This window comes from Lichenostomus cassidix, chromosome 3, assembly GCF_008360975.1.
Source record: "Lichenostomus cassidix isolate B80296 chromosome 3, HeHo_3.0, whole genome shotgun sequence".
Lineage (NCBI taxonomy): Eukaryota > Metazoa > Chordata > Aves > Passeriformes > Meliphagidae > Lichenostomus > Lichenostomus cassidix.
This window is the reverse complement of record NC_139483.1, coordinates 71395172-71971887: the sequence shown is the minus strand read 5'-3', so window position 1 is coordinate 71971887 and position 576716 is coordinate 71395172. Positions and strand designations below refer to the sequence as shown.

The following is a 576716-nucleotide window of genomic DNA, read 5'->3' as shown; positions in this document are numbered from 1 at the left end:
CAGCAACAATACATATGACAGAGTGCACAAGGAAAAGAACATTATTGCTCACTGTGGAATCCCCCGACATTAGGCAATACCCTGCACCTTCCTCTGCCATACTACACCCTCCACTCCCCTCTGGCTCAGAACCAAGGTTGTGCTACTCTGACTGAAAGAAACCCCTTGTTGTTGGAAAAGACTCCCTGCCCCCTTCCCTGGCAATGACATGATTCCTTGGATAAGGGGAGACTATTACCTGTGGACAACTGTGCATACCAGCATATGACAGCAGCAAAAATGTCAAAGCTGTTAAAGTACAAAAAATGCTGTGGAATGGTTAGTAGAGTGAACCAAGACTGGAAGAGACAAATCTCTTCTGCCATGGACTTTTAAAACTGAAATATTTTTCCTCAGAAAAGTATTTCTGGTATCACTGACTAGAAAGTGACCTGGGGCCTAGATTTTCTTGTCTTTTCCTTCTCACTTGTGCATTTGTAGGGACAGACTTTGCTGTGAAAAGCACCAATTACATGAAGCCTTTTAAAAAGTTATGCGATAAAGACAGGGGCAAAGATATTGTAATTTGCCAGTAAGCCTAGGCACACCAAAGTGCTCCATGGGGCTAATCTATCCTGCTAGCCTTGTAGTCTCAGCTCAAGAGCTCTGAACTAGTACCTTAACTAGTTTGTGAAAAGCTAGCACAGACATCACAGAGCTGCCTGGTGGTGTAAACATACCCCTGGAGCAATGGGATGATGCTGTCCCATTCCACTGCTCTCACTGGTACTGGGATATCTATTATCTGAAGAAAAACCAATAGGCACAATTCTTGCCTCATTTTAATTTGCTGCCAGTCTGAAGTCATACTCCTGGTTCTGCACAGGCATTGTGGTAAGCAGCTGAAGAACAGGGCTTGGACAGATGTTGGTTCTCAGCCCTTCTCCTCATCATGCTGTGTTTGCCTTGACACTTCATTACAGGGCTTCACAGATGAATAGGAGAGAAGTGACAGGACACTGAAGAAGCACCTAGAAAAGCAAAGGCTAATTTTTGCTGGCTGACTTGCTTGTTTATCCTTGGAGCAGGAGTGGTGATACCTGAAATCCTATCGTTGTCTAGGGAGAAGTCAATCAAACTTCTGGAACCTCCAGTCTGGTGTGTGGTGGATCAGCCCTGGTTGGCAGACAAACTCCGGTTGGCAGACAATCCTGCCTTTCCCCAAGAGAGACAGACATGGGGGATAGGAAGAAGGAGACTGAGAAAGCTCATGGGCTTTTTGGATCTCTTGTGGCACAAATACTCAGGAAAAACATGTGTTGAGGTGGGAGGGAATCATGCGAAAGCTGGACAACAGTGTACTTGCCTAGCTGCACATAGGCAAAGCAGTGCTGTCACCCCTGCATTCCACACTGACCACAGCTCCCAAGTTTGTGTCAGTATGATCACAGCCAACGGGGACAGCACAATGGGTGGCTTTGGCCTGTGGTCTGTTAGACAATAATGTCACAACCATCCTTGTTTGGTTTTCATGCGCTCCTTTGATCTCCTGACAACCTTGGTTATTCATTCTCCATAAGGACAGCCCTCCTGAAATCCATTAGATGCTCAGTAGTGATGAGCCACCTCTGTTTCATACAGTTTCCCTGTCCCTCCATGCAACTCCTCATCTGGAGCAGACCTCAGCTGCAGCTCCTGGAAGTGGTGGCCTCTTCCCAAGGTGCTGGCTTTGGTGGGCCACCATTCTCAGCAGCCTGGGCAAACTGATATACACATGGCCTGGTGCAGGGCTGTGAAAGGCACAGGAGTGTTCAGAGGGGAGATGGGAGCTTTCAGTGTGAAATGAAAATCTTTCTCCAGAACCTTGCACCTGAATTGACACCTTTTGTAGCGCAGAGCATACAGCTTGATAAAAGCAAGCCATGATCTCAAAATATAAATGCTAATCAGATTTGAGAAAAAAAAATGCTTTAAAAAAACCACTTGGAGCTGTCTTCAAGCTGCTATGTAGTATTAAAATTGGGGAGAGATTGCATTTTGGAAAACTACATTATGTGGGTATGTTTACTGTCATTACATATTCCTGCTATTGTGTGGCTGTGCTTATGTTTGTATATATACACTTAGACACATAGACATTTCCAATCAGAGAAAGCCAGAAACTGAATTTCAATACAGACTATTTTTCAACTCAATAAGCAATACTGATTTTTTAAACTAATTTTTGAGTGATAGAATTTTTGTAAAAATATATTTCTCTCAGCCTGTGTGAGCATGCTAGAATATTTTGATGACAACTGTAGTCCAAATGGCAAGGTCCTGTTACAAGGAATTCATCACAGATGTAGTCCTTAGGCCAAATTATGACCAAAAGAAGACTGAAAATAAAATGTTAAGAAACAGCTGATACATTTTAATTTATGAAACACAAACTGGGCACGATCAGTAGGTTCTGACATACATTTACTTGCTAGTAGCACCGTGGGGCAATGCCAGAGCCATCAGTGAAAACTTTCAGCTCCAATCCCCCTCCCCTTTGGCAGCTGTTGAACATCATTTCTCAATCAGGTCCACTTCTCCAGCATGTCAGTGAGCTTCAAAACTTTTCTCCAGATGGCTATTGAAGCTGGGAGCAACGACTGCAAGCTGCATATTAAATAGTTAAGCTCCTCTTACAAAGCTTGAGCCTGCAAATTCATGCAACCTTGTTTTTCCTGGGAGGCATCAGTGGGTGGATGTAGCTGAGGCAGGGAGAAGAAAGGATGAAGTGTGTAGGAACAGGGCAATGACAGCAATGGCATATCAAATCCATGAAATGAAAGGATTATCATTGATTTCTATGGGATGTGTAGCAGGTTCAATGCCTTATGTTCCTTCAGATAGGGGCTGGCCTTCCAGGCTGTGCAGAGCCTCTTGCCTCAAGAGCATCCCTTGGGATCTTCTGCTCCATGGCACACATGGCCATGCAATGCTGTCTCTGCCCAGAGTAGCTCTGTTTTCTGGGAATATTGCCAACTTTTCAGATCCCCATAGCAAAGATTATGTATCTTTTTCTGCTCCTGTCACAGCACTTTTTTTCAGTAAGAGAGAGAGACAAATAGCACACTTTGAATTTTGTCAGGAATGGTGATTACTATTGCATTTGTTCTGCTGTGAGGTCCTGGTTCCTGGAGTTATTATGTGAACAAGGACCAGCTTTTTATCACTACCAGAAAACCCCATATTGTCCTGAGCTCACTGCATGGGATCCAATCTCAGGATAAGATTCTCAGTAGCTGGTGAACTGAATTTCTCCCTAATAACTGTTAAATGCTGTTGATCATTTATCTGCAGATCATGATGTGAGTTTAGGCACTTGAATCGCCCACGGATATCTAAATGTGGAAATATAACCTTAGGTGTTTTAACCTTAAATTGAATCACACTTACTGCTCCTCAGAAGCTTTCTTGTGACTGTTAAGCAGTTTTCTTTCATTTCATACTTGTACTCTCTCCCCATTTCACCCCTTCCAAACAACCAAAGTAGACAAATAGCACCAATAATACTGACTTCCATCCAGTTGTGTGTTGTCTGAGTTACAGCATACACATTCCCAGTCAGTCTTACTATAGAAGGTTTCTGAATTTCTTCAGCATAAAATGAATTTATATTAAAAATACATCTTGTCAAAGGTGGGGTGGCACCCCATCTCTCTCGTGTGGATCCATGGTTTTCAGTGCATGTGTCCAGATTTCCCTCTCTCTGAAGCATGTGTTGTCAGATGAGTCTTGGCCACCTGAAAATTTTATTTGAAGCCTAAAGATCCAGAAAGGATCTCTACAGTAAAGTGAAGGATACAGCTGTACCACCATCTCACACAGTGAGAATTAGTTCTTTTCATGGGTTGTGTGGCTGTTTGACTGTAATAGTTTTGTGATCAAACCCAGTTAACTTCGGGAAATGTCATGTTGGGATTGTGGTTGTCAGATTTTTACCCCAGGCTCTCCCTAGGGATGCTTACTGGATATGACAAAATTCTACTGAAACAGAGAAAAGATGTTCAAATCTGAAGAAAAGCTTGCATATCCAAATACTTCTCTGCCTTATTTTTTTCTTTTCCCCCCAGCTGAATTAGTGGACTATTATTTTTCCTACAAACCTTTGTTTCATGAAAAATTTATGTCTTCACAACAATCAGCTCACAACTGTGTTCCCTGCAGGACAGGCACAACAGTATATAGTATACAGACACTTTGGTGCCTGATAGCTTGCATATTATTTATTTAGATTCTCTTAGTTACCACTATTTTATTTGTTGTGTTTGGGGTTTTTTAATGTCTTCCTCCAAGTAAGACTCTGATTCAACCCAAAAGTTTATGGGGAAACAAGAAGAATGTGTTCTGGGTTACACTAACTTTGGATAAGGACCTTCAAGAAAGCCATGTGGTTTCTACAAATATAAGATTAATAACACCTGTGAACTGAGATCTAGACTTTCGCTCTTGTTCTCTAAATAATTTAGAAATTCAAGAAGCAGCAAAACTCATCATGTCTGGTAGTCCTGGGCTGTTACAGATGTACTGAGTAGATCACAGTGATCCAGGAGTTCTTTAGTCAAATTACTAAAATCTGGGTTTCTGCTAAGATGTAACCCAAGTTCGAACTACTGCCCTCCAAGAAAAGCTCTGAGTAATTTTCAACGAGTTTTTTCTCTGTGAATTCACTATATTGTGATACCTTCTGTTTTTTATTTAGCCCCAGAACAATTTATTTGCCAGTATCAAGAATCAATTCGGCCATTTTGATCTTGCTACTGAATCCAAGAGGACAGTATGCCGAGGGAAAATCACTTTTAGGATGGACAAATAACGTACAAATATTTCCTGCATTTCTAAGCATTTCTGAAGTTCCTACCCTTTTCTGAAGCCTAACTAGGAAGACAGACCAGCTGGATACCCACATTAACTCTCTGGTGGTGATGAAGAAGCCTGCTGGTTATCCTGCTAACCATTTGGAAGTGACAGCTTGCAGGCTCTTGGGATGTGCAGATACACAAGAGAGGAGCTCAAGCCTGTTGGATGCTGGTAACGTCTGGATGAGGGGGAGAGGGGATGAAGTGCAATCTGTGGTGCAGGAGAAAAGTGAGAGTCCTAGATTTCCAGCCAGGCCATTCTGCATTTCCTTCTTCCTATATCTGAATTATTCTGTATCAAACATGAGAGGAACTTGATACCACAGACAGCTAGCTAAGGGGTCTCTAAGGGAAGTACCCATCATTGCTCTCTGCAAACATACTCCTTGTCAAAGACACATCCAAAACGTGGCTGGCTCCTCTATCCTCAGCATTCAGATTGAGGTGTTTATTTTACACAGGTAACCTTGAACCTCTCGTGTCAGTACTGTGACAGGCCCATCAAGAACTCTTCGGGCACTAGGTCAATTCTACTCAATCCATTCTATTCAAGTCACTGGAGAGCTGTGCCAAACTGACTTTTAAGCAGGTCTTCTGTCTTGGATGTTATCTGACATCCTGTGCATTTCTGATCCCTCTAAGTTCTCAAAAGACAGAAGAATTATTAGAGATTTGTTTTGTGTGGAAAGGAAAATCAAAGGGAAAATAAAAAGCCCCAAGGGTTTTTTCCACAGAATCATGGGATCATGGAAAAGCTTGGGTTGGGTTGGGTTGGGTTGGGTTGGGTTGGGTTGGAAGGGACCTTAAATATCATCTAGTTCCAGCCACTCCTCCCTGCTACATCCCCCTTCCCCTCAACCTCTTTCCACCCTCTGCCCTTCTCCCCCACCCATAACAGACAGGGATGCCACCCCCACTAGACCAAGTTGCTCACAGCTCCATCCAACCTGGCCTTGAACATTTCCAAAGATGGGGTATCCACAACCTCTTTGGGCAACCTATTCAAGTTCCAGCTTCAGCAACCTCTGAGTAAACAACTTCTTCCTAATATCTAATCTACATCTCTCCCCCTATAGTTTAAAATTAGGTAAAAAAAGTAAGCATAATCACAGCAAGGATTTTCCAAACATAAACTCTATTTTAACTAGACTCATGAAAAAGATTACAATTATTTTCAAAGTCACAATTCTTTCTCGTAAGCTAGAATAGTGAGATTTCAGCAGTGTCAACCACTTGCTTGGCATGTTTTAGGCACCACCTAGTATTCAACAAACAAAAAAACCTTAGAAATCTGGAACAAACAGCTGGTGTTTGACAGTTTTAGCCTTATTAAATAGGTCATATTTCCCAAGCCTCAATGACCACAAAACACAAAATGCATCTTTTATTTCCAGTATGAAATACTGTTATTTTAACACAGTTTTAACTTCAATGGAAAGAACAATTTGCTTAAGTGTTTGTTGCTGCAGTCATATATTTATTTGGAGGGATAGTAGTTTGGGTTTTTTTCAAATGGGAAAAATAGTTTATACTGCAAAGATGAAAGAATCTCATTCTTCTATCTAGACCAAATGAGTGTGTTTGCATGCTCACCGAGGCTAGCCCAAAGGGCAAAATGTAGCAGAACTTGATGTGACTAAGGAAAAATTGCTAGTTCAGAAATTGCTAAAGTAGAACTAAGAATCTCAGAATAAACCAAGACAACTGATCTACCTTGAAATATATGTTAGATCTAAATGCAAAGAACTATTAAAAAAAAGGAAAAATAACTTGGGGATGCAGCCTCCTGAACTTCTGTGGAGCTCAAGTACTAGTTGAATTTTGGGTTGTTGCTGACCTGTTGTACTGTATGATGCAATGGCATCTAGTGGGAAAATAGTTAATTAATTTAGCGTATTCAAATCACTGCACGTTGAATTCACATTTCAGTTGTTAATGCTAAAATATCTCTGTCACACAGGTAGGTGATGCTCCCAAGTGCCTTGTTTACTAACTGCAAAGCATTGTAGGAACTGCCCACACAAGACAAGCGACCCTATCATCTGTGCCTCTTTTTTTTTGGCTTTGTTCTTTGCTTTTTGTTTTTTTGGATAAACACCAGGTTACTCTGAGCATTTGCAGGCTTTGTGCTTGCAAATGCAGCTAATAAAGAGTGCCGGAGCCCTGAGGGCTGCGTGAACACAAATCACAAAGTGCCTGGTTTGCCTGCCTGGGCACACAGCAGATGGAGCACTTCACTCACATAATCCACACCAGTGGGCCAGTATGAATGTTGGGTCACAGGCTAACACTGATGATGTAAATTATACTCAGTGCTAGACTTTTGGTGCTGTAAGATTCCTAATGGGCTTTGTTTTCATCTTTGTCACTGTATACTCACAGTCTATTAGGATGATACTATTTTAATGATGTTGGCAAGATGTGCTTGTAATGTGCTTGTAATAGCTTATGATGCTTTTGCACTTTCCAGCAATATATTACCGTAATTTGTCCAAGGAATGGTCGAAATCTGTTAATTTTCCTCCTAAAAGAATGTAACATTGAACACATTCAGAGCTTTAAAAGTCTGCAAATTTTGTGGAACAAAACCATAACCCAGTCTTTGGAAGTGGATCTCTTGTCAGTGTTCCAGAGCTGCTAAGACATTTTTCTGGTGAGTCATATTTATTGCTGTTAGAAATATTGCGGGCTTTAAAAATGGAAATTTAGAAGCCCGTTCGACAGCTTTCTAAGAAAGAAAAAATGCATATGCCAGCACTGTAAAAAGCAGTTGTTAGATTGCTGTACAAATTAATGCAAATTGGAAAAGAGAAAAAAGAAGCATGAAATATAGAATATGACACAGATAAAATCTGAAAGAAAAACATATAAGAAAAAATGAGTCAGAAAAATCATGAAAGAAACATTCATACTAATTTAGTGAAGGGAAAGAACAAAATTCAAAGTGACTAGACTGTGATCCCAAAATGCCTTTCCTCTCACATCTTTCAGCCTGCCTAGTGGCCCACTGCTGTGAGTCACACTTGCTGCCTTCTTGCAATTCCCTGAAGTGCTATCAGCTATGATTACTGCATGCAGTCAAGTATTCTCTAATCTTGAGCCTTGTCCCATTAACTTTCACTGGTATATGAGACATGAAACTTGCTGACCTGTTCTCCTGGATTTAGGTACCTAAATTCAACCTATTCCCCAAAGCAGTCCAAACCCTGTCCCCTAGTTCTTGAAGTGAGAATTGGGTTCATCAGAGTCCAAATCCGGGGAAATTTAAAAAAAATTAAAAAAATCCACATTGCATTTTCAGCTGCTGATAATCCTTAGAGCATTAAAACAAACAAACACTGCACTTTGTTGCTGAAATTGCAGTTGCATCTCTGACTGCCCTAGTCCAAATATCCCAGTGCCTTGTTCAAACCCACAGCAAATCACAATTCAGAAATTTTTAATCAAGTTATGAATTAAATCCAGACTCACCTTCACTTTGGTCCTCTGTTGATCATATTTGCAGAACAAACTGCACACCCGCCACTAGGACAAGATATCCCTGCAGAATGTGATTGCAGCCAATTTCTTCTAAAGGGCATCTGGAAGAAGAAATAGTGCCTTATATTCATGCAGGGCACAGACCTCTCCGGCCCAATGAATCATGATTTTTTCTGTGTAGTTTCAATCAGAAGGATGGAGACCCGCTAACGCAATGAGCATAGCCTGGCTTTTAGGGCACCCTTTTAGCAGAAGTCTTCTGTTTCCACTGGTTGTAGGAAGAATTGATTTCAGGTCTAGGTTCCTTGACAAGGCTTTGAGTTCCAGACTGGGAAATTAAATCAGTTCTGGAAAAACTTTTAGATTGGAGAAGTACCACTGCTCCTTCCTTAATCTTTCATACCTGTAATGACTGTAAAAGGCATTTCTAGCAATGGTGACATACTTAGAGCATAAATGTTGGTTCACCCAGAAATTAAAGGAAAAAGAGGTGAAATAAAAGCAATCAGCCAACAAACTTGTGTGTGCATCCTAAACCAGCCTGCTCTTTTTATGTAGCAGAGCTCAAATATCCCACTTGAAACCCAAAGTAAAATGAGACAGACATGGAAATGGGAACATCCAAAGCACCTATCTGGTTCTGACTGGGACTTACCTTGTTTAAATTGCAAATTCAGGCCCTTCATAATGCATCACAAGACTGACCACTGTCAGATCTGCTTTTAACAATGGGGTTTGTAGAAAAAGGTTCTGTAGGTGTGTTGCAAATGGTATGTTTTCTACTTCTTGTGTCAGAAGTAAACAAGTCTAATGAGAGTCATTGTGACAGCTCTTAAAATGTTTTGCCAGGCAGAAATTAGAATACAAAACTAGACCAATTCCCTTTCAAGAGAGTGGATTTTAGATGAGGGAAGGATTAGGACTTTAGCATAAAGGTAACACTCCAGGAGTAATGAATTTCCCCACCTCTAAATGAAGTGTAGGATGCCTAAAAGGATCTAAGAAGATTCACCAGATTTACACAGTCCCTCCCACTCAGAGCCAATTTAACTGACATCTAAAATTTTCAAGTTCAATGTTAACCTGCACTGCCAAGTCCACCACTAAAACGGTGTCCTTTTGAAATGGTCAAATAGTTTTTTTCTCTGTACATGTGATTTTTGAGCTCATATTTTTGAACAGAACACTCTTATTTTTATTCCTTCCAGCATTTATTAGAATAAGCACAGTCTGATATCCCACGGTCTGGTATAATGACTGTCATTTCTGGTTCCTCTGTCCTAAAGCCATTACTTCTTGGAAGTAGATATTGCCTTTTATCATATAGTATTTAAATCCTTATCTCTCTGCCAAGCTGAAGATGCTTCTACTTGATACTGCAGGGTCCGGGGGGGGCTGCACGGGCCGGCTCCCCCCCCAGACCGGGTCCCTGGTCTATGTAATTCCACTGGATCCAGAGCAGACAGCCCCCGGGGTCCCACGGCATGGTGCTAGTCTCCCAACCACAGAAATTCAGCAGGAAATGAAGAATTATGAAGAAACGAACTGGAACTCTATCTCTGTTCTGTCAGGGAGGTTTATTTGGGGTAATGAGAAAGGGGTTCCTGGGGAAGGAGAAGGGGGTAGGTCAGCAGCTGGCAGCTCAGAGATGCAGGACCTCTCTCTGACACAGACACGGGCTTTTAAGGGGCAAGGAAGGGGAGGGACTGTCTCCCTTAGAGCCAGTCTTAGGAGGAAGAGGGGAGAATTGACAGGGGGAACACACCAATAGGTTTTCAGGTACAGCAGAGTGCATATTTTAAAATGAGCCAATAGTATACAGAGCAGGGAAACAAAGGAAGCACATGGACATCTGAAAATTGCATTACCATATCTACTGTGTGGAAGTGGGTCACAGGAAGTATGTTAAGGCTTTTGATGATCCAGTCACAAGGTTGGCAAGAGTAGCAGAAGGAGTTGCTGTCATGATAAGCCATCCACAGGCAGCTTTCCTGGCAGATAGTTCTGGGAGCCTGGCTGTAAAACAGCTGGTGATGAGCATGCCCTGCTAGGCAGAGGTCTGTAAGCTGGCTTCCAGCAAAGTACTGAGCAGTGAGATTGCATAAAGAAAAATGTTAGGTTTTCTAATGGGTGTTTTTTTGCTGAGTGTTGCAGGGAGACTTGTGTGTCAAAATATGACTGCAACAACTGTGCTTCCAGTCATGGTGAACTCATAACAAAATCCCATCAGATGGAATACTTCAAGGGACATTTTCCCCTTAACTCACCTGACACTCTGATATATTAAATGACATATAAGTAAAAAATAGATCATACTCCTACACATATAGCTGATATCATGTATCTAAGGCCTATAAAAATCAGCTTACAAATAATATAGGAGTTTGAAAACCCCATATCTATGAAAGAAAAATATATATATCTGGGGTAATGTGCAATCCATATGCATGTCAAATCAATAAGATATTTGAGCCTCTGTGAATGTAAACACATATGCCATTCTTTTTCCTCTTGACCCTGGGACTGTACTGAAAAGGGAAGTAGTCTCTAGTTGAGCATGTTGGTTAAAGCAACCCAATTGTCCAGGTTCATTTCAGGTGAGAATGCCTCAGAAAGGCATAGAGAGAAAGTCTCTTGGTTTGGAGACATTGTGTTAGGAGGAGGAGGAGGACAGTGTTTTTTTTCTTTTTGTTTGAATACAGATGTGGAGAGAGGTCTCTCTTGCCTTCAGCTTTTTCAGGCTGGTTTTCTATTGTCACTGCAAGTATGTGAATTTTCTGGACTGTGGCATGTTATTTATATTTGGTTTCAGAAACCATGGCAAACAAAGGGAGATCCCCAAAATAAAGATGGTCACATCTTCCCATCCTTACCAAAGTGACGCTAAGGAAAGAGGATTTTGGTTTGTTTAAGAGTAGAAATTATAATGCCGTAAATATACCCTGCACTTTACTCACTGTACCAAGATACTTGTTCTTGGCCACTGTAAGTGATAACTAAAGGCAGCCTACAAAAATCAGACCACATGAAGGCTATAAACCCACTTATTCAGCCAGAAAAATTCACTCCTTGGATATAATTTTGGGACCCAGTGACAAGTTGGGTCATTTGTTCCTGTAGTGTCATTTACTTAATCATATTCTTTAACTTTCTTGCTACCCATTATGCCTCTCCCACCATATTACTGATGTGCATCTGTAAAAGACATTTTACAAAGGCAGAGTACATTTTCAAGCACCAGATTGGCCATATGCACACAGACTGCCTGTGATGCACAAGAATTAAGACTGCTTTGCTGTGTGAGTATAATTAATCCATTATGAGTGGGAAATGCAACATGTGCTGTATATGTACAGAATTGTTGTGTCATACTTCTGCACTGATCTATTGTTCTTGGAAACCACTGTGTCCACTGAGCAGTCACAATACATTTTTTCCTCAGAATGCACAATAAATATGGTGGCCTACCACTAACAATCTCATTTTCGGAAAGACAGTTACTGTTTGAGGTACATTTTTTGTTCTCAAAACCTGTAAGAAAACGTCTTTGACAAATGCACCCACAGCCTGCAGCTTGCTAGCTGACTGGTCAGCTTGGTGCAATTGTTAAGAGACAGAAACACACAGTTCACCAGGTAGATCTTGCCAGAGAACAAGAGCAAACATCTCTGTTTTTGTCTTGGAACTTAGTTCTGTACCGTGGGACCATGGAGTTAGGATAGACACTTCATATAGCTGTAAATCGGAAGCCATCCCTTCTCCTCAAGATGGAATGGTTACATCATTCTGCAGGAAGCTTCCTAAAAGCTCCAAAAAAGTGTTGTGTACCTATAAGAGTAGGGAAGCACTTGATATCTGCCACGTATGTCTTTTATAATTTGTCCTCGGTGTCCCTGTTGAGTGTTCTCAGTAATGTTTGTAAGACATTTAGATCTCTTTCTGAGGAAGTCACCGCATGTGTTTGACTTGCATAAGGGGACAAAAAAAGGAGAGGGGAAAAAGAAAACTTGTGTGCAATAGAGAATATTAATTTAGGATGAATTGCCACATAACCCACTGCGGCAGAAGTCCTACAAGATATTCTCTGTATAGGTTAGAAAGATCGAGCAGTTCGTCACAACTCTTTGCATCTCATAGAAATACCAACAAAAACAGTGTCTGACATATTTTGGCAAATTAGCTCTGACAGTGGAGTCGGGTTTACTTGGTGGATTACATGTCTGAAAGTTTGAATAGCTCATGTGGACAGACAGAATCAGTCAATCCAAGTTGTGAGTCTCTATTCAAGGGTATCTGGCTAAATTTTTACAGTCTGTAATATATACGAATTTAGACTAGAGCAGCCAATAGTTAGTTCTGGACTTGAATCTAGCTGTATGTCAATAACCTGTGGGAATGGCTTGAAGCTGTGTCAGGGAGGTTTAGGTTACATATTAAGAAAAGTTTCTTCATTCAGGGGGTGGTTGGGCACTGGAACAGCCTCCCCAGGGAAGAGGCCAGAGCACCAAGCCTGACAGAGTTCAAGAAGTGCTTGGACGATGCTCTCAGGCATGCGGTGTGACTCTTGGGGATGGTTCTGTGCAGGACCAAAAGCTAGACTCAATGATCCTTGTGGGTCCCTTCCAAGTCAGCATATTCTGTCAGCATATTTTGGTCTCATCTGCTGTGCAATCTTTTCTCCATTCTTGGAAGGATCCACTGGATACAGATTCAACACAATATCTTTTTCTGACAAAATAATAAATAATTATCCTTTGTAAAGGCAGAGCATATGTGCATGCTTACAAAAGTTACTACCAGTCAAATGGCAGTTGTGATTGTTTTGACTCTTCACATTGCCTGCAGAAGAAAATAGATATCTTCACTGCTGTTTACATAACAATAAAAAAGTGATTACATGAAGCTGTGGTCAAGCTGATTCACATGGAGCAGCTGGGCAAAATTACCACCTTCAGCCAAACTCTTAACACCTTTGCATGGATATCTGGTAGTAAAATGATCTGTGATCTGTTTGACTTACCATGTCCAGCAGTTCAGGACTTGATTCAAAAGGGGATCAATAGTTTAGGCAGTTGGAGGAAGATGCACAACAGAATGGGTTAAGCTTTCCAGTTATCCCTCACTTAGAATTGCACAGAAGACAAAAATAATTTGTTCTGTTCCTCAGTGTCTGATTTTTACAGAAGTTTCAGATAATTCCTTCATGGAAATAGGATTTAAATGGTGATAATTTAGTTGAAATGACAGATTTATATTGAATACAGTAACTGGGCTTTCATGGAGTAAGACATTTTGTAAGGTTTCAGCAATCAATAGGCACATGATGAGACGGAGACTCTACTTAAACTGTAGTGTTAAGGGCATAGTCAGAGTTGTCTAGCTGAGATTAGTGCAATTAATAGTGTTTTATAAGAGAAGAACTGGTGAGGAGTCTGGCAGAGAGCTTGTTAAAATTCAGGGTAAGCATAATTTTTATTTGAATAAGTTTTAAATGCTTTGCTCAACAGGAGAACTTGGTGCCTTATACCTGGTTTGTAACCCAGGAATAACTACTTGCTGCAATTAAATTCTTATCTTTCATAAAATTCCATCATTGATAACTCATTGGGAAGTCATTATTGACATTTCATAGCCATATTTGCTGCATCTTGTTCATGCTATGCAAAATGTTCATCTAACTTTGGATTTTCCTGTTGCATCTGCAGTCCAACTCACTTTATTGAGAAGCAAGCCTTGCCAAGAGCTTGTCTGTACATGAAAAATTGCTTCCATAAAGTTTGAAATAATTACCAGCTGTGTCTTCTGAAATTCATACAGGCTACTATTCATCATTGTTGAAGCTGGACTTTGGATTCTTGTACCTAGTGGGTTTTTTTACCAAACTTATCTATTTTTCCAAGTCTTTGAAACTTTTGCAAGTCATTGAATTCTGTGAATATGATGAAAATCAAATGGCCTTTTTGAAGTGAATTTAATTTATTTGAGTTTCCTGATCAAAAACTACTGGTTTGGATACATACTTGTGGCATACAAATTCATTTAAACTTTTCATATCCTCAAGTTACAGAACACAGTAGGGAACATTCCCCAATTTTCAACAGAAAACTTCTAATATAACATTCTTATTTTTACATATGTATTTAAAGCTATGCAGATTGCCTGTGAAATGAAGCAACTAGCTTGCTTCATTTATGCTTATCAATGTGCATTCAGTGTTAAATACATACAATTCTTGTAAACCTTACTACGTTAAGGGGTAATCTTAAATGAGCTGGACAAAAATTTCTCAGCCATCAATGTTAGTGTAGCTCCTTGCAGTTTTTGAATCATCAGAGCCTCCCTTCCCAGATAGTGTGCACCTCTAGTCTTTTAAGAGCACATTTTCTTTGAGTCATTGCACAGTGATTTATAGCCATATATATAGATATATATTTATATATTCGTACACACACACAAGTGTGTATATATATATATATATATATATGCATATAAACAACCTCCCCCAGATAATAAGAAGAAAAGAAATGTGGAAATAATAAAAATCTTTAAGTTATGAAATACAGAACATTGATACGGGAAGCCATAGAGCTCAGGTTGGCAGGGTTTCCAGGAGTGAGAGGCTGGGGATGAGAAGGGTCATAAAAGTTGGGATAAAGTGCAGCAGTTTATTAGAACAGATAAGGGACACTGGATATAGGAAGAAAAACTGCTGCAGAGAATGCTTAAGAGCAGAGATTTCACTTACTGCAGATTAATCTTTAACTTTTTAGAAAACAGAGGTCTGTCTAGATTTGCCATTGTCATTGCAATACAGTTTCTCATACTTGATATTAGTTTTAAGCTTCAAAGTCTTTAATTTGATCTAGCCCTCTGTCTGCTGCTCCAGGGGGGAGTCACAGGACTCTGACACTACTCAGATGTGCAGATATGGAAGGCAGCATTGATCCATGCTTGATCCAAACTTCTATACAGGCTTGAAAGGAGTTCCTAGGAGAACTGAAGATAGTTGAGAGCATACTACATTCAGAAAACATCTCATGTCAAAAAGTTTAAACTATTAATTTTGGGAAGTATAACTTTATGCCTTCCATGAATTTACAGGGACAGTGATAGATGAATTAAAATCACCACCATGTAATAAACATGGCAAGTTGTCTTGGTTTGAAAGACAGGTGTCTGCCAAGAGAGGCTGAACCCTCCCCTAGAGCAGAGGATGTGATTTTCCTTCCCCTCCTCCCTCCGAATTATTTAATTTAATAAATCAAGGGCTTTCAGGCAAAGGTATGGGAAAAAGGAGTATCAGTTCTTTACTAGTATCTATAAACAAACAATAACAATAATAGCAAACCACAACTAGAACCAGAAAACCAAACAGCAGATAACGTGAGCTGCTGAACTTTCTCCCGTGTGGTGTAATCACGGTTGCAAGCAGCAGGGGCGCTGTTGAGCTCCCGGCTGGCCAGGGCAGGTGCGATGACTCCCGAGCGGCTGCAGGTGGCGCTGTGGCGCAGGGTCAGGTCACTGTCCGGCAACTGCAATGGCGACGGGCTGAGGAACACGCAGCGCAGCAGGAACAGCTCAGGGCAGCGAGGGAACAGGGCAGCAGGAGCGGGCGCTCTCTCTCTCTCCGGCCAGCGAGAATTTCCAGCCAGGAGGGAAGAGAAACAGGGCACAGTTGGATCTCCTCTGGTAGCAGCTGGAAAGCCAGGAGGCAGCAGCCTCTCCCCTCAGCGTCCGAACCACGAGAGCGTGTTCCCCAGCAGGCTCTCCCTTACCTAGCCCTGCCCAAAACCTAGCCTTTGTCTTTTACAAAAGGCTTGATCACTCTGAACATCGGACCATTTGTTACCTGGCAACCGGAATGGGAAGAAATTCTCAACCCCCAACACAAGTATATTAAAAAGACACTCAAAATAACTCATCATTTTAAGAGGATGACACAAATTACATTGAATTTACTTTTGTCCTCTTCAGATATTTTTGTAAAGACAATAGGAAAGGAAATGCACGTATTGGCCTCCAGTGTTTTTGAAGCCGATCAATTACAGACATATAAGGTATGTCTCAGCTACTAACAGCAACAGTCTAAAAATCAGAGGGATTACTGTATCTCATAACTAAATCTGGGGTATTGTAAGACAAGACCATGCTCATTTTTGCATTCTTTTACTTATGCCATATTCCTTTATCTTTTTTCTCTTAGCATCTGCCTTTTTCCTTTAAAATCTTGACTAGTGACCAGTTATTGAGTGACATGGGAAGATTTACCTACCCCAAAGCATCATTATAACTGTAGGTGCATTAAAAGTGGGGAAGACATTTCAGTGTGCTTGAAGTACGGATATAAGCAAAGATCTAAGATGAAAAGTTTTTAGCGTGGATCTGAATGTCTGAGATAAGTTTATCTAGTTAAAAATAACCAACGACATAATTAAAGAGGGATGTTTGCAACAGATGTTTGCATTTTGGATACTGCTGGGGATGATATGAAAATAGATGGTCAAAACTTCTTTTGGTTTCAAGTGAAACACTCCTACCTTTTCAGTCAACCTTTTCCATTTTATTCCTGGCCCTCTTTTTTTTTCCCCCCTTGTATATTAAACCAGCTGGATATTTCTGTCTATTCTTTTAAAAATTGAAAATTTGGATGTTTTTGTTGAAAAATCTTCCTCTCTTCATCCTGCAGAAAGTGATAGTAATAGAGGTTTGGTTTGATTTGCCTAAAAATTCACAAGATTTCCCACAGACATTTAGAACAAAACACAATGAAAGCTGCCATAACAGAAATGTTTCAACCAGTTCTGTATTATAAGAATAGAAATAATTTTCAGGTATACGGCTGAACAAAGGCAAGGCCTAAAAGCATAGGTGTGTAGGAGACACAGATGGCTCTAAAATCTTATACTTGTTTCCTGCTGCAAGAGCAATTCCTTATGTCTTTGATTTTAGTCAGCAGCAGAACTGTAGGAAGGACTACCATAAAATTGGCAAGCTTTTTCTCAGCTGTATAACAAAGAATATGAGGGATGTTCCACACCTGTAATTTTCAGTCATAGAGATTTTACTTGTATAATATTTAATTGTTTTGTCTTCCAGAAAAAAAGAGTTTTCAAATGTACTTAGTTAAGGCTGCTATGCAGGCTTGTATAATAAATCCTTCAAATTTTCTGCACCTACCCAGGTCAGTGGTTTGCTCTTTGAAGCTGAAGTTGTCTTCAATGCAAGCTTTCAAAAGAATTGCTCATATAGAGATGTCTGTTTTAGAGAAGGCAGGATGCACTGTTACTAGATTTATGCTTTATTGCAATACAGATCTATCCAAAGGTATGCTACCAATTTTTAAGCACAACTAAGGAGAAGTTCTAGCAGATCCAGAAATTCCTTCAAGGGAACTTTTTTCTCTCAACATTAACTTTGATTTGGCATTGATTGAATCAAGACCACAGTTAAAATGTATTTGAATATTGAAAGGATAGTGCTGTATCTCTGTGTGATACACTGTTTTGACTGCATGAATAAGAAAACTTTCAGAAAAACCATCACAATTTGTGGCAGGAAAATTTAAGGAATCACAATTCTCAGTTTACCGCCCTTTGCTCTGGCAAATAGAAACAGGCAAGTGCACATGTTTAATGCTCCATGGGCCTCAGCCTAGCAGTGAGGTGAGGTTAAGGAACGCTGGAAACTGTGGCAACAGTTTTGAGTGAATACAGGTCTGTTTTTGCTTATTCTGAGGGGTTTGAGAGAAAAAAGTCTCTGGCAGAGGAGCAGTAGATACTACCCTGGAGTATCTTATTTAGTTGCCCTGTCTCACCAGGTGGCACTTGTAATATTTGAGCAGCTTTAGCTGCAAAAGAAAATATTTAAAAATCACAGTAAATAAAAAATCACAGTCAGTTACGAAGAGCAGCTGAGGTCACTTGGCTTGCTCAGCCTAAAGAAGAGGAGGCTGAGGGGAAACATCACAGCAGCCTCCAGCTCCCTCAGGAGGGGTAGTGGAGGCACAGGCTCTCGTCTCTTCTCAGATGACAGTGATAGCACCTGTGGGAATGGCCTGAAATCGTGTTGGGAGAGGTTTAGGTTGGATATTAGGAAGAAGGTTCTTCACCCACAGGGTGGTTGGACATAGGAACAGCTCCCCAGGGAATGGTCACAGCACCAAGCCTGATAGAGTTCAAGAAGTGTTTGGACTATGCTCTCAGGAACATGGTGTGACTCCTGGGGATGGCTCTGTGCAGGGTGAGGTGTTGATTCTATTGGCCCCATGGACAGGGCTCAGGGTCTGAAAATACTCCTCTGTAACTTTGTCAATCTAAGCTGAAAATAAACAATTTAAGAATATGCCACATAATAAGTAAAGATTTGCTTTTTTTTAAAAATTTTTTTTCAATTAAAATAATAACCACAAGGCTTTAAAAAAAATTGACAAATGCTATTCCACCAGCTCTTCAGTGCAAAACTCACGCTAGCTGAGGTCTTGACATCAAACCTCTTCCTTTTAATATATTTGCAATGCTTCAAACTTTATTTTCTTTCATGTCTCCTTTTGAAATACTGGTCTGTTCTGCAGAATAATTTTTCCAAAAATTAGTTATTCCAGGAGAAATGATCATGATTAAATAGTGTTGAGATCTACCACTTGTCACTAATTACTTGCAGCACTATTTCATTGAAGCTAAGGGGCATCATGAAAGTCATAAAACTGAGCCAGGCAACACAGTGTCAAGATTTCTGCATCTTAATTAAACTTTATTTGATCACCATGGAAACTCCTCATCATACAGTGATAACCAGACAAGGTGAGATTTCATTATGAGCATTCTTTAAAAAAGTGAAAGTGCCCACTAATGTCATTTCTACTTTAGAAGACATTCTTATAGAAGCTATTTCTTCACCAAAAAATCAGCTCCTGTGTCTCCCTACTCACACTGAACATGGAAGACAGGAATTGAAGTTTATTTACTTGAGATAAGTCAAAATTCCCTCAAAGGGAATGTCCTATCATCAAGTTACAGGCTTTGGGTAGGACTGGGTGTGAGGAGCTAAAAATGAAGCCAGAAATATGTAAAGTCAAAGGTAAAGAGAAAAGGAGCACAAACACCAAATATGGTGTCTTCAGAACAGCTTAGGGCTGATGAATTTCTGAATCCATTTGTTACAAAATACACCAAAACAGTCCCAGAAACAGATGCTAGGATTTAAGAATAAAAAGCAGTTGCCAAAATCTGGAATCAGATACATGCAAAGTATTAACTTGGTACACATTTTTCCTACTGAAGGTGACTACTTGCAAACTTGGGCTTGATTTAAATGTTTTTGCCTCCTTTTCTGCAGGCTGTCATGGAATTTTTCTGAAGTAAAACCTTTGTCTGGGCTGAATAGTCAGGACACAAGATGAGTTTTCCTGGGTTCAAATTGGACAAATGATCTTTGTTCCAGGTCTGCAGTTTTACAGAGAGAGGATGCCCTGGCCATTTATCATCAAATGTCAAGTTGAAATACTCACATCTAACTGACTTATGACAATCCTGTATTTGGCTATAAATTTCAGGAAACTCACAAAACATGACAGCAAATGGACAACACAAAAATGGATATGGCAGTAAAAGGTCATGACAGAATGGGAGAGTTAAAAAGAACAAGTGCTTGACAACCTGGGCTGCCAGCTGGTGGCCTTTGCAGGGCATTCTGACAGCAGAAGGAAGCCCCAAACCTGACCAGCTGTTTAGTGACTGGTCATTAAGTGGGATGAAATTTAGTGATGTATGATCCAGGTGTGGCTGCAAGACAGGGGTCCTTTGAATCTCAAGATGCACAGGACAGTCTGAATGAGATTATTGTATATACTGCATATCCCACTGTCAATAAATACTCTTTTACTTTTAAATATCTTACAAGTTTGTCCCAACAATCAGCTCAAATTTTAATGCTAATTTCAAACAGTCATTGAAATTATTACAAATATTTTCCTATATTTATTTTCCTTTTTGTTTTTGAACACTGAGGTAAGTCTTATGATCATCCATAGTGCACATTAGCTCTTATTCTGATATTTGTTCCATCTGTCACTGAACACAATGCTTGCTTTTCATAAGGTCTGAACCAGCAGTAGGATTTCTTTTCACTTCACCATCTTACAGTTTTCAACTGGTTGCATATATTAGCACAAATTATATTTTTGAAGTGTCTTTCTTTGTGTGACGTGTCTCATCTCATAAATCTCTAATGCTGCACCTCATTTGCCCCATGGCACAGACAGCTCAGCTCCCTTCACAGAAGTCTGGGTGTGGTGCCTGACCAGCACCTCCTGCTGAAGGAGAAAACCCTGCAGCACCTGTGGGCCCTGGAGCAAGTAGGGCAGCTCCACGGAAACCACAGGTGTAACAATATGCATTGCTGTGGTCATGCAATGGGGACAAGGCAGAAACAAGAAATGTCTTTCAAAGGCTCAGTGTGCCAATCACCAGACCTCCAGAAAATGTGGATTCATTTTTCAGGTGAGCTGCGGTATTGAAACTACTGCTTAGCATATGACTTGCAATCATCTCATTAATCATGTATCCTTAGTCTATGCACAGCTAGCTCTTATTTTGGGCGTAGGTCCTGAACCACAGCAGAGTGTCTTAGAATTGATAATAAATTACAATACATACAGGTGTAAAATATTAGCTCTTAAAAATCAAGTTATTTTTAAATTAGATAACCAATACACATTAGTACCTGTGTATTTCTAGGTGTCCAGGTGAGAAAGACTGACATATGCCCTGTCCTCTGTCACCCTTAAATGCACCTAACTTCATCCAAACTTGTAATAACATACAAAAGGTTTTAAATCTACTTCCGAAAGTACAATAAATTAAATTAAAAATAGTTATGCCACCTACTACAGAAGGCTTGTATTGTGTAAATTCTTCAAAACTTTTTAGTTGGTCTTTTTTAAGTGCATGAAGAAATAAATTTCACAATGTGACACGAGATGCTGTGAGATTCCCAGGCATAATTCCAGCCCCACCTTTCAAGGATCAAATATTTCTAAGAGATAAGAAGTCAGTTTTTGTTTTGTTAACTCTATTTTTTCAGGACCCACAATTTTCTTGAGTTGAATCACCATAGCCACTGTGATCACAACTGCTTAATTGGTATAAAAAATCAACTGTGTTCTATTTTGATTTTAATATCATCAAGAGACCACCTGAATGCTAATAATATTCAGTACATATGGGCAGTCTATATATGTTCTACTCAAAAATCGACTTATTATGTGTGATTCATCTAATGAAATGCTGCATTTTTGGTAGGTGTGTCTAATCTGAATGGACCCCTTAGACTACTACTCAATGGAAGAACAGAAAATGGATATGATTCATCTCATTCTTATACAGATGTCTACAGTAAATCCCATGAATTTTGCCAGACATCAATTTTGACCCTCCTTAGCTTTCAAAGGTTAACAGAAGGATGACAAAACCTTCTTGCCCATTTCACCACAAATCTAATATAGGATGTTAAATTACATGCTGGTGAGGTGTGAAATAACAAATAGTGGTTTGATTCAAAATACAGAGCAGATTTCGTAGGAGCAAACAATTATTTTTCAGTGTTACTGACTTTGAGCAGTAGTTTGAATAGACCTTTTAATGTAAATAGCATCATTCATGCAAAATAGCATGAATTGACTTATGGGCAGGTATATCAGCTTACTCACAAAATGCTGTTGAGCTGCAGTGGAGAATAAGCTACATAATTGCACTCATTATTATTCACCCTTTTTATTGGGGCTATGACCCTGGTTTTATTCTTCTGTGTAACGGTGGTCACAAGATAAGGATGGCTTTCCCACACATACAGGTAGGAATCTTAGGTATTGAAACACCAATTCAGGTCTCCTTGGAGGAAATTAAGCAATTAAATACTATTTAAACATGAAATAGAAAAGGCAAACTCCATTTCTCAATCACTTGAGCCCATTCCGACAGATCTTGAAGACTGAAATTGTACAGGGTTTTTCACAGACTTACTGGATACATATCATCAGACTGCTCATTGTTGTTTCTTGCAGCTTGCATTCACAGTGAATTTCATTGCAATTTGTTTCTTTTCCAAGAAACAGATGGTATTTTTCAACGCAAAATAAATACCAAAATTTTGGAACCTGTTCTGGTAAAACAGAGCAGTTCTCCAAGCTACAGGAACTTTTCACTTTATTGTAGTTTTGAGCTGACTTTGAAAATGCTCAACTTTTTGAAATGTTTTCATTTGTGGTAATTTTATGGGAGAAAAGGGGTGATAACTTGGAGGGTGTGCACACTGAGAGTTTTGCCCATGTGAAGGGTCCTCCACTGCAAAAGATGAATGATCAGAAACTTATAGTTGCAATCTCCCTTATGATGCATTAACTGGGGGCTAAACTCATGACATCTGAATCTGTAAAGAATTTCTAAAACTGTATTGTGCTGCTTTTATCATTATGTAGATGAGGCTCTGATAAATGGCTAGTTGTCTTGCCAAAGGTGAATTCAATGTCTTCCCACAGGGATTTACTTAAAAAAAAAAAAAAAAAAAAAAAAAGTATTTCAGAATTACTGAAATTTAGGAAAAGTGTTACTAAGACATTTTTATTTGTGCTTTGTGCTGAATGTAGTGGGGTAAATGCAAAAACTATCCTATGCTATAAAAATTACATGAAAAGGAGGAGCTCCTGCTAGAACAGAAAAATCATATGAATTTTCCCCAATATGTTGTATCAGGGATGTTGTAAAAGAAATGCAGAGCCAAAAGGCAGAGTAAATATGTCTGAAGAGTGCAGTCCATTCTGCAACAGCTTGACCAGAGCTGGCACCCTCATTAGTCCAGTTATCTCTGCTTGTAGTACAAGTCAAAGTAGAGGCAAACTCTAGCAAATATGGTGCTTGCAAGGATATGTGTGAACAAATGCCAAGCTTGGTGTACATTTATAAAAATATCTGATTATGATTCAGCAATTAATTTATTTTTCTCTGCAAAAATCAGATTAAATGTTTCACTGATGTAATGGTAAATTTATTAATGTTAGGTCTTGAAGTCCAAAAATTTACAGGTTTCTTGTATGAGATACCATTGGAAAAAAGTAACTTAATTTCTCTTTCTGCTTGTAATACTCTATCTCTATTTCTGTAGTTAAATTACTATTTTACATCCACACAAATTAAAAAGTGAAGAGCACCTTACGTGCTGAAAAAAGCCAGACATTTCTCTCCTCTCACTTTTCTTTGTGCCACTAATGCATACTGAATTTTTAGACTATACACATAAACTTTAGAGAAAATGGCTTATGTCCCAAGAATACAACTGTTCTTTCTTCTGCTAAAAGCAAGGATTTAATTTATTTTTTTCTTTTTCCTTTTTTCTTTCTTCTTTTATTTTGAGGAGATTTTACCCCAATTAATTTAAATAGAGCAGATTATGAGACTATTCAAATTACTTTTGATCTCTTTTGCTGCTGGCCTAATGAATGGCAGCAGTTAAAATTACCACTAATGAAAAATAATGGAAAAAAAAATCCTCAAGTTTAAATGAATACATTTGTTATTAATTATTTTCTTTCTGTATTTTTCTTCTTCCTCGGTGAAAATGCTTCCAAAAACACCATGCTCTGATTCTTCTAATACTGAAGAGATGCACTTTTCTATTTTGTCTTAGCTGCTCCCTCCTGCCCTTTGCTGTGATTTCTGAATCAATCATCTGAATGAATCATCATGCATAGTTTAGCTGAATTGCTGAGCAGTAAACACACTTCTAGCTTTACACAATACACTTAGCTGCGTGGAAAATTCCCCCACATATATCCATGTGCAAATGTGTTGTATGCACAAACAAACAGGATATCACTACATTTCTGAGATTCCTATTGATTAGGATGGTGCTATTTTCCTTTAAAGAGCCACTGAGATGAATTTCTTTCTAGGCAAAAGGAAGCTGACAGAGAGCACAAGGGACTGGAGGCATCTCTGCTTGATAAGGGATCCTGGCAAATACAAACGTGGGTAAAAACACAGCCCTTTGAAATCCAGACCCAGGAAGCTCTTCCTGAAGATAAGAATAGTCTTCCTATATTATTTCTCAGCAAGATCCCCTCTGGAGTGCTAATCATGTGAGCGACTATTTCTTAACACTTGTCTGCTACAAACTGTGCACAGACATCTTGTCTCTCTTTTCTACCTTTGCACATAGCTTTAAGTTGACTATACCTTGTAAATTTACCTCCAGAAGGTACTGGCATTTGCACAGAAGGTTTGGGCCCCAGTATGACAAACCACATAGTTGCATGCCTACACTGATTTCTGTGAGACTATCTACATGCTTAAAATGCAAGAAGTCTGTTAAATGCCTTTTCTGGATAGGGAATGCTGCATCTATCATACCATTACCAACTCTTAAGCTATCCAGTTTCACTCAGGCGTCCAGTTTACTCATGCATGCACTGTTTTAGGCTGGATGGTGGGATCAAACAGTCATCACAATGTATGTAGCAGGTGATATGATATTAAATCCCAAAGTTTTGGCATTAAATTTTCTGCAAGAAGTTTCTGGTCCACAGTGCTCTGTAGTACAGGGCTCTTTTCCTGAAGATTTGGAAACTTCCAGCTAGAATATTCTGATTTAATGATTGAACATTTACACACTGAACCCATTGCCATAGGTTCAAATACAACAAAAACTTGAAATGCTGAATGGGATGGTAGTTGCAGCACAGTGTTAATGATCCTGATCAGAAATGCTGCATTTTAAGCAAGCGTTTCATGCAAAATAAATAATAAAAAAAATTATTGGAAGGCATGGGTCTATGCCTTATCTGTATGCAGCTACTACTCACCAGATTGCAAGTAGGCACCTTGAAAGAAACTTTTTGAAATTATAGTTTTTGGGCAGTTAGTGGCAAAAAAGCACAGAAAATACCTATCACCAGCAGAGAATGGACTCAGTGTTCCAGTTTGTTTTCAACACTCTTCTGCCTAATATCCTTCTTCTATCCAGGTTCCTCTTGGCACTTGTAGTGAGACCAGCACTGAGCTCTTTCAGGATGAAATGCCCTTCTTGGGGCTGTCTCAGGAACAGGGATTTTGAGAAAAGAAGAGCAAAGACATATCTCTGATACATACAGTTCTTTTCCAAACTCAGGTTTAATAATTTCCAATGACGCACACTGTGAATTCACTTCTTTGTTTGCCAGATTATGTACAAAGGTTAATTCAAAAGTAATTTTGTTCTAAAAGGGCTTTTCATTTCTCTCCTTTAACTTTAATTGCTCAGAAATGAGTGCCAGATGAGACAGCTGTAGTTAGGATGAAAATCAATAGTTACCCCTTTCTGAGTCATCAGTAACTACGTCTTTTTTTGGTCATTAACTTGCAGTTTCCATGACTTCACACACAGTGTCAGATCCCAAATGCCCTTCACAGTAATTTTATCTTCTTACTATCAGAGGACTACTGTCTTTCAAAACTGACTTTTGTCTCCATCCTTTTGGAGACAACCTACATACAAATCATCATAAAAAAGGCAATGTCTAAGTAGCAACGAATTCTTTTGCAGAGATTCCCTATTCTAGGAGCTCTAATGTTGAAAACAGTGGTGCAGATCCTCCTTTTTTATCAGCTTGACACTGCTGTGACTCCAGCAATAAAGCTACTTCTGGGTTTCATGAAGGAAGTGAAATCAGGCCCATCCATTGCAACCAATGAAATCTACATGTAGATAGTGCATTTCTTCTTGGAAGGAGAACCTCCTTTCAAAAACTCAACTTGAGGGTGTTATCAATGACGTTGACATTCTGTTCTACAATCCTGACTTCCATGTTTGTGCACTGCCAGAGGTCCTTCTGGAAGTTCTCACAAAGCATGGGTAGAGAAAAGGTTTAATGCTGCTGTGGGCATAGCTGAGGCAGATGGAGATGTAGCTCACCTAGAAGGTCAGGACTGGCTGAAAAGCTTGAAGATTCATGAGCTGGATCACATGGAAGAGGGCAGTGCTTATCAAAAACATGCTGATCAGGGTTTTTTAGGACTGTTGCTTTTGCCCTATTACATGTAAAACATTTACACTCTGTTCAGAGTGTGAGAGAAGCATGAATAATACTTCACCTTCCTGCTTTCTTGTTTTGCTGGTACATCTCCCACATGTAACATAAAATCAAAATATATCAAAGAAATATCACTGGTAAAGGAAAAAAGAAAGTTGTTATGGTAAGATAAAGTGTATACCTGTAAAACAAAATGCCAAAAGAACAAACAAGGCTGTTATACAAAGACCTACTCATAAATGTAAAGATATATTGATGACATTTTTCCTAAAGTGGTCTCTGATTAGTGATCCTTGATTAGAGATACATGGTAACAGCAGGTACCTAGAACTGCAAGCACTTCTAAGAATTACAGTCTGCATTCAGCACTTCTAGGAATATGGTTGACTACGAGAAGATAGCTACAAATTATACATCTCAGTTCTCCAAATTCTGTATGTGTGTGCTTTCCCCAGAACTTGCACAATTAGTGAAAATTCTTGCAAGCATTTATACAGGACATAGTCTGCTTAGTCCCCTGATAGTTTTCTTGTCTAATAGTAGATCAGTGGTGACCACCTTCTCAGCATAGTGTTTGCAAGCATTCTTTCATCGTGAGTGTAGTCTAATTACACCACCTTTCCTAGTTAGTTTGCTGGCATTTTGTATAATTCAAGTTATTTTAGTTCTATTTATTCTTTATCAAGTGACTTCTATCAAAGAAGAAAATTAGATTGATTTTTTTATAATATGTTCCTGAAAAATAGACGCAGAGTTTCTCTTATCGCCCTACAGAGCTTAGTAATTTGCTAAACTTTCTGGCTACTGATGTTTGTTGTTTTTATTCTATCTACCAAAGTGTCCTTCTACTTGTCTTCAAACCTTTCTGTGTTAAAGACTGTGATGTGGAATTAAACAAGCCTCTGATAATTAGTCATGCCATCTGAGAGAGTATGGACTAGACTGAATTCCCCAAATCCTTCAATCCTGTTTTTCTCCTAGTTTCTCTGATTATTTCAGGCTATTTGGCGTCTCATGTCCTTCACAAGTTCCTAAATATAATGAATCATACTTCAGGGACTGGTTTTATTAATACCTTTAAGTCCTCAGCAAGGAACATCATTAAGCTTTTCTGACATTTAGATATTTAACTTCTCTACCATTACACATTTTCTCTCTTTTTCTGGTGCTCTGCAATTAGAATTAATTCTATCAAAAAATCTTGATGCAATTTGGTTGGATAGGGGAGGAGGAAGAGAGGCTAGAAAAAAAAAGGCTAAAATAAACTCTTTTAGACTTCGTGTACATTATCAAGTAGTACAAATGAGTGGAGAAAATCTCTAGGGTGAAGTACTTGGCCTTTAGGACATGATACATTATATTAATCTTCAGGAGCTTAAATTTTTTCTAATTGAATATTGTGGATTGAGGACTGAGTATACAAGAGAAGTTGGGGTCCATTCATTGAGCCCTTGGAGCACTTTTTCTAGTCTCATTTCACCCAAAAAAGAATACTCTGAGATTGCTAAAGAATGTGAACTCTTTTGTGCTAGTAGAGACAATTGGCATACTCACCCCAAAAATAGTTTCCTTACTGTGCCTGACCCATCAAGTGGGCTTCTATGATTCATGGCTACAGTTGACAAAGGGTCACCTTGCAGTGCCTTACGTGGGCTTAAAAAAAGGAGGGAGAAGGATTTTTTATATGGGCAGATACTGCCAGGACAAGAGGCAATGGTTTTAAACTGAAAGAGGCAATGGTTTTAAATTGAAAGAGAGCAGGTTTAGATTAGATGTTAGGAAGAAATTTTTTACTTGGAGGCTGGTGAGACACTGGAACACATCGCCCAGAGAAGTTGTGATTGCCTCATCAAATATTCAAGGCCAGGTTGGATGGGGGGCCTGAGCAATCTGATCTAGTGAATGGCATCTCTGCCCATTTCAGGGGAGGTGGAATGAATAATTTTTAAGGTCACTTCCAACCAAAACCATTCTATGATTCTATGATAACCTGCCAGGCCAGAAAGGGAAATTAGATCCCATTTGTGAAGAATAGTTACCTGAATGCAGCAAGAGAAGGTAAGGTGAGATAGCAACCTATCATTTTTCCAAATGCTGTGTGGGGGCTGTCTTGCTGAGCCTGATTGTGTTGGGGCTGCCTCTGTAATACCAATACAATTTGAGATGCAATGATTTAAAAGATACACAGCTCAGCTTCAGCCTTTAATTCTATTTCATTCATTCAGCCATCCACCCATCTGTCTGCCTGTCAGGATGTCAAAGACAAAAGAGATGGTTTCCTCAACACGTGAACTTTCAAAACTTACCAGAGAACATGACCAGGTGAGATTAGATCAAAAGCACAGCTTTCCAAACCATATCTGAGCTTTACTACTTTTTGAGTATACCTACACAGGGAACATCAGAATAAGTGATGCTACCCATAAACATAAATTGACTTGATTGTCTTGGATTTTGCTCTTAGATGGGTTAGGTGAAATTGCTGGACAAGGTCGAGGTAACTGTAAAAATAGGTAACAGCAATACAATAGAAAAACCACAAAATACTGCAGTTAATATTGTTCACTGCAAAATCAAAGCTCTAAGAAAAGTCATTGCAAAGGAAGGCATGTGCATTTTTTAAAAGTAGTCTAATAGAACACGTCAGAATGGCTTTTATTGCAGCAATTCTTTTAACATTCAATAAGTGTTGGTATAACTGATTATGCTTTGGGTCACAACATTATTTGACTAATTTGATAAGAATTTTTAATAAATTATAGTAGATTAAAGTGTAGGAGATAGAGTTTAAAAACTCAGGCATACAAGAAGCGAGCAGGGACATAACCTGAGATGAAGTTAGTTTTGGAAAATGTCTGGAGATATTTTAATACAGTCAAGACTGCTAATTAAAAATATATATATATGGAACACTCTGATACACTTGAGCTCTAGGAGTGTTCAAGTTTTTTATAGTTACAATTCAAATGTTTAGTCTCCACATACCTGAAGAAAAAACAGAAAGACTTTACTACCTTAGAAATAGCCTTCAGTTGGCAGTGACTTATGATACAAAACTAAATCAACTTCTGTTTCATGACCTTCACATTTGGCATGTTGGGACCAACTGTAGCCCAAGCCAAAAGGTACTGGGTGTGGCAGTAACTCATGGAGAAAACCCAGTTCTGAATGTCAACCTTTTACACAAAAAAAGGAGGGAGGAGGCTTTGAGGCATTCTTTAGGGACAGAAAATGTCTATTCTAAGGCTAGTTTCTAAAAAATGTATAAAAAATTTCATTCTGCCCTCTTCAATTATATTATGCAGACCTTCTTTCATGCAAAATTCTAAAAGTTTAGGTAGTAGCAGTGAAACACAGCTGTCTTGTGGGAGTTAGACTGACTAAGTTCCTTTCAAAGGACTGAAAACACTGAGTCATAGTCACAGAAATCTTTTTGAAACTAAATTAAGTTAATTTTCTAAAATTAACTGAAAATGAGTGACTTACTAGCTGCTATGAGAAATACAAATCATTAGGAATTTAAAGAATATTTAGCAATAATGTTCTTGATGAACAATTATTAGCAGTTTATCAAATTTCATTCTGTAGGCTTCGTTGTACTTGACTATTAAGAGTACTTAATACACACAAAATTTGAAAGGATAAAACTAAGAAATATTTAAATACTGGTGAAATTGTCACTGAACTTTCAAAATCTGTCGTTCCTTTTCTGTGTTGCTGTATGTGTCTACACACATACTTATGCATTTTATACAATGTAAATATCTGATACAAATCAGATAATCCTTGTCTGTAGGTGCCAACAACATGTTGCATGCAAGACCTTGGGATGTTGCTCAATGCCTTATCCTTGCTTTTCACAGATCGGGTTCAGCAGCCTGTTAGAACAGGGTGCCTGCAGAATCTCAATTGCTTATTATTGTTGTCCTTGGGTCAATGACGATCAGGAGTCATTGAATAAGATGAAGAAAGATTGGTATTTCATGTAATAATAAATTATTTTCAGTCTTGCCTGCATGTGAGTATGAAATAGATTTTTTTTTCATTATTCAAGCTTTGTAACAGTCAAGTTCTTTCACTAAATGAGGTCAAAGTAATGGCCATCAATTCTAGAACCAGCAAAAGGCTCCTCTGGCATATGATATCTTAAAAAGCTATGTCTGATTTCACGCAGTTATTCTCAGTCCTCGTGATGGTGACAGAAAGAACAGAAATCCTCTACATTTGTCATGGCAGAGCTTCTTTGTACTGTTATTGGTACAGTGAGTTCTCCTGTTTCACTGGCTGCCTCATGGAAGTAGCTTCTGACACCGATACTGCTTACAGGATCTATGTAATTGAGAGTAATTTACAAGCTTCTCAGGTTCTTAAATTGTGATTGTGCCTCCTTTACACAAAATTTGACCTCTTAGTCTCCATGTAAGCACAGTGTAAGCAGGCTTTGAGCTTGCTTTCATTTTTTTAAGTGCTGCAAGCAGCAACATCTCTCTGCAAAGCAAGGGGACAATAGTACAATTATTTTTAAAATTGTCAACAGAGCTGCTTCAAAAGAATGAACGCTGAAAAAAATTACAATGGAGGTTACAAAAAAGCCCCCCAACAAACCAGTAAATAAACTGTGAATTAAAGGAAGTTTGTATGAGGGAAGAGGAGCAATGGAGGTTGTTCTCTGTGACTCTGTTCCAGTGCAGAGGTTCATGGCTTCCCCTGTAAAGCTTTTTCTACAGTATCAACATAGTTTTCATTAGGACTCTCTTACCAGTTGCTCCTGTCTACAGGGCTGTTGGTGGTGCTGAGAGCTTGTTTTGCTGAGGCTGCACTCTGACTTGCTATTAAGTTTGGGGCACGTGTGTTTTTGGGTCAGCTAACGTCAACCAGAAGTTTTGACCACAGGGTAGGAAGAGGGAGGGGTGATTCTCACGCTGGTGGCAGTCACTTCCCACGAGAACCCCCTGTAACTGGGCTGTTGGGTTTGCAGGTGCAGGGCAGGGAGGATAACAGTGCAAGATCTGTTTCATGGGAACAAGGAGAAAGTGCTGCCCCAGAGGCTCTGGGAAAGGCTGCCACGGTGGCTTGGGTGACTGGGCACAGAGCTGAAAGGCAGCTATGCAGCTTCAGAGAAGGCTGTTAGCAGTGCAAAAGGCTGATGCTCTTAAGGCACCGTGTGACGTGCGGCTTAGAGGATGGTGTTGCCTTTGCTCCAAGGACCAGAGACCAGCACAGCTCAAAACCTAGCAACAGCAAATGTAACTCATTTCAGTAGCAGCTGCAGAGGTTTTCAGACTAATGCAATTTGTAACAAAATGAAGTGTGTAAAGGGGCACTGGAGATCATAAAGAGAAGGCATGGCACTTTCAAGGGAACCCTCTAGCCTGGGATGCTACTGAATCCACATCTTCCAGCTCCAGAGATGCCCATCACTACCTATCTGCAGGGTGACCCTGGCTTTTGCTGTGTAGACACTATTTTCTTGGATACACAGCTGAATTTTCAAAGGACTCTTACAAAAGCAAAGGGTGGGTCACCATGATGCCTTCAGATCTGGTCTTCATACATGTGTATTTCCCTTCGTATTGTAAGATGACTTTTCATGCTTTCTGGATCAATTATTTTGCAGGACATGTTCATATGTGTCTATAAAGGATAATTTATCAGGGTTACTAAATCTCACTTTTAATATTCACCTGAACAAAGAGAAAAAAGTGATTTAATGAACTTAAAGGTGAAAAGGAAATCATTAGGCTGGGTGGAATGAAAACACCACCACAAATTCAATTCAGTGTGAAAGTAAACAATTCTTTTCCTTGATAGAACTCAAAAGTATTCCAGTTTGTTCCAACTTACCCTTCCTCAGACAATAAGAAATTAACCTCACCCTAAATCCTTATCAAGCAGCTTTTGTCTCCATTTTTTTGTAGCAGTGGGTTTCTATTGGTTCTTCCAGTTTGGATGTAATTTTCAATCTTGCCTGTTGTCTGATGATAAATTTGTGAAATAAAGCATGAGTGGTGCATTTGGGAAAACATGCTGTTTTGCAAATAAGGGCTAATTTCCTCTTCAAACAGAGAGTGAAACTTAAAGGCAGACATGCGTCCTCATCTCACAAAGTAATTATCAGTAATAGAAGTCTTTTGCTGAGAAAAGTCTGAATAATACTTACCTGAGACAATGAGACCATCTGAGATGACAGAAAATGGGAGAAGGAGGCAGTGATGGAACTTGCTGAACTCTCAAAAAGTACAAGGCACAAAGTATATGGTGCTGCTTTTTAACCATGCCTGTTGCTGTATTCCTTCTGGCATTTCTGCCAAACTTGCTGTTACAATGCTGCTTGTGGGAGCATCTGTGAGACCAGCCATCACCAAAGCACATGATTTGGTTGTGCAAGCCAAGGTGACACTTGGAAAGAGAAAACATTTCATGAGAGCATGTGCTCCCAGTTAAAGCTGTAGCTAACGACAAATCATCTCGTCTGATTTCTAGCAAAGGCATATGCTAAAATATGTCATCATGTTTCTGTTATGAATACACAAAAGAAAAGGGGAAGTGTGTCTTAGAGATTGATTTTTCCTCACCTTTTTCTTCCTGCTGCTGTACATATCTTAATCTGTCCAATGGCCTAACATTATTACTTTGTATTGCATATTGTCACAATACAGTATACTATTATCATCATCACAATTTGATATAAATATTCTTGTTAATGTTAGTTATTAACATACTGTCTGAATCGGCTTAAAATGGACTGCTGTTAGGCTTGCCCAAGAGGCAGCAGGGTGTATTACACTCCTAGGCAAATGGGCTGCTAAAGAGACTGAAGTTTTAAAAGGCTTTTACCTTTTTGTCTGGCAGGGGCATTTCTAACTGCATGTGAAGCGAAGCAAGGAGCAATTGAAAAAGGAGTGTGAGGAATGAGTAAATGGATTAGTCCATGCCAAATCAAGTGGTTCTGGTTCTAAATGACTGAAAGCCCATGACTTTATAGAGTTATGGCTCCATCCTACCACTGATATTGCCTTGGTAAATATTTCTTAGAGCAACATTACAACAATGGGCAAACCAGGAACACATTTCTCATGCTTGTCATGGTGACAAATGCTTGGAACACCTGTCTGTTTCTTCTCAGCTGTCACAGAGCTACTTACTCCAGATTTATCATCTCAACCATACTTCTCCATTCATGTGCTTGCAGCTGTAAGGGTATAGGCTAAATAAATGTTTATGTAGCCCTCAAAATTGACTGGTACGTATGTAAATCTTAGACTTCAACAAATTGCTCAGGAAACTTTTCTGCTGCACAGAGATGTCTTGCAAACAGGGTATTCACAGAAAGTAATTATTTATTGTCTAATAGGCAACAGACAGCCTAGGGCTAGCAAACTACTAGCCTAAGTGTTAGTACTCTTTCCACCCCTGCATGACAACACTGGGTCTTTGCTGGGCAGGTATCAATGGGAATAAAGGGGCACCTTCAGACTCCCTGATTATCATTAGTATTTTATATCTCCTCATGCCAGTGTTTCTCTTCTTGAACCCCTGAGGGGGCCTGTCTCCACCTCAACAGTCTTGTCTTGGGTTTCAATCCTTCTTGCTTTTCTTAGCACACATGGTTCTGCTCTAGGTACTTTCACACAGCTTAGAGTTTAGCAACTTTCTCAGGATTCTGAGATAAGATTATATAGCTGTGCCATACCAAAAGTACACCTTAAATCACAGGCAACTGAGCACCTATCATAGGGATTACACCTTTTCTTATAACCAAAGTTCACAGAAAAATTAGTCAGAAGCAGGTGAGCTGTGTAAGAAGGGACCCAAATGCTGGTATTTTACTGTGATGTACTACAGTGGATTCATGGTACAGGGTATGAGGTATGCCTCACAGCCTCCTGCCACAGAAAGTGTCTTGCTTAGGCTTTACCTGCTGCATCTTCTGTGCCATGAAAGAAAAAGCATCCAACACTTTGATGTGTAAGTCTTGGATCTTTTTTTAAATGTCATTGAACAAATCATTCCTTTGCCATTTTTATCACTAACATTGCTAATTGCACTCTTCATCTTCAATTAAAGTCAAGTGGCATATTGGAATGTTCCAAGTGATGACTTCAGAGTAGGATATCATACTGGACCCCTTTTCCACCCATCTCATAATTTCCCCTGTTTCACCAGAGACAAAAACATCAAAGTATGTCAATACATGAGCTCAAGGAGATCTGTCTACAGCACACACAATTCTGATTTCACTTAGACCCGATTTGCATAGTTATATTTTTGTTGGACAGTCAGATTTACTCTTCATGTACATGGGGGTAACTTATGTTATTAGAATTGTTGAATGTGTGTAACTGTGTTCATCCTTGTCCAGAGAACAGATGTTGTGAGTTGCTTCTTACAAAATTTTCTTTTAACCCATAGGCAAAAAGTTGTGCTACCAAAGTTATATCCAGGTTTAATTTATGTTATGTCTGCCTGTGGCATAAATATAAATTGTATTAAAAAAATGTGTCTGATGTCAATTTAGAAAACTCTCTCATAAATTTTAACATGCATACTCAGCTTGCATAGTTTTACAGCTTTCCTTAATGCTTATTATTTCATATTAAAGTCAGTCATGAAAACCAAATTTTTTTACATTGTACCCCTCATAAATTGACCCCTAAAGCTCCATACAAGAACAGCTGTTTTTGCCACTTCTTAAGACCTTATAAAGACATTTTATTTGCAAAAAGAAATGCTGAAATACTAAAATCCCTGTTGGACCGTTGCGTGACATATTTCACTCCTATTATGAAGCAGAGGATTTATGGGAATAAAAGCATTATCCAGCTATATGACAGATATTAATTTGCATGTGGTGCTCATTTTATTCAACTCAAGCTTCTTGTGCAAGTGCCTTCCCAGGTCTGACCTGCTCCTGTCTTCAATTCTAAGGGCTTTTATTTTCAAGAAATAGGAAAGAGAACATTAAGGTTTCCAATGCTGCATCAGTCATATAATTTACTAAGACAAATTATCTAAATTATGTTTCTTACTTTTATTGTGGATGTGGGGTGATTTTAAAGTCAGTCTGATAAACTGGTGGTTTTTGGTAAAACTGCTGGTTTCGTATTTTCACTTAATAAAACTCCTAGGTGAATTCAGAGGTGCTTTACTGAAACTACCAAGCAGTAAACAGTTCAGAAGATTGTTATTAGAAAAGCCTTTGTTTCTTGGCTATAGTGTCATAATTGGTATTAGTAGTGATAAAACTGGAGAGAAGTAGTTTGAACAGCTTTTCCTAGGACAATGTATTTAAGATGGAAAAACTGTCTGTTTTTTTAACTCCATATCTACTTATGACTGACCAGTGCCTTGTGCAATGCAGGACTGTTTGTGTTTTCATTTTCCTTCATGATTACTCTGACATATAAAAGGAGATGACGTTGGCCCAAAGTAGACTTTTCTTTCCTGAATTCAGTTACTTTTTACCTTCAGATCAATAATACACAGAAGCTGTTTTTGAACTCTCTAGTGAATGATAGAAAATAAAATCCTTGTTGTACTCCTGTGAAATTTTAATAAAGGTCTCAAAAATAAAATATATTAGTTTTCTGCATTCTTCCTGGAAGTCAACATTTTATTTCAAACAAGAATTGTTAAAATGAATGCAGTTTTAGTGACATTAAGCTTTTACTAGAAGCTGCACCTCTAAAGATGAGTCCCAGAACAGTAACACTGGATTAGGATCCCTTAAGGCCTCATACAAAGCATGATGCTATATTGAGACTTAAAATATTTCTGCCACCTCCACAAACATCAGAAATAACTCCTACAGTTTTCAAAAAATCAGTAGCCATGATTGATGGCATTCTGGTTCTTGAATTGCTACAGCTTTGCATAAACGCAATCAGATATTATTGTCCTGGGGTACAGAACTAAAATGTGAAACCAGGTACCTGTCCAAATTCATTGTGGTCATAATAGCACTGCATGTGCACTGGTTGCATTTGTCCAGGGAGGTAATGATGGTGAAAAGGGGGCTCCCAAAAACCCACTTACCTCCATGTGCCCACTGGTGTATGAGAAAGGGCATGCCAGTGATATGAACCAAATCTGCTATAACCAGATTGCAGATGTAGATATCTGGGATAGTTTTCTTCTGGGCTCTGTAATAAACTGGGAGATGGGAAGAAGATTACTTGAAATAGTTATTGCATTGTTTTCCAACTGTACTGTTAGTAGAGCAGACCTCAAAAATGAACTTCACATAAATAAATACTGTCAGAACCACTGTTTTGGAGTCAGGGAAGTTTGTCAGCCAAAAGATATTTCAAAGGAAGCATTTTAGTCTCAAGGAAAATACATTGTTCACAATTTTGCTTTCTAGTGAGGTTGAATAGGCTAGTTATTTACATCAGCAAAATTATTCATATTTTCCTTTGAAAATTATGGTGTTCAAAATGAACACAGTTCTGGTGGACATCTAGAAGTATCAGCCTAGCATACATAGAAGATATTGGAGCTTTCCTGCAATGCAGTTGATCCAGGGCTGAATTCTGCTTAAAAATGCAGATGGGAGATTCTCTACTCTCAATGTAAAAATAGGAACTGCTGAAAGAGGAATGATCTTCTGCAAGAAAAAAAAATAGCATGCAATCAAATATTTGAAGATAGTCTCATAAAATTTATACATACATAGGAAATGCAGCTGAGCTAAAACTTTATGCAGAATCTACATCTCACTACTGAGAGTTTGGCTTTGCCAGCTTCGTAATGTCTACACTCTTGTGCAACTTTTGTGACTATATGCTTTTCTAGATTCCTTTATCAAATGTAATCCCTATCTTAGTGCACCCCCTGATTTAGGCTTGGAGGAATGTTGTAAACACAGTTCAAAGAATTCCTGGCTTGAAATTGCCTTATTCTGTATAGGTCAAGGAAAGAAGTACAAAGTATCTTTTGAAATGCATCGATATTTGTAACATATTTTTGAGTTACAGGACTCTATTAAACAGAGCGTTATCCAAAGTGTCTGTATTGAAACCACCATACTTAAATTCACTTACAGATTAGGTGTCCAGTGTAAGCTATTTGTCTCAGCTGCCTCTCAACATATCTAATAAATTTATTTCCCCCAGTTTACTGCAAAGTATGAGTTTATTTGTCAATCTTATTGGAAGATGCAGAAGAACCTGCAGATGGGAGAACACCTGGCCACCCACAAAACACAGAAGTTGAACTGTGTGACCATCATTACTCAAAAGAACCTGTGTGAGAAGAGCTCCTAATTTCACACTTTTCATGTTGCCTTCACTGCATGCTATAAGTTATGAAAAAGCTATGTTTTCAAAGAAAAAATTTAAGCTAGAGGGAATGAGCCAGACAAAAGGGTTATTTTTCAAACATTTAAACTAAATTACAAAGTATGATTCACTGTCATCTGGTTATGATACTGAAACCAAAGCCAGACTGCTATAAAGTGTATCTGCTGGCACTAACAACTGGAGCTCATGGAGAGAATGACGCATATATGATATTTTTCCTTCAATGCCTCTAGCTTTGTGAATGTTGAAGGATGCAAAATCTACCATTCCTCCCAGCCATATGGTATGGACTATCCCTTTGGTCAGCTGGGGTCAGCTGTCCCAGCTGTGTCCTCTCCAACTCCTTGTGCACCCTCAGTCTCCTCGCTGGTGTGGTGGGTTGAGAGGCAGAAAAGGTCTTTATGCTGTGCAAGAGCTGCACAGCAGCAATGAAAATATCCCTGTGTCAGTGTAAGGAATTAAAGAGCGCAGTTGCCTGTCTCAAACACTGCTAAGGCCACAGAAGGACTTTGCCATGAGATATGAACAGAAGGGAGTGGTGGGATGGCACTAACTCCAGTCCGGACAGAGGCAAGGTCTGGCCAGCATATCCTGGGTAAGGCATCCAGACAAAAATTCCCTCTGTGGAAAACTGTGTAAAGAAGCAACTGCTTGTACACACATCACCAGTCAAAGAAAGATCAGCCCAAGTTATGGGACAGATGGCATCTGTGACCACCACCAAAGCCCTCCCGAATATGAATCCATGGATATGGATAGCTGGAACTTGGACTGAAGCCACAACAGCAGGAACTTGGGATAAAGGTGTTGCTGTAGAGCTAAGGGGAGGTTAACACATATGGAGGAGAAGAATGTATCACTTATAATGAACACAAAGAATGCAGAATTTACAAGCCACAAAGAAAACCAACTCAGCAACTGTGCTGAGGTCAGCTCTGACTGGGAAAAAGGTAATTCCGGAAGGGGAAGATCGCAACTCCCACTGCCCACCAATCCAAGAAACCCACTGATTCAAAAGAAAAGGGAGATTGATCATGCAGACTAATTAGCATTAGAGAATTGTGTAGCCAATTAGCATTAATTCCTTGTTTGCTAAGATGTATAAATAGTGAAAAGTTTTGAATGACCTTGGGACCCCCACCACCGAGAAGCCCAGGGTGAAGAAGGACCAACAAGACACTGGATCCACAGGTGGTGACTATCTGCTGTTTGGTCTCTCTCTCTACCTTATTGTTAAATAAAACCTGTATTATTGATTTCAGCATATGGTCTTGTTTGCACCTAAATTCAGGCAGAGGCATCTCTCACTAATTGGATCATAACAGTTATCCACACTCTTTCCAGCACAAATCCAAAACACAGCCCCAAAATATAGCATTAGAAGAGCACTCCTTTGGTCTGAACCTCATCAGACCCTTCCATGGTTTATTTAATACATTAAAACACCAGAACACTGGATAGTTATTTGTAAAGGTCTTTTTTCTTGTTGTTTGCTTGTTTGTTTGTTTTTGTTTTGTCATGTTGGTGAATTAATGCAGCTCAGAGACAAACACTGGAGCTTGCAAGTTAAATCATTGAAGAAGGTGGAGAAGTTCAGTTCACCCATATTTTTCACTGCAGTGTGGGCCAACCTTGAAGCTTATCCTTTCTTGTGCCTCTGTGCTCAAACTCACCTGGGTTCCCCATACAATTTTTTCTTGATACTAGATACTATGAAGAAAATTATCTCTACCCCAGCTAAAACCAGCACAATGCTAAATTTATTCAACAAAAATTACACATTGAATAACTGTGTTCTCACAATTGATGTAAAGGAAATGTTGTAATGTCCTCTGTCTCATGCTTTGTGCTGAGGTTCAGAAAGCAATGCCTTTTTAGATCAGTGTCCAGAGGCCAGGGCATGCATTTTCATACATATTTTTTTGTACAGTTACCTGTCATGTCTCAGAGGCACAATATTTATATGACAACTTATGCAGTAATATTTATTATATTATATACCCAATCCTTTATAAAAATAAGTGTTGAGCAGACATGACGATGTAATAATCCATATACTGACTTGTCACTCCAGTGACAACTTCAAGGAACAGGACAAGTGCATAATGTGTTGTTGTCAGTCATTATTTATCCCCTCTGACTGCATTATGTGTTATCAGAATTTATGAAGACCTTCCTGGACAGAGTCTTCATTAACTTGAAGGTGAAGTATTTGGAAGTGATCTTCCAGATCAAAGACAAGACCATTTACGGGTATCACACATTAAAACCATGAGCATATACCCTTTCTTCACACGGGAAAGGTGAAAATAGCATCTCTTATGGGTTATGTCTGCAATAAAAGTAACACTAGCATTAAAGTCATCCTCCCACATAGGCCCATCCTTCCCTACAAACTCTAACTCTTCTCAGAGAACCAGCTTGAGCTGGGGGAAGTGGTTTTAAATTTCCAGCTCTGATGTTACTCACAGTCCTCTTTCTTTCTCATTTGGAATTTACCTAGATCCTCAGTCCCTGAGAAGAGCAATTCCAACAGCAGCAGTCCTATACTAATTCACACTATCTTTCAGTCCTTTAATGCCAGTCCAGATGCATTGTGTGTCCTCTTGGATCATGTCTATATGTGTTACTTTCCACCAGTGGATGAAAAAATTATCAGTATTTATCACGAGATGCTTTTCTCCTTTCAGCTGAGGGTGGGATTCTTTTAAGCTAATTTTCTCAGTTGGAAATGTAGACATCTAATATCTTTAAGTCATCTTTGCTCCTATAAGCACTGCAAGTCCAGGGACAATATATGTTCTGTTTGGTAGGTATATGACATAGATGAATCATATTACTCTCAATATTGTCTTTTCATGGAGAGACCAAGATGACTGGCTTGGGCAATCAAAGTTAGGCTGGAAAAAAATTGCTTGAATTCTTTTCAAATTGGATAAGCCCTATGAAATCTTGTGAGATGCAATTTTTCTCAGTACCTGTTATGAGAAACTGCACAAAGAAATGGCTACATCTTTGCCACTGTGCTTTCCTTCATTTAACAGTGTCTAGCAATGAATAATTACAAGTAATTCAATTATCTCATTGGTTATTGGATAACAACATTATCTGACATTTAGCATTAGATTAGCAAGAGCTACAGAAATCTGTCCAAGATATTCTGGTCCAAAAAAATATTACTTTTTACCGAAGTCCCAGAGTCAAGCCAGATAGCATCACTCAGAGGCTTGTATCAGTTGCTGTGTCAAATGTCATCATGGGAACTCCCACATTTCTAACACAGTATTCTTTTGGATTTCTGAAACAGATCTAAACCAGGATTTTAGAAACAACGGAAAACTGACAGCATACTGTCTCACTGTAAAGACACTTAGCTTTCCATCTCCACAAGGAATAAAGAATAGAACAGCTGAGATATGTTTTAGGGCACTTGGGTACATTGTTTAATGTGTTGTGGTTTCTTTGCTAGAAATAGGAAAACCAGGAATTTCAGACTGAAAGAGATAACCCTTGGCACGGTGTAGACTTATTAGCTGTCACAGGCAACAAGATCAGCAAAGACATCCTCATTACAAAGTAATTTCATCTCAGAAATAATGGTTTTACTTCCACCACCCTTAGCAAAGGCTATCACTGGACATCACTGTTCTGGAAGGTAAAAGTCACCTTCCAGTTATCAGCATTTAGTACCTCCTGACTCTGTTCTACCCAATTACTCTTGTACTGGTTTTGGTCTTTAGTTCAAACAATCCTTTACCCGTTCTGCCGTTTCTGATTTTTACTATAGAAAGCAACCATACAACTCTGAGTCTTTTTTGAAAAAACCACAAATTTACATGAATTTGGATAGTATTCCCTTCTTCTGATTCTAGCAATTTTCTGTTAGTTTTTCTTCCTGTTCTTATTCCAGTCTGAATATCTTATCTTTCCTGGAAACAGCTGGTGAGTTGTATTTCAGGCCTTGTTATAAGCCTGGAGAAGAGCATTAGCATTTCCCTCTTTCCCCTGGAAAGGAAAAGCCTTACATGTATTACAGCTGTGTGTGCTTCTCACGCAGCTTTAGCCTAATAACACCCTGCAGTAATCCCAGGAGTTTTGCCTCTGTTGTTTTCTAACTGACAGCAGTGCTTCCTATTTATAAAAGAATACTGGTAAGAAAAAAATTCTCTGGGTTTGTGCAATTCAATGTTAACAATTTTCTATTGCTCTAGTCCCTCCTCTATTCTTTATCTGGTTCTTTCTCTTTCTTTCTATACTGCTTCACATCAGCCACATCTCCCCAGTGGGTGTCACTGGGAATGCTATTGACAAGTCCTACACTTTGCCCCTGGTCTCTGAGGGAAAACGTGATGTCTGCTAGCCCCACGATCAGTCCTTGAAAATTCCACATTAACTGATTTTCTCCTGAAAATCTTTTTAGAAAACTTGTTTTTATCAGCATTTCCTAGTGTCTTTCATGCTTTAGCTATTTTTTTATCATGTTGTAATTCTTCTACTCATTAAATTGCTCTTTACCTGATTTAATAACTTCCACCGTGATAAGATATAAAATATTCTAACATAGAATCTAGCTCGCTGTAGGGGTTTCAAAAATTTTCTTCCAGTGACTCTAAACTTAGTTGCAAATATACCTTCTCCAGCTGAAGAGTGCAATAAGTGCCATGACACTTACTTGCCATCTATGCTAGGAAATGCTGTTTTACCACTGGCTATTAGTTACCTCATTAAAATCAAGTTAATTTAAAAAAAAGTACTTACAGATAATTCACATTTTGATTCCCTTTACTTTTTAGTAATATACTCTTTTTTCAAAATATGAAGTCAGAATAATGAGGTTGTCTGGATCATATTTTTCTCCTTCATACAAAGCCATAGCTTTCATTGCAGCAGCTACTCCACCCAACTCAGTGGGTTTGCATAAAATACTTGCCTCCAGAACTGTGGTTCCAAGGACCAGTTTTCTAGGTTGTTGGGATGAAGATTATTTGGTTCTCCAGGCTGACACTGAACCCTTGCAGGATTTTCTTCACCATTTTTCTTTTTAATCAAATAGTAACATATCTCAATTCCCTCTATTATTCCCTAGGGATGAAAGTCATTCACACAAGGAGGGCCAGCCAAAAGTCATCAATTTAGAAATTTTAAAATTAAATCTCACTGAATAGGCATATATTACATGCAAGGTTCACTAGGATTTTCTCGTATTTTCTCCCAATGAATTGCAGATAATATAATTTTAATTTACACTTTAAAATGTCTGTCTCTAGCTGGCAGTCTTGCAAATGAAACTGGGGAGCTGAAATTCCAAGGTCTTTATCATTTTTTACCATCAATAAAGCATTTGCTACTAGAAATAACTTTCTACTTTATTAGAGAGATAATCTAGCTTCTTTCTCTCTTAAAAGAATCATCTCTGTAAAGCTAAAAAAAGTAAAATATAGGCATGAGAAAATATGTTCAATAAAGAGAGAAGACAGAACTAAGAAGCAGAGCCATTGAGTACAGTCAGATCTGTTTAGTGGAAGGTGAGAATTTGACACGATTGTTTTCCAATATATAGCTAAAATTTAAATTTGAGGTTTGTGTCTGTCCTAGGTTGCAATATAGATGTAGTTAAGTATTCTATTACCACCAACAGGGTGTTAGGTTGTATCTGACTTTGTCAGTGCTTTTCCTTGTATTATTTCACTTATTTTTAATTTCAATCTTGACTTGTGATCTCCCACTGGTTTGTTTTCAAACCAACACAGTGTCTGTCTTTTGTAGAGTTGGTAAATATCACATTAACTTTTTAACACACTATTTCCAAATTCTTTTCCTGAGTATAAATGTTCATGCCCATAAATTTGAATGCTTGTAATTTTCTCAAGCAAATATGGTTTAAATTATATTCTTTTTATTTCAAGTCATTGTCTGTGTCTTTTCCCTCTGCCTCTCATATTTTTATTTAAGTTAGACAAAGGCTTTTCACCAGGGGAAAATAATAATCTTTGTCCCTTGTTAGTTTCCTTCTATTCTATTATTTTAGAGACACTATAACTAATTTTTTCCCCCTTTCTATTCATACATTTCAAAAGTCATATTGCCATTATGTTCACTTCAGATGTACTGTTTTCATATTATGAGCAACAGAGTTCTCGGGTGTACCATAACTGACTTTCCATTAGTTTCAAGGGAAATTTACTAAAACTCAGTGTCTCACAGACACTTAGTCCTCAGTCTTTGGAAACCTTTCCCATGAAAGCACAGTATGTAGGGGTGGAGTCCATCTATTATTCCTTGCAGAGTGTGATGATTATTCACCTTATGCACCACATTTCTTTACATAAAATTTGCACTACAGATAAAAGCCACTTTTGCAAGATACATGCTCATGTATTTAGAGTTTGTTGGACTCAAGAATCAGCAGTTTGATTATTTTTTTTCCCTACAAAGGAAAAAACCCCTCTGTTAAAATCAAGATATTAGAATGTATTTTCTTGCATAAAGGGTGGTTGAGTCAGATTTTATGACCCCCACAAAAATTAGCAGCTTCAGCAATTTTATTTTCTCAGAGCACAGCAGAAGTATCGTGAGGTATTAATTCCTGCCATGTGAGAATCCTCAGCTGGCACTAAGGCCTTGTTTCCAGAAGTAAGATGATGCTGGAAAACAGCAATGATTCTAGGAAGCTGCTGTAAATTGGCAAAAGTTAGATAAAGCTCTGTTATTAAAATAGTTTGGGGCAGAAATGTAGTTTTCAAAGGATGAAAAACTGTATTTCAACTGATCATAAAAGAATTCTGTAAAACATTATAATCCCTTGCTATTACCACAACTAAAGTTTACAGATTCGTCTAGCTTTCATGTGTGCTAGAGGGAAGATTGCTCCTAATTCTAAGGAAAACCCAGGAAGAAGGCCTGAATTTTGATTTCCTTTATTATTTTTGGAGTCACTAATGCACTTCAGTTTTTTCTTTTATCAGAAAAGGGTAAGCAGGAATAAATTATTATTATGGATAGTCACAGTTTAACTATTTTTTAAATGAGAATTAAACATCAATGACTAAAGGGAACATGAAAAACTTCCTATCCTTTTCTTTGCTGGGCAATTCACTTCCTTAGTGCAGTCATATTTTATTTTTTCAGCAATAAATCTTATTGGAAAATGTATTTCACCTCATACCTTATTATTGTGAACACAATAAGGATATTTCCAACTAAGCCTGTTGAACAGATAATCCCAATCAGAGAAGGAAGGATGATTGTCTCTACAGCACTGATCACCTGGCAATGGTGCCATCCATTCCAAGATCTGTTAATCAAGCCTGGTGTACCATTTTGACAGAAAGGCTGAAATTCACTCATTCTTCAGTGATTTTAGGACTTGGTTCTGTAGTAGCAAGAGAAATTAATTACTCATGCCTAACAATTTGAATATCAATATCTAAGTCTCCCACCTAAATTTATACTACTCTTTGAAGATTATCTAAATTTTATAAAAAATTTTCACTGAAAGATTTTGTACATTCAGGATTATACTTGAAAGAACAGAATGATGTTATTTTCAACATAAATTTGTGATGTGACAATTCCATTGCAGTTTAAACAAATTTGTAAACATTCAAGATATACCTTTCATTAACAGTGTTTATTCTCACAAAGTGCACTTTGTCAGCTTCTTCTCTTGGCTGGGGTGATCCAAACCAGTCCTCCAATCAAACTTTCTAATAAAACCCTCCTTCAGCTTAAGATCATTCCTCCTTGTCCTATCACTACATGGCCTTGTGAAAAGTCCCTCTCCAGCCTCCTTGTAAGCCCCATTTAGGTACTGGTAAAGAGCCTTCTCTTACCCACACTGAGCAGCCCCAGCTCTCTCAGCCAGTCTCCATAGGAGAGGTGCTCCAGCTCTCTAATCAACTTCATGGCTCTCCTCTGGTCTTGCTCCAGAAGGTTCCAATGTCTTTCCTGTTTTTGGAGCCCCAGAGCTGGACACAGCCCTTTGGATGGGGTATCACAAGGGCGGAGTAGAGCAGCAGGATCACCACCCTCAACCTGCTGGCCACAGTCCTTTTGATGGAGCCCAAGGTGCAGTTGGCTTTTTGGGCTGCAAGTACAAAAATTTCTGGATCATGTTGAACTTTTTGTCCACAAACACCCACAAGTCTTTCTCCCCAGAGCAGCTCTCTATCACTTCTCTGCCCAGCCTGTACTTGTGGTTGGGATTGCTGAGACCGGGGTGCAGGACCTGGAACTTGGCCTTGTTGAACTTCATGACGTTCACCACTAAACTAACTTTACAAAGGCAAAGAATTACCTTTGCCTTTTTGTTCGTGTGGCAATAAAAGTGGAAAAGTACTACTTGGTTATTTGTCCAGGGTTATTGAAACCTTATGTAAAGATTCCTCTGTAAAAACTCCTTTAAAAATCTGCCTACAAGTTGGGTTTTTTTTTTTAATAAGTATGCTCTGAGTACTCTCTAGCCTAGTCATCTTCCACACAAACAAAGCTATTATCTTGTATCATAAATTGGTTTGAATGGGTATGCTAGGACTCTGGTGATGCTAGGGTGTTTCTAGCAAGAGTGTCCTGACCATGTTTCTATGTTTCCTTGGAGAAGTTGCAATGTTTGTTTGCTGTGAGCAGCATGTCATGTGTAGCCCCTTGGGTTATTGTTTAAGCAGTCAAAATAAATAGCAGCTGTGGAACGAGTCAATTTAATTTGCTCACAAGTGTGAGAGAAATAGCAATTTACCTGTGTATCAACTGCACCCTTCTTGCAAGTGGTGAAATTTTGTTTCTTATTTCTGGCAAGAAATGAAATGAAATGAAATGAAACAAATAAAATAAAATAAAATAAAATAAATAAAATAAAATAAATTTATGAGATTGCTCATAAACAGGGCTGAGTTGTATTAACAATTGGTGAGGAATGTTGTGTTCAAATGAAGAGGAGAAGGAAAGTAATCAAGCAGAGATCTACCTACCTGGCCAAAGAACTGAAGAACAAATTTGGACTGCAGAATACCTGCCTCAGCTCTGTAAATCATCACTAACCCAGATCCTTCCACTACCAAGGAACAAGGCCATCCGCACCATGATGACAAGATCAGTTCTGGAAATGTAAAGTAAATTTAACTGCCTAAGTCTTCCTCTTACCTCCACTGACACTGAAGAGGCAGCACATATGTGTAAGCAGTTGACGTGATTTTTTATAAGGGTGGATACAGGAAACTTCCCATTACTTGGACATAGAACTAAATTTTGGAATGACCAATGAACTTGACATCAAGATAAATGAGAACACAGAAACATTAATATTTGGCTTGATTACGGTCTGTCCTAATATTTTAATCCACTGGAATTTTATCACAGAACCTGGAGAATTGCTATTTATGCTTCTTGTATTGAGTTTGTTGTGTCAAGGCTTTGGCAGCAGGGTGTCTACAGGGGTGAGAAGTTGCCAGAAGCTTCCCCCACGTCCAACAGAGCCAATACCAGCTTGCTTCAAGATGGAACAACTGCTGGCCAAGTCCAAGCCTGTCAGCAACAGTGGTAGCACCTCCAGGATTGCAAATTTAAGAAGAGGGGGAAAACTTACTGTGGAACAGCAATTGCAGCCAGAAGGAAGTGAGAGTATATGTGAGAAACAGCTCTGCAGACACCAAGGTCAGTGGACAAAGAGGAGGAGGTGCTACAGGCACCAGAGGAAAGATTCCCCTACCAATCATGGTGCAGACCATGGTGAGGCAGGTGTCCCCCTGCAGCCCATGTTGGCCTGTGGGAGGAACAGATTTCCACCACAAGAGAGTGTAATGAGTCCTCCCTTGAGGAGGAAGGGGCAGCAGAGACAATGTGATGAACTGACTGCAACTCCTATTCCCCGTCTCCCCGAGGTGCTGCAGGGAGGAGATAGAGACTCTGGAATAAAGTCGAGCCCAGGAATGAGAAGGGGTGGGCAGAAGGTGTTTTTAATATTTGTTTTACTTCTCAATATCCCGCTAATTTGATTAGCAAATGAATTCAATCAATGTTCCCCAAGCTGAGTCTGTTTTGCACGTAACAGTAATTGATGAGTGTCCCTCCCTGTCCTATCTCTACCCACAAGTCTTTCATTGCTATATTCAGACAACTGCAGGTAATCTGGATTTACACTTTTCACAAGTACTCATCTAAGAGAACAGCTATAACTTTCCAAATGACTTTTTAAATTTCCATGTTCTTAATAAGACTTCCTATCCAAAATAAGAACCTTGAACTAACAAACCATGGCGGTGCAGACAAATATCTTTCCTTCTGATAGATCCCTTTCTTTGGGAAGGTGGATTGGAGGGTGGAGGGGGGGGTGGGGTGGAGATGGAATATAATGACCGAAACCTAGAAAATACCTAAAATTTTGCTGAATAGATGACATTTTAATTAAGCTGCTGAATTCTAATGACATCGTAGTAGAAGTTTTGCTTGGAGATTTCTATGTAAGACATGCAAATTCAACAAAGGAAATATTTTCACAGACTTTTTTTCCTATAAAAACTCTAGCTACTCCTTAGCTGGTACTATAAAGCTGATACTTATTGAATCTGAATTAAACTATTAATTGAAGATATTTATTTTCACTTGGTATGACTTGACTTCACAAGAATCTGATATTAGAGTGCAAGAAAATAAGGCAAAGTGGCAGAAGAAAAAGTATTCAAACAAAATAGCCCTACCTCACTTATGTTAATGCTTGATGGTTATTGTGTAAAGCAGCCTTTAAAAAGAAATCCCCCTTATATTTAATTTTTACTCAGTTTCTGCCACAAATTAAAGATATTTGTGTTTTCTTCAGTAAATTTGAGGTGATAAATGACCAGAAAAAAAATCATTCTGTCTCTTTCTCATGGGTAGAAAATATAGGGAAATTATATTTTTTTCAAAAAGTTGAATTACTGATTTGAAATATAGCTTTCATACCACACAAATATTTCCTTACTCTTTTTATTTGCTTCTTTCGGTAGTCACCATCCAAAGAACTTAGCCTTAAATAATGGCACAGCATCTCTCTCTCCAAGACAGGGTTGGAGAGATAGACTCTCACCTTTTCCCCAGTGTCCTAGGTTGCAATATAGATGTATTTAAGTATTCTATTACCACCAGCTGTGGGCTGTTAGCTGTTATCACCTGCTAATGACCCACCCCGCATGACAGGCAATGGGCCATCAGGGACCCACCGTGTGACTCATGGACTTATCCCATTGTGAGATGCTCTGCCTAGGAGGGAGGAGCCAGGTGTTCCCACCTGGATATAACCTGGCCTTGGAACTGCCTGAGCTAGACCTGTCTACTGGGTTCCCAGAGGACCAGAGCTACTACTGGACCTTCAGCTAGAGACCAGACCTTTCACAGGATCACTGCTTGAACGGAACTACTTCAGTTGGACTGCTACTACCACCCTAACAGGGTGTCAGGTTGTATCTGACTTTGTCAGTGCTTTTCCTTGTATTATTGCACTTATTTTTAACTTCAGTCTTGACTTGTGATCTCCCACTGGTTTGTTTTCAAACCAATACACCCAGGCAACTGAGCTTCTTCAGCACTGATTGAAGCCACAGGCATACCATTTCACCAAAGGCAAGCATCCATCCAAAACTAGCTTTTCTTTTCATCATTAAAGCAAAACAAGCAGAACAACAGGCAAAACCAAAATAACAAAAACCAAAGAAAAAAACCCCTCAAACTAATCTCACGCAGAGCACAAAAAATCAGAAAACTGCAGCATCCTCAGTCAGGATCCTCAGCGGACCGTTTTGCGATCCACCTGCCGCCCATGCCCTCCGCCTGGCCCTGGGAGCTCCGTGTCCCACCGCCCTGCCGGGGGTCCCGGGGGCTTTCCCTGCCCCAAATCCGCGCTTCCCCCTCAGCCCCCGGACCCGGTGAGAGAGCTCACCTGCCGCCCTGCTCCTCTCCCAGCCGCTTCTATTCCTGACCTGCCGCGGTAACTGGCGGTGCTCGGTGGAGCAGGAGGAGCAGCTGGGCGCACCCAGCGCGCAACTTGCGCCTTTGCCCATCCCTAAACACACCAGTGTAAGTGCGAGCCCCCAGCACCGCAGGTACCCTGGTGAACAAACAAAGTCCTGCTCGGTGTAAGAAGATAATAAATCATAGAAAATTGTGATGCCTGTTTTACTGCCTTCTCAGAGTTCCACAACACTTAGAACTTCACAGTTTGACAGCCCCCCTGATATTTCAGGGAATATTTCTTATGAAATAGGGAAGAACAGGGTGAAATGGAAGTTATCTGCATAATATCACAATAATATCACAAAGAACACTGGCAGTTGCTGAACTGTATTGAAGCAGACATGCCTAGACACCTCTGATTTAGGTTTTTCAAATTATGACATCTGTTTCTGGTTCTGATATGCAAAGGTTGTTGCTTAAATTTTTTTTTTTTTAATTTCTCCTGTTATGTAAGTACAGGAACACATGCTTTGCTTTAACTGTAGGGTTAATCCATTTTTTATGGTAGCAAATTTTCATAAATACCTGAATGGAAAACTATTAAAGCCAAGAAAAAACACTACTGTAGTGCTAACAGAGGATTATTGTCAGTACTACCTTTCACACTGATTTTTTTGGCAAAAATATTTCAAATTTGATGGAAATTTATTTTTTATTTGAAACATTTCTGATTTCTCTCATTTCAAAGATGAATCTCAGTTGAATAAATTTTGAGTCAACATTACCATTTCAGCTCCAGCAGGAAAAAGATATCCCAAAATTCTGAAATATCTCTATGAATCTCTAAAAAGGCAGTCCTCCTAGAGAGAATTACAGTACGCATAGGAATATGAGAAACCTGAACTGTTTCTCACAGAGTGGACACATGAGAAAGACTGCTAGGAAAAATATAACCAATTTGTGAAAGGCATTCTGCATCCAAAGCAAAGAGAAAGTCTCGGTGGTGTATTTCTCAGTTATATATCTCTTCCCAGCTCTGTGCTCTGGAATAGCCTGCTGCCAGCTTCCTTCTCTTGCCTGGGGTTGAATCAGCCCAGATACCTCTATTGTCCCTGATATTCCTGCTAGAGATTCCTGTCTCCCCAGATGTGCCAACATAACTGCAGGTTTCATTCCTCCCTTACATGCTTCTTGCAAAAGATCAGGGTTAGAAAATTTGCCAACAGGAGAATTTAAATGAATGCCTGTCACTCCGACAGAACAAGCTGACAAAAGTAATTAAACACTTAACACTTGCAGATCTGACAGAAAAGTGACCTCCAGTAGGAGGGAGGTTATGGACAGTGAGAATGGTAACTGCGCCAAAAGAAATGATAGTGGTATTTTCTCCTCCATGAGCACTGGAAGGAAAAAAGTAAGAGTCCTCTGTGAAGAGAAGTCCAAATAAACTGAGTAAATGTAGTCAGTCAGCCAAAGACAAGGACTTAAATTCATATTTAGGAAGTGGAGGTGTCTTTTTTCCCCATTACTATTATTTTTTGTTATTGTCATTATTGCAATTATTCTTCTTATTGTTATTATTGTTCAAATTTTACTTTTGATTTTTCTCCCCATTTCAGTGGGTGGAGTGGATGGAGTGGGGTGGGAGAGGATGGAGTTCAGTGGCTGTGTTGTCAACTGGGATTAACCACGATATGACAATGTAATTAAAGTGAAAATCTGAACGGTGAATTAGAGAAAAACCACAGTGGAAATAAGACATCAATTTGTAGCGAAGAGTTGATGGTTAGTAGTCATTGAAACAAATACCAGGTTGAAAGGCAGGTTCTGCAACACTGAAAAGATTCTTAGAGCAGTTCAAGTATTTTTTCTGCAATATATATTCTTGTTCAAATGGGTATTAATTGCAAATTGCATATTTTGCAGTATTTTTCAGGATAGCAGACACCTGGTCACAGTTTCTGCACTAGTTTTCTAATCCATGAGAAAGCTAATGCAACAGCTAGGAAGTGTGGTACTAATCCTTTTGGATCAAGTTTGGATATGGATTGACAGGTTTTGACTTTGCTGATAGTATCAGAATGGAAATACTTTCCTTTATTTGATCATTTGTCATGCCAAGTACCTTAAAGCAAGTAAGATAGCAAAATATTAAAGCACCTACTGAGAGGTGAATTGAGGCCAGACTACCAGAAAATTTCTATGTCTTACTGAAAGATATCACTGCTTTACTCTACTCCAGACATGGTATAACTAGAGAAATTCTAAAAGATTTTTTCTTTTGAAAGAAAAGTTTAAATCTCTACCAAATTGCTCCAAGGTAAAATTAATATCTGCCAGTCTGTAAAGGTATTAATCACACTGTTCTTAATTTACCATGATAAAGCTTGAAATCTGGCAGATATTTTTGGCTGTGAAAGATTTTATTTGTCTTAATCATTATGTGTCCATACATTACTTAATTTCTTTTTATTTTAATATTTAATAGAGAGAATTGCCAGATGTTATTGATCTATAACAGTTTTGACTCATAATTTTTGACATCATGTAGGTTACCAAACCCTTCAGTATCTGAGCTGCCCATAAAATGTTGTATCAGATGGTTGGTTTGGGACAAGCAGTGATAGAAAAAGAATGGTTTTCAGATGACTCGAGGGATGCTTACCTGGAACACAGCAACAAGAGGTGTAAGTATTGTGAATTAAGATTTAATTGGCATAGAGACTGTGACTCTCAGTGTACTCATTCTTTCTTTTGCTCTCCTTTTGGTACAGTGAATTTTAATTATTTAATGAGAAATGGAAGGGCATAAGGAGGAGATAGTAGAGCTCTTACTGCAGAGTGCCCACATGGTTACAGCACATTTATCACAAACACCTTTGGGCAGCACAAATTGATTTATTCCAAATCTACCAAATCCAGAAGAGTTATCCAGCATCTCTGTGATCACAGAAGTAATTTTGTGATCATCACCTTTGCCTTCTAAGAAAGGCAAATAAGCCATAAATTATTGCAGAGGTGGGGTGGAGGGAGAGGAATGGATGGCACTAGTGATATGCTTCCTGGTTGGAGTGTATCCTCCCTCCCACGAACACTGGCGTCCTCATATCCTCGGAGAATAGATGATAAACTGCTCTTTTTAGCATTTCTGGCTTCTGCATTTTCTGGAGTTTGGCACAGAGCTTTCCTCATGCATTGCATGTAAATCTTACACAATAGGGTTTGAGGGAGGTTGTGAGTTTTTGTCAGTAATTATTTTTTCTGAATAAATTAACCTGAGATATGACTAAGAGGAAAGTAAATGAAAAAAACCCCAACCCCCCCCCCCAGAAAAGAAAAGAAAAGAAAGAGAGAATAAACCTCAGTTTCCCTGAGAATTACTGAGAATTGTCCCGATGGCTGAAGTTCAGCTTCATGCTTCTTCTTTCTCTAAGGTTATCTATCAGTATAGTGATTTAACAGTCCCATAGTAACTTGAGCCTCCTTATAATAATTTTTCTTTCCACATGGTAATTTCTCTCAAAACAAACTTTCTTTAAAGAAAAGTGGATAATTTAGGGTTTTTGTCCTCACTCACTGACATTTTAGAAATCCATAGCAAACATAATGTATAATTCACAGGTGATAAGCTTGCTTTTTCCTCCCTAAGGTGCTAAAAGAATCGAATTTTACTTCTCTGAAAATAATGTACCCTTCTTCGCCAGGATTTCTTTATCAGGTTGGAGAAGATGGCTGAAACATCTGTTTTTTTGTAAGGAATGACACGTTTGACGCCCTGTTCCTTGGCAGTCACATTCCTGCACAGAAGGAAGCTCTGTTGTTCCATCGGAGATTCAGTACAACTCTTTAAATGCCTACAGTCTGCTTTCCAATTTCCCCAGGAAAATGGAGAGCTAAAAGTAGTAATACATCACTACATTGTTTCCATCGACCGTCCTGTCACAATTTTCTTCCCTCTGCTTGTCAGGCAAGATGCTTCACCAAAACAGCCACAAGACTACACAAATAACTACTAAAAGTCGTCGCCACGAGGTGGTGCTGCTAAACACAGTTTTCCACGTCCTTTTAATGCCTGCGGGAGAGAAGTAATCTAAAGGAGATCTACCCAACCACTGCTTTGAGTTTGCTCAGTTTTAAAAGGAAGCCATTCTCTTTGGGCGGGAGAGAGCTGGAGAGCATCCTCTCTGCCTGGGCACCTGTGAAGAATCAATGCCAAATTGCCTGGGATGTCAGCATTTTTGAAAGCAAAGATTATAACCACCACTGACACTGACAAAGTGAATATCTTTCACAGCAATGTTTAACAAGTCAAGGCAGTGTGCAGAGTCCAGGCATTACTTGCTCTTGGTCAGAGAGTGAGGGATGGTAATGAGTTTGAATCATGAGTTTGGGAAGAAAGGTAATAAAATAAAATAATTGTTAAGAGTTTGCCTTACCTACACAGCAGTGTTCCATGCAGATATTATTAAAAAGGAATAAAAAAATAAATGAATTGCCCACTCTAGAGAAAGGACAGATTGCACTTTTTTGAATCTGAATTCTTATGTGATTCCTTTAGCTATTTGTGCTGCTCCAATGTGCCTGAGAGTTAAAACGCAAATAAATACAGTCTCAGTATTTTACAATAAATCTCAGGTTTATGCCCCAAGCTCTTTGTATCTTTCAAATATCTAATTACAAGGAGCTATCATTTGTTCTGAAGCAAGTGCCAGTATCACATGCAATGAGAACTATTTTTTGAAAACACAGTGCCAAACATTAATGAATTCCTCTATGTTGTTATTAATTTTTTTATTATTAATTAATTGGTACTTCAAAATGCATTGGCTCATTTGTACATTTCTTGAGATAATGTTTTTACAGCAAGGCTTGAATCTATATTTTCCACATTACCACTGGCTAGGAGCAATGGCACATTAAGTTAAAAAAAAAACCAACCAAACAACTCTTTCTAGTAATCTTTTCTCATAGAAAAGGCTTCAGAGACATCAAGAGAAATGCTTTTATGCCATGCTTAATATTTTGAGAGAAATATAAAAGGCCATTCGTTATCCTGTTTGTTTGGTTTTTCTCCTTCAAGTTGACTTTTCTTATATGATTTATGATATTATAGCCAAAAAACTTGCAAGAATGTGCATGGAAAGTCATGATTTGAGACTTGATGAGGCTATTTTCCTTGCTGACATGAAGTCAAAGAAATACTGTCAGCATTTATTTGCATATTTTCCTGCACAGCAGCGGTCATATATAATCTAAATTCAGAGCCAAACACTCCAGGGCTCTGCCCAAGAAACATCTCTCCTTTGACACTTTTTGAGCTTTTTTCGAGTTGTAGGTTTTTTCATTATGTCTCTATCAGGCAGTTTCATGAAAGTTCCTTCTCAAAAGTTATTTATTTATTTACCATTTATCATTTTTTCTCATTAATGTTGATTTTTATTTAAATTTGCAGCAAGCTATTGCTTCATGTTAGGCAAACCAGAACATGCCTGGAAAATAAAAAAGGTTCATGGAAAACAGAACTATAGCATTTAAGAGAACCCCTAGAGTCACAACCCACTTTATTTAACCATCTCTCTGCCTGCTCACACGGTTTGGGCTTCAGGGCACAACCTGTGTCTGGCTAGCTGGCTGTAAGCTGTGGCAGCAAGGTGCCATCATCAGGTGAGCAGACCCTAAACAGTATTTTTCTCTGTCTTAATTATTTTTTAATGTTTCAAAATGTAAGGTGTGTGAAACTTTCCACCCTGAAGAGGGGTCTACACGTTTGTACTTCTGTAGGCAGAGGTGCCTGCATGACTGAGACCTCTTACCACTCTCCAGCTTTGGTTTGTGACAGCCAGCTCTGCTCCAGCAAAGGAATAGAAGTGGAATTGCCCAGGAATGCCAGTAGAACAAGGGTAAAAGCTAACTCAAAATGAGGTGATAACAAAAGTGCCACTCAGAAGGTTTGAGTCCTCAAGAAAGTGTGCTTTACTGCCTTGCAGTTGGAAAAGTAAAATTTGTATACATAAAATTATATATACACAGATATGTACAGAGTCTGAATTAGTTAGGCACTTTGTGACATACCTTTTCTGCAGTGAAAATGTGGAGACATCACTTCTCCTAATGTTTTTTTTTTTTTTTTCCTTCTAGACCATTATTTTTCCTTGAAATATCAAGCTACCACTCCTACCTAAAATTAGTCTCCAATGGAAGAGAATTGTGCTTGCCTATAATGAATGGTAGCACGAAAACACTCAATGACCTCACTTTTTAGATGCAGAAAAAAATGATCCAAAATATTAGGCACCAGTAGTTATTATTAAACATTTAAAAATGGGCTCTTCAATCCTAAGGAAAAATATTGAAAGCATCTCCTGAATAATGAGAACAAGAAAAGTGCTTATTAGAAATGTTCACTGTTTGTAGTTGCTGGCAACTGCCATCAATACATTTTAAACTTCATTTAAATGTGTGGTTTCTAAGTCTTAGCAATTAATAAGATTTAAGATTATTGTCTGCAGCAAACCAGAAGGTATTTCTTTTGAGTACAGTGGATTTTTCAAACTCAGAGTAAGAATTTATGTTAAGAACAGTGAAACAATTTATTTCTAACAAGTAGTACATGCTTGGATAACTCTGCAGTCATTTAACTTTGCTGATGGATATTAACTTCTTTGATAAGAAATTCAGATTATATATAAATCTGATGATGATAATTCATAGCACTTTTAGGATAAACTAATTTATTTCAGCTCAGTAACATTTTTTCTTTAGACTACTTAAAATATAAATCTTTGGAAATCGGAAGTATTTTTAGGAAATAGCACCGTAACCGAAAAATTGAGAATAAATAGTTCTCACAGCTTTTAAGACTCCTCTTAGAAAGTTTAAAGACATTTTACCATTTATGATTCTTTATAATGCCTCAGATAAAATATAACATTTTAAAATTATCTAATGTTGATATATAAAGTAAAAATAACAGCAACTCAAGTGTTTTTCAATTCTATTTGTAGCTTAGATTTAAATGGCTACTTAGGTAAAATGTTGGTATTACTAATGATTCATTTTAGATCTTCAGCAAAACAAATATATTCTTGTAATTTCTACTGGATTACATCACAATGGAATAGACTAAAACAGGAGGAGAAAATATGGAGGAAAAAATATGGTCATTCAACTATGGAACTGTTTTAGAAATATCTGGCAAATACTGAAGGACACATGTCTGGTAAGGCTTGAAGGTACATAAGACATTTGTTCATAGATTAAAAAACTTACTGAAAAGCAAACAAACTGCTCCTGTAACCTCTACCTTTTGCAACTGTGTGTTTTACTCCACACAGTAACACCTGCCTCCTGGGGAGACCAAATCTATTGAGAAACCTTTCATGTATCTGAAGACCTTTATCAAGAACACTCTCTTTTGCTGGTCAAACAAATCTACTTCTTTCACTGACCCTTGTTGGCTACATTTTCCAAATTTCTGTCACTTGCTGTTCAATGAATTACCCAATATGTGCTGTCCCTTTACTGACACAGGAGCAGGGCCACTGCTAAGAACAAGGAGAAAAGACCCACTGAGCAAAACACACTATTTGCAACAAACTTAGGGTGACTGTATTTCACCTCTAAAAAAATCCATGATTTTACCAATTATACACATTTTACTTGCAAAATAATTAGAAATAAACTAGAGTGCTTTATTCTAAAATTAAATGCTCCATTGCTGGCAATTAAGTGAGGTGTAACTGTTCTGTTTTTAGACAAAGACATTTTTAATTTCCTGGGTGAATTACTATTCTTATTGTTCTTATTTTGACAAACTAAAGTACTTTTTCTTTTTTTATTGTAAAGCATGAGGTCTAATAATTGACTGATCTCTTATTGTTAAGAAGGAATATAATAAACTAAAGTCTTTAGCAACCCCTGGCCATTTTCCTTTGGAGATAGACACAAGTTTCTTTGGGAACTACTGTGACTGAGCAGGACACCAACACTGCAGTGAGGGTAGATTCATATTGGAGGGATTGTCCTATGACCACTGTAACTTTGTCCAGTGGGAAAGTAACACTACTGGCCTAATTATGGCATCAGCCCAAAGGCATCCTGCCCTCAGGAGAACTTAGCATGTTTCTAGAGATTTTTTTGGTTTTTTTTGCTATTGCAAAGGACAGTCTGTAATATAAGTGTCCTTTCATCACAGGTAATTTACAGTTAAACTTGCTCCTGTGCTTGCCTTTAAGCCCAGGGGACTTTGTCTTCTTACCCCACAATTTAGTTAATGGTGAAACTTTCCTCCCTTTTTCTCTCTTCTATCATTCTTATGCTAAAGCAGTCTGTAGCAAAGTGGTTTGAATGCTCTCATAGACACAGCAGCAATGAACTCTAGTCCCGGCAGAAATGTCTTCTGCATTGTGTGATTTCCAAAGTCTGTGGGTTTTGTTCTACTGCTGATTTAAAAAAAAAAAAAAAAAAAAAAAAGCTTTATTGACACATTTTCTGGATATTTTGAGTCCGTCAGTACAATAAACATCCATCCTCAGTAAATAATTTCAAGATAAAGTGTCTCAAGAAACTTAATTAGAGGACTAGCTAGCATCTTGAGCCATGGTTGAGCCGAACCACGAGTTCTTTGACATGTCTAAACTGTGTAGTTTCTGAGTATATTCAGTCACAAAGCAAGAGGTTTTAGAAGTTCAAGTGGCCAATTTCAAAAGCATTGATGAAGCAGAGTTTTCCAGACTGATTTTATCTTCAGTAGTCTACATTCTAGTAGTATTCTGAATTTCATTCATTGAACATGACCTTTACATGTGTGTTTCTATGTAAGTATTAGCTAATTTAATCTAGTGTCCTGACTTCATCAATGTCTTAGAACAAGAAGATATTTTGAAAGCTCAAGCACTTGTCCTCTGTAAAAATGTAATCATTTCTTCAGTGCTCAGAATAAACAAGGTCATCATTGAATGAGCTAAAGTATGACCTGACGTCTTTTATTATCTAGAGATAAAGGAGCACACCTTTTTGTCCTTTAATTTTAGATCATCAGAGCTCCAGCTTTTACTACCTTGCTTAGCTCAAACTGCATGCAGTGGCCACTGCTGTGTTTTGTTTGAATGAAGTATCATGGTCAAGATACTTGTCATGATTAAGAGTTGCAGTGAGTTCAGTGGCTTATGGACCACCAAACATAGTCACAAAAATAAGTAAGGAGATTCTATTATAGACCTACCACTTAAAACATTACAACTTGATGAAGCTTTTAATCGACATATTCTAATTTCTGGTACAAATCTTAGCATAATTCTGGTAGGAGAAACTGCAATCAATTAATTGCAGCCAGGGCATTGAACATGCTCCAGAAGATGCTCTCAACATTTTAGAGAAAATAAAGCTATACATACAGAATAATAAAATAATTACTGAAAACTGTGATTTAAAAAAAATTTCTTAAAAAGATTTCCAAATAAAGAGGCCTGATTTTTGAACAGCACCACATGTACTATACTACTAATTCAGAAAATGTGTGACAATGTGATGTTTTGTCCCACATTAATTTGATTTGTAGTGTAACTTAAAGTTGGTCCAAGAAATATTTGAATATAAGACCAGATGTCTGACAGAAATGACAAGAGTACAACATACTCACATAAGCACTTCTTATGTGGATGATGCAAAGGCTCAATGTTATCCTTTTGTTTAGTTTTCTGCAAAATGGAGAAGGAGGGGAGCAGGTTTAGTGGAAGAGATTGTGCAGACTGCTTTAAAGGTGGGCAGGCTCTCCAGTCAGCACAAGGCTGAATCTCCCTTTAACAGGCCAGATGCAGACAGGATACTTTTCCCATATTTTCCAGTGATGTTTTTCTGCATAAGCACCTGATTTCACAGCAATGGGATATTTCACCCTTTGTATAATGGCATCAGTAAACATTTGTTTAGGAAAAGGACCCCTGGGTTCTGAGCATGTCTCAAGCTTAGTGGAAAAAAAAGTTTAGCACCAGAAAATTGTGCAGGTGATCATTGTGCAGGTATGTGGAGTGCCTGGTGGGCTAGTGCTGCTGTTCAGGTTCAGTCACTGTGTCACCAGGTAGAGAAGAATCATTATGCAGGAATGTGGGAAAGGGGAAAACTAATCTCTGTCTTTTCTTTAGGGTTCTTAGACAAGGTAGGAGAGACCTACAGTTTGCCATAGTCCTAGTTCTAGTGAATTTTTCAGATATCATCATATGAGTCTTTAGGTGAATGGACATTCCAATAGAAGCTGTAAACATCAAGAGAAAATAAGGCTCTATAATTCTTTTACACCAAATGCAGTGATCGGCTTCAAGAGATGGTGACAAAAACAGTTAAGGATCCAAACCAGAACCACCCAGAGCACAAGGGTTGCTCCTAGCAGAATGCCACAGATAATAGGATGTAGGGGACATTGGTTTACATCATTACCCACAGCTGGAGATCCTGCAACTAAGGTCTACACTTCTGAAATAAGTCTTTTAAGTGCAAAGCTATTGAGAAAGTGATAAGAAGGTGCATCACCACCTTCCATTACTAAAAGAATTAACCCTATTATGAATTAAACCATAGATATTATGTTAGTATGTATCTGTACCACTAGATAGCCTGGGTCTCATGCAGCTACAGCTGCTTTAGTCTTTCCTGTAGAATTCATATACTGCCAATAATGTGACTGGATACCTACATTAAATGGCCTGGATCATATTTCACAGATATTTGACTTTCCTAAATGCTTTGTCTAAGGAAACCCACCTTAGATTGCATCTTCTCTGATGAATGAAAGGTATAATCAAAACCTCCCTCATCTCTCCAATGAATGTATAAAAGCTAGTGAACTGTATCCCTTCTTTTTACCCAAGGGTTTTGCATCTGAAATGGAGATTCTTTCCCACTGCAGAATAAGTGCTGTGTGTGGTGAGCATTTTGAATAGCCTGATTTTCTACTGTTGGGTCAAAAGGAAAGAGACTGTAAAAAAGAATAGGATTTATAATGTGGCTATTTGACAGCTCAGTCCAAAGACTACTAAAGCTCTTGAGAGTTTTTCCATGAACATATTTGGAATTGGGCCACTAATGACTAGAAGGAAGAGAATTTTGAACTTGAGTTTGTTTAGCCAGATTTTATTTGAATCTAAGTAATGTTAGATGCAGATTAGTATTCACTAATATGTCTGGCTGCTGAAATAAGACTTTGTGCCAGGGGAATTTTTTCTATCAAGTGGCCAGTGTACTATAAGAATGGAGTACAGAGAATATAGCTACCAGTACCTGGCAGGTTAGAGAGAGAGATGTGATAGATCTGTTTAGGGAGAACGTATGTTCAGACAACATTACGGAATGTCTTTTTATCTATTCCATAAATTTGACCAAATTTAAAAAAATAAGAAATCCCATCTCCACATCTTATCTTCATTGAGAAAATGTTCTATGCCCTTTAAAAGAAGCTAAACAGAACTCCGGTTTGGATGAGGGAATGTATGTTGAGGGACTCTCTGTATGCACCCCCATTTTATTAACCATTTAAGACTCTTAAAAAAACATTTATATGGACTGTGTTTAAGAAATAAATTTTGACTGAACTTTTTAAAATTTAATTTTTTATAAAAATCATTAAATCTTTGTTGTACCCCAGAAATAAGAGTGTGACAATTTTTAACAATTATTTAGAACATCTCATGTCCCATATATAATTATTATAAAAGTGAAAGACAATATCTGTGCAGTTTTTAAGGCCTGAATTTTGTACCCAGCCAACAGACTCTGTACACCAGATATTCCAAGGGAATTCTGAAAAAAACCAAAAATAAGGCATGATGCTGGGATGCTCTTACCTTATTTTTTTTTCTTTTATGCTTACTTTTTCCCCCTATCAAATTAAGATGTTGATTTGTTTGTTCATTTGCTTGCTTTTCTGGCAGTCCAGTCTGACTAAATGAACAGTTTGCTATCTTAGATTTTGCCAGTGTGGGGAATAGTGCCTTGATAGACTCTGGACTAAGTTCTTTCTGTTCAGGTGTAATGAAAAGCAAGGAACAAAACAAATGAAGGTTTTTCTGTGGCAGAAGCATTAAATTGTGTGGACAAAAGTTTATGAGTGCAAAAGGTAGGAAAAAACAAAAGTCCACATCAAAACTGTGCTCTAAGGCATATGGAAATTTCTCTGTCTTCACTGGGTTTTCAATCATCCACAGAAAAAGAGAGTAGCAGCCTAGCTCAGGGACAAGCACATACTGTTGTTCCATCAGCTTTGTGCTCAAGATAAAGTATGCTTAGGCCTGAGGAAGAGGGAAGGTATGCAAACAGTCTGTGACAATCTGGTCACTGGAGTGCAGAGTATGACAGTACACCCAGATTTACTGCAGCTAGAACATAATTCATCATTATACCCATCAGCTGATGAGCATCCTGCCTACATTGCTGTAAATTTGGATGGCTTATGGGAAACTCCAGATGATTTTAAAAGGTAATGTTCTCTCTAGTCACCTGAAAAAAATAGATTCCAGATTTTCTGCTTAATAATTTTACTGCTTCACAGTAAATGCTATTTTTGCGTGCAGGCTATTGCAGAAACACATAATTGATTCACCACCATCAATGTGTTACATCATACTCAGCAATAAACAGCTTGATTCCAATCCAAACCAGCTTTTGTAGCCAATATACCAGAAAAACTTCTGTGAAACCATCTGTGACTGTCAAATCTAATGGGTTAGAGGCATGCACTGCTAAAGTGAGCAAGAGTCATCAGAAGCGAAGGCTGGGAAACTGCACAGTTAAATGCCAGAGTGGATAAATTCTTGCAATTCTGTTAGCCCAGCAGGTGACTTTATTCAACTGATTCCTCATCCTCTATGCCTTTGCAGTGGACTTTGCCTACAGGGACCACTATTAATATAGACCAATAATGATTTGTTAATAGTGAACGAAAATGATACTCAATTTTCTCCTTTGCCTCTAATATCGATTCTGGCAATCAGAGTTTAAAAAAAATGCACAACTAAACCAGAATTTGCAGCCCTAAAATTTTTGAATTATTGTTGATATTATTTGTGCTCAAATATATAGACAAATTTTATGATGCCCTTCTTGTCCCACCAGGATGACTCCAGTTCAGAATAAGAATACTCCAATACAAAGAAGTTGTTTGACTAAGTTGACTAACGTTACACATTTATTTTAGGGTTGTTTTTGTGACTAAGTCTGAAATTGCCTTTGAAAATATTCCTTTAACAGGATGTACACTATTACACAGTACTACATTAAACAACTTCAATAGTTTTGCATGCCTCATTTTCAAAGGTGGGAAGTGCCAGAACAAATTGTGCATATACACCATGATGAATGCTGCATGTGTAATGAGTAGTCCAGTTATTGAATAAACATTGTGAGCACTTATTTAATGAAACATGCACTATGAATATGTATGCTGTATTTTTTTCAGATGTGTGTTGTCAACAATATTTTCAGGAGTCACTGAATTTTTCTACCTGACTCTTGGAACAGAGGTGAGAACAGAAAGCTCATGAGATATTCTCATAGGTAAGAAAATGAATGCAGTGAGATGATGTCACCAATAAGCTTTTTGGTTTCCTGAACATTTAGTAATATTGTGTTGGCCTAGGGTATATTCTGCCTCATAGGAAAGGGGAAGAGTAACTTTGTGCCTGTCTGCTAATCTAGTGACTATTGCTTTAAGCTAGGAGAAAAAAGGATCAGCTTGAACATCTAAAGCTAGAGGAGATTGATCCACTGTCCTATTTTTTATGTCTTCTCCCACTGTTCTGTCATTATTAAATTTATCAATAAAATTTAAATTACTTGATAGTAAGGCAAGAAATGTGAGAAATAAGCAAGGGTCACTGGAATGTTTCATGCACAACCACAACTGTGACCGAACTGGCATCACCAAAAGGAGGTAACTCTGATGACTGACAGTTTCATATAAAAAAGTATAACTTGTTCAGAATGATGGGGGAGAGAGAAGGAAACATTAAGGGTTCAAACGCTTCATCTGAGGTACACAATATTGACAGACCTACAGCTGTTGAAGAGCAGAGTTGGAAAGAAGTGTTTGAGAATCCAAAAGAAAGTGCCGTTTGGACAACAGTGAAAATGAATATGGTAAGAATTTATGATTCATTGAAACCAGCAAAAGTAAGAACTGCATTTCAAGAAAAAAGAATTAAGAAAACTCATAAAATGAGTAAAACAAGATCTGCTGAAATTACAGTCGCTCTTAGCTTGATGTCTCCCAAGACTATTCCCAGAAAAGCAGCAGTGCACCAACTGGAGCTTCCGTTTTGAGAGCAGGCATATGGGCTTACATTTTTCCTTAAGGTTGCTCCTCAATAAATGAAGTTTTTTTTAGGTGCACTGTCTTTATGAGCCCTACTACTAATGCATTTTGCAAGCTACCCTCCCTTCTATGCATCCCAGTGTGATTTTTTGATTCAATTTTTTTTCTCTTTTTTTTTTTTCAGCATCAGCGGCATAACATTGCAAACATATGTCAGCTTGTGAACCACTAAAATCTGCATATTCTTTCCTAAGTAATGTCTTGGCAGCTTCCTCCCTCTCCCCCATATATATTTAGATGATTATTATTGCCCATATGTGATACTTGATGGAGCACAGGACAAAAACTGTGTACTGAAAAGGGAGACTGCTTTCTTAGTAGCAAGTCCATGTACACATAGAACTCTTCAAGCCTTTTTTCACACTGTTACTGAAAAATGGAGGTGAACTCACCCAAGAACATGTACTGGTAGACTCAGATGGGTTGGCCAGTGAGGATGGCAGCTATCCTTGTGGAGCTGTGTATGTACAAGCAGCCCATATGTGGGAGGAAGAAGCAATTTCTGAATTTCTGAGGGAAAAAGCAAGCAATTTTTGTGTGAGAATGGGATATCCTTTCAGAAAATACATGGCAGCAACTGTATTGGGCAGATTAGAGTATGCTACAGACAGAAGCTGACAAATGCTTTCGAGGACTTGCTGCGCTAGTGTTCCAAGGTCTATGACCCACTGGATCACCATGCAGCCATGGCCCTACCAAACCCTCTGAGACACAAGATAATGTACCTGTCATTTAAAATGCTTAGTGTTGGCCAGTAAAGTAGAACATAATTCAAGTGCATAACCTCTGACACTTCTTTTGGCTGCTTTCAGACAACTGGTTATCCAAGGGTGTCCTCAGCTCTCCTTCCTATCATAGGGATCCCATTTTAATGAATGGAAATGGTGGTGATTAGTTGTAGTAAAACTGACGGATCAAGAAAAAATGTCAGCAAGAAGAGTTGGACTGAGAAAACATAGATGCATGGCTTCACAAACTTCTTCTGGACTGTCTTTGGCATGCTGATCCCCTGAAGATCCCCCTGCAATCCATTCACCACCTGAAGAATCCCACTGTAAATGGTTGCAATGGCTGTAGATAAAAGCAGATGAGATGGATTGAGACATGTATTTGAGATGAATGGTCACTTGAGACAATGTGCTCTTTCATACCAGACTGTGCCTCCCTTGTGCAAAACCCATCAGATTATGGCCAGTCAGAACTAAGGTCAGTCAGCACTAAGGTAGTACCTACTTTCTTCCTGCATGGTTTTCCCCCAAATAAATGATGGTGTTGTGGAGAGATAAATTTCACAATATCATTTATCTGTTTGTCTCTCTTGGGTGTTCTACCAGTAGGGGAAAACTTACCATGAATCTTTCCATATTTTAAGTGGAATTAGTTTTCATTTGCAATTCAGAAGAGTGTTTAATGGAAAAGATTTCTATTTGCAATGTGTAATTTTTTGGCTAAAAGAGAAGTTTCAGCTGGGGTCACTGAGCAGTCCTCAAAAAATAAATCAAGATTCTGAACTACAAGGAATTAGGAATAAGCCTTAGCACACAGTAGAACATTCCTGGAAATGATTTTCAAAACAGTCAGAAAAATGGGTAAGTTATCTTTGTTGTAAGGACAATTTTCCATATTATAATTGAATGTTTTTTTTAAATGTAGTCTGTGTTTTAATTAAGATACACAATCATTTATCTAGAGAAGGGACTGAAATCAAGGTTGGTTCTTCTTTCCAGTGGAACATTGTCATGGTTTAACCCCAGTTGGCAAGTCAGCCACACACGGCTATGAAGAACCAAAATTATCTTGGGCCACATCTCATTGAAGATGATCCTACAGGTGCAGCATACATAAAATAATAGAAAAAGACAAAGTTACAATAATTTGACTACTTCATATAATTACCAAAAAGATTTAAGTGAAGGATTTGTAGCAAGAAAAATTTATGTAAATTAACTAATTCTTCTATTTCACAGTCGTAGTGGAGAAAAAAAAGATATTTTATCATGATGGACATCTTGGCAATTATTAAAATCTCTAAAGAATATTCACAGAGTTCACTCTTAAAAATATGAGCATTATTAAATGTATTCCCATCTCCACCATTACAGATATTAGCTCAGTGTTGTATCTTTACTGACAATTCTACTGTATCCTTTCACTCCAAAGATTTTATGAGTGAAGCTCCACTCTTGCCATGGTCTCACGTAGAGAGATCCCACTGTAGGACCACAGCTGCAACTCTTAACTTCCACTTCTCATGCTTAAGTCAGTTTAGCTCTTTAAAGAAATTTTGCTTATGTGGGAACTGCAGGAAATCAGATATATATCAGCTGCCGCAAAAAGAGTTCTATTTTATTTTCTATCATTCTACAGGACCTGATTGATGACCAAAAATCTTGGAATTCCAGCTACCTGGGGAAAACCAGGACTCAGTAGAGGATTTATAATAAAGAACAGCTAAAAAGTAAAGTGACAGCAATCATTGTAAAGCCTGATAACTGGATCTCTAGTGTCCAACATAAATACTGGGTTTAGGTGCTTTTTATGCATTTTACAGCAAGAGCCAGATGCTTGATATCGCGTACGTGAGTTTATATAAATTAGTTCTTTACTTGGCCAATTTTATGACATCAGTTCATCTAGAATTTATACTTTGCTCTAAAAGGTCACAATTTAAAAAAAAAACCCTAAAAACCTGCAAAATAAATGTTGAGGCCTAGCCTTCCTGTTCCTGGCAGTTTTAAATGCACATTGTGTAAATATTTTTAACTACATACTGCAGATTCTGTGAAATGATGCAATCTTACAACTGGGTATTAATACAAACCTAGAGAACACCCCTATGTGACAACGAGTAGCTAAATATTTTCATCTGTGCATATAGGTGCATCTGAGTAAGTTTTTTTGTCTCTCCAAATAACTCCTTATAAATGGGCATAAATATAGGCACCTGTTTCTTTCATTCTGATGATAACGCCATTCTTCAAGCACTTACACTTTGTGACAAAACAAAACTCAAATGATGTGCAACAGATAGGAGCTGAAAGAGCTCTACAAGAATTTAGGCTTGTGTTCTGCTGAAGGGGAAAGGATAGTGCCCTTTGGACAAAGTCACTACAATGTGCAGTTGATTAGGATATGATAGGTGGTAGGAACACATAGATCAACCAGGTGTGCCATGGATTAGCTGTGTTCCCTGTCCTGCTGAAAACCTCTGTCTTTTCCTGCCTTTTATTTATATCTTCTGAGTATGGATGTATGGGGGATACTGGTAAAAAAAAAAAGGGCAAAAGAAACTGATGGGCAAGGCTTTTAAAGCCAGCAAAGGCAATCTTTAATCCTTAAAATGGTGTGTGGTTTGGGACTGCAAGAGGGGTGATGCACTTAAAGGGTAATAAGAGTAATAAGAACTACCACATTGACAAGGAAATGCACCAGTAAAATCCCTGTTGAAGTCAGTGGGAATTCTGTCACTGACTTTAGTGGGGCTGAGATGTCACCCCACAAATTGGATTCTTTCTGTCACTGAGCTCAGGACACGTCTAGAAGGGGAGCAGCGTTTCAGTCATGTGAGAATTTACTGTTCTGCCCCTGCATTTGGGTCATAATGCCATAGGAGTGGAGAGATTAGGATTTATTTCTCCTGGTAAAATATCAGTTTAGAATTGCTGCAACCAATAAGTACACTGGCTGAATAGACACCACACTTAAAATTAATGGCCTTCTGCAATATATTATAAATGCCATATTATGGAAGGTTGCTTGAAAAAGAAAGTGTTACTGAAATCTGGCATTGCTATGAAACTTTGGGAGTCGGTAATTGCCAGAGGCCATAAATTAGCTTGATGTGCTGTACTGACCCTGTCATGCACTCAATGTAATGGTATCAGTTTAAATTACAAAAAGAGGCTAAACATTAAAATACTCAAATTGCATTAGAAGAGAAGAGAAAAACAACAGAACTGTCATAGCTTATTAGTGTTCCATAAAGTTGAAGTAAAATACAACTGCCAATAACAAAAGTTTTCTACTTGCAGTTTATTCATCTATTCAACCTTGCCAATACTACAATTTTAAAAATAAGACATAATTGGAACTATATTACAGTATTTTTCATACAGAATATTGAATTACTATTAACTTGACTTATTAACATGTATTAACATATTATTTATTAACAATTTCTTGCTCTCAACATGAGCATGCACACTGTAGAATCCTATCACAGCACTTCACTGACAAATGTTCATAGAAGGCCACCATATCTCTATCAATGGAATCAACTTTTATTTCCAGCCAGAGACTTTAACGAGACAGAATATGAAGGTTTCTGGACAACTATTAAGGACTCTTTGTGTTGCTTGTAGAGGTCTCTGCAAGTCTGTATTCCCCAAGCCCAGGTCTGTTCCCTGCACTGGTGAAGTTCATTATCCAGCAATAGAGGTGCAGCATGGTAGATGCAGCACTTTCTGGCTGCACAACAGAGAAAATAGAAACTTCACTTATTTAACTATGGATTCTTATGGACATTTGGATGCTGTATGAAAGACACTAACCTTTTTTATTTTTTTCCCAAACTGTTTAGCCCAAACTTAGGTTTGCCCCTTGGAAATCTAAAACTGATTACTCATATCAATTATTAATACCTCACAGGAAGAGCAAGGACTTATTGACCACCTTCCTGGTTTCTGGTGTAAATGATATTTTAATGATTAATTATGACTTCCTAACAGCTTAGAAGTCTGTTTTTAGTGCCTCCAAGAATCTTGGATAAGTGTTATTTAGGGTAGAAACAGATGAATTCTCAGCCTACTCAAATCACTTCATACTTTATTTATCTAGGATAACCATTTCTGAAAGTGTCCCACAAACACCAGGCGCTGTTCTCATTTCTAAAGTATTTTCTCATTTCTAAAGTATTATTTTCCCTTTAAGTAGACTATCAGTCCCAATGAGGTTACAGGAAAGCTGTTGAAATATTTCATCTGAGTCTGTATCAGATGGAATGGTGATGAAATCACATATCTGACTGCAAGATATAGATAGATACTTCAAGAATTTTTAACTATCCCAACACAAATTGATGTGATGGATTACAGACTTCAGTGTACTGTAGCTAAAGTAAATTACACTGAAAGCTTGTACAGGTAGACTGCCTGTCACCTTGTCTTATTCTCAGCAGGTGAAAATTAGGGATCTAGTTGAAGCTGGTTATCCACATGAAATTTCTCTGCAAGTGTCTATCTTAGATAATGAAGCTGTTACTAGATGACTTACCTTACAGGGATTCTCTTCTCATCTCTCTGTATTTCTCTGACAATAGGAAAAGTTGGACCTACTTAGACAAGATAACTGACTTTGCTATGGTTTGGTTCCTAATATTCCCTTCTCTGCCATCTCCTTCTCACTGATGTAGTGATAGTCTGGATACAATCTGGATAATGGCCAATTTAATAATGTCTGGCATGCTAAGGTCACATCTCCAAACTGCAGACTGGAGTTAGAAATCTCATACCCACCTTCCTTTGAGAAGATGACATATTTGTTGCTTTTTCTTTATGGACTTGCCATAAAATAAACAGCAGTTTTGTTAGTATTGACAAGAACATGTAGTGTGTGGTTTCTTCCACATCAAGGGTTTCCAGAGGTAAAATTCAGAATCTAAAATTCATGAATTTGTGTTAAAAATATTTTTTTGTTTGCTTGGTTGTGTTCTGCTACTGTTTCAGTTGATAAAAACCAATAACAACAGCAACAAAAAGCAAACTGGGAATTCTTTTGTATAACTCTATAAGCTCATATTTCATATTATGACATATATCCCACATATCTCTCATAAGAATTGGCAGAAATGCATATGTTACTACAACACTGCTCAGGAAAAATAATACTATGCATATGGATTAAATTTCACAGACTCATTGTTTTGTTTTGTAACCGTTTCTTTAAACACACCAAAATAATTTCTTTCACTCTCTCCCCTCAGTTTGGATAAGCAATTCTCTCATATTTCCGGCCGCCTTCTTGTGCTGTGTGTACTCCTCCTTATATTTCTACTTCATCTATCACAATGTATTTGGCATTTTTTTGACAGATGACAGCACTTCATTTCACTGGGGGGAAGAATATGAAAGACAGAAGAACAAAAAACATCTGAAAAACACTTTGTCTTAGGGTAAATGAATAGACTTTTACCAGCTATTCTCGCAGGCACACGCTCCAAATCTTTGGACTGACAGTAAGCATTGGAAACTTTATCCAAATGGTATTTTTCATCTGATACTACTAAGCTTCTGAAAATGGGGTTTTACAGCACTGCCTCTCAGTCATACCTCTTTCTTCTAAAACATTTTGAATCTAAGTTGAAATTGTTTGATGGCTTTGCATTATGTTGTCTGAATAAAACATACTTGATTCCTTGTGCACACTGGATGACCAGGTAAGCTGCACATTATCTATTTGGTCCCTTCAGTATTACTTTGCTTAATACAGCTCAAAGTGAGTGACAGCAAGACGCGAGCTAAGTGTTCCAGAAGAGCAAAGACTGCATTTATAAATTGCTGACTACTGCATCAGTAGGAAAAGCCTCCCAGTGAAGCAATAATTACTCTGAAAGAACAGTATTTCCAAGTCTTTGATACTGAAGACAAAAACTAGGCAATACAGAAAATGTTTCAGTGGACTGAATACATCCACACATATTTTCACATTAATTCTTGTGTGTTTATGGATGTATCTTATAAGCAGCCCCTTTCCTAAACTTGTTTTATTATATTTTTAAAAATTAATTTCTTTCATGTTATTATGCATCAGAAAAGCCACTCATAAAACAATGAGTAGACAAAATTAACACACCTAATTATTGAGAAAGTGGTTAAATGATACTACTTGCAATAACCTGCTTTTTTCTTGCTATTTGCTTGAAGGGCGATAATCACCATTTCTGTGCTTAAATTAAGAAACTATCTCTCTATTACTTTAGAAATAATGATTTTACTCAGGAACATAAATTTGCTTTAAATTATTGACTTGGGTCTGGCATTCCATTGTCTAGAATTCTTCCTTAGCAGCTCAGACTAGTGTCTTTAAGGTATTCTGTAACTGATCATAGTTTTGTGTATTTTACTACAGGCAAGAATTTTCTGAAAATTCATAGGTTTAATATAAAGACACCATTTTAAGTAGTAAACCAAAATAGATTCCATTCAAACAAAAATATTTCCATCAGAACCAAAGATAAGGAGGGAAAATGTTTCATCTGAATCCTCATTCACCTGAAGCAAAATTAGCAGATACTAAACTGAAACTAGCAACATTCACATTTCCAGAGAGGGATGAATTTTTCTATGTATCATCAAAGCAAATGGAAGAAAACGCTTAACTGTCTTTTTCTTAAAAAAACAGTTAAAGCTTAAACCATCCAAGTAGAAATAAAAAAATGTGACTTGCACTTATAGCTAATGGTCTCCTGAAATAAGGGATCTGTCCTGTCAAGATGAAATACTGCAACTCTAAAAGCACATAGAGTTTAGTTGGACTTAGGACTAGGCCCTAGAGTTTTCAAGATCATAATTAGGAATAAGGAACTACTGTTTTCTTGGTTCACACTTTATTTTCCTAACGGATTTTTTGGAAATGGTCTTAAAATTTGAGTACATTTACATATATCTGAGAAATAAGGACCTGAAATCAATGTAGGCAACTTGAATTCTAAAGAAAATACTTTTTCATCCATGGAATGGCCACTTTTTCTCTGCCTGACTAAATGGAAAATTGCAGAGTAATCTTGAATTAAAATATCTCAATCACTTAAGAAGAAACAGGCAAACCATAAACAATATTCATGGGCTTTTTTTTCTCTTGTAAGCTCATGTTATTACAAGAGATTTGTTGTCTTTTGTCATGACTTAAAAGAAAAATCTCACATGCTTATGGTTCTTTTTTATTCATTAGCATACTTGAGTATTAGTTTTCTTAGTTATTTTACTTTTCCTTTTACACTATGGTAATATCTAGCAGGCCAGAGTCAGATCACAGTTCTGACATAAGAAATACAATATGCAGATTTAGTGAGATGGTTAAACCACCCTAGAACTATATTTGGTAGAAAATCCAACAAGCAGAGGAAGAAAGTGTGGATACAGAGGTGCAAATTAAATTGCTCAAATTCAGACTGAAATGGTACTAAAAATTAGAATAGGTCCACTGTCTCCCAGTTCACAGTTCATTGTCACTGGGATATCACTTCTCATATCTGGCCATGTTTTCCATGTATTTCTGCCAAGTCAGTTCAAGGTGTCTACGTACAACATGAGAATACTGCTTTTAACCCCTGGAGTTACCTCTGAAATCATGACATAACAAAAACAAATACATAAAAATTTCTTTTACACCAGAGTGATGTGCAGGTAAAATAGAGAGCACTTAGGGAATTCTATCCCATTTAATTATTTGGCAATTACTGAAATGGTTAATTACTGATTTGGGTACTGAGAAAAAGAGAAAATTAAATGCACACCTAGGGAAAAGTTGTTTTGTCTTCTTGGCTTCATTTCTCATGCCTCTCCTCACCGCTTTGCTCATCTCCAGTCCAATTGTTTGAACCACAGGTTACAGTCAGGCCCCTTGGTGATGCAGCAGGCAGTGCAGAGACTGGGGTGAGCCCCTCCTGCTGCTCCTTGCTTCTTACTGCCCTGCACCTCCTTTCTCGCTTGTTTTGTCTGCTCTGAGTTGCAGTCCCTCAGGGTATCCCTGTCCTCATGTGGGTCAACTAGAGCCATATTCCCTTGGGGTGTCCCCATCCTGGCATGGGCTGCCTGAAGCCACAGTCCCTTAGCGATGTACCTCCTCTACCATGGAGGTCCTCTTTCCAAGAGTGTCTCCTGCTGTGGCCCCAACAATACCCCTTTCCACAGGCCTCCTCCCATAGTTCCCTCTGTGTGTCCTCACACAATGTCCCCAATGGCTCCATTTGTCTCTACATACCGTGGCTAAGAAACTATTCTTTGTAAAAAAAAAATACTAATCTATGGCAACCATAGAGCATTTTAATAATGAAGCTTTTAATGAGAAAATGACAAGTGAAATTTGTGTATTATCACCATCGTGGTGGGTTCTAAATAATCTCAGTTCCCTGTTGCACTGAATTACAAGCTAGGCTCATCAATAATTATCACTTTACTCCAGATTTTTCGATTAAAAATTGTGCTTCATGGGCACAAAAATTGTGCTTCATGATTTTGATGCTGGGCAATTGGACTGAGGTTTCTGATGCTGCCCAGGCTGCAGCAGAGGATTTCAGAGATCAATTGCACTGATCCAATGCACTCACTGACTTTCTGCTCCTCCAGCATCATGAATGAACACTTCAGAGATTGGCATGTCTCCTGCTCCATACAAGCCTGGTAGATGTCCTGACATGAAAATTTGTCATTTTCCCCTGAAAAATAAGGCAGTAAGGCTTGGTAACTTCTTCCTTGGCCTTTAGGATTTTTTGCTGTGTGTATGGTTTTTTCCTTTGTTTTGGTTTACATGCTTCTGATATGCTGGATCACTGCCTTTCAGGAGAATTTGTGTAGCATGAGGGACTCATAGAATTTGCAAGACAAAACCTTTGTTTAGAGCACTCTGTTTTCTTGCTTTAAGAAAAGCATATTTCCTATATTTCTGTCTTGGAGCAAAGTAGATTATAGCCAGACAGATAGGTACTTTGAAAAAGAATTGATTTTATTTCTATGTTGCATTGATTATTCCCACGTATACCACCATTAGTCATACCCAGGAATTTCCTTGCTGGGAAATGGCAGGACAGATTGGTTTAGAACTGCTCTGCAGCTGTTCTAAATTACGCTAGGATGTGAACTCTTCCAGTTTTTAGATGTCTGAAAGTTTAGCTTCTAGCAGGAGACTATACCCAAACTAGCTTCAGTTCCCTGATGAAATGGTTTACTCCTTTGTGGATGTAAGAATTAGGAACTTACAAGGAAAATGGCCATAAAATCAAATTCCTGAAAACAGAAAGAGAAAACAAAGCAGCGTAAAGAAAATTAGGCTGGCAGGAAACTTCAAAAAGTGCCTGATATTAAATGGTATCAAAACAAAAGACCAACAGATATCTTCAGCATGAAGATTAGCAGTGTTTTCTAGCCTTTATTTATTTCAGGGGCTCAGTACCAAGAGGTGCAAGTTTCCATCTGATAATAGAATTCCACAAATAATTTAAGATGAAAGGTATAATATGCATTTAATGATACCTCCACATTGCTGATCAAAGCATTTTTTCTGAACAATTTTTTCTTCATGGTATTATTTTTCTTCCCTTACTTGTTTTTTTTCAGTCTTTCTACCATTTCCCATCTAACATGTCACATAACTCCACTAACATTTTTGCTATACCATTACAAAACTGGAATGTGGCTACTGAAGACAGTGACTCTTCATTTATTCTATCCTTCAGGTTGTTTTCATTTTCCTGTCCTTCCTTCCCCTTGTGCACCACATATTTTAGAACTGGAAAGAAGCTATATGTCCCATATTTGGTGTATATGTTCAATGTTTCTTGTTCTTGCACTAATTCTGTTCAAATTAGATATTACTTTATGGATGAACACTCACACAGTGTGTATGTTCCTTATCTAAATAATGATGTCACTTCTCAACTTGACAGCATGGTGCAGAGAACAGGTGTGGCACAGTGTCATCTGGGGACCTTTCTCCTGTCTGTAAGACAACCACAGAATGAAAACAGACAAGAAAAGAATTACAAAGTTTAGAGGACCTTGGTAAGACCCTTCACTCCTCCATGTCTCCATTTTCCCTGTCAGCCACTGCTTTGTTCATCTAAAGGTCCAAGCACAGTTATCTCACAGGGCATCAAGCTATATTGTCATGCTAATATGCCACTTATTTCACAGCACTACTGAGAGATTTAATAGAAAATTTCACAGAATTTTGGAAAATGTCTTTTTCATAATGGGCACTCTACAAGACACCATTTTCATCTCTGCCTGGCAAGATATCAAATCTTATATGATGTCCATTGCAGAAAGTTAGAAACTCACTGAATTTGATGAGACATTGATCAGGTATATTAATCTGAGCTGAGGCAGTGTGAGCCCACTGCAATACTTCCTGACTTCATATTCAAGTGCTGGCTTGCCAGTAAATATAGCAGGAAGGGAAAAGTGGTTCTGTGTCCTGCTATATGCACACTCAGTTTCTGTGTTTTACTCCTTTATTAGCTTCCAATTCATAAGTGAGTTTAGAATGGCTTAGTAATGATATTAGCAAGTGCTTCAGCTTCAGTAGCTTTTACATTCAGTGTTGAAAATGTCAATCATTTGACATTTGTTGTCCCAAAACGTGATATTTGACACAAACTAATATCCTGTGGTTGCACACCTCACTACTCTGATATTTTGACTGTTTCTCCTATTTTTATTCATATTTGGGATTCAATGTGAAAGAGGTCAAATACCATTCTCTTGCCTGCTATTTGGAGTAATGTCCTTTCCCTTGTGTACATGGGTTTTGTGTGAGTTAGTACTGCTGCTAATTACTCCGCACAGATAGCTGCAGCAGAAGTAACTAAATTTATAGTCTGTTGGAGTAGTCCCTCTGTCATATACCTTGGAGAGCCCACAATACTGTGACAGGGTAATGGTCTCCTGTTGCTGGATAATGGTCTCCTGTTGCTATGCAAATGCAAAGTCAAAACAAACGTGAATGATGACATTTTATAAAGCAAACAAAGAACTGAGCCTGCTTCTGGTAAATATTTCATCAAATACCATTTCTGTTTCCCAAACTAGTGATAGGAACACTTTCTAAGGCAACATAATTTTGTTGATGAGAAGAGAAATATAGCTCTAATATTTAACATGCCTAGTGAGATGCTAGAGTTGTTACCCTTTTTAGAGCTTATGTGACAATTAACTCATTTCACCCTTTGATTTCAAGACCAGCTACTCTCTAGTATGTAATGCTCCTAACAGCTCAGGTGTTACCTCTTTTTCAGTCTTTGCAGCAGTGCAAAACCTGAAGGCAGCTCTCCCCTGCTGCGGGGGAGGGCTGCCCTAGAACCGGAACACGCAGGATGGTCATTCCATGGCCACGAGCTGTGGGGCTGGTCAGACGCGGTTCTTGTAGAAGCATTGCAGGTTTAGAAAGGCAGCTGTTTGGTTCCTGGTCTCCATGGTGTTTTTATTGAGGAAAACAGGGGAGGAATGGGGAGACTGAGGAGGGGGAAGGGAAGGCAAGGGAGGGTACAGGTTCCATATGAGTCCAGAACCAAAGAGGCTGTTCCGGATCTTGCTGGGGATTTTATCTCTAGGGATGGGAGGTGGTCCTGACTCACATCCAGTCAGAAGGGGTCAGGGGGGCGGGGTCAGGGACAGGAAGGACACACATTACAACAAGTCTTGCTTTTGATGTCTTGTCATGTTCCTGTACAATTCTTCCTCATTGTGCAACAGCTTTCTAATTAGTGTTTGCTGTTTAGCATGTTATCCTTCTTATATACTTTTCACCTACACGTCTTTTTAAAAAATCCATTTATACTATTGAAGTTGAGGCTATTCTTCAGCTTTCTTACCCTGAGAATAGAAGTGGAGTAAAATTTAAAAAAAGAAAAAAGAAAAAAAAGAAGAGGCTGTCAGGAAACTGGTTGTGGCTTCTTGATCTTGTCTATTCCCAGCTTGAGGAGAGATCCGAGCAATCAACATTCTTGTTCACCTTGGCCTTGCTGGCAGTGGCTCTTCAGAAGCAAGATGGTCATGATCAGGCTGGAGGTTGGCAGCCTCACCAGAGCAACTGACTTCTTTAAACTTCTCTGTGCCCTTGATGAATCTTGACTAATGTAGTGCACAGCAGCTGGAGGACATTTGTGCCTCATCTCAACCCTTCTCATGCCAATCTCAGCTGTCAAAGAGGTGCTTCAGCTTCAGACTGCATCATATTCCTTTGAACTACATTTATTAAACTGATGCCTGATGTAGGCAGGGAGAGGGGAAGTGGACAAGGGGTGGAGAAAAAGAACTTCAAATCCTATGGATTTTAGGCAACATAAACAGAATAACCCTTATTTTAAATTAAGGGAGCTGCACATTTACAAAATATCTTTCTGCATAAGAGAAGATGCACCATTCAATGCGAAGCAATGCCCTATGGTCCCCAATTAGAAAGAAATCAAAGAAAGGATTTAGATAGACTGCCCTTTCTAATAATTAATCATATTTGCTCTTTTCTTTTGCTTAGTACTACAATCTTTTGAAGATCAAGGCCAAAACCAGTAAAGATTTCAGGATACTGAGCAAGTTAGGACTAACTAGATGACTGTGTTTGCAGTCTGAACGAGCTATCACAGCCCATGCTTTGCCAAGATTTCTCTCTTTGGTAGAAGAAAATGAATCCAGCATGTTTGCTGCTTGCAGCTGGTTCAGGAATAACACAAGATCGGCTAGACTCTTGAGTATGCAATTATTTAGAGCTTAAAAGGTCAAAACACCCAAGTGGCTACTGGTAGCCAGTGGAGATCATATGGCAAAAGTGCATCGAACTTCACAAAGGCACAATACTTTCTTAGAAGAGCAGCCAGGTTTGAGGCAGCCAAATTTTGCAGTAAGTTCATTTTCCAGATGGATTTAAATCATGCAGAGATTGTGAGTAATCTAACCTTGTGAAGGCAAAATCTACAGCCAGAGGATGGGTACAATCACAGGTGCATGAATTTTTAAATTATGTGGATGTTACTAAAATGAATCAGGAAATTTTTCACTGTATAGTTGCAACCTGGATATAAAAAAAGAAAATCTCCCCACTGAAACCACAACAGAAAAAGACAAACACATATCTGTTCCCTAAACTGAAAATAATTTATTTACACGATTCATTTCCCTTCCAGCCATCTTTGCATCCTTCTGTTGTGAACTAAGGCTCAGTCACTAGTTTCTATCAATGCACTGATCTCTTCCCATCACTTGATTTTTATTTTGTGAATGCAGGAGAGGAAGAAAAGAAGAAAGAAAAGTAGGTGGGCTACCTGACATAAAGACAGGTAATCAAGAATTCAGGTAGGGAAATGACCCACAGCAGTCTGTTCCCAAATTCTACATTCTCCATGTAAGGTCCAGCTATAAAGATCAGTTTTACAGTGTCTCCATTTCTCCTGTTTCCTCTGTAGATTCAGTAACAATACATATGACCAAAGACATACACAGTACCTAGGGAGGGTTGAAGCAAAACACAGATAACTAACCAGTTATCAAAAGAAACGTTAGGGAAAATGGAGAGATGTGATAACTTTGGGCAGTCTTATTTGCCTGAAACACATTGAGTAGAAGTTCCTGATTACTTCAAGTTTCTCCCTTTGTAGTAATATTCAAATTTTTTTTTGGCTAGCACTACTCTGCACATATTTTTCTATTTCAGTAAAACACTGGGCTCAGAGTTTATTTGGTGAGCGTGAGAATTTCTGGAATCCATAAAAATTGTAGGTAAATATAATGTCATGGTCAGTTGTCAAATTCAAGCACTTCTTTTTTTCAAGATCCCACTGCTCTCCACCAGAAATCAGGGTCCTTTATAGACTTCAAAAGATTTTTTCACTAAAGTTGAAGAAAATATGACTTTAAATTAATATGTATTTATTTTGTACAGAAACACATGCTGAAAGGTTATGAAGTTCTGTCAGCAGGATATATATGGATGAGTCACTACCCTGTATCTTCCGAATGGCACAAATTCAAAGCAATTTACTTAAAATATGAAAAGAAGTAATTGATACAGAAAGTTGTAACTTAATTGTGTTCACTCTCTTGAAAGGCTCAGCATGGGTATCAAACAACAGAAACAAAACAGATGCAAACAAAACGAGTTTTCCAAAGACCATTAACTCTTAGTTCCCATCATTCTTTTAAATGACAATCTAACAAAAAAGATGATAAAATGTAAAGTCTTTTTCTGTTGCTCTTTAAAATGTTGACCTAGACTATTTCCTGAACATTAATTGGAACATAATCTTATTAAAACATGAATTTATATTACGTCAATCTGTAAATCTGACAATATACAATAAACTTTAATCTGTTTTTCTTGATTGTTAATTGGAAGTTCAATAGAGAGCTTCTTTTATAGAAAATATGCCACAGAAAAAAAACCCCAGTGTTGGAAAAATCTCAGTAGGGAATGACTGAACCTATCAGTCCTGATGCCCATGTTCAGCCTGTTCTTCTAGACTTCCAAAGTCGAAAGCAAAGACATGTACTCTGAATTGTCCAGGGGGTCAGTTATCATCCTTCCATTAGAGTGTTTCCAATATATGGCCTGAGTTTTCTTATTTTAATTTAAGCCAAATGTTTCTGCCTTTTGTATCCATGTGTAACATGGTTCAAGTTATTATTTTCTTTTTCTCATATTCTTCCCTGAGACTACTTTATTATTTCCTCAATATATATATGACCAATCCCACAGTGATTATCATCTCTGTATTGCAGACTGGCTCACTTCGTTCACATCCTTTTTGAGGAGAACTGTCACAAAGTGGAGATAGTACTTCAGCTAAGCAGAGTGGAAAAATTGCCTCACATTTCTCAGCATTATCCTTGCTTTTTGACCCATTACCTCCCTCTAATTTTTTTAAAAATCAAGGCCCATTTTCAACTCACAGACCCCCATAATATCTTGATTATATTCTTTATAAGTGGTAACAGTTTTTCTCTCAGAGTATATTTGTCCTACTGCTTTTGTCCACCGTGGTATTTTCTGCTTGCTCTTATTGTATCACATCCTATCCTTTCAGATCATTCTTCCAGCTTGTGAGGATGTTTTTTAAGTTCTTATCCTGACCTCTAACTTGCCATAATTTCTGCATCATCTCCAGATTAGTAGGTCTTTTGACACCATCCTCCAGTATGGAATATACAATGAAGCCTACCAGGCTCAGGACAGGTCTTGAGCTCCTTGCAAACTGCAAAACTGCATTCAGTGTACTCTTCCACTTTGATAATTAATAGGTATAATTTCCTTCAATATGTTAATTCAACCAATTTTTCATTCATCCACTTGGAGCTGAAAAAATCCTGTATACTAACTGTACTAACTTATTAACTTATCTCCTTTAGATATGCTGACTCTCAGGGCTTCTTTGAGGGAAATAAAAAAATTTTGGGTAATATGAGAGTTGAGCTGCTCAGTAACTGAGGAAAGACTAGAGAAAACAGAAAGACTGGATGCTTAGCTGATCTACAGCAGGACATGTGAAAGATCTTGTGATAGGAAATGGGGAAAAATTGATAAATTTTAGCATAAGTTAAGAAATTTCATAATTGTTATCAGTAAAGGGATTTAAATGCTAGGTCTCTCACATGCAACAAAATTTCCTTTTACCTACTAGATGGGAAGAAAAATAATTTGCAACCCCTTTCATATATATTTGTAATACTTATATAATACATATAATAAGTATTTAAATGTTTATAAGTAATAACTCTTCAACAGAAGCAGGCATCATGCTTAGAAACAAAAGACCCAAGGTCTTAAACAGCTTTTTATTTTTGTGCTTAAATCTGTGTGCATACTTTAGTCAATTGAACAAATTGACTGTACAGGGTTTCTTTTCCTCATCATGAAATGTCTAAGGAGCACAGAGCAGGATGACAAACCAAAGTCCCTTTGCTACAGAGGGAGTCGACTGATCTTCATTACTCTGCAGGACAGAAAAGAAGTTTAAAGGCTCTTTGGAAATGTGTAAACTGTTAGACCAAATAGAATTCAAATTCTCTTTAAGTAAACACTTAGTTTAGTGGGATTCCAGAAAACAAAATAAGTTTTCATTTCAAAGTACTATTAAAATGTAATATTTGTGACCATAATTCTGTTTGAATAACCTTGAGATAAACTGCTTATCATAAACTCTGCAGTCCACCTCCTGCAAAGGTGATCAGTCTTAGGGGGTAATTAGTAGCTAATATTGTAGCTGCCAGATCCAGAATGTGGTAACAGTGGAAACCAGAAACACATCTGTTATGTAAAATACAGTGTTAGGTGTTAGCATGGTCAACACAGGAGCCCAGTTTTGAACCTGACAGCAATCCCCCTGAAAGAGTACAAATACACACAGGTTATTGTCGAACACATATTGAGGTCTTTTGTCATGGCAGTCACAAACCACTAAATATCACAGAACAATAGGAAAAAATGGATGGAAATGAAGCTTAAATCTGAAAAATTAACTGTGAATACTTAATTAAATGCCACTGTGCATATTGCTTCTTTTATCACTTCTGGTCCTGGGAGCCTGCTCTGAATTAGATATAAGAAACTTATATTAGGGGAGTGTTATGAGCCAATAACCTATTCTTATCCAAGGGTTGTTTTGCACTGTTTTCATTTTTGGAAAGGATTTATACATTCTTTTCACATATCTGTGCAACCTTATTGGTACCATGCTTTGCAGTGAGAGTGCATAGATAGATAGATACAGCCCAAAAAAACTGGCAAAAATACAATCTGTCCACAGAGCATAGAGCTGTGCACAATATTTGAGTGGGTTGTGGCAGCCATATAGCCATTAGTTAATTATGATAGGGCATCATGTTGATGTGGTGACTGTGCTGCTTCCAATTTTGGAAGTAGTTCAGAGGCCTCTACATCTGTGTCTGCATCTGCAAGACCATGTAGCTTGTTGCTGATATAGCTTTGATTTGCTAAAAAAAAAAAAAAAAAGCAAAGTAGGGAAACTTCTGGTCATTCATCTTCAAAATTAATTTTCAAGGCTCTTCATTTTGTCCTTGTGTTTGGAGTCCGTGAAGAAAGCAAGATGGCGTAAGATGAAGGAAAATATTGCTTGCATTTTGTAATTCCTTTGAGATGTAAGATGGACTTGAAATTTCTTCCTGATTTTATATCCACAAAATTTTACTCAGAAAAATTTAAGAAGATATAGGAGGAAGAAGCAAAGCAGGCTATCCACATGAATTCACCACTCTTTTTTCAGCCTTGAGAATATAATCAGCAGACAGGATACGCTCAAAGATTTTATCAATCTCTCTCATTTATCCAGCAGTAGAGATATAATTAGAAACAAAAATATGTCCTTTTTATTTACCACAGGTGATAAATGAGCTCAGTTTCTAGAACACTATGGACAATGTAAAGCCTCAGAGCAGTTCTCAAAACCAGATACAAGGTTTCTCAAACCTCTGCTAATGAAAACATTCCGATCTGCAAATTAAATTCACTGAATATGCAATTCTCTTTTTTTCTTTCAGAAATATTGCTAAATTTTCTTCTTTCAAGGCTTTTAGCCTTATAATATTTTCACTGAATACTGTGTTTTAAGGTTACGGTCTTATCTAGGAGAAGTAGTACTAATTACGAGAACTGTTTCTTTCATGCTTTATTTAGCCACATATGAACTACACAAACCCCACTGGAAAAAAGTCCTCTACAAATCCTTGAGAAACCTTGATGCCACAAAAATCTCCAAAAAGCAAGTAAATTAAATGTCTCATTCAGAAACCACACATGATGATAATCTGTAAGCCTATTCATGAATTAAAAATTAAAATAACAACCTGCTGGTGAGACTCCAGTCGCTGGGTGACTAAATCAGTACTTTGCCAAAGCTTTAAAAGCCAGCAATCTCCTTCTCTCTTTCAAATATTTGTGCACCTTCCTCATGAGCCAGAGAAGCCTTCAGGCTTGGCAGCTCTTTTCCAACGTGTACAGAAACTTATGAAGATTTTTTTCACTGTAATCTTAAGGTCTCAAAACTATACAGGCAAACCTCCTCATATCCTTCCATTATCTGGAAGAAGCAGCACATTTCACATGCTGTTCTGAACTGATATTCTTTTTTAAAGAAAGGCCAGCAAGACATTTTGCATTCACCATTTTCTTACATTCCCTGACACCTAATGGGTATTGTATTGCAGTAAAACTGTAGTCTTTCCTGGGAGGATGGTTGCACGCATTTAATTTCTTCTAGTAAGAAAACTAGAAAACCTCATCTACCCACCTAGCACAAGAAGGGCACTTCTGAGTCAAGCAAACTATTGCAAATTATGATATGTTGTCATTGTAAATGCTTTCCCTGCCTCTGAAATATTCGTATCTTTATGAGAGATACTATGGAACACAAAAGCAGTCATCAGGGAAGTTTAAACTTTTCTGCAGCAGAAATCATATGGGTTTTTTTTTTTTCTCTTCCTTATCAGCTTAGCTGTGACTTAAGCTGTAAAGGTCCACTTTCTATGAAGTTGCACTGGAAACTTGTGAGATTTGCTGATGTATGGCCTCATTTGACCAGCCTGGCTCTGCCTCCAGAGAGCGGAAAGTATGAGAGGAAAACCCAAGGAGCTGTTGACTTCCCGTCTTACAGAAAGGACATTTTTCAGGTAAGATAAATTTTCCTATATTGCCCAATAAATCATAAGAAATGAAACTCAGTGGTTTTATTCCTGGAACTATTTGTAAATCAGTTATTTTAACTATTCAACCAGCTCTGCTGACTATTTAGTTTCCTGATACTGCCATACCCTTAGGAAATTACAGGATACTGACCCAGTTTACACAGATGAAGTTAATTAATTCAAATACATCTCAAACAGGATAGTTGTACATGTCTGCCAAATAAATCTTAACCAACTACCTTTCCAGCCCCTCCCTCAATAACCCCTACTCCCCATCCCTCTTAACTTCAGACTGGAAAATAAGTTTTCCTGTCCATTATTTATTTTCTGTGGCTCAGCAAGCCTACATTTGGTATCCCACCCCAAAAAGAAATCCATTCAAACATTAACAATAGATCACACCAGTTCTCAGTCTGCAGCCAGGGCAAGACTCAATGTAGAGAAGCTGGGGATTACAATGTCTCCCAGAGTTTAAAAGAAAAGAAAAAAAAAAGGAAAAAAATAGTAGGAAGTCATATTCCTCTTTGATTAAAATACACTGAAGCTGCCTTGGACCAGGCTCCAAAAAATACTGCCTGGTCTTTCCCACGTTGTTAGGGCTCCCAAGATCTCCTCCCTGTGCAAGTTAACTCACTGCAGTTCTCAGCTTCAACGCAGCACTCCTTGCTAAGGCAGAGCAACGGCTGTGGGACCTGTAAGTGCCCTCCTCTCAGTGCTCCTCCTTTCCAAGGCTTTGTCCTTCCCCATATGACCAGGGACCTCCCTTCTCATCCTCTTTTTACCCACCTGGGCAACTACAGAACACTTGATCCATTCAAAAAAACATTCCTGAAATACTGTGTTGCTCTTTGCTCTGTGAGTTTTTTTGTTTAAGGCCAGAATGAGAGGCACTTTCCAGTTTATTACAAATGAATTTCTGTTACTCTTAGCTGGGGTAAAGTTATTTGCCTTCATAGTGATAATACACTCAAAGGCTTAGGCTGTGTTGGCTGAAAACAGTAGCGTTTTGGGATTGCTTTATGCAGAAAACTATAAGTAGCTGACCTGTTGTAAAGTTCTAGTGCAAGTGCTTAGTTCTCATATCTACCCAGCTAATCAAGATAACCTCAGAAGGGGAGTAAGACTAGCTTTAAATAGTAGAATGAGGACCACCAATGCACTATCACAGTCAGGGTTTACATTAAAAGAAATAAGACTAGTTAGCTGTCTTGAAATAAAGCCACACTAATTTTTGTCACACGTGAGATCATAATTTTAGTTTGGGTATGGGCAGAATTGGGTTTCCACATTAAAAAGGAAGACTTGATAACTTCCACAGCAGGATATAGAGAAATCAAAAGAAAACTAGTTTTGGTTTTGGTTTTTTTGTTTTTTCTTTTTTTTTAACCAGGCTTTTATATGCAAAAATTTAACACTGTTATATGAAGTAGGAGGCTGTTAACATACTCACCCTAAGGCCTCTGTTCTAGGAATATTCTTGAATAAGGTGAGGCTAATCAAGCTAATTACAGTCAACTGAGTATAATTTTCTGTTTGTCTTAGGGCAAGTGAACACAAAAAATAACCTATGTGGTTTTCACAGCAAAGGTTTATGATTAAGAAGCTTGTTTTGAAGTGATTAATTTGTATTTGTAAATAAATATTTTAATTCACAGATGATTTTATTTAACAAATCTGCTAAACTAAAGCTACTTTAAGGGCACTTGAATGTATGAAGACTCGACAGAGGACTTTTAAAAGGTTTTAGATTTACATTTTATTTTTTTTAACAGTTGGCATCACAAGCAAATGAAACTGTACCCTCTTTAACAAAACAACTTAATTTTAAAAATAAAAATACTCTGAAGAACATAGATGTTGAAAGCTTATATTTCCATTTACTGTCTGTGCCATAAAACCAGCTAACTTGACGATTATCTTGACAGAGAAAACTGCTTAGGTTTGACAATTAATAATAAAATAGTAGTGGGAGCCAAAAGGCATGTTTACGCAGGAACTGATGGTGGGACTTCTAAATTTTGCAACAGCAAGGTCCTGCACCTGAGTTAGGGCAAACCCCAGTATCAGCACAGATGGAAGGATGAAGAGATTGAGAGCAGCCCTGCTGAGAAGGACTGGGATGTACTAGTGGGTGAAAAGCTGGATCGGAGCCAGTGATGTGCACTTGTAGCTTAGAATACCAATTGTATCCTGGGCTTCATCAAAGAGGGGTGGGCAGCAGATCAGGGGAGGTGATTCTGCCCCTCTACTCTGCCTTTGTGAAATCCCATCTGGAGTGCTGCATCCAGCTCTGGGGTCATCAGCACAGGAAAGACATGGACCTGTTGGAAAGAGTCCAGAGGAGAGCCATGAAGACTATCAGAGGGCTAGAGCAGCTCTCCTATGAAGGCTGAGAGAGCTGGGGCTGTTGAGTCTGGAGAAGAGAAGGCTCTGAGAAGACCTTCCAGCAGCTAAAATGGGCCTAAAAGAAAGGTGGGAGCAAACTTTTAGTAGAGTCTTTAGCAATAGGATAAGGATTAATGGTTTTAAACTAACAGAGGTAGATTCAGACTAGGAATGAGTAACAAATTTTTACAACAAGGAGGATGAAATACAAGAATGGATTGCCCAGAGAGGCAGTAGATGCTGCATCCTGGAATATATTCAAGGCCACATTGGACAGGACTCTGAGCAACCTGGTCTAGTGGAAGGTGTCCCTGCTCATAGCAGAGGGGTTGGACTAGATAACCTTTAAAGGTTCCTCCCAGTCCAAACTATTCTACAATTCTACGAAATTTTGTCTAGTGACGTACATCACATCATACTATAATCTGAGAAAAATTATTAATATATGCACATTTATATATGTATTTCTGCTCCTACATTATCTCTTATTTTTATTACAAGGGAATGTACATTCCAGATGTTGATGTTATTTCCCTGTTCTTCAAATGCCATCCCAAAACTGGCCATTAGGCTTACACAAGGTCAGCAACATTAGGCAGGAGGATGCTCTGAGATCAGTCATGTCTCATAGTGCCTGTACCCTGCCATCTGTCTGGGTCCATCTGCTGCCTCTAAATTGCAAACTTGTTAGGATGGGAATGTGACTCTTATTCTGTGGTTGCAAATTTCTTTTCCTCGGCCTTGCCTGGACTGCAAGCACAAAAGTAATATTAATGACAATAATAAAAAGTGAAATGTTGCTGCTGTGTGTCTGCAAGTATTAATGGATTTTTTTAGTCGTCCTAAGGGGAGAGAGAGCACATATTTTAGCAAGTGAAGTCAACTAATCTTCTGTTTTCACAGAACAGTCATTCTTCTTGTGATGCACCTGGAAACAAGCCCATGGCTCCCACTGATGAGGGGAACCACTTAGCTAATACCCCAGTGAAATGAGTTGCTGGAGTGCTTCATGCTTTATCAAAACCACAAATTTTGACTTCAGTGTGCTCTCCATAACCGACACTGTCTGTCTGCTGGTAGAGGTGCTGCCCCTCCTGTTCCAGTGGGCAGGTACCCTGGGGACAAATCAGGGAGCAGAAGAGATGGAGGAGAAAGGAGGTGAGTCCCAGTGTGAGTGGTGGATGGGGCAGTGGACACAGAGGCTACAAAAATGATAGCTGTAAATTGATTTCACTCCAGGCAATAAAATGATGACAGTTGATATCCATGGGGATTTCTCTTTTTGGCTGCATTTTGATCTCAAATAAAGGATAATGCAGAACAATGATGGAATCATGCTGTGTGTAACTAAGGAAGATTTTTCTTTCCCTGTAAGATCTTGCAGTGTCAGAGGCTTTGCATCATTTTATAGCTATGCTCTTAATACTTCTAAACTTTAGTATAAATTTATTTGTGCATGTTTTAGACTATACTTTAAACATAATCATGCCTGTAAAAATGCAAAAATTAAGGGTTTGTTACGTGTGCTTTGATAATTAGAACACTTTTATTCCAAGTTTGCCTTTGCTTTTTATCACTGATCAATGTGCGTAGCAGAGGCAGGTCACTAGAGAGGGGAAGATCACATTGTAAATCAACAAGCCTTTTTCTCCCTTCACTCTGTAGTTTTCCTCAGTAATGATACTTTCAGTCTCATCAAGCCATGTACAATTCTTGGCAGGACTGTGCCTGTTTCCTATGGCGACTTGCAGCCTAAATGCAGTTGGGAGGAGACTTTACCAACCATGAATATCATGTTAGGAAGAAATCAAGGGCTAAGTTTCTCTTTGATTTGCAAGTGTATTTTACACCAGGAGAAGCAGCAATTACTCTCCAATCTCTGTAGGTGGGAAAATTGTAAATGCATTTCCTTGCCTGAGAAACTATCACGCCAATCCATTTAGAGGAAATAATTATACAGTCTATATCTCTTAAAACTAACTGCCGCAATCTCAGTTTTTGACTGTGGATGTTTTCAGAAGGTTACAGAGTGAAGTTTTTTGATGAAAGTTAGTAAATAATTCCAAGTAATGCTGGGTGAAAAGCTATCAGGTACCACCAGCACGAAGAAAAGATTGAGATTAATTTAATTAATTTCTAGTGCAGATGATATGTCAGTCCAGATTGTCGAACTATAAAACCTCTCTGTAACTCTGCCAAATAAATACAGATGAGTGAAAAAAAAAAATACTGTTGATACTGCAAATCTCACAGAGCACAAAGTGCAGACTTATTCTTGGGAGAAGAATCCCTATTCTTCCATAATTATTTCTTTTTTAATGAAGAGGTCACTTTTCTCACACTGATTTTAGTGTTCTCAAATGTACTGACATGCACAACTTGAAGCTAAACTGAAGGAAAGGAGAATGACTATGTAACAAAAAATAGCAGCCCACCTATTAACTCATCCCTGCAGGGCTGCTAGATTGGGAAAGAAATCTCCACAGCAAGAGCTGTCTCATTAAATCCAACTGGCCACAGGAGAGAGTGCTGAATCCCTTTCCCTCCACATAAATCCATCTTTGCCTTAAATGTTGATGGTTAACTGAAATCCATGCATTCCCTGTTGCCGGTCCAGGTTTGTCTGGCTCCCTGGGGAAATTCCTAGATTGTTTCCATCTCCTGAAGCAAAATGATTTACCTACTGCAGAACAGGAGCTTGGGAGCCTTGAAGCTGTCTGAGACCAGGAGAGGGATTTCAGGTGGTGTGTGCTGTGTGAGCCAGAGTCGAGATGCAGGATGCCATCAGTAGCTGGCATTGCAGAGGGCTTCTGCAGCCCTGTGGTAATGAATAGCACTGGGTCACCCCAGGGACTCAGGAGCTGGGGGTGTGGAGGCCTCCTCTCACAAGCTTTGCAAGGTGGACAGGGCAGGTACTAAGAGATATGAGAGGAAGAACTGTCCATAGAAGAAAAAAAAGAGGGTTGTACTATTCCTAGACTCTTCTGGTAATTTTAATTGATATTTTTGAATCTTTACTGGCAGTGAAAATTAAATTGCATTAGTGCATGAATCTTCAGATTAGGAGGCTCCCCTTCATCTCCAGCCCAGTTCACAGAACTTTGGAAAAGAATGCTGACTTCCTCAATTTACTTCTCCCCCCCCCCGCCCCCCAGTACTTAAAGAAATGTGTGTTTTATTTTTCTTAGGGAAGGGTGAAATAATGATTAGTGACATTCTTCATCCTTAACGTATCTATCTATCTGCAGGGCTGGTATGGGCCATATCATTATAGAAAAGCTACCAGGTACTCCTGGTTTCTAAATAATAAGCACTTACAGATTGAAAGTAATTTTAAAAAGCATGTGCTAATTTTATTCCAACTTTAACTGAATTCAGAGTTCTAGAGCAAATTCATTGTACTTATTTCAATGTTACCAAAAACGTTTCTAATTGAACATTCATACATTCCAGAACAAAATCTACTATAAAATGTCCCAAGGTGACATGGAAAGGCTTTGCACTTCTACTCAGCACATATTAAAGTTCATATCTTATTTTACAATTTTTTGAAGAACAAATCTATTTTCTACACTGGATGTGGTGTCAAATAGGGAACTAAAAATATTGGAGAAATTTACAACCACTGGATGTCATTGTTGTTCTAAACCACAAAAAATAATTTAAAAAATTTTTTTAAAAGTTGAAGCTAGTTTAAAGGTTGGGACTTGAGAAAAAATGTTTTCTGACAATTTCCATATTTTTAATTTTAAATGGCATAAAAACATATTAATCTAAAATAGTAAATAATGTTAATATTACTGCATTTCGTGAGGCCAAATGAACTACATGGGCACTTCAGTGCAGCAGCCTAACTTCTGTTCTATTTAGAAGTTCATCAGTCACTGCAAATTTCAATTTAGCTAGTTAATAAAAAGTGATGATCTGGGCTGTATCATGAATGTGTAAAAGTAGGTGTAGTCTTCAATTCTTCAATATTTTTTACATGACTCATTAAATCTCACTTGTGAACAGTTATGGATGGACTGCCAACAACCAAATGCAGATTTCAGATAACTCTTTTCATACCATTGTCTGAAAATGAAGTACTAATAAGTCAGTAACAGCCACCAGGAGACAAATCTATCTCCTTGCTCACTTCTGAGAGTCATTCTGCAGTGTCAGAGCCTGACGCACAGGAAGAGGTAGAGTTGTAGTGGGCAGTTCTGTGCATGAAAACAAAGGAGCAATGGAATAACTACTGAATGGAGATGGGCATGAAAAGGCTAAGTCTTTTGCTGAGCAGAAGTCTCCCATCCTTTTCTGTTGTGGGCTCCCAGGTAAGCCACAGACCTCACTGAGACTGCTCTGCGGGGGCTCAGCAGCTGCCCGGTGGTCTATGAGAGAAGATTTCTTCTCAGTGCTTCCCTAAAATCCCTCCACCCCCTCACTGTACATCTGCCCAGCACCTGGCCCGGAACTTGGAAGGGTTCATAATTTCATTCTATGTGCACACTTATTACCCTCATAAGAAAGTAAGGCTGAGCTAGACTCTGTGTACAGTGGGTGGGTTGAACACAGCTGCGCAGCAGACCACTTGTTCTCCTTCTGCTTTGTGAGAACGATGCTGTTTAAAATAGCCAGTCATCTTTTGGCATCAAGGGATTTGGGAATGAAACGATATCAAACGAAAAAGGAGGGCAAACACATTTTGCTTTCCTTCTCCGGAAGTCACCCCATTTACCTGCAGTACTAGCATTGCTCTGAGCCACTGCCTGCGGCCAGCGCCCTCTGCTGTGGCGGTGCCGTGACTATTATGACTTCTTAGCCAAAATCTAGAGACATGAAACAGTGATGTCACCGGAAAAGAAGCAGCAGGGATCTAGCTTATCAGCTGGAGTCAGGCTTGCTGTTAAGGGATGGGCTGCCTTCCTCAGCTCTGCACTGGGATGGGTGGCTGGATTTGGAGGCTCTGATGCGGGGAGGAGAGAGAAAGGGCCATGAACCTCTCTAAGTGCAGCTCCAGAGTAACTCTTGGATTTGAATATGGAGGTGCCATAACTGGAAGATAAAGTTGGGAGCTTCACTGTGCAGTTATAGCAGCTCTATTGCCAGAGGGCTTTGTTGTTGTGCTTATTCTATTTTCAAGCCTGCGGAGCTAGCAAAGGAGCAGAGTGTGCTCCTCTCTGCACTGTGGATGCTTCGGTTGCAGTACAAGTTCTGAATTACCCTTGGGTAGAAATAAATACATAGGTTTCAGCCTTTTGAAATATTAATAGGAGTGCAGCTATGGCAGCGTGGGCAGAGCTGGTCCAGCTATTGTCATCCAGTACTGTTGTACAGCATAGACAACCCTTCTGCAGCTGCAAGAAGCTTTGAAATGCTTCTTCAGGACAGGATGGTTCTCCATCATCCCCAGCACATGACTGATCTCTGACAGCACAAACCCCAAAGTCAGTCCAATGGTCACTTCTGCTTCAGGGGCTGAGGGAGAAATAGTCCATCTAGATTCTATTGCAGGTCCCATATGTCTGCCAGCTTGCAGTGGCAATACCCAAACTGCACTTTTTTTTTGGTCTGGTCTTTGTCTCTCAGTGGGAGTTGGGTGCATAAATGCCTTTGAGGATTTGGAACCAAGATCTTATCTCCAGGTATGTACAGCTTCTAGAACACTTACAGGAAATTTTGCATCCTCTGGTTTGGACACTGGGAGTAAAATTAGTTCTGTAAGAACTGAAAAAGGGCAGTAATTTCCCAGAATTGAAAACCTTCCCATTGAAAAAAGCAGTTTACCACTAAAATTTGGTGGGCAAAACAAGATATCTGCAACAAAATAATTGACACTGGAGTAACTGATTGTGCTGCCAATCCAACGTGCAACCGACATGACCTGGACACTCTCAGTCATCCAGAGGGAGGTTCAGGACAGAGGCTGGGGTCAGAACAGGAGCCTAACCTTGGTGCTCCTTGTCCTGGAGGAATGCCCTACCCAACCATTCATCCTCCATGAATAAGGAGGCTGTGGGCTTACCTGTTCAGCCTGCTGGGCTTTATCTTACTCCTTCTCTCATCTTTGGAAGGTCTTGGGTTCATTCTGAGGCATAATGGAAGAAACGAGATCTCGAAAACTTTCGCGGGACAGGAAAACCACTTCCTACCCAGTTCTATTTCTGCTTCCAAAATTCTGTTTGGCAGTAGTTTCAGTGAACTCATTCTTCCTTTGAGTGCCATATGATCCACAGTTGTTTTCTAAATCTCCAAAAGCCATTGACAGGCTGTGTGGTTTTGATTTAGGACAAAGATGTTCTTTTTAAAAAATCATTAACTCAAAATATGGGGGGGGGGGGGTGGAATCCATGTTTACCTTAGTCTTTGCTTACAAAAATTTTATGAGAGCAAAACCCACTTATATCCGCACTATTTATAGATATAAAAGAAGACTAAATGGAATTATGTTTATCACAAATTAGAAAGCCAGCACAGAGCTGAAATGAGATGCATAATATACACAATATTACATATACATTATATTACATATTAATGTACAAATAATATGCACATCTGAATCATGTAGAAACATTTCAGTAGCTTTCATATGTAAACAGACCTGCAGGTATTTGCAGAAACCAAATACATGTATATATGTATATATAATTTTTAAATTAAATAAAAAGTATTTCTTGGTTCAAGTGTGCTGTGAAAAGAACAGAAAACTCCATTTTATGTTTTGTATTAATTTTGAACTTTCCAAGTTTTACCTTCTCTTTCAATATTTAACCAATTATGTCCCCTCCAGATGTTAGATTACATTTTTTTCCCAAGGATGAATATTACTGAAATACTCACAACTTTACAGAGCAAAATAAAGAGGAAGATGAAATGTTAGAAGCACTTATTGAAAGAATAGTATTTCCCCCTGGGTCAAATGACATCACCCAACAATATGAGGCAGACATAAATGTAGATCACATCTTCAAAATTATTTCTGCTTTCTTCTGGTTAAAAAAAAAAAGAAAAAAAAAGAAGCAATTTTGCAGTTGTCTCAAGTGATGATTGGAATTTAGGCAACCTCAAGATGCTGGGTGTTCACTGACTTGAAAGCTCATTCATAAATATCCCAGTATGAATTCCTGGGTAGAGTAATGTCACTAGTAGGTAATGGGGAATTCACCATTCATCACTGTCTCTTTAGAAGGACAGATAGAAAAGATTTGGGACAGACTTGGGGACAGATAGAAAAGACAGTCTGCTGTCTCCTTCACCAGGAAAGCAAGAGGAAATGGGAAACTTGGCAGCAGATGGCCTGAGAGTCTGCTGTGCTCTGCTCGCCTACTGGCAATTGTTCTCGTGGCAATTCCTGGCCATGAACACTTGGAGGAACTTGGGTTTTTAACCAGAAATTTTATTAACCTCTGTCATTTTGCTGTAAATTGGTTGTAATAGTAGTAACCATTGTACCTTATTGCAGCTTGGACCATCCCAGTCTAGAAAATTTAGATTTTTGATGCATTTTCAAATCATGTAATAGGAAAATAGATTAGGAAAAGATACCATGTTTCAAATGAAAAATCTAAGTTATACCTCCTGGCAGATATTTGTTCAAATTTTTTTCCAAATACCAGTGGAATAAATGCCTCAGCTCCCTAAGGGCTTTCTTCAGTGGTCATGTGGTTCACACAGGCACAAGGAACAGCTGAGTTCTCTGCTCTTTGTACCTAGATTTTATATTTTTATTTTTATAGTGCTTTTTTTTTAAAAAAAAATCTCTTAGTCTTTGTTTTCTAAATTAAACTGCTCTGACTCCACAAAGAACAGTTTTTCACAGGCTGTAGTTTTCATAGTCCTGACTTTTCCTGTCCCTCTTCATATTTTCATCAACTGGTCTACATATACAGAGAAGACCCTTGGGGTGGATGAGACATGAGGTACAGACGGGACCCTTAGTGTGGATGAGATATAGGCAGCCAAAGAAGACAAAACAGTAGTACCAGAAAGTGTGCAGCTTGCACATGACTCTCAGTACACATAAATAGATACTTATCTTTTTCTCAGTATCACAAGTTTGGTGACTTGTGCTTGGCTGGTTATCTGCCATAACCACAAGGTGCTTTTCAGCTGAACTGTTGCACAGCCTGTCATTCCTCTGTTTTTGGAATTGATTATTCAGGCATATATGAAAAAGCTAGAATTCAAATTGAATCTGGGTTTTTTTTCCAAATAATTTCCTCAGTTTGCTAATTTTGAGTTCAAAGCCTGTCTTTTTGTATAATTCACCCTGAATAAAGCTGCAATAAGCATGTTTTTCTTTATCATCCACAGCATTGGCTGATATACCTCTAAAACATCCTTCCAGTCTGATAGTAAAACACTGATTAATGGACTTTTAATACCATTTTCCTATCAACTCAATGAATCTGTAGTGCCATCCATGTTTCCAAAGCACTCTCACATGGAATCACTGAGGTGAATGAGGTGTCAGAAGAGTGAAAGTGCAGTGAGGATGTTGGTGGTGAGTATATTCCTGTATTCCTATTTTAACTAAATCAAACTGGTATGATGATGAGCTTAGGTTTTGAACCAGAAGATTCTATTAACCTCTCTCATTTTGCTGTAAATTTGGAGTGTGTTCCTAAGCCCTTTTTGGATAGATACATCATATTTTATTGGATTCTTCCCTTCATTCCCTCATACCCTCTGGCAGAAGAAGGTTATATGGGAATTTTCAGTCTTAACTTCAGTCAGTTTTCAGTAGAGAACTCTACTTTCTGTCAGGTGACAGCCCTTCCAAACCACTTAAAATATTACATAAGTATTTATATGTTATTACCTGAATGCTCAAAGCACTGAATCAAAATTTTGTCTTTACCTTTCAGAAAAAGAAATATGAAAGTATCTTACAGTTATTTACGCAGAGCTACTAAAATCAAAATTTTCCAGGTTTGAGATGTTTCAGACAGACAGATCTTTGATTCTGCAAGTTTTGTGTGACCTTATGAGAGATTTTAAGTAACTCATTCAATCCAGGAGTTCTTCCCATCCTTCAGCTCTGATCAAGTGACCAGATAATATACAGGCAAGGAATCAGCTTAAAGCAGAGTCAGCTTAAAATATATATGGAATATATTGGTGCACACAAAACCAGATGTGTTGTTTTCCCCATAGATACACAGATACAAAATGCTGCAATATAATTCTCCATTCCTCACCACATTATAGCCAGTTTTTTTGAAGTGAGAAATGGATAGAAATATAAACAATTTCCCTCCATACATGTGGAAAAGAATCCAGACTGTCCAGGAAGACATTATTTCCTGGTAAAATACTCCGTGTGGTTTGGTAACGTATTGGAAAAAAACTTCAAAAAGCCAGATGGTTCTCCCTGTTATTTTAATGTTATTGTTTAATGAGTGGCCCAAGAAATGCATTTAAGTAAGTGAATAAAATCCAGTTGTTTCATCATTGTGTTATCTCAAGCAAAAACAAATAAATAAAAGCATGCCAGTAATGAAATGTTTTCCCTTAAGAACTTGGTAGAGTAGTAGTGCCAAATTCTGCAGTGATGTAAAATGGATGGATGCAAAGCAGATGTAACTTCATCTGCTGATTGCAATTGAAAGCTTTTAAAATTTGCTTGGAACATATTTGTGCCTTGAGATGCATTGAGAAATGAAGTTCAACTGGAGTTTAAGGAGTATTATAATTTCCCTCCACAAAATCTTTTTCTGTGTCACTGTTCTCCTCAGACAAAGGTAGGGGTTTGGTGCCAAGTTTCTTTAAAGCTCCATTCTCTTTTACAGGCACAAAGTCCTCTATATGCAGTATAAGCAGGTATTTAACATGTTTATCTATCAAGAAATCATTCAGAATACCTCACAGTACTCACAACCTAGCAGAGGAGAGTTTATCTGCTCACTCCCTTATCAGCAATGATCCATACTTCATAAACATCCTGTAGCTCTGTTGCTGTATGTCAATGATGAATTTCTTTTTGAACGAGGTTAAAAATAAATTTAAGCTAATTGTAGTGCCTATTAATAAAATGTCTACCGAGGGTGATAAACTTTACTATCCTTGAGAACATGAAATATGAAATAATTATTCATAGTTGAGCCTTTTAAGGGGTTTAGACACTAAACCCCAAGTTTAGGGACTTGGTGAGAATTAGAATATTGAAGTTGAAGACTGCTGCTCCAGCTCCACCAACTCTCTTCACCTTCAGAGAGAGTGTAGTGGCTAGCTTTCCATCACTGAAGTTTTCACATAGTGTGAAATTTTCTTCCTCAAGTGTTCTGAATTGCTGCCATTGGGGCCAGAGCAGCCCCCTGCCTACTGCTACTTCAGACAGTTAACTCCAGGCATAAATCTTCCTTTCACCTTGTTCCCTCTTCACCTGCTTCTCAGTCTGGCTTTATCATTATTCTTAAACCATACCATACCTAAACATTAAAATTATTGGAAAACATGGCAGCCATTCAAATTCACTCATCACTGAAATAGGTGCTCTTACAAAAGAGCATTCCCTCTAAAGTAAAACATCTCATTTCTCTATTCATTTTCAAATTTTGTCTTCCAGGAATGTAATTAAACATAGGCCAGGAAGGGCCACTCTTCATCTTTGCTGTTGAAACTATGAGGTAAGATTTCGCATTGCATAATGCCAGAAAAAAAGTGGTACAAGAGGAATCATTCTCTATTATTCACTTGGGGAACAGTCCCAGTAGCAAAATGCAAGATGACTGTGAAGTAGGAAATGCTGCATTGTTCCAAGTCAAGACAAGGGGAGACTAAAGGTCTTAATCTTTCCTGAGTGAGTGCTGTTGACACTGGGCAACCATATGAAGAGGGTAGTGTCAGCATCATCTCCTTCTGTGTTCAAAAAGACCAGATCAATCTTCTGTTCTCTAAATGGCAGATACATATGCTAAGAAGAGGTTCCAGACTGTGAATTTTAGCCTCTCAGAGCAGACTCAGCTCTCAAGAAGGACAGTATTCCTGACGCCCTCCTTTTATTTGTAATGACGCACATTTTTGTTACATATCAGTACTTTGTGTTATGGATGCCATTCTAAAACTTTCCTTTCCATAGCTGCTTAACATCAGCCTATGGAGTTTTATTGATGAATGAAGTGAAAAACATTGGATATGGTGAAAATCAGCATTATAGTGACAAAGTTCTGGAAAAAGTACCCTAAACCCTGCAGTTGGATGTACCCCAATAAATCTCACACAAATGTGGATCTGCAGCAATGATTAATGTTGTTTTCTGATGCAGGGCTACAGTTTGGGGGATCCCCTTGCAGGATATAGCTCCTGTCTCAGCTGGGCACAGACAAAAAATATCGTAGACTGAATATGCTAAGCCACAGACATCCCATAATTAGAGCGAATTTACTTAAGTCCCAGGGCGTGTAAATGAACATAATTTTGTAACCATGCCAGGTTGCCTTTGAACTTCTAAGTCCATCTGTACTTTACATAAAAATCTGTTGCTTCTGTGTACCAGTGGTACCTAGCATGGCCAAGTATTCCCACCTTGATCACTTGATAATGAGAAGTAAAGTAATTTTAAAATCTGTATATAAACCAGCTCATCTCTAAATTTCCTAAGCTTAAGTTTATAGATATTTGTCACAGAATTATTGTCTTTTCTGGAGGATTTTCTATGGGGTACATATCTTCAAAGTGCTATTATTATTTAGTATGTCTTATGCATGTACAAACGAGTAGTTGAACTGTACAATTTGTGTGTGCAATTAATTTTCAGCTCTGCTGAGGGACATTCTTCAAGAAAATCCTCATGGTGGCAGCACTGTCTCAGTGTTTAAGCTCACACTCCATGCTCGAACTACCCCCCCAAAAAAATTACTGAAAACAATGCATTGCTAAGGTAGACCTTCTTTTAAAATACTTTTTACCCAGTGGTGTACAAATGCCTTATTAATCAACACACCATTCTTTCCTTTGTGCCTGAAAAATGTCAGCTTGAAAGTGCAGGTGTATTCAGGCATCCTTAAAAAAATGCCAAAAAATGTGATGGTGTAACTAAAATACAACTGGCGCTTGCTCTTCTACATAGACATGAGAGAAGTGGGTTTTATGGAATTTTTGTAATAGCCGGGCACCTGCACCTAAGCTTATCTTTCAAACCCTCTGAAACATGGCTCTCTTTGCTTAATCTGGCACTACAGCTGTTATGCTCGTAGTTGCTGCTACTTCTCATATCTCAGACAAATGATCTGGTTAGCAGAGTGCACCAGAAACATCATTGCACAAAACCCCACCACACTCCTTGTTATTCTATAAACCCATTTTATGCACTAGCTCTTCACTAATCTAAATTGTCTGCTACAGTTAATGTTGTTTAAATATAATCCTAGCTAATTCAGTTTTATCCATAATGAATACAGGGACTGGAAGTGTGCAGTATTCTGCACTTTTTTGTATAGAACTAATCCAACAAATTGCTTTGAGTGTTGCAAGAGAGCATTTTTTCATGAATGGTTTTTATGATCACTAACATAACTTCATTTGTAAATAAGAAATGCTTCCTACAGTACCTGCAGACACCAACAATGATGAAAACAGCTGGAATCTTTCATTGTTTTACTTTTAACAATATATCCTTTTATATTCAAATAATTCAAAATTCTAATTAAATAGTATTAAGGCTAATCTCACTAACTATAAATGTGGAAGTGATGCATATGCTAAAAATATTATGATTTATATTCTTCTGGATGCTCTAATTTCACTAGAAACAACTAGGTTGTACATTTGGCTACTTTTATGCCAGTAGCAAAAATTGTTATTAAATTTATTGTTTTTAAACACTGAACAGGTATAAACTTTAGTAGATATTTAGTTTTTCAGTACTACGTATGAATAATCCATCCGAAAACTTGTTTGTCCCTATTGTTTTTGGGAAAACATCATCCATATTTCATATTTCCATATGTCTTTAAGAAAATGAAGATGGAAATTCATGCACTGACTTTTAAATTGATCATTTAATCAGAGGATTCAATTTCAAAAAGGCTTGACAGAAGCAGATAACATTTATCACTAAAGGATTCTGTTGGAAACCCATCAATTTGCTAATATAGTAGTCAAATTTTTACATTTTACGGTCTTGGAATTCATAAAGGTTGCCTTGGGCAAAGTAGCTACAAATTCAGATTCAGAGCCAGCCTCTTTCCCTACCTTAGAGTTTGTATTTTAACAGAGCTCCTCTCTAGAAACTGTCTTAAAGATGGACAGCAGCTGGGAAGATACAGCTTGGTAAAAGATGGGAAGCATAAAATCAGGCAAGGGATCTCATGTTTGAAGACATTACTAACATGGTAGATAAGGAGAAATCAGTAGATGTTAATATACAGTTCAGTTTCTGAGACACATTTGGCAACCTCACACATGACTTTCCACTTGTTGCTCTTAGAATAATGTGGTAGTCTGTTGGGGGAGTTCCAGGTATCCTCAAAATTTTACTGTCCAAAGCCCTTTTATTAGCCCATTTATTTTGTGCAAACAAGTGTAAAAGTACTGTAAACTCTGTGCTATATATACATTTACAATTATTTATGCTGGAGAAAATTGTTATTTGCTAGTTCTTATGGGTATAATTTTTAAATTTCTCTTTATTTGCTCCCAGCTCACTAAGGGGTACTCTGAAAATCACACTTAATGCCTTCTGTATTTCCTACTACCTGAGGTCATACTGTTGCTTAGAAGAAAGGGATGCACAATTTTTTTACACTAATGTAGAGCATAGGTAATGCTAATACAATTACAGATTTTCTTCATATGAGTTATTTCACTTTGAAGAGATGTGGAGCACAGTCTGTCTGCATACACTAATTGATTCAAACTATAAAGCTAATGGACTCATATCTGAGAAAAAAATTACCCTATAAGACACCCTTAAATATAGGTTTCTTGACAAATGACCTACCACTGAACCAGCTGATTTTCCTTTATCGTTTCATTCTGGTAAAGATTCAAATCACATTGCAATACCTAGACATTTTCATAAAAGATTTTTTTTAATGGAAAATGACAACAATTTTTAGTTTCACGCCATTTGACTTAAAATTCCCAAATTCTACTGGATTGTACTTTAGAATGGTACTGCAAGTCTTGCTTTTTTCACAAATGACTGAGGCTGTTTGTCCCTCTGTCTACTCTGCTCTTCTGTTCTGATAAGTCTTTCCTGGGCATGGCTTCTGTGCTTGTCCCCAAACTTGCCAACATACCAGAAGAGACAAAATGATCCATGCATAGCAGCAATAGGGGGTTTTCAGAATCGTGCAAATAATGTTTAGTGTATCAATGTGCAATCTTTTTAAAAATACATTGTATATAATATTAAATAAGGATAACTTTTATTCGCAAAATAAGGAACATATGCCCAGCTTCTGATGAAATGTCATCCCGCTTATTCCCTCAGCAGGATTTTCCTGCAACACTTCTTAAAATAGAAATAATTATGGATTTCATCTGCTTGTTCTGCAGTGACATTTTTATTTTTCATTTTTCAGTTTTGCCTCCTGTGCAACAGGCGCTTCACCTTCAACTCTAGAGGATTGCTTAAAGGCTTTTTCATTTAACTGCTGCTACATGCCAGTGCACAAATTACCTGGTGGGGATGATGGGGGGTGTTAAGGCCTACATCCCACAGCAAGAGATTTACCAGCTACCTGGCTTCTTAGAGCACAGAGAGCCTAGCCCCACACTGGGTGTGGATCCAGGTGTTTTTTTGCATGATATGCTGCTTTCACAGCAGTGGAATTAGTTCAAGACGTCAATAAGAACAAATAAGTGATGGCAAAACCCAAAATTGAATTGCACTGCCTGCTCTTTCTGTTTCCATGATCTAGACCCTGCAAAATAATTTATAAAAATAAACCATAGTTCTGATGCTACACAGTTTTATCCAGAAAGTTTTCAAATATCACTGGTTTTCAAATATCACTGTAAACACATCATTGGGACAATGTAAATGCATGAAATCAGAGAATGCAGCACCACAAAGACTACTTGTAATCTTGATGCCCATAGATTTCTGTGGGTGCAAAAGCTGTGCTACTGTAATGCCCAGAAAATATTTCAGTTGTCTTCCCTGTAAAGCTGTTCATAGACAAAACACCTTCACTGCTTCATACCTATGCTGAAGCTCTTGGTTGACTGCAGAGAATAGCCAGATGGGCATTGTGTGGGACTGCTCCATCCAACTTTGATTAGCTGGGTTATGCCTTCTAGAAAGTATCCAGGCTTCCAGGGAAGGAGAGATCTTCTGCCTTCATAGTTTGCCCCACAATTAAGAAAGCAATTTTTGGAAGCACTACCACTGTGCCTGAACTTGCCTGGTTTCAGATTCACCCAATGCTTTTTTTTTACACTCTCCTCCCCTGAACTAATAGAAGCTTCAGCATTTAGGGTTTGGTTTTTTTTTTCCATTTCCCAGAAAAATATTTTTGCTTTGCCATCAAGTCACTCTACAACTTTGCTTTTAGCATTAATTATGAGGTCTGGTTTACAGCCAGTAAAATATATTGTAATCACTCTTCTAGGTAAGTTTTCCAATGACCCTTAAAACCAGAATTCTATACCAATTTTCAATACCATGCCAAACATGGTACTAGCATGTGACCATTTTAATGAAATTAATTTCAAGGCTTGTTTTTTTAAGAGATGGCAGACAGAGAAGGGGGTCTGTGCTTGTCCCACTTCCAGGTAGTGTCATAAATACTCACTCACCTGCACTATTTAGCTCCTTAGAAAGGAGAGGACTCCTGGGCTCTGGTGGACAGTGCTTGCAATCCTAGACCTGCTTAATTTAAAATAAAAATGAAAATAAAAATGAAAGATTAAAACAAGCCCCCCAACAACAGCAGAGTATAAACTAGGAATCAGTTTATAGGAATACTTTCTTTACCTATTCTAGCAGGTGTCTGGTCAATATGCCATAGAGTAAAGGCATAAATTATGTACTCATATCCAGCTCTGGCATTCATTTTAGGGTGCTAATGTGGAGAGTCTTTTCTCCTGCACTGAGGGGTTATGGTATCATCCTGTAAAAGAGATTTTTTTGAGCCTATTAACCTGCAGAAGACTTGCCTTGATCAAGTTATCTCCTTGATAGACAAGTATCACTGTCATATTTGTTAAATACTCTGGAGGAATGAGCTCCTCTTCACTGTTTATCTTAAGACATTATGTTGATTTTGGAATGGATAGAATTGCCTGATAAATAACAAAGAAACTGTTGTGAGAATTCAGAAGGAAAATGGGGGTTCAGGCATTCCTCCTACCTTCAGGTATTCCCCATCAGCCTGAAAGAGGCAGCTGTCTGCATAGCATCCCAACTTTCCAAAATGTAACAATTCTTCCCAAATGATAGAGTGGGAACCTATATCTATGAGACTATGTCTTGTCTTTGAGGCATCTCCAATGGAAAGGTATCTTTTGCAAATACTGAAATGACATTTCATACATTCTTGTATCTTAGTTTCTATAAGGTAATTTTCCTTTTTGCTTCTTAATATAATGATTTCAAGATCGCCAGTCCTTCAAGCAACCACAAATATCAAGTAAATGAATCTATGAGATCTCTGTAATGAAATCCAGAGGTAGAGTTACTTTAGATGTAGTTATCTATCTTTTTACATTAGGAAAATATCAGCTCAAACTGACATCCCCCCGGCAGATATTTCTAGATAGTGCAGACAGGTGCTGAAGGAATAAACGATCCTTTTCTCTGACTTGATTCTGTGTCAGAGCCACCAAGCCCCATCTTGAGTGATGTTGGTTAATACATGAAGCCACAGGAACCCATGAAATATGTGACATCATTCTCACAATAAAAGGCCAGCTCAGTACATCCTTTTATGCATGCTGAACTTTCTGAACAGATTATAACCAGAGCTTTGAACTGTCCAGGTATGTGAATTGTCCAGTTAGGTTTCAGAAAATGCTAATTGCATAAAATTTCCTTTCATCTGTCAGAACCCTTCTTTTCTTCTTTTCATTTCTCAGATGTCTAGGAGTAATACCAGTCATTACAAAGCTTCTTCATTTTATGCTCCTTTCCATCTTGTGCTCAATTTGTTCACCACATGCTGAGTTAGACTCATGACTGAGTTAGCCTTTTTTTATGGCTAGTCTGATGCTGTCATGGCTGCTTCTGATAATTTTCCAGTGTGATTAACTATCATTGTGATCAGATACAATCCATACTGTTTGCCACATACTGTTCCCCTGGACTGTGGTTCAGAGGTCTTTAACTACTATCACAATTGATGCTCATGATCAACTGTTTTTTTCCTGTCTTTTTACTCATGCAAATCATTAGTATCTCTATTTCTTTTTCAAAATTCTTTCAAAATTCTTTCAAAATTCCCACAGTCATCTTTTAACCTTGCAGTTCTTAGGGATGCAATGCCTTTGGTATCAGTCTGTACTGTCATCTGTAGTGGATGACAGCATAACCCCTTACAGTCTTGCAGTTGCTGTTCATATTTACATTCCAGTAGATAACATGTTATCTGGTTACCCTGATTTGCACTGCTGATTTTGTGGCTCACTCTTCTTGCTTTGCTGATAACCAAAGCCAAAGAAAACAATTTTAGAAAAAGTAAATATGTTAAAATATTTCATTTTATCTCATAGCTGTCTACAAATTAAAGCCAAATTTATTGAATTTGTCAACTTATTGAACATAGTGAAAACAAAGAATATAAATTAAGTCAAAATACCAAAAATACCAAAAAGAGTACCAAAAGTGAAGGGAGAGGCTTCATTCATTGCATTGTGCCCCAGCTGTAAGCATTCTAAGCATTTCATTTCCCTTTTACATGAAGGGATTAGAATTCACATCATGATACCAACCATCATCATTCTTTTCAGCATTTTCTCTGGCTCCAACAGGAGAGCAACCTCAGAATCTTGTGCAGTCTGTGCTGGTTACAGCCCTCAGCTGGGTGAAGAAAACAGTAGTTCAGATCTTCCTCACAGACATTTGAATGACAGTGTCTGACCTCACACCCAGGTGCTCTAGCTGCAGAGAATTGCAAGGTACATTCCTGCCATATATGCTTGTGTGAGTTGTTTCTCATTTTGCAACACATGTTGGAGTTCTGAACTCCTTCAGTTAGACTACTTCCAGGTCTTCTGTACTAGTGCTTTTCCATTGTGTACATTTTGTTTGCTTGAAGTTGTCTTTTTCAAAGATAAAAATGATAATACCTTTTTCTTTAGTTTCAAAAATTTTATGCAGAGGAAAAATGCACTTTACAGCATGGAATGTGTACTATTTTCCTCTTTTCAGACATGTGCTAGATGTGCCTTTATAATGGGTAGACTGTCAACTTCAGAAGTGTTTTATGTTACCTTGTCATCTGCAGTGAAGTTTTCTCTTTCCTTAGTCCAATGAATCTGCAATTACTGAAATATTTCTAGTTCCCTACAAGCATCTAAAATATTTTTACAGGACTTAGGGTCTCTATCCTAAAGTCTTTGGGCTGCTTTCTGATGAGAGAGTCATTGTCACCTTGGGCTTAGTCAGGGCAGTTTAGAGTTCCTACTGCAAAAATACAAGCTTCTACTGCCCTGTGCTCAATTTTAAGCAATACAGAGATAGAACAATATTAGAGAAGGATGTCAGTAACTTACTCACATAATAATCCCCATTATTAGATGCTGATTTGCATATTTTAATTTCTTTCTATTTCTTTCTACAGAACTTGGTTGGCTTCATTCCAGCAGAGGAAAGTGCAAGAAAAGAAAGATTGCTTCACCCTGGCAAAACACACACTACTGACAGGTACACAGCAGCTGTTCAATCTTAGCATCAAGATTACGGACACACACATGAGGCTCAAGCAGGCACACTTATTTCAATGCTGGTCACAATGCTTTGACAACAATTTGTTATAAATCCTCTCACTGTCAGCCCAGATAAGGTGAAGGCACTTTTGCTGTTGGGTTCAACAGATAATTCATTTTTCCTCTGAAAAAGGAAGCATGAGACTAAGATTCATAGGGTATTAAACTCCTTAGATCTAATTATTATAAACGACCACACCCCACACTGCCCCCATCATCAAATTTTTCCTGTCATTAGAATATTCAAAAACTCATGACTATTATAACAATGTATGCAACCTTCACATATAACTTCTACACTTCAACGTATTAGGCAAACACTAAGTAATTAAACAATATCACTGTTTGACAAATAGCATGATGACCACCAGAGTAAGTGAAGTCTGCTTTCCTGTTCCTTTCAGTCTTGTCACTGACTTTAGTATCTAAGCCATGCAAACACCAAGTTAAACATTTCCCTGCCTGGGCTAGTTACAAGAACATTCTCCCATGTGAGCAGTCCTGGCCTTCAATGTCTCTGGAATTCACCCACCAGCCCATCCCTCCATTCTCACTCCCATTCTAGTCCCCTAATCTAAAAACCATGCTTCCACCTGAAATTTTTGATATTATTTACCCATGAGCATATGTAAAAACTAAAACTACACCTACCTTTACCTTGTTATGGCTATTATTGTGATAGATAAGTTCTTTGGGTCAAGTCAAAATCAAAATGGTCATGGCAGTTGGGAGCTACAGCCAAAGATGTCATTAGCTCCTGTCAAGGTACCTCTTTTGCAAAGAGTTCTCGTCTATCTGCACAGCAAGTCCTGTGAACTCTTAACTTGCCAGTGCCCAGGGAGTCAGGCAATGAGAGCTAAGAGAATTGATGGAAACTCCTGAATGAGCAGGTGATGAAATGGCAGATTAAATTCAGTATCAGTTCAATGCAAAATAATGCACTTATGGAAAACTGACTGTAAGCATTCAGTCAGAGACGAGACAATAGACTATAAATTAGATGTGTTCACTCATGAAAGGGACATTCACTATAGATAGTTTTCTGACTTTGTCACCTCAGTATTCCTCAGTAGTCAAAAAGAAAGCAGGGTACTAAGACTTAGTGTTATGAAGAAGGAATAGCCAACTAAGCAAAAAAAGTATTTAATGCTTCTTGGAGTTGTGGCTGCACCATATAAAACAGGATACTGTAAAAACAGTACAGAGAAGGATGAAAGGGATGACAAGGAGATAAGAAGAAATTAAATAGAGCAGAACAGATCAGTCTGGAAATGACTCAACTGAGCAGGCAATAGATAAAAAAGAAGAATATAATATCTTGAATGCCAGAGAGAAGATGAACGGGAAACAATTATTTGATGTCTCACATAGCCCAGGATGTGGAAGACACCAAATGAAATTATAAGATAGCACATATAAAAAAAAACAAAGGAAGTTCTTGCTCCTAAGTAAAAATCACAGGCGAAAATTATAAGTGAGATCAAAAAGATAGACAAAGTCAAAGAATAAAACTCTGTGAAGGGTTATTAAATGACATGAGCTTGATACACTTATGGTTCTAGATATCTTGCAGGTTGGGAACTAGGAGAGACTATCAGGGAAAAGTTGTTTTGTACTTCAGCCGTTCTCTGATGCATGCTTGCTGGTCACTGTCAGAAAGCTGCTTTGTGGATTTTTGTTCTTACCCATCAAGGTCATTTCTGTGTTCTTTACTCTAATAAATGCTTGACTTTAAACAACAAGCAGGCTCTGCAAGTAGAGAGAGAGTGAAATATTTATAAGTCCAATAACTGACCCAATCTCCTGTGATACAGGAAACCTTCTTCCATCCAGGCTCTATGTCAGGTAGAGAAGGAATTCAGGCACGGATATTTCCTAGCCAAAGCATATATATTTTGGGTATTATAGTGTCTTCTGCAGATTGCTTTAAGAAGAAACAGGTTGTAGTCATATCACCCATGTAAAGAAGGAAAATTTTAGCAAGATCTGTTGCAGAGATTGCTGGAAACAAAGAAAATATTGCTGGCTTAAAATGTAATATTTTGCATTTTAACTTGGAAAAATTGCAATACTTTTATGCTTTTATTGGTCATTTAAAAGCAAATAACAATGAGTAAAAATATAAAAACCAGCTGATATTTTTATGCATTCAAAATTGAAAGATCAGTAACTTTTCTGTTATTTCTTTCTCTCGCACCCCAAAATAATCAAAGCTTTCAAGTTAAAACAGGAGAGAAATCACAGAAATAAGAATCTCATTCACCTGATCATGTTCATTGAAAAGTGTAGTTGTGCTTATAAACTCAAGAAAAAAAATATTGGTAGTAGGTTTCTGATCTGAATTAATTGGATCCTTGTAATTTCTTTCCAGTTGAGCCAATGATATGTGGTTCTTTTGTGTCTCTTCATTGCTGAGCTAAAATGCTGCAAATCGTAAACCTCATATTTTATACCAATATATTGCTCAACTAAAAACTCATTAAAGAAATAGATTGGAATATGTGTTACTTTTAAACCCCCTTAATAAACAGATATTAAGAAAAAAAATGTGGTTAAAATTATATGTCAGAAACAATTTTGTGTATCTGGATTGATCAGTCACATAAGACTTATAAATAATTTAGCACTGTGGAAACAAATTTGAAAAAAATTTCCAAAATTATTGCCTGAAATTATTTGGGCAAGTATTAAAGAGGAAGATTGTTTCCAAGAGCATGGCTGGTATGGAAATTATTTGCTAGCCAAGCGTTGCTAAGAAAATAATTCACCAGCTTCAGTTCACCAGTTAATGACATCCTTTGAAAATTTTGACAGGAAAAGAGTGTTCGCCAAGTGCATATTGAATTAAAACTCCAAGAGATATTTTTCCATAGGAATAAATATTAGTAATAAATTGATCATGCATCAAATTATTTTCATTTTAACATAGACATATCACCCGTATTTCTGACAATTTCCCTTTTCATAGCTGTGAAAACAATCCATCCAAGCTGAAACACCATCAAAGAATGTGTTATGTTATTTCTTAATGAGGGTGAAAACCTCTTTCTGAAACAGTGGAAAATGTGTGGATTTTGTTGTTAATTTTGCTAGTGCCAATACTACTTTCCGGTGATGGACAAAAAGCTATAAAAAGGAATCTAACTTAATTTTACTTAAATAACCAGGGCGCCTCTGAAAGGTAAACAAATACTCTTCTGTGGCATTGCTTTTACCACAGTATTTCCTAAATTTAGAATGAATGTGTACTACAGGACTGTATTTACACCAAGTAATGGTAAATGTTTGCTTTTTAATTTGGTATTTTCACTATGCATTTATAAAAAAGAACAGAAAAGTAGAATTAAGTATGGATAAATGTGTGGGGAGAAACTGAATATGAAAGGAAAATCGAGCTATACCTAGAGAACAAAAATACAATATGAATTAACCTGCAAAAATAGCACAAGTGCAACATGAATATCACCATGTAGAAATTACTCCAGGGTGGAAGGTAGCATAGAGACTTGCTCCATGAAGCAAGGTAGGTTCCTGCAGAAATAATTCAGATTATAAATGGGCTTAAGTGAGGCAGAAGGCACAAAGAAGAGAACTTTACCCTATTTTGAGCATGTATATTTAGAATGTGTCAAAACATCTCCACTGAATTTTGCAGTCTTGAATATTAGAAGAAAGCTCTCAGGTGGTGAAAAATGTATCACAAAGTCAGTCAGCTGCATCATAAAGACTAATTTAAACTTTAAAGACTGGAAAATGAATAGTTTTTCCATCCTCAAAGTCGTCCTTCTGAGTGTAACACCCATTTCAACAGCTTGGAATTCTTCTGTTTCAAGATATGCCCTGGAACCTGCTCTTGCAGGGTTTGATCAAAAATCAAACATCATATTCAGTAGAAGATCCCAGGCGAAAAATAACACTCATCCACCTAAATTTGGATCTAGAAACTCCCTGGAAATTTTCCATGGAGAGAAGAATCCAAACATGTCTAATATTCACATAACAAAAATACTTGGTTCTGAAAATTTAGTCTCAGTTGGTTTCAGCCCTCTAGGACAGTTAGTTTCAGCCCTCTAGGAGAAAGAGGAATTGGCTTCACAGGGTGTGAACCAGAATGCTTGGGTACTCAGCGTTGAGAGCAAGAGACAGAAATCCCAGGTGTCTCAGCTAACATCAGGTAAGCTGGCTGGACTTCAGTCTCAGCTTGTGTTATTTCCACACAACAGCAAGAACAGAAAGAATTTAGTTGCATTCACTTCATGCGTTTTTAGAATTACTAAGACTAATATTTGGATTAAAGACAGAGGCTGTCATTCTGCAGAGGGTTGTGCTAAAGATCCCTCTGATCCTTAGAAACTGAGGACATAATGTAGGACACTGTAGTCTCACCCTCCTGTTTCCATAAGAAATAATGATGAAAGATGTTGAGCTGGGTAAGAAATAATAACCTGTGTAGGCTTCAATGTTATGTTAGGGCCTGAAAAGCCCATCAGCGGCTTTATTTCATGACTTCATGGTATTACAAAGTGCTCAGGTGGCAAAAGTTGATGGAGCCCCCCTGAAGTCCTGGTAGGTGCTCTCTGTCGCATGGACAGCCCACCTTGCTTTTCCTTTCTCTTTCTCAGGAGGAAGATATTCCAATGATGCTTCCTGAGAGCCACAGCTGGGAGTGCAAAGCTGTCTGTTGGGCACGTGGCAGTGGCTAGAGAGGACAGCAGCTGAGTAAGCCAGAGCACTTGTTTGGTTTCTGTAGCCCTATTGCCGCTGCCTTGAATGATAGCCGACCGTCGCCTCAGCTGGCCAAGGCAGCAGGTGCCAAGCGTTGCTTTTGTTGCCTGTTGGGGCAGTGGCTATTTCTGCTGGCTGGGAGAATGGCAGCTGCTCAGCTTACTGGAGCAGAGGTAGGGGCAGAGCTTTGTAGCTTGTCCAGCTTAGTTGACACAGCACACAAATCACTGTTAGTAATCTACTGCTGCCTCTTTCCTTCGTAACACTGTAGTAGGTAAAAGGACTCAGAGGAAAAAGTCAAGATGGATTTTTTTCCTAGTATTGATCACATCAAATACAAAATTAAGCTGAATGCTCAAATGCCCCTGGATATAATTTTTGTTCATTTGTTCTTCTATTTACATGGACTAATGACCTAATGTTCTCCCTTAGTTAGCAAATGGTGTAAATTATATAATATTTGATCATGATTTATTTTCTCAATCTGGAGTCCTTCTTTTATACACAGATTTTCCCAAGAGGCCATTTACAACCATGATTCTATGGGCTATAATCACAGCTCTAGGAATGCTAACATGAACTCTTCCCTACTTTATACTGAATATTCACCAGCATCTGCTATGGGATTAAAATAAAAAGATTTTACCACACATGGCAGCCAATTAACAAACAATATGCTGATATAGTTTAGGGCTATCCCTTCATCTTCCCTGCAGAATCTGTTGTGAAGATATCTCCAGGGGCTTAAATCACAGTCTTCAGCTTCTCAATTTACATTTGGCCTTTCATTGACTCTTTCTGCCTTAATAGTATACTTTTTCATTTGTGTACAAATATTATATGGATGTTAACCAGAATTTCCTCTTGTGCTCTTTGACTGTTTAAATCTACAAGGATGATGGTTTGTTTCTTCCAACTGGATGTCTTTAAATTGAAATTGCTCTGTTAGTAAGGTAGCACACATAGAAATGAGCATTGTTTTTTCTTGGTTTTGAGTTGATTTTTCTTTCTTCTCCATTTATGGTAGAAATAATTTTTTATTGTGTTTCAAAGCTCAGTAATGTTGCTAGTTATTTAGATTTCATTTCATTCAAATGAAATACCATTATTCTCCACTTCTGAATTAGTTTGCCAGAAATGTATTTTTTACAATGCCACTTTTAGAGTTTATTTTCAAATTCCATTTTCTTTGCTACCTATAAAAGCAGATTGCTACACTGATGTATTTTTAAACATTGAGGTCAGTATAATGTTCAACTGCCTCCTACTACAACATGGACTGCATCATTTATTCCAGTTTTCAAGACTTTTGGTTCCCCATTGGCTCACCACCACTCCCTCCTACACAAGCAGCCTTTTGACTTATGCAAAACTGCAAATATGCAACATATTTTTGCACAGCCAAGGTTTAATTTCTCTTACTGCTTTTATCACAAGTTGAAAATGCCAAGATTTAGGAGTGTCGGATTGTTATTTTAAAAAAAGAAACGAACTATATTTGGGTCATTTAAATGTAATCTGTACCCATTGTAAAAATGAAAATATTCTTGCTTCCTTTTCAAGAACTGCAAGATTGGAAGCAATTTCTTTGGTCCTTAACTACTTAAAATTTAGGTACTGAATATATTCTATACCCCTAGTTAACAATAAAATTAAATGTTGATGAAGGTTTTCCACCATAAATGAGTACATGAATTTAAAAATTTATCTGGGCTCAATTTAGATATTTTAAAATTTGATATCCAGAAAGAATTCAGTTTTGGAATTCTATTATATATCCAAAGCAAAAAATTGAGAGGCTTTGCTGGAAATAATTTGAAAAGGTTTATTACCTGAATGGCTTGACTGATGTATGCTTTTTTCCCATTGCAAATGGTAGGCAGGAGTAAAATGAGAGGAAGAAAAGATTAAATAAATGAAAGGAGATTAAAACCAAAAGCTTGCATAAGTAAAAAAAGTAAGAGGTCACCAGAGGGAACGACTTAGAGTGCCTGTGATCTGGATCCAGTTATCAACCCCTAAAGAAAATAATGAGGTGTTATTATTTTTATTATACTGGAATGAGTAAAATGAACATCTTTAACACTGTTTATTTATCTCAAAGCTAGGTCTGAGAGGAAATTCTCTATGAAAACAGAAGACCAGAGTAATCTAAAAGCAAAATGTAAAGGCACTCATTGTTGCATGTGACTTTGTTTATGTTTATATGGACACTGGCTTGGTTATATCAGTCTCTAAACTAAGCAGAATTCAGGAAGACACATGAAATGGAAATCTAGACACTAAATATGAACCTTTAAAGAGTTCAGGGAACTTCCATTCCGAAATAAAACAAAAGTAAAAGCAAAGCTCTGTTGCTTTTGGAGAGTTTCATTTCCTTCTAAGATATTCAGTTTTCCTCACTAATCTTTTTCCTTGCAAGTTTTGAAAATGAAGAACAACCAAACAAATATTTCCAGCATTGCTTGAACATTTAGTCAGCAGTCACCTGAATCCTTTGCATTCATATTTTTAGAAAATATAGTGAATTTTGAACAGCTGTGCTCAAACCCATCTCTGACCCAGGTCCACTCTCACTCTGGAAGGCCAACACAAAATTCAGCATTTCCACTGAGCTAGGGCCAAAGTCAAGTGAAATAATACAGGTGTTCCTTTTCTTATAAAAATAAAAAAGTATGCAAAACCACAGCTTTCCTGTGCTGTGAAACAATACAGACAATACTCAGCTGTAACTTCTAACAAAATGTCATAGCAGACGAGTGAAATTATACTTCAAGTCTCAGAGGAGAAGTCTGTTAGGAAGAGGGAAAAAAAGCCCTCATATAATTTGTTCAAGACTCTAAAGGAAAAACTACACATAGAATTATCAGCATTGTCTGACAACAGAGCAGTACAAGTAGAATAGTCTAGCTCAGACAGAAGAGCTGAGTAGAAGCCAAGATACCATTTTCTTGTTAACTTCTTCATGTTTAAGGACTGAGACATATCAGGGAAGTTTATGTGTATCTGTTGCCTATTGTTTTCATTCTGCTCAGTGAAACAGAGCTGTTAAACACTGTGATGGGATTTCCGTTTGACCATGTGCAGGGAATTTAACTGTAACTTAATATTTACTGTTATAATTCAACATGTCAGATCAATGATGTCAATGAATGCTGACTTGTCCCAGTAGCATTTGTTACTATTACTGCAATAATGAAGACAGGTAGAATCATTTGATGATGTCTGTGGGGAAGGAGAGCCTTTGCCAAAGGTTAGAATAGGATGGTGCACTCAGTTAGTCTTATGGTAGTGACAAAGAACTTTTCAAAATGCTCTCCAGTTAGATAATTTACTTTATTTTTTCAATACATGAAGATCATGGGCCAAAGACTGTGAAGGTTGGTAACACATCTTTACTTATACTAGGAGCAGAGATATTACACTGTGTTACCTGAGCTCTAAAAACTTAAAGCTTAAAAAAACCTTAAAATGTTATTTTGTTCCACCTTTGCCAATATAACTCTGTATTTGGTCCTAATTCTTCCATTATATGACTATATTTAGCTCAGTGGAAGTACTTGAGTCTGGACTAGTTTCAGCAGACGTTGCCTGCTACTCAGTTATCTTTGAATAACTTAGAATTTAATTTGTTTTTCTGATGTTCCTTATTCAATACACCTGCACAAAATAAATTGTAAAAGTGTAAATCTAACATATACTAATTTAAAACATCAAATATCATAGACTGAATAAAATTTTCTAAGTTAAATTTTGATTGTTCATTGTTTATAATGCCTTCCTATACCAACCCTTGTAAACTTTTGAAAAATAGTTTCCAGGCAAGGAAATTATTAATTTATTTAATACCTTCAGATTATAAAATTTTACTTTGTGAAACTGTACACTTTGCTATATTTGAAGAAAAATCAGACCTTTTATATTATATCCTACTGCACTATGACTAACATAGTTTCAAGATTTAAAAATTCTATCCTGTGGTAAAAATGAAAGCTGATGTACTTTTTTTTAATCCTGGGGTTTTTTTTCATTTTATTTTTTCCTTATCTTTCCTTCATTTGGTGCCTCCATGACACCTTCTCAGAGAGCACAGACCCTAAAGGATTTCAAAGATTTCCTGAAACTTCAGAATCCAGGAATACAGGAAGAGCCTTGAGGGGTTTTAGTAATGACAAAGAAATGGAAAATAACAAAAATTATGGATCACTAAATACGAAGTGAAGGATGTGGTAGTATAGTCTTAAACCTCTAGAATTAATGAAAAGGAAAACATGTATTTGGTGCTAAACACTACAGCAAGCTGATGATTTGAACTTAGCAGAGACTTTTCCACATCTATTTTGTCTTAGCACTCATCTCTTCTGTAAGAGCTGCTTTGGAGGGTGCTTTTTCCTTCACATCTTACCTTTTCTATCAATTTGATGCAGAAAGCAACAAGGCTTTTAAATAACTGATGAAGTGTTTTCTCAGCCACAGAATAAACAGTACAGACCACTTGTGTTTTAGACTATAAATTGTAGGTTTGCGTAGGGTGCATAGGGAAATTTACATTAGTGGGTTCTTCCAATGTCAATACATATGCATGCAAGCGTTCAAAACGTAAGTGCACTGTTGGAATAGTACAGAATTTTTCCCAATGTTTGGATGAGACCCCTAGAGTTTCCAGCACAAACTACTTCTGTATGTGGGTTTAAAGGATTGTTTCTGTCCGGAATTATGCATATCTTTCTGAAATTGGTTTTCTATTTGTGCCATTCAAATTCAATTTTTCCAATGTTTGCAGTAAATGAGCACACACACAAAGCACATTTATAGATGTATAAATTCAAGTAAATTTTAAACCAAATATTAATGGAAAAGTTTTGTCTCATTTGTCAAGCTCTCCTTATTTTTATTGGTGTAGAAATGTCTTTTCATTTTATTCAGGCTTCTGTGTGCTGGAAATTAAAATCTTGACTATGTAGCTGATAACCAGCCCTTTACAAAGTCAACTTTACCTTTCACCTCTTCACCCTGTGAGATAAAACATATCTGAGTATGAAGGCTGAACTAATTCCAAATTAAAGATTTTCTACTGGAAAAAGTATGGTTAAAAAAAGAGAAAAAAGTTAAAATCTTACCTTGGGCCTATTAATCAAATTGCTGCAGATCTTCATGCATTTTTTTAACTCTAAAATGAAGACTGTGAACCAAGAAGCTGTGGGGAATTTTGGACAGTTACTGTGCCATAAATTAAGCATTGACTGCCTAACCCCCCCTTTAACTTAGTGAAATAAATTGATGGAAATATTGATGAAAATCTGTAGATAGCAATGGTATATAGACATTGACGATGAGGACAAGTATCTTCAAATCAAATGGACACAACTGAGACTTTAGATTAAGACAGTTCTTGTTCTAACAGCAGTTCCTTCTACATGGTGAGCTCCAACCAATTATTTGATCTCAGACTTGACATTGCATGTTCATATCAGCAGCCCTATCAAACAATGGATATTCTCTAGGTCCTACAGCTGTCCTAGCTGTGAGTGCTGGCTACAGTCAAGGGATGAATGGTGTATAAGACCACTCTGACAAGATCCCGGCATTCCATACGCTGTATTGATTCTAGCAGAGTTGCTTGGATCAAACTGAGGTGGGAGCTGTGGCTTTAAAACATGAGTTTTCATATTAGTTGGGAGCAGCTGTAATTTGCTCCACCCTAAACAGTCTATATGTGGTCTTCCTGCTTGCAGCAAAAAACCAGCTTATTCCCCAGCTGGAAAAAATATGTGGATACCTCTACCCAAGACAATTTTGAAAGTGTTGCCTCCTAGGTAAAGTAGTAGAGAGAATTAATTGCGATAAGAAAAGCAGAGCATACTGCTCTAGAACACCTCACATACTCCCTACAGCTACACAGATATGGTTACATACTTCAGTGCAATTTTATCTGGATGAAATGATTTGTGTTGGGGCAGCACAATAGGCTGCCAGTGCGTAAACAGTCTCTTAACATTTTGCAGCCCATTATATTTTGCTGCCCGAGGCAACCTCCTGCTCTGTGTAGTTATACAGCCCTGTTTTTATTTTCTGTTGTTGTCAGATATGAGCCTATATATCACTTCCTTCAGGAGAGGCTGGGCTCAGCATCTCCGTATGTAACAGCCTCAGCAGCTGGGATGGCAGGCAGCTACTAACAGATCCTGCTTCACAGTGTAAAGATACTTTGTGGAAAACAAGAGGAAAATAGCACTAATAGACAAAACAAGTGAATAATATGCTTTACTAATTATTTGCATTTCTCTAAATAGGTTGTGTGGGTAATAAAAGTCTATTTCCCATGTCCTGTGCCTGAAGTGGCATTTGCAAAGGACCAGCCCAGAGTTGGCAACGATTCCAAATATGTTGTTTTCATGTCAGCAAGTCCATCTTGGGGATTAAAATGACCTTCCCAGATGGAGAAGCATTTGGTACTTCCCAAACCTGCAGTCAAAAGGATTCTGAATGTAAACATGAAATTCAAAGAATGGGCAAGCATTGGTTTGGACAGTAAAATAAGCAGATTAGTCAAATGACACAGTCCTTGTGCTGAGAAATATTGAAGCCTTTACAGCAAAGCTGCTACTAAAATGAATCATCTGCTAATTGCTAACACATGCGGTGACACCACTGCTATCTACTGTTCTAAATGTGACAAAAACATGGTGTCTTAAGATATATGGGTTGATATTTCATCCTTTTTCATCTTGAACCACGCACCAGAAGTATCAAAACATCTTATCTGTATTGACATATAAAAGAAAGCAACAGAAAGATGGAAAAATAAATATTTTGATGGAGAAATGTTTAATTACACATTGGGGAAGACATCTAATATATGTAAATAAGAAACTGAATTGACCATGTTATCATCAAACAATATGAATATAAATTAGTTTCAATAGTTTCAGCTACAAAACTATTTCGCCAATACTCAGGACCCTGTGGGCTATTTATTGGGAGGGAAAAATGCATCAGCAGTGTCTTGGAAGTCTTCCTGTTTATTTCCAGAGGAACCCAGACCTAATTCCTCAAGACTTCAGGAATCAAGCAACAGAAAGGAGTTTTTGTATTTGCAGTTGCAGGCTCCTTTCAAGGCAGTAGTTAGCACTCAGTGACACACAGGATCTGTGTTTGTAACTGTGTCTCCACTGCTCTTACCCCTTCCACGTTATTTCCTCTGCTTCTCTCTCACATGCACAGGCACATGTTTCAGTGCAATCAGTTCCCAGCCTATGGATCAAATGACTCAGGGCTGCATAACTGGAGGAGATGCTGTGGGTTACTATTCCCTGTTTTTAAGCTGTTTATTCAATAACAGAACTCACCTAATTTCACCTAATTTAAGATGCTGAAAGCTAGTTACTGGCAATTCTGCTAAATTCTGCTCCAAATCCTCTTTAATAATTTTTTTGTTTGTTTTCTGACAAACTCATGATTTTTTCTGTGTCTGTTTGCATGTGCCCAAATGGTTATACTTTGAGGTCTACTGCATGGTTGGTGCATATTGTTCCAGAAAAATCATGTCCCCATTAGACATTAACAAGTTTCATGCTGTCTACACAGGAACTTCAGCACCAATTCTTGGTTTTGAAAGTATTTGTTGTTGTTTTCAAAACTGCTGGATTTACAACAAGGGCAAGGAGAAATATTTCTTCTAAAGCTGGAAATGTTTTTGAGTCAACAGTCTCTACAGAACCATTTAACTTGAGACTTTTAACTTTTGTTTAATATTTCTAGATTAATAGCTGTGTGTTAGTCACCTCAGGTCTTCCAGATAGTTAAATGCCCTGGATGATTTTTTATCTGAGTAAAGGATTTCTAAATTATTTTTTAATAATTACATTTCTACAGATACTTCCAAATCAATGTCTTATTTCCCTGGCATCAAAATGCATTTTTTTTTTGCCACTGATTTCAGTGTGAACAGGACTTGACTGTCTCCTCTAAACTACTTGTAGGTGTATGGAAGAAGGAAGGAAGGAAGGAAGGAAGGAAGGAAGGAAGGAAGGAAGGAAGGAAGGAAGGAAGGAAGGAAGGAAGGAAGGAAGGAAGGAAGGAAGGAAGGAAGGAAGGAAGGAAAAGAACAAGAAATAAAAAGGTGGAAAGGAGGCAAGGAGAGAGGGAGGAGGACCTGTTTTGTGTAAATGCATCCAGGTCCTCAGTGAAACCACCCAAAAAACTGGTGTTAGAATATATCCTTTTAAGTTATTTTCTTGTTAATTCTCCCCTCTAGCACCTTCAAGTTTAACAGCAAGATGCCATAGAACAGTTAGAAGCACTTCAACTAAAATCTCAAAAGTATGCAGACACCAAACTTCTTTGGAAATACATTATTTAAAATCCCTGAAGACTCTTGAGGTCTCTTCAACTTCACACAAGGTAAGTTCATGTCAATGCTGTGCAATTCAGGACAGAAATGTACATCCTCTGAATTTTCTGAGTCGTATCCTTAAAATGTTTACCTTGAATAAAATCTTCATACCTCCAATGGAGTGTGTGCATGTGCATCTCAGTGTGCAGGTCTCTTTTATTCCATTCAGCTGCTCTTGGTATGAACAGTCAAGAGAGCTTGTGTAAATTTACTGTCCTCATTGCAATAGCTGCTGCTCTGAGTGGAGCACTGGTTTTGGCTTTAATTACTGTAGTAACAGGAGTCTACCTATTCAGAGTTAGCAGTGGTGGTTCCAGTGAGGATGTGATTAAGACATTTGTAAGTGCTCTATCCCTTCTTTATAAATCTCCACGATAATTGTCTTGCTATCCCCATACGTTTTATGCATTCCTTGAAACTAAAGTATAGGCAGGAGATGTGGGTCAAGATGGCTGAGACCTAAGGCTGATATATCAGTGGTCTGTTGGAGAGATGCTGCAGAGCACTTTCTAAATGCCTGAGTTTACACACAAGTGATTGAGTCCTTCAGAAAGGACATAGTGAAAACTAGTTTCTCCACATGCATATTTTTCATTGTAAATAAATTTCAAACTTCAATATATGGTATGCAGAGAAGACATTATGGTAAGGGAAAAGAAATCCTTATTTACTACTAATAGTAAACCAAACACTTGTCACTCCATGATTTTTTGTAATGCTGAAGCTGAAGCATTATGCTACATTAACAGACACATGAAGTTAGACTTTATTACTAAGCAAAGAACTCAAGGCACAATCATCTGATTTAAACCCTTTGACGACACTAAGAACGATATCCACAAGTCCTGAAACATGCAGTTGCTAGACATCCAAAATTAGTGCCTTCCTGAACCGTTCACAGTATTTTGTGACAATACAGACATTTGTAAGAACAAACAGAGGAGAAAAAGTTTTCTTCAGAATGGCATTAAAGCTTTTACTCTAAGCATACATTGCCCTTCTACAGAGCTGTCTATACCTTAAATTAGCTGGGGACCAGTGGTACCTTTGGACCTTGCTGCTGGAGGTGAATACACTCTGGCAAATTTAAGACTTAGGAGGAAAGTGCTTTTTTTATTCTTCAGTCAGTTCCCACTTTAGAGATGTGTCTAGCATGAATTTTATTACCCTTGTATCTCTTCTTTTTATTATGCTTAGAAACAGCCAGGCCACAGAGCAAGAGAATGGTTCTCTGATGTGCTTTTCTATCACTTCCTCGCTGCCCTTTGTTCATATAACATTCTTTTCCTGTGACAGTGCTCTGTACCTCTATCATTTCCACACTCACAACTCCACATCTCCTCCACACTACACTTTTAAATTCCCATGTGCCTTTTATAAATGTTATGCTAGAGGTTTTATAGCTTATTAACACTATGGGTAATTATTAATTTCTATGTTTATAGGATTTGAACATAAGTCTTCAACAAGGTACTTAGGAAACCAAATGAGAAATGTTAGAAAGGGCAGCATGGTTACAAAAAAATAATTAATCAATGCACAGAATACTTGCACAGAAATAACATGAAAAATGTTAGATATGAAGTATTATCTTCAACGTCAAACTCCTTCTGTTTAGAGAAAAACATTTAGCATTAAAATATGCGGAATTTCTTCTGTTTCTTCTTGCCTTTCTTACCACACTGCATGACTGCCTCTTGAGCCTCCTCACTGCTGTAACCAGCTTGAATAAACAATGTGTAATAACTTTAGTGATAATCTCTGAGACATTTAGAACTACATTTCATCCTTCTCTATGAAGGGAAAACAGCCAAAGTTTTTCTTTCATCTCTCAGAACAAGGAGCAAACCATCCTGCAGATGACCATCGTACCTGAATCCAATTTGAGGGAGATTAACAGAGTGATATTCTATGGGTATTCTTTTCTATTTATTCTAGTCCCTTCTTGGGAATAAATGACAGAATTAAGGCTTCTGTTTTTAGGGCTACTCCATACTAGAGAAAGGAGTGTTTAAAAGCAATTCAGCTTGCCTGAGATCTGATTTGTCCTTGATGGTGCCCTTAGACCAGATTCCTAATCAGGCAAAGGTCCGGAAAGACATGGAATGAAGATGGTTTCCAGCTTTGGAAGAGTCCAAAAGAGGAAACAAAAGGTGCTATTTTTTTGACTAATATTATAATTTTTGTGGAGTTACTTTATTGTGGCGACTCTCAATATTCCGGGTGGAATTTTGTCTTTCACCTTGTTTTTCTTGTCTCACAGATTTGCTAAGTAAGGACTTTTTTTTGATTTAAAGCCTATACAACTCCTAGTTTTCAGTATTTCTTTTCAAAAATATGAAAAATACATTATACTTTATTCCTTTTACTGGCCAATGTAAGACAAGGTATCTCACCCTTAGGGAAGGCATGTCATGCAGGTGCATGAATCCCACTGATGTATGTGTAAATATTATTGGCAGTTCATCTTGTGTATCACACATTTTCAGTGCCACAAAAGGCACTTCAGCTTATTGTCTAAATGAATGGATTAGAAAAAAGGAGAGGAATGTCTGTGAAGTAACAATTGTTGGAGTATTTTCCATTAAATGCAGTCTTGAGGACAGCCCTTCCATGAAGGTATTTCACATCTTTTCTTTGATCAAGTGCCAGTGATAGAAATGGGTAAGTGGTTCGTAATATATCACTGCAAAAATATTTTCAAGTATTTACATGGCTACTCTTTGGAATTCTCAGAAAGCCTACACCTAACATGGGAACTGATTTAAATCATATCAATAATATTTGAGTTTCAGATATGTTGTGTGTTACCCAGCTCATGCCACTTGGAGCAGAACCTTTCTCCATTGATTCAATGGGATTTGCCAACTAACGGAACATTCCAATATTTTTCATTAATTTCTCATGTTTTCTGTGAATATAGTAACAATTTAAGTGTAATGCCAGGAATATCCTCCCAGAAAGTGGTTTGGGTGGGGTTTTTTGTTTTGTGTTTGTTTGGTTGTTTGTTGTTGTTTTTTTTTTGTTTGTTTGTTTGTTTATTGGGGTTTTTTTTGGTTGTTGGTTTTTTTTGGTGGTTTTTTTTTTTTTTTTTGTTGTTGTTGTTTTTTTTGTAAACTCTTTGTTGCACTGCTGTTAACACTGAGAATCTCCTACTGGCACTAGAACTCCCCTGTGGGGTGGAAGCTGTGAACCCTTGAAATGAAGAGCAAAATATTTCAAATATACCAGAAAAGTGAAACCTAAAGTTACGTTAATGAGCATACAGATCAGAACCCAAATCTCACAAACCTCACAAACCTCACAGGTTTGCACATCATTTTAAATTTCCATCACTAAAAAAAAAAAAATCTTTTTGTATTTCAGGTGTCAGGTGTATTAATTCTGTCTATTCAGCAAGTTCTGGATTATGCCCAGAAATAATGAATAATCTTGCCAAAGAACATGTGAAAATAAAGTTCTTGTTAAAATAATTGGGGGCGGGGGGGGGGCAGGGAACTACAGTTATTTAAGTTAATTATTAATTGATTCACTTATCTTCATTTGATCTCTCAATTTTCTTTTCTATTTAAGTTTTGCAGGCTTCAGAAGGGGAAGCTACCATTAGATGTCATTTACCATCACAGATGTAGATACCTGGGGCATGGATGTGTATTTAGCACAGACTCTCCCAGGGCCATCAGGACAGTGTTGTTCTGCACAGCTTTAAGGAAAGCAGAGGAGAGCTTTGGCACAGCCCCAGGAGTGAGCACCAAACACACAGGGTCTGTCTGCTGATATAGACTTGCACAGCGGAGCATCTATCATCCTGTCTGGCTATGGATGAAGGAGATCAAGGAAGTGTATCTTTTCTTCCTGAATATTCTCCAGGATGCACACTACAGCTCCTTACATATTAAGCATGTTCCTGTATGTTTTAGATCAATGGATCAGGGGAAAAATTAGTTTTGTGGTAAAAGATGTTTTCTACACTAGGTCACATTTCTGCCTAATTTCCATGCAGAGCAACCACTTTCAAAATAAGCTGTGCTTTTACTGCCTTTACCACCAGTCCATCTTATTGTTTAGTAGGCTTTGTCATGAATGATGTTAAATCTGTGGCAGGCATAGATCCACTAGAAATATCCAAGAGATCACAAAGACTTTTTTTTATTATTATAATATAGTGAGAAATCATTACACCTGAGAAATCTTGCGCCATTGATTAAAGGAATAGTCTAGGTTCTGGTGCAACTTTTCTAAATATCCATGATAACAATCAAGACTTTTAATAAAATAAAAGAAACAGATATTAAGGCATCATATTGAAAAATATAAACATACTGGTTTAGGAAATCAAATAAAACACAAAAACCATTTTTGGAATACATTTTCAGCATTTGAAAATTTATTTAACGTTACTTTGTTGAATGCATCTGTATTTGTTATATGCCAGTGGAGAAACAGTAAGAATTATCCATATTCAGTGCAAATGCATGCTTACCTAGGGATCTAGAAATAGAGCTGAACCAGTTCACATCAGGAAACAAACACCAATCATACAGGTCAATCATTTCCTGTTTTAAGGTAAAAGCTTTAAATCTCTAGAAAGCAACATGGTCACTGGAGAAATGCAGGCACATTGTCCCCATGGGACTAACTGAATGCAAAGCCTGAAGAAAATAAATAGATCTTTATGACAACAGTGAAATTCAACAAGTCATCACTGCTCTGAAAGAGCTTTTATTTTATTGAAAAAATACATTGGATAACAGGGGAAAATATGTCAATAATCATAGTTACAACAGTTTAAACATAAATGTAGATCATGTCTTTTATACTTTTAAAAAAATAGCTAAGCTGGGGAAGACTGTTTCAATAAAAAATTAGTTCCCAAAAGAAAATTCTGTGAAGTAACTGTACTGGAGAAACTTTTAAGCAAAGTACTACTGATCAGGAAAAAATAAATCAAGTGGTAGGCTACATGCCCTAATAAACAGTCAGCACAATAGCTCACACTCCCTAAAATAGCATGAAAGCATAGTTTAATGACAAATCACGAGCTACTTCAGAAATGAAGAATGGATGGTTTTCCATAATCCTCCTAACTTCCTAATGCACTGTGAAGCTGAAGAATATAGGTCTTTCTCTGAACTGTAGTTAGCCATGACTCATTAATAAACAAATTGTCTTGTATCACTTGTGCCTAGTGACAGAAATATATAAATATATATATAGTGAGATAAAAAATAATCAAAGCACACCTGGTTATTATTTGTAAAGACTTAACTGTAAGTTTTTAATGATTAATTTATCTGGCATTTAATACCTTAATAGATCATGAGAAACATCAAGGGAGGAATGTGGTACTGCATTTTTAAAGTCTCTTTCACTCTCACTGAATGATAATAGGCATGGAAGCTATCATTAGTCTTGTTAGATGATGGTTCCTTTAGGAATCTCTTATATGTTACCTTTTAGAGGGAAGGTCAGAGAAAATCCCCATGGGAGTCCCCTTGCAGGATACAGCTAACACAAGCGTAAACTGTATGGAAATGGCTAAATTATCTTTAGAGAGACCTTGGTCTTTCACATCAATCAGACCTTTCTGAACTAGTAAAACAGATAAGCATCCTGCTTGCAAGACTGTTATTATCCATATGTTTGTCATGACTGTCACAACAAATTTGGAGTAAAAAGACAGGTTGTCTTACTTTTCTAGTCTGTTGGTAAATACCAAAGGTAGGTGCAATTTATTTTAGTAAGAGCCACATGAACTGTTAGTATAAAACTGTAATGTTTCAGGTTGTAGCTAAAATCCAGAGAGTCAGGAAACATAAAAGTTAATGCTACAAGAGCAACCTTGATGCTACCTCTGCGCATATCTTGTATATTTTATGGTCTAGGTTTTACAGCAAAATCAATAATCTATTAAGATTCACATTTAACAAGGAAACAGGATTAGGAACGGAGTATTTATGATTGGTAATTGTTGAAAACTTTGTGGATTTCTTGACTTTTCATGACTTTGGCTATATAAACTTGATGTTCTGCATTTAATTTCATTTTAGTTTTGAAGATTTTTTGGAGAATAGGCTAGTTGCACTGTTTGCACTTTTTTTTGTCTTTTTTTTTTTCCTCTTGTCAAATAGAATTTTTAGCTTCCTATGCCATCAGGAAAAAAGACATGGGCAAAGCAAGCTTTATGGTCATCCACTCTTTTTATCCTATTAGAATTACTTAAGTGGTCTACAAAATAAAAGCAGCAATAATTCATTTGTATTTTGCCCACGGAGACTGCAAATCTGCTTTGGTACAGGAATTTCAAATGACAATTTATAATTTTCACTATCAAAAAATCTAGATGCAACTTTGGAGAGACTCTACAAAATTATTGAAAATGCAATGATAGGTTGTGTTTTCAAAGTGGCATATCAAAACTAATAGAATAAAGAATACTTTTCCTGTAAAAATCACCATTTTGGCAAAGAGCAAATTTTTCTCTCGGGGAATTCTGATTTTGTATTACAGTTTTGGTTTTATTTTATGTTTTAAATTTCTGCATCATAGCATTTTTCAAACAGCAATTGCAAATTTCACTCATCTTTACAGTCAATATGTCAAGCACTGCAGAAGAAATAATAATTAATTCCTTTACCAGATACCTTAGGGCCATACTGGAATCCTATTATGGCACCCAAGGGGAACCTGGCCATGTACAACCAAGGTGATGAATAATTTGAGCCAATAAATAACTAGGGCACCCTATTGCCTTCTGGGAAATGATCAGGAATGCTGGACAGACTGCACAGGCTTGTATGAGGAATTCTGCATATGAGGCAAAAAGTGCTGGTCTTATGAAATTTTGGCTATTAACCATCTCTTACTTATAAGAGTAACTTTCATTTGCAGAATAATTTAATTTCGAAAAGAAGCTATCCTTTCTTAAGTCAATTGTGAAATTTTTTTATGGTGTACGCTACTTCTCTCTGATGACTTTGGCCCTGTGAATTTACTGACTATCCTCAAATTTATTAGGTATTAAGGTTACATTGTCAAGATTGCCCAAGTAAGTGTATGGCTGGTGCTGCTCCAAAGGTATTATGCGAGTAAGATAACCGCTAATACTATACCCAGGCTATGGTGGGATATATCAGAGAACTCTTAGTCTGAGAATCCTTCCAACATTTAGACATGAAATGTCCCTGACATCTCTTGCTGTTGTTGTTCAGGAGGTCTTTGTTTGCCTCCAGACAGACCTTCCTGTTACACTTTTGTCCGTGCTCATTCACAATAAATGAGGTGATTGTAAAAAATATTGGTGCTTCCCAGGAAAGATGACATTTGAGTGATCTGATTTATTTCTCACCTAAAGTAGAAAAAAAATTCTAAAAACACATTTTCTGAGATTCTGTGTTTAAAATAGTATAATCTGTGCATGAGTGGCAGTAATAAGCTTCACCAAATCCACTGAACTCAATCCATCTTCCATAATTCTCCATGTCCGTGATTCATTTTAGATTCCTTAATTCAATTCTCACCATGCCCAGATATATTCTCTCTCCCCTTTTCTCATTCAACATTTTTAAAGGTATCTTTTCTCTACCACTCCATGAGGTGATAGCTGTTATAAGGTTTTTTTCAATGGACTAGAAAGGCTCACAAAGATGTCTAAAAAATATCTCTCATTGCATTCTGTGAGAGATGTTATAAGTAAGCTAAAAAGCTACTGAAGTCCAAAAGTAGACATAACCCCAGCTCAGCATTTTACTCAAACTGAAATTAACTTACTGATAAATACCCTGCACAACAGCTCTCTGCAATGGAAATATATCCAGGTGTTGATACGGAAATGAGTATGATAACCTCTCTTTCAGCTTTTTTTCTGTTAAGTCTTCCATCTTCTAGCTGTATGTGATCTGAGAGAGAATTATCATTCATTGACTATTTTGCCTCTTTCTCCAGCCAAGTAATATATTTGCTATAGCTTAAAAATCAGGAAGAGACAACAAAAGAAACTTTTTTTTTTCATTTCCATGATACTGTTATAATCACCTTAGCCAAATATGAATTAGGCTCCTTTGAATCAGGAGTTGATCTCTAGGTCACAAGAGTGAACTTAGTGTTGACTATTAGGTCTTGCACTAACCTAGCACAAACATGGATGAACTCCTGAAGCCAACCTCAGCTTCAGGAAACTTTAGTGTCATGGGTGAGTTCCCAGCACCAAGTCTAGATCAAATTCTGCTGCTTTTTTTCTCTCTCTATTTTTTTTAACTTTTTTTTTTTTTTAAATTTGTCTTTGAATGAACCTATTGTTTTTCATCTACTTCTTTTTCTTTTTAGGCAGTTGCATGACACATTGGACATGCTCTGCCCACAAAGGACAGTTCTCCACTTCTAAGAAGACTTGCTTTTTGCTCTCAGTGTAGGAGACTTCATAAGATGTCAAAAGGACTCCTCTGTCAGAAAAGGCTGCTGATGATGTGGCAAAGAAAACTAGAAAAAAAGGAGAAAAGAGAAGGGAACAAACAGCGAAAAAGTGGAAAATGGAATAAAGGAGGAGAGAGAGAAGGGAAAATGAAGGGGGAAAAGAAGGCAAAAACGGGGAAGAAAAGAGTAAAGAGAGAGTGGAAAGAAAAAAGAAAAATCACTTGTCATTAAGATCCTAGAAAAACGTTTTATCAAAAGAACTCAAATACAAAAATCTTCCCTGTAACTCTGCTTACTAGTCAGTGAAATCAGTGAAAATATTTCTTCATGTCCTTCATTTCAGTTTAAGAAAACATATACCTGAGATTGAAATAGGATCTCAGGTAGTAATTGGGTATCCTTGGCCTCCAATATCCCTACTCAGGGGATATCCCTCAAATTTGATTTCTTTCTCAAGGTACAAAAAGTGCCATTTAGTTGTTGGGCTCAGAGATCACTCTGCTCCTGACAATGGTGTCTTTTTCCCTGAAGCTTTTTCATGGGGCTCTGTATGGAAACTGAAATAACTGTGATCCAGCAAGACTGGGTGAGAATATTTTGGTTCCAGCACAAATGCCCAGACTTTGCCTCAAGTCAAAATGTGCTTTTTAAGACTGCATTTGTTCAAATAGGGTTCAAGATCTAAAACTACTCCATGAGAAGAAAAGAGGAAGTCTCTCAATTTTCCTTGTAATTTCATACTGTTGTGCAACTGTAGCTGTTTACTTATGGAAGCAGAGATTATTTTTCTGAAATCAGCAGTTTAAAAAAATTATTTAGAATGACATTATCATCTGCTTTGTCATCTTAGACTGGGACTGTGTCTTAATATAAGAAAAAAATTATATTTTAATGATGGCAGCCTCTACATTATGTCTATACTGTTTTCACTACGATTTTGTGTTAAAATACTCTTGGTTTTTTCAATGACAAAATTTAATATCAGACAATAGCTTTCTCACCCATCATGCAGAAGGCCAGGTATGTTTTATTTCTAGATTATTATACAAATAATTGAATTAGAATTGTATCAACATATAACTTAAAGTGGAATACTGCTAAATAATCAAATAACCTTACCTCCATCAAAGCCCCATTTTTAGTAAACAAAATTAAATAGTGAAAATCCTTTTGTACATTTGCAAATAACACATGAAATCTCTTCCTCTAACATTTATAGCATTTCTTATATATCCTGCTATTGTTTCCCTAAAACTATATTTAAATGAATGTGTGAAATGCAACCAGAATCTGTAATTTAGCTTCAAGTAAATCAGAGTATTCAGAGTAAAGATTTAAGGTACAGCTGTTTCTGCCATTCATTTGGGTAATCACTGTACATAAATTTATACACCATGAAAAGCTTTATTCATGTTCATATGGTGTGAAAATTGAAAGGAAAACTCTAAATTAATTACCTTTTTAAGCAAAGCAATTTAGATTTATCACATGCAGCAAGGGAATTTGTTCACATATTATAAAGCTGCTGTGAAATACTGAAATGAAATATGAGTTAGGAAAAAGGGTTTATGCTCTGTAGAGACTTTAAATGTGAAAAGCAAATTAGCTGCCCCTGACTTCAATCAGCATGCTCTCATGAGTTTGGGCAAAGTCTACCTGCAGCAGCAGCCTGGTGCCCTGCGGAGGCTCCAGAGAAACACAGAGCAGCACAAGCATTTGTCTAGAACCACCTGAGACTTTTCCATCCCTAGCAGCAACTTTGGGAATATGGACTTCAGCTTCTGAGGTAGCACATTATTATTTTTTTCTTCACACCTTACTAATAAATGTCAGTCTAAAGCCATTAGATAGCAATAAGCCTGCCTGAATACAATAAAAAGAACTTACTCTCTTCTGCTAGGAAGTGTAATTTTCTCCCACATGAAATAAGTCAGTGGGTATATAGAAAAGCATTGCTGCTTTGATTTCTGTGCATTCTTCCATTATTTCTCATTATGAGCTCCAAGTTCCGCACTGCATATGCTTGATTATATCCCAGTACACTACCAGTTATTTATTCAGGTAGTGTTTGCCAGCATGCATCCACCTTTAATTTATCCTTGGAAAAGGAAACATCAGTTGATGAAATAATTTGCAGCCAGAAATTGATCTCCATCAAAAGAAAATACACTCATTGTCTTTTGCCATAAGAAAACCATGCTATTAACAAAGTCACCAAAATACAGACTGAAAAAATTATTTTTCCTTTTCTTTCAAACTCAGCCATGTTTGCTTCATAGAGAATATAAAATTACCAGAGGATATCATTCAGGGAAGGAAAATATTTTAAGACTTAATTCTTCAACACTGTTGTTTTAGCATGCTAACAAAATCAATGCTAACAAAAATCATCTCCTTTTAATCTGTTATTCTTTTGTTCCATTGAAGTAACTCAAGATCAATATGTATTGATTTGCTCCCTAATTATATTAATTTTACTTTAGAAATTAGGGAGGCCATAATGAGAATGTGAAGTTACTTGTAGACAGTACATTATAGGTAGTCTAATTTAGCAGGGGTCTGTGCATGAGATTAATTCATTAAAAGCAGCCAATTACCATACAAACAGGGGAGATAAATAAGATTTTCTCCTTTAATTTGCATTTTATATATTCCTTTGTAATTTTTAAAAACTTAAACGAATTTACAATCTAACTATATTTTTAATGTATATCCATTTTATTCCTGGGGAATATAATTGCATTTAATTTTAACCTTTAGCTTTGTCTTTTAGACATAGCATTTTAGAAAACGAGATCGTGGCATCTAGGTATAAGACATTTTATATGACATTTTTATTAAGAAAAATAATGAAATGCTAATACTTTTAACAGTCCAACTTTTCTTTCCACTAAACTTTTCTCCACTTACAGATGGTAAGATGTTCAGTTGATAGATAATGATACAGAAGATGAAGGTAATTTGGCCTGTCTTGGCTGAGGATCTGGATCATTAATGTATCTTGGCCATAAATGACTATCTATAAACGTAATAGAAATCATTATTTCAGTTGGATAGCCACATATTTTATCAATGCAAATGATTGCTTGATGATGTGATTTCTTTGAGGAACTTTATTTGTTGTTTGATGAGGTTAAAATGGAATGGCTTACTGTTAGAATTAATCTCTCCTTGCTGATTTTGCATTACATACCAGCATAATCCAGAGAATTGCCATACTTGATTCTTTGTTGCTTTACAGCTGAAAGACTGAGAGTATCTCCAGTGAACTATCACAAAAGTAATCACACTTGTATAATTTAGTGTCTGTAAAGACAGAATCAGACCCAAGGGATCTTTAAAAGAAACTTACTCTGATGTTAAGCCATTTGTAATTGTCTTTAAAACGTAACAAAAAGTCCTTTAGCTAACTGGAAACTGCTTTATTCCAGAGACGATAAGTGGTGTCATTCATTTTTTGGGGAGTTAGAAAGCTGACAAACATTAAAAAGAAAAGAAAATACAAACCAAAACAAAGTGTCATTAAGCTCGAAAAAATAATTGAAAAGGTGTATATCTTGAGATCCATAAATTATTGTGTATATAATACTGTATGTTGATACTGGTTCTTGCCACAGGCAGTACACTCATGCAAAAGGTTCAGTGCAGTTGGTTTTCTGCCTTATCTCCTTTCCTAACTCATTTATGCTAAACCTGCAATAAAATTATATTTGATGGCCTCTCTATTAAGGAGCATTCAAGGAATTTATTGCAGCTACGTGATGTGGACCTTAGGATAAATCCATGGAAAATACAAGCCTTAGACAACTGGAAGCAGTCTCTTAAGTGGGGAAACTGAAGCTCATGTCTGATTGCAAATAAGTGTATTCTCTAAGAGATGACACTGAAAGGGACACTCAGTGAAAACTCTGACCCTATGCTGCTAAAATTCAGTGCAAAATAGTTTTCTAAAAGAAAAGACATTTAGTTTTCAAATTTTTCAGTTCTTTACCTCAAGCTGAGCTATCCTTTGGTATTGGTAACACTCGAGGTTGTTCTCAATAAGGTAGATACTAGCTGTCACGAATGTCTTTGTTGATACCAGTGGACCACAGGGAAGACCTGGATGAAATTTACTGGCTTCCTTGGGTGTCCACCACACAGACATTGGCGCTAAAACATAACAGAAACAGCTGAAGAGATTAGGCTACCAAATTGCTGCAATTTCTCTGTATGCTGCTAGCCCCAGGAAGAAGCGAAGAGGAGTTTAAAAGCAGTTTTACCAACATCTGGTGCCTTCTTAAATCCAAGCTGCCTTTCTCTGCCAGCAATAATTAGATGCTTCACGGAAAAACATGACCAATATGAAGAATTGTCATTCATATTGCAAGCAGATTGCCAGACAGATAACACATCATGATAATGATGATGATGATGATGGTAATATATAAATGTTATACATACTGCATTACTATTACATTCCTGCACTGAATGCTGCACTGCAGAGTATAAAAGAGCCTCCTTATAGAAGTGTTCAGCTAAAAACTAGGCTGAGATTTTCAAAAGTAATCAACATCTATTTGCCATAGGCTTTTCTACTATTGCCCATGAGTGTAACTGCTGAACACATGCTCCAGCAGTGGAATGATTCCACTGTATCTGGGTGCAATTTGAGAACAATGAGAAATGTCATTCCTTCAAGCTTTTCTTCCTTTTTTCCCCTGACAGTCTCAATAAGAGACCAAGGGTATATCTTTGCTTGATAGGCCTCAGTAGTAATGTCAGAATTATTGTTAAATAAGATACAGGGCAAAATAGCTTGTGCAAACCCTTGGATTAGGACCTCAACAGCATGTGGGTAAGTTAATGTAGAGTTTCAGCATTATTTCATGTTCTCTGACAGGGCTTATCCTTATTATAGCCATTTTGTACAAAATTTTCTGCTCCTATGTGTTTATTGCTAGGGTAGTCACAATGCAGGTGGTAGCAGCAGCTCATTTCCTCCTACCTTTAACCTATTCATCCAGATTTACAGTCAGATCACAGACTTTTCCAAACACTGACTGACCTCTGGTCCCTTCTACCTAGTGCTGCCCCTATAAACAAAAAAAAAGATAAAACATCCATCCATTCAGAAGGGAGGAGTTAGACCCTGCTCAGGTCTTTTGGATTAACTTCCAGGAGCAGCTTCTCCAAAAAGTGAATATAGTTCCAGTAATGTAGCAGTGACTTGCTTACAGTAAAAAATAACGTGAAATTTACAATAATTTTGTAGTTTCTCACAAAGCACTCAGGAAAGCAGTTATAGAAAGCCTATTATTCTGATTTACAAGATGGTAGCAAAGTTAAATTTGACATTGTTGGCCAATATTGTTTCTCCTCAAAAATCATACTGAAACAGGAATGTCTGGAAGAGCCACCTATAGCTGAGTGTGAACAAGCCAAGTAAACAATGGCACAATATAGACACAACTGAAGACATTTCATTAGTTTGTGGCAATTAGAGCACTTGTGAGCAGCCTTAACTTCTTTCCTTTTCCAGCAGGACCAGGTCCTGCTCAAACACATTTTCAAAAAAAATAAACAAGCCCTTTTCCTTGAGATAAGAATTGAAGAATTCTCCATCTTCCCCCATTATCAAGTTTTTTTAACAGTAGAACATTGCAATTCTGGAACTTCAGTAGGCCATGGATGGCTTGCTTTCTGAATGAGACACACTGTCAGTATTTAATGCAGCTGGTTTCATTTGCTGATTTCATCACTGAATTCCAACATATGGCAATAAATCAGAGAGCCCTTTTTGCAGTATGAAACACAAAGCTGTCTGAGGTTTGAATTTCTAGCTGGCCATGTGACATATATGCCCTGGATTGTGAGGTTCAGCTCTCAGACTGTTTTAAGACTGCTATTGAGGGGTACTTCCTAGTGAGGCAGAAACCTAGGTACCTATCTATTCTAGGAAACTAACAGTTTTTAAGCTATCAGCTAATTTCATGTATGAAACCGAACAGCTACCTCTCAAAAATAGCTTTGCCTGGCCACTTGTCTGCTTGAGTGCCAGACTGGAAACCTCTTGGACTCTTAAGCAAGGGCCTGATTCTCTGCAGTCTGCCCGTTTGTTTAAACTCCACCCATTCAGTGAAACAAATTTCTGAAACAAAGAAAAAAAAATCAGGCTTTCACAGGCTGACAAGCATTAGAAAGGCTGCCTTTAAGCTTTAGTGTGCAGATACTGTGCACATTTCTTGGATGAAGATCTATTGCTGGAAATCCTGCTCTTTCACCTCCAGACTAATAGCTCATTCTCTTTATTCAGAACCATCAGGGCACATTTGGGTCTTGGTATGGAAAAAGTCTTTCTGTTTTTATGGAAAAAGTCTTTCTGTTTTTGTGTTCATAACTTGCAAAATTCTGGCTCTGAATCCTCATTCCTCCATGTACTGCCCTGAGTGAGAAAAGGCTGAGGTATTTTGGTTGATCTTTCTGTTCAGACTACTGTAACTAGAAGATCCCTAGCTGTGGAACTTGTACACGTGAAAACTAAAACAAAATGCAGTTTACCTCCCACTTGCTCAGCTCCTGGGGCAACAACAGATAAAAGTGCCAAAGAAAAAATATACCAGCCATTCAGGAAATAGTAACATAAACCCAGTCTGACACCTCATAGCTCTAACAAATAAGCTACAGACGCATGGGACTCACTGGTTTCCTCCTCTTGTTCTGGCCTAAAGATCCTTGCACTCTTGGCTGTGCTGATGTTCACCTCGAAGTGTAATAGTGAAGCATCTGCCAGTGCAGACTACTCTTTTACCCTGGTAGGTGAAGCAACCTCAAGTGAGATGTGGCTTCAATGCCATTTGGACTGAGGCTGGAGTGGTTAATACAGGTGGAGATGTCTCTCCTCCACGGTTCCTTCTGTCAGAAGCTGTCATGCAAACTAACTTCATTTTCCACTGCCTTCCCCATACAACAGCAATCAATTTATACACAGGGATGCAATGCCTGTGCTTCTGTCCAGGGTGTATGCTGAGCTGCTGCCAAACCTTCATGGTTTTGTGTGTAGAGTCTCCATCCCCAGTGCAGTCACAGGGGGCTTCCTAAATCTGTGCCTCATGTGCATGGAATGTGCCTGTGTGATCATGGATAGCTGTGTCTGGGTAAGAGCAAGTAAATGCAAGTGGAGAGTTTCTTAAGGATGTATGTCTTCCTCCATGACTGGACTTTGTGAGTGATCATTTGTTTGGACAATCCCATCAAGAAAAATGAAACCAGAGTAGTCTAAATCACTGCTGGGGGTTGTTTGAAATAACCAGAATAACCTGCTTGACTTTGCTGTGACACATGCTGGAAGAGTTCCTCGGGCTGCTACAGCTGACAGGCAATTAGGAAATTGTTCCTTGCCATTTCACAAGCTGTCAGTTAATGGCTCCCAGCTGAAGCACAGACACCGCCGAGGGGAGTGCTAACCTCGTTTCACCAAAGACCCACTGAAGGAGCAGAGCTGGAGACAAGGACTCACTGGGAGATAGGCAGGAAAGCAGTAAAGTTGCTGTCAAAAACAGTGGCTCCTGGCCCTGACACCTAAGACTGATTGGGATTGTGTCCATGGCCAGCAGCAGCTTGCAGGGGGACAGGTTGGGGGAGAAGCATGGATGTAGTTAGTTCAGCTGGAAGCCATTAGTGTACAGCTGAGAGGCAACAAGGAGCAGCTTCCTAAAAGGCTTCCCAGCAATACCTCTAGGAGCATTTCCTTTCCAAGGCAGAGTCAAGATGACAGCATAAGACTAAAACTGAAGTTGAACTTGCCTTATGGCAGAATCAAGCAAGCAGGTTGGAAGGGCTCATGTGTTTGGGAATAAGTGAGAAGGAGTTCATGGACCTGTTTTCTATCATCTCTCAGCTGTTTCATCCTGGCTCCCAGCTAAGACCTCATAACTGACTGTGAGGATGCAAGCATTCCCTTTGAAAGCAAAAATCAAACAGGTGAACACTAAATTTGATGACTTTCAGTGATTTAAACATGCATCTTTAACTTTGCCCTGAAACAGAGCAGAATAGATTTCTCAGAAACCAGTTATGTAGACCTGAGATGTAATAAAAACCAAACTGTTATATGTTAGTCTCAAAAATGGCACAGAAGTCCCCCCCAGCTGCACTCTACGGTAAAAATTCTTAAACCCAGTTTCAGAGCTTGAGCACTTGTATTTTTTCTCCAGAATTTTTTCTGAAGAAATATTTTTTTGGGTGGCAATGATGGTGAACTAATAGAATAAATTTAGTGATTTACTTATGTTGTCAGACAGAACAGACTGCCAGATGTGTTTTTTTCAAGGCTTCTTCTAGGGATTCTTGGTGTAAGTGGTTTTGTTTCTGAGCATGTTCCCTGTTTTAGTACTCATCTTTCAGCTCTACCTTTTCTAATTTGCTTTATAAGAAAAGAAAACACTCAACTATAGCCTTGTGTAGCCTACCCCTAATAGCAAAAGCTGCTATAGTGACAACTGATTGGCTTTTGAAAGCTGGGCAGAAATCACTTAGCTGGCTTTTCAAAATTTTTTTGTCTGAATGATATCTGAAATGCCTGATACCAACTTATAGAGACTTTCAATGTTTTCTTTTAAGAACACTGTAAATCAGACACTGTGAGTTTAAGTCTTGCAAAATATTTGTGAATGTGAGTAAGAATTTAGGCTCTATATTGATTAGTCTTCTTGAAAGATACATATGTACAACAATTTTAATACATTATGCTCTCTTCTAAATTCAACCATATTAGAAAACCGTTTCTCCTGTGAGAATGAATGTGTATAGTACTTTGTCCAAACATTCACAAATCATAAGACAAAAAGTTAATATTTATTTTACAGAAGATTCTAGGACAGTTCATCTGTCACTGAACATTTCAGTTATAGCACAGGTATACATTCAAACAAACTGTAACATAACAAATTTGTTATTTCTTTCTTTTATGGTAGCAGATGCATGCATAGAACACTGCAGACAGGTATAAAGACTGCATATTAATGTTTAATTAATTGTCTAACCCAGTCCACAACAGGATTTTCTGCCCTGTTTCTGATTTCTGTAATGACAGTACAACAGTATGAATGCAAGATTTATCTACTCACTATCATATTTAAGGTTTGCTGTGTGAATCTTAACACTGAATTAACATGAATCCTAACACATTAAACTTTCTTCAAACGTTATTGTTTTCTGCAAGGATTTCTCTTTTCTGAAGTGCTATGTGAAATACTAAAAAGCTTTATACAGTAAAACTTATTCCAAACTGGCCTTTGATCTGAAATGTCAGCTTCAAGACATGAGTTTAAGCTCTATTATAAGCAAGTAGATGTTCTCTCTTCTTGTTCTGAAAAAAGACAGCTATAGTTTTTTGCTCTACTATGATTGCTTAGGAACTAGGCACACTATTCTATTTATCTACCCTTCCCATATGAACCTAAATTATATTTTGTTTTAAAAAGCATTATACCAAGCTTAATAGCTTTTCCGTTTACTTAGCATTTTACACTTTAGCATTTTACACTCTGTTAATGTTTCTGTCAGTACTTCTTGAGACAGATGTTCAGTTAGTGCAAACTGATCATTTTTCTAGTACATTGAAAGGTCTAGTGGTTTGTTCTACAGAATTTCTCCTTCAACCAGACTCATATGTGGTATTAAGTAGTTTGGTAATGGTTAAAATTAGGAAGGTAGTTATGATTACCAGCTGCTATAAGCAGTAAAAACATTAATTAAAGATTACACCATTCATTCTTGGTGTCTTGATTATAGTCTCATACATAAAATTATGCTACACAATTTAATTTTGCCAAATACTACATCTGTGAAAATACACTGAGTTTTCAGTGTGAATGAATTGATATTTATTTGGCATTTTTCCACACTCAGTTGAAAAAGTACCCTTAATAAATTCAAACTTGGGAATTTAAGGCATATCTTACAAATAGTTTTAATCAAAAGTAACATTTTGAAGTGTCAAATAATATTTAACTCTTCTGGAATTAGGTCAGCTTGGCTTTGAGGCTCAAGATTGTCAATTTAAAGAATGATAGAGGAAGAGGCAATTTCCCTACACCTGCAGATGAGATAGCCCACAAATAGGTATGCTCATGAAAAAGATTGAAGATCAATCCCCCTTTCCTTTTTTTTGATGGTGAATCTCAGCTCAGGACATTCAGACTACAAAACTTTATAATTATAAATTTATTGTAATTGAATTCTTCTTATTATTTATTATTTGAATATTTAAAAAATATTTAAATTTTGTTTCAGATTTCTCTTTAAGAATATTTGTACAAATGTGTCAGTCTTCAAAGATAAGCAATAAAAATTGAGTTCAGAGTTTTTCTTTCTCATTCACATGCAATGACAAATTCAGAAGGAATAAACTTCTTTGTCTACATCTGGAGTGTTTCTAGGTCATAAGAAATCAGCTCATAACCTCTGGCTTCCATTTTGTGAAAACAAATAACAGGATTGGAAATAACCTCAGAGTGATACGAATCTTCCAAGGTAGAATATCAATAGCAGTACTCAATCGATATTTCAATTATCACCAGAATTTTCTCAGTATTTCTAAGCCATTTTTCAATCAAGTATTGTGAAAATAAATAAAGTAGCTCAGGGATTATGGAATATTGTGAGAGGTAGGTGGAAATGAACACTGCAGTCCTGCAGCTTTGCTGTGTGAAATCACACACAGACCCACCACCAGTTAAATCAGAGCCCAAAACAAAGCACAGACTGAGCTGGGCAATCCCCAGCTCTGGGTTGTAACCCAGGGATGCCAAACAAGGTACCAGCTATCACCTCTGGATGGCCTGGGCTTTTTTTGGTGAGCCAGAACAACACTGAACTGTACAGCAGTCAGGCTGGAAAATGGAGGCTAAAAGCTGAAAGAAAGTATTGCTTTTTAAAACTTCCCCACCAGCTTCATTGACTTAAGGGGAAAGGGGAGCACTGGACCAAACAAGGAGCCCTCAGACACATAACCTCAGGACAGCTGAGGGAAAGCTGAAATAAAAACCGCTTTGTTGTTTTTAGCAGTTAGTTTCTGTCCTCTTTAGCACTTCATGAGATGAACTTCTTGAACACAACTGCAGAAGGACACCAGAAACCAAGGCTTGTGGTCTATCCTAAAATGCCACCTCAATTAGCCAGTGGATATCAGTCAGGTGTTGGCACATGCAGGGACCATATTTCCTGTGGGCAAAGCTTGAGTAGTTCTGAAGAGGGACATAAAAAACCTATGCAAAGTCAGGATTAGGTCATAGTGTCATTCTTGCATCAAGGGCAGAAATTTTACGTTGATGCAACAGCAGGACAACATGATTCTGTTGAGGTAGATGGCAAAATGATCAAGAATTAGACACTTTCCAAATTTCCTGAAATAATAATTAAAACAAGATGAAAGTCTTATCTTCAAACTATACACAACCAAAAAAATAAACCGAGAAGTACAAAACCAACAAAACCCTGTATGATATAGCACTGTTAACTCAAACTCCACAGAAGGAAAGAGTTTGTCCTTTGAGTATTGTCTAGGTACTAGGCAGCAATGGGGACATGAAGATATATTTTATTTAATAGTACTGATAAATGAAACCAAATGCAGCTTCTTACCACAGTCACTGGGATGACTCATTCTGAAACACAATATCTTAACAAGTTCAACTCAAACCTTAAGCAATCCAACAATGCTATGAAACAATGGCCTGTTTATATCCCCATTCAGTCATCCTCTTCTGCCTTACCCATGGGTAGCATGGTACACGAAGTCTGGATAGACTCCTATGAAAACATTATATTTTTACTATAATAGGAAAATTATAGGAAATAGAAAAATATATAGATTTGTAAGGTCATCTCTGTCAATACTGTGATTGTCTCAAGTGGTTCTATGCTAGCACCTATTAGCTGTGAAGGTTAAAATAGTGTTACTGAAGTCAAGTGCTTGTGTTTGAATATGTTGAAGGAAGAATATAATTGTGCACTAAAGTCATGCACAATAGCCAGCATGTTACATAATCCCCCTCTTTTGTCCTTTTATTCTTTTAGAAAATAATTAAAAAAGTATAATAGGACAATGTGGAAATACTTTTCCCCTAATAAACTGGGCATAACATGATTCTCTCAAATGAAAACAAGATGATTCACAAAAAGTAAAGGGGCCATTTGTTGCTCATAGATTTTTCCAAATTAATGTCTTCCACATCCTCTACAGTTTTGAGTTTTTCCATTGTGTGAACACTACTGATCACATCAGCTGGATTATTCCTTCAAAAGTAATGCTGAAATTTTGCCAAAATTGTCTTCATATTCTTATGAAGCTGAAAAGATTTGGTTTCTGTTTATTCATACAAAGTCTATTCATCAAGGTCTAATCCATTAGTGATGCTGGTTCTTCCTCAGGGAATTACAACTTTTCCTGAGATTATATACCTTCCTTTCTGGAAGGATGATATAACTTCTAATTTCTTTTAGCTCATAACAAGTTTCTATGCAAACAAAAACACCGTAGCAAAATAATTTTTTTCATTGGATAAAGGCTTTTGATCTTCATAATGTAACCACCATATAGCTCTTTGAAAATACAAACCAACACAGCCTTTTCAGTCTTTCACTTTTCAGTCTTTCACTTGAAAATTTTGAAAGGAATGAAGAGAGAAAGAGAGAAACCTACAGTTTCCAAGAATTTTGCTAATTTTACCTGACATATTTTCCTGGAGTACAACTCCTGTTTATTAATAAAGCAGATTACTGATGGGATTTAGGAAAAAGGAGTAGCCTTTGGTGTCAAAAATCTCATAACAAAATGTTTGGTTTCCTCTATGCACTATTAAATTAAGTACAAGTTACAGTGAAGCAGCACATATTCTTCCTGGGTTTGGTCAAATTATTAAAGACTTAATTTAAAATGTGGAGCCTGTGGATGGCAGAAATTATTTGCAAAAGTTTTTTTCATTACCTAGAGACAGCAAAGGATTGCAGCTGCTGATGTCACATCTGAATTTCTGTATGGACATTCCTGGATGCTTACTTGCATTTATAGTGAAGTATCAGTGGCTTATTTTTTGCTCTTAGCCTAGAAAAATGCCTTTGTAGTAGGCAATGTCAACAGATTTAAGCAGAGATTGTACAACATAATGGAATTATTTTAGTTTAGATGAAAATTTTTAACAAATATACCATAGCTGAAAAAGGGCACATTACATGTTGCATTTCACTTTAGCTAAAGGAAAAACAGATCTCTGAAATCTCCCTCTGTTTTTACTCTACAGCCTTCTTAGTCTATTTCATTTATTTCCTTTTATGGCACGGCAAAGAGTGTATTTTTTTATGCAAAGAAAAAATTAATTTCTGCATATCCTGGATTGCATACATTTACTGTAGTCCATTATCAAATTCACACCCCACAGCATTGTAGATGATCAATCACCAAATATCACCAACTCTTCAAGTAGCAGAATCTCAGATACATGTGAGGGGTATCTTCTCATCACGGCACTGGTCTCAATAATGAAAATATGACATGACAGGGAAAGGAGTGGGGATGAAAAGACAGATGCTGATGGGAAGCTTTTGCCACACAGTCAGTCATATTTTAATTCTAACTATTCAGTCTAAAACAGACAACAGGGATGATTGCTATTGTTTTACTGATTAGCCATTCTCTCCCTTTTTTCCCAGAAGGCAGCCTGCCCAACTCTACTTAGTAAATATTGACACCTGTAAACCAAGCTGGCTGATGCCTTTGGCTCTTCAGCTCTCTTCCCATCTGTTGCCTGGGAATTTTAAGTGAAGTATTTTGGGACACTTGCTCTCTTTTCATTGAAAACTGTAAAAAAAAAAAAAAAAAATCACTACCCAAAAGCTAATCCTAGAGCCACATGGCTCTAGAGCAGCCTGTAGTAACTAAAGGGAAAACATAGCATATGTAAAATGCATACCCCACTGGCCTCTTCTGACTACTCTTCTTTAGTTAACAGCATGCCAGGGTAATCTGCTTAGTTACCAAGTGGAGCTTTCTTCCCTTTTCCCCATGAGATCACCCTGACCACGATCAAAGTCCAAACACATTCTCGCCTAACTCTATTGTTCCCAAGAGTGGGATTAATGACTAATTATGTCAGGTCACTCATCCAGATGGCCTCTCAGATGTTCCTTTGTCATTGCCTGACCTTCCATATGCCCCTTTGACCTTGAGGTTTATTTCCATGGCAACATGAAGCCTCAGTTTCCTTGCTGAGATTGCCAAGAAGTGGCCAAACGGGGGAATATGGGATAATCTACCCACACTTTGTATTCTGCTTCCATCTCATGCCTTGTTAAATCCAATGAATAGATAAAAAATGCTATCTGATCCCAGCTGAGTGATGACCATGGTCATGATTCTATGTTACATGCTATGTTTTTTAAATTAGCAGACAGCTTTGTACATGGAAACGTGCATTTAATTTGAAGAACATCAATCGCCATAATGTGATCTTTTTATCTCATTAATGTTAAGCAAGGGTAATAGAATGGAATTACAAAATATCACTGTGAAAGGAATACAATTCAGAGAATTATATATATCCCCCATTAAAGCCCTAGAGATGTTTAGATAAGTCTACTTGTTCAGTTTCATAAATTAAAGATTCTTTTACCTTTCCCGAGGTTTAAATTTAGCCTTGGGTGTTGATCTTATTCTAAAGAAGGATTTTAATGTGGTTAATGCAGTGAAGAAATTTTCTAAAACAACCAAATAAGTAAGTACAAATATAAAAGGCTAGTGGCTGATGAACTCAAATAAAAAGGCTGAATGGTAGTTCCATGAGAAGAATTGTATTTTCTTTCAGCATTTAAAAATTAATATTTTAAAAGATATTAATTTACTACTCTGTGCTGTCAAATGTAGCAAAACTGGTTAACCCTCTTACTAGTCGGCCATAAAATGAAACTATAATCTGCTCCTTTATTTTAATCTCCTTAAATGTTATTCATTAATTGGTTAAAAATAATCGCGTGGGGAAGAGTGAACATGAGGTTTACTGCTCACTGTCCTAAAACAGCATCTCAATGGAATTGTGTCACTACTTATGCTGCATCCCTAATTTTTGTCACTGATTATGTTTTGGTTTTGTCATTTTTTTCTTAAAGAGCCACTTAGGTGAAATAAATGGGACATGAAATATAACAGTCAACCTGGAGAGTCATACAAGCCCTATTTCTTCCTAGTTTTGAAGAGTGTCAATCCGTACTATTTTATAAATTGCTTTGCAAATGCATTCCAAAGATATTGATTGATCTTAGTACAAATTCTTTAAAGACCCAGAAACATCTACAAAGCTAAACATAATACAGTGCCCTGAAACTGCTTATTTGCTGTTCATTTCTAATGTTCTGCAATGTGCACTGAAAGTATGTCAGGGAAAGTTATCTCTGTGTATGCATGTCTGCATAAAATTGTATAAAAACTAGACTGAAATAATAGTATCACTTTTAAAGATAAATGCAGACAGGTTCAGAAACAAAGGTGACATTTTAATGCTTCCAGCTCTGCCCTGTCTATATATATGTTATCAACCAGCCTTCATCCAGGTTATAATTTCAGTTTTACAGTGGTATAACTCCGGTGTAGGGTCACGGTGTTTAACTGAAAAAGACAGAGATTATTTACATAAAACAGTGCACATGCCCTCCCATTCTGTAAGAAGAAGAAGGATGAAACTAATGTATCCTTGAAATTTTCATTGTTCCATTCAAGAAATCTCTCATATTTTGTCCCCTGCACATGATCACCCACTGAAGAAGGGAAATAAAGGATCTCTGAGCTACAGCACTGTTTCATCATTTTTCCTGAATCAGTGAGCAGGACAAAACCAGGGACCTGAACAGAGGCTGATACTTCATCATAGTTTCAAAGTCTTTACCATAATATTTCTGTACAGAGTATAATGTTAACATTGTATTCAATACTTCCAGTTTGATCCTTTCAAATTTGTAATTCTCCATGTTCCAACCTTTGCACTCTAACTGTTTTTAACTGAGATTCTAAATGTTTTTAAGGAGAAATATGGAAAAATTTCCCTGCAGGAAATTCCATTATATGCTATAATTCTCTAAGTATCAGTAGCATTTCCCGTTCAAGAAAACCTTAGTGAAGCACAGATGTATAGCTCATTCAGTAGGCAAGAAGCCCATTCTCAAAATTCATAATACTGTGAATAATCTTGTACCCTGGGGTAATGTTCCACAAATACAGATTAGAAATGAAATACTACTTGATTGTTGTATTCACAAATACACAGACCCTCTACAATCACTAAGGCTTGTTCACTGACATGCTTATGCATAAATAAGGCAGGTAGCACAATGGTAGTACATTGTACAATGCAAAGAAAAAGTTAAAGTTTTCAGAAAAGAAAAGAACATTTTAAAATACTACAAGCAGTACCAAATCAACACACACATTTGCATACATTTAAAGGCATTGTATAAACAAATAAGTAAATACTGACATATAATGTAAAAAGACAGTAACATGGAATAATGGAATTATTTTGGACGCGCTTCATAGTCCTGACTAGGTGTTCTCAGAAGCCAAGTGTGACTTGAGAAGGAAGAAAAACCCCTATGTTTTCCAAAATCATGGGTATCATGATAATCTAATCATGGGTATAATGATAATCATGCTCTTTTGACATCCAAATGAGTTTGGATGTGTGCACATCCTATTGATTTTGCACAAAAGTGACAGGGTGCTGAAAGAGCCATAAAAATGATTAGTGTGTAAAACTTTTGTTCGTACGAATGCAGGCTCCATCAAGGACCACTGGAAAGTTTGCAGGATGACTAATATGCTCAGAACAAATTATTTAATCAATTTATCTACTGGGAATAAAGAGAATAGTTCAGTGATTTACCGTAAACATTAAGCCAAGACATAATGTCATCCAATCTTTTAAAACAAAGAAGTTATCGTGAATGAAACATCTGAAATATAGCTGCCAGTTGTTTAGTATTCAGAATATCAAATTCTTAAGAAGTAACTTGCACACACATAAATACCTTAGCAAAGAAATTCAGGAATGATACATAGAGAAATCCATATAGCAGACGGGAGGGACAATTCCATCTTTATAACATAATTAGTTACTTACAGAGTAATGTTGTGGCCAATCATTAATACTTTGAAAGTGTCTATTTGATCAAAGTTTAATGGTAAGTGTTTTATCATGCTCCAAGAAGTGATTAATTAGAACTCAGTATGTCTTTTTCAGGTCTGGCAGGATTATCATCTGGTTAAGGATAGATCTGGATGTTCTTCATTGCTTTTCCATTTAACTGAGACAAGTCTTTGAACAAATTGCACAGATGTTCAATGTCTGTTTTCCTGCATAAGAAATAGAGCTAATAATAATAATAATTGCTGCTGTTATATAGATGTGCAGTGAGATTACATTACGTAGTGATTGTCAAGTACAGTGAAAAATAAAGTTTTATTACAATTGTAGGATTGTTATTTTCCTATGACATTGTTATATCCCTATGAAGTAAGGGCAGTTTGGGGTGTGCAAGGACTTCAGGACTTTGTTTTCCATTATTAAATGACTACGTCCTTTACAATCTAACTAGTTTTTGTAGGACACCCTGTGCCACATAGAAAGAAAGAAAGAAATAGATGTATGAATGAAAGGCTTATAAATGCAGCTGTACATCTAGGTTCATCAAGAAAACATTGATGTAATGCTGACCAAAATGAGGCGTACCCATATCACAAGCAAAATAATTTCTGAACATTAAGTGGGAAAACACTTTCTACAAATTTGCAAAGCAACCGAACTTTTGCCTTAGCAAAATGCAATGCCAACAAAAAAATAACAGAGGTAAGTTGTTTTATCTCAAAAATCTGTATGTGATTTTGAACATTAACTGTGCATCAGAATGACCCAAGCATGGTTATTCCAGACTGCCAATGCATTAAGGCATATTTTCCAGGTATTTGATCAAAGGGATGCAGGAGTTTAAGCGAGCTGTTTTGAAGTGTATAGAGTTGGTAAATCTCTGCAATGTTTTTTCTGCACTTAACAACATTGAAAGCTGTTTGGTATGTTGATATATGTGCAAGGATATTCTGCACACTTTGATGTTTACTAATTCCATTAAATTTATTTTTAATGAAGTACTAATAAGAGTAAGAAATACCACTGACTCTCAGAAATACATGCTACTTGTACTTTTGCAGATGTGCACCCCTTAAAAAATATATATAGAATAATAGAATCATTTAGATCAGAAAAGACTTTTAAGATCATCAAGTCTAACTGTTAATCCAGAACTGCCATGTCCTCCACTAAACCATGTCCCTACACATCTTTTGAACATTTCCAGGAATGGTGCTTCCTCCATTTCCCTGGGAATACTGTTCCAAATCCTGACCTTCACTGAAATTCTTCAGTGAAGAAATATTTTCCAGTATGTAATCTAAACCTCTCCTGGTACAACTCGAGGCCACTGCCTCTCATCCTATTGCTTGCTACTTGGAAGAAGAGCCCAACCACCACCACATACAATGTCTTTTCATGTATTTGTAGAGTGGTAAGGTCCCCTGGAGTCTCCTTTTTCTCCAGGTGAAACAACCCCAGCTCCCTCAACTGCTCCTTATAAAACTTGTGCTCCTTGATAAGGCCCTTCACTAGAGCCATTGTGCTTCTCTGGACAAGCTCCTGTGCCTCAATGTCTTTCTTGCAGTGAGTGGCCTAAAACTGAACAGAGGATTTGAGGTGCAGCCTTACCAGTGCCAAGTACAGGGGACAATCACTGCTTTCATCCTGCTGGACATGCTATTTCTTTTACAAGTAGGATGCCATTGGCCTTCTTGGCCACCTGGGCACACTGATGGCTGGTGTTCAGCTGGCTGTCAACCAACACTCCAGGTGCTTTTATTCCAAGCAGCTTTCCAGCCACTCTACCCCAAGTAGTGCTGCATGAGGTTGTTGGTACTCAAGGGCAGGACCTGGCACTATGACTAATTAAGCCTCAAACAATTGACATTGGCCCGTTGGTCCAGCCTGTCCAGATCCCTCTGCAGAGCCTTCCTGCCCTCCAGCTGATCAACACTCCCTCCCAACTTTGTGTCATCTGCACACTGGCCGAGGGAGCACTCGATCTACTCATCCCAATCATTCTTTAAGATATTAAACAGAAATGGCCCCAGAACTGAGCCCACTTGTGACCAGCTGCCAACAAGATGTAACTCCATTTCATTTTTTTGGGATCAGCCTTCCATCCAGCTTTTTACCCAGTGAACAGTGCACCCATCCAAACAGCCAGTTTCTTCATAACATTGCTGTAGTGGAAACAATGGCAAAGGTTTTACTAAGCCTAGATAGTCAATACCCAAAGCGTTTTCCTCATCCACTAAGAAGACCACCTTGTGAGGGAAGGAGTTCAGGTCAGTCCAGCAGAGCCTGTCTTTCCTCAACACATGCTGGCTGGGCAGAGGTACTTTCATTGAACTGTTTTGTGATGAGCAAGGGAGAAAAGAAAGACAAAAATGCCAGCTCATCTCTGCCACACATAGAACACTTGTTTCTCTAACTTTTAGTATGCGTGTAATTGGTTTTACCAGGATTTTTGAAGTTGCACATATAATCTTACAGACATTAAATAATAAAACACATTCTATTCTAACTGCTATTTATTTTTCCCCTTTTCCTACCCACAACATAGACAAAATATTTTTATAGAAGTATTTTTAATATTGTATACTTACAACTAATTATTTGGACAATATAACAACAACACAGTATTTTCATCATTACTTTACAACTCAAGGCCCTGATCCAAAAAGATGCTGTAGTGTACAGGAAAAGATTGGGAACCATTTAACTTGGAGACACTAAAAATATCACGAGGACCTATGCTGTGAGAAGAACAGTATCCCAGATCCTGCAGTGGTGAAATGTTTTTATTTAGAATGAAAGAAAACAGAATGTATCTTGACAACAATAGCACGCAGAGTACTCATCTGGGATGTGGGAGACTTCATTCCTGTGAGCTGTATCACTGGCAAGCTAGAAATCGCTGAGTAAAGGCTCCAACCAGAGCTACAGAAAAGGCAATACAATAAAAGATTTTCTCAATAACTCAAAGGACTAACAAAGGGATAAATCACATGTGAAAGATATTTGGGTTTGTTGCCAAAACCCATTTGAATTTGTTGTTTAAAAAAACCAACCAAAACAAAAAAAAAAGCACACAGAGAAGTCCAATCCCAGTTGCCCTTGCAAATCCCTTAGCCAGCAGGCAAATTAGAAGTTAACCTTCTCGTTAGAGGAATTTCCTTTTCTCCGAGGGTCCTCTGCAGAGAAGGAGCCAAGAAACAGGAGCGCCCCTCCCCCTTAGGTAGTGCATCAGGGGAAATTGGATGCTGGTGTTGAAGATGTTCCTCCAAACCTGCCTGTTTGAGCAATGGTCTTTAGCAATGAAGGGTCTCAAAGCAGCAGAATTACCATACTGCCTGATCATCAAAGCAGCAGAATTACCATACTGCCAGATCATCAATCTGCCTTGTCTGCAGGGAAGCCTCTGTTGCTTTCATGTGGGAAGAAAAGGGTGTGGAAACGTTGACTCTGCCCTGTCCCCTTTACAGGAAGCAAATTTATCAACCACACAAGTAAGCTACCAACATGTGTAAACGAACTACACATTCTTGTTCAGTCTCAGCATTACTGATTCTCAGTGCCAACAGTTAACTTTTCTAAATATAAATCAACCCTTAATGTGAATGAAAGGCTGAAATGGTCTCATCAAAACACCAGGATAAAATGGTCGTAAAACTAGGCTTAGGGATAGGCCTGATTAAAGCATAGGTACTTTATGCCTAGCTTACAGACTAAATTCCTCACTTCATATGGTTATATCTCAATCTCAGTTTTCATTTCAAAAGAAATTTCATCTTTTCACTCCCTGCAGTTTTTAAGGAAGGGTTGAAATTCGAGCCATCTATAACCAACTCAGGGATGCCTGTCTGGGTTTTGAAGCAATCCTAGAAAAAAATTCTATGAGAAGCAAGCTATCTCCTGCAGCTCAGTAGGATTTTACTCTCAAGACTGCTTTCTTCTGTAGCCCAGAAAGTAATACCATTGCAGTGAGGAATGACATAGTGTCAGGTGGAGAAAAGAAGGCTCTCAACATTTTCGTCTAAGATGTTGAGACAAACATGAATCTTTGCTTTCCCATCAGAAGAGGACAGAACTACTTCCACAGTTTCCCAGGGCACAATGGCCGTTTCTGCTCTTAGAAGGAAGAATACATGCCAATCTTGAGACACATATTTATTATCACTCTAGATATACGCCAAAGCCACGATGCTAGAGTGGAGTTATGGGTTTGAAAAGTATATGCTCGTAACTACTCTTTTATCTATCCAGCTGTCTGAAGCATAACAGTTTGTGCTGCAAAGGCTGTCACTGTAAGTAAATGTATAAACCAGTCAAGAGGTTTCAATGCAGTTTCTTTTTTATTTTAGTGGCACTGCTGAAATGGCCTAGCAGTATGTTGCTAATCTTACTAGCCTCTCATACATTACTCTCAGCCTGGCCTACAGTTAAGAAAATTGTCAAGCTATTTATTTCCTCTCTGCCTCTCTTTTTCACACAACAGTTGCTAACTCTTCTTGGCTCCAGCTCAGACTCACCAACCAGCCATTGCAAGGCATGGAATGAGGAGCAATACAGTTTCACTAAAGATTTCATCAGATGACCCTCACTAGAGAAGTCAGGGTTCTTCTCGAAAGAAGCATCTCTAGCAGTTGTTCCTAGCAGTATTAACTTACAGCATCATATGAGGAACTAATAGCTTTACAGAACTTTGCTAAGATGTAGGGCTTTCTTTAACAGCTTGTTTTAAGCATTTGATAAACCTGTGGATGAGTTACGGAAGCTTAAGAATTAAATGGTATTTGACTGTTTAGTAAAGAAGTATTATTCTCTGCTGAAGACAGAATGATTAACTCCACTTTATGGCTTTGTTTTATATTGCAGTTTGTGACATAACTGTATTAGTCTACAATCGGCAATAAGTTGTTCTTAAAAATGCTCTTGATCCACTCTTGACAAACCTTATCTCAGTCAGGAACTACAATCTTCATTTTCACTGTTATTATTGGAGAATAACCTGTTGTTTGTGAAGACTGGGAGAGAGAATTTTCTAGAGAAAAAAAGGTTAATATTTCTTTTAAGATGCTAAGATGTGTTTCAAGCTGCAAAAAGTGAACAGCATTACCAAATTTCAGACTTTTTAGTCTGTAATAACCTGAGGAAAACTCAGAATCTGCGAAGTGAATGATATTATCAAGTGTAGTAATTAGAATGACTGTGAGAAAACACACACACATACGAAGTAATTTAAAGGGCATAAATTCCTTTCCCAACAACAACAACAGCAACAACAAACAAAAAACAAAACAAAAACCAAAAGGTTTTTGAAACCCTAAGTTTGTGCTAGAGGATAGAGAGGGATTAGCTAAACTACAAGCTAGATGTAAACACTTTCCTTCCCTCATACTGCAGATGATAGGAGTGTATATAATGCTTCTGTCCTAAGGAGAAATAACCAATGGACATTAAAATTACAGCTGGTTCAGTGTCTCAACACTGTTTGGAAATTATGGCCACACTTTAAGTTCTTTTCTACCCTCAGCTTCAAACTGAGGTCCAAAACTGTGAAGCAAGGTTTTAGACATACTTGGTTAGAGAGGTTGGTAACAAAATATTCCTTTGAATAATTTCTTCATGGAGACATAAAATATGTGCTGGAATTATGCTAAGTGATCTGATAACTCAAAGACCCATTAACTGAGCTGTTCTATCACAGATAATTTTACTGAATTGTCTTGAGCCTGTACATTTTTATAGTAAATAAGTATGACCCGTAGCTGAAAGTAGAAGATATCTAATTTTTAATTCCTCCTAACCTGCTTAAAAATAACAACTGCAGATAGTTTTTCAAGTGTTTCCTAACATGTGTCTTTGAAGAAGAAAGGGATTACTTTGAAGCTGTTTGTAAAGTTGTTGGTTGCTGTGAAAACATTCACTTTCAGGTGGTCACTTTAGAACTCTAAAACAGGAAAGAAAAGAAAGGAGGCAAATGGACAGCACACAGTTCAAAACCATCATTGTCAGAGTGACCTGTTTCATCATCTCACATCTATGGGAAGCTCCTTCAGTAAAATAATAATAATAATAATAATAATAATAATAATAATAATAATAAAGAATACACTGGGGGAAGTAAAATAGACAGACACCCTCCTGCATGCACAAACAGAGAAACAGCCCATGCTGATGCTGCAGGTAACCAGCCTGGCCCCTTCCACGAGCCTGAGAAGTGAGAAACAACTGACAAGTACCCATCAAAACCCTGAGCTGCTCCAGTGGCGATCATGTTTCCCACTGCACTGTGTATGTGCATTGATTGACAGTGCTTCCTCTCCCGACAAGCAGGACCCTGGGGTAGCAGCCTGGCAGCTTGTTTTGTCAGCTGTGGCTGGCTGCTGTCAGCCCGGGTGGGGACCCTGCACCCTGCAGGGAGCCTGGGCCAGGGCTGGGGCACCCCTCGGCCCCTGAACCCTGTCAGAGCCCCTGACACCCCACAATAACATCTCACTGCCATCCTTTCAGCCTCACCTCAGAAGGGACAAAAGGCAGAGGAGAAAGAGAGGCAACAGCAGAGCCTTGAATATCTGAATTTGCAGCTAAAATGCCTGCCCAGATAAAGATGAAGTCTAGAACTCCACAACTGCTTATTTCTTTGAAGGCTTGTGTGCTTACCTGGCTTACACCTGCTGTATATCCGGGATAATGCTTATAAAGAACAGATATTAAATCTGTTGGCATTTTGCACTATCAAATGGAAAGAATAGGCTAAACTAGAAACTCAACAGAAATATTTTTGGGGTTTACAATTGTTTTTCCTAATTTCCCATTTAACTGTGAGTACCAAATTGAGAAAACAAGCTGGTCTCCTTATTTCAAGATCCTCAGTGATCTTGCTTTTAAATATGCTTATTTGCTCTTTAGAGAGATTGAAAAGGTACAGTTTGGTGTGCTAAAAACCTAGGCAATGTAACTTCAAGAAACAGATGCTTTATTCCAGTCTCATGGCAGATAAATGAAATCAACATAGACTCTTCAAAAGGTGTAGGAGTGATGTTTTTGCAATACCTTATGTATTATTTCTAAATTTTGTACACAATTTTCAGATTTAAGTATTTGCACAGTCCTATCTGCAGCTTAGATTCCTTTTAACAATTCCTTCAGCAGCAGGGCACAGCTTTGTAATGCTCTCCTGCCCCCCAAGGAGCCACATCCTTCCCCACTCTCTTCTCTAGTTATTTCCCAGCTCTCATGAAAGTGTTGCCACCCTAAATTGCCCACTGAAATACTGTCACTCATTCACCTGCTTCCATCTCAGAGGAAGGGTTAAAACTGGTCTGAAAAATTTGGAAGAATGCAAAATACCTGTGCCTCTTTTAAGCATATGATTGAATGCCAGCTAATGGAGGGAAACATTTGCTTTCTGAAATAATGCAGCATCACTCAAACTACTTTTAAGCCTTTTACTGTATAAATAACCTTTTGCACTTCAAGGGTCATTAGATCACGATAGTTTGTAATGCAATTATAGTCAGCACTCTGCTCTTATGGGCTGCCTGGTAATTTGCTTGTTAATATATTAGCACAAAGCATTGATCAAGTAGCTAATCCAATCACACACTTTTTATTGATCTCTTATTGAGCATCCTGCCAGTGATCACTTTTCGCTCAGGCCTGGTCAATAGCAAATGCCAAATAGGCTCTCCCACACCTAATGAGCTTACGAAATAAACCAAACATTTTCCTTTGCCCTCAAGGCTAGGATCAATTGAGAGCTTTTAGAGCAGAATTCAGATGATTTTTTCATCAGCTTTTCCCCTTTCTTTCTGCGAGCATGCAGGTTTGCATTAAGACCTCTATCTAAGACTTTCATTCTAATTTGAGGACATCTGAAAAGCAGCTGCCATGTCTGAAATACTCGAACAGCTGTAAACAATAAATCACGCGGGTGAGGAATTCTGGGCTGCACGTTGGCATGTGGTCTGTCAAGCCAAAAAAATAGAGACATACAAAAGATCAAGAGGTTAGGGGTACCTGGAGTCTACAAAAAAATGTACTTATCCCATATTTCATCCCAGGGAGCTGTATTCTGGTGGAAGGCCTACCCAGCATTCTTTAACAGGAGCATCATGCCTTCATACATCAGGATGGGGGGAAGCTTGGGGGTGCTGCAATGAATTAGATGTGAGCCTTTTCAGGCTGCTGCTATTGCATTAGGAGATCCCAGTATCAGCTAATGGCATTTCACACTACAAACACAGATTCTTGCTGATGAAAAGCACACCCGAATTATGCAGGAAGAAACAGTATTTCAGTTACATGCATAAGTGTCAAATACTAGTTCTTTTAACTTATAACAGTTCCCAATTTCTTACCATGCAGTACACAAATGTGACTGTAATGGATTTACAGTTACTCAGGAAAGAAAAGAGTGAGAGAGAAGGGAGGAGAGATACTTTTTGGAAGAGGTAACTTTGACTTATCACAAGAATTTTGTAACTTTTATCAGATGTCTTTTCAGCTAAAACAGCTTATTAAGTCTCTGAGAAAAGTTCTTTGGAAAGAACATTTTCCATTTACTCAGAGGCCTTATAGCAAAACAATAGTGCTGTAATAGTAGATTCTATTAGATCATAAAAAAAGAATGTAAGAGCCTTAGATCTTAAATATCCTTGCTTCAGCTATTACTATTAGCACTACTTTATATAGCTAGGTTGCATTTTCACTTTAATCACTTTTATTCCATGATCTTGCTTTCATTATTTGGCTTAATATTTTCCTCATTACTGTACCAGATTTAAATTACAGAGAGGCACAATCTGAATATAAACCAGGTACAGATTTAAAATATTTAAAAGCATTTGTAACATGTAAGCATGCAATTTAGAACCATTACCAAAATCTGATTACTTGCCTGGGGAAAAAAAAACAGGCCAGCTAGAAATATTGGCAATATATTTTCAGAATTTTTCTTTAAATGACTCATAATTATGCATCTCAAAAATTTTTGTTCAGCAGACTTTTTTGATGTCAAATGAAAAAGAGTGCATCTTGTGACTCTGTATTTTGCAAGTTTCCATTATTTTTTCCTGTGCAATCCTCTTAATAACCAGCTGTACAAACCCTCACTATGAGGCTGGACCTTAGGTAAGAGGACTTTCATCTACATGACAGGACCTTGCACTTGCCATTAGTAAGTCTTATGTGTCAATCCCCACTGACAAATATTTCACCTCTCTGGTTTGCTTCTATTTTTACCCTCTTCTTGTGTCACTGTCTAAACTTCCTTTCAGTCCTTCTTTTGGAATGACACAGGTAATTCCTCCACCATCAAGCTGCGTACAGTTCCTTGGATGATTCAACCCTGATATCATTCCTGAAATGACTGTGAGAAGATAAATGAGTATAGGCAACAACCACCTTCAACCTGGACAGGGTTTACCTTCTCAGACACATACCTGCAACTTTATGCTGCAGAAAACCCCCGTGGTCTGGTCTTTTTAAAGGTATTTTTGTTGAAAAAGACACAGGTCTCTGGAAAAACCATTGGTGCACCAGCAGGCCTAGGGGACAGAGTAGGTCATGTGCTTAGTATGTTATCCACCCTGCTCAGGAGAAAAGTAGCTGAGCACAGTTAGGAGTCACTTTACACCTTCTGGTTTTGAGGCAAGGGACTCCCCCTCAGAGGGGTATCCTTGACTGCACAGGCAGTGCTACCCAAATGATTTGCATATTTCTTATGTAACCTTAAACCATGTAAGCCCATTGATTTAAAGCAGTATAAATGCTTCAGCCCAAGCATGTAAAACCTATTTGGATGAATTGAGTCAAGTCAGCAGCCTGCAAAATTCAAGATTTAAGTCTTTATGACAAAGTTCCTAAAAGTATCACAATTGTGAATTAACAGTAATCTAGTGTTGTAACTCTTCTTTCAGATAAATCTTTTCAGAATCAGCTGCCTGCATTAGTGATTTTGTTTCTGCAAATACTGTGGTTTTGCAAGCAGCTAAAGGTAGCTGTCATAGACAGGTACGACACAAAATGTGAGCATACATCTCATTAACATACTCAAATGAATCCAGAGAAGGGCATCAAACCTGGGGACAGAGCTGGAAGATGTGTGTGAAGAGCAGCTGAGGACTTCAGGCTTGTCTGGTTGGGAGAAAAGGAGGCTGAGGTGTGACCCCTTTGCTCTCTACAGCTTCCTGAGGAGAGGAAGTGAAGAGGGAGGTGCTGAGCTCTCCTTCCTGGAACCTTGATAGGATATGTAGGAACAGTTTAAAGTTTTAACACTGCAAGAGGCTCCCTAAAGAGGTGGTCAGTGTCCCAAGCCTCTCAATGTGTAACAGGCATTTGGAGAATGCCCTTTAAAGACACGCTTTGATTTGTTCAGCCCTGAATTGCTCAGATAGTTGATTTCTGTAGGTGCCTTCCAACTGAAACAGTCCTATTCTTTTCTAGTCTATTCCACTCTACTTAAAATTTAATTGAAAAAATGGTCTCTGATGTACAGTTGGACTGCTTATCTTTCTTTGCTGTTTAAATGGTTATTTCAACTTTTTTTGGAAATGCAACTTTCACTTATTAAAAAAAAAATGATAGGCACACGTCAAAGAAAGAAGGCAGTGCCCAAATTCTGTATGATACCATGTACTTGCATTTTTTTACTCTCAAGTCTGAAAAGATTTAGGTTTTCAGACCTACTTACTTATTCTTTAGATAACTCTGCTGGTGTGATCAGGCCTTTTGGCTTGCAAAAAAGATCCCATTTCCCTTGAACTTGTATTTGTTGCTTAAAATGCAGAACGCTGTCTACATGGCAGGGGCTGCTGTCGTGTTTTAGGAATGGTATTCTGCAATGTCATACTCCCACTGAAACCATGTCACTGCTCACTTCCTCCTGCTTCCAACTGGAGGCACAAAAGGCAAACATCATGGTTTGAGGTAAGAACAATTTAGTGGAAATAGCAATGAGAGAAGAAAACGACCGGTAACAGCAACAGTATTAACAACAAAAGGTGAAAGACAAAGAAACGATTTACACGGAAAGCCCACATCAGTAAACAATACATTGTTCCCCTCCCTGACACATTTTCTCGACCCTTCTCCTCTTTGGAAGAGAGAGTCCCTTTTCCCTGCTCCCAGGAATGAAGTGAACAGGTATAGAATAACACTTCAGTCTTAGCCATTCCCCCTCTGTCCAAAATGAACCCTGTCCTGGCTGAAACCAGGGTAGAGAAAAATGGGAGGAATTTCATAGTCTGGAGAGAGAGAATTTCTAAGCCCTAATTCCATGTCTTTCTCAAAATCTATATAGAAAGACTTCTTTCTAAGTCTTTTATTCCCCAAAATTTTCTCCATCGACCATTGGAATATCTTGATAAACAAATAAGCATTTTCTTCCACTTTTTATAAACCACAATTTACTGCTTTATAGCTCTCCAAAACAATGATTAAAAAGTGGGAAGTGACCATTAATATTTTCTGCTTTGAGATGAAGCTCTTGTAGGCATCTGGCAAAAATACTGTGAATGAATTATAAGTGTATTTATGGCAGCAGTAGCACTCTTTCTCTTCACTCAGACAGTCATATTCTGAAGAGGTATTGGAACTAGTCAGATGAAATAATTGCTAAGGCAATGGGAAAGAAAAGTTTCATTGTTGTTCTTTTTATTTTCCTTTTTCAAATGATCTTTTGTAATGTTTGTAATTCCATCTTTGTTTGGACAACATTTCATGTTCTCTTGAGTACTTCTGTGCCTCTTGGGAAAAGAATTTTTCAGATGTATAGATCTCATAACACATCTCTTTATGGAAATTATATGGGCACATATAAAAAATAATAGTAATTTTCCTGGGGAAAAGACATATAAATTAGTTTGGTTTTGTCTGCTTTTGAACTGTGGTGAACAACTGTTTCATTTTCTAGCTAGGTCTGTACTTTCAGGTGTACCTCACTAGGTTACATAAAATATATAATTACACATTTAAAGTTAGAGATGAAAAACAAGTATTTCATATGCCTTCTACCACAACAATTTCCAAGAAAGAGGCGGAATTGACAGAGATTAAAATCCAACAACTAAAGATGGTGCTTTTCATATGTATTCACCCATTGCACTTCTTTAATGTCTGTCTGGGAGGCACCACCTTCTTCAAAGTAGTGAAAGCTTTTTGCTGAAAATGAGAGCGATTCTAAGACAGCTGGAATAAGACTTTAGCATAATATATATATATAAAGCTATATATTTTATCAGTACTTGAATTGGCATTGTTCTCACTTATTTCTGCAGCATTGATGCAGGCTATGCTGAAGTTCTATAGTGGTAGTAATGTAGCTTATCTCTAGGAATAGAAAGAGTAAGTGGCTACATATTGCAAGGCAAAGTGTCGAAAGTTGTGAAAAAATGCAGAAAATCAGTATGTTAGCATTTTCATGGTAGAATGACACTGGTAATGAAACTGGAATGACAAATTTAATTAAATAATATAAATATTATGTTAGAAGCATAAGCATAAGGGGAAATATTTATTTTTCTCATTCACTTATGAAAACTGACAGCAATGTTAAGCTTGGTCAAATAAAGAGAGGCATGCATGTGTAGGAAGATGCTAAGAAAATGCCCTTTTTCCACAAACCATTTAGATTATTGTTTTTCTAAAGCAGTGGATAAGAAAGAAATAACCACCAACATTTGTTATAGAACGCTGCATGCAATCATTATCTATTTCTTTGTAGTGTTTCAAGCACCAAAAAAAAAAATAAAATCACAAAGCCATACTCAGCTTGGTTCCCTTGTGAAACAAAGGCATTAGACAATCAGAGTTGTACTCCAGGGAAGGCTGATGTCTGTAGAATATCAAGGAGTTTCAGAGAAACAATGGCTTCAAACACAAAGCCTTCCCTTCATGTGATCTGATAGTGGTAAAAATTGAAGATGCAAACATGTTAATATGGAACACTGTAATATTGTTTTACATGTCATGTTTTTGAAATGCATATTTGAAAATATTTTGTGTAAGAAACAACATCCTAAAAAAAATTCTGTGCACTAACAGCTGAAATCAGCCATTTAAATAGCTATGAAAATCCCTATCATTTCACTAACATTATGAAAGAAATGTTAACATGTACAATTAGTCTCTACTGTGCTTCTTATACATTGTATTTTAAAAGCATTACTGTCCTTTAATATATCTTTTGAATTTCTCTTTTAATTATAAATAACAGAAAAATTACAAAATAGCATCCTGTTTTAAAACTCTCATTCAAACACACTAAAGTAGATACCAGACCTCTAATTAATGGAGTTAGCAGACTGCAGAGAATGAGTGTGATACCTTCAGAAGACAGTCTTAACTAAATGTCACTAAATAATCCACAATGTCCACATTAGACACTCAACTTATATTTTCAGACTTTGAAAAAGACATGCTTCAGAATTGCTATGCTGAGTTGGCTGCTACTCTGGTGTGTATTCCAAGGAAAACAGCTCAAGAAACCTGAAGGTATTATATGAAGCAATTTCACCACCTGCTTAATGGTTGTGACACATAAGACATCTTAAAAGACATCTGATGTGCCTTCCTTCACCTTTGCTTCTGAACCTATGCAGAAATACTCTGCTTTCAAAATTTGGATCTATATTTGCTATGTGGTACTAATTTGGGCTTAACAGGAATTTGTATTTTATTTAATTACATAGTACTCAGAACACAAGCCAGGAGTAAGATATCTTGCTATTCTGAATATCCTAGACATCACACCACCTGTAAGCTGTAAGTCTTCTGCCTCCTGGCTTGTTCTTCTCACTCTATGACTTTTACATTTCATGGTAGACAGTGTCAATCAGATGAGAGGAAGATATTTCTTGAACTACTGTCTCGATTGAGTGCCGCACACCTGTCAAGGGGAGGATGTAAAAAAATTTTATATTCACAGCCTATGAAAGGAACTGTCACTTGTTTTCTGCCTTCCTAGGCAGTTACTAAAATCACTAGGTCATTGTACAAAAACAAAGTCACATTTTAACCTTCTTCTTTTCCTGTTTAGCTGTGTTCCCTTTGCTGTTAGTCTTTTGTAACCACTGGGGTTTGTACTCTCTGTGCTAGGCTCAGCATTACTAGTGCAGAGTCTAGCATTTCTCAGAGCTAAGGTACTCGTGTGGTTTTCTGCTTTTCAGGTGGACCATGATGAAATTGAGGAGAATTTGGTCACCCAATTGCTCAAGTCAAAGCATTTATGCATAAGAGTAAGATGTGAACTTCAGACATCTAATAACATTTCAAGACCACCAGCAAGATGTCTAGAAAAAAGTAGGTGCCTCTGGGGGGTGTATAATGCTGGGAATAATCTAAAAGGGTGCAGGGGAAATCCCCAATCAGTCTCTTTGGTCATTAGCCCTACTTAAGAATGACTAATCAGAAACTCTAGATACTTTGGACCATGTCCATTTTAGACACTGAACCAATCAGAAATTTTAATCCCAGAGTCAAACCTTCCACTGAAACTGCCTTGCATTATAATTCCTAGCCAAGCTCTACCAACACAGCATCACCTAAAGAAAAATCTGTCAGGTCCTGGAAATAGAGAGAGTAAAATGCATATTTTCCAAAGTAAACTCATGACTGATAAAGGCTACAAATCACTGCTCTAAAATGCTCACTGAAAGAAATTCTGTTTAGTGAATTCTCACCGTAGTCTGCAGCACTGTTGATGTTTGGTCATCCATGAAGCAGAAACCCCAGAATGGCACATTAGTGCAGGCGTGTCTCATAGGGTTCTCTGTATGAAGATTAATATCTAATGTTTTCAAATGTGTCTTGGCAAGAACAGATGTGCATTAAGATTCCAGCAACATTTTCTGAATGTGGTTCCAGGCAGCGGAAAAGCAGAATTTCTTCTGCACACTGATATGTTAGCAGCTCCACAGATAACATCCACAGTATTGATTGCCTTTGACACAGTCCCAGTGAATCTTTCATTTGAGAAGGAGATATTCTTCAGTGAATCTCTGAAATAAGCAATAACAAATACTGTGTGTTCTCCGTTTCCTGCTGGAGTGGTAATGGGCAGAAACTCAGAGTGTTATTGTTGCCATATGTCTCAACAGTCATATTGATTTAATTGGTTGTCATAAAAAATCTGACAAGAGGGAAGCCAGTTCATAGCTGGGTATGGGCCAGAGAGTTACTAGTGAATGGACTACTGAGATTTCTCAAGAGCCTCTTTGTCTTTTACCAGTGTCATTGAACTGGTTGTCTTGTTCATAATCTATAAGCAATCAATTTTATGGATGGAAATGTAGGCCATTTACTCTTGGATCCAATTTGTCTTACAGAATGGCAGAAAACTTTATACAGTAAGGTAATTATCTGTATAAAAAATATTCATTCCCTGAAACAAGAAATGTTTTCACTGAGGGCAGCAGATGGACTGCCTCACCATTTGTCTCTGTATTATCCATCCATAATTCTGTGCTGTATTTAAACTAATTCAGTCTTTGTTTAACATCAAAGGACAACCACAAGCAAGAACATCTACATTACATAACAGAATATTTAGCACTTGCATGAGAACTGTCATACAGGAAGCTTAATGCACTCTTACATATCTGTGGTTTACTGCTGGGTAGCATTGCTACCCACATTTTATGGGAAGGGAAAGAAAGCAGAGATGCTTGAGAAATGATGTGACTTGACTACAGTGTGAGGTAAAACCAGGAGTGGAGCAAAGGACTGCAGTTTCAGGCTATGGGCTTTACTAAGAAAACAGTCCCTGTACATCCTGCCACCCCAGCTCTGAAGTGTTATAAAAATATTCCCCCTCTTTGGAAGAAGAAAACAAAAGTACAGTTACCTCCCTCCTCATTTAAAATACAACAGCACATATTCTTGTTTGTGTGTCCATTTTATAGCTAGTAATTTGTGCCTCTCAGGTTCATCCATGAGGAAGTTGTGCCCACCACCTGGGTTGCCTCTGTGTTCAATGTCTTTTCTGGCAGCTCTTTTCCCTGTAAGACAAATATGTCTAATAAGAAACAAGAATCATCTTTATGTGTTGAGAACAACATATGAGAATCACCTAAGAATGGAGTTTGAACAATTTTAAGCAGTCTGGTGTATCAGCTGAATATTCTACAGATTTATGAATGCTTTTTGATGCACCAGAACTGCTGTAGATTCAATGCAATCTTGTTTGAGTGAAAATGCAACTTTAAAGTTTCAATAAGTAATATTATATTCCGTAGATTACACTAGCCACTAGCCTATGAAAAGGAGGGGCATGAACTTACAGAAAAAGCTCCACTTAGTTTTTTGTTATGAAAGATTCCTAATGATTATCACTTATTTTTAACCTGAACATGAAAGTGATGTAAAAATGCTGCACTAAAAAGTATGTTATGATGTTTGTTTATTCCTGTAGTAAAAGATTCACCAGGCAATATCAAAATTCACAATCCAAAACATTAACTGAATTTTTTTTTGAGGGGAGGGGTGCACTCAGAGGTCTATGAGTGGAGAAAATTTGTAAATCTAGATATTTTTTCCAATAAAATTGTACTATGCAAAAATCAGATTTTACAAGCTCACTGGAAAAAATCAAGTTAAATTCTCAATTTTCATGCCCTAGTAAACAGTAATCTAGTTATGAATGAATTTAAATATAAAAATGAGCATCAACCTACTCTTGAGCCATGATTACAGAAAACAGCATACCACCATGGCAAAAACTAAAGCAGTGGAACCTCTCCATGCAGCAATTAAGCTGATACCAATTAGCTAAGGAGAACATAACCAAGCCATGAAATTGATTGAACAAATTATGTGCAGTAACTCATTCCTACTTCAAAATACTCAAGTGAACAATCATCTGTTCAAATACATTATTAGCTTGAAGACACTAGCTGATTTTGGCTACTGTGGCATGAAGTTCTTCTTGAGAAGAACCCTTGCCCCCTAAAGGATTTAGTCAGTTTCCACCACTAAACTGGAGATTAAGTGACATTACCTAAGGAGAGTATTTGATGTGATAGGAAAAGCAAGCTGGTTGTTTCACATTCTGGTGAAATGCACCTGTGCAATCCTACTTACTGCTGTTGGCTTGTTTCAGATGAAAGGTGGTACAAAGTTGTGTGTTGAACATTTACATGTTAAATGCCAGATGGGTTTTAAATTCCTAAGAGCTTACCACCCTCAAGCACAAATATCAATAGCATTAAAGCAATACTAAGCAGTTCATTGAAGAACCTGATTCCCTTGTGAAAGGCTTATCTGAAATTCTTTTAGGACGTGGCAAAAAAATATTTTCCATCAATGCAGATAAAGATCTTCAGATCCCAGCTATTTTATCCAATAATCACGATAATGCATACAACTCTTTTTGACATCTGTAGAAACAGAAATATCTTTCTATTTGTTAAAGCTAAAAGAGAAGTTTAAGATATTCAAGCAGGAAAAATCTAAAATGTCTCACCTTGCAGGCAATGTATGAAATGCTTGGTTTGGACACACACAAGTAATTACAGAGCACCTCCAAACAAGCAGTTATTTAGTTTCAGCCAATTGCATAACAGCAGATTTTGGTCTTTTCTCTATAGGTGTTAACCTATGTGATCTCTATCCACTCAAGCATACTGTTCTGATGTATCTGCTGTTAGATAAAACACATGAAGTTGAGGACCTACATGAAAATTTAGGGATTCAAGTCCATTACTAAATAACAGTGAGATTATAAAAACCAGTAAATAGCCACTTCCTAATACACCGCATGCTTAATGTACTTGCATTTTCCATTTAAAAATTTGAGCTGGTCAGAACTTTTGTTTTGAAATCAAGTAAGCAATCAATATCCCCTAGGCACTTGGGGAATTTAGCCTCATTTTTGCCCACATGTCACAAGAGGTAAATTCCAACCTGTCTGTGTCGCTGTTGAGCCGCTACCAGAGAAAGGAACCCAGTTCTCAGTGGCAAGAAGGAAAAAGACCTTTATTGTTTTGATTTCATCATATATATAGAGTTTTCAAAAGTCACCCAGATTGGTCAGTCAGAAATCTCCCCCTAGGCCAGATTGGCCAGGCCTGCACCGTCCAAATCTTGGGACACTGTTTTTAATAACATCCAAACTTTATCTTTATTTATAAAACACAAAAGGAATTATCATGGGAAAGACCTGTGCTAGCCACATGACTGTACCCAGTGCTTTGTGCTAGAGGATAGTACATGAACAAGGTCCCAGAATTCATGGGAGCTAGGCAATCTTGTAAGACAGCATTGGCTACAACACATCCAAGGAACTGGCTGCCACTGATTGCTAATCTTATGAATAAAGATTAATGTTAGCCATTTCCAAACTCATGAGTGGTCTCAGTTCCTGCTGAGTGCCTCTAAATCCCAGGATATCCAATGCAAGGCAGAAGCTGCCCCATTAGAGAATTTTCTGTGTTTTCCCTGTATGACTCAGTTTTTTATCAGTTATGCCCATTGCTGACCTGAAGAGATATGAAGTTCAGAGCTGGCAAGTTGCAGTTAAAACTCTTCCATCTTAAAAAAACCCCAATCAGTTAATATGTTTCATGAACCTAGCTGGAAGATGAACCAAAGTTACTTAGTTAACCAGCTATGACCAAATAAAATATTACCTTTTCAGATATCACTACACTTTTGCTGTTTGTATTTTATCCTTTCAATAAACAAAGGAAATTGATATGACCAAAAAAAAAAAAAAAGAAAATACATTATCATTCAGAGTAGCCTTACAGAGAACAGCAATTAACCTTCTGCAGAACTTAATCTCTTCCTGTGGAATAACCTTTCAGTTGTGTTCTCTCTATTTTTCCTTCTCAGCAGTGCTGGTTTCTGCTGACCAGGCTGAGAGTACTGCTCATCTGCACCACTTTTTGCATTGCTATTCAGGAAAATAACATCAGAAACCTTGCTCTTTCAAAGCATTCTATGCATATTTAAATTCTTAATATTTTTTTACTTTCTTGGGTTTTACTCCTGTCCCTACATTTTCCTTTCCTTTGTTGCTTTTAAAAAGGTTAAATCATGCCAGCAATCAAACAAAATGCTCAAAAGTCATATTTTGCACTGTTGAGGCAAATCTAAAAGGACACAATAAAGAATTTTTGTAGTGTCTGCATTGGTTTCAAACCATTATAAAATGGAAAAATCCCTGAAAACTGTCAAAGACCTTTACAATTTACCAGGATTCATTATTTGATTTTGATTGCTACTCCACAATTTTGCCAGCATTTTATCAACAACAAATTTTATAAGTGCTACATCTAGCTCCAAAATATGTATAGTAATTAGAAGTTCACAGCAAGAAAGCATTCAGCTCTAAGAGAGGGAGCTAAGTAGGGTCTCATCACTCCATCAGAAACAATCATCACTCTTTGTGATCTCATACAAATGCACTCTTGTTGCCAGCAGCCACCCAGACTGGAGAGCTAAGGGGAAGTTTTGGAAAGCAGTGAAGAGGCAAAAGACCACAGTTGCTCTCCCAAGATTTCACTGTTCCTCTGCCTACAGAGGGTTAGGGTGAGATGGAGCAGGACAAAGCAAAAGCCTGCACAGGCTGATTCACTCACATAACTGAGAGTCCAGAGTATATGATCTCCATCTTTCATTTTACAGATAGCATGAAGTTTGGAAGCTTCACTTCAACAGAAGAACAGATACACCTGACTAAAAGACACAAAGAGGTCAGTCCTGCTTCCTATGGTATAACCATTTTGAGAATTTAATTTGGAAAGATACAGTTCATACCAAACAGAAATGAATTATTATTTCAAATGTGCAAAAAGTGCTAGAGGTTCTTTAATTAGCATCAGTGGTTAGTTCTTTATTTCAGCTGGAACATGTCATCTCTAACAGTAAAGGGCTCATTAATTGCATCATAAACCATTGATTCAGTGAGATACAAAGCTTAAGTGCCACCTATGGAATGACCAGAATCACTTCCAGATCCTCCTACATCCTTCCCTTGGGTCCAGCATCCAGGCATTGATCCTGTTTGCTGCTAATTTGGAATCAAATTCAAGAGCCATAAAATACATCAGTCCAGAGGTTAAAATACCTAAGAATTAAGCTGAAGAAACTAAAATTTGTTTGATTTGGTTTGTTCTTTCATGTAGTTTTTTCTTCAGACTATCACAAACACATTTTTAAAATCCTTCCACAGTTATGAAATTATATTTTTGGCAAGCAAAAAAGATTTCTGTTTTAACTCTTTGTTCCAATGGGAATCTGCAGGTACATCAAAATTTAGATGTCTTGTCTGCAATTGTCAGATTCCAAAGTAATTAGCAAACAGCTGAAATATTTTAACAAATCAGTCATGTAAGTAATGGACAACACTGGACAAAGAAAATAGGAGTTGTGTTGTCAGCATGAGGGATTTCACTGCAGGAGAGGTGCTGTGGCTTTCATTATTTCAATGGTCAATGGGGGTTGCTATAGAAACTACATAGTTAGCAATCCATGCAAGCAAAAGAAATATGATAAAACCAAAACTAAAATAGTGGAAGGATAGATAAAAAACCCAAGGATTTGTCCAACAGCTTAATATAATTTGTTGGTTTTGTCTTTGAATCATATCACTGATTGACGAGATTCCTAGTAACGATATCATAAACTCACATATCACTTATATCAAAGTCCCATCATGTATCATAACACTTAATAATAAAAATCAGCATCAAACAAAAACCCTTTAAATATCAGTTAAAAAATGAAATAATGTCAAGTTATTTCAATATGTAAAAATAGTATGTGGCTTCACAATAAGTTTATCTTCCATAATACTAATAAGTAACCATAATATCTCTTTGTATGACATATTTTCTTTGCTTAGATGAGAAATAATATTTTAATATTTAGAATAGCTTTTTTTTATGTGCCAGAAACTACTTGCAAATGGTTATTTGCCTGAAGTATGTATGCACTAATGATCACCTGCATAACAGGTTGACTTTTGTTCATTCAGTTCATGTCACAGTTTATTTTAATTTGAATATTTGCCCTTAAATCTTCCATTTAGAATAACCAAGTAAATAGCTAAACCAAGATTTTAAAACAAGTGGTATTGAAGAGACTTAGAGATCTTACAATTCTAAAAAGAAAGATTCATATGGCAGGTGATCATACATCATTCTGAGCATATGCAGAATCCATGGGCTGTATTCTGAGAACACATGTTTTCTTGATCTCTTCATGGCCACTGTCCTCTAAATTGATTTCCATTGTGTACCCTTAAAGTAATAAGACAACATTACTTTTTGCTTTTAGAAATGAATACAATAAATATACACAGAAAAAGAGGTACACACCAGAACCAGCAAATTCTCTTATTTTCTTGTCTAGTCCCGTGATCCAGGTTGAGTGGCAGAACCCTGAGCTTTTCATTCCAGTTTCAGCCTGGCTGGGTTGTTTTGGTTTTTTGATAGGGGACTCCATGGCATTAATCACCAAAAGAGATGCATTAATAGGCAAAAGCCAAGAGAGTGAGAAAATCTGATATATCAAGATGACAACTGTGCCAAGCAACCAAAAACAACATAAACATTAGTGTCTTCAGACAAAGAAAAGCAACTTGAGGAGCATAGCAAAACCACAAAACATTTGCCCTCTATTCAACTGCTGCTTTTTCCTCTAGCCATCACAAGTAAAACATTCACTCTTACATTGCTTGTGTGTTGTTATCACAAGCTAACATACAGAAATTATTTCTTGCATGCCCATTGAAAGCTTTGGCACTTTTAACTCCAAAGCCTCTTGAGAAATATTGATAGGCTCTTGCCATTAGGTCACATTAGAAAAAAGAATAGCAAGTGTTTCATAAATGTGCACAGGCACTGTAGGAAAACATGCAAGGATGATTAAACTGAAAGAGAGCATTTAAAACTTTGGTTTTTTTACGGAGAAAGCAAAATCCCAAGAAATAACAATTTAAATAGGACACTTCTGGTTTGCACTGTTCCATGATTTGGTCAGTTTTGTCATTTTAGCTGGACTATTAAAAGCAAGTCTCAGAAAATGCACTGAAACTTCAAGTGCCTCATTCCCTTATCATCCCAGAGGGCTGAGATTAATGTCTGCTATGGGACTGTGCCAGGAACATGGTCTTTTCTTGTTAGTGCTGCTCCTGAAAAAAGAGAACTATTGTACACCTCTTAACGCACTTTCCTCTTGCCGTGTCTCTCAAACCTCTCACACAATTTGAAACAATATTAGAACAGACAGAGAGTGCAGAGTTGAAATCAAACATAAGTCCTTATTCCATGAAACCTTTGCATATCACAGTGTTCTGTGTTATGAAATGGTCAACTGTTTGCCCCTGAGTCCTCATCCATTACATCCACATAAAAAAGACCATCTCACAGTCAGAGCTGGGCAAACTGTTGGATGCTGCCTCAATCTGGCAGAAGGGAAGAAGTTCATTGCCCAAGTCCACTAGCTCAATATACACCAAGCTGAGCCAAGGCAGCTGAAGGACAGACATAAAATAGTTTGTTTCTTTGCAGAAGAAAACATGTGAGGTTATTATTGGTTATGCTTAAACTTTGGATTAGGGGTTTCTCAGGCAGAGAGGGCTCAGAGATGTACCTGTGAGTGGAGCAGAGACTAATGGCTGGTGATGAAGATCACTTGCCAAGAGAGAAATTCCTTGGAAATAGAGTAGATATGACAGTATTCCTGGAAAAAAAATTGTATGTTGTTTAAGAACCTTTGCCTGGTGTTAAAACTCTTTCACAGATAAACAATCTAAGGAACAGATGTCTGGATCCATCTTCAGTGAGGATCCTCACCCGGGATTGCAGATTATACAACTTTCAGTAAAGCTGCAAGTTGTGCTCTCTTCTAACCTCGAGATGATATTTCTCATTCATTCTTGTGCTGATTCCTTGCTGTGGTTCTGGATTTTTTTCCATGCCACCTCAGTCCAGATCAATGCCTCTCATCTGGTATGCAAGACCTACTTCGGGGTCCTATATTAGCAAAATTAATTGCAGAAGAAATGATTGCCTCATGTTCCTTCTGAATATGCACTTCTATCATAATCATAAAGATTTCCCTGTAGTTACATTCTGGAAGAAGGATATTAGGCAATGATGAAAATTGCAGCTTGAGAAAAAGATACTTGCTTTTTGGGTTTTTGGGGGTTAAAAAAACAACTTGAGAACAAAAAAACCTAAAAAGTTTAGTTGTTAAAAAAAACCCAACTAAAATGACATATTAAATTAAAGGAAATGAAGTTAATACATATTTTTGGGCTTTTTTCCTTTAATGTAGGATGTATAAGTTCACAGTATAAATTCTTCAAGCAGATTCTGAGATCTTGGTTTGTTTCACATTCCATGTAAAGGAAGTTCATTGTTAGGCAATTTTTCCTCATAATTTTACTGTCATTCATTTTTTTAATCATCAGTTCATAAGCCATGATTTTATATTTTTGATTTCCTACTAGATCACAACAGAAAGTGGGCATATATCAATCATTAATAGGACCTGTCAGGACCTAAATAGAATTTTTGCTGCATTTGGATGCAGACCAGTTTAATTTCTTTCATATGAAGTCCATGATTTTTTAAATTAAATTATTTTTAACCAGAACATAATGTGGTACTGAGCCCTTACATTGTATATGGTAATACATTTAACTGCATCAGCTGACATTGATTATGTATATTTGCTTTAATTTGTTCCTTGACTATGCATGATATGAGCTTTTCCATGGCTTTGATCAGAAGACTAGTCAGCTTGAATACTCAAAGTACACTATCTGTTTTCATATCAGGACAGTATATGTTTCTTACAAATCAAAAACCATGACCAAGAAATTAATGCATTAACTTTGATTTATGGTAGATAGGGGCTTTCCAGTTGTGTTGATTCAAATTGCCTTTTTATACTGGATTTGGGTTAACATTCTTGTGAATTGATAGTAGCTTTTGCATCAGATTTGATAGCTGTTCTACCTTTATCTCTTACTGAACTATATGAACAGCAGGGTTTTTTTTTTCCTGTTATTTTGTAAGCATTAATTCTTAAATATCTGATAGTTTCCCTTGCCTGTTATCAGTCATTGATGACATTTATTGTGGATAAAACATTCATATATCCTTATATGCACAAACACGCTTCTATGGCTTGTCTACATATACATTATGCACGACATTCCCATATCTTTTCCTAAATGGGATTACTTTCTAGTCACAGAAAATATTTTGGTTTGTTTTGGAGTTGCAACTCATTTCTCCAAAAGGCACTGTTCAACAGTTCCCAATTGATAAGTTTAAGCCAGTCCTGACATAAAATGGGTACCATAGATGGGTAAAGCAAAAGAATGAAAACATTGATGAGAGCAGAGAGTTAGGATTTTACAGACCATCAGTTTTCAGTGCCTAACTTGCAACACTGGGGGCTTGATTTTCAGTGGGACTTTTTGCTGGCAAATTTACAGTGATTCCAAGGGCTACTAGAGAGTGTAGTAAGACATTCACAAATGAGAAACCACAAAGGCAGTCTAATATCTTGCGTATTTATCAAATATTAAACATTAATTTTTTTTATTATAAGAAATGGAGCCACAGAAGTATGTTTAGATTGTTTCCACTTCTAGCAAGGTGGGCTCCCAGTGGTGCAGAGCTATGTCCAGGTTAGCACGGGGTTAGTAACGCTGTGCCATGGTTCCTAGATGAAAAACAGGATGATAACAGAATGGGCAAATCCTAAATGGTAAAAATCTCTCCAGACATCTTAAAGAGTTGCCCTAAGGAGAAGCTGTATTAAGCACAGACAAGTGTCTGGAGAAGTTGTGTGAAAATATCAGGCTGTCCATCTTTTCCCAGGGCTCAGTGACTGAACCCTACATGTCAGTCAGACCAAATGACCCCTGTGAAACAGACATTTGCATGGACTTCTGACTCCATCAATACATTACACACTCAAATCTTATTATTTTAACAAGGCTTCTTGCTGTGCCAGTTCCAAATGGGGCTTTAAGGCTCAACACCAGAATAAACAGTTGGGGCAATGAACTTCATCAGTGCAAACACCTGATGACTACTTCCACCAGCCCTCTCTTTTCTCTCTCTTGCAGGCTGCCCATTATTTTTGTCCTCCTGGCAACAGTTAGCTATCATCAGGCTTTCTCTCGCTCAGCCACCCTTTCTGCTAGAGACTAATCCCCCTCAACACACTCCATTCTTCTGGCTGTTGCCATTCTTTGTTGGTTACACCGTGTGCACAAATTAATTAGGGCTCGGTTTAAGGGCTGAGTCAGCCAGTTCACAGCACAAATGAGTGCAGCTGTTTCTCTGCCTGAGATTTGCAGCTTCTTTTTGGGATTGTTTTTCCCCATCTTCGTTTAAAAATGTATATGTGTGTGTGTGTGTGTGTGTGTGTGTATGCATACAAATTAAACATGAGATTTTTGGCAGATGCAATTGTCTAGGGAAGTTGACAACGTGGATCTATTTAGCCCATCTGCCCCTGAGGATCCAACTGAATTTCTTGCAGAGCTGTAGTCCTAACCAGGACTACTGAGTTTCCAGTGTCACAGGGTGGATTCTCTACCTCAGACATTCTGGCATTCTGATCCTGGGAGGTCCCCTGCCCTGCCCCATAAAAGAGAAACATCTGGAATCACAGGGGCAGCTTGTCTGCTGAGCTCAGCAACACGGATCCCTGTAGCTACAGCTCCACCCCACTGTTAGGGGACCTAGAAGGCACTTAGCAATTACTGTCTTTACTATAGTATTACAAGTGAATTTGATATCATACATATAGCATGGTCCTTTAGATTTTACACATAAATATTTTTGGGGTATAGTTCAGTATCCTCAGAGAGATAAGCATCATGATGTTTTAATTTAATTTAGTGACTATTCCTGAAATAAAAGGATATTTCACTTAAGTAATGATGTTATGTTTATATCCTCTTACATTTGCTTGAATTTTAAAATCCTGAGTGAAAATTCAACACCAGAGCAATGAAGCACCTTAGGTGATTGGGAAAAGTACATTCTGAACATGCAGATATTATTCTTCACTGTTCATTTCAACCGAAAGAATTTTGTCTTTGATCATGAAATTGGAGTGTTTGATTCTGCTCTCACTGAAGTCAAATAAGAACGTTGCTGTTGGATAGATGTCTGTAAAATGTAAGGATATAAGGGTTGATAAGACTGCAGCTGAAATTGTTTACTACTTTGGGTTTTGTTTCACTGTCACTGGGCTTTAAAGGGGACAACAATATATAAGTGTTGCTGTAATTACCTGGTGTTTGAACAAAAACCACTGTCATTGACTTCTTGGAGTTTGGCATTCCCTGTAGTCAAATGAGGTCTTATTTTACTGAGATGTATCATTATTTTAGAATCCAATTGTGTAAATATCGCTGAAAACCAATCAATCACAGGTGTAAGCCTCAGACCCTGTGGAATTTTCCACAAGCCAAACCAACTACTTTATATTTTATATCTATGTATGTGTGTATGTGTATATACATGTAGATGTACACACGTGTTTCTTTTGCTTTCAGAAGATTTGCATACCCATGGGGGTAAGCATTGTCCCTGACTAAAGTGTGCATGCCATTCAACAGGGACTAAAGGGTGGGCTCAGCTCCTCCATACCACCACAATCCAAATAGCAGCAAAGGCTACTTGGTATTTGAAATCAGACGACTTATATACTTAGAATTAAACAGCTTTTGAAGATCTTTATTAGAGCAGGTTAATCAGATCCTCCCCAGAACACACACATTCATTTCATTAATGAAGTTCTGTGCTCACATTTACTGAAGCAAAAGTCTTCAGTTTCTTCCTATTTTAAACAGAAGTAAATATATATTATTTAGTCTGTTCCTTCTTTTTTGTAAAAAAATAGATACTGAGTTGTCATCAGTTCAGATGTAAACTACTACCTTCGATGTCGAATACAAATATTACATAAATTATACTTTTGAGTCACTCATGGAATAGATATGAAATTATTAGACATACAGAATGTAAACAGTAGGGCAAAAGTCTCTGAATTGACCTTTGAAAGAAAGTTATTTAAATAAGTAGAGTGAGAACAAGAGGTAAAAAGGGTGCAATTCAGAAGAGAAATCTGATTCATAATTTCCTAGAGCAAACATGTAAATTTAAATTCAGCTGTGCTAAAAAAAAAAAAGAAGAAGAAGAAAGGCAAATATTTACGTGATCAGAATTTCACCCAGCCCAGTACCAACACTTGTACACATGAATAACTTTACACACTTTAGCAGCAAGAGTTTCTTGAATGGCATTGCTCAGGTAAGAAATGTACTGTATCTATCCATCACCACATAATTGTTATGCAGTGTAAGAAAAGCTTTCCAGTCTAAAGAAAATAATTTGACAACCTGAAATAAACATTTTTAGATATAAAAATAAAAATTACTTTTACCTGTAGACTGTGCTATTAACAGCCATTGATTTTTAGGTCATTCCTCAGTAAGAGCTTCTGTACCAAGGAAACCTCTTTCTAGACTGACAGGTGGCTGCTTTAACAAAAAAAAAAATCTTATTTTGAAGATTTTTTATCATGAAAAAGCCTCTCAAGCAGCCCAGTGCATTGTGATTTCCCTGGTTCTTTTCCTTCTGAGCTGTTCAATTAGTTGGAAATCTCTCTCTGATGGACTGAAGCAGCTTGAGTGAACGCCTGAGCGCACAACCAATTAGGCTCATTTGAAGTTGCAGAATTGCCTTCTTTGGTGTTAAAACCCCATGTCAAACACTGGGTCTAAGATCATTTGTAGTACAAAATGAGATTGACAGAGCAGCTGTACCAGGGGGCATGCCTGCTGGACGACTTAATTGTGGGGACTGAAGGGCCATCATGAACTGGCGTGTGGAGATTGTATCACCACTGCTGCATTACAAATGCTCTTTATTAACAGTGATCTGTAATCAATGAGCTCAGGCTTTTTGCCAGAGCTCCAAAATCAGATAGGCAGCTCTCCTCACAAGGAATAGGAGGAGTCACCCGAGCAGGGTGTTGCGCTGAGCGCGGGAGCAGGGATGCTCTTCCTGGCACCTGGGTGGTGCGGTGGAGCTGCAGAGAGGGAAGCGACCACCCAATAGCACAGAGCTCTCCTCGGTCCGCAGCAGCGCATGAATCGGCTGGGCTGGGCATGTGGCAGTGCGCAGGAAATCGCACCGAGACTGGTATGAATGAAACACGGTTACTCCAGCAAAATGACATTTTAGGAGTCAGAGAGACTACACCAACTCACGCTGGTCTGAATAAATAGTCTGGGTGGTAGCATAATGTCTGTAATTTAATGGTAATCCCATGATACAAATGATCCAAAGGAAATACAGTAGGCTTCATTTCAGCAAATTAATGCATAAACCCCCTAGTATATTACATTCTTTTGATAGAAAACCTTTAGTGTTTTTAATGAGATATATTGCTTTTTAAAAGAGTAATTGCTTTTCACTGATGCTTCCAAGTCAACAGTTTTGTTTATTCCTCCATTATTACAACCAACATCCCCTTAGTGTAACAAACTGGGTTGTTTTTCTGGGAAGAAATCTGACAAAAATATTCAAAGATTACTTTTTGATGAGACAGATGTAAACCCAAGGTCAAAATCAATCTTAAAGTTACGCAAAATCAGCACTAGCTGATAATAATTACCTACCCAATGCCTTTGCTATAAGGATTACTTCACTTTTTTTCCAAGGCATTTTGTTCTTCTCTTGGTCACTTTCTGAAAGAATCACAGAGAGAGGAAGTAAGAAATTTGAGTGATAAATACAGGAACACTTTGAATACTGTGGCAAATTACAGGCAGATGATCTCTAGTATAATAAAATAGTTTGTGCTACTCGATTACATGAGCAGTTAATTTTTAGGTGCATAATCTAAACTTCTGGTTTCTCATATGAGTCAGAGTGACAGGCTTCATGTTTTATTACAAGCATTTTTTTTTCTTTGGTTTACTTATTTATTTATTTTTACTACAATATATTATTATCTGTTCAGGTGTTTATTACAAATGTTTGGGGTTTTTTTCTGAAGGGTTTATTTTGCTATTACCAGAAATTCCCACATATTTCTAAAGTTTGTTCAAATAAGACAGATTAGCATTGTGTCATTCTGCATCAATTGCAACATAAGCAGCAGGCAGCTGAAATCAAATCTTTTTAAGAAGTGTTTCTGAAGTAAATAGCTGCACATGCAATCATATTTTAAATTATCTTTAGGAACTCTCTTTCATCATAATACATTCAGGAAACTTAACACTAAACTTGACATTGTTTAGACTTCAGATTTTCTCAGTTCTACCTCATGGTTCCCATAGGACTCTATCCATCTGCTCACTCTTTCCTTACAACTAGAGAATGAGCTCTGAGGTGAGAATTCTATTTCTGTTCTCTGTACATTGTCTAGCTCAACACCATCATTGCCTATGACTAATGCCCCAAATAACTACAGTGAAATTGCCTACTGCTACTGTTACCAGAAATTATAAGAAAAATCCAGGCATCTCACTAGTTTAATGTTGGAAACAAAATATTGTATTCTATTATTTATGCAGTGTTTATTTACCTGTTGCCAGATTTGATGGAATGTTCCTTCTGTGTCAGCAATTTCTGATAGTAGGGTGGTGAAAGGTGCAGAACACAGATATATATAGCTAAGAAAAGTTGTAGTATATCAAGAGAATAAAAACACTATAAAAAGCACAGTCCTTTTTTTAGTAAATGAGAGCTTATCCAGTGTATCTGTCAGCTATGCTTGACTGTGGCTAGCACAGGTCTTTCCCATGAGAATTTTTTCTTGTGTTTCATAAACAAAGATAAAGTTTGGATGTTATTAAAAACAGTGTCTCGAGATTTGGACAGTTCAGGCCTGGCCAGTCAGGCCTAGGGGGAGGTTTCTGACTGACCAATCTGAGTGACCTCTGAAAAATCTGTATAAGTTGGAATCAAATAAAAAAAGCTCTCTTTTTTATGCCACACTGAGAATCCATGTCTTTTTCTCTGCTAGCAGCTCAACAGCGACACTTGACCATCACATTTCATATTTGCTAGTATTTTTGCCTTGCTGTTTAGACAAGCTCACTCCAACAAAAACAAGTGCCTAAACTCATATTCTACTGTAGTGTAAGGAAATAACTAATCAATAAACATGAGACTGAAATTAACCGGCTATGTATTTGCTCATACTAATGCACTTGCAACTAAACTAATACCTCACCCAGTCATGAAATACATGAAATGTCACTTTCTTTTTCCTCTCAGTTTCTGCATATTCACTTATCACCACATATCTCAGAGTATGGCCTTACATAAACCGCTGAGCCACTGAAATCTGGTTCTATTGCCTTTCTCTTACTTTTCCAGTTCCACAATCTATTATTTTTGTCTTGTTCACTATTTAATACAAAGCTTTGCTGCCAGCAAAGATCAGAAATATAACACACATTGGCTGTGGAAAGGACTGGATGATTCAACCCAGGCACAATTATCCTGCCAATTTGCAAGCTATCAGCAGGCTGTGAAAGATTTTTCCAGCTATGCTGGTGAATAGGTACATACCATACTGCCAGCATCAAGTAGAACTCTGGTTTTAAACACCAGAATGGAGATTTCACAACTCTAGAGGAAGGCTACAGGCCCCTTGAACAGGTGATTGTCCTACCTCTTTAAGTGTGATTCAATCATAAAGAAATATTATGCTTCCTTTCTAAATCCCAGTTATTCTGGGAAACAAGAGACAAAGTCAGTAGTCTGAAAAGCTGTGTGGAACTCATTTCTATATTTTGAAACTAAGAACTAGAGTTTCATTAAAATCATATATGGAAGCATTTTTTTTTTCAGGCTTTGTTTAATTCAAAGTACTTTCCACTTCTCCTACCCACTGCTGGGAAAGATGAGACCATGAATTTATTAAAAACATATCTTGCTTCTTTAAATCTGTTCAAATTCTTCCGTGATTATTGTCTTTAAAAAAATTCACAGATATAAAAGGAGTAAGCGTTGATGCTTTCAAATTTTCATGCTCATTTGTATGCCAAATTTTTTCATATAGAGAAATCAAATTGTTCACACCTGTGGAAATGCCAGATACTATACTTACCTGGATTTCTGTGTAGGGAACTCCAAGATTTTTGTGCAAGACACATTTTCAGAAAGAAAATGAAAACAGAATATACAAATGTATTGGCATTTCTCATCAATAACCTGTGACTTTATACCTGGTTATCAAAAGAAAGTTTCCTGCAACTGTAAGAAAAGGACAGAATAGTGTCACTGGTATTCTCAAGACGAATCTTTTAAAGAGCAGTCAAATATTACAAGATAACAAGAATATATATATATATATATATAACCCCACTCTACCAACAGTTTTATCTGGAATACACGAATATATTTTTCAGACTTAAAAAACACTGCCCTTCATTAGGTGGATTCAAGACTTCTTAGAAGAAGACTTATTGTTTAGCTAGCAGCCATGGGAATTTCGTAACTTTCTCTCTGGTGACACTGTTAAGCAATCTTTAATTAACAAACTGTGTTTACGGTTTTGTTAGTTACCAGAATACAAGGAATGTCTTAAATAAAAATATTCTGCTTCTGAAGTTACATAGGAAATTTCTAAACATGGAATAGAAAAATAATGCAATTGTTTTTAAAATTCTGTTGCAAGGATCTTTTTTCCTAATCAAGTTGACAGACTAAAATACCAATTGATTTGTAGCAATATACCCAGACTGGGATTCATCTTCTGTAATCTAAGGTTCCTCATTTTAGTAGTCCAAGCCACCGTGGTCTCCTTAAAGATCAATAGAAGAAGGTACATAACTTCAGAAAACAATTTGTGTAACCTATCTTAATACAACTACTTTAAGATGAAACTAATGGCTTGTTTCTCTCATTGACTGTATATGGTCTCTGGAGAGTCTAACTCTAATTTAAACAGCTAACTTTTAACATCTAAATTAGGGAAGATGAATCTTTGCCCAATCTGTAAAATTGCTTAATTTAAAAGCAAGCCAGAAAATCAGCTGCTATAGCTGCATGAGACAGCATCAAGGTTGCTATGGTGACCCCCAAAGCTTTTACCTTTTCAGTTTTGCTCCAGTAACTGTAAGTCTCTAATATGTCCCTGGTTCTCCTCTATTACTTTCTTTTTTAATTTCATCTATTGCTTTCTTTTTTCATTGATTACTCTTTTCCATGTGTAAGGATATGTTGATGTACTTCTCTGAATAATATTTAACAACAACTATTGAGACCAAGCAGGATTTAAAACATAAGAAAATCTTTGCTCATTCATGGTTTAGCCATTCTTTTTTTCCGGAGCCAACCTGCTAATCATATTAAAAATATATAAAATGAAGAGTGACATCCAGGATGAATTAATATCCTAAATGCAGTAGAATCTCCAGAAAGAAAATATGCAGAACATGAACAGGCTACAGATAACTTCAAAGTACCATTGTCTGAGCCTATTTTGTTGTTCTATTATCAATCCTATTTATAGATATTTGCAATGATAAAAGACCTAAAAATAGGAAGTCAGACCAATTTCATGAAAGAACATGAAAGAACAGTAATAGTATATTTCATGAGTGGTCTAACTTCAGTCGTCTTCAACTTTGATGTGGGTACTTACAAATGATTTTCCATTTGGATTAATTATGAGGCATTTTTAAACATTTTTTAATCACTGTTTCTTGAGTGAAAACTATTGATGCTTACATTTATATAGAAGCAGAACCTTTCCTCCAATGGGAAAAATGCCTAAGGAACCAATGATTCAGTTTGTTGCTCCTATCAGGTGCTTTACCTGCTGTAATCATTGAATATGTTAACAAAACAATTTTATTTTGTTTTATATATCTGAGTGGAAGTCTGATCTATGCATATTGTGTATCACTCATCTATGCTGTGTCACACACTAGTATCAAAACATCTGTGATATGTTTGTTGCATGTACTGCTCTTCTCTTTCTTGCCAAGCTTCTAATCATAAATTCTGTTTCAAATTTCAAATGCTTCAAATCTATTTCTATCTCAGTGTTGTTACACAAATTATCATAGGGTATAATGGTGGTGTGTAAATTACTGCTATAGTTTGGAAGCATCCAAATAATTATTCTGCAGTGCAAATGAGTCCTATCTTGTTTCTAATATCAGTGGATGTTTTCAGAGATTGTTCCTCACCACAATCTTGAGTGATAATGCACTCAATGACTCACATTACAGGCACTTCTCCATAGACCTTTTCTTGAGAAATATAATGGAAAGTCAGATATTGGGAAATTCATCTGGGTCTTTGCAGAGCCTGAAACTGTAGATGTCTGCACTTAATATGCAGAGATATCAGCTAGGTTTTTTCCTCTTTTGTTTTTCATGTAGCTAATTATTACATTTTTTCATATGTCCTTCATCCTTTGTTCATTTTTTGTACTTCTTCCTTGTGGCTTGGTTTGTTTGTTTGTTTGATTTCCCATCACCTTCCTTCACTACCTTCTTTTCCCTTCCTCTACTTTTTTTAATATCTTTTCAATATCTCTCTTTCTTTGAAATTTTGCTCATCATTCTGAGTGGATTTGTCTCACCATAGAAGTGTTAGGCATTTTGTTTAAAGCAGTTTTCTCAACTTTCTTTATGGTCAGCAGAGAATATGTACGTTGATTATACATGTACATTGATTATATACCAGTAATTTATACTGTGCACTTTATACATGAGCCTCAGATAGAGTCATGTAAAACTTCATAGCAACCTCCACAACTTTAAGACAAAAACAGTGGCCAAGAATCTCAGTCGTACTGCTGTTGGTTTCCTTTATCCTTTTTTGCTTTTCACCTTCTCCGTGCATGTTTTCAGTGTGGCAGATTAACTTGCTAATGTTGAAAATATGGAGGGACCACATTTTTTAGTCCTATAAGTCAGCCAGTACATTTTATATAATTTCTCTTTTTACTAATACTCTCCCAGGTGTTGATGGGATGGAGTGTGGACTAGAGACACAGCTTACACCTGAAACAGAAGACAGACAACTTTTCATTGGGATGGTTGAGCAGCAATTCATGGGTTGCTCACCAAGGTCTTTAGGCATTCATTCTGACTATGAAAACACAGGGTAGTCTTCTAAAGAAATGCTATGGACATTTTTTCTCCCTGAGATTCTTCCAGAGGTTTGGTTTTTTTCCCAAGGAAAAGAGGAATCAATTTCATCAAACATACTGCATTTAACTGGAAAAAAGAAAAAAAAAAGAAAAAAAAGAGAGAGAGAAAATATCTGTGACAGTTTTATCTTTCACATGTTTTAATAAATTTCCTATACAGATGACTGGTGTGTTAAATTCAACTTAGTCAACCACAAAATGATCTGTGATTTAGAGAAATGCTTTATTTAGAAGCGATAAAATTTTCTGCAAGTCAGACAACTTTTCTAGGCAATTAAAGTTGACATGCACCCTTGGTTATCCTTTACATCAGTTAAAATGTAGCCTAACTACTTCTAAGAAAATCGTGAGTACTTTTTCTGGGACAAAACAGGAAAAAAATCAAGCATAGTAAGCATCCTTGTTTTATTATTTCGCAGTTCAAAACACTGAGGTTCCTAAAGCCTAGCTGGATAAGTGAAAGACTTCACTCACTGGTAAATACCTCAGAAATGATCATTAATCACCACAGTCACACGTGAAACAATCAGCTTTCAACTAAGTCTTCTTTCCTTACCTAAATCAGAGCAAGAATCAAAAAAACTAGATTATGACATTCAAGAAGCATTTCATGTGCAGAAGCTGATGAAAGGAAAAGCAGAACATGCTAGCACATAGGAGAAATGAGGGAAGACAGCAGGTAAGCAGAAAACCCTCCTCGTTTAAAATATTTGGGACACCCCAACCTAAAGCCTTGCAGCTATAAAAAGTCTCTTGTGGATCTTAAGATCTTTACTGATCTTAGGAGCTCTGTCTCAGTTTTGAATGAGAGATACACTTCCACCATTTTCTGTCCTGAATTATATTGTCACAGCTGCACTGACAGTGCTGCAGTATATTTTTTTCTTAAAAAAATCATAAGAAGAGAGCTCTTGTTTGTTATGTTTGAAACACTTTCTCTAAATGTTTCTCCAGCCAGAAAAAAGTTATTTCAGAATTTTACATCATCTTGCAATGCAAGTATTAAAGTGTATGAAAGCACCCCTCCTGATTTTCTAAACTGTCCCACTTCCTCCAAAAAACCAAACCAGATGACAGTTCAGTTTCTTTTTGTTATTAGGAGGAGTGGGAAGAGTCTAATGTTGTATACATCCTCAGACCATTATTTCTGTGCCAGCTTGAGTTTCATAATTTAATTCAATTCCAGTAGGGCAGAGCACAGCAATACATTTCATAAAACAGTAAACTATGCAAACATGACATCGAAGTTATAATGCAGTATTCATATGCATGCTGAGTTGTCATTTTTATAACACAGCATTTTCACCAGAGGGACACTTAATTAAAAACAGATTTTTTGTATCTGGTATCGAAATAGTACCAACAATTAATTCATTCTAATGCTATTTTTCTATCAGGAGCTAGTCTTTAATTGTGTTGAAAAAAGCAGCATGCACATTTGATTTGAATTACAGAAACCATACTAAGCCTCAGCAAGAAGCAAAAAGTGGATAACCATTTTGTAACAGTGAAAAAAAAATCCCAAACATATACAAACTCCAGGAGACCATTGCTGAAGAGAAAAGAGGCTGTCAACATTATACAATACAGAAGATGGACAGGTGTAAAACTAATCTCTTAACATTATTGCCTCTAAGTTATTTAATGCTAACAGTATCCTCACCTAAGACAATACCCAAATAAAGGTGTTCCCTGCCTCTAATCCCTGACTCAGATACACAGGGGATTGGAGCCAGTAGGAAATGCTAAGGCTACAAATGTTGGGTCTGAGGATTTTCTTTTCTCACTCTTAAATTCACTTCTGTGCATTTAAAGAGAAGCAGTGCTTTAGCAGGCTTTTGAATGAGGACAAGGTGATGGGTTCTTAAATAAAGGGGTTAAAAATGATCTCTGTATTGTAAGAAACATGGGATTACTACAGCAAAAAATATATATGGCTGCTGCTGGTGAAAACACTGGAATGAGTTAAGTAGGGATTGGATGTTTATCGGCAAGAAGTTCAGAAAATCTTTTCACGGAAAATCTCAATAAGATCTGGACAAACATTTTCTTTGCAGGACATTTCTGTGAACATCTGATGCCAGATATATCATGATACCACAAGCAGATGACTGCCCAGACATGAGCCAGAGATTTTTACCTGAGAAAGGCCCTTCCTTCGTGCCAGTGCCTTCTGCCTCAGTGCCTTACATCACATCCCTGGGGCAACACACAAATTGCAGAAAATCTTGGCTTCAGTTTTGGGGAACTGCTCTTCCACCTGTGTTATGTTTCATTATGAATGTTCTTAAGATGTTTGTGCCTCCTTTGTACATAACTCTCACTGAAGTAAAAGGAAGACTAACAACCAACTAGTCCTCATTAACTTTTCCAACAATCATATTATGGTAATTTCTTCCCCGTCTGTGACACGATATGTATTTTATCTCTTTCCACCTCTCTTCTGTGAACTGCTATTTTCTTCCACATTTTTTTGTTTAGGATTTACTTGCTTTATGACATGTTATTCTTTGCTTCTCAAATATGTTTTTGTCTTCCTACTTTGAACTAATTGGAAATCTACTTCATCTTTTTATGCCAAAAAACAGAACAGGTCCATGAGTCCAGTGATTTTGCTATAACTTACTTCTCAAATCATGTTTTCATGTTCATGTCTGAGCTTTCAGCTGTGCTTTTGGCCAAAACCATAAAGAATATCAGGCTATCAAAGTCTGTAACATAGACTACTCAGCCTATGCATCACTGTTTGTATTACTCGCCCCTGGTTCAGTAAGTGACGTCTTCATCTTGAGAGCTGGTAGGAGTGCAATCAAGATAAAAACCATAGTGCTAATTTATTGGGAGAAACAAAGTGTGGTGGATTGACCCTGACTGGATGCCAGGAACCCACTAAGCCACTCTGTCACTTGCCTCTGCAGCTGGACAGAGGAGAGAAAATGTAAAAAGAGATTCATGGGTTGAGTAAGGACAGGGAGAGATCTCTTGCCAGCTACCATCATGGGCAAAACAGACTAGACTTAGGTAAATTGATTGAACTTATAACCAGTCAAATGAGAGTAGGATAATGAGAAGTAAAACCAAATACTAAAAACCACCTTCCCCCATCCCTCCTTTCTTTCCAAGTTCAACTTTATTAATGAGTCTCTACCTCCTTCTGCCAGTGGCTCAGGTTGATGGAGAGTGAGGGTTGTGAACAGTTCATCACACATTGTCTCTGCTGCTCCTTCCTCCTCAGGGGGAGCACTCCTCACACTCTTCCCCTGCTCCCTGGGGTTCTTCCCACAGAAGACAGCCCTCCATGAACTTCAACATAAATCCACCCCACAGGTTCTTCATTAACTACTAAACTGTGAGTGCCTTCCACAGAGTGCAGCCCGTCAGGAAGAGATTGCTCCAGTAAGTCCCCTGACAGGACTACAAGTGCTGCAAGCAAACCTGCTCCAGTGTGGGCTCCTCTCCCCATGGGGTCACAGGTCCTGCCAGGACCCTGCTCCAGCATGGGCTTCCCACAGGGTCACAGTGTCCTTTGGGCATCCACCTGCTCTGGTGTGGGGAATCCTCCATGGATTGCAGGTGGAACTCTGCACCCCCAGAACCTCCATGGGCTGCAGGAATACAGCTGCCTCACCATGGTCTGCACCAGGGGCTGCAGAAGAATCTCTGCTCCAGCAGCTGGAGCACCTCCTCACCCATCTCTTCATTGTTTTCTTCTTTTTTTCTCCCCCCTCTCACTCGTCTTTGCTCCGGCTGAAGTTGCTTCTGCCCAGTAAGTTCTTTGCCCTTCTTAAGTGTGTTTTCCCAGAGGTACCACCACCATCACTGATGAGTCTGCCACGGCCAGTGATGGGTCCACCTAGGAGCTGGTGGAACCGCCTCTTTTGGACATGGAGGAAGCTTCTGGCAGCTTCTCACAGAAGCCACCCTGTAGTTGCCCCAGTACCAAATCCTTGCCACACAAACCCAATAGACTTCACAGATAAAGTGAAGGCAGAATTTAGGTACCTTTACAAAAAAATACAGAGAGAATATTTTTGCAGGTTTTTTTTTGTCATCACCTCTTGGACAAACCATCCTCAAATCACTTTGTAGATTAAATGTGAAGAAGATATATAGTTAAAGCAATAGTTATAGCTTTATATAGCATATAGCAATAGCTAATATAATATATAGCAATAGTTAAAATTTCTATAGACACAGTTACATATAGCAGTTATTTTAGTTTCAGTTTCATTTTTATATATTTTCAGGCTCCCATAGCAGTTTATTTGTGACCACATGTATTAGTTTGAAAATAAAGCAGTCGGAGATCGCAAGTCAGGATTAAAATTCAAAAGAAAAGTTTTTAAAAATAAGTGAAATAATACAAGGAAAAGCACTGACAAAGATACAACCTGACACATACAACCTGACACCCTGTTAGGGCAGTGGTAGTTGTGCAAATGAAGTGGTTTAATTGAAGCAGTAATGCTGTGGAAGGTTTAATATCCTCCTGAAGGTCCAGCAGTAACTCTTGTCCTCTAGGAATCCAGTAGACAGGGCTGACTTGGGCAGTTCCAAGGCCAGGTTATATCCAGGTGGGAATGCTTGGCTCCTCCCTCCTGGGTGGAGCATCTCACAATAGGATGAGATAAGTCCCTGAGTCATGTGGTGAGTCCTTGATGGCCCATTGTCTGTTATCAGGGGTGAGTCACAGCAGGAGATAACAGCTAATGGCCCACAGCTGGTGGTAATAGAATACTGAATACTTCTATATTGTAACCTAGGACACCATGGTAAGTTCTGACCAATACAGTTAGGCAAAAAAGATGTCTTAGGATAGCATTTGTTGAATAGTCAAAGGAAATATTTCTCACAGTGCTCTAGTAAACACTGGTAGCTAACCAAATGGGAAACAACTATGCAGAGGATCCAGGGACATAGGTCTTGGCTCTTTGGAACAAGAGTGAACTTACTGGAGGCCAGCAAAGATGAAGAAATGGATGTTATGTGCATGAGAAAAGGCTGGGAGAGATAGGGTTGTTCAGCCGAGAGAAATGAAGGCTCAGGGGAATCTGATCAATGTGTGCAAATACCTGTCTGGAGAAGGGAGATGAGAAAGACAGACCCAGACTCTTTCCAGTGTAGTCCAGTGAGAGGAGAATAGGCTATGACCATAAACTGAAATTACATGTAAACATGAATAAGTTTTTCTGCAGTGGAGGTGACCAAACACTGGCACTGGTTGCCCAGAAAGGTTGCAGAGTCTCCATGCTAGGAGATATTCAAAACCCAACTAGACACAGCTCAGAGCAATTTGCTGCAATTGAGCTCACTTTGAACAAGGAACTCGGACTAAAGTAGTCTATAGGTACCCTCCAACCTCAGTCCTTCTATGATTCTGTAATTTACTTTTTCAATGAATGAGAAAGTAACATGGCTATAAAATCAAAAATTTTAATTAAAAATTGTAATAAAAATAAGCAACTTCACATAAAAATTCTAATAGAAATTTCCATTTCTGGTGTTTAGGAAGATGGAATTTTTAGAAACTTTTGCTGCTTAGTAGAGGGAATAGATATAAATCTAATCTATTTTTGTTACCCAGGGAACTTAATACAACAAGGTTGAATTTATTATAATGGAAGGCAGAGAAAATTTACTGTCTGTGTAGGCAAACATGCACAAAAGAGCATAAGAAAGTAATTATGTAATGCTCTGATTTGACATGCAAGTAAGTATAAACTAATACTGACTTGAGCCTCCTAATCATGTTCACACTGATTCAAATGAAAATGTATGTTTTCTATTACAATGATTTTACCACTGATTTAATGGAATTTCTCTCCAGCTAAGAGTGATTATTAGTCACAGAAGTGCTGTAATGTTCTGACCCTTTCAAACTTTTGCTCTGAAACAGTTGTTATTGCATTTCTAATGCCCAAATAGTTGCAGTTGAATTCACATAATTTGACAATTACCTTGCAACAGAATGTCCATATGTAATTTAGAGTTTTCTTATGATGTCCATTTTCAGAAATACAGCAGAAAATACTTAGTCTATTGATTGGAGTAAGCAGTTAACTGGTTTAGAACCATTCCTCTTTACAGATTTGACAAGATCATTTACAATTGCATTCAGCAAGACAAAACAAACAAAGATAAATATTTTAAAGACTGACTCCTATTCTTAAATATTTTTATACCTTTCATCCAATGTAACACTGATAATATCTGTTTTAAACAGATGACACTGTATAACTGTTTCTTGACATCACATTCCTATCAAGTGGTTAAAGAATTTCCTATTCTTTCATTTTTACAATATTCTTGCTGGTTTAGGTTGTTTTGTATACTATGCTTTTTTTACAGGTAAAGCCATGGGCCAAATCCATGATAGCAGACCTATATAAAACGTCATTATTATATATCTTTTCTATAGATGTTGGTGCTAAAATATAGAATTGTAGAATCACAGAATATCCTGAGTTGGAAGGGACAATTAAAGATCATTAAATTCCAGTTCCTGAGCCTGCCCAGGACACCCTAAAAGTCACACCATCTGCCCGAGAGCATTGTCCAAGCCCTTCTGAACTCTGTCAGGCTGGTGCTGTGACCACATTGCTGGGGGGCCTGTTCCAGTGCCCAACCACCCTCTGGGGAAAGAACCTTTTCCTGATATCAAACACAACACATCCCTGACACAACTTCAAGCCATTCCCTTGGGACCTGTCATTGGTCATGAGAGTGAAGAGCAGAGTGTCTGTCCCTCCTCTTCCCCTCATGAGGAAGTTTCAACTGCAATGTGGTCTCCCCTCAGTCTGCTCCTCTCCAGGCTGAACAGACCAAGTGACCTAAGCCACTTCTCAGATGGCATCCCCTCAAGGCCCTTCACCATATTTGTAGCCTTCCTTTGACACTTTCTAATAATTTAATATCTTTCTTATATTGTGGTGGCCACAACTACACTTGAGATGAGGCTGCCCCAATGCAGAGCAGAGCAGGACAATCTCCTCTGGACAATCTCCAGCCGGCAATGCTGTGCCTGATGCCCCCAGGACACAGCTGGCCCTCCTGGCTGCCAGGGCACTGCTGGCTCATGTTCAACTTGCCATTGACCAGGACCCCCAGTTCCTTTCCCATGGAGTTGTTTTTCAGCATCTCATTTCCCAGTCTGTATGTACATCCAGTCCCAGGTGCAGAATCCAGTTAATCCAGTTCATTTTTGCTTAACTTCATAGGGTTGGTGATTGTCCAGCTATCTAATTTGTCCAGGTCTCTCTGCAGGGCCTCCCTAATGGAAACTAGAGGCAATGAGATGTAAGTGGGTTGGAGACACTGGCCCATGAGTTATTAAGTAGTTTTGCATTCACTGGAGACTTAATACCAGTAGTGAAGAAACTGCAGTCACAGCATTGCCACAGCATGTCCCTGTGTTCACAGTGAGAAGAGACTTTGCATGTTCCTGGAGACTTATGATGTTAGCAAAGTTTGCATGAATAACTTTGTGACATTCAGCACGACGAAATGCGGAGGTAGAGCTGTACTCTGAAGTGACATAAATGCATTAATATTGTACTTTCAGCAGCAGCTGCTCTGGCACTAGGGCCATCCATAGATCTTCAGCTTTTTTTAATACTTAGCAAAATAATAATATTTTGGTTTCATGGACATAATGAAGATAAGTCTTTCTTTTTTTGGTGCAAAGACATGTTTAGGGAACTCGGTCAACAGCCAGTTCAAGAGAAATACTAAATGTGAGAAGTACTTTAGACATACATTAGCTAGATAAATTAGATAGCTTGAAAGCTCCTTTCCTCACTGTAGGATAATCAAGGAACTTGGTCAACCTCCAATTCAAGATATTTATTTGACTTGCTGCAAGCTGCAAAGGGATATAAAATACCCCATAGCATTTGGAAATACACAGAACGAAAACAGCCAAGCCTGAAGAAAAAATACACTTGTGAATACCAGCAGCCAGGAGTAATCCATCACTGATGCAGAACCCCACAATCTTGACAGCCTGCATTGATTTGGTTTGATATTTGTAGTCAGATCTTGCTCCTGAAAGCAGTGAAACAGTCCTCTGTGACACAACAGTTATGACAGCAGACCAAATTACTTCATCTTCTAGAGCTGAGACTCTAATTTGGCTTGCCAAAGCCTGGAAATACCCTTAAATATTTATTTCTTTTAAGCGTGGAAAGGGTTTAAAATTTACTTAGTCAAATATGTGCAGGGCTATACTTTCTTAATTTTGTATACTTCATCATAAAGCTTCCCATAAACATCATCTCAATTCTGCATTGAGGCATTTGAGAAGAGGCTGCTAAAGAGCTGCAAACAGCCTGTTATTCACACGCAGGGCTGTGAAAAACAACCCTGAAAGAGTAGTTGGTGCTAGCCTTCAGTTTTTTCATTTGTGTTTTGTGTCTGCTGTCTTTGCCAAACTTCACTTTCTGTGCACAACGCATAAAATGCCTAGAAAGCCATTCAACTTTTGTCATGTTTGTTTATGGATTTTACTACCTTGAATCTATGTTAAATTTTATAAGATATAATGAACAGCATATGCCTAGTTGTAGGTTCACCAAGCTATATTTTGTCTCTTTCAGTATCATGATATGGTCTCAAAGGGTCAGAAGAATGTCCTGGCCCTTTTCTCAGTGATTTTCCTCTTGCTGAGAGAGAGATCTAGAAACAGAGCGTCTCCCCCTCTGTCCTGGGAGGGAGCAACAATGCACACCACCACCTTCTCAGACCTGAACATGTAAACAACTGAGCTGGCAATCCACACCACTGAGTTCACCTGCTCCTCATTCCAGAGACAGTGCGGACAGCCTTGCTCTGGAAGCATCCTTGGCTGAAGGGGAAGCCCTGAGGATAAGACTAAAGTGTTACAGGACTTGCTGTACATAATGTTCTATTTTAGTTTCTTGGTCAGACAGAGCCAGAATATTTCACGAACTTTAATAAAAACTTTTCATGGTCTCTAAATAGATATTTTCTGCTTTTAAACCTCAGCTGAATTATGTGGATATAGGTTTTGTAACTCAAAGGGGCCTGACATGTAGGTGAATAGGGAGGCTAATCATTTTTGCTGTAAAGAAGAAAAATATGTATATGTTCTCATGCTTAGTAGAGTGTAATAGATATCCTAGATGATAAAGGCTCGCAATTGTAGAGTGGTTAAAGCAGGGCCGGTCAGTTTAAATGAATTAAAACCCCTTTAATTCCTCCGAGGCCTCTCAATTTCTTTTCAGATTTAAACTGTAGTCACAGCCTCCTGTTAGCTAATACGCATGCTGTGGATTTTCCATCCTATTCATCACAAATTCCTGCAGTAGTGGGAGAGGGAGAGGAAGGACTTCAGCTCAGTTATAAATCACCAAGAAGTGACTGACAAATACCAAAGCAGACCTTTGCACAGCGCTGTGCTGGAGATGGCCCACTGCCAGGCAGGCTGCAGATACACATGGTGTTATCTCTGAGCAATTTTAGGGAAATGATATGTTTATTCTAAAGAAAGGCAGGGGCATGGGTCTTCATGGAGCTCTTGCCATTTCAGTTTTAAGACAATGGAAAAACTATTAGACCCGTGTTTTCTTTTTTTATTTCATATGCAAATATGAAAAAGAAATGGGGAAAAAAAGGAAAATTCAATATCATAAACTGTGAAAAATAAAAGAGAATACAATTTATTTCGTTTGTTCTAAATGTGTTGTGCATTTAGTGTTTCATCTCCAGGCTTGAGGTTATATTTCCATATTTTTGTGTGTAACATATTTGACTTCCAGCATATTTTATATTTCTGAGGAAAGCATTTTTGCTTGAAGCAAAAATCTGATTTCCAAACCACTTTCATCTAATTAATTATATATGTTATATATATATTTAAAATGTCTCTGTAAATATGGTCATTTATATGATTTATGCACACATCTGTCTGATCACAGTTCGGTACTTGCCTTATAACTACAACTATGCAACATGAGACTTAAATCATAATTCTTCAAGTCTGTGCCATTTTTTGTTGATCATTACAAGAGGACAGGTTGATCATACTTCAACATAGACACTAATATATGCAGTCAGTGTGTCTACTTCGTGTTGATTTATTTAATGGGCCATGATAAGATATAAAATCTGAATAGAAGAGGGAAGAATTCAAGAAAATTCCAGCAAGAAACAGAGTCTGGCACTGCACACTTTTCTCCTAAGATGTAATATTATGGCTCATAGGATATGCAACTGACATTTATATCCTGTCAAAAAATATCATGCTTATTACACCCTTAAATATATATATACACACCTTGCTTATTCCTGTGAATCAGTATCAATTTTTAAAAATCACTTTTTTTGGGAGGAAAAATGTATTTGTTTCAATCAGTTTTATTTATGCTAATAGCAGAAAAATAAATGAATGAAAAATAATACAGAACTATTTTCAGGGTTCAAAAAAAAATACAGAAAGGAAGCATTCAAATCACAGTCCCTTTCATCTTTTGCAGCTTACTGATCACAGGCAGCAGGGAAAAATGTGGAACATATTCCAGATTTCCTACTTGACTGTTGTTTCAGTGCCAAGAGGAAAATAAGTAAAATATTATGTAAAATATTAAACATTATGAGCCAAATATTCTTCAGGGGGTCTAGAGGAAAGACAGCCAAAAGAAAATTCTTTTCAATAGGGGTAATGATATTAACTTCCTTTCTCAAAGACTTTGGAATACATAGCTCAAAAGTGACAAGTATCTCTAACAATTAATAAAAAAATAACCCACTCAGCATTCTTACAAAACTGACTATTCAGCGCAAATCACAAACATTAAGGAAGCCAATATCAGGCAAATTTCCAAATGATTAAAACTGCTGAGTTTCAGAGGTGATGAAAGTGAAGTCTTAATTACTAACCAGATTGCTTAGTGTTCCTTCTCTTCATATCGTAAATATGGTTCTTGAAGTTATACAAGCAGACACTTGCTCTTGCTGGGGTTCAGAATAAGCCAAGCACAGGGACCTTAGCTGGCAAGTTTAGTTATGCCAATGCATAGTTATTCTTGTCCTTGTGAATAGGCGTTGGACAAGGATTGAGAGCTCTCACTGGGATGAAAACCTCTTGCATTTTAACAGTGAACAACAAATGTTAGATGTGAAATTTAAGAAGTCAGCAGGCAAAGCAAATTTTGAGATTACTTATGCAGTTGGTTAAGGTGATTTGTTGTTGTTATATAAATCAAATTCAAAATAGGCATTGTGATCCCATTTTACTTGATGCCAGAAAAATCTACATGTTCAAGAAAAGAGACAAAGAGATCATATCAGGGTGTTTGTTTTCCAAAGGAAAAGAAAAATCCACAACTGCAATCTTGCCTGTCTGTCATCCCTGGCTGATTACTTGCAACATCCAGCAGAGATGATCAGAAAGGGATTTGAATGGAAGCAGGTTAGCAACTTTGCAGCTTTATTTAAGGAGAAAAACCTGTGTGGCCAGAACCATGATATCAGCCATGGAGGTGATCAAGAGCATTGATCTTCAGTATTAGGAAGACTGGAAATACATGCATTAAACCCAAACATTGAGTAAGTGACTTTGAAGAAGCATACAGAAAGGGTGGACTGCATACTCTGGAGACCTCTGTAAAGCTTCTAATCCAGTCATGGTCTCTTCAACAGAAGAGACAAGGGAAATCACTTTACATGTGCAGATTGGCATGGATTATTTGGACCTGAGAGGAGAAGTGGCAGAAGAAAGGACTGACATCTCTGCAAGACAGGTCAGAAAGTGGCAGTGGTCAAGGAATTAAAAACCATCCTCTAATGTCTGCTGAGAGAAAGTGGCTTTGCCACCTCTATGAATAGCCAGACATACCTTTTTTTGTTTATTCCTTTTAGTCATGAGCAGAGATGGGCAGATGCATCAGACTTTGAAACTAAGTTTTGGTTTAAACCATACACATTGTCCAATACATGTATATCACACAGACTGGCTGAAGAGTTTAACCCTGTCTGGAAGGAGTCAAAGTTTTAACATACATTACCATAATCTTGGCAAGCAAATTCCACTCCCTCTAAGGACTATTAAATTCTTTGGATATTTTGACTGTGTATATTCAAATCAATGACTTATTAGAATGAGAGTAGTGTGGCTGTGGCCATGCCACAGCAGAGCCAGACATGCATAAAGCAAGCAGCCAACACGAGAGTTCCCTGTGTGCCTCCACAGTGTTTCCCAAGGCAGAGCAGGCCAAGCTGCAGGAGGTTTTGTGAAGTGGAAAATCCCTTGGCATTCAAGATCAGGTCAGCAGTGTGTCGTCACTTGTTGACAAACAATGAGCTCTCATTTTGAGGCAGAGCTCTTGCAGCTGAAATCTATGCAACACATGTTTATTCACCCAGGCTAACCCAGAGAGCAGAGCCTCAAAGATTTATTTCACTTTGTTTTTAATTTACATTCCAAAAATTATATCACCGACAGTTGCTATTTGTCTTTGCATAGTGCAGGGACCTAAACCAGCAGAATTTTTTCATAATTTACTATTACTTGTTTGGGAACAGAAAAAATTCAATAATTTGTCCAGTGAATGATTTTTACTTAGGATAATAAATATTTCTAAAAAGTGACCTGATCATCTCTGTGATCTATTAACCACTTATAAGAGATGAAAGAAAAGAAATTTAAGAGAAGACTGAGTAAAATAAGTGAGCTTCATTATTCACACTGAAAAAAGTGAATTCAGAGACATCATTTTATCAAGATGTTTCTATATTAAAAATGTTTGAAATCACTGGTCTGAATTAATCTGTAATCATATTTCTGTCTGCATTCTTTCCACAATAAATGATAAAAAACTCACACATTTAGAGTGGAGGAAATCATTTGACACCAAGGACTCATCACTTTATGGAATTTTCATTCTCTATTTTTTTGCGTTAAAAAAATGACATTATAATTCAGCATATGAAAAATGTATTCATGTGGAAAAAATAATTGGACAAAGAAATAGGTGGTGATACTTTTTACTTTTTTTCTTTTTTTTTTTTTCTGAAAAAAGATAGATTTTTAAATGCTATTTTTTAAAAGACCTATTCTTTCATTAATACACTAGTTTTGTATAATGTAAAGAATCAAAGTTTTAAAGGCGCTTTTCTCAGCAAAGTGGCATGGTAGTTAGGCAGAAAATTTGTAAACTGATAGACGATAAAGAGAGAGAGAGAGAGAGAGAGAAAGAGAGGATTTTCTGCTTCAGTGTGACTAGATCTTTTTCCAAAGAACCACAGAAATATTCTTGAGGTGAAAGACAAGCACCTAGTTTAGCAAAGGAAGGACAATGAGGAGGTATGCAAAAACAGTATCACCCAGCAAAGCAGGGTATCAGTACTCATTTCCTTCAGAGTGCCTACAGAATACATATGTTATCATATGACTTGTCCATCTTTAGGGTTTGTGGTTCTAACCTGTGCTTTAAGCTTCAGAAATGCTGACTGGTTAGATGTTTGCTAATATGCCAGTTCAATCTCATTTAATGAGATAATCAGCATGATTTCATGTACAATGTCTTAGGATGCTTCACAACCTGACCAAATTTTCTAATGTGCTGGGAAGACATTTTCTAATGTGCTGGGAAAAAAGGTCTGCCTTTATTTTTTATTTAATTACATGGAACAAAACACAGCACCAGAAGTGGTACGAGATTTATCAAAAAGCCTGGAAACACTTGGAGACTTGCAAATAAAATGCACACAGCAACAAAAAGGGCCATCACAACACCACATTGTAGCTGCACTTGAGTTGATACTCATGAAAGGCATACAGTCATGTACTTCCTAGTGATTCAACCAAGAATCCAGTTTTATTCAGGTTAGCAGCTGATAAAGGTTTCCATAAGGGAAAATGTAATAGACCAGCCTTGGCGATACAGCAAAACTGACCATGTCAGCCAAGTGCCACCCACTGACATCTCACCACAGAAGCACAAAGCAGCTACAGAGGAGCAGAGTGGAAAAGAGTTATTTCTGGGCTATATGTGATGATCATGGTTGCTGGATTTGAGACTCTTAGAGGCCTTTCCAACAAAAATAATTCTATCAGTCTATAATCATTTTGCCATTAAGAGCTAGCATCCCTCCAAAAACCTGGGCAATGTCTGGAACTTTTTACTAATTTTGGAGTGACACAGTAGACAGTCTTTTTATGAAGTCCTATCACAGAGAGAGACAAGGTAAATACATGCAAAATCAATAGATATTTCCAGTGTCTTTACTTCCTTTCTTTACTTTCATGTTACCTTGGTGAAATATGGGATATTTTCTTAGAAAATCACATAAATGTGAAAAGAGAAAAAAGAAAACATACAGGTAACCCTACAAACTTACTGGTTGCTTTTCTCAACACCTACTGCATGTTTATATAACTAATGCTTCTATCCTGTCTTTGCACAGGGACAAATATGTTTTTTGGGTTTTTTTTTCCTTCAGCAAATAAAAGACTTTTGTTTTAATCACAAAAAATGGCAATGTGTCACACAGCAGGTAATAATTTAACATGAGGGGAAATCAGATATATACAATTATGTGGGCAGCATTAAATATTTCTTCTAAATTAAGGTTGGAATTTTTTTTTACATTTTATCCCTGTTTTTCATTAATTTTGTTCTCATCTTCTGTTGAACTTCCAATCAAAAAAGCCAGAGGAGACTGATGCACTGAAGAAGAGGCAATAGCTCACTCTTTCTTGCTGCTGGACTTCATGTGGAAATTTGAGAGAATTTTGGAGCCAGCTTTGCTCAAATGATAGAAAGACTGACAGCAGCTCCTTTCCCTTGTAAAAACCCTCGGCCAGCATGAAGCCTACTTAGTACAATAAACAACACAGTGTGAACTATTTTTGCAGGTGAGATGTCCTGCTGGTGGCCCACCCATAAATCAAGGACACTGCCTAACAGCAAGGGAAGCAGCCAGAGCTAAAAGAAGGGGAAATTAAGTGTTGCACATAACCCCCTACTGACTGAAGGTCAGAGACCCGTTGAGACTGACAATTTATTATAATTTATTAGTGTTGCATTTCTTCTTTAAACCAGCAGGAGCATCAGAATCCAAGCATATGAATTCTGAAAACCTGCAGAAGAATAAAAGGTCTTTTGATGACGTGCGATGTGTGTATGAAGTGAAGGGAAATAAGGTAAAGGTAGCTAACTCAGTCAATTTGCTTTTGACAAATGCAAAGTTTGAATGATGGGTGAAAAGCAGTAGTTGTAAATATTTTGAGATGGACATAAAATATGTCAGAAATTATTAATAGAGTGGTCATAGATAGAAATGGGCCAAAATTTACTTTCCCCGATGCCTGGAATTTATTATTTAGACCTTATATGAAAGATCTCCTGGGACTGTTACTGTAAAAAGTAATTAAAAGAACCAAGTCTTTTGTTTTTCTTAGGAAGGAGATTAACACTATGTGAAGTCAGTAAAAGGCCATGGTTTTGAAAGGCAATGTTTGGACCAAATTTTGTATACCTTCATCTAGAAAGGACATGAAACCCACAAATGTCTGAACTTCTGTGATCACATACTTAAATATTTCAGCTCATGCCAGCTTGCACTGTTCCACAGAAACTGTTCATCTGCCGTGTAAAGAGACAACCCATGACCTACAGAAATACACATTGTTTCTTTAACGTTAGAGTGGGGGAAAATGCACTAGCTTATATATTTTTTAAATGTTCCTAACAAATGGAAAACTATTTTCCTGCTTTTCTTAGATTTCTCCCAGATTTAGATACAACATTAGCTAGTACATAATCATGTTTTTGAAGTATTTAAAGTAGGAAATTCCACATTTCTGACCCCAAGACTGGGATTTTTAGGAGTAAAGGTAGACTCCAGGTAATCACAGAAACATTCAAAATGAAATAACAAACCTAGGCAAGTGAAAATTCACTAGCTTCACGTGGCTGGATTGATAAATCCTAAAGATTTCCTGGGAATGAAATATGAATATCAAAGTCATGTGTTGGGAAACATTTTTTTAATCAGTCATACCATTTAAAAAACTCCTAAACCAGAACAATACAATGGTCCTCAGGAAAAGGAATGATCAAAAGAACAAACCCCTCTGGCAGATATAAATCACCCCACTTAATGTATTACTGGAGGATTCTTATATTCAGGCAATGAGGGCAGTTTAAAAATACGGTTTGACCATATGATACAATCTCTCATGAATTGGAGGGTGAGATACCAGCTTCTACTCTTTTGACTGCAGATCCAAAATTCAGCATGTTCCCTCTTTCATCAAGGTTCAAATGACCTTTTGTTATAACTTAAATTGCTTGATAGTGAACTGCCACTTTCTGTCTCTCTGATCTGTCTTACTGAAATTTGGATATAATAGCTATTTCCCTGCCACATTCTTACGTAACAATGTTCTCTTACTCTACTGGTTTACCCACTTGAAGTGATCAGCTCTGAACTTGGAAATGCTGTTTCCTGCAGCACATGGGAGAAGGCATGCTCCTTTAAGAAGCAGGTACAGATGGCAAGTCCATCAGCTAAGTTCAAACCAGAGGTCAAGAGAGGAAAAGGAAATTACCCCTAGTACTCATCTCAGACTCTGCCCTCTTTTACTGTCTCCTCTGACTGCTGGTAAATTTAGCTCATCATTTCCCAAACCAGCACCCAGCTTCGCCAGTGACAGTGGGAAATCAATATATCCACCACATTTGACCTTATCACCTTTAAAGCAGTATCTTACAAATCACTCAGGATAAACAGTCATGATCACAGGGTTAGCTAAAGGTGGAATCAGCTACACCTAAAACATTCCTGGCAGATGTTTGTCTAATGTTTTCCTAAAACTTCCAGTGATTGAGACTCCATAGCTATCCTCAGAAATCTCTTCCACTGTGTAATTATCCTTACTGATAGAAAGTCTTATCTCTCATCTAAATCCTCCTAGCTGCATTCTAAAATGCTGTTTCTCACCTTAAAGTTCAATGGATCAAAATGCTAAACAATGCCTGGAGAACTTGTAAATCTCACATTGGCAGCAGCCTTTTAAATATTTGAAGGCTTACACTGACCCCTTAGTTATCTATTCTTTGCACCCCACAACCCCAAACCTTTCTTCAAAGCCACGTATTCTAGGTTTCTGATCAATCCTTTTGCTCTGCTTTGCTCTCCCCTTCTTTTGGTCCACAAACTTCTGGAAAAATGGTGACTCTAATTGGATGCAGTAATGCTCCAGCTGAGGCCAGTGTTCAGCAGAGCAGCTGTTTTACATATAATACTCATGTTTATACATCCTGATACAGTGTTTGCTTTTTTAAAAATATTTTTGACAGAAGTCAAACACAGAGGATACATGCTCAGTTTGGGGTCCCTTCTAGTTCCTAGGCTCTTTTCTGCTGAACTACCAGCCAGGTGGAGATCCAACTTCATGAGCAACACAAATCCAGGGAATCCTTCCCTTCTGTGTCAGGGGACTTTGATGTGAGGAAATACTGGGCTGGTTTGACAATTCATGTTAGCTGCTATGCAATAGGTTTTTATCTTCAAGGTGTGTACCTGCAACACATTTGATTATTTGTTCTCTTTTTTCTCTGGTACTCTAATTATACCAACTCTTCAGTAACTCTTTACTCTGGCAAAAAAGAAGACAAAATTACCTTTCTTGCCAGTCTTAGGCCAAGGTTGATATGTGCATTATATGGGCATGCCTCCTTAGAAAAAAAAAATCATATGGATAGAAGATGGTTACCTCTCTCTCATAACTAAAGACAAAGGGAGGTCTTTTCTAAAAGAGGTCTAGGTGGCCTAGGAACTCAAGATCTACTAATTATATCTCTGGGCTCAGCAGTAAGTCCTTGTTCAAGTAACTCCACTGATTTAAACCAGTTGTGGCATAGAACTAAAGGAAGAGGCCCAGAGCTGTTTTATGTGCAAATAATACAGTCTGCTGTAGTAGTTCAAAACCAGAAAAATTTCCTCAGAGATTCTCCCAAACAGAAACATATTAAGCTGTTTCCGATGAATCAGGAAGAGTTTTAACCTTCAGATATCCAAAAGGATGCTGTTTGACTAGTTTTAATTTTTAGGCTATGTTACCTTGTAGCACCAGCCAGTGCCCAGGCAGCAATACCAAACTTCACACACAGCATGCAGAGTGCAGCAAACAAAGAAAATTGCTTCATGGCTCAGCTAAGAAGCACCTGCAGTCACAGAGCACACTGATTTCAAAGGCTTCACCGTCCACGTGTGTGAACCTGTGTTCATCCTGCTCAGCTTTAATTCATTCGAACTGATGTGTTCAGAATAGACATGCACACTCCTAACTTTCGTCTGGAGTCAATTAAGAATGGGAAAAAAGTTATTCAAAGTCTCTAAGATCTGAATCATGTTCCAGAGGTATTAATCTTTATTAATTATCCATCTGCTATGGAAGTTAGTAGTCTTTGTGCTCTAAATCCCCCATGTCAGGTAACACTGGGTTTTCCACATCTTAGCACCTCAATTGTCGAGATTGGTAAACATCAAAATCATATAAATAATGGGGTAAAAAACTTGATATTAATAGGAAAAAAAGGCCCTTTTTTATCACCCTCAAAATTTGACCCTATCAGCTAAATTTCTACCTTCACCAGAAATGTGCTTCCTATCAGAAAACACAAGGCTGTATTGACCTGTTTCTAATAGTCACTGCATTCCCTGTGAGATGCACACAATTTAGCCTGCAGCACTGGGCTGTGCCAGTAGATCTGGTTGATAATAGATCTCATTATAGAATGACTAGCAAAGTTACAGAGCTTTGCTCCAAGTCATGCTCTGAACAAATGCTCCTCTGTCATCAGGTCAGGAATGTTATGACAACACAACATTTTTGGGGATTAAAATGCATTAATAAGACTATTTTGATTAGAGGCATAATGTTTTTGTCTCACTGTTTCTGTAAGGAGTAGAAAAATTCCAGGTTGACCCAAAACTGCTTTCTGGTACTTCTGATTACTTTATTTGACATTCTTGTCCTGTTGCTGACTCTTTTTTTCGCCAGGAATTATTTCTGCTATTTCATGTGTGTCGCTGTTGAGCCGCTAGCAGAGAAAAGACCCAGTTCTCAGTGGCAAGAAGGAAAGACCTTTATTGTTTTGATTTCATCATATATATAGAGTTTTCAAAGGTCACCCAGATTGGTCAGTCAGAAACCTCCCCCTAGGCCAGATTGGCCAGGCCTGCACCGTCCAAATCCTGGGACACTGTTTTCAATAACATCCAAACTTTATCTTTATTTATAAAACACAAAAGGAATTCTCATGGGAACGACCTGTGCTAGCCACACATGTGCATTCATTATTTAAATAGCTATAAATATCTTTACTCTCCTCATCCCTAATTACTGCTTTGAAGGTGCCATTAAGTCATACATGTGGCATAATTTGGAATGGGGGAGATAATTCTTAGTGCAGACCAGACCACTCACCAGTATTTAATACCTAGTGAACTCTAAGGATAAACTTTTGAAGTACCACATATTGGTCTGACTTTTTTCTACCTTTATTTCAAGGTTGAGCATAGTCAGCAGAGTACTGAGTGATTTTGAGAATAACCAGAAATTTTTCCAGTAAAATATATCAAACACTAAAATCTTGCACAGCCACTGGAAATGGAAATGTTTGCATTTTTTTGCCTGGTTTTTGCTCAGGAAAAAGCAGTTATGATTAAATTATCCGTATTCGTTAGTGTATTGGTGAAGAGCTAAATTTACAAACCCACAAATATGTAGATATTTCCAAACAAACTCTGCCTTCCTGGAAATATCACTCAGAAATTCGAACAAGTCTGTTCAATTCTGTGTGTGAAAATCCAGCCACCAAACATTCTGCACAGTAAACTTAGTTTTCACTCATACAAAAGCAAACAAAGCCTGTACTGTAATGGCTTTTGATCCTATAATCCACACCAGAGCTCAGAGGTGAGCCAGCAATTTGCAGAGCTTTGTCCCTGAGCCTTGCTGGCACTTTTCTGCTATTCAAGTACACACTGTCCTGGTGGCTGATCCAAAATACAGATATGGTAGAAAGCAAAGGAGCTTAAAGAGCATACTCTGAAAACTTTAATTGCCCGTGTTTTTTACCACTTTTTTTAGCTGTTATTCCTTCTAAGGAAAATTCTTTCTCTTCCTCTTAAAACTGTCGTTTGATTCAGCATAACACAACATTGTGCTTGCCAACAAGTCAGCATAAATGTAGAACAATGAAAAATATCTTTTTCACCTCTTTTTATTTCACACACACAAAAAAACTTAATTTTCTTCTGTTATTGTTTCCATTTCCCAAAATCTCAGCATCTACATTATAACAAAAGCCAAAACAAACTCATAAATTGCATTCAACTTTTGAGCTACTATGCAAGATTATTTTCAGGAATTTCACTGCAATAATCATTAAAAATATGAGTAGTGTTTGATTTTCATATTTTACTGAGATTAAGTTCTTTATAATGAGAAAGCATTTCTTATGGAAACTTTGGTTATGAAAGAGGACATTTTGTACTGGTTGATTTCCTGCCTGTATTACCAAAGAAATGTCTAAAAAGTTTATTTGGATTTGGAACAAGAAATGTGCCTGATGTCAGAGGGGAAGCATTATCAGTCAGAGAGGATTATTTGGCTTACCCAGAACTATTGGGGGGGAAAAAAAATTAAAAATCGCTAAGAATAAGAAGAAAAAAAAAGCTGAAATAATCCAGATTAGTTACTAATCAACTACATTGCATTAAAATATCAAGACAGAGCTACCTGCAAAGCAGGCTAAATCCACTCAGGACTGAGCAGCAGAGAATGCAGATCTCTGGTCAGTCACAGTGTTCTCACATAAAACAAGTCCTTTTTCTGCTTTTGATCTTGGTTCCTCATTAGTGGGAGAGAGAACAGTCACTGCTGTCTGGGCCATTTATGCTCATAAATATTTTTTCTGTGTTGCATATTTATTATTCACCATAAGAAGTTAGCCACTAATCAGGCATACCTGGAGACTCACAATAACCACGAGGAGTATAATCCTCATATAGAAACACAGAAATTTTGTCTGAGTTCAGTGGGAGGTCCTGCATCCTGATCTAGCTGTGGCCAGTGCCAAATATTCCACAAAAGTGCACAAGATCCCTGGAAGTGTGCAAAAAAGGGTTAATGGGAGAAAATACCGCATAGCTTCTGAGGAAGCAATCTTTCAGTATGATACAGGATCTTCAAATTTGATTTCAGTTTCTTTTATTTAATTCTTTTTCTTATTGCTCAAATAAATATAACACTCGTTATATGGGTATTTTGCATCTAGCAGTATTTTGTAGCAGTTAATTTCAGAAAGAGATTATACCTTGTATAATGGTTTGGGTCCAAATTATTACACCTGAAACATGTATAGCACCTTAGTTTTGTCCTGGATATAACAATGCAATGTACAGTATTCCCAGGGGGGTGGAATTTGCACCTTTCAAGGTTCACTGAGAAGCCTTTTCCCAAGTGCTACCCCAACAGCATTATCCTTGTTCCATGTGGATCCCAGTGAGCTCTGCTATGTGCAAATCCACAAGTGGGAGAAAAGAACATACAAAAGCAACAAGTACTTCAGCTTGGTAGGGGCCACCAAAATGGGTGAATCACTGGGGAAAGGCAGAAGGATGAGCTTCTTGATGGGTTTATATCCCAAAAGAAATCAATTACTTGCTCACTGCCCTGAACTGGTTCAAGATGTGCATTTTCAGACTAAACTACATTAGTGCTGGGCTTCTCTGATATGGAGGTAATTTTCTCATCTGCCACGTGCCTGCATTCCCACTGCAGAGCATGGGACGGGAAAATGGGGAAGCTGAAATAGAAAATTAGTCTTGAAGCAAGCAAAGCTTATATATGTTTTACAAACTGACTGCACACTTTGCAGATAGGAGATGCTGGGACCTGATGAAAATAGATCTTCTGGGTATAGGAACTGTGCAGGGAGCAAACAAACTGTGGCCAGGACTGTGTACAATAAGTGGTCAAGGCATATAATTGTCATTAAATTGTGATTAGCTCATGTCATCCAGATACACGAGGTAATAGGAAGAGTAGAAAGGTATAACCTGTGTAGATCCACCCTTGAGGTAGGGGGATGACCTGAACAGTGGAAATTTTCTGAAGACCTGGCAACATGTGGGTCCTTGTGTGTGCTCAGTGGTGAGCCCAGATTTCTTATTCCTCAAGTAGGAAATCTAGGGGAGAGGAAGATTTCCTGAGATAGCATGAAACTACATGTAGGAGGCTGCTGCAAGGCCAGGTCTGAAGTTTCCACCTCTGCAGGGCTCCCAGCATCCCACTCACAACACACATGGGTCAAGGTCACAACAGAAATCCAGGAAACCTAGCCTGAAGGAACCACGTGGGGCTCATTAAAAGGACAGTGTAGACACCATCTAGAAGAAAAGAGCAAGAAGTGTCGCCATTGCAATGCTTTTGAGTGTTGAGGGAGAGAGTACACAACATATTAATCCCTTCTGGGGACAGCTGATGAAGCCCCTCAGGAATGAATCTTGTGAATCACAGAGGGGTTTGGATGGAATTCAGTTCCAAGTTGCTCAGTGCTGCTGAGACTAAGATGCTCCCAGGTCCCCAGAGAAACAAAACACGAGGGCCTATAAAACTCAGAAATTACAGTCTCATCTTTACGCTGCCTTCCACATCAGGCAGTGGTTGAATAAGACCTTTGCAGCTTTCCACAGTTATAAGTAAGCATCTAAACCTTACATCCTTTTGTAGTATTTTTTAAAGTCATTTGGATGGTATAATCTGGTTCTGGTAGTTGCTCCTCCATGAAGCATCCAAATGTTCTTGCACCTTATTTATGTTTCGGCCTATGAAAAAGTCTCTACCTTTCTTTCATTATTATCAAAGGAATCCTCTGATGTTTTTTGCCCTCTGACACAATTAAAAGATAAAAGGACATGTGAGAGTCCTCTTGGTGGTGGTTATGAGTTATGTCTACTCCTGATTTCAATGGAAGTGACCAATAAGGAGAGGAATTTGCAAGAAAGTACAGGACCTTAAAACAAGGTTCTGAACAATTATATAGGAAGCCAGTAACTCTCTGGATTCAGTTCTAATTCTGAGCACTAAATATTTTCTCATACTACTTAAAAATCTTGAAAACTTGAGCAAGAAGTTTGCAGGCTCTACAATTATACTCCATGAAGTCAAACTTCTCAACTCAGGAGTTACATTTTATTTGGCTGAAAATCTGTTTTATTAGCTAGAAGCAGTGATTCTGCTCATCAGAGGTAGTGCTGTCTCATCAATAATTGCTATGCTTCTTTTGCCAGACATAGTATCTTCAGAAAGGTAAAGGGGTATTGTTAAAAAAAATATTTTGATCTGAATTTCTGGACTTGGAATGTTCTCTCTTATTGTTATGTTTTGCATTGCTGGTTTGTGCTGTTAGCTGAAGGATTTCATTACTAATCTTAATTACTTACTACTTTATTTAAGATAGTATTTTTAACTACCTTTTCAAGATTTGAATGAAATTTTCCTAGTACTTCCATTGTTTGGGATTTAGCTGAAATTTCCATAACCTTTAGTTTATTCTACTATCCTAGCAGTTCATATACCAAGTCCCTTTATTTTTCTAACTTTATTGAAGACACAGGATAAGTAGTGGTTTTAGTCTCTAGAGGATTTATATGTTGTATATGCATCACATTTTCTTTCTTGAGAATGCCAGATGAAACAATATAAAGCTGATTCCAGCAAAAAACATTTCACTAATCTGTTGCTTTTAGAACAAAAAAGTGTAAATAAAGTAATATGGTAAGTGCTTTGTAATCAATTGACAATGTACAAAAATATGTAACTCATTTTGCAGGCTAGATTTGCACTATTGCAAATGGCAGCAACATACGCCAATAAATTGTTATTCCAGCCAGGTCTTTTGTAATATTAATTGGTTACTTTTGTGTAGCTTTGAATCAATACATTAATTCAAGTCAGCTGCATTAACTTTCAAACTCTTATTTATCTATTAACTTCTACTCAGACATATCACAGCTGATAGAAACAAGCCCCAGCTACAGAAAGCCAAAGAAATTTTGATGTGAGTACTACAGCTGAACTTAGAATAATTATCATGATTTTTAACCTAAACTGCTGACACACAGCAAGCTACTTTTCACTTAATGATCACAGAATCATAGAATGGTTTGGGTTGGAAGGGACCATAAAGATCACCTCATTCCAATCTGCCTGTCATGGGCAGGGACACCTTCACTAGACCAGGTTGCTCGGAGCACCACCCAATCTGGCATTGAACACTTCCAGGGATGGGGCCACCACAACTTCTCTGCACAAATGATAGAGCAGAATAAACAATTTGGAGGAGGACGAGAGTTGGGTCCTTAGTTTTCTCTGTTTGAAGTCATATAGCTATAGTTTCCTTAAAATAAGGGGAAATACAAAATCAAGTAGCTGTTTCAGACTCTGAGTTTTTTTCCCATACCAGTGTTTATATGCACCCTACAAGAATCATTAGCATAAAGCAGTAGCCCAGTTATAGTTTCAGCTGATCTTTGCCAGAGATTTTTTCCTCAGTTCACTAGATCTCTGTCTGGTGAAACTGCTCTTTGCTGTGCTACACCAATAGCTCAGTTACTGATCCTAAAGGGGCAAAATTAAAAAGCCATGCAAGGCTTCGCCTTATAAGCACTTGTGTGTGGGGATATGAATATGTGTAGGGAAGGGAGGGAGGGTCATTTTGAGTCTTACATACCCACATCTGTCTGCAAGGTGTGCAATTCCTTGGGGCGGAAGACCTGAGCCTGACAACTGGTAAAAGCTAAAGAAGACACTCTAACAGCTAGGAAAAAAATAGCTAGCAAGAAAACAGATGGTTATACATGTGAGGTTTCTCCCAGAATTTCTACTTAAGGCTTATTTGTTTTATTTTCATAGCAAAATGGAAAAATGTGAATGCATAGAGAAAAAGCCACAGATTTATTTTCTGATTTTGGTCACAGTATTCTTATAAAAATGAAAACCTTACAGATCTGGAAACAATCTTACTGTCACATAGCTAATTTCAAAAAAGGAGTGTAGACTGTGAAATCAGCATGCAGTTTCCCACAAATGTTTTCGTGAGCACAAATGGTAAGATTTTATGGGAGCTCTATTTACACATGTGAAATTATGTGGTTACCTAGCGATGCAAATTTGCAGGTGTAAAATAAAATACTACTACTTTGCACACACAACAGTCACATGCATATGGAAGCTACAGCCTAGTAAAGAGCTTCTAAACCAGCTCAGAAATAAGAATAGTTTTCTTTTTTTAATTTCTTTTTAAATCTATTTAGTGGAAAAAATGGCCCAGTCCTCGCTCACTGACGTGCTTACTGGCCATGAGCCATACAGGTTGTGGGGTTCAGGTGAACTACTTAAATAATATATTACTTCTGTATTGGTTTGTCTGTCTTCATTCCAATATCCTTGTGCTGACATAAGGCAAACACAGCATGTGACAACTAAACTGAGTGGGGGGAAGGTAGCAAGAAAGAAGCATAAAACTGACATGATTAATAGAGCTGCCACAATTTGTTTACCAGAATGACTTTGATGAACATATACTTCTTCCAAGACTGTTAGTTCACTGCCATTTGTCTGTTGATTCACATTAAGGGTAAAATCAGGCCATCAAACTGTCTGGAAGAAGAAATTCCCGAGCAAGCTGGCTGAAGCAGGCGAAGGTATTACAGGAATGTTTAAATGCTCAGTGATTGCTGAGTAGTGCATTTGACTCATCTTTTTATGAAATAGTAAAAGCTAAGAACAATATGGGACACTTCCCATCCATTTCCATTTCCTGAGCATTCACATATAATATTCCTCACTGATAAAAATTACATGGAGTGAAATGAGTTGTTTGAATACAGCAGAAAATGCCATGTTCCAGTAATTAAAAAGGTGAGCAGTAAAGTAACTTTGAACCAATCATTTCAGTCTACATACTCTAAACTTATGTACAGATTAAAAAAAAAAAATCTGAATTAAGTTGCTCTTCCACTTAAAGCCATACTCTTGTCTTCCTTTGATGTGAACCATCAACCAAATCTAACCAAATCTAACAGCTTTGTGGCTTGCTGTGATCAGAGAAGACTCTGATTCTGTCAAGGTGTTCTTAGATCAAATCCTGTTTACTTACAGAGCATATCTCAAGTTCCAAAAGAACTCAGGCAAGAGACAGTGATTTGCCCACAGGTAAAAGCTGCTTTCTCAGGCAACATTTGACCCAAAATCATCTTGGATTTTCTCAAAGTCATACTCCCAGAGTGTCTTTGTTCTTTCCAGCCATCCTGTTTCTGGCACTTCTCTGCAAACCCCGATCTGTCTGTAACCTTTGAAAACATTCATTTTATCTGACTGGGGAGCTTTAGACCTAGGCTATTTCTCAGAGGAAACTATAGACCAACCAATTACCTCTACTGAGAGATTTGTTTCTTCCACTTCAATGTTTTTCCAAGAACATTTCTTTCAATCCCTTGCATAACAATGCATTACTTGAATCATTAAAATAGTTTAAAACATCCCACATAACTAGTTATAAACCATGGCCTCAGGTATAAAAAATGGGGAGGGAAGATTTGTTAGAGGTAATGGCTCAGTGAGGCTGAATTTGTAACTCCCACAGTCTCCCAGGTGGCAGATGTCTGGAATTTTCATGAAATCATTGATTAGGAGAAATGCAGCTAAATGATTAAGCTTTTTCCATTTTCTCTTGTTGGTTTTTCTGCAGCATCTCTTATCAAATCTGTGAAATTCATTGTGAAAAAATGGCCCTTGTGTGTTTCACAGGTGTCTTTCAAAGTATGAATCTAAGTGCCCAGAATAAAGCAACTCAATTGGGACAGTTCTGGTCAGACTTTTGAAATATGAGACTTCTGTTTCTTTTGATAGATAACATTATTTCCATGTTCTCAACATCTGTAACTGTGTAAGTGAAGAAAAAAAAGATAAAGCTAAAGCCCATTAGCTATTAAAATGAAAACAGAGAGAAAATCTTAATCAGTTATATTAAAAACCAGAGTAGTCGGGGTCTCTTAAGAAGTTTAGAGACTGAAGTTCTCAGCTGGTGGCTTCAGTTTCACAACTCTCTCAGGTGTTGTAGTCAGTTGGACCTTTGGAGCTTTATCGCAACTTTTAATCCCTGGGCATTTTCATCCAGGCAAGAGCAGATATATAAGCAGTTCAGTAGAATAAGTCTTTGTAAGTAAAACTCTGAGAATGAATCTTCATATTAGCTACCAAAATATGGGCCATTAAATATTTTTAATTTTTTTCTACTCATTCAGTTATTAAAATTAAATTCCATATTCACATTGTATTTGAAAGATTTTTTAGATCAATCTCATGTTTCACTTTTTAGGAGCCAATTTATTCACATATGACTGTTGTGCAGTCTGAAATAAAGTAAAACTGAGAAATGTAAAGGCAAAAATTCAAGCCACTTTAGATACAGTAGAAATAGCAGAAATAATTAAATTAATTGAGTTTGTTGGAAATTATTTCAACAAGTTTATTTAAATTCATAACATAATGAAGGACAGAGATTTTTGTATGTAACATGCTACTTCTCTGTATTGTATTAGTCAAGAAACTCAAGGCACTATCTTGCTCTAACAGAAAGACAGAGTTCCTTTTATAATGTTTAATGCTTCATTAAATAAGCTAATTGCTCACAACTTTATAGAGAATTACTTTTAAAAATTATTTGATATCAGAATTCATCAGATTAGATTCTCTCTCCTTTTGTAAGCCTTAAAAGGTAATCAACTTTAAAAAGTTTCCTATATAGTATGGTTGAACTTAAGTGATGCCTAATCTCCTTTAACACAAAGTTAGCATGCATGAATACAAAACTAAGTTCTCCTGTTAAAAATTTACAGGGCATCATTAGCATTGAACAGAATTTTAGAGTATTTGAAGATTAGTTGGGGAGGTTGGACAATGATTTTTATCCTTCAAGAAAAGGAATTTTGATATGATATTGATTTGCCCTTTTTTAGCTGAGTGCTGTTTGTTATGGGAATATAAATGTAGATCTGAAAACAGAAAAAAGTATAAACATCTTCTCCACCTGTAGTGTCAGAATGTCATATTTCCAGATAACAGTGATATCCATGGTTAGTTATCTTTTTCTACCATGCAATGATGGGTGGTGGAATATTAACCATTCTTCTAAAGAATTTTCACAAAATATCTGTGAAAGCAAAAAGTCTAGATATGTTGACAGTCAATATTTGAGATACAGAAACGAATTTATAGTCACAGAAGAAATTTCCCACTATGAACCCGTAGTTTTGAGTGAAAAACACCACCACACTTTCAGGAGCAGCTACAGACCTAAAAATCCAATATGAATTTGAAGAGAAAAAAAAAAAGACTTATTGGTCTCCTCATCCAGTTCTTCCTATCTTCATTGTCTAAGATATAATCCTTACAAACAACGAAATATCTTATATGCACAGAAGCAGAACAAACTGTGCATTAAATATAGCAATGTAAAAGTCCAGGAATCTAGTACCAATACACATTTAAAAACAGTATAAAGAAAAGAAAGCCATCATATGCAATTTGAGTGAAAGTAGAAAATATATAATAATAAAGCACAAAACAGCTATGCATGAACACCTTTTAAAATACTGTCTGAAAGAAAAAAATTACCAGGGTCAATAAAGAGAATTGCTTTTAATTCTTTCTCTGTTTTAAAAGTAAATAATAATGAGCCTCTAAAAACAAGTTTCAAAGCCATGTGTAATGGCCCTACAGACATATCACAAAAAGGCAACTTTCCAGGATATTATTTGGACTCCTTTCTTCTCAACATGTTTCTGAAATGCAGTACCTTTCATCATTTAACCAGATAAAGACAAATTTTCTAACTATAAATGCTAATTCATATTATATCATATTCACTCTAGATCTGAAATATCTCTTTACCATTTTGTGTAATGAATTTTAATAAGATAATATGATAGCTGAGCTAAAATCCGATTTTTTTTTTGTCAGAGACAATACAAGTGTAGTCACTGGTGGTACGTCAGTTTGGGATTGTCTTTCTGAGAGCTTCATTTGTTGTTTTAGTTTGGACAGCCGGGGCTGAGATATGTTTTGTGGCACTGTATCTTGACCCCACATGGAGTAAGGATCTATTACTAGAGATCTATGAATAAAGCAGGCATGCTTATTAAAAAAAAAAATTAAAACCCTTAAAAAAAGCCAACAAAAACTGTTTCAACTTTTCAGTAATGCAATCTGTAAAAGATATAGTAAATAACGAGATAATATCAAACTGAGGAGATGGGAGAAGCAAGCAAGCTCCTCATTGTAGCTAATGATCTAATTGTTCTAATATTCCATGTCTCTCAAAAACTGTTGCAGCCAATGGTAGAGAAGCCCAAATGAAACACATCTGCAGAACAGAGACACTGTTACCCACATCCTTCTTCTCTAGGCGGCAGAACTATAGTAACTTTATTGCTTACAAAGTCTTCCAGAAACAGTAACTCTGAATAACTTCTCCATTTCAGTATTTTGTTTCAGAGAAGAGGGCTGAGGATGAAATCAGGAACCATTTTCAAGACGCAGCATGTAGAAATCTTAGAAGTGGGTGATGAACACAAAAAACCTCTTGCAGAATATTTTTTCAAAGTTGCCACTCATTTTGTTTTAGTTTTCACCTCTCCATCAGCACACATCTCAAGGAAAATTCTGTTTAAATAATTTCAGGCCACAGGAAGAAATCTGTTCAATAGTCTTTTGGGCTGGTTTTCGTAAAAAAAAACAAGGAACATCAACTGAGGATCAGGCATACAGACCATATAGTGTGATTAACTTACCTATGTCTCAAATTACTAAAGTAATTCTCAATTTTTATGTAAAAATACGATTAAATGCTTTCAAATAAAGTAGCTTTTCACCACATTATGATTAAACAATTTGTATGTTTCCTGCACTGCAGACTACTTCACCCAGAAACTCAAAATGATAACCAAGGAAAATTGTTAGCACTGAAAAGATAAATTGCCCCACACTGTATTAATTAGCCAGGTATTGCCTTTGAGCTGACTTCCCAACACCTGAAAAACAGCATTAAGAACTCAGATGTAATTTCAGAAAGTCTAGTTTAAAAAAGATGTAAGTGCCAAGATGTAGATTTGCTCCAGAAGATCTTATGCAGGCAATTTTACTTATGCAATCCTTTGCGTGCAATGGAATTGCAGAAAGTGTCCAGGAGAAAATAAAAATATTTTGTTCTAAACATTTATGAAACAGCACCTTTAACTCAGAACGTATGAGACCAACACACTAGAAGACCAGTTTTTCAGTTCCTGGAATTACTGTGGCAAATTTCTACTATTGCAAGATGAGCTATCAAAAACTGTGTATGTTAAACGTAACGGATTAGCAAATTAAAAAAAAAAAGGACAATTTTCTCACCTCAAATCTACCTTTAGTTGAGCTCAGCTGCAGTTTCAGTTGGTCAAGAAAGAACATAATTTTATTCCAAAAGAAAGGGAAAAAAACCAACAACCACTTGTATCAGCCTGATGGATGAGACCTGAGTATTGCTGCAGCATATTCATCGCCAAGTTCATCACCAGCTTTTCACAAACTGATTTTTCTCTTTCTGGGTGGCCATCAGTACTATGTTCATTTTAATTCTTCTGGGTGTTTTAATGTGTGTTTATCTAGTTTAAGGAGTTCAGTGATTAGTGAAAGACACCATGTTACTTCAGCAATATTTCCAGAAAAAATGTTCATATTTTTATTCATCAGGAGATATGAAAAAGATTTAAAAATTCTTCTGTAATGCCACATCCTAAAATTTTCAATTTCCATTTGTTAGTATCTGTGCTTTCCCATGATTTGCACATATCCCTCAATGAATCACAGCCCTTTAAAACACAGCAGAACAAGATTGTGACTATGTGGAAACTTAAATAGAAAATATTTTTCCCTTATCAATAAACTTTTGAATATCCATATTATATTTTAATTTTTTTAAGTTACAAAAACTGTTGTTCGAGTTAACATTCAGCACAGAGTGCCTCTGCTTCTTCCCCATTCACTTTCTATTTCCATTTTTTAAGTCTTACGTGCAATATTCAAACTAGCAAAGGATCTTTTATTCATCTTTATGTTAATGCTTATGCTGCATCCCAGTTGTAAGTTGTGCTGCTTTTAAGAATTCTAATAGTATGATGCATACTTCATACATTACCTCTATTTTCCTCTTGCTCTTTCGACCTCATTTATAGTTTTGCATAATTTGTAATCTGTTCAGGAGGATGAAATAATTGCCTGGTGAAAGTGGAGAATATTGAAGCAGGACTTGAGCCTGAAAATCCTTTCTTGGGTAAGCAGTCCTTACTCAAATAAGTATTAGCCAATGAATTCAAGAGAGTTTACATAAATGCAGTTTGTAAGTGTCTAGTCTAGGAGGATATTTAATGCCATGTCTGTAGTTTTCCTACAGAAATGGATACCAGCTATGCTTTCATTTGCAGCACAACTTAGAATTAGTTCATTAGGCCACGATGGATCGTCCTGCTCCTAGTGTTTTAAGTTACTACAAATTTTTAAGGACAGATAAAACTAATACATCTCCTGAGACCTACAGAATTGTAATATTACTCATGAATAAACTCCCATTCCCATTTTACAACACATCTTATTATAATTTCCATGTAATATTGTATTCCACAGAAAGAAAGGAACGAGAAAGAAACATAACACAGTTTTAAAAATCATTGCAAAGGCCCAAGAGTTCAAAAAGAAGGTATAGAATGGTAAACCATAATAATACTTCACAATTTTAATGTATTGGATTAATCAGGAGAATAGAAATATACAGAGAAAAAATATTTCTTAAATTACATTGTCATGCAGTCTTAAAATGAAAGCAGGCAAGAGAAGACAATGACCAGCAAATTTAATTGTGAATAAGATAAATCACCTCCATGCCACTTATTTTTCTTCAAGAGGAAATGTTTCCATTTCATTTCCAAAGGGAAAGGGGTAAAGAGGCTCTAGTTAGTATTCCATAAACAACTCCAACACATTCATCAGAGGACAATAAAAAAATGACAAAGAATGTAGATCTTCAAAAGTAGCGAAGTGTTTGGAGAAAGTCTGTGGAAGGAGTGGGAACAAAAATAAAATAGATCCTAATAGATGAGGTATAATCTCTGTAAGGAGAACAAGATGCACAGAGGATAGGCTAGAGCATAGGTTAGTTGGGGTTGTTGGAACTGACACATCTAATCCAAAAAGTAAACTAAACAAAGAACGTTTGTATTTTGAAACCATTTTAGGTAGCAGACTTTTGTGTGCCTTCTACCTTTTTAGTTTAGAAAGAAAAGTTAAAAAAAACCACAAACCTTTTGATGGAGAGTAAATGGCATACTTTAGAATCTCACTAAATCATGATAGCTTTGCTGTTTGATTAGAAATGCATTTGAGAGTCTGGACACATTCTTTGAAACTTGTTTGCTTTTCTTCCTCTCTGCTTCTCTTTACTTGACATTGTCTGTCTGTGGTGCCAAGATTTTAGAACTCTCTTTACCCTTTAAACTGTTGCTGTCAAAGACTACAATAAAAGGGAGATTCATACGATGAAGCTCATTCTGCCAAGATGATTCTCCAGTATATATTGCCATTATATATCTTGACAGACCATCGTGATTAATACTGTCATACTAAGCCAATGAAATTGATCCTGTCATCACCTTTAGAAGAGAAGACAACCAAAAGAAAATGTTCATTTCTACGGTTTACACAGGAGATTAAAAAACCCAAAAAGTTTTGAATCATCATCATGCAAAAGGAAAATTCATTCCTTGTATATGCTCACCGCTGACCAAAGCCAACCCTGCCATACACAACAAAACACTTTGGGCTAACATTTTTACCACTACCTAAATCCAGTGTCCTTGATACACTTTCATTAGTTGCATTCTCCAGCAGCACAGGCTTTTTTCACGCAACTTGGAACAAACCATATGTTGCTAGCAATTTATCATCCTTGTCTTAAATTCCTCTGCTCCTGTGGACACAGTAAAATTCTCAAGCCAAATAAAAAGTGTCAGGGAACAACACAAATCAATCTAACAAACAGGTAATGGAACAATTTCATTGATCAAAATGCATTTATAATAAAAACAAGAAAGACATAAATACTGCACCTTTATCAAATTCCTTTCCTCCTTCTCTGGCTCATCTTTTTTTCTTCCTCCTGTGGACAGTACATAAATGTCCAGAGAAACTATATCTTCTTTGGGTATGGGCAATATTTTCAATAATAACTTGCTGCTTCTTTCCTTTTCCTTTTTTTGCTTCTTGAATGAAAAATACCTCTGCAAAACTGCATTTTTGGCTGAATTGATTGTCTGAACCTTTAATTCTAATGTTTCAACACATTGACTCCTGGAGATTATATATGTGTCTTATATTTCATAGACTTAACTTGTGATAATTTAGTCTTAGATTGCTGATAATACTAGACCATTAGAGTGTATATATAGTCTGACAGCAGTCATAAAACAGGCATTTGTTACTGCATTGTGTTTTATGTTGGTTAATGGTGTGTCCACAAATGTTTGTGAAACATAAAAGATACCAATATTTTAATGATGCAATAAGACTGAATCAAATAAAAAGCCATATCTTTGTGACAAGAAAATTTATTCCAAAACAATGGCACCAGAATTTAAATGAAAAGTTTTATAGAAGAGAATAGTATGCTTGTCAGAGATTTATATATGTATGTATTTATTGGTGTGCTAAATTGATTATATACAGTAAAAGGCATTGCTGCTATTACACTATATTCTGATCATTTCCATATGCTCTAGGCTTTTATTTTGACTTTGCAATTATGAATGTATAATCACTGTTATTTGAGTAGGTTACATGCTTCAGGGAGAAAAAGTGATTGATTGAATAGCAAAATAACACATGAGCACTGGAAAGTTTAGGAAACATACTGGTCAGAGGGAAAACCAAAGTGCTGACTGTTTGCAGGCTTTGAAATACATACTACAAGTTTTTTAACTTGAATTTTACCAGCAGCCAAGGCCAGATAAACAGCCTACAGTAACAAAAGTGAAGCTGCTCAGGTTTGAAAATAGAGAAGCTGTACTGACAGGAGTTTTCTTTTTTGTTATATCAGTGTTTCTGAGGTAAGAAACTGAGACAGGCAAGAGATTAAACCACTTTCCCCAGATCAGGATTTTGTGTTAAATTCTGCCTACCTCAAATGGTCTTTGCAATGATAGCAAAGCAGAGAAGCAAAGAGCTGCTGAGTGCTGCTGTAGGAGCATTTGTCAATCTGTGCTGGATAAAGTAATTTCCATCATCTCTTTGTGGTTTTTTTCCCTTGTGTGAGTCTGGAGCTGTAGCTCTGGAGCAGGGATCTCACTAACCTCACCCCAAGGTGCCTCTAAGCAGCAGAGCCCCAAACCAAGTGTGAAGATGGAGACATGGAGCATGAAAAACAGCAAAGGGAAGTACTCTGACTTATTCAGCTGGGCATCATGCTGGTGGAACTGCAGCTGTACTGCCATTCAGGGTAATGGGATCCCCGGCTAAGGCAGAAATGCCTGAAGGGAAGAACTACTCCCACCACTTTTTGCACCTTTTCAAGCTCAGAAATAAACCAAGAAGCGATAGCATGAGGAGGTGGGACAGCAGAAAACCAACCACATGGGGGACAAACTGCAGGGAAACTCTCTCTCTCACTCAGCCTGCAGTGGAACACACATCAGCTGCCATTCCTCACTCAAGAAAGACTGCTGCAGTAAGTTAGAGAATGTGAACCAGCAAACTCTAATACACAGCACCCCTTGGGAGCTAGCAGCAATATTCTGCAAGCAGAGAAGGGCCTGAAGGATTTCTTGCTGAAGAAGTCATTGGGGTGGCACACAAATGTTACCAGAGCTCCATCACAGGATAAAAGAAGAAAGATTGTTGGAAATGCACAAGGAATATCAATGAGCATGACAGCATAAGATAAAATGGCATAAGAGGTGTGGTTGCTTATTTTCTACCTAAAGTACATTCTTCAAAGACGTTTTTTTACATCAGCCTATTTTGCCTCTTTTTGCTAAGTGCTTCTGCAGAGTACTGACATTTACCATTTATGCCAGTATTTTAGTAACTGATACTTTCAGTTTAGAAGTTTATAGAATAATTACAAGACTTTTGGAACAGTAATTCCCCTGGTATTTAGTTATCTTTTGAAAAAAAAAAAATTGTTGCATTATCAGTTGCAACAGCACTTCATAGAATCTTAATTTTTTATGACTAGTTTCTTGAGAATTTTGGTTACAAGAAGTTGTATAAGCACATTCTGTTTTCACATTGAAGAGTTAGGGGCATATAAATCTATACTAGTTTCAAAGAATGGAAACATTTCTCATGGATTCTTTAAAAACAAACAAAAACCTTGATGGACAATTGTAAGTTTTTAATTTACTGATTATTTCAATGGAAAAGCAGGACTTTTTCTAAGCAAGATTTACATCTTTTGCAACCTATTTTCTCAAAAATATATTTGGTTTCTGTACTGATTGTGTCCTGGTTGTAGCAGGTAAGCAAGGTTAAAAGGAGGAGTTTGGTTGATGGGAAAACCTTTCAGGGAACATAGCTCCTCCTGAGGGACTTAGGCAGACTTTGGACACTTTGGTGATTGGTATTTCCCTGAGTCCAAAGTATATAACTGTGAGTGAGAGCAAGGCACATAAAATGTAGGAATCAGCCACTTATCTATTAAGAGGGCTATCATGTGCATTAAAACAGTAAGCAACTAGTTGTATTCTTCAAATTGTATATCCTTAAAGCTGAAAAACATTCCTCTAACTAGAATTACCTATAGGGCAATAGCATTTGATATTAGCCAAAAGAATAAACACTTTAGAAATTCATACTTAAATTAGCATGCAAAACCCTGGCTGTACCAGGAAGTGTTAATGCAATTTTTATAAAGGGAGGTAAATTCTGCTAAACTCTCTGCATACAGAAAAGTTATTCATGTTTCTTGGGGAGGAGACACCATATCCCTGGTTCATAGATGAGCCCAAATAACTTAGAGAGTTGAGAGAGATTGTCTGAGACTCTATATTACACCTATGTACCTCATAACCAATGGAAGTCAGACAGAGCAACACAAGCAATTTACAGGTTGTATTTTGAAGTACAAGTCTGATCCTATTGTTTTAAAGAAATTGAAATTTTGGTGGGACTGGACCCTTGCAGAGTTATGGTGTGTTCCAAAATTGGTATGGTCTACAGCACACCTTCAAGAAAACTTTTGAGAAGAACAGGGGCCTATTTTGCCTCCTCCAGAAGTCCAAGAAGCTGACAGAACATTACCTTTGCTTTACTACTATTATACCTCTCAGCCCTTCAGCTAGTGCAAAGAAATGTCCAGTTCAGTTTTAAGGTAATCTCTATTCAACAGTGATTCTCCCCTTCCGAGTACAAAAAAGCAGCTGTGGTGTCAACAGGCACATTATGTAAAAATAAAACTTTTGACAAGTAGATGGAGAAGAGCACTCTTTGATCACAAGGATATACAGACATCCACAAGTGCAGGGGGCACTGGAGGAATGCTTAAGAAGTAAGTTCCAGCAAGGGTGAATTTTCTGGAAGGGTAATTGCATGAGAATCTGTCAGGCGGCAAGAAAAAACTCTCAGCTTCCAAACCATATGATCTAAACCAAGGGGGGAAAAAAACCCAACAAAAAAAAAACCCTTTTGCTTTCAAAAGTCTCCCAAAAGGCTAAAAATAGATGATGAAGAGATGAATCAAAATAATAATTTATTCAGATAACTGACTTGCAGACAGAATACACAACCCTTTGATATTTGATAACTATTGAAGATGGTCAGTCTCTTTCAAAATTGTACCATTTTTTTCCCAAAGTTTGCAATGTGGGTAGACTTTGCTGCTGCTGCTGCTACTGCATTTTCAGGCATCAAAAAAATAAAAAAGAAATCCATAGTTCTGGGTAGATAATAGATTTCTGTCGGCTGTAAATCCAGCAGAATGCACCCACAGTTTAACAACCACCTCTAGGTTTCTCCAAGATTACATGTTTTCAGCCTCTAGATAAAGGTCAGCTCTTGTAAGTAACTAATTTTTACTTTTTCCTGAGGTTGTCAACTTACAAGTTTTCATGTACACTTCAGAAAAACAATCACATAAGGTTTTGTTCTGTAAGATGTCCTGCTTGTAATTAAAAGCAAAGGCTTTTAAGTGCTTTCCCCAGTATAAAACAATCATGTTGAGAAGTCAGAGTATGCTTTTTAAATGATGAAATCTGATGATCCATATTGTCTACAGTAATTTGAAGACAAAATCTTGAGCAGATGATTTGTACTCACTGGCAAGAACCCAGCAACTGAAATGGTGAAGTTCCAAGTTGTCGTATTGATTATCCCTTTTTACATTTCAGGATTTGAAATATGCAGTTGAGTTAGCCAATCAAGTAGCAAAAATTTAGTAAGCTATTTTCCCCCTCTTGCCTTTTGGGCATATTTTCATTCTGTAACAAGAATTCAATTTATCAGGAGGTAAACTTTCAGGGAACATCATGGATTTCTGCTTTTAAAGACTGTCAACAATTACTGAGGATACCAAACTTCACTGAGAGAGGCAAATCCAACACCTGCAGAAAGATAACAGAGGAACCCAGTGTCTTTTCAGAAACACCAGCAGTATCAGAGACACAGCTAGATAAATATCACATGACGCAAAGAGATAACAAACATACTGCCATAACCTCAAGAAGACCTAAGTTTACAAAGATTAAGGGGGAAAACATGAGGAAATGCAGTTAAACAAAGAGCCTAAAAGATACTTCTATTTCACATCAGTTGTGGAAAAATCAATAGAAAAATACAAAGAATGAACTCGGTGTGTTGAGATCCTTACAAAAATAACTCAGAGCAAATGCAGGCAAGCTGGAAAATCAGACCCACATCAGAGATGGTTAAAGTGCTACCAGGAGGATTTAAGCCCTGCACTGTCTTGGCTTTCAGCTGCATGGTTTGCTTTACAAAGGGGTGATTCTGTTGCAGCTGGATGCATCAGCTTCTGTCAACTGGTGACAAAATGAGAGGCACAAAAGGAACTGCTCAGGTAAACCCGAAGGACTCCATCCCACATGACAGAAACAGAAATCACCCACTCTCCACCCTTCATTTCCCAGCTAGTGCTGAGATAAATGATGTTTCCTTAGCTAAAATGTGCTTTCTTGGCTGTTCAGGGACCTTATCATACTCTGTATTAATATTGACACCTCCACTTCCAGCCAACCTGACTGCAATGTGTAAATTCAGAGAGAGAATTCATGGGGAAACGTGTCATATTTGTTTTAAGTGTATTGCCCCATATTTTGTGTTCTCATTATATTAACTTCCTCCTATTCTCCTAGTCCCTATGTGAAACAAATATGAGACTAAATCACCTTTCTTAATTTGTTTGGTATATGAAAAGAAAGAATAACAATAAAAAATCAACATTTTTAAAACAATGAGCATAATTTACTTCATATTTTTACCCAGAACTTCTATGTGCATTGGATTTTTATACTGTGTCTTAATATATTTATATATATATTTTCTAGATCTATTTTTTCCCAATAAAAAATAATTCCAGCTTAGATGTCACAGTCTTTGCCATCATTTTGCTGGTGAAAAAGTTCTGAGTTATTGATTATACATGATGAAAAAGTTGTAGAGATGGGCCATCTTTCTGAAAATAATGGCTTCTTTTTTTTTTTTTAACTGTATACAACAAAGATGGGAGGAAATGTAGTAATAATCACTGTGGTTTTTTGCTTAACAAATGTGAGCCTGTAAAGCACTGGCCATATGAAGCTACCTTCATTTTTCTGAAACAACAGGGTGCTTTTCAGATCCTAAGTATGAACATGTAAGCAGCCTGGTAGATCTCTAGGGCCTTTCCTTATATCTTCCCTAACAAAACAAATTGTATAAAGTCAGAATTTTTAATGAAAACTCTTTCACAGATTCTTGTAGTCAGGGAAATATTACACAGCAGAGGAAGAATTGTGAATATTTCCTTCTCACCATGGTTGACATTGTGGGTGTGGGATTTCTTAGCTGCCTCTGTCCCAAGAGGAAAGTGTTGAGTGTTTAGTGCTACTGACTGCCCTTAGTCTTAGCAAAAAGCTGAATACATGTTCTCAGCATTTCTCCTTCTCCATCTTCAGACCAAGGGTGCCTATTACAGGCCAAAGAATGGCTGTTATGAGCCTGCCCTAGCAGATGAGACTTCAAATGTCTACTGAATATGGTAATGTAGCTTGTATGCAGCATTTCCTTTTCTCCAGTGTTTCTAAGGCCAGCTGAGAAGTAAAAAAAAAAGTGTTTCCACTTGCACTTTTCAATCCATTTATAGCTTCTAGCTTCTATCAACTATAACCTCTGGGACCATTTACTACCAAACAAGGTTAGTGAAGGAGTTTAAAGGTCTCTTAGCAATGTTTTCAGTTGTGTGAATTAACTGACGAGTGATAACCATCTGCCTACAATCCTGATCAAGACATTGTCTACTATTCTACTAGAGTGATGTTTGTTTTTTAATGCATCTACTTCTGAAGATTACCATTACCACAGACTCAGATGTCACTGCAACTGTGACCTGATTAACAGTGCTAGGAGCTACTGGGATAAAAAGCATATCAAAGTACTTTTGTTATCTTACTGATGGAGCTGGTTTGACCACTTTTCTTCTGCCTTCAAACAGAATGTACATCCTAGTGCTTGGTGGTCCATTGCCCCTAAAATCATTGAAGTACTCAGAAGTTTTATGACCAGTCTTCTTGCAGGAAGTTCCCCACTAACTAAACCTTCAGGCATGTGAACAGTTCCACTGAAGTTGGTTGCAGATTTCAGGTTCACACCCACGTGTCTGTAGGATGATGGTACCTCAGCATCTTTGTGCCTCTTGATTAAAGATGGTAATTGGAGGCAGCTTCTGGTAGTATGGGTGACATTTCCTTCTGCTGCTCTGAGGGTTCAGGATAGGGCTGCTCCTGTAATAAAGAGTGATAAAAAGGGCTGCCCTGAGGAGCCAGGCTTGCTGTTTCTGGAAGGGTTTATCTCCTGCACTTCAAAACACGGTAGCTTCTCTAGGAGTACAGCTTAGGCAAAAAGGTAGCTGTGGGCTCATTGCTCTCCTCATCCTGCTGCTGCTGCAACTGCTAAGATTCCATGTGTCTGGAGATCCCTGAAGTTGCCATAGTCATTAGCATTCTCACTGAGATATTGTGAGCCCGGAGATGCAAGTAAAGAGAAGAAAAGATAACTTAATACCTTGCAAGACAAAAGGAACCAAGCCTAGAGAACCTCCCACTGAAGAAACACACATTTCACTCTTTTTTTCTGGACCAAACATTGTTTAACATCTTTGAGGCCTCTGGAGAGTGGACTCCTTGAGGCCCCTTCCACAGGGCTGTATATGAGGTGTAACTTCTAGCATGTTTTTGTCTCAACTTAAACACTGAAAAACTAACTGAAGAGAGCACAAAGGGAGTAAAAGAGGATGGAAACTCCTGACTTGGAAGACAAAACTAGAGAAGGTTCAGGTATTTGTCATAAATGAGCTTTGGGACTACAAGATATTTCTATGAAGAGGAATGTTGTATTTGCTCCATTCTCAGTAGTGAAGACATTTGGACTACATCAAACTGCAGAGTGGGAGAGGATTTAAAACAAAATTTTGCCTGCCAAACATTGTGTGTAAGGAAAAGAGCATGATTTTCATAAAGCTTAATGTTACAATGTTTTCAATTAATTTAAAAGCTTTTTTATTGATCTTTTTTATTATGGTTCCTCAGTTATTTTGTAACTTTTATTTGGAATAAGTCTTAGTTTATTTGAAACATTTTTTTAAAACTACACTGTTTTTTCAAGTGTTGTCAAGTGTGAGTACTTTGCAGGGCCCAGTTTGTGTACCTACTTTCAACTTGCAGTGACTATTTTTGCTTTAGGCTTTTTTAAGATTCATGTTGCATTTGTTTTTAATCTATTGATCTGATTTTTCAAGGCTTTGTGTGAGGTTTAGCTTTGGTTCATATGAAGTGCTAGGCATTTTGCAGGATTTTAGCTGTTGTTTTTTAATTGAGAATCAACAAATTAAGATACTGCATCTTCTGTAAGTTAGTTCTCTATTAAAAGCTCTAAATTCTGAAAACTGATATGTCAAGAATGATGTGTGATGATATCCATGCCACATGGACTTTTAATACAGAAGCATCATAGATAAGTTCCAATGTTGAAGACTTGCTATGACTGAAGATTTAATATTGGATACAAAATGTCATAAAATCATTATCCTAAGTACTTTCAGCTATTAAATGTAAGTAACTTGATCTATTTATAAACCAATTATAAGCTGCAGGGAGTTTGGGGAGAGAGGGATATGGTGTAGGGCAACTGGAAAAGAAGAAAGGAAATGGGGAAAAGGATTCACTGGGCATAAACACATGGTTTGCGTGAGGGGAAACATATCTGTAATGTTACCTAGAAGACCTGAAGAAGACATGGCATCCTACCTGCCTTTTTGCTAATAATTTATAGACTCAAGATTACTTGTAAATCTTCTCACACTACATGTGTAAGAAAAGTGTATATAGCACTTAAGAAGTTACTTCACTGATCCTGATTATCTCTGCTTCACAAAAGAGATGGGAAGAGGCTGTAACTAGATTAATGGGATATTTCATTTCTAAAGCTGATCTCATGGTTGTTTTTTCTTTGCTACTACAGCAAATGTTTCCCTGCATAACAACCCCAAACACTAAGTGACATATCTGACAGCTATAAAAAGGGACCACACCAAAACAGAACAACGTCACTGAGCAGCCTCATCCCACAGCTAGAGTTATAAGGTTGTCCTTTAGCAGAGAAGAGACATCACGAAGCTGAGATTAGTTTATGCATGTGTTCAATAATTTGGCACTTATTCCAGGTGTATGACTTTTCCTCTATAAAGGCTTTTTGTTTTTTCCTTTTCCTTTTTTTTTTTTAATCCTTGTTTTCTATCCTTATCTGGCTTCTTAATGCTATGCTTATTCAGAGTGTTTCAACAGATAATAAGCCTCGGTCATATTCTCCTTTTCACACAAATTTCAGGTGGGAGAGGAAAGCAAAGAAAAACAGTTGTCAGTGTTTCATATAGCCTGTCTGAAAACAACCACTTATCTCAAATCACAATAAAAGTAGAAAAGTAGAAAAATAAAAATAAGACTGCGACAGGAAATGAGAGTCAACTATTTTAGGTTTGTTTTAGTCTGCAAAAGTGACAGTTTTACTCTGAACCTATTGTCCAAATCCAGCATAGAGACAGAAGAAGAAGGAGGCTGGAGGGAGAAAAGGTAAATTGCCTATGACCCTTTTTCAGTACTCTTGTGTTAATATGAAAAATTTCTCACTCACCAAAGTATTTGAAAACCTACATGCGCGAGTGACTTTCTTAAAATTTTTGCAAGATGCTTCCCACAACTCTGTGATTCTTTGTAGGTAGGATAAAAATTTGAAATACAATTCCACATGAGTAGCATTGGCTTAAAAACACACATTTGCCAAAACTGAAGGATAAAGATTTCAGCAGCACTCAATTTGAAGCAAGAAAGCTAAGCTTTTACCTTCAGACAGTCCCCATTTCTGATTAAATTCTGTAGCACTCTGATTTCCTTTCCCAGAATATGAAATCAGATCACAGAAAGGGAAAAAAGAGATTCCAGAGAGGAGACCATTACTGACGGAAGCCATGTGTCATTAATTCAGTTATAAATTATTAGTTGAAAGCAGCCTCTCAGCATTTGTATTTGATGAACAAAAATTGATTGCTTCAAGGGCATTTCAATCCTTTTGATGTTACCATCTTTTAGTCCACCACAAATCTGAATCCTTAACAGAATGATTATAGCATTATAGTAATCCTAAGAGCCAATACTAAAGGATTTGGAAGAGCAACAGAGATCAATAGATTGAAAAAAGCATGTCTTTTTGAGTTGACAGAGCTGTCTAGCCTGATAGTGAACCTGAAAAAAATAAGTGGAGACTAAGTAAACAAGCAGTCGCGCAGACTGAGCTAAACTGAGGTGATGAGCCACTTTTCTGAATTGTTGAATACATTGGGAAGCTCTGAATATTTCCACCGGATTTAAACAAAACTAATGGCAACCAAGGGATATTTTACTCACAATAAAAATAAAAGAAGTTTCATAAATATGTTTGCAAGTGTTTTCAGAGCTTTGGGAACTGTTCTGGAGGTTGGGGAGTTCTGCAAGGTCAACATTTGTGTTTTGCATAGACTTTGAGATTATTTGAACTGGGATTTGAGGGAACATTTTCTTAATGATTGTCTTCCTTTTAGTTGCTTTGAAATCCAGAATCTGGGCCATATTCCAACATAGAGATGAAAGTGCAGTCCTCTCAGCAATTAGATTGTGAGATATGCAGTAGACAGAAGCACCATGCATCCTTATCATGTAATCTCTATCAAACAGTAAAAAAATGTTTAAACTATGGATGTAATAAGCAACGTTTGTAGAAAGTTCAGGTTGTGCCAGGTTGTAAGTAACAAAGTTTTCCTAGAATGACAAAGCTGAAAGCTAATGCCCTCTTCAACAGCTCAAGGATTAGCATAAAATTATACTTTGAAGAAGGAAAAAGAACAGCATTGCAACAGTGGAGTATTGTTGAAGATCAGTGGAATGGAGAGAGGGCAGAAAGAGAATAAAAGAATCCTTGCACCAGAATACTGCAAACTGGTATAATGTTTAGCAGATATTTAACAATTCTTTTGGTGTGCTAAACAACAGATTAACTTCATAGTGCTCAAGTGAAAATTCAGATGCAACACATCTGGAGAGCATCCCATGGCAAATGGTGAATGGCTAAGTAATCTGTTTCAATAGCAAGACATGTAGTGATAATTTATTGTTTGTAACTAGGGCTGTGAGCTTACCAATAATTCTAATGCAAAAACTTCTCAAATGCAGAACTTCCAACAATCCCATTTCTTTTGTGAGACATATGTCACTTATACATGCTATTATTAAAAGATAGAGTCATAAAAGTCATTTGAAAAAGGGTGAGTTTTTCAGTTCTGTATGATTGTGCATAGGAAGACTAGTGAAAAAAAGTGCAGCATGTACCTTTAATGCTACTGCAGATGATTTTCTTTATGGGCCATAGCTTTTTAGCTTGGTTCATGTTTTCACATTTCTTACATCTGAAAGAGTGGCACAAATTAAATGCACATTAAAGGCATGATTTTGGAACATTGTGTTGAAGCAGATTTAACCCATTATTTTGAAGCTGTGCATGATAACATGCGATCTTTAAGCTTAACCTTTATCTCAAGCTGTTTAAAATGTTTTGTAGCTGTTCTTGTCTGAACGAATAAAGAGGATGATAAGCAGGGACTGGCATAAATAATAGCTGCTTTAAAACGGGCAAAGAAATTGATAGCTCTACAAATGGTAGCCACCTGTATCAGGAAACTAAAGAAAGACTGACTATTCAGGGAAGAAGAAAATTAGCCAACCTTCATTTTTCCTTTCTATGGGAATGTAGTTTGCACCATGCTCTCTACTCCTTCCACCACAACACACTCTCTCTTGAGCAGAACTGGAGATTATGAGCATAAAAGAGGAGAAAATTCTGCCTCCGTCAGAGTAAGTTCTCATGAAAAACCTGCAAGCATTGATGACTTTCCACAGAGGTTCACAGAAGCAGAGGTGATAAGCAAAGTACAGCTGGTCGACAAAAGACAAGGACACAAATCGTGAACAACAGCAGGTGAGCAGACAAAAGGAGATAACAGTATAACTGCTATAAATCACAGGATGCTGTGACATTCAGATAGACTTGTGAGGGGAGAAAAGGATATTTGTGAGGCCTGAGGTAAAATCTGAACCAGTGCTTCCAATAGTAAGAGACAAAAAGGCAAAGCTATATCATATGCCATGTTACAGCTTCTGCGAGAACATAATATCCTACTTGCAAGGCTAAGTCCCTGAAAATAATTTTGTCTTTTTCTTTCTGTGTGGTCCACATTAAGAGAAACACAAGAGAGTTTCTGCAACAGGACAGGGGCTTCAGCTGTCCCAAAACTCCAGAACTTCTTTGTCTCTGTCTTTTCTGAAAAGCCAGAACTTCTCTGCCTCTATCTGCATGGCACAAACCCCATGTTTATCTCCCAGACAGGGAAAACTTATGAATCTCAACAAAGCTTTTCTCTGTCTTGGCCCATAATGTTTTCTGCTTTGATACAATTTAGAGAGAGCAGTAGTTTCTTCAAACATGAAACTGCTGTAGAATTTTTTGCATTTACACCCCACTTTGAACATTTCCGGGGATGGGACATCCATATAGTCTCTGAGGAACCTGTTGGTTCATGGCAGTTGAGTTGTCATAAATTTATATGTTTGATAAATAATATTAGTATTACAGATAATTAATGTAGTTTCATTCCTAAAAAAGCCAAAACTAATTAATCAAAGACTTTATATCCTTTCTATCTATCTACTCCATATTCCCCACAAATGTAAATCTTTATACAGATTGACGTTTCCAAAGGTCCTACTAATATTGCTGGCAGTATATACATATGCAGTTTTTTCTACTTACAAACAAAAATTAACTAGGAATAAGAGAATTTTTCTTTTGCAAATATCAAAGTGTTTTGTAAAGCTTGAAAAAGAAATGGAAAACATTGAGATTGAATCTTAAAAATATTTCAGATGGAAAGAGCTTAAGCAGATGAACAGGTAAAAACCTGTCTCTTCTTACACAGTTGCTACATTTCATCACGACCAACTTGATTCTACTGTGCTAATCAATGAATAACTCATTCAAGTTAATGTTCTTCACCTGTGATAAGAGAAGTCTCAAAAGCACAGTATGTGAACTGTAAAAGGTGTTGCTTCTTGAAATGTTTGCAGGATTAAACTCCTTAGGATTTCTCTCTTTCTTGAATTTGCCCCATCACCTTCTCAGTCCTTTATACCTCACTATGACACTCTTCCTGCAGGCTTTTAGTAGTTGCCTGCTCGTTTGCAAAGTCTTACTCAGAATACATAATTTATTTACTTTGTATTCACACAAAGGAACATGATAACCTGATAACCATTCTCCTACAGGTGAGCTTTGCTCTGCAATACTTGTATCTACTTTTCACAAGTACTTTAAAGGTGTTTGTGCAGATTTATTTATTTATTTATTTGTGAGGATTGCTGGACAAAAGAGGTGAGAATTCATGTTGAAGTGTGTAAAATATTATTATAAAATTTTCATTCCACATAAATTAAAGTTATATAACACGAACTCTAAAAAATATTATCACATTTTAAGAAATGTACATCATGCCCACTGAGGGCTTCCAACATCATTTTATTGAACTGAAAGATAATTACAAATATATATTTAGGATGTCTAGCAATTAAATTTGTAATTAATAGGGGGAAAAAATATCCAGTTCACCAAAAATATAGGTACTGGTCCACAAACAAGCAAACCACAGATTTTTAGCCAAATGAGAAATGTTTCCAAGTCTGGAGGGGAAATAAATCATCATTATGAAAAAATAAACTGTTTCACCTGTGTGATACTGAGAAACCATGGGGAGATGACTCATGATTCCTGAATCAATGTGTACAAATATAATAGAATAATCATATTTTTTAGAAATTTTTGTCAGGCTTATGATGTAGGGTCAGTTGAAGGATTTTGAAGAATCTGTTCTGATATCGCCTTCTTGTTTCAGGGGAAATGCTGATCATAAGAATGAGATCATTGGTAACCTATTTATCATTATTTCTATTTTAGTGTTGTCTATCACTGTTTCTATTTTAGTGTTGTCTCAGTCTTTGCATCTGATATCCAAGAAAAACTGAATCAATATTGTAAGTACTTGATGACTACGTCTTGCATACACAAACTACATAAGGAGTACAGGGCTCGAGAATATCTCAGTCTTTCAGCCTACGCAGCTGCTGTTGCAGGCAATCATAACTACTCACAAATTGCCACACTGTTTAATTTTTTTCTCAGTTGTCTTCATTCTAGAGCATTGCTCTGTTGTACACTATTTCATCAAGGTTGTTCTCTACCACAAATAATTCCTTGCTCTCCTTAGGGCTTGTTTCCATCACATGTTTTGAGACAAAATTAACATTTCTCCCAGCTCTTGTTTTGCTATTCAACACAAAGCCAGTTCCCCTAATTTGTTGTCACACATTAACTCAGGATCTTTTGATTGCCCTATTATCCACACTTTGAATTTTTTGTTAAATTGTAGATTTTTAGAATATAGATAATCAGATCCCTGCACAATATCCTGGAAGAGTACCCTAGATAACTGTAAAATTAACTGCTCACCTCTGTTGAAAATCTTTGCATAATAAATCAAGCGACAGAATTTGCCTTTCCCATGTTGTATCCCACCTGTGGATTACAGCCATTTTATGACTAACTAATACAAAATCTTTCTCCTCCTCTGCTGGTGACCTTTGAATTTTTTAATTAACCCTCACAGACACAAATTTGTAACTTTCTCTGTTCAGTGCTATTTCACTGCAATTATAACCCGGGCTGATTGTTCAATATGTGTATACTTTAACAGCACTACACCTTCCTTACACTCCAGCATCTCTCAGTAATCACTCAACATAATATCCACTCTAACAAGTTCTGTTTACAGTAACCAGTAATTTCTCACAGAGCACTATATCTGCTTACTCAAGCTGAGATATATTACACCTACTACATTTAACTTACCAAAAAAACCAAAAAGGCTAGTGCATACACTTCTCAAACCTTTTAAAAAACACAGCATATCTTTTATCCTTTATAGTAACACATCTCACCTTTAATCCTATGGTAAGAGTGGCTAAATTTATTTGTAAATATCTTGTCACCAATCTTACAATTTCATATGCTAGTCCTCTCAGAACTCTAGGAAAGAACATGACACTCAGTGTTTATTCCACCGTAAACAGAGTAATTTCAATCTTTTTATTTTATGTAACTGTCTTGCCCTTCTCACCTGTATTTTATGCAACTTATTAAAAATTGAAACAAAGTATTACTTTAGTGGTGGGAAATCCTTCCAATCATTCCTACTCTTTCCAAGTGCAGTTTAGTCTTCTTTCTTCCTTCACACTATTTTTTTATAAGGCTAAAGGACATTTTGTTCTTTGTTTTGAATTCCTTTCTGCTGTCTAACTTGGCTCAGCTTCTGCCATCTTACACATTTTAACTGGTCACTATATACCCCATGTATAGAAACCTAGAATGTAATTTCCTTGCTTAATAATCCTTCTGTCCACCCATATTCTCTTAAACCTTAAATCCAAAACCTTTTCTCACATTTTGCCCTTATCATGAAGATTATTATTTTCCAGGCAGGATGAGGGTGGGATTCTCACCTTGGATAGAGTTCCAAAGAGTTTTTGTTCTGTTGTCTTCAAGTAAAGAGAAGTCTTGTCTGTATTCTGCCCTTCTGGCTCCTTAACCCAGCTGATAACACTGCCTGAATTCACTTAGTTTAGTAAGTGCAGCAAGATTTCTAAGTTAAGCAATCAGAATTCAGAAGATACCTGTTCTAAAGGTTTTTGTGCAATTCTACTTCCTAATCTTTGCACATACCCATAATAAGATAGTCTTTTTGAACTGCATGATTATTTCCTTCAGCCTCATGTGATGTGCAATATGGACAGTATTCATTTGGTACATAATTCTTTGCTTTTTAAAAAAAAAAACACATTTTTCTTTGGGTTTCTCCCATAATTACTTGGCGCTCATCATCCAGATCCTTCACAGAATACAGACACATTTACTTGCTTCTCTGCCTTTCTGTTGTATTCATCACCTGATTTAGTGGAGATATCCACTGCCTTCAGTAATAAGTTACAGATACTTTATAACTCAAATTCCAAGACCTTCAGTTGGAACTGCCAAGGAAAAAAAGTTTTCTTACAAAAAATTGTTTGTAATCAAACATGCTAAATAGGTTTAAACAATTGCCTAAGGAATTGCTCATGGCAATAGTAAGAGAACAGATATGAAAGAGTTTTATAAGACAGCATTTAGCACGCGTAATTGCAGGACACTCCGTGTCCCTCTACATCTTTTTCCTTGTTTTGTGCACAAGAAATTTAGATTCTGTGGCCAGGTCCAGGAGGAAGCTGTGTGCATTGGGTTGTGAATTCCAGACAGAAGAGTGAAAGGTTAATTGCTAGAAAGTGTTTATTTTTAAATTAATTATTTGGCTTTTTCATGATGAAATGAGAAGATTCCTACTTGGTTCACTGGGTCCAACTGTTAAGTACCTGATTTCAGGATTCCACTGGATAACAGACAGACAATCCAGGATTGAGAATTTTAAGCATTAATCTAGAAAAGAGTTAAGGTGGCATTTTTTTAGTGTTTCTTGCTAAAAAGCTACAGGTAAAACGGCATAGAAGAAAGATATTGTGTCCCATTTGCTCTCTGCTGCCATGCAGCTACCCTCTTCACTAACTTTCTTGTGGAAAGGACTGTAATACAGCATAGATTCCCTTCTCTGCCCAGGGCATATCTTTATACCTTGAATCAAAACCAAGGAAGAATTATTTCTTGATAAGACACATAAAACATTAGTAGACATCTCAAAGAAACTCTACAAAACTGAGAGCAAAATTGCACTGAGTTTTTTCTGTTAACTGATTAGTGGGTCTACTAAACTTTTCAGAGGATATAGAAAACCCTCTTTACTGAATTTTCTTATTGGTGTTTCCCTGTCCCTTAAACGAATGGGAGAAATATTAAGTCAATCTATTTTCACTGGAAAAGAGGACCCACATGGATCAGGTTTTTTGGTATGACTGAGATCACTCACTGCTCAATTAAACAATGAAGACAATGGCTATTTTTTTAATTTGGACTTTTGTTGATCCTACTTTATTTCTATTTTTAAGGCTTATTATTTCACTAGAAAAGTATGAAAATCTGATAAGAACTGAGCCCAGGATAGCCAGCCAATTCCATTGAACATTGGGGCAATGTGCCATACTTTTTTCATTGCAAACCCACTTTAGTCCCACAGATGGGAGGCAGGTCAGGGGGAAAGATGCCAATGCAGAAACATAAGGTCTTAGAAATCCCATCCACGGACTGTGACTAAAAATATTGTATAAACCATAATATCGTTTCAAGGGACACTTTAAAAAACCAGTTTAAATGCAGTGGAGCAGTTCCAGTAGGAACAATAAAGAAAGGACCAACTTAGATTTTCAATATCTTCTCTATTACTTGGCATACTCCATGGGATATTGGCCTTTAGCCACAGCATTCATGAGGTTAAAATCTACTTTATGCTTACCCCTTAGTGGAAGTATCCTAACAAGTTGCCTGTAGGGAACATTCATGTGAGCTCACCCCCTTTCTCGCTGCACATAGGGTAAAGAGTTCCCAAGACAGAACACTTTTTCTCTCCAGGCTAGTGGTTAAGACAATACTTTCAAAGCCCTACAGCCTGCTGATTTCAGTATTCCTTTTTTTTCTTGGGGCTCTCAGAGAGACAGAGGGATGAGAACATTAAGCCTGAACCTGGGTCTCCTGCCGATTTTTGAGTAACCTCTTAATTCACATATATGTGCTGAGAACTAAGACCTCAAGGAACCAGGTCTTAAAGAAATAAGGTTTTCAAAACACTTTACAGAAAATAATTTAAAAATTCAGCTAGTAAATACATAATAAAAAATTATAAAAATATGCATAATAAGTTTAGGAAAATAATTAAGAAAATTATTGTAATTCAGAAGTTATTATAAATGGTAAGACATTAGAAAACAACAAGTGGGCAGCCTGTTAGGGCTAAATCCTGCTTAAACTTTAGATGTTAAGAAATGCTGCTGCTAATTGCATTTCTGCAAAGAAATTGAGGTATCATTGCACTTTCAGATGGGAACTTGGCATCAAAGTGAGTTCAATGCCAAATAAAAGCTGCCTCATGAAAGAGTCTCTTCTTCTATTACCTAATCACTAACATTAAGCTGCACTAGTATGAGTATAACATATGAATGCACTAAATGTCTCTGTGTTGACTTGATCTGATTTTTGTCCTAAAGCATGTGATGTCATTCTCAGCTAAATGAGTCTAGTACTATTCTGTAGTCACTTTTGGTTCTGTGAATGTAAACCATTAATTCAGTGACCATGTCTTTTGAGTCTCATTACCTGAAATTAGTTTCTGACTCAAAGGTCGATCCGAATTTGACCAGAGGTCTTAATTTAGTATTAGTCTTAGACCTTTAGTATTCTAAGTAGCGCCCTTCCCGCTTATTTCTGGAAGCAATCTTTTTACCCTGTTTACAACACCTCTACCTTTGGTCCTAGAACTGTTAGAACTTTTACAGATGAAAAAAATTCTCAGTAGGGAGTCTGAATCTCATCCCCTGCCTTCTTGCTATAAGTGCCCAAAATTAACTTTTATTCATTTTATTCCAAAGGACAGCAATTTCAAACATTTTACTGTGGAAAGGCATTTTTTTTTTCTCCAGTATTTCACTTCACTTCACCTTCTTCTACTCCTCTGAAAAGAGAAGAAACCTTAGCATCCAACCCTGAGAATTCATACATGTAGAGACCTTGTGTACCAGATGCTTCAAAACTCAGACTATTGGCCAAGGTGCCTAGAGTTTCTGACTTCAGGTGGGCAATCAACAGAAGCTGACAGAGTTTGGAGACTCGTCTCCATCAGAGAATGTGAAGAAACAAATAAACAAACCTGTGGGCTCATATGAAGTCTGTTTACCAAAAATCATCTGAGAGAGCACACACTGGTGGCACATTCCCAATAAACAGTATTGCTGCTCCTACATAAGGAGCAATTTTATTTACATTGCATTTAAAATTTGCAACTTGTGCAAAGCTTATATTCTCTTGAACTCCTCAAGGTCAGAATTCATTGTTGATGAACTACTGACTTTCTTTTCCCCTATTTCTGATTATACTAAGGTAAAAAATAATGCATTAGGTATAATAACATCTGTTTTATCTGCCACTAATTTAAGCCACTAGGAAATTCTTGCACCCCATGCCATTATACTCCTAGTAGATAAATGCATTCTACTATACAGTGAAAAAACGTCATTTTTGTGGGCACCATTATTTTAGAACCACATTTCAATGAAATTGTTCCAGAATTTATTCTTAAAAGAACCATAGTGCCCAAAAAAATAATTTGATGCTTAAAAAATTGTTGCCTGTGCATGTCTAATCTGAAACTCATTGTTCACTCTACTACAAAACATTGTGGTTAGATCAGAAGAACTAAGGGGTGAAAGAAAGGGCAATCAAATTACTAAAAGGACCATTAAAGTTATGTATATAAAACCTTTACTACTGAACATTAAAAAACTCACAAAAACCTGCCCAGTGTCAAGAGTTATAGATAAATATGCAAATTTAAATACTCAGGAAACCCACATCATCTAGATGCAGTAAAAATCTCTGAGTAGTATTTAGACAATTATACTACAGTCATTATCATTCTAGTTATGGTCAATTTGTGCTTATTATCTTATTGCACTTTCCAGAAAAATCCATTAGCAATATCATGATTTAAGAAACTCATCTTTTATACTGGCATTCTTTTAGGATGTTTACCACAGAAAAGAACTTCCTTTTTCATCAGTTCTTGATGGCAGGAAAGTCTTTGACTTCCACAAACCATATTTATAATTCCTTCAAAGGAATTATTTGGACAACAAATTAATTGAACTGAATGCTCTGCCAGCTGAGTCAGTTCATTCCCACACTCATTATCTCCACAAACAATTCTTTTGTCTCACAAAACTGAGAAGCACCTTCAGGCATCACAGTGTTGGTACAAGGCTGGCCATCAGTTTGTGGTATATGGAAGGGCTGTATCCTGAGGCTGTCATTCAAAAGTGTTTTGTATGGAAATATAGATTTCTCTGACAGCATTGTCCCTCTGATAGCACTGCTAATGGTGGCAATCTCTGTCCAAGGTGCTTGCTCTTTGCACCACCAGCCTCTCTCCCCACGAGCAGCTTCACAGTGAGCCAGACTGAGGAGCTGATCCAGTAGAAATACAGCTTTCTCATTTAAGTAATTTCCCAGCCATATCACAGCTCTGACTCAGTTCTCTTGGTGGTTATCCAGGGGAAGGATACCTACTAAAGGACAAGAATCTCTTAAGCTGTTTTGAGCATTGGTGATGTCAAATGCTAGATTCATATGTTTGGGGAGGGGGGGTTGTTTGTTTGTTTTGATTTTTTGTTTGGTTTGTTTTTTTTTTTTATGATTTTTTTAAACTGAATTCTTACCCTGGAAGCTAAAGCATTTTATTTTAGAATAGGTTAATGCAACACTAAAAGCCTGGCCAAAGCCCAGTAGCATAGGAACTGTTTGTCTGAAGAAGTGAAAACTCCATATGATTACTCTTTGAGACATCAGCATTATGATTGGTTGAGGTTGAGAATGAACAGTAAACAAAGGGCAAAATTCCTTCCCTGTTACTTTAACTCCTGACATTTGAGGTGGGAGCAAGAGGCAAGTGAAAAATGTGAATTGGTTTAAATGGCTTTGCAATAAAAACTTGTACTTTAAAAGCAGGTGTCTAGCCTAGATCCTTCATAAATGCAACAGAGATATATGAAACTGAAATAGCAGGAGAAGCTGACATTAAAAATGTTGTGGTTACAAAATCACAGCAAAAATATGAAGAATGAAAAAACATTTGGGAATCTTCTGCTAAACAGGTCTACTAGTGGAATCCTTTTCACATCTTTTCACCCTTTTCCACCAAGTTTTTAACCCCACTAGAGGAGTGAGTGAGTGACAGAGAGGATGAAAAGAACCTCTGTATTTGTTTTGTGGAAACATTCTTCTGCTCACTACCAATGTCTTCTGTGTCCTCAGCAATGAGGTGATGAAGCAAAGCAGAGCAAACTCTAAGGAATACGTGCACTTCTGAGAGACTCCAGCCCCTTCCACGTGAGGACCTTTTGGAATTGAATTTAGAGATCTCCTACACCACAAGGGAATATGACTGCCAAAGACATACAATCAGAGTATGAACAAATCATCATTTTTTAACAGCAAGTATAAGCAAAATATATATAAAGGACATTATGAAAAGAAGCAGATATTCAGTTGATGAGTTTTGAAACTTTTTTGCACAAAAACAATACTGTCAAGAGAAAAACACATTTAAATCCTTGTTTTCCTTTAAGACAAGAGCTCTGAAATATTCAAGCACCGTAGATTAAGTTATTCCCTCTTTTTGCCAAAGGCTTAAATGTAGTTATGAAAGGTTTTTGCTAATGGCATATCCACCAAAGGGCCCACTTTTTAGACTTCTTGGAGATTTTACTCACCATGATATTTCAGAAGAACTTTATCAGATTCTCCTTTGCTTAACAATTACACTGAACTCAGAGAATACACAGTGAAAATAGTCTATAGAATCATGGTGAGGTTTATGGCCTCATACAGAAGGCTGGACTAGACAACTACATGGTCCCTGGCCTTAAAAGAGGAAAAAGTGTTAAAATCTTATCTAAGCAATTGGAATTCCCTTTTACAGAGATGAGTTTAATACCCATGGTCTGGTTCTCAAAACTATTGTACCTTACTTCAAGGAGGCAAGGAAATTTGAAAAAAAAATGTAGAAACAATAACTACAAAAAATATATACTAGACAGCGGGAAAGGAAATGGGAAGCATTTAATATGCATAACATGCTGCTACTGCTACTTCTTTCACAGAATTAAACACAAAACAAATAGAAAGAAGCATATTAGCAAAGGCAAATCTGTATTAATCAAGTCCCTGTGTGACAAAGGAAAACAGATCATGAAAAGAGGGCTGAAAAAAAGATGATTTTGACAACTAATATCCAAGATATTTAATAAGGAAGAAACAGAAAAAAAAATGTTCATTGCAAACTTACATTTATTTATGAAACTGTCTTTTCCCTGCTATACGCATCAATAATTTTTCTGGAAAGAAATTTAAAGAGACTAAATTACATTGCTCCAGAAATTTGATATATTATTAATATTATTTGTGTCCATTATAACAATCCAGTGAGCTTTGCGACTTTAATGCATATTCAATACAGAATTTCTTTTCACTATTATCCTGACACAAATAGATATGGGGTTTTTGTATTTTCTGTTTTCCTGAATAGAATTTTCCCTTGCACATGACAGAGGTTGGTATCACACATTTCAAAAGTCACCTTGCAACACGCAGAATCTCCCATCAGCACCTTACCCTTACCTTGGCAGTTAGAAAACTTTATAGTTTGACAGTGTGAGACATTTTTGATCTTCCATTCTGTAGCCTTAAGTTTAATAATTGCACTCCGTAAATCATATGAAAAGACAGTTCCTCTTTCAACTGTGGCAAACAGTCGGTCTCTGCCACTTTGTCACAAACCTCTGTGCTGCTTCTTCAGCACTAGATTGTGTCTCGGTTACTCAAAACACATTTTACACAGAGACACACAACTCTCCCTGAAAGAAGACTTAGTGCACATCTTTGCCAAAGAAAAGCAGAAGTCTGTGCAGCTATTTGGAAGTATGTGACATTTATCTCACATATATACTGATACATTTTATCATAGTTTCATAGAAAATCTGTGGGATAGTTCCTAACTGGTTAGAAGTAGAAGCCAATTAATTTAGGAATTTGAACAAAGTATCTCAAGATAAAACTGCCTGCAAACTTGCTCTGCTGTCAGCCTACAGAAAATGCTCATCAAGAGCTCATTCAAAGCAGTTTATCCATGGCTGACCTCAAGTTAAAAACATTTTCACAAATAGCAAGCCCTCTGTGACTGGTCCTTAACACAGCTGAGATAACCCAGGCAGCTGGTTCAAGAGCCCAGGCTCATGGAGATTCTGCACAACTGAAGTAGTTGTGCAGCAGTTCATCACAGCTGAAGATTCAGCTCTCAAGGTGTTGTGAGATTTTTTTTTCCTTTAGAAGAAAGGATAAAATGAATATTGCACTCTGCAAATGGAGAGTATACAATGCTTAAACACTTTTGCAAGGAAAGCCTTGTGCTTTCAACATGAAAAGATGCCTGTTCAAAAAACATGAAGTGTACAGTTTGTTCTGGGCTAGAGGCTAAGGTCAACAGGACCTTATGGGTGCTAAGAACATTTTACACAGAGAGCTGTCAGAGGAGGATGCTCTAGCCAGATTTGGGGGAAGGTCAAGCCAATGTTGTCTTAAATTCTTCTCACATAGCTTTAAAAAGGGGTTTTTCTCCTGTTGCTTTTAACTAGTGAGAATTTTCTCTTTCATAAGGGACATCAGGCCTTTTGGTGTGGAGAATCAGTTTGGGGAGTATATATGGTGCTCTTGCCAGCAGTCCATGGTGCTGATGGAGAGATTTATACTTGAATATGGTCAGTGTCCTCAGCCTGCAGCTGCAACAGATTATTTCCAACATTTTTTGAAAGGTCACTTGGTGCGTTTCTGTGTCAGCATTGTCAAGGATTTATGGACAGCAAGTAAAGGTCAATAATGCACACAAAATGGCCTGCCAAAATGAGTTGTGATCTACTAGTGGGTTGTTGCCCTACAAAGTTCCACTAAACTGGAGATAACATACAGAAAACACACTTGTTAGTATACCACGCTGTTTGGCAATTGCTCATCACAGCTCAGGTTTCGTGCTGAGCTATGAAAAAGTCCACTAAAAGTCACAATAGGAAAAATTTCAGTATATATCATCTTCATGGTCCATTTTTCTTTCATGTACTTCCCCATAATAATGCAGTGGATTTTCATGGGGGTCCAGGGTATGCATGTAGAGAGCTGATAGTATTCAGAAATAAATTTGCCATTTGATGTTATTATGATACAGTATCCTTAACTGTGCAATACTTTCCATTAAAAAGATGCTAGTGTGTATCTTGTATTAAATTAAGAAATGAAGAAGTGTGGCAGGTTGATATTATGAGATGCTTTTTTCACCACTAATGGTAAAGGCTGGACGATGTTGTCACATCTTAACAACAGTAACTGACAGTGGCTGCACATGAGGAACAGAGCACAGGGATAAAGATCCCCCCATCCTCACCATGCAGATCGCATCCAGACCATCACATGTATTAGCAACCGACTGACCTGTTCTCCATCAGTTTGGATCCATTTAGCTTTTGGCTTATAGTCAAAATCTATAGCTCTAGGAAATACAGAAGAGGAGGACAGTCTAAGTCACCTGTCAACACACACAGTGATCCACTGAGTTCTGACCCAGTGCAGCAGCCTGACTCACACACTGCTCAGTCTGCCATGCTTGCAGAGGCAATGCTGCTCTCACAAGCACCACTGAAAAACATCAGCCCCAAAGCAAAGATTTGCCATGAGCCACAGGGTACTCCCAGGATGGGGGGCACCAAATCTCAGCACAATTACCTCCTCCCGAGTTGTCATTTCCCCTTTTGCAGAGAGACAAAATCCAGACTCCTCTTCTGTAACCCAGCCAGGAGATCCTGCAATAAACAACAGAGTATTGTTCCTCCCAAAATCCCTTGCTATTTCCCTAGGCATTTGACTGCCTTTTCCTTCAGATTTTTCCTGCCTCTTTCTGAGACACCAGAAAGGGCACCCTGCACTGACTCCTCTCTTTGGCATTGGGTGAGATGCCTGAATGGCTGCTCTTTCCTGGTTACTTGATTAAAGCTGCAAAAAGACACAGGTCCCCAGATAGAAAACCCTATCAAGTAGGGTATTTGTGCCCTCCCGCCAAAAAAAACATGCAAAGGTCAGCATAGCTACCAGGTTTTGCATCAGATGAAGGTGCCTCCTTCAACCTGCTTCTATTTTATTGCTGTTGCTAAATAAATTATTTATTTACTAAATAAATTAAAGACTAAATTAAAGTAAAAATGCCTTTTTTTCTTCTGTATTAAACACTTACCCATTGCTGTGTCTATAGCCTTTTCAAGTCAGGCAATCAGAAATCTCCTGTTATGCTTTCATTCCTCAGCCATTGTTTGTGCTGTTCTTCTACCATGCCCTAGTGTGACAAACCAATAATTATTGTATTATATTTTATTAGAAATGTAGCAAGCAGGCTTGCTGGGCTGTTCTCTCCATGGTCTCAGATCAGGCAGGAGCAAAATAGAGACAATTAATACGAAGAGAAACTACTTTTAAATCTCAGAACAGTACTTCATTTTGAGTTTTGTTCATCACTGGGATCCATTCCAAGTTTAATGAAACAGAATTTCTCGATCATATTTCCACGTTACATTTCCATCTTTCATTAAAGTAGAGCCAGAAAAGCACTTAAGCACATGTTTAAAACTTCAAAATGCATTCTCAACATATTGCCTAATTCCTGTGATATTTTTGTTCACTGGGGGTCTTCACAAGTTCAGACTAATACTAGAAATTGGCTTTGATTTAGATAAAAGCATTCTTGTCCTAAATGAGGTCAAATACAGCAAGGCCAAACCTGAAGTCTTCACATATGCTGTGGGAGACAGATACTATCATTCTTCCCTGTGCTCATGCAGCTAAAACATTGGCCAGTTAGACACAATATGAAGAGAACTATCTAACTCTTCTAACTCCCTTGCCCCAGACAGCTGGCCCATTTGCTGGCCCGTGGGCTAGGTTGGCTCAGATTCTAACTCAAAAAGTAATGACTACTTCCAGCAGAGTGACTTGCCAAGTACAGCGCTGTCCAAAGTGAGCTTTAAAAACTAAATGTGGCAGCTCCCACTTTTTTTAAAACAGCCCTGAGCCTTTGTTGTTATAACTGGCTTCCCTCTGTCAAAGAAAGGGCATTTTGTACTCAGGGGTGTTCTCTCAGCCACTTCCTCAGGGACCCCATGTCTTCACATAAATTGTAGGATTTCCTAAGTGGCTCATGAACAGGCCAAATTTTAATCTAGTTTCAAAACAGTATTTTCTTCACTAGTCTTCATGAGGAAGGTTCAGGTCCCAGTGAGCAGGAGCACATTATTTTAATACAGTGGAACTCGGACTTTTAAAGGAGTTTAAGCTGCTCTTTATATCTTCCAGAAAACCCTACTCTGAGCTGAATCACACACTCCCAGCGTCTGCTCCTTATTCTCACCTATTCTCCTTCTTTCACCTGAGGAGTTAGGTAATGTCTGGCCCAAACACAATGAGACCCCCGCCCCTTTTAAAGACCATCTTATTCTAGAACAACGTTGTTTATGTATTCCATATGGCCTATCATTAGTGTTATCCTTGATTCTCTGTCTCCCACTTTCCTCTTGTGCAATAAAAGAGATTAAGTAACACATTGTAAAAGAACGTGTTTGCAAGATAGAATAGACATCTGCCTCTCTCTTTCAGAGGCTGCTGCAAGAACACAGTTGCTACCTATTTTGTCAATTTGACCCCAACATGTCTAGGGCCTCTCAGAGCAATTGTGTGTGAACACATCAATCTGTTCATGAGCAACAGCTCTGTGCCTGAGATGGCCATTGATTTTATTTTTTTTTGCACTGTTATTGGCACACTTGTCCAAAACCTGCACAAGTTATTGTTGGTATTGTTACAAAAGATGTTAAGGAACTTCTGGAAAAAATGTGACCTGATCTTCCTGGAATATTTTGTAAATTTTTGTCTCGCTTTTTTCAAAGAAAATGCCATTTTTTCTTTTGGGTCAGCAAGCCCTTCATGCCCAAGCAAGGCCAAGAAGATGTTTCTACTTTCAAAATTGAAGGCTGAATGTTTTGAACATTTCTAAGAAAAAAAACCAATCTACTCCAACTAAACCATAAAAATTGCCTTAGATCTCTCTGTGACAGCTTAAAAATTAGTTAGGATCATTTCATCAATTTAAACCACCTGCTGTTTGATTTATGATGGCACCTAAGAATCAGTAAGCACAGTGTATATTGTTGCAAAACAGGCTCCTTTTACCTTCTCTTTCTCTTTTACACCATTGTAAGTCAGGAATACGTCTGGTTTATTTGCCTCAATTAGTCTGCTGTAAATCTGTATAAAGGTGGACAAAGTTTCTGACTGCAGTGAAGGCAACCCCCCTACCTTGTGCTGGTGTGGCTAGGGTGGGAATCAGGCACAAAGACTTCAAAACTGTTTTTTGCCATACACTTGTTGCCTTATTAACATTGTGTGGAAATCTGTTTGTATGTCTCATTTTACTGTCTACTAGCCATAAGACCACTTAAAAAATAAACAAACCCAAACTATTGATAGTATGTCTTTTCTTTTCATTGCATGGAAAAAGATATAGAAATATAAACAACCCAAAAACATCTGTCTTTCTGGATTATTTGAGAATAACCTCATCTTATTGAAGATGTAAATTATATCAGAATCTGAAGCATAGACTCTGATGGAAAGAGAAATTATTATTTCTCTTCTGTTTCCTGAAGGATCAGAGTCACAGGCATGTCTCCTTGTGTTTCTTCCCAAACATAAGAAAAAGACATTTTTTAAAACCTTATATCTATTCTTTTCTCTTCACCGAAGATCTGCTGTGTCACTGGTTACTCACAGAAAAATACTGCTGGAGTTGCTGAAATATTTTTGGAGTGAGGTATATAGAGGTGGGCAAACTTGCTATAGTACTAAAATGATATTTCTTATGAAATCGATAGCAAATCAACCAACATGGATAAATAAAAGCATACTAGTTGCTAGCAAGCCCTCTGAATCTTTTTAACTTAGAGGATGCTTAAAGAACTGTGTTCCTGTCAACTACATTTCATGGTCTTGTGTCTGTCTTCCTTCTACACACATCCATCCATTTCCAGACAGAAATAAATTCTACAGTTCTGCATACCTTTTTGTTATCCGTGTAAGAACCTGAATGACTTGCCTCAGTCGTTATTTTTGTCTGCCTTCAGAAATATCTTTTATTTGGATTTTCCTACAAGGTCGGAAACAAAATAAATTCAAAACTATAAAATCTACAGGAAAATCAAGAAGTTTCCTCAGATTGTGTTGTGATTTTGGGAGTAAAACTGACCAAGACAGTGACCAGATCCTTCAGAGCTGCAGCAGTACAGCAATAGGTAACCACTTTCCAGGGAGTGGAGGTGTCCAGCTGGCAAAGCATTCTCCAGTCACCAGAAGAGGAAGATCCTAAAATGGACAAATAGCTGCACGAGGAGTATGGTACCATGGGAGAGACACCGAAGATCTAAACCTAGATTGATATAATCATTGCAAAACCTCAGGTCACCTCAGATGCTTGTTATTTTGATATTATTGCCTCTGACTGACAGTTAAAGTGAATTGGACGAGTGTTTTTGAAAAACCTACATGTGTAATACACTTACACCAAAATGTGATTGAACCTCTACACTTGTCTGTTTATCATCAGTCTGGGGCTGATTTTTGGACACTGCTTTTCACTGTTAAATTTGAATTAGATACTGGCAAAGTCTTCTTTTCTCTAGCATACTCACTGTGGTGTAATTTATAGTGTTATGCAGATGCTGCATGATTTGAATCTCCATTCTGTTGCACATAATTTAAATGTCTGTGGCAAATAAAAAGATAAGTGCAATCCATACTGCAAATGCATTGTACGACTGTGAATTTACATGCTCTCTCCTTGTTCTTCTTCACCTCATTAAATTTATGTGTTCATTGTAGCAATGTCTGATATCACAATTGACATCCTTTTATCAGTTATATTTGGATTTTAAAACTAGCTGTTTACTGTTTATGACAATGTATACCTTGTCATAGCAGTTTTCACTATCTCCCCAAATAATTTCCAAGATATGGTAAAAAAATCTGCTAAACTGAAATATTACAGAAAAAGTTAGGATACTGCTAGAAAATACATAAATATTTTTTATCTAATTTTATTCATATTCAAGCAAGCACTCCTAGATCAGATTATTGTTTCTAAAAAATTAAATCACTTTACAGATTTAAATCCATTTGTAATAGGACATTTTTTAATCTCAGTTTATCTCCTGATTGATGCAGTAGACCATCTAGCCTTTTCAAGGAACATAACGTGATCTACCAACTAGATTTGAATGGATAGTAATGAAGTAACTTTAAGTACAATAAAATAAACAGCTCTCTGAGAAGATAACCCACTGAATGTCACTCCTTAAGGTCTGGAGTCTTGTGTCTAAGAATCCATGTTCTGATGTTGTGTAAAAGGATGTTGTGTCTCACTTTACTTGAGCTGTGCCACAGAAGGTCTCTTGCTTCTCTGTAGCATCCTATTTTTACAAAAATTGTGAGAATTTAGATTCACATGTGGTTGCATGAGCTTCATTCTCATAAGAAATTATGACAACTAGAAAGAGAGATTTGGAGATCTTTAGCTGGAACAAGTCAGTATAGCTTGACTTACCTCAGTGAGCTGAAGTGACTTGCTGAGAAGTGGAGTGCTTAAAATAGACAGTAATTAAAATGGAAATATTGGGTTGGGCAAACTCCACCTGAATGCTCTCTCTCCTCTTGTACTTCCTTGAAATACAAATACAAATACAGTGTAATTGAATTTGAATGAATTATTCACATATTCCTAGAGTAGCATGTTTTCAAGTGAGCATTAAAAACAGCACTTTAAAACAGCCATTGTACATGTATCCTGTAATCAATATATGGTTAATTCTTTCTGGCATAAATGAAAAGTTCAGTTCTTACTCTTGACTTTTTTATGTTATTTCTATAACAGTGTCATTCTGGTGCAGGAAAAACAATGCCATGTAAAAAGTGGAAATGAAATTTTCCTATTTATTTCCATCACCTTCAGATAAACAACCAGGATATGTTCACATTAATTTGCAAGGTTATGAAGTATCTTTATTTTTCCCATCCCTGTGAAACTATTACCTAATCAAGTCTTACATAATAGGTAAATAAACTAAAACCAAAATATGATCTATTGATATTGTGTGAAAAATTGTAGTATTGACTAAGGTCCATTTTAAAATATTTCACATGCTAAATCACCATTTGTTAACAGTTCAAATGAAGGAATGTTTTTAAGAAAGAGAAGCAGAAAACAGAGAACTTCAGTTCCTTTTAAATTCTCTCCATAAATAATCTCTTCAATTAATCTGATTCAGTACATTAAAGAAACATTATTGATTAGTATACAGAAAATGTGACATGCTGATGTGGCTGGGGAGGGAGTAGTTTAAGCTACAGAAGTCTTTAGGAAATTCCCTCCCCCAGCAGAGTGATTTCAGGTGGGATGTTAAATGTATGCTCAGCCACTGGCTTCAAGAAGTCACTAAAGCAAACACTGAAGCACCTTGGTAAAGGCAATTGCAGCCTCAATACTATCAACGACTGTTCTGCTCAGTGACCCTCTCAGATCTCAGAAAAGGTCTTTCAGATTCTGGGTCTTGCTGTATTGATTTCAATCAACAGCTTTTCCTAAGAGCCTCACTTTGAAATAGCCCTGCCAGAATTTCTACTCTCTAACCCAAGTTTTATCTCAGGGTTTTTGTTCACATTTGACATCGTTCAGATAAATTACAAGAGAGGATTTTTTGTGTGTACTTGTTTCCCTACCCACATTTTTTTTTAATTATGTTTGTTCCCAACGCAAGTAAATCTTTCTGTTTACTTATGCTTTCAGTCTCTCTGTTGAGGGAGGCACACTGAGCTGCCTCAAGTGTTGTTTTCAAAATGTTTTTACATTTTTGGCCATGCTTCAGTAGGACCAAAGTATTTCTGTCAACGACTTCATTAATGCCAGGATTTTACTGCTGGCTTTTGAATACTGGAGGCACCCCACTGGAGGCCCTCTCACCGCTCAAATCCTCATGCTTCCCTCTTATCCTTAACAGAGCAGCAGAGGCTTTGGTAGCCACACACTCCAGTGGCACAGGCTGGAGAGGGACCAAGCAGCTGCTGCTCTGCACCAGGGCACAGGAGCTGGGGCATAAGGGCAGAAAGTCTTCCCCATCATGCTTCTCCCTTGTGAGAGGCTGCACCACATCCCAAACGGCACGGAGCAAAGCACATGGGGAGAGGCAAAATCACATAAGCCATGTTTGCACCACCTAACTTCTATAGCTCTTGGCATAAATTAGAGCAGCCTAAAGGGCTTTTTGATGGTTAATGCTCAGGAAGAGGGGAAAGGCTATTTCAGACAGTAAAACAGTTTCAAAGTTTTTCTCATTTGCTGTTGTTTTTTTGTTGATGCTTTTTTTAAATTAAGAAAGCTATCAGGAAATCCTCAGCAGAAACAGAGAATGGGTTCCTGATGGCTGGCTGGATTTTGCCAAAATCCGTTTTAAGGTTTACTTTGAGTAAGCCCAAATCAGGTTGCCATATGGAATTACTCCGTGCAGCAGCCTGACCTAGAGCAAAACTGAACAAAGCTGAGATTATTTACTAAACTCCTAAACCACTGGCTGTTTTGCATCTCTCCCACACTGGATCTAATTCCTTAAGTAAATAAGCACATATTAAGTTAAAAACCCAAGTCAACGAATACACCAAATAGTTATACACAAGGTAGGCTATTTCATGACACACAAAACACAACCATGGGTCAAAATTCAAGCTTCAGACTGTCTCAAAGCTTGTTGGCACCTGCAGTTTAGCATATTTACTGCTGCAGCTGAGGAAGATTGATCACAGGAAGCCAAAGCTGTTCAGTAAAAAAAAAAAAAAAAGAATCAGCTGTTTTCTATGAGCAGTCTGTCAGATACCCAGCCTAATGAAACCATGAGCATTTCTTCTGAGCTCAAGAAACATTAATGCTGAAGAGGGTACTGGAGTCATTCTAATACTTTGCAGTTGTTTTGGAGGTTAAATAGAAAGCAGCACAGAAGAAAGGCTCTGCCTTCGTGATTAGAGAAAAGTCAGAAACATAACATCAAAATGCACAGTTGTGCCCTTGATGAAAATAGACTTAACGCTTAGGCTGTATTTTTCACCTCACTCGTGCACTCCAAATTGAAAACACAAAGGATGCCTTTCACTCGTATTCTTTAAAAAAAAGTGACACAACTGTCCCACAGAGAAACCAGACAGACAAAACACAGTCCTGTTTTTGTTAAAATAATTCATAACCTGATGAAATGTCTTGTGTCAGAATCAAAACCAAGAAGCTTCAAATGAAAAATGCATTTAACTCCTGTCAAAACTGCATAAGTTGCTTTCAGTCTCAGCTCTCCCCATCCTCAGCTCCAAATGGATGCAATAGTAAAAGAAAAGGGGCAAAAGGCTTAGCAGACAACAATCTTAATGTCTTTTGACAGGACACATCAACAATTTAGTAAACACTGACGTTCATGTGTGGGCTTTTGGCTAGGTCTTTCACACTAGTGTGGCGTTACCAGCCATCCCTCTGGAACAGCCAAAGGGCACTACCGACAAAATTGCCTTGCCTGGTGGCATACAGGAAGGACTCCACTGGGCAAACATTTATTCTGTGATGACAATAATCTCTTGCATCTTCCCTGAGTTCTGCTAGACAATATGGGAGAAGAATTATAGTTTCAAATCTTCTGATACCTTCTTCCTTGCTTTTCTTACCATTTGTGAAGGTAATAGCGAGAAGAAAGGTGGTAGCCTAACGTGTTTTACCTCATGAAACAGACAATGCTAATGTAAAAAGTGTTTTTAAATGGTGGTGTGATGCTCACTGCCATTTCAGTTCTCTTGCGCTTGATAACTCTCTACAAGCCAGAGAGCCACTGCTTTTCCTGTGTGGCAAACAGTAGGCAGGCAATCATGGGAGGAAGCACAAATCAGTGTAGCCTCAAGGTTGCTCTAGCAGGTCCCAAGTATCCAGACAGTTCACAACTGCCTCAAGCTTCAAGGGAGATGGAAGGAGCTATAGAATCAAATTGAAACTACATCTTGAGGGGAAATTGAAAGCATCCAGCTTTAAAAACGTACCCTAAGCTCTCATCACCATTTTCTCACATTTCTCCTTATCAGAAAAAGTTAAAAGAGACCCATAAATGTAATACATTTTATAAGGTACTCGTTTATCTATTTGAAACAGAACTTTGATAAAACTTTGAAATATGTCATACCAGCAATTCCTAGGAAGGTAGCAGGATGTGAAATTGGCTCCTATATGAAATTTACCACCTGATACACCAGGTACAAAATCATGGAGCTTACAGTTGTTGTAACGTGTGTCCTGCCTGTCCCTGACCCCGCCCCCCTGACCCCTTCTGACTGGATGTGAGTCAGGACCGCCCCCCATCCCTAGAGATAAAATCCCCAGCAAGATCCGGAACAGCCTCTTTGGTTCTGGGCTCATATGGAACCTGCACCCTCCCTTGCCTTCCCTTCCCCCTCCCCAGTCTCCCCATTCCTCCCCTGTTTTCCTCAATAAAAACACCATGCAGACCAGGAACCAAACAGCTGCCTTTCTAAACCTGCAACGCTTCTACAAGAACCGCGTCTCGCCAGCCCCACAGCTCGTGGCCATGGAATGACCATCCTGCGTGTTCCGGTTCTAGGGCAGCCCTCCCCCGCAGCAGGGGGGGGCTGCCCTCAGGTTTTGCACTGCTGCATACAGTCAGTTGAAAGCTTGAAATATGCTGATACTTTCACGGTTTTATTTTCCAGTTTCCACTCTGCATTTTATATTAATATTTTTATTATCAAATACTTTTATTTATAGATTAAAAAATAGTATAAATCAGAAAGGACAAACACAGACACTATGATAAAAATGGCAAAACTGATGACAGCTCATGATAATAACGAATAAATGAAAAATAGTGATGAGATGTAGAGCAACAATGAACATTTAATTATTTTAATGTAAACTAATGCATGTTTAGAAAATGACCCAATTTTTAAGTTTCCCTCTCAGATGCATCTGACAGAAGCTTTTGTTGATATTTTCAAACAAAGGCATATGTGCTCTGGGTCTCAGTTTTCCTCTGCACATTCTGTTTGTAGGCCAAAAGTAACAGCATTTTTCAATGCAGCTGAAGTAGCACGTGTATTTGGTATGCTGAAGGCATCTATCATCTTTTGTCTGTAGATTTTCTGAAAAGTTCATCACCTCCATTCCCGCAACCAATATCTTTCTTGTAGCAGAACTAATGCCTGTGAGAAAAAGATTGCAGGGTCCTCAGTATGGCATTAACAGGAGCTTTATAAAGAAGGGAAATGGAAAGGGGAAAGCAAGTGATGGAAACTGTTGCCAGATAGGCATTTTCGTCATCAAAAGGAACACACAATTTTCAGGATCAACAGAAGAAACTAGAGCTGAGCAAGCAAGATCACAGACCAGGGCCTGGGGCAGAAGGGAGGAAAGGGAAATAGAATGGATGATTCCTGTGAGAGACAAAAAAAGGACAGACTGTGGGAGAAATGCAATGTCAGACTGTGGCAGAGAGAGATGCCTGCAAGGAGAAGCAGTCTTGATAATGGTGAGGCTGAGCTGTTTCCATGTATACATAGCCTTGCACCTGGCCTCTGGACCACAGTCCGGAGTGTTGCATGCATGTGTAGTGAGAGCCCTGTTTGACATCCCTGAAAAAGCCATGTAGTCTGTCAGGCTTTGTGGTGTGGTGGAGAGCCCTTTTTACTCACACAGGCACGCAGCAGGCTATTTGTGACCTTCTGACAGTCAGAAGAGCTGTATCAAATGAAATTGCTGATGCTGAAGCCTCTGATGGCCACCATATGTGGATAGAGGAAGTTCCTGATGGTATTGCACACTTTTATTTCAATGGCCATGACAGCAGATTTCCTCAGTGCAGAGCAATTTGCCAATGAGCATGGAAATCAAGAGTGAATAGACACCAGTGGGCAATAGCTACTCTTCAGACACTAGAAAAGGGAGTGAGGAGTAGGCATGGACATGGCAGGACTTGAAGTACACAGAGGTGAAGATGATACTCAGATTTGTTGCAGTGCTTAGCATGAAGAATCTAGGACTACTGTTGTAGTCCTAGTTGAATGCCTGTGGATCTCAGTGTCTCTCTTTCAGTGTGGGCTTCAAAGAGAGAGAGGTAGGGCAGAAAAGGGCATTTCTGAAATACCTGAGGAAGGAAGGGAGGGAGGGAGGAAGGGAGGAAAGGAGGAAGGGAGGAAGGGAGGAAGGGAGGAAGGGGGAGAAAGAGAGAAAGAGAGAAAGAGAGAAAGAAAGAAAGAAAGAAATTATTTGCACAGCTAAACAACATAGCAGGGTGAAAAAATGACACCATTTCCTACCTGTCTGAGAACCAGAACCAAAATTCAGGCTGACAGTGAAACTGCCTAAATTACGCCACAGGAAGTGCTAACATCATGAATGTAGTTTAAGCTTCTAACTCAATGCTGCAGAGTATTCCCCAATCCCAGGTGTGTCTCTAAGAACCAAGTACCTCCGTTCATGCAGCAGCAAATGGCCAGTGACACAACTGCATCTCTATTTTATGCAATTAATTTACTTGAGACTCAAAACTGACTCTTCTGTGCATCCCACCCATCCCTGCTGCTTACATATTTGCTCTGTCTTGTGAGTGCAAAATATGTGAACAACCACTTTCTCTCTTGAGAAAGCAGCTCTCTCACCTGACCATAGCATCAGGCTCCCACCACTCTCAAAGACCATCTGTCTTGCATTAGTTCCCTGCAGGGAAGAGACTCAGTGACAGTGCCTGAGAGGATGGGGTTTCATGGCTCAGAAACTGGTCTAGAAAGTAAGAGCTGTAGCTCAGAACTCGAGCTCAGAAGAACCTAAACCCCAGACCAGGCAAGAGCTGCAGCAGCTCAGCTCTCTGTGTTACTCTGGGTTGATTGAACTGTCCAAGCTCAAAACCCCAGGTCATAGCCAGCTGTCAGGTCTGAGTGAAGTTTAGCAGAACTTCTCACCTATTTACGTGTCAGAACACTGCTCTTTGAGTACAGTAATTTAAACACCTAATGGGCATCATGTTCCAAGTCACTGAGCCGATTTAGCTGAGGCACAGGGATGGCAGATGCTTCAAGAAATAAGGCAGACTATTCACAAAGTTGATAATTAATTAAGTTCTTCCTGAAAGAATAGTATTTGAGCAGATTCAGACATCTTGAATGGGGTAGCAGTATCTTATCAGTGTCCCTTCATATTTTGATAAACTCCATTCAAGATTCAGGGAGCACTCAGGATTCACAGGAACCAAAATAAATCACTTTACCCCGTCCCCTCCCATTGCCAAGAAACACTCCAATTAATTAAAATGTATTCCTGAAAATGTATACTATATAGGACAAACCTTAGTTTAAAAATCTAGAAAAACAGACAAAAATTGCATATTGGCAGCTATATTTTAAACCAAAAAAAAAATCTTCGCATAATAAATACATCTTATGCACATTAACTTCAAATTTACTTCAGAAAGCTATTTACAATATAAATAATTATAAATGGGAACACTTTGCAAGATATTGTTGACATAGCTAAATTATATTTTCTACATTACATTCCAAAGGAAAACTACAGATGTTATGCTACAATGTCACTAGACCCTTTACATTGCAAAGCATGGTATTTGAAACACTGGCAATCTGTGTCTTTTTTTCCATAAAAGTAACCATTGGTTTAAAGCAAACATGAAATTCTTCATCATGTCTCAAGTGCTTTTTTTGTTAGATTAGTATATTTTATGCATTGAAATATATACCTTGGGAAAAAGTTGTAGTGCCCTAAAAGTACTTTTTCTAATAAATTTTATTTCCTTAGAATGTAAAGGTGCCAACATTTTATATTTTGTGAAAAAGATTGTTTCTTGCATTTTGAATCTTCCCACTGTATCAGTAGCTGAAAAGGAAAAAAATTAATGCAGTCCAAATTGCAAACAAGTCCAAATAAATAACAAATGTTTAAAATGGCATTTAGAATCCTGAGCAACAGGAAAGATTGAGAACTTTGTGTAAGCAGGGAGTTAAATAGGGAATGCAACCAGACAAAAAACTATTTTTCATCCTGTATTTAATCTTTCCTTTCAAATATAGCTTCATAGATGGAGTTATAAATTAACTCTTTCCAAAGGGGATGTATTCCTAACAACTTATAGCCAGATTTATCTACAGAACTCTTGTATACATAAGCTAAATGCCACAGTGAAGTTTAACCTCACTTTTTTTTTTTCATTAATAAATGCTCAAAGGAAATGTGAAATGGAATCACACTAGTGCTCTCACTGTTCTGAAGATTGTTTCTTTTTTTTTTTTTTTTCTTCAAAATAACAGCTAAATCCTCAGCTATAACTCTAGCAGACTTTAGAAACACCTAACTGAAGGGTTACAGAAATCTGGGGGGGTTTTGATTTGCATTTTTTGTTGTTGTTTTTGGAGTTGGTTTGGGGTTTGGGGATTTTTGGCTTCACGGTGCACACAGCTGAAATATTTATGCATCAATACTAACTGCAGATAAAGTAAAATAGGTTCTCCTCCACACTGTGGAGCTATCTGGAGTTAAGCCAGCATACCTACAGGAAAGTATGTTCATCCATTGTTCCTAATAACAAAGCCTATGTTGCCTTTAGGTTCTTGGGTACTTTAAGCAAACTTGCAGCTCATGGAAACACCAGAGACTGAATCCTTTTGCTGCCAGACATTAACTATAGCCACCTTAAAATAGACATAGCTAGGTCTAATCCTGGAACTGTGTGCTATAATCCCCATTACATACAGGTTTGTATGCAGAAGGTCTGAAACCAATGTGTATGCCACAGCTTTGTTCTGTGACTGAAAGGTTATCTGACCTTTGGAAAAGCCAGGATGGTTTTCTGGGGTGGCTGTGCCTTTTCCAGAAATACTGTGTGACCTTTTCTTTTTTTCCAACTCACTCAGCATGCTCACATAAATGAACATATGGTGGTTAACATACTTAGGGACATTAATGAAAAAATGCTGCATGTGCAGAGACAAAAATGAGATTCAGATAACAGTGATTAAAAGAGTTTAAAAGAGGAGAATTTTGCTGTATAACCCACGGCAGTATTGCAGACACATCAACAAAAGCCATTTAAAGCTTAAGAAATACATTTGGGAATCTTCAGTTGGGAGAAATGCACTCAGTTTTTTCAAAACATAAATAACCTCTTTTATAGAAACACAGCCATTAGAGATATTATCTTCCATGGTTCCATACTCACATCTTGAGATTTAAGCAAAAAATAATTACAAAAGAACCCCCAAACCTATTATCACAAGTCAGCTTTCTTTCCCTTGCACATATTAAGTAGTACTTAATATTTACTCCACAAATATTCCCATTTGAATCAATGGGAGAAATTGCTGAGTAAGGTTCCTTAATTTAAGAATTGCTTGGCAAATTTGTCCAAAATCACAAATCTATGCCCATGGGGTAGGATTTTATATAAAGACTAGAGGTTTTTTAATTTCTTTAAATAAAAGAGATATACTAAAATTGTAAAGCACAAAAACCATAATGCACCATCCACTGACATCAATAAGAAATGGTTTGAAAGAGCTGTGGTCACTCTGTATTTGCAGTAGTTGCAAAATATTAATTTCATTTTAACAACAAACCAGTATTGTTAGAGAAATGATGCAATACAGCAATTTATACTGTTTCTGTTCCAAAACACAACATACATACCTTATTTAAAGTGATAACCTTTAGTTAATGTGATACATTTGAGATTTATTTGGTTCAAATGCCTTGCATTCTTCAATTTTGCAAGATATTTCTTCCCATCTGATTTGGAAAAGGAAGAAACATTAAAAAATATTATATCCTTGAAGGATACTAAATGAAAATTTGAATTACATAAATATGTAATGGAAAAAATAAGCTTCATACCATATTGAAAAGCACATGTAATATGAGCTGCAGTGATATTATATGCTATAATTAAGATTGCAGACTTGATTTTGTGTAGCATGCGAAGTCTATGTTTGCAAAACTCAATGCTTTCTGTCAATTAAGAATAAATTCCTGACTATCTAAAGAAGCAGGATAGCAAACAAGCTGACAAAAGATATCCATCTCCAGCATACTGTATTGAAGTGTTTAGGAGAGCCAGTTGCTGAAATCCCATGAGGAGAGACAGCATCAGCCTTTGCTTGTAGCACAATGGGCTGCATGTAGAGATATCTCTACTGATTTGTTCTGTTCATCACAGTGCATTGTTTGCATTTGTAGTGGACTAGAACTATTGAAAATAAGATAAATAACTATCGTTTTGGAAGTCTTACTTTGGGATCACTGTAAATAAGGATGGGGAACTTTTATTGCATAGCACTCTGGCTTTTTCTCCAGGGTGAAGTCATATAGCGTACAAGCATCTTATGCTGTGCCTGTTTGTTTTATAAGTTTTCTGTTTTTCAAAGGTGCCTGTCAGAATGCAAATACAACAGCTGCCAAAGTGTGGTTTCCTGACTTTTTGTGGCCATTAGACCACAGCCAGGGAACTGCAGCTGGTCTACAGAACTCTGTTGCCTTCTAACTAAAAGCTCAATAGCAAGAGTTCTTGGTGATCCCAAGAAACTTGAGTGCTGAGAAAACCCCATTCATTCAAACAGTTTAGGAGACTCTTCTGTAATACAAAATAATATTGACACTTAGATGTGGTTTTATACGTACTTGTAGGGATAATATGATACCATGCACCTCTACTCTAATTCGCTTTGCAAATTGTATTTTAATACTGTAAAATGAGACTCCAAGTACAAGTTTATTCATATTACTCATAGGAACAAGTGAAATAAATATGTATCCAGAACTAAATTTATCAAAAATACTTTCTTATTCCTATGCTTTAGGAATATATACAATTGTTGGGCTGAAAGAAGTCCATTTTGGTCCATTTCTTCCTCTGAGTTAACAGTTGTCAATGTTTTTCTTCCCCTCAATTATTTACCTTGTCATTATCTTAAAACAAACAAACAAACAAACAAAAATCTCTATCTGCTTCTCTTTATCACCTTCATTATCCATTTGGCAATGAGTCAAACAAACATCTTGCCAAATCATTTTGTTCTCATTTTGCCTTGGCTATCATTCAATGCCCTGTCTCTCACTTCTGCCTCTAGTTCAAATAGTTTTAGACCATTATTTATCTCTCCTCTGTGCAGAGTTTGGTGCACATCAGTGACATTACCCCTTACTCTTTTCCCCTGCAAAGATGACAGACCCAGTTTATTTAAAGCTTTTATTAGATCTTTCAGTCTCTTTATCTTTTGCTGAGCTCTGCTCCACCTTTTCTGTTACGAGGTTTAGCTAATAAAGACCAGACTGTGTTATTCTCCCTTGTGTTCAATGTGCATTTCACCAGGAGCGATCACACTGCAGTCAACAAAGGTCGCTTATGGAGTAAGGTACTACTCAATTCAAATTCACAATCTGCCTTGGAGTGATCAGGACTATACACAGTATTCCAAGTTCAGAGAGGTAATTTCCTCTGCTTTCAAGTACATCTCTACTTACGTGGTTTATAATATTATTATTTAGCTTTTGCTTCTGATTAGTTTTATTTGGAAACAGTATTTTTAACCCACCAGTGGCATGCTGGTTTATATTTAGTCCCATTGATGACTCAGTCCCATATGTTGGGCTTCTGAATGTTACAAATGAAGCTAGTCTTAGAGCTAATCTCATTTTAGTAATCACCTCAGGTCCCCTTTCCTCCCCACTGGCATAAGAGGGAACGGTGGTCCTGCTCCTGTTGTAATCAGCTTTGGGACCATATAAATTCCACACAAAAAAGGACAGGTCTAGCAATTGTGCCTACAAATGCCCTATTTTACATTTTTAGCATATGTTTTTTATTTATTTCTTTCCAATCAATCAGTCTCTTTGTTCATGAGATTATTAAAAATTTTAAAAAGTTCCTCTGCCTCTTTTGATGTCTTATATAACTCTAGGACAGGCCCTGATAATACCAGCATTCTTAATGCAATTTAATTCCTTGGAACACTGATCTCCCTCTGTACTTTTTTTATGTACATATGGCTGATTTTGATATCCTTAATATTTTCTAATATTCATTAAATTATCTGTTGCAATCAAGAAAAGAATTCATATTTCTTTATCAAGGTCATGCCTATTACTTTACCATTTTTCAGACAGAGTAGTTACAATTCTCTATACTCAATTTACTCCAAAACTTTATCAGAAATGAGACAAACCACCAAACTGTTTTTACATATTCATGACTCATGTATTTTTACATATTCTTGACTCATGTATTTTTACATTTATGGAACTTCATTTGTATTTTTCAGCAATATTTCTATGATTCTACTGAGTTCCTTCTGTGTTTCAAATTAATTCTTAATTATTCAATCACTTTTTCTTATTTTATAATTATTACTAAATGGAATACATAGCTACAGGGTTAACTGTTTATCTTGGACCACCCCTAATTCCAGTCTATTCTCTCTGTTTCTCCAGGCAATTTTCTTCCATTTCACTCCACTACCCACTATGGGCAACCCGTTAAAAACATGAGAACAATCTCCCATCTCTACAGTAAGACAAGCCCTTTGTGTTTCTCGAAACTACAGTGAGAACGCCCCTTTCTTTTTAATACAGTAGAAGTAAATATTTGACCCTACTAATCATAAGGACTCTTTTCAAATCAAGCATATGTAAATAGCTATGTATGTGAGTACACAAGGACAGAACAATTTGAGGAATTCTCTCTTCTTTCTCCCTTTTCTGATTTTATATTGGTCAGCCATGGATGCTTTATACCATAGAGAAGCATAACATTCTTGGCCTTTGGGGAATAAACAAATCACCAGAAGTACACATTTTGTTGTGTATTTTGAAGGAACACATCCCAGCTTCCTGTGTAAAAAGAATGCATAGCAGTTCTGCTGGCTGGTACCTGTGCAGTTCAGAAAATCTGCCCTTGGCAGTGTTTCCAAACAGCACCTCTTACACAATGTGGATAAACTGCTCTGTTAGCCTGCCACAAGCACTCCCTGCCTGGACTTCTTCTATCTTTCTCAGCACACGACACCAACTTTGAGTTTAGCTCCATTTACTCTAACCCTGCATGCCAGGGCATTTGCATTGTTTTTAGGTAATGTGTGTTAATTAAGTTATCCCCCCAAACCTTAGGTTCTTCTTTCTAGTGCACTGTGGTTTGTGAAATGCTGGTAAGGACAAGGGCATGAAAACATATAATATCTTCCAATTAGAGATCAAAGTTATTTTTTAAAGCACAAAAGTTTTTAGAAAAAAAGTGTCAGCTTCCATTGGTTATTATAACGGATGTTCCCTTGTGTCCTTGTGCTGGATCTTGCTGCATCCTTAAGTGAGAAGTCACATCAAAGTGGGATCCATTACAGCCTAGTGAATAGTTTCTAATTGTTTCAGTGTCATATAGATGCTCCAGGGCATATCCAGTCAGTGTGTAAGCATGCTTATCAAAGTACTGCCTGTGGGAGCTGTAATAATTTGGAGAGGCTGCAGGGTGGTCTCCTTGGGTTTGATGAGGGGACATGTCTGAATGCAGGTAGTCTTTAGCAAGTACCAAACTAGATTTTGATATTCGATCAGAACTGGGGCTACTTATCCTAGACAGTGCTGTGGGGCTGTTGTCATAGTCATTTTCATGTGGGCTCATAATCTTTCCATCTCGCTGCTGGATGTGTTCACAGGGAGGAGTGTTGGCAACCGTCGGGACGCGGCAGACCTCTGCTGCCAACTGCTGCTGAGGGTAGTTTGCAAAACAGATAGTGTGCTTCTTCCCCGTGCCATTAATGGAGACCAGCGGGTCAGGAGTGGTTTTCCGCAGCTGTAGCCTGTTTTCTTCTTCTTTAATCATTTGCTGGGTGGCTCTTATTAGAGTCTCGATTTTGCTAGGCTCATGTGGACTGCTCTGATACTGCTCAGTGCGGTATCGGTCGCCTGACTCGCTGGCAGAGCCAGGATCAGGTGAGCTAACGACACTGTCCTCGTCCCAGTGTCCTCTACCTAGGAAAGAGAGAAAGGAGACAAGCACTGAGTTTTAAGGAGGCAAGTGATCTTGAAGTACATGTAACCTGAACCTTATTTTACATACAGAAAATCAAGTCAGAGGCAAGCAACTTGTAAGTTGCCAAAAATGACCACGGTGGACCTCTTGCTTTTCAGTGACAAACTCTAGCTTCCAGTGTCCCTACACGGAACAAGTAACAGGACTGGAAATACACAAAGAAATCTAAGCACCTCAACACAAATATCCAATGCCACCTGATATACTTTTGGGAAGACAAGCACCTGCATAGGCCCAGCAGGCACCAACTCTAAAGAAACTCTGTCTTTCGGAGCAGGCTAAGGCCCAGCAGGGTATCCTAGGGCATGTCAAAGTGTCCTCAAAGCCATCATCAAAGCCCTTGGCCCCTTACTACCTCTTTGCATCAACAAGGTCTGAGTGAATTTGGGCCATGGTAAAAATAAAAATCTCAGGGAATTACAAATGCACAACATTCCAGCATGTTTTCTTAGGCCTTTGCAGGAGCTGAAACACACACAGCATTGAGAAATAGCTTGTGGTTATGTAGTGACTTTATGCAGCTTACACAACAATAAATAGCCACAAGAAATGAAGGAACTCTTCTTCAAAGGCTCAAGAACCCAGAGCTGTTACACAGGGTTATTGTAAAAATGTAATGGCTTATCCCCATGCATAAATATTTGCTTTTGAAATGGGAAAATATTACAACATTCTCACCTCTCTTTAAAAAATGAGGCCCATATACATATCAGAGAAGGTGTTCAGCTCGCAAGGAGCTGAAAGGACAGAATCATACCTGTCAGTCCTCACTAGGAAGAAAGTGAGTGGCCCCAAAACCTGATCCTTCAACATTATGATAAAGGGATTGATTTGCTGAGATGTACTCCTGCAGGTGGACATGTGTGGGACTTGCACATGTCACTTATTGATGCCTTTGCCTCAGCACACATAAAGTCCTCTTTGGGGATGAAACACGTCAGGTTGGCTGACTGTACTCCTCAAAGCAACCCCATTTTCAGACTATCACAAGAAGTTTCCCCTTTCTGTGTTGCGTCAGATCTGTTTGGGTAGCAGACCACTACCACTGCATTGCAGAGTTCACAACAAAAATCAGTGATGGGCTTTTACAATAAAAATATCTTGTCATTGCTGGGGGAAGTACTGCACTGTGGAGTACCATGGGCATGAATATATCCTCCACATCCTCTCAAGATCTGGACCCAAAATGTCAGGATTATTCAGACTTTTTCCCCAAAGCTACATGCAGACTGAAGACCTACTGAAAAATGTAAGACTTGATACAATCAATAAAATAACTGTAGCACCTGGAATCACAGCAAAGCCAAACGACAAGCTAAAACCAAACCATATTATCCATTTGCATTCATTATCCTTGATAGAGGTGTGGAATAAATATCTAACCCTTTTGCATTTGTACATTGGTATGATATTTCTATGCTCCGCAAGAATTATCATGCATAATATTTGCCAGCAAAATTATTATGTTTTGCTAGAGTCTCTTTTTTTTGAGAAGAAAAAGCTAGAAAAACACAAATAGGGCAAAAGTACAGAACAGACACAAGGAAGGAGGCATGTTCTGACAGGAAAAGTGGAGAGCAGTCCTCATCAGAAAAGATTTCTGTTCCTTTCCTTTCCTATTTTTTATCTGATTGTATTTCCTAGAACTTGTTATTTAATAATTTTTTTCTAATCTCAACATATTTTTCCTCAGATGGGAGTAAAACAGAACAGCTCTTTTTTGTTTACAAAGCCTCGTTCTGCAAATCAGTAGAGTAGTAATAATGCAATCAGCTTTTATGAGTTCTTTAGAGGCAAAATTTGTTTCAATGTACTACTTTAATCGAAAAAAATTTTTTTGATGCTGCATCCATTCTTAGAACCTTAAATTTTGACTTTTGTGCTAGTTACTGTCTTCCAAGACTCAGCCTATAATTTTAAAACCAACGACCTTTGGACTTTTCCAAACCCAATATCAGGCTTTCACTGTGGCTTTTTTGTTAGCTTCTGCCTCTGAAAATGTGTTAATGCACTAAGTCAGAAACCAAAAAAAAAAATTCAGGTTTAGTGCTGAAAGGATGGAGATATTAAAATTGGCTAAAAATTATAACTGAGGATAAATGTCTGAAACAAAAAATGAGTGTTAATTTCAATAGCCAACTTTAAATAAACATCAAATCCTACAGAATCTTGTAAAAACCAGTAGAGAAAATGTCACTTGGAGAACAATTTCTCCAAAGGCTTTTAAGAAGTTTTAATATGTAGCTTGGATTTATCTCTAATTTTTTAATAAATATATACCATCTAAAGTGCCTTGATCCTAAGTCAAATAAAAAACACTTTTTTATCAAGTGGATTCTTTTGTTTATATTTTTAAGATCATGCCTAAAATCTCACCAGTCACATGTTTCCACCTTCATTTCACAGACTGATGAAAATAAAGCAAAATTATATTTTGCTGCCTATAGGCCAGACCCTAAACTCAACTTGAATTTTAAATATTCCTCATGTCCACAGATGCTATCTCTGAGACAAGAACATACATCAAGGGCACCTCATTTTCCATCTTTCCCATAAACAGCTGTACGTTCCTGTCACATTGCTTTATCTGGGCTGGTGTTGCTCCTGCAAACCCTTGTTGTTTCTTACCATGGATCCTGTGCACTGACGTTATGTGGGGCATACTGTTCTCATACGCTTCTCTGCTCTCAGGGGACGATTTAGTCAGAGGCAATGCTGAACGTGAACCCCACCAGCTCTCCCTTCCCGGCTGCGGTGTGCCAAGGAAATACCGGCCAGCCTCGCATCTGCCTCCTTCACAGGCCTGAGTGTGGAAATGCCTGTCATCAGTCAGCCTGGAGTGGTCGAGTGCAAAACCGTAGCAGAGCGCGCTGCGGTCTGAGTACTGTCTGTAGGCGCAGGAGACGTCGTGGTGCTGGGAGCTCGGTCTGTCCGCAGGCTCCAGCAGCTGGGGAGAAGCCGTATCGGTCAGTGGGCTCCCACCCCACTGGCTCTCGTGGTCAGACTCGGATCTCTCCGTGTGAAATCCAGAATACTGCAAAACAGGAGAAGCAGCATGGAAATTACCACACCTGGGTGAAATCTGCACTTGACTGCACTGGGAAGGCAGAGTATGGATGTGATAGTGCAGTTTTTGTGAGCGTGCCCACATGTCTGCACCTCCTGATTGGGCTCCTGCTCCTTTCCTGTACAACACTCTGTAATGAGCTCACAGATGACAGGACAGACCTCATGAAAGCCTAAAACATCCCATGTCAGCCCTTAACAGCCATCTCCTTTATGATGTGTAATATTAGGCTCAGAAACATCAATGTTGCCATTCAATATATTTTTAATACATCCAGGTTTTTCTTGTTGCTTTGAAAGCTGTGCTTATGCTCAGCCAAGGTGCTCCAATGCACTTCAGCAAAACACTTCCAAAAGGGACTGAAATAACACTGCTCCTGGAGCATTCTCACATGTCAAATTGAAACCGAATGTATTTGAAGGTTTTTTTTAAGGGTTCACTCTTTTCCTTGTATTTTGTTTGTTGATTTTTTTTCTTACTTGGAGTTGTATCTTTCAACTTCTTTCCTCTTATTAGTAGGGAAAAGAAAGCCTCTTGTAAATACTGCACTACCAATACTTCTATAGAGTAAAGCTTTAAAGTGATGGCAAATATGTAGGAAGCTAAAAATCACAGCTCTTTTGCAATGTGGGAACAAGGTAAAATCCAGAAACTATTTGCCAGTAAAGGTGTCTGCTAGCCAAAGCAGGCAGGCTGGGCATTTGGCACCCTCACTTAGGCAGGGCCCTCCCAAAGCAGAAAAGCAATTAGTAGGCAGTTGGAAAATTAGACAGAATAGGAGCATGAACATTTGTTCAGAGAGAAGTAAGGGTTAAGATAAATGTCACAGATTTTTAGATATTCATAATGAATGCTTCAAACTTTTAGATAGCTTTTGGGGAAAGGAAAAGAATGCTTATTAAACCTCCTAGGATTTAGCTATCTCATTTTTAAATCTTTTTATTTATTGGAACTGTCAAACTTCACGGAACATTTTTAAATCAATTTCACCCATGATTATGGACTGGGATGAGACCAAAGCTGTACATGCTCACCTCTTCAGCACTGCACACTCATGTCACAAATCAATGTATTACAACATGAAACCCTGGAATTCTGCCATTCCATCACTCACCTTCCATATGCCCACTCTGCCTTTTCTTTTAATAGGCCTAACATAAGGTTACCTTCCTTTTCATTAGATTAAGTTGCTATGAAACTCCTCATTATCAGCCAGGATCAAGGTTTTATGCTCTTACCAATCGAAAGTACTGACCAGATGTTTGACTTACAGAAACTTAAACCATCTGTGCAACATCAGTGGTGGTTTTGGCATTTAATTGGGCATTTCTTCAGTATTCCAGTTTATATTTGTGAATACTGTTTGTTAACACGATAGGTTATTTAAAGGAAACAAAGAAAGGGTCATGGCTTTGAGGAAGTCAATTGTATTTTGTTATTAGTTGTCAGAAGAATACCCATAAGCACAAAGCCTACCAGTAGACATGGAGGAAGTCAGAAAGTTAGTACCACGATACTCATCCCAAAGGTTTAAAGATGAAAGGACAAATATGAAATTTCATGAAGATAGATAACTACAGAGCCAAAAAAGGGTTCTTTTAAATGCCAGTAACTCATCATACACTAACTAGGAACTTTATTCAGTCATCACAGTGTTATGTGATCAACTGGAGCATCTAACTCTTCTATTATTCTTTCAGATCTAAAGTTTACAAACTGCCTAGTTACAAGATACCTTCAGAAATAAAAGCTGAATTATTGTTAGCTTCTTGGAAAAAAGGCGTAGATAAAATTAAGTTTCCAATAAAAAATTAAAAATTATTAACAAGATTAACAGTCAGTACATTTTTTCTTGAATAGAAAGTCAAAAAAAGAAAACTACATTTTTATCTGTTCTTCATTTTAGAATTTTTTTTTAATGCTCTTTTTGGATTTGGCTTAGATAAACCAGATTTTTTAATTTTAAAAGTTAAGCAGAAATATTATATTGTATAAGCCTGAATGCAGGTATAGAAAAGTCAAGAGTTCATTTATTTTCTTACTAAAAACAAAACTCCTAGTATGTATTTCTTCCATGAGGAGATCAAGGAAAATTAATTTCCGATAATATTATAATGAAATTTCTTTTTTTGGACAATTTATTATAATAATAAATGCCAGAGAATCTTTCAGACTGAAAACTCTGAATTTCCTGTGGCTCTACTAGATATTCTTCTATTAGTTCTCTTTTTCTAAGGACACTTCAGTGTCCAACATATCTTTTCTTGAAGGGAATATCTTCATTTAACTGAAAGCTTGCTCGAATTTTGCTTTTATCTTGAACCTAATCACAAAGAGCTAAATTGCACAGGGCTTCATGCACTTTTCTTAAAGAAAGGGAAACTATCTCAAAGGGTTTATGTTTAGTATATCAGAAATGCACCATGTGATGTTGTATAACCATGTATCAAGACCAACAATACTTGACTCATCTTCTTTGTACTTGATGTAAATGAAGATTATTTGAGATCTGACCCATGGCAGCTGCTAGGCCACAGACAGAATTAAATTAACACAGTCAATTGTTTGGGGCCAACATTTTCTGCCAAGGTTTGAAATGACTGCTTATTCCTAAGGTACAGCATAAGCAGACACAGGGCAAAAATACGCCTAATTCCCTTTAAAGCCAACCACATCTCTATTTGGCATCCTCAGGCTGCCTCCACTGCTGCGGTCCAACCTCTGCCTCTTCTGGGAATCCCATGTTGACAGGTGGAGCCTTCAAATAGGGGCATGTGTGACATGTTGATGGGGGGAGAAATGAAAGGGTGAGCAAAGATATTGCTTTACTGAAATGGGAGTGGAAACACTATCTCTCAAGTCAGAATTAGGCTCCCATATGTCAGGTGGTGAAAGACCATAAAAAATTTGAATCTGATTTAATGAAAATTAGGGGAAAATAAAATGAGTTATTTTTTCAATCCCAGTCATGTCTCAGCAGAAACATTTTATTTTCTGCTAATTTTTGCCTTCTGACTTCTATCAGGAGTCAGAAGGTTAAAGTAATTTATTACTTTTGGGGTTTTGACAAAGTTTAATCAGCAGATAGCGATAAAGAACTTCAGACTCGCAATATCTGAAATCCCTTCAGGTGATTTCTGAATTGTCTTCTGGCATAAAAAACAGCAAAATATAAATTAAATGGTCCTCCAGCTGTTCCCTGGAAACTGAATTGTCACCTCTGAAAATAAGAAATGTCTTTTGAGTGCTAATCCAGTGTACAATCACAGTGAGTGCACACCAGCAGGATTAGCACTGACATAGAAAGGGTCTGTGGGCCATCACTGATGCATTTTCACTCAAGACAAACTTCAGGAGGGCTAAAGAGGCAGGGAAATAGGAAGATATAAATTCCATGTCTAAGAAAAGCTTACTTTATGAGAGCCCGTGGAAGTGTATTAGGCCAGTAGACAATTTAATATTTCTCATGTGATTTTCTTTTGCCAGACCTTCCATTCCTACAGGTGTCTCACTGCCCTGAGGACTCATCCTGTCATACACAGCAACCTCAGCCTGCTCCACACACCACCCCAGATGTTCAAACAATAGATACTATAGATATATAATTTTCTGGCAGCCTACTCAGGCTTTTATCATTATAAACATTAAATATATGGTGAAACCCTCACAGAGCCCTCTTTTCCATGAAAAACTTTCACTACATCAGCATTAGCAGCTTTCCTCTTGATTTGTGTCTTAACCACGAGGAAAAAACATCACAGATGCAGGCTGCATTGTACCAAGAACATATGCATGCTTTTAAATCACTTTTATCTTACATTTTACTAATGTAATCCTGAAATGTAAAATATGCTCTTTTCACATTCACTGTTATAGGCACAACAGATGGTGAAAGGCTTAGATTAAAGTAATACAGCATGTCCATTAAAATAACCCCCACTGCTGGTGACTCTTCACCAGACCAAGAGTTATGTTTACTATAAAAAGAGGGGTTTGCTTTGTTTTCAAACACACTAGAAGTTGCCAAAGCTTTAGGCTACAGGAAGAAATTAAAGCAAAACAAAACCTAGCTTGGCTAGAATTCAGCCTAATTCTGTTATCTTTAATCCATTGAGTGATATGCCCAAATAGAGATGGATTGCAGAATTAATGCAAATTATCAATTTAAAGGAGATATTAAATCAATATGTCTCTGAAATCTGATGTATTAATATATACACCTATTAATATGTACCTATATATCTATTTATATATACCTATACCTATAATATACACCTATTTCCAAAAATTTATATATGCTGTAATACACACCAAAGATTCTATCAAACAGCTCTCAGGTACATCCTTGCTTGTACGTACGCTTTCACTGTGTATATATATATATATGTGTGTGTGTGTGTGTGTGTGTATATATATGTTTATATGTATGTATATATATATATGATATTTATCCAAGAACTAAGATGAGATTTGAAGCAATAAACATTTGTCCAGATCTCACCATAAAACTTTTCCACTGCAGGCAGACAACAGGCAATTTAAATATTTTCTTTTGACAATCATCATTAATGGGTCATTAAACTCCAAAGCAGTTCAGATGATCACAATTAAAATGTTTTTCCAATCTTGTTGCTGTTTCCTGTGTGTGGAATAAATGAGGTCCTGGGCTAGTTTTTGGGACCACAAAATGAATGAGGTGCAGGGCCAGATTTACGGGGCCCCTCACAATGATGATGGTGATGGTTATTATTATATTGGGGGGAATACTACAGGCATCTTTACACCAACTCACAATTTCCTTTTTCTGCAAATATCCATCAAACCTTCATCTGCCTGGCTTTTTTTCACACTATCTCTTACAGCTCTGCACCTCTCTGGAAGGACAGGACTAGAAAAGCACTCTTCAAACTTTCTGGGCAAATCCTGCAGCTGGGCCATGAATTTTGGGTTGTTCTTCCTCTGCTTGAGGCTGGTTTCACAGAGCCCACTAGCCCACTGTACTAGCAGCAGGCAGTGTTAATCAGATGATGACTAATGCCTCCAGTTTAACTGACTCAGTTTTATTTAAAGAGTCTACAAGGCCCACATTATGCGAGGTCTGCTTTTGTATAAGATTTGAGGCAAAAAACATTAATGCTGTCTTAGATTACACAAAAAAAAAAAAACCCTTTAAAAACATCCACTTTTTGCCCTAGTTGTTAAAATTCAGCCAAAATTGATTAGCATCATTTTCATATGGTTCACATCTTACGTAGCTATCTTAGGGGCACATAGCTGGCAAGGTGGAGGATTCTCAGCCAGCACTCAATAAAGCATATTATGTCTTTTTCTCTTCAAGAGAGAAGCAAGTAAATGGTAAGGGAAAAAGAGAAAAGGAAAGTGGAAAAAATGGAAAGGAATTATGTACATTTAAAATCTCCTAGGTGCCCTTGACTTTAAGAAGTACTTTGCCCACTGCCATTATTTTACTAATAAACTTCCTGCTTCCTTTCCTCACCCCAACTCAGGCTCCTGTGTAAGCCAAACCCCATGACCTCGCTTTTCAGCTGTGACTTTTAAGTCACACTCTAATTCTCCTCTACTGACTGGCAAATTACATGGGCAGGAGAGTGAAGGACACAGGCTGTACCACCTGCTGCATGTTCTTCACAACAGCTTCTCTTAGTCTTTCAACAGTTTATTCAGTGGTGGAGAAGGATGAGAGGGAGGCAAAGTCAAGCTGCCAGCATTACTCGTGGTGATGGGCTGCAATGAATGGTATGACCATTTTTCAAGACACTGGCAACTACCGTGTCTGCTTCTTTTTGAATGATGAAATATGTGACTTTAATATCAGGCAGCTGGTAATGAGGATGCAAAATGAAACTGGAGAATAAGCACTCTGAGCTTCCAGACAACAATCCCTGATAAACCAAAAGCCATAATGCTGTACTGCTCATTCAGTATTTTTTTCTGGTGACAGAAAGAATAAGGAGATCACACTTTCAGAAATCAGATAGATGAGGAAGGATAACAAGTCTTTAGCTGGGATTGTCCTGCTAGAAAATGAGTACTTTGGAAAGGACTGTATAAGGCGAGATGAAATGTAATTACAGTATGTGAGAGATAGTAATTAAAATTGAATTTAGGATTGTTTGTATGTCTTCCCCAATTCTTTTATACAGTTTGATTACAATTGTTTGATGTAGTGCATTCAGGAAAAAGGCTTTTTTAATAACCCACAGAAACATGCAAGAACAAGTGAGTTATAACAACCTCTGAGAAAAATTAGATTCTTAAATTAGGAATCTGGATTAATATCTAGGTGCTCAGTTAAATATTCCCTGTGACAAAAGCAGATGTCATTGAACTTAAATTCTTACCCTTGGTACTTTTGAGGAGAAAAAAGAAAGAAAATAAGGAAGTGATGTAGATTTTTGAGATCACATTATACACTCTTAGAGGTCCATTTAGAAAACATTATGCCTGCAGAGTAACTGTAGTTATTAAGGTCATTATCAGTTAAATATTGACCTGGGCTCTTTAAAAGTACATAGCTCTTCAGTGTTACATCATGGATGCATATGTTTATATGCACTATGTAGAGGCATAAGAGCAGTAAGACTTGTATCATTAATAAACATCATGATTATTTTAACAAACATTTATTTGAACTAAAAGTTTGTCAGTGCAAGGATGAAAGTGCTATTACATTGCCTGCAGAAGTTGGTTGCATAAATGTGTTGGTTAAATTTCAGTTCACAGACCCAGTTGAGTCTGGTCCATTCTCCAAGCAGGAATACGTTCCTTACACATTAGGCTTGAAAATGAAATATGGGAAATTAAAGGCTACTGATGCCAACGACCACCTCCTACTGTTTTCTTCCTTTCAAAGCTTTATACACAGAAAAGTACACACTTTCTTGTTCCAATTCAGTAAGCTGGCTGACTGCTTTTCCTCCTGAAAACTCACTCCTCTTGACCACGATTTCAGTATTAACTGCTATCAAATATGTGGCAGTTTTCTAGACATGTCAGAATTCGTTAAGACCAAGTAAGAAAAAGCAAGATTTCTCAAATGGCAAAACTCAGAGTCTTCTCAAACCAAGTATTTCAAAACCAACGTTTTCACTTGTCTTTCTGTCCGCTTCTCATTAACTCTGAGCTATGTGCTGCTATTGTTGTTGATAATGATTTATTATGCATGCTGAAACATAAATGTTTCCAGCTTTTTAGAAGCAGTTTAAAGAAACATATTCCTGTCTCAAAGTTGTATAACCTACCATCCTTTATTCCCTTTGAGTAACACGTTCTTTGGCCCATTCTAGTTACTGGGGTAAGTAGCAGCCAAAATCAAGATATTAAAAAATATTTAATTTAGTTTTTGAAAGACAGCTACCTGTGGGTATGGTGATGTCCTTGATTTTGACTTTGTGCTCGAGAGGCGAGATTTGCTTCCCTTTCTACTATCCGTTATGGTCGGAGTTGAATTTGCGTATGAGAATGCCGGCTTGGTAGCAGTGACCTGATCCAGGGAGAGCTGCAGTCCTTTATATTCAGTATCCCTATATAAAAGGCAAAAGTGAAAAACAAACTCACTTAATGTCTTAATGGAAAACATTCCTTTCTTCTCAGTGGGGGGTGGAAACAAAAGATGTTTTTAAGGAAAAAGAATAAAACCATCCAGGGCAAGCCAGTATATCCCCCTAATACATTTATGGAGTATAGCTTATGAAGCAGTAGCACTATTTTTATACTGAAAATATGATTGCTTTTTGCATCCAGCTGTTATCATCCTGATCTACTTTCTTCAGTAATAAAAAACAATGGGATGGATATTTCTGAGATTTATATTACAGTTCTACATTGGTCACATAGCTAAACAGTAAATAGGATACATTTTCCTCAGAACTATTTTAACCATACAACTACAAATGTGTAGTTGTCTACCACATATGGTGTGTGTGTGTGTGTGTGTGTGTGTGGGTGTGTGTGTGTGTTTTCACGTGTGTGTATGTGGGGTGCACATAACAGTCTACACAGATGACTAAATAAACTGAATAAAATAATTCTTTTAATAGAAAACACTTTCTTATACCAGTTTACCTGTCAGAGAAGACACCCAAATAAATACAAATCTTATGATTTAAATAGCCTGTCCCTCACTCACAAAATAATAGAGATCTTCTATGGAGAGCTATATATATAATGTCAATGTTTGGAGTTCTGTGTTAGTTTCTTCAAACTAATGAATACATAAAAGTAAGGAAAACTGGCATTGCTCACAATGTCTTACTAAGCATAACGAGGGCATATGCATTGGACTGCATCCCTCTGCACACATCTGCATGTCTGCTGATACCCGGGGGAGTAAGAAATGAGCTCTCCAGCTTTCATGTAGTCATACGGAACCTATTCTGACAATGATTTATTAAAAGAGAGCAAATCAAGAGCTTCTTCCTGACCTACCTACCTGGAGGAAAAGAGGAAGGATTCGTGATTTTTTTTTCCTTTGTGTTATCAGTAGAAAAGTAAGGGAACAAGGGAAAAATAATGCTTCTCTTAAGCAGTCAAGGAGGCAACATATTCATTCACATATTACCCCATACTCCATCTAAACCTAAAAATTAACACTTAATGAATTATACTAATAACAAATTGTTTACCTGGCTTTAGCAAAATATGTGTTGCTCTATAATCACACAAATATTAATGTATAAGCCATAAGAGTCTAACATTTTTTACAAAGAAACTGCATCACAACCTAAGCATGTCACACCTTAGTACACTGAAATGTTTTCAGGTAAAAGTCAGGGGTACAAGAATAAACTTGATAAATCACTGAAATTAGTGAAATAGGATGAATCTTTGAGCAGTCACAGATAAACCTGCAGAAACAATAGATCAATTCATCCCAGTCCTACAATAATTTTTTTTTTTGCATCTGACAAACAATATACTTGGTTGAAGAGGCTCAGGTTTTTTGGCAGTGCAGACAATGTATATGTGTCTGTGTATATACAACACATGAAAGCAAGTCCCTTACATTAGAACTGAATTGACTATGCTGTTTCCAGTCCATAGCAGAAATTTTTCAAGTATAAATAGTGCTTTGTAATGCAAAATTAGTTCTTAATGAGGTAATTTCTTCAAATTTAGCCTTTAATAGAGATAGGTCTCTACTATAATATCTGCATTTCAAATATCCTGTCTGCAGTGAAAGCATCTGAGTATGGGGATTTGCTTTAGCCTCTTTGACAGGTATGGCTCTTCCATGTATTTTGGAAGCATTAATCTTTCCCATGGTTACCCTCAGAATTTTCATTCAGACACCTTGGCTTGACATGCAAAGCATCTGTCTCCATAATTGATTCCTAGGAAATTATCTCTATGTTATACAAAACACCAAAGATGCCAAACAGTCTTCATACTTAACTGCTACAATAGCATGAGATTTTATCAATAGTCCTGAAAAAACTATTAGTCTCATCCTAATATAAAGTCCTGAAAAAACTATTAGTCTCATCCTAATATACACATTTCTGATGACTATTTGACTATAAGAAGGGGAAGGGTCCTGGGTTCTCGGTGTCAGATGCAGGACACATTACCACCAGAAACTAAAATTAATCAAAACAAAGTAAATTTTCAGAGCCTCAGGTGTATGAGGAGCTTGTATTTTGGTTTTGAGCCTAACAACTCTTTTACCTCTGCTTTTGCTGGAAAACCCTTAGCTCTGTGCTCCTGCCATTAGCTCCCCATCTCTGTTTCTTGCCACCCTGCCACCCTGTTTCTTGCCATCATCTGCTGCTTTCTTGTGTCAGTGAAAAAATTTTAAAACACTGGGAGAAATATCACCCTGGTATTCAGACCACGCTGTCATTCCAGCTCTGCTTATCTGCTGTTACGATATGAGTAAGGGCCAAGCATTCAAATCATAGAGACTACACTCTACAATGCTTCTAGGTCATAGGAGCCAGAAAAAAACCCAACAAAACAGTCAAACCAGACTGACCAGATGCTTGCATACCATTCTATGCTACTTTTCTGCATCCTTGCTATAGTTATGTTGAGGGCTCACCCTCCCAGAACACCACCACTTAGAATAAATAACACATGCTGGTGTCTGCAGCCAGTTGCTTAGGCAGTAACTTTATCAAGAAAAGGACAATAAAAAAACTACCTGAAGTACTTTCTGCCAGATGCAAAGTTTTCCCTTAGAAAAAGAATTCTGTCCTCCCTTTGCAGATGAAATGCCTGGACTTTTTTTGCATCACTGAGTCATGATTCAATACCATCTCAATCCTGTCCTAGAAGAGCTACCCTTCAGCATAACCAAGAGAGATACCAGAATATCGTCAGCAAGTGCCCAAGATAAATACGAGAAGTAAAAGAAAAAAAAAAAATTAAAAAATGGAGGAAGCGTTCAGTGGCCTCAATATCAGATGTAAAAGATGTTCCACTAAGAAATGCAAATGTTTGAATATATCCATATACACTGTGAGACAATAGACTAGAGAAAGCAGGACTCCTAGTGATACACAAACTACAGATGGAAATTCTGACATCTTCCTAGAGGAATTTATAAAACTTTCACCAACCATGGAACTATCATTTCCATATTCCTTTTCTCAGACACTGAATCCTCTATTACACAGTCACAGCCACACACTAGTACTGCATCTTGTGTTCTATGTGTAATTAAAAAAAAGGTGGCAGATACGAGCGTCTTCCTCCAAGGTCCTCACCTTCAGGATCCCACAGTGATCCATACAATCTACATCTATCTACATGAGACTGCTGAGAGAGAGAGAGTGATATGGCATGTGTTCAATTGCTAACAGTATGTTGCTGACAATCTACTATTTATCTCATTTTCTGATGCAACTATCATCACTATAAAACATCAGAATAACTACAGGAAATTAGCTCTTAAATGAAGAACAGATGGATCAAACTGAATCCAGACAAGACCAAAGTGATGCTTCTTTGCAAAGGGAAACACATTGAAGTCCTCCACCTTTTCATGATGGGAAACAGCCATTCTTTTCACAGTTGGATGGAAACTCTAGGTCTTCTTTGACTCCTCAGAGAACATGAATGCATATGCTTTTGGTAGCATATGGTTCAAAAATTGTATTATTTTTCCTCTATCTTGTGGCTCCCCCCCATATGAGAATCTGGCCGGTATGGTCAATGTATCAGACACCTACAAGCTGGATTACCAGGCTTCACTGTAGGCAAATTCAGAAGACAAAGCATAAAATCCTCTTCCTACAATATGCTGCTTCACATTTTCTTCTCAAATCTAACTCCCAGAAGCATTTCCACTCTGTGCCATGTCTCTGGCTCTTCCTATGCTCCTTATAAAGCTTGAGCCTAATCTTGTAAGTATTTTTTGGTATACTACATATACACCATGAAAAATGGAGGATCAATGACTGTACCAACTGCATTTATCTGCAATGAAACATCTGCAAGTTGAGCACAAAACCTTTAGACACTTAAAGACACCTAGTTATGGCAAGGTGCGAACATGGTGAAGGAGAAAAATGTTTGGAAGAGGAAGCCAATCTTCCAAACTTGGATGACAAGTGAATCTGCAACGTTTATGTGAAGTGTTCTCAAAAGTCAGCTTTAGAACACACTTTCTGCCTACTGCTATTGCCAAAATGTACTATATGAAACATGGTAGCAACAGTCTATCTAACAAAGGTTTGAGGATGAGAAAATGAATCAGCAGCAGCCAGTCCCAAAAAAACTCCAGTAAGAGAGTATCAGAGCACCACAAAATCTGAATTCTCAGCCAAAAGCAGAGTTTGCACTGACTAACCATGTGGTTAGAGCTCACCATGAAAATTAAAAAAAAATGAGAGTTTTTTTTATGTGGGCTTTTTGAAGGAAAAAATATTAGGAAAGGGTGAGTCAGCACTGACAGAAATAACGTTGGAAGACGGAGGTACAGTGTGGCTCATGACAAACTAAAACCTCCCAGACAGGCTGGGCTTTTTTTGTAATTGTGTTTCTTCAATTAATAAGGTAATATTTGGGACTACTATAGCTCACTGAAGTGAGACTAGACATTAATATTAGAGAGATAAAGGCACATATAATTTTCAAGATGTTAATACTCCCTAATTAAAGACAGTGTTGGCTATGGAACAGAAAAGAATTTAAGCCCTGAAAAATGCTCTCAAACAGAGCAGCTAAATAGGATGTATCCAGAGGAAGAAGTAAGAGAATTACACCCATTAGTAAAGAATAAATATCCAGATTCCTCCAAAATTACTTAAGAAGAGCAATCAGACTCAAGAATTCAGATCTTATATATCCACAGTTATAAGCTGCATAACCTTCAAAATAAGATGAACACCTTTAGAAAAAAAAGAGAAAATGTTCAGTCCAAGGAAAATTCTACAAAACTGTATGGAAAAGCATCTTTTTTACATTAATACCACTACATGTCAGAAAGGAAAAATAAGCTATATGTGCAGTAACTTAGAATACACTGATAACCAAAGAAGAGGCAGACATTTACAGCGCATTTAAGTCCTTCAAAAGACACCAAATATAGACACCTTAAAGAAGATTGACAGACATTCAGTTTTCGTATGTGGAGTTACAGCACTGGATGAAAAGGTATCATGGGAGCACCAAAACCTGAAAAACACTTGATAACCTATGCCCACATCATTCCTTACACATATTAAATAACTCATGAAGTACAAAATGAAAGTAAAAACATTAGGTGATCTTAGTGCAATGAGTTTCTACATCATGGATACAATCATTCACATGATTGAAGCAAAGCAGAAAGTACTGTTCATGAAAATGAAAACAAGGTTCGATTACAGTTGGTTGCACTATTATTTCTACTGAATGTGTGATATATGTTCTTAATTTCCTCCAGTTTTGCTTGAAAAATCAATGGAAAAAGTCATACACACTCTTAATTTGTTTTAGTTGAAAATCAGAAAAATTATATTTGTCAGATTTTCTTCCAGCCTAGCAATAGAAACTGTGAGATTAAATTAAAGGTGTTAATGTCATTAATGTTCAGTCTATTTTGCTGAGTTATTGCAATTTGGTTAAAATCAGACAGGAAGGTGGTAAAAATCAGGCACTTTCTCATGCACGTCTGACCACAATATTGCAATATATCATTCTTCTACTTTCAAGCAATGCCCACAACATTTAACATTTCTACACTCCAGCTCATGCAATGCTAACAGAGCAGCATTCAGCAGATGAGTGAAAAGAGAACAGATTCTGGCTGTTTGTCATCTTCATGGCTTTCTAAATCAGCAGATGGCACAACAAAACAGACAATTTCCTCATCTGCTGTGTTCTCTGTTCATGTACAATGTGTCTCAGAAATGTTTACAAAGGCCCCAGTCTGCTCACGCGATTTGTGAGGAGGAGCATATGCAATCCCTTTTAGCATCTTCCAGAACCATTCAAAACAAGGAGGATTCACTTACGTCACGTAGGAAGCCAAATTTCAGGACAAAGTGAGAAAAAAGCTGTTGAACCTCACTGCTTGTTATGAAACTAAGCTGACTTTCAGTTGTGCAACCTTCAGTACAACCTTCAGTTGTTACTCCCTGCCTCAGTTGTTCCATCAGTAATTGGGATGGTGTTAGCAAACTTCCTTTTTATAACTTATTCAGTGAATAGTCCCATATAGGCCTGACCTCGTGCTCACCAAAATGTTCCTGGAGCCAAAGATAGTGAGGCATGTAGTTTGGAATGACAAACTCTACCTTCAGACTGCTGAAAAATCTGCCACATCATGATTATTTAGAGACCAAGGGCTTTTATTTAACTTCAACTGGCTGTTAGATAAGTGCATTTTCAGATGAGAAACCAATCATGGACTATATAAAATTTCTCTCACAGAACTTGTTTAGAGGAAATCCTCAGACATTTGTGCTAAATGAAAAATCCTCCAGAAATCTTTCAAGTGATTGCTTATTATTAGTACACATAATGGCTAAGCTGTACATCTACTCAGAGAAGTATGAGCTCTGTGTATCAGATCCCTTCATGAAGTTCCAGGCACCCATTTATCTCCATAAATAGCACAAACAACATAGGTTGTTTACATCTTGTTGAGTCAAAGTTTACAGCTTCTCCAGCCATGGGATTCACTTACATATCGTGTTTCCATATCTGCTTTTAAAGACAAAACAATACAGAACAGGAAGTTTAATTAAATTATGTGATACATTCAGAAAAAATTGAAGCACAAATTTTCCTGTATGGGTCATTTAACACAAATATCTGAGGATTTGCTCTAGACAAGTTCTGTGAGAGAAATTTTATATATTCCATGATGAGTTTCTCAACTCAGAATACACTTATCTAACTGCCAGTTGAAGTTAAACAAAACATCCTGGCCTCTAGATAATCATGATGTGGCAGATTTTTCAGCAGTCTGAAGGTAAAGTTTGTCATTCCAAACTACATGTCTCACCATCTTTGGGTCCAAAAAGGAGACCTGTATTTGCCTTTATTTACTGGACTTCCTAGCCCATCAAAATCAATGTCACCTCAGTGACCCTAAGTTCTCTCATACCCCTGTGGAATGATTTCCATTTTGCAGAATGCCAAACTGACAACAGTGCAACAGGCTGCTCTTATCCAGGGTGGATTTTCACATGTCAGAATTCTTAATATTTTTCTGTGTTAAAAAAATATACTTTGAATACCAATAACTCCCATCAGACACCAATCTAGTAGCCAAATTATCAGGACTCAATTCTCAACCCTCCCACAGGCTACTGGTGCCATGCTGGATGAATAATAAGCACTGGGACTTTAGCAAGCACTTGGCATTTCCCTGAGTTTACCATCAAGGCTGCCAAGGGGACTTTTCATTTTGGTAGAGTCAAATTTAGCCCAGCACTGGTCACTTCTGAGAATCCCTACCTTAACTTTGTTGAATATTAGCTCTGAAGACAAAGATAACAATATGCTATTGTAAGTAACACATATTTTGTGAAATATCTTTGTCTGTCCCACCAGTTAAATTTCATCTTTTTGTTGGAAGGAACAACCTCCTTCTATTAATGGATGATAGCTGACATTACTAAGCTAACTCTCAGCTTCAGCCCCTGGCAGCACATCACCACAGATAACAGAAAATACATTTCCCAAGAGTACCCATGTCACTATTGATGCAAAACATTCTTTTATTATTTCAGAATCTCCATGTATTCAGTGCAAATGTTTTTAACTATGTCTTATACCATTTATCCTTGATTAAACCTCTTCTAAAGAGTTAATCATTAATGATTTCTTTACAGTTGCTGTGCAAACAGCTCATTCATGCCTATGACATATCAAATTTCACAGATGTGTTCTTTAATTGGATTCATTTATTTCTAATTTACTGAAGTCCTTACTACAGTAATGCTTGACTAAATAGACATTAAACTCACTTATTTAAACTGCTAAAATAAATTTGATATGCATTCTATGAATAAAAATACTTGACTGGAGACATGTAATACCATTGTTATTGTGTACCTAACTGAGCAGAAAATGTTGGAAATAGCCCACTAGATAGCTATATGATATGCATGGACAAAAGAATTTCAGAGGATGCTGGTGATTTTTTAGCAGAGATTGTACGTTAACAGTTTTCAAACACTAAGAATTTCTACAGCACATTAAGGTATGTAATAAGGAGAACCAAGAGGAACACCTCTTGATTTTCGTGAAGATTGTTGGACATTGTTGTTTTCAGTCCAAGGGCTTTTTAGAGATAAGAGCTTCATACCAGTCCTGTGTCCTCATGGCAAGGAGACCAGAAAAACCACCTAAGATGTTTTCAAGATTGACTGCTCTATGTTTTGTAACAGTAACTGAAGAGCTGGCACAAAAGTGAGCTAAAGTCCTACATCTGGGTATTTAGCAGCCACAAAATACAATTACATAGTTATGGACTCCATACTATTAGGAGCATATATAACACTCTTCTCTGTAGGGCTTAAGTAAGGTCTTTAAACCCTCCTTTCAGATTTTTCTTTCTAAAACTAGTATTTTTAAACTCCATTTTGGTGAAAAATCCTCTGATCTACATGATTGACGACATAAACCAGGAAGTTTCACAAAAGGAAGAAGCATCACATTATAGAGAGGTTACTGATATAACACAGACTGTCCTGTGTGTAAGAAAATGTACATCATGGCATAATTATGCAGTAAAAGAGGATTATAAAGATGAGGATTATACCTCACCCCATACATAAACCCCTAATTCACTGACATTTCAAATATAGTATACTCTGACCATTTTATCTGAAAACTAGAAAAAGCACAGAATGGGATAGCAAGGATGATGGGCTTGGAACAGCCTTTCTATGAGAAAAAATTGAGGACACTCCTCAGGCTGAAAAAGAGGTAACAGGAAGAACAAAATAAGATCAGTACATTGTGAGTGACATAGAGAAGGAAGACATGAGTAGAAAGCAGTTTTTCACTTCTTCTAGTGCAAGAGGTATGGGCTATGAAATGAACAGAAAAAAAGAGGCCTTTATTACCACATTTACTTAACCTTGGAAAAAGCTCGCATGGTGTCAAAAAGTAAACAGGTGAATTTGTGGACCGAAAAACCCCACAAAACATTGACAACTAATACATTCAAAGAACTCACGTCTTTCTAGGAAGACATTTGAACTTCTTGGAGACTGAAAGAAAGTGCTGGGGAAACATGCTTGTCCTATTTTTAACCTCCTTCCCAAGTATTTCCCATGGTCACTATCAGTATGTGTCTGATTCTGTATTGCTGTTCTTATGTTACACTCTACCACAGTAGTTAAGCAGTTTCATACTTCAGATCCTCTGAAACTGTGAAGAGTGGTCCTGAAAATTTGCTGTCATTACTTTTAATAACTTACTGTAAAACTCTGTGATATTTCAGGTTTTCTCAACTCCTCTGTGTTCCCCGTAATTAAGACTTTTGTTGTGACAACCTTCCTAAGATCCTAAGGTTAACACTTGAAAACTTAGTTAGCTTTTCTGTGATGACTTTCTGAATAAGTGTCTGTGCTCTAAGAATAATTTATTTGAGAAAAACAATTGTGCTTGAAAAATTATTTACTGTTCATTCTAATTATTCCTCTTTGGGAGATTTTCTATCTGCATGCCACATAATGAGCTTCCCTTTCCTTCCACCCTGCTTTTTCTGATCAGGTGCATCCCATAGGGAAGAGGCCTGTTGGGTCCAAAAGGATTTGTGAACTCCATCTAGTGGGGTGTCCCATTTATAGTAGATCCCTTTCTCTTATCAGAAGACTTTCACCTTGGTTAGAAGAAGCAGTATTTTGCTACAATGAAAGTCTTTCAGATTCACTTGTTCAGTGTTCTTCATGTTTGGCCAAGGGACAGCACTTTGCCTCTGAGGGCTGTCATATGTCATTGAGAAAAAAAACTTTATAATAATTAATAACTACTTTTCAACTAAGCCTTCCCTTCTTTTACTAAAATTTTAAGGGAGGTGAGGGGAGGAAGACAGGCAAGGACTTGCATTGAATTTTGGCTTTTGGAGAGAATGGCTTTTTGATTTTTTTCAAATTAATACACATGTTTTCTAATTTCACTGTTTGCACCAGTCAGACTGCTTTTTAACTCCTTCCCATCCACACCCAAACCTCTACTGCAGCCAAATCTCACCCACATTACTTGTCCCATGGGTGTATGTACGTCTCTGTCGTTATTGGGCTCAGTTTGGTCATCCAGCTTTAATAGACATACAATGTACAGAGTTTTATGTGGATAAAACAGGAGACAAATAGCAAGAAAGAAAATATCATGAGGTTATAATGAAATACATAAGCCTCCATTTTATTTGATAGTTTCCTAACAGTCACTGATCCTGTCTCCTCAAATTGTACATAATACATGGTTATATTTGTTAAGTGACTTCATTAAACATTTAAATTTATATGGGATAACCTATATGGGATAACCGATATGGGATAACTCCCTAGACTGTCTGAACCACAGAATAAGTTAGCTACCATCTCTTGCACAACTGCTGTTACCCCACATCTTCTATCAAATTCAGAAGGCTTTTTAAATGGCAATTATTGCTCTTTGCCAATATTAGGATAACAGCAACTCTACATTAAAATGTACAGTTCAAGAAATGCATGCCTGTGTAAGAATTCAGCTTATGTAAGTCTCCAGTGTGTTGATTATTTATAGGCAGTCAAATATTTAATAGGTATATCTAAAATTTCTCAAAAAATAAATGAAAATAATTTAATAAAACACAATAATATCTACCTATGGTCTTTGGAAACCTTAATCTGCCTAGTACCTTTCTCCTCTTGGTCACAGCTTTGACTAGAGCAGTTAGAGACCTTAGCTGGCTTTAGTCATGTTGTTGTCATTGCTCCACAGGCATATTCATCAAGGGTTTCCGGATGCTTAAAGGTGTCTCTGACTAAGCAGAGACGCTCTTATTGTTCCCAGAAAACTGTCTACTGCATTCATGCAAGTCAACTCCTCTGCCAACTTACAACTGTCCTCCAACCAACACTACAGCAAACCCGCAGCTGAAGCAACTGAACACTTAATTTTGTTGGTGCAGAGTCCAGTATGTCACGCTGTATGAGATTTGCCATGCCTGTGTTGACCACTTCCGTGGCAGATAAAGAGCGACTCAACAGCTGCACAAACGGTGCTGTGCAACTCTCTCCTATCGCCTTCCTGAACTCACTAGATATCACCATGGAAGCCCCAGTTGCATCTTTCCCATGTTACACCATTTTAGTCACACAGACAGGCAGTTTTCTTTGGAGTGAAGCCACATCCACACCCCCACTGCTGTTTTTCACAGACCAGAAAGCACTAAGGAGGTTGATTATGTTTTGGAAGATGACACTTTAACTATCCTCCTAGAAACTCAGGATCAACAGAATTATTTTGCAGCCAAACACTCTTTAGAAGTTTGGCTTCAAAGGGGAAGATGCTATCAAGATATTTATCCCCAAATCCAGCCTTTCTTTGACCAAATACTCCATTGAGATAGGCCTCATGAAGCATTCATTAAAGGTTATTATTTTGTTCTGTGTACAAAACAGTCTTTGGAAACAGCAGGAGAAAAATAGCATGCAATGCCTTTGGGTGGATTTCAGCTATCCAGTGCCTAAATCAGAGAGAGAGAGAGAGTTTTCTATAGCAGCAGCCCAGGCTTCCAGCTGCCAAACATAGTACAGAGACGATCAAAGCTACAGGCTACTTGGGAACAGTGTGCCTTTAGGGCGTGTTCGCCTCCTCACTGACAGCACAGATGTAAGAACATTGAATACTGGATGCGTTTAAAGGTCTTCACTCTAGGTTATGTCAAAATATCTGCACAATGCTATGGGTATAGCCAAACTTCAGTTAGCCAGGCATTTGAGTTTCCATAGCTGCACTGAAGCTTCTGCAGATAATAGCTGTTATTTTCAACATTGCTGTCCCCAAGATTTATACACAGTGGTTTGTAGCTGAAAAACTACGGCTGTTCTCTATTAGGCCCCAGTTCAACACAGTAACAAAATGCGTCCTTCAAGCCATCTCTATTTGGCAAAGCCAAGGAATATTCTTATTTTTAAGTGTGTGCCTAAGGGTTTTTTTATTTCAAAACTGAATTCACCAGGATATAATCATGTACTGAAAGTTGTGTCTAAGCACTTTTAGAGCCTGACATGTGCTCAAGAGCTTTAGTAAACCAGGACTTCTGCAATTTAATTGCACTAAGTGGATGATAACAAAAGACAACAACAGGAATAAATCATCTAACTGTGTTAAAGATCATGAGATTGACTCCAGACTTCAGCCATCCCAAGCCTTCCAAAGGGTCAGACGCTGTACCCTTGTTCACACAGAGCAGTGCCTGCCTCCATAAATAGTGTCATCAAAGTGAAAGGGGCTGCCTCTGAAGTAACCCACTGAGTACGAACATATGTGCTGGAGCCTGGCCCACACTGTAAAGTACAAAAGAGAGGTGAGGGAAGGAGAATTAGATTTTAAACAGATACTTGCCACTGTTGAACGGACAAAGGAGATTTATTTGTTAACACTTAATTTAGGCTGTGTCAAAATGCCACATTTGTGTACGAATAAAAACTAGCAAGAGCAACATAGTGTAGCAGGAAGATCTCGCTTCAGAAACAGTTAGTAACTTATCACACCTGCTGTACCTCATGATAATTACAGTGAAACAACATGGGAATAGCAGAAATACTGCTGAGATGCAGCACAGAGCAACAAGAGCAAACATGCAACAGATTAAGGAAACAGAAGCGGAGCTAGTAAAATTGTAAGCCTACTTAAAGAACATACTGCTGTTGTTATGAGAGCAGGAGCCAGTTCTTCATCCAGTTTTATGCAGAGTATTGAGAGGGTGATACCATGGAGAGGAATCCCTTCATAGCAGCAGACTGCATGTCTCTTCTGCACAGCCACCAACACAGTCCACAGGCAAGATACAAATGTGGTGTGGTAAAACCAAAAGACACTCTTCCAGCCGCCTCTTTAGTTCTCTGAACTATCACAGAGCAGTGAATATAACCCTAAACTCCATGATCAGTGGTCTCCCCTGCTCTGCCAAATAGAAGGACCACTGAGACTAACCCCCAAAAGCAACTGGAGTACCCAGCTGCTGGAGTGATGTTCACAAGCCATGTTTATGCCATTCAGAATGCAGAAGGGCAGAGCTAGGATAAAGTGTGAACAACATCTCTAGCAAGAACAGCTGTGCTACAGTGTACAGTCCAATGCTTCCACATAAAGTAAAATCTGTGGCAGTTTACCTTAAACCATAAACCATGGCATTTTAGGAGTAAGAGTCCCTGGAGCAGGCCCTGTACCTTTCATCAGTGAAGTGAGGCAGACAGCTGGAGATAGTAATTGCTTCAGCCACTGCCCCTGCTGAATGTCTCAGCCCTAGACAAACATTTTACAAGATCTGTAACTCAGTATTTGAGAGGGGTATTTCCAAAGGCCTGGAGCCACCACACTCCGAATGGGAAAATTATGAAGTGGAAAGCATTTGAAGTCACTCTTCTTCCTTGGAATAAAGACACTTTTTTGCAACCTTGAATTTCATGCCATGTGAGACTCTCAGCATGCATGCATTTAAACTAACAACTGGAGAGAATTTTTCCATAGGTCTGAGCTGCAGTCCTTTAATCCTTACTCTAGCAAATAAAAGTCTTCATATGAGCAGAGACTCTCGGCTCTGGCCCACAGTTTTAGTGCCTTGGCCATTACAGTCACCTGGTTTAAATACAAGCATAGAAATTTGGAGTGAATTAAACAAATAGTAGCTAAGAAAGCCTCTACATGAACAAAGAAGAACTGCAGAAACGTATTGTGGACACCTGGAAAAACTTGTCTCCTATTTGCAAGAAATATATAAACAATGTTCCAGGAAGACAAGTCTGTAATAAAAACTAATGGTGAACAAACAGAATACTGCCCTGAGTAGTTCAAGAGGAATCCTTTTATTTTTCTTTTTCTTTGAGACATATGCTTCCTGAGCATTTTGATTTATTAAAACAATTCGTCTATATATTTGCATTGCTAATCAAATCATGTGATTCATGGTAGGCTTTCCAATCTTAGGAAAAACACATTGTAGATTGAACAGAAAAAACAGGACCCAGTTCTGTGCACTACTAAGCAAGTGGCAAAAATTCCCATTAATACTGAGAAATATTAAGGAAAAACAGCAGGTCAAAATTGTTGCTACTGTTTACAACTATATAAGAAAAAAACCCCTAAACATTACCCAGTTAAAGTCACTAAGTGTTTTCTCTGGTATTCAAGTTGGATGACTACGCTTACTCATGCAACTAGTTACACTAATGATAGGAGGAAAGGTAACTTTCCCAGCATATTCACTGTCCTACCCACTCCATCACACACTTGAGAGACACAAGAGAACATGTATCTGCCTATGACTAAGGAAAGAACTCTGTGTCAATTCCAAATAGGTCAGTGTGAGAGAAATGTCCAGGAAAAGTAGGCCTGTGGGTATAGAAATGCTCTTTGTGGATTCTCCCATTGACTGGGAAGAGACAGATGTGAGACCTGATGTACCAGAGACAGGACAAACAGAGCATTTCTGTGAAAAGCTATGAAAATATATAACTGTAACGGTCCAAATATATGGGGAGAGCTTTCCCATATGAAACACAAAATTCCCTGAAGCCCACTTTATATGCCAGCAGGGACTGTTTCTGAGGTCTGAGCCATCACACATAAGGGTAGCACCTTTTTATATCATCACTTCAAATCTGATAATACACAAAGCTATGAATAGTAATAACAATAACTTAATCTTTAACTGTGTAGATACAATTAATGGTTAATTTACTCTAAATTACATTTACCACATTGTTAGGTAAAACATTTGTCAATATGGCGGTTTGTGAAATAATATTTCAAGTAAATTGCATTCAATTTGTATTTCTAATCAGCCAGTTACACAATGCAACATGAAGAGGTCAACTGGAACTATATAAAATACATGCTATATCATTAGAACCAAGATTAGTCACAATTATGTACCTAATCCATATTATCTGTATCTGTCACCACTATTGCTATTCTTTTAAATGCTAAAGGACAACAAAATGCATATAGGAAAGCTTCTTGAGCTTTCTCTGGGGACAATTTATTATAATATTTGCTTGTGCTCAGAAAGTCAAAGGATTTGCACTTTGCATTATCCATTTGTTTAAAGGAAGGTTGTTTGCGATCTAAATATAAACTTAACTTCAGCAGTTGCCTTCTCTGTTAATTGACTCATACATGAGTCCCTTTATGTGATAAACATGTACAGCTGATAATCAATGATATGGTGACAATGTGTACAGAACAAATAAGAGAAGAAACAAATATTCTATGTCTATAGTCACATATCCAAAGTGGAATACAATGAAGACCAAATATGTGTGCTTTAAAGACAGAGTCTTTAAAGTTCATTTATATTAATTTGTGATACACTGCTATTACACCAAAAATCACCTTTCCTCTTGTTGCTGAAATGTCATTGCCACTCTGCTTATTTATTTCAGCATATTTACTTACTACAAATATTTGTTCTCAAGCTTAGCATTCATGTTCTCAAAACATGTATGGAAAATTAAAATTACCTCTTTTTTATTTTCTTAACTGGGTCACGCAGAGTCCCTTTTGCATAAACTCTTTCTCATTCTTTCCTTTTTCATCATTACTATTACCCAGGGGAGCTGGGAAGCTACAAGGTAGACATCCTTGTTCTTCCTGCTCAGTCTGCACTGAAACTGCACCAGACCATTTTGGCTCTTATGGCACTCAGTATCTGCCCTTTTCCAAAACAGATCACTCGGGTTCCTCTCAACAGTGAGAAACAGCTCCTTACCCCATGACCAAACCGAAAAAAGCCTGGGGCTTTACCCCAGTGAAGATGTACTGTGGGAAGGGACCAGTGACCTAGCAGGTAAAAACATACACTACATGTTCCGAAGCTTAGGATCCTTTTTGTGATTTGTTCTCCAAAAAGACCAAAATTTCCTATAGTCAAAAGATTTTTCAGTAGGAGTTGTCCCACCTTTCAAGTTCTGCCCTGCAACCCCAAATGTGTAGGATGGTGATTCTGTTATTTCAAACCACAAAAGCGCTAGTTTGCACCTCTTTTGCTTTCTCCTCATCTTAAACACACAAGAGTCAATATGAAAAGGTTTGTATTTCTCTTTTGCAAGCATGTTTTTCCCTGCTGGGTTTATAACATGACCTGGCTGCAGCAGGCACATCTGTGCCTGTCCCTCTGCCAGGAACTGCACCAGAGGCTCTGCAACATGCCTGCTGCCAGGTGAGCAAAATGTAGGAGGAACCCATGGTACACAGCCATACTGCTCATCTCGGCCCCTCTTGGTTTACTGAAATAATCCAATGTGGCCCTTAAAGAACTGCAGTTTCTAGCATATTTACACTGGCATAAAATATATTAAACTCTGGCATATTTTGAGTACTACAGGACCTTTGGCCAGCCCTCCTGCAATAGAGCCTACCTCCTACCAGAGGAAAACCACAAGTCCCTGTAAACTTTCATTTTCCTCTATATTTTCCCCACCTGCCTTCCTCATTTGAGTAATAACATGTTGACTGAATAGCTCAGTAAGACAATTAAGCCTGCTCTAGATTCAGCATCCTCCTGGCCATCTCTGCCACCATGATTGTTTACCCAATGGTGAAACCAAAATTCCACCTCAGGTTATCCATTTCAGAGGCTGACTTCATTTCACTTTTAAAAAAAGCCAGACCTTTTCCTGCTTACAGTCACGTGGCAAACAGCAGGGCCTGTTCTTCGCTTCCCATATATTCTCTGAATGGCCATCTAGCTGGAAAAGAATGATGATGATGATGATGATGATGATGATGATGATGATGACGATGATGATATAATGATTCAGGGGAAGCTACGCCCATCTCTTGGAGTCAGGGCAGCAATTTCAGCAGTGGCAGCCCTGCTGCAGAAGCAAGCAGAATGCGACCTGTTCTGCAGCACCCTTATCAAGCCAGGCAGGCTTGATGAGCCCTCGAGGACCCGAGCATACCAAAACTAGATCCTTATGCAGTGGCAGTGTCTGCATTGCAGCTGTCAGCAGCAAGCGGCAGTGGCTGCAGCCAGTGCTGGACCTCCCAACTTTGAGCATCCCTGCTTTAGCCAGCCTGGCTCCCCCTCTGCCCTCCTGCTGCCCTCTGCACTCGAGGCAATTGAGCCCAGAGTGCAAGGGGAGACTCGGAGACTGACACCAAAGCATAACGAAGCTGGCCTGTGGTGTAACTTCATTCTCTAAGTGAAGTCTTGAAAGAATGGCTGTAACCTTCCTACATGTCAGTTTGGCTGCAAACAGGTTCTGAAAATCCATATACACGCACCATAGTATGAAGACGCTGCTTCCAACGATAAATCAGCTGAAGAGGAGGAGTCGCCCTGGTTGGGTACGGCACCTGAGGGGGAAATCGCTCCCTGCAGAGCCGTTTTGGGAGTGGGGAGGAGAGTGCTGAGGCACTCCGAGTCCAGCTCCCAGACGGCCGGGAATTCCTGCCGGGGCGCGGAGCCGAGGACATTCAGGGGCTGTCCGGTGGTCGCCCCACCGGGTTGAGGCGTGCTGGGGCAGCGGGGCTGTGAAGGTGCAAATGGCCTGCGAACAGACTGCCCGCCATGCCCCCCGTGACAACCAGGGGACTGACAGCCACCGGGGCTGGGTGACACTGGGCCGGGGCGGCGACCGCAGCACTAGGGCGCAGGCGAGGGTGGTAGGACGGCACATGGCAATAGCGGTCACGCTGCTGGGACACAGCTCTGAGGAGTTTGTCTGAGCGGCCCCCCCAGGGGTACCAGGCACTCTCTCCTTGCTGGGCCAGCCTGAAATTCTCGTGCCATGGCCGTCAGCCGGCAGGCAACAGACAGATCCCGCCAGATGCCCAAAGCTGTGCTTTCAGCAGGTCAGCTGGGATGCTTCATTTCCACTGGGATCATTTGAGGTAGAATTCCGTGATGGATGTTCACGCTTTGGGGATTAAAGAAGAGGGCAACGACCAATAATCTCAAATGATCATAGAAAACCATAGGGTTTCTGGAGTTAAAACCACTCCAATATGCTCGTTGCCTTCGGGTTCCTTCTTTCCTAGAGATACAATGCACTAACTTCTGTCTTTGTAGCTCCCTGTTCACCCAAAGGAGGTGCTTGGACTTAACTGGGAAGCATAAGCCACGAAAAATACAGAGACGGACTGGTATAGGACATACAAATGTGCAGAATAGCTAGAGCAGAAGTGATAACGTCTCTGCTGATACCCATCCTTGCTGAGGAAATGACAGAGGATTATGTCCCACACCTTAAAAAATAAAATCGAGGAAAGTAAAATAAAATAAAATAGAGTAAAATAATATATTTTCTTTAAGGGGTAATCGCAGTTTACTCACTACGGCAGAATGCTGACCAAAATGTCTACTTTTTTCATGCAGGCGCAACGACCCATCTTAGAGCAGGACGCCCATAATCACCTTACACACCAAAGGGACTAATTACATCCTAGAAGTGCAGGCGCCGTGGCGTGCAGCCCCTTTCCCACTCCACCAGCCGCCCCTCCACACATGACCAGAGCCGTGGCCTCAGTGCCGAGCCACTTAATTTTGGGAAGCACATCTTAAACTGGGCTGCCAAACCACTTGCCACCTGTGCATGCACCAAAGCCGAGGCTGCAAGGTCATGAGGCTGCCATCGCCACAGTTTTAGGAAAGGGGAGGGGAGGGCTGTGCCTGTCAGACGCTTTCAATACCTGTATTTGTCTCCAGGAAAAAAAAAAAAGGAACTCACCCCCCCTCCCCCACCAAAGAGAGCGGCAGAATAGAGGAATATCCAGCCCCTAGGATTAACGAAGGACTTAGGATCCCAATGAAACATCAGTGCTGCTGGGAGCAGCTACTGCCGTGTCCAAAAGGAATGCTAATAACTACCATGAAAACAGTTCAAAATAGTCCAGCCGAGCTCCCCCTCCCTCACTGGGCCTCTGCGTTTCAGTATAGGCAGCATAGCTAGGGCACAACCCAGCCATTCCAAAATGCAGGGAAATGTATTGAGATATATGGTATCTCAGCACTTACTCTGGTTTTTTTTCCTATTTGATTTTATTTTTTTTTAAGTTCAACTGACCCTTCTGGTCACCAACTTTCTTTGTGGTTCACTGTAAGGATCGGTCTCCAAGAACAAAAAAGAAATCTCAGAGCTTTGATAGAGACTCTGGATGAAATTAAGAACTTCAAACCCCAGATTTTTGAAAAGAAAAACAGATGTCCTGTTTGTTGAGTATAAATAACTCCGTACGTGGAAGCCTTTTCTTTTACGCCGCATTAAATTTTATTTAATGCTGGGTGCATTTAAACTGAAAAAAAAAAGAAAAAGAAAAAAAAAGGAAAAGAAAAAAAAGGAGGGGGGCAGCAAAATATGCGGGTGACAAACCTCTAAATCTTTTCCTCTCTCGAAAGAGAAAGAAAGAGGCAGACGGGAAACCCTTCATCTAGATGAAAGCAGCTCAATGTGTTTCCTAGCAGACCTGGCGAGCCTGCCCTGGTCAGTGCGGCGGCGAGGGGCTCAGCACCGCCAGCGGCGAAGCGGGCAGAGGAGGGGGCGGAGGAGCTGCCGCCGGGCCCGGGGCAGAGCGGGGCGCAGCCGCAGGTGTCCCGGCAGGCGCTCGGTGCCGCTCGGCCCCGCGCGGCTCGGAGCGGCGCCAGGCTGACTTACGTGAGCACGTAGTTGACGCTGACGATGCAGTGCGGGCGGGAGGAGCGGCTGTTGTGCACGATGGTGGCGTAGCTCTGCACCCACACCCAGCCGCCGTGCTTGGCCAAGAAGCGGTAGTACTTGGTGGTCACTTGCCCTTTCACCAGCACTGCGGGGACAAAGCGAGGAGAGCCTCAGCGCAGCTTCCACCTCTGGTTTGACCGGCCCCGGGAAGGGGCGCACACTCCTCCCAGAGCCCTGGGGGCTACCAGAAGGGTTAGGGACCCCTTAGCGGCACATGGGGAAGCAGCTGGGACGAGGGTGGTGGAGCCCTCCGGGCAGGTCTGATCTCAGTCCCTGAGATGGTTATCAAAGGCTAATCGGGAAGATTAGCAGGGCGGGGTGGGGGGTGGGGGGTGGGGGGGATTGGCTACGGGAACTGACCCCCACACACCCCCATCCTGTAGTATCCTCATCGAGATTTTATTCTATAAACCTGTCTTTGGGTTTTATCTCTTCTCGTTACGTCCTCTGTAAGGAAAGTTACCGGAAATTAATATCCTTTTTATTAATCTATCTGTGCATTAATGTCATCATGATATCAAAATAGAATAAAGTACATGTCTCTGGATCAGGCTCACTACTGCAGTCAAAATTAGATACACAGATAAGATTTGTGAGACTTGGTAGAAGTGGAACAAAAGTATTTGAATTTTACTGGTATGGCTTTTTGGAGCCAGAAAAGAAGGGTTTTCCTAGCCAGAATTTGAAGAGAACATAGCGCCTGAGATATGTGCAGGGAAGTTCTTGCCCTACAACCAAAAGATAAGGATGGAAAAATATCCTTTCCTTGCCGATCCCCTCTGCTTCTCTCCAGCGTCCAGCTCAGCGTTCAGTCACTATCCAACCTTGTTTCACTAAAACCTGAAACAGATTTTGCGTATTCTGCCCTCCACTGAACTGGCTTTTCACGTTCTGACCTAGAGGTGAATCCCACCAACCCCAAAGTCCATCTGCAAAGGGAGAAGATGAGGAGCAGGGTTTTTAACAAGAAGACCATCTCCTTACACAAGTGATGTGCACAACGCAGGTGAAAGGTGTCACAGCCATGGACGTGGTGGTAAAGGGTCTTCTCTATCAGGTCCTGGGGCTCATAACCTGTTAGCTCAGCTACCCTGCAAGACACATAAGCAGCAAATAAAGTGGGTGAGAGGACAGGAGAGGAGGCCTGGGGAAGAAGGGACCGGCTAAGGGAATAGATTTGGAAAAAACGCCAGCTCTACCTGGAATCTAAGAATATGAGCTTCATGTCTAGGCTGGCCCGAAACATGAACATATTGCTGTGGAGTTTGATCTCCGTCACAGCGCTGGGCGGAAGCGAGTGGCCCACGGCGACCAAGCCAACGTTTTGGTAACAGCCGTCGAAGGGGGACATGTCCAGGCTGTACTGGCGGATCTTCAGGTACCCGCTGCAGTGAATGACCTGCCGGAGACACAGGAAATCTTGGCGGCTGCCTAGCAGGGAGGAAGGGTGTGCTGAGACAGATGTCGCTCCCCAGGAAGGACAACACTCCCCACCCTCCCTGCCGGTGCCGATGCGGCTGCCGGGCTCTCGGGAGCCGCCGACCTGTGTCTCCGCCCCGGCAAAGCAGCACCGCTTGGGAGTTTTCTGCGATTCTATCAGGGTGGAGTTTTTTTTCCCATACCAGAGTTCAGCGTTAGTCTAGAGCCCATTAGAGTCAACGCGGGATTTTTCTTCCACTGGCTTAAGTGGCTTTTGGCCCACCTCCTAACTGCGCTTTTATTATTCTTCTAAAAAGGAAAGACGCGGAACTGCCAATCCAGTTACAACTTTGTAATGAAGAGTGTATGAGTGTGAGAGAAAGGGTTTATGTGTGTGCATATGCCACACGTGTAAGATACGTCTATTATTGACATGGAGCAGCCTCAAGCCATTCCCAAAAAGTACCTTTGATTTAAGTACATCTCCTAAATGTATCCTTGCAGATGACTGCTGTCTACTTCTACTCTTACTTCTCTATTATTAAGATGTTCCTTCTTGGAGTCACTTCAGCAGATGTTCTTGGTCTACGGTACATAGTGACACAACATCTCCTTGGGTTATGCGTACAGCTCGCTCCTGGGCGTTGTGCGGCTGACACAAAGCCGCGAGGAGGTAGGAGAGCAGGGGCTCTCCTTAACGAGGAGCCCCGAGCAGAACCATGTGAAGCACCCGGGCAAAACCCTTGACTGGGAGAGCTACCCCTGCAGCTGACGAGTTACCTAATTAAGAAACAAATTAACCCCGGGCTCCCGTTGTACCACCTGAAAGCTGCCACAGGGAACCTCAGTGGTTGTGCGAGATTCGGTTCCACAAACAAAAACCAAGGGGACCTCAATTGCTTGGTTTTGGTTTTGTGGTTTGAGCTCTCAACCTGAAACTCTGAGAGAAATAAACCACATGAAAGAGTCCCGGGCTGGGAAAATCCCCGCGAGCAGAAGTCTCACCCCCTCTTCTCTCCCCATTTTTACCACCTTCCCGGCACAGGAACAAGAGAAGGCTGGCGCGGGGGGTAACGAGGGTCCTGGCCGCGGGCACGAACCTTGTAGCCCCCGCAGGTCAGACCCGCGTTCCTCTTGGCCAGGACGCACTTCATCCTCAGGAAAAAGGATCTCTCGATCTCGTACTCTAGGAGGGGCAAAAGGCAGAGTCGGGGTGAAGCACAGGCTCCGCTGGCTCTGCGCGGTCCCCTACGCGGCCGCGGCGGCCAGGCGGGGGCTGGGGGGCTGTGTGCTTTACCCTGCACGAAATGCGAGTGGTAAGGCTGGTGCGCCGTCAGCACCGCCGTCATCTCGTCATGGTCAGCGGGGTGGATGTACTCGTAAATGCTATTGCCGGTCAGCTCTACCTGTGAGAGAGAAGGAGAAGGAGGAGGAGGGTGGGGGCTCATGGCCGGCACCGCGCACCCTCCCCTGTCAGTCGCGGGGTGGTGCTGGCAAGCGCGGGGGCTAGCAGACCCCCAGCGTACCTGCGACAAGCCCAGGTGCACCGAGGCAGTCTCCGAGATGTACATGATCTTGCCGTCCGGAGCCACGACAAATATGAAACCGTCCAACGTCTGCAGAAAAGGGTTGGGAATATAAATAAATCAATAGATAGACAGACCCATGAAATGCCTGCCCCTCTGATTTATTTTAGCTAACAGACATCCATGCTCAGGCTCTGATTATTCAAAAAGTTGGGAAGAAATGGGCAAGTCTTGAACAAGAATCCCTCTAAAAGTCCAGGACCCCTGAGATACAGCCCACTTCTCAGACGGGCCGAGCTCAAAAGTAATGCAAAGTACCTTGGAGTACCTAGATACCTTGGAAGTATCTAAGAAGAGGTCCTGGTGATTAATATGTGGGTCCCAGAAATCCTGAACTCTCCTATCCTATTTCAAATGTCACAGGGTAGTTTTAGGGCTTGCATATCTTCTAAGGACAATTTAGGCAATCAAAGTGAATCTAAAACCCTCCGCAGTCTAAATAAGACAGTTTGTCAGGTACATTTCAGCAGACGCTGATGGGACTTCCGGGTGTGCCGAGAGCAGAATAGGCTCCCCAAAGGCCACACTACCCCACCAGAAACGCATGCTGATGATAACTGCTAATATTCTTTAGTATTTCAGAGTGCTGTGAATTTCCAGACATGTCCTACCTGACTTGTGTCTGTTAATTTCGGTGCCCGCTGAGCCCCTCTGCCCACGACAGCCTTCCCTAACCTGTCGCTAGAGCCTACCCCTGCCACACCACTCTGAGCTTCAGAATATTGACGATATATGTCACCTTGTTAATAATTTGGGGAAAAGTCATGCTCCTGTACATCGACACCCTGGGACACACTGTGAGTCCCTCGCTGTGAACCCAGTGTCAGGTGATTCTGAGGCAAAGGACCCAGACCGACCAAGCCACAGCCTCAGTAAAACACACGGCATTCATTCACGGTGGCTCCTATTTCTGAAGTTGTTCTTCTCCTGCCTACCTTTTTATTAAACACTTGGACAGTTAAAAATTAGTCAAGGTGGCAATCAAAAGCTCAGAAGAGGGAATTATTTCTTTAATCATTAATACCACATGGCTGTCGTTTCCAGACCAGTACCTGCAAAAGATGGGATCCCAGTTCCCGTCCAACATTATCCAGCGGGCTGGTTCGGCTGGAGTGGCCCCAGGCTTCTCCAAGTCCTGTTTTTAAGACAAACAAAAAAGAAAAGTAAGGTCAGGATACGAAAAATTGGCTAGTGTGAGCCTGATGGAGAGGAACATTTTTTTTCTTGTATCCACTCTAAAACATGTATACATACAATGCACATGTATACATACAATAGACGTGAATTCGTTGCAGATAAAAGCCTCTTTTGTGCATATATTTTTATAATATCTAATTCCTGAGAGAGGAAAATACCCAAATACCTATTTTGAGCTAAAGGTGAAGTTAATTTTTAAGACCTAAGTGAAACAGCATGCAGATCAAAAGTGCTTTTCACTGTTGCCTTTGGCTACTAGGAGCTGTCCCCTTGAACTTCAGGGAAAGCGTCCTAACCACGATTCCTCAGTCACTCTCCGACGGCACGGACCGCCCCCCTCCTGCCCCACTAACACTGTCTCCGGGATTCATCTCCATCCCCTCCATCTCTCCCCCCGCTGCTCCGGTGGGAGGGATGGTTCCCTCTGCAGGGAGGAGTGATCTGCCTCCATACAGCCCCCTCCAGAAATTAATCTCTCCGGACTTGTCTAATGTTTCAGACACTTCTTGTTTTCTCCTATGCAAAACTGTAGTAATAAAAGCCAGGTGGGAATTACATCACTGGTGTAAAACTATTAATGGACGATGCCTTTTCACGGTGCTGTTGAAATAATTTAAACGGGTCAGCTGAAACATTTAACGCTTATGCCATGAAATAAGGCTCACTCTGACACACACACATAGTAAGATAAAGTAAAAGGGAGGGAAAACATACAAATCCTGATCGATGGCTGGAGTGCAGGTCGCAAGGGGTAGGCGAGACCCGAGAGGGCGGGGTGCGTCCACCCGCGCAGTGGGGGTTCGGAAAAGGCAAGACCCCGTTTTTCAGTTATTTCGAGACAAACAGATGAGGTGGTGACAGCAGGCAGCCGCTGGCATCCCTCGCTATTGACCAGCCTCACCCAGGCGTTTGCCGGTCCGAACAGAGCTAACGATTTCCTTAGCGCTGTTTGAATGGGGCATCCCAGCGCTGCCCCTGCCCGCTCTCCCCACCTCTGGAGCGGTGCGCCCCTCTCGTCTCCGTGTTTCCCTTCCTTCTTCCCCCTTCCTCGTCCACCTCTCCAAAACAGATTGTCTTTTCACCACTCCTACACTTTTCTCCTTCCTCCCTAACTTCATAACCCTACAAACGCAGGAGATTTCTCCTGGCCTGTTCCTTATCCTGCAGCCTCAGCATGTACCAGGTCGCCAGCCAGAAACAGACTCCTTCCCATAATTCCTCCACGCCAATTACGGGGACGCAGCAGTCAGGATGGAGGATCACCTCCGCCCCCTATATTTAGGAAGGAGCTGGCAAATCTTATACAGCTTCCAGGGAAAGAGAGGAAAAACCCACGGTATATTTGTTTTTCCCGAGCTCCTCGGAGGTTTCTCTGCTGGGGAGCCAGGACGGCCGTTAGCCATGAGGCTGCTTCTTGCCACTTCCCCCCACCCGCAGGGAAATCTGAGTGACAGGTTTCTTCATTCAAGACTAAATCTGCACTCCCCGCCTATGATTTAAGTTGCTTATTAATCGAACTTTACGGCTCTAATTATTCTTCTTCTAAAAGGGAAAATAAGCCGACCCCAGCGGGTTAATGAACAGCTCACGGGCAGTGCAGGTTAACCTCCCCCGGGAAGGCGGTTCTTTACGGAGCGCTGAGCTCCTCGCTATGTTTCAGGTGGAAACCCCGCGCTGCTGGGCTGTGTCTGCTCATGGTTTATAATTAAACGTTTTCACTTGTCTACCTGAACCTGCTTTTTGAAATCCTGTCACATGAGACGATCCTTTGTGCTGCCCAGATGTTTCAGCACTTTCAAGTCGGAGACTATTTCTATTCGTTGCCAATCCCAGCCTCTCCCAAATCGACGGTCTCTACTTATGCCCCTTGAATGCTGTTTTTAAAGATTATAAGAGAAAGCCCCCTCCATTAATATTCCTCCCCCCATCTATTCACTTTAACATCCAATTTCCTTTTATCAAGGGGGCAAACTGTGATTTCTTGCACTTGACCTACCGCAGAAAATTCTGCAAATCCTTTGACTGTCTATTTAAAACAAAACAAGGAAATCAGCTCTCCCTTTTGCTTCAGGATTACGCTTGGAAACAAGATCTAAAGATTCTCTTGTAATTTGGAGAGCCAACAGCATAATAGCTTTGGAATAGAAACAAGCAGCTTTGTGAGGGGAAGGATAACTAAATCGTTTTTAGGCAAAGGATTTTCCCAGCTAAAGTGACCGAAGACAAAGCAAAACATAATCTATTTTGGAAGATTTCCAAGTTATGCCACATTAACCTTAGCAGATAAAATTTGCATTCTTCCCTGCGGCCCCTCCCCCACTGCGGTCTGGTTTATCATATTTACATAAGTAGCCTTAGAAGGGATGTATCTATTATGGATCTAAGGAGCTAGCGAGCTCACATTTCATTTGGAAATAGAGGGGAAGTTTTACTGTTGCTTAATACTTGATGCATTGTAAAACCATTTCCATTTAAATACCTCCGACCCACGGATTACCTCAATGGACTGGCTGCATGGGCTTTGTAATTTCCTGAAAATGAGATTTCGATTTATAAAACAAGAAACCAATTAGTAACCAAATGAGGCGAAGTAGATCCACTAAAATTGACCTAATCCCACAAGGCACCATTTAGGTCAGTTCTTGGCGAATGAATGATGAGCAACCGTCTAACATAAGCTCAAGGCATCATTCAGCTGTGTTATTCAAGAAGAAAAAAAGAATAATTTTTTTTTTAAAAATGGATCGAGTCTTTATTTCAGAACGAATTTGATACTCTTACCAAAATATAGATTATACGCTCTTGCCTAACAAACTCTTCCTCCTGTCTAACAATCTCTTTCACTAGAGGAACTTTTTTTCCTAAGAAGATAAACACTTTGTCCATCAAAATAAAAAAAAAAAAAAAAAAAGAAAAAAAAAAAGAAAAAAAGAAAAAATAAGAAGAAAATAAGAAAAAAAAGAGAGCATCTTAACCAGCCTATCGCTCAACGCTACCCAATAGCCTGCACCTATATTGCGCGGAACCTGCGCGGAGTGAGCATGCTGACTCATGGTTTCTCTCAGTGGAAAACTGCTGTGCTCTCCGCATCAAAAAGCATGTCCACTGGTTTCTTGGGCTCGCTACCCCGGCAGGTCTCTGTGAAATGCCTTCTCCCCACCCAGCCGTGCCCACCCGTGGCACCGAGAAAGCTGCTCGGCAAGGCCAGCCTGCCCCCCAGGCCGGGCTCACAGCCAGAGCCGCCGCGCCCAACTACCTTGGCCCTGTCCTTCCTTCCCCTCATCTTTTGATTGATGCAAGCCTTGATGTCGACAGCCAATGGAACCAGAGGCTGGGTGGGCACCGTCCCTATCCACTGGCGATACTGTTTGAAGAAGCTCCTCTGTCCCACGGAAGGAGGAAAAGATTCCTCAATAATTTCTAATTTGATCTAGGCAAGGACGGAGGAAGGCAGGCGCAGGGAAATGAGACTCCGAGAATCCAGGGCAGGTCCTTGGCCCTGGTTGATCTCCGGGTTACCTGCCCCTCTGTGAGCATCTGCAGCGCAGAGCTCATCTCGACCCCGTCCTTTGTCTGGCAATAGCAAAGGAGGGCGGGGGTGGCCGGTGGGAGTGGGGTGGTCTGAAGATGCAAGCGCTTATCTACTTTGTACTGATTTGCCGGCTTTTAAAAGCAGTTACGGCGATTCCCCCAGCGGACTTTCCGTCACGAAACCTCAGCGCTTATCCGCAGTCACGGTATCGGGCGACTTGACGCCCCTGGTTAAAAACACTTAGTGGAGAGCCCATCCTGAGCTCCAGACCCACTTCTTTAGGGACCAGACCTTGAGGGCAGCCCCCTCCGGGGCTGGGGAACCCTGGGGCACCCCTCCTGGGCTTGCCTCTGTCTGGCCGCACCGCCCCGCACGGCCCGGCGAGGCCCAGAGAAGTTGGTTTGGAGACGAAGGTCCGTAGGCAGGGAACTCTTTCCTGTTGCTGTGGATGGGCAGAGGGACAAGTTGGGGGACTCTCCCGAAGGCAGCCTGCTGCTGCAGGATAACGCTGGGAACCTGCCCAACGGGGCAACAGCAGGGACTCTTCCCTAAGCCGGGTCCCCGAAGGTCCATCTCTCGTTTCTCTTCCAGGAGGTCCTCAAAACTCCCTCTCCGGGCAGCAGCCCCCGCCACTATCCCAGATCTCCCCGTCGCCTCCCGGGAGCCGCAGCCCGGGGATATATCTGTATGCTTTGGTTTCGCTGTGTTTCCTTTGCCCCTTTATGAGCCGCTCTATGGTTATTAAAGAAGGAGGAGCAGCAGCTCGCTCCGCGCCCGCCGGCGCCGAGGGCGATGCTGACCCCAAGGAGGACTCGGGATGCAGAACCCCCGCTCACCTCCGCCGCGGGTCTCGCCCCTTCCCCCGGCGCCGAAGCGGGCAGGGCTCGGCAAGCCGCGCTTGCCGTGCTGGGCAGGCCGAGGAGGGTCAGCCCGGCCTCGGACACCGGCTTCGTGCAACCTGCCCAGCAAAGCCGCTCTACAGGGAGGATGAGAATGTCACCTTCGTGAGCGGCTCCTCAAGCAGCACCTTCCCTGCCTCCTCCTGCCCGTCGCCGGCACTGCTGCCGCCTTAACTTCAAGGGACAATCAGAGCATGGGAGTTGTTTGGGAAGAGTGAGGCAGGACAGCTCAGTCCCCAGTCCCCATCTACCACGCGGTCATTCTCCCTTGCAGTTCAGTGAAAATGACAAATAAGAGCTCCGGGAGTAGCGGGAACAGAGGCTGCGCGTCCTAGTCACCGGCAAGCCAAAAGGCAACTGGATGTTGTATCGAGGAATTAGCTTGATTCGATTAACCATTTAATTAAATCGTCTGCCGCCAGTGCTCCGTTCTGCCATCGCCTAACGCTCAACACAGCTGATTTCTCAGTTAATTTAACAGGCAGTGGTTAATGATAACTCAAAATCTCGGCCAAATGAGGCTTCTGTGAAGGACTGGGTCGTCGTCGGAGGGCTCAGATGGAATAGAATAAGCTATGTTAAAAAAAAAAAAAAAAAAGCTGCTCATTTCCACTGCCTGCAGATGCCATTAGGAAGGTTTTGTAAAGATTTATTGTCTCGGTAAATCACACGTATTCATTTGAAACAGAGATAAGTTAGCATCTCTCTTTCTTTATAAAAATAATAATATCAGGGAGAAAAAGCCCTGTTGACTAAACAAACATCCCTGTTAAGAAAATGGTAGTGGAAATAATGCTGAGGCTGTTTCACTATAGAAAGAAATACCAGGATTTTGGCACACACGGGGTAGCGGAATTGCGCCTTGAAATGCAAACAAACGGAACCATGCCCAAACTGGAGAGAGAGGGAAAAAAAATCAGGGACATTTTCGAGCACCAAATACTTATTGATTTACCCAGAAGACTCAAATCCAAATAGCCCTTATTTAGAAGAAGCAGGGGAAGGAAGGATTTGCACCAATGCACACGCTGCAAGTTGAAATATATACAAGTTGAAAAATATCCTCCAACATGAAAACGGCCGTATGTTTCCAAAGGAAATATGATTTTTCCCCCCCATCTTCTCATTGAGTATTCTTTCTGAAACATAAATCTGGGTTGTTTTTTTCTTTTCAATGATCCTGCTAGTAGTTTAGTTCTGCTCTTCACATTTTAAGTTCACATCAAAACTGGAATTAAACAGAGATGCAGCGTGGAGAGTAAACTGCAGCTTAAATGAGAAAAACTTCTGTAAGAAAATAAACACTGAAACCTAATGCTCAATCATTTCCCTTTGCAGCAAGAAAAACAGCATTAAATCACCTATCCACGTGGGAAACGGATTTTTTTTTTTCTGTTGATCTCTTCCCCCCTTTAAAATAAAACAAGGTTAAGGGTTTCAATATTGAAATGTTAACCATCCTGATTCGGCGAAAGTTTATGTAAACGGAGTCACTGCTTTTGTCTCGAAAAGAAAACGCCTCTCCGCGCCAAAATGATCCATCCCCACTAGGACAGACTGCGTATGGAAAATAGGACCCTTAAAATATTCCAAACTAAAAAACAAAAGCAAAACCCAAACAAAAATTATTCTTTGTACCACATGGGTGTTTTGTTTGGGTTTTATTAATTTTTTTCTCCCTTCCCTTCTGGATACTACCGAAGGTCAGTGGAGAATTATTCTGCTAGTACTAGTGATCATACTGGTTTCGGTGGAAAATTCTTCTAGTCCTGTGACACCCTGGAGATTTTTCTACTTATTTTTTGTGTCTACGTTATTTACCATTAATGATTTAATATTAAATTGAAATATTAGTATTTATTTATAATGAGCGTTAAATCAGCAATTAATTTATTAAGAAGTCCTGCTTAAACAAACAAACAAAAACCTCTTTATTCTCTTCCTTAATGTCCTCAGAAATTTAATAGATATTCATTCTTTCCAAAGCTGTCTGATCACCGAAAAGCAATATAGGTTTTATATGCTTTCTCCTCCTGGAGAGAAGTGTTTTGGTACTGAAATGAAGCAAGGAACCTACGTCTCTGAACACTTTTAGTCCTTGACAGTTTTAATCTGCTGAAGACCTAATAAAGTGAAATTAGGGGTAAAAAAGAACAGTCCAGGCGTTTCAATAACTTTTGAGAATTGCACAGCCATTACGAGAGAGAGCTTGTAGAAAAATCTATGCCCGATTTGTCAAGTTTGTCCAGTGCCACTGCCTTGTGTTTGGATGTTTATTTTGTGTGTGACTCTCCTGGTATTTCACTCCCAGAAAACTCTTGTTTCCAAAATGAACCCGAAATCTACCCACCTTCTTTCTCTGTAGGGACCTTTCAGACACAAAAATATGCAGACAAGCACACACCGATTCTCTCCGCCCTGTCCCCAGCCCCGCGTGTGCACGGCGATGAGGAGTGTATATCTTTCTGTACGTGATTATTTACAACCAACTCTATGCAAGCGCTCTCTGGGCAGATGGAAATTCGCTCTTGTACCGGGGAGAGGGGGTGTGAGTTACTCTGGAAGTGCAGCTCGCTCTTATGGAGACAACGTTTCTCTATCCTGACTCCTCCAAAATCTCTTTAAATGTATGATATGACACTCCGCCGTGCTCCCGAGCCTCCCGCTACCCATCTCCAGTGTTTTGGCCAACTCATCGGGTCTGTCCCGATGCTTGTATCGTTTCCCTCCCCGGGGAAATACAAGCAAACGGACTCCCATTACATCCATCCAACATCCCTACCCTGCCTCCTCCGTTCAGAAAGACTTGTCCTTTCCGTGCGTCATTTCCCCGGCTGCCACTACCTGCTCTCCCTTCCCAGAGAAGCGGTGCCTTTTTTCTCTGGGTGGGGGCACTGGAAAACCAGAATAGGCCCTCGTTTCCCTCCTCTGCGCCGCCGCCACAAGCACAAACCCAGTCGCACCGGGAGCCCAAGGGGCTCCGCCGCGTTCCCGGAGTGTACTCTGTTCCCCGGGGTCCCGGGGGAAAATCACCCGGGCTCTGCTCCCGCACGGCCAGGCACAGGCACAGCTCCGGGAGGTCGCTCGTGGGCACCTCGCTCGTGTCTAATCTCGGCACGGGCGAGCGCAGGGAAACCCGCGGGGCCGGGGCCGAGCCGGGCCGCACTCCCCGCTCCCCGCCTTCTCGGAAGTACGTGGGAGGGAGAGGGAGCCCGCGTGGGACCGCGGGGAAGCCGCCCGGCCCCACGCCACGTTGCGATCCCCGCTCTCGGCCCTTCGCGCCCCGCTCGCAGCGCGCCGCCGGCCGCGGCCCTGCGCGGGGATGCGCGGCTCCAGGGATGCGGGGGCGGCCGTCCCGCGTGGATCTGCAGCCCGCTCGGCGCCGGGCCTCCCGCGGCAGCGCCTCGGAGGGGAGAGCCCTCCCGAGCCTGCTCCCTGCCTTTCTTTCTAATGCTCAGTTTGCCTTTAATGAAGCTGCGAAGGCACCGCTGCCCCCGAGCCCCTCTCAGCCGCCCCCTCTGCCTCCGCACTCAAATTAGCATCTGCTGCGGCCGGCAGCGGCCCCGGCCCCGGCGCGCTTCGCCACACGGTTCCCCAGGGCATTCAGGCATCCTGCGCTGCCACCGAGGGACGGGGATCAGCTATTCTTCTCTTCCCATGATTACTCACAGCCTACAAGCAACACCATATGCTTCTTCTGATCAAACAACCCGCTACATAGGCACCAGTAATTGACGAGACCTGCTCGAAATCACGCAGAAAGGTAGCCTACTGAGACCGCAGGAGTTGACAAATCATTGCTAATAATCCTTTTAGGAACATCATGGGCATCAGGGTTTGCAATAGCTTTATTTTTATAAAGTATGCGCTGACAGTATAAAGGACAACTCCGTCTCCTTTGAAACAGAGGATTGTCCCGCATAATGATCTTCAAGGTGGCAGAGCAAATAGAAGAGAAAAGCGACTTGATGAAGACTTTAATTATTATTTTTAAAGGTTTCATTTAACCCCTTCTTTGGTTACAAGTGACTCGATGATATGGAAGGTTGTTTAAAGAAATTATTGTAAAATGCACTGAATTGGAAATTACTGCTGTGGACTTTATGTATAAAAGTTCACATGTAACCTCAGGCGGGGAGGGGGATAATTACCTCCCCCAGTCCAAATGACTGCCACCTTGCATATTTATTTTAAAAAGTAGAATTAGTACCGATAGTCTGCAAACTTAAAGGGGAAAAAGAAATTAAACCTTCAAACCACCAAACCACACAAAGCTAAAGTAAAACAAAACCAGGCCATACACACACACACTTGATTTATAAAAAAAATACCGGCCAACCGAGTCGAGATATAGCTACAGAATACACAGGGGGACATAGCTGTATTACGTTGTTTCTTATGTACACTCAATTTTCAACAAAAGATGCAGCGAATTTAGTACTAGGTCAGAAAGGAAATAAAAAGCTCTTAATACTTTTTCTTTCATAGAGACTACAACTCCTTTGAGTTAATATCTAAATAAAAGGTTCTTGAAACTTCTTTTTCCCCTACATTTTGTAAAATCAATAGAGTGGGAACACGGCATAACTTTTTTCTGACTCTCTTAATTTTGTGCTGTTTGTTTTTCTTGGCAGCTGATCTAGAAGACCAAAGACGGTCCCTTTGAATCCAAATTCTCTTTAAAAGCAAGAAACACTTCAGGACGTTTAAGTTTTCTTTTGCTGGACAGGCGTGTTTTTGCTGCCGTGGAAATCAACGTGAACTTTACTGTTGCCTGTCGAGGAGAATCATGTCTAAGCTGGGACACTGGTTTTGCAGCACTGGATGGGCAGGGGGGTTCTAAATGTCTGGGTGCAAAACTCCTGCCAAAATTTGCCGAGGTCTATTAACGCCCTTAAACTGCCCTAGTGATCTTCAGAAAGAGACACAGCACACAGATTATGTGATTCAGTGAGCTCAACTTATTTATTTAGCCTGGGTGTGAGCACGCCTGTACGTGTGTCCTGTACCTGTACACCGCACCTTTCCTCGAGAGCTTAGCTAAGGCTTTAGGACTTTGCATAGACTTATGTAAATATTTACCCATATACTAACTCCCCCTCACAGAATGACTATAAATAGGGGTGAATCATGCCCTCTTAGGCCACGCGTGTGCTTGGCGGGGGATGCACATTTTACTGGGAGACTGGGGGAAAGAAAACCCGAGTTTGCCTTAGCAGAACACTCAGCAGAGCTCAGTGCCTTCAAGTGTTGACAAAAGCACCGTAACTCTCCAACCAAACCTGTCATAGGAGCTAAAGGGAAAGTATTTACAACAGAGAAAAGTGACAGCGGAGGGCACCCTGTCTCCGAGCACACCACCCCATAGGATTGACCTCCCTTTTATTTATTTTTTTTTAACGTAAAAGTGATAAATGACACCTGCATCAGAACGAAAATAGAGGTGAAGAGGCATTCCCACCTACCTTCTGGAAAAACCACCCTCATTTTTAAATAGCTTGTGGTGAGTCTGATTATGGATGCTTTGTCCAGCTGAGAGGTGATAGCAGAGGGCAGGGGTAGTAATTTAGCCAGTTCATAAAATTCACTGTTTTCTTTCTCCCGTCTAGTCCGGGCAGCATTTTTTGACTTCTCTTTCATCGTGTTTTTTTCCCGCTTCCTTGCTACAATTTAAACTCCAGAGATTCATCCAAAGGTGGAAGGGAAACTCATCTGCAATTCACCTCTCCGCAACATCAGGCGGTGATTCTGAGCGCGGCCATTACTCAGAGAAATCGTTCTGTTGTTTAAAATGCAAGCAAGTGTTGAAGAGTAGAGGTGTTCTCGCTTTTTTTTTTTAACAAAACAAAACAAACAACCAAAAGTATATATTCTCTGAAAAGCAGAGTCAATTGGGTGGGAAAGGCATTTATCCAATGCAGCTCAGCACTCCAAGCAGCTGCATTAAAAAAAAAGAAAAAAGAAAAAAGAAAAGAATAAAAGCTAGAAGATTGAGGCACCAGACAGCAACCAAACGATGTATTTCTGGCCTTTTTTCCTACTCATGGCGGGTGGCATAGCTCCTCGGGAGAGGGTCATAGTAATCCCGTTTTGTCCCGTGATCCGTTGTGAATCCGAGGGCCGAAACGCACAGCCGCGGGTTGCCTCCCAGGGCGCTGGGTGACTTCCCGGGAGCCTCTCTCTGTGAAGACAACAGCAGTCCTGGGGTGAGAGAGTCGGCACACGCCGCCGCAGTGTAGCCGCGAGAAATAATAATCAACCAGCCTCCGGCGGATGTAGTATTTTCTCCCACCAGAGGGGAAAGAAAAAAAAGTGCATTTTCCCATATAGTGCTCCCGTGGATGAGGCTGCCCCGCACTCTCCTCCCACAGCCCTCTCACTTCCCGGCCCAGGTGTGCACTGCATGACCAGAACGAAGGAGCAGCAGAAGCGAGTCCCCGGCTCCCGGCGTTACCGGGTTTGGTGCTGCCGGGGCTGCGCCGTCCCGTTCGCGCTCCCTCGGGCCGGCACTGCGGCGGTGGCCAGACCTCCCCGCGCTCCGCGCTGCCAGACCCGCAGTGAGGAATACATTTCCAATCACGCAGCATTTCTGCTTGTTTTCCCTTTTTCTTTCTTTCTTTTTTTCCCCTGAATTTTCCCTCTTCTCGGCTACTATCCTCATTTCTCGGCTGGGATCGGGGGTGTCTACCTCCGTTGCACCCCAGCCAGGCGAGGCACGCTCTGCCCAGCCCTGCCCCGAACCGGAATCCACCCAAACACCACATTTTCCCAGCCAAATTATCTTTTTTTTTTTTTTTTTTCTCATTTTCCACCGTGGGGAAGCGACCCTTAGTCTAGCCCCACACATCACTGCGGTCGTTCGCTGAGGCTGGCAGCTTGTGGTGGGTTGTGATCTTCTTTTTACCTACCTTGAATCCCTGAGCCCGGCAGCCTGCAGAGAGCTCTCCCGGGGTGAGGAGCCCAACTCTTTAATTGGCTCATTAATGGCACGGGGAAAAGTTTGCGCCTGTCACTGCTCCTCGCGCCGATGGGCAGACAGACATTGCCGCCTCCCCATCCCCTTTATCGGCTCCCAGGCTCTCGGTCTCACATAACGGGGGGTGGGGTGGGGTAGGGTGGGGTGGGGGGGCGAGGTTGGTATTAATGAAGAATCCCTAATTTGTGGCTGAGAAATGCCTAATAACTTCTTGATGGCTAAAAGCCTTTTAGCACAACTTCATTTCTCTCCAACTCCCCCTTCTCCCCCCCTCCCGCCCCCCCGGCCGAGCCCTCCCTTAATGCCACTCACGGACCCGCCTCGCTTCCCGTTGGCCGCCGCCACCCCGCTCCTGGCCTCCCACTGGCGGAGGGGGCGGTGGCGTCACGCGGACACATTCCCACCCCTCTCCCGCCTCCCCTCTTTCCCTGTGTCCGCCCTCTGACCTGGCGGCGCGGCCGGGGGGAGTGGGGACACACAGACACACACAGACACTCACAGACACTCACAGACACGCACAGACACACACACATCCTTTCCCCCGGGCGTACCTGTTGGGGGATTATTTGCGTTGGGGTGGGTACATTTTGGCCATCGCTTCTCCGCTGGGCTCCGAAGGTGAGCGGCCGAGGTCCCGCGGGACTGTGGGTTGTGAGGATCGTTGCAGTTTTACACATGCACGCACATTTCCTCACCCCAAAGCCCACCGAGCTTGGGTCGCCTTGGAAGAAAAGGCTGCGGTCACGTCCCCTGCTGCCCCCGCTCACTGACACCGCCAACTTTAACCGTGTACAGTTAACCCCCGGGCTGATGCACTGCGGGACAGCGTGAATCGGGTCCCGCGGCGGAGGGGGAGAAAGATTTTAACTAATTTTCTTGATACACGCTGGAAAAAAAACAAACCAAAACAACAAACAATCCCATGAACAGGGAAAAAAATAAAAAAGAGAGAGAGAGAGGGGAAAACCCCAAACTCAAATCCTCCTACATTAGAAGACAGAGCCGCTTTAAAACTGCCCGCAAAGAAAATGTAGGGTTTCTTTTTTTTTTTTTTTTTTTTCCCCGGGGAGCTGGACTATTCCTAATCTCGCATGTCCCCTGGGGAAAATAACCCTAAAAAAATGACGCTGCTCCTGAAACTGCTGGCTCCTGAAAAGAGTAGATATCGCAGAGAGAGAGAGCCTGGGGTGGTGGCAGAACGGTTGTAGAGTCTTTCCTAAAACCACAGCGGACTCTCAAAAGCCTGAAATAATTGCCAAACCAGTCGGTGGGAGAGTTCTGCCAAAATAACGCTTTAAAATGAGATTGCACTGACAAAGCAACAGTGGGAGTATTTTGAGGAAGAAGAAACGGTCTCAGTTTTCTAAAGAAGAAAAACGTCAATTATAAAAACCCTAAATCAGCCTTAGAAGCACCCCATCCTTTTTGCTCCCCGGTCGACTGCAGCTCGAAACGCAGGCTTGCAGTGCAGACCGTCTTTTAGCTGCTTATCACCTTAAATCTCCCCTCGGTTAAAAGCTTTCCCTGTGTTCATTTAGGTAAATAAAGGAAAGACGGAAAGAGAGGCATTCAACAACTCCTCTGGGTGTCCAGGCGTCTACAAGCAGCAGAGAAATGTATCCACGTAGTCTGAAATGTTCTTTTGATTGTCTTGTTTACCGAAGCGACTCGTTGTTAAACAAACACGAGCTCAAGGCATTTAGTGAAGGTATGGATTAAAAAAACAAAACAAAACAAACAAAACAAAAAACCAAACAAAAAAACCCCCAACCCTAAAACAAAAAACAAAGAGAGAAAGAAAAGGGGGGAAGAGCGTACTCCTCCCCACCTCCTGTCATGTTGTAAAGCGATCGCTGCTTTGGGGGAAAGTGATGCTGAATTTACAAATTTTTCCCTGTGCGTTACTGCCCTCAGGTGTAAAGTGGGTTTGGGGGAGAAGAAAAGAAAAAAAAAAAATCTTCCTTTTGGTTTTCATTTGAGATAATTTTCTTCGTAAACGGTACTGACGTCTCTCGGAGGGTATTTAGACATATGGGCAACAACTGGACCAACACTGTCAGGTAGCTCACGACTTATTTGTCAACAAGAGCCAGAGAGAATGACTTCTATAACACCCTTGGTTTGGGAAAAATAAATAAATCAGTAGGATACACTTCTGCTAATTTATACTACGGAACATGAGCATCCACCTTACCAACCCCACACAGCCCCAGCGAAGCCCGTAGCTCACGGAGGGTCCTCTTTCCCGGTGCATCGGGACTCGGTTTCTTCCCTGCAGCCCGGGTGGGTGTCAGGGTCCGCATCGGTTTCTGCCATGGCCGGGGCCCGGGGGCTCGGGCTCGACGAGCCCCTATGTAGATTTTGAACGTGTAAATGCTACGGTAGATAAAGTACAAGATGTGAAAGGACCAGCGGCCGAAGGGCAATTATTCAGCTTTGGAAGTTACAGCAAACGTGGGCAAAGTCACCTCTCCACAGAACCGCCAGCGCGGGGTCAGTACGCTGGGGACATTTCCCAGCAGATTTCAAGAGGCGGTCCCGGAATGATGGGAGAATTTGGCCGTTTCAGAGACATTAACCTTGTTTTCCTTCGTCAAAAACAAGCGACTTCTGCAAGCGGAGGTCAGACTTGGCACTGCCCCGTTCCAGGTGTACAGGCAAAGGCAGCCCACAGTAGCTAAATTCGTAGCATTCACATCAGCCGAGAGCCCGCTGCCACCGACCCCGGTGAAGCCCGTCTATCCCGAAGGAGGAGTGCGTGATGCTGTTGAACAAATGAAGTGAAGGCACCCCTACGGGATGCCAGCACCTCGGCTTCTCCCCGGCGTACAAGCCGCGGGAGCGGAGCTGAGGGCAGCGAGCGCACCGGCGGCGCGGCGCGGACACCTGCGGGCCCAGGGGCCGAACCCCGGGGGCGCACGGCAGCTCCGGCCCCTCCGGGCGGGAGAGAGGCACTCCGGCCGCCTGAAGCAGATGGATAGCTGTGCGCAGTTCAGACGCATTTATTCTCGGGCGAGAATCTCCTGGAAAACAGATAATACTGGAAAATTGAATAAACAGGTACTGCAGTGCAATTTGACTTTTAAAAGGGGCACAATAAAACAGTGTATCTGAAGAAAGGCTGAGTGAAAACAAAGCGTTTCACAGACAGGTTTCCAACTATAGTGAAAACTTGTGCAGGCAGACACAATATGCAGCGTATATTGCAGCATGTGTGCGTGAGCTTGTGTATGTGTGTGCAGAGGGGGAGGGGGAAAACTGTACAAATCAAAGCAGGGGAAAAAAAAAAGGAAAAACCCTACTGGACCGTTTCCCTATAGGACAGCTCAGATTCAGTTTCTACTTCGGTACATTGGGACGTACTCTGATGTATTCATTAGTTTATGAATCTAGATACGTTTATTAATCCCCCCATGAAGAATAAGGTAGGCATTTCTTATGCAGAGAGAAAAATCTTTTCGAACGTAAGCCATCACTTACACACCTCTTTGCTTAGTAAATTAACGATGCAGGTCGCTCTCCCGATTTCTTAAAAACAAACAAATAAACAAACAAAAAACCTGTCTGGTATTAGTTACTGGCAGATTTCCGAGCCGAGCCTCCCTCATCTTTGTACCGGCGAGAGGCGGGATTCGACCTCGCATGGACCCTCACGGCCGAAGGGAGCTCCCCGCCACCGCATCGCCTGTCCCTGAGACGCGGTTCACTCGCCCAGCCCCGGGAGTGCCCGAGGGAGTGCGGGCACTTGGAGACCGAGACTCTTTTTTCGGAGCCCGGTAACTTCAGACACACGCACTTGGGTACCCTGGTGAATTGGAGTGTGATGTGAATTTTCATCCATGCCCTCATCAAGGCTTTATTGACATAAATATACACGGCAAATGCTCTTTGAGACCATTCAGAAGTAATTAATATGTTTTAACTGATCTAGATCTTAACCTTCAAGATTCAAGCCACGCTCTAGGTACTTTATTCCTGCTCTTTTGCTAATGTTATTAGGATGTTCAGGGCAGCAGGACAAGGAGAAAGCCGATTCTTCAACACAGGAAATAGTTAACAGACCCTTGGACACCAGTTCTCAGATATAAGCGTCTCTGCATGCATTTCTTGAAAATAATTACGGAAACACTGCAAAATTTGAGTAATCGACCTCTAGCGTTATTGTTAGTTATTTTAGGCAACTCCTTCAAACAGTTTTTGGCTATATATCCGTGTTAAGTGATACTTTGCAGGGAGGAGAGACACTTCTCTTGACTACGCACTCCTTTCAATTTTATTGTTTTTGGCATAAATGTAACGAGATGATTTATATTCATTTTTCCAGGGGAGTCAGAGGTCAGTACCTTTTAGCCCTTATCTTATTGAATGCACTCTTGCTAATGATCGGAAGTCAAGCTATCTTACTGTGACGCAGAGCAGCGAATGAAAACATAAACTAAATATAAAGAAACGCTAAAAAATCTACTTCATGGCTAGTAACAGTTACCCCAAGGGATATTTTTTTCTTATCTTTTGCATTTCCAAAGCAGCCTGGTACACTGAATGCCCGAACCGAGCTGAAATGCCCATGTCACTGATGAGAGTTTCGGGAGCGACACAGGACTGGAACACTGATGAAATGACAAACTTCAGAAAGTGCTTCCTGCCCTCCCTGTGCCTTCACAGACATTCTGCCTAGCTCTGATAGTCCCTTCTGCTGCCCCGGTGTTGTTGTTTCCCTCCTGTTCCCGGACGGCACCGGTGATCCGGGCGGTCCCGGCCCCTCCTCACCTGCCCCGGACTCCCTCTGCCCCACGGCCGAAGGCGGAGCCGACACCCCCACCCAGAATGCTCGCTGCGCCCCTAGCAGCCTGCCGCACCCTCCCGGCGCCGCCTGGAGCCCACCCCCACGCAGGGCTTGCCCCCCGTGGGATCCCTCTCCCCTTCAGGTCGCTACGGTGCTGTTCGCCTCCCCCCTCCTGGCCGATGCGGGGCCCCGAGGCCCGATGGCGGCAGCGGCTGGAGTCGCAGCCAGCCGGGCGCCCCGGGGCCGCCGCCGCTCCCTCGCGGCCCTCCTTCGCGGAGGGCAGGGCCGGGATGCCGGTGCGCTCCCGCCCCGCCGAGCCCTGCGGCATTTCGGGTGAGGCTTCCCGGCGGCCGAGGGCTTTGTTTGGCTGCGGGCTCTCTGGGAGCTCGGCAGCGGCCTCCCCGCGCTCCGCTCCCCGTCCCTCCCGTCCCTTTCCCTGCCCTGCTCCCCGCTGCCCTCCCACGGCCTCGGGACCCGCAGCGCCCCACGCGCCGCGCCATCCCCGGCATGAGTGCGCCGGTGGCGCCAGCGCTCCCCGCAGCGCTTCCCGTCCTTCCCGTGCTCCGCACGGCGGGCACACATCGAGCTGGATCGTCCCAGAGCTGTCCCACTGCCCCAGTCAGTGTCCCTTCACCTGCGATGGGGCCCGGGCAGGAGACGGGCCCGCACCATGCTGACCGCCGGTGCTTGTCCCCCCTCCCTCAAGTCTGCAGTTTCACCTGCCTGGGGGTCGAACCTGCCCTGCTCACCTCTAAAGGAAAGAGGATCTGAGATTTGTAGGGGGCGATGGGAGGAAACGTCCCTTTCACGTCCCTTTCATTTTGTTTCGGCATGCTAGGTTGGATTTCACTGTCCCAGTCCCAGTGATGGAGTGTCCTTGTAGAGGCTTTGCCCAGGTGCAGACCGACTGCAGGCAAGCCAGGGGAGTGGCCTCATGGCAGGGGGAACCCTCCTCGGGAGTCGGGGCTCCCCCAGGCCTCAGGATGCGTGAGACTTGCACTTGTTCATGTATGCTGGTGGAGCTGGAGCTGTGTCAGGCTTCCTCCAAACCCTGGCTATCACTGAAACCTCCTTTCCCAAGGCCTGGCTTTGATTAGCAAAGAAGTTATTTCATTAGTCGGGGGGAAATCTGTCAGCAGAAGCCTGTTTAAATTTCAGCACCCCAAAGAATAATGCTTAAAATAGTGGGATCCGTTCCACAGTCTGTTCTTACTATCAACCTGATAATTAACAGGTCACAAATAGACTTGTATCACTGCTTTGTTTCAGCAGAGGAGAGCAGCTTAACCCGCCTTGAGGACACACTTTGCTTTGAAATAACACATGCCCGTTTCAGATGAAATCAATAGCAAGAGGAACCACCCCCCTGTGTTGCTCTGAAACTCTTGTCTTCAGCCTCCTATTGCCTCAGAGAATAGGCTTGATCAGACCGAAAAAGGAGGGATGTGGGGTGTGAGGCTGCCTGCCAGCTCTGGAGCTGGTGCCCATTCCACTTGGTGTGTATCCTAATCATCATGGTGCTTATAGTTTTGTTGAAAGGCAAGGTAGGGAGTGTTCCCTGCATGGGTTTTTATAGGATCTTTTCTTGTTTTAGTCTCATACCCATTTGTGGTTGCAAGTTTAATTGTTTTTATGAGCATTGCACACTAAGCTGGGAACAACCTCTCTGTTGCTGAACATTTTCTGAATAATTTGGGCACTCTGCAAGCCTGTCACTACTCTCCTCTGCATTCCCTACATGGTGAATAGATGACTTCTATCTCAGAAATAATGTGAAGGAGATGATGTCTTTGAATAAAACACTGTGGAATCAATTGCTTACATTGGATGGGGGCATAGGAAAACAGCACCAGACTTGTTAAGCATGAGTCCAGCTTTGACCTGTTTCAGACTATGCTAAATCTGTTGCTGAGGGGTAAGGGTGTTTCCCAAGGCTTGGCATATGCCTGTGGTTAATATTTTTTTTAATTTAGGTTTTACCTCACTGTTGAAATGTTTTGTCTAAATCCTGATTTATGACTGTTATTCACTGATAGTGGGACTCCATTTACATGTGATGGCTGGATATATCCAGCTGAAGCTAGAACCTGTTAAAAGGACAGTTTCTTCACAGCACCTCTCCTGAGAGGTGTCCACTACTTGCAGCTGGAGGAAGTTCCAGGGCTTGCTTGCTCTGTATAATTACTGTAAGATTTAGCTGGTAGATGAAAAAGGAATTGGCATTTCTTTGGTCTGGCAATGACTTAGTGATGTTAATGACACATTTTTGAAATGTGCCAAAGCCTTAGGATGTAATGGAGTCAAGTTTTGATTTTGTCTTCAGCACAAAATGCTCCTGGTGCGTGGCTCAACCCAATCACTTGTCAGAGCAGACATAGTGGAGAGTGAGGAGAAGACTGTGGGTGTCAGGTCCCTGAGGGCACCAAGGAGCCTTAACAGCCCTGACCAAGTCACCTAGCAGCTCCCTGCTCTCCCCTCAGTGCTTGCCCAAGCCAGGCCACAGGGGTTCCTGTGCTCAGTGCCAGCACAGCTAGGCCTGTACACCCCTAGGGACCATGCTGTTCCAAACCCTGACTTCCCACCTTAACCTTGGACCTGCCTTGCTGCTACGGACTTGCCTGATGACTGGCTGTGGCCTGGGCCTGGCTGCCACCCTGTGCCAGCCCTGTTCTCCTCATTCTGGTAATGTGGGGTGGGCCCTGGCTGGTGAGGAATGTCCTGGCTGTCACACTTGGCTTGTGGTTCCCTATCCTGGCCCCACAGCCCAGCCCTCGTTGTTTACTGGCACTGGGCTGCTTTTACTCATTAGAGGACTCCAATGGCCCTTCTGCTTTCCCTCTAGGGCAAAGGATTCTCTGTCTCTAGCCTGCCTGTTTATGTTCTTTTGCTTTTCTATGGGTAGTGCCTGTCTCAGAAACTGTTGCACTGTGGGGAGCTTCCTGAGAAGGCCTCAGACCTCTCCATAAGCCTGTCTGAAATTATGGGACCTTAGAAAACACAGGGTTGGAGAGGGAAGGGTGTTGCATGGTACGGAGCTTCCTTTGATTCCCTAGCTGGACCAGATCTTTTGAGTTGGAGACATGTGAATAAGGGCCCAAAGTTCCCTAAGGTGTTGGACTTGCCTAAGTTTGGGTATAGTTCAGCTGCTGAAGGGTGGGAGAGGAGCAGATTAGAAGGTAAAGGCTCCCTGCACCCAAAGTTTTCCTGCCACTTTTCCTTACAGGAAGGTTATGCAGGAAGCTCTGACTGCCTTGGAGGGCTGGGGGACTCCGCAGGGGTGCAAGAATGATTCTGCCCAGATCAGTTTACAAGGCTGGGACCATACAATATAAGCTCTTGGAGGCAAGGGCTGTGTGTATCTCCATACAGTGCCAATCACAATAGGATCTTATTTCTTTTTAGGGCTTCCAGATGCAATGCTAGTCAATGTCTATAGTAAACAATAATATTAATAATAAGTATTAACACGCCAAGCTACAAATCACTGGCATAGTTTTCCAATATTGCTGGTTGCTTTCCAGTATTGTCCTCCAGCCTCACTGTAGTACATTGTATACAAAAGAATTGAAACCCAATAATTGGTGTGTCAAGAGTTTAAAGGCGTGATCACATTTTTTTCTTTTGAAATCCATCTATTGAAACTGACATCACAACAAGTGAGTTCATTGGCCTAATAAACTCCGTGTCCAGCATGCACACACTGTTCTGTATCCCAGGACATCAGTAATTAGACTGGTAACGAGGTTTCTGTTGCGTGGAATAACCAGTATGAAAATGTCAAAAGTTAAGCATAATAGGAGAATAACGTAGCAAAAATGTAAACAGTAGACACCAGATATGGCACTTATTTTCACTTATGGGAAGACAGCTGAAAGGAAGGCTTTAGCTGTAATTTGTTTTCTCTGCTTTACTGAATCTATAAAAAGTCTACAATGATTTCCTTCTGACCACAGTAATGTAGCTTTACACTTGAAACAGAAATACAGCTTTAAATTTGGATTTTAATTTCATGTTTTATTGCAGACACAGTAGAAACTTTACACTAAAATAACATTTCTTCTATAAGCCAGCTCCTTTTGTGCTACTGAAAGAAATAATAATGAGAAAGTATTCCAGCAGGAGGAGCTGGTTTAGAAGCAAATGGATTCCATGGCAACTCCTGACTCTACATGACACCTAATAACTAGCATTTATGTTGGAAATTGTCTGTGTTATCTTGTACCCCAGATCTGATCTTTTTATAGGGTTTTCCCCTTATTTAAAGCAAAAAAAACCTGTAGGGTGGTGGTTTTTTTAGTAGAGATCCAAAAATAAGCATGAAATAATTTTTCTGCTTCAAATTTTTCTGCTCAGGCAAGTTGTTTTCAAATGGATTTAATTTTTAAAAATTATTTCAGAAATAAAATATTTTCTGGGAAATGTATTGATCTGTCAAGGGAAGAGCTGTATAGGAGCAGAACACTGGAACTGTGTATGTTTTAGCATCATGAGATATCCATATTCAACAGTTTGAAACATAATACAAGAAGATCCAATTGAATCAGACCAGTATCTTGGTTCTCACAGTGCTGAATGCACCAGGGGAATCTCGTCATGGGGCAGCTGGAGAATAAGCCAGTCCTATGGGCATCCTGTCAGCCAGTCTGACTGATTTATGGTCTGAAGAATGTGGATTTATATCCTTCTCTGCCGTGCTCCAATCTAGTGCACGTGTGGGGCCTGACAACTGCTGTTGTTCGAGTGTGGAATATTTGAACCTGCTATTTTATACCTAAATTGAAAGAAATCTGTTCCTAAACTGTCACATGATAAGCAACCTTTGCCTTTGACTCTTTCAATACTACTTCATGACTGAGAGAACATTAGCTGAAATTAACCCTGGAGATGAAGTTTTCTGCAGAAGCTTTGTGGCCTGGCTGTTTTCTCAGACAGCTGTTTCTTGAGGGCCTCAGATTGTAGAAGAGCATAGTCTAGGCTTGGAAAAAAGTATGTGTCTCCTGTGGTCAAATGAAAGCTGATTCTGGTTTGTGTTGTTCATCCCTCTTTGAAAAGAACAAAGAAAGTGTGGCTGAAAAAAGCGCTCCTGGTTTTGTGATTGTTTGGGCAGGGACAAGTGCAATCACAGAGGGTGTTCTAAGGTGCAGAAGTGAATGGTGGCCAAAATGAGAAATATGAAGGTCTCTGGGGTAGTCAAATCTTATTGCCAAGTGTTATTGGTAGCGTCTATATTTACATATTGGTACCTTTTGAAGTTGTCTAAGACCGTTTAATTTTTGCCCAAGGAGAGGAGTGCTTTTTTTCCTCTTCCTGTCTATACAGACAAGATCGGCCTAAACCATGGAGTAATCATTTAAAACATGGAGTAATGGTCATAAAATAAATGGATGGGTAGAAAATGTGTCTTGGTTTAGCCAATCTTTTACTGTAATTTAGAATTAGATGTTGGCATGGAGTTCCTTGAACAGAGAGTCTGATCTGCCGCAAAGGTATCTGTAGCACTTGGGAACAAAACTGAACTACTCTCAGGAGAGTTATAACTGATCACAAAGAAAATGTGATTAAAAAAAAAAGTAAGGCTACAGTCATACTTTGGGAACCAATTTGAAGATAAAGGCATAGAAATGGAAGAGGCAATGGAAAATACAGAAAGCCCAGAGAAAGGTGCTCTTAGTAGTAGAAGTAGTAATAAATTAATTTTTAAAATAGTTTAGATAAGTGTTTATTTTTACCTACGAGAGAGAAGTAAGTACACCACAGACAAGAGAAAGGAGGATATAAATAAAATAAAAGCAATACTAAACAGATTGGGAAGTTGAAATGGAGGTGAGGTGAAGGCAAAAATGGAAGAGAGGTCATATTTATGGGAAAGGAAGAACAGCTAGGAAAATCAGAAATTTCAAACAGGGAATTACTTGATTTATCATTCCTTCTGTGCCTTATTACATTGCTATTTCTCATAGCCTTAAGTTTTGTGGTTTGGAGAAGGCAGAGCAATTTTACATTGGTGATCTGAGCTGGACATGGATTCTTCATGAAAATAAAAGTGGCAGATAAAAGAATCAAATAATGATTGTGGACAAAGTATGGTTGTTCTTATTTATTATTGTCTGTTCAATTTCTGCAAAATAAATGGGTATAAGTAAAGAAATGAAGCAGTAGAAGTTAATTTTAAAGGAGATTGTCTTCTCCAGTTATGCATGAACCTAATGCATTGGCAGGGATCTGATTCCAGTCAATAATATTTTTGCTCTTTCAAAAGATCAAAGCAATATTTATCTTCTGAATGTTAGTTTTGATGGTTTGTTGCCCTCCTTCAGTAGCAGTGGCATCAGTAACTGCTATCTTCAAGGGCTTGTTATTTTCCTATTAGTAAGTAACATGTTCATGTTACTAAAATATTTGTGTATATTATAGATATGCGTATAAAATCCTACCATGACTCTGTTCTTCCATCCTTGAGAAATGTTGACGTAACTGACTCCATTTTATTAATGTCACATGCTATGCTTCCAAATGCAAGGAAATGGACCATTTTAAAATGTAGATTACTTAACATCAAGTTGGTGCGATACAACATGAGAGCTCCAAGTGCAGATATGTAAAATGGAAAGAAAAGCATCTGTAGTTTATAAAACTGAGACTATACACTTTAGGGATCTAGCTAAAAAGGCTTTTTAAATAGCAAGAATCTCACCCCAAATGCACTCAGAATAGAATTACAACATGTGAAATGCCTAAATTCCCCTGTTTGGTGAATATGGAAAATTTGGTGTCTCAAAAGAGACTTGGTAACTGCATATGAAGAGGGAAGCATAGCACAGAGATGGAACACAGAAATGCAACTTACCTTTGGTACATTGCCTAAAACTACGGAGATATGCTGGTCTGTTAAGAATACGTTACTTGGAACCTTCCCCTAAAAATAGAGGCTTGCTGTCTTTCAGAATGAAGCATAGGACTTGTGCTTTCTTACTTAAAAATTGGCTGCATTCCACTATCCCATCTGTTCCTTTACAAAATTCCTTCCATCAGTTCTTCTCTTTTTTGAATACATTTTCCCCTAATGTGCCCTAATCACCAGGTATATACTTCAGGATGCTTTTGTGGAAGCTGTGCTGTCATACAAAATTACTTGGTGTAATGAAAGCAGATGAGATAATATAATCAACCCAAACAGGACTATTGCCTCATGGCAGCCCTATCTGTGGGACTCAAAGTTCTGTCCCTCCTTGGAAAGGGGATTCTTATCCTGTTTTTCTCATTAGGGGTATTTTTTTCATCTAATTTCATCTTTTCATGGTCATGAGTTCTTAGTCTGTTCCTGTAAAGTCAATGGTTCCTACGAATTAAATAACTTTAGGACATTACCTACCTATCCAATTCAACGAAATACAATTTATCCCTGAATTAGAAATGTTATAAAATCTGCAGCTGTTAATCTTTGAGTCCTAGGTTTGAGTGAAGGATTAGATAATACTAATGCTGCTGTCTATTCACCAAATCCTTTGAAAGTAATAGCAGAAACTAAATTTAATCTACTAATAATATATGTTGGGAATGTATTTCATCCTCCAGTCTCTGAAGCAAAAGGGCAATGCACCAAGAGAAAAGAAACTTCTATGTGTTTTTTGGTTGCTTAATGCTGGGATTTCTTTCCAGGTTCTGTTCATTTTCTGAGAAGCACCCATATTTCCCAAAAGATTTTCACTGATAGAATTAAATTAATCCAACTGTTTCCCAAGCCTTTCAGACAACTAGATAGACTCTAAATGTTTTTAAAATGAAGAAGCAAAGCATTTGGAATTCTTGTGAGTATTGTTGTGGTGAGATTTCTCCTTTTTTATTTCATGTTTATGAAGAAAAGAATATTCTAGCAATCCATCTGGACCCAGTCTAAAAGAACAGTCTTATTTATTAATGGTTTTGGTCCTTGAAGGTCAGCATTCCCTAAAGACCCTGGTCATGAGAAAAGGACCAGGACAAGGTGCAATTATTTGAAGTGCTTTTTAGTTTGGAATAGAATTTTAGGCTTCTGTTCCCAAAACAGTGCATCAGAGCATCCCCCATGATATACTGTCTTGCCAGTGAAGGAAGCTGAAGCATGACCTGGAAGGCTGACATACTCTTCCCCTCTTGTAGGATCTGTAGGGCTCAGAAGGGGGTGTGAACTTCCTCTGTAAACTTCGGAGTTGCTGTGCAATGCCCAGGAGCTGGCACCTGACTGAGCACCTCCTATAAAGCAGACAGAAAGTGAACTGAATGTGTAGTGTCAGACTCTCTCAGCGTGTTCCTGAGGACACAAACATTGATGCAGATATTGTGATTTCAGCATCGTAAGGGGAGAGCTATCATTGCACATTCTGTGATGATTTCCCAGGGAAGTCCCAGATGGATTATATCTATGTGCCAAAAATGATGAACAACCCACTCTTCAGTCCTGAAAAAGCTGAAGAGAAAAATAAATCCATCTTTATTTTGTGGGGAGGAAAATGGAGGCTGGGATAGGACATGGCAAGATCCTGTAACTGGGATAAACTGTTATATTGTCATTTAGTCTTGCTTGATACAGAGTTGAACTTTTTATGTTGTACTTTAGATAAGGAAAAAAAAAAGGGGGGGAACTAATCTTGTTTTGGCATGGGTGAATGAAAGCACCTTTTAATGGAGGTGACGGGATCCTCTCGATGTTTTTCCCAGCTCTCCCTTTAGACATTGTTAGCATTTAAGAAAATAAAATAAGGCTTAATTGCAGAATCTTCACTGCTACAAAGGTGACAGTTTATCAGAACCTGATCTTACTGTGCTACCACAATCAGTAATTAGTTTCTAATTAGTTGGATTTGCTGAAAAATACATGATGGGAACTCACCATGTGTTTTTTATTGGCATCTGAAACAATTTCATCCTGTTAGCTAGAAGAAAGTACTGCTGTCAAGAACATAAGCCTAATTTTCCCACATTAGCACTGCCCAATATAAACTGAGTTACTTCCAATCCAAGGTGCAAATTTGCTACTGTGTGAAGAATGTGGTTTATCACATTTCACATAGAGATTTAGAGTGCAGTAGAAAAGGATGGTGATATCTCTAGATTCCCTTTTCTATCAGTGTTCTTGCCAGTAGTTAATAGCATATAGTCAATAGCTCTGTAACTATCTGTACATATTGAGAGCATGATTTTTTGAAAATACTCAGTTCACCTCTGCTATCATTACAATTAGTGGGAATCTTATTATTTGGAATGATAATATTCATCCCAGAACACTTTTCATTTTTTATTTCATGGGTTTTCAAGCAGCTGAATAATAGCAAATGTCTTTTAATTTCCTTTTCCCTCCATGTTCAGGTATACGTTTTCATTGAGAATCTTAGGAGGACAAGACTAAGCTGGAGGAGTAGAGCAGCAGTGAAGATGCATGGCCTAGTGAAGCTTTAATGCTCCTTGTTTCTGAGGAGACATTTTAATAGAGAAGGTTGTGGTTTTCTAGGAATAGAGATGCAGAAGAAAGACTTGGAGAGCCCTGGATTCAAATCCTGTTGATGCAGTATGGAGCTCATTAGAAGATCTAAGTACAAAACATATTGTAAACATATTTAATTGCAGGATGGTGTAATCACTGTGGAGGATCCCTTACTATAGAGCTAGGAAGTGTTTATGAAGAGACTCATTTAGTCCAGGGATTAAAATTGCTCTCCAAAGAAGTTCCTTTAATGTAAAATTTCCTTTCACACACTGCATGAAAGCAGTTTAATCTCTTACTGTTACCAATGTATGACATTAGTAACAAACTTGGTTTGTTCATTCACGAGCTTTTTCGCAAATCACTTCAGAAAAATGTGTGTCAGAATTTCTGTGGGTGTCAGTCTTGGCACTACCTGTTGAAATGCAGTGCACTCTGAGAAGACATGATATTTAACAAGATACATTTTTAGAAATGCAGGTGGGCGTCAGACATAGCTGATAGAAAAGGGATAATATGGGGATAATACGAGGAAATGGGAGTGACCCCTCTCAGCAGAAACCTTACTCACCTTTCTGTATCTCACCTGTCCTTTTGGGCATCCTATGACATCCAAGCCTTTTGTCGGAAAATATTTCTTCTCATGAAGCAGAATTCTCCCTTCTCATAAAATTGCTTGGAAGAGAGAATTTTGAACACTAACAGTTCTTCTGACTTACAAAATAGCATGGGCTTGATCAGCTAATTAAGATTGAGTATCTAAGCATCCACCTCATGATACTAGCCCCTGTGACACGGGGATGACAGAGGTGACACATGACCTGTGAAAGACTTCCTGTCTTCTGGAGTGGCTAGTGAAATATCTTTGGTTTATTTTAAATTTCATTAGATGCAGTTGAGCAACTGAATTGCAACCTGTGACTAAACAAGTGACAGGGAGTCAATGTGGTTACCTGATGTAGATATTAAATGGTATTTCAGATGACTTGGGTTACTTGAGGCATCCACAGAGAGTGACAGATACAACAGCATTGTGTTTCACAGCTGACAACCCTCTGCAGTTGGGCTATGTTCTTCTGGAGCTGAATGGAGACACCAGACAAGATATTGAACATTAAATGGTAAAGTAGTATAGAATGCTGGGGTGGTGGTTGTGGTGTGCGCCTGGGGTGCCTTGCCCCCAATGAGCTGGCAGAGCTCCGGTTGGGTCAGGCTGGACCTCACCGGCTCTCCGGGCTAGCGGTCCGGTTCTCCTTGGGCTCAGCCAGGCGGCGGTGGCAGTCGGTTGCAGGGTCGCCCAATGGAAGGGAAGACCTGGCCACAGAGGCCAGCGCCCACCGTGCTGGAAGGCGAATTGTCCGGTAGCCCCTCGAGATAAAACCAGTCCACAGCGGTCGAGAGGGTGCAAGGCGTCGTTTATTAAGGGGCAGCCAAGCAGAAGGGAGGGGAGACGCGTCGCAGCAACCTCTCGGGGCGGCTCGGAGGAGAAACTTCCGGCGCCAAGCGCAGCGGGGTCTCCTAGCAGCACACGTGCCACTGCCGAGCAGCCTCGAGCACACGAGGGACACGGGGTTTTAAGGGACGCCACGGGGTTTCCCGAGGCGGGAACACAGGGGCGGAGCCAACCGGGCTCCGGAACACATTGAAGGACAGCAGGGGGAGCAACTCAGGAATAACAGGGCGGGGAGTACAAACAACCAATAGGAACAGCATGGCAACAGAAGGTTCGGGGAGCAGGGCTGCAACAGGGGAGGAGATTGGGAGGGGTACAGCAAACTTTAAACCAATAAACTTAACATAAACTTTGTGGTGGGAGGGAGAGGACGGCTCAGCACTCGGCCTCCTCCGAGTCCCAGGATATGGTGTCTTCGGCAGTCTCTGCCCGCACGGCATTGACTGCAGGGCTTCGGGACTCGGGATCAGCGGCCTCGTGTCGCCGTACCTCTACAAAATGGCACTAAATCTTTGCATGTAGGCAACTATCCCTCTGTGGTAATTTAGTGCTATTAATATGGATAATGTCTCTGAACAGATGAGGTTGTGAGGTTTACAGACAGTGGAAGGAGCTAAAGACAAATCTGCCCTAAATGGAAGGGTTGGAGGCAAGACAAGAGAGTGATGATTCAAAAATCATTGTCAGTAAACAAGCTTCCTCATAGAGAAGTGATGCCTCCTGGAGTAGTTCATCAAACTGTCTCAAAAGTACCACAGCCTTTTTATCTTAATTGAGGGAGGAACATAGGAATTTGGACTCAGGCTGTGAAGAGTAAGGGCAGATGCACATGGAATTCTTTCTTCTCTTTAGGAGTGCTCCTCCAGAATTAGGAAATTGGTGTTACATTACTTACTCTTTAAATGCATCCTATTCTGAGAATGTTCAAGCCTTATACTAGGCTCCAGGGTGAAGGCTGATAAGAGACTTCCTGAAGTTTTCTTCAGCATGACCATCTGGAGGAGGTCTCTAGAAGCAATGACAAGGAGCAGGAATTTTGGGTCAGCAGCATAAACCCCTGAATCCACCTGGGTGAAATTAGGGCCTCCAAATATTCAATTTACAATTGCAAAAGAGCTGCAGTAATGAGGATGGCTTCATGGTGCCACTGATATATTCAGTACCTGGGCTAGAACTGAAATCTTAACTTAAGGTTCTCAACAACAGATTGTGTTATAAGAGTTCCTTCAGAAGGGATGGGGGATGATGGTACATACCCAAACCTCCCCTAGCTCCTGCCAGGCACTGCTGTAATTCTGTTATCAGGCTAGGACAGGAACAATGGGAAAGGATGAAGTCACAGAGGCAGACTTAAATAGGTCTTGGCACTCAAGATGTGCCTGTTTTTTACTGTTTTCGCAGTTTTGGAAGGAGTACCATACCTGAGCAGGCATGTAGGGACTGCAGCTGCTCCTAGAAGGGGGAGGGGAGAATAAAAAGAAAAACCTGCTTGCACACTGGAATGAACAACTTAACATTAAAAATTTCTGTATTTACAGTTTGCTCATTTATCCATAAAGGTTATAATTACACCACAGAAATTATTTTTTTTTTTTTTAGTTCTGTGTTTGGTTTTCATACTTTTGTTGGACAGCTATTCTCACTTTTCACCATGAGATATCACTGGATTGAACCCATTCATTGTTCCTTCTAAGCAGCTGTTTCAAATGTATCAGAATTCTTTCTCTCAGATTTTTCAGCTAAATACTGATTCTAATCAATTTGCTTAAATTCATTCTGTATTACTTTAGACTTTGTCTTCATGAATCCAATACTTATGTAAAAAAATTAAAAAAGCTTCAAATATGTTATTTAGAAATGCCACCAAACTATTTCTAAAAACGATTAATAGCTAGGAAATACAATATTTCCAAACCAAAGCACAGGTGGCACAAATGACATTACAGAAACTCTTTAATTGATTAATACTGAATACTGAAGCTGTTGTCTGTTACTCTGCAGTTTGACTTTCTGTGATGTGCATTTACAAAGCAACAAGAGCTAGCGTTACTGTGTTGGCATGTTGTTTGACTGTGGCATAGTTCTTTCTCCTAATTAATGAAAATTGTTGAGGGACAATGTATTGCTTCAGCCAAGTTTTCCAAAGAAAGGACTTAATTTCTGTGATAATTCAAACTTCCAAATTAGATGAAACAATTCCCTTAAAAATTGACTAATTAAATGTGTGAATAACCAAACTATTGCCTAACAATTTGAAAAAAATCTGTTTCCTCTGTGACAAAACACCATATTATATTGATATAGTCTAAATGGCAAAGGTGGCTTTTGTATCATCTGTCTGTAAATTTAGTGACAGCTTTTTCTGTTATTATCCCATGTTCTTAGGCACATTTCTACAGGTAATACATTACCTACAATAATGATATATAACATTTTTAACATGATCAGTGGATGAATGCACTCAAGTACAGAATTGATAATTTTAAAATAATTTCCCACAATTTAGAGGTGCCAGATATATAATAAATTGCTGGTTAATTATTGAGCCTTTGAAATCAGCCAGCCTTCAGCTTGCTGCAGTGTGGTGTCGCCAGCAGGTCGAGAAAGTTGAGGCCACACTAGTGGAGCGCTGTGTCTGGTTTGGGGCAGAGAGATGTGGACATGTTAGAGAGAGTCCAGCAAAAGGCCACAAAATAGATGATGGACTGTTCAGCCTGGTGAAGGCTCAGGGGAATCTTATCAGTGGATAGCTGAATGGAAGATGTTGACAAGGACACAGCCAGGATCTTTTCCGTGGTGCCTGGTGACAGGACCAGAGGCAACAGGCCCACCTGGAAACACAGAAGGGTCCCTTCTTGAACAGAAGGAAATACGTTTTTTTTACTGTGAGGGTGATCAAACCCTAGCACAGGTTGTCCGGGGAGGTGGTGGAGTTTCCATACTTGAAGATGTAGTCCTGGGCAACCAGCTCCAGCTGGCGCTGCCTGAGGAAAGGGGTTACACCAGATGACCTCTGGAGGCCCTTCCCAAACTCAGCCCTGCTGTGATTCTATGGGGGTGCAGCATCACCAGTGTCATTTTTTCCTGGGAAGCTTCCTGTTAACAGCTCTGCTGTATTCTTTCATCTGGTGAAATACAGTGGAAATGACAGCAAAATGATCCCTTGGAGAGGTAATGCTTACCAGCTCAATGCAAAGCTGAGCAAGTGCAAATATTAATATTCAGTTTAAGGTCTGGTCTATCCGAATGAAGATGCACTGATGTTTCTGTAAGTATGTTGGCTCCAAGTACTTGCTCAGCATCTTGAATCCTCTTAAGATTGAGGACTGGCCTCAGGATGTGTAGTCACATCACAAGATAGATGCTGCTCCCTTCTGCCTTCAGATTTATGCCTTGCAGGTACTATCCCAGAGCTGAGCTTCTCTTAAACAATATCTTTTGCCTGGCAGAACTATTCATTGCTCATCATGCCCCCTGTTGCAAACACCATTTTTGGAGCTTCATGCCCCCTTATTTACAGAACATGGTTTAGCACTGAGCCCTAGAACAGGACACCCAATTTTATATTCCTCAGTCCCACAAAATTCAGGAAAAATCACTAAGTATGTAATCTATGTGCCTGTGTGTATATATGTATGTATATACATGTAAAGAGTAAACTTTAACTATTAGCTACATAAATTGCATCATTGCTATACTAGAAATATTTTTCATTACTTAGTTTGCCCTTATAAGCAGAGTTACTGCTTATGTAATGAATACAAATTTGTGAAATTTTTCTTTAAATTATCATTTTCAAAATGTACTATGCATGAAGAGGATTTTGTTACTACATCTCCCATATTTTACCCTAAAAATACAGTGCAAAACATTCTGGGAATATTTTTATTAAACATGAAATATAACACATCCATCAATATTTTCAGCAGCTCTTAGATCAAATTTTGTATTTTTTCCCTATTAAAAAAGTTGACTATTTAAACGCCATTAATACACAGGCTATAGAACACTTTTCAAAATGAAGATGATAGCCCTGAATTTGCGCAAATTACAGTATTGTTCAGTCTTTTATTTTGATGTGTTAAAATTCAGCTAACAATCTGACTTCTGAGAGAAGCAAGATAAAACAAGAAAAGACAAATCTTCACAAAGGAGTAAGGCCACTGTGGCTAACTCGGTGTCATCAGAGTTGATACAGCAGTCACTTTCAGTTTCCCCGTTGTCTTGAGGTTTGAAGGTTGGTTCCACTAAGGCAGATGAATTTTTGCATGTCCCAGAATGACCAGATGTCTTAGTTGCAGTTCTTTTGACTGAGTGGACTTTCCAGACAGCCTTACTTCAGAGCCTGGCATCAGTCCCCTCCGTGGTGCCTTGTGCTGGTAAAATGTTCAGGTAAATGTCGTACTGTTGGTCCATGCCAAGGTAGCTGTCGCTCATAAGATACAGGGTGTAGATACACCTGAGAAGTAAAAGCAGCATTGTTAGTTTGGGAATTGGGTCTTGACTACTTGGAAAACATAATAACCAAGAGAATTTAATCTGAAAATCTGTCATACTTTCCAGGAGTTTCTGGAGTATAAAAAGCAACAGAAACAGTATTTCGGTTTCTGACATATCCAGTTCTTTTCAGGGCTATGAGTTCTTTTTTATCGACTTCTCCCAGTATCAAAAACCATCCTTCATCCTTGACTTTGGGGAACCGAGGAGCCATTGCTTTACTGTCCTGCTTTCCCTGTTGGGAAAAAAAAACAGCTTAGGAAAACTAGAAATCACCTTTCCAAAATGCCATTTTTTCTTGAATGAAAAACACCTCAAAACCACATTGCTGTGAATTTTTCTGTAAGGCTATAATTTAGCCAGACTAAAATAGTGTTATTCCTTTTGAGAAGAAGGGTTTAAAAAAACCCCAAAAAATGAAAAAAACAGTCCATGGAGAAAAATCCAGAATACAAGATATTATTCCACGTATTTTGTAAACTACTTAAACTTGAATGGAAATATTATTCCCTTTCTGTAATTTAATCTAATATATTCCAAATGCAGAAGGGTTAATTGCAAACCTAGTGTCTTTAAATAAAGCTAACCAATATTATCCAAGATTAATATAAAAACAGCACTTAAAGTATTCATTTGAGTTTGATATAGCAAAAGGAAAGATTATTTCAGTGATTCTTTAAGACAGTGACTTTAATGCTGGAAGCTGAAGACTGAATGATGCACACTCAATCAACATTCATTTCATGTTTTGTAGAGGGAAAGGTTTTACTGAAGATTTATACAGAAGAAAAAGCACCACCAGAGCAATGAAGCTTTAGAAACAGTTTGATCCAGCTGTTTTTTACAAAAGAAGGATCAAATTCTAGGAGAGGTTTATAAAACAGTGATCACTGCATGAAATGCTTCTGCTCCTTTCTTTTCCATGGCTTCTGCTTAGGAAAAGTCTCTGTCAGTAAGTGGCACAGCAAACAGAATGATGAATAGATGAGCTTTGACCTTTTGTCCTTCCTAAAATAAGACAGTTTCCCCTTGCAACTAAGGTGAATCTGCTGTAGTCAGGATGAAAAGTCTTCTGGGAAAAAAGAATACTTTTCAAATATAATTCTTAAGTAATGTAAGATAACTTCAGGATTTTCAACAGAACACATGTATCTCCACTATTATTTTTATCAAAATGAAATTGTCTTTAGAGTCTCAGAAGTAACATCTAATACTGTTCTCCACTTTTATCTTGAGCTCTTCTTTGCATCTTAACAAAAATTCTGGTAATTAAAATTCTTAATTGTTTGAAATGATAGAGAAATTAATTACCAAAATTATAACCAGGGTGGTCCATATGCCACTCATGGTATGTAAATGACAGAAAAAAGCCTTGATAAGTGAGTGACAGCTCTAGTGTCAGCAGTGCCCGATGTGAAGGCAGGTCCAACTCTCCTCAGAGCTGACATGCAGGTACATCCAGGTGCTGCTGCTGGGACAGAGCAGATGGAAAATGGTGCAGCTCCTGGATTTTCTGGCTTGGCACACCAAGACTTGCTGAAGGCCCAGTGAGCTGGCCAGCCCAAAAGGCAATGGGATGTGCTTTAAATGGGCAGAGGGGTGGGACTGAAATGTAGGTGTGGGAAAGAATTGTATGTGGAAGTTGTTGTAGGCACTGTTCAAAAAAGCATCAGATGTAAGGTATAAGGAAAATATTTTCAGTAAAGGCCTGAAGATGTGTTACTAGTAGGAATGTACTTATAGGTGTGAGTCTGGTATGCAGTTTGGAAGCACCTGTGAATGTAATCGGAAAGCTTATAAATGAGTTTGATTTTTTTTCATTGACCTGGTGTAGGATTTTAGCTTAAGAGCCTGTTTACTATCCTATTGCAACCTGAAAAAAACCATGTTCTTCACTACTAATACAGAATAATCTTTGAAAGCTTTTATAACCTATATAATACTTAAGCCATAAAGAAACCTATTATGCTGTATAAAGCATCACTGACAATGTAAATGGACTATTGGACACTTGTGCACTTGGGAAGGAAATGATAAATTAATCTACCTGATACCCCATCTGGGTTCTGTGCAGATTTATTTGGAGCACATACTCCTGATCAGCATGCAATTTGATCCATCTCTTGTCATCTCGTGTGTCTGTTGTCACAGAAGGAACAGGCACTTCATTCTGTGGCTGAACCCCATCATCCCAACTGCCCTTAATGCTCAGACTGATGTTTAGAATTGGCAAACGGCACAAGAAATTCCAAGCCTGTGGAAAAAACAGATCCTTATGGATTACAAAATAATCTATACAATCATTGTCACTATAACAATAACAATTCAATGTGCAGTCTACATATTTATTCTATATTAATAACATTTTATTGTGTATTAGAATATATGTAATCATACAATTCTCAATAACTGTAAAATATTTTTCGTTAACCTCTTATGCTACCTTCTTCCTAGCAAATAAAACAAATGTGAAACTCCTCAAGCACGTTACACATGCCTTACTAAGATTACTGATGTCTGAACACAGGAAAAATTCCTTACTGCTCCCGATTAAAGTATTTTTTCCCTATAAGCCACTTAAAAACTAGTATAATTAAGTTTTAAATTAAACTTCCTTAGCATAATCCATAAAGAACAAGTCACTGCAGTGCTAATTAGCAATAGGCAAACCTCAGAGAGTTCAGAGGATCAGTTCAGATAATTAACCAAAAGTTCAACTGCATATCCAAAGTTATCCCTATGTTTTTTTTGAGGTTTTCTTGCATCGATCTTCATGAACTCCCCTTCTTAAAGTCCTCCTGAGGAATTTTAAGTCTCTGCGGTTTCACTTGAATTGCAACAGGTCCTCAACTTTCTCTCGTCCTTTTGCAGAGAACTGTTGTTAGAGGATACAATCTGAGTAGTTGAACATGACACTCTCTTAACCTTAAAAAGGCATCCTGAATATGGAGCCCTATGTTTCCCTCATTTTGGTCTCTATCAGACAAGGAAAAGCAGCTCTGAGTAGCTGTGACAAAAATGGAAGGGAGCAATGTAGGCTTTCATTTAGTAAGAAAGAAAATCAGCACGTTCACTCAATGAAATTTGTTAGGAAAAAGAAATGGGATTGGCTGTGGAATGGAGGCAGTGATTTGTGGCCTTTCTATTGCTGAAAAAGATAGATGAGGCTGGCATTGGAAAAAAAAAACAAAATACCAAGGATCACTCTCTGCCCTGCCATCCTTCCGCTCCACTCTCAGAACAGAACAGAACAGGAATCAGCATTTATGAAAAGCTATTGGGTGGGAAGGAGAAGAAGGAAGCAAGAATATTGATCTTGGTAAAGAGCCATCAGATGCCAAAATGGGAACTTGTGGGAATGAAGAAGGTAGGCACAGTCACATGGGCAGTACCATGGAGCAGAAATGTTTTATCTGGAGAAAGACTACAGCATATTTTATTTTTCAAGTATTGGTTTTACCATGTTGTGTTTCAACAAAATGTATTTTCATTTAGATTACGCTTGATGTGTCTGATTACTTTTACTGTGCTGGAAGGCCTAGAGCCCTAATGAAAGCTCAGTTTGCTTTTTGCCAGACATCATTGCCACAAGTCATACAGACAATAATAGCCTATGTAGTCATACTGACAGTAATAGTATATGTCAATACATAATTAGGGACACAGCAGCCAGGCTAGGCAGACCTAAGGTCGTGCTGCCCTCGGAAGGGTGGTGCTGTCCCTCTCTCCGGTGTCCTCCCCACCAGCTTGCTGTGCCCTCTCCATCTCTCCATTCCCGGTATGCTGGCATTGCCATGCTGGGATTGTGCAGCTAGATGGATCAGCTTGCTAATCATTTTGGTGACAGCGTGAACTTAGATCAGCTTAAAGCTGATTGTGGAAACATATTCTCTAATCCTGTGACTCTGAATAAGCATGAGCCTTCAGTGCCACTGAAAGAAGTGGTCCAGCCTCCTCCCCTGCTAGCACAAGCATTCACGTAGCCACTTGGCTACAGGCCATTTTGACTGCCAGTGAGAAGGTTGTTAGGATTCCTCCTCCTCCCCTAGTCCCCAGATGCTCATTCCCACCTCCCTGCCTAAGGCAGACACAGCGTTTGTGCAGCTGTGTGGTGAGCTGGGTCAGAGGAGGTGACAGCGGCATGGGGAGGGCAGGACTGCCCATTTCGGCTGCAGCACAGGCTTATTTGGATTAAAATGGCTGCATTACCAGAGCCTGGCTGAACTAAATGAGAAAACTGATTTCAGCTACAAACTAATCTCTCTCTCTCCTCTTCTGTGTATTGCACGAACAGCTGTGTCTGTTCAGTGCAGAAGGTGGGGAGGGCCAGCTGTGAGCGCTCAGGAACTGCAGTGTAAAAGCAGGGGACACAGATGAATTGCATTGATGTTCTTAATGGTGTCTTAGCTAGGAAAGGACGGGAGAATTGTAACAGAAACAGCTAGGACTTTAAGGAAAAATACATCCCTCTTTGCCCCAGCTCTGAAAGTGGAAAAAAAGGCAGAACTTTGAAGGAGGTGAAAAAAATACCACTAACTAATTCGTTGTTGCCAGGATTTTGATACATTTAATATGCAAGACTACTAAACCCACCTCCGGCATATCACACTGGATCACAGCTGGAGTACTAACATCTCAACTGGCAGATGCTTTTACTTTGAATGTAAAGGTTTTTAAGAAGAAACTTAACGTAGGAACCCTGCAGACCCACAGTGTGACAGTCTGTGCATCTAAGCAGGGTATTTCTGCTGAATTCAGGAGAGGCACTCTGATAGATACCAACCTGGTAAACACCTTTTTGTTTGTACTTTAGATATCATTTACCTTGAAAGCTTTTATGTATCTCAAAGGACAAGACCTGTTACAAATACATTAGAACAAAGTTTAATTTCAGCAGACATCATAATTTATTAACTCCTTTAGTAGCATTACCTGTTACATCCACCACAGTCTGGTGAAGATTATGATTTGGGCTGTTTTATATAATACAACCCCAACATAATCTATTTGTCAAAGACTGTCATGTCCTCATGTAGCTTTCATAGTACAAACAAACCAAAGTTACTCTGAGTAACTTTCTGATTAGATAATAAAGTAGATTTAATATGTCATCCTATGTTGGCTATTAACAGTTGGATTTGATGATCTTAAAGGTCTTTTCCAACCTAAAAGACTCTACGGTTTCTTGATTTACCAAGTCTTGTGTATTTGAAAATTAAAGGCAGAGTTAGTAGTGCTTGATCATTCATACAGTATGAACAAAGGACTGCCTTTCTATCATCTATGCAATGTGGAGAAAATTAAGAAATGCTTTTCTCACCAAGGAAGAAAGTCAAGTGGTAGCAATGAAAATGAAAACAGATACGTCCAGAGTAAAAGTAGATAATACTATAGTAGAGATAGTATTTATTTATTTTCAATCTTGAAGTTATTTTTTTCTCTTTCAAAAATATCAGTATCAACTTAATATTTTAAAAGGAGCCTAATGCCTAAGTGACTTAGAAACTGTAAAAAATTTGTTGGAGAAATATGATTCAGAATGAATCACTGAAACAAACATAGAGCTTTGACCAAAGATTGGGGTTAGTCTAAATAGTTTGAATTTAGGCTGTCAGCTTTTAAAGCTCTCCTGACTTTCAGTGAGGTTTGGAATTATAACACTAAGTTCTGAAAAATTAAACTCAGGCTCCCATGTTGCTTAGGTAGTTTTTGAAAATTTTACTGGTTTTTTTGCTGTAAGGGAAGACTCAAGCACCTATCAGCACATATTACCTCCTTTTAAATGCACTTATCAGCACGTATTACCTCCTTTTAAATACGTCAACATGTCCAATATGTACATTCACATATATACTATACATATGCATTTACCTACCAAGCCCATAAATTAGAATTATAATCAAATGAAAAATTCTTCACAAACCATTGGGAACATCATTAGTATTTTTGCCAATAATCTGTCTCCCCAGGACCTAGCCTAATATTCCAAATCCATGAGCAGCTTCAAGAGCACCTATTTAAAAATTAATTACCAATCTGCTTGAAAGGCATTTTCTTCTTTCCAAATGGAAAATTTCTTCCTTTTCCTGTCTGTCTGAAATTTATGTAAAGCTCAAGCTGTTTTTACCAGTTTCTTGCTAGTAATCTTTAAGATATGGCTTCAAATATACTTTGAGTAAGAAGTAAAAGGTTTTTTAGGAAAAGAATGGTTTTGGCAATTTCGTGGCATATTTACCACTTTAGTGGACTTTGTCCATGTCTGGTGCCAGAATGCTAATCTTAAACTCTGTAGTCTGATATTCTTTCTTTATAGAAAACATGTCATACAGATGCTGAAGAATTTTTCTCTTGGTTGGACCCTGTCTGTGTGGGCACTGAAAGACTTTACATATGAAGACACTCAACAGGCAGTCTCAATATGAATCTTAATTCTGTACAAGGTATTATAATAGTTTTTCCTTTCTTTTTCCCCTGTAAAAATTACTGTAAGGAATAACATATTGTTATAAAGGTTTCACATTTGTAATACCCTGCACAATACAGTCATGACTTTGCTACACCCAATATGGCCATTCCCAGCTCATGGAAATGAAACTTTCTCCTCATACAATGGCAAGACATTATGTTTTTCCCTCTTATATGCATCTGTATTTACAAACACAGATATATAGAGGCACAGAGTCATTCACAGTGTGAACGTACACACCACATACACACAAGCTATTTTTGAAGAAACTGCTAAGACATTTCAATACCAGCCAAACATATTTATCTGAGGATTAATCTTCATCTATTGAATCAGACGAGAACACTGCCATGCATACAATTATTTAATTAGCAGCCAAATCCTCTGCCAGTCAGCAGCCGTTCCAGGCATACTGATGGGGCAGTAGATGCAAATCTCACAGTAGTACTGCTTTTTCTCATTACTACTGCAATTAGCACTTAAATTGATGCTTTAAACATACTAATTTCTGGAATAATTCAGGATTTGTATGTTACCTGGGATCGCCTCACTGCAGAGACGACACCAGATTGCTACGCAAATTGAAGCACTTTTGAGCCAAATAACCATCATCATATCAGACAGAGCCAATTTGCATTTGCTTTTAAAGATAACAGAATGGCAATTTATGCAAATAAATTAAGTAAGTTTACTTCTGAGTTCTCCCTGAACTAATTATAACAATGTTCTAATTTTTTATCACATCTAAAAGTTGGACTGAAATCAATGTGTATTATGTTAGAAATCTGTTGTTAAAGGGAGGCTTTTTTTGATGTCAATACATTTTCTTAATTCAAAATTTTGATGTTAATTTGGTTACAAATGCAGATGTCTGTTATAGACATTTAAGTACTTTTCTTCTTGTTTGCATACCAGTAAAAGGTTTAACTGAAGCTGAACATTCAAACACAGGACACATTGCTGTCCTTTTAAACATTCAAATAAAAAACATTTGAAGTATAGCTTTTGAAGCTTTCATCTTTCCTACATTTATTTGAAATCACAGGCTTAGCATGTGATGAATGCTATGGAATATAGCTGTCCTTTGCTGTGAATGCCTTGAAAACCAAGCTGAAAACAAGACTTTAGCAGCTCAACATTTTGGAATAGTATTTTTTCCCTCCCCTGTGAAGTATGAAATTTTCATCTCCTTTTTCTGTTTCAAATAGAAAATGAGTGCTGGATCTTTTACTACGAGTATTCTCAGAAAAAATGGTGTTTTACAGACCACTTCAGAAACCAGCTATGATGACATTTGCAATGCATGTATTCCTAGGGCAGAGCTATGAAAAGGTGGATAACACTCAGCAGATTGAATGACCTAGAGAAGCATCTTTAGAGCAGAGAGATGTGGTAATATCAGCCACAAACCAGACTCTGTTACTGCTTAGCAGGGAATAAAGGAGAATAATATTAAGAAAACAGAGAAGAAGCTTTGTAAAGCCAGCAGTACCTTGAAATTAGACCAATGAATATGTTGCACTTTATACAGAATGCCACATGATATTTACTGAAGGGAAGAGAGTATTTCTTTTCCCAACTACTCTTCCTTTTCAATCACATTGATAATGATCACAAATAGAAAGTGTTACCTGTGAAATGTGTGCTGCTTGCAACTCACTGTCCACAATGGAAGCAAAAATATTCTCTTTTCCTTCACAGGCAGCCATTAGTTCGGGAAGACACTCGATAGGTCCTTGGTAACCTCCATGCACACTCTTCCTTTGGCCTTGGCTCCACTTCCTGATACAGACAGCAAAACATATGCCCAGGGAGGGAAAGCAAACATTTGTATTCAGTTGTTTTGGTGGTAAAACTCAATACTGGTTTCTGTTTTTAAAGGGTGGTTATTTATTTTTGGTTGGCATTAATTACTGCATCATCTAAGCATCTATAGAGCTTTGCATTATCTATGATGTTAAGATGGGTACTAATGCAGTTTTATAATGGATCAAAATAAAGAGATAATTAACATACAGAGTTAGATTTGTTAGAACTTGGAACCTGTCCAGTAGTCTCTTGTTAATTTCTCTGGAATCACGGTTCTCAAAATAATCTGTGGGGGTTAATTAATCAATGAATATTGAAAACAGAAACAGAAAATCCATTTGGGAAAGCATCACTGTGAAAAACGGAGTTCTGCTTCTGATTCATTAACGAACATTCTCGGGCACAACAACGACATTCAAACACAATCAGCAGTGGGAAGTGGAAAGAAATTGGAAACCTACTAATGGTTAAAAGAATTACATACCGAAAGAGGTAGAGATGCTGGCGCTCTACATTTGGCAAAGTAAGCAGGGATGAGTCATGTATCCATCTACCCTGAACCACCATCTGCACCAGGTTGGTTATGTTCAGAGCAGTCACCAGCCAGCCATGATGTGCTGCAACATCCATCATTGCCTAAGCAAAGGAGACACATCATAAAAAAAGAAAAATGAAAATATAATTGCATACCTCATTCATACAAGAAAGAGCATGTATTTAATGTTTAACATACACTGATTTCTAGGCCTTAACATAGGAATTTACTTCAACCTCTACTGATGGCAGTTAGGCACCTTTGGAATTAACCTTGAAAAAAGATGAATTAAATCCTGTGTGATTGTCATCAGTTCTTACTCTTGAAAAGGTAATTTACACAATGATTTTGGGTGCAAAAACTGAAGGTAGAATATTTTCCTTACAGATAACTGCTCTTTGACATAACCCAACTCAGCATGAAGGGAATGAATCTCAAGATTTACTGTACATGAAAAGCTTACAATTAATGACAGTATTTGTTTATATTTTGACATGAGAGCTTTCTCAGAATTACATAATTATTCAAAAATCCTTGAACTATTTAAGAACACAACTAATATATTTACATTTGTTCAAAAATTAATACCAATGTCATTTAACAGTAGAAATTATTATTTCCATTTGAACCAAGTATTTAAAAAATCCCTGGAATTGGATTAGATAAAATTTAGCACTAAAATTTAGCTTAATAGTTTTTTTTCAACACCGACACACAAGTTGAAATCTTGAAGGAAGCTTACAAAATAGTTCATATTTTATGTAGGGTGAGTAAAAGTGATTAGAAACAAAACAGATTTCATCCTTTGCATTGTAAACAGCTGACTGTCTTGAGAATGAGGGATGTTTGGCAGTTTCTCCTTTGGCATCTCTATCCTGATCCTGAAAAGCTTTCCCAAAGTACACAGAAAACATGAGCAAACAAAAAACCCCTATCCAGCTATACATCAGACTTCAAAGTGTTAAACATCATCCTGCCTTCCATGTCTCATGAGTTTCTGTTCCATTTCTCTTCCCATGTTTTGACAATACAAATAAAAGGTATACTGTTAGTACCATTAGCATAAAGATCTAAAGCTAATTCATTATGGATTTTGCACTGCAAATGGCCCTACAGACATTAAAAAAATGGTTCTGCTTGCTTTTTTTCTTGAGTGGACTTACAGTCTGTTTGGTTAGACTAACCAAGTTGAATTTAAGAGTTCTTCCAAGGTAAAAAGAACCAAACATGAATTTCTGGTTTCAACTTTTTAAAATAGTAAATGCAGCTATTTGAATATATAGTATGCTTTCCCCCTGTCTAGATTACACTGAAAGAATTACTATGATTTATGAAAGCATTTCAGCTGGTGAAGAAAATGATGCTATGATACATTAGATGTCTTGCTTCTTTTGTTGTTCAATAACATTATGATCACAATAAAATGTGGGTCCTTCTATTACAACACTCTAATTCATCTTAGAGTATAAAGTCATTTATTTAACAGTAGTTTGCCATGCAGGGTATTTTGTGTTTGATTAAAATACTAGAAAATGTTTCTTTTTAAGAAAGCAAGGAACACTGATATCTTGAATCTGGTATACTGAATAGTTTCAACACGTTTTTAAATACCATCCTTGTGTTAGGAGAGTAGAGCTTGATTTTAGGACTAGGCTTCAGATGTTTCCATGGGTTTTTCTTGTAAACACAAATGATATTGTTTGATACTTACTTAGAGAGCAGATACCTGCAGCATTTAAACTTATTTTCCAACCACCAGTGTAAAGAGGAGAAGCTGTCTGTGTAAGTCTTTACATTTAATCAAATGTTTTACAGACAAACAAAAGGCAGCATTTACTTAAGGCAAACTAAACAGTGAAATCTTCTTTAAACAAAGGAGTTGTTTACACACGCTGAGCTATTTCAATTAAATTACACTAATTCTGGAGAAATACTGACTTTAAAGACACAAGTTAGTTTCACTCCTGGCCAGTCACACAGTTTATTTTAGCAGTTTACAATGCAATTTCAACAGGTTTTTTTTCCCAGATCAGGGTGATAAGATCAGCGACACTTAGAAAAATATTTAAAGTGTTACCTTGTATTACACAAGTGTTGTGCCATTTCTCATGAATTGTGGATAAAGTGCCTTTCAGCTAATAAAGATCCAGATTTAATATTTAATTTTTTGGAGGAAGAGTCATAGCACCCTGAAACACTCTAAAATTCCTAGTGACCCTAGAACCAGTACCTCACAACACAACCTTATTCCTTTCCTTTTTCTGTCTTTTCGCTTGGCTTGCCAAAGTGATTTCCATGTAGGATTATTTTCACCAAATAGAAAATAAAATTACGTTAGAAATCACATTTGAAAGGAGCAGCTTTGTGGCCTGCAGATTTATATGATGGTGCCCATGACATTTACTCACATAAAGAGGGAATTGTTCTCAGCATCAGACTGCAGTCAGTCTTTTAAACTTACAAGGCAAGTTGCTCTTTACTTGATTTCACATTTTAAAATAAATTGAAGACTATCCATAGAGTACAGTCCGTGTTCCTGAACACTCTGTGCTGCTGAGAAAGTCTGGTATCTGCCTCCTGTTCTCCACTACCTGATTCTTCTTCTTTTTCTTCTGCTATTCTGACAGCCTGAAACATGCTGTTCCCCAGTGATGAGACTGCTGTATACACGTGAAGAACAATGGGGGCACAGATATCCTGTATTTTCCATGAGAAACAAGAAGGATGCAGTATATTGTATTTTTAGTCAGCATGAAGCAGTGGTATTTCATAAAATGCTTCTGAAGATGCACACATAACACTGTTTACATTGTTTTCTTTCTTTCTTTCTTCTTCTTTTTTTTTTTAATCTATCCCTCTCCCCCCTTTTAAACAGAGTTTTGAAAAAGGGAAAAGAAGAGTGAAGACGTAAGAGGAAGATAAATCTAAAACAAGCTATACTCTGAAATTAACTGGAGGATCCTTTCACATAGAAAATCTCCTAGAAATTGATAGAGGCCTACAGATAGATATCCCGTAGGGAGTAAGGAAAGCCTGTGTGTGTGAGACTCTGTGTTCCACATTGTTATAATGAATCCACATGGCAAATCCTCTTTTCCTCCTTATTTTCTGCTTCTTCACCCATAGAATTTATTCACAGAATCTCTATCTGGATGTGAAATCCAAGACAGTGACATTGTGAAAAAGTCAGAACAATGGTAAAGTTGGCCTGTTTCATCTGCTGCCTTGGAAACCTCCACACATTTCATTTTCCTCTAAGTGTAAAACAGAGAGATGCTTGATACTTAAATGGTTACTGAAATTCCTATAAATACTCCAGGTAACAAATTGAGCCATTCCCCTATCTGCAAATGCAAATATAAGCAACTAAAGAAAGAATATAATATAAACCACAAAAAAATTAAGTGTTTAATATTTATGTTATCTGATGAATAACATATTTTGTCTTTCTAGTTTACCTAGTTGCTACCTTGTTTAGTTTATTGTAATTTTTAAGTACAAAACTTGGGGCTTTTTTAGCTCTCATTTTGAAAAGAAGTAAGTAATTTCTAAATATCTTATAGCTGATAAGATTGGTTCGGATTAAGAGTATTACTCTAAATTGAGAAATAGCACAAATTGGTTACCTGTCCTTCTAGCCTAAAACGTTAAACCAACACAAGATAATTTCATCACAGAGAAAAACTTAAAAGAAGAGGACAGTGAGTGCAAGAAGTGAAACGGGAAACAGTAAAGATGCTTTACCTACAGAAAAAAAAACATACATGTATTTTTTGGTAAACCAACAAGTTAAAAAAACCCCCAAACAACACCAAAAAAACCCTCTACTTTTTAACCTAAAGTAGAATAAAGGGGGTAAATTGACGGAGTCAAGGGAAATAGTGCTTGTTATAATAGAAAATACTTTTACTATCATCTCATTTGGAGCTCCTTCTGTGCTTAGGAGAATAAAAGCAGAGGCCTATACTGAGATGGGCTTTCCAGAAAGATTCAGGCAATAGCTCTTAAGCCTTCCACATGTCATACTTGGACAACTACGAAGTAATAATAGCAATTAGTGACACCTCCTTTACATTTTGTCTGTCACTGTCAAAAATAGCTTGGCTTGTGCCAGTGTGGGCAGCAACAACCTATTAACCATGGCAGGGGCAGCACAAAACACCGATGCTCAACAACTGATTGATGTAGAAGTTCTTGTCAGGTATGGCAAAAATTTTCATTCTGATGGTACTCAGAACTGAGTGTCAGAATGTTTGGACCAAAATCTTGTTATTGCTTTCATCATTCCAGGAGTGTATTAAGACGAAACCCTTGGCATCTATAATCAGGTTTTCATCGTATTTTCAAGAGCAGGGGCTGCTTATCCTTAAGTATGGAATGATTTAAACTGAGCAAATTGTACCTTTCTGGTCTAACATGAAGCTGAGATTTAACAGTCTGTCTCTTTCTAGCCAAAGTTATTACCGATGCTTGGAATTTAAATCATGGTTTATAATTCCCTAGCTTGAGGGGAAGCAAAGATGGAGGCAGGCTGTGAAGACATGAGTGTGTGGCACACTCATTGATAGCAGTACGTTGCTTTTCTCTGGTGTTTTTAAGCACTCCCAACATGTGCTTAAAATAACAGATACTAAATTGTTCCATAATGAACATATTCCCCCCTCTACTCACCCCCACTCATTTAGGAGATTTTTCAGGCTACCAAAATATCCTGATTGCTAAATCCTTTATTCTAGAGAATTTTTACAAAGTTTTTATAAACACTGCTTTTGGTATTACTTTCACGTCCTTCATTTGAAAGTCAGATACTCTGGATCACTCTTGTACGACTGGGTAGGTGGCAGGGGACCAGACTAAAACTAGAAGAATTTCTGATCTACTCAAATTACTTAGATAGCTATTTCCTTTAAGATAAGCTATTGAAGTGTTAAAAAAGCTAAAGCTTGCATCTTATTTACAGAGACTACATATTGCTTAGAAAAATTTCTTCTTTTTGAAGTCACTTGCCATATAGCTCTGAATATACTAAGGATTTTGACATATCCTGTAAACATAAATGTTAATATTTTGTGGATGAATTCTATTTAAGGGAAGTGTCAATGAAGCTATAATGATAACTGCTCTGGATACAGAGGCAAGCTAAAGAAATATAAGAAATGCCATTGCAGTTGAGAATTACACCTGTGATTACTCAGCTAGAAGATGAGTGCCTACAGTGATGCCATTGATGGTAATGACTTGGTGGATGGGGGCTGAAACTTCAGGTGTACTCAGGGTGAGTTCCATAGCTCAAATTTATTACTCTTAAAAGATTAATTTTATTTTTTGTATCAATGCTTCACTGACTATGCACTTTCTTGAGAGCTTTTTTTAATGAAATTGTTTATTCTAAGACTAAATTTCAGTTAGAAGTAAGAGTTTAAAGCCATAGATCTATTAAAATCATTAGAATGGTGCCTATTTACAGCTGTTTAAGACTACAGAACATATGTCCCAAATATTTATAGATAATAGACAAAAGAGTATGCATTTTACCTATTTTCTTAAAAACTATGAATTCAGAATAATAATTTTTTTTGCACATGCTTCAAATGTAGGAAGCCTTCCAATACATAAGATTATATTATGAACCACATGTGACTTGATATTCTACTAATAAAAGTAAAATATTTTTTCAGATGTAAAAGTATGCCATGTACTCTAAGTTTCATGTTTTTACATAAATCATGATTATGATGCTTCAATTACGTATCTCAGAAACAGCAACTGACTTGAAAAGTTGGAATTTATTTGAAGAAGTATTACAGAGAGTTTAAGGTCATTGCCTTAGGTATGTTATATATCAATAAAACAGGTATCTACAGAACCTTTGCACTTCAGAGGTCCAATCCAAAATTACTTTTTAGAAATGTTTTAATCTGGGGAGGGGGAAGAGTTCTTTCAGATCGATTAAATCACACTTGTACAGCTGTGTAGTTTCAGCCTACAGAGCACCCCCCCCTCCCTTGTACTTTACCAGAGATATAGTGAATAAGTTGTAATTAATCCTATTCAGGACACACTCCTTTTATAGTGCCCTCTGTATCCCACTTCTCTTCACTTTTTTTTCCAAGCATATTCAGTCCCCTCTTCCATATGCTCTGTTACCCCCTACAAGAGACTAATTCTTCATCCTCCCATCATCATAAAGGTCTCATTGATGTATGCAAATTACAACCTTCCTAGCTGCTTTGTAAGATTCCTATCCCTGTAATCATCCTTTAGCCTCCATAGTAACATTATTAGTATTTTCAGAACCAGGGAAAGGACAAACCATTTACTGTCCACATTTAGTGGAGCGCAACCCTTGGGTTCTTACTGATTTCTTTTAATAGTATTACAGAGATAAAAGCAGCTACAGAGTGTAATATCAGCAATGGTAGGGCATACCCAACATGTTCAGAACTCAGTGAGCCCAAACAGCCAATTTACTTTCAAATTACTAATTAATAAATTGATATTCTCTACTATACCAATGAACTGTAAAAACCAATATTTTTGATAAAAATCTCTTTGCAATAAATTTCAATTTCCTAACATAAACAATGTCCTAAAGACAGCATTTGTTTCAAATATTACACAAATCCACCAAAACCATGAAAGATACACAACATCTTTCTCATAATAAATCTGCCCTCTTTAGAGTTTAGAGTCAGTTTCAAAGTATGAATATAATATTTTGTCAATAATCAAATTTTTGACTGCATTCCTTTTCAACAGCAACAGTTATTTCCAGTAACTTTCTCCTGAACTTTTAGCCCCTTAAGGTTAGCATTCAGGAAGCTCAGCTGCTGTCTAACAAACTTAATTAATCAAAAAGTCATTTCCGAGCTGTAACTATGAGTAAAAGTGCTTCAAGTGTGCTAGCAAGCCTACAAGTTAATCAAAATGCTAATGCAGTACAAATTAAAGTTGTGATTAACATTTCACAGTAGCTGCTTAAGTGAATTGATCACACAAATGGGTTAAGCATTACTCATTTCCTCCAGCCCCAACTGGGAAAAGGTTTGTCATGGGTGGGGGAGGGATTATGCACAAGCAGCACCAAATCATCATTGTCACCAAGATGCGTCCATAAACCAGATCACTGATTATTCACAGCAAGCAAAACTTCAGCACCACAAAGGTGACCCTCCCTTCTCCCACATATATGCCTACACAACACAAGCAGGCAATAATTCCAGTCCAACATTCCGGGTACTTTCCCTACAAAGTGATCCGCTGCTGTTAAGTAACTACAAGTGAGCACTGCCGCACAGTTTAAGCGTTGCAAGATTTTTTGATTATTCTAGTATTTCCACACTACTAATGTGGAATAATAGCCATACAACCACAAAAGCAGTTAGTATTTAAGTAAAATTGCAAACATTGTGCTATCACTGGAATATTACCATATACACAAAGAATACATGATGTAGCTCAAGAGATGTGGACTTGGCTCTTCACTTCTTTCTGAGTAATCCTCTGCATTCTCGAGTTAATTTTATTTTCTTCCCTTCGTTCAGAAAAGCTGCCCATTTATTTATAGTTGCAAATGCAGCCATTACACAAAAGCTCTTTTCCTGGACACTTCTGGACAAATCTTACACACACTAGTGTAAAATAGACTTTTCCTGTAACTCCCATCATCTTCCAGCAAGTAGCTGGCACACCTGCACTACCAACAGGCAATATATGAGCTCAAACTATTCTTAGGATCTTCAAGAACTTCTCCACTTCCTCATAAGCAGAAAACCAAAAGATCCAAGAGATATGGCTCTCCAAATCAATAGTTTTAGTGGCTGTTATGGACTGAGGAGGTTTGGGGAGGATGAGAAGTGCAGATCTGAAGGACATTCTCTTTCTTTAAGTCCCAAAAAGGCAATCTTTACCTTTGCATGGCCAGAAGTACCTTTCGTGTACCTACCACTCCTTCTGAGGAGCCACCACCATTCACAATAGTCTGCAGTTTAGCACAGTTAGTATTTCATACATAAGCTAGCTCTTAGCTGAATTGGGCAGCATATCTGTGCAATATTTGACAGCTCTGAACATGTACCACGAAGATGATTCTCATAGCTACTGTAGCAAAAGTTGCAATTTAAATGACCAGAAGCAACTGATTTACTTCAATTATTTTAGAATGGGTAAAGCAGTGTTATACCCATCAGCATCTAGCTAAGGAAACACAGTGCTTAACCCAAAGAGTATTTTTCTTTCCTGTGAAAATTAGATTCTCCAGAGGAGTAACACGATGGGGAAAGACAAGCCACCAGTGACAGCATTACAAGGTCCTTGTTACAGGGATGTACATGTTTCCCATGCAGAATAGTCTTTCTTCTGCAGTTTGGAATCTGTTTTCATGTCCATCTTCTCTCAGTGCTCAGCTTCCCCACTGTGATGTGTTTAACACATCCATAGGTAAACACTTCTCAAAGGTTAGGGCTGAGCTCCATGGCAGTTCTACTCCTGGCAATTTTAAAATATTTTATCAACGATTATACTACAAGTGGAGGCTTGTGGCCAATCCCAATGCAAAGCCAGCAACTGTCACATTATTTCTGAGAAGAGACTGCCCTGCTGAATCTGAGAGTGACAGTATTATTGCCTCAATTATCCATTTCAATGAATGCAAATATAGGCAGTAGTCTTAGAATAGCAGAGTAAGAACTGATCGCTGAATACACAGTCACAAAATATAAGGCTTGACAAAAGAAGTAAAAAAAGATTAGGTTTAGTTTTACCTATTCTTAAATAAGACAGGAAAAAAAGCTGGAGTATTCTCTTTACAATAATAATTACATTCTAGAAAAATATTAGAAAAATAATTTCATTAGAATTTTTATTATTTAATGGTCATTATCCTGAAAGAAATGGAGAAATGTTTGGTTTTGAGCAGCTACTGGAGTGTTCAGCACCATCTTAATGACACCTCTAGCTTTCCTTAGTAAAAATAACAGAGACTGCTAGGTTTGAAGAGAATATGTTGTCTATTGTAACTGCACTAAAGGTATCAGAGGCAAATAAAAATTAAATGAGTTGGCCAAGGTCACATAGGAAGTCGTTGCAATTTTTTTGAGCCATGGGAACCTTCTGTGCTTTTTCTATGAGAGCCTGTCACTGATAACAAACTAGATTTTAACTTGAGGTTTTCAGTGTAGAGCAGGGGTGTTCCTTCAGCCTAGTCAATGCCTCAGTGGCCATTCATTACAGAGATGGGAGTAGGAACAGATAGGCATTCACATTACAGAAGGTTATATATTGCTCTTCCCCATATTTCTGCATTTCATCCTGGGTATATAAATACTAAATTTTATCTTGCTATAATGAATTCCACCTATACATAACAAATGAGAACCATGGGAAAACTGTAACAGAATATATTTCTTCCTTTTTTTAATGTTAAAAATTACATTCCCCTATCAAGCCAGCACTGTAACTCCTCAATTTCTGTTAAATGCTTATGACTTCAATATTTCATCATAAGTATAAACAAGAGAACTTTAACATAGAGCTAAAAGTTTTAAGACATCTCAGGAAAAAATAATTTATGAGTTGTTGCATAATATTTTTAATAAATGATAGTGGAATCTTACCTGAAATCCAGAAGCTACATTTGCCTATGTAATGATGTTAACATGGTTTTGTGTCTGACCGGTAACAATACTCAGCCTAAAGTCTCTAGCGATGAAGAAGCCCAGAAGATGTTGGAGGAATGGAAGGGAGGGGAAAGGAGCTATGAGAGGGAAGGCTGATTCAGGTGAAGGACACTGCAGAAGATTGGAGAAATTTAATAGTCTGTGATGGAAAGAGGCTTGCTTACATATCATGGCTAGAGCTGGCAAATCTGCGCTGCAGGGACCTGGGATAAAGGTCTATACACTACCTATACTATAAAAGCTCTTTGAAAGACCTTTCTTTCTGTAATAGAAAAGCACTGCTGATATGGCAAGTCTGCTATTCACATACACACCAGCAGAAATAATAGTGTATGTTCAGGTCACAATTTGAAGGTTAGCTATACAACCTCAACACCAAAGTAATTTGTAAGTAAATCAACAAAAATTCAACATAACTCAGAACCCAATTCCCTCCTTGCTACTGTATTTAACTTTTGGCAGTGCGCAAGCGCATGTTCACACACACACAGAACAACACCCACTGAATCTGGTCATCAATGGATCCTTCCATGCTTCAGTTCCTTTTCTCACAACTAACATCTTTTTTTCTACCTCTGCTGACCCAGAGTTCATCAGCAGGTCAGTGCTAAGGAAAAAGGTACCAACCAGTATTGAAAGTGTAACCCTGTCTATTGCTTAGATTGTGGGAACTTTAACCTCCATTTGGAAAGCGTGACTAATAAGATGGAACCAATAATCTCCCGAGAGATGTAAACCATGTGCCAACTTTAAAATACAAAAATGCTTGCATGTTTTTTCTTTTTTTTTTTAAAGAAGATTTTTTCTTAAGATGACTGCATATATAACATTATGTAGTAGTTTACCAAAGGTTGGAGTGCCCAGGCATAGTATGGAATGGCATTTTTCTGAACTCTACTTCAGTTTAAAGGAACTGTTGAACATTTTGGAGTTTTTTCTTCTAAGTGATTATTGTTTCTGAAATACCTACGATGCAGTAGCAGGATTAAGCAAATACATTTCTTAGCAAAACAGAATAAATATTCAGCAAAATAATTACTGAAAAGAATATTTAATTTAAATTTTCCCCAAATATGTAATTACTCCCCTAATGCTTACTCCACAAACTTCTAAATGAACTTTCAGTATGTGATTTCTTTGAAAGAAAGGTGAATTTTCTCACCTGAGAAAGTCATGCTTTTCTCTGTTCATGGAATATATTGAATATATTGAATATATGTTAATGGAATACATTGAATAACTGTTTCTACACTTTCAGCACCATGATTTTATTGATTTGAAATATTTGAAATAGACTAGCATCCAAGCACTGCTGGTTGCCAAGATTAGGACTGTGTAGCAGGAACATCTCTGGTGTTATTTGCTTCTTACTTTCCGTAATTTCAGGTTTTTTTCATTTGATATTAGTATTTATGTTTGTTTTTATTAGTGTAAGGTTGAGCCTTATCCAAATTGCTGGGCACTGAATCACCCACAGTATTTTCTCTGTCTAGAGCACTGATTAATAATTTTTCATAGAGAGTTTTACAAACTGCCAGGCTTGACACAATGGTATTTGCAGTTACCATATTGCCAATAGGCTTCAAACAAGAGCAAAGCTTCTGTCTGATAGTTGACTAATAGATCACTGAGGATATTAAAGTTTGAGCAAACAAAAACTGTAGGAAGAAAGAAGTACTGGCTCTATTTTACATATATTGAACTCAGAAACATAAAAAGAGTACTCTTCAAATCAGGCAGCCTTCAAAAAGAGTTTTTTGAAGGGTGCCTGATCTTCAAGAACCTGTGAATGAGTCCTTGTGCAGTTCTGCTAAAGAGAGTAATTATTCCCAGGAGAATCAGAGGGTCAGTTGTTTCCTGTGACAGCTAGAGCTCACCTTTCCTGCTGTAACTGTAACTGAGCTTTTCAGATATGGCAGCACTCTATCCTGAACTCCAAATGCTGCTTTGAAATTCTTTTGAGGTGGCAGCTGTGCATGTGATCACTTGTTACCAGTACTCTCCGTGGTCAGTTTAGTTTCTGTGGGTTGCAACTGCAGTACTGTAAAAATCCACAAGTCTTCATACTGAGTTTAAAATATGTGTTTAAAAACATGCTCTTTGTGGTAACTGGGACATAGAAGACACATATTTACACAAGCTAGAGAAAACTCCTGTATCTCATCCTGAATCACATTTCAAAACATGTTTTATTTATGCTTTAGAGTGACTATAGTGCTTTTCAGTGCTAGAAAAGTACAAATATCCAGGGGAGACAGGTTCTTGGGGGCCAGCACAACAATCTGCAGGGACCACACCCATGCAGGAATGACTCATATATGTATTCCACAGTACAGAGATAGAAAGCTGTTGCACAGAAAGCAGAGGTGACCCTGTGGCAATAGATGCCTCCAGCCAGAGCCCCACTGTCATTTACTCTAAGTTTGTTTACCTCCAGTTCTGTAAAGTGGGAACCTTTATGGGCATCTAGTTCCTCCCTAAACACAGGTTTATAACATCGCGTGGTACCAGTTCTCCACAAGACTGCAAGAAATCTTCAGATTATTCTATATTCAAAATATGACAACACTCTAAACAGTAAACCAACAACAGCTGTATATTGAAATGCATCACGATACCTGGCATATTCTGATTGCTTGGTCCAGCACTGTCTTTGTGTCAGTTGCATAATCCGGACAAGGCAGCATGGCGTGACTGAAGTGGGCTTGCAGCAAGAGGTGTGTTTTAGTGTGTGGACTGTCAAATGAATGGGGATTGACTTCAATTGGAAGGTGTTTGGCCAGTTCACTGTTCATCTGATCTTCATTGTGTCTCACAGGCAGATCTGTGTACTCATCAGCATTCTTTAAAAAAGAAAAAACCATAATTAATTGTTGTAATTAACTTCAGAATGACTATTACTGCTTGCTGAGGCATTAAAAGCATATGCATTTAATTTACTGCAGTTAGATTTCATTGCAAAAGTATCAGCATTTAAATGTTTAGAAAGTGTACTTATTTATCAAAATCACACATTGGAAAACAATAACTAATATAATATTCTCAAATATTGACACACTTACAGTTTTTAAACTTTTTTCTTCCACGTAGCTGATTTTAACATTAGAGAAGAAGACAATAAAAGCAATGAAATAAATATATTCATTGCAGGAATTCAGTAGCAGAAGGTGACCTACAGATATCCCACCTCATTGGCTCACAAAAATATTGTAAGGTTAGCTATAAGGAAGTCAATAACTCATATTTTCAATTTTCAGGTTTCAAGTTTTTTCTCTTGGTATTCAAAACCCAGTAGGTTTGAAATAGCTGTAATATGGTTATTTACAAACATTTTTTCAATATTTTGAGCAGCCAATGTCTAAGCAACAGATGATGAATGATCAAAACAAAGTGCAGAATTATAAGTAGGTGTGGAAAACATTCCCTGTGCTCCAGAGTGGGACTAATGCTATTCATGCCAAAATGAAAGCTGTGTAAGAACTTTCTCACTCTTGCAAGAAGGAGCTTCCCACCAATATGTAATCTAAATGTAATTATAAGTAGCAGCATCCTAGCAGCTGAGAGGAGCAAGTACAACTGTTTTGGCATCCCAGGCAGAGATGTCAATTCTCCTGCTTGGGAAATCCACTGTCTTTGAAAGAAAGTTCAACAAAAACATCCTAAGACTATAATTTAGGCTAAAGAGTCAGTTTTGTGACTTGGCAATTTTTTCCTCCACAAAATCTTCTTGTGCATGTATGTGCGTACATATAGTTTGGAATGAGAATGATCTTTCTAAAGTATAAAACTTGCAAGTAAGGTAAGAGTTTTATAATATGTAATATCTTTTCCATCCCTAATTTAAGAGACTGTATTTCTTTTGTCATAAAATAAAAAGCCATTTGGGGAGCCTGAAGGGCAATGTCTTCAAAACTACAAGCTTAGCAGAGACCATTAAATTAAAGTGTTGAGGGTTTTACATTCCTCTTAAACTATAGATTCAATATTTTGCATTTTAGTCTTCAATCTCAGACTTCCTGCGAATCTATATTAATGAAATATTCACAACAGTTACCAGTGAAGGGTGAGGTAAAGAAAAATGGCAATTTTAGAACACTTAATAGAACTACCTAACTGACTTACAAAGAACCGTATCCACTCATTAATATCCTAAGACATAGAACATTTTCTGACAATTCCTGAAAGCAGTTGATGGCTGGTTTTCACGCCCTTGAAAACTGACAGCACAAAATTTTCCATTTCCTTTAATGGCACAAGGAAACGATGTCTAAATTGTGGTATCAATGTGAAAAGAACGGTAACAATTAGACAATTTAAGGTTTGGAAAGAAAATCAGAATATCATTAATTTTATTTCATATCTTGACTACAGATTAGAAGTGAAGACTGAATAAAGACAACTGCTGCTTAATCCTGGATGTCTCTGCTAGATCTCTTGTGAAAACTGTGGTCATTTATTCTCTGAACCTAAGGTCACAATCCTTTTAAGCCCTATAGAAGGCTGCATGTTTGCTTCACTCTTTTTATTTAACTGGCTTCTCCTTCAAAGATATTTTAAAGAATATTTACCAAGCAGATTTTTTACTTAGTTTTGCTTTGTAGTTTAAAGTAGCAGAAAGAAGGAGGATCAGTCAAGTCAGTCCAGACCAACTGGTACCCCTGAAAATGCATTTTCCCTAATTCTTCCCCAGCACATGTTTTATTTACCTCTAAAACACTCCTCTTATTTTAAACAACTTGCCTACTTAATTTCCTGTTTGTGATCATTGACTGTAAGTAAGTGAGGTTCATTTTCTTATCTGCATCATGTAGGTAATTAAAGGAAATTGAGAATGGGTAGTGAAGCTTTTATACAACTGAGAATGAAGCTGAATGGAGGGCACTGAGGTCAGCAGAGTCCATTATATTTTTATGTGAGAGGCCGGTATGTCTGCCCTGTCCTTGTTTGCTTAGTGTAGGCTGGACAGACTACTAACTGCAAATCTGTTTCTCTGATTTGCCCAGCTGTCCTTGAATAAAGACATCTTCCATTGCAAAATGTTAAATGACAGTGATTGACAACTCTCTGATGAACTCTGCTTGTAACCCCCTGCTACTGTTTTCAGGTTGCACAAGAAAAGACAGAATAAAGAAACATCCTTTGTAATCATCTCAAATGAGCCCTGCTGTTCCCTCGGTATTTTTTCATTTTAGTTTTCCTTTTCTTTGTAAATCTCAATCTGTTCTGCAAAGGCTATAGCTTCAACTATTCCACACAACATATAACATATATTGTTTTAGTACATCGTATCTGAACACAGTTCTTACTTCCATGGGTGAGGAAACAGATCAAATTACATATCAATCATTAATCTTCATTCTAAAGTCAAGAAACTTAATACAAGCTTCACAGTCAAGCCACAAAGCACTGCTGTGCATTTTTCACTTTCCCTTTTTCTTCTTTTAGGAGTTGTTGCAGTCCATGTGCAAATAATACGTTTACAAGCACCTACACAGTTAACCATAACTTGGAGTATACCAGGAGACAACCAGGAATTTAGCTACAGATTCTGCAATTGTGCATTTGGTAGTCATGTCACATCTCTCTCTCTCCCACATTTCTGGGATGGACTTTCCCAAAAATGTCTTCTTTTGGGCATTAGAGACTGCTGCATCATTTCAAGGGTGTAAGAGTCATCTCAGACTTACATTTCAACCTACATGCGATACAGGGTGGTCATATAGGAGGCAGTAACTTGCACTGCCAGTGAGAAATGTCACACACAGACCTGCATAAACTTGACAGTTACATTTTACAAGGCCAAAGGGCTATTCTGGTAATTGAATTCTGTTTCCTGCATAACACCAGCCACAGAATCATTTTAGAGTCCTCCTGTCTACAACACTGTGCTCCAAATATGCAGCTTACCATCACTCTTTATTTGAACTGTTAGAATAGTCCTAAAAGGAAACAACTCATCCTATTTTAAAATATATTTCTTTTGCAGTTTTGTGGCACTATCAGGCGTTTGATGAGTCAGACCAAACTAAAATTTGAATAAGGTGTCGAACATGGTGAGTACTATGCTCCACAGAGTCCATAGGGTTAACTCCCCACCCTTCAGATTTTCTTTTTACCCACAAAAAGTTTAAGTTTGGCTGAAATTTCTGATTTATAGTGAGAGCTGAACTATAAACTTATAACACATTTAAATCTTCTAAAATATTTTAAATCACAAGTAACTACATCTTGCCACGTTATCTACAGGAGAGAAGAGGATACTTGTGGACCACAGACAGAAATGGAATCAAGGTGAGCTACTAAAGTAAACTTGAATATTTTAAGTTAAGTTCAGTCATGGGAACAGTAAAACTTATAAAGTTAATGAGTTCTAGACTTTAAAGAGCAGTTGATTAATTTGTAACAATGAGGGTCTAAACCAACCCAAAAATAGTTTTTCACATTCCAGAGTTGAACCAGTAGTCTTTTCTTTAGCAATGTTATTGAAACTGCCTTAGAATTGTCTGTCTGTACGTTCCTTTCCTTTATACAGATACTGAGGACCCAATCACACTGTATTTTCAACTTTAATAAACTTGCAACTTTTTTTAATAAACTTACTTGCCAGAATTACTGCTCTGAAAAGTCTATCTTTGTTAGTGATTCCATTATAAACTCCTATTTTAAGGAATTTATTGGTAGCCTATAAATGTATGCATTTTGGTCTCAGTTTTATGAGACATAATTTAAACTTCCAAATGTTTGGGTGTTGTTTTACCCTTAGATATAGAAGGTCTAGGACAATATTCCAGTTAAAAGACATTTACAAACATATGTTACTAGTTATAAGTTTTAAGAAGGAACATGACATATGTTTTCAAAATTCATATTATAGAATTAAAGGGAAAAAAAATTTCTACCAGTTCACTCTGTTTTATCCATGTAAAAATACACTTTTAAGACAAACTTTGCAGAAGAAGCATTCCAGATTTTCAGGGCAGCCTGGCAGGCTCTACTAAACCACAGAGCAGGCTGAGGTTTTGTGGAGATCTTAAAAAATGCCTAATATGGTTCAAAAGAAGACAACAACACTTTTCAGGCAAGATTAAAACATACATTTACTACATGATAGTGTCATTCATCACAGTCACCGTGTTTACAAATAAGCTCCTTGTTTTCAGGTACTGTACACATTTCCCCACGAGCCACATGTGTATGTGGCAGTGCCATCAAAGGGCATTCAGCACAGCCAAGCCAACCCTGCAGTGCAGCTCCTTCCCCACGGGGCTCTTCCCATGCCTTCCTTTCCAGGGCTGGTGGCTGCCAGGGAGGAAAGGCAGAAAGCAAAGCCCTGTGCCAGCCCTGGGGCACAGGGCACAGAGGAGTCAGAGCCACAGCCCCCAGGCAGCAGCTGCCCCTGGCTGAGGAAAAGGGGGTCCCTCTCTGGCACCAGGGACCCTCACTGGGGCCTCTCTCTGCCCTAGCTCTCCACTCTAGCTTAGGTTATAGGAAAATGACCTGGTCACTTTTTTAATATCCCCAGTCTTCACCCTCTGCTGGAAAAATGACAGGAGGGAAACAGATGCATGGGATGGAGAGCATTGTCCAAGGAAAAATACCTGCTCTTCTAAAACAAATAGAAACTTTTTAAATTTAATATCTAAGTAGTGTTTAATGCACTTTTAGATATAACAGATATATATATTAAAAAAAAAAAAGAAGTATAAATTCAAAGTGTAGCATTAACCCAATCAACTGGGTAGGAGCTAAACAGTGAGGCTAGGCTACTCTGTGCTCTGTCTCTAGATTTAAGACTCACCAGAAAAAAACACTGGAAATTTCCAGTTGGACACAAGAAGTTGAAGGAGAAAGTTTTAAAAGCCATCAATATGCAATTATGCAAATCTACTATGTTTTAAACATTAATTTGTAACAATCTTTCAGAATTTAAAATGGGTCCATTTCCATCTATGGGACCTACAAACATAGTTTATATAAGGACATAGAAGTTGAAAGCTCTTACAATTCTTATAAAGTTCTCACATTAGTGATCAGAGAAATTAATTATTAATTAATGTTAATATGTTAATAAATTAACATATTTATTGTATTCTCAGACTTTAAACATTAAACAGACAAATGCTTGATTTTTGCTTTTAAATAGCTGCATATGATAAATACCACAAATTTTACAATTACAGACATCATAAAAAGTACAACCTAGGGCAATGAAACAGTTGAGTGATCACTTAAAAACACCCTAAAGGGTTTAGATTTCACAAGTTCACCTCTTACTTAAAACATCCAAACTACAAACTACTGATGACATTCCTGATGACCAGAGGTCAGGAGTCTGAAAGACCTTTGCCACTGCGCACAGAGCAATAGGAGGTCAGCAATATTAGCTACCAGTAGCACAGAGTGACCTGGAAGATCTGGGAACTTCTAAACTACAAAGTTAAATTACAGACCTCTGCTTCAGCATGAAGCAGAATAAAAGAGTATGCAAGCATGCTAGCACACAAGAGAGGAGGATTGTTACAACGTAACAATGATTTTACATGGGAAAGGAGTTATTTGGACTTCTACACTAACTTGAAAGTTGATTTTCCTTTTTTTTTTTCTGTCTAGTTTCCTAGGCATATTAGAGAAGCTGAGCTTCAGTGTAGGGGAAGATAGAGAAATAAATAATGAAATTACTGTAATTGTTTTACTAAATGTTAAGAAATATACTTATAGAACCATTCTATTTCAGGAAAATTTCCTTTTAAAATTACATACTTTACTAAAACATTACAACAAGGAATGAATTCATGACTTTAAGTCCTACCTCTCACAATCCATATATTATAAAGGTTATGACCACAGTCATAATTCAGTGCCACTTTTTTTGGCCAGTCCTAATAAAACCAGTTCTAAAAATACATTTTCCCCAAATGTATAGGCACTTTCATAGTATTAAGCCTGTACGACTTTCATAGATGTGGCTTTAGTTCACTGTTAGGTTTCTGAGTTAAACTAGTGCTTTTAATAAGTCTGTAATACTTGCAGAGTTTATGAAAAAATAAATGCAAAAGAAGACTAAATTAGGACAAAAATAAGAGCAAACATCTGGTACTAAATACCCATTATCCACCTAGAATAAGATACTTTGACCACAGCAAATAAATATAAATGGAATGGCATAAATTCCTTTATAAAGGGAATTTTCATAATGTGAGAGAATTGCCACATTTTATTGCTGTAAATGGTATATTAGAGTTTTTGCTTCTCCAAAAATGCCTGACTTTTCTCATGAGAATGCTTAGAACCTGCACATTCTGAATGTGTTATAATTGCTCCATTTTTTAAATCTTAAAACCTGGATGAGGCACTGACCCACAGCTTACTTTCCCTGTAATCTCAAGTCATATTATAGAAAAGATTTAAAGCTGACTGGTTTTGGCTGCAGTGAAACTAATTGTATTGCACTACTACAGAAAAGCTTTTCAGTGCATGAACTCAGTAATCTGCTAACATGAAACTGGGAAAATCTCTCTGAGTATACATTCAAAAGTCTCATTGTCATGAGAACTCTACTTCAGTTCCATTTGGATGTCTGTCCACATTTTGAAATTGAGCTTGGCTGAATCAGCTGGCCCAACTACTGATTGAGATGATGATAGCAATAAAAACTGTAATAGCAAATCCTGGCACACAGCTTTCCCCGGGAAAGCGATCAGTCATTCTCCATCTTTGGCTTTGATCCTCCATTGGGATCTCTCAGTGCAGAGCCCAGAGCCAGGGAAGAAGTTAACAGATCTCTGCATTAAGTTAATGCTGCTCTGCATGGAGACAGGAATGAGAGCTACTGATTCTTTATGTAAAATGGGGCCTGTACGTACTGTATATGGTAATGGCAGGCTGTAAAAGCTCTCTGTGCTGAAAACCAGATTTCAAATCTGCTGACCTGTGGCAGGTCCCCTAGTGGGGAGCCACAAATGCACACTGCTGCACTTTTGTACTGGATTAAATTCCGGATCTAGACTACTATGTGACCAGAGACAAAAGGGAATAAAAAGTTTGCAGGCGTGAATACCTGTCATCATGTGGTGAAATGAGTAGCAGCCTGTGTTCAAGAGAGGCTCAAGCCCAGAATAACAGAAGAACAATACAAACTGGCAGAAATATATGGGAAACTTGGAAGGTGCCTACATGCACAATGTCTTTGCAGCAAGCCAATGCTACTGGTCTCACTCTGAGCACTTTTAAATGAAAAGAGTTTAATATAATAATAAAAAAACATAGCTCTAAGAGGAAATGACAGCTGTTGCAAGTAAATTTCAATAAGGGTAGTTCCCTGCTGATAAAAAACTGGCACATCTCCATTCATTTCAGTGTAACTATGTGGATTAACATTGCCTGAAAATCTGACCCAATGTTTTGAACAACTCAAGCTACAAGGAAATACATAGATGGAAGACACTGGTAATTACAAGGGTGAGAAAGAAGGGTAATTACTGAGGAAACAAAGGAGGCAGTAAAGGAAAAATATTTGAAGTCTATTATACAAATAGAAAACTTGTGAACATTTTGGGGTGCTTAATTTGAGTTCTATCAACATTTCTGTTACGAATGATGACAGGTCTGATACAAAGAATAACATGGCAAAAATGCCCTTGTACCACATTGGAACTTGGTACCATTACCAAAATAGGATGTATCATGCATTACTAAGGCAAATCTAACTCTCGTTTTCATGGCAAGTGATAATTTTTCTTGGTGACTGTCACTGCACATGAGTTTGTGTGAATACTGTAAACTCAGTGTTCCTATACAGACATATACCATGTCTTTCCTATGTGTAAATAATGGCATTCGTTTAAGTACACTGTAAGATCTGTATTAAAAAAAAAAGAAAAATAAAGGAATGATAACTGATGATTAAGAGAGTTGCAGATATTTTGCCTCTGGCATAAAGTTTTAAGAACTTCTTTTAAAAGACAAAGAAAACAGAGATTTTCAGGACCAGATGTCTAGGAAGATCCCATTTGGATTTGAGCTACTTAAATTTGCAATCATGTATTTATACATCTAACAGAGCTTCTGTTTCCCCTAGAATCTGAAAATTAACTAGCTTTGTAGCATCTTCCTTGATCTGCCACCCGTGCCCTGAGGATTAGAGACTCCACCTGAGCTTGTTTTACAAGCATAACAGAAAAAATTAATCTCTGCTGGCAGCGATCCCACTGGGATACTGATGAATAATGATATCCCTCTCTTGCTGCCCTCTCAGTCCACTAGAAAAGCCACTCTAACCCAGCAACGTGGAAACCGCTGAAACCATTCCAGCTGTGGATTAGCAGGCAGTCAAGCATCCATCTGTTCCGTGTGAATCAAGAGAAAGCAAACATGCATTCTTATAGCTAAAGAAGTATTAAAAATTAGCATCTTATATGACTGCATATAGTAAATATTAAGACAATCATATACAAAGGAAAAAATAATCTGGTATCTACACCTCATGTTGTTTACAATTGCTTGTTGCCTTAAGCAAATGATAAACCAGTTGAAATTCATCTCTTTAACCTAAAAACCACTGATTTTGATGTTGTAATATGTCAAAGGTAAAATTTATTAATACTGACACATATTATAAAAAAAGGTATTTATTAATGCTTTTATTAATAACAGCATCAGTTTTACCGTAAAATATTTTGCCAAGAGACAGTTATGCACCCATTTTGTAAGCAAGCATGGTGACATGCCATCATCCTGCCAGGAGAAACATTTAAGAGGCCTGTTGTGAGAGGGATTTTAGCCATTTTCTCACCCCATAAGGTAAGAGAAATAGACTTGAGATATTTTCTCTCTCTCAAAATGAGTAGTTTGAGTAATCATTGCTGGCTTGCTACTCTTTTCCACTGGAAGACAGAAAGGAAAGGCAGTGGAAGTTGTAATCTGGGCAACCCAATCCAGCTGGTGATGTCTGACTTGACTCTACCATGGAGAGAGGACAATGGCCTACTATAAATTAAGGAAAGCTGAATTTGAGTATTAACCCCCAAAAAAGTACTTATAGAAGGGCATAATTTGACATAATTTTCCCATACATCAATTTTAATACTTTGTTTGATGCCTGGCTGACATTCATTATGCTGCAGAGGTGAAGAAAATCTGCAATTGTTTGTTCTCTAAAAGCAACCTTTCTATGGTAAATTAAAGTTCCAAATATATATAATTTTTTATTCAAATGCTATGGAAAGTTTATGCCTTTTGGTAGCAAAAATAACTCTGCAATTTTGTCTAAAATGATACATAGCTAAATAACTGAAATAAAACACCTTGTAAATATTAGGCAAATATTAGGAGAGGCCAATTTTTTAGAAGCTCATCTCTGATAAAACATAACATCAACATTTAAAATGAAATTCAATTTCTGAAGCTAGACAGGCCCCATCAGGAAAAGAAAATGAGACAAAGAAAGAATCTAAATGTAAATAGGAAAATACAAATGTCAGAAACTTCATTAATGACTGATCAGTAATCCTCTTATGTTCTTTTTTATTTTTCAACTACTATGCTAAAGGAACAGTATATGCTGGATATCAGTCTTGTATGATGTCATCATTTCAGCCAAACCAATCCTTAATCTTAAGTTTCTGTTCCAATCAGAGAACAAGCCACAATATGTCATCATCTTAAAAGTTTTACAAGCAATTTCTTCTATGCTGACAGAGAAGAGTATTTTTGTGCCTTTAAGCAGCAGTCTGTATGGCCCAGTTGGTGTCACTAAGTGAACTGTATTCTGTGAAAACAAATCCATCAATATGATTGCTAACTGTTATAACTTATAGTACAACTGTATAAATCTTTCAAAGCAAAGGCATTTTCTAGAAGCCAACGAAGACAAAAGAACTGCAGAGCTTGGAAGGCCTAAATTTGCTTATCCTGCTTCAATTACAAATTGGGAGGAAGAAAGTAGGTAGAACTTGAACTGACTTGCTAAGACAAACTGAGCTTGTAAGACTTCCTGCTGGGGTATTAGGGGCATGGCAACACACTGCCATTTATCAAAGCAGCATTGCAGATTATAAAACATTCAGCTTTACCATAATAAAGATGCTATTGAGAACTTCAGTTTTGTTTCAACAAACACAAACATTATTTCTAAAAATACACTGTATGTTTGAAAATATACAGCCATATGACATGACTGCTGAAAAAAGCAATTTAATTTCCTGTATGAATAGTTTGCCAAATAGTGGCTGTATGCACACAACTATGCATCATTTGAAATCTTGCATGACCGTGCCTACAATTCTAATACCACTGTGGTAAGTAAAAGGTGGTTGTGTTAAAATAAACAGCCAAACAAATAAATGGTCCATGGTTGAGTTGCCTGTGGCTTTGAGCTCAACCAGGCTTGCTATCACTGAACTTGCTTCTACCATATGTACCACAGGCAAACACTGATTTGCCACAGATGGCAAAAATCTTCACCTTGGTAAGTACCAGACCAGGACAGCACTTCTGTCTAGCTGGCTCTCAAAATACTTTCCACTGGTATACATGAGTGTTTTGCTGCTATAACTCCATCCTGTTAAAGGAATTTATTTCCTCATTTTTCTGACAGAAACAGTTACTAAAGCAGGTGCTTGAAATGGGGATATAGCCTGAGGCTACTGCCTTCTACTACTGCAGCTATATACACTTTCAAAAGTTTTTCGCTTGGATGTTGCACTGCAATCAAAGGAAATTTAAAAAAACAACTAAAAAAACCCCTCTATATTATATCCAAGGTAACAGTCATTGTTTTATGCCTTTGTCATGGGAAATGTATGTCAGAAACTTTTAACTACAACTTTAAAATAGGTTTTAATTTAACTTTCGTGAGTATTAATTCAGGTAGGTTTTTTTCAGTATTTTTTTTGGTTTTTTTTTTTCTTTTTTTACTAGCACATAATGACAGAAATTAAATAAGAAGATTGGATGGGGAAAAAAGGAGACCTGTTAATTGGAGGTTAGAAAGTCATGCATGTTGGAGACAGGAAGGTTTTGTATTTTCTGGTTTTGACTGTAATTCTTTCTTATTGTTGCTATAAAAATGGAAGACTTATGCCATGTTCAGTTAGCTGTCAGTGGTCGGCATTGTCACCTTGATTTACCAATGGACTGTGCTTCCCTGAAAAGGCAGCCAGCATATTATGCTTTTAAACTAAAACTCAAACAATCATTTGGAAAAAAAAGACCAGGAAACAGTTGTGTCATGATGTTAGGAAAAAGTACTAAATTAAAAAACTACAGCAACATTAAAAACTACTCCATCTACTGGGACTACAGAAAAATCAAAACTAATTAAATGTGTGAGTATCCATATGAGTACTTTGCGTGCTAAGTACAAGATATTTTTGAATATACTGGATATATATGATGAAATTTGGATGCTATTGAAATTCACTGTAGCATTTTGTTTAATTTTCATGAACCCCAACATAATTTTTGAATTTAAACTAGTAAACATGCTATGATACCATCTAGATGATGTAAGTGGGAACTGAAGCACAAATGTTTTACATGTTAAAATCTAGAGAATATGGACTGTATAAGAATTAAGTAAACTATCCTGGAAATACCTGTGTTTAGAATGAAATTTATGCACTGAACAGTCCTTGGTATGGATTTATTGTAAAGAAAAGAATTAATAGTAAGAGGTAACAGTTTTCTTCTGTTAAGAACATAAAAAATATTTTTTCTATTACTAAAATATGAATAATGGCTGAGGTCAGAGCACTTGTGTTCGTACAGCTGAGAGTGTACGAGAGATGTGAAATCAAACATGGAAATTCTTTAAAGGTAGCATGTAGCACAATTGCTTTCCATCTGACATAAATTTTACATTACAAAGGATTTCGATACTTGACACTGAAATATCATATTCACAAAGAATAACTTAATGATTATAGTTTTGCTGTGCTTTTATGCTTGGAAGAAAATCATAGTAGCACCTTTATTTTCTTCTGAATTAAATGCAAATGTAATTTTACACTAACTGTAAACACTGACTGACTAAAGAAGAGTAATATTATTTTTTTTCTGAAATGACTAAAGAACAGAAGCCCAGTTTTATATAATATCTTTAAAAAAATCCTAAAAGCAATGTTTCTGCCATGGCTTGCAGGGAAAAATATTACAGTAAACAGATCACATTAGCTTCTTTTTTTGACGGTATTTTTGTAACACATTAATTCCTCCTTCCCTGGTGTTTAACTGGAGACCTGAGGAAAAGATAGTTTATCACTGAGCCAAAGCTTTTGTGGCCCCATCTTGGGAGACCAAACCAGCAACAGAATCCAGATACAGAAATAAAATTATTTTAGACTGAGACTGTAAATATTCACAAAGAAGCACATATTCCCCTGGTTAGAACAGGAATTGCCAACAATGATGAAGAGGAAATAAAGCTACAGGTTAATTGAGTTATCTAGATTCTCATAGTACAAATACCTACCAAGTAATGAAAGATAGATAAGGCATTAATAACTCTTTCTTTAATAATATATCTTAGATGGAGACTGCCTGTTTCATGAACCTCCTCCTTATACCTTCCAAATCTGTGACTCCAGCAATGACTGATTTCTGCTGAGTTCCACATTACTTAGTCTAATACAAACCAGTGTAACTGCATCAATTTTCAGAAAGAAATACAGGGAAGAGGCATGTGGATAACAAACTTCTGTGTCCATGTTTATATCACAGAAAGACAGGTACATATGCCCCACTATAACAAAAATACCATGTTGTTCTCTCTCTAAGCTCCCTTTTCTAATGAAAAAACCCTCCCTCTTATGAACAGTTTACATGAAAGATGGCAGTAGGCACACAAAAACCAACCAGTTCTCTTTTGTAAGCAGAATTTAAAAAAAGAAATCAGGGACAACATGCAGATAAAACAAGGGATGAAAAATGGTATTGATGTTCTCCCCTTCACTGTCTGGTATGGACAGGTATGACAAATTGTTTGCTCTGTAAATAGGAATATTAACCAGATAACAAGATAAGAGTAGTAACAAATCACCAACAATCATTTAACTAGTGGATCTAGCTCTCACAGCCCTGATCAATCAGAAAGACAGACTTTCTTTCCTCAAGGTACAACAAATCACCATTTGATTTTAAAAACATTTGTGCAGAAATAGACAAGAATTACCCTAAAGTATCTATCATTGTTTTTTACCTAGACCTCTTTTTTAATCTCTGCACCTAACTATCAGAATGAAAGGAAACAGTCTTTCGGTACCTCAGGGAAATCCAGCCTGTCAGTAATAATTCATGAACACTTTCTCATCAATAATACTTAATGCAAGAAGCACCATAACTCAACAGTGATTAAGCTCATTTGGATTACTACTGTCTGAGCACGGTTAGGAAAGTTTTAAAGAAAGCTCTATGGAAAAGCATCAAACATTTTCTCTCAGAAAAAATTACCAGGCCACTAGCACAAGCCAGTGACAAAAATAACTGTATCTGATGTTCCACCTGCTAACTGCAAACCCAAGACAGCTCAAACATCTCAGGTTCAGATTTACCGAGAGAAGCAGGGAAACCATGGGGGGATTGTCGCCCACCTATCTGAATCACTTATTACTGTATATTTCCAACATGACTGCAGGGCTGTTCCCATGTGCCATGCTCCTGTTCATGTTATGAATACTTCAACTCGTACACAAGACTGGAAAAAAACCCCATCTGATCTTGTAAAATGCTGGCAGATGATCAAAATGAAAAGATAAAATAAAAACAGAGAAAAGAACAGATACTGGAGAAGATTAGGAGTGGTCTTGACTAAACGGAAACAAACGCTGGTATTGCTTGACTGTGGAGAGATCCATCAACACTAGAAACAGGAGGACTCACAACTACTTTTTCACATGAGTTGTAAAGATTCCTTGATAATTCTGACAATTCTGAACAATCCTCAATTTTGAACACTTCCATTAGCATGGAAAATATCAATCTCAAACTCAAAATCCCTTAAAATCAAACTCATATTTAAACCCCTCAATACAATTCTAAATTCCTGGTTTTGTTTTAAACAAACTATTTCTCCTTTTAAAGTTACACATATATTTGGTATATATTTCATTTCAAAAATCAAAATCAGGATTTTCTTTCTTCAAATTGTTTGTGTCCGTCTTCCTTATATACATCAGAAACTTGTAAATGTCTAAAGGTTTTCAAGCTTATGTAGAACTCCCACAAATAATGTGTTTCATCTACAAAATCTTGCAACTGCATGAGAAATAATTGGATGGTTATTCTTAAAAACCACAGTCCAAAATTCGAAACTTTAAAACTGAGTGATCAGCAGAATAATCACAATTATAATTATTTTTGTAATGGCAACAAGCCTTTTTGTACTATAGCTACAGCTTTCAGTTCCAACATCATTAAGAGATTCTTCAAATTACTTTTTAAACATCCTTTTCCCTCAGGATTTTCACTTATACCTAATTAGACTACTTACCCCATGCCATGTAATTCCCTATTGCCAAAACTGCTAAATGCTTCAATAAGAAGGAGGAGGGCAACAGTGGAGTGAGGCAGATGTAATGTCATTGGTTAACAATAGAGGTGTGAAGCAACTGCTGTAATTATAAAACTCATTAATGCGCACTGTTTAGGGGAAAAAAATCCTTGGCAATAACTGTTGAAATGGCACTTCTTTTCAACACTACATCAGATTGAAAGAAAACCCTTTCAATTTACACCTTCAACAAGACAGAATAGTAGTTCTACTAGTAATTATGAAAAATCAACATCCACATAAAAAGAACTGTCAGCTCTAACGGCATCCAACACTCGTACATCCTTTTCATCTTTAAAATTGATACATGTGGCGTGTTTTGACCCCTAAGCAATTTTAATTTTAGTCTCATTCCTCTTAATATTGTAAATGGATAACTTAGACAATTGTATTTTCAGGAAAAAATAAATTAGAAAAAATTAAAGCAAGATTATTGAATTAAAAATTTTACAACCTCTTCCAAACATTAGGGTCCTAAGCTTTACAACATAAATATTTGCCAATAAGTTTTGCACTTCATGAATGCACACAATTCAAATAGATGAGCAGCCCCAACTTAAGACAGGCAGCACTAGGTTCTTCTTCCATCATTCCTCTTCCATATCCTGTTCATCAGTTAAAGCAGTGTTAGGAAATGCCATCTCTGCTAATATTCTCAAACTTTCCTTACACAAATTTGTCTTAAAAAAACCCAATCCTAAGATTTCTAGGTGCAGAAAATTTTCACTAGAGAGGAGATTTTAAAGAGACAGCAGCTGGAGTAAAGCTCTCTTCTTGAATACTCAACACTGTATTATTTAACACTATTATTTAACTTCTGTTCACATGTGGGTATTTCTCCTTAAAATTTTAGTTATTTTACATGCTGCATATCTAGGTATTGTGGATGATTACCATTTTGAATTCAGCTGAATACACTGAATTTCATTTTGTACAACTGCAATATTTTCTGACAACAGATACTGCAGGGTCAGTGATAGCAATTCCCCTATTTAGGCTGTCTAACAGTTTCCATTAAAAAAGATTACTGTGGCCTTTATTTCTGAGCCATAATACTCTGAATGTTTGTAGCAGGCACTTAAAATTTATCAGGAAGAAAAGTCTCTGCACTAGAAAAATGGTTTTCCTAGTGTCATAAAATGCTGATCAGGTTTTGTCAAGTTGCAAACTGTTGAATAGTACTATTTTAACTTTTCCTCTGGTATTTCTCAGAGAAGTTTTGGCAGTATGCCAAAACAATAATGACTATAGAAGTAACAGACATAAATACTGTAAGATGGGACTCTAAATTTTGCATCTAATGCTTATAAATCAAAATATTACTGAATTTGGGCCATTTGTATCATGTATATAATGTAATAGACAATATAATCGTATGGGGGCAGAAATACGTTTTCCTGGATAATATTCAGGTACTTCTTGTTTTGAAATATGTTTGTACAAGCAGAGTTGCACCATTTTGAAAAAGAAAAATCTGTAGTTATAACTACTTAAGTACTTAAAAAGGAAAAAACCTCAATTCTTTTATGGTGAGAATGTAATACTAACACAGTGCATCATACATGGTGTCTTTCGCTTTGCATTCCACTTCTCTACTAAACAGTCTGCAGAATAAGTGTGGGAAATGCTGTAACTGCAGGCTGTGCCCTCAAGGGTTGAGAGGTGGCTGGGAGAAGGAAAAGCAGACTTTTAGGAAAGAGGTGTTTCCCATATGTTTCCCTTACTTAAAGCTGCTGTATCTTCCAGATTGCTCCAGGACAAAGTGATGGTCCTGCTACAGATTTAGTATATTGTAGTCATTACTCTGGCATTTTAATATTACACGTAACTCAGAAAAGACAAATACCAGATTTGTTTAGATCCTAAACATTATGAAGGGACGTAAGAAGGGAAAGAGGTGTATAAAGTATTTTTCATGTACTGATTACACACTTGAAACAAAAATGATTCATGCATATTTCTCAAAACAAAAAGTTAAGTTACAGATCACAGAATAAAGTGATCTTTTCTTTATTTTGGGGTGTGTTTTCATATACATATGCTTTTAAGAGTAAAAAATATGTATTTTTAAGAAAATAACAGCACTTACTGTCAGAAGGAAGAGCAATTCTTCAACGTTGCATTCAGGTTTCAATTCTCTCTTGAACATCCCAATAGTTGGATGCTTCAAATAGTAATAGGAGGCAATACGGCCATATGTCAGGGGTTCAATGCTGCGATTATCCTGTTAGAAGAAGAATCAAACACCCAGAGTTACCAACTGGTTCAATATCATGTGTTCCTCCATAACTGTGAAATATGTTGACTACTTTTAAGGCAGAACACCAAAACCAATTTAGCATCATAATTTAGCCGCAACAGTTTTCAGTGTAAGCCTTACAAAGAGCTCCACAGACAAACTCTAACATCTCAGATCAAGGAGAATATATCTTGTTCCCAGCTCCTAGGAGCATGTATCCTACTGAATCTTGTAAGGCACAGATTAGTCTTACCTCCCCAACTTCAATACAGTAGGAGCCTTCCAAATCGAACAGGGATTTCTCAACAAGGCTTGAGAGGTACTTATTCATAGTGTCATGGCTCACATCATCCAAGTTATAGTAACTAGATAAAATGAAAGCAGATGCATTGCATGAATATTTTTTACAGTCTGAAGATTTTTAACAAGAATATCTTCTAGGAAAACTTGCAAGGCTTCTACAATATACACATGGAACAGCAAATACCCACATTAAACAATTAAACACAGTCCTTTACAGAGACTAACAAGAAATCCATGATTCTTAAATGGTCTGTGGGAGTAACCAACATAAGACAAGTGTGTACATATGGTAAGATGGCAATTTTTCCATCTATTTATAGAAAGGTTGATACAAACAGAACTGGACTGGCTCTGTTTTTTTACTGTAAAAATTTCCCTGATTTCATAAGTACACTTTCCTGACAAGCATGAAAGTGAACAAACAATGCTAACACAAGAAACAGCATTTTAACCTCCAGATAAAGGAAGAAAATTCAACCAGAAGAGCAACTGCTCTTACGTCCCACAACTCTGAAAGTAAAAACCAGGCATGTAGTGACATTTCTTGAAAAAGTAAACTTACACCAATTCAAATGTTGGTGTTTGTTGTTATACTTCTGTGACATTTTATTCTCAAAGTTAAAATTTCTAACAAAAAGGAATAGGGTACTTAATGTGGTTACTTCACATGTTTGCTGTCAGATGAAATGTTTGACTACACTATATAGTCACAATGGCTCTTAGTTGTCTGTACGATGGAAAAAGGTTTATAGTGTGCCAAAAATATTTTTTTATGTTAGCATATAAAAAAGACACAGTGATTGAAGTTTGCACTCCTTAACCGCAGAACTTGAGGTGTATTGTAAGATTTTACTCATCAAACCAACATAATTTCTGTGAGAACTTTTAATCTAGATAAAGATGCAGTGAGAACCTGTGTCCCTAGATACAGCAAAGGCACCAGATCAGAAAGTAACAATTCAGTTCAGTGAGCAATAAAGGAAAACAGCATGCTTAGAAAGTTTTAAAATTATGAATTTAAGCAGAGCAATTAAATAATGCAATTTCAAAGCAGAATAAAAAAACCCATAAAATCTGATGATTTACTCAAATTTTAAAAATAAGAATAAAAAAGGTAGTCCTTGCTCATTTAATTCTGTGAAATATTGTGGCAAAAATAGACTACTGAGATTGGTGCAATGATGAAAGATGCTCCTTTGTTCCACCTGGCTGCTTTACTAAAATTTCCAACGGTTACGATGTACTCAGCATTCCCACTTGAAATAACCCCACTGTAATCGAGAGTAGGTTCTTTCAATACTAGTTTGTGCAGGTGAACAACAGGCTTCAAAACAGCGTGCTGAGATTCATTTTAGCCAGTTTTACAAAGTTACAGCTGCACCTGAGGTAGTTCTTTTAACTCCCTTCACTGCCACTGGAAAGAAATGTGCACTTGCAGAATGCTATTCATCTGAAGTATTTTAAATATCTGCTTTAGGATGAGGTGAAATGTAATCACTGATGAAAAAAAAAAGAACTTTAGACAACCAGTTCAGTTGTTGATGCTATATTTGGGCAGATGAATCCCATTTACTGAGGCAAACACTCTATCAATATTACTGTAATGCTGCTGTTTGCAAATTTCAAAAAAAGGAATTACATTTTTATGTACTACAAACATCCTTATAGAACTGCTTAGTTTAAAGAATCTGATTTGCATTATTATTTATTTAAACAGTTTTTTTACCATACATCTCTTTAAATAGCAGTAGCATAACTGAAAAAAGCCTGAATGCTAAATCACAGTATTGTGATTTCCAGATTTTTTTCCTCTGGCTATTAATCCCAAATTATGGGATTAATTCTCCAAAGTTTTGAATGTTCACTTCTAATTGGGTAAAGTTGGAGTAAACTAGTACTACCACAAGAAAAAGATTTTAAAAATGTGTTCTGATAGCAGCCAGCTACATGAGACGACAAAGCACAGATACATGGCAGTGGAATATTCGACTCTGTGACATTTTATATGGGTTCATGCTGAGATGATCTGAAATACTTATAACATCACTATTGTCCAAAACCAAACCAAACTAACAAATATTTGTATTGACGAAAATGTCTTATATGGCAGACAGCCATATATTATCAGCCTTATGCAAAGAAAACTCATTTGTAGAAAAATTAACAGTGTTTTTGATGCAACCTAAATTTCATGAGTCCCCTCTTAAATTTACTTAAGTAATATAGTGATAATACAAACTGGTCAAAAATTTCTGTGTCCCTTTTGTCTGCCTAACATCACTGATCAGATTTATTTTCTGGTTATTGGCAGCAATTACTTTGTAATATTTTGTTTACCTCCTGAAAATATGTGAGCAAATTAGCTAAATAAGTTGTTTAAGGAGGTAAAAATATTTTCTATTTTATATTCCTAAACCCCTAATGATTAATTATTATTTCTCTCTAAATTGAATAGAACACTATTGAAATGCTTATAATTACGGCACTTTGTTGTCATGGTATTCAGACTTCCACCATATAATTTCAGCCCCTTTAGTTGCAGTACCATAACACTGATGATGAATATTGGTAAAATGAAAAAAGGAACTCAGGCAATACACTGAAATTCTTATCTTCAGCTGTAATTTAAGACAGTAATTCAAACAGGTTTTATCTTGTGCTCTGCCTAACTTGCAGTATTTCACACTGAAGTTATAATCATAAAGGAATGTATAATACCTTCTAAAAATTTTTTGTGACTTTTAAATTTGCAGCTTTTAGGAAATTTCTTGTCAAACGAGTAAATAATGGAGCTGGCTATTGGAAATAAAACAATGTAAAGAAAATTCTTAAATGGTTTGTAATCTTGAGTGAAGTGGTACCAGTATGTTTTAACTATCTGTAATGAGGCAGATATAATTTTGAGCACACCCACAGGAGCTTCTGGGTCATTCAGCACATTTTCCCCTAATAAAAATCAAAGCCATTCATCTTGAAAGACTGTGTTAAAATCAGTAGTGAAAACAGAGGTATCATGACATTAAATTTCAATGCTCAGGAATAAATGCAAGCTGAATTCTGCATGTTGGTATGTTCGAAGTATAAAAGCTGCATAATACGTGAGTTCCACTATGAAGTGATATTGCCTAACTATTTAATTACAGATAAAGAATAAAAACAATGCAGTTTCATGCTCACTGCATTGAATCATCTAGTCATTATTTCCCCTTTGCTATAAACAGACAGCCTACCTTTTTATCAGCACACCATTTCATTTATTTCACAGTGAAGCCCAGTTTCACAATAATTGACTTGTCAGAAGCTCTAATTTATGAGGCTGGGCTCTGTAAGCCTTCTTCTATATTGGACTCAACCTGCACACAAGCAGGGTTGAATATTTACAATGCTGTTAACAGGTGCTGAGTTGTTTAATGATTCTAATAGCCAGAAGCGTACTGAGAAAGCCAGCGGGATCACAATTACAGGCTGTTTGAACACAACAATTACTCGTCCCCTGAGAGGTGTGAAAGTCAAAGGCAGTTTTATCCTAACAGCATCTAGCACATGGGCTAGACAGGCTAACTTCCATTAGTAGTCCACAGGGAAAAAGCAGTAACAAACCCCTAGGTATCATAAAAATTTACAAAGTATGTAAAATTTAAACAATCAAAAACTAAAGGAACATTTTATTGTCTATTAAATAACATATTTAAAATCCCAAAACCTTGTAGAGCTTAGCAAGAACAACAAACTGTGAAACATGAACTTATTTCTCTAATCTAAGGAAGTGTGGAATTTCATCAGCTGAGAGAGACAGAGAGACGCACAGGAACATAAAATGTAGATGAAGTTACACAAAACATTTAGGATTTAATGTGAATGGTGGCAATCATTTCCTGTTTAGCTTATGTAAACCTGACCTGAGATCTCTCTGGGAAATTTTTCATCAGCCTTGAAATGGTCCTGCTATAACTGTCAATCCTGTGGAGTCATTTGTTACAGCACCATGTTTTTTATGTTCAGATTATACGGTGGTAATAGTGACACACATAATGAAAATTGGTGAGAAGAGTCAGCCAAAAATATTAAAGAAAAACTTGCTAGTCAGTAGGTCTTTTGAAACAAATGCACAAAAAGGTGAATCCACAGCATTCACTCCATAGCAAGAAAGTGTGCTTTCTGAGATTTTACAGTTCTGAAAGCAGAATTTTGTTATGAACAAGTATGGGGGAGCATAGATAGTAATTTTTTCTAGGTCCCTTTACTGCAGCCATCATTTATCTTTACTTTCCTCAGCTTGTGGCCTTCAGCAGCTGCCATCTTCAAATAGCACCATGGAAATGGTACAGAGTATATCACCCAACTGATGAACCTTCATAGCCAGAGAAATACGACCCAATGTACCAACCCACTTTTGTTGTTAAGGCATCAGTGACTGACCCTGGAGTCCGTGACTGGCTTGCAAAAAAGCATTACAGAGTGCACAAATGCTGCAGACAGTAATGTCATCCTGTATATTACTTCTATCATGTTTTCTTACATCCATATATTTGTGTATGCCAGGTAGGAGAAACAGACACATTGCTATCTTTAATCAGCTTTTAGTATACTGTACATTGTGGTCATTTAAGAAGAAAGTCCAATTTCTCTGACATCAGCAAGGTACTTACTCCCACATCAGTGCTTCTAATTATAACACTTGCAAGACAGTTTATGTCCCAAGATGCTTTCATTGAGAAATGAGAGGTAACAGGCAGATGTAAATTTGCTCACCTATTGATCAGACATTTATTTTTCCTATCATATATTCTAATAGATGATTTGTACAGGTAAAACATACCCAAGAGAAGACAGACAATTGTGTGAATTTGCTCTCTGAATGGGGAGATGAGGGATCTTCAGCTTTGTACTCTGACCTAAGATTACAGCAGACTGGGAAGCAGGAGGCTGCTCAAACACTCAGCAGCCTGGGGCTTCCCTGTCTGACAGACTCAGTAAATCTTTATTTATCTGAATATTTGGGAAAACTGTACTGTGAACTACATTCCTGTACTCTTCAAATCACTGTGATCCAAATAAGTCCAAAGAACAAACTCTTGTTATGAAATTCATAATAATGCCTATAGCTGTCATTTATTAAATATATACATACATATGTATCTGTACATGCATATAGGTCTAAATGTCATTGTAGAACGAGGAGTCCTTTTGCAAAGTTCTTTATGAAGTATCTGTTTAACAACTTAAAATATGGATATTAGTAATCACTGCAGTGCAATATATTTGCACATTCTAGCTTCTCTTAGTTTGGCTACTGTCAAATTTATCCATTGTAGCTCTTAATCTTAGCTAATTTAACTTTCTTCAGTAATCCTGCTTCTGAAAACAATTCTAAATCAACCCTAAAATACTGAATAACTGTGATTTTGTCACCAAAATACACAGGTATTGCATTCTGACTGACTCCTACCATGATATTACCTGTCATCATAACAGAAGAAACTATACTGGACCAGTATATAAGGATAATTTGTATTCAGATGTTTTATTCACATGCTCAGCTAATCATAATGAGAAAGTGAAACATAAGTGTATGATGGTAAAGGCATCAGTCTGAAATTGTAATTTATGCTGTATTATTCATTCACTGCAAAAAACTTTGTAAAACTGGTATCAAGTAAAAAAACCCCTTAATAATAATTCTCAGAATGAAATAAAAAATATCTTTTTTCAGCTTTTCACAAGGAATTTACATAGAAAACTGATTTTGTAAGTGCACACATGTACACAGATACACTCTCATATACACATAAATAGCCATACACATTTTAATAGTGATGTGATGATGTGATGTGATGTGATGTGATGTGATGTGATGTGATGATGTGATGTGATGTGAGGGGTCCTCTCAGGATATCTAAAAATTAACTTTCCAACCAAAAGCTGATTTTGCTTAACTTTACACATGTTGTAAATTTCTATTTCTCTTTTACTGCACATGTATCTGGAAAATATCATAACCTGATTTACAGAAAATGTTTCCCATAACCATTTCTCTTTTGTAGAAAGTTGCAATTATAATTTTTATAAGGGTAAAAGAATGAAACAACCAAGGCATTTCAGCCAAGGAATGGAGATAGATGAGTCTGTCAAAGTAGCCCCTTGCAAAGAACAAGGTACTTTGCTGATCTGTCTTGTATGACCTTGACTAAGTAAAGAACAGAGTGACTGAAGTTCTGTGTGGAAAGGAGAACACATTGTATTACTTGACTGAAGTAGTACAGAAATTGCGACTTAAGACGCAAAGTCAAAAAGCTCTGCATTTAGAAATAACTGTTTTGAGGGAAGGGAAGAATAGGCAAGAAACTCTGGATACAGAGACAGAAACACTCTGATAAACATTTTGTTTGGACCACCCCTGTGACTCGTGTGTCATCTCCTGAAAAGGATGAGCATTGTTGTTATGCCTTTCAATAAAAATAGTACTCAGCTGCTCTACTTCCCCAAATTAACAGCTCAATTACTCCTCTTACCTAGACAGTTAAAACCCATTCCACACATTTTGAGATGAAGGGGTTCATCAAACAAGAAAATTGAAGTGGTTTGGTGGAAAGAAGTATTTTAAGACACAATGATTTTCAACAGCATTAAAACAATTATCTTTACAAGCTTAACAAATTATCTCAAGTTTGCCAGAAAAACTTTCACGATGACTTCACATTTAGAAGAAACCTGGATACTTAGAAGAAAAAGACAGTTGGATCTCTATCTCACAACAAAGGAAGATTACACCATTACTTCAATAGTACAAACTATAGGCATTCAGTAAGGCATTTTATGATACTGGATTGGAATAGGATGATCCTACATTTCTTTATGCAGCTTTAATATACAAGTAGCTAAAACTGGCAATAAACGAGAATATAAATCTTCTGCATATTATCTAAGCCCATTATATTGGGGATTTACAGCATCACATGCAATGAATTTTATGCCAATGAATCCCAAGGCAATTTGCTAATCATGCACATGGGAATTACTTATTTGCCACTAAGGTACAATCACCTGCTGTCTGGAAAATAGTTCTTGTTTCACAGTGGAGAGAAAGTCAACAAAATTGCCTTGGGGCAGGATATGGTAAAGAACACTTCTATCAAGTGACAAGGAATGGGTATTGCATAACCATCTAAACAAAAAATCAGCAATTGTTCTCCTACATTTTTGGGAAAAATAAAACCTGAAATCTTTGGATTATTAAGGGCCATAAATAGTTTTTGTTTGGTAATATCAATCACTTCATATGCTCTTTTATGGCACAGTAAACTCCATTACCATAATGCAACTTATTCAAAGTTATCTCAACAATCACTGACTTTTGTTTGTAAAATTCTTCTGTTTTCCTTGGATGAATCTCATTCAAACACTGACCATGCTGGAACTGCTTGTTTGGCTTTCAGGAGGTTTGGAAATACCACAGATAGTAGGTCCAGGAAAGCTACTAAGTGTAGTAACCTGGGATGAAACTTAATACTACTGTCATGTCAAAGAATGGAATACATGCACATCCATTACATTTGTGCTTAGCATTTGGAAATGACCGCTTTGACAGAATAAATAATATCCTTAATTTTTCTCCCTGCATGACTAAATACAGAAGGAATGCTGAGTGCCTGTATGGATAAGGAGTCAACTTGTCAACTATTCCAATCTGCATGTGTGGCATTCCAATGCAAGACTCCAATTTAATTAGAAACTTTAATGTCCATTCCTATCCTGCCATTATGGGCATGACTAGTCAAGATCTGTTCATCTTGCATCTCACTACAAAGAGTCTACATCTAATTATGAAATCCTTTTTTTCTCCATGTAAGTTTCTTCCCAAAGTCCTCTCAGAACAGCAGAACTTTTAATTTGAAGTTGAAATTGTGAAACTCCAGATTAAGCTTTCCATAACAATAAAGAAACTTCATAGAAAAAATGGCCACCACTCACATGCCAACCTCACACTAGTGGAAATCTTCTTTTACATTGGGAAGAGCTTGACTATTAAATCCAACACTGATATTTCTCTATTCTACCCTTACCTTTGGCCTGTATGTTGTGTCTTAAAAAATCCACCTATCACAGATACCACATGATCAAAGCTTGCCAAAACCAAATCAACTAATGCACTTTACCAAAGCAATTCAAGCGCAAGACATTTTATAGTAACAGTACTTATTCTTTATATTGAGTATCACATCTAACATACAGAAAATCAGAATTTGTCGATCTCAGAGGAGAAATAAACTCCACATAAATGTATGCATTGTGTTAGATATGAAGTGAGAAAATTGAATATGCTTTCTTTAGTTTAAACTTCTAATGCTCTGCATTTTTTTATTTCCCAAGAAGATTAGACAAAAATTCTGTTTGCTTTATGAGAGAGTCTCAGCATCGGACTAGATGCAGAATTAAAAACTAATAAAGACTTAAAAAGAATTAAAGGAAATTGTTTTATCACCTGCAGGCTCCCAGCAGCACTTGCCCATAAAGTATCCAGCAGAAAATCTGGCCAAATGCTATGGACATTAAAATGATTTCAGAAATACAACATGTTGGAGTACCTCACGAAATAGTGATCTAAATGGTTAATTCTTTATTTGTCACATTATTTTAGTAGGTGAATGATCACATGACAGGTAACATACCATTTACCCAACACAGTGCTGTGGCAAAGGCAGGCTGTATTGGTGGAACAGCTCAGAATGATCTGCATACCAGCTGGAGCTAGGCAGGATGATAGCAATCATTGAAAATATTGCACACATGGTTTCACCAGGATACCCTAATGAAAGCAAACTTTATCACAGAGAAACAGCTGATAGTTATTCTATCCTTTATTAGGAAAGTCCAAGTTTTAATAAATTTTCTAAAGAAAACTGGGCAGAACAGATCAATCTAGTAGCTAAAAAAAAGTATTGCATTATAAATACAATATCTGAAGGAATGTGATAATCTGGACTTTTATTTTAGGGATGCTGATGTAGCCCTCTCAATAAGGCAATTTTTTTGTTGTAACTAAGTTGTAAAGTTATCTGCCAAAAATGCATTTATATTTAGAGAAAAAATTATTAAAAAAAAGTGCACACAAGTTTTAATCCACATGTGGGCCAGTAATGCCCTTACACTGGAGTGCTAAGCATGCTAGGCCCCAACAGGAGACAGATCACCTTTGAACCAACTCTAACCTCAAGTTACCTTGAGATTAAATTGCATTTATACTGTATACTCACGTTGGGTTCATTATAAGTCGACGGAAGAAGTAAGTCCAGGTGATATAATCCATTGCATCCTGCTTAGATGTAATAGTTCCAGCAGCAATTTCAGCATTCAAGTGGTCAGCCAGCACCTCTAACAAGCTGAAGAACAGGAAACAAAAGGATTTAGCTGACTTTATAATCACAAAGACAGGTAATATATTTTGTAGAGTTGTCCATTAAAAGGTTTATTACTTTTAATCTGAAAATATTATATATTTATCTTCTGGTAAAACAAAAGAGGGGAAGAAGGGGGAATGTAATTGCAAGGTCAGTCATCTTCTTAACATGATAGTGGAATGAAGCTCAAATTATTTTTTGATTGGACCAAGAATGCACGAGTTTAAGTCATTCATGGAACATAATCAGATGGAGCTACTCAGTGGTAACTTCTGAATATTGTATGTTGACCATATGATCATGCTGATTTAATCCAATAGTGAATCATATGGAAAGACAAACAGGAAATGAAACAGTGGCAATAGCTCAGCTAATACTTGACAAATACTTCAGGGCTATTAAGATTACATCAAAACCATTTCCCCCAGATTTTGCCTCATCTTCATCCAATGTAAAAAACCTCAAAAATACCAGAAAACCAAAACCCCCCCCAAAAAAACTCCCAAAAACAGAAGAGCAGCTACTTTTACCCAGAAAGATCTAAACTCAGAAACAGAATAATTAAAGCAGTTTAAAATGATTCTTAAAAAATAAAATACTCAGTCATTAAACAGAACAAAGACCTCCATTAGGGTATCTAATGAGATCATGCCTGGCTAGAGTTCAATCAGGGAATAGCAAATATCCTTAAGGTTCAACCTAATTTTTCTTGTATTATATCCTTTTTCTTCTCCCAATGGTCTTTTCCTGTTGCTAAAAGTAAAGAATAATTTGGCATGAGTAGCTGTTTTACTGCTCTGTACTGGCAACTGCATGCTTCTAAGGGTCAGAACTGCAGACATTCTACACAGATTGTCCAGCAGAAACTGGACAGATGATTCAATAGCTATTCCACGATAACAGAATTCTGGTATTTCTTTTGTTTCTAATGTGCTGTGTTTCAGGCCCATGATCAGGGAGAGCACAAGGACTGTTATGAGCTGAGTGTTCAAGTCTTGCAACTAACACGTAAACAATGGCTTTCAGAAAAAATGCTAATTTAAAAAAAAAGAAGTTTACTCTTAAAAATAGGAAATACTACACAAAGCTGATAAATCTGCTCTTTGGTAAAACAGATTAGAAAACATTCCGAAACTAAAAATCCCTCAAAAAATCCCAACCAGATTCTCTTTGAAGATATGAAACCTCTTACTTCAAATACTTGATCATAAAAGAGACCAAGACAAACCTAAGTTAATTGGTTCACAACCTACAGAGAACATAACAAGATTGTTATTAATATGTGACTCTTCATCTGCAAATTTATCAAATATTCTTTTTTTACAATAAAAGATCAAATTTACCAGAACCACAAAGTAAATATATACAAACGGAGCTACTAGTAACATAGAATATTTACAGTCTTCCACACATGAACAAAGGTGTGATTACTACTGTTATATTGAAGATATGATTTCTTTATTCAGAAACACCACTTCCCAATGAATAGAGATATTTCTTAGTTTATGCTAATGCTATGCAATCTGGATGTATCATCAACATTTTAATCACACCACTCTTTTCACTGATTAGATATCATTTTGAAGAAGTTCAACTCCTAGCCTTTTGTGCTAAGTGCAATTTTTATGTTAAAAAAAGTGTAGTTTCCTAAGGAAATTAATTGCATGTTTCCACATTCTTTGTTTGCAAAAATTGTATGTTTGTCTGTGCACCACAGAAATTAACTTTCAAACACACCAGATGATTTCAACTGCATTTCAAAGGTGAATTGCACTCTCAAACTCCAAAAATTTGAGAGAGATTTCCTGAGCAGAAAAAGGTCCTATTATTGCTTATGTTGAGGGATAAAGTTTCCTTAGGAGAACAATACTGTGAATTCTTCGTCACTGAGAAAAGCTTTAAGTAATGTTCATGCTTTATTAGATATCTGAGCATTCCTCCATGAAACATTCCTCAACAGGAGAACAATGTAACTAGTTGGGCTTCTCGCTGGACAACTAAGGATATTAAAAATATCAAAAGCAAGGCACAAATTACATTATACAGGACAGCAAACTTTGCATCATCTAGGTTCCGAGCAGCTGCAAAAAGGTGTTTTTTCTACATCTCTGACAAAAATATTGCAATTTTATAGGGAAAGATATGTTAAAACTGTATTAGTAGGGGTTCACACCATGTAGAGTTCTCTTTGAACTTTTGAGATTTTCAAGAATGTGACATCTATAATAATATAAATATTCTACGTAAAAAGTGCTAGAAACTCACCTTGATTTTCTCCTACTGGTAACATCACAGAATTTCAAAAAGGGTTCAGAGGATCATGGATAGTTGTCCTAAATACTACCCTTGAAGAACAGTTTGTGTTTTCACATTTCTGAGACAACACCCAGAAAGAGAGAGGCATTTGTAGTATTACCTGGGAATGGACTGATGAGATCATCAGTACTTCATAACTCATGGAAGAAAGGAATTTTCTGCAAAAAGATGGGTAATTTCTTTTTGCAAATTATCTTTCTCTTGACCCCAGTATTTAGGAGATATCCAGCACAGGAATTTTGATTCCCTTCCTCTATCCCTCATTTACAGTATTGATCAGCTTTTCTGATTGCTTTATCTTTACCTTGATTCCACTGGGAAAGGTTCATAAAGGAATTTTTTGTAGAAATCTTTCTTAATATCATGAACTAGAATGACAGCTTTTCCTTGGTCATCGAACTGTGGTCTGCCAGCACGCCCCATCATCTGAAGTACATCTGCCAAAGAGACAATAAATGGATAAACCAAATATTTGTTTGGATATATAAATGAATGTAGTGATGTCTGTAAAATGTACAATACCATTTTTTTTGATTACTCTGGCCTGGTATGCCCTATTGTCTTTGACATATCTAATTTGTTTTTCTATCTCAGATAAAGTTATGATGAACTGCTTTCTGTCAGAGACTATCTTCCTGCATACTTAAGGACCACCCATTGCAATAGAATCCAAGCTTACATCTAACATTAATTGCTTCTACTCTGCTTCCATTCCACATCTACCCCATATTTGGTCACATGCGATTAAAGACAATGAGTAAGAGAACTCATGCAAAAAAAAAAAATTGTCTATCATTTCCTAATTTTCAAATATTTGACTTCACACTTATACAAGTTCTTAGTATTGGCTTTTCTGCTAGATATGCTTTCCTAGGTTTTGAGTATTTAGAGATAAAATGGTATAGGCAATTTCTAATTATTGAATGCTATGATACTTAGCACTCAAACAAATTATATTAGTTATTAGCACTAGAGTAGAGATGGTTTTGTATTGTATGTCGTCCCTACATCAGATCACAATATACTGATTTAAAAGCTGGTTCAGTTAAAGCTATCTTCTATTACTCCACCTACACACTATTACTTGTAAATACTAATTAATGACTTCTATAAACATTGAAAATACTAGTTTATGCAAATCATGCTCAAATTGCTACCTGGCCACAAGGATAAGTATGCTTATCATCTATTTGTTTGTCTTCCCTTCATTTGAGCAGTGCATCTGCATAGGTTGCTTTGTGTCTCATTCTACAGAGCTCTGAATCCTTTCTGGTACTTCCAATGGCTATTTAACTTAGAAGAAGCAATGGAAAGCAATTCACAAGTTTTTCATCTTTGTTTTGAAAGCCTTTATGTTTTGTGTATTCCCTATGAGCTCTAGCATACCTGCCCAACATGTGGCTTGTCGTACCTGGCATTTTGAAAAGAGATTTCTTTGAATTAAGAATTAGTAAGCTTTTGGCCCAAAGCTCTGTTGGGAAAGGAAAATCCAGAAAGTAAAGACTGGGATACAGCAATTGACCATAACATGAGATACAGACAGCCCAATGGTGAGTTTTTAGTAACACATTTTCACTTGTGTACTGACTTGTGTATAGACAGCAATGTTTTTTATCAATTTATTCCTTTTGTTAGTTTAGGAGTGACAAGTTGTAAAATGAAACTGGTTTAAATCTGCTGCTTCTGAATGGGTAAGTGCACAGGAGGGTGATGAAACAACTCCTTGCTATTCTATGTGGTGAATTAAATTGTGCATAATATCATATAGGAAATGGATTTACCAAAAATGTCAGGAAATTATTTTTGCCAATATCCACCATGTAATTATCCAAACCCAATATTTTCTTTACTGACTATATGTTGCTTGGCTACTTTTAATCACTGGACTAAACTCTTGAAATGTTAAATACGATCCAACTGGCTGACTAAATAAATGACTGTTAACTGAGAAAAAGCCCTCCCCAAAACCTCTGACTTCACTCAAAGCAGCATTCTTGCTTATTTTGAAACTGCTGAAGACTCCAGAGTGATTCATTCTGCCCTCAGCTGCTTCCTTGGAGCCAAAAGCATTCCTGACACAGAAAGGTAACTTCAGTAGAGAGAAGCCAAGTAATACCATGATGGAACAGTGAAGGCATAACTTGAAGGCAGCATTAAAGACAGTATTGTGAAACTTTTGGAAGTATTTCAGAAAGAAATTAATTACATTTTCATTTTATTGCTGCAGCAAAACTGTACTACCTATCCACAGAAGTTCCAGATGCATAAATATTCTCTAGAAAGTTAAAAATAAAAATGCTTTTGGCAAACCACACCACATGTTTCTTCATAAAATAAGGAATCTGCATTTTCTGTTGCAGTGCAGACAACAAAATCTGAATGCTTCTATCACAGATGGTGGTCTTCCATCCACCCCCTCTCTCGCCCCAAGTCTTATTGAAAATTCAGGAATTGAACAATACTCAAAGATGAAGTTACCTGAATTAAAAAAGGCAGTAAAGAGTGAAAGTATCAGCATTCCCTAAAGCCTTTGTGTGAACTTGTACAACAGTTTTCTAAAACAGTACAGTAAGTCTGCACTGTTTATTGAGTTTCTGATTTCCTTTAAATATATTATTTTCTCTATTACTGATTTCTGACAGTGCCAAGGATTCAACATAAAATTTAAAACTTCCATTGATTTCTTTCCTCGCCACTTTTCCTTATTCAGTAATAAAGCCAATCATCACTGTTCTTCCAGTCGGCATGAGCGCGATACGACTTCGCTGCGGAGACGGTTTTCACTAAGTTTACATCAGCCAAGTCTGTCACAAAATACAAGTGTGTATGGCTAAGATCCCAGGTCAGACCAGAATCTTTGAACAAGAGAGCTGGTCTGGAAATTGATCCCGAGTTTCCTGCAGAGCTCTAACCACTATATTAAGCTCTATGATGGGTTACTTGAAGAAGTAACCCCTGTAGTATTTTCAGTTTGAGCTTTTTTTCATTAAACTTCTCTTGCTGAAAAGAAAGTGCATGGCTAAAAAGATGCGAGCTCTTTATTTACCTAAGAAATACCATTTAGATTGTTCTTAGGTGTACACATCGCTAGGGTAGCATAAGAATATTTAATAATAAACTTTCTCTTGTGAAAGGGAAAACAGAACAGGAAACCTGGAATAAATTTAGCTTGTCCTCATTCTTCAAACTTAGTACCATCCAGACAAATATTCTCCCTGTCTGAACTCTGAAAAAAGTTCACTTTCTTAAGCTTGTTGAAAACACTGCAGAACAGTTCACAAAAACTGGAGTTTACCAGATTCAGAAAGCAATGAAAGTCTGTATCAAGATAGAAATTCAAATATTTAATTTGGCTGCTTGTTTCTGAAGTATCATTTATATCACTAAAGATACCAGGCCAGTTAAGGCTTTTTGTTTACTACCAAGTGACAATGTATACATTTTATTTTCTCATACATGTGTGATTCAACTGTTGCATTTCAAACCATGGCTAAGTTTACTGTTAAAAATTTGTTTCCATTTAGAAAAGGTTTAAAAAATGAAAAAAAATTTGCATGCTTGAAAACTTCCTTTTACACAATTAACTAGTTAATTAGAAATGGCTTTATAATGTCCCTTTAATTGTTTAATATCTATTTTGGGTGATACACATTAAAGGAATTTAGCATGAAAAAGGATTTGTAAAACAGAAACATTTGCATTATTGGACTAAATCTTAAGAGTTCTCTTACGACTTGCATTAAATAAAGAAACAATACCTCAATAAATTCAATAAAGAATTCAATAAATTCAATAAAGAAACTTACTCATCTGTCCTAGTCTTTATCTAAATTCAGAAGTGATCAGTTACTAAATAATTCAGATCATTTGCATATATTTGAAATACATTTCAGCATATGAACATTTCCATAATTTATGTGAGTACCTGTAATGGGATAATCCACGTAACGCCTTGTTTTTCCATCATAGTATTCTGTTCCTTTAACAATTACTAAATGAGCTGGAAAATTTACACCCCAAGCTAATGTGCTTGTGGCAATAAGAACCTAAGACAAAAAGAAAGATTAATGAGGTATATGTAACAAAAAGCCAACTTTTAAAATTCCATGTAAAACTCATTATGGCAGGATCCAAAAAGAACACATGTACCTGGATTTTGCAGTTCACAAACAATTCTTCCACAGTTTTTCTGTCCCTTTCATGCAGACCTGCATGGTGCATGCCTATTCCAAAAGCAAGTGTCAGCTTCAGATTTGAATCTCTAACTGTGACTATAATGTCATTCATCTGTAACAGAAAGAATAATTGCATGCTTTAAAACAGATTAATCAGAAAGTTTAAACTTTTAGCTATCTTATTTTTATTCTTTTATTTTTGTAGCAATGATAATTTGTTCAATGGTGTTTATGTAAGCAGGAAAACAGTCTTCTTCAGTCTCTGAAAAGACTAGTTTTGCCTAAAAAAATAAAACTATATTAACAACAGGGGTGGAATATAAAATGCACATGACTTTATTGACATGCTAAGTAACACAGACAAGGAAATGAAAATGCTGAAAATATCTTGACAGGTCTGGCAAATACTGTGCATTCTGTTCTGTGTTTGTTTAATGCAATCCCTAGAATCAAAGGGGTTAGAACTGGTATAAAAACATAGCAAATCCCTGCAACCAGTAACATAATAACAGTCATGAAAAATAAATTTCACTCTCTCTAATGCCTTTGAACAGATAGACAGTTCCTCAGTTTGTTAATTTTGCAATTATTATTCATCAAGAAAGCTTCCTATTCACATGCTGAAATGCAAATTAATTTGAAAGTTTTTTTTAGTGTGAGTTTGTAATTTATAGACTCAAACGCTGTAGTATAATCCAACGTCTATTAAGTGTGTTCATTTAAAACTTTTAGAAGTCCAGATAAAAAGCTATTTTTATTACTATTACTATTTTTTTCAAATCTGATGCCAATGACTACTTGGAATCATTTTCACTACTATCATTTTAACTGTCTTCCTTGCCTACATGTTAAAGTCATAAATTTGATAATAAGTTTATTTATATTGTAGATGACCTCTATGAAAAGCCTCTTAGTAATAACAAACAAAACTGTCTTGTTAAGTGATTCTACCCTTCAAAATAATTTTTATTGTTTTATTTCTAAGGTCACTTATTACTTTATGTGATTTTAATATAATTATAGCCAGGAACTTTAAAATTTATGTTCTTATTAGTGGTTTCCTGGTGCCACCAGCAGTGGCATGATGATATTGCATACTTAGGGCAGCATCATTCATGGTCATGGGAGGTATAGACAAGGTTAGAGAAAAAATAGTAGAGCAGAACAAATTAGTCAGGGTAACTGAATAATTTGGACATAGTGTTCAGCCACATCTCAGACTAACTTCTCCAAAGTACTGAGATATGATACATGCATGACCACAGTGATATCCTCATTTCGGCTTAGGATTCAGAGGTGTTTCATTTCTGACAATCAAAATTGTAACCTCTCTATGTATTTCTTGTGTTTTATAATTCTAAGACCTTAATGTGATTAAAATTATTCACATATCTAAACTCAAATAACATGTTGTTACTATTATAAAAGGAATCCTTAAAAGGTACGAAAAAGGCAGAGAATATCACAGTTCATATTGAGAATTTTAAAACAAGCAAACAAACCAACAAACAGTATAGATCTTGTAAATCAATCAATTTTGTCAAGAAGAACAAATTGCAAAGCATTTTAAAAGTCTATTTGTTAAAGTAATCTCGAGTGATGGAACCGCAACTGATGGCAGTAACTGAGAAACTAATTAAAAAAAAAAAGTTCAAGTTTTGACAGATCAATCAATTTGATCTGTCAATGAAAGCTCCTAAACTTTATTTGCCCTCACAATGCAGTTGCCTGGATGTTCCTGAGAATTTAGTATACTGTAAGACACGGAAGGTTTGTTGTATAAACTGATCTAGCACATATAAAAGAAAAGGGTGCTTACAGAAGAAAACAGTGAAAGGGTCTATAAAACACTGAAAAGAAAGAGAGCAGAAAGGAAAAAAAAAACAATGAATTGAGAAGTGAAGAGGGGATAAGTCCATTTAGGAAAGTGAAGCAAGAAGAGGGGTAGATAAGTTGAAGAGAGTAGAGCTGAATGAAAGGAAAATATGTTAAAGGATAAAGTTTATCTATCTAGATACAATCAGCAAACCTTTGATTTCTCTAGTCAACATGTAGACATGTGACTACAGTGTAGACAACATGAATTATGACCCATCTTATAGAGTTTTTCTTCTAAGAATAAAAAATATCTGGACAAATTGAGAATATGTATACTGTTTTCTCTACAATTATGGTCATCAACATACAATACAAAAAAATTATCAAACCTATGAATGAATTTTTACTATGGGTTTATTAATTGGTACTAGTACTGCATAGGCTCCTTATGCCTATGTGCACACTTTGAGAAGTAATAGCTATAGGTATATATTTAACAGGAAATTAGCATGCAAAAGAAAATTTGTAAATATGCAAAGAATAAACAAAAAAAATGCATTACATTTTACTCAGTTTCTGCATCCAAGAACTGATAAAAGATACTACATTGCTGAATTAAATTTCCTTTTCCCCCCCAAGAATCAGCACCTTATGATAGTTATGTCTTCAACGTAAACGAATGAGCCAATTCCAAAGACATTTATTCAATTATTCACATCAAAAGAACGTGATACTGGGAAAATAATGAATCTGAACTCCCTTTCCCTCTAGAAGAGTACAGGGATCAAATTAGCTGACTGGGATTAGTCTATAGCAATTAGACTGCTCCTTCAGCAGATGCGGTTTTACACTGGGAGCTATTTCCAGTACAGAACCTGAGCTAAACCTTTCTGCCATATAGTTGCCAGCAAAAAATGTCCTAAATTCACACTGCTGGGAATTTATTCAAAGATGTTCTTCTTGCTTTTACAATCAGTGGTGGTTATTTTTCTTCCCCCTCTGACTTGTATTACAGCGGCAGCCTGTGGTGCTGTTAGTCATACCTGCAAAGCAGTGTAATTTACCACAGGAAAACTAAAGAACCCTTAGCAGGAGCACTGGCCCATGTACTGCTATCCTGTCATTTTAGCAGCAGGGAATCCTAGTCATTTTTAGCTGACCCCTTACTTTCACATAAATCATTGTAATAAACATAACTGTTTTACCCATAGGCACAATCCAAGGCTTAAAATTCTCATGACAATTTATTAAAAAATATAACTCCTTTATGTCAGTGTAGTGTAAGATTATTAAAACTTTCTATTAAGAAATAATGGCATAATTAATAGGTTCATTAACCAGAAACAGACACAGCACTGTGACTATAAAACAAATCTAACATTGCTGCATTGTTATGACTCAATTACTATTTATCTTTCTAAAACAACAACAGTAATGTTTTAGTCATAGACGAGTAAATGAAATATATTTTATCTTAAGAACAGAAAGAAGTATATTAAATTTATATACGGAAATATGCATTGTATTGGCATCAAAAAACCCTATACAACACCAAGGCAGGGAACTTGATGTCAGGAGAGATTTTTCCCTGGACTCACAGACAGGCAGGATCAGGCCCATGCTGAAAGATTTTGCTATCCTTCATACGTCCTTTTTTGATGAAGAAAGAAAAATATCTCCTGGAAACCAATTTGGGAATCTAGTAGCATTGCAAAATATTTATTCTAAAAAATAAACTTTATTTCTACATTTTCTATTCTAATTTCTGAACAAGCCAGATTTTTCTCTACTAAGTAGTCATTTTCTTTGTTCCTGCACATATGTAAACTCTTGAACCATTTACTTTAAGCTAATAGAACTTTTTTTTTGTATTTTAAATTTATTATACTTAAAAAGCTTTTGTAGAAAGATAGGATTCCATTTAAGCAGATACATTACCCTGTGCCTGAAATACATTCCAGTCAGAGTATAATTCAGCAAGTTGATGACAATGCTGGCTCCAAAAGAAAGGAGGAGACCAGATTGGACAAGAATGAGCTAACAGATTGTGCAGCCCAATTCTGTCCCTTTGAGTGTGATATATTGTTTCAAGATGCTAAAACCCCATACTTTCTCAAAGCATATCTGTTGTGCTGGTTTTCCCATTTTCACAGAATCCTCATTATTAGTACTCTCTACTCTTTTCAAAGCACGTCAGACTCAGACCATATGCCACTGAATAATGCTTATCAATTGTCTAAAATGCCCAATAGAAGAAAGATCTGCCAAACAAAAGAATCGTGAAAGTTATGAAGTCTTTTACAAAAATAATTACATATTTCACATCTGCTACAGATGTTAAGTGAAATAAAAACATCTCCATGTTATAACTAAATGTTAATTTTTATGACACACTTTTGTGTCATAAAACCAACATCTTGTAGAAGGAAGTTGAACTTCTATAATGAGTGAAACACTTAGAAATCATTCTTGGGTACCCTCCTGATCTTTAAAGGCAGAAAAAATAATCATCTTACAAAATTATTTTTGATGAAGAGTTGGCTTATACTTCAGAACTATCCCACACAGAACAAGATGCCTAAACCAACTCAAATAAGATTATTCAAGGAAAATTTTCAAATGTGGTTTAAACAGTTGAGATATATTATTAAGTCATATTTAATAATACATAATAATACATTAAAGCATAATAATAGAGTAAAACATTTAACACTAAATGGCACATTTAAATTACAGCAATATTCCTGTTCATGACACAGAGCAAATTCATCTATTCCTGTTTTATAGCACAACATTACCTCAAAACATTAACATGGAGATAATAGGTTATTTCATTTAAAGGTTAGAGAAGGAAAAGCCATCTTTTGTCTTTCCAAGGAATTCTTAGGATTTTTGGTTGGTTTTGGATTTTTTTTATTTGTTTTTATTAACAATGCAATCCAGAGTTATTGGTAAAATTTAATTAACATTCATGCGTATGTCTATGTGTATTGCCACATAGTGTACAAACACACATGAACTAATCCATAATTAGAGCACACATGTTTGTGTACTCACATGTCTAAAATGGCAAAATCATTATGGGTTTGATTCATTCTTTTGGAGTCAATGAATGCCCTTCATTCAAGGGCCTTTGAATTTGGTGGAAGCAAATTATTATCTGATATGAATGCTATTGGATATTACTGTAGGTATGTTTGTGCTAAAGGATATTTGTTATTTCTAGAGGTTTCAAAAAGAACAGTCTTAACAAGATGCAGATGGCAAAATGATGCACAAAGGAGAATGCAAAACCATCGTGGTTAAAGTTAAAACTACGTACACTGGTCCTTTTCTTCTCCCTTCTTGCACTGTAAATATAAAAAAAATGAATCCGAGTCTCTGGACAGGGAATAAATTTCTAAAGAAACCCCACCAAACAAATAGGAAAACACCCTGCTTGTCTGCTGGTGAGAACTGCATTCTAACTTCAAACAATAAACCATAAATACTACTTCTGTACTTTTGTTTTAGGTTAAAAACAAAAAGCTGTAACAACATTAGAGAAAAATAAATAAACTGAAAACTTGATTCTAATAAATTAAGTTGTAAAAAGATTGCAACATTTTCTGCCACCGCAGATGTAGATGCAATTTCTGACAGAGAAGGACTTGTTCCTCTTTAGTCAGCTCCCAATGTAGAACAGTATAACTGATCTTACCCAAGCTGACAATCAGAAACTGGTGGCACTGTCTGTTTCTGAAAGGATAATCTGAGCTATCGTCCCTTTTAACAAGAAAAATAATGAATCACAAGATTGAACATGACAGTCCTGGCTGACAAGTCCAAATTAGAATTTTAGCCGGGAAGTGTATATTTAAAAATCCTCTAATGATTATACAAAAAACCCAGAGTAAGCATAACATTTTCTTTTTCCATGGGCATGTTGGCATTGAAGAACAAGAAAAGAAGTGAAGAACTACTCTATTTACAGATGCAGTCTTCTCTTTGAGATGCACTGCCCATTCACATTTCTGTCATGATGCACCTGTGCCTCAAAAATATAACCAGGACAATCTTTACAGAGTGAGGTCTAATGAAAAGTCCTTGCTATTATTGCAGATGGCAAGGAAGAGAGTTTCTGCAGCTGCTTCTTCACTCTTTGGTGAAAAATAAACTCAGTCTTGGGGCATATTGTAAGAGGGATAAAGAGCTCATTTTGGAATGTGTATGGACAACACACTTTACAGAAAAATTAAGAAACATCTCTAAGACTCTAAAGGTAACTATTCTTTCTTCTCCTAGAGACTGCCCACTGATACTCTGGGTAAATTGTAGCTGTCTTTTTTAAATCCTGAGGAATGTCTGGATGTGAAATTGGAAAATGTAGGGATGAGCTTTAAAGCATCAGCTACAAATCCTGGTAAGCAGGGTATTTCAACATCATTGGAGGCTTCCTTGGTCAGACAAAAGTTTATGTAACACATGAGGTCGTTGAGCAGTCGTTGAGCAGTCATTTCTTCACAAAAAGTATGCACATAGCCTGAAACTTTGTTGTATAGAATCTATTAAAGAAATTTAACTATTGTAGTGCAGCAACAGGTCCAGCAGGATTAGAACACTGACCAGTAGTAGAAAAAGCAATTTTCAATAATTACTGGCCAGTTTTATGAAGACTGACTGCTATCTCAACTTTCCGAATACCTTTCAACTTTCTGAATCCAACACATCAGACACGAAATTCAAGGAAAGCGTCCAGGAAGAACCATTCCCAAAGCCTAATGGAGCTGCCTATAACATATATATTTTTCAGCAGATGCATGTAAAACAAAATTCCTTCTCAATTATAATTCAGTTGCACCTGTTAGATACTGACTGCTTTGAGGGAAAGAACACCTTGTATGATTGCTCCATGATCCAGGTGTGCTGTTATCTACTTTGGTGGCAACAGCTGAAGGGTTGTTTCTATATGTCACTTACACATACAAATATGGACTCCAGAAGGCTCATGCCAGTTCATGTCATTTGAAATATACCTGATTGATATATTGCCTGAATTTGATATTTGGAGACAGGTGGCAAAAATTGCGGTGGATTTGCCTGTTATCTGAGAGTACTGAGAAAAGCAGCCTGGAAGTTTGTGAGCAGAATCATTCCTCACAAGCTTCAGACTAGTCTGAGCCTGTTTTACCACTACAGGGAGAATCTCTGCAGAGGAGATGAGGGAGGTTAAGATGATGGCATAGATGGTAATCAAAGATCCAGTATTGGTAACAACAAAATTTTAAAAAATCCGGTATTAGTCTCTGCTGTATTCCAATCTCACCCCCACAAGGCCTGAATCTCTCTGATATCATCACAGAGAGTAACATAGAAAAAACACTTTTAATGGCTGTAAGAATCTGTCTCTACCTCAATATCAGCTCTTTAGAAGCTATTATGGTTGGCATTGTTTTACAACATTTCAAGAAGCCTTATGAAATCTACCCACTGGGAGGCTAACATAAATGGATGAACTTTTAGCCATCATGTAGCAAACCCAATTACACCATTAAACTAAACTAACTAATGAGTTCTCAAAGGAATCTTATGTCAGCCAAAAAGAATATTATTACAAATAAGGCCAATTGAAGAAAAATGCCAAGGTCTGCTGTACAGCTTGCAAACTTTGTATACACCCATGAAAAATTTCATATATCTCAAAATACTTCACAATTAAGAACTACAACTATTTTGAAAATAAAGTAATTTGTCTGTAAGTAGTCCCCCTAAAGGAACTGTGGTTGGCAAAAAAACCCAACCAAATGCGAAAAACTGACAGGAAAAGTAATTGTTGTTTAAAAGGCAACAACAATTTAATTCTTCTAACTGCTCCATTTTTATCCCATATGGAATCGAGAAACAGCTGAAATTTCTGGACAAGCATTTAAGACATGGAATACCTACTATAAAGTACTTGCTAGTTCTACTTTTCAAACTTAAAAACATTATAGTGATATGGAGAGAATTTTGTCTATTTCACCTAGTCTAAACCTGACCTTACTATTACTTGAGTTTAATTTTTTTAAATTAAAACCTCCCTAAATTATTATTAGGTTTTATTATTATTAGGTTATTATGAAAGAATTAGGCTGCATATACACTATGCATGTAGCACTACTAGAGCTTTTTCCTTTGGCTCAATGTCAAATGAAACTCAGGCTAATCATGCTCATCTAAAACACAAAACTACAAACTAGTCCCATAATTACCCAAAGAAATGTCCACTTGAAATTGTGGGTACTTCAAACAGAATTGTGTTCTGAATAATAGTGGTAAGATATAACTATTTAGAACTTAATCCTCAGTCTTTTACATTTACGTAATCAGAACTGAGTTACTTGGTAGGTATCTCATGCTCCAAACATTCAGCTTATTAATTCAAATACAAATCATATGCAAATGTTATTAAACTAATAAATGCAAAGCCTGCTTGTCCTTGTTGGCTCCTGTTTCAAAACCTTCAGAGGCTTATTCTGAAACATGAAATTCAAAGACTCCTAATAGAAAACCCTTTTCCAACAAGTGAAGAAGCTTCAGTTATGGTTCTTTTTGGAATAGCAGTGGCTTCTAGAACATGGGGAAACTATTCATATTAATGCAAGTCATTTAGGGCAAGCTGCCTGATGCACATTCTAATTGTAGGTGAGATTACTACAGTAAACCAGCACATGGTACTAGAGCACTCTACTAAGTAATAATAACTTGGAAATGAAATGTTTCCCCTAGGTTCACGAAAACATTAAATAGAGGTTATACAGCTGGAAAAGCACCATCAAGCTAAGATATGCCTTTATGCTAGTAGTTTTTCAGCCAAGACAGCCATTTTCTATTTCAAAATCCATCCAAAACAGGAAGGATACAGATGTTATGCTTTATCTATGAAAAAAACCATTTTTTTTTTGGCAAAGAGCAAACAAACACACACAATATAATATAGAAACTTATAGTTTTTTGGCATATAATATTTACAATTGTATAACCATTGAAAAAACTCACGATATATACATATTCGTATAGTATTCAACTCAGATTTTTTATTTATGATTCCTGAATTTTGCTGTTTTGGCCCTAAATTATCACAGAAATTCCTAGTAGAAGATTTGCTACAATCAGAAAAAGCTAGTCTCCAAAATCTGGAAAATCTGAATAATAACCAAAAAAACCTGTTTTTCAGCAATGATATACAATAATCAGGACCATTAGTGTAGAAGGAAATAAATAATACTGTATTCAGAGCAGGTGCTGAACTGAATGAATGAAATATAATCTGGTATACAATTTGAAGAATGTAGATAAAAGAGAATATTGAATGGTTGTTTATTATTTAGCCATCATTCACATTTTGCAGTAAACAAAAGAAGATTAAAGAAAAAAGAAATGCAATTAAAGATTATATTGCTTGAAAAAGAATAAGAAACAAACCTTTAGCATCGTTTAACATCTAAGTGTTTGACTCTGCAATCTTTATGTTCTTATAACAAAGATATTGGCAGAAGCTATCTTAACTTTTTAAAAATATAATGGATTTATTTAATTGATATGCAAGACTGAATCATTGCTAAAAAGATTGGTTCTGGAGTATATCTATCTATCTATCTATCTATCCATCTATCCATTTATCTACCTACCTACCTACCTACCTATCTATCTATCAATCATCTATTTATGCATATAGATGGATGCATGTGTATACGAAGGTACATATATTCACACAGATATATATGCATATACTTAATGCATCTTTTGAGAAGGGTGATTTTTCTCCTAAAACACTGAAAGAGATTTGGTTTAGATTTCAGCTCAACATCTATATGTCACAGATGTCCAGCTGTAAACTTTGGAGAGCACTAACCCTCTTTCTTTTAGTCTTTGTCTTATCTTGGTATCAAAGACTTGCACCATGTGATATATGTTGTCTGGGACCATGGAAGTAGCATTAATAAGATATATGCAGGAAAAAACAAAGATAAAAGAGTTTGTGTTCTGAAGTTCAGCTCTTGCACAGACGCTTCTACAGCCTTAATGCTGACACTACTTTTAATAGATACGGAAATTTAGCATATGCACAACTCTTTCAAGATCTACCCTCAAATGACTCTTTTGTTTTAGATTTTTTTTTTTTTTAACAAACATCAATAAAATAGAAGCAAAGCACAAATAAGGAAGGTGAAATGATTCTACCTCTCTTTCATCCATCTTCAGCCATTGTTTGGGATCATCCTCAGTGGCTAGGAAAGCTATGAGATCTAAGGCAGTAAGCCTTGTCTGACGTCTGGATGACACAAAAATAAGAACAGGCTTGGCTGGAGAATGACTTCGAATTGCTGTTGAGCAAGACAGAATTTGAGAATTAGACCCTTTAATGACAAAAATTAGAGCTTCTCTTTGCAATCTCATGACAGCTGATAGGTCTCTCTGCAGATGACACACAGGTATGTCTACTGAGTCTCTGTTCTATTGATACAACTGAGGAGACAATACACCACCTCTGAACCAAAGACCATAAACACTTAGCTGAGTCTCAGTCAGTTTTCCCTGCTACTTCAGGGATCACTGTAATCTAATTAAGAGAACCAGTTATGAAAAAAACCCAACAAAACACCAGAACACTTAAGACAAGCTTTCTGGACTTCAAAGCTTGCAAATTCCTCTATCTCAGCCTAATAATTATGTTAATGTTTTTTCTACACTATTGGGGTATATTGTCTCAGACTAACTGCCATAAAGGTCTAAAATTTGCTTTCTGACTGACTCAGAGCTCAAACTCCATAAACTCATGTCAGCCTACAAAGTGTCATTTCAAGCTACCAATAGCAGAAAAGGTAAAAAAAGTAGAAAGTGACTTTTCAACAGCTGCTGTGAAAGTGAGCATTACAGTACAAGAGAACTTTGTTTCTGTGTTTACTAATTAGTCTGATATATTCAAACCAATTATGATATATTTAAACCAATTATGTTTTAGAACTTTTATAAAAAGCATTTTCTTGCTCAGCCCATGCTTGAAGAGTTTCAGGTTGCAATGAAATTTTTATGGTCTCGAGAATAAGTATTGCCATGAAAATGCTAAAATAACCTTGACTGTATCATGTCAAACAAGTGGGGAACAGAGCCTTCAATAAATCATATTTATACAGATTTTCTAACATCAACAAGCACTAGAAACATAAACAGGTGTACCTAAAATTTCAAATACTCTCTCTAAACCACTTATAAACCCATTTGTGTGTTTTCTCATGTAATTCTCATTGAAGCAATTAAATTTATGTATTGTTAATTTCTGAAAACTATTTCATACTGCCCACCAGCACAAACTCTTCCCCAGCCCATGAATGCTACCCAGCATGTGCTCCTGCACATACTCACACGATGTAGCTGCGAAATTACTGAAACAGGATAATTCATGTGTATTTCTTTCTTACAACTATATATGCCAATTTATCTATATATTTTAAAAGCCCAGCATCTAATGGATTTTTGTTGCTTTGGGAACAGGTGTGGCAGAATAGCCCAAGACAGATTTATTGTTCATTAGTGTTTTTGTACAATGCTCTTGTGGAGGTGTAAATAATCCGAGCTGTCAAGATTGGTCTCGAGTCCACAATCAATACTTTGCTTCTGTCATAAGGCTAATTAAAGGAGCTAAAAAGTCCCCTCACAAATGTCACCTCACAATCAACAGCAGTTCACATTACAAAATTTATTTTGGAGGTTATTTTTAATTGATATAATAAATATTCCTTATGCAACCAAAACAAAACATGTTCAAATAAAATACAAGAGAGTTTTTCTTAAATCTATGCTGCTTGCCAGCTTGGTTTAGAATAAAAAATTGGAAACAGAAGCATATCTGGATGCACTACAAATTTTGAATTTTATGGTTATTGCTTTGAAACTAGAATTATAGGAGGTTAGCCTGACTTGCAACTTCTGTTCACAATTTTTTAAATGCTTACATGCAGTGGTCCATATGAAAATACCTCAGCATATTAATAATATGAATGGTTTTATTGCTTTTTAAATTTCAAATATTTTTACACAAATATTTCTTGCTGGTGTCAAACACTAAGAGAAAACACATTTTATTTCCCCTTCACTAACACTAATTTTATTCTGCTGTTCTAAATACATTACATTCCTCTGTTACATGTTGCATTTGCAGCACACTATATGTTTCAGACAAATAGCTTTGGGCCATTAGCAGAGCAGATTCCCCCAATACATGCCAAGAGTGCATACGGTAACACATGTTGCAAATGTGCTGCAAATAAACTACAAGAAGAGTCCCTTTTTCTTTTACAGAAAGCAGGAGAAGGTCTAGGAGGTGGCTGCTTACCCTGAAAAGCAGGTTTGTTCATGCTGGCCATGCGAGGACAGTAATGCTGGCCAGGGAAGCCCTGGATGTGCACCTCCAGAGGAACCGGGCGCACCGACGGTCGGAAGTTGAACAGACCCATCTACAAGAGAACAGTTTTTTCAACTTTAACCTTGAATTATCTTACAAATTGCTATTTTGTTTTTCTGCAGGACAAATACATATCCATTTTCTACAACTTTTTTCATACCTGATTAATATTTAGCCAGTCAGCAAGGTCTCTGGCATTTGCTAAAGCAGTGGATAAACCAACTACCCTTACAGGCTTCTCTGTGTGAGATGAGATAAAGTTTGTCCGAGACACAATGACTTCCAATACTGGGCCTCTCTCATCCCCTAGTAAATGAAAATTCAGTTGAAAAACAGAGAAAAAGAAAAGGAACAGATGTCAAAAAGTATATTAACACTGCAAGTATCAATGTACTTCAAATTTAGCAATGATTCTGATCAAAAGCAGCGAAACATGCTCACCTAGAAGATGGATCTCATCTATGATAAGAATGGCAACTTTCTGAACATAGCTTCTGTTCTGCCAGCTTCTGCTGACACCATCCCACTTCTCTGGGGTAGTAACAATTAGGTCAGCCTGGGCAATAGCTCTCATATCAGGAGTCACATCTCCTGTCAACTCTACAACCCTGTAATCAAGAAAGACAGTGGCTTGGCTTTACAAAGCCTTAAAACATCTTAATGTTCAACTATTCACTCCTGAAATTCTTAAAAGAGGAAAGAAACAAAACTAAACAAAGTAATTTTGCTTCTTGTCAAATACATTTCACAGGATTTCCAAAATTGTTTTAAGCAAATAAACCTGTCTCTTTGTTTTCCTAGCAAATACCATATAAATATCAAATACTGCTCCTTGGCAAAACCATATAAAAAGAAGAGGACAAATATGAGTCCCAACCAATGCTTAGTTCTTCAAAATGCAGATAACATAATACCGGTATGATGTAATGTGAATCATAACATTCTGTCATAGACAGGATGAAAGCTTTCTAGAAGGCTACCAAGTTGCTGCCTGCTGCTCTGCATAGATCTCTGGTTTGAATAACGAGGCCAAACAGTGTGTATTGCACTTGCTGATGAAGGTTCAATAAGACTGGTGCAGAAATTAGCCTGAAATTACTTTTTGCAGAATATTAGCAGAGTTTTTCCAGTTGTTTGCAGCATTTGTGATGATCCATCATTTTAGATGGATCCATTTTAATGTGTTTTTGACATTTCAATGACACACTCTACATCCAGTTGCACATCTAACAAAAATTCCTCAAAGTAATGTATATATTCTGTTCAAGATTTTAGTCACAAGTAACTGTAAATTTAAAAAAGAAATGTTACCATAAAATATTTTATCTCATTGCTGTCATAACAATAGGAGTATTACTGGCAATTTCATGTATACAGAGCAGCATCTTTTTCTCTTGTGGTGTGCTTTGAGCTTAATTCAGGAAAAAAGCAATATTTAGAAATGGCGAAGGTGCTAAATAACGCATCCTATGGATAAAATTTTTAACTCCGGAAACTATAATTTTGGAAAGCATCAACATGACTGATATAGCTTATAGATCATAAATTAATACCTGAGCTCCAACATCTGAGAAGATCACCAGGAAATTAATGTTACCAAGGAATGAAATGATATTAATTTATATATGAAGGACATGGTACAACTACTATGATACAGTTCATGCAAGTCCCGCACGTTCTTCAGAGCTGAGGTTTCTAATGAAAGCTTATTTTGACTTACATTTTCAATTGCCAAGGATACTGTGGAATGAAATCTGAGCTTCCTATTTTTTATGCTGGCAGGCAATGAGAACGAAAATAGCTGGGTATCAAAATGTATCAATTTCTTAGTTTTGATTTTGATCTATCACTACATTTTTGATCTTAGTTTTGATCTATCACTACAGTGACTATTGATAGAACTTTTCAAGTACTAGAAATTTGAAGGACAGTATAAAACCAAACACCTTTTTGAAATACTCATAAGTGTTTTGTAGATTTTATTCATACTTGATGAGCTGTTCTTTTGCTTCTCATTTCTCTGATTAGGTAAGGGAAACATACTTTTTACCAAGCTTTTCTTCAATCCTAACTTTCCAGTCCTCAATCCTCTCACGGACGAGTGCTTTTAAGGGTGCAATATACACTGCCTGCAAGAGAAAAGTCACAAAACTAGAAGTTAAAGAAGAAACCTTTATTTAAGTGTACCTACAACACTATTTGTGAGATTTGAACATACTTATAATCTATAAAATAAATAAGGTCTGAGTCCCTTAAATGACCTACAACAGGATTATATTTAAAACAGATGTAATGCTTGAAAATACTGTTTTGTTTACTGAGTAATTAATAAACAAATAAATTCAGATAAACAATAATTTCTTGAAATTGAAGTATTTATCAGACCTTTTAAAATCAAAACTGACATATGCAAATAATGGGAGTTTCTTTGCCATGACTATAAAATCTGCACGCTAACATTCTGGAACAGAAATAATCAGAATTTCTAGCAAACAATATCTTAACTGATTTCTTCTTATGTCATTAAATTATTAAAACTCTTATGTCATTAAATTATTAAAACAATGAAATAAAAAAATGGATTATTTTAAGCAAAATGTCACAATATTTTTCTCAAAGAAGCCTGCAGTGCAGAGAGGAATACGCTCACATGTACAAACAACATTTACTTATAGATTTATAGTTAAAAATTCTAAAGCTTTTGAACGTGAAGAAACTGCTACATGAAGAATTCACATACATTCTTTAAAATATATAGCCAGGCTTTCAGCTTTATTAAAACCTAAAAGATATATTCCTTTGAGAACTGGCTATTTTTTGTCTCACAGATAAGTTGCAAGTGCATGACTGACTTGTTTACCTCACTTGGACTAAGGAATTACATAAAGATATTTCAATTCAAAGATGATTAAGGAATTTATGTACACAATTTCAGTTAATAGAAAGGTCATACTTTTAAAAAATCTTCCAGTCAGATACGAAGATCTTTTCCAAAGACTTTAAAGCTAAAATGTGGTTAACTAAGACAATATGGCCAAGTCAAGAAACAGATATATATCCCCTTTGAAAACAAAATTCCAAAAGCTGAGCTGTTCAGTTTTCAGGCAATTTAAAACACTGGGGCAAGCTGGAAAAGAAAATTGGCTTGCAGTAATTAATTGAAACTTATTTGTTTAAATAAGAGAGACACTGGGCTAGTTGCATTCACATGGAAGGGAACTAATAGCTATAAATCAGTACTACAGCTAGTAGAAGGAGATGAAGAAGAGGAAATCCAGCATGCCTGCATGTCATGTTTGTAGATTTAACTCTAGTTGTCAACTGATTAAAATAAACAGTTGAAATAAAAGCATAATGTACAAAATGCAGTACCATTTTGTATCCAGACAGATAAAAAATGGAGAAAATAAAATTCAGTTTCCCATAGTCTTCTTCTAGACTTTTTTATTGCTGAAAAAATGTTAATAACAAAAGGATTCTAGTAAACCTATTTTACAAACCTTTGATGTGGGATAGTTGTTAAAAACTCTAAAGATGGCTAATTCAGCTGCAACAGTTTTTCCAGAACCTGTTGGCGCTCCAAGAAGAACATTGCAGTCTGTGTGATAAAGGGTATGAAATATCTGTGTCTGGATAGGGTTGAAGTGTGTGAATTTGTACAGGACTTCATATTCACGATGTCCCAAGGCTGTGATAGGCAAAGGCTGAAGATCCAGAAGCTCTAAAACCACAAAATAATCGTAAGTGCGTGACAAGAGATGCCATGACATGATATAGCTTGTTATGAAGATAAATATATTAACCAGTAATTTGGTGGAGAACAATTTACATTGGAAAATGTTTTACTTAATATCTCATATGGCAGAGAACACACATTTGGCTAATTGTTCACTTCTATGAAGAAAAATGAAAATTTGTTTTTATAGCTCTGAAATATTTCTGCATGTAATTTTTTAAGTAGTCTAATAGCTGTGAACCAGCTATTTGCATATATTAATATTTTTCTTATAGCTGTTTTCTTTTTACCCCCTTGTAATAAGTTCTAACTCACTGTATTAGATCTTTATATGTCCAGCTTCTCATGATAACAGAATGTGGAGTATTTCAAGTTCAAGGGAAAAAAATCTGTTTAAGAAGGAAGGATTCTTTGGAGTTTCCAAGTTGATGGAGTAACACAAATCAGATGAGTACAGCTAAATTTTGCATCTAATCCTTTAAATGTATAATTAAAGACATAATAAATAAACAAACAGCTTTTCAATATATGATTCTCGATATATCTTGAGGGCATCTGCTATCCAAACAATTAGAGATTGTGGAATTTGGAAGATGATATATATAACCAGATTGGATTTGGAATCCTACCAAATTAAGGAGACTGCAGTGATTCTGCTATGCAGATGCTTGCTTTGAAGTTTGGGCTGTCTTTTTTTTTTTGTGGCTAGAGGTCTCCTTGTCTTTTCAGGGTGCTTCACATTAAGGTATGATATGGGAGTCATAAAATTTACCAAGGCAATGATGCCTAATATTCTTCACATGCTTTTCACTGATACCTTATGGCTGTTTTATCATTACCACTGAAACAGTGATTTCTTGGGCTCTGTTGAGGAGAAAGAAGGGTATTTTTGCCTAGCAGAGCCTCTACGTACTTCATTGTTGAGTGGGAACCAGATGGGAATTGAAATCAATTACCATAAATCCTAGAGGCTCCATAACTGGTGATGTGTAAATATCTTTCTGTTTCTTCTGAATAGTAGTCAGTGATCAGTCAATTAGATAAAAAGGTTACACATGCTTTTCCAGACAGCGTAGGTACAGTACAACAATGGCTAAACACTTCACAAACACATGTGAATTTATGCACGCCAAAGGACAACACTGTATGAGAACTGTGCATTTCTGAAGGCACTCACTTAGCAGACTGCTAGATGAGCCAAATGTAATTACTCTGGAAAGGTTTTACAATGACATCAGGCCCAATGAATGTATAAAGCAATTTATGTATCCAGAAAAAAAGAAGCAAAACACAAACATATGCTTCTGTGCCAAGTGTTAAAAAAGGAGGGGGAGGGGAAGGCCGCAACTTGACAAGACGAAATGTGATGTTCAGTGCTGTAACAGCACTTCCTATGATAAATGCATCTCAGCAAAAATAGTAAAATGTTTAATATTTTCAGAATTTTTGCATTGTTTATTTGATGAATGCCATTTATAAGATAGTCTAAGATTATTTTTACCCGGTCCAGAATAAAAGTAATGCTTGCAAGCACTAAGCTAAGACAAATCATATCACAGGGATTTGCTTAGTTTTATTTGACAGCTTCAGTTTTCTTATGCTTTATAGAGAACCTGGAGTAACTAAAAGGCTGGTATTATACTGAGATGGAAATTCCTGCGTTTTGTTCAGGAATTGAAAAGTTTGGAGAGCTGGAGAAGAAATATCACAAAATGAAATTCCATAAACTTTTCTACAATGAAACGGAAGTAAGAGTTTTAATGCAAAAAAAGCCATTAAAAACCCATTAAAAACCCCAATATGAGCAATATCAGTTAAAGCAAAATGATCAATTTTGAAGTTACCTGTGTGGGGTGGATGTCTCTCTGGAAGAATCAAATGTTGAAAATTTATGATACACACAGCCTCTGCTCCTAACCATCTATCGGACACAGCTCGAATGTAATATTGAGAAGGAAGAGGTTCAAAAATCGGGATTGTGAACACCAGCAGCTGAGGTTCTTTAGTAATGACCTAGTGCAAACATGTAGAGAATATTTACTGCACAGACAAGTCAGTAACTTGAAAAATCATAGTTTGCCTCACCATAAGCATTGCTAACACAAAACAATAATGTATGCCATTCTGTGTATTAAATGCTTACATCTTTACAAAATATTTCACTGCTGGGAATGAATTTTTTTTCTGTAGTCTTTGAAGGATAAATATAATGCTGGCTCTTCACCTTTTTCTTTAACAGACAAAACCATTACAGTCTTTATCACCCGAAACTAACTGTCCCAGCAAAGGAGGAAGAGAAAAAGGGATATTTGAGCTTACAAAACATTGTTGTGGAAGTCCAAGCTGGTCAAGTACATCTGAATTTGAAAGCTGTACTACTGGTTTGAAAGTCTGATTAGGTCAAAATACTGTTTGACCTGACAAATTGACATCCCACTAACTTTGTTTTTGTCTTGCTATGAGATTCTGAATGAAGTCCACTCATTACCTGTTTCTTTTGAATGATGAAGTACTCTGAATGATAAATGTGATCATTAGTAGGGTCTTCAACCCAAATCCACCAAGGCTCTCCAACAGTGCCATGTACCTTTAAGAGCAGAAAAGATAGTTTTGTTGTAGTTGTAACAAGATTCTCTAGGAATATATATTCCATATATACATATATATATATATATATATGTGTGAATGAATTTCTGAATGACATAGGCTCTTTAAGGAATACAGAAATCCAGAAACCAGTGGTAACAGAAAAATATTTTGAATTAGATCAGTCTGCTTAATGATTATGTTTCAATAGGAGTTTGCTTAAAGTACATATAATATAAATGAACACGATACAAATGCAGCTGAAGGTTGTGCTTCAGCTGTTCGTAAATAGACTGAACCCCAAGGGTTCCCTCTAGGCTCCTTGGAAAGAACACCTTCTCTTTAAGTAACTCTCTTCTCTCTTGAAGAGAGAACGCCTTCTGTCTCCCTGCACTTCTACCTTTGGGTTCTGTATAGAGGATTTTCATTTGCAACTGTCTGCTCGCTTTTCGTCCAAAACATTCTCTCAGGAAAAACTGACACTGAACTGTGACATTCCTCTCCTCTCTCTCTCTTCCCCTCTCCTCTAGAAAGATATAGCAGGTGGATTCAGAAGGCTGTAGATCTAGCCATTGTTACAGGTGAAGTGAGAAGAACATAAATAGAGCAGTCTCTTGATGATTTTCCCGCCACCTGGCAACATTGTTTTTAAACAAGATTTTTGTTTGCTTTGTTGTGCACCTTACTTTGCAATGCCAACAATGCCAGAAATCATAGCTAGGTGGGATGCTAAATTAAGATTTTTTGTTTCTTTGTCAAAACAAATAACCTTTGCCAATGCAAAAGCATTTTAATTAAATGTCTAGGAAAATAAGACAAATGCTTAGTAAAGGAGTATGAAAGATACACTCCTTTATGAATGAATGTAGATTTCTAGTGTTTCTGATGAGAACTCTGGTAAGTTGCAAAACCAGGAGATGAAAAAAAAGTTGGAATTATTCCTAAAATTGATAGGAAAAAAGACAAAGTGCATAGTTGCTTCTAATGGTAATATTAATGCTCCAGGAATCTGGTATTGATTCACAGGGCACACACTATTTTCAGCATAATTCATTACTGTGTTTGTGCCGGAATACAGTCTGTACTGGTTTGTGAAGGCAAAACTATGTACAAAGACTCAAACTAAGGTGTTTTTCTTTCTTTTTGACCACACTTGCACAATAGACAAATAGATGGACAGTCATTCATTTTCATTACATTTGAATTTCACTTGCAGCTTCATTGGGAACTGAAGCAGTGAAACTGAAATGATATGCAGTCGACATCTTGAAAAATAATAGTGGAACAATTATTTCACCAGGGTTTAGGAGCATTTAAGAGAGAAAAGAGGAATTAAGGGAAGCAATTAAGTTCAAAGCTCAGAAATTTTATTATTAACTGTAACAGCAACCCAATTTTGGAAAGCCCCATGAAAAACTGCATGGGGTAAGCAGAATAAACTGGGAACAGGAAATGTAACATCTTCTCCAGTAATGATTCTCAAGAACTCTGGGGAGTTCTTAAGAACTGGCACATACCTGTATTTTGGGCAACCATCTCTCTAAAACTACATATGACTCAGCTAACTCATACTATTTGCATTATTCTGTGTTTCTGCTGGACTCCTCCTGGATGCATTAAGGCTTAATTGCTCTGTCTGGCTATGTTTATAGTCCTTTGCCTCTTACAATAGAATAAAAATTTTTCTCTGGGATGTGGCTCACATGCTTTTATTGAACTTAAGGGCTTCCTGTGCCGAAAACTAAAGCCATTAAAGATCAAGTTGATATCATATCTCATGACTACAAAAAACATACCTTCTTCCTCTTGTAATGTCAAGTGCAAAATTTTTGATGAGATCATTATAGAATTAAGTATCCACATAAAGAAACAATCTTAAAACCATGAAATATTAGCCAAGCATGGTATTTCAGCTAAGTATGGTACTTAAAGTTTTGATAATTGGTTTTATATGATTACTGCAATTCTTTGGATGGAATTTTTTAGCAACTAACTTTTGTACCAATTATAGGTATACCTGTAAGTTTCTATAGCCATCTTCTGAAAAGCTTGCTAAAATAATGTGGTGATGGAGAAGCAGTTTCAGACTGCCAATGCTTAAATTCAAGACAGTAATTCATTTTCAGAGACTATTAAAATTTAACAGCTTTAGTTATTTACTGTGATAGAAGCTTCATTTACTGAAGAAACAGGAAAATCAACACCACATTAGAGAACTAAAAAAAAAAAGCCCAAACTTTTCCAAGATTTTATGACTACCAAAAAACAAATTCACATAAAAACAGCTCCATAAACTTAATTGACACAACAATCATAATGTTTCCAAAGCAAGCATCAGAAAACCTGTATAAAGGGGTCATGGCAGAAAACAGATTTTTGATAAAATTCTGCTCTAATGTTAAAAGTTCAGAATCAAAACAACAGCATAATTTTGTGTGGACCCCTTATTAACTTGTAAAAATATAGAAGAACCTAGATTTTGTAGAAAATACTGATAATGGATTGAGAAATTATTTTATATTAAGATAAAGTTTCATACAAAACCCAGTATTTTTTAAAAAAAAGACTACAGGTAAAGTGGATGAAAGACTGAACAATAAAAACTTGTTTCAATCCTAAAACGTAATAGTTTTTTCCCTTCTGAAGTATTGCACATAAATAAGGCAGAAAAAAATGTCATAATTCATGTTAGGAATCCATTCAAATATTTCTTCAATAAATCTAGGTGGCAAATAAATTAAACTTTCTATATTTTTATTGCTAATCTCCCATTTATAAGATAACTTGGTGAAACTTCCACAAGAAAACAAAATGCCTTACAGCAGGGAAATGAAATTCTAAAGTAATTTAAATGTTGTGGAATAAAACTCTCATTTACTTATGATTAAGGTAAACTTCTAATCTAAGGGATTTTAAAATTAATAATAAAAGAACAAATACTTAATCCATATTTCAGTATAATTTATTTTAAGCGTAACTCTCACAAGTGTAAAAGAAGAAAATGATATTTGCCCGTTGAGGTATCTTTTATTCCTGCAAAAAGTTTCAGAAGTAACAGCAACAATATAATGCCCCCATGTGGACATTTATGTTTAATTTAGATTTATCTCAAATGTATTTCTGATGAACAGATTCTGAATAAAAGAATGTGGGTACAGCTAAATGTGCAACTGGTACAACTCCTTTCATATAAATTTGCACTATACAATACTGATGGAACATAATTCCAAACATAGCTCAGTTTTTTTGTTAAGACAAGTCCCAACAGAAAAAAGGCACTGATATTGTGAATGTGCACTTGTGAAGCCAGGAAGAAAGCAGAGCTTGGCATACATGAACTGCATTTCAAGGCTTTTCTTTTTGACATTCATTCATAGTTCAGAGAGCCATTCATGTCTCCCTTTTTCTTGCTTTTCATTTCTGGGCATAGAACTCTAATCTGTGTGTGATTACTGTTAATATTCAGCATTAAGCATTTGCTTCAACATATTACACACAGCCCAATCTTATAAGAATTAACAGAAATAAAAAGATGATCTTTGCCTGCTCTCTTCGCCAAAAGTCATAAAGGTCATTCCATTCCTATTATAAAAATTGTTTTTTAGCTAAAAAAAATGCTCTTTTTTTCTTATCCAAACAGCTATGGACTCCCAGTGACCATCTCCTTTACTGAAGCTAAACTAATGCTTCCCCTCCTGCCTCCTCCTCCCTCTTTTTTTACCTGGTCATTCCATGTGAAGTCGGGAGCGATGTTCAGCCGAACTCGGAGCACAGTGCGGGTGATTGGCTGGATCGTTGCTTCCATGATGATGGAGGGTATTTGATGGACACACTGTTTCACCTTTAACCCAATTTTCACATGATGCAGCATATGACCTGCCAAGAAAACATCAGGTGTAACCAATTTGCATTTCCAGGAAAAATAATTCAACTCTGACTTTCAAATAGGCTTTTAGAGAGAAGTATTATTGCTTGCTTGTTTTGCTCTTGGGTACACAAATGTCTGACTCTCTTGACCTGGCATGTCTGAATATTTTGTAATACTTAACTTGAATTAGCAATTTAGAGCCTTGAAAAATCAGTATTAACCCCCCTGTTGGCTATAACTAAGGGGTTAAAATAACCATTAAGAATTCAAACTGAAAACATTATGTCAAGCTAGTTCCCTCTCCCTCACTGACTTTTTGACCAGGCTCTTACCAAGCCATATAGCTCTTTTTCAGAGCATGAACACCAGCTTTTTACTTATTTTGAATTTCTGTGTAATGATCCAAAGCAACAGAATGCTTTTCATAAAACTGAACAAAGGTAGTTAATAGGTTAAAAATGCCCACAAGTAAACATCTCACAGCAGCTCTGATCTTTCAGAATATACCAATGTGTAACTGAGATAAAGGAAAAATTAAAGGTCACAATGTTTTTTTACTTGCTATCATAATGATGGTAAATAAAGCAATAAAGTGATTATATTTATTTAGAAAGATGTCCTACTTGTATTTTATAGCTCAAATCTCTGTTTCCTTGTTCTTCATTTTAAATATAAAACCAAGTATGTACCAGTGAAATTATTCCTGAACTTATTCCACCTTCTAGCTTATTTAGGAAAAGATGGTTTATTTATTACGTTTTCACTGAAATTGCTTAGGTAATTATGTGGAGAATATTTTAGATTTTAATTGAGATAGTCATAAATACCTCCTGTTAAAAGCTACCTTACAATGGCTACTGATATTTTCTGATATTTTTATGTGGTTCCAGTGCACACTTAACCATTAAAAAAAAAAAAGTCCTATTATATGCATTATGTGCTAAGTGAACAGGTGAGACAAACTTTTTCCTGTAATTGCAAGACATTTAGGAGCATAGCATCTTGAAACTGCTGTTTTTTTCTCTTGATACTGATTTTTCCTTTTCAGTTTTTCTTACTTAACAAATTGGCAAATTTGTCTCATACAGGTGTTTATACTCCGAAGTAATGAATGGTGACCTTGCTTAAGAATCAAACCCCTAACCAAAAGTTTTAATACATATTTACTCAGTTTAATTTGCATTTGGTAAAATAATTGCACCTCTAACAAATGGATTATTAAAAACCAAACCCATTGTGTTGGTACACTTTGATGATATATGCAGCATTATAGCCTACTTGCACAGTGACTAGCTTTTGCAATTAGAGATAAAACTTCAGAAATCATGTCAAATAAAGGCAGATGACACATATTCAAAGATGTGACTCAATAAACCTATGTAGGTAAGTACATTTTTTCATGGCAAAAATCTCTTTCTTTATCACAGCGTGTGGAGTGAACTGTGTTTGTACAGGAAAGCACTGAGGTTTTTTTACAATGATGTGCTAGGGAATAGTAAGGCTTCGCTACTGACTTCTACCAAATATTATAAAACTCTCTCCCCTTAACCCCCCTCTTTTTTTTTTTACTAGTCACATTATGAGAAGCCATCAATGGCATGTAAGAAATATTAAAACCCTCAGAACGAAGGCTGACTGAGAAAATAGTCATGTCTAGAAAAAAAAAAAAAGAATAAATTTTGCTTATTCTACAGTTTGTCATCTGCATTCTGAAAAAAATGGGACTATTTATCTCAGCTAGCACGGTGATTTCCTGGCTTTCTGGAAACTCCATGGTTACCTTGCAAAAGCTCATAGATGATTGGTGTTGACCAATTCATGGTACCCTGGAATCCAGGATCTGTGCACACAGCGTGCTCTCCCCACTCCCTGGGAGAGCTGGCACCTATCTGATGCTTTCATCTCCCCCTAAGCCATGGGCTGAGTTAGCCAGCTAGCTCCTGCCTTTGCTATTCTATCTCCAAGGTCGCAATAACATTTAAAAAAGAAGAAACACTAAGACTGAAACTCGTCCTATAGAGTAAGAAAAGGCAGCACCTGGAAGTTATGCCTTTTCTCATTTCAACATGGCTTTGAATTCAAAATAAAAATAAGGTGGCTGCCAGGAAAACACTTCCTTCACATGCCTCAGAAAGAGAGGCCAGAGAGGAGGAAGTGTGCCAAGTGGCTATTTCACAGAGATACATAGATCAACTTTCTTTGATATTTATAAGGCTGAAGAACATGAAATATAATTATGTATGGTCAGCAATGACCTATTTTCACAGCCAAATCCCATGTCTCATCTACCTTCACACTAAGTTAATATAAACCAATCCTAGACAAATTGGAGGTATATATAGATACATTTCCATCTTGTCAATACTGGTTCCAATACACTGAAGGAAGCAAAACCGGTTTTGTATTTTTACACAAAATTTCCTGCTCCTCTGAGGGAGGGCATGGGGAGAAAGAACAATTAAAAAAAATAAAACAAAAACAAAATACCAACCTAAAAACAGCTACACAATACCAAAAAACAAGAACAACAACAAAATAAAAAACCCACAGTAATACAATTAATGGAAAAGAATACTAAGCACTAAAAGACATCACAAATACACAAAAACACTAATTCACATAACTGATGTGAATTAAAAAGTGCTATAACACTTCTGAATAAAAAGTTAAAATGCAAGCACTTCAAATGAAATGCAATATTTTAAAATCATTTAACATTACTATGTATTAAAATGCAGTTAAAGTAAGCTTCTATAATTTTGCCATAGTCTTTTGGTTTAACTTATTAAATGAAGATATAGCCTCTAATTCTGCTAAATTTTACATATTTATTTAACTTTTTCCAGGCTAAATTAGGCATATAACAAAGTTTACTAAGCTAGGAATGTAGTTCTCCTGCAAATGAAAGAAATATTAAGTTAGAGGTGACAACTTCTAAGCAGTGAGTATGAATTGTATTTTTATTCTAAAATTAGATTTTTGCAAATATGGCAGTTTGTTTATCAACAGGTTGGCAATAGCAGGTGCAAATAAAGTCCAAATAAAAAAATCACACTAAGGAAAAAGAAATGCATTACAAGTGAATTTTTTTTCAACTTCAACCAGCTGATGGGCAGTTTATATACAACAGTTTATACACACTTACTAGAAATTGTCATTATGTCTATCAGTAGGCTTGTGGATTTTCTCATTATTGAACTGTCAAATCCTTTAAAAAATTCCATTAAGGTTTTGCTGAAGTGACACCAGTGACAATGAATTCTCTGTGTTCAATTAAAATTAATGCAGTGTTTCAGAAGAAGGCCATTTACTGATAGCATACCTGGATATAATAATCTATTTTTATTCTTTTTCACGCTAATGGTATTTCCATAAAAAAAAAAGGCCATATTGTGCCAACTGGCAAAAGTAAACAGATGCCTTTTACAGTAGTGTATTACGTAATGTGGGCAAAAAGGGAAGCACACAGGTCAACATAAATATGTATATATCACATTTACGTAAATACTTATCAACAGACATCTCCATTCCATCTGTGTTCTGTGACCACCAGGACATGGGCTGGCCTTATCCTCAGAGCTGTGCCATTTTACAAGCTGTGGAGACTGCAAAAAACCTTCTTTGTTGGACAGACCATATTAATGTGTGCTATGTGGTTACATGGCTTCCAGACCAGAATGGGAACATTGATGCATGGCTCAGATTTAGTTGTTACTTGCTCATTGGTTTTTAATAGTTTAAGCAGATCAGCCTTGCTGATTTCTCACCTATTTCATCTTTTCTCATGTCCTTCATCTTGTCTATAGTGAGATTCTTCTCTTCCAGCTTGGAGAGGACGGATGGTGGTAGCACTGAGAACTGCCTCAAAGGGCTCACCCAGCCCCACAGCCGCTTGTCAATGACTTTGCTGAGGTTCAGTAGCCGATATGTCATGGCAGGCCAACGTTTCCTCAGGGCAATCTCAAAAAGAGCTCGAACAATACGAGCTGCATTCTGGAAAAAAAAAAAAAAAGAAGAAGCAAAACTGTTGCAATTCTCTCAAGTATTCTTTGTAAAATGGAAAGGATCCCATAGACTCATCTTTGACAAATCATAACAATATATTTTTCATTCCAAACTAATTTCAAATATTTTTGAGAACTATTTTTTCCATTTCTGTCTAGTGTCAGAACTACCTCATAGTTGCATTTTGAAATTATGAAAAGAAACATGCACCCAATTACAACTGTAGTGTCAGGTCTGCCATAGAACTTTGATCACAGTTATTCTAACATCATGGAGTTCTAAATTTATTATGTATCAATCACTTTTAAAGCAAATTCACTTACTGTACCTCCATATAATAGACACCTGCAAATTCACTTTATATGGAAATTCAAGTTTTGGTTTTTTCCAGTTTATGCTTCTATAATAGCATCCCATTTCACACTGAATTTCACAACATTTGCACAGAAGCTTAACAGTAGTGACTTTTTAAAAAACATGTCACTATATTCTGAGAATACTGCATAACCAAATTGTACAAATATGCTTTGGACTTGGAAATATAATTATTAACATAAGTCTGAATGAGGTCAGTCTTATCCTGAAAATCTAAGTTATGATATTCCTTTCATAAACTTTTCAAGCTGTATTATGAAGCTATGCTTTTATTTTTTTTTTCTTTTCTTCCTTCCTCTACCAGTACTATGTCTGGATTAGGAATTATGTTCTTGATTCATTGAATAGAATATAATCATTCCCTACTGGCTCTGCTATGCCAACAGGAATAAAAAATAGAAAATTATTTGGTTGTGATAGGAAGCATATGTTACTAAAGAAACACATTCCTTTTACTTAGAAAGGATGAATAATTTTCTTAATAGTCACTATCCAAATAAAGAAAAAAAATCACACTTTGTAGCACTGGTTCCACAAGTACAGTTTATGAAGATCTGAGAAGAAGACCATGTTGCCTCACTAAAAACGCTACAAATGAGACAAATAAAAGCAATTGCCTTGAAAAGAAAGATTAAAAGGATCGTACTGAAAATTATTTTGCTGTGTAAGTACCGCCATTTTTATGATGTGCACAATCAATTCAGAATTTTCTCATTTATACGTGCTACAAAATACAAATATTTCTGAAGAAGGTTATGCTACTATAAAATGTTGGTAAAGACTGTGTATCATTTTGAATATTTAAATCTCATCTTTAGTACCAACTAAGTGCAATTTTTAAATGAATTCTTTCCAAAGCAGTTTTGTAAGGGTGAGATAAAAGGAATTCCATGCAACATGTTTGCTAACTGTAAAAAAAAAGTGTGAGAGAGAGACGATCTAAAAGGTAAATCCTTTTTTGGGTAATAGTTATCTAAATTCATCTCTGTGTCACGTCCTCCTATGTCCATGCCCGTGTGGGAACTAAATGTGCTGTGTAACATTCAACCCTTCAGGTGTCAAATCAAGCCAAAAAACAAATACATAGACTGGTATGTAAATCTGCACATTTTTACCTAGATTACATCTAGCAACAAAATTATAATACTACATCTTTCTTGTGTAACCCAAGGTATGAGAATCAAATACAAATTATGTTTTGTAGAATGAAATATAAAAGTACACAAAGAACAAAAATGGATTACAATGGTTTTTCACAGGTAGAAGAAAATCCAGAAATTTAAGAATATAATTTCTGTGCAATCACAGTTGGAGCTACTAAACATAATAAAACTACAGGGATAATACAAACAAAAAGGACATTCATAATTAACAAAAAAATGCCGCAGTCTCCCAAGGTAGCCTTTTTCTGCTTAAGTGTGAAATTTTTCTGCTTAAGTGTTATACCACACAAGTATGCACACACACAGAGCTCTGATTTTCAAATGAACTTGCATAAAAATGTACAAAAAAGATGTAGGCCAGGGCCTACTTATATAATTGTAAATATTTGGGAGAACTGAAACAGCAGAAGACATCAACAGATATGTAGAAAATACTATTTTTACCTGTGCAACATATGCAGAATCCGAAATAAGGGAGAAGTTGTCTATCTCCCCTCTGCTAATGTATGTTTGAAGGAGTATATTAATTTTTCCATAATTGTTTTCCACACCTCCTGGAGCAGGAAGTTCACAGAAATCATTTAGTAAGGTATCTAGCTCTTCTATTTCTTCTTCTCTTACCTAAAACACAATTATACATTATGAAGAGGCTGAAGCAATTTGATAAAAAAATTTACACTGAAATCAAATTTTCCTTACAACACAGTTACATTACTTTTTAAATGGAGTCTCTAGTTTTAAGGAGAAAAAAAAGAAGAGAAAAAGGAGTAAACTCACATCTTCCACAATGTAGCTAATAGATCATAATTGAAACTATCTTAATAGGAACACAATTACATTTTGTTATTCATCACCATCTATTAAGGTTGCCATTGACACACAAGAATTTGATATGCCACAAAAATTGAATCTTGTGACCTTACCATCCTTCATCTGATGAGATTTCATTTTTTATTTGACCAGAGTAAAACCTCTGTCCATCTGGATTAGGGCAATCTTGAATTAACATTAAATGTACTCATTATAGTTACACAGTTTGCATGCAGCATAATACATTTTTAAACTCAAAGCTGTGAAGTACTATGATTCATCATATTAAAATTTTCACTGTTAATAAGATTAAGTCTTAATATGAGTAAAGAAATATTAATATCTACGGTTTGAATAATGCATAACATTTCACATTCTAACTGATGACCCTTACATGGCAAAACTAGCATAAATCTACATATTCTTTGACTTACTGATAGTCTGTTAGTGTAAAACTTATTTAAAGAGGGTAAATGTTTGGTCCCTGCAGGGAACCATCTGAAAGTAATTTTCATTTGGACCTGACTACCTGACATACAAAGGACCCTAAGACAATTGGGTTAAAATCCCTGACTATCTAGTCACTAGTCCCACAGGAAAGAAAGACATGAAGTACACAACAATCATAGATTACTTCACTTTCAGGGGAATACTATGCTCTGCTTACAGCAGCGTTTTTGATAATTTTTTCTGCTCTTGCACAGCACAGTACAGGTCTAATCCAGATCTGTATTTCAGCTACTAGTGAGTTACGTATCTCAAAATGCAGAATTTTTAAAGGCATTATGGAAACATGATTCATTTATCAACAGTCACAATTTCTATCACACAGAGGGGCAAATCCTGAGTTATTCTTGTGAAAACCAGTTACTAATTTTAACATTCAGAGCAGCACAGCAAATGAATCACAAAAATCTGGAAATGATGGTGCACTGAACCATATCATACAAATCTGAGAAAGTAAACTAGAAAAACTGCGCTTTAGTCAAGAAGCATCACTACTAACTTTATTACAAATATAGAAACGTATCACATCATATTTTCCATATGCTTTCTTTTAAAATATTAAATTACGCTAAATTTAGACCTAGTAAAGCAATATCACCATCATAAAAAAAAACCTTCTAACTTGGAAAATGTTCTGTGTATGACTGTGAAACCTCACTGCTTATTATCTTCTATAATAGAAGAGATTACAGCAAAATAGAATTTCTCCATTAGATAAAGAGATGGTAATACCCAGACAATGTGTGCAAATATCTAAATATGTAGATGGTGAGGGATTCACACTGCCAGCTCGCAGAACCAGGTGAATGAGAGCCAACTCTGATCTGCAAGTTTTATAATTGTGGTAAAATGGCAATGAGCCCAAGCTAACAAACCCTGTGGAGTCTGGCTTGTACCTCTGTGAGACAGAAGCATGGGCAAACAAGCTCATGCTAGCTTGGAATGTATTGCCTTGTGCCCTACACTCACAGGAGGCAAAAAGGGATGTTGGAATTGAACTGAGTACAACAGAAGAGTAATCTTCTGGTCTGCATAAAATTTGTTACGACAACTTTCTAGATTTCAAATTTGAGTTTATGAGAATTATTGTTCTGCCAATCTAATATTGTTCCCTGCAGGAAATATATCACAGAGTTCACTTCAGTGAGTCCTGCCTCATTCCTGATAAAGCAAATTGTTCAGGGAGACATCCAGTAATGCTTTAAACTTCAAACAGAAAAACTATCTCATCCCTAGGCACACCATTCAAATGGACACTTAGCTTCACCTGTTAATAATTGAGGAGCTGAAAAGTTCTTAAAAGCATTTAAAAAAATTCTCAAAGATCCATAACTAGTAACTAAATGTGCACTAGAGTTCAAGCTGAACTATGTATTAATTTGAGAGAGAGCATATTATGTCTACTTAGAAAACATTTTATAATGGTGCTTAACATTTAACAAAACTTGTGTCTGTAGACAATATTTATGGAGTAAGTACTACAAAAGTGTCTAGTTTCAAGATATTCTTCAACTTTACCTTTATCTGTTCAAACTCTTCAGCTTTTGATACTATAGCAAGAATATCGCCTTCTGTTTTATGAGCATCAAACAATTCATTGAAAGTCTATTAAAAATAAAAATAATTGATTTGTCACTGAAAGTAAAAATACACATATATCAGGAAACAAAAAAACATTACCCAAGATTTTAAAAGGCATAAAAGGCTAAAATGCAAGTTATTGGAAGACCAGAGCGATGCAGTTTAAACAGGAACAAACTCCATTATGACTTTTCAGCAGTTTTAGAAAAACAGTGTCTCGAATCTTGGCCACCCCAAAATCAAGAGACATGCAATGTGGGCATTTAAGAAAAAAGTCTAGGACATATTTGAGTGAATAAATATATGAGACTAATTGTACACAGTAACAGTAAGCAGTTAAAAATTATCAATGCTGAGTCTTCAGCTTTTATTCAAGAAAAGCGCTTATTTGCTGAAAAAGAAAAGGTTTTAAGATGAGTGTGTACATCAAATCAAGTTTCCAATCCTACAAAATTTTGTACATGTTCATAACACAATCTGATTACAATGCCAGAAGTTGTTCAAGGTTGTCAGCCTGATAGGACTTTCTCCCAGAGAAGGTTGTCTGTTATCAGGCACTACACTTCAACGTACTATCATGTACTAATGGTTGCACACACTATGGGTATCAAAATGTTTCTTATAATTCTCCTAAAAGAAGTCGAAAAGACTATAGAAATTTCAAATCTCACTTCACACAGAGTCCAGGTTTTCAGTATTGCTTGATATTTAGTTTCTTTTCCCTATTTCCTCTCCCCCCATTTCGATAAATATGATTTGAAAATTCAGTGAACAAATCAGCTACATATTCTGTAATATCTTACAACTATTTTAGGTATACTTTAAAAAAGAAGGAAAAGAAACACCAGAAAGAGAACATCATCTTTTACCTCTATTGTATTGTATTTAATATAGTAGTGGCTGGCAGTTCTGCCTAAATCTGTTGAAGAAAAAAAGCCAGTTCGTTCTTCAAAGCGAATCATGCGGGCTTTGTCCAGTTTTCTGCCAACTTCAATTACCAATTGTTCTCTGTGCTTTTCTAGACTTGGATCCATCTAGACATGAAACACACACATTTATTTGCAGAAAAGAAGTGTTAAATTAATAATTTTCTTGAGCTAACCCAGTCACACAAAGTAAAAAATATGATAAAAGGAAGGTACAGTTATTAAGTCATGATTTTCTTGAGATCTCACTAGTAACAGTTACGTTGACACAGTAGCCCAAAACAGGACAAAATAATCAAAATAAAATTTCTTTTACAATGATTTGAGACTATCAGTACAATGTAGACCAATATTACTTATGAAACAGTAGCACGATCAACAAATAAATTTACATTGAAATGTCTGAAACATGTTTTAATGATAACTTATTCATTAAATTATCATTAGTGTATCACTTCACAAAACCATGCCATGTTATGGCATCTTCTGTTTATGAAAATGGCTGAAGATATACCTTCCCATGTAGTTGACATGAGGATGGCTTTAATTGCATCCATGACAGGTTAAGCTTCAAACTGAATGGCTTAAATGTTTACTAGCAAAAAAAACTTTAACATCCCCAAAAGCTTTGGGCATGTTTACTGGGATATTCTAATTACTGAGTTACAGATGTGCAGTAGCATTCATGTTAAAAGCACACTAAGGAGCTTCCTGTGCCCAACACCACTTCTATTCATATCGAAGTTCAGGAACTTGGACGTTTTGTCCAACTAAAAACGCACATTATCTCATTAGTACATAAAAGGCTGGGCAAAACTCCCATCTGAGTGGGACTGCTGGATAATTGTGTGTTTCCACATCAAGCACCTGGGATACCCACACTGACAGGGATGGGTGGTAAGCGATTACAGTTATGTTAACCCTGTGGTACATGTGCACCTGAGATATGGCTCTAATTAGACAAGCAATTATTAGTTGAAAAGACTAAAACACTGTTCTGGTCCCCAGGCAGTATTCTTATTTCAGGGCTCATGTATAGTTCAGATTTCCTACAGAATAAGTCATACCCTCTTGGTAAATATGCAACAGAGATACACGACCAGGATGGCAAAAAGGAGCAGCCTTTAAGAACTGTTATGCCTTGGTTTGCTCTGCTTTTCCCTGGGCCAGGATTCAGTTTTCCCTTTGCGCCCAAGCACATCATCTCACAGCTGGTGAAGCTGCAGACAAACATAGTCATCTCCCCAAAGCAGCTGCAAGACTAGTTCCTAATATTCCATGTTTGCCAGTTACCCTGAAGCTGTTTCTCCTTAGTTATGGCTTGCCTGAGTTTCAAGTCAAAAGCTAAGACAGTAAAGGTCTAGACTTCTTTTCTCAATAGCAAGTCATGCATTGAGGTCAGATTTCAGAGCAGAGTTGGTCAAAACCAGAGTGATCTAGACACCAGATGTTCAACATTTCTTAAAACTACTCTGGGGGAAAAATTTTAAAAATATCAAAATTATTCCCTACTCCTTTGGCAGTCCAAAGTACCTGCCAATCTTTTGCTTTACATAAAAGTTAAAGCTGCAACAGCAAACTAACATCTTTTACAAAATTTTAACTTTAAAGGAAAGGTCACCAACTTGAAAAAGCTGTGAAACAATATTTGAGTCTAGAGAATCCATGGTTAGCACCCTTCTTGGTGAACTTGCATAATTAGAAATCCCCAGAATAAAAGCTCCAGCCTAGAACAGCTTTAAGCCATACTTTTAAAATGAGCCTTGGCATGTCCACAGTAAGAAATTGAGCAGGTCTGGAGTATACATATGGAAATTTAAGAATGCATGATAAAGTACATTCATGATAAAGTACATTATTATCCACTCTGCTTTCTCTAACTTACTAAGAGAAATGTTGGGCAGAAGCTCCTCTAACATTTTTATCTAAACATAAGGTTTATGATGATAAAAAGCTCTGCTTAACCGTGGGAACACCAAAGAGTGGAACCAAAAAGTAGAAAATAGACAAAGGAGTTTATTTAATCCAGCCACCTTTTCTTTGGAACTGCAGAAGTAAGAGAAAAGGCCTGTAATTCATACTATAGGTTTCACTAATACAACATTTGCATTTGCTCCACTTTTTTCCTTCCACTCTTTGATTTCTCTTGCTGTTCATCATTAATTTTGGCCATTTTCATGAATCAGTAAGAGACATTATCAGCATTTCTGGCAAACAACTTGAAAAATCACAAATCAAAGCAGTGGATCTGCTTTGTAGCCTACTATAGTAGCCTACTCCCAGGCATGAGCCACAGTAGCCTACTCCCAGGCATGAGCCACAGAGATCCTGGAGACAACATGCAGAGTTCCAAAAATGTGGAAGAAGCTTTTAAGTTTAGAACTGGTTTATCTAGAAAATAAGGGGATTTGCATTGATTTTGCTCCTACATGAATCGGCAATGCTTCACATTGCTATAATTTGTTACGGCCTCAACGCAAAAGTCTAGTATTAGCACATTGAATCAAAAGGGGTAGGAAGAAAGTTAGTGGAAGAAAATAACAAGTGCTAGCAACCTCCACTTTCTCAGCAGCGGAATAGAAACACAAGAGCAGGGGGAAGGGGAGAAACTCCTTTTCATTATTTTCAAAATTTATAAAAAATATTTCTATTAGTGTTTTATTATGTTTTTCACCACTTAATACCACCATGGTTACATTTCTTTAATCTAGGATTTGATAGTGAAACCAAAAAAGGGAATTTATATTAATGGGACAACAACATTCTTCTCGCAAGCAAATGAATTTTTGCTTCTCATTTATCTATTACTTTGTGACCTGTGTTATATACTGTTATATTAACATATGGCAATGTACTGCACAGCTTTTTATAAAAAAGAAATCTGAGATGACCAGAGGTCTAAAGGTGTCTGCAGATGCTTCCTTAAACAATAACACATCTACTTTCATTGCGGTTTCCACTATCAGAGGCAAAAAAAATCAAAAACTATCTCCTGACATATACCTCAACATGTCACCATGACCTAAAAAACTGCTGCTCACAATATTAAAACGGATTTCAAAGTCACAAAACAGACTCGTGATGGGAAATAAACTGCAGTTACCATACAGCTGTGAGTTTCACCTGCATTAGGCTCAATTAAATGTCTTACTATGTTAACATTTAGTGCTTATGAACAGCTGTACAAAGAAAAAGGTAACAATATCTAGATAATCTGTGAATTATTTATCTTCCTAAACGTTACAGATAATGGGAAAAAACTTGGGAAAAAAGCCTTATGTAAATGGGCTCTGATTCTTATCACTGTGTGGAACACTTCTAAATAAACAAAAAAAATTCAAATCAAATTAATAAAAAAAGCTTTTAATTAATAAATCATATGAAAGAAAATATAACCCAATTAAAAATATTATTTTATAGTTTATAAGATATTATGCCATGAACATTCTAAAACAAAAGGTGACAGGGGTGAAGGGGAATCAAGCAACTAAAAAATGCTTTATTTTAACATTTGTATCTAGTCTACAAAACTGAAACACTGAAAACAACGTAATCTACAGTAACTGTGTGATAAGAATGAATGGTGACCTTTGGAGCATAACTTGACCAGTTAAAACATATTTTTATGTGAACAGAAGGGGCCTCATAATTCAGTGTTAAAAACACCCTGCTACAGAAAATATCTTCCTTTTTCTAAGCACTTTAAAAGAATTGCTGATGTCAGGTTAAGTAGAAATAGCAAATATTTATCCTCACATCAGGGAAGGATTAGAGACCCAGAACAGGTTACAGATTTTTTTAAAATGCATTTTATACCTGATAAGCTTTGTGACTGATGCCATATACTAATGGATTTGCTCTCATCCGTACATAAAGATAAGTGTAACTTATCCACTTTACTGCTTCTTCCACATTAGTTACTGTACCAAGAGCAATCTGGAAATAGGAGAAGAAACAAAATTAAGTATATATGTTACAGCTGTACATAAGTATTTGGCTGAAAACACATGGAGTTCAGAGTATTAGCACGAGATTAAAGAAAGTGTCAGGATGTTTTCAACTTAAATAGTTTTGAAATAATCCTAAAACAATAACTGGAACAATTGACACATCTTTATCTTGTGAACACCTAGTAACAATGGTTCCTTCGACACAATACTATAAATACAGTGACCATAAATCATCTTTCCTACACCATTTATAATTTTTATGATTAAAAGATGATATTGAGAAAGCTTGTTATAAAAATAAAAAGACAAAATAAACATATTTTGTTTGGTTAAAAACAAAATAATTGTGGAGTGGATATGGCTAAGGTAATTTAAAGAAGGGTACTTGAAAAGAATCTACATTTAAAAGATTAATTTCCTCCTGACAATGTGAAAGCTCTATCAGGTCCTAAATAAAATGATACCAAGAATGTTTAGGTTTTTCTTTGTCATACTTGGCAATCTCTTTATACTCAGCTTTATTAAATAGTTTTCTCCTTTTGTAGCTGTCAAGTCAAACATACAGGTACCTGCTATGTTTTTGTTATATCAAAATATAACAAAATTGAACAGGCAATATTCACATATATATACAAATATGTTATTTATATTTCAAGGGTAAATCAGGTAGACCAAACCATCGTTTTTACTAAGTGACTTTTTTTTTTAATTCAGTACTTTTATCACCAAATTGTTGACCACAGACATTTTTACTTGATAACTTCAGCTCTATTTTGTGTTGGTTACATTCATGAGAAGCATTTTACCGCTTAACTCCAGTTAACCTGATTTTACCAGAAGAATTTAATATTTCCTGCATGTACCATGAACAAACCTTTTTTGGTTGTTGCTGGTTGTTAAAACAAGCAAAAGTCCCTCTTACCAAAGTTTTGTGATCCATTACTGCATTTTTAAAGCTATTTTTGTTTCATTGGTGTTTGGATTTCATATAAATGTTCCACGTGACTTGGCACAGAAATAATAAAAAAAGCCTATAGAACTAAGTGAGTGCATATGCATGTTCAAACTGAAGTATCTAGACCTTAATAACAATATTGGCATTCTTTTTCCAATAAGATAAATATCTGGTAAAAAATAGCAGTAAAAGACAAATCTGCCATAAGTTAACTTAAATCAAGCAAAACCTTGTTAATATCAATGTCTAATAGCATGGAGTAACTCCAGGCTTTGTTTTACACATTTTTTAAGTGATATTTTGCTCTTCAAAAGCATAAGGAGGTTGGGGCAAGTGCCATTGTGTTGTTTTTCAAAGTATATAGCTACAAAATGCACTGAAGTACTACACAAGTATTCAGTTCTTCACAGACTGCTACAGGGAAAACATGGAATAGAGCCCACAGGTTACTATTACTCAATTTGTACAGGATATTTTGAGCATTTGGTTTCTTTCCATGACTCAAACATCTTTCAGTACACAACTTGAAATAGCTTAATGACATAGTCCAATAGTAGCATTTTTAACAACCACTTTCACAATCATGAGAACATAATATTCTCATTACTGAGGACCATGAAGTCTGACAAAAAACAACTCAAAACAAAAAAACACTCACTTTTTCTTTGCCTCATTTGTTCAAAAGCTGATTCTATTGCTGTTCTATTCTAATTAATTATTTTAATACATTAAAAGCAAAACTAAAGGAACAAAGCAATTGTTAAATACAGGTGGGTTTCAAATATGGCAGTAAAATCTAGTATTGCACTTTCTTCCCCAACTTCAATAATACGCAGTCAAAAAAACTGAGTAATTTCTAAATATTTGCTGCCATCTAGTGTTCAAGTAAAGCTCTTGCAGACTGAAAATTTATTCTTCATTAAATCAATATGAATCATCCAAGCTTCCATCATTTCCTTAATCATGTATTAGGCATTTAGTTACAGATGGAATAATCGATTAGTAGAAATATTTACTAAGTTGACATAGTATTGCCCGATTGCACCAGCTGTCATAAAACAATTTTTATTTTTCACTGTTCAAATATAAACAATGATATTGCACTCACGGAATGGAATTTTGAGTACTATATTAATCCTACTCACTGTGTAATTTTAAATTAAAACAATAATCACCATGTTATGATCCAATTATATATTTTAACTGATTTTGCAGTGACTGATGTTGCCATCGAGTGATGTGCTAAGTAGCATTCATTGTTATTATTTTTTTTTAATTTAAAATTTTATTTTGCCTTTTTTTTACAAATGCTATCCCACAGACTTTGTCAAGTTGAATGATATTTCAGAGGAGGTGGTTTTGATTTTCAAGAAAGTGTAAACAGGTATTAGTAGTCTGGCTTTTGGGGAGCAGTTTTTGAAAAACAAGTTTTTTCTCTCTGATATTTCTTTACAGATTAGAAAATGGCATAAAAATATTACTGATAATATATACTGAACTTATTATATAGCATAGTACAATTTTTTTACATATGTCTGCCTTTTTTACAAATATAATGTCTGTTATTGTTGTATAATTGAATCAGATTAAAAAAAGAAAAATTTCTATGTATGAATCAAGTATTTGGTGTTAAGGTAAGAGAGCAAGGAATCTTTCTTACAACCTAATGAGCAATTTTCTGTTTTCTTTGCAAACCAGTGCATTTTAAATTACTATTTCAGCATCACAAGACTATGGTCTTAGTCCTGTAAAGCTTTTGAAATAATTTCTTAATGCGACTAGAATTGTCCCAAGTGCTCATCCCCATACCCAGATCAGCCATTCAGTTATCCAGCTCCTGAGCGATTTTTTTTTTTAGGAAGGGCTCTGAAGGAATTTTTCATCTCTTCTGAGAACTCTTTCTTTCAAGGCAGAAGATTAAGAGGTTTGTCCAGACTAAAAAAGTCACCACATTCCACATTCCTGTCTTCAGAACAAAATCGTAAGCACATGCAAGTGCAGGCACACACCCAGGGGAAGGTATACCTACTGTCCAGCACTGCAAATCATTTCCTAAACTCGCTGGGGAAAAGAGTTGTCCCAGCAACAAGCTGGAGTCCAGCTGTGGATGTCAGGGAGGGCTCTATCAGGTGGAAACCATTAGGGAAGGAATGGTGACCGGCATTGTAAGAGCTATTGATGATAGTTCCCAGATAAGTTAAAGTTTATGGTCTAATTAAACCACATCCCCTGTGCATCTTATCTTTCTTCCTGTATTTCCAGAAAATACAGCCGTAGGTATTTTCTGTTTGCCAGCTGGTCAACTGCCCCAGAACTTGCTCCTCTCAACTAAGTACCCTAACCAGCTGTTTTATTCCTTTTTACATTCTATTATGCCTGCTGGCTTTAGAATTTCAGAAAAAAAAAAAGGAAATAGCATCTCCATGCCTACATTGATCATCACGGATCATTTACTATTCTGGTAATTTTTAGGAGGAGAAAAACTCCACAAAATCAAACCAAAACTCAGATCTGTAGGACAGAATTCACAGTGGATATTCAAAGTCTTAATTTTGGTGTCAGCTCAATGAAGTTGGATGTATTTCAACTTTTTCCACTCTGTAGCTCTCCTAACAACAAAAGCACCAAATCATCAAGATCAGCTGTCTCTGAGGTTAGGTAACAGCAAGTGCTGAAGGGCAAAAGGCAGCAATGACAAACAAGCATCATGTAAATTTGCCCCAAATTCTGAAATTATTGCATCTCAAGGTCTTTAGCTAAAGGTATTGGCTTTGCAGTTGATATCCTTAAATGGATTTTTATTAAATTTCTGGACAGTTTTTAAAATACTCTTCTGTTTAGAAACAGCTCCCTGCAGAGAGTTCCACAGCCTAACCACCCAGCTGACACATTTTTTTTTCTAAATCTGCCACTGGCTCATCTTAGCCAAAACTTCCTGGTTCTTGTCCCAGGAGAGATGCAAACTTTTGCCATATCATTTATTACTTCACAAAACTGTGTTACATAATTTGATTTGCCTTTGTTTTCTCCTGAATCTTACAGAAAAACTGGTGTGCTCCTTTCACAGAAGCTGATTTATTCCTTTTCCCATCCTCTCTGAAAATTTTCCGCTTCTAGAAAATTAATTTTTATATGGGGATTAGAAATACTGTGATTTTTTTGCAACAGTGCCCGGATTTTCTCTCCTGAGCCACATAAGTCTAGGTATAAAATTCAAGGCTCTGGATCCCACTTAGATATTGTGTGGCTAGGATTATACACTATATCACTGCAAATATCTGAATAATTCTTACCATCTACCTGTTTCTGCAAAGAGACCTGGCCTAGACAAAAGCAATTTCATATTCTTGTGGAAACATGCTGTCTTCGTTTTAGTAACCCTTCTTTCAGCTTCTGATGTGTCCATAATAAATTAAGATTTTAAACAATGCAGCAATGCTCCTGGCCTTTAATTTGTTTCTCTGTATAGAATTGTAGACAATAAGCATCTGGATTTCCTGAATGACTTCTAATAAAAGCAGATTCTGCCCTTACAATTTGTTATTTTATTATACATCAGAGCAGATTTCCTGGTGTTAAAAACAGGCTCTGTTATAGAGAAGATGACAGTGGTCAACAACATACTGCTTAATTTCTTTAACAAATCAGTCAAAACCCATATATTTTGTATCTATACAGTGTTTTGTTACTACGAGGGCAGAAGATGACCAAAATTGAATGTGCTTCCTAAGACTATCTACTCACCCATATGATGGCATATGTTTTAAAATGTTTCTTTTTTTTTCTTTTTCCAGAACGCTGGAGCCTACTGGAATAGCCATCGCTAGATAAACAGAACAATTTTCAAACCACCTGCATCCTTCTCAGAGTTTTCCACTAATGTAGATCAGATCAGCATACACAGAAATTTAGACTCCAATTATATGGAAATTATAAAGTTACTTTCCAAAAAACGCTATCACAATATCTCCTTGTCAGTGCTCATAGCATTGATTACCTGTAATCTGGCAGGTACTAACTTTTCCTGCATGTTGTGACAGAAGAATAATATCACATATGTTGATCTCATGCCCTTGCTACACTATTGTACTCCATTGCTATTTCCACTAAAAACCATTTATCACAGTGATTAAGAAAATTCTGACTGCATCAGCTTCTGCATTGCGGTTATAGAATCTTTGTTAATTTAAAGCCATGAGTACACTGTTGTTTCCCGATAACACTACCATTACACAAAATTGGAAAAAAAAGACTAAATTTCTAATATTAAAAAAAACCAAAAACAAAGCTCTTCTATGAAATCTGGCTGGATTCTTTCCTAGTGAAAAGGCACAGGGTATCCCAAGACCAGATCACTCTCTCCTGATTTTATTGGGGTGCTGAACAATAACCACAGGTAATCCTGGCCTTCACAACCAACTTTAGAATGCAAATTTTTACTGCTAATATGTAAGCTGCAAATATGCAGTTTTAGATATCTGAATATGAATCCAGTTTCACTTTGAGAATATTCATAGGTGTCTGTCTCCAGGATCATTAAATGTTATCAGAAAGAAACGGTTGACAGCAATACATCTGCCCACTACACGTTTGCCTTCCATTTCTTTTTTCTCTTTTCTTTGTGGTAGAAAGAAAAATAGGAAAATTGCAAAAGTGATGAAAAGCTAAAATAAACAAATATGTAAGAATTGTATAGACAAAATAACAAGCATGCTAAAGGGACCAAAGCATGTTTTTCTTAATAAATGAAATAAACCTCACATCTTCCAAAGTGATAACCAGTTTTATGTCACTGGACATTTAAGTTTAGCCAAACTCCTTGACTTCAATTGAAAAAATGTCCAGCGCCTTTGAAAAAAGTTCAAGCCAAATCCATTATTCTTCCTATATTGCAGTCAAATATGTGAAGTTGTTTGTATACAGAAAGACAGGCTGTGGCTAGCACAGGCTTTTCCCATGAGAATTCTTTTTGTGTTTTATAAATAAAGATAAAGTTTGGATGTTATTAAAAACAGTGTCCCAAGATCTGGACGGTGCAGGCCTGGCCAATCAGGCCTGGGGGAAGGCTTCTGGCCGACCAATCTGGGTGACTTTTGAAAACTCTATATATATGATGAAATCAAAACAATAAAGGTCTTTCCTTCTTGCCACTGAGAACTGACCTCTTTACTCTGCTAGCTGCTCAACAGCGACAACAGGCTTTAATTTTTTTGTGGATTTTAGTTTTCAGTTATGCAGAATACTTACTAAATTCTAAAAAATTTCTTCTGATTGAAAGGTAAATGCTGCATTGCTACAGTTTTATCTTAATGGTATTTTGATCCTTCATCCTAGTTTGAATACCTACTACCTTTTCTAAAAGGCCCCACATTTTCACACAAGTAACAGCTCACTCCACTTAAGCATACACACCTAGGCACTAACAATAATAAAATATTTACAATGAAAATTTTATTGTGTGACAATATCGCATTTTTGTTTCAAATAATATCAAACCTTAAAGTTTGCTAGTTTCGCTAAACATATCAAAGGTTACCTCTGCATTTAGGTTGTCTGCAAGGCTTTCAAGAAACTGGCTTTCAATTGGGTTCTGCTGTGTAAGAAGAGTCAGGTAATGACTGAGTTTATCATGAGTTGTAATAATGATGCCTTCTCCGAATTTGTCAAACTGAGGCCGTCCAGCTCGACCAAATATCTGCATGACATCTAAAATTCCAAGGTCAACAAAGGAGCCTCTTTTTGCAGCATATATTTGTGTTCCCTGGTTGAGGAAAAGTTAATAAAAATTAACATAAATACACATGAATATAATCCTGATGAGCTGAATACTGAAATTAGGCAAATACAGCATGATTTCAGAAGTGTACTTTAACTAATCCTTTCATAATCTTTGATATATTTAAATCTTTACTATACAAACTAGACTCCCACTGGAGAGAATCAGTTTAATGAGATATAAATAACATTTCAAGTCAATCAGATATTTCCCCTCCAGGCCCAAAACTCACAAGAGATCTTGCTATCTACACTTTACAGGATTCTTTTAAGAAAGATAACCCCTTGCAGAGTAGGGAAGCTCTCACCTTAATAACAACAGCATGAGCAGGCAGATTGACACCCCAAGCAAGTGTAGCTGTACAAACCAAGACTTTGATATGTCCATTAGAAAACAAGTTCTCAACCAAACTTCTGTCTTGCCGCAGCATTCCGGCATGATGAATACTAAATCCATCTGGAAACAGCTCACGTAACTGCTTATTTCTGGATCTCTGTACCTGGAATGGACAAGAATAATTCAATTCACTTCTAATTACAGCACAAGTACTAAAAAAAAAAAAAAAGAAAAAATGTGAATATTATTATGACTCATAAGAAAGAAACTATTTCTATTAATGTTGGACTTTCCATCAATGTCAGTTTGTGATGGTTTTCTATAAACTGATTATTCTATACTTTTTTTTCAAAAATACATCTAAATGTTTAAAAGATTGTAAGAATTTTAATCATTGTACAAAAGTATAGTTTCACTTAAATGGAGATTCAACTTAACCAACAATGAGTAACAGTGAAACTGAGAACTCATCACTTTTCCTTAAAAGCAACTCTTTCAGACTGTGCAGGCAGCTTGGACAGGCTTGAGGCAGCAAGGCACACACTATACTCAGCATTAAGGAGGGGATACCCTTCCCCACCAGCAGCCATTGCAGTGCTGCAGCACTGCCTGAATCAATAAATTCATAGTATGCAATCAAACTGTTCATTTATGCCTCATTTTTCCTTTCCCATACACAGGAGTCTGGGATCTCAGTCTGCAAACTCTCCAGCCTCCTGCAGGGTATGAGGTCTGTGAGCATTATTTCTGGGTGCTGGCTTTATCATGCTTCATCTCGACTGAACACTGACTCTGAGTTATGAAAAACTAATATACTTTCCTGATTTACCACAAATACTTCTGATTTTCCGCTTGTCTCTTCCACATTCCTACCTGCTGCACTAAGTGCCTTCCAAAACCAATTGCTGATAAATATGATACCAAAAGGGTTGTGGTAATGATGACTCCAATCTTTCTCTAAACCATATTTCTTTATCTCTTTCCACAGAATCTCTACTTTTCCATAAACCACATGAAGGTTAAGTAGTATTTGACTCTTGCTATATTTTCAGCCTTGCATATTATAGTGAATTAATTCTAGATAAAATTAGATTATTATTGTCTTTATTGTTGATGTTATTATATCTTCACATTTCTTTACCATTTCCTGACACACAGCCACCGAAAAGTTGATTTATGGGATACAGAATGGGTAAAGCAAAGCAAAACATGGTTCACAGTACTGGCAAATTGCCAAACATGAACAATAAATCTCTGCAAACACAGAAATAAATAGGGAGATGGGAATGCAATTATAAAGGAGGACATGAAAAGAAAAATATTGTAGGAAAAACACATTTCTCAGTTTCTCAATTATCCAGCTTCTCAATATCTGATCTTTCCTGCTTCTGCAGTAATTATTTACCATTCATTTAAAGGAAATCAAACTCAGCTTTTACACATGACGTTTTGGCAAATTTAATTAACTGCTGTACTGCTTAAAGATGAATAAATAATAAATTGATAAAGGGGCCCTGCAGTTCATGAAACCTATTCTTCATGAGCTAACAAATGGAAACAAATATTTCATAAAGAGCACAGATGCATCAAGGTTTGCCTTTATTGACTATCAACAACAAAACTCACAGAAGGTTGTGAAAAATTCACTCCAGCTGCAAACCTGAGAATAACTGTGACACAGAAATTTGGACTTCTCTTGATTATATTTGGAACTTGGTGCAAGCATTTAACAATGAATTCATTTTTTTCTTAAATAAGAGATCAAACAATCATAAAAAAATCACTTTTTAGTAGAACTTTTTGTATTGGTGTCACATGCCTATTTTATATTTATTTAAGTATCTACTTTCCAGAAAGCATAATTATTCAATATAAATCATTACACTTTAAATATTATAACCTTAGCTAAAACAGCAGAATCTTGGTCTCAAATCCTCACAATTTAAAAATTGCATACCTTTGTAACTAGATTTCTTATGTTGTTTAATGTATTGAAAGACGGGAATATACGAGTGGAAAACTAAGAATAGTGAAATTGTGTACTACATTTAGAAGAAAACTATTTATTTATGGTTTTAGGAAGTAGAATTTCATCAATTTAAGAGAAAAGAACTTGTGAATATAGTAAAAAGGAAGAGGAAGGAGAAAGGTTTGTGACAGAAAACATATTAAGATATGGCAGTGCTAGTCTGACCATGATTCAAGTACTTACAAGGTCAAGCTTAATCAACTGTCTAAAAATATGTAGGTACACCCAAATGTATCCACCTGGTTGCATTTAGAAAGAATAAAAATGCTCTAAAATCTAAAAATAGTTCTAAAATCTACCACACATTCTAAACCAACATCTATGAAATACTTATTATGCACAGGTTCATTTATTGGATCTATGAAGTGCTAGACTTTCAGGTTACACAGCAACCAGGTCAGAAATACAAGAAATAGATTTTTTTCCAAGACAGAAGATGATGATCTTTTTTAAATGAAAAAAACACAGCTCACTTTTGACATACGAATAAAACAAATGCCGAGGAAATAAAATTGCTAATTATTCTGGCTGATTCTATTAACTGCCCAGAAATGGAATTAATTTTCTTTCCATAAATTTGTGTTCACTTTATTTACAAAGATACAAGACAAGTTAATTCAAGAACAATGACATAATCCAATTTTACAAAGTCACACTTGAGAAAATAAAATAAAAAATTATTCCCGTATCTCAGTGATAGCTTGAAAGATTGCTCACACTGTATCATTTAATGGCAGCATATTTGCAAACAAACCTTTTAAACTCTTGTGACAGCGAGGTGCATGGCTATTGCACTTAATCTGGATTTTAATTGTTGCAGAGACAACAAAATCAAGCACTACTAAATAAAGGAAGTGAACCTATAAAAAGTTATATTGCTTCAACCTTGCTCTATTACAGAATAAAACAAAAAGGTTTTGCGTAAAATTTATACAAAATGTTACTAAGTGCCTCAGGTGTACAGAGAAGTTGTTATTATGAGGTATAGCACTGGTCTCCTGATTAGAATTGATTTTCTTTCCCCTCTGTTATTGCTCAAGAGGGCTGTAGATTTATGACCTTTGCTTACATGTGTGTGTGCATCTAAAACAGTATAAGTTAAATAAATTCCCAGTTTAGCTTGCTGCCACCTATATTTCCCCTTTAAATGTCTTGAATTTCGTGCAATTCTTGATTAAGAAACATTAAAAATGTTTCTTAACAATTAGAAATAGAAAAATGTCCTGCTTAATTTTAATGAGAAATGATGCATACATAGCAGGAAAAAAAAAATCCAACTTTTCTACTTATAGCAGACTTATAAAAGATAACACCCTTTTCTTACCCCTTTCATGTATCTGGTATCACAAAGATGTCATCATTCATAAGAACTATAAGCTTCATGCTCTTTAAAATATTCATATGGCGCACTAAAGAATGAAATTTTTCAAAAGTCTATTGATACCTTTTTTCTTATTTTATATAAAAAGCAAGTAAAAAAGAGCAATAAAGCTTGATTATGAGAAGCAGCTGCCAATAAATTACTTCTTTAACATGAATTGATGGTTTGGATTTTTTTAAATCTCCAATTGCTACACTCATCGAGGAGAAACAAAGTAGATCATCGCTACCTGCTAAGATAATTTCTTTTTCATTCTGAAGATTACTCATTTTTCTTTTCTGCTTCCTCATTTTAAGATATTGCTTGAAATTCTGAATTTGGATGTTTTTTCCCACTAATAACACAGGTTTTGACTCATGTGTTTTCTTTCAATAACAGAAATGGCACGGGCTATTCTAGCATTTTTCTCACGATCTCCTTACTATAGCAAACTTCATGCTCATGACCAGAAGACTCAATCATTGTAATTTCCCTTCTGTGGAGTTCACAATAGGGCAGCACTTGCAGTCTGCTCAGAATGCACCATTATATCTGTTCACTGGTTTGAGCAATTCTGAGCAATTTACTCTCATCCTCCATTCTCTGCACTGTCCCGACACCCTGCAAAGTAGCAGCTCTTAATTTTGAGGCCTCATTAGCCTCACTTGATGAGTGTCGGTGCTCAGACAGCACAGACATCACAGACACCTACACCAAATGAAGTAAGAGATCTTCTGCTGCAGCTTTCAATGAACAGCAGTCAGAATTTAGCATTACTGCTGTGTGATGAATACAACTCAAGTATATCCAAAGTAACTATGTTGTAACTTTGCTGAAGACATCTGAAAATGTAATTCGTAGGTTGACCTAAATTGTTTTAAGTCCCAGCAAGACAAAAGCATTTTCTACCTCATTCATATTACTAATACTGCTGAATCTGCTCTGCTGGTTCATTTAAAGAATACTGACTGTCTTTCAAAATTTATGAGATCAGGGTAGGATGGGAAAAATGTCTATCTATTCCAGAAGTACAGGTCAGCTGACAGAAGCAGGAGGAGTAAAGCAGAGTTGAAAAGTCCATGCATGGGCTGATTCCTGTTCCATACATATAAAAAAACCCTAGGTATGATAGAAACAGAAAGAAATTATCAATGGATTGCATAATCATTCACCATTTTTGCTCTTCAGAATTTACTACATTCATGTTGCATATTAATTTATCTATGTATGAAAAAGTTTTACTCTTGTTTGCAATTGCTGTTTCAAAGGGGAGAGACCAAAACTTGGATATTGTAAATAAAACCATAAGAAGTTGTTTTTTATAAGAATGAATTCAAAATACAGTAATTTTTTATTACACGGAAAAAACATGAGACTCCTTAATATACAGTTAGACAAGTATATGAAACCTACACAAAATAATGAACCATGAAAGATAAGAAGTAATACTACCTGACAGTTTATGACAACAACTGTACAGAGAAATACAGATTGGAATCTAAACGGAGAAAATAGATATGCACTTGAATTACAATGATTTTTCTTGAGGACTGTCCTTTTATGAATTACAGGTGTTAATATTCTACTTGTATTGTCTATACAATAATTAAGCTATCAGCAGCTGTTTCTAGGTCAAGGATAAAGTGGCATTTTATGGGGCAGCAGTAAGATCACTCTTTTTGCTCTTTCCTGGAACAGCAGAATTAGCTTCACTGACTGCTCACCCTGCAGCTGGGTCCTGTGAAGAGTCAAAAGACTACCAAGAGTTTTCCTCACCAAGATGACATGCATGACCTAGCAGATAATTTCTGGAGGGATGCAGGCTGCCCAATATGCTATTCTACTTAATGAGTATGCAAGCTCATTCTCTACATCTTCACTTTTTTAATGTATCTAACTATTCACTTTGTATAGTTATCCTGAAGTAGTACCTCTGTTCAACACTTATTCTTTTACTGGGATATAATTAGTTGGTACCTGGTAAGACATTATTTGAAGATGGTAATTCTAGCAAACAAATGTGAATCAGTCTGAATTTCTCCTAGAAGAGTCAATAATCTAATTGTCTCCCTCTGGCGATTTAAGTTCACTGTATTAAAGTTAGAATTTTTTAAACCTATGAGTAACTGTCTGATCAATTTACTGATATCACCTCAGTAAGCTCTGTAAAGTGCTCTAAAAACACCTCCGAAGGAGAAAGAAAGGAGAGTAGTGGGACTGCCCCAATCAGAGCATTTTAAAAATAATTCCTATAAATTATACTTTGTTTCTCTTTTTGATTCACAAAGGAAGGAGGTGTAAGCAGAATTTCTGGCACATTTTTTCTATTGCCCTGGCCTTACCACTGATCCTAACCTGTTTATTCCAAAAGGTTGTGTTTCATCCAGGTACCTTAGGGAGTTGATAACTACAGTTAATGAAGGGATTGGTATGGTGTCCAGAAATGTCTTGCCTTTTTCAGTGTGTTCTTTTTTACACTGTTACATCATGGCAGCCCCATCTTTTTTTCATTGGAAAAGTTATATGGTGCCTAGAGAATGAAATATTCTATAGTAAAAGGAAGAAGAGCATTCAGATTAAAAACCTTGAGCAAGAGGTACACACTTAATGTAATCTTTGATTCCTCAGATCTATAATCTATAATGCATAAAGCAGAAGTGTTTACAGACTTCACTGATCAGAGAAGCTAAGGAAATGTAGCATAATGTTTAAAATGTTGCATTTCTGAGCCAGCCAGACAAGCCAAGAATGAAAGAAAAATGAATGCAAGCCTGACCACACACAAATGATGAATTTGCAACAAGTCACTGAGGAGGTAGACATAGTTTCAAACTATCTCAGTTAATGCCCAGCAAAAAAGGCCTACAGAGCAAAAAAAAAAAGGAGCTGTTTGTATAGACAATACACTACCTCAACTTGAGCAAGAATTTTATAATGTGGAGCAAAGTAACATAACATTTCACTTCAAGCTAGACTGTGGTGCCTGTCTTAAAACTGAATGAATTACTGATTCGCAGACAAAAGTGTTTAAGAACCTAGAATGAAAAACAGATCCAGCAGTAGGTTTAGACAGAAAGAAAATGTTCATTATAATCACCCAGTTTAAGCACCACCGCTCAGAAAATAACAAGATTTTTCATATATTGTACAAAGATAAGCATATTTCTACTGTGTATAGCAAGTGAAATAAAAATTATATAGAGACATTTCTGTACTGCTTCAGTATGATGAAAATCTGGACCTCACAGCAAACACCAATCTGCGACTAAATAATCTCAAATCTTACTAAGACAAGTGTCAAAACATTTCAGTTTATGAAAATGCACATCAATTAAGATTGAGTTAATTGTATGACATCATAATTTTAAATTGCATGCAAAATCATTCTAGTCAAAATCTATTTTCTTTCTCACCAATTTAAAATTCTCTGGGAACAGATGTAAGAAACATGTAAAATACAGCAAGATATCTATTTGTCTCCAGCCTTTGAGACAGTAAGTTCTGTTGTCATATTTGTTAGCCACTTGGAGCACGAAGATGAAAAAAACATCAATCTTGGTCTGTTTTGCTGACAGCAGAACTTTTCAATATGGTGTTATAAAACTAGCCAGTAGGGAAGATACACAGCATAGAAAGAAATTGGTAAAGAGAGAGTTTGATGATATGCAAGGATGAATTTTTACTGGTTTCACTTTGAATACTGACAATCTCTGGAGACCTAGTTAAACATTTTATTGCTTAACTGTGCAAAGATTTCAATATTTCTGCTTCAACAGGAAACTGATACTGCATGGTGTCTACAAAAATATTTGTTATATTTGAGAACACCTCCTCTGCTTTGTAATGCTCAAAATTGACACTCTGCTCAGCCATGACAGCACCAAATGTATTTTTAGCCAGAAAAAATGAAAGCAGAATGTCTTTTAAAGTTCTTTCCAACACTGCTGCAGCTTACTTAAAACATATCATAATGATTTTTAGTGGAACTCCTCCTTGAAGGCTATACTGACTGAGATATTATTAACCCTGCAAGAAAAATATTTAGTGAATATTAAGTGTATTTTTCATTTTGATATTAAACCACAAATGTCCACTAAACTTCACAGCTATGCAAAGTAACAGACTGAGAGTTCTGCAGAAGACTGGAAATTTTCTCACAGTTCTTACAGGTAATTGGAAATGTGCACTATGATTCATAGTTTATATATTTTTCAAACAATTGTAGGATGGCATCATTACATATGACCAAGAAAAACTGAAGTTTATCTTAAACCAAGAAAGTAATTTTTAGATAGACGAGTACTAAGTAGTAAATGTCTTTTGGTTTGGTATTGTGCATTGGTTTCTTCACTTTTCTAACTTCTGCCTTACACAGTATGGAAAATAAGCATAACAATACCAAGAAGACACGATAAAAAAACCCAGAAGTCAATAAAAGTAGTAGAAAATCCTAAACTAAAAAATATCACAATTATAAGTAACTTGAACTATGTAACTTGCATTTTAACAAGAAAAAAGCATAAATAAACTGCAACATCAGACCATCTTCAGCACCCAAGCTTTTTTCACTAATACCTGTGCAACATGAAGACCCAGAAAAAAATTCATTATGGAATTAGCATCACATAAAGGGTTTTTTTTAATTGATGTGCTAATATTAAACAAGTCTCAGAACTAAAGACATTTTATTCCTCCTATAGCCTTTGCTGTTACAAAAGAATTTCAGGGATTCCTTAACAAACTTTGTAGTTCAGGATTGCTGAATGTTAAACCTCACAAGATGAGCACTTTTCAGAACTCTGTAAAGGACTTGAAGGATCATACAGGTTTATGGATTTTCATACTGCAAAGTCCATACAGTAACATCTGATTAATTATATTAAGCAGTAATTACTTGGTTTATTTGACAGAGAACTAACAAACAAAAAAAGATCTATTAAGAAACTAGTAGACCTTTAAGTGGTGAGACCAATAAAACCTGATTTCTGATGAATTTTATACTCCTTAAGCCTCTGTCTCAATTCAAATGCTTGCTCCATCAGATTTCCCTAACCTCATCTCTCCCAGAATTATTTCACTGCATTACTGTTTCACAAACTTTTCCACTGTACCCTTAGGACAAAAAAATGCATCTTAAAAATGGCATCTGTAAGGCTTATGCTGATTTTAAGCATTGTCATCTGATTATTACTAACACCTTTGACAACGATGTCGTGTTTTTTGTTAGTTTTATTCCAAATTACTAGCAGGCTACTCTCAAGTTCTGCTACTTCAGTGCAGAACTGGGAAGCCTGTGGACTATTGAACATCATTCAAAATAGGTTTCAAAGGTGACATGATGTCTTTAGGCACCTAAAAAGGCACAAAAGTGTAAGTGACAGAATAAGAAGGTTTATATTACTAAAATTTATGGCCAGCAGAATTGGGAATTTAGAGTCAGTTTGTCTGCTAAACTGAGGCAGCTACTAGGCTTGCTGCCAGAGGAAACAAGCAGGTGCAAGAAAGGAGCACTGTGCAGTCACCTCTATATAGCTTAACTTTACACCCAGATCCTGTTCAAATGTAGGATGTTTTCTCATAGACCTCTGCTAAATTTTGAGATCCCTTGCAGATTGAAACTCTACTGAAAAAAAAATCAGGTTTTATTACCTTTCTCTCTTCAAAAAACCCCTCCCCTCAAACTCAGCCTTCATAGTACCAATATTTTGTTACTTACTAATATTTTGTTTGATACTTCATGAAGCCTGCAAGATAATTGCTTTGCAAAGTTTAGAAATTGCAGAGATTAACACATTTATGTATAATTAAACATGGCTTTGAAAGACTGTTTTCTACATCAACAGTTCTTTAAGCATTTATATAACCCAGCACATATACCTCCCACCTAAGGCTGATATTTTGAGCAAAGGAATACTTCATTTTCTTGTTCAAGTAATTTTTATAACATATTTACAGAGATCTGAGAAAAAAAAAAATTGCATTGATGTTAATTCATCCATCTGCTTCGGGGTTTGTAAACAAGATTAGAAATCCTCTGCAAAACTGAGGAGCTTGCTATGGTTAAGCTATTGGAATTCATACACTGTTTTTTTAAAGCAGGATATACAGATTCTTCATCAAGCTAACTTTAAATGTCTTACACAGCAGGTAGATCTCAGGGGGAAATACAAGAAAATGTCTCACATATCAAACACACCGTGAAGAGTAAATTATCTGGTATGGGAACAGGTAAGGAGATTGTTACTTTCTCACTTTACACAGTACATAGCAGCACAAAACAGGTGAGAGGAGAGCTGCTGTGCTGATTGCTTGCACAGTCCCTCTCCAACGCTCATTAATTTCCATTTTTCACACTCTGTTTACTTATCTTGCATACATTAGTGCTAATGACTGTTCAAAAGTGTCAGATGCCACACTATGAGCTTAATTTTCTTTAACATTTTAATCATATTAGCATTCTTCTGTACAATTAGTAGTTATATCTGTTCAAATCATTACATCCTTCATGCATTTAGCCTCCTTAAAAGTGCTTTTCATTTCACCACCCTGCCCTGTTTTAAGAGCAGCCTGTGATAGACATTCTTTGTAAAGTTAAAGGTTAGTGACTCAAAACAATTGGCCATTTCTGGAGGTTGCAAAGTGCTTTGCCCAGGCCAGGTTTGCATCCCCCCTCCACCAACCAAAGGACAGGAGAGTTTTGTGTGTGTGGTGGCAAAACCTCTAATCCCCATAAGGCAAACAGCAAACAATACCAACCTTTGCCTGAAAAGCAGTGTTGTGTACATATTTATCAGTATATATACTAGCCTATATAATTTACCACTTGAAGTAATAACATTTTAGAACAGAGTATCTCTATATTGTTTTAAGTAACAAAAATAACTGAGGCTGAAGTAAAACCACATATAACAATAAAAAAGTTAGTTCCCTACTTTAAGACTGAAAGCTAATAAATACTATCTACATAAAATAATTCTATAACTAACACTGCAATCCCAGTCAAAATATATTAGTAGCTTTCCTAGAAAAAGACAACCATTTGATCTGACTGTAAAGAACTGAACCACACACCATGGTACAGTGCCAAGGCAAATATCATGTTTGGAGCATTATGTAACACATGCACACTACAGGGTTATCACCAGGATATCAATTTTCAGTGGTTGCAAGATGGCAATACTGAATTATGAATTAAAATCAGAATAAAAGGAGTGAAGAATCTTTGACTCCTTCACTCTGAACAAACTTTTAATTAGAATCAGTGTGACACATACTTTTAAAACTTTAGTTGCGCTTGATTTTCTCATTCTGCACTTTGAAAACTCACATAAATCGTGCTATACTGTATATAAAAGGAATGTAAACAACATAAGGTATAAATAGCAATACAAAATACAGAATCAGAGAGGATGAAGAAGACCTCTAAGATCATCAAGTCAACCTTTGACCTAATACCACCATGCACACTAAAGCATATCATGAAGTGCCACATCCAATTCTTTTTTCCACAATTCCAGGGATGGTGACACCACCACTTCTCTGGGCAGCCTGTTCCAATGCTTGACAACCTTTTTGGTGAAGAAATTTTTCTGCCTCACAAACCTGAACCTCCCAAGGTGCAACTTGTGGCCTTTTTCCCTTGTCCTATCACAGGTTGCCTGGAGTAAGGCCAACTTTCATGTAGCCACAACCTCCTTTCAGGTTGTTGTAGAGAGGAATAATGCCCTGCCAAGCCTCCTTTTCTCCATACTAAACAGCTCCAGCTCCCTCAGCTGCTCCTTATAGGACTTATGCTCCAGACCCTTCACCAAGTCTGTTGCCCTTCTGTGGAGTCACTCCAACACCTCAATGTCTTTCCTGCAATGAGGGGCCCAAAACTGAACACAGGATCCGAGGTGTGTCCTCACCACAGGGTACCATATATGAATATAGGGTTATGATCACTGCCCTGGTCCTGCTGGCCACACTATTGCTGATACAGGCCAGGATACCTTCTTGGCCACCTGGGCACACTGCAGGCTCGTACTCATATTGAAAAGCAAAGCTGGTGATCATATCATCACTCATCTTTAGGAATTGGTTTACATATATAAGAATATTTAATTTGCAAATTCCAGTCTAAACGTCTCAAGTTATTCAACAAAAGTATCTCCTTCTGTTAATTTTATGTTTGGATATCAGCTATTTTTGAGCTCCAAATAAGGAATAGCCAATTCTGTTGTCAAAGAAATTTTACATGGAATGGAAACAGAGGGGCTACCAGTGTTGTCTGTAACACTGGTCTTATCTCTACTAATCCCAGTGACCATTTGCTAGAGGGAAACCTACTGAGTCTGTTTTCTATAATATCAGACAATCTTTCTGGTAATATCTCTAGAAATGGACTGATTACTTATAACTCTTGGCATAGCCCTTTCATTCTTGAGATCAACCTATAACACACTCCATGCTCTATTTGTTCTTTGAGGAGGCATCATTTGAGATAAAACAGTTCCATCATACTTGTTTAATCTGTGTGCTGCTAGTACAGAAGGTAAGAGGGCTGGCTAATGCTGTCTGGTGCAGAGAAATAGCTCTAGAAAGCAAGGCAACTGTGTGACCATTTGAGACAGGCCACTTGACAGCAGCTGGACGTGGCAGGGTTCAGTCTGAGATTAAAACATTGTACATGACCACAGAGAGATCTGCACATCTGCAGGAGGAGCCTGAGCACCCTGCACAGCCAGGGGGAATCAGGCAGCACAGCCTGTGCAGTGTTTCTGCTCTCTCCCCTGTCTCCTCATGGATGAACTCAGGCACCCTCTTGGCTCCACTGCCTGAAGTGCACTGAACTCCACCAACTACGACAGCAGCTCAGACACACCACATATTTGGAGTTACCATATGCAGCCTCCTAAAACCCTTGTGCTATAATTTTAACCAGAAAAGCACTGCATGTTTCAAATTTAGACTAATGAGCCAGAATTATCCTGGAAAGAATAAATGACAAATTAGACCCTCAAATAACTTTCCATTGCAACAAATTTCTATTGTAACTGACTCAGGTGGCATTTTCCCAACACTCCCAGATGGCACATATCACTAATAGCTCTTAATTATCACTCAATATTCCAAGTAAATTGGAACTTAAATTATCTGTCTTCACACTAATCTCTCCTTATTCTGATACTCATACATTAAAATTAATCAGATCATCCCACGTTTTAAATGCTGAACATAACAGAACTAAAGAACCTCATAGTAAAAATAGGAATGGAGACTTACTTTACATCCTTTCTGTTGACAATGGCAACATAATCAGGGAACATTATTTATCACAAACTCACGTCAGACTTATTAGAAACCCCAAATGTAATTATGCAACCCTCAAATTACATTCCTAGAGCCCTTCCTTTACGATGGATAAAAAGATGCAATAAATTCACGGAGTCTTGCATCACCAGACCCACCACAGGTCATAGTGCTACTTGAAAGTATGATAACAAATAGTTTTTCTCCAAGTGACAAAGTTGATAAGAACATACTCTAACTGAAATGTTCCCAAACTATTGTCAGACAAATAATGGGATTAATGCCTAGTTAATCTCAATTTTCCCCTAAGAAGAAAAAGGATAATAGATCTTAAATGATTTTTTTCTTATCTATACAAATTTCCACAGTTATTGGTTTATTTTTTAGTTTAAGAGCAAAATTATAGACTTTTTTGTGTTTGATAAAATGAGTTGACTGTGAAATCCCAAAATTATCTGAGATTCTTGAGTCTAAATTCAGTCATAGGGAAAAAGAGATTTCCACTTATACCAGAAGTAAATATGAACTTTATGAGGAATTTCACTCCTTCCCCCTCAAAATCTCAAAAGAAAATGCTTTGTAGAGTACTAACACTCTTTCAGCCTCTACCATTACACACTGTATATACTTTATATTACAGAACAGAAAACTGAATTAAAGGAAATCTAGATTACGGATTTAACTGGTGAACTCCCACACTTATATCAGCCTCTTTACAGCCACAATAAATGTTGACATTTCTCCTTCAGAAAAAGCCAGAAACTCATAAAGCCATTTAACAAATCTGTGTTCAAGAGTAATTAATTAACCCTCATTCATTTCCTCCAACTAACTCCTGTTCTGATGCCTGAAGCTAATTTCATACATATATTTCATAAGAGCAAATGCAAGCTTGAAACACATAGATATTGATTTTTCTTATTTACTATTAACTGTTATTCTGGTAATCAAAACAATGACTAACAGACATAGAGAAATAAATGCTTAAAACTATCACATTTTCTAGCTTCCTAAAATATGCATGATTTAAGAATTTATATTTTTTTAAAGAAAAAGTGAATTATATTACCTTACATAAATATGTATATGTACTACACAAGTAAATTATACATTAAAAGTATTATATTAGTATCTAATCTGTATGGCATTTTATACGATCATCTGTTGACATACGCAAGAAGAGAAAAGGAAAGGACTAAAGGAGGAAATAAAAAAAAAACTTAGAAATTTCATACAAATGGAGAGAATCCACCTTTCAGGTCAAGAAGAGAGCTGCACCTCAGGCAAATGCCTGGAAGTCGAAGGAATTTGTGTATTTATTTTTAATTCTCAGTCTTCAAAATGGTCAGAAGAGAAAAAGGGATAAAAGTCTTTGAGCGACCATAAATCAGCTGCATTTATGTGCAGTAAAAGGCATGGCCACAAGGTGGCTCCCAATACTCAGGATTGAAAATTTACTCGCACATGAAATAAAAATCTCGATTACCTTTGTTTTCTTAACATGGTAACTGATATGTTTCACCTCCCTTATTCTCCGAAACATTTGCTTCCACACTAGGAAAATATTTTGAAGATACTTTAGATTCTAACGGAGAGGCTTCCAGGCTTAATCTATAACAAGCATCGTTTTCCTGTAGTCACTTCTTTCCAAAATTGAATCCCTTTTGATAGTTGTAAATCATATATACCTAACTGAAATTACTTATATACTGCTTTACTGCTTTTGATTAAATTAGCTCTCAACTATTTACCAGTAGTAGTTCTGTTTCATGATGAAAATTATGAAGCTTCTACCTAGAATATGAATTTGCACATGGTCAGAATCTTATAGATCTTTCTAATATCCCCTCACTATATTTTTTGTTGTTAACTATCACTTTATTTTTCCTTTTATAGGCTTTTAAATAGTTGTGGGTTTTTCTAGCCATCTTTCACCTTTTTCCGTAATTATTTTTGTAACAAAAATATCTGTTTTCATTCAATATCTGTTTTCCCCACAAGTGTGAAAATGTGAAATTTAAAGAAATATGAACAGGTTAGGAAAAAAAAATAAATAGGGTTATGACTGTCAGCTTGGTAAATTTGACAGTACTCAGTAAATATGTGATGCTGAATCAATGAACTGTAGACCTGTACAGAACTCTGAAAAGCACAGGAGTCTCCTAGGACACTCATCTTGGATATTTTCCTTAGACAAGATATCTTGGTGGTTACTTCAAGAAATATGCCCCCTAAGAGGAACAAAATCTAAGAGAACACCTGAAAATAATACTGCAGCTGTTTTGTAACTGCAGGCCAATGGAGGAAGAAACTGAGTATGTTTTCAATGTCACAAGGCAGTACAAACACATTTTAACTAAGCTATAACTATCAAATAAAAGCCCAGAAAATAATTTCTGAGTGTAAGGGATCATTAAAAGAATTATAAGCAATAGTGGTGTATCTACATAAGTGTTTTAAATCCCTGAATCACTGGGACAAATTCACATTTTCTTTTTCCTTTCAGTTCCAAAAGCTTGCAGAAAATCCACATCTGCAAAAAGTTAAACACTGTGCTGTGTTTTCTCTATGAAACACTATTTTGTGCTGTATTAAGTTGTGTCCTTAGGGCTTACTCCAAAGCCAACAGTCTATTTTCCATTAGTTTTAGTATGTTTTCCAATGAGATCCTTCAACTGTAAACCAGCTAGGACTCTGTTCAATTATTCAGCAATACTACAGTTTAAATGAAAGCAGGAAAATACAATATTAATAGTTTCAAACACTTCAGATTTCTGATTGTTGTCCTTGATAAACATACAGAGCACAATACTTGGAAAAAGTGATAACTAGAATCAAAGACTCTGCACCAGAATTCTATTTTTGATTACAAAATTCATGCATATCAAAGTCAGAGGTACCCTCACAGAAAGAAAATGTACAGCATTTTCCATCCTTGATGCAATGGCTTTTGATTCCTCAGCATCTATTATTATTATTGTTATTATAATTACAAAGAATTTTGAAAGGCTTTTGCAATGCTTTTGATACTCTAAATTCAAGAACCTCAGGGTTTGCCATCCTGTACTAGGTTTTTAGCATTTTGTCAACAGTTCCCAATATTTTAGAACTTCCAAATTTATAAGTCACAGTTTTTGTCTACTTGGAAGAAGAAGAAAGACAGAGAGGAATCCCTAGCACATTAATTACTCATTAGAGGTCATAGCCTTAAACACAGCAACAGTGACAGTTTTGCAACATGGCAAATTCATATTTCATCTCAGAGTCTTAGCACTCATAGATCATACAACATCCCCTAGAGAAAAGGACAGATCCTCCAGAGCAGTTAGCAGAAGTCAACATGGGCTCTTAAAGAACATTGGTCAAGATCCTTACTCAAATAGGTAACATTTTTATGTATTTACAGAAGATCTTACATTCCCTTATTTTGAAAAAACCCCACTATAAGTGAAAACTGAGCAGCAAACAGCAAACATTGCCCCTCAAAGAACCAAGATGCTGCAAGCTTTTCTGGTCACAAGGACTTTGCTGGTGTGTAGGGCTGGACTATTTCAGGTCTTGCTGAGTTCAGGCAATCAGCAGCTGTGCACATAACATCTTTCCCCAGGTAACAACTATTGTGTCACCTCTATTTATTTTTCGTCTCTGAAGATATTTTTTTATTGTCTTAATTTTTTTTAATTTATTTTTGCTATGCAAATGTCATTTTGGTTTTAGTCCTGTATCTACTGGGAAACACGGATTATTTGCTAATTTTTTTTTTCCAGAACCCTTGCTAAGCTCCATGAATATCTTCCCATGTTTAAGGAATTTGTTTGCTTATGTTCACATCCATTTCAGTGACTCACATTTTCATAATTTCTGCCGTCTGTCACTGAAAAGACTCACCAGACGAGTTGTGCAAAAAATTTTGAAATCCCTTAGGTAGTTTTCTTCCAGAGGTGGAAAACCACCACAATACAGCAAAACTTACATATGAATAAGTATTTTCAGTAATGCTTCAAATATGTTTCAATGTTCTAACATTTCTCAAGTACCAGAAGTTTAAAAATTTTTCATTTTTTAGTTTTGCTGGCTAAAACAAAGTCTTTAACTACTTGCACTGCTATTGTCCAGAGATGAAGGTCTGACAGGTGGAATGCAGATGGGGAACATTAATTTTTCTAAGAATTCATAGTTAAGAACTGAAATTCATAATCCTCCTAATACTGCTGTCTTCCTATTTGCACTATTCCAGCACCTTCTCACAAACTATATACTTCCAAATCTGCCTGCCATATTTTTAGCAATTTTATTTTCAATTCAAAATACACAGTGAGCTTAATTTTGTTAACTACCAGTTTTTATTATAGTTCATGCCCAGCTTGTGTATACTCTACACTTGTCAAAAACATGATGCTGTCTGGTTTCCACTAGCATAATACATAATTTCTAGTTCTAGTGTTTTACTCAAATGAGCCAAAAACTACTAACATGGCACGTGTAGAAAGATGTATCCAAATGCATATTTATGTGATGTTCATTCAAAAAATCTCAGTTGTGGGATCAAAATACAATTTTTCAGATTTTTATGGGTTTTTTGGGCAATGCTCTATAATCTGTTTCTGTTGGTTTTGATGCAATAATAAAACAGCTTCTGCAATAATTGAGCTGTTCAAAAGAGATTTGGCAAATTTAGTTAAAATTATAACTTTACTTTGATAAAGGTAGCATACAATGGTATCTGTACATTCTAAAGTGTAGCAGTTTGTGGCTTTATACAATAAAATGTTTTCCTCCAAGACAATGGTTCCCAACAAGAAAGGATTCTTCTGATTCTTTGACTTTTGAAATTCCAGTTCAAAGTATCTTAAGACGAGTTCAAAACAACCAAGATAAAAGAAGGTAAAACTAATCTTGCAAATACCAAGGCTCCCATAAAAGATATAAAGGATATGCCAAAACCAGAGACTGGCTATACATGTAACACAACTTACTCTAGAAAAAGAAATATATGGCAATAAATATTTGGCAGTTCTCTAAAAAAGTCTCCACAGCTTTCCAGAACTATGCTTAATTACTTTTAAACTTATTTTGTTTTCTCCATAGCATCTCTGACTCTCAATATGTGGAATTAATGGAATGTGGATCCAATTGAAATCACTCCCTCTTTATGTTTGCTGCTAATTACTCTTTCATTTAAAAGTCTTCAAAGTGTGTGCTTATTTTACTCATTATTTCCCAATTTGTTTTAATTAGATGCCATTGCCAGCTTCAGTCCAAAAACACTTCTGTCCAGTTCTGATCATCTCTACATCTTGTGCAAATAAACTAAAGGAATAGTTAAAAAGCCCAACCAAATCTGCCTAAATGGTGGTATTTGGGGGAGTTGGAAATGGAAAGTGGTTGACAACTGAAATATACATACCATCAAACCATAATGGAACTAATATTTGAAAAGCTTTTTTATTTTAAAAATGAATGAAATCAAGAATATGAACTGAAATTAATATTTTTCTCCATTTTTTAAGAAAATAATTTTTCTAAATGAAAAACTCAATCGAGCATCTAAATATACCTTGGTGAATCTATTTACTTTTGCTTATTCTAATCAGGTTTTTAAAGAGACAGTGTGAGATAGTTTCCAATATTGCAGTGATGTTCTCTGTCAACTTAGGTGTTTATGAAAATGTATTTTTCAATTATAATGGTTCAAACCCTTAAATTTGTTTAAAAATCACAGTTTAAAGATATCCTATGCATTTACTGTTTTACAATATAAAAAAAAATTACATGAATCCTCAAGGAGCAAAAGGGACACAGTCAGTTAACAGTGATACTCTGAAGGAAAAACATCAAGCAAGAAGAAAGCACATATATTTATTCTACAGGATAACTGTGAACTACACGTTTTGTTCTGAATTTTATTCCAGTAAAGACAACTACAAAGGGTGTTCTCTGATGGCCTGAATCTTTAAAGCAATCACCAACCACTTAAAAAAACCAACACACTACATCCTTCATTTACAACCCTGAAGAATAGTGCTTTGTGATGAAGCTTTATAAGTCAAGTGTGATGGTAGAGGAAAAACTAAAATCAAATAAAATTCACTGGACCTTGCAAAATTTACTTTCTTTATTTACTGTAGAAGAAATCAAACACATTTTCTAAAAGAATGTCAATCACAGAGCAGCCTCAAGCCTGTTAGAGGACAATATAATTACCATGAAATACAAAGTACAACTGATCAACAAGCGGCATTGACTATCAGTGTAGAATGCAGAAACCCTTGAAATTGTTATTAACTTTTCAATCATTAGTCTTCATTACTAATAGTTACTGTAGCTACATTATTTCCTGACAAATGAATTCCCAAGTAGATAGGATCTCTTTAAACACTATTTTCTAGTCAGGATATGATTTCCATACAAAGGTACTAAAACTGCATGTGATCAGAACCATTTGTCAGTATGGTTTGGTGGTTTGGTGCATCTTATAGAGAAAAGGTGCCTGAAAAATGTTGTTGTCTACAGTCTCACTGAGTACATATTCCATAAGGTTACACACTTTAAACTAGAACTAACTGGGACATTTTGGAAAAGGAAGCAAGACCTAGGGGTCAGTAATAAATTAAGCTGAAGCTGCTTTCTTTTTTTTTTTTTTTTGTACCCTGGAACAATTCCTAGGAATTGAAAGCAGCTGAAAACAGGCTGAAGCAACCAAGCTCTTTGGGGGAGGGCTGAAAAGGGGCCAGGGCAGAGAGCACTTATGCTGACTTTAATATTATCTATAATTTCTTTTGCTGAAGTGCTCACCACTAACCAGATATTGCCAGCCTTTGAACCTGTTAAATGACAGAACAAAATGAAGAAAAGGAAGCTTTATTCTCTCAAGATACCTCACATATTTTTAATATACACCTGAATTTTATTACACATGGTGAAAACAAGCACTGGCAAAAATGAAAAGTGGGTAGTAGGCTGTGCTACTGAAGTAGAAAGACTGTAGTCCTGGTTCCCAAACTTGTGAATATGAAAAAATCATCCTGTTTTTGTTTTTTCTTTTCCCTCTCAAATGTCATAGGAATTTCCAATTTGTTTCTTTACTATTCGGATAGCTATTCAATATCCAAATATGCTTCATACAATGAATGAGGTTTCCAGTTGAAATCCTCTTATCCAGGGAAGCTATCGATTACTAACCACTGGGAAAAGACAGAGCAAACTTTTTCTTTTTGATCTGGATTACATCTTAAAACATCCTAGCAGCTAACTGAAGGAGATTTTTCACAGTCAAAGGAAAAGAGAATGTTGCATGGCTTTTCTCTCTCAGTGCCCAGAATAAAGTTACAATATCAGGAAGGACAAAGAAATCACAAATGCTTATGTAAGAATAAGAAATAGCTAAGAACGCATAGGAAAATAGTAAGAAGTGTTATACCTTAAAGATATAATTGACATTCACTTTTTAAAATAAGTTAGTTTTACAGTAATATCAACATTTAGGCTGATTTTAAAGGAAAAAAAGTACCATATTCTGCTACTGACTGTGCAAACCCCTGTGACTGCAGCATCAACCAAATAACTTGTTAGAACTACTTATTACAGTAAGCAGTGTCATAGCCTGACATCAAGGAACCTCTGTTGGCCTAATATTCTTCCCATATCCCACAGAGAAAGAAGTTTCAGCCTATTTTAATCAGGCATTTAAAAGAAGTCTTAGATTTAAAGAGAATTATCTATTAAAGACATTCTTTTAAACCATGTAACTTTGAATTTCAGTTTCTATATTTTGAAGGACTAATAAAGAAGACATTTAAGCAAATTTATTTACCTTAAGGTCTGAATTTACAGAATGCAAATACTGCACTACCTTGCAGAAGACTGTGGTAGACTTTATTTAAGGAGAGAAGTTTAATCATGTTATAAATATCACAACAGTTTCAAATGATCTTACTAAGCGCATTTAGTATTTAGTAGGAAATTTTGTCAACAATGAAAGGGGATGCTATAGGCAACACATTATCCCAGAGTTTATCAGAGCATTTCCATGGAGGATTAGTAAGAAAAAGTACTAAATCTTATATTTGCAGTGGCTAAAGCCATTACTGATTTTAACCTGAATAACTCTGAAATAGCTGAAAAGTTCGGTACAAAAGCATAAAATGTGTTTTAGTAGTTCCCTGAAGAAAAACATCAGCACCCCTGTCAGCTGTATTTGCATCCTCAGAGATCATTCTAGAAAAAGGTTTGCTAACCCACTTTTCTTCTAGGAGATCCATTACTAATGCAGTGCAGCTTCTGGAAGTACAACAAATATTCATGAGGTGGCTTTCCAGTGATAAACAGGATGAAACTAAGCATTGTTGCATATCAAGTTGACACTCATGATAGATAAAACAGAATATATGACCAAGCCCATAGATTTGTCAGGGGGGAAAGTCCATTTTATTTTTTCACAGAAGAATGTTACTTGTTACCTCAGTGCTGTAACTATCAGAGCCTGAGAGACAAGACAAGTCTGAAATCCTTGGATAAGAGAGTGATTTTCACAAATATGGTTGGTAACAGAATTCAATCTATACCATGTATTTTATACCTTCTGATTTATAATGAAAACACTAGAAAATTCTAGTAGACTGTAAACAGTACACAGGAGTACAAAGAGCAAACTAAAAATAGGACTACAAACTTAAAGCCGTGCAAATGCAATTTCTAGAATGACACATAAAAAGTAACTATCATAGTAATAGAAATATACATCAAACTTCAAGTGGTTTTCCTTTTTAAAGGTCAGGAAAAGCAAAAGCAAAAAGAAATTGTTTATTGTTTCTTTTTATTTTCTATTTTCTTCCTGTTTATTGTTTCTGTGTCAACTTTTTATTTCAGTTTACAATGGTTAACACTTAACTTTAATATCTAGGAATACTGCTAAAGAACCTGAAGGCAATATTTTTCTATTGTTCACAATATATCCCTCTGTAAATAGGCCTCCCCAGAATCTAAGTGTCCATCTGTATAACAATGCTGAATTCCACAGCTCAGGATTGATTAAAACAGTGGAATCACTCTATACAGAACACATTTTTCTTTAACCCATCAATTGTAAAGACCATATCTTATCACGAATTTTGTCTCCGACCTTCAAGCAGGATTGCTGAATAAAATATCCCATGGAAGAAATACAGAGAGCTTCATTCCCTTCTCTGAGAGATAATTAGCAAATATTTTTCAAAAGTAAAAAAATATAGTAATTATAAAACAAATAGGGAACTTCAATATATGTGTGACATTTATTATAGCCTAATGTATTTGAATACATATTCTCATTTTATTTTTATAGTTTTTTTAATGGCATATCAAATATTAGATATGTTATTAGTAAAACAAAAATAAAATTAGGATTGCTCTGAAATAATTAAATGTCACGCAAATGATTACACATTAAATATTTGAAGAATGCTCTCTAAAAATTAATTTCTAATAGTTTAAAAATGTTTGACAGATAATTAAGAAGATTAGTAATTGCTTTCATATTTTTAAGGCCAGTAATGAATACAATGCTTTTAACTATTCTATTTTTTTTTCAGTTCTCGCTGTGAAGTAGCCTTCACTTCCACTGGCTTTCTCTAGACTAGAACATGCATGACTGGGGTATCACTTATTCTTCTAAGTCATATACTGGATTTCAGATTATTCTAAATATGTTATTCATCCATTACAGCGAAAACTGCATACAGAATACGAAATAAGGACTGTATTACATTATCAAGATTATTCTCTGTCAGGTATTGCTAAATTTCATGTCAAATGAAATGGCAAGACTGAATGGCCTATAGTCTGATGAATTTGGGAATGGTGCCAATAAACATCCATTTATACAAGATAGCTCTTGTCAGACAAACATGATATTATCATTATGAAGCTTAGATGAATCACTCTGCATCATACAGCAGTGATATAATACAGTTAGGCTTCTGTCAGAAATTTCATTTATATGGTGTGGCATTAGGAATTAAGTACTATATGAAATGAATTTCATTTATTAAAGAGATTAAAATCAGGCACTGATGATCAAAGAAAATAATTGTAAATAGAAGCTTTCACATGACAGAATGTCAGTGAGGTTCTTCAGAGATCCAGTTTGACCTATGGATATTTAATATTTGCACCACTGATCAAAAATTTAAAGTATGATGATGCTGATTAAAGGTACAGTTTGGAAATCAGAAGCACTCTGAATGAATGGTAAATCTTTGCAAGAACAGATCAGTTCCACACCACCCTCTGGCTCACTGACAAGTGAGCTTTGAGATACCAGGGAACAAAGAAACCAGGTTGTGTTTGGAGAATGGATTTTAAAAAGAACCCAGAAAATTTCTTGTAAGTCATGTGTTTTATACTCAATTATATGTTAATACTCAATTTATTGCATAAGGTGTATTTGATTTATAGCATAAGGTGTAAGAACTGCTGTGCCAGGTCAGACACGCTGTCAAGAGCAATAGTTTCTCTCAACAGCAAATGCCTAAGGAAGAGGAGACTATAAATGCTCTTCCCAGTATGTTCTCTTGCCACTGTAAGTTTGCCATTGAAAGTCTTACTGAGTATCTTGATCTACCTCTAACAACAATAATTCACTATTTAAATGAATACAAACTTTCTCAGGGAAAAAATTTAGATCAGTGAAGGGAATTGGTGTAAGATCCTGGGTTTAGAGCACTAGGTAGGCCAATTCAGACATGAAGAATTACACATGTCAAGGCTATAAACATTTCAGAAATTGTTACCAGAGCTCAAACAGAATTTTGTGCCTTGCTCAATTCCCTACATCACATTATAAACATTTCATAACAGCTGGTCCTTCTTGTACACAAAAACGATGAATCCATTAGTGTGTCCCTGCAGTATTTCTACAACTCTGACTTGTTCTACTTAGAACCACAGTTGTCTGCAATAACAATGGGGTTTTTTTCTGACAGTTGTAACGGTAGAAAACTGTACAGTTGAAATTCCTGATGACAGTCACTTAAGCCTATACATGCAGGCTCTGCCTGTACACTACTATGGGGTCACTACACTATGTGGTAGTGAAATTCTTACCTTAGCAGTAAACCTCTCCAGCATTAGAACTACCACTGAAGGAGAAAACTTTTACATTTTCAGGCTCCCTGAATGTAGATGTGTATCGTACTCGCTTCAGACAGTGTTATTCCAGCCTCTTGTGTTTAATTCCAGGATGGGTTTTCGGCAAGAAAGCAGAAAGTGAAGGAAAATGACCAACTTCTTTATACCTAGCTTGACTTTACTGTGCCTTGTGTTACACTTTGAAATCTTTAGAAATATTAGTGCTGGAAGTTCCTATGACAAAATACATGATTGTAAAGCCCTTTGGTAAGATGCACGTACTGCTCTTATTATAGTTACTTCTGTTAGAAATATTTACTACTAAGAAAGAAAAAGAAAATTTAGACTGAACAGTAATAGTTTTAATAACAATCCACCACATGCTCTAATCACTGAAATCTTTGGCGTACTCATAAGTCTTCATATGTAAGAGCCTTAATTGCTCAGCAAAATGTTGCTAGCATATTACTCATTTTATGATTATTGATGGCTGTTTATGCACAGTTGCTGCCTTGGCAGAGTATATATCTTATTTGATTAGTATCTTTATTGTGCTAACTGTATATAAATAAAAATATGCCTCAAAGACACATGCTGTGACATAATTATTTCAATACATTATATTCATGTTAGTTTAAATGGCAAGTTTCTGATGAACAGAGAACACATATTCCCTTAATATCTTAAAAACTCCTTTTCTAGACAATAGGTATTAGGTAACAGAGCCAGAATCAACAAAATAATTTTTATTGTAAATAAAACAAATATAATTTAGCTTTGTTTGTTGAATGGATCCTGAAAGAAGACAAATGGGAGTATGTTGGTAAGTTACTGGGGATGTTTTGCTACAGATTCCAGTATGACTAGACCTTCATTCTATTTTTAGCATTGCTATTACTGATTTATTTATATGTGTCAATGAAGGATTCCTTAAGTACACTGCAGTGTCTAATTTGTATAAAATATTATCAATTGTAATAACAATAATATTTTTCTCCAATATCTAGATCATATTTACATCTGCAAGAAGGAAAATAATCTGAATTTACACTCATGCAATATGTGCATATGACATCCTGATCACTGGAAGAATTTAATGAACTCTTCTGTCTCTTGATAACCATTGCAAGACTCATGACAGACACAAGAATGTTATGGGATCTCTGCTTGAGAACACAATTCTCTCTCATTCATTGCTATGTGTCATGGTTTAAAATGGTGCTCCCCAATTTACTGCTCCCATTGAGTCTCCAAACCATGCACTTCTTGCTTGCTTCTCCCCCTCCCACAGCCTCCCCCCGTCTCCTGCCCCCGGGCTGGAGATGAGAATTGAAGGCACAAAAGGTGAAAATCACAGATTGAGACAAGAACATTTTACTGGAAACAGCAATGAGAGAAGAAAACAAACAGTAACAGCAAAAATACTAAAGACAGAGGGTACAAGGAAGAGGGGAACAATTCACGTGTGATGGCTGGAACCGGGTATTACCTGACTGCTCCCTTGGCTGCACCTACACAGCCAGAAGGAACACCTTCTTCCTTGAAGAGACTCCCTTCCCCCTGCCCCCAGCAATGACGTGAGTTGGTATAAAATAAACTCCCAGGCCCCTCTTGGATACTGAAAAAATTAACCCTGTCCTGGTCAGAACCAAGACACTATGGTCTTCATACCTCCTCCTTCTAATATGGTTATTAATTTAGTCTTTTATAAAGAGTCACACTTCTTGGTCTTGCTTTCCCCGACAGTCATTAACAGCTTGGTTTGTAATTGCATTTTGCCTCATCTTCCACACTCTTCCTAGGTAATAATTCTTAAAAATTTTTAAAATTATATTGGGGAAGATTCCATAATTTCTCACATTACATTTTTATACTTCAAGTTTCTCTGTAAGAACACTTGGCAGTGTGTATCATTAGTACTGATCTTGTCTACAGCTTTCCCTGAAAAAGGATGATGCTCACATTTGCATATTAAAAGAGTAGTATTGCCACATAAGAATTCAAATTCCCTTGGGAGTTTGCTTAGAATAACAAGTACACCTCACATGAATCTATATAGTGACACTGTTTTACTTGCATTTTTTTATGAATAGCGTGTAAAGCTTAAAACTTAAGTGTTCATCTTCATCTACCTCTCTCTTTCCCAGTTTCTCCCTCACTTCCTAATCATGATGCCAAGCCATAATTGCTTTCAGTGAAGGTGAACACCTTCCTATTCAAGCCATTTCTTCAGTGTAAAAGCAGAGAGATTTGTCTGCTTCATGGAAGCTTCCCAGCAGATTCTACTATGTAATTCTCTAAATAAGCCAAAGACTGCTCTCCCAAAGACCACAATCCTAAGTCTCACTGTTTACCATCACACCCTTCCCCTGAATACTGAGCTCAATCACTACAGTGAAATTTGCCATTCATGGAAATGGTTGTCACCAATTCTTGAGCAGCAAAGTTGGGGCCTGGCTGGACCCAAAAGTGGTCTCTAGGTGTAGCCTATGAACCTCATGGGCTGCCTGAATAATGCCACTATTCCAGATAATGGTTGAATATGAAGTGGGGAGACTTCTGCCAGCATCTACTAGTAAATCACAACCTCTACCTCCACCTGGACAGACAGTCCAAACAGATCTCAGCCAGAACCTCCCTGTCACTTCCTTCCTGCTCCAACCTTGAACCAGACAGGAGCTGCACTTGTCCAGTTTCACTGTGGAGCTCTGCACAGTCAAAGATCAAACTTACAGAGAGCACATCTCCCTCTCCTCCACTTCCTTGTCTGTGCTTTCCAGTATGGTGCATGGATTCATTGCTTCAGAGATGTAATCTACTGCTACATTCACAAGTAGTAAGTATTATAACACATCAAAACATATTACACATATTCCAAAAGGGTTTAGAACTTTTCTCTGTGACACTTTTGTGGTTTCCATCAACACAAGAATATGCATTCTAATTATTTTAATCTAATTTAATTAATGAATGAAAAGTAAAACTAAAGATACAGGAGCCATTTTCACTGATATACACAGTGAGTTGGATTAATACTTCTTTGACAGATATGACCTCACAAAATATGCACTGCTGAAATTAGCATAAAATTTTTCTTTATTTCTTTAGCAATAATTTTGACTGTCTAGATAAGCAGTAGTATTTTCAAGAACTTAATTTTTTTCTTGTATGATCATTAAAAAACTAACATTATTTTTAATAAATGAAGAGTTTCAGATTTTGTTCTAACAAATCTAATTTAAAAAAGTTCAGCATTAGTTAGTGTTAAAGTAGAAACATGGGGTCTCCAAGTTCAGGTTTGATGTTATTTTTATAATGCAGCAGATACTAGCACCTACTAGAAAAAGAAAGGCTTTTTAATATGCTATTTTATGAATTTTAAGGACATCAACTTATAAGAGCATAGTTTTAAAATATTTATTATAGCTCTCAGAAGCATCTCAACAAAAATAACATATTTGATCCTGATTTTACATTTCTCTAACGTTTCAGAAATCTGATTCTACCAACTGTAACATTAATAATTTCTAAGACTGAATTCATCTTTTCACATTCTCTTCAGAGGTATATAATAAAGTAATATATTTATTACAAATAACGACAGACACAAGTATCTAAAACCCTCAGAAAATTCTAATTCACAGGGCTCCAAAATACTGAAGAGTTTATCAATATACTTGCCAGTGCAAGAAGGTATCTCATATAAGTATTAAAATTTTTACAGTGAAGAAGCATCTCCTCTATGTTCTTGCAGAGAGAAAAACACCATTATTTTTCAAGGGATGTTAAAAAGACACTGCTAACTCTAATCTTTAGACCTCAGTTGATATCACCAAATGTAAATGCCACACACAACACAGGAGTTGGAACTGTTATGGAAATATTCTTTCAGTAGATATACCAGCATATTCCTTGAAACTGTTAGTTTAGGGACTTCCTGAGCCGCAAACATGAAGGCTACTGTCAAGTATTACAAGTTGCATAAAAATCAACAAATTATCAGCTTTTTCTTAACAAATAAAGTAACAGGACATTCGTCTTCTTCCACCATTACTCCTTCTACTCCCCCATTCGATTCAACAATTTCACATGACTTTACAAAGCAAAATCTTTCCAGAAGCTCAGAAATGCTGCATCTACTCCCATACTGGACTGTCTTGTAAAAAATATCAATTCCAAGACTGAAACGACTATCACTGTAAATTATTCACTTACCTGTTTTTCAGCTTGCCCATATTCTGATCCTTGGGGTGACAAGAAGTGACGAATATGACCATTGTTTTTTGCTTTTTCTCGAAGAGTCATAGCAGTTCGTACTGTAGCATTTCTAGCATGAACAAACACCATCACCTTTAGACAGAAAGAAACAGACCAATGAGAAATAAAAAAGGTTTACTCAAATAATGAAAACACTTTATTTACAAAATATTCCCTATGGCAATGACAAAAACTAGTTAATATATGACATACTGATGAAAACCAATGCACTTAAGGGTAATTTAAAGGATGATCCTGCCTACATTGTACTTAATATTTTCAAAGAGCTTTTGAGAAGATTGCATTTTCTTAAAATTCTTCAGTCTTTAAAAAACAGGGAACAATTGTTGGCCATAAATAGTTCATCTTCACAAACAGTGAGATTAGCAAGGATGTAAAAGATTGTGTAATTTGACACATCCTAAATGATCTGGAAAGCAAATAGTGGGGTGATAAACATTCTGATGCTACAACTTGGCTACATGAGAAAAAACAACCAATGAAACAAAAGAGAACTACTGTGCAATGCTCACAGTTAAAAGCCCACAAGAATATTACCACTGTTAACAGCAGGACCACTAATATAATATTCAAAAGCCATGAAAACACTAATCAAAATGTTTGAGAGAAATGTTTTTACACTTTTTTCATGCTGCTGAGAATGTCAAGAGTCTTCAAAAAGAGAGTTGGAATCTTTTACCTAAAAACAACTAAAATCCTTTCTGATTACTGCCTGCCATAATACATGTCTAGAAACAATCCTGTGAGCTTTAGAAATTTTGATAGTCAGAGGCACTCAGTATACATGCTTCAAGAACTGGAATGGGACAGATGGATTGCGACCACATTGCATTTTATGCTCTGAGTTCCCTTTTTCTTCTGTTTTGTCTATTATATTCAACAAATTCCAATGAATTCATCAAGTATAAACAATAAAGAGCATATGTTTCTGCTTATGGTTAGCAGAGGTTTGGTACAGACTTGATAAAACTTCAGTTATGATTTCTAAATCTTTTGCCTACATGTATGACATAATCTGACACCATAGCAGTCAGTCATTCAGAAAGACTTAAGACCTTAGTATGCAGACAATAACTAAAAAACAAGCATTGTGTAATGTCCTACAGTTCTTACAGACACCTAATTTTCAGACTTGCAGCATGTTTCTTTATGATATTTACATCCCACTGTTTTTAAAGTAATAATGCACATCTGAATTCATTGACTTTTATGTGATAAATGAGACATATCTGCACTTGAACAAATTTAAAGTGATTGCAAAATTGTTGACCAAAAAAAACCCCAAACTTCTCAGCCAGACAATGTCTACATCTTGCTACATCTTGTAATCTCTGTACACCACCACACGTTTTTAAAGAACCAGCCCTAGCTAAAAATTGACATATAACACCTTGTTGAATGTTTTTTCCCCAATGAAGTCAGTAAACATTTATCAAATATAATGTAAGACAGCAATATAGTCTTAGGAGGGTTAATTTAGCCTGTCCAAACTGTGTCAGAGAATATTATATTTCAGTGGCAAAATCTCTGTGCATTACATTATGCAAATAAGTTAGGAAAAGTAATTTAGAATAGAGAGAAGCGGTTCCACAGTTACAAGCTGTGTAATTAGATCTGTACTCTGCAGTTCAAAGCTAGCTCTGGTGTATATAGCCCTAGTGCTGAAAGCGTCTGCTGCTGCTCTCCTGAAACCAAAGCTTTTAAATAATAAAAAATATACAAGAAAGAAGAAAGCAAACGTCTCTAGCTAGGTTACCTCCTCAGAATTTTCTAAAAGTATAAAACAAATCAAACCTTTTCATCAAAAACTTAGTTTCAAATTCACAGCAGGAACTGCTTGCATTCCCCAAGAGTTGCATATTCCAGGTTTTAACCTTTATGAAACATGTTAGTGCATCACCAAAGCATTGACAAGTGTGCTATTATTACTAAAAATTTATAATCAGGTACTTGAAATACCTTGAAATACATTTCTTGGACAGCAAAGATGCTTGCACTAACTTTTGCTACTGGAAAATACATTTTTAAACTAATATTCTCTATGGTAGCCTTAAAATGGTGCATTGTTTTTCTGGGAAAGTACACTGCCTCTTTCAGGTATCTTTCTATCTTGTTATTAAAGTGCTGGTCACTGGAATGCTTGAGTTCAGCAAATCTCTTTTACTTAACATCTCTTCTTGAAGACAGAAGGCCTAGGTTTTGCCACCCAGATTGCATCATGCCTTTCAAAGAAACTAAGATGAAAGAATGCATTTACTTAATTCAATGTTGGTATTAATTATGTAGTAAAGAAGTAAGTGTCTATATTTAGCCTCAAGAAACTGTTTGGCTTCACACAGCTAAATCCTTATAACATGTTCTTTTATGTGGCTCTTGATCTGGGTATTACTTCTACTGAAAATGAACAGTTAGAGATATTGATCAACAGATTAATCTGTCCAAACATTTTCACCCTTAAGGTCAGCATGAGAAGTCCTCCAATTCCCAATAAGTTTTCAACACTCTTCCCCACGGACAGCTAACAGCACCAATTCATATTTAAAACATCTCCCTTTCCACATCATTAAATGGAACCATCTTATAGACTAATTAAAACACACTAACATGTAGTCTTATTCTAAAGAGCAATAAAACTGTTTATCTCTTGTGTTGTGATTTCTCCCTAACTACTAAGATACAGTTCAAAATTGCAATGCCCAACATTGACAGAATGAAAAGTATATTACGTGCAAAATATATATGAAAATAACACACACAGTTCACTAATGGCTCTTGCTCAAAAATGATATTAAATCAGGATATCTTGATTACCAGATCTAAATGATAGCATGGCAGTATATAAATGAGATTTTCCCCTTCCTCTCACCAAATCCAGTAACTCATGAAGAACTACCAGGAACTAGTAACTAAAAGAACAGCAATAAAGTATATGAAGAAAGAAATTTCCTAAGTTGACCTATACTAAAGCTTCAAAAGTTTAATATAGAAATCTTATTTTCACTTTAGCAGATTTTTGTATTTTGCACATTAAAGTCCTTCTGCACATTAAATGACACCATGGGAATGGAAAAAGCTGAACAAGCTGTGTCACTTACTAAGGCAACAAGAGAATTTTAGTTTATTTTCTAATTATTTTAAATATTGTTAGTACATCTTGTATTTAAAAGAAATATTGATATAATCTGAATGTGTACTAAGATCTTTCACACTACAGAAAACTGGAGGATTACTAAGATGTCTACAAACTAGTGCTAATGAGACATTTTGTATGTCCTTCCTTTTCTATAAAAAATTCTTTACAGTTTAAAAGCAGGCTGAATTTACTCATCATATAAAATTACACAGTATGGATTAGAATGAATTTTCATTCAAGTTTGAGAAGTCAAAAATGCCAAAAAAATTCAGCAACAATCATCATTAAAACATCCGTACATTCAAGAGAAACATTTAAGAAGCTGTGCTGAAGAAAAAGCTACACAATACCATACAACATTTTAATAGAAAATATTAACTAATAACAAAGAAATATATAATGTTGCATCAGCTAATCAAAACAGTAAAATGATATATTTTGAACTCTTTATAGCTTATAATTAATTGCCCTCTAAATTTTTATTTTTTCACTCAAATAAATTACTTCTGATCATCCCTGTTTAAATGAAACCTAGAATTTAAAAAAAACCCCTCCATATAATCTCATATAAAAATCTATTTGACATCACTATTTATCTAACTAAATTTCTGTTTAGATATACTGGTTTTAAGAGGTAGCAACTCCATTGTGCAGATATTTTTACTATTGCAATGTGCACTTGTTCCTTTATTTATCTGCAATAATACTGCTTTTTAAAGACATGTGCCCTATAATTTCAATTTCCATATTTCTTTTAATGTGGAAATGCATATTTACTTGAAATGTCACTACTCTAGTGAATGTTTTATTGTATAATCCCATCTAATTTTTTTATTTCTTATGACTCACAGAATCTTTTGAGTTGGAAGAGAACTGCAAGGATCATCAAAGTTGTACTCCTGGACCAGCACAGGACACCCCCAAGAATCCCACCATTTGCCTGAGAGCATTGTCCTGAGAGCAAATTCTTCTTGAACTCTGTCGGGTTTGGTGCTGTGACCACTTTCCTAGGCTGCCATTCCAATGCCCAGCCACCCCCTGGGTGAAAAACCTTTTTCTAATATTTATCCTAAATTTCCCCCAACTCAGCTTCATGCCATTCATGAAACTATGTGGAGCTATGGTAAGGACATTCTATTGGAAATTTTTTATCTTATTCCTACTGGCCCTTCTTCCATTTTGCCTAGTATTTTCTAAATCTATCCATAAAAAATGCTCTATCACATGCATTTTGAAATACTATAATCTTTCTTATTCTTAATTTTCATTTCTCTTACAGTCAGGGTAGGCCTAAGGATAAGTCTTTGTTCTGATCTTTCCCATTTGTCTCGGAGTCCCTGTGATTCCTGTAGGTAAATCTTACTAGGAAGACCAAGGCAAAGAGGACATTGAATAGCTCAATGTTAGCATGTTTTATGTCACAAGGTTTCCTGCACCATTCAGCAAAGAGCCATCATTTTCCTCAGCTGCCTTCCTGCTGCTGCTGTACTTGTGGAAGCCCTTCTTACTGCCCTTTATACACCTTGCCACATTCACCTTCAGATAGAGTTTGGCTTTCCTAATCCTACTCCTGCATGCTTGCACAGTGGCTTTATATTACTCCTGGGTCTCCTGTCCCTGCTTTATCCTCCTGTATGCTTCCTTATCATGTTTGAGTTTTGGCAGGAGTTTCTTCCTCAACCACACTTGCCTTGGGCTATTTTGATTGATTTTCTGTACATCAAGATGGACTTTCTTGAGCTTGGAAGATCTGATCCCTGAAAATCCCCTAGCTCTCCCAGACCACCTGTCAAAGGATTCTTTCAAGATTTCTGAAAAGGACAAAGTGTTCTCATACAGCCCAGGACAGTGCAGTTTTTGCCTTGTTACCTCCATCAGAATCTTGATGGCGGGAACCGTCTCATGGTCACTGCAGCCAAAACATCTCCCAGCATTCAGATCCCCAACCTGTCTTTTCCTTTTTGTAAATGCAAGGTCCAGCACACTATCAACCTTCATCAGGTCCTCAGTCATCTCTGCTGGGAAATTGTCATCAATGCACTCCAAAGAAATTTACTGGATTGCTTTTGCTCTGCTCTGTTGTCTCTCCAGCAGATACTAGGCTGGTAAAGTCTCCCAGGAAGACCACAGGCTACAAACATGAGGCTTCTTCTAGTTTTCTGAAGAAGGCCTCATTTACTTTATTCCTGATAAGAGTGTCTGTAGCAACATCCCATAACAACATTGCTCATGTCTATTTCCTGGCTAATCCTCCTCCTCCTAAACTCTCAGCTGGCTCATCATCCATCCCTAGGCAGAGCTCCAGGTATCCCTGCTGTGCTCTCACACACAAGCAAGTTTCTTGCTGCCCTAACCTTGACCTTGCCCAAGATTCTGTTTCCACCCATAGCTGCACTCAGTCATGTGAGGCATTCCATCACATCTCTGATCTCAATACCATCTTAGCTCAGCAATCAGGGATGCAGATCCCTAATTTCCCCCCTTTGTTTCATATGCTGCATGTAGCAGTGCACAGGCTTTTCAGAGAGGCACTCAGTTACTCAGCTCATGGAAAATGTGACATTGTGTCCTCTCTCTGCCACTACATAAAACTGAAAGATAGAATGGTTTGGTGTCATTTCCACCCAAGGCTATGGATAAAACAGTTATGCACCTTAAGTCTGACACTGAGCCCCTAACATTAAAATAGGTGACACTCATGACATCCAACCTTTACTTTGAAGAACAGCCAGTGTTTATGCAGCAGCACTTATGGGAGGATGCTTTGAGTGAAAAGTAATTGCCCACATGAAACTTCATGACTCTGCCTTTATACAACAGTTATACACATTTTCCACTAAAGAAAACCTGTTTCAGAACGGTATAATAGGATCTATGCTCTCTTCCATTTGTAGCATTAGCCAAACATATTACAAAAAGCAGAGGAAAAATGAATAGAGTGAAAATTAAAGCAGAGAGCGAATTAAAAATAAGATAAACAAACAATACTTTGCTAACTTCCACAGGTAGTAAAAATTATTCTGAATTTTAATTGACAGGATAGAAATAGAAATAGTAATAACTATTCTTGTATAGAAAATTAACCAAGAATAGCTAGTCTATTACTATGCAAATATATGTCATTAGGCAGCTAACAATTGCATTTTTGCAGATGCCAATGGACTTGAATGACAATTATTATTCAAAATTATAAGCAGCTTTTCACTGTATCTTTTTTTAGAAAAACAAGATCATGCAATAATTTGTTTCAAGCATTTCCATTTGTCCTGTTTTGACATCAACTATTTTGACTTTGTATAATAAAATATATTTCTACTATATAATAAATTATATTTTCAACAAATATCAGTTTAGGTTAAGAGTTGTCATGCCCACCATTTCTCTCCTTATATTTTCAAATATATTTACACTCACGTGTATACCATTCATAATACACAAAAATAACCCAGGAGTCAGTAGTGATAAGCAGATTCTATTCAGCTTTAATAAAGGAAAGGAACATTGAAGATACTGGAGAAATCTTTATATCTATTCCCATTACTTTTACTTAAGTAAAAAAATATTGAGAAAATTGCTATGACAATCTCTCTATCTTCTGGTTTCTGTAACACAAACTTACTAAACAATTAAAAGAGCAGTCATGTTTTCTAGTTTATTTTTTATCAGTACTGATTTAAAGGCAGACCTTTATCCAGATTTTTGCTCCTAATCAACAGATTTTTCATATCATGAGAAAAATATAGAACTGCTTTCAAGCACAAGCAGTGGTTTTAATATGAAACTTAAAGTTATGAAGAACACATTGTTAATGGCAGTAAACTGCACAAGAACAAACAGAATCTCCCTCCTAAACCCACACGTTATACACCTAGTCCTCCTCAAAATATCCTAATCTAAAGAAGAGTATCATAACATCCTCATGATTAAAAGGCATATAATTTTCCAAACGTAATATATTCTGGAATCATCTTTTCAGTAGCCACAAAGAAAACTATGAACATCCCCTCAATACAGAAGTATAAAGTCAAAGGGAATTTCCTGATGCATCTTAGTGAAAATTTATTTTCCATCCTCATGGATTCCTCAGAATACCTTATTTTCTACAGCAACCTATATTTCTGTATATTTCTAATTGAAACCCACCAATGACATTACCACTGGATTCTTGGGTGGCACCTGTTAAAATTCTGTGACAGGTGTAAGGTTTTGGCTGACAGTAGCTGCCTTGTTACATTTTGAATAATTTACAGAAGTTTTGACAAAAATCAGGTAGTTTATTAATATAGTTGATACTATCATGATAAATTAAGCACACAGAGCCATTTCTTTCAGAGCTACAAGGCAAGAATTTTCAACAGCTTTGAACCACTGACAAAGCTTAACATGTCTTTTGGAGCATCATTTAACCTTATCATTGAATTTCTACAGAAAAATAATATGGAGCTGACAGGAATCCACAGACTTAACTTCCCACAGTCTTCTAGACTGCTAACAGTCTGCAGTGTCATAGCTGAAAAACAACTTTTAACAGAGAGCTCCTAAAACTCGTCGCATATGGCTGCAAGACTGTTCAAGCTACCTTTGCCACATTTGCAAGCAGTAAATCTGCAACTTAACGCTAAGGTCATCCACAAAAGGCCAACTGATTCAGGATGTAACCATCTTATTTCTTCATTTAAATAAAGTTTTAGGCTATGAAAAGTTGCTCATCTGGAACTAAATTTGATTTTTTTTTGTTTTAATGATTCAATGCAAATTCATAATATCAGAAGAATAATAATTCTAAATACTAGCACTTGCTACCTCAAACAGCTGTAATTACCAATACCAACAACACTGTGTAGCTGTGCAAGACTGCAGACATAAACTGAACACCTCATGTACTCATAATTAATGAGAAGATATTAAATTGGTGTTTCTGGTCTACATAAATTCATTGTGAACACCTGAGTACACTTATACAGACAAACTACTATATAAATACAAGTATACATGCAAAAATTAGCATACTGCATAGAAACATTGCACATAAACATTTAGAAGGCTTCCTAATTGAAGAATTATGGGGGTTTATATACATAACTTGTTATGGCACCCATTTCCAGCAATTTCCTCAGCTGTTCATAAAGGCAGCTGACAAGGTAAATGTTTAAAGCCAAACAGATTTGACCAGAAAATATAGAGGAAAATAGTACATACATATCATTTGACAATAACATGAAACATCTGGTATAAAACACTTTTTGAAGTGCACAGCACATCAATATAGTATTTTCAATTAAAGTAAGATACAAAATTTCATTTATACAGGCAAAAGATTATATTAACTATTATATCCTTAAAGTTGAAAACACAGTTATTGTGGAAATGAAGAGCATAAATAAATGGTGAAGAGGTAGAACATAAAAAGAGTGCACCATCGCTGAATTAGTTTGTGATTTTGTTAAAGAAACCACATATACCAATGGGCCCTCATTGTGCAAAAATTGCAAAAGAAAACTATCCAAAACCTCAATTCTTCACTTAATCAGCTGACAGAGAAATAACATGTGAAAGCATCAGTCATAATTCAGCTATCCTGCCAGGCCACCTTACCTTCGGTATTTGTGTACTTTTATTCACACATGTGAACATACATAAATTTAGAAGCAATATATACACATATATTTGCAAATAAGCTACACCAGGTGATGAAGGAGAAACAATCTGTACAGGTACAGAGGTACAAAAATTCAGGCTGAAATAAACACTTTAAGCTCTAAAATGAAAATCTAGGGAAAAAAAAACCCTGTCTTGATGGAGAATACATTTTAAGAAATCCTGTAACTTCCCAGAGTTATTTGTGCAAAGCATGCTATAAACACTATTTCACCTGGGAAAAAATACTAGGACAAGCTTAATTCTCAAGGTACTAAGTTCCAGAGAGACCTCTGAAGAAAATACTGTTTTAATAAATCTTATCTCAAGACATGGCTATAAAAGCATTGTCAAGAGCTCCAGTAACTAAGCTTATTAAACTTTTATCATCACACAGCTTCTGCAACCAAATAACAGCTGGAAAACTGATAATAAAGAAATTTAATCCATCATTTTTACAGAAGAAATTAATACCTGTCAAATTCACTGCTGACAATTTAATATAATAGATTTAAATTAACTACTCTCTTTCTTTTTAGTTTAAGATAGCTCAGAAAAACAAGATGACACTTCTTAGTTCTGCAAAGTTCAAGTCAATTATTATACTTAGAGAACAATTACAGACAAAGTGAATACTTTATGGGCAACATACATCACAGAACCAGTTTTGACTATATAAGTGGAAGTGTTATTTGTTTCTGATCTCAGTCAACAAAAATACTGATTTGAAACAGTAAAGTATTAAAAATCTGTGGAAGGTGATACTTAAAAATTATTCCAATTTTTTAAAAAAATGTATTGCATCTCAAAATTATTTCTAATGAACTAAATATGGACCAGTGGTGTAAGACAACATTTTAACTAGGAATGTTTGTATGAGGTTGTTCATTGTTATTGTTCATCTACATTTTTAGTCTCAGTAGTGAGATTTCCAGCATGTTATTTCAAAAAAGAGCTGGAAGGGAAACTCATAGATCGTCAAGGCCAACTCGTGGAGTTTCCCTGAGTGCCAGAGCTAGTGAAAGAGAAGTTAAAAAAGGTACTGTCATGTGAGACTTACACAGAAACCCAGAAAAGCAGCGGGAAAACTGCATTCATTGTCTTAAAAAGGAAAAGAGGCTTCAGGAGATAAGAGAACACCAAAGGTACTCCAAGTTAAAAACTGAGATAAACAGATAAAATGAAAAAGGAGCAAAGTGCATTGGATATGGAACCAGAACTGAAACTTACTTGGATACCTGTGATTGAAGACAAGTAGAGTAACAGAGTATTGAAGGTCAGGAAAAAAAGCCATACAGGAAAATAAGGTGGAGACAGAAAATGTAGGAGACCTGCTGAAACAACACCAAGGGCAAAGAAAACACAGGACTTCTTTTGAAGGTTTAAGTGATATCAAAGAGAATCACTTATAAGAAAAAAACTCCAAGAAAATGTCAGAGAAACAAAAGAGGTGAATAGTCTGGGGAATGTGGCAAAAGAAGAGTTTTATGGGTGCAGTTTTCTTAAAAAGCTTTCAAGGATTTCAGCAACATTTCTTTTAATTGATAATTCAAGAAATTTTGGGGATTTTTTCTCGTGTGAATTTCAGACCAAAAAAAAAGAAAAAATAAAAGATAGCAAAGAGTAAGTTTCTGACAAACTCATAACAACAAAAATATTTAAGAGGTGATGGCAACAATGGGAGAAACAAGAGATCATCTCCTGGTAACCAAGCTAATGAGATAAACTAGCAAAAGGTCAGCAACAGTAGGAGATATAATGGATGTGAATTTATGTGTCAGAGTGAAAAAGAGTTAACTCCCTAGGATACTAACTTATACAACTGAACCTTGACAAAGAGAGCAGCAGTTCAATACATTAGATAAAGGAATTTAACATAAAATCGAAATTTACACTATACATTTCAGAGGAAAAACCAAAACCTTAAAAATACTATGTTATTTCTCTAAACTCCTAAAAATACTGTTATTTCTCAAATTGTAACATGACAAGGTGTCATCTTATTGTCATAAAGTGTTAAGATAGAGACAGTATGATATGCATTGTTCTAAACTGGTATTGGAAGGAAAAGGTTCCAGGCAGAAGAATGGCAAGGAGGGTGGTAGATTCATTCAAGTCACCTTGCAGCTGGGATTGCCTAGGCCTGGAGATTTATGGTATGGGAAACCCCATATACCATTCCTACTGCTATTGATCCTTTGTCTGTTTTGGGAAGTAGAATCTCGTGTGCTGAGGTAACACAGATGTTCACAGATACTTGGAGGCAATCTCATGGACAAACCTGAGATCCCTGTCCTGAGAGAGAGATCCAAGCTCAGATATGATAAAAAGCACAGGGAGCCCACAGCACAGTAGTACAGTATTTGTGCCCCTGGTCAATGGGGGCAAACAGCAGCCCTACTGCCCATCAGGATGGGCTGAGCCTGGCAGTACCTGCACTGCCCCTCCTGTGTCTCTGCTGGTTGGGTGCTGCTTCGGGATCCTCCAGTTAGTGAGGTAATGAAACAAATTTACTCTGCATTTCTGCCTGGCTTTGCAGTTGTCTTGGCCACCTGGCCATGCCAACTCACACAACTGGCCAGTAATGTTTCAATTTCTCATAAAAATGATGTTGACACAGGCAGTCTTCAGTCACTGTCTTTGCTGATCTTGTGAGGTTCTCCACAGGCTGTCTCAGAAAGGTGCTACCTGCACCCTAGAACCTGTTGCCATTAGATGCCCTTCTCACAGGGCTGTAAAACTTGAATTTTTTTTCAGCTCTGTAGCTGAAATAATACTTTTGATTGATGTGGCCCATTACTGGAGACTGTCTGAAAAAAGACAGCTGTAATAACACTGAGAGAACGATAATTTTCAGACACTTAGCCTTCACCTAGTCTTCAAGTGAAGAGTATCCTGGAAGAGAAATGCTGGAAAAATACTCCCCTGCAACTGAGCATGGAATTGTATTTTCTGACAAATAGTGCAGTTTTTTCTATCTTTATTTAAAGAATCTTTGGTTTATTAAGAGGTAGAAATAGAACTCCGAAAGTGCGTATTAGTCCGGGAAGATCTAACATAGTTTTAGATTATACCAGAACATTGTAAATTCAAAGTAAAACATGAAAACAAATATTCACCAACTAATATCAAGGATGGAAAGACAGTCCTAGAAAAACAGACTGAACAGCACTGGAGGTTCTCACTTAAAGCTGTCAGGAGGTAGGATCTGCCAGAGAGAATTTCTAAGAGATGTCTACATTGTTAGCAGTCCTACAAAATGAGCATACTGATTTTAAAAGTACTAGGAGGCCTTTGGGACATTTTCTGATATTCTTCAGTTACGACAGGATGTTTCTATAACAAAAAACCCAGAAAACTCAGTAGGGCAAGCCATCTATCAAACTTCCTCAAGTTAAACAAGAGGAGAATTGTGCTATAAGACAAATGTTATTGTTTCAGTTGCATTTGGTAATTCAAAGTGAAGCCTACAAATGAGATATCTCATTAGTTTGAGCAGATGGATCAAAATTAAAGACTGAATCACCAACTCTTAATTTCCCAGTAGCCAGGAAGAGCTTGAAGTCTTGCAGAGGATGAATGTTGAAAAATCAACATAAAAAGCTTCTCTCCATCTGTCAAAACACATGCTTATAGAATGCAACTACTCCTACCAGCCTTAGCCTCAAAATATGAAAACACATGTACATCTAATAAAAACACATGAACACGTAACTCTAGTCAAACCTCACACTGACCTCCTACAATATGACAGTGACACATCAGTATAAATTTCATAAGAGTAAATAATTTAGTTCTTGTACGGTAGAATTCTTGAGAATGAGTCAACAGAACAGTAGATAAACAATGCTGAATTTAATTCATTAAGACATGCAAAAGACTCCAGTCAAGAATCTTAAAAGAGACAAAATTGTGAAAGCTTGATGCCACAAGAAGATCTACATTAACTCAGGCAACTTTAGAAGAGGGAAAGTGTTTTTCTCTGGTTCTGGTATCTCCTTCTTACACTTCAGTATTAAACAACAGAGAGATTTTTGGCTCTTTGGAGCACGGCTAATGAGATCTGTGCCTGTCACATATTACTGCCTGAACAGACACAAAATCTCAACCATGCCCTGAATGTCATACAGACACACAATAGCTATGGAAATTTTTTCTGTAAGTATTTGGGGGAAGAGATGAATACATCTTTTAAAGAAACATATTTAGAAGCAAACACTGCTTTGCTAAAAGGCATATCGAGTTTGCACCTATATAATGTCAATAAATACAAGTTTCATGGATAACACAAGCTAAGAAAGGTAACAGAGCAGGATGATAACAGCCTGTGGTGGACATGGACACAAGGTAATGGGTTTCTGGAAACTTAAAAAATCAAAGGGCATTCTCAAAATTGTGAAAAGACAATGATGAAAACCTTCCTAGTGTAATATTTATCATATTTGCTCATAATATTCATCTTCCACTATGGGGCAGGCATCTCAATGTAGATATATTTACGTGACTTTTTTTTTTTTTCACTTTTTAAACATCTGCAGTTGCTCTAAAGATTAGACAGATCATTTGTCATAGCACACATTAAAAGGAAAACTCTAATTTTTCTTGTGATACGCTACTACATACTATAATTAGACAATTATCTGATGATGCTTGACTCTGCATTGTGAAAGCCTGTATACCAGTATTTGTATATCATTCATTTCAGGTTATGATTTTTTGTCTAATAAATATCAAAACCAATATGAATTAAATACTCTGAAGAAAAGTCCAGTGTAACTGGTTGCTATTTAGATGTGTACTTAAGAGAGTTCTGCAACATAGCAGAGTGAACATTTTCTAACAGAGAAAATTGACAATAATTTTAATCATATTAATCAAAGTGTTCTGAAATCAAATCAACATTTACATAGCAAGAGAAACGACACTTCTGCTTTATCCAAAATTACACTTACATGGCCGTTGGTTTGAAAAATAATTTTTAGAAACTCAGATCAGCAACAGTGTCCCCTGCTGAAACTGCAACATTAAGTAGACTACAGTTCTTCACTTGACCTCTTACAACTGTAATTCATGCCCTAAAACAAAATACTCATGCATTCAGCTGCTAGCACAAGAACTAAAACTATTCTCAAGAAAAGCTACAAAAACACTTCCTACTAGAACTGAACAACTTACTATACTTGAACTTTTTTTCAAATAATGTCATATATGTTTGCAGTCAGTTTTTCCTAAGCACAAAGAAAAGAGAGGGGAAGAAAGGTGAAGTAAATACGCCAAAACAGCATACAGACTTCCTGCTGGGAATCCAAGACACATTACTTAGACACTATTGATTTAAAGACTCTGATACTTGCACTTCAGCAAGTGAAAATACACAAAAGAGAAACAAGAAATGAAAGATAAGAAACTAAATGTACTTCAGTGTTAGGAATTTGGTAAATGTATGTGCATAATTGACAATGAGAAGAAAACAAACTAAAGTTCCCTTGATACTGCTAGAAAAATTTCATTAACAGTCTTCATTCAGGAAAATAACAGTATTTCCATAAGTAATCTTCATGAAAATTTTGTGATTGCAACAACAGGAGCTGATGTCAACAAGAGAAGATAAGTGGAAGAATGGAGATAAAGCAAGGCTGTGGGGAAAGGAGGACTAGGTGGCTGTTGCTGAAGTATTTTTTCCCTACCCAAGTCATAAACCAACTGCTCATCTTTAAAAAAACACAATTTTTTTGTGAAAAGGGAAAAATGTGCCATTCTTAGTGTGACTGTATGGGACAGAGTTTCCCTCTTTTATATATAGGTTATTCACTAAAAAGCCTCTTCAAGCATCATACAGCACTAGCATTTGTTCCTGCTCTGAAGAGATGCCATACCTGCTTTACATGCAAAGTTCTAACAAAAATCAGACATTGTGTGGGAGTGATTCAGTATCACAATCATAACAGAATGATAAACTATTCAGGCAAATGAGTTAGGCCCATATTCTTAGTGGAGGGGAAAGTCAGGCTTGAAAATTTACTGCAGAAACCTCTATTGTAAAGCAAAATGAAGAATTATTTCCTTTAAAAAGAAAACAAACCATAAACCTAAGGATATTTCAAATTACTTATGCTGAGTCCTCACACACCATATCTTGAACCCTGCATACTTCTCATCCCTTATCTCTAACACAAAAGACTAGAATTTGAAAGATATAGGAAGGGCTAAGAATAATAATTAAGTGCTTAATTTAAAAATTTTTTAATCTTTAAGTGTACCTGCTGTAAGGTCTGTAAAGTAAAGACCTACTTTGGCTTGTAATTTTAAAAAAAGTGACATAAATACACATTAATTATTTTAAGGATACATTATAAAGTACAAGGAATTGTGCCCTCTGTTAGAAGCTAACACTATTTAGTTGGTTTAGATTTTCTTGCATGCTGTTTCTATGAAGTGTTTGCATGGTTAGAGGCTACCTCTGAAGTGACACATCATAAAAAAAAAAATTCTTAATACATCACTATGATGATCAAAACTAACTTCTTTATATATATTCTGAATGGAAACTAAACAAAAATATATATACCTGGTGTCCAGCCATTATTTGCTTCAGCACACTTTCATAACACACTTCATCCATATGATTCAGCTGCTGCACCTGAAAAACAAACATCACAGTTTATTTTAAAATGATCTCTATCTTTATGTATTATTGACTACGTATCAAGCAATTTAGAATGATCCATGAAAGATGAATTTGATTATGCAATTACATTTACATAATTTACATTTCACAATTTACATATTTACAATATTACAATTTACAATATCAATTCCCATTCCTAACTATAGCATTCTGCTTTTACATTCAGAAATAAAACACAAAAATACATAGATAAAATATGAGTAAGGGCAATTAAAATAAAAATTATTGCACAACTTTGCTGGTGTATTTTAATGACCGAAGAGAAGTAATCTAGCTCTTTAATTTATCTGATTCATATCAAGGAATCTTACTTCTATGAGATATTGAGGAAACATCCCTTTACTATATCTTACCTAGAATTAAGGCCTTCTATTTGGTATATAAAAATATTTTTTACATTCCATACACACATATTTTTTTATCTCCAGGAAATTACTGATAATTTTTTTGCCATAGAAAACAGACATTTCTTTACAGTTGGGTCATGTAGAGAGAACATTGCGAGAACATGGCTCATTTCTATGCATAATAAATATATCATGCTGTCCTTGCCTTTGAAAGCTTCCCTATAGTTTGCACGTGACTCTGTAAATTGCTAATCAGCTCCGAATTTTGGGCAAGTTTTTTGGATGCAGGATTTTATAAAACTGTGGCAAAGCATCTACCTAAAGTAACCAACAACCTTCTATCTCCTTACAAGTCATTATTGTGTGTATATAGACATAGCATTGACTGCACTTGCTGATGGTCTGCAAGAACTGCTTTTGATCCTGTGCTTTCTTAGATTGCTTTCCCCCTCTCATAAAGACCACAAGGATGTTGATATTGGCAATAACTAGGCATTAGTATTAGTATTGTCCTGAATGCTAATTAGTATTAGTATTATCCTGAATACTAATATTATTTAGTATTAGTATTATCCTGAATAGAATCCTTTTTCAGAGAATCTTAATACTTTTACTTTTTGCTTGCTGTAAAGTCTATTATCTTGACTGTAAAAATATATTTTGCTCTGTGAAATTTGTTATGACAATCTTCTGAAAAACAAAAGAACTCCTGGGTGCTGTATTACCAAAACAGTCTGCCAGGTATACACATTTCAGAATAATTACTACCTCCAAATATTTCTTCATCTCCTTATGCTTCTTCAGAAAATTACTGTTTTCTTAATAATTTCAAATTTTGAAAGATTTATATATATCTTTGATTTTTTAAATAAAAATGCATTCTAAAGTAAGTATGAAGAAAGGAAGTATTTTCACTTTTCTTACTATATAGTGGAAATAAACCAAATAGTAAAATCGAGTAGCAGTGAAAGATTAATTAAAAGTAACAGCAAGTAAGACTGAAAGTACTAAAAGCAATTAATGAAAGTTAAAATATGCAAATCACGGTAAGCACCATATGGTAAACTATTCTTGTGCATATAGATTTGAAACATCTCCCTACAGTTGTAAAGTAAGTTCCTTTCCTTCACTGCAGATGGAATGACTACTTAAATAACCTAGTAAGAAAGGCAATGCCCATTCTTACAAATACAAAAAAATATGCTATGATTGATAAAGCTACAAAGTTAACTTTTGACTGAAAATGTCTTGATTTATATTAATTTAAATCACAGGTGAAGAATATTTTCCAAAAGATAAACTATATAAACTTTAATTATCAGGCAATTAGATGCATGGGAAATCTATGGAAAAGTGTTTGTATAAATTCCTGTATTTAAAGAACTATAATTTACACGTCAAGTGTCACTGCACTTACGATTTTTAATAAGAATCTTATATGTGACCATTGTCTTAATGCTTCCCAAAATGAGCAATAGCTAAAAGAGAAAAGAAGCTTATTTAGGGACTTCTGTAAATACAGTTTCCATCAAATATGTACATATGATAATTAATGGCTTAGCATGCTAAGGTTTTCATCAGTAACTTTAGTATTAATGTGCCTTATGTTTATATCTATATCTATCTATATCTATCTATATCTATATCATCTATATCTATATCTATCTATATATAGCTCTATCTCTAGATTAAAAAAGCAGTACTTTTCTTATAACATTTCTCATGCATCCTTACAGCCAAACAAGAAGCACCACATGGAATCCTGAAATGAGAGAGGCAGATAATCAGTTGCTAAATTGACTCTGCAGTTGAGGGTGATGATTTCTTCTTCACCAAGCAAATTTTAGTAGAGAAGCAGAGGCAATGCAAAGCTAAATACCATTGTATCCACCTGCAACAAGGCCTACTTACAAGTATAGTAAACTGAGGAAAAAAGATTCTTAAAGCACCTTTCAATAATGTATATCTTTATACAAAAGGAAATATGCTACAAAGAACACCTGCAGTATAATAAACCAGTGCCTCATAAACAAACAGATACGTGACATGATCAAAACAAAAAGCAACCACAAACAGCAACCCTTTCTTTGGCACTCACGATTCTTTACCTTATTGGTTGTCTTGATTCCTATAAAGGTTTGTCCCAGAGGTACAGGTCGGAAACGGCCATCGAAGTAGAATAATCCAATGTAGGGATTGACGTGTAGAAATGTAGCAACATCAAGATAATTGGGTAACGTAGCTGAAAGGCCCAAAATCCTAATCATGCTTTGTGTGGATTCAACCTATTAAAAACACAGAAAGACTGTAAATTTTCCAAGTGTTGTAAGCCAAGGAATCAAGCACAGAGTTTTAAAACATCCCTCATAAAAAATTAATGTAAAAGAAACAGGTAATACTTTCTACAAAAGGCGAACAATAGATGTGAGTTAGTGATTATCCTGTATTGAAGAAAACAGTGCATTCCACAATGCCAGCAAATCTTGCTTATTCATCTTTCTATTTTATTGTACTTTTGCCCTCCTAAAGGTTAGCAGTCATTAACTGACATGGAGGAACAATAGCAGAAAACTGGCTTTGTTAAGAAGGGATAGTTCAATTTATAGGCAAAGCTGTGACACATGATTTGATATCTTTGTTTCCTTAGTCCAAATCCGACCACTATTCTGGAAATAAAAAAGAATATAATTTGTGCCACTTCTCTGTCTTGGGTTTTTATTTCCATTATTCTCTTAAGCAATGTATTCTAGTTCTCTGTAACTTGCATTTCCTTCTTATTTCTTCTTCTTTTTTTAAATCTTTAATTCCTCAAATGTTAGGTTTACATGTCTTCCCATTTAATAAGGGACAGAAATGGTGCTTTACAACTAAATGCTCTGTTCCATACAAAAGCCTGAATATTATATGTACTTTCAGGTAATTTTCAAAAAGAATGAAAGCACACAGAAGACCTGAATGAGGAAAGTACACAAGAATTTTCCCGTTTCTTTCTGTAACATTAAGGGTTGCGTAGGCTGGCTCACAACCAGCATAATTATTTAAAATCAGAGATCACAGTAATTTTAATACAAAGGCTTTTTAGACACTGTAACTGAAGCCATATACAAGGTTCTCAACTAGTCTCAATAGGTGAATGTCTCAAGATGAGTAAGGCTGATAAATTCTACCTGGGTAAATCCCATTCAAAAAATATGAGGTTTTACTTAGAATACAGATTTTGATTTACTCAGGTGTTTTGAGTTCAAGTGAAAGGAATCTAATTAAAACTGTTAAATTAAAAGTTTTCAAAATAGATGACTAAAAAGTAAATGGAGAGCATTCTCAAGGAAAATACACCACGCCATAACCCAGACCTGAAGAATAGGAAGCACGCCAAAATAATAAATTCAATCTCAAAAGGAACTATGGCCCCAAACACCACAGACAACAAGCAGACAAAGCAAACCACCATCTTTCCTGGTAATAGACATTTTCTGTGGCAAAAATTTGAATGCTACAACTGTGGTTGCAAACAACTAAATGACACAGAAAACCTGCAGATTGACCCTTCTGCACTTGCACAAGAGCAGTTTTCCAAAGGAAAGCCCCATGTACAAAAAAAATCTGATATGTACATGCAAACTGGGACAAATGAGAGATTTCATTTTCTGAAGTCTTCCATCTATAGGGAACTAAACCAACGTTCAAGAGCACAAAGAAGCTTTATCACTTCTTACACATCTTTTTATAACTGAATTACGGGATGACCTAAGGGCTACAGTCACCATCAACCACACAATTTTGAGGTGTTTGAAGTTTGGGTTTTTTGATAGGTAGGGAAGGTGCATAGAGTGGTTTGTTTCTTCTTCTGTCTGTTTGGGTTTTTTTGGTTCTGTCTCGGTCCCCTGGAGCACCACATCCTTCTGCATGACCTTAGTGTCTGCAGGGCTCTTTCTCACATTTTTTCCCCTCACAACTGCTGCACAGTGTTTTTATCTTTTCTTAAACATGCTTTACCAGAGGCACCAGCACCTTGCTTGTAGGGCTCATCCGTGCCCTGTGCAGGGCTGGTTGGTCCCCACTGCAAGCGGCTGTGTCCAGCACGAGCAGCCAGTGATCCCTCACCAAGGCCACATTGCCACTCCCCAGCCAGCACCTGGGCATCTGTGGCACAAAAGTTTTTATTTACTGAGTGTTTATACACTTCTTTATTTTTAAGCTTGAATCTGTAAGCACAGTTACCACTTGCTGATATAGGTATCCTTGTAGTTTGTTCACATTGCCTGATAATAAGTACTGCAATCTTAAAGTGTAACGGAGCTCCCATCTGGAAAACATTACTTGATTTTGCTAAATTCAGTAACAATTTTTTTTCCAAATCTCCTAAGAGCCTGAAAGCACTAGTTTGAAAGTATGCTCAGTTCCATCTGAAGGCAAGAAAGCATTTCAAGTTTTTAAACAATAAACAAGAACTCTGCTTGATAACCATGGACATATGTATTTTTTACAGCAATTAAATGTAAGATGTTTGTTCAAAGATTTCTTTTAAAATAAAAACAGTGCCTAGAGAATAGTTACAGTTTACTGAGAGTTGCCACTTTCAAAATTTTAGTAAAACAAAGAAGCCACTTAAAGTCACTGATCTGGCAGTTGACCCTGGAGCTAAGGAACTTATTGAAAACCCTGAATTAACATTCCACATGACAACTGCAGCAGAGAGTTAACACAGAAAAGTAATTAAGATTACTATTATATATATAACACATTCCTTAAACCCCTTCCACTAGACCAGGTTGTTCAGGGTCCCAGCACTTCAAGGGACAGGGCATCCACAACTCTGGGCAAACTATTCCAGTGCCTCATCACCTTCCCAGTCAAGAATGTCTTCCTAATATCCAAACTAAACCTACACTCAGTTTAAAGCCATTCCCCCTTGTTTTTATCAGTACATGCCCTTGTAAAAAGTCACTCTTCAGCTTTCTTGTAAGCACCCTTCAGATACTGAAAGGTAGTAAGATGACCCAGGTGCCTTTGTTTCTCCAGGCTGAACACTCCCAGCTCTCTCAGCCTTTCATCACAGGGAAGATACTCCATCCGTCTAATCACCTTACTGAGACTCTAAACCATTCCATCAATATCCTTAAGTTATTTCAAGGCCATACAAACAAAAAAAGTCTTTATTTTTTTTACCATCTACTTCTATATTCACTCAACAAAAATATAAATAATTTATATACATATACAAAATAAGATACAAAAAGAGGTACTCTTACACTAGAAGAAAATATATATCACAACAATCTTTCCAATTATTTTATGTTCAGATGAAATTCGAACTGTAATCTAAACACCTATGTGTTTAGTTTATGCACATCATCACATGCTGATAGAGAATGAGGGGCTTTTATTCTTTTAATTATATATGGCAGTATACAAACAGCAGTGATTTAAACTGTGCTAAACTTAAAATATAAAAAACCGAGACTACCTGAATATGCAACCAGACCACGTGGCTTATTTTTTGTATTTTCTCTGTGATTATAATTCAGTTTCAACTACGTATCTATTATTCATCTATCCAAGCACTATAGAAACCTGATTTTCCAAAATGGTTTTTAGAATTCTAACACATTTTTATAACAGAGTTCTCTGCATACATTTTTCAACTACTTTTCTGACTTCCCCTTGAAGAGCAAGCACTAACATCTTTTGCTCTCAGGTGCTTCTAAAGAATAGAAAGCCTTGAAAGTGTGCAGATGCCTTTTGTAAATACAGACCATTCAAAAACTATTATTTTTTAAATACTGGATCACTTATTATTTGATCCTACAAGTACCAACCAGAGATTATGCCTTCATATGCAAGACATCATGAACCCACAGCCTTTTCCTGAAATGGCAGTAGAAATTACTGATAAGACATTTAGGATGAAAAAGTTTTCTGTTTACATTGCATACTGGTGGCTAATGGTACGCAGCTAAGTGCCTTTTCTTCACTACTGGGACACAACCTCTAACATTTCATTCTTCAAATGTGTTTAATTATCCCAGTAAAATAATAAGCACCATTTGAAACTTACAAGGCTTTCCTTGAAAACCTGAACTGACACAGTACTTGAACATCAGGTTCTTTAAAAAGCCTTATTATGTTTTATTGATTTGATGTTACACTGGAAGTAAGAAATAAAATTGCCATTTCTATGTTTAATTGACATATCTAATTAGTATATCTAATTCAGAAACATTCATGATGGCATGTGGAGAATCGACAGCATGTCCACCAGACACATTCACAGAACACGATTACCACACCGTGAAATTCTGTGTATGCAGAAAAAATAATCAGAAGATAGCTATCCAGTATCGATTTCCACACTCAAGCATCATCTGCGTTTACGCTGGAAATGATAAAGGATCAGGTATGGGAAGTGCCTCTCTGGTTTGCAAATTGATCACAGCAGGATCATTTTCTTCCTAATAGGTTTTAAGATTTGCATATCATCTCGTTACATTATAGCCGCCACTTGAGAGCATACAGTGTGCACAGAGATACTCTTTTATCTGACTTCTAAAGTTCTCCCTGAACTTTGTGATCTTGGCAGCCTTCCCATTTCCATGTATTAAAATATCACATTCACAGAATGAATTACAATCAAGCTGGAAAGCATATCTCTGATTGTTCAACTTGAGCACAGAATTAAGTGAAGCAGACAAGTTTACACATTTTAATCTTTGAAGAATTCTCTGCTGGTTAGAAATTAATCTGTTATTCAGGTGACCCAGGATCACTTCAACACACTCTCTGCAGTCAGTCCTTATGCCCTTCAGATGTACACTAAAGACAAGGTACTCATAAAAGTAGGCACAAGCATTTCTTAGTTCTTGGTGCAGATGTGCAAGAAGATGAATTCATAAGTTAGGTTCCTGAGTCCCCTGTTCAATAGTAGCAAGAATGAAGTACTACATACAGGGATTCACATTAGTTATATTAGGTGGATACTATCCTACCCCCAGAATCACTCTCTCACAGGATCTATGCTATTTATCCAAAGCAAAGGAGAAACAGAAATGGAAAAAGAATTGAGCAGTGCTCAGAGCATTAAAAAAAAAAAAAAAGAGAATTAAAGGTGTTTCAAAATTACTAAGCAGGAAGTTTGTTAGAATGTTTCATCAGTGTTTACTTGTTTATTGCTATATTGTTTACCAGTAATGAATGAGTTAAGTTGTCAGTAAGTCTACATAGGTGGCAGTTTTCTAGTTTTAGGAACAAAAATGGAAAAAACAGTGAAATTGCAAAACCAAAGTACATAGTAAAAATGCAATTACTAATACTGTTTTGAAGATTCCATATAAGACGTTATCTACAACTCACTCTGCACAGAATGCATTTGTTACTAGGCAACCATCTAGTTAAGTAATTTTATTAGTTTTACTCTGCATCCAATGAACCCTGAAAATACTGTGATCTCAGTCCTCCATTTAGAATATATTTAAAAATCTAGAGGTACTGAAAAAATGTAACCATGCAGAAAGCACTATTAGAAGCCATATTACTCTCCCTCAGCTAAATATCAGGTATGCATTACTTTGTCTTAAGAAATGGCATTTTGCATATATCTATTAAGAGATTTCTATGCCCGGCACAGTGCCATGTCAGTTCTTCCTGACTGACAGAATGCCTTTTCATGCTATGATTACTTTTTTGTTCCCAAACTAAGAAACAAAAATACCTCTGAACCCTTCCAAAAACTAATTTCACTGTTTTATTATAATATGAAAGAACTCAAAATGCACAACAATCACTATTACCTTTTAAACTCCACAGGTGTATCACTAAAATGGAAAAACAATCACACATCAATAATAAAAAATGAGATGCAGAGTGGCAGAATGACTTCCTGACATCCCTTCCATGCAAAGTAAAAGAAAAACTTTTGAAGCTTTATTCAAATGTCTGATACATAACATTTTCTAAACAATGCAGATTAGATTTTATTTTAAAGAAGTAGTTTGGTTTTTAAAAGTAATTTTTTACACAACTACAAGGTTGTGCAAAAGATTACAAACAGATCTAGACTCATGTAAGACTCATTAGACATACGGCTGCAAAATATACTGCCTAAAAATAACATCACAGAGTAGCAAGAAAACATGTATTAAATTTATCACAAGCTGATGAACTGACAGATTTTAAAAGAACATATAATTGAAAAACAGCAATTAAAAAGGGATTCCTCTAATTGCTTTCTAAGCCTAACTCTATTCAATAATTTTATCGGTGATTTGCAGTAAAAAATAACTGGTGACAAGAAGAGCAGGTGATTGGCAGAATTAATATAAGTGATGTGTCTGTCAGCCATACAGATAAATCTAGGCTGATAGCCCCATTCAAACTAAATTTCTTTTCATTTAGCTCATTCTATAACAGGCCACAGCTGCAAAATGAGACACTATTCTCAGGAAACATTCTTATAGCAATGAGTTAATCCTGCAGCAACCATAAAGAGGTTTGTTTGAGGATTAAACAAACAAGCAGCTGAATGCAAGCTCCGAAGAAGATGTGTTAGCAAATTAAGTACATTCAATTCTTAAAGGTATAAAAGGGATAGAACTACATAATTGAAGGGAAACACTCTACCTCTGTATATGCCAGAACCAAAGCTAACACAAAAGTTTGATATCCAGTTTTGCTGACATGTTTTACAAATATAATTGTGAATATAGGAAAGTCTGCTGAAAAAAAGCCCCACAACACTATCATTTGAAACTGAAAAATTATTGCAGAAGGCTTCAGTAACCTTGTTTGGTTATCGTTTCATAAAAGACGCTGAGAAACTTGATTACTATATATAAGAAATATAAAAGAGACAAAAGACTAATAGCAGTCACTCAAGATGAGAACTGAAGAACCAAATGAAACACCACTGCCATTCTAGTCCTGGAAGACCCATATGGGAACTACAGTGGGCTATCATTTGTCATAAGATATACAGATCTAAGTGGTGGGTTTTATGTCTTTAGCTATAAGGTTGGGTTTCTTTTTTTAACTGATCAAATTATCATAATCAAGAATAGGATTCCAAGCACATAAAAATCCCCAATTTGATAAAATTTAGATATCTGGCTTTGGGTAAGAAACATCTGAACTTGTTTGCTTCTGATCTCTGGTAAGAGGTAGAAGAGGGAACCAAAGGGACAGAAGAAAAAGAGGCAGAGAAGATAATAAGGCACTAGAGATATTCAAAATACAAAGAAAGAGCAAAGAAAACTACATTACAACTGAGAGGAAAAGCTCCTTAAATAAGGTGGCATGGGGAAAGAAAGCTCAGAAATGAATCTTGAGAATTTCCAGGGGAAGAACTCCAACCTCTCATAGTCACTGCAGTCAAAGCTGCCCTTGATCTTCACTTCCCCAACAAGCCCCTCCTTTCCTGATGAGTAAAGGGTGCAGCACAGCACCTCTCTTTGTTGGTTCCTCTACCATCTGGTGGAGGCATTTCCCATCAATGTATACCAGGAATCTCCTGGCCTCATTGTACTGCTGTGTTATCCTACCTATAGTAACTTTGTTGACCTAATATGAAAACATAAAGCAACTGAAACTTAAACTTGAAGAATGAGACAGTGCTGAGAACAATATCTCTGTGTCTAAGATGGGAGCTTTGGTATCCCAAAATCTGAGAAAGCTTTTAATATGGATTTTCTTTTATTTAATTTATCATTCACATACTTGAGAGAAGGTATCAAAACTCGTGTATCACTCAAGTATAGTATTTGGTATGCTTTTGGTGAAAAAATACCCATAAGCAGCTAGGAAGTCATCAAAATCTCTGAGTAATTATAGCAAAATACTTCAGTGGCCTTTAAAAGCAGCCAATGTTTTTCTTTCAAGATAATAACCTTAGTATATTACAGTGGTGTGAAAAGTTTGATTAAAAAGTTTAAGCATTTCAGTTTTACATCTGCATTATGCTCTGGACTAAAACTTTAAACATCAAAGCTATAAATTGGATTCAAATAAGTTGTTTGATGTTATACCTACAGTATATAACAGAGCTCAGAGCAATTTTCCCACCAAAATGTTTAGCAAAGTCAATTTAAATCACTTGCAAAAACATTCTCTAAAATTTGAAAAGTGCAAACATGCACAAATATGCTCTTCATTCTGCTATGAGTAAAACTGTCAGCAATTCCAATATATATGCTCCTTCCAGGTTTAAATAAAACCTAATTCTAAAAAATGCCATAAGTTAAAACGAGCGTGTTAAAGTCTTACAGTAAGTGGTGTGACTCAGTGTTCATCTGGGGGAAAGTACATCAATCATTCAAGTATTTTGAGGTACAAATTAGGACAGACCTGCTAATGCATCAGGATATTCCTGCTTTAAGAATGCATTTGGATAGCTGTATTTTTACCTCATATCAGTACAGACCTCAAAACTTCTTTTCTGTCACAGTTGTAGACCCAAGCAGCTAGCTGAATACTAATTCTTAAAATGACAAAAAACCCCCAAATTCACTGTCTTTTTTTTCTATTATCAACCATCTAAACAAAACACCCCTCATACCTTCAATAAAAAAGAGAGATGCTTTTTCTCTAAGATAGGATAACAAAGCCTGCAAAAGGTAAAAGGCACTACACTCTACATCCTGAGTTGCACAGGAATCATGACATTGTCTCATATACAAACTAGGGAAGTATGATCCAGGTGAAACTACAGGTACATGCCATTATTAGAGTTGCTATTAGCGATTTATGGAAAAGGCTGAAGTAGTATTCAAAGGAATTTATCACAGTTCTGTTCTAGAAGTGATAAAAGAAATGACTGTTCCAGGTCAGATCAAAAATCATACTACTTGAATGCACTGTCACCTGCAGGAGCCAAAAGGGAGAGTACAAAAAGTGGGAAAATGTCAATGATATTTACCAGAATAGATCTCAGCTAGTACAGCCTCCAGTCTGATTTAGTGACTACTACTCTGCAATGAATTTTTCTTTTAATTACTTGTCCCTCTACTACAAATTAGGAAAAAATAGTCAATATTTTAGATGTCTTAAGCCAGTATACAAATCAGGTAATTGATTTCAGCAATTATTGCAGTGGTGTAATTGACATAAAGATATTTCAGATTAATACTGCGGGTTTTTTTTTGTTTTTTTCAAGAACTGAACAATTATTCTTACCTCCTCTGTGCATGAATACTGAACGAGTATGATATTTCTATAGATATAACTGAAAAGTAAGTTCTATAACTACTTTCAGAAAGGCTGGAGAGGAGATTCAAATCATCGAAGACAGAAAGACATTCTCCAGGGACGGACTGAATATCCTGGCTTTCGTTACTGCACCAGGGACATTTATGCATTTGTATCAAAATATATAAAACAGAAATATGGGCAGGGAACAAGACTAAAGAAAGGCAACTATATATATATTTTTCACAAAGTAATATTAAAACATTAGATGTGATTTTTTTTATACTTTGGACATCTATAATGGTATTTTCACTAAACTTCAGTGAAATTCTCCTGAAATCAGAAACATTACGTTATGTTTTTTTTTTATTGACTGAGTAAGAGTTCCAGTAACTTCATAGTTGTGGATGTATGCTGCAAACTTCATAGAACTATGCCTGCAAGCTCAGATGCTGAAGTATAGCATTTCAGTGTAATTTTAAAAAGTAATCCTCTTATTATTTGTTTTCATATTAAAAAAGTAAAACAATTGTACAAAACATCTCCTGTTCCTTTGACCCCAGGCTCTCTGGGAGGCTTCCAGTTTGAATTTTTTTTGTCAGCAAACGTTTTCTACAGCACAATTCTAAAAAATTCTACAAGTAATTTTGCTTTCTTTTTAACTGTGGGTTTTTTTGAGTGTACTTTTATGCAGTAAATTTTTCCTCTCCTAAGATACCTGCAAGTAAAGATACATAGGGGTCTCCATTACAGCCTTTTTTATAAAATTAGAATAAATAAAGTGGTGAGATGATCAGTTTTGAGATTTGTTATTGTTTTATTTTCCAACTGTTTCACTTAGGAAGGGTTATAACTGGGTAGCTTCAACTCCACATGAATTTAATTCCAACCTAGTAGATAAAACAAACCTTGAAATCCTAGGAGATTAAAACACCCTTGAAAGCCATTTTTTAAATGACTGCTGAAGTAAGATACTGCTATATTACAATAAATGCACTAAGGATAGGATTCAGTACCCAAGACATTATTGGCTCAGATTTTATATTCCTTAAGTTACCTGCACAGGCTTGACAGACAATAAAGCGAAGGATCTATGAGAGATTGGTGTCCAAACAAAGCAGAAACAGAATGCCAAGCTGAGTAATGTAGGACAGATAAAATGGCTCTCAACATCTATTTTAAACAGCTGAAGCTTATCTTACAAGTCTCACAAAATTTTGCAGCAAGAAATGTGTAAGTCTTTCAATCTGACATGAAGAAAATTCTTATCATGGTCACTGCTAAAAGCTGAGATGCTTTACTTTAAAGACACCTAAGGAAAACAAGGTTATTAAAATTATTTAAGAAAGAAAATACAATATCAAACAGCTAAAGTTTAGTGCCTTTGAGGTAGTCTAAACTTAGCTTCTAAAGAATTATTATTTATATTGTTTATACAGGAACTTTACACTTTCTGTACTGGATTAGAGCAGACATCCATTTTATTCTGTTCTTAGCAGAGTTAGAATCTGATGATTCAAAAAGCCTTAACAAGGTTAGTGCATTTTTACCAAGAAAAAAAAAGCATCTTGAAAGCTAAAAGGCTTTAAACATTTAACATGCTACAAAGAGAGCCATAACAATTTTCATTTTAATATGTTACAGGTTACTTGTACTGACAAGAGTTTTGCTCTGTGTGACCAAAAAAATAATAATTGCACTTTATCCTCCCCCTTGCCATTATTTCTTTATCCTAAATCCTTCCTTTTTATTCATTCCCAAAGTCCATGTTTTACTTTACTTGTATAAAAGCACATCTCACCATTGAGAACAATCTTATTGATTGCCTAACTCCAAATTCTTATTTTGTAAAAGATTCAAGAAAAAATCCCTTTTCTGCTTTTTCCATTTCAAGTCTTGGTATTTAGAAAATACCACTAAATCATGGGAAAAACAAAAGGACCATTTATGCTAGACTAAAAATTATGTAGTATTTTTCTAGCAGTGCTGAAAGTTTTACTGAGATTTAAGACACTACTCTTAATTAAAACAAAAAAGAAATTCTCCTAGGAAAACTGCTAATTCAAAATGAGCATTCCTGTCAAGAAAATAATTTCCATTTGGCTCATGTTAAAACTTTAGCCTGACTATTATTTGCTTTAAATATTCAATTTTCCTGTAACTTATACAATAGAGTAAATTAAGCAAATAAATTATAAGTAAAGAAACAGCACTGTAATAAATGATGTATCTTAGGAATCTGATAGTTGATGCAATACAGAAAGGAAGGTAGAATACAAAGAAATTTCCTCATTCTTCATACGTGGCTTTAAAACAGAACAGCTGTAAAACAAATTGTAAACTGCCTAAGCATTTCAATTTGTCTAAGCATGTTACCCTTTACAGTGACATCTATCCATTCTTGATCAAAACTAAATTATTTTGAAGATGTTTTACTTTCTTACCTGTCGTAAGGTACGTGCTACTATACTTTCAAGAACTGGTCCTCTGTCTTCATGCAGTAGATGAACTTCATCAAGAATCAAGAGTTTTACCAGCTGAGAGAGGGCTACATCACCAACACTTTTTCTTGTCACTACATCCCATTTCTCTGGAGTAGTCACAAGCATCTAGAAGTACAAGAAAAGAAATATTAACCAATTACCAATTAAAATGCAGATACAAATTTATAAAAATACGGTAATTTAACTTACAGCAGAGTAATTGTAATGTAGAACTTAAAGTTATCTTAAGTTTTACCTACTTTATATATGAGGCAGACACAGTTTGCTGCATCTGCATTTGTTAGATGGCCATTCATAGGATTCAGTATGGAAAACCACATGGAAATACCAACTAATAAATTCAAGCTACTGTGCCCCACTTGTATACTTTTTCCACATGAAAACATTTAAGCAGGTATCCAGAATCAACTACTTATATAAGCACTTAATATTTGTCTTTCACTAAAATCATCTGTGGTAAAATATTTCTAACCTTCTTCACAGCACAGTAAACAACTAAACCCCCCACCTCATACCTAAGCTTGACCTGATGGTTCCCAGTTCCCTATGAAGTGCTTTCTCCCTAAGGTACACTTTCAAGTTATACATTTTGGTGTCTTGATCCTTGCACTGGCAAAGCAGATGGAACAACTTCCACCAGTCCTGGATAAGGTAGCTTCCAAACTGCATTGTTTCATATAGATACATCAGGCCATTTCTCCAGCCTGTTGATGTCCCTCTGGATGACAGTACAATCCTCTCTGTGTCAGCCATTTCTCACTGTCTGCTCAGTCAACCCATACATCAATGAGCTTCTTTATGAGGATCCTATGGAAAACACTATCAAAGGCTTTACTAGGTAGACAATATCCACTGCTTTTCCCACATCTACCTGGCCAGTCATTTCCTCATAGAAATTTATCAAGCTGGCCAAGCATGACTTCCCAAGTGAGCCAAGCTCACTACTCATGATACAATTTTCTTGTCTTTCATGTGTCTGGAATCTGTTTTTAGGATTAGCTGTTCCATCACTTTTCCACATGAAGCTGACCAGCCAGGCGTTCCCTGGTTCCTACTTCTTGGCCATGTTGGAGACAGGAGTGACATTTGCCTTTCCCCAGTCTTTGGTCACTTCTCCCAGCTACAATTGTTGATTAAAGATTACAAAGAGTGACACTGCAATGACAGGAGCCAGCTTCCTCAGTACCTGTGGATGCAGATCAATCACACCATGGGCATATGTGTCCCCTGTTCTCTTAAGTACTCCCTGACCTGATCCTCTTTCACCAATTTATTTGTTCCACGCTTTCCCCCAGTTACTGGAACCTGGGACTCCTAAAGACCAGTCTTGCTAGTAGAGACTGAGGCAAAGGAAGCATTTAGTACCTCAGCCTCTTTGTCCTGTGTAACCAGGTCCCTGTCTCATTCAGCAATGGGCCCACATTGTCCTTAGCCTTCCTTTTGTTGCCTGTGTTGTTTTCTTTGATATCCCGGAGCAGACTCAATTCTATTTGGACTTCAGCATTCCTTACTTCAATCCTGGTTGGTCAGACAATGTCTCTGTATTCCTCTTAGAGTGTATGTTCTCATTCTCATACTCCATGTAGGCTATATTTTTTTTTTTTTTGTATGAACTAGATCAACTTGTTCATTCATGCAGGCCAAGTTCTTATTCAGTAATTTTTGCCCAAGCTCCTAGTTGTTGGGATGGACCACTCCTGAATTTGGAAGAATATTAACCAGCTTTCTTGGTTCCTTGAACTCTCTCTCCCCTCCAGGACCTTGCCCCATGGGACTTTTCCAAGCAGATCTCTAAGGTGGCCAAAGTCTGCTCTCCTTAAGTCCAGGGTTGTGAGCTTGCCTTTTGATCTGTTCCTCCTCCTCCACAGGATGCTGAACTCCAGCATCTCATTGTCACTCTGGTCAAGTCTTTCTTCAACCTTCTCACCTCAAACAAGTTCATTCTTGTTTGAGTATGAGGTACAGCAAAGCACCCCTCCTGCATGTCCTCTCTATTTACAGAGGAAGAAAGGTCCTGGAGTGAGCTGACGAGAAATCAGCTCGCTCCAGGGCCCTCCTGGATTGCTTGTTCTGCTGTGTTTCATTCAAAATAGAAAAAAATGTTGCTTACAAAACACATTTATGAATATGCATTTATGAATACTTTTTCTTTACTTGGTCTCCACAAGATACATCCTGATAATATTTACTTATTCTCCTCAGAAAAATATTTTTCCCTGCACTGCCCCACAGTATTGTTCCAGTCCAATTATTTTACCATCAGAATATATCAGTCTTTACTAATTACCGAGAACTACTCCTAAAGAGACTTTGTGATGTTGCAGAAAAAAGATTTTTACTTCCTGAAATATTTAAAACTTTACACATGAAAGAGTCACTGAGTCGCTATTTATCACTGAAAGTGGTGGCATCCAGGGGGTATTTTCATGATTTGTTTAAATATTACTGGGTGCACTTTGTTAGCAAATACAGATTTTTCAAATGCTTATACAAAATAGTAGATGTAAAAATGTATGTCCATAATTTATGAACTGAATTGTAACACTACTACAGATGCAGCTGTTAGCACTTTAAAATGAGCCATAGCAACCACAAAATATTAGCAGCTGTACTTCCACAGAACATTAATTAGCAAGCAGTGAGGAAATATATTTAGCAATGCATATTAAGGGTTTAAGGTGTGAAATACTACAAATGCAAGCTACTTAGCTAATTTGCTAAATCTAAATTGGCAACATTCAGATCACAGCTTTTTTGTTAATGTCAGTCATGTTATCAGGATATATATTTAAAATTGTATCATTAATTCTTCTGTTTCTGAGTGATGACTAAATATCCATTATAATGGTCTTCTACTTTGATCTTATTTTAAAATAGCAATGTTCACAAAGGAATGACCTGAATTAAAAGCTATGCAAAATGAGACAGTATATCAAGTAAGAAAAGAAATCTCCAGAGAATGTTTTGCTAGAGAATATAACAGGTTCTTACATTTATTTTTCAGACAGAAATTACAGTTGGAGTAAAAAAAATCTCAAAAGAAACCAGCCAGAGAGATCAGCTTTGTAGTTGCAAATTATAAACTGAATTCAAATACATAAAATGCTATTTAAAAATATCTGCTAAAAGAAATTGCTAACTATCAGCAAAGGCTAACAAAGATTTTTTTTCAATTAAAATAATAAACCAAACAGCATTATGAGTTTTCCCATTATTAGTTTTAAATGCAGTAGTGGCATTTCTTTTTACAATTAATTTTCAGAGACAATATATTTTATCCTTGAAGTTTTAAAATCAAAACTCAGATTCAGCAAAAAGATTCTGCTTTCTGTTTGGGGGCAAGAGAAGGACACACAAACCAAGTATTAAAACATCTTTTTAATATATTCCTCTTTTACATGGACTTGAGTTCTCAGCACACTGAGAAGTGTGTTCATTTATATTGCTATTTCACCACTTCACCTCTTTCAGTATTGGAATAGCTAGATAATAAAGTGTCACATTTGCTTAATGAACTGCAACTCATGCAAGATATTTCAATCTGTTTTTTGTATTAGGAGATGGCTGAATAGAAATGGGTTAACTGTCAGTATTTTTGCTGTCAAGTTAAATTTCTCTACGCACACACACTTTTCCCAATGTTTTTTTGAGCATTCATTATTCCACACTGACTTTTTCTGTTAGGGAAAATATGGGCTTTTCACAAAGTCCTCTATCTTAAGGAAGCACTGCCAGTCAATTTCACTATTACACCGAAAGAGGTAACAGTTTAAAAAACATAATCCATATATTTCAACTCAAAATTATGTCATTTAGCTTTGGGGTTATTTAACATATCCCTACATGGTTTTACATAATGTTCAGGTAAGAACTCAAACAAAAAACGTTTAATTATTTCAGTTTGAAACATTATGTCAAAAAGGACAACACTAGCTGATAACTTCAACGTGAACTTACAAAATTTCAAGAGACAGTGAAATGCATTTTTCTATAATTGCATGATTTGCTAATTATTCTTGTCAGGTTCTCTTCAGTCCCCTTTGAAGCCAGATTTCATGGTAAAAGGAAGTTACAGTTTCACCACAGTTTCAGAAGATCAATGTGTAGAAAATGCTGGGGTTTGTTGTTTGGAGGTTTTCTTTATGTTTTCTGCTTGAATAATTAGTACACACACTCTGAGGCTAGAGAAGCTATGGTAATCCCCTCAAATTTACACTCCTACAGGTCCAATATGAAAATATTTCAGTACAAAGTGCATAAAATATTTAGTTATAATGACATGCTACAGAATTTACTGCCTTTAAGTTCTTCAAGACCATTTTTGAGAACAGTTTTTCTATCTGTGGCCACTTCAGCCTTCGTCCGTCATTCATCCTACCTGTTGTCCCTTCCATATAGAAAACAATAAATCAAAACTCAGACACACAACCTATCTCGTCCCCATCTTCCTGACTACTATAATTGCCATGAAATAATCACAGAGGACCCGGATCACTCTTCCTACATGCCAGGTATCATCAAATCAGATATAAAGAACTGGTCTCAGCTTGAACATCAACCAGGATGATGGGAAAAAGTCCCATGCCCTGTGGGTTACGCAGATGTGGTTACACAGATTTCTATACCATAAAAAGCAGAAAAGTACCTTGTACTGAGACTGATATTCTGAGTATCAGCACTACTTCAGAAATAAGCCTGGATGCTGCCATACTGAAAACAGAGCAGCAGCAGTATACCTTTTACTTAGCACAAGATGTAAACATGGGTTCATTTATTATGTCAAAATGGTGAACACACATAGAATGGTACACACACACACTTTCAAACATTTGACCTAGAAGTTCGAATCCATATACATGCTGAGCATTAGAATCTATCATTCTTTCTAGAAAGAAATTATAGAATAAACCCAAGATTATAATGAACAAATCCAGAGGCCTTTGCATGAGGAAAATATCGTGGACGTCAAATGATCACAATAATAGAGGTTGAATACTATGGGAAGTTTCCAAAATGAAATTATCTCCCCAAAGCTGGATCAAGGTCCAGAAACATGTCACAACCATATGCCATCTCCCACTTGCAGCACAATAGAGATATTTTCATATTTAACATACCTACACAAAAGCACTACTTCCTCTTTGAAACAACTAGAATTATGATAAATAAACAGCAGTTATTCCATTTATGTTACATTTCTCCATGAAGTTCACAATATTGCTTCTCAAAGCACGGATTAAATCTACAATAAATACATGTTTCTACTGTAATTTTATCCTTTATTTGCTTTATCCTCTTAACAGCCACTGCTTTTTCATTTTGCATTAACATTTCTTTGTACCTTTCCCACTTTCTATTAAGTAACTCTCAATATATCAGTATCCTTAGGAAAGAAAAAAGAAAACTGAATCTTATTATACAAAAAGCCACCCTGATGCCTGCGGCTATGTCAGCATCTGTTCTCTAAAGGCTTCCTCCTGTGCTCCTCCTGCTCAGTGACCAGTGATGCTAGAGTTATTCACTTTGTGATTAGCACAAAAGTCTCATTGAAGACATGACAGCCAAAACTAAGGCAAAGAGACAGAAACAGCTAAAATATAACGTGGAATTAACTGAAATATTTATTATGCACTGAAAAAATGCATTTAGGTATTTTATAAATTTGCCTTTTAACAACATATAACAATGATTAGATACAACTGGAAATAATTTCATCTTTTGCAGATTAGAAGTAATTCTTTTACTAAAATTAAATGTGATGAAATCAAGCATCATTCGAAATAGGGGAATTCAGTGAACTTTCAAAAAGCAGTGTTTTCTGAAGTGCCTCAGTGATGCTGGAGAAGACACAATTTTAAGATCCAATTCATTAGTATATAATTAAAGAAAAAACTGTCCTAGGTTACAATACAGATGTTTTCAGTATTCTATTACCACCAGCTGTGGGCCATTAGCTGTTATCTCCTGCTATGACTCACCCCTGATAACAGACAATGGGCCATCAAGGACCCACTGCATGACTCATAGACTTTTCCTATTGTGAGATGCTCCACCCAGGAGGGAGGAGCCAAGCATTCCCACCTGGATATAACCTGGCCTTGGAACTGCCTAAGGCAGCCCTATCTTCTGGGTTCCCGGAGAGCTACCCTTGGACCTTCAGCTGGAGACCAACCTTCTACAGGATTACTGCTTCAACTGAACCACTTCATTTGGACTGCTACCACCACCCTAACTGGGTGTCAGGTTGTATCTGACTTTGTCAGTGCTTTTCTTTGTATTATTTCACTTATTTTTAATTTTTTCCTATTAAATTCTAACCCTGACTTGTGATCTCCCATTGGTTTGTTTTCAAACCAATACGAAAACATAGCATATGTACAAAATACAAGCCCTAAGTTATCTAATAGCTTTGGAAGGCATGGAACCAGCCCTTTTCTGTGTTTGTGTGTAGTAAATTTGCCTCCACCACAGTCATTCACCATAAATGGATAGCAATAAAGAATTCTGGCTTAGCCACTGCTGCTTTATTGTTACTATTCAATGACACTTCCTCAAAGATCTGCTGATGTAGATTTCAGTTAGTAGACTTTCCTTGTCTTCATTGTTTTCACCTTGCTACTGGTCTTCTCTATTCTCCTTCTCCTTTACACACATCTACAATTTCCCCTTAGCACATGCTAGAGGAAGCTTTGCTCAGTCACAGCCAGTGCTCCTCATCTTCTGACAGCTTTTTGGCAAGGGGGTATAGGCAACCTACACAGTTTACTCAAATCATGCTGTAACTATTTATCTTGGTGGTTTGTTCTGGCAGCAAACTCACTGCAAGATCTTAACTTCTGCAGAAACGGAGACACAGAAAACTGTACACAGCTACACACATCCACCCAGAGCGGACTCTCATTGGAATGCAGCATATTCTGCAATTCTGTAGGCAGAGCTGCTATGCTGGGGCTTCACATGATTTGAAAATATTTCCCTTCTAACAAGTGATAGTTTGGAGTTTCTCACAAATTTTAATATTAGATAGCTGATATCGCACCCCATGAGGGATGTATTACCAGTTTGGCACTCTTGGAGGTAAAACTCCATCAAAACATGTTACAAGAGCAGCAACCTGCAAGTCACTTTCGTAATGCTGTTTTTATTCCTCTTTTTATTGCACACTTACTCTATGATTTATTCAAGCATTTCAAAAAACCTCCTGTGAGCTGGAGCTCAGGCAGGGAGTGGAATAAACATAAAGAAAGTAAAACAGAGGGCAGCAATTCAAAACAAGAATCTGAGGTAGGAAGTAATAAATAATGAATGCAAGTATTTTGTTCTTCATAGAGCAGAAACAACCATCTGATGCTGTGTTTAACGCAGTCAAAACAGAATTATATTTCTTGTAAGGCAGATTCCTTACCATACAAAGATATGCAGATGAGCAGTATGCCCATTTAGGTGAATAGATGATGTTTTAACAAACCTGAACATGTATTTGTGGTCTAAAGTAATGCCAATATAAGATCACATATATACATACATACATATATACGCATCTTAAACATTTCATATTAAGATGACACTTACAAGAAGTATTAACATTTATTAACATAAAAGACTGAGTTCCTCATGCTAGAAAGACTTACAAAAGAGGTGCTTTATATTGATGCATACTAGCAGCAATTAGTAAGTCCCTAAAGTTAACATAATCATCAATCAACAACAGACATCAACAAGGGAACAATAAAAAATTGTAGCAGTTGCCACTCAGAACTTAAAATGTCCAGCAACTTTTTAACTGAAGAAACATAACTCTGTTCAGCATGCTTTATTTTATAAGTGAGTCCTAGAAACGCATTATGATTTCGTTCCTTTACAGAACTCAGCTATTCCATCTAATGAAAAGGCAACTGATTGACAATGTATCAACAACATATTGCCTTAGCAGAGCAAGATATTTACAACACGTCTGACATGTTCTGTTGAACTGATTTTTTAAAATATTGGTTTTTTTGTGGCATACTCAGTTTCATAACTGACTAACCTATTTAAGTTCATATGTGGAGATTAAAAATTTTGTGCTTTCAGCACGATCCTGGATGTCCCAGAGGTTACAAAATTCATTTAGAAGTTCCAGTACTACTTTTAGACCTCAATACAACAGACTCCAACACAGTCAAAATAAACTGGGTAAGACCAGCACAACCAGTAATTCCTTTTCATTATTAATATGAAAGTCCTTGCCTTAAGTTTCTTATAGTCTTACCGAATGAATATAAAGCTTTTCAAGTGGAGTAGTTACATTAATCTGAGACGAAACTACAGAAAACAATATACGTTAGAATCACAATAGTTATACTGAGTAATAGGATATGAGCACCTGCTCTCTGTATTCTTTTTTCCCCATGATTAAACCGTCTGTTTAAAGTCGGTGCAAACCTTATTTTAACAACCATAGTGAGGAAGAACAGCTTGCATGCTCTGTGAAATTCATCTCTTATATTGTAAAATGTATAATTAGCTACTCAGACTTCAAGTTTCAATAATGATCTAAATGTTTTAAAGATGTTTGATCCAAAACATTACCCTCTTTTCCTCTTTGCTGTTAATCAGTTCACCAATTACAGTTTTACTAACCTCTGATATTCTACTGTCAGGTCTGATTGATGCCAAAAGCTCCCTTAATCAAATCTGACAACTTTCAGCAAGTGCCTGTCTCTTGAGACACCACATCCTGCCTGCTTGTTTTCAAATCTTCCCAGTGTTATTTTGCATTTCCTTCTCCCCCAGCCCTCTTTTCCCATCTCACAGAGATACAACAGAATAACAACAAAACATGACAGAGTACATTTGTGTATGTTTTTTTATATGTCATTATAGCAATACTTGGGATAAGATTAATTTGTTTAAGAATTACAAGAAAAAAGTAAGAACAGGAATACTTTTGGAAAGTGACGTTTCTGTGAAATCCGATGTTGGTGGTTTTTTTTATTTGATAATTGTGGGTTTGTATGGGGTTTTTTTCCTTTTTCTTTTTTTTCTTTGATGGCTGCAAGGAAAAGAGGTTCAAAGTCATTACTCCTCTGTTCTACAAGGAAACTTTAGGCTTGGGTTGCATAGCTTCAGGAGACAAAGATAAAAGACTACCTAAGCTCCCAGTTTTTTCAATTTATTTATATTTGTAAACTTTTAAGACTCATCACAGTGGTCCTCTGTATCCCATTAACTGTAAATATCAACAGGTTCAGAATAACTTTTGTTGACAATGATAATCTTTTATTTATTTATTTATATTTTAAGATTACCCAGGTTTTTCCCCCGTTCTGCTCCTGTCAAGCCTTAACCCAAGATGTTGATTAACCCAACGTTATGTGAAAAAAGACCAAAGTGCAACAGTGACATTTGGTTTCAAATATCCTTTACCAAACAGATTTATTTTCTATCACAGATTTGTATGCAAGAAGGAGCAAGTTGATGTCTTTGTCTCAAATCAGGCTTTTTCAAGAATGACTGAAAATCACTGATAAGGAGGCAGACTAAATGTAAGATAAAAAAAATTCTTGGTTCAGCTGAGATGTTGATATTAAACAAATACTGTATTAGAAGTTAATTTTGTGACACCTTTTCACAAAATGACAACTCAAACACCAATTCATTTGTTTGAGTGGAAACGTGATTTCACGAACTCTCCTTTCAAGCCTACACCCCAGAGAAAATTGTCTGCTAATATTAATGATAACTAGTGTTGAAGGTGATTGTAACAGATCTACAGCAAGATTGTCAGATTTATATTCTCTGGTTACATCAACTGAAAACTAGCCTATCTTCTGGATTTCAGCAGGATTCTTTAAGCACCAAGAGGAAATCAACAGTTTGCTGTTCTAATGAAAGGATCAAATCACACAGAGTTCCACTCCATTGAGGTCTGTGAACCTCAATACTATTGCGTATTTTAATGAGTAATCCTAGTAACAGACTAAAGATTATATCCACCAAACATTACTTTGATATTATGCTGGACAGAGCTGTAAACACATTGGAGGAGGGAGCAAGAATTTTAAAATGTCTTAAGTTAAAGAACAGATGCATTAATGCATGAGTCAGTAAAACAATTTCAAGATTCTACACTGAGTATAGGATTTATCTTGCCTATCTTACCTGTTAATTTACAAAGTCACCCTCAAAACTAGATGTCTAGGCTCCCTCTAGCTGGTTCATTTCATCCATCTGAATATGAATCAGCTGTAGAAATCTTTTCTCTATTGTGTTCTCCTGACGAGTCTCTGCAACCAGTTTAGACCAGTTGCCTAACTTTTACATGGCTAAAGCCAAAATAGATTAATCTGACCCTTAGGAATAATTATCTCAACAAATGCAGGATGTAAAACAACTGGCAAGACAGTATCTGGACAGCAAAAAGAGAAAGACCACATCAGTCTGCACATGAACTAAAAATGCTCTGCTGATGCAAAAATTGAAACCTTGGAGCAGAAATGCTGCTATTTGGACATGCTAAATAAACCTTCCACTCTGTTCAGCAGCAATATGATCTTGGGGCAATACATTATGTTCTGGGCAACTTATTTCAAGAAGCGCAAATCAGCTGAGAGTCCAGAAGTGAAAAATGAGAATGACTAAACATAAATGAAGCATGACCTTAACGAAAAGTTCAAATAAACAGATGCTTAGGCTAAATAAACGTGTCTGAACAGAGATAACTACAAGTGCAAGAGTCTTTGAAAAGCAAATAGCGGTGACTGGGGAAGTCAGACATTCGCATAAGGAAAGTGGTAATAAAATTTGAATTGGGTTTAGGTTGAAAATAGGTTTCCATTTAAAAAGAATAAATCTTGTAACAGTCAAGACAGGTAAGCCCTGAACGAGACTTACCAGGAAGTTTAGGAAAGCTCTATGATTAGGGTGTTGTAAAAAGAAATTAGAGCAGTGAAATATATGTATTACATCTGTTTTCTCAGAAGGACAAATTAGATTAAGTTTCATACTATTTTGTACAGTTTTAAGATCAGTTTACAAGGTAAACGTCTTCAAAACTTCAATTAAAAAGCACCTTTCAAATTTCAATTGTAAGTAACTGAAGTAACTGTGTATACCATATAGCCTAGATAATATATTCTACTTTATATTAGTGATTTAAAATGCTACTAATAAATACCCTGCTGGTACTGCATGCTATAAGGTAAATCACTAGACACTTCATGATAACAAAATATTTTGTTATAACAAGAATACTTTATACTAATATTATATCTACTCGTAAATTAGAGCACCTTTTATTATAGTTATTGCATGTGAAGTGATTTTTCAGTGTCGGAGGTGCTTAAAAATTTTTTTTGGATGTAGTATAGAAAAAACTGTTTTCTAAATGCAGTCAAATTTAGCACTATTATCTGTAATAATTGTAAGCATTAATTTGAAGTATAATGTGTGGGATTTGTTCCACAAATAGTCATAATAAATGCTAGAGAACCTAAGATATTCTGTAATGTGCAAAATGACAACTTAGAGAATATGAACTGTCAATTGCCCTGATGCTATTTTGTAATTTGCTTGTATTTTCAACTGACCAGAAGTATTTAAATTCGAAAAAGATCCAAAAGAGGCAAACATTCCCTGAGCAACCTGTCCTCAACCCTGCTCAAATAAGCTATCTTTTTGCAGAGGAATATTCACTCAGCAGGCACAGCTGTTATTCTACAATTTTTACATCTAAATCAAAGATAATTGGACTTCTGAGTACATTTAAATTGTACTCTGGGAGAAGGGTCTAACTTAATGCATCATTTGCATTAACTATAAAAGACCACGTTTTTATCCTGTAAAATTTACTGTGCTTAAAAAAGTATTTGGAAGTGCAAAACAGTTACTAAGTAATTTTAATGACATGTGGACACCTTTTGCACAGAATCCTTTCAGCTATAAAAGACCATTAAACCAAACAGAAGTAAATCATTCTCCTAAATTCTTTATAAATAAAATATTAATGGTAATAGAGACTCCTGAAAATTACTTTCCTCCAACTTTTACTGAAGGTCTGCTGTGACAAAAAAGCCTGAGACAAAACCTATCATATTTTATTTGGTGTTTTTAATAAATTCATTAATCATATGCAGATGAGCAGTTAGTTCATACCACAAAGTACTTCAATTTCAGATTCTATTATATTAAAGAACTTAAATTGAGGCATTCTTTATTGTTACTTACTAAGATTACTTGTACTTCACAATTTAACATTCAGACAATGTATTTTAACGATTTTTAGTCTTAATTTTACATATGAAAATATGAAAAGCAAACTGCTCAAACTGCTTATTAACATTCCATGGCTTGAAAAGAAATTCTGAGATTTGTTTGACAAAATGCCATCTTTAACCATTACACAGGAACATTCTAACAGGAAAAATGGTGTCTAAAATGTTCCTTGCTTGTCTTTTACTGATACATGCAGTAAATATCAGAGAGGCAATTTCATCAAAATAGACTAATTTTAATTTTCACAGAATCACAGTATGGGAAAAGTTGGAAGTCACCTTTGCAGATCTACCATCCAATCCACTGCTCAAATCAGTGTCACCTAGAGGAGTCTGCTCAAGACTCCATACAGACATGTATCCAGTATCTCTCAGGTGATACTCAAAAGTCTTTGAAGACTCCACAGCTTGCCTAGACAAATTTTCAACATCTGACAACCCTCACAGGAAATAAAAAATAAAGTCTCAAATTTACAGAGAATTTCCTGTATTGCAGTGTGTGCCCACTGCCTCTTTCACACTCACTGGAAACTGCTGAGGTCTGGCTCAGTCTCCTTTACACACAAATACACAACGTACTCAGATCACCATCTATTGGAGCTTTTTCAGACCCAGGCTGAATGACCCAGCTTACTTTGCCTCTCCTTGTGTGTCAGATGTTCTATAACTCAGAAACCTTCATGGCTTTTTGCCAGACTTCCTCTGGTATGTCCCTGTTCCTCTCTTAAAGGGGAACCCATACCTGGACCCAGCACTACAGATGTGTCTCACCAGGGCTGAGCAGAGAGGAATGGCCACCTCCTTTGAGCTGCTGGAAACATCCTTCTGAAATGCAGCCCAGAATGAAGGGGATATTGCTGGCTTATATTCAATTTGTTTTCCACCAGAATATCCATTATATTTCCTGGGATGCTGCTTTCCAGCTGACTGGCCCCCAGCCTGGAGAGGTTCATAGAATTATTCCCCTCCTCCTGTGTAGGACATGGCATGAACTCTGGAACTTCATGATATCTCTGGTGGCCCATTTCTCTGGCCTGTCAAAGTCCCTCTGGATAACTGAGCAACCATCTGATCTGTCAATCGTTCCTCCCAGTTTTGTACCATCTGCAAAATTGCTGAGGGTACATTTTGTCTCATGGTCACCATGACCTTTCAAAGGTCATCAAGAATGACCTCATGATAACTTTGACCAGGTCCCTCAGGACTTTTGGGTAAATCTCATCAGATTTCATTAACTTGTATCATGATCACTCTGTCTGCACAGTCCCTGACCTGACTTTATTCCATCAAGTGGTGAATTTTCTGTTTCTAGATTTTCCCATTTGTCTTTGGGGCCTGGATTGCCAAAAGCCAGGCCTAACAATAAAGGCTGAAGGAAAGAAAGCATTAAGTACCTCAGCCTTTCACATGTCCTTTGCCATCAGATACCCTGTTCCATTTAGCAAAAGTTTTCTCCAATTTTCCTTTTCCTGTGCACCCACAGAATCCTTTCTTGCTGCCCTTCCCATATGCTCCTGGGCTTTGTACCACCCAATCCTGTCTGATCGTGCTCAACTTGTGCCACTACAATCCTTCCAGGTCACCTGTTCCTGCACCCACCTCTTGCATGCTTCCTTTTTATGTCTGGTTTTCATCCTGACACTTTGTCTAGCTTCCTGATCATTAGGATGAGCCACTCCTGAGTTTGGAGCCATTGAGTAGGAATAAGAAGTTTAAAGGAGACTCTTAAAGTCTTTCAGACTTTTGAGTTTCCATCTTGATTTAAAAAAAATACTAAATTAGCTTATTGAACTCATTAGTTTATTCACTTGTTAATTGATTTACAATGAAGTGTAGAAAATATTGCTGTAATGTGCTATTTGATCAGTTTTCAACACCAGACCATTTTGCTTAATAATCCTACATATTGTTTACACACAGTGCAGTTTCTGAAGGACAGTATGTGAAAACTCTAACCCGAGTCATGCTGCATGACACAAATGCATTGAGCTAACTGAACATATTACAGCTATAAAACTGGATCTATAATTTTTGTATATTTGCACACAACTGAATTAAGTCTTTGAAACTTACTACTACACTAGAAACTCTTCCCTCTCTCCCCCTGCTCCAATCCCAAGGCTACCCAATCAATGCTACATTTTTGAGAGATGTAGCAGTAAATACAACTTGGCATGTATACAACTAAATAAGATGTATTGAAACACAGTAAAGCAAGACCAAGTAAGTGGAAGGAGCAACAAAGAGATCTTGTGCTTATCACTGTGCCTTTGACATGAAGAAGTAACATTTGGTTTTCAATGTCACTGTCTTAAGTATTTTCTTAAATGACAAAAAGCCACACTAAAACCAGCACAAACCAAAACTGGTGCTTATGAAGGCACAAGAAACAGGCTCAAGTCCATTACTGAATCTTATGTAAGGTGATCACTTAACGCTGAGGTCTCTACATGCAACAGCTGACTAGTCAGCACATGATAGTCTACACAAAGCCATTCAAATCTCTTCAAGCTCAGAGTCCATAAGACTGTGATATATATATATACCCCATTTGAGTGCCATAAAAGGAATAGAAAGAATAGAAAGCTCAAAGGCAGCTTCCCCACAGGAGCTTCATCATTCTGTTGCAGAAGTGGGAACAACTTAGCAGCTGAAACTAGGCTTTCTTCCTCCCACAATCACATCTTCATTGCACAGAAGCCTCTCTGATGATGCCACTAGCTTAAAATTTGTCAGTCACAATCTAGCTTAAAACATTATGTGTACTTTGCAACTCATGTGATTCAGTTGCCACTGGATGGCCACATCACTGCAGCAGTACACCTAAAAATCCATTATGTCAAGACTGAATTTGATTCACCTAGTCCCTGTCATGCAAAAGTGAAGAAGGGCCTTGAAAAGCAATAATTTAATTACAAACCTAGCAAGAGAGAAAGGAAGATGCTGAACCCTCAAAAAAAAAAAGTTAAAGAACAACAGTCTTTTCTCTTAACATACATTAAGTTTGTATGTTGTTCCACTTTCAGAAAAACTTCAGCATCTTTAATATCTGCTGTATTGAAGAAACGGAAGCAATAATCTAAAAGCAAACTTTTACAGACACAAATTAAAAAAATGTTTACTAATTTGACATTTTCAATGCAATATTTTTAACATTTTACTTCATATTCACTTCTGCAACATTCTGCCACAATGAATTGAGTCATTGGCAAACAATGAATTTTGACCTCCATAAAAACAGACACTAAACGTACTTTATTGTCATAAATCACACATATTTTCAGTGAAATCTCATTTTTAATAGCAAATAGGTAGAATATTACCAATAATCATTTTTATAGACATTAAAAAATTACTTTGAACTTTTTTTGCTAGCACTTCTTACAAAAATATTTTGAATTATGTATTTGCACTTTATTTTATAACAATTATAAGCAGCAAAATTGATTTAAGATGTTAACTGGAAAGTTAGTAGATCAGATCTTCCCATTTTCAAAAACTAACTTATCCTGTGTGTCTGATATCTCCACTTGAAAAATTAAGAAATCTACTTGATTCACCTGTAGGTGACACTGTTGGTCTTAGCCATACAACCAAAGAGCAACAGCATTCCTGCAGCCTGGAACAATGGTGTTTCCAACCACAAATTTTTTTTGTTTGTTTTCCTGTTTGTACATTAGCACTTTTAAGTTCCATTGTGTCATGGTTTAATTCCAGCCAGCAACTAAGCCTCCCACGCCACTTGTGCAGTCCCCATTGGTGGAATGGGGTAAAAGTGAGGAAAACCATGGATTGAGATAAAGAGTTTAATATGTAAAGCAAAAAGCCTTGCACACAAGGAATTCAAAGCAGAAAGAATTCCTTCACTACTTCCCATCAGCAGTGGGTGTTCAGCCACCCCAGGAAAGAAGGGATCCATCAAGTGTAACCATGACTTGGGAATACAAATGGTCTCTCCGAACATCGCCCCTTTCCTTCTCCCTCCAGCTCTGTATGCTGAGCCCTATGGCATGGGATATCCCTGTGGTCAGTTGGGATCAGTTGTCCCAGCTGTGTCCCTCTCCCAGTTCCCTGTGCACCCCCAGTCCTCTCACTGGTGGAGTGTGCTGAGAGGCAGAAAAGGCCTTGACTCTGAAAGCTGCTCAGCAATAAAAAAAATACCCTGTGTTATCAATGCTGTTTCCAGCACAAATCCAAACCACAGCCCATACTAGCTGCTATGAAGAAAATTAACTCTATCTCAGCCAAAACCAGGACAAATTTTAATATCATACCTCTGCAGAGACAGTGATTTATGTAAGTGCATAAAGTACAGATATATCAAAACTGAATATACTCTGATAAAGCCTAAAGTAAATGAAAAATATGCCCACTGGAGAGGGAAAGAAAAAAACAAGTGTCTATACTTATAGGAAGCGTTCTCCATCCAAGTCGAGTATTTGTTCACTTAAGTGCTGAAATAGAATGCCAAATAGTCCATCATTTACAGGGGGAAAAAAAAGAAAAACACTAAAAACTTCTGGGTTTAAAACAGTTTAAAAAAGCTTCTAGAAGCCAAATCAGGCATGAATATAATTACTTCCAATAAAAGAGAACAATCTACCAAGAATGCAATTACAAAACAACCTCACCTTATATCCTTTAACTACAGAATACATAGAACAGATTTTTTCCTATGGTTCAAAATGTCTGTAATTTTATCTGGCATAATTTCAACTAGGGTTTTATGGCTAAGCCAAAAATTAGCTCGCACCTTCCCACCCAATCTAAATAGAGATTTTAGCCAAGCGAATCACAGCAATGAGTGCCAGTCAGTTACACATTTTATCATAGAATGTGACATTTGATTATTAATCACAAAGTAGGTTACTCAAAGCCTGCACTAAAATTCTACAGCTTATGCAATTACAGCAAGCAAGTAGGCATGTTAGCAAAATAAACAACTGTATCTGTCTATTTCAGAAGTAAATTATTTAAAATAAAATGTAAACAAATATCTAAAGAGTAGAGATTCTAATTTCTGAAGCATGGAAGACTGATTTTAAAAATCTGTCATAAATGTAGAAACTAATTTAGGTCACAGACAGCACCTTCAGTTCCTTATAAAGGACTACTATTTTTTATTCAAACTGCTACTGTTTTATGATGTATACGTACTTTGCCCCACTGGCAAAATCTTAGCTGTCATAGGCACATGTATTAATGGAAGGGTCATAAATCAGAAGGGCTTCCAACAATTTCACTAGGGTACTGGAAGACTGATGCCAAAATAAAGGAAGCACAATGCTGAAAGCATAGAATGTTAACATCAGCCTCAGAAAGCAATGTAGTTGTTCCAGCAACAAAAACAGCAGAAACAATGCAGACAACATTTCAACTAAGCAACAAACTTATTGGCTGAACCCGCTGGAAAAACATCCAGAAATCTCTTACACAAGTCAAACTTCATTTATTTCTTAATAGTTTTCATTATCAGAGACAATCAAGAATCCTACATGTCGCAGAGTTTACTGCCTTTATTTCTGAGGGTTAAAGGGTTCAGTTGAAGAATTGACATCACAGGCTGAAAGTTACCTCTCTGCTGTTTAACATCAATTTTTTTTCACCTGCTTTACTATTTCCCCAAGTTGGTGTAAGGAAGTAAGAAAACTGGGAAAACCACAGGCTTCATAAAAATGGCACCCACAGAAAAATTCCTTCCTTGCCTTTCAGGGGTCAGGAAATAGCATAACAATGCTAAAAAATTGAAAACTTATTCTTGACGTGAGCTAGATGGGCACATCAGCATTACAGAAATGAGCCCAAACTGCAAGGAAGTGGGCTTCAAATATAAATATTTTCTCCAGCTTCACACTGTAATCAGTGCAGATTCATCTAATCAAGTTTATATCTTCATTTCCCTTTTATTAGTCCCTATTTCGGATCTCTGAACCTTAGCTTTTCTTCCTTCTGCTTATCCACTGAAACACTTTCAGGGTTCCACTTTCTCCCCAAAAGCTGAAGACAATTAATTTAGCCAAGCTGAGGACTTGAGCGTTACTGGTCACAAACTTGAGTGTGACTGCTATCAACTAGGAGTGTACACTGCTTACTGCTGAAAAGACTGCCAAGATCAGAACTTTAAAACACTCCACAGCATTTCAAATCTTGCAGATGTACAAAGACACATCCCTCCTGATTTTATTTTAATGATCTTGCTTTCAGAACTAAACACTAATTAAGAAATACACTTAACATGTACAGAAAAAAAAAATAAAAGCAAGACAGAAAAAGAAAATGTAACAGTCTGTGGTGTGCCATCAAGACTCACTGCCTCAAAGAGATCCTGGATAGCAGATTTTGTAAACAGTTTTATCTGAAGGTAGCATGATCAATGAAGCAGGTAGCAAAATTTTTCTTTTTCACACTATGAGAACTTCTGAAACAAAGGAAATACATATGGAAACAACAGTGTGAAGTGGAGATTACTTTGGGATACAGAAATCCTACTATATAAAAAAGATTTTGATCCTTCTTGACTCAGACCTCCACTTTAGAATGGATTTCTGTTCTAAATATTTAGTACACTTCTCTCATTCAAAAGCTAAAGCTTTAACCTCATTTAAAGGAAGATTCTTATTTTAGATTGTGCCTAACTTTGAAAATTCAGAAGAAAGGCAGTTTTCTTTCAGCAAGGTTGTACTACTGAGGAATATTCATGAAGTTCTCTCAAAAGAAGGGCATGTCCCTTCTTTCTTTTTTATTAGATTTTGATACCTTCCTGTCCCAGTCCAAATGTTGATCAAAAGAGGATATTCTGCTATTGAAACCATGGGTGTGCATAGAATCCAGCACTACTTTACATTCTAGGCCTACTGGAAAAGGGAATATTAACTAGGTTCAACTCTCTTTTTGAAATGAACAACTTGAAAAGAGGAGGGTTTTTCTGTATCTGTGAGGTTTATAATCTCTGGATCACTTCTGAAGGCCACTTCATGAAAGTTTAACTCCTCATACCAAAAAAGATTTGTAGATTTTATTGCATCTAACACATCCAAAGCACTCTTTTGATCCTGGAAGGAAACAGATTTGCATCTAAAGTCAACAGTAATACAGGTGTTTGTAACAACTGCAACTAAAAACCAATGGCATGCAATAGGGAGATGAAGGCCACTTAAGAGAAGACTAACATCAGAGTAAGTGCTTACAGGGATGGACAAATATACTGGATAAGAAAAAAGGAGATTAGACAGTGACTAAGCACCAAGAGACAGGAAAATAAAATGGTACTGTCTTGCTTCAAAAGCACTTTAGATTGTATATTTGATGCAATTTTTCAGTGTAAGTTCTTCATATAATTTTTACAAAATGCAGTGGTAATACAACTGGGATAATAATTGACAATACCAATCTTTAAAAAAAAGTGTTCTACAGTTGATTTCTGTTAAAATGTAGTACAATACAATAGCCTGTGAATTACTATTAAGGGAGAAGAGCTATCAATATTCTGAATTAAAAACATTCATAATTCTTGGTCACGTATTGAAACATTTTTGTATGAGTGTGGTGATATGCAAGGCAAGATGACATCATGTTTACTCCTGTTAAGAATCACTATCTCATGTACTTACTACATTCATAAGAATAGTCACTATATATGCATATTCAACATCTAACAGAGGGCTTTGTATATCCATGAAATGAGAAGTATATACATAGCACAATATTATAGACTATAATGCTCTAAAATTTTATAAATTGTTCACAAGAAAAGTAGCAGGAATCAACCTCACTATTCGCTTTTACTTAGAAGCATCTCTATATCCTATCAAAATGCAGGAAATGAGAAACAGTGTATGGGAAAAATAAAGCTGTAGATGAAACAGCAGGCACCTCAACTTTATAGCCCTCTTTTGCTTCAAATAGTTTTGGACTTGATTAGTTTTATATTGGAGTAAAGAACTTGAGAAAAAAAGCATTATTCCATTTTATTAGTATCAGATTCCAATAGGGAATAAAGCCCTCATGGCTTAATATTGGAGTCTATCAGCTGACAGAATCTATCAGAGTGATCATCCATATTACTCAGAGGTCCTGATGCCATTTGTCGTTCTCAGAACTATGTGCTCTATTCAGCTCTGATGCTTTTGTGGTCTCTGCTTCACTTCTCACTTCTGTCTTGCCATCACAAGTACAATTAATCAGCTAATCTTTGAGATGTCAAAATATATTTGGTGCTTCAGTCTATTTCCTCTCATCAAGAAAAGCATTATTTTCAGTAATCAGACAAATGTATTTGCCAATGCAAATGCAACTTACACAAATTCTCTTTTCATTTACAACTCTACTGTTTACAAAGACACCATCAATACTGTTGTATTACTCATGCTCTTCAATAAGAATTGCCCTTTTGTTCTAAACTACTCTTATTTCAAGCACAAACAGCTGGGTAAAGTTAAATAAAAAAATAACCAGCTAATAAAATTTACAATAAACTAAACAAAATTCTCTTGGATTTTGAATACCAGAAGCAAAACATCAATGAAAGCAGTAACTTCATTTAAAAAAAAAAATCCCAAACTAAAACTAACTGTGGTAGGTCAATTGTTGTGGCTGGCAGATGCCCACCCAATCACTCTAACTTGCCCTCCTTTCCTGGACAGGGACAGAAAGTAAGATGGAAAAACCTATGGGTCAAGATAAAATAAAAATAGAGTAAAATAGAGAGGAAACAAAGACAAAACCTAAAAACCTCTTCCTGCTAGTCCCCCTTCTCCGCAGGCTCAACTTCACTGCTCTGTTCCCAAGTTCTCTTCATCTCAGGAATGGGGGTTACAGTCAGTCCATAACTTCATCTCAGACATTCCTTCCTCACACTTTTTCCCCACTCCAATGTGGATCTCTACACACAGGATCCCTTCACAAACTGCTCCAACATGAGTCCTTTCCATGGGCACAATTCCTGCCAGGAGACTGTTCCTGCATGAGCTTTCCATGGACCACCTTTGCCTTTACTGCACCATCAACCTGCTTCAGTGTGGGGTCCTCCAAGAGCTACAGAGTGAGCATCAGCTCCACCACAGCCTCTTCAATGGGCTGCCAGGGAATCTCTGCTCCAGTGCCTGGAGCACCTCCTCCCCTTCTTCTGCTCTGACCTCAGTGCCTGAAAATTATTTACATTTTTACACTGCTCAACATGTCTGCCGCTTGGCAAATGAAGGTATCACTTCTAAAACCTAAACCTTTGAAAAATGGTTTCTTAGCAAAATATTAAGGTAGCTTTCATATAAACTGTGAGCAATGTTAAGAATCCACTCTGAAAGCAATGTGATTTTAGTTTATACAGGTTAATGGACAGAGAACAAATACGACAGCCAGCTGCCCATTTTCAAAAATGACAGTGCAAGTCAGGTTTAGCAGGGCTTTCTTCCCTACCCAGACAGGATAGCAAAAAATGTAAACTTTCATTCTTTTAATTTGATTAACTTGAACATCATGGAATTTTTAAGACTTCATAAAGAATGAAGGAGGTTTTTTTTGTTTGTTTGCTTTTTCTTGTTTGTTTGGGCTTTTTTTTAGTTTTTGGTGTTTTGTTTTTTCTTTTAATGGGTGAATAGTACTATCGGTTTTCCCACTTCCTGCCTTCTTTACGGAGCAATGTTTCAGAAGCACATTTAGGTTGAAAGCAGACTAAGGTCAGATACAGTTTCTGATTTGCTTCTGATACCCCTTTCTTTAATCAGACATGAGATTAATTTTTATCAATCCATGACAGAAAAAAGACAATGATATGTGGAGGCCTGCAGAAACCTAATAGTTTTGGAAATGTCAGCTTCTGTGACGTCTGTCAGGCCCATGCTGACAGGCACAGCCTTGCAGTTCAGTAAATGTATACAATTCTTTCTGTGGGCCTTGAAGCACTTGAGTACTATGTAAACATTACAGAAAATCCAATAATATGTTTTAAAATAATAACCCTCCTTTCTGTATAGTTAATTTTTTGATCAAGAAAAAACATAACAAAAATAGAAATGCTTTTCTTTAACAAACAAAAATCTATATTCCTAAAAATTAAAAAAAAAATAAAATCAGTAGTTCAGAAGTGGTAGAATCAGGAAAATTCACACAGTTATAGTTTGATTCATTCTCTCATAATATTTATTTAAAAGACAGCAAATTTCCTTTTCCTGCTGTCTGAATCCCTTTAACTCCAACAATATGAGAATGAAGGAACAGAGATATGTAGAGGTTTACAGGCTGGGGAAATTAGCCTGCTTTCAAAATTTGACCAGATTTGTTTCCAACTACTACATAATTTTAGCAACACAGAAAACACTTGTAATCTGGCCTTAACACCAAAACATATCTGTAGCAAGCAAGGCTCATGACAGTCTGACAGTCCTCAAAGCAAAAGTGATCTAAGACCAATAAAGTACTTTCACTGAAAACTGCAGGTCCGAGGCACAAAAAAAAGCAAAAATGTTATAGAAAACTTATTTCAACTTCAAAATGTCAGCCTCACTTCTATGTACTTATTTGAATTAGAATGCAGGTTGTTGAAAATGATTACACCAAAATGCATCTAAACACAAAACTGCTGTGGTACTAGTTTAAGGGTGAGAAATATTCACACTGACTGAAGATGCAATAAAACAACAAAATAACTTTCCTTAAAAAGAAAATAAAATATATTTAACAGGGTAATTTTCAAAAGCCATTTTTAAAGTTTATAAAGGTGGAAGAAACTTTGATAAGCTTTTAGTACGTTATGCCAAGAATCTTAATTTTGTTTCATGCTGTGGATGCATAAAACATTAAAAAGAAATTATCTTTTACATGTTTTTTGATGCCCACACTTTGATGCCTTAACTCTGTGTTAAGGGCTGAAGGCATTTCTGCACTCTGTAGAAGCTACCACTCTTTTGCACAAGTTAAGGCATCATGGCACTCATCCATCAGCTTGCAACACACTGTGCCCAGGGCAGGGCACTGATTCCAGACTTGGTGATTACCTTATGAATCCATACTGCTCCAATCCCTGCTGTGTTCTCCAAACTTTCAAAAGATAACTATAACTACATTATGTTTGTTGCAAGTGTCAAGGTCAAAGACAACTGAAAGCCCACAAGTTGATTTGGAAAGTTTTGTATAATTTTCTAGACTGTTTAAAGCAAAGACTGACTAGTATGCACACTCAAAAAAGTCCATGAAGACAATCACCCAAATAATCCATTGCCTTCCAACAAAACACTTCATGTTATCCTGAATGCTACCCAGCAAAAAACACAAGTTATTACTTATGAATATTTTCCATTTAAACATGAACATACCAAAACCAACCTACCAAACAATAGGTTATGGCTGAAGTATGCTTAATGTCATTGTGGATTAAGCGATGTCTAAATACAAGTTAACAGGATAAGGTAACAGTGTATGAACATGCCTGGATCATAGTAAGTCAGTATAAAAACATGCTTAGACTGGAGTAGATAGGAAAATTATCAACAGTAGCAAAACACACTTCCTTGAATTGTTTTTAACCGGAGAGGAAAGTGAAAAGCTAATCTATCTTTATTTATTTAGATTATGAAAAAAAACTTTAGTAAAGTAACATAAACTCTTTTGCAGAGAACCAGTACAATAGCTAAGGTTATTTATTTTTGTAACAAGTTTATTTTCTCCTGCTCCCAAGTACAGTGAAGCACTTATTTACACACAAATTCTTTGGTAATAGACCCTGGATCTACTCTGTCTAAAACATTAAAGCAGAACATTTAAAACACACACACCCCTTTTCACAAAAACATGAGCCAAGAAAGATGTGGACCTGTTAGAGAAAGTCCAGAGGAGGGCCACGAAAATGATCAGAGTGCTGGTGCATCTCTCCTGTGAAGACAGGCTGAGAGGGCTGAGGTTGTTCAGCCTGAAAAGAAGGCACTGGGGAGACCTCATTGTGAGTCTCTTAATGGGGCTTACATGAAGGAGGAAGTGGGACTTTTTACATAGTGTCATGATAGTGTCAGGACAAGGGCAGGTGGTTTTAAGCTGAAAGAGGGCAGGTTTAGGTTAGATGCTCCATCCCTGGAAGTGTTCAAAGCCAGGCTGGATGGGGCCCTGAGCCACCTGATCTAATTAGTGGCACCCCTGTCCATGGCAGGGATGTTGGAACTAGATCATTTATAAAGACCATTTCAACCCAAACCATTCTATGTTTCTACGATTCTAAGAGGGGAATTTGACTCAGAGTTTTTGCACACATCCAACATGTTAAACCTGCAACTGTGTCCTTCACTGCATAAGATGTGGGGAGCAGGTTAGAAGACTGACTGAAGAGTCAATAAAAGCTATTTTAATTTCTCTTTTTAAGGAAATTCCATTATTGGTAAAATCAGAAATAACTTATTTTGAAAGCTTATGAAGTGTGTTGGAAACATAGTAATGTCAGTGGATATTCAATAATAACATGGAAGTAAAATTATATCATGTACAATACCTTAAAAGCATGGAGCAGAAGGAAACATAGCTACCTTCTGGATGCATATAAATGTCAGCATAAAAAGCACAGTGAGAGTTATCGCTGAAAGAATGAGCTGTAGACCTTTTTTAAATGGAATATCTTTCAAAAATATTTAAAGTATTTTGTTCCACTGTAAAGGGAATGAAAATTTAAATTCCTTGTTATCTTTTTTGGCTAGCATTTATATAGTTGAAAAATATTTGTAGAAAAAGTAATAGAAGTAGCTCCCACTGTCCATTTAGGGTGCATTCCTGAGAAGGGAGACAGTTACCAGTTTGTCAGATAAAGCAATTTTTCCTCATCAGGATAAGAACAATAGCTACATGTAATAACTTACAAAACACACATCTTTAAATATAAACAGGCAGAGTATGAAGGATGAAGCAAGCAGGACAGAAAGGAAGCAGAAAATTATCAGGATTGCCACTGAAGCGCTACTTCTAACTAATACCTGACAATCACCTTATTTACATCTTTCCTTGTGACTGATTTGATTCACATGAGGAGAAAAATAAAGATGGTGAAAATGCAACTGCTCAGAAAAGAGACAGAAGACAACTGTCACAGGGGATATATACCAAGCCTTCAGTTGTCTCGAAGAACCAGCTGAGATCTTTTGATGATCCAACCTGAAATACCAGCATCTGCTTCAGTTGATCTTGCTCCCTGTCTTTTATTCCACATATGATATATACTTATCCCTGTGTATATGAATTGTGTGCATGCATCTACCTGCTGTAGCATTAATTCTTACAGGGAAAACTGCTTTTCTGTTAAACAAAGGTACTTCATTACTTACACTGCTAAAGGCTAGGAAACAGAGCAATGACTGGGAAAGCAAATCTGAAACTATAAATAAAGTAGCAACACCTATCAGAGCATTCCTGTCTGAGAAATGTGTGCATTAGAGAGGCTGACAAGTAAAACGAAGTTTTGAAATAAGAGTCAATTTAATATAGGGTAAAAAATGTTGAAAGAAACCTGCTTGGATGAAGTGGTTTTAAGTGCCTAGTTGAGCAAAGAAAGCTCATGAGTTTTCATAGAAAACAATATATGTACAGAGCAATAAGCAAGATGCAGCACAAGCAAGTGCCATTTCCTAGTTTATGATAAAGCTACATATTTGCTGTGCACTTTGTTATGCAGTAATAAAACATTGCACACTTCTGGGCTCCAGAATCTGCAAGAAGAGCAGCAGCAATTACACTGGTAACTCTTGGATTGGCATCATTTCTCATCCTCACCTTCTACAGTTCTGATTGATCATAAGACTGACTAGCTACGACAAAGAAGAGAAAAGAAAAAAATATTATTTCACTGGCCCAGAATTTTTGGCCTTTATATTCTTTTCCTTTTAAGCTTTACAATGTTTTGAAGAGCAAAGACACAAAACTGAGCAAAAGCAAAACTGAAATTAATCAGCACTTTAACTATAGTTTTTTGAAAATGTAGGAACTGAATTTTGGGTCACAAATATAATGGCTTCCAAATTTTTCCTCTTCTGGAGACCATTTTCCTTCCACCTCCACTCTCCCCAAAGGTTTAGAAACTACAAATACTCTTCAGATTACTGTTTCTATACTATGACATACATAGGAAACTGTAGAAATCCCTTGAAGGTAAGTTTCAGACAAAAAAAAAGCTAATTTCAAAGCAATGAGATGAGTTTATGGCAGGCAAAAAGAAAAGATTTTACCCATATCCTTCCTTTTTATTCCTTCTTGATTTTTATACATAAACCTGCTTTAGCCTCTTCTCCACAAAAAATGAAGAATTATGCAAGTAGTGGCATTTTGGACTGAAATAAAAGAGCATGATGAAGCAGATAGTCTTCCTACACTCATATTACTACGTTCCTCTAAATTAACAATCTGTATATATTAATAAGTTCCCATTACTAGAGTAATTAAATTTCAGCTTTGTAAACTATTTCCCAAACACATTTTTAATACAGCCTGAAATGTTTTTTGTTCTATTTCCTTACTTTTTACTGGATGTAAGCAGAGTTTCAATAATGTGGTGAGATTTTAAGATTTATATTGCAGACTAGAAGAGCAAGAGTAAATAGCTCTTTTCCATTCTACATTCATTCTGTTCATCCAGATTTGTCCTTACATTCAGAGCAGGCTTTTCCACTGTCACTTTCAGTTTCAGCAGTGATTACACATTATCTCTCTCTCGCTATTAAAACCATGATCTACTTGATTATGTGCCATAGCTGAAAAGTACTGTGAAAACAGGAAGCAATTTTAAATGGTAATTTCGTATATGTAAATAATTTCAATTACCAAAAGTTCCTACCTAAAAGTTTCTTGTTTGGTAAACTCAGATTCTAGATTGATAGTGTTGCAAAGTCTAATTGCTTTTCACAACTTCACACTGGATTACTACTGCAGTGGTCCTCCTAATTATTAAATACATACTGATATATTTTCTTGTCATGTGAAGAGTTTCCTCTCCACTCACCACAAAAATGTCAAATACCTCAAAGCTGCCAAAATATCACTCATCTGAATCAACAATTACTACAAGTTACATTTATAAATGTTCATATTGATAATAAAACCAGTTCTTTTGTCTGTTTCTTGGACCATGCAGAAGGGGAAAGGGTAATCACATGGAACTAGATGAAAGAACAGGTACAAAAATATCTTAAGATTTTGGAAGAATGGTATTTCACTGACATAAACAGCATTTGCCTGAAATAAGTATGACAAAAGCATCTGTTAAAACAAAGTAATCTCCATTTATGCAATGCTATTTAAGAGGCTAAACTCACACATTTTATTAATTTCTGGGAATGTTCAAATGTTTAGCCTAGTGATGTCTTATACTTTTTAAGGACAAATGAGGAAAAGTAAGATCAGCCATTAACAGGAACCTACAGTTCTGGCGTTTTTAATAAAAAAGAAGGCAAGTATTATTTTGACATATTTGCAAGAATGTTGTTATAGCAATTCGGATTTATTTGGAACTTACCATTTGCACACCAAAGTTTCAACTTTTCAAAGATGGCTATTATTGAAGAATTCTGAACTTATATCAATGTACATAATCGGTGTAATTACAGATATGGTAATAACATTTCAGCTGCTTCACCAGTACTGTTACAAGGAGTTTGAGGAGTAGTGTACCTATGAAGAGGTACGAATAATACAGAACAGTGTTTAAAAAAATTAAGCATACCTGTGTTCGCAGAATTTCACCTTTTGACAGTTGCATATCACCAGTCAACTCTTTCACAGTAATGCCGAGCGGCTCCAGACGCTTGCTGAAGTAATTTGTCATTTCGGCTGCCAAAGCCTTCATAGGAGCAACATACACAATCTGCACCAAAACAACACTCACTTGATAAATGAGCAAACCCCACAACGTCATTTGTTTCATGGCAACCATTACAAATCACGATTTATTGTGAAATATGATGCCAGGCGCTTACAGTGAAAAATCTTAATAGTGATATATGAAAAGTAGTTATCTTTGTTGGATAAGTGTGCAGCTGTTTAAAGGACAATGGATTTTGTTTATACAGCCTCATCGCTTTGAAAATTGGTTCTGCATCAAAGCTAAATGCATTTTCATAGCTTTTTATTCACATAATAAGATTTTTAGAACACAAGTAAGAATAGCTTTAACAATAATGAAGTAAATCAAAACTAGCCTTATCTTCAACTCGGAAAAGTCTAATATCCTTGAGGACGTCCTGATTTCATATTCCATGTATAACATATAATATATTTTACCTTACAAGTTAAAAAGCTGTTATCTGGGTCATTAAACTCCTACCTTAAATTCATCCTTTTTGATAACACCATGCTGGACATGCTGGCGAATTTCATGAAGGATTGTGAGCATGGCAATGTTAGTCTTCCCAGCTCCAGTGGGGGCACAGATCAGCATGTTCTCATTTGTGTTGTAGGCAGTCTCAAAAACTATAGACTGGATTCGGTTTAGTCTTTTCATGCCTTTAAAAGCAAGTTGTCCAATCTGTTAAAACAAACAACACACATATCATGTAATTTTCATAGATGTTTGTATATGTGTGTGTATATACATATATAAATCATAAGAAAAAGAACATATGGAAACAAACCTTCAGATACTTGTCATAATATATTTATTATTACAAGTTTTTTTTTATTCTGAGGCTACCACTTCTACCCAACCCTCAAACAGTGAATCAATAAAGAAAGCAAATTATAGCAGGATAACATCTGCTAAATTAATCAAAACTTTTAGCTTCATAGTATTTCACCGCTTAATTTTTTTTACTCAAGAGTGTGACCAAAACTAATACACTATAAAATACTGACCTATTAGTAATTACACATCAGTAAAATAGCATTAATAAGAAAAGAACAATATACATCTCAAAATATAAGATGACAAACTATGACTACTCTATTGGAAGATGAGGCAGCAATACAACAGAAATCCAAATAGTTCAATTTTGCAAATTCAGTAAAAACTTTCTCTTGCTTCTGAGGAAATATCCAGCTTGCAATTTTTCATGTTCAGACCTTTCTCCAACAATATTTACAACAAGCTGCAGCCACCAAAAGAAATATAAAACTTGTATGTATAGTTCCAAACAAACTTTAAGAAGGTTTTAAAAATTATAGTTAATGCAGGAAATTATGCTTATTGTGGTTTAATGCATGTTTAAATCTTATACAGTACAAACCATCAATTACAGTAATACTTTGCTCCTCTCGGTCTCTCTGAAAAATGATATTTTCACCAGGAAAGAACCACTGTACAGAGACAATGGCAATTTCTCCATTTGAAGATTATAAAACCTTTGCAACTGAAGAATGGACCCTTAAAATATAAAATTAATTTTTTAATAAACTTCCTTTTTCTTAGTTACTTTTCACAGATGTTTAAAGTAGACTCCAGAACACATAATTATCTCCTTTCTAGAGATTTAATTACCTACACTGCTTTTACTACAAAGAATGAAGAGTATCTTACTAATATTTGATGATTATAACTTGTACTTTACTTGTAGGAAACAACAAAAGTAGAGTAAAGAACAGGCCTCAAAGCATCTTCTGAAGATCTCCTTTTCCATTATTCTGGGTGCTTTAAATAATTTACAATGATTTGCTGTTATAAAAGCCTCTCCAATACCAAGTATTCTTTCGAATTCTTTCCAGTACTAAGCAAATTATTTGAGCAGGACTCAATTTATTACTATCTCAAGTAATGTAAGCTTAGGAATGAGGGTTTCATCAGATATTTAGATCAAATATTTCACTTAATTTCACAACAAACAACACTAAGCCTATCATTGTGCTGCAGCTTCCTTGTAGTAGTCTCCTGTGAGGGCCTATGATACAAATTACAAATTTAGGCTAATAGACCATTTTCATAATAAATTAAAAAATGGTCTACTCTTACATCTGTATGACTGATGTAAGAGTAACCAACTGTATGTTAGCATGACTAACCAACTGTAGTTTTATTTTAGATGACTTTGACCATGGAAAACAACATTCATTGATATTGAAGTCAATGAAAATGCTATGCAAACAACACACTATTTCCTTTTGAAAAATGTCCTTTTCAATTTAACAGTACCTTTGTCTTAGCAAAGCTTTTGGGTTGAAAACTTCCTATGCCACACTGAAAAAGTAAGTACAATTCAAATCATGAACTGCATTTGTATTTATACAATTGACAAATTACAAATATATTAAAATTCTTTTTTTAAACTGCTGTCTTCGGTGAAGGAAAAAAAGTGTCTAATGCAAGTAATTAATGCACTTTTAATCAAGTTCCTTCAATTTTTTAGTAGCTGAATATCAAGATTATAACAGTTTTCACTGTTACTATTCTTGTACAGTAAATTCGACTTGCAACACTGCAGGAGGAAAGCTTATTTGTTTTGCACAAAGTTTTTTATACAAAACGTGTACTTGGTGTGTTGTCTTCAAAATTCATTTCATCTTAATGAACGAGACTCTTATAAAGTATTAATGGTTTTCCTGGAGAGCAGTTCAATACGTTGGTGCTATGAGGATTAAATCAACTAGTTTTATGGCCTCCTTAGTAATTTTAGGTTTCTAATTTGCCTTTTACTTAATTTTGAGATTTCTTGACAAGTCTTTGTAATTGGTTATAGTTTTCTCTCCCATTCCATCAAGTTGCTTTTAGAAGCTATTATATACATTGCATAAAGTTCACACTGATAAACACCATTTACAGCATTTATAACAAAGGATCTAGAGGGAAACTCACAAATACAACTGTTGATTAAAGAACTGAACTAACAAAACACTACATTACACAATAGGTGTATCATTTAAAGAAGCAGTTTTTAAACAAAAGCAGAAACATTGCTGTCTAAACAAAGTCCAGCCTAAGTATCTTCAGAAATGGATGACAGGAATTTTTCACAGCCACACCATTGAATATGTGTGGCTTTACACATACAGGTCCCCTTATATCTGTGTGATTGTTAATACCCTTAAATACATCCTTAAGTTATCTTAAACTACTGCCTGTAAAAATATACTGTTCCAGCTTCTCTTAAATTCTAAGTGTGCAGTGTAACACATCCTTTTCCTTTACATTCAGCAGAAATTACATATACTATAACCTTAGCACATGCAATTGTGAGCAAAAATAAATACATATTTAAAAAAATAAAAATAATTTCCTGTCTCTTTTTCTATTGGAAAATAGTAACGCCACGGATTAACACTGACTTGGTAAGTAGCAATAAACAAACAGATGTTCCAGGAAAAACAGAGGAAACTGCTTGGCAAATTAGAAAAATTAACTTCAGCTTGTTTTCTGGAATGATGCTAAGCCTATCAAAACAGGAATATTAAGAGCAGAATAAAGACTAATTAAAAAAAAACCAAAACCCAAACAAATCAAACCCACAGACACCTGGCTAAGAGCTAAAAGTACTTTTTAAATAATGGTATTCTGACCAGAACCTAGTTTTTCATTCACCACACTAATTAATTTTCAAGCCGGCACTCACAAATCAATATACAACATTCAGAATCACAATACAGTCAATGAATAATATTCTTTGAAAGTTGACTCTGCAGGAATATACTAAGGATTAAAAAAGCTACAAGAGAAAGTAACTCCAGAGAAAAAGAAAATCCTAAGACTTCTTCAAACCAACTCCCCATTAATTGAAAAAATTATATTTCCTCTAAATTCCATTTTATTCCAAATGGTAAGTACAATTGCATAATCCAAGACCAGTAGTTTTGCCCTTATAAAAACAGTAAGGCAGCAGACAGAAATGCAACAGTATGCACAGAACTCCACAGTTTGACAAAGGTAGTAAAAGATTTGTTTTTTAAAATTGTCATTTGCACACACTACCTATTTTTAAAACAGAAAACAACTTTCCCCCCCTCTGGCACACAAACATCAGCCAAGGCTTCTACACACCAATTCTACACACCAATTCTTTTTCAGATAAACCAGTGAACTCCCTTCTTGCTTAAAGGACTGGTAGCCACTGGATGGCAGAATGTATTTTTTACTGAAAATGAATGAGATGCAACATCTTTTAACTTTCTATTCCACAGCTGATTTATCCCTAGAATTCAACACAAACCATAGGAATTTTAAGCAGAATACAATCTGAGTGTTACTCTCAACTAATACAATTTCAAGCCTAAGATGATGTCATTTTTACACAAGCATGAATCAATGTGAAAAGCCACTGAGAAGCAACTCTTTCCACAAACCAGATGATTTTCAAGACAGCTGTGACATGAATGAATAAACCCCTTGATTTTACTTCAGTAAGCTTTCCAATTCTTTCCCATGGAATTTATTGTTACAACTAATGCATTTATGAATAAATGAGATTACACCTAATCAAGATATTCTAAATCAGAAATTTCATCAAAAAGATATTTGTGTGTTGGCGCTCTAACAGCAATTTAAAAATAAGACAAATTTGTTTAAGTCATTAAAGTAATATTCATGGACAAATCTATATGGTTCAGTCTGCAGGCAAGCTACAGCTCAGAAACACAACTGCTTTAGCAACACAGTAGTGGCAATGTCTGCTCTAAATAGCACAGACCATCAACACTTTAAACAGAGTTTTAGTCATGTAATTCATTACCAAGACCTTGTAGAAAAGTTCTATAATGATGATGTCTTCTGTCATACTGTAACAAAGTAATAAGATTACTACCCATTTATCTTAGAGATAATCTACTGCACCCATAAACCAAGGTTGAGCTTTCAGCATTTTCCCTATCCGTTTGCTTATTTTAATGTAGATCTGTTTTAATCAAAGTACCTTATATATCTCAGGAGCAAAAAATCTCATTCTGCAGTCAACTGTTCTACTACACTTTCAGTTAAAAAGATTATTGATCTAACAGGTAATAGTATGACTAATCCATCCTTTTTTATATAAAACACATGAAATTCAGGACGTGAAGCTCTGATTCCTGTCGTCCTGACATATAAACAATCTAAAGGTCATCTTTCCCTTTTGCTGCTCTTTTGAATGTTGTTGGTTAAAACACATATCTATGCATATGTACTCATACACACACACACAAACATATGTTTTTATATGTATGTATATACACATAAACATTTTAATAAATACATTCCCACTATCCTTCTAACTTATGAACATTTAGTAGTCCCCCCTGCTTTCTAATTATGCATCTACACACTTTAAGTACTTTTGTGCCACTGTAAATCCCATTTTGTTACTGAAGGTACACTCAGAAATAAACATAGATGTTATACCTGAGGACATACACAGCTTCCCTCTCCTGATGATACTTTTTATATTCTGCTACTTCCATGAAAAACTGGTAGCTCATGAGATTTAGGAACATAAATAAATAAAAAAATAGAATTATATAAATAGCATAACGGTAAAATTATTTTTATATTATCTTAGGAGCACTATTTGAGAATATAATTTCCTACCTGCACCAAAGACTGAAATGTTGTCTTTCAAAGTGTGCACATACATTTTAAGCAAAGGCTCATAACATGTAAAAGAAAAACTGCATGATGTTTGGATCTGCTCCATTTAGCACCAAATCGTATCAGTGAGATTTCATTGGACTTAGGGGAACAATTTTTGCAGGAACAAGTAGCATACACAAAGATATGAAAATTATACAAGCGTACCAAATAGAGCTTACGACTGGCTTTGGGCCATAATCAGTATTACAATTTCTTCAAGTAAGTAGAAATTATATCTCATCCAAAGTGTAGTACCTGAAGAGTTATGTGCTATAAAGGAAGCTTGGAGTAAAACACATTAGACAGATGCAAGTAAGGAAGGGCAGCAGAGAACAAGCAGCTTATTTCAACACTGTACCTACTACAAGTGACTAGGCTAGAACTGAAAGCAATTCTTGCATGGTATGGGCTATTCAGGTCACTGTTAGCAGCAACCACAGATCACAGAATCATTTAGCTTGGAAATCATCTAGTTCAGCCTCTCTGCTCAAAGCAGGATCCCTTACACCTATGCAGTTGTGTTTCAGCTATCAACAAAGATGGAGACTCCACAACCTTTCTTTGCAAGGTGTACCAGCATTTGACCACCTCACAGTAAAAAATTACTCTCCTGTGTTCAGATGAAATTTCATGTATCTTAATTTGTGCCCATTTCCTCTGGTGCTGCCACTGGGCACCACTGATGAGAGTCTGGCTTCCTCTTTGTTATTCATTCTCACATCAGGTATTTATACACACATATCAGATTCCCCCTGAGCCTCCTCTTCTCCAGCTCTCTCACACTCCCCTCACACAAAAGATGCTGCAGTCCTTTAATTAGATTACGAAGTCAGAAGAATTCCTAGAAATGACAGATAATGAACCATAAGGGTAAAATTATACTCTGACATCTTATAAAACAGAGAATCACAGCCCAAATAAGACTTTTAATATGTTCTTAATTGGAATTAAACATCATATTTTAGAAAACTACAGAGTTTTTTATTTTAAAATCATTACCACCTTCCCTGGTTAATGCAGTAGGTATTTAAGTAGCAGTAGACATCAGAAAACAGAGAAATTTCCATACTTTCAAGTTATATTAGTATAATCAAATTCAAAACAAACACTGCAAAATTCTCCTAGATTCTGACAGAATTCACTAGAGTAAGAAAAAGTATCCTGAGAGGAAAAAAATAATTATATATTCATTCTATTTAAAGGATCATCTCTGCTCAAAGTTACCATAACACAAAAACTACGAAAATTATTACAGTTTTGCTTTTTTTTGATTGCTGCTTCTAAATTGTGATTAAACATTCCCTCTCCAGACCTTTAAGACTTCAGGTTTGACAAACACTGAGAGTTTTATTGAATTACTCAGTTCTTAGAAAGGTCAAAATTCTGGACAGCTCATAGTAGTGAGTGCTGTTCAAGAAACAAACTTTCATTAAAGAAGATCCAGACTCCATCCAGAGAAGTCCAGAAGAGTTCCATTAAAAAAACAAATTGCAGCAAAATCTAGAAGTATAATAGTCTCTACCAACTATGGAAACATAGGCCCTCCTTGAAAAAAAGTGCCAGTGAAAGCCAAAAAAAGTCAAAGAATAAAAAGCCTCCATCTCTGATTTTGTGTGTTTGTGGTTTTGTTTGTTTTTTTTCTTTTGCTTTGTTTGTCATCAGTCCTGCCTTCTGCTCTCTTGAAGAAAGATCTATTCAAAATCAAGAGGTTGTAGGGAAAATATTTACCTTCATATATGACAGCTAAAAGTTTACATGCCCGAAGCAATTTCAACAAAAATCCTTGTAAGGCTATAGTTACATTGTCACCAACTCTATTTATAAACTATTCTCTTGATGAATGACACTATACAAACAACTGCAGCAGTCATACCTTTTCAATAGACTTCTGAATTATTCAAACACTTACTCTTATACTAAAAAGACAACGCTGAGAAATATTCTTGGGTTCAATGTGTAGATTAAATCCAAAGGCGTCTACATGTATATACCCCAAATCAGTCTGGAGGAAATGAAAGGACAGCACTGTGGCACAATAAGGCTTTCACTGCTCTGAGTTAAAAAACTGAAACAGCTTGGGGGATCTCCTCCCCTCACTGTAGGAACTGTGTTGTGTTCATCAACCTAGTTATAATATGACAAAAGATTATAGACAGGGTGATTATACTCTCTGGTGACTTGATTTGAGGAAATGGATAACGAAGTGTTTCATAAAGATTTTTCCATAAAAGCAACTATTTCTACAGCAAATGTACATAAATTTTGGCATCCAAACAGACGCACAGGAGAGATTCTGATTTCACTGACACTGCTGTAAACTCAAAACTATTCAATGTCAAGAGAATTATTCCAGATTATAGCAATAAAACGGAGATCAGAACACAGCCACCTCTTAGAGTTTTCTGATGCCATTTGTGAATTACACACAAAAAATTACCTTGAACTAATGCAGTTGAAGGAAAATTGGCAACAGTTGTGGCATTTCTTAATAACCTCAGAAGTTAAAATCTTATGAGGATAGAAGGATTTAGGTTTAATTTGATCCCATTTCATCCATATTAATGTAACCAAAAAAAGGATTTCTTCCTCATAAAATTAAAAAATATCTCAATGCTGTGCAAAGCTAAGACCATGGGAGAGTGAAATATAAAAAATTGTACAAATGAAAAGAAAGTATTTAAAATATATATTTAAAATAGCTACATTTTTTTAAAAAACATTTTACATGTCCTGGCCTGCTATGTATTGATATCTCCATTATCACTATCTCCCTGACTTTTCTAGATGGAGCAACCAGGAAAACTGGTTATGTAGGAAAGATGTTTATATACCAGTCTATTCTTCAGGTTTTGTTGGGTTTTTTTTCCAATTCAGAGAACACTCTCATAATTTCTTATGCTTGCATACAACTAAATGAGACTCCTAGCTCTGTTGATGGCATATCGCTCTCACAATTTATTGCTCTGGAAAAACACAGTGCACCTCTAAGAGGAAAAAACATCACTGTTATCATGCACCCTGACTTAATTGCAATCAATGAGTTAATATAGAAAAGCCCTGCCTAGTTGTTCAAGAGCATAGACACTGCAAGACAAAGGGAAAAACCCAACAAATTATAAGAAAAGACAGTGAGGGCATTGAAGAAGAAACAACATACATTCTGGCCATTGCAGGGAAAAACTTAGTATCCTAACATGCAGCACAAAAAGTGAAGTACACTTTTCTAACCAATATAAAATGGCTTCAGCTAACTTTTCTCAGGTTTAGAGATTATGATATAATATGAAACCACATAAAATTACTTTTTGAAAGTTGAATTCATGTATGAATTGGCATTTATGAATAGTAAGAAGTTTGAAACAACTGCATCATATAAAGAGGAATTTATTCTTTTTCTTCCATATTCTTGTTGCAGCTTTGAAAGAATATGTCAATACTAACATAAAAAGTACATTCTAAGCAGGAAGTTGTGTTGATGAGGGCATACACTCATCTCAAAAAAGGTGTGGCTACTCCAACTAGCCTACATAGACAACTGGAAAAGAAAATTTAGTGGAAATGAAGAATACTGACAGAAAACAGCAGATAGTTTTTGGCCAAACCTCAAAAGTAGTGACAATGAGGAAGAGACAAGATATCAGACAAAAGGAATCAAAGTCCTAATCCTCCCATTCCACACAGACTTATTTAAATGACTGAGGTGTGGGTCAGGATGAAGACACAAAACTTTCTGAAGGATTGCATCTGGACATTTGCATTCAGCAATTCTCAGGAATTAATAAAGTCAGGATTAATAGAAAATTAATACACTGAAAATTACAGATTGACAAAAACTGGAAAGCTGATTAAACATGTAGTTCCTATCTTGCAAACAGCACTACAGATTTAACAAAGCTTTCACATGTACTTTGAAAAGTGCTGCAGGTTACACCTGGACCAGATATCTTGTTTTCAAAGAATCACAGGATAGGTCAGGTTGGAAGGCACCACAGTGGGTACCATCTGGTCCAACCTCCCTGTCAAGCAGGGTCATTCTAGAGCACATGGCACAAGATTATGTCCAAATGGCTCTCGAATATTCCCAGCAAGAAGCAAGCGGCAACCTCTCAGGACCTGTTCCAGTGCTCAGTCACCAGCATAGTAAAGAAGTTCTTCCTCATATTCAGGTGGAACTTCCTGTGCATTAATTTCTATCTGTTGCCTCTTGTTGATTGGCACCACCAAGCAGAGCCTGGCTCCATCCTCTTGACACTCTCCCTTCAGATAGTTGTAGACATTGATGAGATCCCCTCTCAGCTTTAGTTTTGCAGCTACAGTAGCTATTAATATGTAAATGTCCATTTTGTTTTTTCTGATGTAGTAAAATTATTGATGCAAAATTTTAAAGAGGTATTCTTATTTAGCCTAAATGATACATGTGACAGACGATATGCCAAAAAGTCTCCATGTAAGGCACAGCAGGAAGGTAGTCTCAAACTTAGAGGTCCAGAAGGACAAAGGTTCAGAGGTATCAAAAACAAGCAGAAGAAGAATCAGGAACACAGAAAAATATCTCCAATATAGTTTCAGATGACTCAGAAAAAAAGCCCATCCTTTTCAGATTCAGGGAACATAGGAGAGAAGAAGGAATATTTGCAAGCTTCCTTCATTATATTATCTTTTATGACAAGTAATTTCTATGAATGACTAAATAAAATGATCTTCCTCTATATTTTGTTTACTGCAAATGAGAAGTTCTTAGTTCCCTTCTCATTAATTCCCAACAAGCTACTATTATATAAGGCATACTTATTTATTAATATAAAAACTAAAAATAACTTCACTCTTATGTGATGTGTCCAGTTCCAATACGCTAACGGAAAGATTAAGTGGTAGGATAATTTCAATTTTCCAATTAAAATTCAGAAAAAATATTTTGTTGTAAAAAGATACAAAACACAGACAAAATCTGTTTCCCACTTTAAGAGGCTTTACATTATTTTTTGCTCCTTGTTGTTCTGCCAACTCTAACAACTGGTCTTCAAAAGGTTTAAAATTTTCACTGTATTAGCACTGACTTTGTGATCTTGAGGTTAATGGACACTGTAAGTCTGAGCTTAATAGCCTAACAGTTATAAAGTCAATCTTTTAGTTGTATAGCTCCTCTATCCCAAAATCTTTTAAAAACATTTAGAATTATTTGGTGATTTCTAAGTGAATCCCTCAATACACCATCTCAGTCCCATTTCTATCACTGAAAGACACAACCCATTCTTATCCTGTCTTAAGAACCATGTCTTAGAATTCTTAGAACTTGTCTAAAATACTTTAAGTGAGAATTAATCTTTTAAATGTTGCATCATTTCAGAACTAGCATACACCTCCCTCAACTTTGAAAATTCTCACTTTGAGATTATATTTCTTAAAAATTAAGAACAATTTTGGTCCTGGTATAATTTGAAATAGAATTTAAAATACTATCCTGTATTTCACTTTAAATGAAGACCAAATATTCCTAAGAATGAAAGTCTGCCTTCAGGGATGCTATGAAAGTAAAGCAGACTACTGGATTCTTCCACACTCATACTATGAAATTCCACTGAGAAATGGCTATTCCCTAAACAGGATGCAGCAGAAGCATGTTATTCATTCTCCAGCCTTAATTACCAAAATGAGTAAAATCACTTTGAGTTGTTTTAATTAAAAACTTTACAGATTTTTCCATGTGCTTCATACTAAAGTCCATATTCATGTCAATGACATATATGTGACCCCATAAAGAATGAAAAATTAACACTTAACAAGTTGTTTTCTCAATTTAAATATTTCACTTGTTATGATCATTTAATGAGGCAAAAAAACCTCATAGCAGCTGCAAAGTCACCAGGTAGACATAATTAGATTTCAAATATTACAGTGATTAAGTACAAGGGAAAAGAATGCTGTGAACCAGAAAGCTGGATTTCTTTTGAACTACATGCAGCTGCCCTGTGGAAGAACATGTCTACCTGAAATGCTTCTTGGATTTTTACTGGGCATTGGGTTTACTCTACAAAATTTAATACATAAAAGTCACCCAAATTACAGTAGTTGAACTTCACAATTTGGAATCTAAATATTATCTTCCTTGAAAGCAAGGAACCGTGTTTTTGAGAGTGGAGTAAAAACATTTCATATTACTGTGTAGTTTTGAAGCACAGATCTCTTTCAGTATGTTATTTTTAAGTGACCTCTAATTAATTCAATACTATTTTATGTATGTAAAGGCATTAGTTATAACTGGTCATGTGGAAACTAATATTTAATCTGTTAATATTAAAGGCACTTCAGGATAATGTTTTCAAACTATTTGCTTCAGCTTACCTTAACACTACAAACTACTGCTCCCTACAAAACCTAACAAAACTCAAAAAAAAACCTATCAGAATGTTCTGGAAGGCAATTATAGCTGAAATTAGTAATAATTTTAACACATCAAGTAAAAATGGAAAAAATGTCAAATAGAAGAATATTCCCAGAGGAATAACTATTGTGGTCATCATCTTTCTACAGCTCAATTTTCGTCTCTATTTCACTTATTTTCACACTTTTCCTAGCCAAGATGAAAGCCCTGTTTTACAATATAGATATTAGATGATTTTTTCTTAAATTTTACAAGAAAAGCCTACAAGCATAGTCAGTATTTTTTTCTACAAGAATGCATCTATCTTGTTCTCACAAATCTCAGCTAAACTAGCAGCATTCACAGAAGTTCTCCTGCCACTGGAAAATAAAAGGTAGGTGAAGGATGATGAAATTGTGTGGTAGGGTCACCAACGTGTGGGAATGATAAAAGTTTAAGTACCAAAAGACAAAAAGTACAACAGTTTTAAAAGCTATTTGGAAAATTTGTCTAATTACTTCCAATTGTGAAATTTATTTTTGTTTGTGCATTACCATCAACAGTGAATCAAATATGCTAAAATGGAAAAGGAAACATATACTCTCACAAGCCCCCCAAGATAGATCTCTCAAACTAAGCAAAACAAAATCTGAAAACCTGCTCTTTTGGTAGCATAATCTCCTACAGACTGTCTGCATCCTTTAGTAACATGCTACACACAGTGTAGCTGAGACTTCTGGCTGCCAAATCTGGGTTTGTATTTTATTAAAAGAAAAACCTAAATGAGTTATACAAATGAGGAAGCTGCTCAGAAGTGATGCTCTTCTGCACAAAAAACCCTCAGCCCTTTTTTTTTCCTTTTCTTTCTTTAAGCATGTAGAACCAGTTTCACTGGATGAATCTTAACACAAATTAAAATCCTGACAGGTAAAAGCAGGTACTTTGTTAGATTACTTCTAGGTACAGGCAGATGCATCTACTCCCACAGTGGCTCAGCAGGTGTTTTGCAGCAGCTGGTGCCCTTTACTGGTTTGCCTTTGTAAGTGTTCCCATCAGATTTTCAACCATTTCGGAGGCAGCACTGCACAATATACACACACTTGGCAGCTGTGTAGAACATGAAACAGACTCAACATTTTATTCAAATCAGATGCAGTCAATTTTATCTCATGTTAATATTAAAAAGTCCATTTCCCTATTCATATTTACTACTTGCATGGCAAGGAGCAACCTAAACAACTGTAAGAAAATATAACTCTTACAAGACAGTATCTACTAAATATTTTAAAGCAATTTTTGCTTAGTATACTACACACAGGCATGCTAGTTTAAAGAACAGACTAAAAGAAATTAAGTTCTCTATATTCACTACTACAGATGTCCCTATCAGACTTTGAGCCATATTATCAATTAATTGTTCCTCTCTTTGAACTTCTCTGACCAAGAAGAGATAACTCAAGATTTTACAGAGCTCTTTTCAATAAAAAAAGGTTGTACATAACTAGCACTTAGAATAAACAAAGTCTCTCCAAATGAGAAGATCTGTTAACCTCGGATTAAGATCAAGTATAACCTCACTAACAAAAGGATATTTGAAAACATCATTTTATATTCATAAGGATTTTTTTTCTAGCTTTATATATACATTTATTAGTGGGTTTTGCCTGTTGTCATTAACACCAAGCCCTTGAAAATAAAAATGCCCAGACTGACACAACAAAGAGCACATTTATCAGTTTTTCATATCACCCTTGCCACTCTCAACATCTCCAGTGTCTTAAATGCGGTTTGTTCATGTAACACAACCATCAAATTTAGAAGATGTTAAAATGATATTATTACGAGTATGTAAATAAATAAGCTAACACCAAAACCAAGGAAATCTATAATATATTTGTTGGGACAAAAGGGTTCAAACTGGAAGATTTGGCAAGGAGGTAACAGTTTTGCTCAAAGTGACCTTGCAGCTGGGACTGCTAAGAATGTTGGGGTGTGAAAATTCCATTTCTTATGCCTGCTGTTGTTCATCCTCTGCCTGTTTTGAGAAGTATTCTGAGAAGAATTCCTGTGTCAAGATAACATACTCACAGACATGCCTGAGCCTCCTGCTGGGAGGAGTATTGTATAATACAATATACTATATCCTAACAGCACTTTAAAACTGATTTTTAAAGAAAAAAGATACATGCCTTGATAATCTTAAAAAGATTAAAAGCACAAGACTACAAAAACTCTTGAACTAAACTGCATATAAGACTAGAACAAGTGCAATGGAGAGAACAAATGATCAGATCTTATTTTAAGGACTCAATTTTAAGACACTACAAGGTAGGTAAGAGCATTATATTACAGCTGAAAAGCAAGGAGAAACCTATTGGCCAAAAAGAAAATATAGTATTTCATTGAAAAGTCATCTGAAAAATTTGTCTAGATGAGCTAGGACAGCCTATGCTGCAAAGGAATGCTTCATTCAGCCAGATTCTAAAAGGATCCAGCTTATCCAGAGTCACACCAAAACAAATAAACCTGCTGTCAGCCTACCAAAAGACAGGTTTATAGCAGAGATAGAGAGGGAATACTATTTTGGAATAAGGAAAAAGTTACATTGCAAACTGCTATGCTGGCTGCTTTTTTAAATCAGGGACTTACTGTACAATCTGGAAAGACTTGTGGGTGCAAGTGGTTATCTATAAATTTGTCCAATAATCCTGGTAAACCAAAATTTTAAGAAACTATCTACAATACTTCCTCATTCTTATGGGACAATAATAAAAGCCTGTTTTCATTATACTTTTCTGGTGAAAATGCTTCCAATGTGTATAAAAGTAGTCTGTTTTGAAACGGTCACAGTACAATGATTTTATCCACAGCATCATAGCAAATACAGGCTTATATCTGATCAATTACATAATGCCTAGCTCAAAACTCATGTGAGATGTGATGTATTTGCTTCCTTTACCTTCATTCCTCCCCACCATGAAGGAGGTCAACTGTTTTAACTCTTTACCTTTTTTAACTGCATTACTTCCACAATGGTGGATAGACACATATTGTTCCAGTAAAAGCAGGCTGCTGCTCAGTGAAAGCTGCCTTTTGCTCTTCATAGAATCTGACATAAGATCATGCTTCAGTTCTCATCTACCTCCAATTATTCATAATTTCTTTTTTTTCATCCTACATACATCTCTTTTAGAGACAGAGATTGGCTTGACTATCTTCTTTGCATACAGATCTTTCTTAAAAATAAAATAGTAGAAATCTGACAAGCTGAGGGAGCCAAAGAAAAGATCTGTAAGAAAGATATATAAAATAGTGGTCTATTAAAAAGCCTCTATTACTTTAATAATCAATTCTGCATTAATAGGGATCATATATAGATATATATACATAGCTCATATACATATTGTATATATGTGTCCTACATACATAAACATAGTTTATAAAGATATTTTAAACTATTTAAAATGTATATATTACTGTCTTTTTTAAGTCTATGATAATCTTGGACTGAGACTGGATAAGGCAATGACTCCAGAGAAGTCACGCCTGCCTAACACACAGATGGTTCAGAGAAAATAGTTTCAATTTCTCATCCTGTATTAAGACATAGGTCCTCTCAAAGACTGTAATAGTATCAAACACCTTTTTGGTGAGTCAAAAATCAGTCTTCAAATTCTAAGGGTAAACCATAATCCTTACTGACAAGTATCACAGTATTTCAAAATATTATTTTAAAATAATAATTATTAAAAATATAAAACCATTCAATTTCTTTTTGTCTTTTACTATCATTACTTTAAAAAAGAAAATCTTTATGCTCAGTATACCTCTTTTGTGATAGTTCATTCTTTTCTCTCTTGTTTCAGCACTGGCTTAAGCCCCTATTCTGATATTCTAGGAAACCTGCTTTATATATTTTGATACAGACTACAGAGATGCAAAAACACTCTCCTATTAGGAGAAAGTAGATATAAATGGAACTATGTTTGGAACAATAATCTCAGATTATTGGACAAAATTATCCATCTGTGAAGTATATCTTAATCACATATTTATTCCTTTTTGTCTACTTACTTAATTACTCATCCTCTCCGTTAGTGTTAAGTTTTCAACTTCTCAAACTGCTCGTTATTGGAGGGTGGTCATAATTGCTGATCCTCCCAAGCTGTGCTCCTAAAAAATCTACCTCACTGGAGTTGGAACATCCACTTGCCATGTTACATCAAGAGATTCAGACTTTCACATTTCATTATGGAATTAATTCAATGTTGTGCTATAACAACATAAAGCCTTGCTATCCTTGCAGTGTAGCTGTATTTCAAATACCGTATCAAATCTATTTGACATTACCATATCAGGTTTCTTTTTCTCTAAAACAAATGTTTTTTGTTTTAAAGGTTTTACCCTTTAAAACGAAAAATAAATTACCCAAAATGAATAAGGTTAGTAATCTGGCACACATTAAAATCAGCGATTCTACTGAACAAAAAACCCCATCTTACTAGCAAAGGAATATTAGAATAACAGAAAGTTTTTATTAATCCAGAAAAATGTTATGGTACCATTTCTAGAATTAAAGTTATAACAATAAAGTAAGATTTTTTTTTCAAAATATGTTTTGATTTATTATAAGGGGAAGATGGTTCTCCATTGCTAAAAGAAAAAAGAACTTCTTAGCATTCAGGATATCATACAGTCATGTCTATCTTCAGTGAAAGCTGCAGTCAAGTGAGGCACATGTTTAAAAATATTACATTCAGTGAATTATATTCAACTACAGCTAATGTCTTTCAAAGGTGAATTAGTAGCCAGCCACAGAGCATGTTTGCATTTCTACAACATGAGATTACAGGTACATTTTAAAATCAGAATACCACTTACACCTTGCACATCACAACAACAGATCTTTTTGATGAAGAGTTACTAAACTATTTCTAATAAGAAACAGGATTTTATTAATGGAAAATATGATAATTTTATACAAAATGGACAATAAACTGCTCGTTTGGCATGAAGCACATATTTTTGCTTGCTTTTAGCCAAAGCAATAATATTTATTCCTAGAATTTAAAGAAACAATGCCTAAAAGCTCCATTTAAGGGTAAGTGAAATAATCAAACAATTTGATGGAGAAATTTTACACATTACATCTGGAATTCTAAAACAATGATAAAAATAATGATAAAATACCACTAGCTCAAATATTGAAGAAAATTAAGGCAGACTTTTTAGGCTTTAAGACGGTCATCAGTGTTGAATCTTAACTCCAATATTTTTGTTCACCTGTTCACATATTCAGCCTTCTTTGGACAACCTCCCCCGAAATATGAAGACAGACTGCAATCCCTAATATACACTACCAGCCATTAAAGCAATTGTACCTTGATCTACTTTGTTTTCCTTGTCTTAAGTTGGGACTAATGATTACAGAACTTGTAAACTTTGCTCAGAACATTTTCTGAGTATAATTCATTAGCTAAATGGCAAGATTTCAATAAAATGAAAAATATTTTTAAAAATTATTCCATACAATTGAACCGTCAATTGCTGTTTGGAAAATATGCAACTGAAATATGCACTAAGATCAAGTTTGGAACTAATGATCCAATATTCTGGATGTGAAAAATGTAATTTATCCAAAAACATGCATAGTTCTATTCAGTAGACTTACCTTGTACAATTCTAAAAACAAGAAAACATTTTAGAAAAAGAGAGAATATTGATTTTGTAATAATTCCTTCACATAATGCAGAGAAAAAAAAACCCCTTTCTTATTTAGATCATTAAGCAGTGCTAGTAAGAGGAAGTGGAAATAACACGAAAAAAGGAATAAATCCTACCCTGAACACTCACTTGAGGTAAAAAGCTGAAGTAATTTTTCAGCATCAGCAATTTGTTAGATAAAACCTGTTTTCACAATCTTGAAGAGTAACTTTCCCTGACCTGAGTTTATGACTTTAAAGGTACATTTATTTGGCAAAAAGTCTGGCACAAAACCACCTTTATAACAAATACAAAAAATATATTTCACTAATGGTCAAGCTTCATGTCAACTGAGCAAAGACAATAAATTTAAGCTTGTACTTACCCATTTTTTAAATTCTCATTATTGAAACAACCTAGTTGGCATGTCACTTTTACAAATAGTAGAACCATAATAGTTCAGATTAATCTGGTGTGACCAATCAGCTAGTTATGAACCACCTGTGCTTGGACTCTGGTAAAACCACAGTTCTCCAAGAAGTAATAAATGTCAAGAAAAATAGGTATCTACAGAATATCTACAGAGAGGTTTGGGGGCAGGATTTGCTGCCATGCAGCAAGGTAAGAACCCTTTGCAACTCCTTCCATGGGACACAGCACACCCTTCTACCTCTGAACACCAGTGACATTGCAGAGCAGCAGCACAACTCCCTCTGTGCCACCAGCTCCTGCTCCCAACTCAACACAGGTAGAAGAATAGGAAATGACACAGGTGGAGTGAGACTGTTAGAGGTGAAGCAACCGTTCAGACCATAATGGAGAAAGGTAGGAGTGACAAAGCAGAAAAGGCAACAACACAGAAAGCAAAAGAGTGCTAAAGCCAGCTGTTTATGACATGCTATGGTATGTTTTTATGGCTGCTAAATTGTGCAAGGTTGGTCACTCCTGATCTCATATTAGCAGTGCATAATGGGATTAGGTAGGAATGGTAGCTACAAAAATTTGTATCTTTGTCAGTTTATATGACTTTAATCTTAGCATCTGTGTTCTTTCAGGCAGTGATTTCACTAATCATGAAGTTATAAACTCTTTAGGAAAGCTCTGACCCTTTCCAAGAAGACCCTAACTAAACTAAATACTTTGAAAACACCTGCCATAAGATTGCAGATAATAAAGTACTAAAACTTGCTTAAACGTTATTTCTCCACTCTGGAGTGTGTTGGCAGATGCACCCTGGCTACATTGCCAATCCTATAAATAAGAACCCCGTGTTAATATCTGTACTGATTTAAGGCACGGCTGCTGCCTTTGGTGTTGGTTTGTAGAGGTTTTGTCATTTTGCCTTATACTTCTGCATAAGAAACTGTTAAAAAAGGAAGCATATACTAGTTTAAAATGTGGTTAATATGTGGCTTGTTAGAATTAGTAGAGGAATATGTTTCTCTCATCACTTCTGAATCTGTGTCTACATGAAATAAGAAAAGCTAAATCTTTAGTAATACTTTAAAACATTTAAAGCAAGATTACTTCCAACTTATATGATACAGAGCTTTAACGTTTGGCCAACAGTCCAATATATAACTGAACTCCTTAAGAAATCAGTTCTGACCTTAGGAGTTTTGAAGATGAAATGTAACAGTGTATTCTGCAATACACGTTCCACAGTCAAATACTCCCCCCAAACTGCTGATAATGTGATCAAAATCACATAGCTCATGAGACACAGATAGAGAGTTCTTAAAATTATTTTTTGAAAACATATAGACCAAAAAGAAAAGGAAGAATATTTATAATTTTTAATACCATTGAGTTTTCTCCATAGAATAGCAAGTGCTTAGAGTGCTCAATATATAGCACTCAAAAACCCAGCAACAATAAATGGCATGGTTGTTCTGTGCTTTTTTTTCCCCTGTGGATTATGGGTTACATGTATATTGACTTGTTAAACAGACTGAGTACCTTAATCTCTATGTCTAGACTAACTCAATGTCTGACATCCAAACACTACCACTAATAGCACCTCATAGTAGTCAACAGCAGCAGAATTATCAACTTCCTCATGATGCCTTTAGAACGTCTTAGTCATGAACTATCTAGAGTTACATTTATTATCATCTCTACTCCTTGTCCAGCTAATCAAATTTTAGATTATCCTGCAAACATATCCATACAGAGATAGAAGAGAGCTATTTTATGAGCACCTATTCATGTTAGGGAAGCAGCTGAAAAACACTATTTTTCTGCTTTTTCCTACACTAGTTAATAAAAATTAAAATATATTGACAGAACATCTTCACGCTCTCTAAACTGACTCCAGTGAATTGGCAAAAATTTGAAACACCAACCAAAGTGCTTCTGAGCTTAAAGATTTAAAACAGCCATGCAGAGGAAACAAGCAAAAAAAAATTTGCCCTAACCCACATACTTACATCTTGACTAGGTATGTCTTAACTTATGCACTGGCAATTCCAGCCTCTTTTAGCACATTGCTAAAAAAGTTCTATTCAACAAATTTAAAATCTATGAGTCTCATTAGTGGAATCAGGAAGCTGACAAGTCCTGCAGCTGGACAAACTTCATAAATTTGCTACATGTTATTGCAAATTGATACCAAACCTGGGGTCAGGAATTACATACATTCATGTTCAAACATTCAAAATTATACTGTTGACACTTCTACTTGATCTCATGTAATAAGAATCATATCAAAGAATAAAGTTCTGAAGAAGATTGTTTCTATTTCAAAATTTCACTGTGAAACTAAAAGCAGACCTCTTGATGATTTACAATCTACAAAGAAGAATTACTTATGAAATTTGTATAACTGATGCATTTTTTAACATTTATTTTAAACATTATATGTGCAAAAATCTGCAAACTATTCATTTTAGATAGTTATTTTTCTGTCTGAACCATATCTTCTCTGAAACCACTTGCTGCCTACTGAAATATTGGTACGTCTTGCAAAAAGTTTTACAGATGAGTGGGTAGTATTTAGCTTAGGAAAAAGACATTTTATTGCAAAAAGCTGTCATGCTGAATATTGTCACATAAAATGACAATAGCTGCAGTGGCTGTATTTTTCTATCTGGTTAATCTATCAGTCAGTTCATAACACAAGTACTGTCCCTATGCAGAAAAGAATAGATTCAGATTCTAACATTAAACTGTCTTCTGTTTTGAAAGAGTTAAATCTTTATGTAAGACAATCTTCACTCAGAATCCCAATAAAGTGCTCTGGGTATATTCTCATTTCCTGCTTTCCCACAGACAAAAAGGTGGAAAAAATTTATCCATGTTATATGCTGCAGAGCTAAGAAACATAAAACCTTCTTCATATGTACACTGAGATTGCTCTTTATGGCTCTCTTCAAATCAATACCGAATCTTCCATTTTTCAATAGATTTGACATATACAACGAGAAGTAAAAAGGTATGTGTGATGGAGTACTGCAAGTTTTAGACTGTAAATAACTAACAAGAAATTTAGTTTCCTTGCCTCAGGAAAACCTTTTTTCACCACTTTAAATCAGTAAAAGTTAAAATGTTAACATTTGTTTTACACGCATTTTTCTCTGCTTTTCACTTTCTATCATCAAAGCACATTTTGAGATGACTTTGCACCCCATACAGTCTATAACACCATATTCAACTCTCCTGAACTGCATCAGACTGTAAGACTAGTGCAGAACAATGCTGTGCAGTCAGAAGCCAAACTGTACAGGTCAAGATACAGCAGCTCAGGCTCACTTCTTCCTGTGATCTTCAGAAGAGAGCAGAATTGCCGTAATACTTTCATTTTACTGATTCAGATCACAGCTCAAAACCATAAATAACTGAAAATGTAATGCCAAAGGAATCGAGAACTGCAAGTCATGAACAAGTAGCTCAGTTCAGGAATTTCTTGAATCTGAGTCAACATGAAAGGGATTATATCACTGAACTATGTTCCCCAACAAATAATCTCCAAATTAGTAGTGATGAAATTAACTGGCTGTATTTTCCTATCACATATCACTGGAAAAACTGGTAATCTTTCCTGTTAAATTTTGGTAATACAAAGTAAAAACTAATTTAATATCTTTGAAATGGTATACTTACCTCATCTAAGTCTTTAATATAAACAATTTTCTCTTCAATACCAATAGGCATTGGTTCACTATGGGGGATCTTCACCTCTTCATACATTTTATTGCTTTCTCTCTGAACTGACTCTGGTAAGAACACCTAAAAAAGTATTACAGGAAATATAATTAAAAGCATGAAAACAGAAAGTGTCTTTCTGTATAACTCACTTTGAACAATGCTTTATCACTTTCCTTCAAAAGATGAATCCAAACCAAAAGCAAATCTCACTCATTCATTTTATAGATAGCACTGAACAACCCAAATAGAAAATAATCAGTTTTGCTACTCAGAAAATGGTCCCCAAATGGCAAAAAAGATAACTCTGTTTTATTAAATTTCAGAATCCATTAGGTCTAGAATTTCACAAAGCATTTATTTTTTTAAGTCAATTCTAAGGTATCCAAAAGACAGAAAAATAGTATTTTAAGAATTTACGTGACCCTAGAAATAGAAGCAAATATATTAGTTGAGAATGAGATTATTTCTCCCAGAGTCAAAATAAAAATATAATATATCAAAGTGTTTAAAACCCTCTGCAAAGAAGCACTGATTCATACCCTGGGTTCTGAGAAGGAGGAAACTAAGGAAACAAAGGGAATCCTGCTGCACATTACTCATTGGGAAAGACGTACTGTTCAAGAAGGGTCATGCACCAAACACGTACCTTTGCACCCCCAATGAATGCTGATGTTTTCATGGCTTCAGCTCGGGAATCATAGACATGTGGATAATGAATTTTTTCGAAGCTCATCTCTCTCTGTCTACCTAGGACTGGCATACTTCGAGCATTCAGAAGTGCTAGTTCTCTGTGAGCAGAAAAACACCTGCAGTAAATCTGCCCATTTTAGGCTGCCATCACAACAACTGAGCATGGTGCATTAAAGTCAGAGCAAGAGTTGTGGAAATTAAAGAAAAAAATTTTACAGTGTTATTCTCTGGCACCAGCTAGACCAAATTCTTATAACATGCTGTTTAGATAAAATTCAGAAGGACAATCCAGTAAGTGCAAGGCTTTCCTAAAAGCAGTTTTGACTCTTTTTAAGCAATACAGCAGCACGATTTCACAGTTAGATACCAGTCTCACTATATTTTTCTCAATACAAAATACAACAGCTTATTTGCTCCTTGTCCTCTCCCTCCTCTACTCCTCCCACTACCTTCTAGCTGACAACTTGGAAAATAGTACCCATTAATCTTGAGAGAAAAAAAGAAAGATAGTTCTGATAGATTTAGTACAGACTTCATAAATCCTAAGCAAGTAGTGTGCATTCAGAAGCTAAGAAAGATAGCCTACCCTACTAATCTGCAATTCCAGCCCACATAGATGAGATCAAGAAGATTCTCATTAAGCAAATCACTGCTTTCTTTCCTGAAAATTAGGTTTTCATATTAGAAAAAATTCTACGCTTGTAATAAAACGTGACTTGAAGTCAGAATCACCTAACCACCAAGGCAAACTAAAAGAAAATAAACTGTTATGATATGTTGAAGTAGCAATTACAACAGAAGCATTTCTCAACTTTCAGGATTTATTACCTTTGCATCCGCAGCTCTTTGGGATCAAAGCACATTTGTCCTTCCCCAGAAACTTCTCCATCTTCCCCAGCTTGTTTTTCTTTTCTGGCATTTCGTTTTTCTTCCCGACGATACTGTTTCATTAACAACTTTTCTTGTTCAGACTGAATTGTAACTTGACAACCATAATTTGGCTTAGCATTTTCTCCTATAAATTTCTTGCACTGTTCTGCAATATGAAAACAGGCATACATCTCCGTAAGTACTGGATTCCATCTTTTTCCCCCAGTTTTGTTATAAAGGTTTGGTTTTTGATGCTTGGTTGGGGTTTCATGCTTGTTTTGGGGGTTTTGTGTGTGTGTGTGTGCGTGAGTGTATCGTGTGATTAAAAATAGCTGAGCTTCATGCAGACTGGGCAGCACTTGGCCTCAAGATACCTCAGAGTTCCACCAGGTCATGTACCAAAGGTAGAACATTTAAAATAAAAACTACATCTTCATCCCAAAGCAAGGGGATGGACTAGAAGCAAAAGGAAGGGAATTTTTTCTTTTCTCTATTTATGATAACTTCATTAACAGTAGAAATGCCACTCTACCTCTTATCACTGCTCTTACATACATTCACTGATAAGCAGGATGGCGTGAAAACAGATTAAACAGGGTGATTTTTTTTAAACATCTTCACATAACAATTAGTGTATATATACTAGATAACATGATTGCATTGAAAGCATACTCACAATGCAATTTCCCTAAATAAATGAGAAAATCCATCCTACTCTATACAACCACAAGGACTCCTTCCTTTTATGTCGATAAGCAGCAGGATTGAATCAAGAAGAATCAGAACCACAGAACAATTGCAGTAAACAATAAATCTAGGGGATCAGGGAACCCCAAAAAAGTCCAGTCACATTCATATTTCTGAAATCAGTACTGGCTGAAACCAAAGACACAATCAAGTCTTTTATATACACCAGGCTGGGAGAGATTTATTTTGTTTTCATTTTAACAATACTGGTGGTTTTAAATGTCGTTTTTCAAAATTCTGAGAACAGATTATTAGTTTATGTAGGTTTGACTGAATATTAAATACTTAACTCAGTTATGTTTCATATGTACTTGTGCAGCCAAACTCTGAAGTGAAAAACTTGAAAACCTTTTTTCATCAAATAAACCCACTTGACTGACATTTCAAACAATTTGTGCTGCTTAGTTTTCACCTACAGCAACAGTGAAACTCCTACATCTCACAGCATGCATACTGGATAAGGCAACAGTAACTTGTTAAATAGCATTGAAAAAACACTACTAAACTGTCAAAATGTCCACATTAATACCATCATGTCTGTAGCTTTAACTCTCTCTCTCTTGTATTAAAAGGGGACAACAATGGATGCAATTTCCTGACTAAATTTAATTCAGACTGAACACACCAGGGCAAAGAAATGTTACTTGATTTGTCTGATAAACACTACAATCACCTTTACTGCCACAGAAGTAAATTACATAAAAAATAGTCAAATAATACAGCATGGTACAAAAATGCAGTACGTGTACAGTTTCTTGACCTGTGCTTATTTTTTAAAGGCACAAATTACCCAAAGTTGACTAAATTTCTGCAGACAGAAATTATTCCCTTTCCCAAATGAAGTTTTGAAAAGATAAGACTTCAATCCCCATTAGAAGTACCATTTTGATCAACTTAAAAAGAAAAAAGCTGCATTAAAATTAATAGACTGAACTAAGGGCAGAGCATCTTCAGTCTCAAAAAAGATACCCAAATATCACTGACTTCTTTACCACAGTGAAAGAAGGGTTCTAAACAGTGAAAAATGCATACAATCAGTTATGCTTTTCTATTGTCTGAAAAGCATAACATCGAAAATATTCTTCTTCCACATTCTAGCAGAAATTACTGTGATAGATTATATTGATGGCATAATGAAGAATAATTTCATAAAAGCTTCCAAAACACTACTTCTGCTAAGTGAGAAGAACACATTCCTGTAACTAAAATCTGTACATAGGAGGAAAACAAAATAGTTCCATTTCTACTGAACGTATTTTTAAATTTTTTATTATTTGATTACCTAAGAAGAGAAAACCATTAGGACAAAAAGCCTTGTTATATAGCAAGACATTCCACTTTGAAATCACAAACAAGTAAAACTAACAGTTATTCTGGTGAGTTTAGACTAACCATAAGCACAGTAAGAGCTGAACTTCTAAACACTTACTTATATAATATTTCATTGAAGACAAACATTAAAAAGGGCTCATTTGCATTTTTAAATTATTCTGAAGATACATAAGCCCACCATTACTAGCTCTATTGACATTTTTCTAACTCCATACACTGTGAACATGCAATGGACAGCATGCTGCTACAACCATGTAAGATTTACCTGAAGTCCCAACCCATGTGCTATTGCATTTACTTTTATCAAAAAAAGTAACAAGACTTGTTTTAAAACAGCAATCCATAAAACACATTTTAAAATAATTACTCGGTACAGGCAAATTAACTTATAAAAGCAAAAATCACAGTACAAAACCTGAACCCCTTTTTTTCCCCTCTCACTTATTCATGCTTAAGCTAGACTTTATTATTTTCAGAAGCGGCTGTTACTGTGCTTTTCTTCCCCAAGGCCTACATTAGACAATAGTACAAAGTAGAAAGGAAGCACGAAAGCAAATGAGAAATAATAGAAGATCAGATTATTTTCAGAGTAACCCATTAAAAGAAGAAAAATGCAACTGTTAATACATTCAAAATTTGCACATGCCCATAGGTAGTTGAGGAATAAATAAATATATGCAATCTGTACTTGTTTCTTCTGTATAATCAGACCACCATTTCTTTATTTAAGCCCAGAAACACACTCCCCTATTATCTCCTGGGATTTTTTGCTTGGTTTTTAAATACACTTGGACGATACTACTGTTTGAAATACAACTGAACAGTTAGAAAACTACTTTTTATCTGACTTGGAACAAAAATTTTGTAGTCACTTACCTTGCAGAGCCTGGAACCTGTTATCATTTGGACAAGTCAAAGATCTTTCCAGAATCAGAGATCTGTTCTGTAGTAGTTTCTCTATGAGTTCAAAACCTTCAGGGCCTAGCAGTTCAAATAACTACAAAGAAAATAAAGTCATAAGTCATCATCCAAATGTACACAGATTTATAAACAGTACTGCAATACATCCTTGGCAACATTGTATCTGTTGACAATGACAAATATTTAAGAAATTAATAAATTTCAACTCCTAGTAATTCAACCCAAAGGGTAAAATTTCTAATACCAAGTTCTCTATTACAAAAAGGTAGAATTGCAGAAAGTTTTCAGCTGGAAATACTTAAAAATCTGTGAATTTTTGTCTATTGAGTAGAACTCACTTTCTCTTGGAGATTTTTGTATAAAATTTAACACTTCTCAAGACTAAACTTTACATGTCTTTATGGTTATTTACATATGCTGCAAATTTATTTCTCCATAATCTATGCAGATGAATCAAGAGAACCAATGCTTTGCTTTCTCATAAAAGTCAGATAAGTAGGAAGTTATTTCCTTCACAGTCAACACAAGATGTAGCCTGTTGCATTTTTCACAGTCACACCTCACAAAAAAAATTGAACATCACAGATGTGGAGTACCGTAGGAATATGAAGAAACAGTTAAAGATTACACTAGTACTGAATTCAGTCTATAATACTTGTACACATAATCCTGTGTGTAACTCGAACATATCACGTAAGCGATGTACAACAGAAGAGAATTCTGTACCAGTGAGTGATATTTTGGCCCAATGATTTTCTTACTCAAACTATTCTCTTCTAGCAGGTTAGATAAATACAGTTCCCTATTTAAAATTCTGTTTTCCACATAATACTGGGGTTTGATGGAAAAAAACCCACCCAAAACATTAAAAGTGCTTTCATCTCTATCTTATCTATAATTATTTTGTCAAAAATCAAAGCATCACAGTAAGCAGTAAGTTATGCAAAACCCTTTCTTGATTTTTAATACTGCTCAAAACAATTTTTCTCCATTTTTTTCAATTTCCAAAATGGGAAACAGTTTCTCCTTAGTGCTTTTTGAATTTGCTGGTAATATTATTCATATAACATCAGGAATTAGGTAAGAATACAAGGCATAATGTACTTTGACGTGATATTCTATGAAAGAGTAAGACTTTGGCACTGTAGGATTCAAATATTTCTGTTCTAACTATAAAACGAGAAAGACAGCTCCTACTGTCCTGTATTTAATTTGCCAGTTCCCTAACAAAGAATTTTTCTGTGGCTCTCTATGACTACTGCCCTCTGGGAACACCTTGAAATAACTTTATGTTGCCTCTTCATAGATTTGCAAAATTCTGAACAGTGCTAATGGCATCAGATCAATGATCCCTTTTCTTTCAGGCCAATCTGTACTTCATAATATAAACTGTTATTTAAAAAATAAGATTGGGGGGAAGAAAAAAGTGTTACTCCTGGCTGTCAGGGGGTTTCTAGGAAAACATAAGGTTTGTGCAAATTACTACAGTGATGGCGCAGTTTGCAGAGACCATGAATTTACAGCTAAAATGTATGAAGTCTTGTTATTTCTTTAATTACAGTAGCCCATGATGGCAAACAGGAGAAGCAGTCTCAAAAAAAAAAAAAAGTAAAGTAAGAGAATACAATAAATGTGGACAAATAGAAAATTCTCAAAATTAATAAACTACAAAAATATAGAACAGGAAACTGCTGATTAGACATCAATTTTGCTGTCAGGGATCTCAAGTTATGGTGGATTTCACTTTATCCAGCCTTCAATAGCACTGATCATTAATTCTCCTCTTTTGAATAGCTATTTAGTGTAACTTTATGACCACATTTTAAAAAGCTATTAAGACTACCTTGTTTTTACATTTCAAAAGAAAGTGGCAATTTAGTACTGGGAAATTTTAGTAGTATTTTCCAGAGGCAAATGCTCAAGGCAGGGAGGGGAAAAAATCACAAAAGCAACAAGAAAAGCAGTGTATTTGAAATAGCTCAATTGTATAAAGAACTGAATACAAACTTGTCTCAACGTTGCTAATGATTTGTTGACGGTGGAATACCAGCAACAAAAGGAAATTAAATTCTTTCAATTCAACCAGATCTTGGGTCAAACACTAATTTCTCATCAAGGCAAACACAATGTAAGCACATTCAGACTTATCCTGTTGCTCCCCCCAAACCCCCAAATTCAAAGTAAACTCACACTTCTTATCAGAAGAAAAATAGCACACTAGCCCTAAAACATCCAATGCAGAGCACAGGACTCCAAAGCATCTCTCTCACTTGAAGTTGTTAAGAACAATCTAGAAAAACATCCATCAGAAAAGATGGGCTTTGCTGGGGAAATAGATAACACAGTTTTTTTGAATGAGATGTATTTTTCCCCTCCTGTTTTCCCGCAATATTCTGAAACAAAAACCATCCGTATCAAAACTACTTCATGCAATCAGAATAGCAGAACCTCACAAAGAAGCAGCAATGTTACACAATGCATTCTACTTCATGGTCAGAGATCAGATGAAGCAAAAACAGTATCACTCCACCCCCAGTGAGCCAGGGGATCAATGGAAGAGCACCAAGGTAAAATTGCACATGGAGGTTATGGTCAGTTCATCACCCATGGTTTCTCCCACTGCTCAGGGAGAGGAGTCCTTCCCCTGCTACACCGTGGGGTCTCTCCCATGGGAGACAGTTCTGCATTAACTTCTCCAAAGTGAGTCCATTTCACAGGCAATAGTCCCCCTCAAACTGCTGCAATGTGGGTCACTTTCATGGAGTGCAGTCCTTGAAGGACAGGCTGCTCCAGCGTGGGTTGCCCACAGGGTCACAAGTCCCACCAGGAAACCTGCTCAGCATGGGCTTCTCTCTCCATGGGTCTGCATGTCCCTCCCAGGAGCCAGCTGCACGGTAACTTTTCGTCTTCTTAAACACATTATGGTGTTACCACCATTTCTAACTGGCCCAGCCTTGATCAGTGGTACATCTGTCTTAGGAGATGCCAGAGATTGGCTCCGCCAGACATGAGAGAAGCTTCTACCAGCTTCTCACGGAAGCCACCCTTGTGGCACCCCTCACTACCAAAGCTTGGCCATGCAAACCCAATCCATCGGGGTAGGTGCTAGCATTTCACACTTGGTATGTTACAATATGTTCTGTCCTGAAAAATCAACACCCAAGATCCTGAGAGCAGGCAAAGGAATCTGGTGAACATTCATAGCTGACTTTTTATTAAGTTATAATGAGATAAACTAGACAGTGGTCAACAGATGGAGAGGTTTTATGTCAATCAGAAGTTTCTTGAATCCCAGCCAAATTATTACACTCCTTGAAGTCAGTAACAGATTGTACCCAAAAGGCAACCCTGACTGCCTTCACTAACAAAGGTCCCACTTGACTTCAGCTACTACTCTGTAACCATAAAGACATAGATGAGTGAGATATATGGCCACTCATATTTGCTTGAGTGATTTTTACATTTCATTTTATGTGCGTAATATCTGGAAGAAAGTGTACTGAGTAACCAATGTAGGAACAAAAGGACAAGATGTGTCGTCATATTGCATTAGAAAGGTGAGGCAAGGTCCCAACGCAAATGATTTCTCCTGAATATATGTTAGCTCAGTGGAAAAGGCAAGGAGGCAGACAACAGTCTCGTATATAGACAGCAGTCTATCTGCCAGAGCAGTTACCAGAAAGAAGTTGAACCCCAATGAGACACATGACATAGCAAATTTTTTCAAATAAGGCTCGCCCATAAAAGACTACATCTTTATGTTCAAGACTGGAACAAGATTTTACTTTGAATGTTAAATAGGTACTATTCTATTTTCAATTCTATAAAGCATAATTTACAAGGTGCTTTGGAGGTCCTCAAATATGAGGCACAGAACTGTGAGTAATACTTTGACATCATAAACTATCTGCCATCATAAGGCTATTTTCTTGATTTCTACATCTTGCTTGAGGAGGGAAAGAATCCTATAAATGTCAGAAAATATTTTGTTCTACAAGGGCACATAAAAATAGACTATGGACCATCCCTGCTTAGTACTGTTCTACAGCAATTGATGCAACAGAAGCCCAAATTCAGCCAAGCAGTGGTTTTGTTCTGTATCTCTTTACTTTCATTGCCTGACAGCTGGTCTTTGTTACAGAGTCCCACCTACACAATTAATTGCTATCCCTGCATTTTGTGGCTTGTTTGCAGATGATATTGCTTTACAAGGCACAGTTTTCAAACAGCTGTGAAGAATCATAACCATAGCATGATCTCAAGTTTATGCTGTCCTAGTAGCTCTCAAGCAACTGAAATGACTGCTTTATTAAAAAAAATTACAGGGTAAATAGAACATTTTTCTTGGGCTACAGGCTTATTGCAAAAGCTGTCTGGATATAGTACCTAGTATACTGCTTAAAAAGATTCAGTAACAAAAACAAAGACATTGAAGTTAGAGGGTTTTTTAAAATATGAAAAATTCAACACAAACTTCATGGATATAATATATACACTGATTGCTAATTACTGCTGTGCTGAAAAGTAAGAGACTACCACCAACTCTAACAATTACAGATTATAGAAGAACACTTGGTTTAAAAACAAATCTCAGATGTTTTGTCTTTTCCTGTTTCTTACAGGTTGATTAAAATAAGACAAGACAGATAAAGCATGATTTCTTACCACTGTTATTAATTACAGGTATTAGGTGTGTGAGAAAGCAATTCAGCTCTCAGATCTGCTTTTCTTTTTTTAAAGCCTGGCTTTTTTGAATAAAACACCCATTACATTAAGCCCATCTATACAGAAATTATCTGCCAACCCTACAAACCACCTAAGCAAGCTCAGCTTAACTGCACACATCTCACAAGAAACAGAAAGTAACCAGACACCTCAACCCCTCTGAAGACAAGTTGTTGATAATCTATGTGTATGCACAATGCTTTTCTGATGGCTGTTCCTCGATACAGGGGCTGGAGGACTCACATATTGCAATCTCACTGATCACAGGGATTGGATAAGGCAGAGCAAGCAAACATTCTAAGGGAACAGGAGCACCTGGCTGTCTGGCAGCATCCAGTGGAATCAAATGCCAGCTTTGAGACGATGAATGAGATGTTGCTACATCTTATCAGAGAGGTCTTAAAGGTCAGTCTGTGAATTAGTTAGCTTTGAATTTTTGGATTTTACTATCAGTTGGCAATTAGAAGAAAATAATTAACTAAATAAAAATTTAGAAATAGGGAGATTTTTAAAAAGCAGCAAAATTCCAGGAATTTCCCAACAAAAACTTTGAATTTTACTCATATGACAGAAGAATTCTGAGTAAGGAAGCTGATGAAAAAGTTTTCATATAACATTGTCTTTAAGAAAGATATTTGCATAAAGGTAATGAAGTTGTAACACATTTTTATGCAACATTCAGCTTTTGTTTACTTTTCTCATTACTGCATTCACAGTACAACAAAAACTGCGGGAAATCTGGTATTCAGTATGGGACACATTTTTAGTCCAGGAGTATGAGTACAATAAAGACATGGCCAATTACTCTTTTAAATATCATCTCTCCTCAGCATATTGGGATTATGCTCTGTGTATTTCTGTATCCACAGATGACTACACAATTTTACTCCAACTACACACTGGTAAAAATATTTGAATCACAGCAAGGAAAACCAAAAAATAGTATTAAAACACAAAGGTTAATGTCTTAGAAGACTCAGCCTAAAGGTACAAGGCTTCTTTTAAATCAAATTGAAATCTATTATTAAAAATTAAAACACTGAAATTGATCAGTTACAGGAAGAAAAAAACTTTTCTTATAACGAGACTTAAAAAACCAGACAATCAGATTGAAAAGTGTATGTAAATATTGCTTAATAGGCCTAAACCTATTTATTTTACTATCAGTTTTGATTACAGATAATTATTTATTATTTGTCTTCTAATAAAAAAACCAGCCCAATCTGTCACAGCATAATTTGAATTTTATTAAAATCTTCCTCCAGCTCCTTGTGCAAATCCATACTATAACTGCCTACCATATCTGAAGAAGAGACAAGCACAAAATCAAAAATTTTAGCAAATTTTCTCAATATTCTTACATGAAAATAAGTAGACTGGAGAGATCATCACCACCATCATCAATAATTAAGCAGCGACTAATTAGAAACTTAGACAGACGGACTTATTTTGAAAATTTCAAATACATAGCTACAAGACAACTTCCACCAGCTTATTTAGCCTGAAGACTTCAGCAATTAGAAATAATGTCAAACAGCAGCTACAAACAGCAGACTACTGACTTGCCTTATGAAAAGAAAGCCCTGAAGAGAAATTTAAATGTAGAAAACCTCACTGTAATATCATTCCTTAAACTAGTATTTATCTTCAGAAATATTCTGGGATCAGCTGGTAATGATTTGACATTAAAACAGTCCTGAAACTAGATAATCACTGCACTTGCAACTCTTCTTACCTGCATAAAGGGCAAGGACATTTATGGAATGATTTTTGTATCAGAATAATTTTTTTTTTAAATTTTTTTTCAGGGATGAGGATTTAAGAAATGGCACTGGTTGGCACAGAATTCTCTTCTGTGACAGATAAAAACCTGCAGGTTTTCTCAAAGGACAGCAATTCCCAAATCTGCCCATTTCAGGAGGAGGACTTGGCTGAATGTGGATCTACTATCCCAATGTGTACTGACAGAGCAAAACAAAACACCAGCAAGCCAAGGAGTTGGTTTATGTCGTCCAACAGAGGTGAACGAGGAACAGTAGCAAGGGACCCTAATACTGGAAGCTAGTTTTATCCCAATAGTCAAGTCAGAATTTTAATATCCTCTGCTGGACCTAGCAGGGTTCCCCAGGGAAATGGGCTATGACCACCAATCCCAGGCTGTGAACTCCAGCACCCTAGGCAGACATACACGAGTGGGTGGGAAGAAAACAAGGCAAGCTTTGGCTTCAAACAGCCTTTCATATTGCTTCAGAAATATTCAGAAGAAAAAAAATAAGGGCTTCAGTGGACAGATAATTTTTAAGCCTAGCTTTCCAAAGAAACCAGGCCTACCACATCCCTGTGCATTTAGCAGTGTGTGAACTAACAGGTGTTAAGCCTCTTCAGTAACTTCCAGTTTTAACAGCAAGACAGAAGTGTTCAGGGCCAGTAGTGAAGATGGATTTGAATGACTGCTCTTTGTGCCTCCTGCCCTATTCCCTGGGGGCTGCAGCAGGAGCACAGCAGCACTGGCACGCACCAGTGAGCACCAGCACAGCCCCAGCACCAGCTCCCACTCAGCCAGCAAAGCTGCAGCACCCGTGCTGCGGCAGACACGGCGTAACAGGAGCCCTGCAGGAAACCTGGCCTTGCCACTTCCACTGCTCAAGCGGCTGTGGGCTTGGGATTTCTTTGTGGGCTTTCCCTTCCCGCCTTCCAAAAAATCATTTGGAGAAAAGTGAGTTTGTGAAAGTGAAGTTAATGAGAGAGCCTTAATGTTGCTGGTGCCGTCTGACTGCTTTTCTTGCAGAACTCACATTTCCTAGCGTCTCCATGTGGATGTGAGAAGAACTCAGCATCAAAGAAAACAAAAAGGGAAAAGTTCCATCAGCTACAGACTGGTTTTCTCTAAGAAAAAATCTCATTAAGTTTAATAATGTATTTGAACCGATTCAAAAGGTATCATTAATAGATCAAGCCTCAGAGTGGCTCAAAGATGCAACACGCTTTCTCTCGGCACAAAACTGAAGTAAAGAGTTGACAGGAAAGAGGAAAAGTTACTGACAGGAAGGACAGTGAGCAGCTCTCAGCACCAGAATTAAGCCTACCATCTCTTGGCTTTCTCTGTGGCTCTTTCATCATTTCTTAAGTTCCATCCCTAAATACCAGCACTCAAATGCCATTCAGCTGGGTTTCTTATGAAGGGAGACAGCATGGTTCTGTTTTCACAAAAAGACAAAGTTTCCTATCGTCTGTGGGGTTTCAACAGCCCTTGGACAACAACAAAGCTGTGTACTTCTGGATTTGGAAAAAGAAGCCCACAAATAAAAGAGGCGAAAAATGTAACAAAAATAAGGATTATTTTCTCTACATGAAAGGGGAACAGATAAGCTCTATGGTCAAGAATAATGAGACCCAAGCTTTGTATTGTCTGAGTATAAAACTCTTGGTAATTTTAATAAAATTACAAAGAAAATATGAGCTTGTAAAGCCAGTCTCATGCCAAGTTAGAAGCTTTGATGATAAGATAAAGATAAAACACCACAGGGGTGATCCACATATGCCTGTACTTTCCCTAAATGGATACTGCTTTTATGAACTAGGCAATGGGGAATAAGCTTTGTGATATGTTAATTTGTTAGGGCTAGAAAGTCATTATACTGAACAAAGGGAAGTGCCACTTTGACACTTAAAACCAAACATGTTTTATGAGACAAGTTACTTTGACATCGAAATATCATATGTCATGCAAGGGTACACACACACAAAACTAAAAGCTAATGTCATAATTTCATGGTACATTAAGAGAAATGAAGATTAAGGTACACCAATATATTATAATGTGCAAAGTTTTCATGTGGTGTTGCATATACATAGCAATGAACATTTAAATTAGCTGGTTTTAAGTAAAAATGAATGTTAAACTGTAGCTTTTGGGACTGTTTTCAGAAGGGAGCCTCGCAACAAGAGCTACTCCACTTCCTTATTGATTTTTACTAAGAAGTAATTCTAATAACAGCTTCAATTTTCTACTAAGTATCAACTCCTATAGTAAACTTGTGTGTGAATAGTTATTAAGAGACAAACCTACCAAATTAACCATTAGTAAACAGTTACATGAAAGTAATACAATAGCAACAGAAATTTAGTCTGAACTCAGGAATGTTCCCTGATAAAAATATTCTAAATTGTCCAAAGACAAAAGAGAAGCCACACTGCTTTCAGGGAGGTTTGGAGATGAAATTTTGGATGACTTGAGGAAGAATATAGGCAAATAATGACAAAATAGTAAGTATTAAAAATTACTATTAAAAAATATTGCCTTGGCTATGAGCACTTCCTCTTCTTCAATGTTTCAGATACTTTAAAAAACTACTACATATTGCTCTTCCATGTTTTCAAATAAGCCTCTTATCTCTGATACCTAAGCTAGAAATTCATAATCACTTGTAAACATTCAGACAAGGATCCTAGATAAGTTTCCTAAACTTATAGCTCACTTTGTGATCATGGGTAGATTAATAGCAACCACTGTAGGGGCTGGCTGAAGAGTTCTCCAGGAGCAAATGATGGACATTTCTGGAAGTCAGGAAAGTGCTTCCATTTCTTTCCAAAATATAAGACATTTATAACTTCTGAAGTGCCTTACAAGATTTTCAGATAACATTTTAACTACCATTTCAGACCTTGTTCAATACTGCAAAAACAAGGTACCCAGTGAACAGTGGTTCAGTAATAATGAAAAAGTAGTATCAGCAGCAGAAAGCATGTAACAGATATTGGGATGTATCAATACAACCAGGGAAAATCTCCATTACTAAAGAGAACTAATAGTCTAGCCACAGCCCACATAAAACTGGCTATTGAATATTTATTGAAATAATACTAATCAACTTCTGACTCTCAGGGGCTGCTTAAAGCCTTTACAGGCTACTGAATAGCTATGTCCAAACAGAGCAATTAGGCATCTTACAGCATCCTGAAGAACATCTCACAAGGAGTAGACAACTGCTCTGTGTTTATCAGTTCTGAGAGTTGATTCTCATGCACTTTTTTTTGGTTACTACAAAAGTTGTGCTGGAGCTGGAAACCAACTGCCCTGGAATCTGGAAGTTAACTGAAACTCTTGGTGAGATTGTTGCAAAGATGAACAGACAATATTCACTAAATGCTTGTTTTATGTCGCCAGTCTATTGCTCCCTCCCTGCCTTCCTCTGAGTGCCTTTTCCTGCAAGCTACAGTCCACTGATGCACTCCTCCCACACTAAATATGTTTGTATTACTGCTACTTCTTCACATCAAACCAGACTGGCAATTATTTTTTCATGTTTCATTTCCTCAGTTTTCCATGCTTTATTTCACATGCTACCTTCTATATGACAGCCCTCCCATGAACCCTTTTCCAATTATTTCAGCACCTTCTATATGCAGTAATGATGAAGTCATCTTCTAAAACTGCTTTCTTGTCAGTAGGCATTCTATATTAACACATTCTCCACTTCAGATCAACTAAAAAATATAGTTGCAATACTGAAAATAACTGGCAGTGCTTACAATGAAGACCTTTAAAGTCTTTACAACGGGATATAAACATACAGATGTGGATGTCTTTAAAATATGTTCAGTCACAATCAAATTGTGGTTCTGGCTTTTGGGGGTTTTTAATGTAAATATCTACATAACTGGATGAATATTTTTATGTTTTCAGCGTCTGCATTTTTTTAAAGAACGACAAGTAAAGTAGCATGTCAAGATATTTAACATTTATTTTGATTACCTAGAGTAAGGAGAGTCAGTAGATTACTCCTTCTAGAATTCCACTTGCAAATTCCACTCAGCTCATTTCCACAGTTTGTTTTGTCCACTAATGAACTTAACATGAATATGGAAAGGTTTAATAATGACTTGGACATGAAAAAATCAAGTACCACCATTTTTTGTCATTCTTACAGGTAGCATCCACAAATCTAATCTTCACAAACTGAGGTCTTCAATAAACATTGCTGAATAATACAAGATAATAATGAATAACTATCTATACAAGTGGCCTTCATATTATATTTAATAGAAGTAATAGTACAAGTAATATAAGATGGTGAAGCACAGAATTCTTTTGTTGCATTTCTGCAGAGTTCATGCCTAGCTCCAGCACAGCACTAACATTTAGAGGCCTAGAGAACTTCTAAATTTAAGTTCTAAATTTAGAGGCCTAGAGAACTTCCACAACATGACAGAAATATACACATTAGACACTCAGTTCTGACATCAAATATCGAAAATTTTCCCTGTATTAATGCATAATTGAAAGCTGTTTTACAACATCTTTTATATATTCATAATAAATATGATAGCTAATTAAAAAAAAAATTGCTCTAAGTCAAGCTGTTTAGGCAAAGTCTTTATCATATACTCCCCAAAATATAATTTATTCTGCATTTTGAACAAAAAACTTGCTGTATGGCTTTTCTCTGTTCACACGAGTATTCAGTGTTTGTCAAATGGTTTATGTAGTTATTGTTACATCTGCCTATATCAGTTTTTCACGACTATTTTATTAACAATTCAGCGGATTAACTACTCTTTACTATTTTAACTAGTTTAACCAGTGAGTGTCACCAGATACCCAGTTCCTCTGTGGGAAAGTCTCATAAAAATGCCACAGCACCATAGCATCTTCTAAGTGGCAAAATTTTCCCAAGCAACATAGAAATACATGTTAATGCAATCTTATTTTATAACAGTGCTATTTTGATAGCTGTGGGTGCAGAATACCAGCTGTATATGGTTCAGAAATCACCTCTGTAAAATAAGTTAAAACATAAGCACAGACTAGGACAAGTGGTAAAAAAACCCAAAAACAACGTGTTAAAATCAAGGAAAAAAATGTCCAACTGATTTTAATGATGCTCATATTTTATCCCAGAGGTTTTGCCTTCATGCTTACACACAAATAATTATTATTTAAAAATATATTAAATTTTCCTGTTTCTTACACTTTGGACAATCACATCAGCCATTTCAGCACTGACTTCAGTTTCTGGCCAATATAATTTTCTCATTCCCTAACAGACTGTACTGTTTACTTATGCCCCAGTACATAATACTATTTATTATATTTCAAAATGTGCTTTCCACTAAATGTCCTAAAAATTATGTATTAAGTCTACTTATATTGGCCTCAAGTACTGCCAAATTGCATTTTTGAAATCAAAGTTCTCTCTTCCCCTAATAGTGGCTCAATGAAAACTGTACAGGGAAAAGAGCAGCTTTGTGCTGGGGTCTCAGAGCACCTTTGGTTCTGCTTCAGATGAGCCGGAAAAGCTGCAGCTGGGAGTCCCCTGCTTGAAGAGGAAAGCAGCAGAAAAGCCAAGCTTTGGCTTTGACAGGGAACAGATAACCCTCTGGGAGCAATGAAGCATACACAATTACACTGATGTGCCGAGCTAGTGACAGGTAAAACTGAGTTTCCAATATCAGAGCACTTGGAGGAGCCAAGCCTTTGCAAAGTCCAACACTCGGCATTCTACAAAGCAGCAAGAAGCTGACACTTCAGGTCCTATTTTGCTTAAGAAAAGCAAAGTAAACATCTACTTTCGCACCTGCACACTGCACTTTTCTGATGGTGAAGGTCAGCTTGTAACTAGGGAAATGGCTACACAGAACATGCAAACAAGCTCCACTTGCCCTCTGATCCAAGCAATAGTATTAGTCAAATATTGAGTCACAGCCAATTGCATTGTGCACAGACAGTGAAGCCTGTTTCTTTGAAAGCACTTCTCTTTTAGTCTGCACAGTATGCCAGATGAATGACCTCAAAACTAGCACCTGCAAAAAAAACTTGTCTGCAAAAAAATAAAATGCTGAAGTACTTTTTGCAGTCCATACTGTAATGTGAACTGTGAAAAGTTCAGAACTCTTAATATAAATTAGATATTCAGACTGCTCAGGGAATCGCTCTCAATACAGACCTGAGAATTACTGAACTGAATTCAGGTTTAGAAATGTAAGCTAAGTATTTCTCAGGTCACCATATTTTTTGATACTAATAATTAGAACGTACACCTTTTACGTGTAAATGTTACACTAAAGTTCTGACTGCTCTGGAAAGCAATGAGCAAGATGTAAAGAGAGAACGTTGTCTGCAGTGTTTGCTACTGACAAGCCCCCTAAGTCACTAGCAGGAAACAAAATCTACACACACTTTTCTAGTTTTATTCTAAAACAAAATGCTTGTGATATTGTGCAATGTTGCATAAGCTCTTCCATTTATTTACCTGAAGGAGTGAATAAGTGTGTGCAGTCTGTAGGAATTAAAAAATTATTTTGTAGCTGATTTGCATTATGAGTTCTAAAATATGTTCTTTCTTCTTGAACTGTATTTCAATGCCATTTCACAGTCTTACATTTGTCTTAGCATACATACAGAAAAAAATTTAAATGTTCACATAAATAATGTCAGGCTTTTAAGGGGTATTAGAAATTTTGTCATGTGAATTAAGACTTTATGTAATTTTCTCTTATAAGAATAATGACCGTGACAGATTCCTGTTTAATGCAGGAAACTAAATGAATGATTTTTCTGGACAACAAATGTCTGTTGTTTAGATACATACTTAATTTAGGAGACCAATTTAACACATCTGAAATTGAGGTCACTTTAAAACCTAATTGAAATTACTTGCAACACAAGGAATATTTATTTCCTGTATACCATAATTCATTAATTAAGTTACACATAAGGTTAAAATGTAAGTACTTAGAGAGGCACACTCTACTTGCTTATTATGAGATTCTACTAATAACAAACTTATTACAAAACAAGAAGCTTTTTAATTTAAACAAACCCAAACATATTAGGGTAAGGGATTGATTTTTTTGGTAAGAAATTCATCAGGGAAAATGAAGACTTGAATGAATACAGAATTAGTAGTAAATATAACATAAGAATTTTCTCCAATTACCCCTATTTTTTCCTTTGAAGTGACAGAATCACAGAATGACTGAGGTTAGAAGAAACCTCTGGAAATGATCTAGTCTCCCAGGTTGGAGATTCCACAACCACTTGAGCAAACTGCTCCTGTGTCTGACCGTCCTCACAGTGACAAAAATGTTTATGTTTACATGGAATATCCTGTAATCCAATTTATGTCCACTTCTCTAGTCCTGCCACTGGGTATCACCAAGAGAAGTCTGACTCCATTTTCACCACGCCCTCTCCACCAGGTCTGATCAGACTCTCAAGGCTTCCCTTCTCCAGGCTGAATAACCCCAGCATTTTCAGTTTCTTCTTGTATGTCAGATGCTCCAGTCCCTTCATCATCCCAGTGGCCCTTTGCTGGCCTCAGTCCAGTATGCCCATACTGGACACCACTCTACACCTTTCAAAATTTATATGTTCATCCTACTGCTCAAAGCAGAGCCAATAAAATGTGTAAGAGTGTGATGTTAATTAAGAAAGTCCAATATTTAAGTAGTAACTACAGATAGTTTTCATAGCTTTTGCTCTATGTTTGCTCTCCATTTTATAAGCAAACTGAACCAAGTACATGTATCAATAAAATACTATTAATAATAAAATGAAAAGATATGGGAATTCATATACTGTCCAGGTTAAGAGGCAAGTACTGATCAAAGTCAGTCTAGACACACCTTTTGGCAGACTGCCATGGGAAAGGAAATATCAACACTTCTTTCATTAAAACTTTTTCACATTCAGGGTGTGTACGTGTGTTGTTCAAATAAGAGGGGACAGCAGTAGATAAAGTAAGCAGTGGTAATATAAGAACTGTGGGGCTTTTTGAAAGATAGTCATCATAGGGGAAGGTGGTATTTACCCAGCCTTACAACACACACTTTTCCTTGCAAGCCCTGTGAAACATCAAGTAGAATTTTCCCTGCAAAACATACAGCAAATGTAACATATAACAGATCTAACAAAAAACTTTCAGGGGAAAAAAAGATCAACTGTACCTGAAGAGCCATAACATTATTATCCATTGTCTGTTGAGCTCAACAGTTTCCATTCTGATCAGAATTAACAACACTGACCAGTTCCAGTTTACTGGGAATGACATGCCCTATGACTTGCAAGCAGCAGTGGAAAGCTGCTGCTTCTATTGCCAAATCTGGTCATTATGTTTTTGCTCAAACATAAAGAATTTCTAAAAAAATAAAAAAAAAAAATCATTGCTGCAGGCTGAAGGAGAGACACAGTTTAAGAAATACAACTTAGTTTTCAGGTATCAAGAAAACGCATTGAAATCCAAGAATCTTCTTAAGTTCAACAACAACAAGTATAGTCCAGGAGTGCAGCACAGGCAGGGATCTATCCATGGAGCAGATCTGTGGAAGTGGAGCTGGGGATCCTGGTGAACAACAAGCTCAATGAGTAAACAGTGTACTGCTTTGGCAAAGAAGCGAAAGGGATGATGAGTTGCATCAACAAGGGCATCATCAGCACAGAAAATGAAGTCATTTTCCCACTCAGTGCTTGTCTGGAATATTGTGCTCAGGTTTGGTCCCTCCTATGTAAAAAGAGATGTGAGCAGGCTGGAGAAGGTCCAGAGAAAGGCCACAAAGATGATCCAAGGACTGGGAAGCCTGCCATGTGAGGAAAGGCTGAGAGAACTGGTTTGTACAGCCTTGAGGAATGAAGGCTTAGGGGAGACCTCATCACCATGTTCTAGCATTTCGAGGGTGCCTTGCACATAAGATGCAAGAATCCTATTTAGGAGTCCCTTGGAAAGGATGGGCAATAGGTACCAGTTAATGCTGGAAAGATGTTGACTGGACACAAGAGAAAGATTTTTCACAATGAGAAACATCAGCCTTTGGAATAATCTTTCCATAGACATGGTGGATTCCCCAGCATTGGACACTTTTAAGATTCAGGTGGGCAGAGTGCTGAGCCATCTTGTCTAGACCATGCCTTTGCCATGAAAAGTTGGACCAAATGCTCCTTGAGATCCCTTCCAACCTAGTATTCTATGATTCTATTTATTGGCTCATATCCCTACATCAGGAAATAATTTTAGTGTATGTTCCTTTGAAAGTGTTCAGGCATGTTTTCCATTTTGATTTCCATGGACCAGCTGACTTCACTATCTAGATCACTGATGGTCGTATAAATTTCCCATTTAAAAGGAAAATTTTGACTCTTCATATTTACTAACAATGCTTTAATTCAGTTGAATTTTAAAATTAAAATTCAAATTTTTCTATGGTTAAAAAATTATTTTGGATATAATGATAAAGTGGTCACAGGGAAAAGAGCACGGATATAAAAATGATCACACCAAAGCCAGGAACCAAATTCAGAGCTCACTGTTTACACAGCTTGAGTGCAATGTAATCTTTCATAAATCTTCAGAAACTGACATGAAATTGTAGGCCAGGGATCACACATCTTACAAGGGCTATAACACTGTGGATAAGAAAAATGTAAACATGATGTGAGATAAAAGGATATATTTGGGAAAGAATCAAAAAGACATTCAGGTAAATGGCAAATAGCATACACATAGCATGGGCATACTCATGATATATCATTTGGTCTAATACTTCATTAATCTAGAAAATTAATATATAGCAGTTGTCTCACTTCTGGACTTCATTTAAAACATTGCAATTTTCCACATGAGAACTTGTTAAATTTGTGAAGATGAGCGTTAATAGAAGAATTAAAAGTTGGCAAGGAACTGCCTGAAGGGTAAATGAAAGGAAAGGCAGAGTTTAAAAGGCATAGCATCATCTGGAAAAGAAGTTATAAGCACAGTTCTTTGATGCTAATTTTTAAAACTGCTTTGAAAAAAAAAAAAGGACAACTGTAGCACAGGAAAAGTGATCATAAAAACAGCTGTGAATAAAGTAAAAAAGCAGAAAACAAGGGTTATTTTTAAACACCCAGGCAGCAACACTCTAGAGCAGTCTTCAGGGGAGAAGTTGGGACAAATTTTCCTACATTCTTTTGTTAATGAGTCTTCCTCAGTTTAAGATACTGTATCACTAACAGAAAAGATGCCTTCTAGATTCTGTGAAAGTTTAAACAGATTTTGCTTTCCTTTACTCTCCCGTACTTTTGCAAAAAGGCTGGTGGCAGACACAGAGGAGCTTCCTGCCAGTTCATTGAATTGACAAATTAGTTAAGCTCCCCTTGCTCTTGATCCCATGAGCATCTACAGGTTCAACCAACAAAGCATATTGGCAGACATTTGTGGTGGGATTAAGATAAAGCAACAGAAACAATGTAGATGAACTCATGTGGAGAAAAAAAAAATCATTATCTTGCTACCAGTGACAAAGGCAGCTAAATAAAACTTACAGGCAGAAACCTGAGAGACAACAGGGCTCCATTTAGAAGAGACTGGGGAAAACGGTCTAAAAGTCTGTTGCTACATCAAGCATTCAGAATGTATGAAAGAAAAATCCTACACTGAAAAAAAAATCCTACTTAAGGAAGCAACAAAATAATGTATTAACCTCCATTCTGAAATAAGTATGAAAGGAACTCAATTTCAGTAATTGCCTAATAAAGCAGTAACCTTTTGGCTCTAATGATAAGTATATTACTGGATTGAGCTAATAAGGAATACATACAGGAAGAGGTGCTGCCCAACTCATGACCTCTTTCTTTTCATCATATAAAACCTCTATTCTACAGCTTGTACTTTTCCGATTTCAGGTCTACTTTGATTTTAAATGAATGTTTTTCACCCTTGAAGGGAGGATTGAGGACCTTCAGACTCCACATTGCTACCCTTTGGCATCTCACCCTAGTTTTCACTACCTGACTATTCTCAGGTGTTTATGACAACAAGAAAACATATCTTACATTTTTGGTAGGAGTGATGAATACTGAATTTATTTTTAGGAATGAAATAAAAATAAATGTTTGTTTCACACCATGACTGTTTGCAATGCAGCTGGATTGCATTTACTGATAGAAGCCCTGGATGCCACAGCATGTGTTTATGGTAAACTTTTAATGCAGAGAGCTGGAAACAGTCACAACTATAAAGCAGACAAAAGAAGCCTACACAGTAAATGCCTCACGTTGTATTATATAGGCAAATAAATGCATCATATATAGAAATAAGTAAACATATGTACTATTACATAATACTCAAACTACTGCTTACAATGTAATTTTCTTGAAGCAGTTCTGCTGTTTCATGTCTTAGCCCAATATTCTAGTAATTTACACAGCAGTTAAACCGATTTTGCCTGGGAAACGCCATTTAATCTAATATGCCAAATGACATTAATATTCTTAATTTTATTTGGGCAAAGTTCTTTCCTTGTCCCAAGATGAATAAAATGCACAATTTTTCATAATGTATGCTGTATTAATTAGATCTTAGCACAAATCTGACTGCATTTCCTTTTTTTCCTGTAGTTATTTCACCTCTACAGGAAATATCTCCCTCTTTTGCTGTGATAAAGGGATGGATGTACCTTTGCCTTCATGTAAAAATAGAGATGTGTATTTCCAAAATAAAATGCACAAAAATTTTGTGGATAAACTATGACAAGAGTTCAGAGAAGAAAGAGACATGCCCTCCAAGAATAGCATGCTCTAATCAGAGGGACTAAACTCTTCCAGCCTGTTCCTAGTTACCCTGGGATGTGCAAGATGTAAAAGCTGCTAAAATACTCTCAGATGGCTCCAGTCTTCATTCATCATGTACTAGAAACTGAGAGCTCAAATTGAGGAATGCATTACATACTAAGTTTTAATCAAAACTAATAATAAAAAAACACAACAGTTACTGGCCAAACTCTGTAGCTGGCTATTGTCTTTTTCTTCTTGTTTTTAAATAATGGTGTTACTGCATCATTACCATCAACAAAATACATATGCTCATCAACAAAACCTGACACACTGTGAAAAGTGTGTGGCTGTCATTCAGCTTTATTAGACTTTGCGTCCCCAATGAAAAACACATGTCCTAAACACTTAGAAAATAAGTTATAACTCCCATATCACTTCAATCATAAGAATCAATTTTCCTCTAATTAAGAGTCACCAGTGATATGCCAGATAAACAAACTGTCCCAAAGGAAGAGTGGAATGTTTTTAAATAGTGAAAACAAAGAACAAAGTATTTCTTCTACCTCCCCAACAACTTTAAACATAAACTATACAATGCAGGAGAAAGCAACTAACTTCAATTCCTTATAGAGCTCATTAAGTAGATAAAAACCTAAACAGCATATATATGTGCCTATACACACACTACAGAAAACCCCCAAAACAGGATGCCACCCCATAAATTATCTAAACTGCTCATATTCTTAATGTGATCTGGAACCTCAAAAAAGTCTGCTTAAGGATCAAATGAAATTGCCTTACAGAAGTCCACTCGCCAATATCCTCACCACAAGCATATTATTCTTTTGTTTAATAATAAGCAGACAATAGTATCTTCCTGTTTTAAAAAATAAAATGTGTTTTAAAAAACTGGATTTTTATTTACAAATAATTATTCTTTCATATCAGTATTTCTTTTTGGAAGGTTTTTGGGTTGGTTTTTTGTTTGGTTGGTTGGTTGGTTTGGTTTTTTCCCTGTTTATGAGGAAAAAAAAAAATTGTAGCTCAGACACTTTAGCCTGTATTCATCCCACCAAGTAATGTAGGATGTTCAGTATGCATGATCAATCAACTTGTTATACCATCTTACACAGCAAGCCTCTGACCTAGTTCTAGAAATGGGTTATCTTCAGGTTTAAAAGCACCATCTGCTCTTAATGATGGCACCAACAAAATTACTCTAGTAAAAAAGAAAAAAAAAAACCCCAAACCCTAAGTGGCAATAAAATCCAAAGCCCAGAAGAAATTTTCAAGTCATGATTATTCCTACAGAGAGCACAATACAAATGCCAGATAGCTTTCAACAGAAGGTGATCAGGTTCAAATTTGTTGTACTCCCTCCTGGACCCCCACACTGCACAATGAACAATGAAATGAGACTGTTGCAAGAAAAGGTGACAAGGAAGCCAAAATAATGAGAATGGGGAGATCTTTTAATTTTCCTCCTTCTTTTTTACTAGGAGATTTTAAAAATAAAATATAAGATGCAGTTTTCTGACAATTGAGCTGAGAAATCCTCTTCCTCTCTGGTGATGCAAACAAAAGGAACTACTCTTGCTAAGTTAATTTTCAGTTCACTGGCAAGCAATTTTTTAATATTATCAAATTAAAACTTCTGTAAAGCCATCAAATCAGAAATTTTGCCAAGAATTCTTTGTTCCAAGAACTAATGGAAAGGAAGTCTTTATTGGTGACCTACATAAAAACTGATAGCTTGAACTTTCTGCCAATTGATTTAGCAATCCATTTTGATCATAAAGTGCAAAATAAAAATAATGTTATTTGTTCTTGCTTCAATTGAAAGGTTTTGAGCATTTCCTTTAACATTTTGCAAATTAAACTCAGGTATTAAGCAGGCATTGTGCAGACGTAGGGAATTATTTCTGCATACCCTGTAATGATATTGGAAATGTCTTCAGTCACTGATCTAGAGAAAGAAAATTGAAATCTTTATCTCTGTGCAATTAATAAACTTCAGGTCTCTGCTTATCCTTCAACTCCAGAAACTATTCCTGCTCCCTCACATTTTCTCTGCCCTTCTTGTAACAAATCCAGCCACCCTCTTTCCTCATCGAAAGAAACAGACGTGATATGACAAAGTTTTAAAGTAGCACCACCTGCTCAGCCTTCCAGCAATAGGGAGGCTCTGAAACTGGTGGCAAAACCTGTCCAAGAAACTTAACTTCTGCTTGTCTTTGCAAGTTCCTCACACTTTTATATGCAGCTTAAACTGGCTTCTGCTTAAAAAGACAGTATAGAGAAGCTGAGCAAATGACGAAAGCAAAAAGCCAAAAAAACTCCTGGCCATTGTGGGGGAAAAGGAGATTATTCATATAAAACTCATGCTGAACCCTTCTTCTCCCTGGTAAATTATGATGCTGCCATGAGATTTTTCTCAAGACAGATTTAAAAAAAAAGCATAGACAACAATTGGATAAAGTATATTGGCATAAACTAAAAAAGTGATATGAAATAATTGTGTATTTCTGTAGCATTCAAATATATGCAGTATGGTTAATGTGCTAGTGTACCTCATTTTGAAGTTCATCGGCACTTTTGGTAGAAGCAAGGATCTCATACAAAGTGCAGCAGAGGTCTTCTGTTGTTGGCCCTCCAGGGTTACCGCCTTGAGATTCCTTCAGGTACTTTCCAACTTCACACCATAAAAAAGAATCATCTACTTTTTCCAAAGACTTGAGATTAGATTTCTCATCACAGTAGTTCTGTAAGTGATTCAGCTGGTTATTCAGAAATTTGTTATAATCTAAGCTTATATTTTTCTGGGCATCAGTCTCACCATTCACAGGCAGCTCTTCAGAGTGATCCAAATCATGCATGTCAAATGAAAACACTATATTTTTACCAAACAACACTCTGTTATCACCATTTTGCTCTTCGGCCATCTGTATGAGGGCTGTAAGCTGTTCTTCAGTGAAGTGAGAAGCAATCCGAGACATGGCATTACAAGCTGCAGTAGCAGATGATGAGGGAAATGGCCCAAACATCTGCTTGATCACCTTTGTCTCATCATGGCCAACACATTCTTTCCCGTGAAATGTCTTAAAGAGAAAAACAGCTCCACTTTCAATTGCTTCTTGTCCATTTTCAGCTCCAACTGTTAACAAAACCAAATATAAGTTAATACACTTAATATTAAGAGTGTTTCCTTACCTATAATACAACTGTATTCAATTTCTTGCTGCAAGTCTCATCTGCAGAGCTTTCAAAAGGAAACTATAACAAGTATGAATTGTTGCAAGGTACTGAATTATAAAAGGTATATGATAATAAAGCATCTGTCTTCATTGTCCTTCTACATACTAAAAATTCATATTAAGAATTACCAATGCTTTCTTATCTTTCTGAGCTAGAGAAAAAAAACTTGCTAGAGGTCTTTATTTCACAACTGTATATTTATAAGCTCTTTAACATTAACAAATTTCCACTTTGTCTCACTATTCATTCACTGCATAATCTGAATATTCATAACAGAATAAATACACAGGACTCAGCTGGGAATTACTGAATTCTTGTACTAATTCCCAGTAGAATTACTTCAGAGTCTGTGTTAAGTTAGAAAAATTGCTCAAAAAAATTAAAGCAAATAAATGTATAAATTTAGATTTCTATCTAAAAAATACAATGTTATGCAAATAAACAATATATTATTAGATAAAAACATGGATGCATTTCTCACACAACTATGCACAAAGTTACTCAAGGAAAACATAAGGAAAACTCCCTATAATGAACCAGTGTGTAACTACTAAACAAAATTTTAAAAGTCATCAAGCATAAAATAAACAAAACTAGTCAGCACACTGGGGTTTTGTTTATTTTAAATGAGGAGAACATGCAAATTTTTTTTTAGTTCTAACTGGATTCAACTTAGGTTAGGTTTAACAACAGAAAAAGCAAGGGGTTTCTTCCCCACGATATAACAGGGAAGAGCAAAAAAAATCTAGCATAAGCACATGGAACGAGGCTGAGTAGCTAGAAACACAACATATAAATGGAGGTGGCTACAAACTCAGTATTTAGCGTTAATTTTCCTGTGGTGCACTTTGAAATGCTGAAAAGTTCAAGGACAGGACTGGAAGTGATATTAACAAGACAATTAGACACCTACATCTGGAAGGTATATGACAAAGATACACACATATATTACAATACGTATGTAAATGTCTCAGAGGAAAAAGGTGGTTCAGCCCCTCCCTGTTAGCATTAGCTATATATGAATCACAACCCCCTTCCTATCTAAGAATTTGTAATTTGTCTGCATGAAGCTCACTCTTATATTCCTAACATACAAACACATATTATTATTTAAAGTCACTTGTGTCAGAACAGAAGTACAGATTACTAAACTAAGAGAGCAACTGAAAGATTTGAGAAAAATCTCCAGGTTTACTATGCACTATTTCTCCTTCATTATCAACATCTCCTTTTTGTGAAAGCATCTCTTAAGAAAATACCACCCCTCCCATCTCAACAAAATGAGCCAGGCAAGATGGCAAAAGATGCACTACCAGAAGCTACACTTTTTGGTCTTTTGTTATGTTGACAGCCAACATTTTAGTCCAGTACCTCTTGCAATTAAACTATACACAGTGGATATTTAAAACAGCTTTCTCAATCAATATCTATTATCAATACAGACTGCACCTTCTCCTACTAATTTTATGGACTGATGGTGCAAACTCAACGCCCATCTTGCATGACTTTCCCTGAAGCCTTGTGTGTTGCAGTTGTCAGCTAAAATCTGTGGACTGAAGGATAAGCACCTGGTTTGGGGCAGAGGTGGCCTGTCCCAGAGGCCTGTTTCAGAAAGACAGCAAGCGCATGCTAAAATTCCAACCCAAAGAGGTTAAAAGTCTATTAACAGTACTAACCAGCATTTAAAATGTTTTTGTTGGTGATTTGAGAAAAACTCAAAATTATACATCTGACGACTCAAGAAAGCAGTAGCCATTACAATCATTAATAGCTTTAACAGGCATCTTCTGCAACTCTACAGCCCAATTGACTACCACATGTTGGACGTGAATAACTTGTCTAGCCTTTTTTTGAAAGTCTGTGTTTAGACATTTGTTTCTTTCTCAATTTACTAGGTATTTCCAAAAAAATGGTTGAGAAATAGAAATGTAAGTGTGGTAGGTTAACATTTGGATTTTAATAAAAATCTCTGGTCTACAATGCCAAAACCAGGAAGATATATTTATGCATATTAATTCTCTCATTCTCTCTTTAATTTTTTTATTTAGGGTTCTATTCAAGATATTAAAAAAACACTCAGAAAAGGAGAAAATATACCTGTGAGATTGAAAGGAAAATTCCTTGAATATGTGATAGCAAAAGCTTGAACCATATGCTCAGTTTATGAGCTGATGAAGTTAAATATTGCTGAAAGCAAAAGCTAAATTAGGTTTGGACTGTCAATCAAAAACTAAGTTTCCAATCAAAACTAAGTTTTCACACTTTCTTTGCCATAATGTATTTGTTTTAAAAGTTTAATTCCAGATGAGTGAAATATATTTTTATTTCTCTCCTCAACAACAAACACTTCAAGCAGAAAACATTTCTTACATTTTTATCTGCCTGTGCAGCAGTCCAATTTTTCATGATACCAATTATGTGAAATTAAAGGCGACAACATCAGGATTGTTCTTTTCTTAGAGTACTGCTATTCCAAATGAAACTGTTGGTTTTGCTTAATAACTGTCAATCACAAACCATACCACACACTATAAAACAATACTATCAAAAAAGCAAGAATAACCATATAACAATGGAATCTTAAAATCAAACAGAAGACCAAATTGAGCATATGCGTATCAGATGAAGTGGAGTTTCAAAGATACTTCAGAGCAAAACTAGCATCAAGGTAGATCCAAAATTGCACCAGTATGTAAAATATACAGGCAGAAAGCAGCTTGAACCTGCTCCCACCACCCAAAAAAACAATGTATCATTAGACTACTATAGAATGAAAACATACCTATTTGTTTTGCAGCTTGTAAGATAGTTTTTAAATCACCATTTACAGTTTGGTACTCTTTTTTGTCCAAATTGTCATCAACAAACTTTATTATCTTCTTCCAAGTAAGATCAGATTTCAGCAACTGGGCATGTAGTTTTGATCTTTTAGTCTGAAAATGCAAAATATTTGGAGATTTTTATTTATTTCACATTACTATATGTGGGTCACTTTAAAATTAAACACAAGATAAAAATTCCTTACAATTGCATTCATTCAGTACATAGTAATGATTGCAAGCACTTCTCCTTTTACCTGTTTTTTAGACTCTTTTTTGGGTGTATGAAAGAAGGATACACAAAAACACACACACTCTCCCACTACTTTACTTTCCAGGGCAAAATTCTCTATAAAGCCAAACTTTCGCAACTTCAAAAGATTACTGATCCCAAGATTCCAAACTCATTTCACACTACAGGTTCCCACAAGGCATCTATTGCTTTAATGCATTATTTCTCGGGAAACAAAAGAAGTAAACTTCATATTCAGTGAACTTAATATTAGAAGGGAAATGTTTGGCTTCCCAGCTCTACGTAAGGTCGGAGCTAAAAGCACACCAGCCTTGTCCAGCTTCTTGAAAGATGAATTAACAGGGCTGTACTGACATAGCCAAGCAAACTTTTCCATACAGCACATCATGATTGTAAGAGCTAAGTATAAATCACAAAGCTACAGCAAACTTGGTTTTGAGTGAGGACACTACGAAGGAATGCACAGAAAACTATACACACTCTAACCTTCTTGCTTGCCTACTCTTTTAAAATAGCAATGCAAATGAAGAAAACAAATGATTTTTACTATAACTAAGCTTTGTAAAAGAAAAAAAGCTTTACCGTTAAGTCAGCTAATTCTTCACTGTAATCCTCATGTTTAGTGACATTTGAAAAGGAGCGTAAAGCGCCTGTAAGACGAGGCAAGGCCATCTGTTACTCATTCAGTGATCCATAGGATGAGAAATCAAATCCCTGTTCAAGTACCTAGATGAGAACAAAACAAATAACATGGCTTTATTAATGTTATAAATACAAACTCACATCATGAACTTGAAAAACCTTTTCGAGCTAGCAGAACTTGGCTGGAACTTCAATTAAAACAGTTAAAAAAAATCTCTTAAAATTATGACAATCAAAATTCAATAATTGGGAGGTGAAAGGCATGGAGCAGAAGCAAGAAATGGTGACATGCAGGGGTCACTCAGCAAGTGGTTCTTTTCTCTCCTCCCTAAATAAAAGTTACCAGCAATGAGGCAAAGTAGCAATTATTTCTTTAGCACTCCTAACACTGAGTATTATAGTGAAATCTATGTAACTGAACTTTAGCTCCCAATAGCAGTAAGTGATTACAACCTACGGGAAGATTTCTTCTGAGCCAGCCCATGCTGGGAGCTTTCAGGTCATTAACAGCCTCTGGCGCTGATGCAGAAAAGGCATCTTTCTTGACAAGTGCTTAGCCATTTTTAACCAGCAAAACAGGGGAAGAAAATTATGACAGGAAATAAAGATTGTCAAAGGCATAGCACTGAACTAATATAAGAGATAAAGGGAATAAAAGGGCTACCAGAAAACTGAAAACAGTATGCCTTGGGATGTTTTCATCTCACAACTGGGAGTACACACGCGCACTTAGAGCAGGATTCTCTTCAGGACTACAGCTTATTTCTGTGCAGTCTTATTTCCTCTGTGGAACAGGCTCATATCTATGCACCAAAACACAGCTGTTCCCCATCTGAAATTGTACTTCTTCCAAGCCTTTTATTGAAATTATTCTCAAAGTTATTTAATTTCAAAAGGTGCCCACAGCTGAATTGTTTAATGAACCCTAACGCACAGCTACAGTTTCTGATGGTAGCAGATAAGATATAGATTTAGATTATTTTTTAAACAATTAATGATACCATTACAAACCTAATGATCTGCATCATTCTTAGCATGCCTGAAGACCAACGTCCATCCAGAATTTAAAGAACTTGTAGCAGAGTTAACAAAATTACTTTCCCCCAGTCATATATACAGAACTCTCTGCTTTCATCTAATTATCCTTAACGTTTTTCCTTAGTCAATGACTGCATTTGTATTTTAGCTATCAGCTTTGCAATACAGCACAAAAGCAAATACAGATGCAGCATTCCAATCACAGAGAAATGTCACTGACTTGTCAGGTCTGCTTGTTTTGCCACCTTGCATTAAGATGCTTTTTAAGAATGATACTACAACAGCTGATATTTTGGAGACAAATGTTATAATGATGAAGCTACAAAATTTGGAAATATAAAATCTTTAACTGTGAAGGTGACAGAGAGCATGTGTTCAACCTAGAAGCAGACACAGCTAAACATTGCTGCAGCTTTTGAGATGTTCCGTGGATATATAACATGTAATTTATATCAGCATAGCTCCTAGCAAAAATAGTCTGTGAACATTACAGCCACCATTATTAGAAGGGAAGTAATGTGTCCAGACTTTGAGGGTACATCACTCTCACACTGTTCTAATGACAGAACTGCCATTAGCTATTAGAGCTCACTCCATTTTACCTATTTATTTTATATCTACACTCAAATACCTTTTTCTGTAGCATTATGTCCTTTTATAAAAGAATGTAACTACATAATTCTAGTATTACCTTAATTGTCCTTTCTGAAATAACATGCACAGTAATTTATGTAAGTGTGAATACACTTATAAAATGTTCACTTTTCATACACACAAATTTCAAATCACCTTCAGTAAGCTCATTAACTAGGAAACTGAATTTTACATGGATGTTTCTTTCTCCTTTATTCAACGAGTTATTAGCAGCTCCTGAGATAGAAAGCCTGAAACACCAGAAGACAATAAAGGGCACACTGTCCTTACCACAGGCATGGCCAAAGAGCCAAATCCAGCCCTGAAACCCTGCATTTGATCTTGTACTAGTAAATGCTGCTCCATGCTCACCTATGTGCTTTCTGAACTTGCAGGTGTGTGAGGGGGCTGGTTTGGCAGAGCAGTCACACAAGGCTTCTGCATCTCATTTATAGTTAAACTTCACACATACCCTTCACTTGTGGTACACAACACCCACTCTCAGCAGGGCACCACATGAAAACAAAAACAGCTAGTAAACAGAATGCAGGGGACAGGTGCAATTATTCCACTGTTAACATAAAAAACCAAGGTAAAGTTTATGAACTTTGGCATTACTCAACAATATGTTAGAACCAGCTCTAAGCACTACGTCATAAATCATGTGGCCCTGTAAGATGCAGTGTAAACTTTTGTTTTAAAAAAATATGTTACCTGCCTTCACATAAAGCCTCCTTATATAGATACCTGCCTGCATGACACTGCCTTGAGAGTGGAGCAGCTACTCCTTGTCTTCCCACAGCCACCATAAGGGTAACTAATTCCTTCTGCTTCAGAGAAATGTATGTTTGTCCACAGGTGGATCTGAAACATCTGTACTACGAAATGAGCCTGATAAGATCTGCCAGTTTTAGAACTAAGACCTAAAAGGCATTGGCAATTAAATCCTCTTTACTAGGGTCCACATAGAGAAGATGAAATTCTGCCATCCTTCTGCCCATTACCTCTCAAGAAAAGTGTGAGACAGGTATCATCTTAAGTCATTTTTGTAAGACAGATGGAATGGGAATTCAACCTTCCGATCAGTGCAACTCTACACGGTAAAAATATTTCTTCTCCTCCCCCACCCCCAATGAAGTAAGTACATTTTGGGTGCATTCTGCTAATGATTCATAGAAGTATCTCAGATTTCCTGCATCTTTTAAAAAACCCATAACTTTCTACCAAGCCTCTGTTTGCAAATCAGAAAGGGCAATATCCACCCTTCTAAAGCATTGTGAAGATGAAAGTAACTTTTAAAGTCTATTTTACTTCTTTTAAAAGCAAGTGCGATTTTAATGTTGAAACTTTTTATAGGAGAAAGTAAAACATAAAGACAGATTATACTCAAGAGTTCAGGTAAGAAACAATTCAAAGTTTATTGTTTGAAAGTAAACATAAATCATAATCTTACCAGATTTTTCTTAAGTAAAATGAAATATTAAAAAAATTTCCAGCAATACCACAAAGGTAACAAAAATTACTAGAGAAGTTTTCTACTTCATATTTTCACCATCTACTTAGGTTTTCCTCCACCTCCTGGCCTTCCTACATTTCTAATATAAGCAAATAACAGAACCATTTCTTTCTCTTCTTCACTGAAATATTACAAAGATTACTGTAAAAGACACATCCTTTTGAAATTTACTTAATTCCTGTGCTCTCTAACAGATCAAGCCAGCTGCCAAGTAGGGCTAAGAGAAGGTGAATGCTCCGATCTGGTACGTCAGTGTTCAAGTCGAACAGAAATCTTTCTTTCTTTACAAATAATGGAATAGCACAGCATTAACACAGCTAAAAATCACAGGTATAATCCACAGTTACACTACCCTAAAGTACCAGCTTGTGTAGTGTATAATATTTTACTTATTATTTGTCCCTGCAAACCTCACAGCAATCATTTTGTTTAAACTGTTTAAGGTATATTAAGCCATGTTCCCAGATTTTGCCCATGTAAACTTGTAATTTATAAAACCGAAAGAAGTTATTACCAGTAACTAATCTAATCAAAGAACATTATAAAAAAAAGAAGGTTTAGACATTGGCAATGAATAGCAGGTTGCTATTGACCACAACGTATTTGAAGCAAATGACATTTTCTCTTTCACTTGAGAAAGTGGAAACATTTCAAATGAAAAGGAAACTAAAAAGGCAAAAGATATGCCACCCATGAGGCCATACAAAAATAAAGGGACAGTGCAGAAATTTTTTCACATTTTGAATATATATAAATCAAACAGTGAGACCATAAGGACACATTAGGACATTTTAAATTCATCAACACACAGAATATTTTACTTCACACTACCGTGTAGGAAGAGTAAAAATAAATCCCTAAACATTAAATTTAACCGATATGAACACATTTTAGAATGCAGAATGGCTAAAATGAACTTCAGCAGCTTCATTAACACAAAGGTAAACTTCCTATTTTTTTACAAACAAGGTTCAATTTTCTAAAAAATCCAAACAACACATTCTACTTGCTGTATACCCTTTCTGTATCGCACACATAAAAGGAAAAATATTTTAAAGAAAACACTTTAAAGAAAAAAATGAAACCATTAGATAAAAAGCTGTATTGCACCAATGAGAACATTTTTATTAAATTCAATAAAATTTCTCATCCAAGCATGTTTGATGCAAACAGTACAAATACACACCTAACATCAAAGTTGTTAGTCAGGGACACTAGTGGTTAATAATGTCTGGCACATTAATCAGAAAGAGCCAGCCAAAGCATGACACCAAAACAATAGTATTTTCCAACTTCATATTTTGCACCTTTAAAAAGTGCTGCATGATGTCGTAACAATTGTGCACTTTCAGACATCTTATTTTCTACTGAAGTCCCAGACATCACCCTGGAATTCTCTCAAGTTGTCTGGGTCAAATACTGCTGATCTCCAGTTAAGATTGGGTCAATCTTTGAAAGGGTGACAGCAAGATTAAGGAATATGTACTCAGGAAGAAACAGCGACTTCCTGACACACAGTATTCACCTCAGCGAATACCAAAATTCAAACAAGTGCTTCAGCATAACAAGGAGGACTCTCTGTGCCATCGTCCACATAAGAGACAATTCCAGTACCCTAATTACATAAGTCACTAAACAAACAAAAACCCGCAGAAAATCAAATAATGGAATTACAAGCCATTCATCCAATAGAGTATTAACCCTTTCCACATATTCTCATAAGCTTAGCCATGCACATGGGATTAAACACCAGATGCCTAACACTGTGCCTGCTTGCATCAGCTGGAGATGCATTTTCTGTGATTATACCCAATACTGTTCTGTGATGATGCCAAACATGTGGCTTGGCTCAATAATGTGTTCATTTTAGATGTGCTTTGAGATAGTTACTAAGGATTGCTGCTGTTAAAAAGAAAAAAAATTAAAGAACCCTTTTTTCAGAATAACTCATTGTCCTTTTCCAAGAACATAAATGTAGTTTAGTTGTTAAACTGACAAATGTCTGTATTTTTACACCTCATTGCCTTAACTTTTAAGTTCCCTGCAGGGAGAGACAAACTGCATCTCAAACAACAGAAACTTAAAAGACTTCCCTTACATGTGGAGATGTACTATAAGCAAATTTCCAACTTCAACGTATATAATGTGTATGTTCATTTAAACACTAGGCATAAGACACAAATACAAGATGGGAATGGTGATAATGCCATTTGCTTAGTTTTGCTTTAAGTTTAATAGGGGACTCTCTGTGCCTCTGTTTCACACCATGCCATCAACAGAGGTTGAAAACAACCTCAGGGGCTTCATCTTACTCCATTCCAGAAAAGCTTGTCACTAAAGGGAGAGAAAGATAAATAAAATTAATAATAATAATAATTTAAAAAAATAAAAGAAGGTAAATACGGGTATACATGTTCAAAGGAAGTAAAGGGAGGATGAAAAACAATAGATAAGTGAGACGAAGGAAAAACTTTGAGATGATGACAGCTAAGTAACAAACATTGCATCCCACTGAGGATGGCTGAGAGGATGTAGGATGCACTTCAGCAAATGTAAGTGCTATAATGATACATGCATAATACACAACTGCATAACTGCTGTGCTAAGAGCATGCTGGAGATGGTAGTAAAAAAAAGCATGTTTGTTCAGATGGTAGTAAAAACAGTCTCTGTCACACCCTCCTGTAGTGAACAGCAAGCACATACAAGGATAAAGCCCCCAGTGTGAATTACTGGCCATTACAAGGTACATTTTGTGAGGTTTTTAAACCTCACAGGGATGAGTTAAAGCACCCAAATCACTTAACATATTTATAGACAACTAAACAAACGCCTCAAATACTTTATTACTCGCCAGTTCCAAATAACTGGATGCTTATTAGTCACTCAACTCCATAATTATCCTTCATAATTAAACCTGATTTCCTTCAAAATAGGGTTTCAATAAGCCTCAAGGTGGGAATTGGATCATTTTGTATCTGGAGCATTCTCCTCAATGTTTTTGAAGGAAACACTAAACATCCCTTTTGAGAAAAACATAACCTATTTTAGCATTTAGAGAGGATCTCAAATGCAGTAAAATAAAGGACTAAGCCAGGTACACTAATCCTTAAGACCCTGACTGTACATGATTACTCAAGTCAAAAAGGAAAGGTAGTATGAGTATGATTGCTGTCTTACTTCTTATTAACCACTAAGTCATTAACTTTCGTTACAGCAAAGTCATTAGCAATGTTCATATTACTTGCAAAGATGGGATGTCACTTCTGAAATAACTGTCTTGCCAAACATCAAGATTCCTTCTCAAGGATTTATTTACTAATTAGTTATGGCAAATAAAATCATTGCATCTCACAGACAACGCGCAGTAGCTGTGTAAGCACAATGCAACTTATGCCAAGATTCACATTTAATCTCACAGAACAATTATTCTATGAAAGCACTGAAGCAGGATTTCTCATTTAGAGAAAATACTATTTTTTTTTGTGTTAAGCAATTTAATCAATAAAACTGGCAATAATAATGGTAATGCTGGCAATCTGAAACAGAAGACCTGGATGCACTTAAAAGTAAACTACACAACTATTTTTCAGAACAGAAACATGCAGAGTTTTAGACCAGTTAAGAAAGAAGCTGTAGATTCTACAGTCCTTCTAGCAATGAGAAAGAAAATTAATTTGTCATGTACTAAAAGTATGGAAATGGTCTTCAAAAGAAATACATATTCTGGCCAATTTTGGCTATCACTAAATGAAAAGTTCCCCAAGTTATCAGCTATAAATAGGCTCATCCATTTTCCAGCAGCTTTTGAGTCAGAATTTTTACCAATGGTTGCAGTAAATAATACATAACTCATTACATAAAATAAGAACCAGATGTCATTGTCCACAGAAATTCATCAATTTAATTAAAATAATGGAAGTGTATTGTGCAACTTTACATGTTTTCTGTATTTAGCAATATTTGGATTTATTGTGTTCATTTAATTTTTATATTAATGTTTATAGTACTTTCTAAAATATTGCCTTTATGCTTTTTCTACCATTCAGTGTGTTGTTTGGTACCTGTCAAGAGTTTTTGAGGAGAGAAGGAGTCAGAAAGTCATGACAGAGTTTGCAGGAAACTCTAGCCCATATTTTTCCAATAATACCCAGCGACTGGGACCTGAAAGCTGTGCATTTTATGCAAAATTCTAAAAAGTGTTTTAATTCTGAATACACTACACCACCCCTTGGTCTTTCTAACACTCCTGCTAAAAGTGTCTGTCAGCATATATAAAAACTTTTCCACAGGTATGTCCACATGAATGAACCACTCATGGTCTAGCAGCCCTCTTATCCTTATTGGACTAATGTCACAGCACACTGAAAGTTCAGTCCAGCTCTGGTTAAAATGGTACGAGTTTGAATTTCCTATCAGAAAAGCAAACAGAGGCACATTCACAAGAGAGCTCACTGACATAATGTGGTCAAATATCGAAGTGTAGTGAAGATGCATAGAGTCCCAAAAATCCCCCTATCAAGACAAGCTTTTCCAGCTGAGGAAGAGCTGCAAGCACAGGCCAAATCACGCCAGCCTTCCAGGTACTTTTGGGGATGCCTTCCCCTTTAGAACTTCCTCCTACTGTCTGGAAGCAATATTACCCCCTCCCCGACAAAGAAAGTTGTAAAGAAACCCAAGGTTATAACAGACATACCAGAAACTGTCCCAAGACAGACAACTGTCTACTTTTGATTTAGATTAAATTTTACTTAATATTGGTAGGATATAGGGAAAAAAAACCAGCCAAAATTTCAGCCTAAAATTGTATGAAAAATATTAATTCAAGGTGTACCTTGCATTATAAGGATACCCCTACAGCCTGAAAACATGCCTACCTCAAGGTAGAGGCCCTTCTACAAGGAAAAAAAAAAAAAAAGGTTGATTAAAAATACATTTAAGCATCACTCAACTATTGAATAGACACATGGTCCCATAAAGTAATATTATTAGAGACAGAATCCCTTGTCTTCAGAGCTCACATGTGTCTTGGATTGATGATATGATAATCCTTTATCCCCTATCGTTGGCTTATATGCCCAAGAAAGAAAAAAAAATGTGTGGTCCTGTCTCTTTAACTGCACCCAGCCGCAGAGAGAAACGCGGGTTTTTTTTGAAAACATTTTCCCCAAGCCTCGCTCCGGGGGAGGATTCGTCGCTCGGCAGAGACTGCGTGCTGGACGGGGGTCGGAGTGAGCTCTGTTCCCGTTTTTTCCATTCTTCTTCTTTTTCCTCGTTTGGACCCCTTCTCTTCGATCTGCTTTGCCACCCGGAGACCCAGGAGGGCCAGAGGACAGCAGAGCTCTCCAGGGAGCTCCACCCGGCCCCGGGTGGGGGCGAGGAGGAGAGGGACTGCGTCTGAGAAAAGGACTTTTTATTCAGGTTGAATAACTGCCTTTCACCTTGTTTTCCCCTTCCCCTGTGCCTTGTAGGGCACTCTGCGTGGTTTTGTTAAATAAATAGTTTTTTCTTCACTTTCATCTGAGAGGTTCTGTTGTGGGTGGGGGAGGGGGTGTCGGGGCCCTTCGCTCTCGGAGGAGAGAGTCTTATCATTAACCCGGGACACATGCCACACAGGCACTTCAAACACCACATCAGCTATTTGATGACCAGCAGGTAACAGATTTCTAGTTGATAATTTATTACTACTGCAGTTTAGAATGTGAACTTAAACAAAAGCCTAGTGCTGTATTTCTGCAATGTTATAAGTGCAAATTAGAATCAAAACTAACAACTGCTGCCCACCCTACCTGGGCTGTCTGTCTGTAATGCTGGCTATGCATGCAAGAAGGTATTTTGAGAAAGACACCAGTACAGTTTCCTACAGTGAGGAAATCCCTACCCATCTCTTCAAAGCTTGCAAACATGTCTGCTTATTACATAAGAAAATGGAGGGAACAATAATTGAGGGATAATATTATTCTTGGCTGATACAATAAAAAGGAAAATAGCCCCGTTATGTCTCTAGTGATCTGAGGAGGTTGAAACAGGATTTTTCCAGTTCTACATTTTTTTAATGGTTACATTTCTTGAATGGTAGTCATATTTTGCTCGATTGTATGTAAAATTTCTTAAAACATACTTTAGAAAAATTGTTCTGTAAGCTGTACATAAGTACATATTACACAAGATTATCCTATTGAATAGTTAAAAGCCTTTGAACAATTATTATAGGTATTTAGCATGGCACATAGGCCAATGCCTCAGATTTATAGACTCAACTCTTAAAAATGCCACAAAAACAAAAATGCTACACTAATAAGAAAATTATATAACCAAGCATTTTATTTATATTCATGCTTCAGAAGCAACATACATCTGTGCCAATACGATCTCATGCTCAGCAGTAAAAACTCTCGGAAAGGAGAAGCAAGGGGTGTGGGGAACAAGGACACACATCCATACTTTACTTAACAGAACAGCAACTGTTAAGTATCTCCTATTTTCACCCTGTTTCACAGCCAAAGGGAGTGAATGAGGGACTGGGGGGGCATTTGGCTACTGGCTGGGGTCAACTCACCACAAATAATAGATTTCTTAAAAGAAATGGAAGAGAGGATTTTCGGGGATCCTCTTTTCCCTAATCTTTCAAGGAGAGGATACATTAGAATAATGGAATCATTCAGGCTGGAAATACCTTCAGGATCATCAAGTCCAACCTTTGACCAAACATGCTCACTAAACCATATCACAAAGTGCCACCTCAACTCATTTTTTGAAAGCTTGTTCCCTCTTAGAGCAGCAGCTAAGAATAATGTCCTCCTATTTCTTAAACAAAATCTTCAGAATCCAGTTTCCAAATAGAAACTCAGTAAGTCACACAATTCCTCACCAGTTTCAAAGAAATATTTTGTAAACCAGACAGAAACATTTAAACAACAGCTCCCTAAAATATCAATTAGGTAAAATATTCTCCACCTTCCTTTTAAAGCTATTTTTATCTAGCACCCACTAGACTTAATGAGACAGAAAAAGAACATGCATTTTATTTTGCATCTCAGAGCTGTGCTCAGCAACAGGTTGGCCACCAAACTCTAGTCCACGTGTTCATGCACCGAATAGAAGACAGAAAACACCAGCTGCCCTTTCTGCAATTTTCAAGTCCATGTAGCTACTGAAGCTTAACTCTTTCTTGGCTTCACTCTAGTCTAATGGATTTTCATTGAACCATACACAGTTGTGTACAACTTCAAGAGGAATACCTGTATCTAGAGTAAGCTCAAGAAACACACAAGGGGTCTTTCACACCACTGGTTAATTCAGTGAGCACCGTTATTACCACAGAACCATAGTCTGCTGCCACTGCTTCCTTCAAGCACATTTTAGGTGTTTGTGCAGTTAAGGTGGCTTGACCCTGGCCAGCAGCCATGCTACTGCTTGCTCAGCCCCCACAGGGGAGCAGGGGAGAAAATAAAAAGAAGGAAAAAAGAACTAACTTATGGGTTGAGATAAAGACAGTTTAATAGAGGAAGGAAAAAAAACCAAAACATAAATGCAGGAAAGAAATGATCACCACATCCCATAGGGTGACCAATGCTCCAAGGTCTAGTTTACTAATCTCAAAAAAACAGGTATCTTGGAAGCAAAAAAACCCACCCTTTCTTCTTCCTATACCTCTGTTTTTATTTCTGAGCATGACAATACACAGTACAGCACATCCCACTGGCCAATTTGGGTCTACTGTCCAAGCTGTGTCCCCACACAACCTCTTGCCCACCCCCTTGCCTACTTGCTAGGAAGGGAGGGTGGAAGAAAACTTTGATGTTTTGCAGGCCAGAAACAGACAAAACACTGGTGTGCTATCAACATTGTTTTAGCCACCAAACTCAAGCACTATACTGCGATGAAAGTTAACTCCTACACCCGGTGTAGGAATGTGCTCACATTGGCTTTGTGCAAATACAGGCAATCAAATTCCCCAGAGAGAGATGAGCATAAAGAATGCCCTGGCTGTACATCCCCTTAGGGGTTGTGCTGGCAATAAACACAAAATTGTTCCTTTCTGTGATGTGATGAGGTATTTAAAAAGCAAGAATGGGTAAATACACAATGACTGACTATTGCTTATAATGTAAGAATAAGGAGGTACACGACAAAACTTAATAGTAAGGTGAGAATAATACCAGGTAGAATGCCTTTCCTATTTAGAACATAATTAAATTTGGGAATTCATTGCCCCAAGTTGCCAAAAAGACCAAAAATTCAGGTATTCTTAGATTAATTAATGGACATCAAATGACTTGGTAGCCTCTGAACTCAACAGCTTAGAAGCAGATAATCAGTTATTTAAATCACTGATTACTAAAAGATAATATTGAAAGTGTAATTGCATTTGTCTTCCCTTTTTTTTTTCCAGTACATCACCTAAACACCTCCCACTGGCTGCTACAGGAGAGATACACTAGACAAATATTTTCTTTGAAAACAGAGATACAGGGTGATTCTGTAGATCAGAAACAGAGCTTCAGAAATTTTGAGGATTATAATTTGGAATTTAGGAGTTTAATGTCTCTCAATCGGATTCTGGTTCTTTGTTTCTCTCTCTTTCTAGTTCAGAGATCTGCTATTATATTTCCAACAAACTTCCAGTTAGACATTTTAGGTAATTTCTTAAACTGCTTTTGATTAGGTAAGTTTATCTCAACTAGAGAGTAGATTTTGGTCGCAGTTCTCTCTTCAAACATTAAAGTGTAGTTCAGTTTATGAAAATGTGTAGGCTAAAAAGCGCTCAACACCAACAATTGTTACTATTAACAATTTACCAGGAAAACAGTATGCTGTTATTTGGAGTTATGAGGACTTCAATTTTCTATGGGGAAATATTGTAGGAGGGAGAAAAGAAACCTGTTCAGCACTCAAAACGCCCAAAAGGGCCAGAATTAATACCATATTTAAGGGCTTCCAAATAAACTTTACATTATAACTAACCAGTGAAAGACAACATGTGTCTTTCCTTCCCCCAACCTCCACATACTATTAGCAGCTCCTGTAACTGTAACAGAAGCGGACCTAAACACCCAGGAATAACATGGACCACCCTTAGCTCAGTTTATAAAACAAAACTTCTTCAGAGAAAGCACTGTAGATCAACAGGACCTGCAGAAATATACACCAGCCATTTGTGAAGGATGAGTTTTCTATTAACTCTAAAAAAAAATATTTTTCAGCTCTAAATGTTCTTCCTGGAAACAGAATTCACACTAAGTAAAACTGTAAATGATACTGAGAAGCAAGGGACTGCAACTATTTTAGAGGCCAAATTACAATCATCATGGTCACATAACCACAGAACGGGTAAGGTTGAAAAGGATCACAGTGGATCATCTGGTCCAACCTCTCTGTTCAAGCAGGGAAATCCTAGAGTACATGGCACAGTGAAGACAGTTCTTGAATATCTCCAGTGAGGGAGACTCCACAACCTCTCTGGGTAACCTATTTCAGTGCTTAGTCATCCACAGAGTGATGAAGTTCTTCCTCGTGTACAGGCTGAACTTCCTGTGTATGAATTTCTCCCTCTTGCCTCTTGTCCTATTGCTTGGCATCACCGAAAAGCACCTGGATCCATCCTCTTGACACCCTCCCTTCAGATACACATTTATGAGGTCTCCTCTCAGTTGTCTCTTCTCGAGGTTGAATAGGCCCAACTCTCCAAGCCACTCCTCGTAAGAGAGATGTTTCAGTCCTTTAATCATCTTCATAGCCCTCCACTGGACCTGCTCCAGGAGCTTCAGGTTTAGCTTCAAAGCAAGTTCTGTAAACACAGAACTGTCAGAATAAAATACTGTCGTTTGACAATTTGCCTTCTCTCTGATTCAGTGGAAGTAGTGACCTCACCTCTCCCAAAGACCAAGCTAGCTTTTAGAGAAAACTGAGGTCTGACACGTAAACTAGTTTATACAACACATAAAAGCCCTAGCTGGGAGTTGGTCTGCATTCCCACATAAATGTGAAGAAAGTTCCTACAAATATCTACACATATAATTCCAAGATGAGGCAGGTTTACTCTGCTGTGGCCAGAAGCAAGTCAGATGCCAAGGACATCCTTTTACTACAGCATCCGCTGAAAAGCAGCATGTGTTTAATAAGACTCACCACCTCACTGATACAATCAATGCCATCTTTAGATGAACGCCAGTTTGCATCTGACCTGAAGGTTGGTTTGGTTTTCCCTCTCCTACAAATTCAGCTCTGCAACCTATCATGTCAGCATACATAACCTTTCTTGTACTTTCTCTGGAACTTCCAATATTTTTTCTACTCGTTGGCTAGACTCAAGTCCAGTCTATCCTCTGGAAACTAACTAAGCTTGACTACTAGATTTCTTCTCTGCAGAAATTAAGGTTACCAGTTTCATTTCAACAGTAACAGTCAATTGTTTAAAAAGACACAAGACTTAAAGGGTCTATACCAATGTTAGTATTTTACAAACACTAACAAAACCTACATTCAGAACTCATTAAAGGTCCTATTTGAATTCCGACATGATATACACTCCTGAAGTGCAAGTCTTAAGACACTACCAGACTGTCATGAGTTTATAAGCAAAGCTGTCACTTTACCACTGCCAACCAAAATGAAGCAAGCAGTACTCGAAAGGGAAAAACACTCTATGTGACCACATGCTTTTTTGGTTCATCATTTCTAGTTCTCTACATTTATTACAGCTGTGCGTTTCCCACTAGACCACTCCCATCAGCCCCGTTCCGACCGGCAAAGCCCGGAAGGCGCCCGAGGAGCGCAGGGCACCCTTCATTCAGGCCTTCGGGAGCGGCCTTGCATCTCCCGCCACGCGGCGCGCCGGGGCTGCGCCTGGGGCAGGGCGAGCGCTCTGCCAGCCCGGCCCGCTGCCGGCCCCGGGCACGCTGCCTGCCCTGCTCCCGGAGGAACGCGTGGCACCGGCCAGCGGCCCGGCTGCCCCCAAACCCCCGGCCCCGCCAGCAGCACGGCGACGCCCCTGCCCCGGGGGCTGCGGCCAGAGACCCGCGCGGCGGCAGCGGGACGTTCCCCCCCGCCGGGGCAACCCGGTTCCGGCGGTGCCACTCCCCGCCGCGGTGCCAGCCGGCGGCTCCGCACGGGGCGCGGCGCAGAGCCGCTCCCGCCGCAGGGCCTCCCGGGCCGCCCCCGCGCCGCGCCCGCCCGACCCCCGCCCGCCGCGCACCTGCCTTACGGCCGCCGGGTCCGCTGCCGCCAAGAGCCGGCGCGGCGCGACACTGCCGTACGGCGAGCGGGCGGGGCCGTGTCCGGCGCTGCCCGCGGGGCTCCCCGGCCTGGCCCGAGGCTGTGCCGCTGCTGCTGCCGCTGCTGCTGCCCCCGTTGGGCCTCGCTGACCCCAGCACGGTGTCCGGCGCTGCCCGCGGGGCTGCACGGCCTGGCCCGGGGCTGTGCCGCTGCCGCTGCCCCCGTTGGGCCTCGCTGACCCCAGCACGGTGTCCGGCGCTGCCCGCGGGGCTCCGCGGCCTGGCCCGGAGCTGTGCCGCTGCCGCTGCCCCCGTTGGGCCCTGCTGACCCCCCCCCGGGGCTCCGCCGAGCCGGCGGCTCGCTCAGGCCTACCCCGGCTAGGGGCTGCGCCTTGGCCGCGCTCCCTGTGCAGACCAAAGGCATCTCGCCGAGGTACCGTGGCTGCTGAGCCCCGTCGCCTGCCCCAGTTGTTCCCGGTGTGGAATATGCCGTGGGGGCAATTCCCGGCAGCATTTCACAGAATTACAGAATGAATTATGTTGATAAAGACTTCTGAGATCACCGAGTTCAACCTATGACCGAACATCAACCACCTTGTCAACTAAACCATGGCGCCAAGTGCCATGTCCTGTCTTACACATGTCCAGGGACGGTGACTCTTCACCTCTCTGAACAGCCTTTTCCAGTGTCTAATTACCATTTGTGCATAGAAATTCTTCCTAATGTCCAAACGAAACCTCCGCTGACACAGCTTAAGACTGTGTTCTCTAGGCCTGTCACTGGTTGCCTGGGAGAAGAGGCCGATTTTCACCTGGCTACAGCCTCCTTTCAGGTAGTCATAGAGAGCAATAAGCTGAGCCTTCTTTTCTTCAGGCTGAACAACCCCAGCTCCCTCAGCTGTTCCTTGCAAGACCTTAGTGTCCTGTGTCAGTGCCTGGGGCTTTCCTGGATGTGGATGTCTGTGGCCTTCAGCCCTCAGTGCTCTTTATCAGCTCATATATTGCCCGCACACTTAATTCTTGCCAAACCATGGATGTATCTCAGTGTGTGCCTCTAGAGCTTTTCCACACTCATTTATTCAGTTTTATGTGTTCTTGAGCAATGGGATTTCAAATCCCAAGGCACCATAGTAAAATGATGCTAAAGACCAAGCTGGGCACAGAGATGGGGAAGGAAGAATAAGTGAGAAGTACCAGATAATTGTAGGGCAAAACCAAGTTGCAAGGGAAAAAAACCCACTCATTTCAGAGTGCTTGGGTGTCTGTATGCAAATATATTGGGACTTTGGGAGGTCTCCAACTGGACAGCTGTTACCATTCAGGTGATTTATTTATGACTTCTGTCTTACCGAGTGTCTTGTGTTTTGTCTCACAAAGCATGTAACAGCACGGCCTTCTCAGATCACTGAGCTGCTTTCATCTCTGCAATTCTAGCAAGTATTCAGCTCATATAAAAGAAGGCAAGCACTCATGCATGGATGTATGGTCCTCTGTGTGTATTTGCACAGTTGGTGATGTTCAAAAACACGCTTCCAAGAAAAAAGGCAGCATACTCTGTACACCCCGATAAAAAGAATGAAATATACACAGTTTAGAGGAATCATAAAGCTTGTGTATCTTGGGTTTGGTAGACAGAAACTGGTCGTAATGTTTCCAGACCACTTAGGGTGTATGACTCAAACAACACCGGAAAATGCCACTTTTATTCGTTAAAGTTATTAAAAATCTTCATGATGAGCAAGCAAAGAGACTAAGCTTAAAATAAAGCACATCATGTTGTGGTCACTCGGCTACTAGACAGCTGATAACGAAGTTAAAACCAGTGCAGGCTGAAACAACCCCAGACAAATTCTAAGGCCCTGAACGACCAGGGTGCAAAGATGGACATCTTCTACTAATGGGAAATAAACAGTAAGTCACATTTCTCATGTTTTCTTATCTTGGAGAATGTTGAAACTCTACATTTTTGTAGCTCTTTTTGTTTTCTTGACATTCACTTCCCAGCAGACATTAGGAATATACCACAGCCCTACTATGACCTAGCTTTCAAAGAGGTTATGTACACAAACAGTTGTACATACTAATCTACCGCTATTTCAAATTCTAAATAATTTTTGAAGCAAGTTTTATGAATAAGTGGCCTATATCCTCAGTTGTAATAATACTATATGTATGTGTAAGGTGATGCTTTTCAATAAAGATATTATCTGCTGGATCTTTAGTGGACTAGAAGTGCCAGACATTGCATGGAATTAATTTTATCAAATACAGATGACTTAACATAGACTTAATATATGCCTCAGGATAAAAAAATCTCATTTTCTTCAGTATATACTAATTTTTTTGGAAGACAAATGACTTATGAAAGTGATAAAAATTATTGATAGAGAAGATGTTACCTTAAGAAAATTACATTCCCCTGTATGGAAATCTGTGTCTGTGTTCAACTTCTACATTTGCTTAAGAATCAATGGAATCACCCAGGTTCCTTCCATCTCACCTTGAGATCTAATGAATTGTACTGTAAAAGTGCCAGTGCTTCTCAGTTAGCAGTAAAGGGAGCATGAAAGGACCAGCTGAGGTATAGATGTGTATATACTAATGTGATGTTTAAAGTCAGTTATAGGGAGATATACAAGGTGAGTACAATTTCACCCTATTATGGACCCAGAAGGACAGAAATGTAAATTGTGGGATCAGCTTAAGAGGAACTTGCTCCTCAGGGAAAACAAATTTCTTCTTATATCATTTGTTTTATGTCCCCATCTTAAATAATCCTTTGCATATTCTTTTTTCTGTTGTATCAGGTCTTTGGCAGCATTTCAGTATTTGCTAGAATCTAAATCTCCAGTTCACTATCTTGTCCTTTGTTATGTCTCTTGCATGTCCAATAAAAATATGTAAATAGTCTTTCTCCGTCATTTGAATCAAATCCTTGTGGCATAGCCATGTGAGAAGTTATAATTTGAATTTTAGAAAACAGTTTCAGTGAAGTAGGCTCAAAATTGTAGAATCTGAGAAGCAAGAAGCATATCTGATTTCAAGTTTGCAAAATACCATGGAAATTTACAGGAGTTAATTCACTACTGTACTCCTCACTTTATGTGTTTATTAACCAAGCAGTATTGCATTCAGAGTCAAACCAGTGTTGTTCATGTGGAGAGCAAAGGGTACTCACAAGACCCAGTTGCAGTTTATGGTCACTGTGCGTACTGCCAGCTGGTGACACTTGAATTATTGTCTGCAAATGCATTACAATTTATGGACTATTGAATTGACTCTTTTGTTTCTTTTTAACAACTTAAAATTAATGCTAATATGTGAACCATGAATTTGAGTTACTTGAAGAGTACTTCAGATTCAGAAAAGAAATACATTAGTACTTAAAATAACCTTGTCTTTACTTTGACAATGGAAAACTTATTAAATCACCGTGTTACAGAAAAAAAACCCAACAAATTCAGCTTCTGTTGAGATTGTAAGACGAACCTGGCAGATGTCCTTGAATCACTATTAATCTCTGCTGTGATGAGAGTATCAAGCATTCAAAACTAACTGCTCTCTGCAGATGTCACTGTTACCAACACTGGGAGAAAAAATTTAAATCAATGTTATTATGTGACAATAATGCAGCTTCCTCAGAAAACATTCCAAATCTCTATTGCCCATGATTACAAAGTAATCATATCGTGGATGGCTGCAACTGCAATGCTAGCAAAAGTCAGTGTGTTGGAGGTGCTGTTAATTCAAATGAGCTGTAATTCTTTACAGTCATCTTGTTCCCATAGATTTTAATACTTTATTCAAAAGTCACTGGGAGGAGGGGCTGACCTTGGCTGAAGGTCAGGTGCCCACTGAGGCCACCCTATCACTCCCCCTCTCAGCTGAACAGGGCAGAGAAAATATAACAAAAGGCTTGTGGGCTGAAATAAGGGCAGGGAGAGATCACTCAGCTACTACTGTCACAGGCAAATCAAACTCAACTTGGGGAAAAATTAGTTCAACTAATTGCCAGTCAAAATCAGAGTAGAATAATGAGCTATAAAACCAACTCCTTATAACACCTTTCTCTCATTGCTGCCTTCTTTCTAAGGTGAACTTGATTCCCAAGTTCTGTACCTCTTCTCCCACCAGTTGTGCAGGGGGACAGGGAATGTGGGCTGCAGCCAGTTCATCACACGTTTCTCTGCTGCTCCGTCCTTCTCAGGGGTAGAATTCCTCACACCCATTGCCTGCTCCATCATGGGGTCCCTCCCACAGGAGAGAGTCTTTCATGAACTTCTCCAAGGTGAGACTGCAGTTTCTGAACTTCTCCATGGGTCGCAGTTTTTCATTAAATGCTCCAGGATGTGTGCCTTCCACACTGCTCCAGTGTAGGCCCCCACGAGGCCACAGGTCCTTCCAGCAAACCTGCTCCAACATGGGCTTCCCACAGGGTGACAGCCTCCTTTGAGCATCCATCTGCTCTGGTGTGGGTTCCTCCTTGGGCTGCTCCACTGTGGGCTTTCATGGGCTGCAGGGGGATAGCTGATCTCACCCTAGTCTGCATCATGGGCTACAGGGCAATCTCTGATCCAGCGTGTGGAATGCCTCCTCTCCCTCCTTCTTCACTGACACTGGTGTCTTCAGAATTCTTTCCTTCACATGTTCTCACTCCTGTCTCCAGCTGCAGTTCCTGTTGCTCAGGTTTTTTCTGTCTTCTTAAATCTGTTATCCCAGAGGTGCTACCATCAGCACTGACAGGCTCAGCCTTGGCCAGTGGTGGGTCCATCTTGGGGTTGGCTGGCACTGTATCTGTCAGACATAGGGGAAGCTTCTGAAAGCTTCTCACAGAAGCCTAACCCTGTAGCCCTCCCAAAATCAGGCCACACAAAACAGTTGCACAGGCATTGTGAGTATTCTGCAAGTTCTTAAAACTGAATACGCAGTGTATCATAAGATAATACCGCTCAGAAAATACAAATAAGAAAATAGGTATCTACTGCTGCATAAAAATTCGTAATTCAAATTTGTTCCTTGAGACCTGAGCCTTTTATGTCATGCAGGCTACATATAGGGGATATATCATCTCCAGTATTACTGGTTCTTATTCATTTCTCTCTGACTTCAATCTATTTATCTTCTACCTGGATAGGATATGAATGTACCTGGATTAAACCCCCAGTTCATTTTCTTTAGCACAGTGATTTTTCTGAGCAATCTTAAATTTTGTCAGTGGTTTTTCAGTTAATTAAGCAGTCTGAAACTCCTTTTGTGCTGGTGAATATCAATGTAGCAAGAATGGAAAACATGTGTTTTGTGAGTCTCCATGTATTATTTGTAATTTTTGAGTGCATTTAGAAGTGCAAGAACATTGCTTGCTTCGCAGTATGGATAAAGAGTATAGCAGGATCACAGACGTCATAATTTAGCAGAATTCTTGAGTGGTAGTGGACAAGTTGTCTTTGTTTCTTTCTTTTTTTTTAATTTCAGTTGCTGAGCCTAAATTTAAACAGTTACAATTTTCTTACTAATCCCCACCACTACAAGTTTAATTAATGCGTATAGAATTAATAATGAATGACTTTACATATATAACAAATAAGGAATATATATTTTTTTTCTTTCAGAAAAGAAAGAAGCCTTTTATTTCAGATAAACGTTTTATTTGCTTTTTAAAATAAATACATCATATCGTAATAGAAAATTTATATTATTATATCCAAGAAGAAGCCTGAACTTAGAAAACATCATAGCTATTTTAAAAGGTTTCCCAATATTGATTTAGAGAATAATTTTAGGAGTCTTCTTCAGCCATCATGTTTCTGTACCTGGATTATGTATCTAATCTGATTGATAATTGCATAATTTCAAGATGAATGCTCTATGTGTCAAGTTTTGCGAATTTGCATTGACATATTTGCCACTCTTTATCAAAGGAAAATGAAAAAAGAAAGTAAACCAAATGAAAATATCTACTCACTTGGAACATGAAACAAATAACGTTTCTTTTCTGAAAATCACCATATGCAATGTTTTAAAAATAGAATAGAATAGAATAGAAAGGAATAGGAATAGGAATAGGATAAGATGATAGGATAGGATAGGATAGGATAGAATAGAATAGAATATAGAATGTTTCAATTGGAAGGGAACCACAAGGAATCATCCAGCCCAAATGTCCGAGCAATTCAGGGCTGACCGAATTAAAGAATATTGTTAAGGACATTGTCCAAATGCCTCTTAAACACTGACAGGCTTGGAACATTGACCACCTCTCTAGGGAGCCTGTTCCAGTGTTTTTACCACCCTCCCAGTAAATAAATGCTTCCTAATGTTCAGTCTAAACATCCTGGCACATATCTCTTCCCACATATCCTGTCACTGAATCCCACAGAAGAGACCTCAGCACCTCCTCCACTTCAGTAAGCTGTAGAGAGCAATGAGGTCACCCCTCAGCCTCCTTGTCTCCAAACCAGACAAACCTGCCATCCTCAGCTGCTCCTCACAGGATATGAGTCCAGCCCTTGCTCCAGCTTTGTTGACCTACTCTGTGCACATTCACAGCCTTTTATAATTATGGGGCCCAGAACTGCACACAGCATTCCAGATGAGGCTGCATCAATGCTGAATACAGTGGAACAATCACCTCTTCTGGCTGTCTGGCTGTGTTGTGTTTGATGCACTCCAGGATGTGGAGGGGGCACAGCTGCCTCATACTGGTTCTGCTGCCAGCCTGCATCCCCAGGCCCCTTTCTGCAGGGCTGCTCTCAGCCATTTCTCTCCCAATTTCTATAAATTAGTAGAGTAAAACTTTGAAGAAAATGACAATTGGTGATTGTGGCAGACAATCAGACAAATTATTGCCAGAGTTTAGTCTTGGTGAGAGATATTAACAGGTTTGTTATCTAAGTGCTGATACGACAGCATCTTGCCTGAGAGTTAATCTGTTGGATAGTGTTTTTGGTAAACAGTCATGAAGTATAAAAGTATTAAAAACAGTTAAACCCAGGGAGAAGGCTAGAACTGAATTCCATGTTCCATCATTTGTTAATTTATTTCTAGAATTGTTTATAAACCAAGAAAAAACTATGTTTGTGTTACGAATGGGACCTGCTCAAAAATACAAAACAGAAAGAATCTATGTTGGTCTGAGGCATATAGACAGTGTCCTATTTCTTGCTACATTTTCGTTCCTTCATTAGTGATTTTGAAAGAATACACATTAAATAATACTTTTATATAGATATTTCACTGTGGTGCTGAAGTGAATTGAGCTGAAATGTTGAATTACCATGGTCAACAGGCTTCAAACACATTTAGACTGATATTAATTGCTAATGCTGTAGAGTCACATTTGGAACCTGGTCGGTGGACCTTACCTGCCATCTTTTGTTTTCTTTGATCTTTCTTCATGTTTCTCTGTGTCCTGGTGGCATACACAAAAAGTGGTGGAACTGGTTCTCCTTCTCAGTTGTATTACTGCAATTATTCATACTATTTGTGTTTCCTTTAATAAGTTGTCAAAGAAGACCTCCTGAAGAAAGTAGTTTGTTGAAGAAAGTATCAATGTCTTATCTCTAAATACTGGATAATGCTGAAGAAAGGCAAATATAAGTGATAAATTCACATGTTTTGGGGGAAAATACTGGAAAAAGGAATATCATTACATGTCCGTTGTGCTTCCCCCCCCTCCTTCCTTATGTCAGTGAAAGTTCTTAGTTTCGAGCCATGAATGGTGAAGTCTAATCTTCTGTATTATCTCCAAATATAAGCACTCTTTGTTTCCAATACAGTACATTCCTCAAAAGCAAGGTTGTTGTGTTGTAGTTTATGTGGTCTTATGGTGATACTTAGACCAGATCAAATTCATCTAGAATCATTTCAGAATACTAGTAAAATTTTCCCAAGGAAGTAAGAAAAGGTTGTTCTTCTGGCCAGACACCGACAGAAATGTCCTTTTCTCATTGTAACTGATAATTGATCCTTTTAAGGCAAGTTCTGAGTAATCAAATCTGGAGAAAAACAACAATATTCTTGCCAGATCCT

The 576716-nt window shown here is 37.3% G+C and overlaps 3 protein-coding genes across 4 annotated transcripts; all 3 read right to left on the bottom strand.

The window, feature by feature from the left end:
- Positions 1-26118: 26118 nt before the first annotated feature.
- Positions 26119-45963, bottom strand: MCHR2 (melanin concentrating hormone receptor 2). The gene is given in 9 exon segments (XM_085056739.1): positions 26119-26231; positions 26234-26430; positions 26471-26590; positions 28716-28786; positions 28788-28846; positions 28849-28910; positions 36342-36551; positions 44875-45016; positions 45744-45963. Coding segments are annotated over 9 exon segments (1194 nt in total).
- Positions 45964-251708: 205745 nt separating this feature from the next.
- SIM1 (SIM bHLH transcription factor 1) lies at positions 251709-298204 on the bottom strand. Its single transcript, XM_085056276.1, has 11 exons — positions 298030-298204; positions 287989-288071; positions 286877-286966; positions 286648-286756; positions 286451-286536; positions 285131-285330; positions 284916-285022; positions 283869-284016; positions 263972-264137; positions 256155-256560; positions 251709-253465 (listed from the first exon to the last, which is right to left on the bottom strand). The coding sequence occupies exons 1-11, from the start codon at positions 298202-298204 to the stop codon at positions 252735-252737; spliced, it is 2301 nt and encodes a 766-aa protein (XP_084912402.1). The 3' UTR covers positions 251709-252734.
- Positions 298205-319110: 20906 nt separating this feature from the next.
- On the bottom strand, positions 319111-568776 carry ASCC3 (activating signal cointegrator 1 complex subunit 3). Of its 2 annotated transcripts, none has more exons than XM_085056274.1 (42): positions 568670-568776; positions 554227-554370; positions 553355-553505; positions 549888-550471; positions 529020-529140; positions 526023-526230; positions 525151-525292; positions 524460-524585; positions 503099-503299; positions 502499-502639; positions 474503-474667; positions 462992-463168; positions 460417-460488; positions 445016-445150; positions 416986-417177; positions 416439-416663; positions 409814-409933; positions 405941-406105; positions 405009-405095; positions 402618-402794; positions 400398-400623; positions 396484-396638; positions 392665-392763; positions 392021-392189; positions 389941-390161; positions 388484-388569; positions 386882-387048; positions 386601-386746; positions 386372-386492; positions 384220-384362; positions 374174-374311; positions 373950-374070; positions 370329-370461; positions 367565-367690; positions 358261-358372; positions 357858-357992; positions 340842-341066; positions 328496-328647; positions 327834-327984; positions 321784-321990; positions 319796-319971; positions 319111-319698 (listed from the first exon to the last, which is right to left on the bottom strand). In XM_085056274.1, exons 2-42 carry the CDS (start codon positions 554314-554316, stop codon positions 319578-319580), a joined length of 6609 nt encoding a protein of 2202 aa, XP_084912400.1. In that variant the 5' UTR covers positions 554317-554370; positions 568670-568776; the 3' UTR covers positions 319111-319577. The 2 variants fall into 2 exon arrangements, with proteins under 2 accessions (XP_084912400.1, XP_084912401.1); XM_085056275.1 differs by lacking the exon at positions 568670-568776 and adding an exon at positions 562307-562459.
- Between the last annotated feature and the right edge of the window lie 7940 nt (positions 568777-576716).

Bases quoted from the DNA above. Each gene is read 5' to 3' on its own strand.
- SIM1 (XM_085056276.1), bottom strand. From the start codon at position 298,204: ATGAAAGAGAAGTCAAAAAATGCTGCCCGGACTAGACGGGAGAAAGAA. The intron at 286,757-286,876 runs GTACGCTGGGGG...TCTCTCTCACAG, and splicing joins TGCACCTGGGCTTGTCGCAG to GTAGAGCTGACCGGCAATAG. The intron at 285,023-285,130 runs GTAGAGCTGGCG...TGTGTCTTGCAG, and splicing joins CTCATATTCTTAGATTCCAG to GGTAGCTGAGCTAACAGGTT.
- ASCC3 (XM_085056274.1), bottom strand. From the start codon at position 554,316: ATGGCCTTGCCTCGTCTTACAGGCGCTTTACGCTCCTTTTCAAATGTC. The intron at 400,624-402,617 runs GTAAAAATAGTA...TTTTTTTTCCAG, and splicing joins ATTCTGCATATGTTGCACAG to AATGCAGCTCGTATTGTTCG. The intron at 384,363-386,371 runs GTAAGCAGCCAC...CTTGCTCAACAG, and splicing joins GAACAAACCTGCTTTTCAGG to CAATTCGAAGTCATTCTCCA.